Genomic DNA, 526,678 nt, shown 5'->3' with positions numbered 1-526,678 from the left:
TAAGGAGATATGAATGAATATGACGTAAACTTTGAATTTTTAAGATTTTTAAGATAAGATAAGGTTAAAGAGATTAAGGAAAATTAAATAACAGATTAAATTAAAAGAGGGAAAGGTTATGTTGAATTAATAAATAAGATAGATTGTGAAGATTAATTATTTAAATTAAAATTGAGAAACAGGGGAAGAATTTGCTGGAATAATGAATTAAACTAGAATACAAAAAGGGAGGTGTGAGGAAGTTCAAGAAATAAGCAAATGAAAGGTTGTAATCTGAGATCTGTATTTTTCTTTTTTCCTTTTTGGTTTTTCTTTTTGTTTTACTTTTTGCTGTATTTTTCTTTTTATTTCTTTTGTTTTTGTTTATGTATTGATGAAATTTTGAATAAATATCATTTAAAATAATAATAATAATAATAATAATAATAATAATAATAATAATAATAAAAATAAAAGGAATAACCGGCTCTTGGCAGCCATTGATGAGATCGCGCCTAAGCGCCCTCTGCGACCCTGTCGAAACCGGGCACCTTGGTTTACTGAGGAGCTCCGGAAAATGAAGCGGGATCTCAGACGGCTAGAGCGAGTATGGCAACGGACTCGTGACGGAGCCTCAAGAACATCTTATAGGACGCTTATGAAAGCCTATGAGATGGCTATGAAAGCTGCTAAGAAATCTTACTTTGCAGCTTCCATTGCATCCGCTAGCTCTCGCCCGGCACAACTTTTTAGAATAATTAGGTCAATAACGTCCTTAGGAGGACAACCAAATTTAAGCACAAATTCGACCCACAGCTGTGAGGCATTTGCGAGCTTTTTTGCGGAGAAAGTCCTGTTGCTCCGCCGTGACCTCCCTGCCAATTTAGATACAGTGACTGAACTGGAGGCCCCTCGACTGACTTCAGGTCCAGTGTTGGACCATTTCGATCGGATACTCCCTACTGATGTGGATAGATTCCTCCAAGTTGGTAGACCCACCACCTGCCTCCTTGATCCGTGCCCGTCTTGGCTGATTAGGGAGTGTCCAGATGTTGCGCGGACCGCCCTGGTTGAAATTATCAATTTGTCCCTTGACACGGGGACATTCCCAGGGGAACTGAAGGAAGCAGTGGTGTGTCCACTCTTAAAGAAAACTTCATTAGATCCCTTAGACCTATCCAATTACCGCCCAGTTTCAAATCTTCCATACCTGGGTAAGGTAATTGAGAGAGCGGTTGCTGAACAGCTTGGTAGGTTTCTGGAGGAAACATCGGCATTAGATCCATTTCAGTCCGGTTTCCGTCCTGGTTTTGGGACGGAGACGGCTCTGGTTGCCCTAACAGATGACCTCCGTAGACAACTGGATCGAGGCGGGTCAGGACTGCTGATCCTTTTTGATTTGTCAGCGGCCTTTGACATGGTCGATCATGATCTTCTGGACCACCGCCTCGCAGACGTGGGGATACAGGGCATAGCCCGTAACTGGCTGTGCTCTTTTATCTCTGGTCGGGGACAGAGGGTGGCACTAGGGAGGGAAATGTCGTCGCACCACTCCTTGGTGTGTGGAGTGCCGCAGGGCGCAATTCTCTCCCCGATGCTTTTTAACATCTTTATGCGCCCCCTTGCCCAGATTATCCGGAGCTTTGGGCTCGGCTGTCACCAATATGCTGATGACACTCAGCTCTATCTGTTGATGGATGGCCACACCGACTCGGCCCCAGACACACTGACCAGATGCTTGGAAGCTGTGGCTGGATGGTTTCGTGGGAGCCGATAGAAACTAAATCTTTCGAAGACAGAGGTCCTATGGCTGGGTCGGGATGACATGGGGATGAGGGACCAACTCCTTTCTCTTGCGGGGGCCCAATTAGTGCCATTGCCTTCCGTTAAGAGTTTGGGTGTAATCCTTGACGCCTCCCTTTCCATGGAGGCGCAAGTTACAGCAACAGCCAAGGCGACATTTTTCCACCTTCGCCGCATCAAGCAGTTGGTCCCTTACCTTTCCCGCCCCGACCTGGCGACAGTGATCCATGCAACGGTCATCTCCAGGCTTGACTACTGTAATTTGCTCTACGCGGGCCTGCCCTTGAAGCTGTCCCAGAAACTTCAGCGGGTGCAGAATGCTGCAGCGAGGCTCCTCACGGGGTCTCTGCCATGGGAGCATATTCACCCAGTGCTTTTCAAGCTGCACTGGCTCCCGGTGGAGTACAGGGTCAGATTTAAGGTGCTGCTTTTGACCTTTAAAGCCCTTCACGGCCTAGGACCCTCGTACCTACGGGACCGCCTCTCCTGGTATGCCCCACGGAGAGCCTCAAGGTCCATAAATAACAACACCCTAGTGGTCCCAGGCCCTAAGGAAGTTAGATTGGCCTCAACCAGAGCCAGGGCCTTCTCAACACTGGCTCCGGCCTGGTGGAACGCTCTGCCTCATGAGACCAGGGCCCTGCAGGATCTGATTTCTTTCCGCAGGGCCTGTAAGACAGAGTTGTTCCGCCTGGCCTTTGGCTTAGAGCCAATTTGATTCCCTCCCTCTCTTTCTTTTTTCTTTTCCTTCTCCTCCTGCGATGAGGCTACATTTTAATATTTTAATGTTCCATTATTTTAATGTTGTATTTTATTTTTGTTTTTAAGTTGTAATCATTCATCTTGTTTTTATTACTGCTTGTAAGCCGCTCTGAGCCCGGCCTTGGCTGGGGAGGGTGGGGTATAAATAAATTTATTATTATTATTATTATTATTATTATTATTATTATTATTATTATTATATTTTGGAACTGTACATCCAGTTTTTTCCCTTTAATTTTTTGGGGGGCACCCAAGAGAGTGGGGCCCTAAGCTATAGCTTGTTTAGCTTATACGCGCTGTGGGTTAAACCACAGAGCTTAGGACTTGCCGATCAGAAGGTCGGCGGTTCGAATCCCCGCGACGGGGTGAGCTCCCGTTGCTCGGTCCCTGCTCCTGCCAACCTAGCAGTTCGAAAGCACGTCAAAGTGCAAGTAGATAAATAGGTACCACTCCAGCGGGAAGGTAAACGGCGTTTCCGTGCGCTGCTCTGGTTCACCAGAAGCGGCTTAGTCATGCTGGCCACATGACCTGGAAGCTGTACACTGGCTCCCTCGGCCAATAAAGTGAGATGAGCGCTGCAACCTTAGAGTCAGTCATGACTGGACCTAATGGTCAGGCGTCCCTTTACCTTTATCTTTAAATCCGTCACTGCTCATCATAACATTTTTTACTGTTTCTCCATTGATAATGCAGACCAATAGTCTCAGTGACATACACCTGAATGAATGACAAAAGAATCACTTTGTTGTTATCTCTTGCTCCTCTACACCAGGACAGAAGGTGGATGCATATGATACACAGATTTTACACATTCAGTACACGTAGCTAAGATCAGACATCTCCCAGGTTCATGCTGTGAACCCGTTAAAAAATATATGCAGAAAAATACTGACAGCTATTGACTGCGACAGTGCCATGACTGGCTTGAATAACTGTGCTAAAGACATTACAACTCTGGCAAGATGTCAGCAAAATGACAGTGACAAGTGGCAGTCTGGGTTGACAACAAGTAAAGTGATGGAACTGAGGTGTGTGCAAGAGTTGAGGCAGGATTGCAAAAAGTCCCAGAGCTTTCTGATGCCAGCTTTGATAAGGGAACTGCTGCCTCTGTTATTTCAGGCCTTCCCAAGCTCACTCTCTGCAGTGGAGATGGGGGATCTGTGCTTGGGGCTGCCTCATCAAATTGTGTAAATTGGGGACCAGATATCCTTGGGATCCCACCAGCTTTAAGAAGTCATCAAAGTGGGGGGATACTTTCTTCAATGAAGATAGGAGCTGCACCTTCTTTGTCACCTATGCCTAGAAGTAAAGTGTGTGATGTTACCATTCATGCAACCTTTTCTTTTGTAAATTGCGAATAAACATTGAATAGTTCTCTGACACCCATGAGAAATTCTGGTTTAGGGCAGAATTCACCATCTTCCAATTAATCAGCTTTTCCCACAGCGATAAGCCACGTAGGAAAAGGAAAGTGTGTTGTGTATTCAGTGAAAAAGCAGTAATACTGTTTCTGCCTTTGATCCTAATTAAGAAGGAAATAACTTTTCAGGGAGTGGAAGCAAAAACAGTGAGAGTCGAGCATCAGGTTTCAAAACAGCAAAAGAACAGCTGTGAGTGGATAAGCAGAATTACCCAAATCAGCCCCAGCCTGGGGCTTGGAAGCTCTCAGTGCTTATATAGAAGGTTTGTTCCTCCTTTGTCAAAAGAAGAGGGAAATGGAAATTTCGGAACGCTGTGTAGACTTTATGTGGCTGGATCTACAGAGCTGCCTTGTCCAACAGATGAACGGTTAAAGAATATAGAACCAAAAATGATGAAGCAAATTATGCAAGAGACTGTGGACCGTGGGCCTTTGGTAAACTGAGGTGACATTTTTTGAGCTGAGTTTGCAAAAGCGACTATCAAGGAGATTGTAGTGTGGCCTGTGTTGATGGCCCAAGATTTTTTGCCACTGAGGCGAATCAGAAAATGACATTCCCCTGGAAATGCTTGGAAGCACCTAATTTTTTTTTTAAAAAAAGAAGAAGCACTGATAAAAAATGCAAGTGGGTTTTATGGAGCTGATGTGACTCAGCTTTGCTGAGAGGCATCTATAAGTTCCTTCCACAGCCTTGGGTCTGGTGACATTCTGACTATCACACCTGAGCAAGTCTATTGTTTTCCCCCATTCAGTTCTGACTTGTGATTTACTTTCATTTCTGAAATGTTTGTGGCGCCCTAATAAATGACACTTTTAATAGTTGGTTGCCTAAGCTTCTGAGCTTCTGAAGCTTCAGGCAGATTGCCTAAGGAAAGATCCTGGTCCAGTTCGCATGCCATGCTACTCAGTGGTATACTGTGTATGCATGGATCTCACCCACTTTGCTCCTCCACAAGTTCTAGTGCTATAAAGGAGGGAGGGAGGAAAACTTAGTTCTGAGTCCAGTTTCACCCACACTGTCACTGGCTTCGCATTGCATCAGAGCCCTGGAGTTTGTTTCACTCAAAACCCCCCACAGTATATACCTGATGTAATGCTTGGCTGGAGATTGTTGCTTGTTTTCCATGCATGTTAGTAGGAAGGAATTCAGTGGGTGAGATCAGTGCATTCATGGTAAATCATTATGGTTTTCTGCGACGTGTTAAAGGGCCAATTGTCGTCATGTAGAACAACAATCCTCAGCATACTTACAAGGAAACAAATCCCCTTGAACTCGTTGGAATTTACTAATAAGTAAACATGCGGGTGGCGCTGTGGGTTAAACCACAGAGTCTAGGACTTGCTGATCAGAAGGTCGGTGGTTCGAATCCCCACGACGGGGTGAGCTCCCGTTGCTCGGTCCCTGCTCCTGCCAACCTAGCAGTTCGAAAGCACACCAGTGCAAGTAGATAAATAGGTACCGCTCCAGCGGGAAGGTAAACAGTATTTCCGTGCGCTGCTCTGGTTCGCCAGAAGTGGCTTAGTCATGCTGGCCACATGACCCGGAAGCTGTATGCCGGCTCTCTCGGCCAGGAAAGCGAGATGAGTGCTGCAACCCCAGAGTCAGTCATAACTGGACGTAATGGTCAGGGTCCCTTTACCTTTACCTTTAAACATGCATGCAATCTGATACAGCATAAAAGTGTCATAGCTGCTCCCATCATAGCTAGTGTATAGAATCCATAAGGATTATCTGTAGCGTTCATGCCTTCTCTCACTCTCTGTTTCTGGCATTTTACCCCTCCTCTTTCACTTCTATGCTCGTTCTCACTCTGCTTGCTCTTCAGGTGCTCTGGTGCAAAACTGAGCCTTGAAAAACATAAGCTGAAAGAGGAGGTGGGAAAGAATGCCTCTCTTCCAAATTCTTTCTTCAGCTCTATGTTCTTTCTGGGTGGGTGGGAGGCCGAGCACCCTCACCATGGAATGACAAAGGGGTTATTTAGTGGGGAGGGAGTGCAGAGTCTTTGTGGGCACTAGAGGCGCCATATTAGTGACTTCAGCAGCAGGCCATTCCCATTCTGCAGCTGGGGTGAGTCTACCTTAGCTCTGTGTGCTGACCTGGATTAGGAAGGCTCTGCATTTTCCCTTCCCAATGTTTTTAAGTTTAAAGTTGTGATGCTGGCCCTTGGTGGATTTCACTGGTAGAGGTATTGATGGTTAAAAACTAAATATGTGGCGGAAATGACTGGCAGAATCCGAGACCAGGGAGAAGAGTTGGTGGAAGAAGATTGGAAGAAATTTAAAGACTATTTGCAGAAACATTGTAAAATTAATGAATGTTAAAATGATGTTGGATTGAAATCAAGCGGCCTTAGCAACAAGGTTAACAAGAATATGTAAAAATGGATTGATAACGGATGAAAATATAAAGTTATAATATGTTGAGATATAGAATTAAGATAAAAAGAAAGAGAGTAAGGATTTGCTGAATTAACCATGTGAACGGGAATACAAAAAAGGGAGGTGTGAGGAGGTCGGGGAAATAAGTAAACGAAATTTAAGATATGAAAAGATTGATTTGTTTTTAACTATTTTCTATCTATTTTTTCTGTATTTTGTATCTTTTTTTCTATGTATTTTTGTACTTTTTGTATTTTTCCTTTCTTTTTTTTCTTTTTTATTCTGTAACTTTCTCCTTTTTGTAAAACTTTAATAAAAATCTTTTTTTTTTAAAAAAAACAACTAAATATGGAAGGGAGGTGGGCCACCTACTGATGGAAACTGATACAGGTTTGAAACTGAAACCATATGACCAAACAGAAGAGAACTTTACAGGATGGTTGCAATATCATCAAGTGAATGATGTTTTTATAGGAGATAAGAAAATTGGTTTTGAGAATAAAAAATCTAGATTTCAAATCGAGCTGTTGGAAGGCAGATGTAAATTGTTATCAAAAATGTATAATTTGTTATTGGAATGGTATACAATGGATGAGCAGATGAAAGAAGTTATGATAAAATGGGCAATAGATTTTGGGTATAATATTGAATATGATGCGTGGTTAAAACTGTGGAATAAAAATTTAAAATTAACAGCTTGGGTGTATTAAAATAAAATGTAATGAAAATGATGTACAGATGGTATTTGACACCAGTAAAATTGGCTAAAATTGGCTTGGAACCAATTTGATTCCCTCCCCCTCTATCTTTTTTCTTTTTCCTTTCTCCTCCTGTGATGAGGCTGCATTTTAATATTTTATTGTTTCAATATTTTAATGTTGTATTTTAATCTTGTTTTTAAGTTGTATTCATTCAACTTGTTTTTATTCTTGCTTGTTAGCCGCCCTGAGCCTGACCTTGGCTGGGGAGGGCGGGGTATAAATAATAATAATAATAATAATAATAATAATAATAATAATTATTATTATTATTATTATTATTATTATGTATAGAATGACTAACAGAATGTGTTGGAAATGTAAAGAGAAGGATGGAGATTTTTACCATATGTGGTGGACATGTGACAAAATAAGATGTTTTTGGGATCTGATATAATGAACTTAAAAAGATGTTCAAATATACTTTCCCCAAGAAACCGGAAGCATTTCTACTCGGGTTGATGGGGGAAGAAACTGCGAAAGCAGATCAAAGACTATTTTTGTATGCCACAGTTGCGGCAAGAACTTTATTAGCCCCAAAGTGGAAATTACAGGATATACCAACGATTGCGGAGTGGCAGATGAAAATGATGGACTATGCAGAACTGGCAAAACTGACATGCAGAGTCAGGAACCAGGAGGACACAAAATTCCAGAGAGACTGGAGTAAATTTATTAACTACATTAATAATCATTGTAAAAGTTTGAAGACACTAGCAGGACTGAAATAATTCCTATGACGTGGACTTTATAGTTTAAGGTATAAATGTGATATATAGATTGGTAATAGAAAGCTTGTTGAAGGGGGGAGGGAAGTCTCAAGCTCGGCAGAGCGCGGAAAGATTGGATTGGTGATGTAAAGTGAAATTATTGTTTGATGAGAAAATGAATAAAAATTATATATATACATATATATATATATATATATATATATATATATATATATATATGTATGTATGTTGTGGTAAGCAAGAGAAGATTGGCTCTGAGCTAGTACACTCAGCCAGACACATAAAGTTCTGTTTACACACATAAGCATATGCCAATTCATGTAGCCTGTTCTGGCAGCCAGCCATTCTCCAAGATCTCAGGAAAGGGGGTTTTTCCTAGAACTTTTAGCTTGCAAATGGGACATTTTGCATGCAAAGTCTGTGGCACATGGGAAACTGCCTTATACCAGTCCAGACTATTATTCCATCAAGCACAGTATTTCTACTTTGGACGGGCAGTGGCTATCCAGGATGGTTCCATGCTGCTGGTGTATAGGATGGTTTGTGGATAAGATGCATTGTGGGTAGTTAAACTGTGGCAAGAGTGCTGCATGAGGTTGAGGCAACCAGTGCTTGTGATCCCCTTGGACAAGAGCAGGTAGGCCCATGAGCTTGAGAAGGGAATTGTCTGCCTTGCACCTCTGCCAACAATGTGTTGCTTTCTGTTCCTTCCTGGATTACTAGACCAGAAGGAAACATTCACACCATGGCTCCAGATTTGGGGGTGGAGGCTGCATGCATTTTGGAGCCGCAGACACTTTTACTCTGGGCTGGTGGCAATCTTGCCATGAAGCCTGGCTGCCTATGGGACAAATTATAAACAGAAAGTTAGGAGCACATCTATAACAGGAAATAATTCCACAAGATGTTGGGTCAAGAGCGTGCTAGGTAGTGGATCCTAGGCAGATGGATGCCAGCATCTAATTAAATAACAGTATCTTTCCTCCCCCTTTTAAGGCATGGTTGGGGTACCTACAGTTCTCCAGATGTTGTTGATTGAGGACTCTGACTTTCCTGACCATTAACTGTACTTGCTGGGCTTAGTGGCAATCTCTGAGCTGAATAAGCGTTTGGAGGGCCACAGTTTTCCTCCCATTAAGCCTAATGCATGAGATCAGGATAACATATGCATTTTATGCTTTCAGAAATGGGGATCAGTCATTGCTTCTTCATCCCAGAATTCTGCGTTTAACTTGACACGTTCATGCACTTCCTAGAGATTAATCTGGCCTCCATCTTCAGATAGTCTACATGCAGACCTCGGGGCTTCAACACCCAGCCTAATTTTTCTATTCTATTCCCCTTCTCTTACTTCTGCTTTGTGTAGCATCTAGTCCAGTGGTTCCCAATTTCTTTTGCGCCACTGCCCCCTTACTTCCATAAACTCATCCCCAGGGGCCCCTAGCGCACCTTATAGAAAAGCATTATTCAGAAGAGTAGTTTGCATGGCCCACGAAGGGAAATAATAACACAATAAAATTCATAACAGTAACAATTAACTGAACATTTATTCAAAATCCTATTAAAACTATTTAGTTTAATTATTTCAACAAAACTGAAGAACTTGATCCAGTGATACCAGCTTGTCAAAGTCTGATTGATAGTAATCTACACTTCCAGCACCCACATAAAACCCTATTGCCTCTTAGTGTCCCCTGGGTAATCTTCGTAGAATCAAAGAATCATAGAATCTTAGAGTTGGAAGTGACCCCACAGGTCATTTAGCCCAACCCCCTGCAATGCAGGAATCTCAGTTAAAGCATCCATGACAGATGGCCATCCAATCTCTGCTTAAAAATCTCCAAGGAAGGAGAGTCAACCATTTCTCGTGGGAGTCTGTTCCACGACTGAATAGCTTTTACTGTCAGAAAGTTTTTCTGAATGTTTAGTCGGGATCTCTTTTCTTGCAACTTGAAGCCATTGCCTTGAGTCCTACCCTCCAGAGCAGGAGAAAACAAGCATGTTCCCTCTTCCATGTGACAGCCCTTAAGATATTTGAAGATGGCTATCATATCTCCTCTCAGTTTCCTCTTTTCCAGGCTAAGCATACCATGCCCCTCGTAAGGCTTAGTTTCCAGACCCTTGATAATCTTCGTTGCCCTCCTCAGCACACGTTCCAGTTTGTCAACATCCTTCTTAAACTGTGGTGCTCAGAATTGGACACAATATTCCAGGTGTGGTCTGACCAAGGCAGAAAAGAGTGGTACTATTACTTTCCTTGATTCTCTTGATGCAAGCTAGAATAGTGTTGCTTTTTTTGCTGCTGCATCACACTGTTGACTCCTATTAAGCTTGTGGTCCACCAAGACCCCTAGATCCTTTCCACATGTACTGCTAGTAAGCCAGGTCCCCCATCCTATATTTGTGCATCTGGTTCTTCCTGCCTAAGTGCAGAACTTTACAGTTGTCCCTATAGAAATTCATTTTGTTAGCTTGCACCCAGTTCTCCAATCTGTTCAGGTCATTTTGAATTCTGATTCTGTCTTCTACGGCATTAGCTACCCCTCCTAGTTTGGTGTCACCTGCAAATTTGATGAGCATCTTGCCAGAGGACAGTACCACCCACTTTGGAAACCATGACTAGTCTGCTAATGAATTCTGGTTTTCTCCAATTGTGAATCTTGTGTTTTAAGAAAATATATCTATTTAATTTATTGAATGCATTTATACCCCACCTTTCTTCAAAAGAGCTCAAGGTCACATACATAGTTCATCCCCACCTCTTTTGTATCCTTGCAATAAGTGAGCTTCATGACCAAGTGGGACTAGAACCCTGGTGTCCCAGGTCTTAGTCTGATAATTTAACCACTACACCCCACTGGTTCTCAGACAAAATGTCTAGTGGCATGCCTGCATCAAGAGTTCTATTTTATTTATTTATTTTATCTATTAGACTTATATACTGCCCTTCATCAAAAGATCTCAGGGTGGTTCACAATATAATATCAAACAAGAACTGTAACTATATTCACTAATCAAATAAGTATATCATCTTTTATAGGCATATGTTTATAACCAAAACATGCTGCATATTGGACTAGGAAATGGACAGGGAATTTCTTTTTACTACATATTTCAAGCAATATATGTGAAGGAAATGAACAAATTTTTGCAAAATAAATGCTTAATTCGGTTAAAAGCACTGCTGTGCTATCTGTAAGATGAGAAATAAAGCTTACAAATCTGAAAGGAGAACATGGAGAGCAAAAATATGAAGCCAAAGTAACAGTGGCATTCTTCTTCCTTGGCCATTGGAGATTTCCATTGGTCTATGGAAACTGCTGCAGTGAGACTTCAACACCATCTCCTGTTGAATGGGTGTAATGATCCTTCCTTTTCCAGATAGGAGAGCCGTCAGGGACTTACGGTATCCTCTGTGGATTCAGACCAATTCAATTAAGTGCCCCATCTACAGTTTCATTAATTGCAGTATGTACCTGGAGCCTGTACTTGAATTCTTTTAAGAGAAGCTTTCTGGCTATTGTTACTTTTGGCAATGACAAGTTCTTACTTTGTTCAGTGAAGACAATGGTGAGGTAAGAGCAATTTAGAAGATGGAACAATTTCACATCATAAATGCAAATAGGGCACATTCCTTAACCTTCCTGCCACTCAAACTGCTTGCCAATTCCTTCCCAGAATTAGAAGAGGGGACAATTAGACACCTATTCATATGGTAATAGCCACCTCTTCATTGAAAGTGGGCTTTCTCCATTAAAGAAGAAAGAAGGCTTGAGCCTGAGAATTGATTAAAGTGGCAAATTGCATTTATAAACCACACACACAGTGCTACGATTCACACAAGCACAACTAAATGTGCAAGATTAAGAGCTATTGTTCCTTTCAAAATTTTTGGAAAAGCAGACGTTTCCCATCCAGTCTGTAAGAGGGAATTGCATTAGGGCTGTTGGCTCTTGTTTCATGAGAGAAAACAACGCACAAAGGCTAGAAATACTATATTTCTTGGCTACACAGTGAACCCAAAGCCTTCCCTTTTCTAGGAAAATTAAAAAAGCCAGATTGAAGGGCACTGCCAGGCCATCTCTATTTTCACATGGGATTCAGTAATGTGCTGGCTAATCCAGCTTGTGCAATTACAGTTGATTTGGAGGTCTTATGCAACAAACCCGCTTTGCCCCCCAAATCGGACTTTTGATGATAAGAAAAGTGAGGGGGAAATGTCCTGGAAATTTGGGACAAACACTTGCTTTGACACAATGTCATCTTCTGAAGACAGCCACTAAGCAGAGCAGCAGTATGTGTTGGCAAAACAATTCATAGCATTTGGGCCGAATGGAAAAGCTTAGCCTCCACTCCTCTTTTCCATGGCATGCTGGGAAATGCAACAAAAACTTGGAGGAAAACTTTGATCTGTAGGCAGTGACTATTCTCAGGATGTTAGAAGTGTCAAGCCACTGTGAGATCTGTTGGTGCACAAGTTCCTAACAAACTGAGATTATGAAATTATCCCATCCCAGAAACTCTGAGCAGCTTGAAAGTGGCAGCCAGGACATATTGTTATGAAGGCTGTGCACCACCCCCAATCTCTGCTGAACCTCTAAATGTCTACCCAGAAGTAAGCCCACTGTGTTCAATTAGGCTTTTTCCCAGGTTGGGTTTTCTTCAATCAGCCACATCAGTTGTGATGTTTGAGACTGCTTTATTTGGTCTCAGCAACAACGGCCGCTGGGGAACCCACAAAAGTGGGATTCACAGGCCTAAAAATAGCACAGATGTTCCCTCACCTTAGCTTTACACATGTGTAGAAAGTAACTCACATTCTCAGAGAAAAGCCAGCCTGCATTATCAGAGCTGAAGAATTGTCAGGCAGAAGTACAAGGCCATGTTTTCCCAGCACAAACGTCCTTGACATTTTCTCAATAATCTCTAGGTAAGCCGACTCTCCTAACAACATCCTGCCACATGCTTTTTAAAAACATCTCTTCACAAATAGGCTGTCTCATACCTTCCAAGTGCCCTAGAAAAAAGGGACATCCCATTTGTTTTCATATCTTGGGGACCATTTTGGTTGCCACAATTTTGCATGCTCTTGCCCCACAAAAAGCACTTTTTCGGGGTGAGAGCGAGGCACGGGTCATGTGACTATCCCAGAATACAGGTGTTCTGGATTTGCATTGGAAAAAAAGTTGGAAGCTGTGCATTTGCTCTTAGAGTCATTGTTGGCATCCTATCTTGAGAGGTAACCTTCCTGGGCAACAAACTTAGGCACTGAGTATGGAGGTCCAGGTTGGATGGCATTTTCTATGCCTCCTTACGGCAAGTCCTGCAGCCAAGCTGGTGCCAAACATTTTGCTCTCCTTTCCTTTGTGCCACATCAATGAGGCCGAGGGTGTGGGTCTTTTTGTCTGGGCAGCCCAGTAAGTGTGGGAAACCTCAGTCTCAGCAGCCGAATATGATTCAGTGAGGCCTGACCTGCAAAGCTTTCCTACATCCTAATTCTTTCAGGCCTCAAGTATAGCAGTTCAGAGGCGTAGGAGGGGGGTGGGGGGGCACCCCAGGTACCACCACGGGGGAGGGGGTGACAAATTATCAAGGAACAACTACTTCCCTACTAGGGTAGTTAGTAAAAAACTTTTTTCGAAAATGCTGCTCCAAAGTTCTTATCTTACTACACTAGGGATTATATAGCTGTATATGAAATTTCATGCATATCCATTAATATCTTGACCCTCCTCCAGTAAAATAGCTGTTTACTTGGCCGTTTTCCTATGTTGTGAAGGCTGAAATTTCAATTCAGTGGAGCAGGGTCAAGATATTAACTGATATGCATGAAATTTCATATATAGCTATATAATCCCTAGTTTAGTAAGATATGAGCTTTGGAGCAGGCATTTTTTAAAAAAAAGTTTTTAAATGAACCGCACTACTGCCCTACCCTTCACTGAGCTTCCCTCCCCCACCTCCAGTCTCCATTGTTGTGTCTTTATCCATTGTGTGTCCTGGCTGAGGGGGAAAACAGAAGACGGCTGGCCATCGGTCAGGGATGGTCTAGTTGAGATTCCTTCATTGCCCCAGGGGTTTGGCTAGATGACCCTCAGGGGTCCCTTCCAACTCTACAATTCTCTGGCGCAGGTTTGTGAAGATTTTTAGGTACAAGTTGGATGCAGGGGGTGCATAGGATTGTAGCCCATCTTATGTACCGTCGGCTCGGGAGTAAGTCCCACTGATCATGATGAGACTAGATTGCTGCTGTGCAGTCCTTTTTTAAAAAAATAAATGTTTTCCTTTTCAGATAATATAGAGCATAGTGAAATTACAATAAATAAAACCTCCCCTTCAGTAGTTTCAAGCACTACTACAGGTTCAACAGAATATCTGTACTGCATTGTTTACTGTGACAGCACCTGCACTTTGGAACTCCCCGCCTATTGCAACAAAGCATGTGCCTTTGCTAGACTCTTTTTGGGCACCTGATAAAAGCATTCTTCTATAGGCAAGCATACCTAGATCCTTAGGAAGCTGAAGTAATTTTAATTTTAATATTTTAGCTTTTCAATGTTTTAAGGTAGGATTGTTAATTTTTCTTGATTTTACTGATGTGGTGTATTTTTGTTTTTTGTTTTGGTAAACCACTTTGCAGGTTTTTTAAAAAAACAAATTTTATTAAATAAATAAACAATAAATATAAATAAAATAACACAAGCAAAAACACAATCCATCCTGTAGATTTAAGTATCTGTCCACGGTCGCCTACTTGTTATAAGAGGCCCAGAATCCACATTCCTTTGTAAGAAAATATGAAATAATGTAAAACCATTTTTGCAGGGGAAAAAAAAATCAATGGGGGGGGAGTGACAAGAAATTTTCTTCACCGGGTACCACCTGACCTTCCTACACCTCTGCAGCAGTTATTGGCTATTTGCTCTCTGAAACGTAAGAAACTGTGGCCCAGATAATAGGTCAACCCTTTGCTCAGAATGCTGAACACAGGGTTAGTTCCTCTAAACACTGGGGGCTCCTGTGAGAACAAATAAGATCTTTTCATTTATGGACAATGAGAAATCAGTCAGCAGCCATGACTGGGCTTGAATGAACCAGTCACTGAGCTTTTGGCTGCAGATCCTGGGTGACTACATAACACAGGCACTTGCCATGGGCAGGGTCTTGTGAAGTCTGAATTACTACTACGGTACATTTATGCAACTGCGATCTCACCCGTATTCTGATTCAGGTCACAAAACCATAAATGTGCTGACATTTTAATTCCCAGCCCCTTCTTTTTCGTGGAGGATCTTGTTTAAACTCTACGAGGTGCTGGGGTAGTGATGAAGTGCCCTATATGGAAAATGCTTGATTTTTATCCCCTTTAGAAATGCTGCCTTGCAAGGTGTGCTTAATGTTCTTCCTGGTCCATCTTTTTTGTGTGTGGAAGATGAGTGATGCTTTGGCAACAGCTGATCTACAAAATCCAGCAGGTGGCGCTGAAGCCTGCCTAATTCCTGCAGAACAACACACACCGTGTGGCAGCCTGGTGCAGAATTCAAATGGTTCTCAAAGCATGAAGCTGTTCCTCTCAGCAGCCTCACCTAGACAGGTGACTTCCAGATGTTTTGGACCGCAACTCCTAGCAGGGGCTGATGGGAGTTGTTGTCCAAAACATCTGGAAGTCACTGAGTTGCAGGAGGTCATTCTAGAAGTGAAAGCATTCCAGTGGTTTGAGATTGCAGTAAAAACTATAAATGTCTTTTGTAGCAGAAAATATCAAACACATTCAGATGGTCAAATTGGCAAACCCATGAAAGTGGCATCTCACATGCCTTGACACCCCTTGTTTCTCCTTGTATCTTGCCTGAGCGATGCTTCTTTGGACAGGGTTATGGGGAATGTGCAGCTTCTGCAAAACATCCAGTGCGCATGCCCAGGCCCCTTGAGCATCATAATGTGCTTTCAGTTTCTTGGCATCTGGTGTTGCCCGAGGGCCAACTCTGGTCCTGCTTTTCATGTCAAGCATATCTCTGGCTGTCGTCTTGAAACCTTTCTCAGGGGGATCTTGGTTTTATGCCAGAATATTTGCTGCTGCTGCTGTACTGCTGAAAGCTGTGTTTCTACAAGGGTCCCTGCTGGAAGGATTAATTTGGGGGATGGCTGCTGCTGGGTAGAGCACCTGTTTTGCATGCAGAAGACCTCAGATTCAACCCACAGCATCTCCAGGTAGAAACAGGACTACACATTATATCAAACCCTTTAATATTGCAAACTGCCCTGTGATCAGATGAAGGGCAGTATAGAAATAATAATAATAATAACAGCAGCAGCTACTAGATGGACTAAGGGTTTTCCTCGGTATCAGGCAGCTTCCTATGTTCCAAGGGGTTTCAGATATTTTTGCAGCTGGAGAGTTGCTTGCTGTGTTCATAATTTCCCAAAGAAGTCAGAAAAATTGATAGGATTACTATTCATTGTTTATGTAGCAACCTCAACATCTGTAGAATTTGGGGGGGGGCAGTGGAAAAGCTGTTGCCCTCCAGAAGCTTCTGAATTATTATTTGATTATAATTATTCACCATTATTTATTTGATTATTTTTTTTTGGGGGGGGGTAACACTAGAGCATTAGAGTTGATCAGCAGAACCTCTAATCTGGACCTTGTGTAGAAATTAATTCTCTCCACCAACAAGAATGAGTTTCACAGCTTTACTGCAGGACAGTCTTAAATACTAGTTACAATAAGGCAAACAAACAAAACAACAAGAAACACATTGCAGACAAGAAATGAGGTTTTTGTAGTTCAGTAAACGTTCCCTTCTCTGGTCTCAGAGATAGATCCTAAGCTTGTTCATCACTGCTGAGCTTCTCTGCAACAGCTGCTGCTGCTACTAGTCATCTCCAGTAAGCACAGACAGGTGCAAGTTTCAGCTTCCTGCTATGAGAGCTCTTCAGCATGTGTTTCCTGTGATGAGTCACTAGGTAGCTTATCTCTCGGAAATGGAAAAATACCTGCCTTCTTTGATGCTTTTGCCAGAGTGGAACCTCTTGCCTAAGGTAAGCTTCCCTTTACAACATGTCAAACACAATGCTTTCAAACACAACATTTTATGTACATTAAACTTACAACTTTAACACAGAGGACAACTAACAACATAAATGCACACAAAGCAACACAAATACAGTCATAAAACAGTATCTAAAGACAGCAACATTGCCATCCATTTTTCAAACATAGAACAGTCAGCGATAAGAGTCAGTGATATTACTTTCTATCTCCTGAAGGCCTCAGAAAATAAAACACCCCCAAGAGGAAATTCTATTAAGGGTGGGCCACCACCAAGACTCCTTTGTCTTGTGTCACCGCTGTCCACAACACACTCCATCTCTGACAGCTGGAGCTGATGGGAGTTGGAGTTCAACAACATCTAGGGGGCCACAGGTTGCCTGCCCCCTGTTTTAGAGAGCAACTAAAGGGCCAGGCTCTTGGTTGCTGTATCTTGATTGTGGGTCTCTCTTGCAAGGAGACTAGCCACCTGTATACCGACTTGAAAAACAAGGCACCACTGCCCTGTGACTCTCAGAGGTTGTGGCCCCAAGGGGAATGATGCGGCCCTTTGGACCCAAAGAGGTTTCCTCACCCCTCCCTAAGAGTAGTCCCAGTGCCACCACAAACCTATTCTGGTCAAATTCCACTTTTGACATGTTTTAACTATGAATAGATGCCTAAAGCTGCCTGGAAGCATCTATCAGAATCAGTCCAGGGAAAGCAGAACTGTGGGATTATCAATGTGTTAGTTGGCACAGTAAATCTTACTGGCTGAGCATTTTGCCTTCATATATTATACTCGGAGACTGAAATGGAGACCCTGTTCCCCTGTCAGTCTGCAGTTTATCCTTGTCTTCAGAAGGAAAACACACAAAGCAGGTATGTTGCTACTGGGTAGGGACTAAAGAACCTGCTAGTTTTGATGCTCTTACGATTCTCATTTTCAATTCAGTTCCCCAGATTTCTGCAGCAATTTGCTTTTGTTTCTTAAAAATCAATCTTGCAAAAATTCACCAGTATTTTAGTGCAATTTTCTCTTAATAAACACATTTTTGTATGTATTTTTGACTAATGCATGGTTGTTGTTTTTTGCAAGTTATTGCGTGGCAATTCCCGCCCCCTCCCACAGATGGAGTAAATAAAGACACCGGACACCAGAATTTAGGTTAATGGGCGAAAATGGCCACAACTTTATTGATTACAGGTAAGAGCGGTATTGGCCTTAGGCATTGGCCCTAACAGACTATCCGGTCTAACCGGGAAGGGTTAAGCACCAACAGGGGGAGCCCCCAAGATGCACATCCCTAGGCGCTCCCCAAGGGGTTACCGCTCGGGAGCGCACTTTAGGCCCTAGCCTCCGTAGGTTTCGGACGAGGCGACGCCCCCCGGAGTCCTTTAACGAACTACCCTTCAAGATTTGGGGGAGGTGATGGCGCTCCTCCCCCCGACTTCATTTGCATAACAATATCCCTGCCAATGCCTACCGCCAAAACCGAGGAGTTGTGACGTTTTGCTACGAGGTAGGCGAAAAAACCATTGAAATATTTCTGTTTATATGCACACTTTCCCACACTGTAAGCATTTTCTGTTAAATAACTACATCTCAGAATCCAGATAGGTGCAAATTTTGAAGGCTAGCCAGCCATGTTTTGTTTCATGCATTGGATTAAGTCAAAGATTTTCAACCCCTTTGACCAACTGCATTCTTTCTTTCAGGAGCCCAGTTCTGTCACCCCTTGCCTGAAGAGCTGGCAGCCTCTCACCCTTTATTGAACACCCTCCCTTGTGGAATGTTCCCTCAGCCTTGTCTCCTCTCCCCTCTCCTTAGGAGTCCTCCAGGCAGCCACTGCTGCCACCCCAGTCTCTGAGCTGCCCCCCTGCCCCAAAGAGAGGTGCCTCCTCACACTGCCCCACAGGGCCCTGAGACTTGTCTCTCCATTCTCATCAGCAAGGCCTGGTGGACTGGCTGTCTGGGCTCCCTTGCCCGCTTGCTTGCTTACTCTGAGGCCGCCTCAGCTCCTGGCAACCGGGCCCCCCTGCCAGCTCCAGAGGCACCATTGGCCTGCGGAGCTTATAGCCAGGGCTGCTGCAACAAACAGCTGGGCAAGCCTTTGGCAGGCTTGAGAGAGGGCATCAGAGGAGGGAGGGAACGAAAGAAAGAGGGACAGAGGCACACTGGTTGAAAACCACTGGATTAAGTAGTTCCTTTTCAAAATGCTACAAAATTTAATTTCTTCACTAGTGCCTCCTGTTCCAGGGTTCTGGCACCATATTCCCTCTGGCAAGGAAGGGATTCTGACAGGAGTTGATAACACTGACATCAAAGAGCAGGGACTGGATGAATCTCCATATTCAAACAGCATTGTTTGATTTGGCATGAAATTATTTCTATTGCTGTTGCATAGGACTAGGCCCCAGGGAGAATACAGACCTAGAGCATGGAGTTGGGGGAGAACAGTTGCGTCTTGCAAGGTGGACACTGTTACATTTAGCAAATGAAGGCTTTGTGGCCAGAGGCTTAATAAACGCCAACTGGCCTTCCTCCCAATGGGGCAGCATATGCACGGAGATGAAAGCTGTTACTGTAAGGTGATGATTTGATGGTGGTGCCTGACTCTCTTATTAAATTAAATTGAATTTATTAAGGAAACTTATAAGCTGTCCTTCAGAGGGAGCTCTCAGGGCAACAGACTTTTAAGAGGAGAAAAGAAAGGGAGGAAGAAAGATATAAAATAATAACAACAAATCATCAATGGTAAAGCAACATGAAACCCTGGAACAGCAGCAACCAACAAGTATTCAAAATGCTGAAATGTTTGGACAAACAGAAAGTCTTTGTTCAGCATTGTATTGGTTACTGCAGGCATTGGGAACCAATAGCCTTCCCGATGTAGTTTGACTCCAGTTCCCATCAGCCCCAGCTAGTATGGGCAAAGATCAAGCATGATAGGAACAGTAGTACAGCAAAATCTGGAGGGCATCATGTTTCCCTTCCCTTGGTTTGTATGCTCTGCTAGGACCTGGGAGACCAAGGTTCAGAAAGTCTCCAATCAGCCAAGCAAAGAGGATTTCAAGTTCGCTGTTGAGCATGAGCCTGCAGTGTGATATTGCAGCAAAAAAGGCTAATGTGTTTTTAAGCTGCATTAATATAATCAGTCATGGAAAGCAATTTGTTCCATTTTATTCTGTAGTAGTCAGGTCTTGTCTGGAGAAGTGTGTCTGTTTCCAGGTGCTGCACTTTTAAGAAGGATCTATGGTGGACAAATTGGAACAGGACCAGAGGAGAGACTGAACAAAATGGGTATGCTTAGGAGTGATGGCTGTGGTGTGGGGGTAATTCCAATATCAGAAGCCTATCTCATAGGGCAAAGATTTGTTCTTTGCTTCCTCAGGCGTCTGTGGTAAGAATAGTGGGCTTAAGGATGCAAACACACCTTGCATTCAAATCACACTACTTTCCCCTAAATAATCCTGGTAACTGTAGTTTGTGCTGGGAATAGTAGCTCTGTAAGGGGTGAATTGCAGTGCCCAGGATTCTTTGGGGAAGCCAGGAGTTCCATTCGTTTGACTATGCACTGCATGAAGAAGCTCTTTCTTTTACCTGCCCCAAATCTTCCAGCATTCAGCTTCAGTGGATGCCCATGTGTTCTAGTGTTATGCAAGAGGGAGAAAGAACCATTTTCTCTCCCTGATTTCTCCATGCCATTTCATTTTGCTTGACTCATCTGTTGGGCTACCTGTGATCCCTCATTTATTTGGGGATTGTAATTACCACCGCTTCTTCTCTGATAATGACAGGGATTAATTAACATTAGCACAAACATCCCTGGCAGTCTTGCAGAGTGTTGTCAAGGAAGAGTAGTTTTCCTGCTCAGAGCAGAGCTGGTGACGGCCAGCGAGAGCGTTTCTGAAATGCTTTAGGAGGGTGTTTTCCAGACAGAAACACTTTGCCAAATACACTTGTCAGCTGGGAAACCCATACACCCTTGCCGAAGAACTAGAGCATATTTCATAGAATTATGGAGGATGTTTTGGGGGTGCACTTAAAAAGCACAGGGGCCTTCAGCATGGCAAGCAGGTGCTCTGCTGCTCAGCTGTTGCCCTTCCCCAAAAGACTGGTGACCCCTGGGTTATACTGGCCACTTGGCATGGATGCTTTAGTTGCGATTCCTGCACTGCAGGGGTTTGGAGTGGATGACCCTTGGGAACCCTGGGGAACCCTTCCAACTCTACAATTCTATAACAGGCCACCGCTGTCCAGGATTTCAGGCAGGGTACATTACCAGCTGTACCTGGAAATGCCAGGGATTGAACTCAAGACCTTCTGCATATTATGATTCCAGATCCAACATTATCTGACCACTGGTACAAGAGCTGTTGCGTCAGCATTGGAATAATGGTTGCATAATATGAAATCCAGTGCAGCGCTTGCACTAATGGAGATTTGTGGTGCAACAGGTTGTGTAACTGTGTATCCAGGGCGACAGCAATCTGTTGTGCAACCAGCCATAAGTGATGGAGATGGACTGAGGATTAAATCTTTAAATTAAAATTTAAACCTCTTGTCCCATGTATGCAGGAGAAATATGAGAGTAATTCGGCTGTGAAGTCATTTTTTAGCAGAGTAAAAACACGTAGGTGCTTTTGCAGGTTCCTGGAAACTGGAAATTAGGCAACTGCACCTTTTAATCCATGTTTATTTGTTGTCTGCTGTTTGTCCCTGTTACTAAGAAAACCCCCCACATGTTTATAAAATAAAAAAGGTTTATAAAAATAAAGATTTATAAAAATAAAAAGGTTTGCTTACATTCAATGGCAGGAAGCCATTACTTCTAAATAAGAATGCTTCTTAGTTATGAAATACAAAATTAGTTTCCAAAATGGAGTCTAGACCAGAGCCCAGGCAGGTATGTCTGCTCACATTGTTGGGTTGAAAGAAAGAGAGAGAGAGCTTAGGCAAGAAGAAAATACATAAGATTATCTTCTTTGTTAGAAATTCCTGCCAAAGTATTGAGGAAGTGACCCCATATAGTCCCTTCTATATTGATTCCAGAACTCTGTGAGTGTCTGCCCCTCATGTGCCTGTCTGGCAATCATGCATTCGTGATTTTGACTGGAAATCCCACATTGAGAACCAAGCTGACATCCTTCCCCTTCTCTTGTGCAAGCCATTCCACTAGCATGAGAAATACACCATTAAGGGACCAAAACTTGGCACTGCATTGAGTTGCTCCTGCTCTTCTTCCTATTGTTGTTGTTCTATCCCACTTTCCCTCCAGGGAGCTCAAAGTGGTGTGTAATGCTCTTCCTTTCTCCCTTTCATCCTCACAGCAACCCTGTGAGGAAGGTTGGACTGAGAGACAGGGACGAGCCCAACGTCGCCCAATGAGCTTCATGACCATGTTGGGATTTGAACCCTAGCTTCCCAGGCCCTAGTCTGACACACTAACAACTGCGTCACACTGGTTAAGGTAACAGGCATTTGCCTGTCTTTAAGGAGCCACAAGACTTTTGTTTCTGAAGTGGGAGAAACTATCACTTCTGAATGATATACAGTCATACCTTCTGTTGCATTCGCTTCATGTTGCGTCTTTTTGGGTTATGAATGTGGCAAACCTGGAAGTGTTTACTTCCGAGTTCGCCACGTGCTCATGCGCAGAAGCGATCTGCACGCTTTGCGCATGTGCAGAAGCGCATTATCATGCCATGTGCGTGTGCAGAAGCGGCGTTCTAGCTGTGAACTTTTCGGGGTGTGAACGGCACCCCGGAACGGATTGAGTCCACAACTAGAGGTACCAGTGTGTGTGTGTGTGTGTGTGTGTATGTGCAAATGTATGGTCGCCCCAGGTGATTTTCAAGGGAAGTGTGGAAGTGTTTTAAGACTGCCAGATAAACAGCACCAGACAAGCTCATATAAACACAAGCAGGAAGGAGTAATGTTGCCCTTAATATAGAAAGAGAGTCAACAAAAAGAAGAAATATTCATTAAGCAGTAACAAGACTTTTGGGCAATTCCAAATCCCAAGTTAATCTATCATCTGCTCAAGAGGGAGGCAGAAGATCTCACAGCTTGATAGAAACCCCTGTCTGAGAGTGTTTAGCTTTTCAATTTATCATTAAACAACCATAATAATTCAAGGCCTTGTTCAGAAGGAGCGTGACTTATGCCTGCCCCATGGATAGAAGCCTGAGAACGAAGAAAGAGGAGAGACTACAGGGGGATGTAAATTGCTTTGTGATGTTGGCAGTCCCTTAAACTACAGAGATCAAAGGAAGGAAAGCCTACACAATCAGATGCACCCTCTCCTGACACTGCTGCCTGGCACCACCTGTTCTCTAATCATCCCCAAAGACAGAGAGGCTCTAAGATTACATCCGAAAGCTCCTTTAGTACGCTTGGGTGCAGCTCATTAGGCTCTGGAGATCTGAATTCATTTAACGTAGACAGGTGTTCCCTTACCACCTATTTTCCTATATCGGGTTGCAGATTCTTCCTTTCATTATTTAGTCTGTTATCAACAGGTTGGGCAATGCTTTTTTTTTGGGGTGAAGACAGAGGCAAAGTAGGCATTTAGCAGTTCCGCCTTCTCTCTGTCCCTCAGTAGCATTTCTTCATCTTCACCACGCAAGGGACCTACTACTTGCTTTGAACATAGCTGAAGAAACCCTCTCTATTATTTTCAATCTCTCTTGCAAGCCTGAGCTTATTCTGAGCTTTAGCCCACCTGAACTTATCCCTGCAACTGTTGGCTACTTGTGTATACTCTTCCTTTGTGATGTCTCCTTCCTTCCATTTCTTATACATTCCCTTCTTACATTTTAGCTCATTTGTAAGCTCCTTATGTATTCACACTTGTTTCTTTAGGTGCTTCTTGGAATTGTCCACCTTTCTGCCTTCAGTATACCACCATTAAGAAATTCCCATCCATCTTCTGCTCTTTGAGCATTTCTGACCATGGGATTTCACACAGTAGTTCCTGAAGTTTTTAAGAAATCATCCTTCTTAAAATCCAGAGTGCATGTCTGGCTACACTCAACTTCTCCTTGCCCATGTTTAATGATGCACTAGATGATAAGGTCACCTCCTACCAAGGTCCCCAGTTCTTCTACTTCATCAATCAGTTTCTTCCTGTTAGTGAGAACCAGGTTCAAGAGAGATGACCGCCTTGTTGCTTCTTCCACCTTCTGGGAAAAGAAATGGTCAGCGAGGCAATGAAGGAATAGTTCCCATTGTTGGAATGGGAAGCTAAAGATGAAGAAGTTGAATCAGTAATGATGTATTTTAATTGATTGCCTGATTTTATGTTAATGTGTTATACATTTGATGTTAGCCGCTCTGAGCCCAGCTTCAGCTGGGGAGGGCGGGATATAAATAAATTTTATTATTATTATTATTATTATTATTATTATTATTATTATTATTAAATGGGCACAGGATTTATGTCATAATATACAATTTGAGGAATGGATAAGGCTTTGGAAAGTGAATTTGAAATTTACAGATTGCATATTGTTGTAAGAGAATTACATGAAAATGATGTATAGGTGGTTTTACCCTCCAAATATCTATTAAATTCAATGTCTCTGTCATGTCGAAAAAGGTTTTCGGGAGCCTGCCTGCTTTAGTATCTTTTTCCCTAATTGTTCTATCCATCTCTAATGATAGTACTCTGTTTAAGTCTCCCATTAATATTACCTTCTTGTTGGCAAACTCCAAGAGATGTGTTTCCAATTTTTGAAAGAATTTTGATTTATTTTCATTTGGTGCATAAATACCTACTCTATCAACATTATTTTTTTCTCCCTGGACTTTAATTTGTACCATTAGAATTCTCCCTTTGTCATCTTTTTGGATTAGTTTGGGTTCAAGTGCAGATTTGATATAAAATACTACACCACATCTTTTAGCTTTGTCTGTTTTTTATTAATCAGAATTCTTTTGTGTTTCTTTGCTGCATGTGTTTCCTGAAGGCAAATTATGTCTAGGTTCTGTTTGAGAATTACATGTTCAATCCTATTTATTTTTACTTTGTTATTCAATTCATTTGTTATTCAATCCATTCAGCTTAATACTTTAAGGTTTGCCCTTGTCAGTTTTGTTTTAAAAACTCTGTTTCTCCACCTACTGCTCCCTCCAGTTGTTCCAGTGCCTCCCTTTGCTGTTTTAAGGGACTTTTCAACTCTTTTGCCCCTTCTCTAAACTCGAAGTCTCTGCCTTGTTTTTCCAGAAATTCATGGGCCTGACTTCCTGTTAGCAGTCTGTATCTCTTCTTTCTGTAAGTAAAGGAAACTCCTTCTGGAAATTCCCATTTGTATTTTATATCCACTTTTCTAAATCTTATACTTCTGTCTCCTAATTCTTAATTTAAAGGGGATTTCCCAGAATATATCCACCCTTTTACCCTCAACCTGCAGACCCTCTTCATAATTTTTTTGAAGGATTGCATCCTTCACTCTTTTTGTAACAAAAGTTACCAAGACGTCTGGAGGCTGTTTTCCTTCTCTGGACGCTCTTGTCCTGATTCTGTAAGAATTTTCAATTAATTCTTCCATCCCTGCTTGCCCTTCCCCCATCCAGTCTGCCAAAATTTTACTTAAATACGTGGCCAAGCCTTGCTCTTTTTCAGATTCTGGCAATCCCCTTATTTGAACCATATTAGCATTCTGTTTTAACTGAAGAAGAAGAATCTGTTCTTCCAGTTCATTCTGCCTGTTAGAGAGACCCCCTATAGCCCCCGCCACAGCACATTGTTCCTCCTTAAGATCTTCCACCTCCCCAGCAGACTTTTCCAGTTTCTCTGTTTTTGATTCTAAAGTATTCACTTTTTCATCTAATTTATCAAATTTCTGAGAAAGTACCTCAGTACTATTCTCAATATCCGCTCTTACTTCCCTAGTTAATCTTTCCATTGACTGGTTCATTCCCTTTTCGAATTCTGCAAAGTGTAATGCCATGAGTTCTGAAAAATCTGCTTTGGCCATTTTTTCAGTTTCTTCTTGAGCAGAAGCCCTTCTTTTCACTTCTGCTGCTTTCTGTCTTGTTGCAATTGATGGTTCCTGCTTACTCTTTTCAGCCATGGCTAATCTGAAAACAATTGCTGCAGTCAAGAATGGAGAATCTGACTAAACATCAGGAAGAACTGGAAGGTGGTGGATTCTCCTTTCTTGGAGGTTTTAAAGCAGAGGTTGGATGGCCACCTGTCACAAATACTTTAGTTGTGATTCCCGCATTGCAGGGGGTTGGACTAGATGGCCATTGGTATCCCTTCCAACTCTACAGTTCTGTGGTTCTATGATCTGAAGGAAGATTAATTTGACTCCCTCCTCCCCCTGCTTGAATGTGAGAAAACATTTTTGCTTAATGATGAACTGAGAATTTCTTAGACAAGATTTCAGTGCATTTAACAAGGCACTTTCCATTATCACTTGATTGCACTCTTCAAGAAATTAAAAATGCCAAACATCATTTTAGAGTTTTCTATGCTGATGACGAGACCTGCACAATTGATAATGAAGACAGTTATTTAATTGGGGGAGGGGGAAGGTTATGCTTTGAATCAACCTCAGAAGGGCTTCAAATGCAATTTTTTTGGAGGGTGGGGAGAAGTCTCCTAGGACCAACATAGAGAATATTTAATGATTTGTGCCTCTTGGAATTTGTATCAGAAAAATTACTCCAGGGGGATAAATTATATGATTGTAATGTTAATAATGTTTATGCGGTTTTGTTCTTGAATTGTTGATTTGATTGTAAACCACTTTGGGGCTTCCTTAGCAGGAAGAGATAGACAAATTTAATAAACCTAAAACTAAAGCAATAAGTATGCTGTTCTGTACATTATAACATGTCTAGGACTTCTGTTCCTTGAGGGGGAACTTTAAAGCTGCAGATTCTCTCAAGATGAAAATGCCATTGATAGGATTTGTTTGCTAAGCGTCGCTTCAGCTGCCCAGGCAGGCAGGCTGGGTGGCACAGCCCTACCTGGCTCAAGGGGCGGGGGGACTGACTCTGGAAGTGTTGGTGGCTTGCTCACCCTGGGCACCAGCAACCTTTGTTACACTGCTGCTGCAGTATACTTTCTGAGGTGAGGCGACCAGAACTCTATACAGTATTCCAAATGTGGTCACAGCATAGATATTCACTATTGGCAAATAGGTGAATTGTTCCAACCTTGCTGCAGCTAGTAGAAAATTTAGTGCACATTCCCCGTAATGTACGTGCCTTTGTAAGCAATTTCTGTTAACAGAATGCAATTTTGTATGTTATGTTCACTCACACATTTATTTTTTAATGTACGCTTTACCCTAATACATAGGGACGCGGATGGCGCTGTGAGTAAAACCTCAGCGCCTAGGACTTGCTGATCTCATGGTCGGCGGTTCGAATCCCCGCGGCAGGGTGAGCTCCCGTCGTTCGGTCCCAGCTCCTGCCCACCTAGCGGTTCGAAAGCACCCCTAAGTGCAAGTAGATAAATAGGTACCGCTTCATAGCGGGAAGGTAAACGGCGTTTCCGTGCACTGCGCTGGTGCTGGCTCGCCAGAGCAGCTTCGTCACGCTGGCCACGTGAGCCGGAAGTGTCTTTGGACAGTGCTGGCTCCCGGCTTCTTAAGCGAGATAAGCGCGCAACCCCAGAGTCGGTCACGACTGGCCCGTACGGGCAGGGGTACCTTTACCTTTACTTTTACCTTACCCTAATACATGCATTTCTGTCCATATGGAGAATTGCATCATAAAATTCAGAACTGCATATTTCAAAGGATGGCTGCCTTTTGGTTTGTGCATTGTTTTGGCAAGTGCAAATTAGGTAGTTTTGCATTAAAATGCAACCCAACGCAAAGCTCTCCCCCATCCCTACTTTTGTGTAGGGCTCTGTATGCTAAAGATGGGAGGGGAGACACCCACAAGAGGGCTGCACCCCATAATGAGCCCTGGAGCAAAATACGAACAAAAAAACCCATGCTTGATGAAGCAAAGTCTGTATTCAACCCAACACACACACATTCTGAGCTATGCTCTTCTACATGGAAACTTGAAAACTTGAAACAGGCATTTCAATCCAAACCTTCTGACTTTTCACTTTGCTGGTCGAACAGACACAACCTTGCCTCTCTGACCCATCCACACTAGGCATAGAGCTGGTGCGCTGGCCAAGCAGGTAAGCGCTGAGCATTCTGCAGTGATGCAGGGAGTCCAGTTAACCTATGAGCTGCTCCACTGAGTGAGGCCATCAAGCACCTGCTGCCTTTCTTGTAAACAGACCAGCAGGCTGCGGGAAATTATGTCCCACCTGCTAGCAGAGGGAGGCCATAACCTCTTTCCTGATTACCGTATTTATCCTGTGGCTGGAGATCAGCCAAGTGTTGGGCATCTGCGCAGCTCTGCCTCTCTGGAAAAGTCGCAGAGCTAGGCTTTCCCAAAGGCTTTTTGCGCTCTCCAGAACATAGGCTTTTCTGCAGGCTAACTTGCAGGAGGTTGGGGTGCAAGGAGCTGGTGATTGCAGGGGTGGGGGGAGGGCAGGCCTAGCAGCCCTGTGTTGGACTTTCTTCACCAACCGAGTTTGTGCAGTGACAGGGGCAATGGAATAAAAACTTGCCCACAATATCTTTGCTTATCTTTTATTTTAAGATAATAATCAAACAGCTGCAACTCACCACTCTAGACCTGCCAGTACCATACAAAGCATTTGGTCAACTTTAATACCGTTTTCAAAATAATCAATTACCCTATCACATCGCTGCATTTGGTGCATCAGGTAAACTCCCCCCTGCTAATTAGTTAAATTGTTAAGATACTACAGGCGTGTTGAATTGTCAAGAACTCACAGATGTGCTGCCATGCAGGTTATAATTACAAACACACACCTCTGAGTAGCACCATTGACCACATCAATAATAAGAAAACCCAACACCTTAATGGTGTAAGAGAGTGGAGGCTGGTTCCTTAGGATGAATGGGGCACTGCCCATTCTAATCTGCCTTCAATGTGTGATAACCCCTTAGCTGCCTTGCTGCTTGCAACCAGTCCAGATGGCACCTTGCTTCTCCTCAGTATCCGTGTTACCCCTGTACCGTAGAACTCTTCAGGGAGGAAGGAGGGGACAAAACAAGATTTAGCTGGCTCTTCCTGTCACTGGTTCTTGCTACACCTGTTGAAAGAATCTAAGATGATTCTGCTGTCTAGTCCAGCATCCAGTTCTAATGAGGCCAAGCAGATGCCTGTGGGGATCCTGCAAGCTGGACCTGAGCAGCCACCCCAAAGTGATGCAGGACTTCTCTTTCCTGCTCACAGTTGTCAGTCTTCTGTTGATGCCTTCAGCAAACATGGACGCCCTACTGCTCAACATTCCCACCTCCTTGGAACTTCTGTTGCTCAGGGACTCTGGGCCCAAGAGCATGACACTCCCCCCCCCCACTTCCTCTACCATTACTGACAGTGTGCCAGGCTGAAGGCACATTTTTGCCTTGACTCTGCTCTTGTCACAGCAGCCTTTCTATGTGATCAGAGCACCTCCCTAGGACTGTGGTGCCCAAACTTTTTTCAAAGAGGGCCAGATCTGATGAAGTGAAGGGTCATGACCAAAGGGCCAACCAAAATTGTTAACCTTTTTTTAGGAATGAAGGAATGAAGTTATGAAGTTGTGAAGTTGTTGAGCTTTTTTTAGGGCTGAAGTTGTTGAGGATTTTACCCCAGGTAAGCTGCCAGCCACAGGGCCCCCGGAACGGACTTTGGACATGCCTACCTGCCTGCCCTAAGTAGACAAGAGTGTGGCCAGATCAACTGAAATGAATCCAGAGCAGGCAACGCCCCTTCCAGGTGCGAAGATCATTAACTGGTTGACAATCCATCTCAATTATGTTCTCTCTGGTTCCATTAAAAATGTGTAGTGTTAAAAAAAATATTGTAAAAAAAAGGTAATTGCAAAGAATATATTTAATGTGCATGATTTCATAATATCATGTATTCTTATGCAAAAAGCCAATTACAGCTTCAGAAGTGTTGTATACACTTCTTAGGTGCCCTTAGTAACCATTATATTTTTAGCTGTGCGTCAGATTACAGGAGGGAAAATAATAATATATAAGCTTGGATATTGAACTGGGATTTTACATTCCAGTGATTAACAAAGAGATTCTGGTTTTCGATAATGTTTGCTTGGACACGTCTTTCAGGCTTGCTTTTACGAGTGTTGGCAGTGATGCCCATATCCCACCTGTTTTTAAATTGTCACGAAACACAGCTGGTTTTCTGATTTTTAAAACTTTTAAAATTTCATGCTATTTTTATCTTCTGTCCTAAGCTGCTTTCAGTGTGCGTTTATTAAAAGTATTTTAAATAACAGCGCTGCCTATTTACAATATTATGTTTTCTGATAACTGTGGGTCTGCTGCTTCCAAGACTCTTCCTGCTGCAATTAAGCTCCATTTCTCGGGCAATGGAAGCCTTTTCTCCTTCATGGTTCCGGGATTTAAAGCGAAATGAAGCTTGCCCTTGCAAGGGCCATTTTAATTTGTTTTACTTAGAACAGCTCCTTGACTAATGTGCCTCCATAATTGCAGTTCCACAAAGGTTGCCTCCTCTGCCTTTGGAAGCTCAGGCTCTGGGAGAAATGCCTTGCTTGGTCAAGCTTTGCCAACCCAATACTCTCCATACGTTTGGAATTATGATTCCCGTCAGCCCCAAGCAACATCAGGAGCCTGGTCCAGTTCCATAGCCTCCACGTGTCCCAATTTTGCAGGGACACTCATGGAACTACAAAAGCCACCCCGGTTTCTGATTTGATCCTGGAATGCCCCTGTTTCCCCCACCAGAGCTGCCCCCACTGAGCTCAGGGAGGAGGAGGAGCTGGTGCTTGTCCTGAGCAACGGCAGCAGCGCACGGGAGCATCCTTCCAGCTTCCTCCCCAGGGCAGCTCATAGTGGCTGCTGGAGAGCAGGTGAAGAAGAGGAGAGGCTGGAGGAAGCATTGTGCTGGATCTGAGGGGCAGGCAGAGGGCAGGGCCACCCTGGGCCAGAAGAAAGGGGGAGCGAAGTGGGACTCAAAGAGCCTTGATTTCCCCCCCCCCCCCGCTTTAAAAATGCTTTGTGTGTCCACATCTAATCTTGCCCATTTTGCAATGTATTTATTGGTGTGTGTTTTTCTTTTAGCAAATCTACCAAAGAATAAAACAAAACAAAACTGGGATTAAGGGCTTTTCTCAGGATGGCACATGTATGTCTGCTGTGTCCTGTTGGTGTCGTGATGGAAGCGCTCGCCCTTCTTCTGATAGGAAATGCTCTGTGGGGGGTGAGGTGGGAACACACAAAAAATGTGGGGGTCGAGGAGGGTCAGTTGGGGGTGAGTGAGAAAAGTTCCTATTTTCATCTGAGGAATGTTGGAGGCAGGACTTTTTTTCAGCTGGAATTTGTGGGAACCCAGTTCTGGCACCTCCCAGGTGGGCGTCTTTTTCATTCTAAGAGAACAAGGGAGGTGGTCATGGGGAGTTCCAGCACCTCTTTTTGTAGAAAAACAGCACTGGTTGGAGAGGATGCAATTCCCAAGCTGGTAGCAACAAGCCCAGGCTTGGTTCCTCCACCAGCTCTGAGTTCGAGGCTGGGACCATAGTGGAGGCAGATTAGAAATATGGGAGGCTGCCCTATATACTGAGTCAGATCCTTGGTCCATCCAGCTAAGGATTGTCTGCACTGATTGGCAGAGACTCTCCAGGGTTCCAGGCACGGGATTTCTCTCAACCCTTCCTGGAAATGCTGGGAATTGGACCCAGGAACTTCTGCAGGCAAAGCAGATGTTCAGCCACTGACCTGTTTCCCTTCCCTTAAAAATAAAGTAAGATTTCTAGTTTTCATGGCTCTGCATAAAGGGCCGATTTAAATAAGAAATTTCCTCAGACCCTTGGTCCGTGTTGCCACCTGAGGCAAACCATAAAATGGCACCACCAGCAGGGAAGAAGCAGGGAGTGAAGATCCACATTGGGAACAAAGCGGGTGGGGAATCAAATCTGCCTTACTCAATGGCTGAAGTTGGAATCAAAGTCCATTGTGGGGGGAAAGGTGTCTGCTCTGAATCACGCTGGGCAGATGCAGAGCTTGGGAACTGCAGGGCCATATCTGTCACCCTTGTGGATCCTGCTGCCTGAGGTGGCCACCTCACATTGCCTCATGGGTGGACCGGCCCTGACTGGCAGTGGCTCCCTGGTGTTTCATGCCTGGGGTGTCTCCCAGCCGTACCTGGAGATGCTGGGGATTGAACCCTGGGCCTTCTGCATGCAAGGCAGATGCTCTTCCACTGAGCTATGGCCACTGTGGGAAGCAGGCTGCTGGGCTAGAGGGACCTTCTGAGGTCTTCCCTAGCTCTTTCTTCTTGAGGTACCATTTTGTAGTTCTCCTCAGGTGCCAAAATGTCTTGGGCCAGCCCTGGCAATCTTGGAAGGGGAACTGAGGACAGCCAGTGTTGTGTGTGTGAAGGGTGTCTCTATGGTGGCAGGAGGACTCCACTTCTGGGGCACATGGCTTGGCTGTGCTTTCCCTTGACAAAAGATACGGGGGCACTCTGAGGTGAGAATCAATTATCTGCAGAGCGTTGGAGCAATTCCAGTTCCCTGGCAAATGTTTCAGGCAATTAGAACCTATTTTGGTTCCTAGAAAAGCAATTTCTTACATACCAGCCTGCTCTATTAGAAGCACTTCAGTGCTAATTGAAAATATCTTTTGTAATAAATACTCGTGGAAACTTGTATGTGCTGCAGCAGCGCAGGACATTTTCTGCAGCTTCCCACCCACCCTCCTTATCATCTTAGCATCTTCCGTTGAAAAATTGAAATGAAAATGTGAGCAGGATTCGAAATATGAGTAACAGCTTAGAAATATTAAGATGAATAAATATAGAGATTAAGATATGCAGCATTTAAGGGAAAACATAGGACATCATGGAACAGTTGATGGGAGGTCACAAGAGGAGTTCTGTAGAAAAAAAGGGTAAAATTTGAAAATTCAATAAATAAAAGTTGGAGGAGGTGGAGAACAGGTCCAGTACCCACTAAGGAAGAATGGCAGTGTAAAATGTTCGAATATGCTGATCTGGCTGGTCTGACGAACAGGATAAGAGACAACGAAGATGAAGAATGGACAAGGTTTATTGACTATTTCAAGAACCATATAGACAAATACATAGCTTAGCAGGTTTTGAGTAAAACCAGCAGAGTTGAAATAGATTTTTAATAGTATTCAATATTTGAAACAGTATTTAATAGATAACAAACTGGATGATTAAAAAGAAGTGGATTACGCAGAGTAGTGGAAAAGCAAAGAAACCAGGAAAAGGGTGAAAGGGAAGTCATATGGTATATGTATACATGCTGTATTTGGTACGAAGTTGTAAGTGGGGGAGGGGCAGGGGAGGGGGTTAAATATGCTCTATGTTCCTGTTTTTAAAAATGCATTTTTTAAAAAGAAAAATCAAAATGTGGTCATTTATCCATCTGGTTTGCTGGATGTGGGGCATGTTCAGAGAAATAATGAACTCTTCTCATTAGCTCCCAGCTCTTTTATTTAGAAAAAAATATAATCTTATTGTCCTGTTGAACACAAGGGGAGTAGAAGTGACATATACTCGGAGTCCTGCAGTGATATCATGCTCTTTATTGCAGCTTGTAAAACAGTGATTGAATTTCCCCCCAAACCTCAGAGGGTTGCATTCTACGATCCTACCAGCCTAATAGGCTGATTAGCTTTCTCCTGGGGTCTGATTGGGCTGCTGCTGCAAGCCAATCAGTTGTTGCATTCTAGGATCCTACTTGCCTATTGTTCTAGGATTCAAGCTTAGTACAAAACAAGAAGTGAGTCACATGTATGGAGCCTCCCTGTTCAAAGCCAATGGATCTCTGAATAACAGCTGCTAGGTTGCAACAGCTTCTTGCCTTGGCCATTGACTTCTTAGAGGCATCTGGTTGGCCACTGTAGAAAGCAGAAGGCTAAACCGCATGGGCATGTTGATTTGCCTGCGAGGAGCCATACATAACTCAAGTTAGAACATTCACGTTGTTTGCAAAAGCTCCCAGCTTTAATTCCCAGTATCTCCAACTAGGATGGGGAAAGGCTCTGGTTTGACAGTGAAACAGACTACCTTAGAAGGTGGTGGGACTCTCCTTCACTGGATGTATTTAAACAGAGGTTGGCTGGCCACCTGCCAGGGATTCTTTAGCAGCGATTCCTGCATTGCAGAGGGTTGGGCTGGATGACCCTTGGGGTCCCTTTCAACTTTACAACTGTGTGGTTCATTGCCTGGCATACCGTAACTGGCATATCGTAACTGGCCTCCTTTAGCCAAATCCTACTGAATTGTAGCTTTCCAGTTCATTGCTTTAGGAACATGGGAGCATCTAGCTCAGTATTGTTGACTCTGTCTGGCAGTAGCAGCTGCCTGGAAGTCTGTCTCAGTCCTACCTGGTGATGCCACTGGGGACTGAACCCAGGACAAAGCAGTTGCTTTGCCACTGAGCTGTGTCCCTTCGCATGGCATTTAGCCTCAAAGGTGAAGTCTGCCCAGACTGAGGGCAGAGCACCAAAATCAAAGCACCTTTTGCCTTCAAGGTCCTTGACAACACCTGGAAGCGTAACACTCCGGCATGGATACTTCTGTGGGTAGGATGACACTGCCCTTCACCCCCCCAGGACCATAGCTCAGTGATAGAGCAACTGCTTTGCATGCAGTTCAAGGTCCAATGTCAGTCCCTAGCATATCCAGTTATAGCAGGGAAGGTCTCCTCTTTCAGTGCATGGGCAGCTGCTGCCAGTCAGTGTAGACAATACTGAGCTAGATGCACCAATGACCCAGCTCTGTATAAGGCAGCTTCCTACATTCCAGAGTGATCCAAGCACTCACCCTGAAACTTGCTCTGATACTTGCGCTACAGAACACAAGGCCTCCTAGCAGACAGAACACCACAGACTCTGAAAAAGTTGGAATGTGACTGCCTGAAAGCCTTTCACAGAGGCCTTGGAGAAGCTTGCAAATGGTGGAAAGAAAGACAGATTTTTTTATTTTTATTTTGCACTGGGAGATTTGTCATCTATGTTATCTTGATAGAAACGAGGGTATGCATGAAGGCAATCAACTGTGAGATGCACAGACCGTTTCCATCCCTGACAGCCCTCTATTCATAACTGAAAATAGAAGGAAATAATTAGTAATCAGAGAGGGGAGCTTAATCTTTTAATTCTCCAGCTGTTGTGTTGATGGGCCCTGAGCTTGAATTGGAGGCGCAGATCCATCAATGCAAAGGAAATAAAAACAATGCAGCCTTGCACACAATGGGAGGGGGAAACGGATGTGCTCTCTGCTTCACTGCCATTTATCTAAATGCAACGCAGGCTCCCAAAACCTGTCAGAACGGTAGGGTTTATTGCAGGCATGGAGAGCTTGACACGAGAAGGCACAGACTCAGTAGTAATGGATGCTCAGAGGCTAGAGTGATGTCGCAAACGGGGAGGAACTGGCTCCATCTGCTTTCCTCAGTGCCTGATTTGATGGTCCCAGATGTGTTTGCAGATCAGAACATAAGTCCTGACTGGATGATGTACTTCTCTGCAATGCAGTTTCAGTGTGCAGAAGTACTGTAGTAATGTTGTGCTTAAAAGTGCATATTTTACGGGAAAGTGCATCAAAATATTCCCCCAGCTCTGTACAGGGTCTTGAGTGATCAAAGTACTCTATGGAAACAACACCAGCATTGACAAATGCAAAAGTGATGTCCAAGGTCCATCTGGGTCAATGCCGAGGTAATAAGGAAAGGGGTAAGGTCAAGGTCAGGAAACAGGGCACAGTTGAGAGATGAGGTTAACTCAGTGGAGTCAAAGGACATGTCCAGTAGGTGCAATTTAGTCAAGGTCCGAAGCCATAGACGGAGTTCTAGCAGCTCTTCTAGCCTAGCACTGGAGTTTTTTAGTTGGAGCTTCTAGAAACACACCATGACCCCTTGTCTGACTGGTATCAGCAGTCCCCCTCCAGAGGAGGATCTTACTCCTGAGGAGACCTTGACTCTTGAGGAGTCCTTGCCTGCCGGCCAGTTTTTTTTTTAACTGCTTAGAGATTGATGTTGAACTATGACTAAGTAAATGAAACGTATAATGTATCAGCCCCTGATGGGGCATTCTGTACTGGTTGGGACAGATAGGAGCTGTATTCCAAAACATCTCGAGGGCACAAAGTTGAGAAAGGCAGTTTTAAAACATATACACCATGGGTAGGCAAACAAAGGCCTGGGAGCCGGATCTGGCCCAATTGCCTTCTAAATCCGGCCTGTGGATGGTCCAGGAATCAGTGTGTTTTTACATGAGTAGAATATGTGTTTTTATTTAAAGTGCATCTCTGGGTAATTTTGGGGCCTGCCTGGTGTTTTTACATGAGTAGAATGTGTGTTTTTATTTAAAATGCATCTCTGGGTTATTTGTGGGGCATAGGAATTTATTCATCCCCCCAAAAAATATAGTCTGGCCCCCCACAAGGTCTGAGGGACAGTGGCCTCGCCACCTGCTGAAAAAGTTTACTGACCCCTGACATACACCTTCCTCGACTCGATTTCAAAGATTCTTGGGGTGGCTGACAATAGTACTAAAACCATCTGTACAAAAGGTTCTGTTTGCAGTTCAGCAAGCTCACCCCAGTAGCAGTCACCCAACTCCCACTAAAAGCTAAAGAATCATAAACAGAGAAGTACAAAGATTTATAGAGGATGAGACTATTAATGGCTGCTCACCATGATGGCTGCATTCTACCTCCATTGCAAGGCCAGCCTTTCTGTGAGGTGAGGTGAAGCAATTTGCCACGGGCAGCAGATCTGACCCAATCCTCTACCCACTCCACCACTGCTGTGCCCCTGCCTGTGGCCCCACTGCTGCTCCCACAACACCCTTGCTCTCACCACTAATATTGCACCCTCACTGCTGCATTGTGGTGGCAATGTAGTTGCAGCCGCAGGTGAGAGTGCAGGAAGCTGTGGGACTCAAAAAAATTGAAAATCTCTGGTTTAGGTATTTCTGAATGCCGATGGTTCTCTGTGTTCTAAGGTAGTTAAATAACAAACAAAACAAAACCCACTTATCCTGCTTGATTAAGTAAAGGCAGCTCTTTAAGGGATTGCAAGCTTTTTGATTCAAGTGCTGCAGAACACTTTCCAGGACTCCGTTGCCAGAGACGAAGCAACAGTAGCTTTGTGTGCACATCCCAATTCAAATGCCTGTTTAAAAAAACAAAGCGAAGCTACAGGATGCATGATTGTATTCCTTTCTAGTAATGCAGCGAGGGCAGCTCTCACTCATGTTTGCCACTAGAGGGCAGCAATCTGCTAATCTCGAAATAAAAAAGGTAAAGGACCCCTGGATAGTTAAATCTAGTCAAAGGCGACTATGGGGTTGCGGCGCATCTCGCTTTCAGGCCAAGGGAGCCGGTGTTTGTCCACAGACAGCTTTCCGGGTCATGTGGCCAGCAGGACTAAACTGCTTCTGGCGCAACAGAACACTGGAACACCATGACAGAAACCAGAGCGCACGGAAATGCCATTTACCTTCCCGCCAGAGCAGTACCTATTTATCTTACTTGCACTGGCGTGCTTTTGAACTGCTAGGTTGGCAGGAGCTGGGAGCGAGCAACAGGAGCTCACACTGTTGCGGGGATTCGAACCGCCGACCTTCTGATCGGCAAGCCCAAGAGGCTCAGTCCTTTAGACCACAGCGCCACCCACATCCCTAATCCGCATACCTTTACCTTTAATCTCTAAATATACCAGGTAGGAACCACCCGTGCTCTTTAGAACAGGGCAGAAATTTCTCAAAAGACAGTTCCCCTCCTGGGAAAAGTAACTGGATTCCACCTACCCCTACTTAAGATGCTTCCTAACAGTTGTTTTATCCTCATGCATGCATACTTTTTGCAGCATCCACATAACATCAAAATGCATGGCTACAAACTCCCCCTTCCCAGTTTAATCCAGATTTTCCCTTTCTGGGCAAAATCCATCAAACTGAAAAATAAATAAATGCTGCCATGTCTGGCTTGCTAAAGGAAAGTTCCCATATTTCTAGCAGTTAATGGATCAGGCCCTAACTCAGTGGGTAGAGTACTTGCTTTGGATGCAGAAGGTCCTGGGTTCAATTGCTTATCAGATTTAAATATTACCCTTCATCAAAAGATCTCAGGGCAGTTCACAAGATAAAAATGCAAAATAAAAACAAAAAGAAATAGTTTAAACAGAACAAAACAAAATTCCCACTCGCACAAACACATTTTAAAGTCTGTAGAATATTAATTGGCCAAAGGCCTGGTTGAAGAGGAACATTATCACCTGGTGCCTAAAAATATAGAAGAAATATGGGGAGAACATTCCACAAATGGGGAGCCACTGCAGAAAAGGTCCGCTCTTGCATTGTCACCTTCTGAACCTCTCGTGGAGGAAAAACATGAAGAAGGGCCTCAGATGACGGCTGCAAGGTCTGGGGAAGTTTATAAGGGGGAGGCTTTATAGGTCAAAGCCAGCAGTTTTATTTTTTTTAAAAATAATATTTATTAACAATTTAAAGAGTATAAAAGAAAGAAAAGTAATTCAACAAAACAATACAATACAATACAAAAACCAAAACACTACATAACACTGACACTAAAACAATAAATTAACAAAATACAACAAACACAATTTAAAACACATCCATAATTTCAATATCTTATCTTTCATTCACTTGTTTCCACGACCTCCTCACACCTCCCTTTTTGTATTCCACTTCAATTAACTGTTTCAGCAAATCCTTTCCATCTTCCTCAGTTTTCTGTCCTGTATTTTATCTTAACTTATTTTAACCTTATTTTTTTCCCTTTAATACATTAAAAATCTATTTATACTTAATTCCTTATAACCTTTCTGCTAAAGCCATATAACTTCATTCCAACATTTTTCTAGCATTCATTAATTTTACAGTATTTCTGTAAATAATCTTTGAATTTTTTCCAATCTTCTTCCACCGACTCTTCTCCCTGGTCTTGGATTCTGCCAGTCATTTCCGCCAGTTCCATGTAGTCCATCAACTTCATCTGCCATTCTTCCTGGGTGGGTAAATCTTGTGTCTTCCAATACTTCGCGATAAGTATTCTTGCTGCTGTTGTTGCACACATAAAAAAAGTTCTGTCCTTCTTTGGCACCAATTGGCCGACCATGCCCAGGAGAAAGGCCTCTGGTTTCTTCAGGAAGGTATATTTAAATACCTTTTTCATTTCATTATAAATCATCTCCCAGAATGTCTTAATCCTTGGGCATGTCCACCAAAGGTGAAAGAATGTACCTTCAGTCTCATTACATTTCCAACATTTATTGTCAGGTAAATTATAAATTTTTACAAGCTTGACTGGTGTCATGTACCACCTGTAAATCATTTTCATTAAATTCTCTCTTAAAGCATTACATGCCGTAAATTTCATACCTGTGGTCCATAACAGTTCCCAGTCAGCCATCATAATGTTATGTCCAAGATCTTGTGCCCATTTAATCATAGCAGATTTTACCATTTCATCCTGAGTGTTCCATTTCAACAGCAAGTTATACATTCTTGACGAATTCTTAATTTTAGGATCTAACAATTCTGTTTCCAATTTTGATTTTTCCACCTGGAAACCAACTTTTTTGTCCGAGTTATATGCCTCCATTATTTGGTAATAATGAAGCCAATCTCGCACTGCTTTTCAATTTCTCAAAGCTCTGTAGTTTTATTCTGTCTCCATCTTGTTCTAAAATTTCCCAATATTTCGGCCATTTGGCCTCCATATTGCGTTTTTTCTGAGCCTTCGCTTCCATTGGAGATAACCATCTTGGGGTTTTGTTTTCTAACAAATCCTTATATCTTATCCAAACATTAAACAGTGCTTTTCTAACAATATGGTTTTTAAACGCTTTATGTGCTTTTACCTTATCATACCACAAATATGCATGCCAACCAAATACATTGTTGAAACCTTCTAAATCCAACACATCAGTGTTTTCAAGAAGCAGCCATTCTCTCAGCCAGCAAAAAGCAGCTGATTCATAGTAAAGTTTAAGGTCTGGCAGGGCAAATCCACCTCTTTCTTTAGCATCAGTTAATATCTTAAATTTTATTCGAGGCTTCTTGCCCTGCCAGACAAATCTAGAAATATCTTTCTGCCACTTCTTGAAACAATCCATCTTGTCCAAAATTTGCAATGTTTGAAACAGAAACAACATCCTTGGGAGTACATTCATTTTTATCACAGCGATTCGGCCTAGCAATGATAACTTCAAATTTGACCAAATTTCTAAGTCCTTTTTCACTTCAATCCAACATTTTTCATAGTTATCCTTAAATAAGTTCACATTCTTAGCAGTCATGTTAACCCCTAAATATTTCAATTTCTTAACCAATGTTAATCCTGTCTCCTCCTGAAACTTTTCTCTCTCATTCGCAGTTAGATTTTTCTCTAAAACCTTAGTTTTCATCTTGTTCAACTTAAAACCTGCAACCTGTCCAAATTCTTGAATCAGTTCCAATACCCTTTTGGTACTAGATTCTGGCTCCTGTAAAGTCAATACTAAATCATCTGCAAATGCTTTCAGTTTATACTGTTTAGCTCCCACTTGTATGCCTTTTACCAATTGGTCCCTTCTAATCATGTTTAACAGAACCTCCAGGACCGAAATAAAAAGCAATGGAGAGATTGGGCAACCTTGTTGTGTTCCTTTCTCAACCCTAAACTCTTCTGTCCCTACATTGTTCACAATTAATTTTGCCTTTTGTTCTGAGTAAATTGCACCTATACCATTTTCAAAACCTTGGCCTACCCCCATCCCCTGTAAATTCTTCTTCATAAAATTCCAAGAGATATTATCGAAGGCTTTCTCCGCGTCCACAAAAATCAAAACTGCTTTAGTATTAATATTCACTTGTAATTTTTCTAGGATATTGATTATGTTCCTCGTATTGTCAGACAAATGTCTGCCCGGGAGAAAGCCCGCTTGATCTTTATGAATTTCTTCTACTAACACCTTTTTTAATCTTTTAGCCAAAATGTCTGCAAAAATTTTATAATCCACATTAAGCAACGATATGGGGCGGTAATTCTTAAGCTGTGTCTTTTCAGTCTCCGTTTTCGGTATAAGTGTAACATAAGCTTCCTTCCACGACTCTGGTGCCCTTTTCCCTTCCAATATTTCGTTACAGACTTCCTTCAATGGTTGTATTAAGCATTCTTTCAGAGTTCTGTAATATCTTGAGGTCAGGCCATCCGGTCCTGGAGATTTACCTAATTGCATGTTCTGAATGGCCCCTTCCACTTCCTGATCCGTTATTTTATAGTTCAACATTAACTTCTTCAAAGCCAGCAGTTTTAATTGGGCCCATAAGAAAATTGGCAGCCAGTGCAGTCAGAACAGGATCAGAGTAATATGGTCAAACTCTCTTGCCCGGGTGAGCAACCTGGCCATGTTATTCTGCACCAGCTGAATCCGAATCATCTTCAGAGGCAGACCTACGTATAATGTGCTGCAGTAATCCATTCTAGAGGTTACCAGAGCATAGGCAACAGAAATTAGGCTACCCCTCTCCAGATGGGGTGCAGCTGGGGCACCAGCCAAAGCTGATGGAAGGCACTCTGTGCCACCATGGTCACCTGAGCATGAAATGACAGCATTAATCACCTTCCTGGCCCAGCCAACTGTCCCCTCCCTACTAGTTCTTATCAGCCAAGAGGGGCAAGGGTCCAGAGCGGAAGTGGTTGCTCTGACTGATCCAAGCACCTTGCCTTCATCCTTGAGCCTTGTTAAGTGAAACTCATCCAACACAAAAGGACTAGACAGTGCTGTGGACACCACATGAGTTTCATCTACTGTAACAGCAGAGTCAAGATCCCAGTGGGGATCTTGCAAAATGCTTTGCAAATAAGTTACAGCAATCTGCCATCGGTTCTGCCCCAGCATCTCTGGCTGAGGCTGAGGAGAAACCTCTGTGTTCAAGGGTAGGCCACATGCTCTGCATTCAGAATGTTCCAGGTTCATTCGCTCGAGCGATGTCAGATAGAAGGGCTGAGAAGGACCTTGGGGAGAGCCCAGCTGGAGAAGACGGTACTGAGCTCATGCTCTGACTTGAGCACAGCAGTCTCATGTGTTCATTCATGGATAACAAGAGCAGGGAATGACTTCTGTCTTCCCTCATGCATTTCCTTCTTGTGCCTCCTTGCATGGATATCCTGCTCAATGAATAATTGCTGTTGTTTAAGTTAGGCACAAGTTAATAAATAACTACTTGTGGCAAACTGAGCTGCATATCCCAAGGACCCTAGGAATCTATGCAAAAGCTGTTGGTGTTGATTATTATTTCCATAATATAGCAGGCTATGGCTATGTTTGGGGCCACAGGAACCCAGTTCTTTTTCCCTTCCTAAGGCTGGGCTGGATGAATCCCAAGACGGAATTAAGATTGCCAGAAGAAATATCAACAACCTCAGATATGCAGATGACACAACCTTGATGGCAGAAAGTGAGGAGGAATTAAAGAACCTCTTAATGAGGGTGAAAGAGGAGAGCGCAAAATATGGTCTGAAGATCAACATCAAAAAAACGAAGATCATGGCCACTTGGCCCATCACCTCCTGGCAAATACAATAGAAGGGGAAGAAATGAAGGCAGTGAGAGATTTTACTTTCTTGGGCTCCATGATCACTGTAGATGGTGACAGCAGTCACGAAATTAAAAGACGCCTGCTTCTTGGGAGAAAAGCAATGACAAACCTAGGCAGCATCTTAAAAAGCAGAGACATCACCTTGCCAACAAAGGTCCATATAGTTCAAGCCATGGTTTTCCCAGTAGTGATGTATGGAAGTGAGAGCTGGACCATAAAGAAGGCTGATCGCCAAAGAATTGATGCTTTTGAATTATGGTGCTGGCGTAGACTCTTGAGAGTCCCATGGACTGCAAGAAGATCAAACCTCTCCATTCTGAAGGAAATCAGCCCTGAGTGCTCACTGGAAGGACAGATCCTGAAGCTGAGGCTCCAATACTTTGGCCACCTCATGAGAAGAGAAGACTCCCTGGAAAAGACCCTGATGTTGGGAAAGATGGAGGGCACAAGGAGAAGGGGACGACAGAGGACAATATGGTTGGATAGTGTTCTCGAAGCTACCAGCATGAGTTTGACCAAACTGTGGGAGGCAGTGGAAGACAGGAGTGCCTGGCGTGCTCTGGTCCAGGGGGTCACAAAGAGGCGGACACGACTAAACGACTAAACAACAACAACAATGACTGCACAAGGTTAAAGACATGCACCCACTGCCCTAACAGACAGAGTATGTAACGAAGCTGAAGTATGCATAACTGAGATAATTGCACTTTCCCCCCTCATCCTCCACCCCCTTCCTCTCTTGTTTCCCATCTGTAGAAGGGACCCCCCCGTCACTTTGTAAAGCACTACGACCAATGATGGATGGTGCCCACTGAAACTAACAGGGCAGGAGGCAAGGGAGGCCAACAGAAGGTGGCACCAGAGCCAGTGGTGACTGAGCCAGAGCCAACGATCCCGGCAGAGGTCCCCATATTTGATGCAAGTCTTAGGAATCCCCCACTGTTGGGTTAGTCCTTGAAGTAACTGGTTGCACAATGCCTATGCCAAACCTCTCGCATCTGTTGTCAATAAAGTTGTGGTCTGATTTGATCCCTTTGCAGCAGTGTTGTGTCCCTCTTTACTATCCAGTTGGAGAGCTGGGGGAGTGCAGAGCTTGGGCATGCAAGCTGAGTTTGCCTTCAGATTTACTATATGCTTACTACGGGTTGCCGCTTTGGATTATGCCTGCCTGTCCTCCTCCACATCCCACTTTCCCTTTTGCTTGCTAATTTTGAGGGTCTGAGCTTCCAAAAGCTTTCAATTAAAAACGGCTAAGCTAAAAAAATTTGAGGGTTTGTAGTAATTTGCGTGGCACAGAGGATCTTGATGTAAAAAATGTTTTTGCAGGAGATTATGTTGTCCCACACTTGTTGTTTCAGGATGTGTGGATGCTTACAGCAAAAAAGAAGGATATTCATGGGCTTCTGTGTTATTTTGGATTCCTGCACACAGAGTGAACTTCCTTTTGCAGTATAAAAAGCATTATTAAGGATAGCGGTTTGCATGACCCACTAAGAAAGTTAGTAATACAATAAAATTAAAAACAGTAAAAAATTAATAGCACATTTATTCAAAATCCAATTAAAAACTATTTAGTTTAATTAATTGAACCCAATCAATGAACTTTATCCAGGGATACCCGTTTTTCTAAGCCTCATAGTCATTTAAACCTCCAGCTCCCTCTGCTGCCTCTTTGCCTATTAGCAGCCCCCCTTTCATACCAACTGGTTCGTAAGAGTACTTTGACATGGAACCTGTGGGATGCACGCTGCCTTGTTGCACAGTGGGAGAGTGGGTAGGGGGAGAAGCAAGGCCAAACTCGATGCCTTCTAGGGGAGCACAGTGATATCCCTTTCCATATTTTAGCATTTGCAAATCTTGTCAGTGCTGGAGGAGGTGAAAATTGTTCCTGAGCCCAGATGCTTCTTGCTGCTTTAGATGTTAAAGTTTAATGGCACTAGGTAATCGCTGCAATGACTGGCAAAGCTTTGCTCTAAAGTTTAAATCACTGGAGCTCTTACTTAGTGTCATGATAATTACACCTCTTTATTGTTGACTTACAGCCGTTCTTCCTGCTGGAATACAAGAACTGGGCTTCTCCACTGCCAACACTCCTTTCTCCTGAGCAAGATCCATCTGACCCTTTTGGAGCATCTCTCACTGTGCAGGAAGTTGCAGACATTAGTTGCATGGTGCACACTTGCTTGCTGAAAAGAGGGAGGTGGGCAGCAGAGGGAAAAGGACAGTGCTATTTTTCTAGAAAAAGAGGTGCCGGAACTCACCATGAACACCTCTCTTGTTCTCTTATAATGGCAATGATGCCCACCTGAGAGGTGCCGGAATTGAGTTCCTGTGACTTCCCCCATGAAAAAAAAGCCCTGGGAAAGGGCATTCAAGGATCTCAAGCATCGTGGATGAGTGGTCCAGAGTCACGCTTATCCTGTGGCAGGGTGGGCTTTGTTTCTGTGCCACAAGACAAGCAATAAAGTAATCAGTTAAAATTCTCCCCAAATTGGACTCCTTCCTAACAGCTGTTCCATCAGGACCAGACCTGAAACAGCTGGCACCAGTCCCATCCACCCCATATTTTAAAGCACCATGATGCTACTTTAAACAGCCTTGGCTTCTCCAAAAGAATTCTGGGAGCTGTAGTTCATCAAGGGCACAGAGAGTTGTTAGGAGGCCCCTAACAACATCCCTGACCATCATTCCTGACCATTAGTCCAGATAGCTAAGGATGATGGGAGTTGTAGTCCAAAAACAGCTGGAGATCCATGTTTTAGAGAGACTGCTCTAAATCATATATTTTGTAATCTAGAAAGATATTTTGCCCAACTTATTTCGCTGCTATTTTCTGCCTGAGTCGAGTCTGCAACTTTATGTAAGCAAACAATATTTTTATACTCTTACACTGCAGACTTCTGTGTTCTTATTTTGTTTGGAGGGATAAATAAAGGGGAAGATCCTGTCTGCCAAAGGCATCTTGCATAATTATAGAAAGCTGCACAGCTTTGTCCCAAGTTTCCGTGTTAATGCTGCAGAGTATGGCATATTTTTAACTCTGCTAAATTAGACACTAATATTACTGAAGTGAGCAAGAGGAAGGATAATTAATAAATAATATATCCTTTCCTACCTTCCACATCCATCCCAACACATACAGTCAGTGCCGGACAAGGGGGAAACCACTTGGTTTCTAGGCATGGCACAAGTAGAAGTGCGGCCGAGCCCTCCGACATAGGCATAAAGAATTTGACAGAAACAGAAACCCAATTTTGAGTTCTTCTTCTGGCAGCGAGGAGGGCACACTGGTTCTGAGTCTTCCCTTCCCTACTCTCTGGTGTTGGATGCCCACTGGCAATATGCTGTGCCTAATTTCATTTTGCTTTCAACTTTACTCTGCCAACTGGCTGAAACTTTGTCCCGGGGCTGGCCTGGTCACAGAAGCAAATCTGGCAGCTGCTCAGGGTGTCAAAGTCCCAGGGGTGTCTGCCTTGCTCATCCAAATGCTTTGGAGAGGAAGGGAGAGGTGCTGTCTTCAGTTTTTTTTTGATAAAGTGCACAGAAACAGCTCCATGCAGCTTGCTGGCAGGATGATCTCATTCCTGTTCCAGGGAATCCTATCTTTCTGATTCTCCACCAGTTGCCCAAGCCACAAACACAGATGTAGAGAGGAGGGAATAATCAAGCAACAGACACTAAAAGGGAAAGAATGAAAAAAGAAAAGAAAAAAGCAAACAGTACCCCAGCCAACTCTGGCTAATTTGATGTGCTAATGCCATGCTGCTCAGCACACAAGAAGACTCAGTGGTGCATGGGGATGGGTGCTGAATTTTAATTTAACTTAAATCTTGGCTGGCCCTCCCAATGCGGGCTGAGTTCATGAGGCTAGGGCAGGAGGAAGACTAGCTAAGGGAGAACTTTGGGGCTGACCGAGTAAGGCTTTTGTGGACTGTTCAATGGACTTTTAATGCACAAGAGAGAGGAAAATTGGAAGCTGCTTCATAGAGTCAGCCCAGTGGCCGATTCAGTTCTGTATTGTCTGCACTGACTGGCAGCTGCTCTCCTGGGTTTTTAGGCTGGGGATACTCTCAGCTCTAATTTATTGCTGTGGATTGAGGCCTGGAGCCTTTTTCATGCAAAGCAGGTACTCTACAACTCCTGGGCTACCGCTCTCCCCACCTAATCTTTTTCTAATTTGGATTTTGCACCACCAGTGCTCTCTCTTTTTGCATGCTGAAGGTCTCTTTGAAAAACAGGCATTATAAGGTGGCCTACAGCTCCGATTCTCTGTGTGCTAAGCTGCAGGGGAAGTGTATTATTACAGATTGCAGCGCTACATAATGTGCGCAACTGTTTTAGATGAAAGGAGGGTTTGGGTTTTCTTTTTTTTTTTGGTTAAGAGCTTGCGCTGCCTAATTATGTTCCATCATAGCCTACACTGTGTCCATACATCTCTCTCTTATCCCAAACAGAAGCCGCTGCCAAGACAAATTAAAGCCTTCCAATTGAAGTAAACACACACACACGGCGTGGTCCATATGCTCTGAAATTAAGCCCAGCTTTGTATGTAACAATGCATGGCTTTCTCCACACTTAGAATGGGGGGCGGAGGATCAAAGCAGCTCATTTGCATTTTGGCAGGGTGGGTGGGGGGCAGCAGCGAATCTCTGGGGATAGGCGCATTGTGAAGACACCTTTTACCAGAATATATTCCCCCCCCCCTGGTCCCAGCCTTTGAAATCCAAAGGGCAGAGATGTTGTGTCACAAATCCCCGAATAAAAAGCAGAAAAGGAAGATTAAAGAGGCATTGCTACCTAGAGTCACAACAGTCACGCACGGTTATTACCCGTACTTCTAGTAATGATGGGTTATTCACTGATGGCATTGCAGGAAAAATGTAAGCATTTCATAGGCAGGGCTGGCCAGGACATTTTGTTTCCTGAGGAGAACCACAAAAGGTACATTCCTCTCCAGCAGGGAAGAAGGGGTGAGCGAAGATCTACACCAGGAACAAGGGGGTGGGGTAGGGGATGCAGATCTACAGGGGATGCAGAAGGCTCCTGCCCTGTGGATCCTGCTGCCTCAGCTTGCCTTGTGAATGGTCCAGCCCTGTTTGTAGGCAAGAGCAGCAAGGTCCCTGCCCCCAGTATCTTACAACCTGCATTGCAAATGAGAGTTCAATTCTGAATCTGTATTTGTTGGAACTCAGTCAGCAGTACATAAGTGAAGCTGTGCATGGCCTCCTCCTGCCCAGTCTAGCATTTTGAAATAGCCCCAGTTGGACCTGGAATGATCTGGGGCTGATCTAACCAGGCTCTGGATCCTGAACCACATTGGGGCCCTTGGGCAGTCTTATGTTTGGGTTTAAAAACCCAATTTAACATGCAGTTGTGTGGGGCGGGGGGGGGGGTGAAGGAGAAAGAAGGCTGCTTCCCACTCTCTTTGTCAGCTGAACCTCCCACTTTTGACAACTGCAGATCACTCTGAGTGGACCCAGTCTGATTCAGGGTGATCCGGATACACCTCAACCTGCTCTGGACAAATCCCCTTGGCCCGGTTTGGTTCAGGACCCAGGACTGGGCTGCAGCCCACAGTTCAAGTAAGTACATAAGAAAAGTGCTGCTGGGTCAGGCTGAAGTCCCATCTAGTCCACTATTCTGTTCTCACAGTGGCTAACTGGATGCTCCGGTGGGAATTCTGCAAGCTGGGCTGAGGTTCAACAGCCACTCTCCCCACCTGTGCTCCCCAAGAACTTGTCTTCAGAGGCACGTTGCCTCCAACAGTAAAAGTAGGTCACCTGGACATTAAGCATCCTTAAGCAACCACAATAGGCTTCCTTCCCTGCAAGAATTAGCAAAAGGCAGATAGGGAGTTGCTTTGTGAAGGCTGGGAGAAAGGTGCCAATTGCTTGTCTTGTGGTCCAGGTGCCCAGATGTGGAATTTGCTATAAATCTGCATCCTGCTAAGCCACAGGGCATCACCCTCTGAGCTATGAAGTTGATGTTCAGTGCCTTGGGGTCCCATAATTAGGGTGAGAATGGGTGTGCTGGCAATCATGCCAGAAGTCTAATGAATATAGCAATGCTTTTTTCATCTCTTAAGAGGGAGAGCAGCCAATTAGGGAACAATTATAACAATAAACAGACAAAACAAAACACCCCACAATGACCCAGCTCAAACCAGTGCTGGTTCCTTGGCAACAGTGGATTTGTTGAATTAACAAATAAACAATGCCACTTAGTTGTTGCTAGCTGAGTGGCACGTTGTCTGTCGGAGTCCGCTCTCCCTTCTGTTCCCTCATCAATCCACTTCCTTCCCTTCCTTCCCTGATCTTCTTCCTCAAGCCTCTTTTCAGTTTCCTCTCAACTTTGCTCCTTTCCCTTCCAGCATTCTTCTTCCAGCCCCACTCCAGCAGGCCTCTCTTTAACTGACACATGGCTCCCTCTTCCTGGTGAATCTAAACACAGGAAAGCCCCAGCTATAAATAAGTCAAAAATTAAATTGTTGTAAGAAAGCAAAACAAAAATGCTGTGGAAAATCATGTGGAATTTTTTTTTACTCTCCAGTGCTATCTGGTGTTGCTTGTTTATAACACATTCAAAACACAGGTTTTTTAAACTAATGTAGCTGAGTCCTTCATCTCCCCATTGCATGGCCTTTTGCACAGATTGCATTCAGAGGACTGCATTCCTCCCTGGACAACTTTTCAGAGTCCGCCTGCCAGATCATCATCATCACCATCATCGTCATCATCATAATCTATTATTTATACCCCGCCCATCTGGCTGAGTTTCCCCAGCCACTCTGGGCGGCTCCCAATCGAGTGTTAAAAGCAATATAGCATTAAATATTAAAAACTTCCCTAAACAGGGCTGCCTTCAGATGTCTTTTAAAGATAGGTTAGCTGCTTATTTCCTTCACATCTGAAGGGAGGGCGTTCCACAGGGCGGGCGCCACTACCAAGAAGGCCCTCTGCCTGGTTTCCTGTAACCTCACTTCTTGCAATGAGGGAACTGCCAGAAGGCCCTTGGAGCTGGACCTCAGTGTCCTGGCAGAACGATGGGGGTGGAGACGCTCCTTCAGATTTAGAGGACCGAGGCCGTTTAGGGCTTTAAAGGTCAGCACCAACACTTTGAGTTGTGCTCGGAAATGTACTGGGAGCCAATGCAGATCTCTCAGGACCAGTGTTATGTGGTCCTGGCGGCCACTCCCAGTCACCAGTCTAGCTGCCGCATTCTGGATTAATTGCAGTTTCAGAGTCACCTTCAAAGGTAGCCCCACATAGAGCGTGTTGCAGTAGTCCAAGCGGGAGATAACTAGAGCATGCACTACTCTGGCAAGACAGTCTGCAGGCAGGTAGGGTCTCAGCCTGCGTACCAGGTGGAGCTGGTAGACAACAGCCCTGGACACAGAATTAACCTGCGCCTCCATGGGCAGCTGTGAGTCCAAAATGACTCACAGGCTGCGTACCTGGTCCTTCAGGGGCACAGTTACCTCATTCAGGACCAGGGAATCCCCCACACCCACCCGCCCCCTGTCCCCCCAAAACAGTACTTCTGTCTTGTCAGGATTCAACCTCAATCTGTTAGCCACCATCCATCCTCCAACCGCCTCCAGGCACTCACATAGGACCTTCACCGCCTTCACTGCTTCTGATTTAAAAGAGAGGTAGAGCTGGGTGTCAACTGCATACTGATGAACACTCAGCCCAAACCCCCTGATGATCTCTCCCAGAGGCTGCATGCAGATGTTGAAATGCATGGGGGAGAGGACGGAACCCTGAGGCACCCCACAAGTGAGAGCCCAGGGGTCTGAACATTCATCCCCCAACACCACTTTCTGGACATGGCCCAGGAGAAAGGAGCGGAACCACCGTATAACAGTGCCCCCAGCTCCCAGCCCCCTAGATGGTCCAGAAGGATGTTATGGTCGATGGTGTCAAAGGCCGCTGAGAGATCCAGCAGAACTAGGAAACAGCTCTCACCTTTGTCCCTAGCTCGCCAGAGATCATTGACGAGTGAGACCAAGGCAGTTTCAGTCCCGTGGTGAGATCTGAATCCTGATTGGAAGGGATCCAAATGGTCCGCATCCTCCAGGCATGCTTGGAGTTGTTCAGCAACCACCCGCTCAATCACCTTGCCCAAGAATAGTAGATTTGAGATGGGGTGATAGTTGGCCATATTGGCCAGGTCTAAGATGATTTTTTAAGAAGCGGTTTAATGACCGCCTCTTTCAGTGGGTCTGGGAAGGCTCCCTCACAGAGGGAAGCATTCACCACCCCGCAGAGCCCATCGCCCAGCCCTTCCTGGCTCACTTTTATCAGCCAGGATGGGCAAGGATTAAGGAGACAGGTGGTCGGTTTCACTCGTCCAAGCAGCCTGTCCACATCCTCGGAGGTAACAGATTGGAATTGATCCCATGTAACAAGACTAGACAGGACTCTAGCACTCTCCTGCCTGGCCCTGCTCCCATGGTGGAGTCTACCTCCTTCTGAATCTGAGCGATTTTATCTGCAAAAAACTTTGCAAAAGCATTGCAGGAGATCTTGGGGTCCCTACCAGGCCCCGGTGACGAAGGTGGTTCTGATAGATTGCGAACCACCTGAAAGAGTCTCCTGCTGCTGTTTTCTGCAGATGCAATGGAGGCGGCGGAGAAGGCCCTCGTCGCCATTGCCACTGCCACTTGGTAGGCTTGACGTTGAGCTCTAGCCCATGTCCGGTCTGATTCAGAATGAGTTTTCCGCCACCGGCGCTCTAGCCATCTCAACAATTGTTTCATCGCCCTTAGCTCTGGGGAAAACCACAGGGCTGTCTGGGCTCCATGAAATCAGAGAGGGCGCTTCGGAGCCAGACAGTCAATAGCCCTGGTTAACTGCACATTCCAGCGGGCCACCAGGGAATCAGCTGAAAGGCCATCAACTTGGGATAAAACACCCCCTACCACTCTCTGGAACATCCCCTACCACTCTCTGGAAGCCAATTGGATCCATTAAGTGGTGGGGGCGGACCATCCAAATCGGTCCCACCGCCCTGCAGAGGGGAAGGGTCGCGGAGAAGTCCAGTTGCACCAGATGGGAAAAAACGGCTGGAATAAAGGGCAGGACTCTTCTCTTTGTATAGGAGATCACATTCCCAGCATGTGAATACCATGAGGTTTCTGCAAACAGACTTCTCAATCCTGACAAGGAAGCAGGACTGGCTTGGTGAGGCGGTTGCCTCAAGTGGCAGGCTGAGGATAGCTAGGAGGGGTGGCAGATCTGGGACCCCAGCGGTGCACCACTTGTTGCCTCCTATGCTTGTTGCCCAGACACTGTTCTTTTTCATTTTCCATTTATCTGCTGATGGGGATGGAAATGTCGTTTGCTCTCTCCTGAGAGCAAACACCATCTAAGGACTTTCTCCCCCCCCCCATTTTTTAAAATTAATTTTCACAAAAATTTAAACAAAGAAAAACAAACATCATAACCTTATTAAAAATTACTCTTATTAACATTGTTAAGTGACTTCCTCGCTTCCCCTTGGCTGAATTTCAATGCATATCCTTTTAATGGTTTTCCAAACCACAGTTCTTATAAAATTTAACTTGAACATTAACATCCTTAAATCTTTTCATTTTGGAATTAAACATATTAATTCATCACTTAACTTATATATAGTCCTTAGCCAATTAAGTATCTGCAAGCTGTTTCCCATTAATTTAACTTAACATATTTAACTAAATAATCATTAATTTTTTCCCATTCTTCCTGATACTCCTCCTCCTTCTGGTCGCGGACTCTTCCGGTTAGGTTGGCTAGCTCTGAAAAATCCATCATCTTCACCTGCCATTCTTCCACCATTGGTAATTCTTGCGTTTTCCACTTTTTAGCTAGTAAAATTCAAGCAGCAGTTGTGGCATACAAAAATAATTTAACATCTTTTGGGGGCAATTCCAAACCTGTTATTCCAAAAAGAAAGGCCTCTGGTTTCTTTATAAATGTATATTTCAACATTTTTTTCAATTCATTATAAATCTTTTCCCAGAAGTCTTTCACCTTGGGGCAGGTCCACCACATATGATAGAAGGTACCTTCTTTTTCTTTACATTTCCAACATAGATCATCACAGTTATGATATATCTTTGCTAATTTAGCAGGAGTCCAATAACATCTGTATATCATTTTCATTATATTTTCCTTTAATACAGTATGTGCAGTGAACTTTACCCCTTTCTTCCACAGTCTTTCCCAATCCTCAAACATTATATTATGTCCTACATCTCTTGCCCAATCTATCATCACAGATTTAACTTGTTCATCTTTTGTATGCCACTCCACCGATAACTCACACATTTCAGACAATTTTTTACCTTTAGTATCCAACAACTCCATCCAATACAGAATCTCCTTGTCAAGGTGCAAGGGACCCTAGATATGCCTCTGTGCCCCACTGCTTTCCCCCACCCCACTGCCTCATGCTCCTCTCCAGCCTCCGTTTTTCTCTACCTTCAATGTGCTGACGCTTCCCTGAGCCACCTCCGGCCACCACAGGTGGCAGCGATGAAGGAAGAGGTGCGGGTGGTGGAGAGCCCCCCACCAGTATTTTCTGTTTTGCCTCAAGTGGCAAAATATCCTGGCCTGTTCCTGCGAGAGGAGAGAGCTCTTGTGCTTGGGTCCTGCTTGAGTGTTTCCCATTAGGGCATCTGAGTGACCAATGTGAGTACAGCAGCCTGTTCTTATGTTTCTTCCCTTCAGCTATGGTGGCTAAAAGATACCCTCCTTCCCAACACCCTCCCTCCCTCCCTTCCTTCCTCAAGCCACCAGACCCTTCAGGTGCATCTGAAAGGATGCTATAAACTTTGCTGCTGTGTCTGTGGAGACAGCCAGGCAATTGGGAGAGTGCTGTGGCAGCATTTAACGTACATCTATTTATGTCACCGAGAGAAGCATAAAGAATAAATGAAGGGCCTGTTTGAAAGTTGAGGGGAATTAATGCTCAGGAAGCGATGCTGGGGAATTTTAAACAATCAGTGTTTCTGCTAAAAAAACCAGGGATCTAAATAAGGAACAGGAGAGTTTAAAGGGATGACTCACCTTTCATCTTCTGTAACAGGTGAGGTTTGTGGTTTTTTTCTCTTTTCCCTTTTGAAAAAAGCTTTTCGTTGGAAACAAAACAAAACAAGGTCACCCTTGGCCAGTATTCATGCCCTTTTCTGGTGCTTTTTCTTTAAAGCTTGAACATTTGGGAAACAATAGCTTCCGCCAGTGGCTTCCCAAGGAGCTCATTGAGGCCTGTTGATGTCCTTTACAGGCTGCTGTGGCTTAATTGTCTGGCATCAAGCTGCTTGTGGCACGGAGGGATGTGTATAAATTATGACAAGGGGGAACAACGTGGAGCTGCAGCAGCCAGAGAGGAAGCTGGCCAGTTGGCCGGCTGATCTGCCTGCAGTGCTTTGTTGACTGAATGTTTATGCCATCAGGGTGAAGTGTGGCTTGCTCATTTCCCTTTCCTTTCTTTCTCAATTGAGTCTAACTGGGAGCAGATGTGGCTGAGTTCCTTAAGGTTGTGGGCACTTTGGAACTGCCCATGCAGTTGTCATGGACCAGTTGGACACAGAAGACTGGTGGGAGGAACCAGTTGGGGAACCCCCAAGAGAACCAGGCTCAGAGCCTGGGGAGCGGTGGTGGGACAATGGTGAATGGTCAGAGAGAGAAGACTGGGAGGAAGTGGCAATGGAAGTTGAAGAGATAACAGTGTTTAGTGAGCAGGGAGAGTCTGTGGCAGACAGCAGGTTCAGAATCAGAGGCAGAAGCAGGAAAAGGAGAGTAGGGAGATCAAGAGGCAGAGATGAGTCTGGTTATTGAAGAGTCACAGGTGTCTCCTACTCCTGCTGTGATAAGTTCCCTTCCTCCAGTGACTCCCAGAACCAGGAGAGGCATGAAACTGGAGGAGCAAGGGCAGTCTACATACAGGTGCAGTTTCCAATTGCTTGCAAGAAACCCTAGAGAGAAGTAGACATAGATGGGTTGGGGGCAGTGTGGGGACTTTTAGTCATGGCAACTGATTTTATTAACAATGGGCATGACCTACAGGGCTGCTGTGGTCATTATGCCCGAAACTCTGCCAAGTCTGTGAAGATCATGCTTTGCTAATAAAGAGTGAACTCCAGCTTTGAGCTGTTCGATTTACTGACTGGCTTGCGAAACTTGTGGCATTTTGGCTGGTCCTGGTAAGTCGTGGGAAGCCTGAACATTTCATTGGTCAGATTCTGGGTGGTGATGGCTATGGTGGTCAGGGGCTGCATGCCAGCAATGGATTGCACCCAACTAGGTTTTACTCAAAGCATACCCACTGAAATTAATGGACCTAACTTAGTAATGGTCATTAGTTCCAATGGGTCTCCTTTGAGTAGGGCAAGCATTGCATACAAGCCCAGGTGCTGTGACCACTGGATTGTGACCAGACATTGGGCATAGGTGTCATGATCCTGGCATCTGGTTGGCTACTGAACTAGATGGTTCATTGGACTGATCCAGCAGGCTGTGCTGATATTCTTATAAGACCTGTGGGAATATTCTGGCAGGATTGGTTGGAAGAGGAGAAGCGGGATGAGATCACATAATCTGATGCCAAACATCCTGTTCTCACAGTAGCCAACCAGATGGAAACCCTAAATCATGATTTGAATGCAAGAGCACCTTGTCGTCCTGTGGTTCCCAGCAATTGGTATTCAGAAGCATTGCTGCCTCCAGCTAGGGAGGCAGAGCAAAGCCATCACAACTAGTAGTCATTGAGAGCCTTCTTCTTCTAGAATTTGTCTAATTCACTTTCAAAGCCATCCAGATTGGTGGCCATCACTGCCTCCTGTGGAAGAGGGTTCCATAGTTTAACTATCCACTGCATCAAGAAGTGCCTTCTTTTATCTTTCCTGAATTTTTCAGCATTCAGCTCCATCAAATTTCCATGAATTCTCATGTTATGGAGAGGGAGAAAAACCTTTCTCTATCCACTTTCTCCATGCCAGGCATGGTTTTATGAACTAGCACCGTTATACCTTTTACTTGCCTTTTCTCTAAACTAAAAACCCGCAAATGCTGCAGCCATTCCTCATAGAGTACTTGATTCATCCTCTTGGTCATTTGGGATGCCCTTTTCTATCCCTTTTCCAACTACACAATGTCCATACTTAGGTGAGGTGACCAAACCTGTACCCAGTATTCCAACCGCAGTTGAGACACCTTAGCTTGAATGGAGCCATGTATCTTAGAGCTCTGCTTTTGAATTTATGAATAGTGTAGCCTATGAGCTGATTTATGTTTATACCGTGCACTGACTTTTTGAATAAAGCCTCTGGGAAAAAGTATGGGATCTGTGGTCCTAAGCCACAGCCCTCCCCCTACAACTTGTGTAACTTGCTTTGCTAAAAGGATCAGTTTCTTTCAATGGCTCTCACCCTTGATTAATGGGTTGGTCACAGCACATGGGAAATCAGGGGAGTCAGCAGTGAGTGAAACTGGAGACATGTCTATTTTTTATTTATTTTTTACATCAATGCATAAGGAGATAAATGCATCTATTACATGTTTTAAAAACCTGAGTTATGTGGAAAATAAAAGATTAAGCCTCCATCAAATTGTTCAGGAAGAATCCTGTTTTAACTGCCACACAATATCTAAATCCAGACACCTAACTCAGAGTTATTATGATTACACATTGACAATAATAATGTGTAATGAGATACTTACAAACACATTACAGGTACAAAGGATAGCTGTATGTTTAATAAGTAGCTAAGCAGGCAGCATTAATGAGTAAAGAGAGCAGGGAGTTTCACTGATTAATGCACCTGCAGATGTGGTAGAGACTCTGCCCATCCAGGCCCTTCTAGGGGGTCAGAAATGGAGCAGGACAGCCCAAGATTTGCAGGATCCATAGGTTTTGTTGTTTTAGAGTTTGTTAAATTGATTTCATTATTTTTAGAGCTTGCGTTGCTGTGTTTTAGTCTGCCTGTACAATTTAACACCACTGTAATGGCTTTCTGTTGTGAAGCAGCCACTGAATCACAGAAGAGTCGGAAGGGACCCTGAGGGCCATCTAATCCAACCCCCTGACAATGCTGGAACCAGAGCTAAATAATCCCTGACAGATGGTCACCCAACCTGTTTAAAAGCCTCCAATGAAGGAGAGCCCACCACTTTTTGAGGTAGTCCCTTCCACTGTCAGACAGCTCTTACAATCAGAACATTCTTCCTAATGTTTAATCACAAATGCCTTTCTTGTAATTTGAAGCCATTGGTTCGGGTCCTAGCTTCCAGAGCAGTTACTTTTTTTGCTGCTGCATCACACTGTTGACTCATGTTAAGCTTGTGGTCTAGTAAGAACCTTAGATCCTTTTCACATGTGGGGCTGTCAAGCCAGGTGCCAGGTGCATCTTATTTGTGCGTCTGATTATTCCAGCCTAAATGTAGATCCTTACATTTGTCCCCATTGACATTCATTTTGTTGGTTTTGTCCCAGTTCTTCAATCTGTTAATGGTCATCTTGAATCCAGATTCTATCTTTTGAGGTATTAAGTACCCCTCCCAGTTTGCTGTCATCTGCAAATTTGATTAACAGCATCTCATTTCCTTAAACCAAGCCATTTATATCCATTCAAGTCAGTTATTAATTTGTTTAATGAACAAAAACTGTTTTTCACAGTTTTCCATCTTTACTCAAGCATTTGGTGGCTGAAGAATACTGTGCCTGGCAACCTTGAGATCGTTAGATGAAAGAATGTTTTTAACTGAAACAGCTTTTGTGTGTCTTTAATTATAATTGTTTTTGAATGTTTTCACTTTTTTTTTATTTGAAAATTTTGTATTTGTTTATCATCCTGAGTTCCTTGGGAAGGGAGGGTGGGATAGAAAGTCAATAAATGAAATAAAACAACATTAAATGCACATCCACCATTTTCTGCCAGCTTTGTGGGAAATGCAGGGAGCATCAGTAGCCTAAAAGAAACTCACATGTCTGGATTGTGAGGTTAGATAGTTCTGGAAGAGCACGTGTATTATATTCAGTTGGAATAATGCCCAAATGCCCTTAGTCACTGCCCTTTCAACAATGCAAAGGGGTGTAATGACCAAAGTAGCATCAAATATCGAAAGGCTAATGTCTTCAGAGAAGGAAGGCAATGGCTATATGTGGTGAATGAGAACTTTGCTCAGTCATTTTTAATGGAGACATGAATAATTAAGGCAGGTGCAGTCCCAGGGGCTCGCTAGTGTCAAAGCACATCTGTAATGGTCTAAAGTGCTTCTCTGTCAGTCCTCAAAGTTGTCCATGTCATCCCTAAGAACATAAGAAGAACCTGCTGCATCAGGCCAATGACTTATCCAATATAGCATCCTGCTCTCACAGTAGCCAACCAGATGCTTGTGGGAAACCAGGAAGCAGGATTTGAGTACAAAAGCAACAATCTCCCCTCCTGGGGTTTCCAGCAACTGGCATTCAGAAGCACTGTTGCCTCCAACAGTGGAGGCAGAGCACAACCAGTGCCTAACAGCCATTCATCTCCTTCATGAATTTGTCTAACCCACTTTTAAAGCCAGCTAGGTTGGTGGTCACCACTGCCTCCTGTGGCAGTGAGTTCCATAGCTGAACCAAGCTCTGCATGAAGAAATACCTTTATTTCATCTGTCTTGAAAGTTCCCACTTTCAGCTCTATTGGGTGTCTAGCGTTATGAGAGAGAGGAATTAAAAAGAAGAAGCTTTCTTTGTCCGTCCTCTCCATGCTATGAAGTCTGCAGGCTCTTTTAAGGCTGTTTGTTAAATACAGCCTGGGCATTTATGGGATTAAGCAGTAATCTAAAAGTAAATATCCGATAAGAAGTGAGCAAAGATACATTGTGTGGGTGTGCAAATGAGGACACAAGGCTTATTCTGGAGGTTGGAGGTGCTCATGTGGTGCATGGTGGCATCCAAACCATTATTTCTGTCCTTTTTTTGTAGGGGGACTCCTTGACCTCATGCTGCTCCCTTGCATGTTTATAGTGCTGACAGGGATAACTGTGCTGGAAGCTGAAACAGGTCTTATGAGATATGTCCTGCCTTTTCCCAGAGGCACAGCTTCATTTTTATGCGTGCATTATGATCTGGGTGTGTGAGAGGCCTTGCCCCTCCAGAAATTTTCAAGGAGGAGGCCTCAATGTGGACATGCAGTGCCCACATGATGTGTGATGTGCTCATGTGGGGTTGCCACCCGTCCCTTAAAAAATGGGATGGTCCTGTTTTGGGGGCACAGATTCCTCAGCCCCGTTTGGCCCCCAATTTGTCCCATTTTTGAAGTCTTAAAGAAAAGGCATTTGTGTGCTCCTCCTAACTTGCTTGTCTCACGCAACGAAACATGCTAGGTGCTTGGTGAGTTTAGCCTGCCCTCTCCTCCAAAGCTGGCTGATTCACACTCCAGGCTAGTCAAGTAGACCAGCAGCCATATATATATGAATATGATTTTCTTGGTTTACAAAAGTACATGCCTTGTCTCTTCAGGTTGTACAGTCTTTCTTACAAAGCCTTTTCAAAGGGGAGAGAAAGGTTGTGGTCGTCGGAGGCAGGGAGGCAGCATGCCGCTGAACTTGAGTAAGGAGTCTTTTTTGTTTTGTTTTGTTTTGTTTTGTTTTGTTTTGTTTTGTTTTGTTTTGTTTGCAAGATGGCCAGGTATTTGGGAGAGGGGGCCTTTCTTTCTTTTGATCCACTACCTTTTTATATTAGTGTTTTGTCAGCAGCACCAGATGACCCCGCTCAGCTAAATGCTAGAGTGGATTTTACCCCGTGCCTTGCTGGGCTGGCGCTGCCAATGGACCCTGCACCTCTCAGCAACATCTGAAATCCCTGATCCGCTAGCTGCTGGGGTGGATTGCACCATGCTGCACCTTGCAGAGTGAGACCCAGGCTGCCACTGGGCCCAGCACTGGCGGCAGCAACAAGCAGCTCCGGCTCACCGAGCCCTACCCATTGCTGCCTCACCACCGCACTTAACCTGACCTGGGGGTTCTGGATCGTGGGCTCTATTGGTGAAAACAGGAGCCTCAGCAATTGCCCTCTCCTGCTGGAAACAAACCAGGATTGCTTGAAGAAAACTCATGTGGCAAAAAGGAGTGTTAGGCCCTGGTGGACTGGCCCCTTATCCACTTATAATTGGCCAAGAGGATAGCCAGCCAATCAAGATTTTTAAAAAAGGATTTTTTAAAAATGCTTTCTTTCTCTTCACTTCTCACTTCCCTCTGTGGCCCCCTAGCCTCGTGCTGTAGCCCCCCATTCACGCAATTTTTACCTGTGGACCCCTTGGAATATCTTGTGGACCCCAGGGGGCCATATGGCCCCTGGTTGGGAAACACTGGTTTACATGATTTTGAGAGGGGATTCGAAGAATCCACCCAATGATGGGTGCTAACCATGGCAGCTAGATGGAACCTGAAAGTTCAGAGGCAGTCTGTCTCTGAATACCAGGTGCTGGGAGGCAGCAGCACAAGAAGGCTATTGTCTTTGTGTTCTGCTTGTGGACTTCCAGTAGTATCTTGGTTAGCCACTGTGAGAAAAAGGAGGCTGGACAAGATGGCTTTTGGGTCTGATGCAGCTGCAAGGCTCTTCCTGGAAACACAGGAAACAACCTTATACCGAATCAGACCAATGGCCCATCTAGCTTAGTATTGTTGACACTGACTGGCAGCAGCCCTCTGGAGTTTCAGACAAGACTCTTTCTTAGCCCAATTTGGAGTTGCCAGAGATTGAACCTGGGACCTTCTGCATGCAAAGCAGATGCTCTACCACTATGCCATGACCCACTCCTTTCATATACCTTTATGCTTTTATGCCTAGCCGTGAGGAAATGGATATTTTAAAGAGTGCTGCAGCTTCCCACTGTGATTTTTTAATTCTTCAAGGTCCTACAGGAGCCTAACTTGAAATATGTGTTTTGTGATAGTACAGATGGGGAGGTTTGCTCTGAACATCTGTTTTTCTTTCCTTACTCGTCTAATAAACAAAGAAGCTGTTTGAAGTAGCTTCACATGCCTTTGATAACCTAATCTTTTAAGGTTGGGGGTGGGTGGGACAGGAATGTTTTCTTATGCAAAGGAACCTCCAGTCTGCAGAACAAACAGGAACAACTATCTCCTCCCCTCACCACCAATCCCCCACTCCAGTTAGGTGGTCCTATGGTGTGAGGAAAATTTATGTACCAAGCAACAGGTCTGACTCATCTGGGAATCTTTGATGCTGTAGCTTATCTTGTTTGACTAAACACTTTTAAGCTTATGTTCCATGCTTGCGAAGCTTTCTAGCTGGAAATCTGAAAGCGAAGATTGCCTCCTTTATCTCAGCAGGGCCACCTCTGAAAGTAACTGTGTGCCAACATCCTCTACTTGAACTTAGCATCTTTTGAGCACACTTTTTACAGTTTTAAGAAGCTGCACATTCCAGCCCTGGATGTTTTTGCAGCTTGGTAACTATGAAATAGCTCATAAGGTGAAGCAGCCCCTTTATTTCACCCATCTGTGTGAACTTGGCAGTGGTTGGTCTGATGCTGAAGATGGTCCTTTCACAACTATGATAGCACCAGAAAGGAGCTGACCATGTTGTTGTTGTTGTTGAGTCGTTTAGTCGTGTCCGACTCTACGTGACCCCCTGGACCAGAGCACGCCAGGCACTCCTGTCTTCCACTGCCTCCCGCAGTTTGGTCAAACTCATGTTGGTAGCTTCAAGAACACTGTCCAACCATCTCGTCCTCTGTCGTCCCCTTCTCCTTGGGCCCTCCATCTTTCCCAACATCAGGGTCTTTTCCAGGGAGTCTTCTCTTCTCATGAGGTGGCCAAAGTATTGGAGCCTCAGCTTCACGATCTGTCCTTCCAGTGAGCACCCAGGGCTCATTTCCTTAAGAATGGATGCGTTTGATCTTCTTGCAGTCCATGGGACTCTCAAGAGTCTCCTCCAGCACCCTAATTCAAAAGCATCAATTCTTCAGCGATCAGCCTTCTTTATGGTCCAGCTCTCACTTCCATACATCACTACTGGAAAAACCATGGCTTTAAGTATACGGACCTTTGTTGGCAAGGTGATATCTCTGCTTTTTAAGATGCTGTCTAGGTTTGTCATTGCTTTTCTCCCAAGAAGCAGGTGTCTTTTAATTTTGTGACTGCTGTCACCATCTGCAGTGATCATGGAGCGCAAGAAAGTAAAATCTCTCACTGCCTTCATTTCTTCCCCTTCTATTTGCCAGGAGGTGATGGGCCCAGTGGCCATGATCTTTGTTTTTTTGATGTTGATCTTCAGACCATATTTTGCGCTCTCCTCTTTCACCCTCATTAAAAGGTTCTTTAATTTCTCCTCACTTTCTGCCATCAAGGTTGTGTCATATGCATATCTGAGGTTGTTGATATTTCTTCTGGCAATCTTAATTCACCTAGTCTTGGGATTCATCCAGTCCAGCCTTTTGCATGATGAATTCTGCATATAAGTTAAATAAGCAGGGAGACACTATACAGCCTTTTCGTACTCCTTTCCCAATTTTGAACCAATCAGTTGTTCCATATCCAGTTTTAACTGTAGCTTCTTGTCCCACATAGAGGTTTCTCAGGAGACAGATGAGGTGATCAGGCACTCCCATTTCTTTAAGAACTTGCCATAGTTTGCTGTGGTCAACACAGTCAAGGGCTTTTGCATAGTCAATGAAGCAGAAGTCTTTCTGGAACTCTCTAACTTTCTCCACAATCCAGCGCATGTTTGCAATTTGGTCTCTGGTTCCTCTGCCCCTTCGAAATCCAGCTTGCACTTCTGGGAGTTCTTGGTCCACATACTGCTTAAGCCTGCCTTGTAGAATTTTAAGCATAACCTTGCTAGCGTGTGAAATGAGTGCAATTGTGCGGTAGTTGGAGCATTCTTTGGCACTGCCTTTCTTTGGGATTGGGATGTAGACTGATCTTCTCCAATCCTCTGGCCACTGCTGAGTTTTCCAAATTTGCTGGCATATTGGGTGTAGCACCTTAGCAGCAGCATCTTTTAAAATTTTTAATAGTTCATCTGGAATATCATCACTTCCACTGGCCTTGTTATTAGCAGTGCTTTCTAAGGCCCATTTGACTTCACTCTCCAGGATGTCTGGCTCAAGGTCAGCAACCACACTACCTGGGGTGTACGAGCCATCCATATCTTTCTGGTATAATTCCTCTGTGTATTCTTGCCATATCTTCTTGATGTCTTCTGCTTCTGTTAGGTCCTTACTACTTTTGTCCTTTATTATGGTAATCTTTGTACGAAATGTTCCTTTCATATCTCCAATTTTCTTGAACAGATCTCTGGTTTTCCCCATTGTATTGTTTTCTTCTATTTCTTTGCATTGCTTGTTTAAGAAGGCCTTCTTGTCTCTCCTTGCTATTTTTTGGAAATCTGCATTCAGTTTCCTGTATCTTTCACGATCTCCCTCGCATTTTGCTTGCCTTCTCTCCCCTGCTATTTGTAAGGCCTCATGGGACAGCCACTTTGTTTTCTTGCATTTCCTTTTCATTGGGATGGTTTTTGTTGCTGCCTCCTGTATAATGTTACGAGCCTCCATCCATAGTTCTTCAGGCACTCTGTCCACCAAATCTAAATCCTTAAACTTGTTCCTCACTTCCACTGTGTATTCATAAGGGATTTGATTTAGATTGTATATTCCTGGCCCAGTGGTTTTTCCTACTTTCTTCAGTTTAAGCTTGAATTTTGCTATAAGAAGCTGATGATCTGAGCCACAGTCAGCTTCAGGTCTTGTTTTTGCTGACTGTATAGAGCTTCTCCATCTCTGGCTGCAGAGAATCAATCTGATTTCGATGCTGCCCATCTGGTGATGTCCATGTGTAGAGTCGTCTCTTGTGTTGTTGGAAAAGAGTGATTGTGATGACCAGCTTGTTCTCATGGCAGAACTCTATTAGCCTTTGCCCTGCTTCGTTTTGAACTCCAAGGCCAAACTTGCCAGTTGTTCCTTTTATCTCTTGACTCCCTGCTTTAGCATTCCAATCCCCTATAATGAGAAGAACATCCTTATTTGGTGTCATTTCTAGAAGGTGTTGTAAGTCTTCATAGAATTGGTCAATTTCAGTTTCTTCAGCACCAGTGGTTGGTGCATAAACTTGGATTACTGTGATGTTAAAAGGGCTGCCTTGAATTTGTATCAAGATCATTCTATCATTTTTGAGACTGCATCCCAGTACAGCTTTTGCCACTGTTTTGTGGACTATGAGGGCCACTCCATTTCTTTTACGGGATTCTTGCCCACAGTAGTAGATATGATTGTCATCCAAACTGAATCCGCCCATTCCCGCCCATTTTAGTTTACTGATACCCAGGATGTCAATATTTATTCTTGCCATCTCATTTTTGACCACATCCAACTTACCAAGGTTCATCGTTGTTACATTCCAGGTTCCTATGCAATACTTTTGGACTTTCCTTTCGCTACCAGGCATATCTGCAACTGAGCGACCTTTCGGCTTTGGCCCAGCCGCTTCATCAGCTCTGAATCTACTTGTATTTGTCCTCCACTCTTCCTCAGCAGCATGTTGGATGCCTTCCGACCTGAGGGGCTCATCTTCCAGCGTCATAATTTTTATATGCCTGTTGTCTTTGTCCATGGAGTTTTCTTGGGAGGGATACCGGAGTGGATTGCTGGTTCCTGCTCCAGGTGGATCACGTTTGGTCAAAACTCTCCACTATGACCTGTCCATCTTGGGTGGCCCTGCACGGCATAGCTCATAGCTTCTCTGAGTTATTCAAGCTCCTTCGCCCCAGCAAGGCAGTGATCCATGAAGGGGAGCTGACCATGGTCCAGATATAAAAAACTGTTGGTTTCAATAAATACATACCAATGCCAACAGAAAATGGCAGAGGCCAAGTGCAGGTTAAAAGCTAAAAGTGGTATTGCTATGTATCAGTCCCTCTGGTTTCATTCCAGTTTGGGGGGGCTATCAGTTTTCTTCCAGGTCCAATCCAAAGTGCTGATTCTAACATTTAAAGCTCTAACAGTTTGGAGCAGTGATATCTTAAGGCCTGACTGCTCAGTTCTGTGAGGGCTTGACATTCACAGGGGAAGTTCAGCAAGGCCGCAGGCTCACCAAGAGGCCAAGTCTATTGTCTGAGTCAACAGTCTTGAGTCAGGACCATGAGGAAGGAATATACACCACCCTTGGGACTTTGGCAAGCTCCCAGGGTCTAGCTGAGGCATCTATTTACAGTATTTCAGATTTATTTCATAAAAATTTATATACAGTGGTACCTTAGGTTACAGATGCTTCAGGTTACAGACGCTTCAGGTTACAGACTCCGCTAACCCAGAAATAGTTCTTCGGGTTAAGAACTTTGCTTCAGGATGAGAATGGAAATCGTGCTCCGGCAGCATGGCGGCAGCGGGAAGCCCCATTAGCTAAAGTGGTACCTCAGGTTAAGAACAGTCTCAGGTTAAGAACGGACCTCCGGAACAAATTAAGTTCTTAACCCAAGGTACCACCGTACTGCATGATTGCAGAAAACATCAAAGCAGTTTACCAAAAGAATAAAACAATAAGATTACTAGTAAAAACAACATTTTCAAACAAATTTAAACTAGTAATAAATGAAAAACACAACATTCTAAGTATCTGAGGAGGCTTCATCAAAGTAATGTTTTTACCAGTTACCAAAAAGAGTACAACCAATGTGCTGTCTGAAGTCAATACGCAGGGAGTTCCAAAGTGTAGATATTGCCACACTACAAGATTGATTCCTTAGAAATTTGGATCTATGCAAACTGCCAATTCCATAAGCAAGTAGATACAACTGAAACCTTATATATGTTGAATGGACTTTTAGTGCAGAAAGCCTTGAAACCCCAGAGGAGCTGCTTCTTGTGCAACCTTTGACTCCTGTGCAGCTTCTGAAACATTATTGAAGTCAGATCAACAATTCATGTTTTGCCAGATAGGCACATGAAGGGGTTGAGGTTCACAGAGCTTTCCTGTAAAATTTGCTAGAGAGGACTCTGTAAGTTCTTTGTCTGCCTTGACAGGAACCTGTAACACTACATACTTCCTTCCTGCCTCTCTCTGTGTGTTCATTATGCCTTCAAGTTGACCACATATGCATGCCTGAGCTCTGCAGCTTAGACACTTAGGTTTTGTACTTTTGTAGCTTAGATAGTAGTTATAAACCTGCCTTCATTTTGCCTTCATTTTGCTGCTGTAACTGCTGCTTCAAGACATAGATTATATAAGTAAATGCTACTTTTACTTCTTCACAAAACAATGTGTGTGATTGTTATTTTGAACAGGAGTCTTTTCCCAGTTCTACCTGGAAATTCTGGAGGATTCAACTTGGAGCCAACTGGGTGCAAAGCAGAGGCTGTAAACTGTGAGCTACAGCCCTTCTCAGATGGACAGTGCTATTTGAATGGTGATGCTAAAGAAGGCATGCCACTTTTGCTTTGGAGGGCACTTTCATTTAGAAGAACTGACACTGAATCTTGCACAGATGTCAAGAGGAGATTTTCCCAAGGCCAAGACTTGTTTGAGACCATAGACACCAATGCCTCCTTCTTGCCTCCTTTGACTCACAGAGGGACACCTCCCCACATACGCACACACACCAGGTCAGTGGTCAGGAAAGCAAACAGTTATACAAGGTATCTGAAGTATCTGAAGAAGTGTGCATGCAGACGAAAGCTCATACCAATAACTAACTTAGTTGGTCTCTAAGGTGCTGCTGGAAGGATTTTTTTATTTTGTTTCGACTACAGCAGACCAACATGGCTACCTACCTGTAACTAGAATTATACAAGGAGTGTATAATTCCTAGGGCACTGCAACCCTGCATGCTCCACTGCAGCTAATAGCAACATTTGAGTGTGTGTGTGTATGAGAGAGAGAGAGAGAGAGAGAGAGAGAGAGAGACATTGTACAGAAATGGGAATTGAAAAGTTGGGTAGAGTATGCCACTCCTGAACGAGGCTCAGTCACCTGCTTTGCTAATTCCCAGAGTGTGACACAAGCATACTCCTTGGCCATTTAATGTAGCTCATGTATATCTATTTTCCTCAGCGGCGTGTCAGAGGTCAAGAGACAAGGAGCACATGCCATTATGAAGCTCAGCTGGGATTTTTGCAGTGGAGAGAAAATGCAAAGGACTAGAGACTTGTCTGTGATTTCTATAGCAGCTTCCTTTCTCCTTTTGCTTGCTCTGAAAATGGGCAATCAAGAGCAAAAGTACACCTATTATTTCATATTATTTTTCAGTGGTTTGCAGCATCAGTGGGGGTAATTCATCTAACCTGACTTTTACGCACACCCAACAAATTTGGTGCAAAGCACATCCTGCAAACAGGGAAGCTTTGATGGTCTGCATGTCTCAGATCACTGCTGTGTGTTGTGGACTGTGGTGAGGCGTTGGCACTAGTGGTCCAGCAGAAATAAATCATAATTCCATTGCTCAAGACATTGAATTATCCCTCGTGTTGTGCACTCACCCAAAAGGAAAAAACACAAACCCATCTCATTTATTTCGAAACAGTACAGCTGTCGAAATTAGACAGCTACTTTTGGAAAGATAATGCATTTTCTTCTTTTGTGTGTCTGCATCAGCATCTTTTACTGATGTAAAAAAAAAAGTGTCCCTTTGTAATCATTTCAGGCTTTTAAAAAAAATTATTGTTAAGTAAGGATTTCTAAGACTCAATTTAGACTGGTCCATTGCCGCTTTCAGGGTGTCATCTGCAACACTACAGTGTTTTTTGTGGAATGTATTTCGATTTACAGCTGAGATCGGAATGAGATCCCTCTTTGACTGGCTAAATCTTCAACTGGGCTACTGAAACAGCTTAATGCTATAGCTGCCAGAGGTGGCAGCTGTGACAATACAATTCTGGCTCAGAGAAAATGAGTTTTTATTGTTTACCAATATTCTCTGGACTATCTTTGGAAAGGAAAGCAATCCAGTGATGTTACTCAGCGCCTCATACTTTACAAACAAAATCCTTACCAGGGCAAAGACAAGATTAATAAGAGTTTGAATTTGATATCCCGCCTTTCACTCCCCTTCAGGAGTCTCAAAGCGGCTAACAATCTCCTTTCCCTTCCTCCCCCACAACAAACACTCTGTGAGGTGAGTGGGGCTGAGAGACTTCAGAGAAGTGTGACTGGCCCAAGGTCACCCAGCAGCTGCAGGTGGAGGAGCGGAGATGCGAAGCCGGTTCCCCAGATTACGAGACTACCGCTCTTAACCACTACACCACACTGGCTCACTAATCTGCAGCTGCATTTGGTTGTGTCTGTAATCAAATCCCAGAATAATCTGTAGTACTCTTATGCATCTGGTTACTAAGAATTTAGCCTCTGGAATACTGTATTCGCAAGGATGGTTTGATCTGTAGTACATAACTGTTAGGTTATTCAAGTCTGGGAAACCTCTGGCCACAAATGCATTTGAGTTGTACCCAGCAACTTCACTGAACCCTGGAAAGAGGGAGAAATCTGTTGCCCAGTATGAGCACAATACGAATTATAGGTTCTTTAATAATAATAATAATAACAATAATAATAATTTTTATTTATACCCCGCCCTCCCCAGCCAAGGCCGGGCTCAGAGCAGCTTACAAGCAATAATAAAAACAAGTTGAATGAATACAACTTAAAAACAAAATTAAAATACAACATTAAAATATTGAAACATTAAAATATTAAAATGTAGCCTCATCGCAGGAGGAGAGGGAAAAGAAAAAAGAAAGAGAGGGAGGGAATCACATTGGCTCCAAGCCAAAGGCCAGGTGGAACAACTCTGTCTTACAGGCCCTGCGGAAAGAAATCAGATCCTGCAGGGCCCTGGTCTCATGAGGCAGAGCGTTCCACCAGGCCGGAGCCAGAGTTGAAAAGGCCCTGGCTCTGGTTGAAGCCAATCTAACTTCCTTAGGGCCCGGGACCACTAGGGTGTTGCTATTTATGGACCTTGAGGCTCTCCGTGGGGCATACCAGGAGAGGCAGTCCTGTAGGTACGAGGGTCCTAGGCTGTGAAGGGCTTTAAAGGTCAAAAGCAGCACCTTAAATCTGACCCTGTACTCCACCGGGAGCCAGTGCAGCTTGAAAAGCACTGGGTGAATATGCTCCCATGGCAGAGACCCCGTGAGGAGCCTTGCTGCTGCATTCTGCACCCGCTGGAGTTTCTGGGACAGCTTCAAGGGCAGCCCCGCGTAGAGCGAATTACAGTAGTCAAGCCTGGAGGTGACCGTTGCATGGATCACTGTCGGGGCGGGAAAGGTAAGGGACCAACTGCTTGATGTGGCGAAGGTGGAAAAATATCACCTTGGCTGTTGCTGTAACCTGCGCCTCCATGGAAAGGGAGGCGTCAAGGATTACACCCAAACTCTTAACGGAAGGCAATGGCACTAATTGGGCCCCTGCAAGAGAAGGGAGTTGGTCCCTTTGACAGGTTGCTCCAAGGATAACAGTCTATACTTACCCACTGCAGAGCATAAGAACATAAGGAGAATTCTATATTGCATTGAGATTATGGTGGGGCGGTGGGTCAAACATCTCCTAATCATTACAAAAAAGCAAATAAGAAGCCTGCTGGATCAATCCAAAGGTTTGTCTAAGGGTCAAATGTGGAGAATCTCAACCTGCTGGATCAAATGTGTCTTTGAACTCTGATAAGCCTCTTCCTTGCCTCAACTGAGGATAGGCAGATGTTTGTGAAAACCTGGCTACTGTACAAGGGTAAGATGTGATATTTCTTTTGCTTCTCCCATTTCTCCCTTTGTCCCTTCTCACCACTGGCACATGGTCCCAAAAGGCTGATTGGGACAGAATGCGGCCCTTCTAGCATCTTTCTTGCTAGTGTTAAGATTTCTTTGCATGAAAACAAAGCCTTCCCCTGCTGTTTGGCCTTAGAATAGGTAAAGTATGTCCTTAGGCACAGAGAAAGTGCACAGAGGAAAGTTTTTCTATCTCTCTTGTGCTCACCAGTTGCTCTTGTGCTCAGGTCCTGCTTGCCAACTACCCACAGGCATCTGGTTGGCCACTGTGAAAACAGGATGCTGGACTAGAGGGGCCACTGGCCGGTTCCAGTCTGTATAGTTAAAGCTATGGTTTTCCCAGTAGTGATATATGGAAGTGAGAGCTGGACCATAAAGAAGGCTGATCGCTGAAGAATTGATGCTTTTGAATTAGGGTGCTGGAGGAGACTCTTGAGAGTCCCATGGACTGCAAGAAGATCAAACGCATCCATTCTTAAGGAAATGAGCCCTGGGTGCTCACTGGAAGGACAGATCGTGAAGCTGAGGCTCCAATACTTTGGTCACCTCATGAGAAGAGAAGACTCCCTGGAAAAGACTCTGATGTTGGGAAAGATGGAGGGCACAAGGAGAAGGGGACGACAGAGGATGAGATGGTGGGACAGTGTTCTCGAAGCTACCAGCATGAGTTTGACCAAACTGCGGGAGGCAGTGGAAGACAGGAGTGCCTGGCGTGCTCTGGTCCAGGGGGTCACGAAGAGTCAGACACAACTAAACAACTAAACAACAACAACAATACTCAGAGATTTACTGCCTCTGACAGTGGAGGCTTTATTTAGCTAACAGCCACTGATAGAGAAATCTGATCCCCTTTTGAAGCTGGTGAGAACCACAGCCACCCCCAAACACTGGGCAACAAACTCCACAAGTTACTTTTGCATGGTGCGAAGGAGTACTTGCTTTCACCAGCCCATTTGGCTGGGGGACCGCTTACACATGCCATGGTGCAAGAAGAATGTCACACTGCATTAGAGCAAGACATGCATATGACCAGTTCATGCACATTAAACCGTCTTCACTGCAGCTGCCTCTTTGTGTTCTGCCACTTTGTTTTTTTGAGCTCCTAACACCCTTTGACTGGGGAAGAAAAATTGAGTTTGGCGTTCAGCATGAAATTAATGAATTGCCTTCTCTCCACCCCCGCTCCTTCCTTTGCATGTTCAACAGAGGGAGGATGTGGGTTCTCTTGCTTAATTCAGTCTGGAGTGGCACTGTTGTGGCAAGGACTGGTTCTTGGAGCTTGTAAATCAGAACAGAATTGATACCTTGAAGCGTGGAAGATACAGCAGGAGGACTTCGAAGCAAGAGACTCTGATTAGAAGTGTGGCAAGCAGTGTGTGTGAAAGAAGGTCCTCTGAGCTGGGCCTAGATGAAGGGGAAGGGATATAGCTCGGTGGTAGCACATCTGCTTTGAATGCAGAAAGTCTCAGGTTCACAGTATCAACTGTAGAGTTGGAAGGGACCCTGAGGATCATCTAGTCCAACCCCCTGCAATGCAGGAATGTGCTGCTGTACTGTATAGGGATCAAACCTGCAACCTTGACATTATCAGCACCACACTCTGACCCACTGAGCTATCCAGCATCTCCAGATAGGGCTGAGGGAGACTTTCTGAAACTCTCAAGCAGAAGAGGGGCACCTTAGACTTGGGACTGAATGCAGCCTCTCTATCTGGCCCTCAGACTTTCTGCCTAGCCACGCTCTCCCTAGCCACGCTCCATGCACCCCCTTCTCTAATGTTTTTGTCAGGCTGGGCTATGTCTTTGGAATATCAGAATGCCTCTTGCTTGTCTGGAGGGAGGGCAGAGAACGGTTTGTGAGTATGTGTGTGTAGAAAACAGCCACTCTGTACAAAGGTTAGATTTACATTCATTGCTCCACCTGCATTTGCATCTGGTCCTGCCCATCACGGGCATGTGGCCCTCAAAATGGAGTGTGGCCCTTGGACTGAAGGTGGTCCCTTAACTTTGCTCCAGAGAGATGCAGCTAGCCAGTGCAGATGCTATTGAGCTAGGCGGGCCAATGGTCTGGCTTGGTACAAGGCAGCTTCCTATACAGACTAAGCATTAGAACAGGCATTGGCAAACTCAGCCCTCCAGCTGTTTTGAGACTACAACTCCCATCATCCTTAGCTAACAGGACCAGTGGTCAGGGATGATGGTAATTGTAGTCCCAAAACATCTGGAGGGCCAAGTTTGGCTATGCCTGGTCTAGAGGTACAGAGCAGTATGGAAAGTTGCTTTGTAGGAGTCAAACCATTGGTCCAGCTAGCTCAATATTGTCTATGCTTCATAGAGGATAATGAACATATTTATTCATGTGGGTTGTATTTGCTTGTCATTGGTTGCTGTTTTTGGCTTGGAGCCTTCCTAAATTGCCACTTGAGTTCACTGGGAGGTTGTGTGTGTGTGTGTGTGTGTGTGAGAGAGAGAGAGAGAGAGAGAGAGAGAGACTGTAGCTCAATGGTTGAGCAATTGCTTTGCATGCATCTCCAGCCAGCCTAGGGCTGAGAAGTTCTTCTCTCTAGAACCTTGGAGAGCTGCAGCCAGTCAGCAGAGGTAGTACTGAGTTAGCTGCACCAATGGTGTACCTCAGTATATTTTCCTATATTGCTATGGGTCAGTTTTACCAGCACTTAGTTTGTAATCTGTTTACAGATGACCATAAGAATTATGTATGCTAATCCTTTTCATGTCTGCAGCTAGGAATCTTTTAATACACTATTGGAAAACAGCTACCAACTTTACTCCAGAGGTATGGTGGGATAAACTGAAACATGGCTCTTATTCAGAAACCAGTGAAGTGTCATAGAACACTAAGGAACATGAAGATCAAATATGATTTTGAAATACATGTTTATTGAATACACTGGAAAGGACAATGTCATCTCCTTACCACCAGCTACCCACGGATCACTCTGGGACTATCTGTTAAAACAGAGCATAGAAGGAACTTAGCTGCTGTAATCAACTCTAATATATTACACAAACCTGATTAATGTTTGATATATTATTCACAGTGGATATGCACAGATTTTTTTGGGTAGTGGTATATGAGGATTGTTCACTGCAAGTATTTTCAGAAACAAAAATAAATGGTGTTTTCTTGAAATATAAAAAAAGAAAAAAAGAGATCTAAATTAATTATTCAAGCAGTTAGCAAATCTCTCTCTCTCTCTCGCAATGGGGGTGCCAGTTGAGCAAGGTGGGCTGCGGTCAGCTGCTAATCAGACAGTGCTTCTGACATCACTGTGAGATGCATTTCAAATCTCCCCCTTGTCTACCCACATCAGTCATAATGCATGTTTATTATAGAAGCACAATGGCTTTCTCCATTAACACCCGTACAGGATCGCACCCTTTCTAGAGCTGGAACAATTAAGAAACAATGCATTTATCACTTTTAGTTTCCTTAATGCTGCTACCAGTGGGGGGAAACGTATCAGCTGCCTTGATTCAAATGGCCCCAGACAATCAAGACATGAAGTTAAGATAAGCCAGAATGCTCTTGCTGCCAGTTGTACTTAGCTTATCCTCCCATACAGAGAATGAGCTTGGCAAGCAGCCTTGGCATTGCTGTTGGGAACACTTGTTCCTTACCTGATCAAAAACGATCACTTTAAGCATGGATGTCTTCACTAATGGTGTGAGATCAAGAGATGCCTGCACCCTCGGGCCAACTGTTGACCTCTGGAGAAGATTTGATGGTTGAGGTTGTCAACATTGTAGTGTCCAAATGAATCATCCAGTGAGTATGTAGGGAAGGGTCATAACACAGTGATAAAGCATCTGCTTTGCAACCAGAAGGCCTCCGCTTCAATCTCCAATGGCGTCTCCAGGTATGATTGAGAATTTCCCATACCTTAAATCTTGGGGAGCCACTGGAGAATCAGTGTAGACAATGCTCAGCTAGTTGGACCAATCGTCTGACTCAGTCTAAGGCAGTTTCCAACTTTCCTACAGTTGCACTTACACATACCCTGTTTAAAAACAAGGTAACTGTTAGGTGGATTTATAGCTGGTTGACTTGGGTGCAACTGAACCCCACCTGAAAATAGTCTGGACCCCCTCCTCTGGATGCTTCCATTATTGGAGTGGAAGGGTGCTACCAGCAATGGAGGCTTTCCCATATGTGCTTTCCAGCTGCTCATACATCTCTTCTTTAGGTGTCAGGTCAAAATTGTTTTATTATTTGATGCCTCCCTTCAACTGACCTGTACTTTTACTATTTATTGCTATTTATATTTTTGTGTTTGCATTTCTAGTGTTAACTGCCTTGAACAACTAATTGGAAAGAGAGGATAAAAATGTATTAAATAAGTACTTTCTTTTTTTAAAAAAAACCCCCAACAAGGCTGGCTGAGATAGACCCCCCCCCCAGGCAGTCACTAGAAATTATAAATTAATATCCAGTTTTAAAACCAGCTGGGAAATGACAAACAAATACCCTGAAGTGTTCCTCCTAGGATATTAGTAATCAAAAATTAACCATGCTTGCTCTGCTCTTGCTAATGAAAAATTAGTTCTTGGTAATTAAACATTTCTGGCAGGATTCAATGCCCTTGGTACAATTTACAGGGTTTTATATCATAGGCCATGAAATAGACTAATATAAGGTTATCAGATTTTTTCAATGAATCCGGGGACACTTTTCAACTTCAATGGATTTTGTATGGGGACTGATTTGTAAGTCCAGGGACTGCCCTGGGAAACTGGGACGTCTGGTAACCTTAGTCTAATAGTTATTTTTTATATTATGTAAGCTACATGTTCATTTGTGGAGCATATTCTAGAATGTTCATAAACATTTCAACTGGTGATGAATCAATAACTTCTTCTCTGTCTAAAAGTGCTAACAGACCAACCAAGTGTATGGTGTACAAGTTAACAGTTGGGCTTTGAAGATGCCTGTATTTTGTACGTCTTGTTCCTTTCATTATTAGTGCAAATACACCCATCTGCTGGAACTCTTGGGAGGTGGTAAAATTGCATGTAAATTTATTTCTGCAGCTATCTGAATTATATTTTCCAAGGATAATTAAAGGATGGAAAGAATCCAGTGTAAGGGTTTTGGATCCATTTGTTCCTAAGAGATTGTGGGGATGGATTGTTCATACCTCCTTTGTGCTTGGCCTGTTTTGGTTGAATGCTCTCAGAAGTGGATTATCAGGACTCAACATTAAATGTTTCTGGCTTGTTGGAATCCTAACCTAGCCCCCAAAGCTTCTTAGATCCACCCCCCTTTCTCATCTGAGCAAAATGGAAAATTGCATTGTTTTTCCACCCTCCAGAAGTATATAGTTCAGGAACAAGCCACATCCCCTGAGGTTAACCCATAGGACAATGCTAACTCCCATGTTTCTCTGGCAGCACTCACAGCCATCTAGGCTTGTTCACCTGCTCACCTTCCAATATGATATTGCTACATGCCACCCCAATCCCTGCTGAGTGATAGCAAGAGTCTAATGGTTCCTGGCCCTCACCCAGGGTTGTGTTTCCTTTGGGAGTCCAGACATGGCAGAGGCTGTAGCATTTTAAGATACATGGTTTATTTTGAGCCTATATACATCTAGAGTCTTCCATTGAGAGAGAGAGTTCACAGCATTACTTCACAAGCTGGGATTGTTTCTCACAGCAGTGCAGCATTACAGCCCAAGGCATTCTGCATGGCATTCCTATGCCTCTCTCCTAGTCTCCTAAGATGGTTCTACCCTTCAGCTCCTCCCACATGGAGTTCTATCCATTTCCTTTCTTGAAATATACTTGGAGTTGCGTAGTGATTTCATGATCTTTATTGCAGCTCGTAAAACAATGAATGAGTTTTCCCCCAAACCTCAGGCTTTATATACATTATTTATACAATAGGTCCCGTCTGACTGGCTGATTCTGCTTCCCCCCTGGAGCCTGATTGGTCTTCTCCTGCAGGCCAATCAGTCATTGCATTCTAGGATCCTACCTGCCTTGTTCTAGGATTCAAGCTTGGTACATAACATTTCTTCTTCCCGGAAAACCCTTCACCAGAAACCCAAGCTTCCTTTCTATCACCTCACACTTCTCCTCATCAGCTTGGTAACCTCTGTTATGCACACACCTGGGAGATTCCTCTTGAGGTGATAGCAACTGTCTATTGTTTCATAACTTATATTAAACTAGTACCGTCAGGGTTGATTGCACAGGCTACATCCAGGAGAAATGCTGCAGATTGTATTTTCTCCTTCTGAACCCCAGATATTGGCCAAAGTCTGACAGTCTTTGATTTATTGGGTTTATGTGGTTTTCTCTCTCCCTTAAAACTTTTAACTATTTGCTAACAATTACCTTCTGCATGCATGTATGCAATATATTCTGGATCCAATCCCTGGCAATCTCAAGTTAAAAGCAGCTTTGGTTAACTAGGCTGGAGGAACACCCCCTCCCCCCTCTCCCCGCCACCTGAGACCCTAGAGAGATCCTGTCAGAGCACACAATCCCAACTGGATACATTAGATTCTACTTTTAATTGCCTTCAGTGCCCCCACCTTTGCTAACTCTCCCACTTTATATTATGGAATCTTTTAAAGACTTTCTTGCTGTAAGCCCCATTCAACCATAACAATGATCTCACCTTTGCAACCGAGGCTCACACCAGTTCTCTAGATCTGCCTTAATTGATAGCTGTGAACCCTTTTCCAGGCATATTTTTATCCATTGGCTCATTTGATGGGGAGTAAATTGCTTTGTTCTATGAACCCACTCAGGAAAGGTGGTATGTGTCTTGTACATCTGGGATCAACAACATGATAGCTGTGGGTTTAATGGGGCCCTGGAGCTATCTTGCTGCTGCCTACCAAGCCTACGAGTCCTGCTTCATTTATGGCACCTTACAGTCATGAGATGGTGAGAGTGGTTACCATTTTCTCCCTTGAAAAGTGTTCAAATCCTGGACTTCCGGGTCAGTGCTATCGGTGAATGACGGAGTTCCCCTGATCGGAGGAACTTGCTCCGCAAGAATCGGGTCTCCCGCCGCGGCGAAGGTGGGGACCCTCTAGAAATCCCCGGTGGAGAAAGCCTGGGAACGTGGGATTCGGCAGGGCACCAAGAGCGCCTCCCCTACTCGCGGGGAACCCCATCTGGGGGCTCCAGAACGAAGTGGGGTGAGTGGCGCGGTGCTGCGAACTGACTGCTACTTTCGCGGAGAGAAGCCGCACAGCCGTCGCCGGAGAGCGCTGACTTTTTCCTGTGGACAATTGGACTTAACAGTAATTACCCATGAGTAAAGTGAAGAATTGGAGTATTAAAAGCTGAATTTGACAACGAACGGGGGGAGGTGCAAAACAGGAAGTCCGCCTTCCTCTTTTTGTAAATAGTCGGAAGCAAATAGGCACAAGCTAAAGCCTGAAAGTCTGCTTTAAACATTTAAATTTCCAGTACAAAATAGCGAACCATCCCTGGAAGCAGGGGAAAAGGGGGGGGGGAGATTCTGGACTTCATTTGCCTGCAAAAAGAGAGGGAGAAATCAACTCTCCATCACTCGGAACCTGGGAACAGCAGCCATTAAAATCGCTGCATTTCGGAGCTCCGCTTTGACTGGGAACAGACTGTTTTTGACTGTCAGTGAATAGTGAAACTAAAGTGAAACTTTGTTTCAATTACTTTCTCCCGGTTTAAAAGATACAAATTACCTTCTTCTGACCTAAAGTCAATATTAGATACTAAATATATAGGTGCAACTGTAATTTAATTTTACTTTTAAAAAAAAGGATACTTTGGACTAACACAAGAGAAACAATAACTATTTCCCTCTAGAGGAGGACTTTGAAACTGCTTCAAGGAGTGGAATTTTCCAATTTTAAAGATAAGACTCTGGGACTGTGTTCGACCTTGAGGGTTTGTGTGTTATGGCAGATGGCAAAGAAAAAATAGACCCCTCAATACAAGAAAAAACAACAAGGTCTGGGAAGTCTTTTCGAAGAGCCTCTACATCTGGCCCTCCTGCCTCATCTGCAGCTGCATTGATGCATTCTAAACCAAAAGGAATGATTTCAGAAGAAGTTCTGGCACTTGCTCTGAGTAAAATTAATAATTCATTGGAACAAATGAATAAAAAAATGGATCAAAATACACAAAGCATAAATAGTTTGGGACAAAAAGTTAACTCTAACACAGAAGCAATTGAGAATTTGGTTAAGGAGTCCAATTCAACCCGGCAGATTGCAGAGGAGGTTAAGGAAAAGGTTGGTGCTGTGGAAGCGAAGGTTACTCAACTGGAAACAGAGGTTCCAGATCTGCAGAAGCAAGTGGAGGATCATAAGCTGACGCTGTTTATGACTGAGCTTAAGGAGAAACAGACAAATTTGAGGATTCGAGCAATACCTGTACTAGAGAAAGACTCTCTGGTAGACTATCTTACAGAGGAATTTGCAACCTACTGGGACCGGGACTTGGAAAAAGACGAGTTTAAAATCGTGAGAGCCTTCAGACTTGGAAGAGGAGGTAAGAAGGAGAAAAACAGAATAAGAGACTGTTTGATTACCCTCCGATCTAAAGAAGAGAGGGATAAAATTTTGAGTTGGCATTACGAGAAGACTCTGGTAATACACCAGTCAAGAGTGGAAATATTTAAAGATATCCCTAAATATCTTTTGGACCTGAGGTTTAATTTTGGAGATTTGGTCGCTTTGCTGAGAAGGAATGAAATCAACTTCAGGTGGGAATTCCCTCAAGGCTTGTCATTTAGTTTTAAAGGAAGGAAAATAAAAATAAGATCAGTAGAAGACAAAACAAAGTTCCTGTATAAATACGAAGAGGATTTACACAAGGGAATTGGAAAAGAGCCAACAACATTGAACAGAGGATCACCAGACAGAGGACCGGAGCAAAGAGGGGAGAGAATATCACCAAGCAAGGGAACTTTGGACATATCAACATTGTCTTTTGGATTGGACTCCCCAGTGAACGTACCAACACTACTACCGACAGAAGAGGAACAAGCTCTGGGGGCAGTTGGGGGGGTATCAAAGTAACCACAGGATGGTGCTGCAGGCCTTGAGCTGGAATGTGAATGGACTGAACAGCCCGGAAAAAAGGAGGAGAGTGTTTCATTTGTTGAAAAAAGAGCAATTGGACTTGATTTGTTTACAAGAAACACATGTGACAAGGTTACACTGGAAGCTACTGAGTAACAAAAAATTAGGCCAAGAATTTATTTCATCGGATAAAGTCAAAAAAAGAGGAGTGGTCCTCTATGCAAAGGAGAGTCTATTACCTAAATTTATATTTAAAGATGATCAAGGAAGATTTGTTGCAATTGAAATTCAAACACAAGGAGAAAAATTCTCGATAATAGGTATATATGCACCAAATGAAGGGAAATCGGACTTTTTAAAAAAGTTACATGAGACACTGATGGACTACTTGGATTATAATATGATTTTGATGGGAGATATGAATGGTGTAGCGTCTACAAATATGGATAAGGCACAAAGACAAATAGTTACTAAGGACGGAAGACTACCAAAAACTTTCTTTGATATGACGGAAAATATGGACTTAATTGATATCTGGAGAACGAAGAATCCTCTGGGAAGAGAGGGAACTTTCTTCTCTGAGGCTAAAATGACATGGACAAGAATTGACCTAATCTGGGTAACCAGAGGAATGGCTCCGAAGATAAGTAAAGTTGAAATTTGCCCTAAGACCAGCGCTGACCATAATGCTGTGAAGATGGAAATGAAATTGATGCCATCTGGTTCCTTTAGATGGAGGATGAATGACTCTTTGTTTAGGAATGAAGAATTTACTAAAAAGGCCCAAAAAACTTTGAGAGATTACTTTGAGATAAACATGAACACAACCGTGGAAAAAAGAGTAATTTGGGACGCAAGCAAAGCCGTCATGAGAGGATTCTTGATACAACAAAATGCAATTAGGAAGAGAATGCAAAATGAGAAAAAAGACAAAATTCTGGAAAGAATAAAGGAAGGAGAGAAGAAACTGAGGGCAAAACCAAAGTCTCAGGAGATTTTGAAAGAAATAAAGTTATATCAAGTACAATATATGAAAATGATGAATCAGGAAATAGAATGGAAGATTAAACAGATGAGACAAAAGACATTTGAATCGGCAAACAAGTGTGGGAAACTGTTGGCCTGGCAATTGAAAAAAAGACAAAAACTTAACACTATTACGAATCTGGAAGTGGAAGGAAAAAATATACAGAATCCAGTGGAAATTAGAAAGTGTTTCCAGAGGTACTTTAAACAATTATATACACAGGAGAAGCAGAAAGAAATGGACATTGATAAATTTTTGAAAATAAATGGACTACAAAAAATTTCCCAAGAAAACAGATTAATGTTGGATTATAAAATAACGGAACAGGAAGTAGAAGGGGCCATTCAGAATATGCAATTAGGTAAATCTCCAGGACCGAACGGACTGACTTCTAGATATTATAGATCATTGAAAGAATGGTTAATACAACCTTTAAAGGAAGTCTGTAATGAAATAATGGAAGGGAAAAGGGCGCCAGAGTCGTGGAAGGAAGCATACATTACACTTATACCGAAAACAGAGACTGAAAAGACGCAGCTTAAGAACTACCGCCCCATATCACTGCTCAATGTGGATAACAAAATTTTTGCAGACATTTTGGCCAAAAGATTTAAAAAGGTGCTAGCAGAAGAAATTCATAAAGATCAAGCGGGTTTTCTCCCGGGTAGACATTTGTCTGACAATACGAGGAATATAATCAATATTTTAGAAAAGCTACAAGTGAAGATTAATACTAAAGCAGTTTTGATTTTTGTGGACGCGGAGAAAGCCTTTGACAATATTTCCTGGAGTTTCATGAAGAAGAATCTATTGGGGATGGGGGTTGGTCAAGGTTTTGGAAATGGTATAGGTGCAATTTATTTAGAACAAAAGGCTAAGTTAATTGTAAACAATGTAGTGACGGAAGAATTTAAGATCGAGAAAGGAACACGACAAGGCTGCCCAATCTCTCCATTGCTTTTTATATCGGTCCTGGAAGTTTTGTTAAATATGATTAGAAGGGACCAAATGGTAAAAGGTATACAAGTAGGAGCCAAACAGTACAAATTGAAAGCATTTGCTGATGATTTGGTATTGACTTTACAGGAGCCAGAATCAAGTACTAAAAGAGTATTAGAACTGATTCAAGAATTCGGTCAGGTAGCAGGTTTTAAGTTGAATAAGATGAAAACAAAAGTTTTAGAGAAAAATCTAACTGAGATTGAGAGAGATAAGTTTCAGAAGGAGACAGGATTGACACTGGTTAAGAAAGTGAAATATGACTGCTAAGAATGTGAATTTATTTAAGGATAATTATGAAAAATGTTGGACTGAAGTGAAAAAGGATTTAGAAATATGGTCAAATTTGAAGCTATCACTTTTAGGCCGAATTGCTGTGATAAAAATGAATGTATTGCCAAGAATGCTGTTTCTGTTTCAAACATTGCAAATTGTGGATAAAATGGATTGAATGAATGAATTTATTAATACGGTCACAGACCAGCGTCAACACATACAATATCACAGATCATAAAAATATATATCAGAAATACAAAAGACAATATGAATATAACAAGGATTTAAATATAAAAATTAAAATTAATTATTAGCGTGCCCCCTGTAAATAACATTTAGGGGTTTAGTCACTATGGAATACCACTTGCTTCCTGCGATTGATTGCAGACGCACAGAATTTAGCTACATTTAATGTAGTCTTGGGATTCTTGTCCTCTAGCAGTAGTTTTAAACTATGGTGTTCCGATTCTTTCCTGGACTTTTGCAAAACAGGTGTAATAAAAGTCAAACGTATATCCTCATAGAAACGACAACGTAATAGTACATGTGAAGCAGTTTCAACTTCCAACGATCCACAAGGGCAGACCCGTGCTGTGTATGGTTTACCCTCAAATCTGCCCAATAAAATGGATTGTTTTAAGAAGCGGTAGAGAGATATCTCTAGATTTGTCTGGCAGGGCAAGAAGCCTCGTATAAAATTTAAGATATTATCAGATGCAAAAGAAAGAGGTGGATTTGCCCTGCCACACTTAAAACTTTATTATGAATCAGCCGCTTTTTGTTGACTGAAAGAATGGCTGCTTCTCGAAAACACTGATGTGTTGGATTTGGAAGGTTTCAATAATGTATTTGGTTGGCATGCATATTTGTGGTATGATAAGGTCAAAGCGCATAAAGCGTTCAAAAGCCATATTGTTAGAAAAGCACTGTTTAATGTTTGGATAAGATACAAGGATCTGCTTGAAAATAAAACCCCAAGGTGGCTGTCACCAATGGAAGCGAAGGCTCAGAAAAAACTCAATATGGAGGCTAAATGGCCGAAATATTGGGAAATTTTGGAACAGGAGGGAGACAGACTAAAATTGCAGAGCTTTGAAAAATTTAAAAATAAAGTGCGAGATTGGCTCCATTATTATCAAATAATGGAGGCGTATAATTTGGACAAAAAAATAGGCTTCCAAGTGGAAAAATCAAAATTGGAAACAGAACTGCTAGACTCTAAAGTTAAGAATCTGTCAAGAATGTATAACTTGCTGTTGAAATGGAATACTCAAGATGAAACGGTGAAATCTGCTATGATTAAATGGGCACAAGATGTTGGGCATAATATTATGATGGCTGACTGGGAACAGTTATGGACCACTGGTATGAAATTTACGGCATGTAATGCCTTAAAAGAGAATTTAATGAAAATGATCTATAGGTGGTACATAACACCAGTCAAGCTTGCAAAAATTTACCATTTGCCTGATAATAAATGCTGGAAATGTAAGGCGACAGAAGGTACTTTCTTTCACCTTTGGTGGACATGCCCCAAAATTAAGGCATTCTGGGAGATGATCTATAATGAAATGAAGAAGGTATTTAAATATACCTTCCTGAAGAAACCAGAGGCCTTTCTCCTGGGCATGGTTGGCCAATTGGTGTCAAAGAAAGACAGAACGTTTTTTATGTATGCCACAACAGCAGCAAGAATACTTATTGCAAAGTACTGGAAGACGCAAGATCTACCCACCAGGGAAGAATGGCAGATGAAACTGATGGAGTACATGGAAATGGCGGAAATGACTGGCAGAATCCGAGACCAGGGAGAAGAGTCGATGGAAGAAGATTGGAAAAAATTTAAAGTATATTTAAAAAAACACTGTAAAATTAATGAATGTTAGAAAGATGCTGGAATGGATTTACATGGTCTTAGCAGAAAGGCTACAAAGAATTAAGTAAAAATGGACTGTTAATGGGTTAAAGTGTAAAATTTAAGGTTAAATGGCGTTAAGATAAATTAAGGAACAAAATTTGAGAAAGAGGGAAAGGACTTGCTGGAACAATTATGAAATAGAATACAAAAAGGGAGGCATGAGGAAGTCAAGGAAATAAGTAAATGAAAGATAATGATATGAAAATACTGGATGTTAATGTTTTTTAAATGTTATTGTTTAGTTGTATTGTTTTTGGTTTTTTTCTTCTTCTCTTTTTCTTTTTTCGCCTTAGTGTTGTACTTTTCTTTATTTTTGAAGTATTGTAATCTTTTTTTGTTATTATTGCCTGTTTTTCCTTTTTCTGTAATTGTTAAACTCCAATAAATATCTTACAAAAAAAAAGAAAAGAAAAAAAAGAAAAGTGTTCAAATCCTGGAAGCCAAGACCCAAGTTTCAGGCAAGTTCTCCTGAACCCCAGCAGCAGATTTAAAATCACAAAATGTACAGCTAGGAAAAGTGTGGGGAAAGGCTCTAAAACTTTTTAAATGTGCCTTTTCAGTGAGTCCCCAAAACATCCCCTTTTAAAAGTTATTTCCAAACTATCACATTTCCCCAGAAGAGAGACACACTTAGTAAGTCATAAAATGGTTAACTTACAAAACCTTGCAAAGGTTTGATTCATGTGGTTTTCCATAAAGCAGCCAGAAAAGGTGCACAGGCAGTCAAAATGTTGCTTAGTTACAAAATGTAAAAGTTTCTAAACTATTAGTAGAGAAAAATGCTAGTTTCAGATTCCATTCTGGTCTGAAACAAAAGAGGCAAGTTAAAGCCATGAGGCTGGCTGGAGCAACCAGCTCAGACCTCCTCAAATGTTGAAGTCCACATGTAGAGAGAAAATAACAAAGACTTGGTTACCCATTTCCTTCCAAGGTGAGAGAAAGAGACATAAGATAAATATGGCAGGACAACACACTTTATGGTTTTAAAGCCTTCATGCACTGATTAGACTGAAGCATCTTCTTTGGCAATCACTCGTAGCGGAGTAAGATTGTCTTCCATAAACACAGTTTTAACAATGAGTCGGTAAGTGACCGTGGAGGCCAATTCTGGATCCACACATCCTTCTATAGTGGTGACATTGGTTTCCGGGCGGGAGTTGATCATGGTGTGGATTTGCCAAGCGTGTCTTCCTCTTAGCACATTTCTCCCTTGCGTCCTGAGTTTGAGCGTCTTCAAAGCCCATGACACCTTTGGTAAAGGCTGTTCTCCAATTGGAGTGCTCACAGGACAGTGTTTCCCAGTTGTTGGCGTTTATACTACACTTTTAAAGATTTGCCTTGAGACAGTCTTTAAACCTCTTTTGTTGACCACCAGCATTACGCTTTCCATTTTTAAGTTTGGAATAGAGTAGTTGCTTTGGAAGACAATAATCAGGCATCCGCACAACATGACCAGTCCAACGTAGTTGATGTTGAAGAATCATTGCTTCCACACTGGTGATCTTTGCTTCTTCCAGTACACTGATATTAGTTCGCCTGTCTTCCCAAGTGATGTGTAAAATTTTTCTGAGACACCGTTGATGGAATCTTTCAAGGAGTTGGAGATGGCGTTTATAAGTGGTCCATGTTTCACAAGCATATAGTAAGGTTGGTAGTACAATAGCTTTGTAAACAAGCATTTTGGTTTCCCTGCGAATGTCCCGGTCCTCAAACACCCTGCACTTAAATTGGGAGAAAGCCGCACTCACAGATGCTGGTGATGCTGGATTTCAACATCAGTGTTGGTCCTTGTGGAAAGATAACTGCCTAGGTAGGAGAAGTGATTGACATTTTCCAACGTTACACCATCGAGTTGGATTTGTGGTGCTGCAGAGGGGTTATTTTGTACATGTCGGTGCAGCACTTTGTTTTTTTGGATGTTGAGTGATAGGCCAAGCTTTTTGTAAGCTTCTGCAAAGATATTTTGGATGGTTTGGAGGCCATCCTCTGAGCGTGCGCACACTACGTTGTCATCGGCATACTGAAGCTCTATGACGGAAGTTACGGTAACCTTACTCTTTGCTTTCAGCCTGCTCAGACTGAAGAGCTTTCCATCTGTTCAATATATGATTTCTACTCTGGTGGGGAGTTTCCCTTTGACAAAGTGTGGGATCATGGCAATGAAAATAATGAATAGAGTTGGGGCAATAACACAACTCTGTTTAACACCTGATCCCACTGTGAATGGTTCACTTTGAGAGCCATTGTTTTCCGCCATGTTTACAAATTTATCTGTGCTATCTGGGCAGCCAACAAATAGCACATAATGGCTCTCTTCCTCACTTCCTCTTTCTTTCTTTTTTTAAAATAATTTTTATTAACCGGCCAATCACATCAAATTAAATCACATCACATAAATTCCGAATTACAAAGCCGAATTTTAAATTTTGTTGGGGGGACCCATATTTCAAGATCCGAAGGGGAATTCTGATCATCTTATTGCTGCTGCGTTAATGTCCAAATCAGTCCAAATCAGTCCAAACAGAGTTCATAATTCTATCCAATCTTATCTTGCTGTTTCCACATCACATCTTGTTCATATATTTTCTCTTTTTTCTTTATGATCTCTTCTGATAGTCTCCTTAAGCCGATAAACACCAATAATAATAATAATCCTGTGTGAATTTTCCGTTCTTCCAATCCTCAAATCGAGATGGTTTCCATATAACATCTCCTTCACAGATAACATCGCTCTTTCCATCATAATCTCGCAAAACTGTCGCTCTTAAGTCCCTCTGAGGAGTTTAACCCACAATATATAAACAGCTCTATTTCTCTCTTTCTCCTCCCAGACTCAAGACCTCCGACAGAACTTCCCAATATGGCGACGGCATTTTTAACTGCGTCATTCCAAAGCTCTTATACATTCCACGCTCTTCTTAAAACATGCTTTGGTTCGAAAGTTTATCTCCACACAGCCTTAAATCCACAGCTTAAGTCCTTAAAATGACATTTCTGACTCGTGAGGGGAGGGGATTCTTGTTTAATCACATAAGGAAAGAAAGGAAAGTTTTTCCCCTCCCCCATCAGTCATTTGCCATACCGTGTTTTGGCGTATCTTCTCATGTTTTATTCTTGTCTTGTTTTATCAGAGATCTCTTCTGTTAGCAGTCTTTACTCCCCCTTCTTCCTTGAAATATGTGCATTCGCTTCATCCAAATTGTTTATTTTGAAGTTCTTGCAGCTAGTGGCGCGAATCAGGGACGGCGTCCAGGAGTGCCGGAATCCCACAGGAGGGCTTTGTGCCTAGTGCCCCCATCCCCACAAATTCGGGGGTGGTATAGGGCACAGCAGGCAAGGGCAGTCCCCCCCATCCTGGGGGGGTTAGGGAGGCTAATTACTCCCATCATAGCCTCCAAATTACCTGGTGTGGGTCGGAGAGATGTTATTGTCAGCCATCTTCCAATGCGCCCCCTAGTGGCCCCTCCATCCTCATCCCCCTCACTTCCTCTTTCAGCTCTATGTGCTTTCCAAGGCTCACATTAATTCTACTGGCTCTGACTTTGTCAGAGACCAGGAGTCAGATTTTTCTTCATTGGGTGATGGAGACGGGGACTACACGCATCATGTGCATGTAGGTGCCCCCCCCCAGATGTTCTGTGTTGTCAGATAAAACCTCTGAGCCAGTGCTCCCCTCTCAACCTCAGGATGTGACTCAGAGGCCTCCACTGAAGAAGACCTAGATAAAACTGAGACTCTTGCTCTATCACAGTCAAATACTACTAGAGAAATCTGGGCCTTTCAAGTCAAGCAGCAGCTTACACACAGGTGGTGCCAACAAACAGGCTGCTACTACCATATAAAGCAGGTGTGGAGAACATTTGGCCTACCAGATGTTGTTGAACTAAAACTTCCATCATCCTTGACCATTGGCAATGCTTGCTGCGGCTGAGTTGTAATTCAGCAACATCTGGAAGGCCAGAGGCTCCCCACCTGTGATATAAGGTCTCAGTTTCAGCTTATTCCCTTCTGGAGCAATTCAAGAGGTCACACAGAATCACAGAATCCTAAAATTTTAGAGCTGGGACTCCGAGGGTTATCTAGTCCAACCACCTGCAATGCAGGAATCTCAGCTAGATCATACATGACAGATGGCTGGGCAATCTCTGCTTGAAAACCTCCAGTGAAGGAGAGTCCACAACCTCTTGAGGGAGACCATTCCACTGTTGAACAGCTCTTGCTGTCAGAAAGGTCTTCATGATGCTTAGTTGGAATCTCCTTTCTTGTAACTTGAAGCCATTGGTTCATATGCTCTGAAGCTTCAGAAAACAAGCTTGCTCCACCTTCCAATATCTGAAGATGGCTATCATATCTCCTCTCAGTCTACTCTTTTCCAGGCTAAGCATACCCAACTCCCTCATAAAGTTTGGTTTCCAGACCCTTGCTCATACTGGTTATTCTCTGTATACGTTCCAGCTTGACAACAGTCTTCTTAAATTGTGGTTCCCAGAACTGGACACAGGACTAGGTCAGACCACACAGGTGTGGTATGACCAAGACAGAATAGAGTAGGACTGTTACTTCCCTTGACCTGGACACTGTATTTTTGTTGATGCAGCCTAGAATAGCATTAGCTGTTTTTGCTGCTGCATCACACTGTTGAAATGTTAAATTTGTGGACTGCTAATACCCCCTAGATCCTTTTCATGTGCACTCATGACAATCCAAGTACTTCCCATTTTATATTTGTGCTGCTGGCACTTCCTTTGTTAGTGCAGAACCTTACATTTGTCCCTATTGAAATTAATTTTGCTAGTTTCAGTCTGGTTTCTCAGTGCCCTGTGTCCAGTCTGAACACTGTCCCAGTCTAACACCCCAGTCAGTCTTTTTCATGCTTCACTGCACTGTGGAACAGGACAGACTTTTATCCAGATCCCTTTTTAAAAAATTACATGTGTGCATGCACAGATCCAGGGGAGAGAAGTGAGCAGACTGGGTGGCTCTCACAGCACTTGCTCAGAAATTCCAAACTTGCCTAAGGACTAAAGCGGTGACCCTTGCTGTACACTCTCCTTTGTTTAAAATTGCAGTGGGTATAACAGCACAGAGAAGTTGGTTGTGTTTAGTGCAGTTCCTTTCTATAGCTTCAGGCTGGGATGACTTGCAATCGGTGTCCATGAGCTGCTGTGAAATATTTGGTTTCCTGAGCCAATTGAAAGTGTATTTTGCACAAAAGCAGGATCCATTTTAGTAAAGTTGCTGAGCCCGTCGTTCTTTCATGTATGAGCCATCAGGGTATTCAAGGGACATTTCCCAAGCTGACAATTACTGGCTGGCCCAGGTTAATGAGTTTGCTTCCAATGTCTCAATGACTAGGCTTATTGTGCATAATCCTGGTTGATTCTTAAAGCCATTCGGCAGCATATGTTCCATGCAACATAATATGAGAAAGAACACCAATGAGAAGGATGTCCAGGTGGGAAATGGACACCTGCCCACAGCAGGACTGTTGAAGCTGGAGGTGGGTTGAAGTCCAGGTAGGCAATGCTAGGGTAGATGGACTGATGGTCTGTCTTGGAAGAAGACAGCTTCCTGTGAAAATGCTTTTGAGTGGAACATCAGGAAGAATTTGATCACGTCTGAGTGAAGATTTTGTGTGGTTGTTGGAGGGGGCATACAAAATTGGGTTTTTGTGTCAATTTTGGCTCATGGGCCCCCAGGTGCTTTTCATTTGGCTTAACTGGGCTGCCATCATAGGACCACAGGAAGCTACCTTCCACCAAGTCATACCTTCACTACATCTATCTCAGGATTGTCTACACTGACTGGCAGCAACTCTCCTGGGTTTCAGACACAGCACATCAGAGTTGGGAACTGAACCTAGGACATTCTGCATGCAAAGCAGGTGTTCCACACTGACTGGCAGCAGCTCTCCAGGGCCTCAGATCAGTGGTCTCTCTCAGCCCTTTTGGGGATTGAACCTGGTTCTTTCTGCATGCAAATCAGGTGCTCTACCGCTGAGCTACATCCCTTGTCCTTTACTTTCAAGTGGTGAGATGTTGAGGTTTTTTAAATTTTTGCTTGCTTGCTTGCTTACTTACTGAACTTTCATGTATAAAAACCACAATGTGGAATTAAAACTAAAAACACAATATTATAGTAAATGCAACTGAAAATTTCAAACGCATCGGGAAAAGCTGCTTGGCAAAGAATCTCAAGATTATAACACCTGTCTGAATAAAACTGTTTTCAGAAGATATGTAAAAATGAGTACGGATGGCTCCTGCAAAACTTCCATTGGCAAAGAGTTCCACAGGGCAAGGCTTGCCTTGCTAAAGGTAAAACCCAGCCCAATGTCAGGGGCATGTTGGACCACCAAAAGTGCCCCATCCAAGGACCTCTGTGGTTTAGGTAGCACATAAAGGCAATATTTGAGGAATGTGTGTGTGTGTGTGTCCATGGGTTCATGCAGCCTTTGGAAAGAAGTCACCTTCATTTCAAAATTCCTGGAATCAGAATTCCTAACACGGGGTCCTTGGCCACCCCTCTGTAGCACATTTCAGTTCTGGCATCTAATCTGCAAAAGACACATTGCAAGGTGGCTGTGGCATTTCAACAGACTCTGCTTTTGTTTCTTTGACATGCCCATGAATTATGAAACAGCTTTGCTTGTTATTCCCTTGGAGAAAACAAAGCTGGCAGGAACTCCTTTCAAGCTGGGAATTAAATTGTAGGTTGCAAAAAGCCAAAAACACCAAAGCAAGTACTTTTGCTAAACCTAATAAAAGCAGGTGCTCAGTCTCACTCACTACTGGCTGGGGACATGGAATTAAATTGATTAAGGCACTTCCGCAACAAACCCTGAGTACTAAGGAAGTGTGATGGGGGATGCAGAACCTTGGGTCAAATGCAGCCTTCCTCGCCCTTTTAACTAGAATAGTTTGCCTGGATAGAGAAAAGTGCATGTAGAAACCTCTAACACTTGCAATGCTAAAATACATTCTGGGCCTCGCTGCTGGTTGAAGAATTCAAACTCAGGCTTCTGTTTCTGCCAGATTCTTTAATGCATAAATCTAAGTGATACATAGACAAAGGTTGAAGGTGCAGCAGGTGAATTTCATGGCTAAGCATGAGCTAAGGCCTTGACCCAACAAACTCCATGGCCCCTACCTCTTCCTGTTCAAGCATGGGGTAAGCACAAGTTTTAGTGTGGCAGATGAGGGGCATCTCCGGGCAAGCAAATGGGCTCTTCTATGAGTGGGCTGGGCCTGTGTGGTTTGTTCACACCAAAAATGGCACCTCCATGTCCTTTTTGATGGACATTCTGGCTCAGTATCTGACTCCTTACTTGCAGGAGGGACAGGAGGGACTGGAAGCAGTGACTCTTTAGGAGGTGCCTGACTACAGGCAACCAACATAGGGGTGGGATCCCTCTCTGACAATCTGCTTGAACTTTCCTCAGGTTCCAGCTCCTGACTCCCTTGGTCACTGGCCCTCTCCTTCCTCCAGATCAAACATTTCGTGAGGCCCCAGTTTCACCTCCTTCATCCTGCACATGCCACCCCCCTCCACTGGGGCATCTAGCTCCAATTCACTGGTCTCTTCTTCCCTCTCTTTGGGATTTCCTCATCCCGTCTGTGAGATCTACATGGGGCAGCCTACTGAAGAAAGGCAAGATTCACACTTGTTGTCCATGACCACCACTGGCATGAAGCCCCGGGAAATTTGCTCAGGAGTGACCCCAGGGCTAAGATAAGGTTCCCCGCTTCTTATGCGGGAGGCTGTGACAGTTTCAAGTCTCTCTTGATAATTTGTTGCTGTTGTTTCAAAAATGTTCCGCTTTTGAACTTCTAGCTGAATATTCTGTGGGCTATGTGACTTATTATGATTCCAGCCTGTCATTTTGTTTTAAAACCTAATTCCTAGTCCCTTCAGTTTGTGGTCATTTGTCACTTGAAAAATAGAACTGTTTGAGAGTGAGATTTCAAATAAGCTTCATGGGAAAAGTCAAAGCTGCAGCAAGCACCCCCAGAAATGTTATAGAGCATCCAGAATCCCAGACAGGAGTCATAATGTATCACTATTGATCCATGGCAGTGCTGAGCTTTGGAGTCTTTGTCATATTGGCTCTACCAGAAAAGTCATTCAGAAACCTTCCAAATAAATCTCTCCTGGAGATATATTTTTAAAAGGTAAAGAAAAAGCTATGATGAAATCTGGAGTGCCTTTCCTTCAGAGAAAATGTGTGGTGCACCATTGGTCTCTGCACTTCTCAACACAGCAGGTTGCTGGCTAAGTGAGGAGGGAGGGGTGAGACATGGAGAACCTGGCATGGCGCATGGTGGTGGAGTGAATCCAATGCTCATCTACCTCCATGGGCTGAAGTACATCAAGCTCCCCATGTGTCACCCTTCCTCTCTTCCTCTTAGTAAGTGACAGTGATCTACTGTGTTGAGAAGCCAGAAGAGCAACGGTACCCTTGCGCCACATGCACTGCCTGCTACTGAGCATTCCTCTAGTGCTTCTCAGTGAATGAACTGGGGTTTAAGTGCTCAGGTGGCCCTTAAGTATCCTGGACCTAGGTTATCAAGGGCTTTGCAAATCGACACAAGGACCTCATACCTAGCTCAGCAGAAGATGGGCAGTCAGTGCAGATGCTTTAATTATAGTGTTACATGTTGTTGGCTATCAGGCCTCTCTGGCATTTTGACTGCCACATGCTGCAGTGGCTGCAGCTTTTCAACCAGGCTCAAGGGCAGCCTCACACAGAGAGCATGACAGTGAGCTAAGAGATGAAGCACTGAAGACTGAGGGAAAGAAAATTTACAGAGGCAGCTTTTTCATGCAAGAGCGAAACCATCTCCTTCTTTTCCCAATGTTTGATCACCAGAGCTAGAGAAAGGGCACATGGCAGTTTCTGGCCTGAGATTACAGAGATATTGTCTCCATCAAGGGTACAAAAAAAGAGGCTTGAATACCCCTGGCTAGAAGACAGCTTTCCTATCCACCCAGCAGGAGGACAACATGTTCCAAGCTGGGTCATTTCCTGCTGCTACTCCTGCTGATTGGCTAGGCAGGGTCACAGGTACCCATAGAGGGCCGTTCCATAAATCAAGAGGGAATTGACAAGGACCCTTCTGCTGTTATGTGTTTGATTGGTGAAGTGGAAAAAAAATTCATTATCTTCTTCTCCCTTAAATGTATGGCATTCTGTTGTGCCAGCCCATTTGTCACATTGGAGCCTTATAATGAACAGGGAGGCAGAACAATCCAAAGGGCTGTCCATCCATCTTAGCCTTGCTCCCCTCCCCTTTCAAATTTAATAGACAATCACAGTTTCAGCAAGCACCTTTATAACTAGTAAAGCAATTCCTTCTCCTATTGTGAGAGGAAGTTGGGAGAGCAGGTTGCGGGGTGGGGTGGGGTGACTTTAGACACGTTGTTGTAGTTTAGATGTGTTCTCCTCTTCGTGACCCCCTGGACCAGAGAACGCCAGGCACACCTGTCTTCCACTGCCTCCTGCAGCTTGGTCAAACTCATGTTGGTAGCTTTGAGAACACTGTCTAATAATAATAATAATAATAATAATAATAATAATAATAATAATAAAAAATTTTATTTATATCCTGCCCTCCCCAGCCGAAGCCGGGCTCAGGGCAGCTAACAACAATAAAATAGTACAATATTCTAAAATCATTTCATTATAAAATTAATTCAACTCAAAATGATGGCAACCATTAGGCTAAAGTTCTGTGAAGATTGCTAAAGGAGGGAGTCAGGCTGTGCCCTGACCAAAGGCCTGGTGGAACAGCTCTGTCTTGCAGGCCCTGCGGAAAGATGGTTTAAGGCCACCATCAGACAACTCTTTCAAGCTGGAGCCCATGAGGATGTACTTAGCCAAGCACGGAATGAGTCCAGGCAAGGTTTTAGTAATCAGGACCATGGTTAGCTGTCAGGGAACTGCCATCGGAACTAGAGGAGGAGGCGAGGCTCCACAGCGATGCTGGAGAGGGGCCAAGCAGGGAGAGAGGCAGGTCTCCGGCTGGGGAAGAAAATCAGCGCAACACCAGGGATAGAGGGGGGCCGATGGGGGAAGCAGAGAGGAGGCTCCAGGACTCTTCACAGGAGACCAGCGAGGAGAGCACAGGTCCTCCGCTGTCCATACCCACCCTGCGCAGAAGACTTCCGCGCAGGGAAAGTAGGCGGCGACTTGGCGTCAAAGAACTTCTTTGCTGGAAGAGGTTCAAGAAACGCCCACTGACGGATTCTGCTAGCGACTGAACAGCCACGGAGTGGATGGCTGTCCAGACAGAAACGGTTTAACCAGGCAACCTAGCCCAGAGCGGCGGTAACTTACGCACAAGCAACCCCTAAAGCCATTACATTAGCTCATTGTTCCAGTCGGTTATAATATAAGGTCATGCAGAATGGAAGGCAAACTGACAAAGAAATGTGCTGAAACATTTCTCCAGAAATAGTCTGAACCCAGTTAGGAGTGTAGAAAGCAAAGTATGTATACCAAACTGCCACAGAGGAATTTTTTTATTAGGATAATAATTTAACCCAATTGGGTTAAAATTACTGCAGGACCATTTACATGATTTACAAAGAGGTAGATTCACACCGAAGTCTGTCTAGGACAGGGGTCAGCAACCTTTTTCAGCCGTGGGCCGGTCCACCATACCTCAGACCATGTGGTGGGCCAGACTATATTTTTTTTGGGGAAAGGAATGAATTCCTATGCCCCACAAATAACCCAGAGAACCATTTTAAATAAAAGCACACATTCTACTCATGTAAAAACACCAGGCAGGCCCCACAAATATTCTTCCCTGGTAGAGTTTGCTTTTTTGCCATTTTGAGGTTCACCTCAGGTGCCAAAATGTCTTGGGCTGGGGATAAGTCCTCTGAGTAGTGGGGTGGAGGGACATAAAGGGAAAAGCTGAAATGTCCATTCAGAATTTTGAGGAAGTCCCATGGGTGCCAGTCACAAAATGGCTGCTGTGGGGTGTGTGTGGCATAGCACAAAATGGCTGCCACAGCTAAAGGAATGGGAAAAGATGGAGGGATACAAAATGCTGTGAGCAGCCTCCCCCTCATCCTTTGGATTGTGGATATTGGATGGGATATTTACTGAGAATCTTCATGATTTCTATAGGAGATACTGGAAAGCTCCATGCTGGTTGCTGATCCCTCATTAAGAGCGTTCTGTTGTGAATACATGCTAAAAAGCATAGCCAGTGCTTTTCTTCCTTGAATAATTTTGGGGGGTGGATATGAAATGTTTTACAATTAGCTCTTTTCTTTCTCTGTGCATTGACAGGTATTGTTTGGTCACAGCAATTAATTCCTAATTGCTTTTATTCGCATGAACACTTGTTGAACATCATAGTGGTTCCTTTCTGTCTCAGTTGGTACCAGAGCTAATTCCCCCCTCCTTTTGGCTATTGTCTCTAGGAAAGACCATCAAGGAAAGGGAAGGGGGGGGGACAACAACTCAAAACCCTGAAATTGAGCATACAGACACCATTGTGTGTGAAAGTTTTCTTTTCCAGACTTCTGCATACCCATAGTCCCATTTCCTAGAGCATTGTTTCATAGGTCTTAGACGTGAGGTGCTTTCAGATAGGAATATATTTGCTTTAGGACTTTAATATCATCATCTGGCATGAGAGAACATCTCTCTGAGAGGCTATTGGGAAGGCAGGCAGTGGCTTTTTCAAGCCTTGGCAATGGCACCTGTCAGTCAGAGATGATGTGGCCACTGTGCTCCATGCTCTTGTAAGTTCCAGATTGGATCATTGCAATGTCCTCTAGGTGCGGCTGCCATTGAAGACAACTTAGAAATTTCAATTGCTCCACAACACAGCAGCCACAACTCACATGGCCCCCTTTTTAAAATAGCTGCACTGGTTGCCAGTTCATTTCTGAGCTCAAGGTGCTCATGTTAGTGTTTAAAGCCCTAGATGACTGAGGCCCCAAATACCTGGAAGACTGCCTCCATCCCTACAGACATTATTGAGTGCTAAGATCAGCAGAGGGGGCCTCTTGGTAGCTCCTCTATCCTCAGAGACTCAGGGCATGGTGGTCTGGGAGAGGGCATTCTCTATGGCAGCTCCTAAATTGTGGAACTCCTTCCCCGTAGTGGTACATCAGACACCTTCATTGTACAGGTTCAAGTGAATGCTGAAGCTGCACCTGTTTACTCTGGCTTTTGATACTTGAGGTGTATGTTTTTAGCACCCACCTTATTTCTGTGATTGTACGTTGTTTTAAATTGCTTTTATCATTGTAATAATAATTATTGCAATAATTTTATTATTTATACCCCACCCATCTGGCTGGGTTGCCCCAACCGCTCTGGGTGGCTTACAACTATATAAAACATAATAAAGCATCAAACATTAAAAACTTCCCAATACTGGGTTGCCTTCAGATGTCTTCTAAAAGTTTTATAGTTCTTTAGGGAAGTTTTTAATATTTGATGTCTTATCGTGCTTTTATATTCTGCTGGGAGCTGCCCAGAGATGGGTGGGGTAATAATAATAATAATAATATAATTATTAATAACATTGACACCTGAAGGGAGGGTGTTCCATAGATAGGGTGCCACTACCAAGAAGGCCCTCTGCCTGGTTGTGTTTTAATTTTGCTTTAATGTTGGAAGCCATCCTGGGATCTTGGAGTGAAGGGAAGGTTCATCATCATCATCATCATCTACTTTGAATGCAGAATGCCCCAGACTCCATCTCTGGCATCTCTATAGGGCTGGGAAATATCTTTGCCATGCCCTCCAGATGTTGTTGGGCTCCAACTCCCATCAGCCCCACCCAGCATGGTCAATGGTGAGGTCCAATACGGAGGAGAGCTCCACCTCAGCTACTCCTGGTGCAGAACATTCTGAGCTAGATGGCATAACAGCTTCCTGTGCTGAAGAAGGCAATGCCTAATCAGATTTCCAAGCCAAGAACAAACATTGTGGTGGCAGTGTGCTTAAGCCGAATACAGACCTGGATTCAAACCATGCTACAGCTGTGAATTCTGGGATCCTTCAAAGATTATGGGGTGACTGCACAGGATGTACAGCCTTAAGTCTGATGCAGCCAAACACCCCTTTCTCACTCCATGCTCATATGTTGTTTATGCCACAGTCAAACATACATACTCCCTGCTCTGAATCCACACTCAGATGAACAGATCCTTGTCATTCACAGTTTGGACATATCTTACAGTATTTACAGTGTTTAGAGTGTGTTAGGATCATCTGCCTTCTGTGTTGTTTCCCAGATGGTGATCTCAGTCACATATGCGTTTAGCCAAAGTGAGGGGAGATCTAGCAAGCCAACAAGGCAAATTTTCAGTCTACAGTAAGGCAAGGCAACCTACAAGTACCTTGGATAGCTCCAGGTTCTGCTGAGCTGGAGATAAACATAGAATCATAGAATTGTAAAACTGGAAGGGGCCCCAAGGATTATCTAGTTCAACTCACTGCAGTGCAGGAATATTTTGTCCAACATGGGTCTTGAACCCACAACCCTGAGATTAAGATTTGCATGGTCTATCAACCGTGCAATAGCAGCAGACAAGCCCAGACTGAGTGGCTAGCTCTGCCTCTTCTGGAAGCAGCATTTTCTAGTTAAAGAAGATCTGACTGCTTCAGTAGCAATTTCCTCCTTCAATATGGATGGGGCTGTGGCCTGACTGTGGCTTCCAGATAACAACCCTAGCATTTAAAGGACAGTAGCACAAGCTCCTCAGCCTCTAGAGGTGGTAGCAAGATGGCTATGGAACTTGCTTCCACCAGAGACAGTGATGGCCACCAACTTGCATAGCTTTAAAAGAGGATTGGACAGATTCATGGAGACAGCAGTCAATGGCTGCACGATGGTTTTGCTCTGCCTTCATGGTCAAAGGAAGCAATGCTTCTCAACAGCTGTTGCTGGGGACCACAAAAGGGGAGAATGCTCTTCTGCTTCGGTCCTGCATGTGGGCTTCCCTTGGGCCTGATACAGCAAGCTCCTCTTATATCCTTATGATGCAGAAGCGCTTCTGGGAAAACAAGATATATGCAATTATATGTCTCCAATTCATATAATATGCCATGGCAGAGTACAGCAGTATATACAACAACATGTAGAACACCATAAAAACAATGCAAAATGATTAAAAGACTTTGTTAAACAAACAAAATTTATATCCTGCTTGATTCTAGTAAAACTAAGACACCACGTTGGAGGGCACCTATGAAAAGGCTAAGTATCTCCCATGTGTTGCTGTTGCAGCTTATTGCCAAATGATGCCACATCCCTTTAAATATATTTGACTTTTATAGGGAGAATGTAGCAATGATCTGCAGTGTAAATCGATTCCTACTGAAGATGCTGGCAAGTTGGGTTGCTTGTCAATGAATTGATGGCCACTAATGCAATCAAATCCTTGATCTCAGCTGCTCATCCTTAATACAATCCACTTTTCCTACTGCTTTTTACAAATGCTGACCTTCTTGCTGGATTTAACACTTTTACAAAAAAGATGGAGAGGTATTGATTTTGGAAAGCTTGTTGATTAACAGCAAGGTTTGCCTCTCTTCTGAGGTATATAAACTTCTCCCTCTAGTGTTCTCATAAGATACCAGGGTGATGTACAACAGAAAAAAAAATACATCCGGCTGCTCAAATTTTTGTTTAAACTACTGCGTAAGTCTATCATCTCTCTCTCTCTCTTTCTCTCTCTCTCTCATATCTATTTCTATCTATATCTATCATCTATATCTATCTATCTATCTATCTATCTATCTATCTATCATCTATCATCTATCATCTATCATCTATCATCTATCATCTATCTATCTATCTATCATCTATCTATATCTATCTATCATCTATCTATCTATCTATCTATCTATCTATCTATCATCTATCATCTATCTATCATCTATCTATCATCTATCTATCTATCTATCTATCTATCTATCTATCTATCTATCTATATCTATCTATCTATCTATCATCTATCTATATCTATCTATCATCTATCTATCTATCTATCATCTATCTATCTATCTAATCTATCTATCTATCATCTAGCTATCAATCAATCATCTATCTATCTATCTATCTATCTATCATCTATCTATCATCTATCTATCATCTATCTCTATCTATCTTCTTCAAGAGAAGCTTCAGAGTCTGCTGCATCTCTGCTGGAAGTGTGTTCCACAACACCTAATTTCTGGTTGGGGTGAGTTGCAGCTGTGTAACATGGGGGACAATTGACAGCCCCTCCGTATAATTTCAGTTGTTGGGCTGTGCCATGAATCCTGTGGATATGTCCTGGAGGGGGTGGTCAGATCAGGATGATGGTTGGGAGGAGCTTGAAGAGCATCCCAGTGGATTGGGATGGGTCTCATCCAGTCCCTAGGAATGTCTAGTTGACTGAGGGGGAGGGCGGGCTTATGCACAGTTGGATGCTGGGGAAGGGGTCCATCCTTATGCTACCAGATGCCTCTAATCAGCCCTTTCCTGTGCCGGTACCACCTCTGGCACCCCTCTTCTGTCAGTGAGTTTGCACCCTCAAAGGAGGTGTTGAATAACAAGTCCAGCTCTGAATCGCAGGAGATGACAGTGCTTTTGTGCTCGGGTCCTGTTCTTGGGCTTCCCTTGGGGGCATCTGAACGGCTACTTTGAAAATAGTATGCTGGACCAGATGAGCCTTTGGCTCGTATAAGCAGGCTCTTATATTCGTATGATGCAGAAGCGCTTCTGGGAAAGCAGGGTTGGCTGGGGTTTACATATTTATAAAAGCAATTATATGCCTGCAATTCATGTAATATACCATGGCGGTGTGCAACAGTATCTACAACAACATGTAAAACACCGTAACAACAGGGCAAAATTATTTCTTAAAGTTTTTTAAAAAAAAAATACTGTTTGACTGTAGTAAAACTTCTAAGCAGTTACAAGCAACATTTAACTTACCAATAACAAGAGTTTTATGCTCTTTATACAGTAGACATGCAGCTGAATGATTATGTGTTTATTGACTGGATAACTGACTGGCATCAGCCGCAGCATGGAGGCTGTGAGCTGTTCATCTGGCCTTTCTCGACAGCTGCTGCAATTCCTCCTCCTCTTGAGGAAGCTAGCATTTTTCCACCTTTGGCAGGCAGAGGGAAGCCTTCCCCATCCCACCTAATGTCTAATGACTGGTTGAGAATCCACCTGGGCTCAATCTACTAAGGGAGTGAGGGATATAACAAGATCTGGGCTGACAGGTAGTACCCCTTTGGAGCAGTTTCAAGGGAAGGCAAGGGCAAGGGCCACCTCAATAACACCATCTCTGGGGATGACCTTCCCTAATTGTTTAAAAGGTTTTTAATTGTTTTAAGAGAGAGACATGTTGCCGCCAACCTTCTGGATGCTTATACTGAGTCAGACCATGGGTCCAACCAGCTGAGTATTGTCTATGCAACCTGGGACCTTCTGTTTGCAAAGCTGATGCTCTACCACTGAGTTATGGCCCATCCCATAACAATGTCCTTCAGGGTGCATTTATGGCAGAGTTATCTTCATGTATTCACTGGAGTTGTGGAACAGTGAAGACACTTGGCCAAGTGCTACCTGAACTGAATTTGACATAGTTAGTTTCTGCTGCGGCCACTGTTGTTCACAGCTTAGCTTAAAAACCCAGGGACTCTGGAAAAAGTCAATGCAAAAAGCTCTGCCACCTTTGTGTTTTCCTTTGTGTGGGTGGTGGCAGGGAGGCCCTAAAGGAAAATACAAAGCTGCTATAGATAGTGGAGGCAGAGCTCTGTGACAAACCTCCTGTCCCAGGGGAACAGCAAGTGAAGCAATGCTTTGAAGGCTGGCACTGTCGCATAAAAAGCTCTCCTGGGGGGTGCCTGGGAGCAGGACTCTCTCAAGAGGAGGACAAGAGCTCACAGCTTCCAAGGATGGCCTGGGGCTTTGCTTCAGCGTTGTTTGAAGTCAGTCAAGAGATGCATTCAGTGTTGTGGGTATTAGCTAGAGGGTACAACCTTTTGAGCAGATGCAGTGGGGCCAGGAGAGCAACTTACTCTTATCTTCTTATATTCTTTCCATCTTCTCTCTCCTCATCTTCCAAAAATTGAAAGCCTGACACACATCAAGCCACTTTGCTGCTGTGGATGAGTTATTGTGAGCTGAGGCCCCGCTCCCCGCTCCCCGCTTTGTGATGAAATAAGACACATGGACACAAGTATTTTAGGTTAATGGGCTAAAAAAGGCCACAACTTTATTGATTACAGAATGTGAGTGGTATTGGCTTAGGCATTGGATCCAAACAGACTATACTTGACTCCTGCCCGCTCTGCAGGGAGTCACACAAGGGTTAACAGCCTGTAGGGGGAGATTGTTGATGCAACTGGAAGCTTTCCTCTAGAGTCACCAGAGGGTTGTGCCATGGCCCTAGCCACCACCTGGGCATCAGACAGGAACCACAACTGCTGGATTCCTTTAAGGGAATACCCTTCAAGGGGAGGGGGAGGTGATGGCCACAACCTCCCCTCCAACACACAATGCATTTCCAGTGCCTAACCACCAAACCTTACAAGTTTTTTTTTAAAAGATATTTATTGAGATTTTCCATTTTATACAAATCAAAAAGAAAAAGAAAAAAAGAAAAAAGATTAAAAAGAAAAAATATTAAAAACACATAAATTTCATGTCATATTTTCCAATAACATATTTCCTTGACCTCCTCATACCTCCCCTTCTTGTATTCCAGTTCAAATTATTTATCCAGCAAATCCTTATCTCATAGCATTACAGCTATAAACCTTATTTTCAATCCATCTTCTCAAATTATTGTAACTTACACTTTTACTTATGTACAAAAAAGAACTATTTTTTCATAATCTTTTGTATCATTACAGCTAATAACCCCTTAATTTCAATCCAACATCACTCAGTGTTCCTTAATATTACAATATTTTTGCAAATAGTCTTTGAATTTCTTCCATTCTTCTTCTGCCGATTCTTCTCCCTGGTCACGGATTCTGCCAGTCAATTCTGCCAGTCCCATAAAGTCAATTAATTTCATCTGCCATTCTTCCAGAGTGGGTAGGTCTTGCGTCTTCCAATACTTTGCAATGAGTATTCTTGCTGCTGTTGTAGCATACATAAAGAAAGTTCTATCCTTTTTTAACACCAATTGGCCGACCATGCCCAGGAGAAAGGCCTCTGGTTTCTTCACAAAGGTATATTTAAATGCCTTTTTCAATTCATTATAAATCATTTCCCAAAAAGCCTTAATCCTAGGGCACGTCCACCAAAGGTGAAAAAAAGTACCTTCAGTTTCTTTACATTTCCAACATTTGTTATCGGGCAAATGGTAAATTTTTGCAAGCTTGACTGGGGTCATGTACCACCTATATATCATTTTCATAATATTTTCTCTTAAGGCATTACATGCCGTAAATTTCACACCTGTGGTCCACAACTGTTCCCAGTCAGCAAACATGATGTTATGTCCAACATCTTGTGCCCATTTAATCATAGCAGATTTAACCGTTTCATCCTGAGTATTCCATTTCAGCAGCAAGTTATACATTCTTGACAGTATCTTAGTTTTGGGTTCTAAAAGTTCTGTTTCCAGTTTAGATTTTCCCACCTGGAAGCCAATTTTCTTGTCCAAATTATAAGCCTCCATTATCTGAAAATAATGAAGCCAGTCTCGCACCTTATCTTTTAGTTTCTCAAAACTCTGCAATTTCAATTTGTCACCTTCTTGTTCCAAAATCTCCCAATATTTTGGCCACTTGGCCTCCATATTGAGCTTTTTCTGAGCCTTAGCTTCCATTGGTGATAGCCACCTTGGGGTTTTGTTTTCAAGTAAATCTTTATATCTTGTCCAAACATTAAACAATGCTCTTCTGACAATATGATTTTTAAATGCTTTATGAGCTTTAACCTTGTCATACCACAGATATGCATGCCACCCAAAAACATTGTTAAAACCTTCTAGATCCAAAATGTCTGTGTTCTCAAGAAGTAGCCAATCTTTCAACCAGCAGAACGCTGCTGATTCATAGTAAAGTTTAAAGTCTGGCAGGGCAAATCCACCCCTTTCTTTTGCATCGGTTAATATCTTAAATTTGATTCTTGGCTTCTTGCCCTGCCAGACAAATTTAGAAATATCTTTCTGCCACTTCTTGAAACAGTCCATCTTGTCCACAATTTGCAATGTTTGAAACAAAAACAACATTCTAGGCAGTACATTCATCTTTATAGCTGCAATTCGACCTATCAAGGAAAGCTTCAAATTTGTCCAAATTTCTAAATCTTTTTTCACTTCCGCCCAACATTTTTCATAATTATCTTTAAACAAGTTCCCATTTTTTGCTGTCATGTTAACCCCAAGGTATTTCACTTTCTTCACAATAGATAAACCTGTTTCATTCTGAAACTTCCCTCTTTCAATCGGTGTTAAGTTCCGGTCAGCGCCGACGGAATTAATGGCGGATTCCCTCCGAGCTCTGGAGAGAATCGGCTTGATGAAGAGAGGGTCTGACCGCTGCGGCGAAGCGGAGACCCGAAGAAATCACAGGCGGTGAAGCCTGTGAGCTTGGAGGCTCGGCGGGCTCCATTTGCGCCCCACCCCGCTGCGAAAGAGCCTTTTTAAAGGCTCCGGAGCGGAAAGGGGGTGTGTGGCGCGGAGCTGAGAGCCGTCTACCCTCTTCACGGAGTGAAGCCGCAAGCCATAGCCGGGGAGCGCTGATTCCTTTCTGGACAATTGGATACTAAAACAACTACCCGTAAGTAGGATCAAGTAAATATTTGAAGGAAATTTAAGAAAAATTTGGCCGAAACGGGAAAGGCACAAACAGGAAGTCTGCCTTTCCGTTCTTGTAAATAGATCAAAGCAAAGAGACTTTAAAGCTACAACTTGGGAAGAGGTTATCAAAGATTTAAAATCCAGCACCAAAAGGGTGATCCCCCCTCTGTTGGCAGGGACAGAGGGGTGAAACTGAGCAAGATTTATTCCTGCAAGGAGGAAAAAAAGGGTGAAAAGGTTTATCTGCTGCTTCTAAAACCTGGAAACGGACTGCCCACGACAGGGAAGCCGATGAACTGTCAACACTTTAAGGGTAATTTTTTTTTTTTTACTTAACTCTGAAAGAAAGATACAATTATTGTTGAAAGTAACTGTTTAAGGACAGTGAAAGAGTGACTTTTAAGAGATATTAGAGACTTATAAGGATTATTGTTTATAAAGTTACAAAGTGAAGTTACAAAGTGAAGTTGGAAGTGTGTCCCCCTAGAGGAGACTTTGTTGCAATAACAACTAAGCCAATAAGTAACCAAGCTGTGGAAAATTCCTTTTGAAAACAAATTTCCCCAGGCGTGGGATTGACCTTGGGCTGTGCATGAGAGTGTTATGGCGGATGGACAGGAAAAGACTACCAGGTCTGGGAGACAATACAAGACAGATATTCCACAACAGAGAAGGGCCTCAACATCCGGTGCAGCAGGCACAGCAGGTGCAGCTGCTTTACAAGTTAAGTCAAAAGTTATGACATCTGAAGACTTGTTGGCCCAGGCACTTGGCAAAATAAATGCATCTTTGGAGAATTTAGCTAAACAGGTGGCAGAGACTAATAAACAGGTTGCAGAGACAAATAAACAAGTAGCCGAGGCCTCAGCAAAAATAGACTTGAACACTACAAGTATTAATGAGCTGGGAAAGAAGGTGAATTCAAATACTCAGTCTATAGAAAAGTTATTGGAGGAGTCAGCCTTGACTAGGAAATTAGCGGAGGAGGCTAAGGAAATTGCAACTGTTGTTCAAGAAAAGATACCACCAGTATATAAGAAACTTGAGGAACATGATTTGACACTCTCTATGATTGAACTACAAGGAAAAGAGAGGAATTTGAGACTCAGAGCAATACCTGAAAGTGAGAAAGATAATTTGGCAGACTTCCTTACAAGGGAATTTACAGACTTTTGGTAACAGGACCTGGGGAAGGATGAATTTAAGATACTGAGTGCATTTAGGCTTGGTAGAAGACAAAGAAGGAATAAAGCAAGAGACTGTTTGATTATTTTAATAACAAAAGAGGAAAGAGATAGAATCTTGAATTTGCACTATCAAAAAACTCTGGAAATTGGAGATTCATCTGTGGAGATCTTTAAGGACATACCTAAATACATTCTGGACGTAAGGGCCTACTACAGAGATCTTGTTGTTTTACTGAGAAGGAACAAGATACTTTTCAGGTGGGAATTTCCCCAAGGTCTATCTTTTAAGTATAAAGGAAGAAAAATAAGAATAAGAACAGTAAATGATAAAGACAACTTTCTGAAAGACCACAAGGAGGACTTACAGAAGGAAGTGGATTCTGGAGAGGAGCCAACTGTACCAGGACTAGGAATTTCAGACATTGCAAATCTATCATATGGACTCTCTGGCCTAGGGAAAGACACACCACCGACAGAAGAACAACAACAACTCGGTGCAGTCGGAGGGAAAATCAAATAATTCATCATGGCTTTGCAACTTCTAAGTTGGAATTGTAATGGACTTAACTCCCCTCGAAAGAGAAAAGGTGTTTTTCATATATTAAGAAAAGAACAATTGGACTTGATTTGTCTTCAGGAAACACATGTAATGAGGCTACACAGGAAATTACTTATCAATAAGAGATTGGGACAAGAATTCATTTCGTCTGACAAGGTTAAAAAGAGAGGAGTGGTGATATATGTAAAAGAGAAATTTTCACCGAAATTAATTTTTAAAGATGAACAGGGAAGATATTTGGCTGTTGAAATTCAATTTCAAGGAGAGAAACTTTTGATTGTAGGGGTGTATGCACCAAATGAGGGGAAAGCTGAATTTTTTAAGAAGTTGCATGAGGTACTTTTGGACTATATGGACTATAATATAATTTTGATGGGGGACATGAATGGAGTTGTATCTACAAATATGGACAAGGCACAAAAACAGGTAGTCACTAAAGATGGTAGACTACCAAAAACTTTCTTTGAAATGACTGACAACATGGACTTGATTGACATTTGGAGAACTAAGAACCCTCTGGAGAGAGAGGGAACCTTCTTCTCTGAAGCTAAGATGACATGGACTAGAATTGACCAAATTTGGATTACTAGAGGAATGGCACCAAAGATAAAAAAGTGGAAATCTGCCCTAAAACTTGCTCTGACCATAATGCTGTAAAGATGGAGATGAAGCAAATAACAACCGGTACCTTTAGATGGAGGATGAATGACGCCCTATTTAGAGATGAAGAAGTACACAGGAAGGCCCAAAAAACTTTGAAAGACTATTTTGAGATAAATATGTCAACAAAGGTTGAAAAAAGAGTAATCTGGGACGCAAGTAAAGCCGTGATGAGAGGGTTTTTGATACAACAGAACGCAATAAAGAAGAGAAGTCGAAATGAGAAAAAAGATAAAATTTTGGAGAAAATAAAAGAAGGAGAGAAAAAATTGAGGGCAAAGCCAAAGTCGCAGGAGATTTTGAGAGAAATAAAATTCTATCAAGTACAATATATGGAACTGATGAACCAGGAAATAGAATGGAAAATTAAACAATTGAGACAGAAGACATTTGAATCAGCGAACAAATGTGGGAAATTACTGGCTTGGCAACTGAAAAAAAGACAAAAACTAAATACCATCACAAATTTGGAAGTAGAAGGAAAGGATATACATAACCCAAATGAGATTAGAAACTGCTTCCAGAGGTACTTTAAACAACTATATGCACAAGGGCCACAGAATGAAATGGACATCGACTGTTTTTTGAAAACAAATGGATTACAAAAAATCTCACAAGAAAGTAAAATAATGCTGAACTGTAAAATATCAGACCAGGAGATAGAAGGTGCCATTCAAAATATGCAATTAGGCAAGTCTCCAGGACCGGATGGGTTGACTTCCAGATACTATAGATCTCTGAAAGAGTGGCTATTACAACCTTTGAAGGAAGTCTGCAATGAGATCTTGGAAGGGAAAAGGGCACCAGAATCGTGGAAAGAGGCCTATATTACACTAATACCGAAAACGGAAACTGAAAAGACTCAACTTAAGAACTACCGCCCGATATCCTTACTAAATGTGGATTACAAAATTTTTGCTGACATCTTGGCTAAGAGACTGAAAAAAGTACTGATGGAAGAGATTCATAAGGACCAAGCGGGCTTTCTCCCGGGAAGACATTTGTCTGACAACTTGAGGAACGTAATTGATATTTTGGAAAAACTAGAAGTGAATATAAACACTAAAGCAGTTCTGATATTTGTGGACGCGGAGAAGGCCTTTGACAATATTTCTTGGAGTTTTATGAAAAAGAACCTACAGGGTATGGGGGTAGGCCAAGGTTTTGAGAATGGTATTGGTGCAATATATTCTGAACAAAAGGCTAAACTAATTGTAAATAATGTGGTTACAGAACAATTTAAGATAGAGAAAGGGACACGACAGGGATGCCCAATTTCCCCACTGCTTTTTATTTCGGTCCTGGAGGTCTTGCTAAATATGATTAGAAGGGACCGGTTGGTTAAAGGTATTCAGGTCGGAGCCAAACAGTATAAACTGAGAGCATTTGCAGATGATCTAGTTTTGACGTTACAGGAGCCAGAATCTAGTACCAAAAGAGTTTTAGAACTAATTCAAGAATTTGGTCAAGTGGCAGGATTTAAATTGAATAAGTCAAAAACTAAGGTTTTCAAGTTTTGATGATTTGCTATGAGGTAGGCAAAAAACCAAGTGGCTGGAGCCAATCTACCAAGTGGGGAAAAAATCCTGCCAGGCCCCTTGGGCAACCAAGGCGACCAACTGAGGTCCATAGCAAGGCCAGGTGCTGAGGCAAAGCCCAAAGGGAGGGTGGGAGGGTGATCTGAGGAAGCTGGGAACAAGAAGGAGGAGCTTGTAGGGCCCGCGGCTGTTTTAAACGGCTAAATCACACCCACCAAGCCCCCCCCTCCGGATTGGCTGGCTGGAGTGCGTGATGCAGGCCCAGGACTCCAGTGACGCAGTGGGGCTGGCCATGCCCCCCCCTGCGGACATGGGAAGCGATTCCTGCTCACAACACCTCACCTCCAGCAAGAGGAGAACCTTTAGTGAACAGGCCCCTTTGCTGCAAAGTCTCAGATGCCAATTCAAGATGATTTTATTCCAAGAGGCCTTTGCACCATGAATACTGCTTTGATGTTCTTCTTTTCTGGTGTTTTAAATTTTGTGTGTGGGCTATTTTATTTTTTCCTCTTTGTAAGCCGCTTTGAGGCATGTGCAGAAAGTGGTGCATACACCATTGAAATAGAGAAACAAACATGTGGGTGATGCTAAAAACTAGCAATCTGAAACAGAATGGAGAACACTATACACACTGTGAATCGATAAATGACATCAATCCAAGGGGGGCTTTAAGAAAAAGCCAGTGAGATTTGTGGCAGCAGTTACGGAAACTGAGGCAGGAACTGTAGGCTGTTGGCAGAGGCAGGCAGTGGGCAGCAGCTTGGAGAAAGGAAGAGGGCAGGAGCCCAGGGCCTGGGAAGGCTTGGCTCCATACAGAAGACTGCCCTTTAAGATCACTGCTCTCCAGGAAGGAGGCAGGGCAGAAGTGGTTCGCAAGGTGGGGTGGAGCCACTAGGCTAGCTTCCCAGCAGGTGGATCACTGCAGTACTGGGAAGAGAGGGGTGAAATGGTGAGGAAGTCAGCATGCTGCAAATACACTGGCAGCACTGCTGGGTTGATTTGGGGTTGTTAAAGCCATAGTAATAGATGGCACAAGTAACTCTGTTTAGGATTTGGAAAGAACCCTGTGCTCTTCAGAGTGATTTGCTCAAAGTTGGAAATACTGCTCTTTCTGAAGTTTGTGAGATGGAGGAAACAGCTGATCATGTAGTAAGGGATTATTTGAGATACAGAAGTAAAAGGGAACCTCCCTTTCACCAACATAATGACTTACGCATTATAAATTTGTATTTGGGGGTCTGACTTCTGGGACAAAAATCTTGGCAGGGAGGTGTCCAGTGCTGGTGACTTTATTGAAGTTCATGAGAAAAAAGCCTTCATGAAATATTATAATTAAGGAGTAGTAATGTTATAGCCAATGTGTGGCATTAATGGGGCCCCACCTATGACCTTCCAACATCATTAAAAGTGTAGAAGTAAAAACTCTGGAAAAGTGACTTGATATTTACAACATGTTATTCTTTGAAGGAAAACTACCTGAAAATGATTCACAGATGGTATTTAACCCCAAGTAGGCTTGCTAAGATGTATAAGACTGAATCACATAAGTGCGGGAGATGCAAAGAGGTGGAGGGAAAGTTCTTTCACATGTGGTAGACTTGTAAAAGGGTAAAAGAGTATTTATTGGCAAATGATCCATAATGAATTTTAAAAAATGTTTAAAACTACTCCCCCCCCAACCCCCAACCCCCCAGAGTCCTTTCTGTTGGGGATAATTCAGACTGAATTCCCAAGTGTAAAGAAAGGTTATTTATGTATGCTATTACTGCGGTCCATGTTTTGTTAGCCCCAAAATGTAAAATAAGTGAGGTCCCAACTAAAGAAGAATGGCAACTTAAGTTGACAGAATATGCACAACTTGCAGACTTAACATACAGAATAAGAGAACTGGAAGAACATACGTTTAAAGAAGATTGGAAAACATTTATTGAATATGTGGGAAATAATTGTGTACAGCTGAAAACTCTGGCAGCATTAAGATAAATTCAGCAGTGTAAACAAGTTTTGATGGATGCAATAATGGAATACTGAATGGTATAGTTTTTGTAAAATATGCAGGGATTTATGATATGTAAAATGAACCATGGAAAGAGAAGAAGGGAAGTCATTGATATCTTCAGGATGTAAAATGAGTATTTTAAGTTGTAAAACAGAAAACTTAATAAAAATTATATACATTTTTAAAAAGTGTAGGCACAGCCTTTAGATGACATCTGTGAAACCATCTTGCCAGTTCTTCTCTCTGAGGGTTCTGAGCTATCCTTCACTGGCTACAAAGTGCTCCTGAGTTCTGGGGAAGGAAGAATTTAGTATGACAGCTTTATATGGGTTCGATACTGCAAATGTCAAGGTCAAATTGTGGTGCCAGTCTTAACACTTGCTAGCTGGTCCATGAGCTTGCAACAGTAAACCTGCCTTGAGCTGGCTTTAAGGTATCTTATCAGCCTTTCGTATCCATTTCAAGCAGATGTAGATTTGATGTAGAGAATGTTCTGCTCTGAGTTTTAGTTCCAGCTGTGTCTGCACACAGAAATCCTGTAGGCATTTGCTGTATTCCCTCCCTCACTTCCTCATTTCTGTGGAGATATATATATATATATATATATATATATATATATATATATGATTTTGTCATTTACAAAAATACATGCATTGTCTCTTTTTTCAAGTTGTGTTTTCTACAGATCAGTTTCATTTGTTGTGAGGCATTAGTGTTGCATGCAGTATTAGGTTAGAAAGAAAAGAAGGTAGAAAGAGGGGGAGGGGGAACGGTGAGAGGGGTGGGGTCAGGTGGTAATGTGTGGGCTTTTGTGTCAGCATCACTTCTATGGGTTCTCTTACTATTCACTTGTTGTATTTCCTTGGTGGTGAGAGAGGTTGGGGGTAGCCTAGGGCTTGGTTGCTTGTCTGAGTCTGGTACTCCTGAGCAGACCTTGTTTCTTCTAACAGTTGACTTCACTTATTCCGTGTGATTTATTGCTGATCTGCTCCTGACACACAGCCATGTCAGGGATTAGACAAATGCACGGAGGACAAAGCTATCAGTGGCTACTAGCCCTGATGGCTCTGGTCCACAGTCAGAGACCATAATGCTTCTGCGTGCCAGTTGCTGGAAGAAGGGGGTCTTCTCTTGTGCTCGGGTCCTGCTTGTGGGCTTCCCAGAGCCATCTGTTTGGCCACTGTGGGAACAGTGGGCAGGATGGGCCACTGGCCTGATCCAGCAGGATCTTCTTACGTTCTTATGCAGTTTGTGCCAAGAAGAACCATGTACGATGCAAAGAAAGATTTCATGTGCGAGTTTGGCCCTCACTTGACTGATGCCAGCTGAGGGGCATGGAAGGTGTGTGTGTGTGTGTAGAATGAAACTGCCCACTAGGTGGTGAATGTTGCGGAATTTGAGCTGGCAGTTTTTTGAGCTGCCTTGTGGAAATTATTATTTTCAACACAGTGCCATCCCGTTTTAAGAAAGAGACTTGGCTTCTGATGCTGCCCTCCAATTAAAATAATTGCTTATGAAATCTGTAAGGTTTGGGAGAAACACTTTGTGCAGAGAAGAGAGCGAGCCTTAAGTTAGGCTATCTCATGGTGTAATCCTAACTTATAATTAGTGGGGGAAACAAGTTCGGGAGGAGGAGAGTGTGAGGGTGTATACAAAGACTGACAACAGAATGAAGCCACTGTGCTGTGCTGTCCTGGTGCCAGACAGCTTCTCTGATGGGAATCACGCCTTCAGACATCTGTCAGATTTGTGCCTGAGAAACTCAGATAGGCTTGCTTGGCCATCACAGAGTGAAATGCTGAGCCCATGGCAGCAACCAAATCTATGGAAAAGCACACACCTGTGCTCAGCAGACATTAAGTTTATGTTCGTTGGGATAAGGGTAGGTCAAAGACGCCCTTCATGTGCCCTCTAGGTGGAAAAAGCAGCTATTTCAAAACAGCTCATCTCTTGAATGAGAGAGAAGGTCAAGGTTGCTGGAAGTTGCATTTTTTATTTTATTTATTCCTGTAGTATTTATAGCCCAGCTTACTTGCATCAGAAACATCAAGGCAGCATACATGTCATTCCCAGGCAGTTACCCAGACCTATTTAGGTAGCTTTAGCAAGGTGGTGGTCTCATGTGCCTTCAGACCTTTAATGGTAAGGTCTGGTCCCAGGGCATCTTGCCATAAGAGCATCTTGCCACTGCATTAACGCCTACAGAGAGATTCTGCTCTGGATTCCATCTGTTCTGGTGCAGGTGTGGGGGGAACCTTTGGCCCTCCAATGTTGTTTAACTATAACTCCCATCATCCTGGGCCATAGGCCATGCTTGCTGTGGCTAATGGGAGTTGTAGTGCAGCAACATTTGGAGGGCCAAAGGTTTCCCCCACACCTGCTCTGGTGGGAGATGCCAGAAAAGCACATGCCCTGAATGCAGAACATCGTATGCCTTGGCCCCTGGGAGCTCTAGCTACCAAATGAGCCTTATCTGCCAGAGACCCTTAAGATGCCATGGCCAATCAGGGTGGACAATATTGGGCTGGCTGGTTAAATGGCCTGACCTGATACAAGGCAGTTTCTCATGTGACTATGTCCCACGTGGCAAGATCGTCAAAAGAAGCAGAGCAGGTACCTTGATTGGGTCCTCCAGCCGATGCCATTTCATGTTGTGTACCCTTTGGATTGCAAAAGGCTGCTGACACTTTTCAGTGCCTAATGGGAAAGGGCCTTGCAGGCTTGCAGCAGCGTTTCTGCCTAGATGGTGAATATAGCAGTTAACTTCAGCTGAAAGTGGGAGCAACATCTAGACCATTTAGCACAACAGCCTTTGTTTGCAGCACAACATATATTTTGTCTGCAGCAACAGAACAATGTGTATTTTTATTTACTAATTTTGAGGAGCCCTATAGCTGGTGCTAGGCTTGCTGATAAAAAAAAACCCACTTCCCTGAGCATCACTTCCAGATTTGCTCCAGGTTTTTGATGCAACACCAGAAGGACCTTGATCTTTGCCTGCTGCAACAGCTAGCCAATTAGCGTATAAATGCTGCCTCTTAATGTTTATAAATCTGTACTACCCGGAGCATGGAGGAAGAATCACAGTATTTAAAAAGCACTGCAGGAATATTATATAAAAGTGTGTGTGTGTGTGTGAGTGAGTGAGAGAGAGAGAGCAAAAGGCAATGAGCAGGAGGTGAATGAGAAGATTTGTCCATAGGCAGAAAGGTAGAAAAGGCAGCTTTCAAAAGGAGAAGCTGCTTGGGGCAACGTGAGGCTCTAACCTGGCCCAAAGAAACCCATAATTAGATCTTAGTAAAAAAATATATGAATGAATAAATAATTAAATAAATATTGGAATTAAATTCCTCTCCATGGGGCCTGAGTTCATGCATGGACTGCAACTGGCAGGGCTAAAATAAGCTCTCTCGATTATGAGCTACAATTGACTTAAAAAAAAAAAAAAGGCTGCATGGCTTCTCTGACAAGGTTTCCTGCTTCTTTTGTGTAATGGTTGAAATCATTATGATTCAGTTGCAGTGGTTTGATAATTACAGCCTCTTTGGAACGCAGTGGTTCAACCAATGAAGTGACTTGAGAGTTACTGTGATTGTGACTGTGGCTGATAATGAATTCTTCTGAAAACGTGCTTCTAGTGAAAACACCTGCTGTGGGGTTGTTTATCCTATTGTCTTCTAGGTATCACCCTTTTAGTCACATGCTTCTCTGTACAGATGGGCCACAACTCAATGCTTTCCATGCAGAAGGTCTCATGTTTAATAGGAACCCAGGAAGCTCATAGAATCATAAAATCATAGAACTGTAGAGTTGGAAGCGACCCTGAGGATCATCGAGTACAAGCCCCAGCAATGCAGGAATAGGCAACTGTCCCATAAAGGGATCGAACCTGTGACCTTGATGCTATCAACACCATGCTCTAACCAACTGAGCTTTCCACAAGTGCCTTATGTTCAATCAGGCCAATGTCCCACATGGCTCAGTATCATCTCCAGGATTTCAGGCAAGGGGTTTCCTCTCTGTCCAACCAGGAGATGAAGAGGACTGAATCTGGGGCCTTCTGCATGGAAAGCAGATGTTCCACCACTGAACTATGATCCTTCCTTGATGTCTGAAACCCTGGAGAGTTCAAGCCAGTCAGTGTAGCTGATTCTGAGCTAGAAGGTCTGACTCGGTAGAAGGCAGCTTCCTAAGTTCCTTTTTACAAGTTAGGTTTGGTACTCCCTGCTGCCAGGGGACCTAGCTGTTCTCCCTTTGGCTTTTATGTGACTAGTTCCACTTGTTTTACTGCTTTGAGTGGTCAAGCCAGAACTTTAGCAAACTCATCTTAAAGCACAGGAAGAGCCTGCTGGATCAGGCCAATGGCCCATCTAGTCAGGCCAGCCAGATGTCTGTGAGAAACCCACAAGCAGGATCTGAACACGAGGACACTCTCACCTCCTGCAATTCCCAGCAGCTGGCACTCAGAAGCATTACTGCCTTTGACTGTGGAGGCAGAGCAAAGCCATCGTGACTAGTGCCCATGGCTAATGTCATCCTCCATGAATTTGCCTGATTCTCTGAACTTAAACTCATCCAAGATTATGATGATGATGATGATGATGATGATGATAATAATAATAATAATAATAATAATAATAATAATAATAATAATAATTTATATTCCACACTCCCCAGCCGAAGCCGGGCTCAGAGCGGCTAACAACAGTAAAATAATACAGCATTCTAAAATCATTTCATTATAAGATCAGTTCAAATCAAATTCATGGCAACCATTGGGCTAGAGTTCTGTGAGGATTACCAAAGGATTACCAAAGGCTGTGCCCTGGTCAAAGGCCTGGTGGAACAGCTCTGTCTTGCAGGCCCTGCAGAAAGATGTCAAGTCCCGCAGGGCCCTAGTCTCTTGTGACAGAGCGTTCCTCCAGATCGGAGCCACAGCCGAAAAAGCCCTGGCTCTGGTTGAGGCCAGCCTAACCTCCCTGTGGCCTGGGACCTCCAAGATGTTTTTGTTTGAAGACCAAAAGGACGCAAGAATGCAAGAAGAGCCTTCTAGATCAGGCCAATGGCTCATCTAATTGAACACCTTGTGCTCAAGAGTTGGTGGCCATCACTGCCTCTTGTGGGAGGGAGTTCCATAGTTTAACTACGCACTGCATGAAGAAGTACTTTCATTTATCTGTCCTGAACCTTCCAACATTCAATCTCATTGGATGCCCATGAGTTCCAGTGTTACGAGGGAGGAAAACATTTCTCTTTCCACATTCTCCATGAAATGCATAATTTTACAAACTTCTGTCATACCATCTCTTGCTTGTCTTTTCTGCAAACTAAAAAGTCCCCAAGGGCAACCTTTTAGTTTAAGTGTGTTCTTTCCCCACTTATTAAGATCTGATAATTTATTCCTTGTTTCATCTACCAGAGACTTCTCTTTTTTTGCCCCAGCATCTTTCTTCAAAAAGAACTACCCCCCCCACAACAGACTCCAAATTATATAGACATCATAATTAATTGACTGCAAGGGTACAGCGTAATTGCATGGCTCCCCTTCTTCCTATGCAACAGCTGTTGTATGCTCCATGCTAAAAAAACCCGAGGACTTAATCACTGGTACATCAGAACTACTGCAACGGATGGAGAATTGCTTTCTGCAGGTTAATTAAATGTAATTGGAGCCAGTGGCGTAGCGTGGGGGGTGCAGGGGGGGCCGGGCGCACCGGGCGCAACATCTGGGGGTTAGGGGGCGCAAATCCATGGGTTAGGGGGCGCAAATTACTTGCCTTGCCCCGGGTGCTGACAACCCACGCTACGCCACTGATTGGAGCTGCTCCAAAATAGAGAGTAACTGACTCAACAGTGTGGGAAGGAAAGGCAGTTCTACTCTGTTTACTAGCCCAGCATATAAACTCACAAACTTTGCATAAGGAGAGCTCAATCAGATCAGATCAAAGGCCCATCTATTCCAGCATCTTCCTTACACCAGTGGTGAAATGTCTCCTAGAAGCTTAGAAGCTAAAAAGGAACACCGTGATGGACACCCAAGGTAGTCCACCATCTTCTTCTCACCAAGGCCAACCATAGTTTTAACTATGCACTGTGTGAAGATGTCCTTTTCAAAACCTGCCCTGAATCTTCAAGCATTTAGTTTCACTGGAAGACCACAAGTTGTAGTGTTATGAGAAAGGGAGATTTTTTATTTATTTCTCCACTCCCTCCACATGCCATGCATGATTTTAAACATTTTTTATCATGTCACCTCTTATTTGCCTTTTCTTTAAACTAAAATGTCCTAAACGCTGCAACCTTTCCTCATATGGGAAAGAGTCTCCCTCGTAGGTTAGAGTCTCTGCACCCACTTGGTCATTTTGCTTGTGCTTATCTGACCTTTTCCCACCTCTACAGTATCCTTTTTGAGATGAGGAGACCAGAACAGGACACCGTATTCCAAATGCAGCCACACCATAGGTTTATATAACAACACTAAGATATCAAAGGTATTCAAGGGTATACTGCCTTTGAACATGGAGGCTTAGTATAGCTATCACAGGGGTAGGGACAGGGGCTCCCATCAGGAGTATTTTGAGTCCTGAACCTTGGGCTGCTCCCCACATCTCCTGCCGCTTCCACTAAAAAAAAAACACATTTAAAAACTCTGCTCACAGGGTGGTTGAGCACGCTGCAAAGTGCAGCACCAGTGTAACCAACCATCTCAGTTTGTCTAGAGGCACCCTATATATTTGTGCAATTGTTTGCCTTTAACCTGTGTCCTGAAATCCTATTAGTACCTAGCAGTGCTCCTTATTAAACTCTAATAAAGCACCACCAATACTACTACTCTCCCCACCACCAAGTCATTTCCCATGATTTTGTTTTCATTTTTCCTTTTAAAAAATGGCTGTGTGCTCTTCATTTCCAGAGCTAGAGCATACATAACCTAGACACATATCCAAAACGCTGTGAAAATGCTTTTAAAAAAATGTTCTGAAAAATATATTGAATTTGCCATAAGCTCACCATCGCCATCTAGTGTCACATTTGTATAATGGATTTAAAACACACTTGAAACGTTATATTATAGCTGTATAGTTGAGTCCTTGGAGTCCAATGACATCTGGAGAGTCACAGACTATAGCTGCTGAACTACTCTTGGCTCAAATTCAGTAGCAGTTTTTGTTTACATGTCCACATCAATATGTGCATGCTCAAATACACAGTGTTCTTTTCTTCTCTCTTATTTTAGAAACCCTCCCTCCCCTCTAAAAGTTAGTTTTCCCAAGGAAGACTGGCTATTATGGACTATCAGGAAGAGTAGAAGGATCGTATGCAGCAGCATTCAAGCCTATTAATTAAGTCTGTCACAGGATGAGAACATAAAGCTGTCCCCAGGCCACCCTAGTAATTAGGAGATCTATCCCGTGTACCTCGCCTAAAACTGCTACAACACATCCATGCAATTATATTTAAGTATTGCAACTTTGGTGCTGCTAAACATAAAACCCAGTCTGGAGATCCCAGCAATATATTTAATCAGAGTGATAAGCTAGTGACAGGTTGTCAGCCACAGATATTAATTTACTTCCTCTTGTCAGTTTTTAAAAATGTAGCCCCTGGTTTTCTCTTGCTTTTGTTTTAAAGGGAAACTTCTCCTTCTGAGTGAATTACCTTTGAGGCTACGGCCTTCTGCAGTGAGAAAAGCTTGCACCAGCTTCCTAGTGTGTTCTGCACCAGTGTCAACCTTCTTATGCAAGCATAGGCAAACTCAGCCCTCCAGATGTTTTGGGACTACAATTCCCACCATCCCTGACCACTGGTCCTGTTAGCTAGGGATGATGGGAGTTGTAGTCTCAAAACATCTGGAGGGCCGAGTTTGCCTGTTCTAATGCTTAACGTAGTCTGTATCTTTCTAGGAACATTGAAAGCTGTCTTGTTCAGAGCCATGTCCTTGGTCAATCTAACTCAGTATTGTCCACACTGACTGGCAGTGGTTTCCCAGGGTTTCAGGGCAGGGGTCTTTCCCAGCCCTACCTGCAGATGCCCAGGATTGAACCTGGGACCTTTTGCATGCAAGGAGGATGCTCCACCATTGAGCAATGACCCTTTGCTTACATTCATTTCCATGGTCTTCACCCTGGTTCTTATTCCTACTGCTCTGCTCTACATCCATCAAGTTATCTCCTCTGCCTGAAGGAACAGCCTAATAACATAAGAAGGGCCCAACTGGATCATGGGAGAATAAGGCTGCCAGTGGCAACTAACCCTGATTGCTACTGCCTACCATAACTGTTGTAGGCAGTATGCTTTTGAATACCAGTTGCTGGAAACCACATGAGGGGAGAGTGCTCTTGCACTCAGGTCTTGTGTACAGGCAACACTGCTTTATGGAAGTGAGTCATGGGCAACTTACACCTGCCAGGAGTGGTGCCTCAATGCCTTCCATATGTGCTCCATATCCGCAGCCTTGTTGGACATCTTCAGGAAAAGAAAATGCTGAAGAGTAAAGCCTACACAAATCTGGAGTGGAGTCCCTAAGATGGTTGGATGCTGTCTTATTTTTTTATTTTTATTTTTACTTTATTTACAACATAGTCCACAACAACTCATACATACAATCAAACCCACAACCATTGACTAATTATCAAAATTAAACTCCTATCCCATTACACAAAAAAATCATAACATAAAAATAAAAGACTTCCTTTATCCTGTAAATGGCCTTCTTATTTACTTCTTGTATACTGTTTCTTTTATATGTGATTATTACAATTATGACTTAAAAAACCGCAAAGTCTCCTGTAGAAATTAATCAAAACAAGTCCAGGTGTATATTTTGGGGCACTGTTTGGGGCACTATTCTCTGCATTTTCCCCATTCCTTTTGAAATTCTTGTCTAGGTTGTCCCCTAATTGTCTCTGTTAATCTGGCTAATTCAGTATAATCTAATAATTTATTCTGCCATTCCATTTTTGTTGGCGCAAATTCTTTTTTCCAATTTCTGGCAATTAAGGTCCTCACCGCACCTGTGACATAAAGGAATATTTTCTGATCCTCTTTTGCTATACCTGTGTCTGTTATTCCTAATAGGAAAGCTTCTATATTTTTCACAAAGTTATATTTAAACATTTTTTAAAAAGTTTATCCTATATTATATTCCAGAAGCTTTTGATTTTTTCACAGGTCCACCAGATATCCCTTCTGCTTTACCGCACCTCCAACACAGGTTTGCTTTTGTTTTATACATTTTAGCTATTTTGGCAGGCGTTAAGTACCATCTATAAAACATCTTGATTAAATTTTCCCTTAGCGCTTTGCGGGCTGTAAATTTCCAATTCTTTTCCTATAATTATTCCCATGCTGATAAATTGATGGTTTTCCCTATATCTAAAGCCCACCCGGTCATTACCTCCTTGACCTGTTCATCTTTAACCTCCCACTCCAATAATGTATTGTACGTTTTAGATATTACTTTGATGTTATTCTGTAACAATGCTTTATCTAATAATGAAGGTTCTTTTTTAAAAAAACTTTTTTCTTATCTGCCCTGAACAGTTGGTGATACTGGATCCAGCCTGTTAGGTGTTGTTTGATTTCCTCGTAGTCTTTTAATATCAATTTGTTATCTTTTTCCTTTATCAAATCCTTATATGTGGCCCAACCTAATTCCATATTTTTCTTTTTTATTGTAATTGCTTCTAAGGGAGAAGCCCACCATGGTGTTTTCAGTTCCAGAAGATTCAAAAGCCTCAATTCTTCGGCGATCAGCCTTCTTTATGGTCCAGCTCTCACTTCCATACATCACCACTGGGAAAACCATGGCTTTAACTATACGGACCTTTGTTGGCAAGGTGATATCTTTGCTTTTTAAGATGCTGTCTAGGTTAGCCATTGCCTTTCTCCCAAGAAGCAGGCGTCTTTTAATTTCATGGCTACTGTCACCATCTGCAGTGATCATGGAGCCCAAGAAAGTAAAATCTCTCACTGCCTCCATTTCTTCCCCTTCTATTTGCCAAGAGGTGATGGGCCCAGTGGCCATAATCTTCGTTTTTTTGATGTTGAGCTTCAGACCATGTTTTGTGCTCTCCTCTTTCACCCTCATTAAAAGTTTCTTGAATTCCCCCTCACTTTCTGCCATCAAGGTTGTGTCATCTGCATATCTGAGGTTGTTGATATTTCTTCCGGCTATCTTAATTCCGGCTTGGGATTCATCCAGCCCTGCCTTTCACATGATGAATTCTGCATATAAGTTAAATAAGCAGGGAGACAACATACAGCCTTGTCGTACCCCTTTTCCAATTTTGAACCAATCAGTTGTTCCATATCCTGTTCTAACTGTAGCTTCTTGTCCCACATAGAGATTTCTCAGGAGACAGATGAGGTGATCAGGCACTCCCATTTCTTTAAGAACTTGCCATAGTTTGCTGTGGTCAACACAGTCAAAGGCTTTTGTATAGTCGATGAAGCAGAAGTAGATGTCTTTCTGGAACTCTCTAGCTTTCTCCATAATCCAGCGCATGTTTGCAATTTGGTCTCTGGTTCCTCTGCCCCTTCGAAATCCAGCTTGCACTTCTGGGAGTTCTTGGTCCACATACTGCTTAAGCCTGCCTTGTAGAATTTTAAGCATAACCTTGCTAGCGTGTGAAATGAGTGCAATTGTGCGGTAGTTGGAGCATTCTTTGGCACTGCTCTTCTTTTTTTGGATTGGGATGTAGACTGATCTTCTCTAATCCTCTGGCCACTGTTGAGTTTTCCAAACTTTGACTTTACCCCCAAAGGCACACTCTTCCATTGACAGATGGGTGCCAACTTCTTCCCCAACACTTGAGGGCTGGACCAGTCTTCAGTTACACTGTTCTTGTTCAAGTAGGAAGACTATGCTTCCAGGCAAATGCTCCTACAGAAGGGGCCAGCTGGGTCTTTTTGTGCCCACACAGATGGCAGCACACATGGTGACAGGAACCAAATCCAACCCTCAGACTCTCCCTCCACCTTCACCTTGGTCAGCTTTGTCAATTGGCCAGCTGCCTCTTTGGTTACCCTGGAAGCTCAGGAGGCAGAGTAGGAACTGCCCCTCCCTTACAGAAGCACCTGGCAACAGTGACATGGGACCTTCTTCTCCATCACTACCAGAATTCCCAGCCTCAGAGTCCTCCTCCTCCGCCTCTGACAGGTCATGCCATTCACACCCCATGGTGGGTGACAACTTAACAATCCTTTATTCCCAAGTCAGGATGGCAATTACAACAGAGTGTTCACGTTCAAATCATCTAATTAAGATGGCAAATGAGTAATTATGTTAATTTGTGCATGCAGATAATATCAACACTACCTCAGTCTTCTAAAACAAACTGGGCTCATAAGACATCATCTGAGCTCTCCCTTTTGCTGATAGCTCATGTGAAGAAGACAGTGATAAATGAATCAGGGGCATGGAGAGGAATGGGAGAGCTGAGATTTATATGGGAGAAGGCTTACAAGTATAAGGATGCCAGTAGGGTCTTTTTAATCGATTTCTTTCAAGATAGCCATGGGGTGTCCTTCATCAGTGCAGTTACACTTTTACAGTGCCCACCTCCCAATTCTGGCTATTTATGCTTTGTGTTTTTGTATTTGCTGCTGCAGCTTTGGTGTATGGGCTTGTGGCAGTTATCATCCTTCGGGGATGTCATCAAGGAGCCAGTGATCAGCTGAGACTGCTGTTTATGAGTGCTGAAGCGGAGCTTTGTATAAATGAGGTGCCATCATCACTACAAGGTAACACCATAAATAAGGATGTTAAGAACCTTGACATTTTTCAAAACAAACAGCTCACGAAATGAGCACTGTGCATCCAGGAATCCTCTTGTTGAAGGTGTAACGAAGGGGACTCCTCTAAGTCTTTCCTCCCTCCCTCTGAGGAGACAAGGCAGGTTGATTGCTGCTCCCTCCTCCAATCTATTTCTTTTCCTATATAAAAGAGAAAGTGGTGAACTTGTATGTCTAAAGCATCAACAACTACATGCTAAGCTATTTGAAATGAAATAAAAACATAGCAACCGATACAACATCAGAAAGCTGCTAACAGCCCCTTCACTGTGTGGTAATTTTGCTCTCTACAGCTGACAAATCTAAGCATGATTTCTGTGAGGCAGAAATAAAATCTGACACTTAAGGGTTGTTGGTTTTTTTTGCCATAGTTTCCACTGGAACAACTGCCATGTTGGGATGTGTATAAACCCCACTTCATATCAGCACACAGGACATTTAATGTTGAAGGATGAGTCTTCAGGCACACAGCAAACATATTTACTAAACAAAATGTAATCAAGCATTTCAGAAAACAAGATTAACGAGGTTAATAGCAGAAAAATGTTATAAAATACTAGCATTACAAACCTAAATTGTTGACTATTGATGCAGAGCTGAGGAACCCTAATTAAAACACAATTACCTGGATCAGAAAGGCTGAAACTGGGCAGCAAACAAAAGGTGATATAAAATGAGAGGGGTGTGAGATGCTTAAAGGAAGGAATATTTATACATTTATTTTTTTCATTTGAAGCATGTTATGTACTGAAGTTCTCACCCTGGGCCAGCAGGGGGAATACTGTAGATAGTTTTCACTCAGGTCCGCATATGCAAATAAGGAATTGGAAGTGACATTCCGTGATTGGATATGTACAGAAAGTTGTTACTGTTGTTTTGTAGTTGAGCTCTATATAAGCAGGTTGGCTGAACCCTTCAGCCCAGTTCTGTTCTGGCCTGTGAATAAACAAGAGCTGTTTGAAGAATCGCTGTGTCGTTTGATGTGTTCACCCACAACTTAACAAAGGATATTCTCCCCCTAACCTTTCTCCGTGATTGACAGTAGATGGCATTCCACAAAATACCCAACTTCATGATTTGATCATTCATATGCTAAAAGTACATACTGTACATTGTAACTTCTGCAATAATTTTGATTAAGCATACTTTACTATCATCAAAGCAAAATAAATTTATCAACAGCTTCAGATAGAAACAACTGCTATTTTTTTTAAAAATAGTGTATCTGGGTTGGTTAAAAGTAAAGGGACCCCTGACCATTAGGTCCAGTCGTGGCCGACTCTGGGGTTGCGGCGCTCATCTCGCTTTATTGGCCAAGGGAGCCGGCGTACAGCTTCTGGGTCATGTGGCCAGCATGACTAAGCCGCTTCTGGCGAACCAGAGCAGCGCACAGAAACGCCGTTTACCTTCCCGCCAGAGCGGTACCTATTTATCTACTTGCACTTGACGTGCTTTCAAGCTGCTAGGTTGGCAGGAGCAGGGACCGAGCAATGGGAGCTCACCCCGTTGTGGGGATTCGAACCGCTGACCTTCTGATCGGCAAGTCCTAGGCTCTGTGGTTTAACCCACAGCGCCACCTGCGTCCCTCATCTGGGTTGGTTACATAGACCTAAATTTGTTAGATAGACCTAAAGTATGCAAAAAGTGTATTTGGCTCACATTCAAGCATGCTAAGAGTATCAGTGTTAAAAACAGCATTCACTGGGAATGCAACCTGTTTATGTAATCCTAGAAGGCAAGTTGATTAAGTGAGGCCAGTTCAAGGCTTTTTTATTACACCACGAGACATAAGCATATTGTTACAAGATGAGAAAGAGCGATATACTAGTCAGGTATGCAGATCTGGCTCTTCTCCGAAGGATGGTACTAAAACAGAGAGATGCCTTTTGTTCACAACTTTAACAAGTTTAATTGTATTCCATTGTGGTAAGGAAGATCAGCTGTAGGCCCTGTTCTAATGTCTCTGGAACCATCCAAAGTGGATGCAGAAATGAGTGCAGAAGTGCACTCATTTGCCACAACTGCCCCTTAAATAGTCACTTCCATTTTACTTAAGTCATGAAACAGGGACTTCTTAACTGAAGGAGCAATTGTAGTCACATATGCTGCACTAAGCAGGAAGTAACATACAGTAAAGCATGAAAGGAGGAAGTTTCAAATAAAGGGCCCAAGAGCAGGGTTGCCATATTTCAAAAAGTAGTAACACCCTGAAAGTTATTGAGCTTTGAGAATGCAATGAACTGGCAAGGGCATGTTAACTATAATGATTTAATTTATTGAAATTGGGAATGCTTAAATGCGTTCCCCAGTAACTCTCGTGCGATTGGCTAACTCTGGTCACATGGGAGGTATCTTATTGTATTCTCCATTGCATTGTTTTGTGTGTGAGTGACTTGACTGTAATGGCTGCATGTCTGTGAACACTGAAGAAGAGACCGTGTTAGATAACTCTCTCTCTCTCTCTCTCTCTCTCTCTCTCTCTCTCTCTCTCTCTCTAAATGCAACAGAGGAGAGGAGTGCTAGTGTTTCTGTGTGAATGTATATGACAGAAAGAAGTGCAGAAGTTTATGTTCTCCCAAAGAAGCAGGAAGGAGAAATCTGCTGGAAGGAGAAAGTGGAAACCTCTCAAGAAGGATATGTGTGGCCTGGCTGGGTCACAGACAGAAGGTGGAGTTCAAGGACTGGAAAGAGAGACAGAGACATTTGTTTGAATGTTTAAGGAAGAAGCTGCAATCTTCCCCTAAGGAAAAACTAAGGCCATGCCTGAATTAACATGTGAATGTAAATACTTTGCATATATCCTGCTTTAGCTATATGTTCTGCATGTAAAAGGTTTTGAATATTTTAACATTTTAATTTCAAGAAAAGAGTCCGTATTGCACATGATTTGGCTTCCTAGCTGCAGTTTAGCTACTCTGCCAACTGGGCATTCTCAAGATACTCCAGCCAAAGTGAGTGAGCAAAGCCTAGCAGCTGCAGAACGAAGAGCCAATGTGGAAGCAGCTTGGGTTCCCCGACCCTAATTCCCCTCCATGTTTTCAGCTTACAGAACAGGCCTTTCCTTAGTGCAGAATTTGGCTTGTATTATGGCAGCTTTTAATGAAGAGCAGAAAGTGCCCCACATGTTTCTGCTCTCTTTAAATTTCACTTAAAGAGGGTGAGTTGGGAGGAAGTGAAGACAGTAGTGCAGCCCACTTTTCACCAGGAGGCAGTAAACATTGCCTGTGGGAACTATTTTTAAGATCTGTGTGGGTGAGCCGAGAGGCTGCGATGCAAAGATGGGCAACAGCAGAGAATTAAATTTGCTTTTGGTAAAAACCAGACTGCCGGAACAGATGCGAGGAGACAAACGATTCTGTCAGCATCTTGTTTTCTGGGGAGCACCTTGAGAGAGGGTTTCTTTTTTGTTTATGCTGTAGCAGTAAATATTGGCTTGTTGCACTTCCTTCCTGGCTGCTTTTTATGTTTATCTTTGGGATGTTTTTCTAAACTGTAATTCTTGGAATTAGAAGCAACTGTTCTCGAAATATGGAAGCACCTTAACAAAATGTGGTCTCCTCTCCAAGGCTGTGCAAGAACAAAAGAAGAGCCTAGTGGATCAGGCCCATTTGGTCCAGCATGCTGTTCTCACAGTGGCCAACTAGATGCCTCTGTGAAACACACAAGCAGGATAGCTCACCTCCTGAGGTTCCCAGCCACTGCTATTCATATTCTGCTTTTGACAGTGGAAGTAGAGCATAGCCATCATGGCTAGTAGCTGTTGGGAACCCTCTTCTCAATGAAATTGTCTATTCCTCTGTTAAAAGCCATTGGGGTTGGTGGCTGGCATTGACTCATGTGGGAGTGAGTTCCATAGTTCAACTTTGAGCAGTGTGAATAAATTATTTTTGCAAAAATCTGTCTTGAATCTTCCAACATTCGGCTTCACTGGATGGCCATGAGTTCTAGTGTTATGAGACAGGGAGAATGGTGCCTTCTTACATTTTTGCTTCCAGTGTCCCCTTGGGCCCAGTCAGGTGTAGGGCATCACTCAGCCAAAATAGCTGCATGGGTCAAATGGGCAGGCATGATGTGCTTAATTACACCCACTGGCTGGAGAGTCCCTGCTGGTGGGGGCCACTGGTGTGTATGGTATTTTGCTGGCCAGTATAAGCAGAAATGGCCAGTTTCTTCCCCATTGTGGTTGCCAAAATTAAAGTTCAACCTTGGTGGGAGACAATAACAAGAAACCAAGCCTTAAGTGTCATTGGTCCAGTTCTGGAGATTCAGATGGCGCCTTCTGTACCAATTTTCAAATGCCTGCTGAAAATTTTTTTATTCCACCAGGGCTGCCCATTTGACCCATGCAGCTGTTTGGGCTGCATTGGGATGCATATGCAGGCAGTTGAGAATCTATCTTCCGCGACTTCCGGTCAGCGCCAGCAACTGTAATGGCGGATTTCCTCCGATCTCCGGAGGAAATCTGCTTCGTGGAGCTAGGGTTCTACCGCTACGGCGAAGCGGGGACCCGAAAAAAATCACAGGCGGGGAAGCCTGTGAACTGAAGGCTCGGCGGGCTCCATTTGCGTCCCCCCCCCGCTGCAAAGGAGCCTTTTTAAAGGCTCCGGAACATACCGGGGGTGAGTGGCGCGGAGCTGAGAGCTGTCTACCCGTCTCCGCGAAGCGAAGCCGCATGCCATGGTTGGAGAGCGCTGACTTCTTCCTTTGAAATTTGGACTAAAAGTAACAACCCGTGAGTATTACGGAAATTGGACATTAAAAATCACCCTTTTTTGATTCGGCACGAGCGGGGAAGGCGTAAAGAGGAAGTCCGTCTCCCCCTTTTGTAAACATTTTAAAGCAAGGACTAGATAACTAAGGTTGAAAAGAACATTTTCTTCGTGGGAAGTCAAAAGTAACTAATTTCACGTTTTGGCAGTATAAGTGAATGTGCTGGAGGATAAGAATTAATTTTGAAAGTGGATTGATACCCCTCCCCCAGGACCTGGGAGCGATCCGCGAGGGAGCCTGTTGGAGAGATTTAAAAGACTTTGACAGCTGTCAAATTAGCTGTCAAAGCTGAGAGGGGAAAAAAAAAGAGAGAGAACTTTGTTTCTATTGCCTCGGCTGGTTATATTTGTTACATATAGGTAACAAATTGTCGAAAACCAAGGAAAATAAAGGACTTTTGGATTTACAACTGGAAGGAAAACTAAGTAACCAGCACTCCCCTAGAGGGGGCTCTGGGACATTACAGAATGGCTGTAAGTGGAAAAATACAGACGGCACTCGAGAAGATATTTCGAAGCCTGGGAAAACTTCATGAACAAAGCATTGTTTTGGCTAAAAATGTCATAATATTGAATGAAAAAGCAAACAAACCTGTGGAAATTGGAAGGGACTTGACTCAAGTCTCTGTACCAGAACAAAAAGACTGTGCCCTTGAACTAAAAACTCTTGCAGCTGAACAAGAAAAGGAACTTGAGAAATTTGAAGAAGCTACATATGACAACTTAGAGGGAAAGGAAGGAGGAGCTATAATGCAGCAGAGGATTAAAGAAAGAAGCAAAAAACAAGATTTGGATTACAATCATAAATATGGAGACCTGGCAGGCCAGAGGCCTGTAAAGATGAATTTAAAGGGAAAGATAAATTTGACCAAAGTGGAAGCAGGAGTTTTTGGGACATTTGGTCTTAAAAGAAGTAAAAAACAAGATTTGGATTACAATTTTAAATATGGTGGCCTGGCAGGAAGAAGTATGGACCTTATGGGGACAGAGCTTCTCCGAGATCTGGCGTTTAACATAAAGGACTATCAAAAAAACCGGCAGAGAGGAAAGGAGAGAGATTTAAGGGCCTCGAATGTGAGATCACCAGGCTGATACCAGATGGATTGATGGACATTGGTTGGGGATTGAAACCGGGAAAAGTGAGGAGTGGGGTTTTGGGTATCCAAAGGCGGTATAAATATATTCTTTTTTGTAAATAATCTGTTTTGATATTTTAGATTAAAATGGGGAAATCGTGAAATGGAATTGGGGTCGACTTTAGAAAAAGGTATTAAGAATAAGATTTGATGTATCAAGATTGAGATTTATGTCAAAATTAGTTAAACAAAAGGATTTAAATATAATAAGGTAAAATTTGGGGATAGGAACTTGTTGAACTAAAAATTGAATTGGAATACAAGAAGAGGAGATGTGGGGAAGTCAAGGAAAAATGTTAATGAAAGATATATGTTTGCTTTGGGGTTTTTTTTTTGTGTGTGTGTTTTGTTTTTTTTGTTTTTTTTAAAATTCTTTTGAAAACTTCAATAAATATTTTATGAAAAAAAAAAAAGAGAATCTATCTTCCGCAATGGTTTGTTGATGCATGTCTTTAACTTTTTTTGGCTTTTAACTAATTTTAATTTTTAATGCCTTTTGTCTTTTTATTGTTGCAAACCACTGTGATATGTTTTGTGATTTAGTGGTATATAAATACTTTTATAAACAAACCAACAAATAGAGAAGGGCTGGGAAGTAAACTGACCAGGTAAAAGGTAAAGGTAAAGAACCCCTGACACTTAAATCCAGTCGCGAACGACTCTGGGGTTGCGGTGCTCATCTCGTTTTACTGGCCGAGGGAGCCGACGTTTGTCTGCAGACAGTTTTTCTGGGTCAGGTGGCTAGCATGACTAAGCTGCTTCTGACAAACCAGAGCAGCGCACGGGAACACCGTTTACCTTCCCGCTGGAGCAGTACCTATTTATCTACTTGCACTTTGACGTGCTTTTGAACTGCTAGGTTGGCAGGAGCTGGGACCGAGCAACGGGAGCTCACCCCGTCATGGGGATTCGAACCGCTGACCTTCCGATTGGCAAGCCCTAGGCTCTGTGGTTTAGACCATAGCGCCACCCACGTCCCTATAACTGACCAGGTACATGTCTCCAACTCTCCATCCAGTCTTTTGCATGTTTACTCAGGAGTAAAAAAATACCTTCTTCAGAGAAACATACTTCTAAGTAAATGTGCACTGTGAGACTGCAGTTCCTTTTGAGTAGACAAAAGTAAATGTAAGACCAACTTGAGTTCAATAGGACTTACTTCTAGGTATGTGGATATAAAATTGTACTCTCAGTTTCTTCTCCTTCCCCCCTTTCTTAAACAAGCTGTGAGAGTAAATAAAACTTATTTTTGAATGTAAAAAACAACAACAACAACAAGTACTCTTAAATTTTCTTTGTGGCAGTGAAATCTGAGAACTCCCTCAGGCCGGGGCTATGTAGGCAGACATGGCACCCACTTAAAAATGCAAAGGGGCAAAATCCTGACCTGCCTTCAGTGACATCAGTGACGGCTTGTCATCCTCTTCAACTGGAACATTCCAAATTTACTCAAAGCATCTCCCATCTGCTCCTCTTTGGAGTCTTTCATTTTCTCTTGAACTCTTTGCTAACAGGTCATTGTTTCTTATGCATATTTTTAGCAAGAGCCATTTTCTACATCGTGTGTGTGTGAAATTACACAGAGAGAATGAATCTCAGTGTTTAAGGCACATGTCTGAGTGCTGTGAAATAAATAATTACTGAACAAGTACAGCTAAAATGCAGTCTACTGGGTGACAAAGATGCGCCTGGTACAGCTAGATAACAGGCAATGTGATATAAACGTGTCAGTTCAGGTTTTTCTCTGCTGAATCCCTGGAGTAATGACTCTCTGTGTGTCAGTGAGGGTGAGAGGCATCACATTCCTCATCCGGTACAAGAACAACCTAACAGGATCTGAGTCAACCAGGGACGGAAGAGGACCGGTGGCTGCTGGGCTCCCAACTCTCTCATCCCTGACTGTTGGCCTTGCTGGCTGTGGCTAATGGGAGATGGAGTCCAAGAATATCTGGAAGGCCATAGATGTTCCCTTTCACTGGACTAAACCAAGGACCAAAGTGCACATTTACATCCTGAGCAGCATATGTGTATATTTGAATGATGGTTGGTTTACCAGATGCTTTGCACTACAACGAGGACCTGCCTGACCGTGAGGTGGACTGAAGCAGCTGCCTCAGGCAGCAGAATCCTACAGGGTGGTACCCCATGGGAGTCCTTCCCACCCCTGGTGCTGCTGGAGGAGAAGCGGGATGGGTGGCTTTTGGCAAGATCTCATGAGATTTTGTGAAAAGATGCTGCTGCTGTGCAACTCCAGTAAGTGAGGCCGGGGGGGGGGCAGTTGGGCACGGGGTGGGGGACAGGAGGGATGGCACCTTCCTGTTTCACCTCAGGCAGCAAAACAAGACAGGGCTGCTCCATCTACAGTCCCCACTAGTGCCAGAGAGCATGACCATTTTGAACTGCTTTAGAGTTTCAGTCATCTGGAAAATGTGACCGAAGCAAGAATTGCCCACAAGATGGTATCAGACTGCAACATGTATCAGCCTCAACCATTGGTTTGAAGAACCAGGAGACTGTCACCCACTCCTTTATGAGAACCAGACCTTTCAGTAGCCCACATGTGTCCTTGTGGGCCTCGGAAGCAAAATGCCTGTTAGACTGTGAGGGAAAGCACATATCTATATCTAAATGACGAAGCACATATCTATATCTAAATGACTAGATGATTGTTGGGGTCCCTTCCAAGTCTACTGTTCTGTGGTCTCCTCCTCGCTTAGTTGCAAGCAGTGTCTTGATAGCATCTGGAGATAATAAAGATGCATTCTTGAAATAGAGCTTTATCACATGGTGATTAAAACCTTCCCATTTTGCTTGCAGAAGGAACAACTTGGATCATAAATCCCTTTTAATTGTCAAGAAATGTATAAAACCTAAGACGCTCCGTGCATTAACCCAGCCTTGCCCAACTTGCTGCCCTCCTGATGTTTTGGACTGCAAAACAAGAATCACAGACTTCTAGAGTTGGAAGGGACCCCGAGGGTCGTCTAGTCCAACCCTTCAATGCAGGAATCTCAGCTCAAGCATCCATGACAGATGGCCATCTAACCTCTGCTTTCAAAACCTCCAAGGAAGGAGAGTCCACAACCTCCCAAGGGAGACTGTTCCACTGTCTGGAGGACACAGAATTTGGAAATTCTACTTTAAGCCTATGAAAATGGCAATAAGGAGAAGGGCCACAACTTTGTGGTCCTTACATAATCAATCATAGTATATGTTATTGTAATTACTGTGTATTTCAATGCAATAATTTTGGATGTTTATATTTTAATATTGTGATGGAATTGCTTTAGTGTATATTTTAATTATGGATTTTTTATATTTTAATGCTCGTGTGATAGGTTTGTAATGCCTATTTTGGCATTATCTGGCATATAAATAAACAAATACAATAATAATGATACATAGCTGTATTTGCTCACAGCTTCATTTGCTCCTCTTGCCTCTTACCCCTTTAATAATATAAGAAGAGACTTCTGGATCAGGCCAATGGCCCATCTAGTCCACCATCCTCTTCTTACACTGACCAGCTGGATTCCCATGTGGGAAGCCCACAAGTAGTACTTGAGAGCAACAGCCCTCTCCTTTCCTGCAGGATGGCACTACTCTGGATACAACCATATGCACTTTGGACTTCAGGAAGTAATCAGTTTTAAAGCTATGGTTTTATTTAATGCTGATTTATTTCTTTTATTGCATTTCCAAAGGTCACACTAAGTTGAAATGAATGCAATTTAAACTCCAGATTGCTTTATGGTGTTTCCATAAATAGAAGCTCCAGACTTCATTGGGTTTCTATTGATCTCATCGTTCCCATGAAGAATGTAATAAGCATTTGCTTTTTTTTAAAAAAACCCTCCCCTCCCCTCAAAAATACAGTTCCTATTAAACTCCCCAACCCCCTAATTAGCAGTTTTTCTGGAGTGTGACCAGTGTGGTGTTGTTGTAAGGAGCGGTAGACTCGTAATCTGGTGAACTGGGTTCAATTCCCCTCTTCTCCACATGCAGCTGCTGGGTGACCTTGGGCTAGTCACACTTCTCTGAAGTCTCTCAGCCCCACTCACCTCACAGAGCGTTTGTTGTGGGGGAGGAAGGGAAAGGAGAATGTTAGCTGCTTTGAGACTCCTTAAGGGGAGTGAAAGGTGGGATATCGAGTCCAAACTCTCCCCCCCTCCTCTTGAAAGCAAACAGCTTATTTTTGACACTTTATGTAATTGCAGCTGTATTTTTCACCTAGAGGGTGACCTTTTCATGAAGACAATACTGGAAAAGAGAGAATGAGATTTAAAGGTATGTGACTTTTCATATAATAACACTTGAATAATGTTAACAATTTCTTTGTCTTATCCTCATACAGGATTCAGAATTGTGGCAGCAACAATTTGAGTTGTTTCTGAACCACCAGAACATCAGGTTTTTAATGAAACTGAAAAACGAGTACATTTGGAGTGCCTCATGCATCCCTCGTGCTCCATTAAACACCACATTCATGTCTTCCTCATTAGGTCACCTTTGTTAATGATCCATCCAAGAGAGACAGAACCCTACTTTGTAACCACAGCATCCAGAGAACTCTCTGTGCCCCTCAATTTCAAAATTTGCTGAACAGCTTTTTAAACTGTTGCGATGGCTTCTTCCCCCATCAAAATCCTGACAATTCTGTGAAGATGCTCAGAATTTGCTGCTTTGGAAGACACTTGAGTGCCACTTTGCCAGAAGAGATGGTTCTATTCTGGTGGAATAGCACTTAATGCTGGCATATCAGCAGGGCACCTGTGACCTGCTGTGACGACAGGACTGTTCTGCCTCAGATCTTGACCACTTATCCAAAGACCCACCACCAAATCATACAACAGCATGATAGATAAAATGGGATAGAACCTGAAATGTAACTAAAACTAATAGCACAATCCATTACCTTATCCAGCGTCTTTTAATAGTTACATGTCTCTCTGAGAACCTGCATGCTTGTGAACTGTGTACATGTCCCTTAAACATGCTTGTGAGAGGGCAAATCTTTTATGTGGGTCGGCTTTGCACCTTCCTGGGCATGTGTCTATGTGGAGTTAAGGATCCAGGAATTGACACCCATAACTAGCTGAATTGAATGCTGAAGCACCAGGTTTATTGAAGTGGGAAGGGGAAATCCAGTTACACACTGTACTACTATCTGGTACAATATTGGAAGACACATACCCACTTGTGTCTCTCAGTCAATACCCTACTGCACTTACTAGAGAAGAGAGAAAGGCTACATTCACACCATTCTTTTAAAGCAGCATGATGCGCCTCCGAACAGTCACAGCTTTCAGGGAGCTGTAGTTCATTAAGGAAGGTCAGAGTTGTTAGGAAATCCTCTATTCCCCTCACAGAGCTACACTTAAGTGTGTGTTGATGCTAGTAGCCCTAGGGACCTGGGCCAAGGATTCTTCATCTTCAAGGGCACCACTGGGGATCCGCCCAAGAACATAATATCTTGGCACAGAGATACCACTGGAATCCTAGTACTTCTGGAATATGAAGGATTTCGATGTTGCATTTGTGGGTCCAGGCGTTGTGCTCCCCAGTCCCCAACCTGCAGGCAACTAAAGGAGGGACCACAGAGACTGGTTTGGATTGAAACAGGCCACAACTTTATTGAATACAGATGAAAGAGGTTTGGCTCGGCCATGGGGCAAGCAAAAAACTTCCAGCCCACCCACCGGAAATGATGCGTAGGTCAAACTAAGCAGGGGGTTCCTAAGAATTGCATCAAATAGGGTGACTCCTGCAGGGACTGCCATCTGGGGGAGCACCCTGAGCCCTGGCCCTGCCTGGGCATGTGGATATGACCATTTCCCCCGCATCCCTTTAACGGGATACCCCAGCACTTGGAGGGGCAGGCGCAGACCACAACCTCCCCTTCATCCAAGACCCCAATGCCCAACCCAGTTATGACAATTGCTATGGGGCAGGCAAAATCACCGGGTCAGAGCCAATTGACCCAGTGGAAAAATTCCTACCTGGCCCCATAAAATGGCGACCACTGTAGCTACAGTGAAGTCCTTAACCATCAACTTGAACCAAGGGAGGATGGGTGGGGAACCCAACGAGGAAAAAAACAGGTAGGCTCCCTGTTGTGGGCTGTCTAAATGGCCAGGGAGCGGACCTGAGGGAAGCCTTCCTGCTCCATCGGGTCTCTCTCCCCCCCCCCCCGGCCCAGCCTGTGTCCTAGCCTGCATCCCCATTTGCCAATCCGAGATGCAGGCAAGGATCCGGCTTCTGATAGGTGGTGTGGGCTTATGCTCCCACCCCCTATCTGGAAGGGATGCTGATGCTGCGATTCCCTCGTCGGGGCCTTGGAGAAGCCTTTGCCGTCCTGCAACGCTGCTGCACTGAAAGGGTGAGAGGACTTCCTGCAACATGTGCCTTTTCATTATACATTTTTATCACAGCTCCACCCCTCCCCCTCCCCTAAATTCCAACATAACCAAGAGCCAAGGCTGTCTGAGTGGGGTGCAAATTATCCTCATACATGTGCAACGTCTTTATAATCCTCCCCCTGATTCAGGAGAACTGCTGGGATGCTAGCTGTTGCCTGCAGTCTGGTCTTGAAAGTACTGGTGATGCGGTGCTTTGAGAGCAGATACAGGCTTGTATGAGTTGAATGTGAGCATTTCTAAGAGCAGCTGAACTCCCAGTGTTTCTGTTATTGGGCACAAACTCGCGTGGCAATGTCCTGACCCCCCCCCCCCGAGGTTGAATAAAGACACTTGACAACAGTATTTTAGGTTAGGTATTTTAGGAAAAGGCCACGACTTTATTGGTTACAGATTGTGAACGGTATTGGCTTAGGCATTGGACCTGACTATATCTGACTTTGCATGGAGTCTGGGAAGGGCTAGCCACCAGTAGGGCCACCTGTGGCCTAGAAACAGGAATAACGTGGCATCCTTAACTTTGCATCAGCAGGACTCCCCCTGTGGGTTGAGGGTTGGTTGTGCGAGGACGCGGCGCAAACATGTGCAGGGACACAGAGAGGAATTGTTGCCTGACTGAGAATCGCTAAACAAGGAGGCAGAGGAGCACAGAAGCTCATCATTCCTAGATGCAGTATCTGGAATGCAATCAGGAATATCATCGGGGGGGGGGGGGATTTCAAAACAAATTTTTGAAAGCTGAGAAAAATGGAGACAAGGCGTTAGGGTTGCATGAAGCACCAGGCCTATTTGAACTGTCTCGAACCCGAGACCCGCTAGAACTAGGGCGTTTTGAGGGAGGGGCAGAGGATGGGCCCTGTTGTTTCCTCTTGAAAGCTATGTTAACTGTGCTCAACAATACCACTTGCACGCTAAACCTCCCTGACAACCACCCACCACCTGACCAGGCTAAGCTAGCCCTGTATTGTTAAAGCTGGCAGCAGTAAAATCTTAAGGCCTCAAGCATGCGCTAAGGATTTAGACAAAGAACTTGTATCAATAGTATTGGCTACTGGCTCATACTGTTCCTGCATCCCCATGGCCATCCTGGCAATCCACTCCAAAAGGTCATAAAAGCTGCTCCATCCTTGTGGTCCTTGAGGTTGAGAAATATCTGCACGAGGAACTATGTGCCTTAAGGATTTGGTGTGTATTATTTTCAGCCCTTTTGGAACTCACAAGCTTCATGTTGCAGTTGTTCTGAGTCAAGACCACAGCAAGGCAATAAAATTCTTTACCAGAGAGCTTCCAGGTCTGGTGTCCTTGTGAAGATGATGATGTATATGATGCATGTGCAAAGAATCCAGCAGAGAGAACATGTGTGGGTGAAGCTTGTTACTTTTCTAAGAGTAGAATCTTCCCTATAAGGGAAGGAATAAGGACAAGGCCTTCTCTGCATTAGGTTTGGTGGAGTTAGATTACTCTCTCTCTCTCTCTCTCTCTCTCTCTCTCTCTCTCTCTCTCTCTGTGTGTGTGTGTGTGTGAACACATGCTGATCCTTGGTTTCCCAGCATTGGGTGTGGGTTTTTTTTTTTGGGGGGGGGAGTTTGTCCAAGGGCTTAGTTGCATTATAGGTGGGTTTTGTGCTGCCTCCTGAGGGATAGACTGGATCTATGTTTTGAAAGGTCAGTCTTTTGTTAGCCAACTCTGTCAGTTTCTCTTGCATTGGAACACAAGTTGCCCAGCTTCAAACTCTAGTGGTAAGGATAAAATTCAAGGGAGGGTGATTTACAAGCTTGCCTCACCACTATGGCCAAGTTTCCAGTCTAATATCTTGAACCCAATATCTTGAAGCTAAAAGTGGTCTGAAAATAAAAGTAAAATGGTCATTAAACAATAATAATGTAATTGATATGTCACTTAATGTCAAAATAGGCATTCAAGTGGTTTACAAGTATAAGCACCAATCATTCAATCATTGAAATATAAGCTTCTAAAACACACAGTTTAAACACACTATTAAGCCATGCCACTAAAATATCAACATATAAACATCCATAATTAAAATATGCAATAAAACACTCCCATTAAATCCAAAATAGGAGACTGTGTGAGAGATTGAGGGAATGCCTTTGTAAACAGGTGGTCTTCAAAAGCCAATGGGATGCCAATGCAGATGGGGCCTTTCATATTCTAGCAGGGACTGCTTTCCATAGCACTGGTGAAAAATATTCAGCTTCAATGGCTGTTTTCTCTAAGTAATGGTTAACCAAAACAAAAGCAGGTGGAGATATTCCTTTGTGGCAGGATCAGAGCTGGGATCCGCACCTGGCATCAGTGGGGACCCTTAGCATGATTCAGTTCCCCCCGTTAACTGCTACCCTGTGCTGCTATCCCAAGGGGAAAAACTCTGTGAAAAAGGAGACTGAGGTATTTGGGAACAGAGGGTTCCTGGTAGACCTCTCATCTTTCTTAGAAGTAAGCACTGCCAGCATCTTTTACTCTAGGTGGAGAGCTAAACTTAGATTAGTTAAGCATGTTTGAGGGATTTTAATAGAATAGCTGATTGGAATAATTCTTCTGCAGCACTTTTGCTTTTAGTATCCCTTTTTGCCCCACATAAAGTAACTCTTTATTTTGTCTTAAGATAATCAAAGAACATCAATAAAACCAGTTATTCATGTAAATACTAATTAATACAAAGTTATTCTCAAAGTTCACTCATGGAACTAAAGACCACAGAGTAATATATTCTGACCAGTTAGTCAGTCTTCTATTCATTAACCTGCCCTTCATTGATTACCACAATCACACGTTCATTTAGAAGATTAACATACATCAATAATTCAAATGCAATCAAAATAAAACTTATTGGTACACTCATCAGACATTAATTCATAAAAATTCAATATACAGTGGTACCTCGGGTTACAGACGCTTCAGAAATCACGTGCCAGTGGTGTGGCGGCAGCAGGAAGCCCCGTTAGCTAACATGGTACCTCAGGTTAAGAACAGTTTCAGGTTAAGAACAGACCTCCGGAATGAGTTTAAGTTCTTAACCCGAGGTACCACTGTACATAGGGAAGAACTACATCCAATGCATTCAAAAGAAGTGGAATGAATTAATCCTTCAACAGAGCCAAGAAGACAAAGGGTCTTTCAAACTGATTAGTCATTTGAAGTGCTTCTTAGAGACTTCCTCAAGAAGAAAAAGAAGTCACATACATCAGGTCCTACACTTTACCTCTCAACCATCTATCACTTTCCAAGCAACTCGGTCATTGACCCCTTTTGAAAATATAATATACACTGCTGACCCATTGGGCAAATAGCATAATCTCTTTAACTTACAGTTCATTCTTGCAAACCTTTACAGTAGACACTGGTGGGAGGCAGATCTGAACAATACTATCAATGAAGCTTCCTGGAATAAAGTTTTGGGGAAGTTCCCTTTTGGATTCTCATCAGTTAGAGCCAGAGAGAATATGCCGAAAATACTTTATAGATGGTGTATGCACCCTGTGCTACTTAATAAAATGAATCATTAGAATTGTAGAATTGGAAGAGACCCAAGGGTCATCTAGTCCAACCCACTGCAGTGCAGGAATCTCAACTAAAGCATCCATGACAGATGGCCTTCCAACCTCTGCTTAAAAACCCCCCAATGAAGACTCTCTCAACAACTTACTGGAGAAACTGTAAAAATGCAGCTTCATTCTTCCATATATGGTGGACCTGCCCTAGGGTAGGTTTGTTTTGGGGGGGGATGTCTTTAGTGAAATAAGCACTATAACCAAACAACCAATGAATCTCAATCCCAAAATTGCTTTGCTGTCTATATTTGAGGGGGAAACTAAGGATTTATCCTTGAAAAAACTCATTCTACAATTAATAAGAGCTGCCCACTTTACTACTGCCAGGAAATGGAGAACTTTAAATGCAGACCTGCATGACATGTGGCTAAAACAAATGTGGGACGGCATGAATGGACAAATTGACTGGAAAACTAAGAGAATAAATAATAACTAAACAAAGAGACAATTTCCAGAAAGTATGGTTTGACTTTATTCCATATGCGTACACAAAGGAACATGGCTACTGGTTGCCAGCAACACAAGGCAGACTGTGAACCTTTGTTTAGCTCCTTTTTAAAAAGAGTGATCTCATAACTGTAATTTCTTAACATCTCATGTGTGCATCTGTTCTGTATAATATCTGTAAAAGACACATAAAGAATTTAAAATGCAGTTCATTAGAGTCCCCAGATCACTGAAAATGGGTTAGATACCTTATGCCTTTAAAGCTCTGATTGAAGTTTGCCGCGCCAGTCCGTACAGCAGAGATCAAATTATTTGTTAAAGGTGATTGCAAGAAGGACTCTTAAATAATAAGAAAATGAATGCAGGGAGACCAAGAGTGTTTTAGTCAATAGTTCAAGTTCAGTGATAATAATCAGTTAATAATTGAATTCAAAGGCTGACCTGGACCTTCCCAACCAACTTTAATCAAAGCCCTGTACCAGAGGCTGTGTTCATCTAATTGATTGCAATTGAGTTAACATTCTCAATTACACGGCTTGCTCTTCTGTCCTGCTCCAAGGACAGATACTAAAAGTGTCCTTAGTGGTTGTCCTTCACTGCTTTCCGGACCGCTCACCGTAGTCTTATAAGGAAAGAAGCAGAAGCTTCAGGGAAGGGAAAAAGCTCCATGGTAGAGCATCTGCCTTGCATACCGAAGGACTTAGGTTCAATGCCTGGTCTCTCAAGGTAGGGCTGGGAGCATTCCTTGTCTGAAACCTTGGAGAGGTTGCTGCTCCCAATCAGACTGAGCTGGATGTGCCAAAGCTCTGACTCAGTATAAGGGCTCATGCACACTTATCTTCTGCTCTGCACTTGATTTGCTCCAATTTAGTCATAAAGTGGGTTTTCATGGGGAAAGTGTCAAGTCTAAAAAAGAAAAAAGTGTTTGGACATGGCAATTTAAAGCTCTGACATGTGCCTAGAAATGCAGCACAAAAGGAAGCATGGATGAGCCCCAAGGCAGCTTCCTTTGTTGCTGAGCTTCTGAGTGGTATGTGTGGAAACTGGGTCCCATTTTCTTCTAAACCCTGAAGGGTTGGTTGGAATCCGTCCACTGAGATGGGATCTGCTCCAGTTGTCAAATGATGCACCATCCCTTGTGATGCCTCATGCTTTGGGCACTGACTATGACCTTGTAAGGGAGGAGTGGAAGGTTCATCCGTGGTGGTGTGACAGGAGAGGTGGTCTCCTCCCCTTCCAAGCCCTGAAAGACATTAATCCACAATTGTGTGGTTCAGTGAGATTGAACGGTAGGGAAGGATTTTGCTGCCAAACACCCTGCTCTTTTCCAAGCATTTCTGATCTTGATGCTGCTGGTTCCTGAATTCTAATCGTATCCTTTCGTTTGCTTACTAATATGTAAAACAAGCACGAGACTCCACAGCCTGTGGGCTCTCCAGCAAATCACAACTGATGGAGCGGCTTTTATTGCCTTGCAACAAATGAGGTGGATATTTTGAGACCTGATTTCCGTGCTGAAGACACAATAAAAAGCAATGATGCTCTGGAGCCCAACAGCTGGTTATGACTCCCTACAACCCCCCATTCATGATCTTCATACCATTGTTTTCCTCACAGCAAGGCAATAAAAGGTTTCTGATCAATCTACTTTATATGCTGAAGAGGAAATGTTTTACCAATCAGGCTGTTTTCAGACATAAGGGAAGCAATCTGTTCTATTTTAGAGTCTGGCAGTGCTTAATTCCTCCTGGCTTTGGCGGCTGGAATCCAGTGTTTTTTTCTGGAGAGGTAAATGAACACATGCCAATCTCAACAGAAGATCTCAAGGTGTTTGCTCTCTTTTTGATTTCCCCTGGCCAACCCACCTGCCAACTCTCTCTTAGGCCAATGCAGATTCCAGTTCTCTGAACAGACACCAAATCACACATTATATTATTTTGCTATCTAAAGTGTCTCCTCAGAGTTGCAGGAATCATATCTAGTGTGTGTTTAATGAGGTTGCTTTCAATTAATAGTGCAGGTGCAGTCCCCTCGTTAGCTTCCATTTACTACCAATTAAAAAGTTAATAGATCTAGTATTTCTTTTCAGCACTCCCAGTAAATGGGCAACTTGTTTCTATTTCAGTACGAAGCGTTAAATCCACCATGAATCCAGGCATGCATTTGGGTCTTGTTGCTATTTCGGCTTGTCATAGCCACCGTAAAATTCAGAACTAGTCCTGTGGGGCACAGCCTCTGGTCTCTTGCAGTAGAATACTGTTCAAGTGGGGTTAGTCTGCATGATGCCTCAATCCCTTCTAATTCCTGGGGTCCTGAATCCATCAAGCATTAAAATCTAATGGAGGATTTCATTGCTGACCTCTTCAGGCAAGGGTAAGATAAGGTGCCTTAAGTACATAGTGTAACAAAGGAGGTTGCTCTGTGCCAGAGGATAAATAGGGGTGGGCTCCCTTCTGCCCTGGCTGGAGCTATGTGTGAGAGATGGGTTAGAAGTAGGCAGAAGCCAGAGAGTATGAGCCATGTCTAATTTCTTCTTGATTCCAAGGCTGTTGCAATGGGAGAAACAAGATGTTCTGGGGCATTTTTGCTGTGAACCCCTACACTGTAGGCTCAAGTTGTATAGATGTGTAAATAAACCATATATCATAAAGACACCACAGTCTCTGCAGTCCCTCCTTCCAAGAAAACTGAACCCTGAGTAAGCACCTTGAACCCATGGAATCTTGCACTGCTGGGAAATTGGGATGTTTTTTATTTTTAATAATCTGTTGGATGTGTGGAGCCTGGAGGCAGTGGTGGGTGGGACTGAAACAAATGGTTGGCAGAGTTAAAGCCAAACGTGGACAGGGCCACCCTTCTCCCCTACTCTCTGCTTCTCTCTCTCTCTCCCCTTTCTCTCTCTGCCACCCCATTTCCTCCTGATTTCCCCTCCTTGCAACCCACATGAAGCTTACCTACCCCTGGTCTAGTCTATACACACAGGAAAATCAGGCAGTAGAAAGCAGAAGTGATAGAATGGACCACACCTGGATTTTTGAGTGAGTGTCATGGGCACCCCCACTCCCTCCCCCCTGACACCTGTCTCGGGGCTGTTCTGCCCACCCCCAATCCACCATGATGCCTCCCAGAGTCCCTCTTTAATTTGTGATGCTTTTCTTTAATATCTAGTTAGAGAATCCTACTCTAGTTTTTCCTTACCTGTGAATCCTGGAAGTTCCCAAAAAGCTTAGCACCAAGGCAGAGATGTGTGTAATCACAACGCAGCTAAGCTTGAAGTATTGAGCTAATTAAAGAGAAATGTTTCCCCCAAAAGGTGTTTTGATAAGAACAGCAGATTACTTAATCCTGTGAGCAGAAGTGTGAATAAATTGCTTGCTTTGCAGGAAGAGGGTTATTATTTTAAACGGCAGATAAATGTGAGCTATGCTATTATGACTCTGGATCATTTTCCCTCTTGGGTGGTCAAGCAGAGGGAAAATGAGAAAGAGCATGGTGGTTCTGTATCATGACTATGGATGATGGATGACATATGCCTATGGGATCACTTAAAGCTGTGGAACCCACAGTTTTACAAGGGTCCAGGCATTTCATTGGGTGTTGCAATACATGTGCCCTGAGACTCCTAGACTTTTGTCATATGGCTCTGTAGAAAGAGTTTCTTCAGAAGAGGACCATGAAGAATACTGCAAAGGAACAAGTGGCATTGGGGAGTGGGAGGGCAGGAGGAAGACAGTGAAGCCCAGCCTATTTTCCAGCATTGGTGACCCCCCTCCACTTCCTACAAAGGCCAAAACTCAGAGATGGAGGATGAACCATCTCAAGAGCCCCAGAGAGTGCCTGCTCACCAAGTTGCACCACAGTGCAGTGGCTAAATGCCGCTGTCCTCAGAAAGAAAGGACTGCTTACGAGGAGGGCTTCTCTCTTCATGAATAACCCAAAACCTTCAGTTGTGGGGCTCAGGAGGATCCTGGATGAAAGCCCTCGGTCTCAGCTGGAGAGCTGTTGGAGCCACTTGTGACCTGACCTATCCTCTATTGTGCTGCTCTGAACCCTGTATGTTGACCAACCCAGCATCTTTTTTCTATAGATCAAGGGTGGGGAACTTGTGATCCTCCAGATGTTGCTGAACTACAACTCCCATCAGACTTAGCAAACATGGCCAATTGCTAGGGATGATGGGAGTTGTAGTTCTGCAACAGTTGGAGGGCCAAAGGTTCCCTACCCTTGCGCTAGCCTCTGACCTTAGATTCTGGCCAGACTTTGCTCTTTGGATTTTCTTGCAAATAGAACATGGACCAGTGCCATTGGTTCTCCTGGAACCAGGACACCTGTTGACAACAAGGAGGTACATTCATTATAGTCTATGAGATTTCTGCTAAAAACTTTTCAGTGTCAGTAAGCCTCTCCAGATGCACATTTCAGTTACATTTGCTTTAAATGTTTCATCGATTTTATCTTTATTTTTAATGATGGTTCTATGTATGTCTGTTTTAAATTGGTTTGTCTATTTTAGTCATGTATTACATGTAATTGGACTTGTACCCTAATTAAATACTTTATATTTTTAGCAAGTGGCTTATAGGCTTATAAATTTCCTAAATAAATTATTTCCTTTGTCACAGTGCAGAAAGGACTCCCTTTTCTTCTGTGAGCAACTTCCCAAATCTACCACTGCTAGTGTCCATTTATACCAAGCTGCCTAACTTGCAAAACACTTCGCAATCTCTTTTTTCACTCAGCCAGTTCCAGATATGCCCACAACAGCAGAAGCCTAGGGAGGTGGCATTTGTCATGAAGCCACTTAAGTATCACACGAACAGTTCTCCAAACTTTTATTCTCCATGCAGGTAACGTACAAAAGTGCATATCAAAGAGTCAAACAGCAGGGCCTGGATTTCGTGTACACTGGAAGGCCAAACTAGCAAAATACTTATAGCATCAGGCAATCTGCCAACGCAGTCATGTGCTCATGTTTAACAAGGCCCAATAAACAACAGCTGCTTTGCTGAATAATCAATTCATAACAGCATTGTCCTCCTCTGACTCTGAGGACCCCAATCCAGAAGCCCCAATGGAAACCCACACACTCCCACTGCCATAGGCGGTGTTATGTATTCAGTGGTCTGAGTTTGCCTGAGCTTGAGTCTGGACCAAGGAATCTTATCCCCTGTGTTCTGATTTGATACATGATATCCAATCACAAAACATTTCAGGATTTGGGCTACTGCCATTGGCCCTTTGAGTTATGATTTGCGGCTTGGGAATTTAGATAGCCAATCACGTTGAGAGTGGGAGTGGCCCAGGCCTTCAGAAATGTATATAAGCAGTTGCTATGCCCCTGTTGTCCACCTGCACCTTAGATAGCATCTGTTGAAGCAAGTTTAGGCCCTGATTATCTGGAGATTTCTCTCACCAGAGGTGGTGTTATTTACCCAGATTGAGCTGCTCTGCAAGGGGAACTTTAAACAGTCATGGCTTCCTGAAAGAAGCCTGGGCATGTAGTCCGTTAAGTTGTTAGGAGGCCCCTTTTCTCCTCTCACAAAGCTACAATTTCCAGAGTGGTTAACAGTCACGAGAAACTCTGGGAATGTGTAGTGTGAATGTGGCCCATGTCTGCTCTCAACCTTTGTTGGGGAAAGTTGCTTGCCTGGAGCTGATGATGCAACTCCTTGCCATATTGCATTGGAGCCAATTCCTAGGGGCCCAGGTCCCTTCGGCCTCCCCAATGAGTTTGGTCCATGGTCAAAGGTGCAACGTGGAGGCAGTCCGTAGTAGCTGAAGCTGGGTGCAGGGCAGGGAGTCGGGTGAAGTCAGGAACAGGCTTGCAAGCAGGGAGCCAGGGCGGGTCAGGAGCTCAGACAGGAAAGCAGGACAGGGTTCAGGCAGGAACTGGCAACCAACAAAGTTGCTGCCACAACTTGGGACTGGGGCTGTTTGGTGTTTATCTGCCCTGAGGCATAGGGCGGCTCCGATTCTCTGGTGACTCACCTCTCCTGGCTTGAAGGCAAGCACTCCTCCTGTGGGAACTTAGTTCCCTCTGCCTCTCTGCCCTGAGCCTCTGCAGCTCAGGAGAGGCTGGAGGGTTACCGGACCCAGAGGCAACCTCAGCTTCCTCCGACGGGGCTGAGAGTGGAGCACCTGCAAGCAATGGGTCCTCCATCACCTCAGGAGCCAGAGCAGACTCAGCTGATGCCTGCACCTGAGGATCCAGCACGGGTGAGGACCCTTCAGGCTCATGCCCCAGCCCCGGCTCAGCTGGTTCTGGAGGTGGGGAATCCTGTGCAGGCTGGGATCCCTCAGGTTCAGCATCCGAGTCCGAATCCCAGGCCATCACGTATTAGTAGCGTGAGAGGGCAGTGGCATTGGCTAGATTTGAAAGGAGGGAGGGAGAAAGCAAAGGATATATACACAGGGAGAAGATGGCTGTCCCCTGGCCCTGGTATTAGCAGGCTGAAGAGGTAGTGACTGGATCAGGAATGGATGGAGGTGAAAACTCCCACTCTACCCCCACAACTCCTGATGTGGAAAAGTTGCTATTCTCATTGTGATAGGAAAACTGATCTTGGCTGAACCAGGAGAACTTAGTGCAGCGACGGGCACCTTCCTGAAATGCATCAGTGGCTAATTCTGAATTCAGTGTGGTGTAAGTGAATTTGGGGTGTTTGATGCTCACCATGCCTCATTTTGCACTTATCAACACTGAATTTGATCTGCCACTTCATTGCCCACTCATGCTGTGTAATGAGGTATTTCTGTAATGTCCCACAATCTGGCTTAGTTCTGAATACATGGAGGAACTGTGGAAAGCTTTCTAAAGTAAAACAGCCATGGCTCCTTTTATGCAGCTTCTGCTGTGACAATCACAGTGCCTAGAGACAGGCAGACAGGTCATGTATCTGCAGCAGTGACCAGAGGAGGACTGACTCCTCCATTGTCTCCCAAGACAGAAGGTTGTCAGCAATAAAGCTATGATGAACTTTTTCCAGCTTTTTTGCTGACAGGAAAGATGCTCCTTTTCTTCTAATAAGAGTTGCTGAAGTGGGTAGCAGAAATTGCAAATCCATAAACATGGAAAAATAAAAGCATCAAGGAGCTGGAACTAGGAACATAAGAAGAGCCATGCTGGATCAGACCAGTGGCCCATTTAGTCCAGCATCCTGTTGTCACAATGGTTGACCAGATGTCCTATTGGGAAGGTTGAAAGCAGCACCTGAACGCAACAGCATTCTCACCGCTTATCATTCCCAACAGCCACTGAGAGACTTGGCCTCCATGAATTTGTTTAATTCTCTTTGAAAGCCATCCAGGTTGGTGGCCATCTAGCAATAACGAATTCCATAGTTTAATTATGAACTGTATGAAGAAGGACTTTTTTACGTCTGTCCTTAAATCACCCAATGTTCATCTTCCGATACTTAGCTAGGGATGGATAGATCTGCCAATTTTGATTTCTCTCAATTTCTCATCCCCCCCCCAATCTTAATCTTACCTCTGGGTTTGCCACATTTCCACATTAGTTCACATATATTTTCTTTCTAAAAAGCAGGTCATTTAAAAAATGTGCCAGCATTTTATTTTTTTATTTAATTTGCTAGTTACCCTAATACTGACAGCAGCTAGACATCTTGCAACAAATTGAAAATGTACAAAATAAGTGCTTTTCTCCTAATGTTTGTATACAATTTTGCCCAGTCTACAAATTTTTGCAAACATTTCCCCCTAATTTAATGCATTTTTGCATGCTACTTTCATTTTCACGCACAATTTCTCCAGTCTTCAGCGCTTAGTTCTTGTATGGAGGGACATATCTGCCAATTATTTTTTTTTTGTCAGTTTCTAATGTTCCACTTGTCCACATTTCTGCAATCAGTTTGTGTGTTTTTCTTTCAAAAAGAAAAACTACACATAACATTAGAATGTAAGAGCCGCCTGCTGGATCATCTCAATGGGGGCCCATCTAGTCCAGCATCTCTTTCTCATAGTGGCCAAACAGATGATCCAAGCAGGACCTGAGCACAAGAGCCCTCTTCTCCCCTCCTGTAGCTACTGGCAACTGGGATTCAGAAGCATCACTGCCTCCAAGTGTAGAGGCAGAACATGACAAGTGGCCATCAATAGCGCTTTCTTCCATTCATCAGCATTTTAGTGTATGGCGCACCCTCTCTCTCTCTCTCTCTCTCTCTCTGTGTGTAAAACATTGGGTTGTATCCAGTGTTAGTCATACGCAGAGTAAACCCAATGAAACTGATGGATGTGGTTGACTTGGGTCCAATAAGTTCAGTGGGTTTATTCTGAACAGGACTTAGTTGTACAGAACCTAATCTAAGCAATTTTGGGTGACACACACTTTTTTTTAAAGCATTGTCTTCCAACACAATACATTTTTGTACATTATTTTCACCCATACATGAAAGTTTATGCACACTTATCCTAATATATGCATTTTGGGAAGAGGGCATTGGAAATTTATTTATTTATTTTATACAATTTATATACTGCTTGATTGTGAAACAAACAAACTCCACTTGGTTTGCAAAAAGAACAAAACAATGAAATAATCAGTAAAAACAACCACTTAAAAATAATTAAAATATTTTTGATAATGTAAATCAACACTAAGATAAAAACCTGATTAAAATAGTGGGCAGGATTGCCTAAACAAAAAGATTTTTAGCTGGTGCCTAAGAGAGTGCCTAAGAGAGTGCAGGCTTAAGCAGTATGTGGACCGTGAACTCCCAGAAGTGCAAGCTGGATTTAGAAGAGGCAGAGGAACCAGAGACCAAATTGCAAACATGCGCTGGATTATGGAGAAAACTAGAGAGTTCCAGAAAAACATCTACTTCTGCTTTATTGACTATGCAAAAGCCTTTGACTGTGTCAACCACGGCAAACTATGGCAAGTTCTTAAAGAAATGGGAGTGCCTGATTACCTCATCTGTCTCCTGAGAAATCTCTTTGTGGGACAAGAAGCTACAGTTAGAACAGGATATGGAACAACTGGTTGGTTCAAAATTGGGAAAGGAGTATGACAAGGCTGTATATTGTCTCCCTGCTTATTTAACATATGCAGAATTCATCAATCAAAAGGCTGGACTAGATGAATCCCAAACTGGAACTAAGATTGCCGGAAGAAATATCAACAACCTCAGATATGCAGATGACACAACCTTGATGGCAGAAAGTGAGGAGGAATTAAAGAACCTTTTATTGAGGGTGAAAGAGGAGAGCGCAAAATATGGTCTGAAGCTCAACATCAAAAAAACGAAGATCATGGCCACTGGTCCCATCACCTCCTGGCAAATAGAAGGGGAAGAAATGGAGGCAAGTGAGAGATTTTACTTTCTTGGGCTCCCTGATCACTGCAGATGGCGACAGCAGTCACGAAATTAAAAGACGCCTGCTTCTTGGGAGAAAGGCGATGGCAAACCTGGGCAGCATCTTAAAAAGCAGAGACACCACCTTGCCAACAAAGGTCCGTATAGTTAAAGCCATGGTTTCCCCAGTACTGTAGTGATGTATGGAAGTGAGAGCTGGACCATAAAGAAGGCTGATCGCCGAAGAATTAATGCTTTTGAATTCTGGTGCTGGAGGAGACTCTTGAGAGTCCCATGGACTGCAAGAAGATCAAACGCATCCATTCTTAAGGAAATGAGCCCTGGGTGCTCACTGGAAGGACAGATCCTGAAGCTGAGGCTCCAATACTTTGGCCACCTCATGAGAAGAGAAGACTTATGTCAGGAGTGCTCTGATGGTGTTTCCTGCTTGGCAGGGGGTTGGACTCGATGGCCCTTGTGGTCTCTTCCAACTCTATGATTCTATGACTCCCTGGAAAAGACCCTGATGTTGGGAAAGATGGAGGGCACAAGGAGAAGGGGACGACAGAAGACGAGATGGTGGGACAGTGTTCTCGAAGCTACAAACATGAGTTTGACCAAACTGCGGGAGGCATTGGAAGACAGGAGTGCCTGGCGTGCTCTGGTCCAGGGGGTCACGTAGAGTCGGACACGACTAAACGACTAAACAACAACAACAACAACAACAACAACAAGAGAGTGCAGTGAAGGTACCTGGCTGATGTCAATAGGCAGTTGTTGTTGTTGTTGTTGTTGTTGTTGCTGTTGTTGTTGTTGTTGCTATTGTTGTTGTTAATATTCCAAAGTTACAAACTGTGGGTGCTGCTGCACTAAGACTGATTCCTTACTAATGTGGAATGAATATTATGTGGTGCGTTTGGCAGTGCCAATTCTGTAGACTGAAGTGGTTGAGAGGGTATATATGTAGGTAGGTCAATCTTACAGGTAAACTGGTCCCAAATTGTTAATGGCTTAACATCTTGGACTTGGCCAAGGTAGCAAATTGGCACCAGGTGCAGGTCTCCAAGCACACATGTTATATGTAAATAGGGTCTCAGTCCTGTCAGCAATCATGCTGCAGAATTCTGCACTAATTGCAGCTTCCAGATCAAGCACAAGGGAAGCCCCACATAGAACACATTGCAGCAGTTCAGTATTGAAAAATTCCATTTGCAGAATCCAGAGAAGTGTGAATTTCAATGGGTAGTTGTGTTCCAGGTTGTATATTGTTGAAGAAGTGTGAATTAGACAGGAGTATGTTAAAATGCAAGCTGAACTTCTTCACCAATCCTTAGACTCAACATGATATCAGAGTGGCAGAAGGAGGAAATTATCTGGTTTAGGGCACTGGACAGTTTAATCCCCTGATAAATCTTGTGGAGTGGTTATCTCCAGGTTCTCTCTTCCTGTGGAAGAGGAAGAGGGGGAAATTGTAGCATCACTTATAACAGATGAGGTCAATCAGTTTCCTTTCTATTGCTTAGCAGTTCCACAGAAAAGGGGGTTAGCATAAGATGCATGGGGCTGTTTGGCCATCCTCAGCATGAGCTTCTGTGGCTTTGATATATTTCCCTTGTCTGTGGGACTTTTCTAGGAAGCATCTGCAACACTGCAACATCTGCAACAACAGAGAATCTCAGGGCATCTTAAAGATGAACAAATTCTGACTAACCATGAGGACGAACTTAATGGTGGTTAGAGCTGTTCAGCATATGAAGGGTGAGCCCTTTTTGGTAAAGCTGCAAGAAAAAAAATGTTAGCTTTGCACCTGAAAAATGAAAACAACACCATCACTCAAGAAAAAGGACAGACATTTGAGATTCCTAGAAGTAATTGATTTTCTTTTCTAATGAAAACAGTGCTTATTGCTGCTGTGAAACCTCTGAGTGAATAATTACAATATTGTTTGCAATGGATTGTTGTTGTTTTTAGCTGTGTTTCTTGTGTGGGTGAAAATTGCTGTGTTGGGGTCCCTTCCAGCCCTACAATTCCATGATGTGCGAATGAGACAGAACAGGTGGCAGTGGGACTGGGGAGATCCAGGTCCAAGCTGTATAAACTTTACTATAAACTAAACCAATTTATATTTTATAACCCAAGAAGGTAGTGTCCCATATGCCCAAATAGACCATGCTAGACTGCCTGGAATGTGTCTTGAACTCTGATCATACCTCTGGCTTTATTGGATGGTGACAGGGAGGTGTGTGTATGAGAGTGGAAACTACTCTATTGTACAAAGGTAAAATCTAAGTTCATAGCTCTATACACCATGACACTGCCCCACCCCCCAGACATTTGTCTGGAAGGGAATGAGTCCCTGGGATGAAAAAGCCCCCCCCCCTGTTTTACTGGCTCAATCGATGAACAGAGAAACTCTTCACCCACCTTCTCCAACCTGGTGCCCTGCTAATGTCATTGGACTACAACTCCCTCCATCCCTAATTACTGCTCTGACTGAGGCTGATGGAAGTTGCAGTCCAGCAACATCTAGGCTGTCCTGCAATATTGGGAGAAATGCTGGCGAATTTTCACACGGACTTTTAAAAGGGAGGGAGAGCACCATGATGTGGAAATGTGGAGAACTGAATCTAAGATTACAAAAATAAGAAACAGAGGAAAACTATCATTGACAGACTCACCCATTCCAACCAAGGGACAACCTTACATTTTCCAATGCTGGTTTAAGTGCCTGGTTCTCTGTGGCACATTGGGGTACATTCTGATGAATGACAAGGAGATACAGATCTGGGGTGATGTTTCTTATCAATGAATGGATTGTGGGAGCAGCAGCTTCCCTAAAAGAGAACACGCTATATGCCCATTTACTTCCAGCCGCAGGCTTTGGAGCTGGCATGTGGTGTTGACCTCATTGGGCAATGGGATCATAAAAGATAGGACATGATTGCATTCAGATGGTGTGCTAATTTTTTATTTTATTTTATTTTATTTTTTGCAGAAAATGTTTGTGACACAAACCACTGATGGCTAGTATGTACCAAAGCAGAGGAGGCTGGAAAATGCAATTGGCAAGAGCTGTGTGGAAGGCGCACTTATTATTCCCAGCACATCAGCCTCTGGAAGGCAGAGCTGGAGGAGCACTATGCTGGAATTGTCTCCCCTAGGACAGGTTCAATGGTATCCAGGAATCAGTCTCAGCCTGGACATGGGGTTGATTCAAGAAAGAGGGGGAAAGGGTTCGGGAAAGATTTGCAGAGAGCAGGAAGTGATGGCAGTTACGAGGCTACCAGCTGCTGCTGATAAAATGAATGACTAAATGTTTGGGGAGAGGCTGAAGCTCAGTAGATGATAACATGCTTTGCCAAAAAATTTAAGAAGAGCACTGCGGGAGTGATAGCAATGGATTGAGAATTAAATCTTTAAATCAAAATTAAAGCCTCCTGTCCCATGAGTGTGGGAGAAATATGAGAGTAAACAGATTGTGAAGTCCCTTTTAGCAGAGTAAAAACACTTATGCGCTTTTTCAGCTTCCTGGAAGGTAGGAAATTATTATTACTATTATTATTTTCAGTTTTATACATTTCAATAATTTTACAATCATTATAGCATTTCAAAACTCGACTTCCTTTCCCTTCTTTCTGCAGTTCCTTAAATTTATTTTAAATATTTTCTGGATATCCAAATTAACTTAATTTTCTTATTTATTCATTTACTACCTTGATTTCATATTTTTCCATATGTTTTGCCATTTCTGCATATTCCATAAGTTTTTGTATCCATTCTTCTTTTGCTGGGACTTCTTCTTCTTTCCATTTTTGGGCAAGTAACATTCTTGCTGCTGTAATCGCATACATGAATAAATTTCTATACAGTTTGGGTAGTTCTGTCCCTATAATTCTCCAAAGGAAGGCTTCTGGGTTTTTTTTTACAAATGTTATTTTAAACATATTTTCCAATTCACTATATATCATTTCCCAGTAAGCTTTAACCTTACAAGACCACCACATATGATAAAAAGAACCTTCTTTCTCTTTACATTTCCAACACTTATTTGAACTGGATTTATATTTTTTTGCCAAATTACTAGGTGTTAGGTACCATCGATATATCATTTTCATATAATTTTCTCTTAGACCATAACATGCTGTAAATTTTATATCTACATTCTAGTCATTCCCATGCTTCCATATCTATATTATGACCAATATCTATTGCCCAGTGTATCACTGAGGATTTTACTTGCTCATTTTTGTCTCCCATTCCAATAATATCTTATACATTTTAGACAGCACTTTTAAATTACATTCCAACAAATCTCTCTCCAGTTGTGATATCTGTTTCCCAAACCCTCATATCCTATCTTTCTTAAATACTTCGTTCAAATGATGATATTATATCTATGTTGTTAACTTTCCTGATAATTCCTTAAATTCTTTAAATTGATGCTCTCCTCTCTCTTGCTTTAATAAACTTCTATAAGTTGTCCACCCTTCTATCATATTCTTTTTCTTTACCACTATAGTCAACAGTGAAAAACCAAAGTGCTGATTTTGCCTCTAACAGATTTTGGTATTTATCCCATACTTTATACAAATTTTTCCTGATTATATAATTTGGGAATCCTTTATGTACTTTCATCTTTTCATAGCATAAATAAGCATGCCAACCAAAAATATTATCATGACCTTCTAAGTCTAGAATATGCGAATTCTCCAATCCTTTGTGTCAGGAATGTCATCCATTCCTTCAACCAACAAAGACAAGATGCTTCATAGTATAATCTCATATCTGGCAGAGAGAAACCTCCTCTCTCTTTTGCATCTATCAATATTTTATATTTCATTCTCAGTTTTTTCCCCTTGCCAAATATATTTAGAAATATCTTTTTGCCATGCGTTGAAGCAATCTGTTTTGCCAATCACCGGAATTGATAGAAACAAAAATTACATTCTAGGTAATACATTCATTTTTATAGTTGACACTCTGCCTAATAGTGAAAGATTCATTCTGTTCCAAATTTGCAAATTTCTTTTAATATGTTCCCAGGTTTTAAAATAATTATCTTTATACAGATTTATATTATTTGCTTTTACCCATACACCTCCATACACCTAAATACTTAACCTTCCTTTCAATCTTTATTCCGGACACATCTTGTAATTTTTTTTTTTACTCTCATCATTTATATTTTTAACTAAGAGTTTGATTTTATTTTTATTAATCTTAAGATCTGTTACCTCACTAAATTTTTTTTATCTCTTGTAATACTTTGAGGATTGACTCTATTAGTTCTTCTACAGATATCACTGTGTCGCCTGCAAATGTTTTTAAATTATATTGTCTCTGGAAACTAGGAATTAGGCAATTCGTCTTTTAATTCCTATTTATTTGTGGTTTGCTGACCTTTCCCATATCTGTCCATTGCTAAGAATAAACCACACATTTTAGTTTAGTTCTTGAACTCTCTGGTTGTGTCTTTGGTGACCTGTACCTGACCTGCACCATTGCAAGCCTTGAAGAAAGCTTTCTTTCCTACACATGCACACACACATGAGGCTCTGTCATTGTATTTGGCTTGGGAGCCAGGACACTCCTTGACTCTGCTAAACTGATAAAAGCAACTCTTCAGGGGTAGCCAACCTGATGTCCTCCAAATACTGCTGCACTTCAACGCCCATCATCCTTGATCATTGGCCGTGATAGCCAGGGGGCTGATGGGAGCTGGAATCTAACAACGTCTGGGAGGCAACAGGTTGGCTACCCCTACCTTGTGGGATTCAGGGCAGGGGGTGAAGATTCATAAAGAGATCAAAGCAGGCTTGTTCCCCTGAGAACCTTTGTCAGAACAGTGGAGTGGATGGTGCTAGTTTAGTGACATTCAGCAGCTTCTGCGAATACATACTGGTGCTACTGTTGGAGGGAACCAGGGAGTGAATGGCTGCAGCCACACACTCCTCTTTACATTTCTGGCTGGCCCAGTTTATAAGTTTGAAGTTATAATAATGGGCAGGATGGGTGGGGGCCCCCAGGAGACTCTCAAGGAAGTTGCAAGAGGCTCAGATGCTTTCAGAATGAAATGGGGCCATGTTTCATGGAAGAGCATAGCTGGGCTCTTAGGAAATTGTAAAGCTCTATTGGTCCACTTAAGGTTTCAGAAATAGGCTGTTTTAATTGCCCCTGACTTTATGAATCATTTTGTCTCAGCTGCAGATGTCTTTGCAGACCTAGAATAGCTTTGACAATCCAGAGTCACTTTGTGGCCTCTGAGTGTCTGTAGAAATGAACCTCCCCTTACCCAACAGCTCTCTGCAGCTCCCTGATTCATTATCAAGATTATAATACCTGTGCACTGATGAAAACATTGGCTTTTCCTTTCTTTTCCTTTGTTGCTCTTTCATTGGCAGAATCCCAGTGGCAGAGGTAAGCCTCATACAGCAGGGAAGTCAAACCATTGCAGTTTTTAAGATGATATTTATTTCTTGGAAAGTAGCCTAGATTTAGGTAATGGCTCCCTGATCGCAATTGCGGTGTGACATAAATTGGCTTCCTGATCGCCATATTTAATACCAGTGGATCACTGAATCATAGAATTGTAGAGTTGGAAGGGAAACCAAGGGCCATCTAGCCCAATCCCCTGCCTGCAACAGAGGAATCACAACTGAAGAATCCCTGACATCCGACCATCCAACCTCTCTTTAAAAACTGCCAGTGAAGTCAAGCCCAACATCTTCCTAGGCAGTCCATTCCACTGTCTAACAGCTCTTCCCCTCGTGAAAGTTCTTCCTAAAGTTTAGTTGTAATCTCCTTTCATGTGATTTGAATCCATTGGTTTTTGTCCTACCCTCTGGGGCAGCAGAAAACAAAATTGATCCATCTTCCATGTCACAGTTATTAAGATATTTGAAGATTTCTATTATATCACCTCTTAGCCTTCTCTTCTCCAGGCTAAACATACCCAGCTCCCTCAACCGTTTACCCAGGCATTTGCTATGTGAAGAATACTGTGTATGGGAACCTTGAGTACCTTGCAAGAAAATGTGTTATAAATTGTAATTGCTTTTAGAATGTTTCAAACAGTTTTAGAATGTTTTTGCTCTGTTTTTAGATTGTATATCTGTTTGCCACCTTGGGCTGTTCCTGGAAGGAAAGGCGGGATATAAATTTGATAAACAATTGATAATAATATTTATGTTTTGTATATGTGTTGGAAAAGGCAGCTATAATTATCAAGGAGTGGAGCTGCTCCCTTATGAAGAAAGGTTACAACATTATTATTTGTTATTATTTTTTACATTTGTTAGTCACTTTGTTGTTTTGTTTTTTTTAAAGGCTCAAAGAAACAAAAAACAGTCTGAAACACTGGGGGCTTTTTGGCTTAGGAAAAAAGGCCAGTAGACATGTCAAGTCAGTGGGGTGGCAAAGGAATCCTTTTGTCAGACCCAGACCCAGTGTAGCTGAGAGCTGAGGAGGACTTATGCACCTGGAGTTGGCCCCAAAAACTTTTCTAGGAGTTGGATGGTGTCACCTGACTTATCACTGCAGGTTTGCTTTCCAGGATTGGATACAGTCAGCTTATAGTGGATCAAAATGATTTGTGCTGGAGGGGAACCGCCCCCCCCAAGCAATCAGATCTCCTGAATCTTTAAAATGGCATCCGCTTCACAGCAAAGGCATTTTTCATGCCCGATAGAGCTGTTCTGCACTAGCAACATGGAACAATCCCATCCTCTCAGTGGCAGAGGAATAAGAGAGGTCTTTGAAATCCCCCACACTCCCGTAGTGGTTTGCCTAATATAACAGATGTAAAGCCTGCTTTTTGCATGGAGCATTGGGTTTTCAAATCCACTCAGTGGCGCAAGGCTTTCTCAAGCGAGGAACATGGGGGGGGGGCTGCCAAGATTGGAGCCCTCCCTCGTTACTTCCACAGCTGTGACAATCTAGGCTTAAGAAACTGCTTCTGGCTGTGAGGGCAGGAGGAAGCCAAGCAGCTCAGATCCTGCTTCCTTGCCTGAGCCACATTCTTTGTACAAGGTGGAACACCAGCAGGGTGCGGCTGAACGGGAAGCATGTGCTGTGGGGTGGGGTGGGGGGTGACATCGAGAGGCTGGGTGACTCATTGCCAAAGCTGCAGAGCCCTTGAATTGCAAAGACAAATAGGTTCCTGGAGAACTTTCAGATCGAAGAGTGCCCCAGCTGTCAATGTGGGCACCGACTGACGGCGAATTCCTGCTTTAATTAATAGAAGGGGGAAGCAGGCAGAGCTAACCCGCAATCCTCTCCTTCCTTTCCTTGCCATGCAGCATATTCAGAGGCTCCTCCATTCCCGAGGCTCAGAATTCACATGGATAATGCAAGATGTGTTTGGTGTGGCCAGGGATGGGGCATCTCAGCCCCCAGGGCCATATGTGGAGACCACGACTGCTCAGCCTGGCCCCCAGGTTCTTCCCAGACTACCAACTTCCTCGGCTGCATCCCTTTGGCTGAAAAAGTTCCACCACAATAAACTGGCCATCTGGTAGTTAATCCAGCCCAAGGTATGTCTTTAAGAAGTTGAAATTTTATACCACGGTTGAAAAAAGAGTAATCTGGGACGCAAGCAAAGCGGTCATGAGAGGGTTTCTGATTCAACAGAACGCAATAAAGAAGAGAACTCAAAATGAGAAAAAAGATAAAATCTTGGAAAAAATAAAAGAAGGAGAGAAGAAATTAAGAGCGAAACCAAAGTCGCAAGAGATTCTGAGAGAAATAAAGCTATATCAAGTACAATACATGAAAATGATAAATCAGGAAGTAGAATGGAAAATTAAGCAGATGAGACAAAAGATATTTGAATCGGCTAATAAATGCGGGAAACTGCTAGCCTGGCAGATGAAAAAAAGACAAAAATTAAACACCATCACAAATTTGGATGTGGAAGGAAAGAACATACAGAATCCATTGGAGATTAGAAAGTGCTTCCAGAGATATTTTAAACAACTATATACACAAGGGCCACAGAAAGAGACTGATTTAGACCAATTTTTTTAAAATAAATGTTTATTAAAATTTTCCATCTTAGTAAAAAAAGAAAAAAAAGAAAAAAAGAAAAAAATTAAAAAACACATAAAGTTTACAATCCGTATTTTCAATGACATATTTCCCTGACTTCCCCACACCTCCCCTTCTTATATTCCAATTCAAATTGTTAGTTCAACAAGTTCTTATCCCCAATTTTTAACCTTTTTATATTTAGTTCATTTTTTAAAAAAAACCAATTTTAACTTATAAACATCCATATTTATACATCAGTACTCATTCTTAAAACCTTTTTCTAAAGTCGACCCAAATTCCCTTCCACGAATTCCCCAATTTTCTTACTAATAACAAAACAAAATGAAAAAAAACACAAATTATAGTTATACACCCTTTGGATTCCCAAACCCCACCACCCCCTTTCCCGGTTTCGATCCCCAACAGATGTCCATCAGTCTTAATCTACTATCAGCCTGGAGACCTCACATCCGAGGCTCTTAATTCTCTCTCAATTCCTCTCTGCTGGTTTTTTTGATAGTCTTTAGTATTAAACACCAGATCTCGGAGAAGCTCTGTCCCCATAAAGTCCATGTTTCTTCCAGCCAGACCTCCATACTTAAAAGTGGAGCCCAAATCTTGTTTCTTACTCCTTTTAAGTCCAATTGTCCCGAAAGCTCCAACTTCCACCTTGATCAAATTTGTAATCCATAGGTCTTCAGATCTCCACATAAGGAGATATCTCCATTCTTCAATCTCCAATTCAAACCAGATTTTCATCATCCAGTACTTATTTTCCTTTGTAACCATCATGTCAGGCCTCTGGCTCGATTTCTTATTTTCCTTTGTAACCATCATGTCAGGCCTCTGGCTCGCCTTTGTCATCTGCAAAATTACAGCTCCTCCTTCCTTTTCTTCAGAAACAACATATGTCTCCTTCTCCACACTCACAAAACTCTCAAGTTTCTCTTTTTGTCCAGCTGCATGGGCTTCCTGAGTCAAATCCTTATCAAATTCAATGATATTATTTACTGTTAAGTTCAGAGTTGCAACATTTGTAGCCAAAACATCCATTTGGCCTTGTAACTTTCCCAAGAGAACAAAAGCTCTGTCCAGCCCAGCTTGAATTTTCCCTCCTCCAGCCATTCTTGTAATCCCTCTAGAGGGATTTTGGTAACTTAGTATTCTTTCCAGTTCAAATCCAAAAGTCAAGTTAGTTTGTATCAGTTCTTCCTTGTTTTCAACAAAATATAACCAAATTGCAACAAATATTTCCAGCAGAGACAGCAGAAACAAAGTTCTCTTTTTCCTTCTTGACAGCTAATTTTGACAGCTGTCAAACTCTTCTATATCTCCTCAACAGGCTCTCTCACAGATCACTCCCGGGTCCGGGGTGGCGGCACTTCAGCTCTCAAAATTAGCTCTTGTCCTCCGATAAGGTTATTTATGCTTATACTGCCAAATCGTGAAATTAATATATTTTACCCAATAAAGAAAAAGAAATTCTCTCGACCTTAGTTAACTAGTCCTTGCTTTAAATTATTTACAAGATGGGGAGGCGGACTTCCTGTTTGCACCTTCCCCGATCGTGCCAAATTCAACAAAAAAAAAAATTCATTTACAAGCCCAATTTCCGTACTACTCACGGGTTGTTACTTTTAGAGTCCAATTGTTCACAAGAAGAAGTCAGCGCTCTCTGACCATGGCACGCGGCTTCACTCCGCAGGAGGAGCAGTCGACTCTCAGCACTCTCAGCTCACCCCGTCCCCCGTTCCGAAGCCTTTAAAAAGGCTCCTTCGCAGGTCGGGGGGTGCAAATGGTGCCCGCCGAGTCACCAGGTTCACAGGCTTCAGCGCCTGTGATTTCTGAGGGTCCCCGCGTCGCCGCAGCGGCCAGACCCAGCTCCTGCGCAGCCGATTCCCTCCGGAGCTCGGAGGAAATCCGCCATTAGCCGATCGCGCTAACCCGGAAGTCTGATTTAGACCAATTTTTAAGAACAAATGGATTACAAAAAATCTCTCAAGAAAATAAGATAATGTTGAATCACAAAATTACGGAACAGGAGGTTGAAGGTGCCATTCAGAACATGCAGTTGGGTAAATCTCCAGGGCTGGATGGTCTAACCTCCAAATACTATAGATCTTTGAAAGACTGGTTAATTCAGCCATTAAAGGAGGTCTGTAATGAAATTTTGGAGGGGGAAAAGGCGCCAGAGTCGTGGAAGGAAGCTTACATTACACTTATACTGAAAACTGAGTCTGAAAAGACACAACTTAAGAACTACCGCCCCATATCCCTGCTTAATGTGGATTACAAAATTTTTGCTGATATCTTGGCTAATAGATTAAAAAAGGTATTAGTTGAAGAGATACATAAAGATCAAGCCGGCTTTCTCCCAGGTAGACATCTGTCTGACAATACGAGGAATATAATTAACATTTTGGAGAAGCTGCAAGTGAACATCAATACCAAAGCAGTTTTAATTTTTATAGATGCGGAAAAAGCTTTTGATAATATTTCTTGGAATTTTATGAAGAAAAATCTTCAGGGAATGGGGGTGGGCCAAGGGTTTGAAAATGGTATAAGTGCAATTTACTCAGAACAAAAGGCTAAGTTAATAGTTAATAATGTGATGACAGAGGAATTTAAGACAGAGAAAGGGACACGACAAGGCTGCCCAATTTCCCCATTGCTTTTTATTTCGGTTCTGGAGGTTTTGCTGAATATGATTAGAAGGGACCGTCTAATTAAAGGTATTCAGGTCAGAGCCAAACAATATAAATTGAAAGCTTTTGCAGATGACCTAGTTTTGACGTTACAGGAGCCAGAATCTAGTACGAAAAGAGTATTAGAATTGATTCAAGAATTTGGTCATGTGGCGGGATTTAAGTTGAACAAGTCAAAAACTAAAGTGCTTGAGAAAAATTTTACACCAATTGAGAAAGAGAGGTTTCAGAAGGAGACAGGTTTAACATTAGTTAAGAAAGTAAAATATTTGGGGGTTAATATGACTGCTAAGAATCTAAATTTATTTAAAGATAACTATGAGAAATGTTGGATAGAAGTGAAAAAAGATTTGGAAATATGGTCAAATTTGAAGCTTTCCCTGTTGGGTCGAATTGCAGCTATAAAGATGAATGTATTGCCAAAAATGTTATTTTTGTTTCAATCATTGCAAATTTTGGACAAGATGGACTGTTTCAAGAAGTGGCAGAGAGACATTTCCAGATTTGTCTGGCAGGGCAAGAAGCCTAGAATAAAATTTAAAAATATTAACTGATGCAAAGGAAAGAGGTGGATTTGCCCTGCCGGACCTTAAACTTTACTATGAATCAGCAGCATTCTGCTGGTTGAAAGACTGGCTGCTTCTTGAGAACACAGACATTTTGGACCTAGAAGGTTTTAACAACGTTTTTGGATGGCATGCATATTTGTGGTACGACAAGGTTAAAGCACATAAAGCATTTAAAAACCATATTGTCATGAAAGCATTGTTCAATGTCTGGATAAGATACAAAGATTTACTGGAAAATAAAACCCCAAGGTGGTTGTCACCAATGGAAGCGAAGGCTCAGAAAAAGCTCAATATGGAGGCCAAATGGCCGAAATATTGGGAAATATTGGAACAAGAAGGAGACAAATTGAAATTGCAGAGTTTTGAGAAATTAAAAGATAAAGTGCGAGACTGGCTTCATTATTATCAAATAAGAGAGGCCTATAATTTGGATAAAAAAATTGGCTTCCAGGTGGAAAAATCAAAATTGGAAACAGAACTGTTAGATCCCAAAACTAAGATACTTTCAAGAATGTATAACTTGCTGTTAAAATGGAATACGCAGGATGAAACGGTTAAATCTGCTATGATCAAATGGGCACAAGATATTGGTCACAACATTATGTTTGCTGACTGGGAACAGTTGTGGACCACCAGTATGAAATTTACGGCATGTAATGCCTTAAGAGAGAATATTATGAAAATGATATACAGGTGGTACATGACACCAGTCAAGCTTGCAAAAATCTATCATTTGCCCGATAATAAATGTTGGAAATGCAAAGAAAATGAAGGTACATTCTTTCACCTTTGGTGGACGTGCCCAAAGATTAAGGCTTTCTGGGAGATGATCTATAATGAAATGAAAAAGGTATTTAAATATACCTTCCTGAAGAAACCAGAGGCCTTTCTCCTGGGCATAGTCGGCCAATTGGTGCCAAAGAAGGATAGAACTTTTTTATGTATGCAACAACAGCAGCAAGAATACTTATTGCAAAGTATTGGAAGACACAAGAGTTACCCACCCTGGAAGAGTGGCAGATGAAGATGATGGATTATATGGAATTGGCGGAAATGACTGGCAGAATCCGAGACCTGGGAGAAGAGTTGGTGGAAGAAGACTGGAAGAAATTTAAAGACTATCTTCAGAAACACTGTAAAATTAATGAATGTTAAAATGATGTTGGATTGAAAATAAGTGGCATTAGCAACAAAGTTAATAAGAATATGCAAAAATGAATTGATAAATGGATGAAAATATAGAGTTATAATATGTTAAGATATAGAGTTAAGATAAACGAAAGAGGGTAAGGATTTGCTGATTTGATTATTTAAATGGGAATACAAAAAGGGGAGGTGTGAGGAGGTCAAGGAAACAAGCTAATGAGTTTAAAGTTACTAAAAACGGATTTGTTTTTAATTCTTTGTTATCTATTTGTTTTTTGTTTTTTGTATTTTTATTCTTCTTTTTTCTTTTTAATGTATTTTTCTATGTCTTCTTTTTTGTATCTTTTTCTTTCTATGTGACTTTTTTCTATTTTGTAAACTTATGTTTTTGTAAAATCTCAATAAATATCTTTTTTTAAAAAAGAAGAAGTTGAAAGCCTATTGCTGGATTGTTGCTGAGGGCTTTTTTTTTTTCTTAGTGAGCTGCCATGACTCGAGGCAGCAAAGCTTGTGCATACCAGTTTCTGGGAACCACAGGAGGAGAGAATTCTCTGGTGCTCAGGTCCAGCTTGCAGGCTTCCCATTAGTGCATCCATTTGGGAGAACAATATGCTGGATTAGATGGGCTACTGGCCTCATTTAGCTGCAGGGCTCTTCTGATGCTTCTGGCTGCCCTGAGTGGAGAACTGTGGGTCTGTGGCTTCTCCCTTGCTTCTTTTTTCCAGGCAGACCGTTTAAGCTCAAGGAGGCCTTGGACTAGGACCTTTGCACTCCCAGAATAGGTCCTTGGGACCAAAGAAAACATTACACACAAAAAATACCAGCAGTCAGGAATGTGGCCCTAGGAGGAGGTGCATTAACCTGCAAGTTTGCTTACCCTGTGAATTTTTAAAAAATAATTTAATTAGAGCAATTGTTTCCTACTCTTCAGACAAAGAGGCTCCCAAATTGGTTCACATACAGCTAGTTAAAACAAGACAGTCCCTCCTTACTGGCTTACAATCTAAAGAAAATGCAGCACACAAAGGAAAGGGGACAGGGAGGGAAGAGGACAAAAGTAAACTCATGTGCCAATTCTTAAATAGTAGTTCTTATAATGACCAGCTGGCATAGAAACAGTTCAGGGGTGGGAGGTGGCCTTTTGTCAAAAAAGGAATGAGCCCTGCTTCTCGTCCCAGGGGACAGTTGAAGGTGAGGAGATCCAACAGAGCAGGTCAGTCAGCAGAACTGAAAAAATGAACCTTTATTCACCTGAAATTTACAGAAGCAGCTAAGAGGGGCAGGTGGGGCTTGTCAGCCCAGGAAGGTAGATGGAAAATTAGAAGATGGAAAACTCATCTAGCCTATCTAGAAGAAGGAAAAAATAGAAATAAAACATTATTAGAACAAAAAAAATCCATGGTGGATTCCACCATTGGAAGCCTTTGCGGTGAAAAGGAAAAATATGGCGAGTGATTGGGCTACGTATAAAGATTTATTGATGGATTAACAAATTAAAACTTAAATCATTTGAAGAGTTAAGAGGAAAATTAACAGATTGGTTGCAGTATCATCAATTGCAGGATGTATTTAAGGAAGATAATAAGAAGAATGGTTTTGGCAATATTAAATCAAAATTAAGAGACAGAGTTGCTAGATAGTAAAAGGAATACATTGTCTAAAATGTATAAGCTATTATTAGAATGGCGTACAAAAGATGAAGAAGTAAAGACAAATGGGCTCAATATCTGGTCCACAATATTGATTTTAATATGTGGGGAAAAACTATGGACAAAACAATTAAATTTACTGCTTCTATGGCACTATGGCAGTGAGAGATTTCTTCTATGGCAGTGAGAGATTTTACTTTCTTGGGCTCCATGATCACTGCAGATGGTGACAGCAGCCACGAAAGTAAAAAACGCCTGCTTCTTGGGAGAAAAGCAATGACAAACCTAGACAGCATCTTAAAAAGTAGAGACATCACCTTGCCAACAAAGGTCCGTATAGTTAAAGCTATGGTTTTCCCAGTAGTGATGTATGGAAGTGAAAGCTGGACCATAAAGAAGGCTGATCGCTGAAGAATTGATGCTTTTGAATTCTGGTGCTGGAGGAGACTCTTGAGAGTCCCATGGACTGCAAGAAGATCAAACCTCTCCATTCTGAAGGAAATCAGCCCTGAGTGCTCACTGGAAGGACAGATCCTGAAGCTGAGGCTCCAATACTTTGGCCACCTCATGAGAAGAGAAGACTCCCTGGAAAAGACCCTGATGTTGGGAAAGATGGAGGGCACAAGGAGAAGGGGACGGCAGAGGACGAGATGGTTGGATAGTGTTCTTGAAGCTACAAACATGAGTTTGATCAAACTGCAGGAGGCAGTGGAAGACAGGAGTGCCTGGCATGCTCTGGTCCAGGGGGTCACGAAGAGTCGGACACGACTAAATAACAGCAACAGATGGGACTTAAGGAAAACCTAATGAAGATGATGTATAGGTGGTATTTGATGCCGACCAAACTTGTGAAAATGTATAGAACCCAAGATAAGATATATTGGAAATGTAAGTAAAAGGATGGGTATTTCTTTCATATGTGGTGGACTTGTACTAAGATTAAAGCTTTCTGGGACATGATATATAATGAATTGAAAAAGGTCTTTTAAAATGCTTTTATTAAAAAACCAGAGGCGTTTTTACTGGGTATAACAGGAGAAGAAATTCCTTTAAAAGACATAACGATATTTATGTATGCTATTATGGCTGCGAGGACACTATTAGCACAGAAATTAGCAGGAACTTCCAACTTTGGAAGAACGGCAGACTAAAATGATTGACTATGCAGAACTGGCAAAGCTGACAGGGAAGATTCGGAACCAGTGTGATGAGCTGCTTGAAAAGGACTGGAGTAAATTTATACAATATATGAAAGAATATCATAAACATTTGAAAATGTTTGCAGGTTTTACTTAAAATATTTTGTAATGTTGTTATGTGGAACTGGTTTACAAATATGGAAGTAAATTTCTTTAAGGATAAAAAGAAGGTAAATCGGGTGAGATAGGAATGCTAAGACGAAAGGGTATACTTATGAAAGCCAGGGAGTGACGGGGGGGGGGGTGGAGTTGAGGCTCAGAATGAGCAAAGATGTAAGCAATGTTATGATTTTGTTGGTATGTGACAAAGTATAAAAGTATAAAAAAATAAAAAACCTCTGATCCTATACCTCTACTGCCCTGTGGGGAAGCCTTTGGGGAGTAAACCCTGAGAAAAAGTTCATACCTGCTGCCTTTGGGGACATCTTTGGAAGAAGAAAAGGCTGAGGCACAAACTCTACACAGATTAGGAGTGGAATCCCTAAGGAAGCTGGGTGGTGTCTTGTATGCCTCCTTCCAGCAACTCCTGCAGCCAAACAGGTACCAAACATATTGCTCTGCTTTCCTTTGAATCACACCATTTTTAACTTACCAAAAGTGTGGTCTTTTTCTATACTAGGGGTAAACTTTGGCAGGAACTAACAGGGGCATACTTTAAAGGTCTGGCAGCCAATATTCCCACCCTTTCCTTTGCTGCATATTTTGTGATTTTGAATCTCCACTGGGATTCTCTCACCAAAGAGTACTTTCCCCAATCCTGGATTTTGGTATCCAGGATTTCTCCTTTCATATACCTATTTTTTCCTTGCATAGCACCCACATCATCTGCCCACGTAGTAAGCATCTTACAAATGTTTATGCCCCTACTTGGGCAAACTGCCTCTATACAGAAGTCTTCACAATGGAGGTTACGATGAAACCTGACCTTCCTTTTAATTTATTTATAACTGCACGAGACATGAGACATCTCAGGCATCCAGGGAATCTTGCTAATAAACCTTTAATTGTTGCTACAGTTAATTAATATTTTGGGGTGGGGGTGGTGTCTCTGGATTAATATTGGCATCTACCATGCCTTTCTGTTTGATGACAGCAGGGTCCCACCTGCTCAATTAAAGAGGGTCTATTTGTTTGAATATTTGTCCCATATGTTCCAAAGTAATTTTGTTCCAATTTTCAAGGATGGCAGGTGACACTTCACTGTAGTGAAGGTAGCACATATGCCGTACCTTATGGTCCCTTACCAGCACCCCCTCCTCATATTTCCTGGTGTAATTTCTTACCTGTACCCTTGCCTTTTACCTATATATGCACACACATATTTTTTCCCCTTCCCAGCCCCATTTTAATAAGCAAGTTGTGGCCAATGCTTCAACAACTAACATGAAAAGCCTCTTTGGAGACAAAAGAAGAGGCATGAGTTGGCGGCATGCAAACCTGACCTGTCTGGATGCCTTACATCAAAACAGATGGGCATCCCTCAATGTCCACTCATGGGATGTCCAGGGTAATGCAATCTGACAGTTTCTTGTAGCTCATCATCAAATGCATGAAGACAGAACAGAATATCCAGCTTCCAGCAGGAGAGGGAATATGTTCAGATCTGGGGGCACTGGGGTGGTGTGCATGTAAGAAAAGGACATGAGATGATGATGGTATTTGCAGGAGGATCATGAAGGGCTGATTCAAATAATAGTCCAATTCAAAGTAGATCCATTGAAAATCATGGACATGGCTTACTTAGGTCCATTAATTTTAGTTGGTCCACTCTGATAATAACTTAGCTAAAACATATTTTTTTTTGGAGTTACTTTGGACTGCAATGTTTGTTGAGTTATGGTGTTCTGACAAGCAAAATCAAAAGGAAGCAATTTAGTTTTTTAGAAGTAGTATTCATTTATAGATGGATGGATGGATGGATGGATGAATGAATAGATAGCAGAATTTAAATGCAACTGCTCTAAATGTAACTGAACTCAATGGGACTGATTCCTCAGTAGTTGTGCATGGGATGGCAGCTTTGGGTTGTTTCTGTACTGCTTAACATTTTTATCAAAATCTCTAAGTGGTTTACAAAATACTGACAGCTCTCAACTTGCGCTGGAGTTTCATTTTGGGGATAGCACCTAAGGACAAAATCATGTATTGTCAAAACATTGGTTTCTAAGGTGGGTGGTATTTGCAAGGGTTTTATCCCCTGGACACCCATCCTCTTTATGCACCCTTTAATTTTTCAATTCCCCCAAGCACATAAAGCTGAATGCACACGTTAAATGCACATAAGTTGCAAGTTATCTGTATCACAAAGCATTACAAATCAAAACTGAAATATATGACTGAAAATACTGCCTCCTACTTGCAAGTCTGAATTCTCCATTCTGCATCTCAGTTTTGCTTACTTTATCAAGGACAGTGTTAAATCTGAAAGGCTGTCTTTGGTTCGTTAAGGGTTCTGGGAACTGTAGCTCAGTGACAACTCCCAAGTTAATTAGGGGACAGCCATGTGCTTGAAATGTATGGCATATATGAAGCCTATGACTCGAGAGGCTGTCAGTTTAAAGAGGTCTCCTCTGAGTATAACTTAATAGCATAAGAATAGGCTGCTGGATCATGCCAATGGCCCATCTAGTCCACTGTTCTCACAGTGGCCACCCAGATCCTCTTCTCTGTGGTTTCTGACCATGGAGGCAGAACATAGCCATCATGGCTAGCAGCCACTGATAACCTTATCCTCTATGAATTTGTCTAATCTTCTGTTAAAGCTATCAAGGCTGGTTGCCATCACTGTCTCCAGTGGGAGGGAGTTCCATAGTTTATCTATGTACTGCGTGAAGAAGTACTTTCTTTTTTCCGTCCTGAATCTTCCAGCATTCAACTTCGTTCTAGTGTACACAAGTTCTAGTGTACAGAGAGAGAGAATTATTTTCCTCTATCCACTTTCTCCACACATGCATAATATTATTAACTGCGGTCATGTCATCTCTCAGCAGCCTTTTTCTACGATGAAACATTGTTTCAGTCCCTTGATCATTTGGTTGCCCTTTTCCCGAACTGTTTCCAACTCTACAATATCCTTTCTGAGGTAGGTGAGGTGACCAGAACTGTCGTTTCCCGCATACCTTGCATAATTTTATACAGTGGTACCTCAGTTTACAAACTCCTCAGCTTACAAACACTTTGGGTTACACCCTCTGCTAACCCAGAAGTAGTACTTCGGGTTAAGAACTTTGCCCCAGGGTGAGAACAGAAATTGCGCGCCGGCGGCACAGCAGCAGTGGGAGGCCCCATTAGCTAAGCCTTGCTCAGTGTGAGAAAAATGGCACCTTGTAATATTGTGACAGGGAGGTCAGGGAACAGGAGGAACTGGAGGCTGTGTGTGTTCAGGTGTGTGTAGGCACAAAATCACAGCCTAGGTAGTCACAATGTCTTGGACTCCCCCTCTTAAACTAAAATGAGGACCATGCATAGACCCAAACTTTGTACTTAATTTACTCTGGGGATATAATCTGACTTGAAAATGTTTGTCCTTTTCCACGTTACGTACATTGCCACCCACAATATCACAGGTCTGCAGAAGTCATTAAACAGAATGGCATTCTTAGGATCACTTTCAAAAGCTGTGCTCAGATTCATCCAGTCATTCGGGGTTGTTGTTTTTTAAGCTACAAGGCTGGCACATCAAGGCACCCTTAAGCTCCTTTTTCACATTTATAGCTTTTCTTTCCTCCTGTGAGCTCAAGGTGGCACACATGGCTTTCTTCCTCTCCGTTTTATCCTGACAACAACCCTGTGAGGTAGGTTAGGCTGAGAGGCAGGGAGTGGCTCAAAGTCACCCAGTGAGCTTTATGGCTGAGCAGGGATTTGAACCCAGGTCTCCCAGGTCAGAGCCCAACACTCTGATCACCACACCCCTTCTTCCCCTCACAGCTTCTTGCTCACACCAATCCTGTGTGTGTTCCTGATCCAAGATTTTATATTATTTATTTAAAATATTTTTGCCCTGTGTTTCAGCTGACAAAAAGGCTGCAGGAATGGCTTATGAACATCAGCCAAAAGACAGACCCTGTGCTCAGGCTCCAACCCAAAAGGAATCATAGAATCATAGAATTGTAGTGCTGGAAGGGACCCCAAGGGTCATCTAGTCCAACCCCCTGCAATGCAGGAATCTCAACTAAAGCATCCATGACAGATGGTCATCTGCTTTAAAACCTCCAAGGAAGGAGAGTTGGTAGGGGAGGGAGGTAACACTAGTTCTTTGGTTACACTAGTTCTTTAGTTACAGAGTTCTTGTACTGACCCTCTGGAATAGAAAGAGTGTAAGGAGAGGAGGAGCCAAGAACTGCTGGCCTATCTCAGCTGAGTTGATGGAAAGGCCCTACTATCTTGCCTCTCCCTGCTTTAGCTAGTGTATTAAATCATCAGCTTTAGCTACATTCAAGCTGACAGACACTCCTGCAGTCAGACCTATCCCCTCCATTCAAGCTCCAGGGCGCATCGATTAACTTGCACAGGTATCTCCTAGTCCTGTGGCTCAGCTGGAATCATGGAAATAGGAGAAGGGGATATAGCAGTGATGCATTACATATTCTGGTCATGGTATCTGAGGATTTATTTGGCTCCAAGTATATTTAAAGATCAGTAGAAAGCCTTGGGCGTTTGTCAGTCAAATGAACTTAGGAAATTGCCACTGCCTTCCTGCTCTTGTTTTCATGGAAAAGGCCAGGTAGGGGAGCTTTGCAGCTGACCCTCTAAAACAGCTGCATTGATTCATGAAATATGTGGAATGTAAGACAGAGCGGAGTAAGCTTAACATTTCACAGAGGTGCCCACCAAGGCACATCAGTTGTTTTACTTTCCAACATTACATTTGAATGTTGCTCTTCATTCCACCAAGTAGCTCTGGGAAGCATGCATATCTCCCTTACCTGTGGCTCAATGATAGAGCATCTGCTTTGCCTGACATCGCCAGGTTTGGCTGAGAAAGATCTTTCTCTGAAGCCCTGGAGAGTTGCTGCCAGTCAGTGTGGAGAACACTGAGCAAGATGGGCCAAAGCTCTGACTAGGAATAAGGCAGCCTGCTATGCTCCTAGGTTATGCTGAGAGTGTGGCGGTCCTTTTTTGTTGAGGCTTGGGGCCTGCACAGGGAGAGGGAGGCTGAACTGGGTTGATGCAAGCAGAAAGGCAGATCTAGGTAAATAGGTCAGATTACAACACAGCAGGTCCATCCAAGTAGAACAGGTCAAAGTCAGTCAGTCAGAGCTCGGTCCAGGTATAACAAGTCAAGTTAAATCAGTTTGCTGCTGACTTAGTCACAGCAGATCCCAGCAAGCAGCAATCAGGACCGTGGATAGCTCCAACTGTACTCTTGCTAACTGAGCAGTAGAACGCATAGTTCTGCACCAGATTGGGGGAAAGACTAACTGGGAAAGAAACTGGTCACCCTAACAGTCCAAGTCCACTGCATACACACTGTTCCTGGTGCAAAACTCAGAGGAGACTGATGAACCATGGGCAGAATAAATTTGCTCATTTACTTCAATGTCCCTCCCCCAAATTTCGGAGATCAGAGTGAATTTACTTATTTATTTATGGTCTACCTGGGTTCCACCATAACCAGCAACCTCTCCATCAATGCTGTGCTGGACAAGCATATTGTCAAGGCAGCTATGGCAATAACTCACCTCACCAAAAGGGTATGGGACAATGTGATGCTAATACCAAGATGAAGCTCTACCTGGCTTGTGTGTTGAACATGTTGCTTTATGGAAGTGAGTTGTGGACAACTTGCAACTGCCAGGAGCAATGCCTCAATGCCATCCACATGCATTGCATCAGGAAGATTTTGGGCATTGCATGGCAGGACAGAGTCTCAAACAATATGTGCCCTCCCAAGCCCACATTTGCAGCATGTTCTCATAATGCCACTTGCTTGCAGGCTGAAGGATGGAGAGATGTCTGCGTAGAAATCTAAGACTTTTGTGTGGCTGAAATGCTGCCTACTGTAAAAAGGTAAGAGTCGCATCTGCTGCTCCACCCACTTTTGCCTCTGGCCCTGCCCACTTCTGGCAAGTGCCCCCCAGAAAGCTTACCATGGGAAAATGTGGCCATGGGACTGGCAAATGTTCCCTACACCTGAGGTACAGAAGCGCAGTATCAGACAATCAGCTGATGACATAGTTACATGCTGTAGGGAGGTGGGTGTCATAAAATGCCAAATTATGCAATTAATACAGCTACAGAAGTTGAGTGTCTCTGCATTCCTGTGACACCAGGAGTGGTCAGTGATGAGATGTGCTGGAGGGTTTGAAGCTGAGACACAGACCTGCCATTCCAATGCATGTCTCTTTAAAACAACAGCCTCCCCAGCCTGTGACAAGGCTCTGCATTGGCATGTGTATGACTTTAATTTCATGGAGGCAGGGTTCGCAGTATGAGACTGTATGGTCTTGCCAATAGCTAGCTTGTGCAGAGAACTGAGCCCAAAAGTAATTACACCAGGCTGTGGGAAACAGGGGGAGGAGCAGGGTCTCTCCAGATGTATCTGCTTATATGGCTGTGAAGGGCAGATTCCATTTGAATTCTGGATTTTTGCAATGGCCTTTCCAGAAAAACAGTGCCCACCAGATGTTTTGCAACACAACCTCTCTTCTGCCCCAGATGGAGGGAGGCAGATTGAGAAAGGCTGTCATGGATCTTCAGTGACACTGGACTCCATGAGTCTTCTTTAGGGAATGGAGAGGGTGCTATGCTGCATCTACAGAGCAAAAAAATACTTTTTGGTACCAGCTAAAAACTTTTCTGTTTCCAGACATGTAAAGTTGGTTTGGTTTTTAATCTGTAGTTTTACCTTTGAATATATATTTTTAACTGTTGGTTTTATTCATTTTGCTTCCCTCCCCCCAACATTTGAAATGTATTTTTACATTTTTGTGAACTGCTTATAGGCTTTATTTACAGCTAAGTGTTATATAAATTTTGCTAAATGAAATAAATAAATGCTATGCACCAGACATGTAATGAATGTGAAGTGCTTGGAATACTCAACAGTATTATATACAAATGCAAATACTTCTAAATAGTATTTATAATCCCTCAGAGATGCTCAGCTGGCATAGCTGGGAAGCAATTCTCTTTTGCCTGAAACCCCAGAGTCAATGCCAATTAGACAATAATAGGCTAGTACAGAGGGGGCAGTCTCTGGCCTCCCATTGGCCATGGTGGCTGGGCTGATGGGGCTTGGAGTCCCTGGACACCATGGCTAATATAAGACCATTCATCCTAAGTTATGTTGGCGAAACTTTTTCCATTGCTTTATCTCCAAGCTGGAAAACATTTCACTTGTTACCACCATGCCTTTGAACAATCTATGGTGTGAGCAATGGAGTACTGTGTATACTTCTGGTTGCTGCATCTAAATAGAGCAAGATAAATGATCAAGGGAATGGAGCATCTCCCCTATGAGGAAAGGTTGCAGCAAGTAAAAACGTAGGCAAGAGATGACATGAGAGAAATTTGTAAAAATATGCATGGCACGGTGAAAGTGGATGGATAACTTTTCTCCCTCTGTCATAACACTGGAACTTGTGGATATCCAATAACACTGAATGTTGGAAGATTCAGGATATATGAAGGAAAGCTCTTCTTTACTCAGTGCAAAGTTATACTGTGGAACTTATTCCCACAAGAGACAGTGATGGTCACCAACTTGGATGGTTTTAAAAAAGGATTGGACAAATTCATGGTGGAGAAGGCTATCAGTGGCTGCTACCCACAATGGCTGTGCACTGCCTCAACATTCAAGGTGGTAGTGATTCTGAATACCATTTGCTGGAATACCAAGTGATGGGAGAGTGCACTTGTGTTTGAGTCCTACTTGTGGCTTTCCCACAGACATCTGGATGGCCACTATTTTGCAATGCTCCCACAGAGATGAACTGCACATTGGCACAGTCCCCCTTGGCTCTCTTCTCCTTGGCCAGCTTTCCTGCATTACTGCAGAGACATCTGGACCTCCTTGAGCTCTTTTCAGACATGATGTTTGGAAAGCATGACCCTGCAAATACCAGCCAGAGGAGAGGGGTTCTTGGTGCTAAACTTTGCATTGTTCCAGGAACCAACCACCCCAAACTTGGATCTTGGCACCCAGGGAATCCTCCTTTTAAAAAATCTATATTTCCTTGTGACCAAGTGGGAGGGCCTCTACAAAAGACTCTGCTTCACTTTCTTCCTGGCTTTTCAAATTGTCAATTAAAACAAAAGTGCAGCCCTGAGTTTACACATGACAAAACTGCAAAGCAGCCAATCAGTCACTTGGGCAGTTTGCACAAGCCATTTTGTTTCATTTCTTTTATTCATAAAATGTATAAACTACCGTTCAACCTGCACCAATACCAGGGTAGGTACAATACTCTTTTTTAATCCAGTAAGAGAAAACAAAAACACTCCAGTTCTTAAAACACCTGCAAATGGTTTTCACTCTTGGTGAGTTTCCAGGTCTCATTGGATCATTACTTGTGCCAGAGGCAGCTTGTGTGACATTTCCCCAAAAGCCTGCAGACTCTGAATGTATCTCAGATCAATTATGCCCATCAAAGCTAATGACAGGTCTTACCTCTAGGCACAAAAATGACCTGTTGCCTGATCCTATGCATGTTTGCTCAGATGTCAGACTCACTATGTATATGTGGACAAGTATATGCAAGGTTGAAATTTTGCTTGTTTATATTTGCAATGGCCCATATAGAGAACTGGATTTTGTCTTTGGGCCTAGTCAGTCTGTATGCAAATTAGAGACAGGAATGGGGTTTTTTTATGCTACAGCCATGCCTAGATTGTTTCAGGTCCCTAGCTCTAGCTAAACACATCTCCCTCCCCCCAGTATAATATGTTGGGAAAAGCTTTATTTATTTATGCCTGCAGGTCAGGCTTCTCTTAAGAAGCCCAGGAAAGCAATGAAAATGAGAGTCTTGCAACTCTTACTCCAGCATACGGAGTCAGCGATGGGTGAGTCTGCAAATTTATCATTTCCTCCCCTTAAGATTCCACATCAGTTTGTGATTTTTTTAAAACAAGTCCTTGTGAAAGTTCACTGACATTTTAAAGTGAAATTATGCAATTTTGCCTAAAATACACATTTTTACAAATAAAATTTCCCTTCTATAAGGGCAAATTATGCCACAGAATGCCAAGTTTTGCATGCCAAGAACTCTGATAAGACAATTGAAGTCCAAGATTTGTCACCAGTATTGTTCTCTCAATTTTCTGCTAATAAATATTATCAATTTCTTTTCCTTTAGATAAACACAACTCAAGTTCTCTCCAGGTCTGATAGTTTTCTACATGGTCAGTAATCCTCTCATATGAAGAGATAATTGCTCCAATGTTCTTCCAGTCTTTTGAATCTGTTTCTTGTAGAGTTGATGCACCATTTTCTTTTCCTGAACAACGTGTAGCAATAAAACAAAACGAAACAACCACACATATTTTGAGGCTGAATATATCGACACTTCTTCACCATTTGCTGATCTGCCTTTGTAGTGCAGGAGATGCCAAACAATGCAAAGTAGATTCCCATGGCAGAGACCCATTCACCGAGCTGGGAAAGGTCATTGGAACAAAAATGAAATGTCTTTAATTATGACCCTAGTGGCCCCTTCCAACTCTACAATTCTATGATTTCCAGAAAGTGCAGATAGTGGCACTTGTCACTTCTCAACATGAATGCTATTCCACAGAACAGGAGCAGCCACACTGAAAGCCCTGCTCTGAGTTACTGTGGATGGACCTTTTATAAGCAAAGCATATCCTCTGCCACTGAGCTACAGAAACATAAAGAGATCACCAAGGATAGCACACAATATCAATCTCACACCAGTTACATTGAAGCTCCACCACTGCCAGGAAGTATTAGCTTTTCACAAGAAAGATGGGGATGATTTATTAGACCATAAAGGCAGCAAACAAGCTCTTCTCAACTGTAAATTATTTACCAATAAAGATATTAAGTTATTACAGGCCCTTAAATAATTTAATCAAGTGTCAGTAAATAATTAAAAAAAAACTGAGAGTGGAGCAGAAATGGTTACTGAGGCTGCCACAAGGAAGGAGTAGTTTGAGAAACCGCAGAGACTGGGGCCCATTCCTAAGGACATAAGAAGAGCCTGGTTTCTGGGTCAGGCCAAGGCCCATCTAGTCCAGCATTCAGTTCTCACAATGGCCAGCCAGATGCCCTCTTGGGAAGCCGGCAAGCAGGAGCTGAGCACACCAGCAACTCTTCTCACTTGCAGCCCCCAACAACTTGGAATGGGGTACTGTTAAAAGAACAAGCAAGCAGAGGTGCCAACTTGGGCCCCAGGCTGTGGGTGCCCAATGGTGCATGTGACATGACATGGTGACATCACATTGGACATGACATGACATCACGTTGCGTGCACATGCTGCTTGATATCCACCCACCACCACTGCTTTCCAGTGCCACTGCAGCGACTGGGCTGGGGCCTCCACCTCTGCTGTGGGGCCTCTGTTGTAGGAGAGTTGGAGGTAAGGCAGTGGGTGGTAGCAGTGGAGGCCGGGCATCCACAGTGAAAAATTTGTGGATGTCAAAGCACCCAGGGCCCCCTAGAGTTGCTGCCTGTGTGGGTGGGGGACCCCTGGTTCCTCTGATCATGCACAGTTGTTTGTCTGTTGGCTGCAGCTCGGTGGTAGAGCATCTGTTTTGCACACAGAAGGCCCATGGTTCAACACCTCTCATTTCTGGGTAGGGGTTGGAGTGGGAAAATCCTTGCCTGAAAACTTGGGGAGCAGCTGCCAGTCAGTGTAAACAGTACAGAGCTAGATGATGGTGCAGTGGTCTGACTTGGTAGAAGTCAGCTGGGCTTGTACAGTGTGTGTGATTTTAACCAGTGCCTGACAGACAGAAGTGCCTAGAAATGCTGTGATGATGGGGAAGCTGCACATTGTGATATTGTGCCAGCCTTGAAAACTTACCAATGAAAAGCATAGCTAGAAAGGGAAGAGTAACCTTTTATCTTCTTGTCCACAGTGTTGGCAGATTTAAAAAGTGGGCCCTGCAGCTGTGCTTTTAATGGCCATGTGGCATACAGCTTCAGCTGCCGACCTCTATCCACCCAGCTGTTCTTAAAGGGAAAGGAACAGCGTGGGGTGTGACTTCTGGTCAGTTGGCAACCGCACCTACAGAGGGCAGGCGCGCCCCTAGGAGACGCTGTCCTCTGCACATCAACAGGTGGCCCCTTTCTCTCCTGTCACTTCACCTGTTGCACCTTTATGCGGTACAATAGCGGGACCACAACGGTACAATGACTGCCTTCCTTAAGGAGGGGGCTTCTCTGGGGCCCTGAAGGCCGCTTTCTCGCCCTGTCTTTGCAGAGAGGCGGCACCGTTCGCAGGCTTCTTGGGGCAGGCGCTTTGGTGGCCCAGGCTCCTTTAAGAGCAGCAGCAGCAGCAGCACTAAGACGTCGGGGTCTTTCGTTTTCCTCTCCCCTCCCTCCCCGTCACCCACAGAGGCGTGCAGCAGCAGCGGATCCGATTAGCGGGGAGGCCAGGCGGCGGCGGCGGGATGGCGGACGGTAGGCGGTGCTGGCGGCTGGCGGAGTTGCGGTGGCTGCTCCTGCTACGCCGGCTCCTTCTCTTGGGAAGCGGCGCTGGGGTGTAACAGTAGCCTTGACCAACAGCCTAGCCTTGCAGCGGCCGGCGGAGGCGCTGCTCCTGCCGCCGCGAAGCCGCACCGCGCCTCTGGAGATGCCCCTGCAGCGGAGGCGCCCTCGACGCCGCCAGGGTTGATTGAGCGAGCGAGCGCGCGCCGGGACCGGCGGCGGCGGCGGCGGCGGCCACTAACTGGAAGGAGGCTGGCAGCCTGAGCCCGGGCGTCGCCGCACAGCAATGGCATGCAGACCCGCGCGAAGGGGAGCGGGGATCCGGACGAGGAGGAATAGCAGCAGCAGCAGCTCCGGGCGGCGCTCGCTCGCGGCCGGACACCGCGCCTGCCAGGTAGGCTGCCCCTAGCGAAGCGCGCGCCTCTCACAGTCTGCGTCTCCGAAAGGCTTGCCCCTTGCTATCCCTGCTGCTTTTAGTCTGCCTCTCCGGACGCGGCGAAGGGGGAGCGAGAGGGCAAATTTCTCTCGGGACAGCTCAGCCAGGATGTGGCTTATGTTTTATATCTCGTGGGCCCTTTTCACCCCAGAGGCAGTTACGCTTTGGGGGAGGCAGGGACCCGCTGTGAAGAGATATATTTTTTTTGGCCACGATCCCGTGCACGCTTTTTACTTGGCGAGGAAGCGTGCGCGGGATTTGCGCGCTGGATGAAAGGCAGCGATTCCCCTCCCTTCCCGTGCTGGGGATGCGCTAGGATAGAGGAGCCGACGGGACATCAGACTAGAAAACCCTCGTAGGATAGCGCTGCGAACTAGGTTGGGTTTTCGGTGGTAATGTGCCTTTGTAACGCTCTCCTCGCCTTGTGAAGTTACGCTTCATTGCCTCCGGAGGGTATCGCTCAGAGGCTGTCGTCCTTCCTGCCCCCTTTACAAACGAGTCTGTAGCTCTGCACATTCTCCTGGGTAGCATTCTTCCCTCCGGGAAAATTGGACAAGGTCACGTCACCTGTGGGTGCTGGGGTGGGCCATGGGGTGCGCGGCGCGAGGGGCGGCCACAGGAGCTGTTCCTTGCAGCGCATCGCCTGCTGACCCTGTGGGGTACGATCTACCCGGAGAAGCCCACCTGCGCTAGACCCGTCGCAGTGAACGGGGGCTGATGCGCAAGAGTGCGGGGGCGTGCGGAGGAGAGCGCTGGGGCTTCCGCAGGAGGGTTAAGCGCCCACCGTCTCTGCAGACCTGTGGCTCTTCTCCTGTTGTTGACATCCAAAGGAATCCCACCGCCCAGACCTACTAAAGAGTTACCGCGTCAGCTGATTCCTCGGAAAGTAAATCCTTTCCTCTCCAAGAAGCCTTGCCTAGGTTTCCCAGGCACCCCATTAAAAGAGAGGGAGCAGGGAGAGCGCTTGACAACCTCCTGGTGCCGCACCGTGGGACTAATGTAACCTAACTCACAGGGTTGTTGCTGGGATTAAATGGGGAGCGATGAGAACAGCATATACAGGAGTGGGGCAGTAGACCCGGGAGTGGGCTGGATTGTCAATGAAATCTTGTGTCTTTGCCTCGGCCGCCTGGCGGAGCTAAGATCGCTTTGTGGTTTTGTGTATTTGCAACTTTTTAAACGCTTAAGGCCCTACCTTTCTCCAGCAAGCGTGTACCTGAGTGCTGCCTGTGTTCGTGTGTATGTGTTCAAGGCAAAAGCACTGCAGGCCAAAACTGCTATTTAATTAAAGGCTTTTTCTTTTAAACCCACTTTTCGACCTCCTCCCGGGACCTGCAAACGAGCCTTGAGCGCAACAACAGTAAAAACATCTTTGACGCCGAAGCAATAACATAGAAAAATTCATCCCAGCAGCCCTCAGCGAGCCTCTGACCCTTGGCCAGGCTCGAGGGGCGTTTTCACAGAGACGGATGGCCTTTCGCCGATGTTGGCGGTGCTGAGACAGAGTGCAATGTTCGGAATGGCTTCCGTGGGGCAGGTGCCTAGGTGCCCAGCAGCATGCACACAAAAGAAGCTGCTTTATGGAGTCAGGCTGATCGGTTTGTTAATCCAGGACAGGCAACAGCTCTGCAAGGTTTTAGGCAGAGTGGGGCGGGGTTTTTCCCCAGCTGCCCAATATCCTCCCCCGGGCAATGCTGCCCGCGAGTGGCAGGGAGAGAGTTGCACCGAGGACTTCATGCATCCACAGAAGTTGCTCTGCTACAGAGCAACAATCTGTTCCGACCCCTGTTCTCTTCCCTCCCCCACAAAACCTGCCTTTTCTCTTGGAAGCGCCTTCCTTGTGCTGTGAGCACCTAAGAACAACAGCCTGGGAATCAGCCAGGGCACATTCTGCCCTGCTGCCATGCACCTATGGAGCGCAGCAGCATTCCTGGTGCTTCCTCGGATGTGCCAACTGCGGAGCTTAACCCAGAGGGCCGTGCGTAGTTTGGCACCAGTGAAGAACACCAAGAGCGCCTAGAAGTAGATTAGGACTAGCTGTTCTCCCGGGGAGGTATGCTCGCAGGTATGGAGCAGCAGCAGCAGCAGCAGCAGCAGCAGCAGCAGCAGCAGCAGAGGACCACGGAACAGCAACATCTCTGATTTTCCAATAGAACGTTGACCCTGTGTTGATCTCGGTTACTAAGCGATGCAAGCGACTGATTTTCTTTAATTGGGTTGGGAGTTAGAAGTGGTGTCGGAATGTGCGAGCCTCTGCTGGCACGTTACTACTTAAATCGGTACTGGAACGGATTCAGTTTCTGTGTGGCTGGTGCTTTTTCCCTTCTCTCGGAGGGGAGCTGAACGTTTAGAATAGCTGAACGTTTAGAATCCAGTTTAGTTGTTGCTGAGTGACCACAGGCGTAGAATGATTTTTCTAACTGCCGGGAGGGTCGCCACAATGGAACTCTTCCTCCCAGGCAGAAATGGAGAGAGCTTTTTGTCATTTGCCACCCTTTATCTCTCTCTCTCTCTGTATGTGTATGTCTCTTCAAGGGATAAGTGCCAACTGCAGAATTGTTTTCAGTGAAGGGCATATGTTGAGGGGTGGAATAAGCATGTTTTCTCAAATTGTACTGAAACAGGGTGGGTGCTTCAGGCAGGCAGTGGCTGACACACTGGTGATGTGGAAGAAATAATTATAACAGGGATGTGTAAAGGGTGTGAGTATACATGTGCTTGGCTTCTGATGGCTGCACACACTCCATGCATTTAAAGCAACCCCCCCAATCCTGAGAATTGTAGTTTAGCTCTCACAGCGCTGCAACTCCCAGCACCTTTAACAAACTGCACTTCCCAGGATTCTTTGTAAGGTGGAGAAATGTGCTTTAAATGTTTGGTGTGTACACAGAACAAGGCACACAATTTCTCATCTTTCAGTGGCAAAGCTTACTATCTGGGAGAGAGCATAAGAATCTGCCTTAGCATGCAGCTCTCAGACAACCCATTTGTTGAACATTCATCCCAATACATTCGCGGGGAGATTAGAATATTTAATGAGCTTTCCTTCTGATTTGTTTGTGGGATACATCAGATGACATTGTGTCAAAGCAAATGTTAACCCACACTTTCTAGTGCAGTTCCCCATCACTTTCCTTACTGCAAAAAGTTGAGTCTTCTGGGGAAGCGGGTTTGCTGTGCAAGACCTTCTAAGCATTGCACAACATGAAACTTGCAGCATGTGATTGAATCCACCAGAAAATAGAGACAGTTTGCTTGTGCACTGAGTCAGACCACTTGCCCATCTTCAGGCACTCATGTGGGGGACCTTCCAAGCATCATAGTTCCTTACGATGAGCTTTGAATTCAAATTGCACTCTAGCCAAGAGCTCATTGGGTGCCCTTAAGCGCTTCTTCCAGCCTCAGTCTCCAGTATAGGGAAAATTATTCTGTTCTGTGTGACAGCAATGGAGGTTGGTCTATTAGGGCAAAGGGGGACTGCCCTCAGCCAGTCTCCACCTGCTCGCCTTCTTTCTTAGAACTAGTCCAGTGGGTGTCTCTGGCTGCCATTTGTTCTAGCGCCACCTACTGTTGGACTCCGTACCCTGCTGTCCTACCAGTGCAACTGATGCTTCTGTTTTATAAACTGGGTTGGAGGGATTATTCAGATAATGTTGACAAAGGGCTCTGAATGCTGGAGGAAGAGCACTGGGAATATCCCTTATATCAGGGATAGGAAACCTGTGGTCCTCTAGATGTTGGTCTCCAACCTGCCTTAGCCTTAGCTAGTGAAAGGGTGATGGGAGTTGTAGTGCAACAACTGGAGGACTGCGGGGTCCCCAAACCCTGCTATAATAATAATAATAATTTATGAGTTTCCCCAGCCACTCTGGGCGGCTATATATAATCATTGCCCATCAGGAACTTCATCAACAAGCAGAAAGGATCCACTGCTTTTGCAACCCCTCTCCTTTCTTCCAAGAAGAGTTTCTTCCAGCTCTCTTGTTTGGACACAGCTCTGGGACATGGTAAATGAAAGTATACCGTCTCTGAATGTGAAAGCTCTGTTTAGTTATCATGGCTAATTGATATGCCTATCTAAAGAAATCAGCCTAAGCTTCTACCCATCACTATACTTTGTTTCAGTGAGTTCCACAAGTTAAGGACATGCACTGAGAATGAGTGTTTCCACACTCACTGTTCTCAACCTACTGCCAATCAGCTTGATGTCCTGCTTTCCCCAATTGATGTGTCTCTATTAGGACTACGGAAGAAATCTGATTCAGCCTGCATTTGAAGCTGAATCTTACGAAATGATCACTTAACCAATACATAGCCATCCTTTGAAATCCACAGTTATCTAAATTCTGGAAACAGTTCTCTGTCTAAACGTTTACAAAAATGCATAGATTAGGGAAAGTGTGCATAAAATGCTGATATTGGTGAATTCATTATACTGGGGGAGATGGCTGGCAAAAATGTCTATATTAGTCAAACTGCATACAAAAATGGGTTTTATTAGGAGAAATTCACACTCCAATTCATTAGTTTTTTAAAATGCAGATTGCTGCAGAAATGTGTGGAACTGAATTTAAGATTGGAAAAATGAGAAACTGAGAGAACTAAAACCAACAGATTATTCTGTCCCGAGACAGAACTGTGAGAAGCTGTGTTGTGAGAAGCTGGAGCTGTAACATCCCTCTCTCACGTAACCCTGGGGCTGAAGGTGTGTGTTGTTGTCCAAAATGCCTGGAGGGCACCAGCTTAACGAAGCCTGGCTTGTTCTAAGACAAGGAAAAAGGAAAGGAAGAAAATGAGGATGGAGAGAGGGAGGGGCAAGGTCCCTTGCAAATGATGAGGCAAAGGGAATGTTGCTCTAATGAACCTCAACACCTGAATGTGTGTTTTCATGGCCCACACTATTCCTGTGAATGTACGTAATTAGTTGCAACAGTTTTTAATACTGAGTTTTAAATTGCTGCAGCCCACCTAGGGACCTGCTGGTGGAGGATGTTGGGTTACAGAAGGCTGACCTAGGCTTTGTATGCACTCCTGCAGCCACTGCATTCCCACCACTGGTTTGCACACACACCACTAGCCACAACCCATATTTATCCTGCAGCTTCTTGAGAAATACTGTGTTTTGATGTGGTTTCCTCCCAAACCATGTTCGATCTGAATTGAAAACATAAGCCATGTAGAATCATAAAGTTGGAAGGAAAAACAAGGGTCATCTAGTCCAAGCCCTGCAATGAAGGAATCTTTTGCCCAACCCATGACCCTGAGACTAAGCATCTCATGCTCTCTACAGACTAAGCTATTTCCAAAGGCATCTATGCCCCCTCTCAGCCTACAGAGGGTGACTTGGAAACACAGTGTGTGTGTTGGGTGGAGAGGGGGAGGGAGGGAGGAAGAGCAATGACCGCACTGCATTTTAAGATGGCAAGGTGTTCACAGCTTCAGTCCTTCATTCACATGGGGTTTCTCTAGCAATGGGAAAGTGAATGCAGGCAGCAATCAAAGTTTGGTATGTAGGAGAGGCAAGAGAGGTCCTGGGTTCTTGAAGCACGATCTGGGGAATAAAGAGCCCTGACTGCCTATCTGGCAGTGGTTACAACAGCAGATTGTAACCTCATATTCTCCTGTTGAATGCCTCACGGGTGATCTGCAGCCGGTAAGATGATACAGATATATCGTTTATGGGTATCTTTATATCTTCTTATACAAAAAGCCCATCCTTGTGAGCAATGGGAATCTGCTCACATTTGTCCCCCGGAGCTGGTGCACACAACATAGGAAATGAAATTGCTCACGAATTAACTTCCAGCAAAATTTTCCATGTGTGTCTGTCTTGGGGATGAGGCAAGTATCAGAGGAAGGCAGCTAAATGCTTTCTATGAATCCGGAGCCTGTAGCCATCTTTTGGGACGTGTGTCTGCGTTGGTGTTAAAAGGGGCAGCTGGAATAGGCTTAGCAGAGACTGTAAATAAACAAATAAACAAAACACATGTTCACAGCACAGGTGACAACAGCAAGCCCTTTTCTGGAGAAATACTTGACTTTGTTTACACTGGAGCAGGAGCCCTTTCCTTGTTTTGCTTACCAGTGGAAGGTAATTGAGGGAATGTTCTCTTGTTACTCACAAGAATGGAGGCTGACTTGAAAGGTGAATTTAAAGGACAGCACTGGTGAAACACATGTAGTTGCAAATGGGAAGAAAGTAGTCACTGAAATTGCTTTCCTACAGGGCCAGAGCCTGATAATGATTCATCATTAAGGCAATCGGAGTCAAAATGGAGTGGCCAAGATTTAATCAGCTGGAAAAAAAATAGAGAGAGAGAAAAGCCTATTCAGAGCAGATTGAGACTGTGCATGCGTGAGCTTGGACTGATGCAGTGAAGGGGCAAAATTGGCAGTGTAGGGTGTTCAGTTAACCTCCCTGATATAATGGCAGCTGCTACTGTCTGTTTTCCTAAGATGGCAAGTGGCTTATTTGGCTGTTAATGAAGGGCTCACAAATCCCTGCCCCAGCATTTTGGCCATTGGCATGCCTGGAAGGCTGTGGCTTATACACTGCAGAGTTTGGATGGCACATGCACACAAGTGCCCAGCAGTGCTTTTTGTGGTGGTGTCATTCTGATGGAATGAGCTGCACCACCACGGTTGCTTTGGCTCAATGTGGCATGGCTTGGAAAGGTGCATTCCATTTGGGAGCCTGTGCTATGACTCCTGTTTATGCAAGAATAGCTGAGGAATTCCTTTTGTTGCATGCCTGAGAGAAGAGCCGTAGCTTGACAGGCGTTGCCTTGCATGCAGAAGGTCCCTGTTTTGGCTCACAGCATTTCTAAGGATAACTGGGAGCAGGGCTTGGAACGACCCATGCATGACAGGACAGCTGACTTCCCCAAGGGTCTTCCTACTGGACTGAATTACCTGTTGGAGCTCTTTGGTATGCAGAGTAAGCAGTGTCTGGCTTGTGAATTTTGATTACATTAGAGAATAAACTTGTTGAAATCACAGAAAAACAGGTGCTTGTAGAGTAAGAAAATAATACAGGAGTTTATTGCAGAAAATATATCTTAGATATAAAAGGTTTTTGGTACTAAGCTAACTAACTAATCTAGAGAAGACATACACAGACATGCCTGCTTCTATGTTCTCAGAGGATAGATTTAAGATGATCTCTCATTTTGAAGCACAGGAGAGAAATGTGAGGAGGAGGAAGTTGTAGACAGGATGCAACCCAAGACATATCTGTCTAAACATCAAAGAGATAGGGAGGCAAGCTAAGGGGTCAAAGATACAGGGATAGTCTGGGAATCTGGAGGTTGCTTACTCTTTCCTGCATTAAACCCTCATCTGCAAGCTGAGTTGTACAAAAACTTCAAATACAATCTAGAAAAAGGGATAAAGAAGACAACAGAAGAAGGGAAAGAAATTGGAGCACCAGGGGCAAGAATTCAAGGTGGAATAATTTTTCCATTCAAGGAAATGCAAGAAATGTGGGCCCTGTCATTTCCACGACAGCCGAGAAATTGGAGACTGATTCTAAGCATGCTTACTTGGGAGTAAGTCCCAAGTGGGTGTGCAGAGGATTGCAGTTGGCACCGAGCAGGAGTCCAGCCTTAACACAAAAATCACACTCCTTTTCTTTGTGTGGGATATGTGAGCTGTTGACCAAATCAGTTACACTGAGTGCCTTTTCCATTGCCCCTTAACAGCCACTCAATCAGCTTCATCTGGGATCGATGACTGCCTAAGAAGCCTATAGAGTGTACCTCGGGTTAAGAACTTAATTTGTTCTGGAGGTCTGTTCTTAACCTGAAGCACCACTTTAGCTAATGGGGCCTCCTGCTGCTGCTGCCACGCCACTGCCACACGGAGTGTGGTGGAGTCTCCTTCTTTGGAGGTCTTTAAGCAGAGGCTTGACAACCATATGTCAGGAGTGCTCTGATGGTGTTTCCTGCTTGGCAGGGGGTTGGACTCGATGGCCCTTGTGGTCTCTTCCAACTCTATGATTCTATGATTCTATGATTTCTGTTCTCATCCTGAGGCAAAGTTCTTAACCCAAGGTACTATTTCTGGGTTAGCGGAGTCTGTAACCTGAAGCCTCTGTAACCTGAAGTGTCTGTAACCTGAAGCGTCTGTAACCTGAGGTACCACTGTAATTACATGGGTCTAACTGCTTTGGACTTTCTGAAATACTGGCAGTGAATGGGCTTCTTCTTCCCTGCCCTGCTTGCAAAGTCTAATTGGGGATTTGCATTGAGATTCTGGAGTTCGGGGGGGGGGCAATGCAGGGACCCCTTTGCTGAGATGCAGCAGGCAGGTGTTGTGTGTCACATGTTCCACACTGTTGCCAGCCTACCACTAGCTGAATGCACAATGCATCCTATGCCACCTATGAAATTGGTACCTTGGGTACCAAGTAGTACCTTGGGTTAACAACTTAATTTGTTCTGGCGGTCCATTCTTAACCTGAAACTGTTCTTAACCTGAAGCACCACTTTAGCTAATGGGGCCTCCCGCCGCTGCTGCACCGCTGCTGCACGATTTCTGTTCTTAACCTGAAGCACTATTTCTGGGTTAGCAGAGTCTGTAACCTGAAGCATCTGTAACCCGAGGTACCACTGTAAATGTTAACTATAATTGAAGCTGACATGCCTGGCAGCTGATCACTTACTTAAACCTTGGTTTAGCACAACATGGAATAGTTAAAGCACCAGCAGGAGCAGGTGAGCCTTGATTGTGGTTTCGATCTTTTGTTGCTCTTCACTTTGGGCTCTGTAGATTTTGGGTGGTGGGGGTACTTAGCCATAGTCAGGGAAGAGGTTTGTGTTTGCACTCATGGACAGGGTGGCCCTTCTGGGTTCCATCCAGTGGAGACTGTTAACTGGAGCCATACCCCTTGCTTCATGCTGCAGCACTAAGAATGGTTCCCTCTCTGGCTGTATCTTTCTTCGGCCTGACTTTGGAAGGAGGAAGGGCTGCCTTGCTTCGCTTTGCAGTGTCTTGGCAGGGTGCGCCTGCAATCTTTCTGTCATGCACTTTAGCTTCCTCCATCCCAAAGCAGGTGCAGGGCTAGCAAAGCACAGCCTGCCTGCAGGTAGAACATGGCTGAGTTGCAGCGGCCAAGGAGGCAGCATCACCCTGCAGTGCTCATGAAGGCAGGTTGTGCAACATTGGATGGCTTGGTATGGTTTTGCTTTTGCTTCTGGAGGGGATGTGGGGCCCAGATTCCACCCCCACCCCCCAGCTGTGTGTGTGTGGCAACTTTCCCAAGGGGCTGGATCAAGAGGGCTGTTTTCTTTTCTGTCTCCTCACCTGTTAAACAGTTCCTCCAGGAGAAATCTTCCCTCTGCCCTGGTCTCTCTCCCTTCTGCACCCTGACAGCAGTGGTGGAGCTCCATGCTACTGCACGGGGGGGGGGGTTAGAGAGCAGGCGGGGGCGGACTGGCGTGTGTCCCAGGGGGTGGCGCGCCGCCTGCAGGGGCGTGACATGCATTCTGGGGGCATGGCGCACTGCCTGTGGGGGTGTGGCACCCAGTGCGGGGGGGCAGCTGCGATGGCACCCCACCGGGATCGTGGTGCTGGGGACAGTGCGCTCCCCCCGCCCCCCTCTTCCTCTGCCAGTGCCTGACAGAGCACGCTGCAGAGAACACTGCCTTCAGGAAGAGCACCATTGCAGATCTGCTGGAAGAAGGAACATAGAAGCTGCCTCATTACTGAGTCAGACTCTCAGTCCATTAGTTCAGTATTGTCCACACTGACTGGCAGCTGCCTTCCAGGGTTTCAAACAGGGGTATTCCCTAGCCCTACCTGTGGGTGCCAGGATTGAACCTGGGGATCTCCTGCTTGCAAAGCTGGCGCTCTCCTACCGAGCTGTAGTCCATTTCCATTAAAGAAAGGAAAGCAGGATTCTAGTCCTCTTGATTTGAAAGAACAATTTGGTTTTAAATAGGAACATTGGAGGCTGCCTTATACTGAGACAGTAGCAATATTGCTATAGGACAGGCATATGCAAACTCGGCCCTCCGGCTGTTTTGGGACTACAACTCCCATGATCCCTAGCTAACAGGACCAGTGGTCAGGGATGATGGGAGTTGTAGTCCCAAAACATCCGGAGGGCTGAGTTTGCCTATGTCTGCTATAGGAGAAGAATCAGTTCAGTGGGTGGAGGATGAGACTGAGCTTTTATAAAGCTAAACGTGGAGTGGAGAGAGAGGTTTCCCTCCCTCTATAGCAATACTAAAACTCTGAGTTGCCCAATGGAATCAATCAGTAATAGATCAGGACAGACAAAAAGAAAGTAATTATACCTTGCATAGAGAATGCATCGGGGGAAGGGAGCAGAGCACATGCTTTGCATGCAAAAGAGTCAATCCCTGGCACCTGCAGGCAGGACTGAAAAAGACTCTGGTGTGGCACACCGGAGAGGTGAGGCTACAGTGTCAACAGATGGACCGATGCTTTAGTTTGTTCTGCAGTGCTTCCCCAATGTTACCACATATGGCTATCCTGCCAGCACTTTAGAGAGTCTGCTTGCATAGCAGATCCTCTTAATCCCCACTCACAGGCTCCTGCAACTTGAGTTGTCCCAATACATTTTCCTGTAGGAGGTCCCACCCTCCTTGGAGATACAGAGAACCGAACCTGGGTCCTTCTATATGCCACCGAGGTATCACCCTTCTCCAAGGTTTGGCCAAAAGACAAAGCCCCTAGTGTTGTTGCACCCTGATTTTCAGGGTAGCACATTTTGCCTCTGCAGCCTGCTGGTAGTCACAGGAACCCTGACAGCAGTGGCTGCCTGTGAGCTCTGCCTCATCCGTGTGCCCCTGGGCATGGAATGAGTAGGCATACAGCATCACACTATTTTTTGGATCCTAACCAGCATGTTCTGGGGTTTCGGAAATATACTTCTTGCTCTGATCACCTACCTAGCATGAGGCTGGCACTTGTGTGAAGGGCATTCTCTATACGCAGTGGATGAAACTGGCACTGCATGGTTGCTGGTGCATTTATGCATTCACAAGCACCAGCGAAAGACCTGGATATTTGTCAAGGCTTTGTGTAGATTTGAGTGAGAGTGTTCATGTTTACTTTAGCTGACTGGTTGCGATCATCTGCCTTCTGACTTGGACTCAGATGGTGCATCTGGATTTGCTTAAATTAACGAAGAGTGGGTAAGGAATGTTCTAAGCAAAATAAAAATAGAAATGTCACACACCCTACTCCAGGGGCAGAAGTTTGCTGGAGAGGCAGTTGAATGTCAGTGATAGGAATGCATTCTCCACTGACCATTCTATTAGAGGGAGGGAGGCTGGTCTGTGTGGTGTGCCTAATCCTCTGGTCCTTCTTTGCTCAGCACTTACACAATGCCTGGACAAATAAATAAATGCAAAATTCATTGTGTAAGCAGAGCAAAGCAATTGCATGCACATCAGTTCCTGCTGGAGTGCCCAGCCATGCCCTGGTTGCAGGGGATTTCCCCAAATGTGCTGTCTGTGATGGGGGGAGATGGCAACTAGGTGAGAGAGCCAGTCTAGGCCAGCAACATCCAAGAACATGGGGAAGGTCAGTAGCTCAGTGGTAGAGGATGTACTTTGCATGCAAAAGATCCCAGGGTTGATTCCCATCTCTAAGAACCACTGCCAGACAGTGTGAACAGTGCTAAGTTAGTATGGTTTGACTTGGAATAATAATAATAATAATAATAATAATAATAATAATAATTTATTTATTTATACCCCGCCCATCTGGCTGGGTTTCCCCAGCCACTCTGGGCGGCTTCCAACAGAATATTAAAATACAATAACTTATTAAACATTAAAAGCTTCCCTAAACAGGGCTGCCTTCAGATGTCTTCTAAAAGTCTGGTAGTTGTTTTTCTCTTTGACATCTGGTGGGAAGGCACTCCACAGGGCGGGTGCCACTACCAAGAAGGCCCTCTGTCTGGTTCCCTGTAACTTGGCTTCTTGCAGTGAGGGAACCGCCAGAAGGCCCTCGGTGCTGGACCTCAGTGTCTGGGCAGAACGATGGGGGTGGAGACGCTCCTTCATGTATACTGGACAGAGGCTGTTTAGGGCTTTAAAGGTCAGCACCAACACTTTGAATTGTGCTCGGAAATGTACTGGAAGCCAGTGTAGGTCTTTCAGGACTACTGTTATATGGTCTCGGCGGCTGCGCACAGTCACCAATCTAGCTGCTGCATTCTGGATTAGTTGTAGTTTCTGGGTCACTCTCAAAGGTAGCCCCACATAGAGCGCATTGCAGTTGTCCAAACGAGAGATAACTAGAGCATGCACCACTCTGGTGAGACAGTCTGTAGGCAGGTAGGGTCTCAGCCTGCGTACCAGGTGGAGCTGGTAGAAAGCTGCCCTGGACACAGAATTGACCTGCGCCTCCATGGACAGCTGTGAGTCCAGAATGACGCACAGGCTGCAACACCTGGTCCTTCAGGGACACCATTACCCCATTCCGGACCAGGGAGTCCTCCACACCCACCTGCTTCCTGTCCCCCCAAAACAGTACTTCTGTCTTGTCAGGATTCAACCTTAATCTGTTAGCTGCCGTCCATCCTCCAACCGCCTCCAGACACTCACACAGGACCTTCACCGTCTTCACTGGTTCTGATTTGAAAGAGAGGTAGAGCTGGGTATCATCTGCATACTGATGAACACTCAGCCCAAACCCCCTGATGATCTCCCAGGGGCTGCATGTAGATGTTGAAAAGCATGGGGGACAGAACCCTGAGGCACTCCACAGGTGAGAGCCCAGGGGTCTGAACATTCATCCCCTACCACCACTTTCTGAACACGGCCCAGGAGGAAGGAGTGGAACCACTGTATAACAGTGCCCCCAGCTCCCAGCCCCTCTAGAGGGTCCAGAAGGATGTTCTGGTTGATGGTGTCAAAAGCCGCTGAGAGATCCAGCAGAACTAGGAAACAGCTCTCACTTTTGTCCCTAGCCTGCTGGAGATCATCGACCACTGCGACCAAGGCAGTTTCAGTCCCATGATGAGGCCTGAATCCTGACTGGAAGGGATCCAAATAGTCTGCTTCTTCCAGGCGTGCCTGGAGTTGTTCAGCAACCACCCGCTCAGTCACCTTGCCCAAGAATGGAAGATTTGAGACTGGACAATAGTTGGCCGTATTGGCAGCATCTAAAGAGGTGATATGATAGCCAGCTCCAAATGCTTGAAGGGCTGTCCCATGGAAGTTGGAGCAAGCTTGTTTTCTGCTGCTCCAGAGGATGGGACCTGATTCTGACTAAACATCAGGAAGTACTTTTTGACAGTGGAACAGACTAACTCATAAGTTGGTGGACTTCATTGGAGGTTTTCAAACAGAGGTTGGATGGCCATCTATCAGGGAGCTCCCTTAGGGTCCCTTGTAACTCTGCAATTCCTTCATTCTATGCAGTTTTTAAGGATTGAATGAAGAAGACATCAGCCTAGATCCCTGCTTGATGCCCCAAATGAGTGGTACAGTTGTTTATTCATTTTATTTTTTTGCCATTGATAGCATCTCTGACAATAGCATCAGAATATATTTAGCTGTCCTTACAGTCCTGAAGTTCAGTGGACTTCTTTTACGCAAGTTAGCTTTGATCTTTGAGGCAGGGTTTTTTTTCTCTTATGAGTTTGTTGCATAAGGGCTCCTGGATCATTTTTTAAAATAGCTTAAGGATATTAGCATCCCATACACATCTCTGAAGGAGATGGGTATGACTCACAGTGCCATAAATTCTGTTGCGGTCGTCAGCACGCATCCTGAGGAAATTATACAAAATTACAGATTTATTTTCAGGATTCTATTATTTTCATGGACAGATTTCAAAGCCAGCTGATGCATTCTGGATGGCTAGATGGCTTCTTGTTGACCGGCTGGACAGCTTCAAATTAGGTCCCTCAAATCTGATTATAGCCCCCACATCACTGGAAATGCAGAGTTTGGTACTTGCTGTCTGTTGGTTTCTGTGGCTTTTATGAGCAATTCCAAAATAATTAGAGTTGATATGTAGACTCTGAAATTGTCGCATCCCAATCACTGCATCATTTCGAGCTGTAGGTTGCAGATCATATAATGATACCACAATTTCTCCACTTAAGCTCCTTAGTAACCCTTAAGACTCTAACGTCATGTTATGCGTACCCTGTTTGTCCTGCCAGGGAATTTCATGCGGTGCAGTACTTACCCAGGCTTGATTTTCTTTGGAAGGTCACTGGAGCCTTAAAAACATAAGGTCCTGCTGGATCAGGCCAATAGCTCCTATAGCTAAGCATCCTGTTCTCACAGTGACCAGCCAGATGCTGCAATGGGAACCCTGCAAACAGGACATGAGCACAACAGCTGTCTCCCCTGTTGTGGTTTCCATCAACTGGAATTCAGAAGCATTACTGCCTCTGCCTTTGGAGGCAGAGCATAGCCATCATGGCAAGCAGCCACTGATAGCCTTGTCCTTCATGAATATTACAAATGCTTTTTGTAATGTTTGAGTTTAGTAATTGGACTTTCTCCAGTAAGGAAAAAGGTGCAGAAACGCAGAGGAATGTGTGGGATTACTATTACTTGATGTGATGGTGTGTAAGCTTCCCCACAAACAAATCAGAATGCTCTACAAACAGTGGACAGTTTATAACCTCCCTGCAACCTTTTTGCAAACAAATCAGAATGAATGTTCAGTAAACAGGCCACTTGGGTGTGGTAATGTCTGAATGTAAGATTATGGGTGCACATAGTTTGTCTAAGGCACCTGCAGTCTACCATTTGTTTCTGTAGTTGTTCTGGTCACATTAATTCTCTCCTGTCAAACTCCCAAGCTTATAACAATAATCTTACAAGTGTGTGGGCAATGCTTAATGAATCATAGAAAGATAAGAGTTGGAAGAAAACTTGTCTAAACCAACCCCCTACTTGATGCAGGAAATCCAGACAGTAAGAGCATCCCCAGAACACTGCTGTCAAACATAGCCTCTGCTTGAAGACCAGGGAGAGTCCATCACTCCTCTGGGCTGTTGGTTCCATCAGTTTCAGTCTAATTCATTGGTTCTTTGGGGAATGGCTGCAGCTCAGTGGTAGAGCACCTGCTTTGCATGCAGAATGTTCCAGGTTTGATCCCCAGCATCTCCAGGTAGAGCTGGGAAAGAATCCCTGTCTAAAATCCAGGAGACCAACTGCTACTTTTTCCTCGTGTTCAGCTGAAGTATGCCCTTTATATTGTGAGTCTGCTTCACCTCACCCTGCCCTCTGAAGCAACGGAAAAGAAGTCTTTGCCAATTTGTATGCAGCAACCTTTCATGTACAGTGGTACCTCGGGTTACATACGCTTCAGGGTACAGACTCTGCTAACCCAGAAATAGTGCTTCAGGTTAAGAACTTTGCTTCAGCATGAGAACAGAAATCGTGCTCCGGCGGCAGCAGGAGGCCCCATTAGCTAAAGTGGTGCTTCAGGTTAAGAACAGTTTCAGGTTAAGTACGGACCTCCGGAATGAATTAAGTACATAACCCAAGGTACCACTGTATTTGAAGAAAAGTGTGTGTGTGTGTGTGTGTGTGTGTGTGTGTGTGTAAAGGGGGTGGAGACTGAGCAAGGCTTCCTGCGATTGACCTTTCAGTGACCTTAGGAAACAAGAAGTTGCCTCCCACTGAGTCAAGCCACTGGCTCATCTAACTCACTGTTGACTACATTGACTAGGAGCAGCTCACTAGGATTTCAGACTGGGGAACATTCCCAGCCCCAACTACTGGTAGCTCCCGTATGCAAAGCAAGCAACTGTATCCCATCTCCTGAGGACTACTAACATAGGCAGAATCAATTGGGCAATATAAGGAAGCATATGCAAATCTGCTTAATCATGCTGCATAATTTACAGGCTGCTTCCTGGGGAGCAGAATTTCAGTTGCCTGGGTGTGCATAGTTAAGTGCAGGATAGACACAATCCAATTTATTAACTTTTCCTTGTAATGAACGTAAGAAGAGTTCTGCTGATCAGGCTAAAGCAGATCCATCTAGATCAGAGATAAGGAGCTTGTGACTCTCTGATGGACTCAAATTCCCATCAGCCCCAGCCAGCATGGTCAGTTGTCGGGAATGATGGGAATTGTATTCCAGAAGTATCTGGAGGACTGCAGGTTCTCCACCCCAGATTTTGACCAACTTCCTGCTTTTCAACCAGATGCTTCCAGGAATGACAGACAAACTTCCTGTTTAGTGTGAATGCTGCCCATTTTCAAGATATTGCTGGAACAGGGTAGGGAATCTTTGGCCTTCCTGCTGTTGTTGGGCTGCAGTTCTCATTACATGCCCAGCTTTGGGGGCTTCCCTGAAGCATCTGGTTGGACACTGAAAACAGAATTCTGGACTAAAAGGGCCTTTGATAAGGCAGGGATCTTTTGATAGGAGCTGCAGTCCAGGAGCAGCTGGAGGGCTGAAGCCTCATCCCTGCTGGAAAGAGTCCACTCTTTAAGCCTGTGAATACGGTGAACCAGATGATGACCCCAATACTTAGTTGTTTTTGGAGGGAAATCTTTCTGCCTGTTTCTCTTCTTTTTATGCCAGGTGCCACAACATATTGCATACCCATTTTTCTACAGATGCTTTATGCCTGAAAGTCCATCAAACAACTCAGTTTTATTTTTTCTTGTTGCCATTGTTGAAAACACCCAGAGGTTCCACACACACCTCCTTCCTTCCTTCCTTCCTTCCTTCCTTCCTTCCTTCCTTCCTTCCTTCCTTCCTTCCTTCCTCTCTCCCTCTCTCTCATTTCACCACTGAATCAGAGCAAATGACATTTGGGGTTTCCATGGATTTATGCTTGCTCCAATTCAATGGTGAAATGTCGATTTTCCTGGGGAAAGTGCCTGGACAAAGCAAAAGCACTTGGGCAGAGAGCTTTAGCGCACAGACCTGTGCCTGTAAAGTGTGCTGCAAAGGAAATCTGGATGAGGCCCTACCCTCTATTTCACACACAGTGAGAGAGAGTGAGTGAGAGAAATAGAGAGAGAAACATCCATCAATTTCCTTTTAAAACACTTTTCTTTTCTCTGGTTCTTTTGCCTCAGTCTCTTTCACAAGTAGAAGCAAAATCTCTGCACATGCAACTGCATTTGCTCACATGCTACTTTCCTTCCCTCTCCCCTCCCTGCTTTTTAAATGTACACTGTATGTTCCTTAGGACATGTTCATTTGCTACATTTTAAAGCACTGGATTAATTGATTTATTCAATTTCCATCTCCTCTTTTTCTCCAAGTGACATGCATGCTTTTCTTCCTCTCCATTTTATCCTCACAACAACTCTGGGAGCTAATTTAGGCTGCGAAACTGTGACTGGCCTAGGGTCACCCAATGAGCTTCATGGCTGAGTGGGGATTTGAACTCTGGTCTCCTAGTTCCTAGTCCAGGACTCTAACCTCTGCACCACACTGGCTCTCTAGAACTGAATGAGGTTGAAAGCAGTTTGATTTAGGACCTCTTCTTCTAACACACCCTGCTGTGAAAAGTGCAGTCTTGTGGCGATGCCTTACTCAGCCTTACCTCAAAGCCCACTAAGGAAGGAGATACTCCCCTCAACACTTCTAGGGATCTTGTCCGTGGCTTACAAATCAAAACCAAATTCCTCACCCTTATTCCCCCTCCAGAGTTGTGCCTACCTGCACCCAGCTTTGATTTACAACACAATAAGCTTGATTTCCCTCTTGGCTGTTCAGCCAATGTCAGACATCCCCAGCTGGTCCATCACTCAGTTACAAAGATGCCACAGTCCCCGCTGAAGCAGCTTCTGACTTTGATTCAGAAAGGAGAAGCCAAATGCCTGTGTCACCCTTGATATCTTTGTCTGCAGATTAAGGACTTCTGCTACAGCATCCTGCAGTTTAATGAGATGCAAGGCAGAGCCAGGGATTGCGGTAAGGTGAGGACACAAACTTGCAAGAATGTTCCAGGTCAGCTTCCTCCAACCAGCTCTCCCCAGTAGCTGCTGGACTGCAGCTCTCATCATCCCTGACCAATGGCTTATGTGGTTGTGGTTGTTGGGAGCTGGAATGCAGCAGCACCTGAAATAGTCGTAGTAGTAGTAATAGTAATAGTAATAATAATAATATAATAATAATTTATACCCTGCCCATCTGGCTGGGTTTCCCAGCCACTCTGGGTGGCTCCTAACAGAATATTAAAAACACAATAAAACATCAAACGTTAAAAACTTCCCTGAAAGGCACAGAGTTCAATTGTCCTCTAACTGGTACACCATACCAGGTTGAGAAAGGCTGTTCTAGGTCTTAATCTCACTTAGTTGCATCAAGGTGGGAAATCTACCTCCCTTTCTTTTACCGCTTTCCTCTAGTGTAATGGCAGGGTCTCTTCATGCTAATCACAGCTCTGGAGCATAGAGAACAACTCCTCCTCAGTGTCTTCTGATGCACCTCCTCCAGAGTGACCCTGGGAGCCCGTTCTCAGGGACTGACTCACCTCCTTTCACTCTGACTGGCTCCAATCATCACTAAGGGCCAGAAGGCTTATTCTGGGTGGTTAAAAAGTTCCCCTTTTCATGCTGGGTGGTTCTAGGATGCTGGAGACGGGAACCCTGCTGGAGAAATTGTTATGGGTCTTTGACTCCCTGCCCCACGGCATCCCTGAACTACTACACTTGTGCTGTTCTCATCCATGAAGTTTTAAATGTTTTTAAAAAGAGATGACCCCAAATCCATTTTAGGCCTTGGATTTCCTAACAGTGGAGGCAGGCTTTAACTTGCTTTAATTAAAATGTTACTTTATTAAGACCGACAGTCTGCTGCATCTTGTATGTATTAACTCACATTATCCTAGGAATGGAGAAAAGCTCTCACTGGAGGAACAGTGGCTGCTGTATCTTTTGCCATGATCAAGGAAAAGAATATACAACCAGGTTTTTTATTTTTTAAAAAATGTGCAAAATTGACAAAGTTCTGAAAATGTCACCAGTGCACACCAATTACGGACACTGCCAACAACACTGCTCCCAACATGGAGGGCAGTGAACTTGAAACAATGTGGACACACACCTGGCATATCTCTCTGCATCCACACATAACACGAACCTATCTGCCCTATAAATTTAAAGCACTATCACGCCACATGGATTCCTGGGAGCTGTACAGTCATACCTCAGGTTGAAGTAGCTTCGGGTTGAGCGTTTTTGGATTGCGCTCCATGGCGACCTGGAAGTAACGGAATACGTTACTTCCGGGTTTTGCTGCTCGCGCATGTGCAGAAGTGGTGAATCGTGCCCTGCGCATGCGCAGATGTGGGTTGTGTTCTGTTCTGGATGTGAATGGGGCTCTGGAACAGATCCCGTTCACATCCAGAGGTACCACTATAGTTTGTTAAGGGTGCTGAGAGTTGTTAGGAAACCCCTATTCCCAAAACCTACAATTCCATCCTTCTTCAGGAACAGATATTGATTGCTAAACTACTCTGGGAATTGTAGCTCTTGGAAGGGAATAGGAACCTCTTGACAACTCCCAGCACCCATCTACAGTTCCCTAGACTCTTTGCTGAAGGGCATGACTAAAGTAGCATAATAATAATGCTTTGAAAGTATATTGCCGATTCCACAGTGCATACGTTCTATTAGTCCCAGTTGCATATAAGAACATAAGAAAAGTCTGGTTGCAGGGTCAGGCCAATAGGCATCAACTCAAGCATTCTGTTCTTGCAGTGGCCAACCAGGTGGGAAACCTGCAAGCAAAACCTGCACGCAAGGGCACTTTCCCCTCCTGTGGTTTCCAGCAACTGGTGTTGAGAAGCATTGCTGCCTCCATCCATGGATGCCTTAGCCATTGTATCCAGCAGCCATTGATAGCCTTCTCCTCCATGGATTTGTCTAATCCCCTTTGGAAGCTATCTAGGTTGGGGCCATCACTGCCTCCTGTGGGTGAGTGAGTTCCATAGCTTAACCATGCGCTACACGAAGAAGCCGTTTCTTTCATCTGTCCTGTATTGTCCAACATTCAGCTTCATCAGATGTCTACAGGTCCTAGTGTTATGAGAGAGGAAGAAAAACTTTTCTGTATCCACTTTCTCCATGCCAGGCATAATTTTGTAAACTTCTATCATGTCACCTGCATTTTCTCTAAACTAAAGGTCCCAAACTCTGTTACATTTCCTCACAGGGGAATCATTCCACCCCCTTGATAATTCTGGTTGCCCTTTTTCAAACCTTTTCAGCACAGCTGGTGATGACTCTGGCACAGCAAGTTCCCAGACTTCTCTGCAGACTTCTCGGGTTCAAGCCCCCTTATGTCCCTCACAACCATACACAAAGGGGAGGAAAGAGGGTTCCGCAAAGCACAGCAACACCTTGCTATATAAGCCCTGCAGAAAGCCCTGCAGAAAGCACCCTTCAATTAACCCAAGGGGGTGTCTCATCTTGGCTTTTTTTTGGGGGGGGGAAGAGGGGATTTTACAAGCCAGTGGGGCCCTTGCTGCTTTGCTCCTGCTCAGATAATGATAGCCAGCAAAGCAAAGCTGCTCTGCACTGGGTTTTATTTTAGAAAAGAGAGAGATGGAGATATGAAGGATTTATTATCCTATTGCATAGCTGTCTGGGATCATTAGCTTTTATCCCATCACATAAATAGGGATTGACATTGTCAGTGTGTCCTTTTCTTCCAGTTTGTAGATTTTTGGGGGGCGGGCAGGAGTGGGCTAAAAAGCTTAGTGCATAAATTAAAATGCTTCAGAATTGCCTCCCCGTGTCTCCTATTATTCCTCCCACCCACAAAAATAAATGTGGGAAGCCTAAGTAATTTTACAGGATTTGATAAAGGAGCTAGACAGATGGATATTTTATGTGACCCACTATCCTGTCTCTGAAAGCATTCATAGCCCTGTATGATCTCAGTTCTGGTGGCAGAGAGTTCCACAGAACAATTTTGCAGTCAAGAAGAAATGTCTCTTTTTCTATCGTAAGTGTGTGGTTTTCTGACTACTGTGAGTAGCCTTGCATTGTTTGGAAGGATATTGTAGTGCTGATTCCACTCCTAGCCACCCCACCAGTTCATTCAGTATTACTTTGTGGAACACGGTGGCTAGGGCTGTGAGGTGCATGATTCAAACCTCCTCTTAGATATGAACTCACTCAGGAAACATCCAGACTGTTGCTATTTTTGGGTGGGATTTAATCACATACTGGCAGATTCAAGTTGATTGGGGGTCTTGCACAATAACCCCACCTCCTCAATAGGTAAGACTTTTTGCAAGAAGGAAAGTGATGGGAAAATGCACTGGAGATTGTGGGATAACACTTGATGCAATGTCTTATAATGAAGGCAATTTTAAAAATGCAGTATACAACAATTAAAGACCAGCAACAAGGAGTAAATCATGACCAGTATCCGGTAAGGCCTAGGCTTCACCCACTGGTATATGGCATATATCCTTTGTATATGGCGGCCTTACTGACTGTCCAGTTACGTCCATGGGTGCAATAACACTGGGCCACATTGCAGAACTGAATAAATAAATGCCACCTGTCCCATTCTACATGCAGATACAAGTCAGTTGCAGAGTAAGGGTACTTCCAGACCAGGGGTGGGGGGTGGGGGGAGGATGCAAGCTGCTTGCTGGTAACTTTTTATTATTATTATTAAGAAAAGCTTATTGAATTTTCTCCAGAAAGGCAAATGCAGAAAAACAACAACCATGGGTTGGCTTTTGATTATGTGGATGCTGCAAAAAAACTTCCATGTATGAGCAGCAGTGACCGCACAATAAATTAAACACCTGCCTGGGAGCCACCTTAACTTTCTGTTTACACCTATGCACTTAAAACTGGTTGCTTGAGTTTACTTGGGTCTGAATGTTCTTCCTTCCAACAAGAATCAGGTTCTTAAAAAAAAATAACCAGCCTCTAAAATATGGAAATGAAATGAGTGAACGAGGCACAAATGTTCCTTTCTGACACTTCCTTGCTGTTCATTAGTTGCTCTTCTGTTGTGGGAACTCTTAGTAATGAGCATCGTATAACCTTGCTGGGGATGAATATTAACTGTTCTGCAAGCCTGTTTGTTGCTTATGAATCAGTCCCATCAGATGTTTGTACCATAAGTTTGGAATAATGTGCTTCACACTTAAATTTTGCTTCCTGGGTCTGCTGCCTAACTTCCTCTTTCAGGCATTGGGAAGGAGTTTGCCAGATGAAGTGAAGCCTTCTCAAATAGAGTAGGTTGGCAAAAGTTGCTGTTCTCTGTGTGAGTCCGGGAGGAGACAGGTGAGATGTATGAAGATGCTGGGGCTGATCTGGAATTCTCTCCTGGATTCAGTCCAATGAACACTTTAAATCATCATCATCCAAACATAAACAGGCAGCAGCAGCTGGTGCTATTGGGATGGACAGACTAGAAGGCATGGTGGTCACAGACAGGTACTGCCAGAGCCAATGGCAGAAAGACCCAACAAATTGCCATGGGTCCTGTCGTTCTAACCAGAACAAGCGTTGGTGGGGCAGTGTTCCATTCACCCAAATGGACCAGTCTCCAGTGTGGTGACTTGACTTACAGGTTCATCTCTCTCTCTGTGGGAAGTAAAGAGTGAGGTACTTGCACTAGATTTTTAAGCCCTTCAAAGTGCCACAACAGCTACCCTTCTGGAAATGGTTGTAAAAAGTGACAGCTTAAAAAGTCAAACTGGATGGACAAACATAGCCAGCCAGATTAGTTTTATTAATTTTTATTATTTATTAAATTTGTATACTGCCCATTAGCCGTAGATCTCAGGGCAGTTCACATCATAAATATACACGATAGAAACATAAAATACACAATAAAAACAAGAACAATCCACCCCCATCAAGATGCAGTATTCATATTTGTTGGGAGGATAGGCCTTTGCGTAACTAAAGAGATGGTCAAGTACGTGTGATTTGCTGCTCTAGGAGCTAATAGTCAAAGATGCTTCTAGGAGGGAGGGTATCTATCTTTCTCCCCTTTCCCTGGTGAGAGGTGATGTCATCAAAGGCTTTTTGTGTATGTGTGAGAATAACAGATGGTCAGTTCTGGGGCTAAAGGAGACACAGAAGCCTATGAGAATTCAATGCTGGTCTTGGGAATTCCTCTAGAAATGCAATAAATAGGTGGGTGATCCATTGGAACGCTAAGTCTGTAGAGCTTCCACTTACAGAAACATAGGAAGCTGCCTTGTACAGTGGTACCTCGGGTTACAGACGCTTCAGGTTACAGACTCTGCTAACCCAGAAATAGTGCTTCAGGTTAAGAACTTTGCTTCAGGATAAGAACAGAAATCGGGCTCCGGCGGCGCGGCAGCAACAGGAGGCCCCATTAGCTAAAGTGGTGCTTCAGGTTAAGAACAGTTTCAGGTTAAGAACGGACCTCCGGAATGAATTAAGTACTTAACCCGAGGTACCACTGTATTTGAATTAGACTCTTCATTCCTCTATCTTAGTACTTCCTATACTGACCGGCAGTGGCTCTTCAGGGGTTCAAGAAGGGGACACCCCCAGCCTTACCAGGGATTGAACCTGGGACCTTCTCCATGGAAAGCAGATGCCATTGAGCTGTGGCCCTTTTCCAATGCTCAGATTGTGTATATATGTCAAAAGAAACCATCTATCACAAAAATGCTGTGATCCTTTAGTGAGCTCTTTCCAAAGGAAATGAGCACCTGGACATGCACAGCATTCCTGGAATTCTCGGTGCTTGCAGTGAGCAAACAGTGTGCTCTTCTAGCAGGTTAGCACAAACAAGAGAGTCCAAACTTTTCATCACCAGCTTTCTTAAGAAATGTCTCTATTAAGCTCTGTTTCCAAGTGATGCCCACTGCAGTCTTGGATGGCTGCTACAGCAAGGTCCTGTACTTAGACAGGCTTTGTATTTGTGGTCAACCTCAGGTGGGAGACATCTGTAAGCCTGCGCATCGTATAGAGATCCAAGATATCGCTTTCTGAAATCTTTGTTCACATAAGCAAGCAGGTACACCCTGGTAAAAATAGTCTGGTTTCTTCTGAGTGTCAGTAATAGCTTTGTAATACAGAGTGGCACCCTGTGTACTGGCTGGAAAAAAAATCAGGAAAAAGAAGTTAGATAAAACCGCTATAAATTGTTGTGGTGATTTGGAGGTTTAATCTGAAATCAAGCTGGATTTGTGTTTGTTGGTGTCTCTGCTAAGCTCTTTTTTACATCATGGGTGGTGGCTAATATTATGGATGTATGATTTGCATTGCTTTATTGGTACTGTTGCTGTGGGTTTGTCATGGCCTTTGGCTGGAACAATAAACTTGCATTAAATTAAACTTTTCAGCACACAACTCTAGAGGAACAGGATCAAGCAAGGGACACATTGAGTAAGAATCAAACAGATGGTGTGTTTGAATGCAGCAAGCACTGTGGGAGAAAAATAACTTCCAAAGTTTATTGTCTAAATTGATTGAGAACAGCCAGGTGTTATCACACAGTGGATAAGCAATCGATGGCAGCCTGGAGGCAGAAGATACTCCATGCAGCAGCAACACGAACTGCAGGGGCTCCACTCGTTGTTGGGGGAAGGATGTTGAGTGGTGTGTGTATCACTGGACTTACTTGCTGGTTTTGTGATGGTGCTGCAGAAACTGTATAAAGTGTTTGTAGTAAAGGGATGCTGTGTAATTCTGTAGATGATGAGACTCCGGTATGTAGTGGCTCTGCTGTAGGCTGTGGAATTTTGGCCAGATTGTAAATGGGAAATTAAGATGGCTGAAGAGTATGCTGTGCTCCACCAACATCCTCCTACTGCCTATCCCCACGCCCATCAAAAGCTGTGGGTTTTAACTTTTAGCAGCCTACTTCTAATGCCTTTTATGCGTGCATGCCAATTGGGGTTGGACTTTGTCCTTGGAGCCATGGGTTCAAATCCCCCCATTTGTTGGCACTGATGCATTTTCTTTTCCCCTGGGTCATCTTACTGCTGCATCACAGCAAAATTTGGGTCTGAGTTCCCTTTCCACCTTCTTATGGCTATTAAAGCATCCTATCCCCAGGAGCTGAACATAGGGGTCCTTTTCTGGGGGTGGAGGTTAGTTATGCGGAGAGGGAAATCTATCCCTGAATCTCTGCCCCTGCAGATGGGCTCATACTGTTTGGTTTATAACTGCCTCTCCCCCTTCTAACTGTGTGTAATGTTTTGTAAACCTTTTTGATGGGGTTGTCTGGGAACCCAAAGGGAGAAATTGATAAATGAGGCTTGCAAGCCCAGTGTATTCACCAGTTTATCAGCAGGTTTATTTTCATGGCTTTCTGTATGTTTAGGCAAATGCACCCTTTTCTCCTGCCTTCTGGATATTTTTGATTACTGCATACACTTGGCACTCTGGAACAAACGCCAACCTTTTGCCCTGATGAATTGCCGTTCCTTACATTACTGGGCTGGAAAATGAAAACTGCTCACTTTGAAAGCCCAGGATCTTTTGTGAAGAATTGCACCAGCCCTGCAATTCAGATGAGGTTCCAGTTCTTTTCTGCAGAATGCTGTGTCCAGAGGTTGCTCTTTGGCAGCAAATATACTGATCAAATCAAGCACCTGCAAATTGCATCAGAAGTGCTTTGCTTGATCAGACCAAAAGGTCCATATTTTCAGCATTCTGTTACCTACAGTGGTTGGTCAGTTGCCTCTAAGAAACCCACAAGCAGGACATGAGGGCAGTTCCCCAGTCCCTGTGGCTTGTTCCCAGGTTCTGGTACCCAGATGCAGACTGCACTGAAACATGGAGGCTCTGCATACAGCCACTGTGACTAGTAATTACTGCTAGACTCTTCTATGAATTTGTCTAACCCCTCCTGTTTAAGTCAATTAAACTGGTAGTCAGCACTCTGTTCTGTGTCAACAAATTCCATTAATTTGGTGGCGGGGATGAGTTTGGGGCATTTCCAAAGGTCAACACAACACTGCTGCTGTGTCAGTACAAATTGGAGCATGGAGCTATCAATCACTTTATAGATGCTTCCATTGTGTGAGGGGGATGGTCACTTGAAAGGAGATGGATTTTAGGAAACCCTTCTTTCTTTCAGCCTGTGTTGGTTCATTCCTAATAGCTTCTGATGCAAGGACTACAGAGTGATGCAAAACCCCACACTGTTCCCGGTGGCATTGTGTGATGGCATTGAAAATATTCTGTGCCAACCATTTCTCCTGCCCCCCCCTTTAACCTTTCTCTATCAATTTGTGAGAACAGAAATGTCTTGGAAATGAGAGAAAATTTTGCCAAAATTCCCACAGATTGCAGGGGCAGGGTTTTTGTTGTGTGAAAGGGGGTCACTTTAAGAAGGCAACCTTGCAAGTGTAGATTGCTGTCACCTGTAACTAAAATCATATATATCTATATAACTTTACATTGTAACAGTTGTTGTTCACTGCAGAAACCACCATGTCATAAGTTCCATTATCTCGATATATTACATATGGTAATTGTACCATATGGTACAATTGTACCTATTGTACCTATTGTATATATTATTCTTATTTGTTAAAATATGTTGAATTATGATATTATATTCATTTATATTATTTAGAACATGTACAACTGTTGAAGCCCAGGAGGGGGAAACAAGGGATTATTCCAGAAATCCTTGTCAAGATTCTGTGGAACTGTAGTAGCTCCCATTTGGATTTTATGAACATAAAAAAACATACGTGGAACAGAAACTAGCAGATATTTGGACTCTATGAATGAACTGATCTATTGGGACTTCTGTTTACATTGTTGCACTTTATGTGTTGATTATGTGCAAGAGAAGTATTTGATACTGTGATAAAAATACAGAAGAGAATTGTTTATGTGAATGCACAGCTGGTTACGTTTTGTGTGTTTGTTGGCCAGGAAAGCTTGACAGATAATCAAAAGTTTGCATTTGCTAGTACCCCACTCTCTCTCTGTCACTGTGGCTCCAAAACAGAGGATGTCAAGGACACAGTCATGCTGAACTTCTGAATAGCTCCAAGCCCCTCTCCAAAGCACATTGCATAATGGGAATGATAAAGTCACCATATCCCCAGTTATGAGGCTGGAAGAGAGCCTGAAACTCATCATGTGTTTCAGGAGATCATGTGTTCATGTGTTGGCAGGAGATCATGCCATGGAAAGCACGATGAGTGGAACTGTGGATCCCTGAGAGAACATGCTTATTCTCTTCTTTGGGCAGGCATCTTGCAGTCACCCCAGGTGTACTTTAAAGTAGGGGGCCTCAAATTTACCTGCCCCAATGGACCACTTGAAAACTGCTGATAGCCTTGGTGGATGACTTGATGATTTTCCCTGCCTTTTGTAGCAACTGCAATGAGCTATGCTAGAGGCTGCAAGGTTGTTAATTGCATTGTTATGGCTCCTTTTATTTCTTATATTGTATTTTATTGTATTTTGGTTTGCATTCCATCAGATTCACTCTGCAATGTAATGGAATACAGTATAAAAGTTTAAAGAAGCAATAAAATTAAATTAAAAATCAATATGAATATTTAATGCAGGCCTACCATGGACAAAAGAACGTAAGATGTGCCTGCTGGATTAGACCAATGGCCCATATTCCACCATCCTGTGGTCACTATGAGACTACCCACAGGCTCTCATGGGAAACACTCAAGCTGGACCCAACGACAAGAGCACTCTCTGCTCCTTAGATTTCTTGTAACTTGCATTCAGAAGTGTCACTGCCTCTGCAGAGCATAGTGCTAGTGGCTAGTAGCCATTGATAGCATTCTCCTGCACAAATTTATCTAAACCCCTATTTAAACCATTCAGGTTGGTTTAAATGCATGCATGTGTGGCCACAGCTGCACTTTGTGGGGTCCTGGCCCCTTCATTTCAAATGTTGTGGAGCCAGGGCAGTCATGGCCCCAGGGAGTTGGCACATATGCTGGTGGTCATTACAGCCTTCCATGGGTTGGAGTTCTATAGTTTAACTATGCCCTGTCTGGAGAACTAGGGTTGCCATATTTAAAAAAGTAAAATTCCTGACACCCACAAAGTTGTTAAGCTTTTTTTTGGCGGGGGGAGGGAAACAAACCCCAAACAAACAGGACATGTCAGGAATTTTCCTGACGTATGGCAAGCCTATGAAGAACTCCTTTCTTTCATCTGTCCTGAATCTTCCAACATTCAGCTCCAACATATGTCCACCAGTGATAGGGTTACAAGAGGGAGAGGAAAACTTTTGAGGATGAAGATGAAGGACCACTGCTGGCCCACAGATCATAGTTTGCTCTAGAGCTAAACCAGCAGTACCTCCCAGCTAATTTTGTATGGGTGATGAGCTGCAGGGAAACTTTTCTCAATGAAAACCACCCCACTCCTACACACAACTTTTTCCGGAGCATAATATGACAGTCACTGATGGATCATGGTCTTGGATTTTGGGATAATGGTCTTGGATTTTGGGTGGAGACATGTGTGCTACAAAACTAACTCTTCCTCAGCTTCTCATACCTTACCCACTCCAGCCTACTGGCATCCATTCTCCCCAGAGAAGCTGCATCAACATCCTTTTCTGCTGACTCTGCAGTACCATGTCCTTGCAATCCAGTTTCCTCTCTCTGCCACCCTCACCCCCCACTCTGGTGCAGTTGCTCAGCTGTGCTTCCATCTGCTGGTTTTCTTCTCGGCCATCGCTGGGGAGGTGAGATGTGTTGTGAGTTGGCTTGGTTTTAGATTATTTCCAGTTGCTAGCAGTGTGGCCCTCAGAGAGAAATAAATCTCTTCTCCTCTGTTAAGCCCCATGTGGAAGCCAGTTTTTTTTTTTTTTTTTACAAAAAGTGGGTATTTTACAAAAAATAAAAATAAAATTCCCTGGCTTCCAGCGACTCATGAAGGCAGAGGTAATTGACACCTTCAGTATGCCCAGAGATTAGTCTGTTCTTCTGATGGTGTTCCATGAACAGGAAATAGGTGCAGAATGTCACCAATGAGCAGGTTGACATGTTTCGTCATAAACAGCATATAATTTGAAGAGAAAGGAACAGGGAGGTTTTGTCTTCCTTAGGTCAGGCCATGTACATAGCAGTGTGACAGTGAATAAAACACAGAGAAGAGAAACTCCCTCAGAACTACACAACAAATCAGGGCACCTCAGAAAACATCATGCCACTCTGCCTGGTTGCTAAGCAACACCTCCGCCCATCTCTTCTTGGCTAGTTGACTTTAATACGAACAGGATCAACCCTTAAATTGCAAACTGTATGATCCCTGCTATTGCACACCCAACACTTGATCCACCTTAGAAGTACCGGTACTTGGCTTCCTTCTCTGTGTTTAATGCAACAGTGTGCTCTTGTTACTGTTGCTATTGTGACTGCAATAAGTCACAAGGCAGTGTAATCCACTGGTTAGGTTCATGTACATTCAGGAACCTTAACGTGTGGCTCCACTACCCTGACCCACATTCTGCCAATCCCTTATTGTCATGCTAATATTATGCAGTTTAGGCATTCTGAAAAACCCAGGCCTATTTCCAATGATTGTTCCTGCATCACAGCCAGAACTAATTCCACCACTTCTCGGGGCACAATCAGGAGAACTAAGAACCTGCACAAATTAAATCTGAGAAGAAGCGATTTGGGGGCTGCTCCCAGTGTTTAGAAAACATTCCACTGACTTTTAGGAAAGCCACAGTTGCTTCTTACACCTGTTTGTGCAAAATTTAAATAACCCTGATGGCTTCAGGGGCTGCTTTTTTGGTTTTTTTTATTAAAGCAAGGCACTGCTCCAAATGAATTTTTATAGCCAAGTAAACAACTCCTTGAGGGGGAAAAAGATTTAGAAAATAAAATACCACTTAAATAAAATTGACAGTAAAATGAACAGTAGGAAATGAGAGCTGGCCAAAGGGATGTAGAGTGGGGTGGACATGCCTGAGAAGTTCAGAGAGAGACATGAAGTATAGGTGTGTTTAATGCTATTGCTAGAAGCCCCCAAAGCAAGACTGGGAAACTGGAGTTTCAAATATATAATTGACACAGTGGAAAGCTGGTGGAATGGAGAGAACCAGTTGGATATAAGAAGCATAGGAACCGAGGGGACTTTGGCCCCTCCAATAAAATATTGGAGAGGGCTCCCCCCCCCAACTTGATGGGCATTGCCATTCAAATGGTGGGTGGGTGTGGGTGGGTTGGTGGGTGGGTGTGGGTGGGTGGGTGGGTGTGCACTGCATCATGTGATCGATCATGCAGGGTGGGGCTTACCTGGCCCCTTCCCACAGTATTTTATCCAAGTTGGCACCCCTGAGGAGCTTCAGGACAGACAAAAGGAAGTACGTCTTCATGCATTTCATAGAACTCTGAACTTGCTCCCACATGAGGCAGGGATGGCCAACTCGTTGAATGGCTTTAAGAGAGGATTGGACAAATTAATGGAGGTTTAGGCTATTATTGGCTTTCTCTGCCTCCATAATTGGAGGCAGCAACACCCCCTGAATGTTGGAAACCACAGCAGGGGAGAGGGCTCTTGTGATCTGATCTTGGTTGTGGGTTTCCCAAAAGAGGCACCTGGTTGTCCACTGTGAGAACAGGATGCTGGACTAGATGGACCTTTCGCCTGATCCAGCAGGATCCTCTCATAATAAAGTGTGTATTTGTGTGTGTGTGTGTGTGTGTGTGTGTGTGTGTGTGTATTAAAGAGATTTCTCAGCACCCATAAAATCCATTTCGTTGACCTGCTATTAATCTTCATACTGCAGGGATATAATTTGAAAGTACACAAAGAGCCCAAATATCAAGGAGTTCATCAATAAAAGATTAGAACAGATAGCAACTTCAGACCATGAAGGAGATATTACTGAACGGGTCCACATCATGTACCTCAATGAGGCATTTCTAGAACCACATCTCCTGCAACATTTTTTTTAGTAGGGCGTCAATGTATTAGTTCCTCTAACACTATGCAACCTCTGCTTTCTTTAAATGAAAGCTTCTATGTGTATATAATTGTGGGGATACTCAATATTTAATTAAAGGGCTTTATTCCTGCAGGGGGGATCTGATTTTGGTGGGAGGTGGGTGGGTGGAGCAGGGACGGGGTGTGCCATGTTGAAACAAGCCTGAGACTGTTGCATGTTGAAGCAAGCACAACATTAAGTTGTCACCCAGGCAGCTAACCCTGAGGTATCATCCATTACAGAATGAAAATAAGAGTACAGTGTGAGGCGGATGCTCACTGGAATACAGAAAACATAACCGTCTTGGTGATCAATCAGGGCTGTCTGCTCTGGTGAAAGCTCTTTTATGAGCCCGGCAGAGCAACACAAAAGGAGCCTTTCAAAAGGGTCTCTCTTACAAGGTTTATTATTGACTGGCTGCCTCTTCCTTAAAGCCAGCTATCAATATCTGTGAGAATCAGCCATCGGCATTCATTGTTATGTACTTTAAAAAAACAATGATGGGCCACAACTGGTGGGAAGGAATTATGGAAGGATTGCAGCTGTTGAGAAATTCTGGTTTGGGTTTATTTTCCCAGTGACCATTTATCACCTCTTCATTTTCCCATAACCAATTGTTTGCTGCCTTTGCTTCCGTTATCTCTTCCCCCACTTCCTGAACCAACAGTTTCACAATAACTACGTTGGATAACAAAATTTAATCCCTGAAGAGATCAGTTTAATCTTTAAATCTGCTCTGCAGGGCAGTCCAGCGCAGACAAATTCATCCATGTTGCTAGGAGAATTTTGTTTCTGAAGTATCATAGCTGAATCTGATTCAAGTTTCTACATATCCTATTCTGGGAATCATAAGGCGTGACTACTTCATGCAGACACAACTCCAAATTTATGCCCCATCTGTATACACCATACATTTAAACCAGTATCATACCATTTGAAGCAGTCATGGCTTCCTCCAAGGAATGTTGGTAGCTCTGATTTGTTTAAGGTGCTGGGAAATGTTAGCAGACACCTATTTGCTTCATAAAGTGACAGTTCTCAGAGTTTGCTGGGAAGTCAGTCTCATTGTTCATCTGCTCTGGGAACTGTAGCTCTGGAAGGGGAGTAGGGGGTCTCCTAATAACTCTCAGCATCTTTAGCAGAGCACAGTCCCCAGAGTTCTTTGGGGGAAGGCACGGCTGTTTCAAGTGATATGATACTGCTTTAAATGTATAGTGCAGAAGGGCCCTTCAGTGCTACAGTGAGTGGATAATTGTAAGCTGCCAAAAACCAGACTACTTGTCCATCTACTCCAGTCTCGCCCAAACTAGTGCCCTCTAGATGTTTTAGAGACAACAACTCCCCATGGCCAATAGTCAAGGATGTTGGGAGGTGGAGTCCAACAACATTTAAAGAGCAGCAAATAGGAAAGCTGGCCTCCTCTTGGAGACAGCGACACTCCAATATTTCCTATCACCTGTTACTTGATTATTTTAAAAAAAACTGGTGATGATTGTGATCAGACCTGTCACTCAAAGCTTGCACTCCAGCATTGAGCAGTGGTCCTTCACTTAGCTCAGGTGTGGAAACTTTTGGCCCTCCAGAAGTTGCTGAGCTACAAATCCAATCATAGGAGGGATGGCCCAATGGCCAGGGATGGTGGGCGTTGTAGTTCATCAACATCTGGAGTGCTACAGGTTCCCCAGCCCTGTCTTGGAGAAAGGCTTTGTAAGCCTGGTTAGGGCAAGTGGAATAATCTCAGACGTCTACAGGCTAAATGCAGTTTCACTTCAGAAGTGCATGAAGTAGTTCAGAAGCTCTGAACAATCAAAAACAATCTTTTTTGCTAACTGGAATCATTTTCATTTATTGTTGTTGTTGTGGTGGTGGTTGTTATTATTTAATAAGACTCCAACCTACACTGCCTCTGATCCAAACCACCCTTTGATTTTGAACATTACTTTACATTAAACAATGACAGCTTTGTGATGTAACATGCAGTTACCAATCTCTCAATTTGTGCCTGAGCTGCATAATGGCACAGACAGAGGCAGTTAGGTTAGCATGGCATTGAGAAGATGGCCAACTGCTTCTTGGCAAGGCATAGACTACTTGAGACTACTATTGGGCAGTATACATATTTCATTCAGATACAGATGTTTTTGTTAGATCTCAGTCATTTTCAAAGCAAGTTTCTTGCTAATGTAATAACCCTGCAGGATCAGGTCAAAGGCCCATGTAGTCTGGAATCATGTTTTCATAGGGGCCAACTAGATACCTATGGGAAGCTCACAAGCAGGACTCAACTGCATCAGCACTCTCCCCACTTGTGATGTACTTGAAGAATGTGGGTGGGTCTGAAATTACTGATTGATATAATTTATCCCCCACTCCTTAACCCAGGGAAGAACCACTGGTCTGTGGTCTCATGTCCATGGTGCCTTATCATCCAGTCTCTAGCCTTGTAGATATTTCCTGGAAAACTGGAACACCAAAGAAGGGGGAAATATGAAAGGTATTTCCCTGGCACTGCAAATATATTGAAGTATGTGCCAAATGAGGAGGGCATTTCACCACTGAGGGCCAATAGCTTTAAAAGTTCTTTCCACCAGAACCATCCACCATACCTCATTAGGCAGGGACACATGGAAAAAAGGCCTCAGTATATGATTATTTATCCATTTATATACTGCTTGTATCCCAAAATGGCTTCTAAGCAGTTTATAGCTATGAAACAATCCATAAATTAAAATCCACAAGAGCAAGAACAAATCCACTGGGGAATTAAAACATTCTTAATTAAAATGCAGAATAAAGCAAACAATTAAAAAGCCTCACAATTAAAACAGCAGAACAATAAATCTGGAAGTTCAGTTTCGGGGAATGCTTACCTAAACAGTTGCATCTTCAAGAGCTGGCTGAAAGCCAATACTGATGGAGCATCTCATATTTCAGCCAGGAGGGCATTTCTGTCGGTTTGCAAGCCCCCGCCCCCCCCCAGAGGCTGGCCCCTCTCACAGTTCTCGGAGCTTGCTTACCTCCTCTGGCTGACTTCCCGGACAGACCAGGGAGCAGTGGCGTAGCGTGGGTTGTCAGCACCCGGGGCAAGGCAAGTAATTTGCGCCCCCTAAACCGTGGATTTGCGCCCCCTAACCCGTGGATTTGCGCCCCCTAACCCATGCATTTGCCCTAACCCCAGATGTTGCGCCCGGTGCGGCCGGCCCCCCCTGCACCCCCCACGCTACGCCACTGCCAGGGAGATATTGATAGGCGACATTTTCCCATGCGTGGGTAAAATGCACACCCCCTCCTCCTGCTTCCGCAGGGGAAAGAAAAGTAGTCAGAAATCTATTTACATTCTTTTATTTCTGACATTACAGCACTAAAGGAAAAACAGGTCCTTTTAGTTCAGTTCTTCCAGCACGTCTGACAAACTTCCCGAGCATGCGCAAACGGAAGGTTTCATTTTTTTAAAAAGATATTTATTGAAGTTTTACAAAAACATAAATTTAAAAGATCATATAAAAAGAAAGAAATACAATAAAAGAAACATAGAAAATTACATAAAATAAAAAAGAAGAATAAAAACAAATCCATTTTTGTAACCCTAACTCATTATCTTATTTCCTTGGCCTCCTCACACCTCCCCTTTTTGTATCCCCATTTAAATAATCAAATCAGCAAATCCTTACCCTCTTTCGTTTATCTTAACTCTATATCTTAACATATTATAACTCTATATTTTCATCCATTTTCAGTTCAATTTTGCATACTCTTGTTAACTTTGTTGCTAATGCCACTTATTTTCAATCGAACATCATTTTAACATTCGTTAATTTTACAGTGTTTCTGCAGATAGTCTTTAAATTTCTTCCAGTCTTCTTCCACCAACTCTTCTCCCAGGTCGCGGATTCTGCCAGTCATTTCCGCCAATTCCATATAGTCCATCACCTTCATCTGCCACTCTTCCAGGGTGGGTAGCTCTTGTGTCTTCCAGTACTTTGCAATAAGTATTCTTGCTGCTGTTGTTGCATACATAAAGAAAGTTCTGTCCTTCTTTGGCACCAATTGGCCGACTATGCCCAGGAGAAAGGCCTCTGGTTTCTTCAAGAAGGTATATTTAAATACCTTTTTTATTTCATTATAGATCATCTCCCAGAAAGCCTTAATCTTTGGGCACGTCCACCAAAGGTGAAAGAATGTACCTTCATTTTCTTTACATTTCCAACATTTGTTATCAGGCAAATGATATATTTTTGCAAGCTTGACTGGTGTCATGTACCACCTGTATATCATTTTCATAATATTCTCTCTTAAGGCATTACATGCTGTAAATTTCATACCGGTGGTCCACAACTGTTCCCAGTCAGCAAACATAATGTTATGACCAACATCTTGTGCCCATTTGATCATAGCAGATTTAACCGTTTCATCCTGCGTATTCCATTTTAACAGCAAGTTATACATTCTTGAAAGCATCTTAGTTTTGGGATCTAACAGTTCTGTTTCCAATTTTGATTTTTCCACCTGGAAGCCAATTTTTTTATCCAAATTGTAGGCCTCTCTTATTTGATAATAATGTAGCCAGTCTCGCACTTTATCTTTTAATTTCTCAAAACTCTGCAATTTCAATTTGTCTCCTTCTTGTTCCAATATTTCCCAATATTTCGGCCAATTGGCCTCCATATTGAGCTTTTTCTGAGCCTTTGCTTCCATTGGTGACAACCACCTTGGGGTTTTATTTTCCAGTAAATCTTTGTATCTTATCCAGACATTGAACAATGCTTTCCTGACAATATGGTTTTTAAATGCTTTATGTGCTTTAACCTTGTCGTACCACAAATATGCATGCCACCCAAAAACATTATTAAAACCTTCTAAGTCCAAAATGTCTGTGTTCTCAAGAAGCAGCCAATCTTTCAACCAGCAGAATGCTGCTGATTCATAGTAAAGTTTAAGGTCCGGCAGGGCAAATCCACCTCTTTCCTTTGCATCAGTTAGTATTTTAAATTTTATTCTGGGCTTCTTGCCCAGCCAGACAAATCTAGAAATATCTTTCTGCCACTTCTTGAAACAGTCCATCTTGTCCAAAATTTGCAATGACTGAAACAGAAATAACATTTTTGGCAATACATTCATCTTTATAGCTGCAATTCGACCCAACAAGGAAAGCCTCAAATTTGACCATATTTCTAAGTCTTTTTTCATTTCTGTCCAGCATTTCTCATAGTTATCTTTAAATAAGTTTAAGTTCTTAGCAGTCATATTAACCCCCAAGTATTTTACTTTCTTAGCTAATGTCAAACCAGTCTCCTTCTGAAACCTCTCTTTCTCAATCGGTGTTAAGTTTTTCTCAAGAACTTTAGTTTTTGACTTGTTCAGTTTAAATCCTGCCACATGACCAAATTCTTGAATCAGTTCTAATACTCTTTTCGTACTAGATTCTGGCTCCTGTAACGTCAAAACTAAGTCATCTGCAAAAGCCTTCAGTTTGTATTGTTTGGCTCCGACCTGAATACCTTTAATCAGACGGTCCCTTCTAATCATATTTAACAAAACCTCCAGGACCGAAATAAAAAGCAATGGGGAAATTGGGCAGCCTTGTCGTGTCCCTTTCTCTATCTTAAATTCCTCTGTCATCACATTATTGACTATTAGCTTAGCTTTTTGTTCTGAGTAAATTGCACTTATACCATTTTCAAACCCTTGGCCCACCCCCATTCCCTGAAGATTTTTCTTCATAAAATTCCAAGAAATATTATCAAAAGCTTTTTCCGCATCTATAAAAATTAAAACTGCTTTGGTGTTGATGTTCACTTGCAGCTTCTCCAAAATATTAATTATGTTCCTTGTATTGTCAGACAAATGTCTACCTGGGAGAAAGCCGGCTTGATCTTTATGTATCTCTTCAGCTAGTACCTTTTTTAATCTGTTAGCCAAAATATCAGCAAAAATTTTGTAATCCACATTAAGCAGGGATATGGGGCGGTAGTTCTTAAGTTGTGTCTTTTCAGACTCAGTTTTCGGTATGAGTGTAATGTAAGCTTCCTTCCACGACTCTGGCACCTTTTCCCCCTCCAGAATTTCATTACAAACCTCCTTTAGTGGCTGAATTAACCAGTCTTTCAGAGATCTATAGTATTTGGAGGTAAGACCATCCGGCCCTGGAGATTTGCCCAACTGCATGTTCTGAATGGCACCTTCAACCTCCTGTTCTGTAATTTTGTGATTCAACATTATCTTATTTTCTTGAGAGATTTTTTGTAATCCATTTGTTCTTAAAAATTGGTCTATATCAGTCTCTTTCTGTGGCCCTTGTGTATATAGTTGTTTAAAATATCTCTGGAAGCACTTTCTAATCTCCAATGGATTCTGTATGTTCTTTCCTTCCACATCCAGATTTGTAATGGTGTTTAGTTTTTGTCTTTTTTTCATCTGCCAGGCTAGCAGTTTCCCACATTTATTAGCTGATTCAAATGTCTTTTGTCTCATCTGCTTAATTTTCCATTCTACTTCCTGATTTATCATTTTCATGTATTGTACTTGATATAATTTTATTTCTCTCAGAATCTCTTGCGACTTTGGTTTCGCTCTTAATTTCTTCTCTCCTTCTTTTATTTTTTCCAAGATTTTATCTTTTTTCTCATTTTGTATTCTCTTCTTTAGTGCAGTCTGTTGAATCAGAAACCCTCTCATAACCGCCTTGCTTGCGTCCCAGATTACTCTTTTTTCAACAGTAGTATTCAAGTTTATCTCAAAATAGTCTCTCAGTATTTTTTGGGCCTTCTTAGTGACCTCTTGATCTCTAAATAAGGTGTCATTCATCCTCCATCTGAAGGAACCGATTGGTGTTAATTTCATCTCCATCTTCACCGCATTGTGGTCGGAGCAGGTTTTTGGGCAAATTTCCACTTTTCGAATCTTAGGTGCCAGTCCTCTAGTTATCCATATTTGGTCAATTCTTGTCCATGTCATGTTGGCTTCAGAGAAGAATGTTCCCTCTCTTCCAAGGGGGTTCTTGGATCTCCAAATGTCAATCAAGTCCATATTGTCAGTCAGTTCAAAAAAGGTTTTTGGTAGTCTGCCATCTTTAGTTACAACTTGTCTCTGCGACTTATCCATATTTGTAGATACCACTCCATTCATATCTCCCATCAGGATAATATTATAGTCCATGTAGTCAAGCAATGTCTCATGCAATTTCCTGAAAAATTCAGATTTCCCCTCATTTGGTGCATAAACTCCTACAATCAAAAATTTTTCTCCTTGTGATTGAATCTCAATTGCCACCCATCTTCCTTGTTCATCTTTAAAAACAAATTTCGGTGATAGGCTCTCTTTGGCATAAATAACAACTCCTCTCTTTTTAACCTTGTCCGATGAAATAAACTCTTGACCCAATCTTTTATTAATCAGTACTTTCCTGTGAAGAATTATCACATGAGTTTCCTGTAAACAAATTAAGTCCAATTGTTCCTTTTTCAGTAAATGAAAGATTTTCTTCCTCTTCTCTGGGGAGTTAAATCCATGAATATTCCAACTTAATAATTGCAGAGACATGATGTAGTTATTCTATTTTCCTCCAACTGCTCCCAAAAGTTCTTCTTGTTCTGACGGTGGTATCACTTTTTTTTGTTTGTCCAGTCCCAAAGGTGGTGGTGCTATGTCTAGTACTCCTGGTCTTAAAGCTCTTAACTCTTCTAGTACTTCTTTTTGCAGGTCTTCTTCGTGGTCTCTCAAAAAATTTTCCTTATCTTCCAACGATCTTATTTTGAACTTTTTCCCTTTAAAGGTAAAAGATAGTCCCTGGGGGAATTCCCACCTGAAAACAATTCTGTTTCTTCTCAGTAGGGTCACCAGATCTCCGTAATTAGATCTAAGATCCAATAGATGTTTCAGTATATCCTTAAAAATCTCCACTCTTGAGTCGTTTATCTCCAAAGTCTTCTGGAAGTGCGCACTCAGTATTTTATCTCTCTCTTCTTTCGTTCGAAGGGTAACCAAACAGTCTCTCACCCTGTTTTTCCTTCCTCCTCTTCCAAGTCTAAACGTGCTTACTATCTTAAAGTCTTTCTCCAACTCCAAATTCCAAAATTTTCCAAATTCCTATGTAAGATAGTCACTTAAATTATCCTTTTCAAGTTCTGGTACTGCCCTGATCCTCAGATTGGTCTGTTTCTCCCTCAGTTCAATCATAGACAGAAGTGACTGATGATCCCCAATCTGTTTACGCATAGGTTTTATTTCTTCCTCTACAGCCACTGCTTTTTCTCTTGCTTCCTCAGCTATTTTTCTATTAGACGCAGATTCTTCCAACAGTTTTTCAATAGATTCTGTATTGGAATTCACCTTCTGTCCCAAATTATCTATTTTAGTTGATTGTTCCGTAACTTGTTTGCTTAGGCCTTCCAATTTTTCAAAGATTTTATTTAACACAGAGGTAAAATCCCCTTCTGATGCCATTCCTTTTGACTCAACTTGTACAGAATCTTCCCCCTGTGTCACAGGAGGGCCAGGAACAGATGGTCTGCGTTGCTGGGAAACTGTACTGGGCTGCTGCACTCTGGCCTTTCCCGATCGTGTTGTCCTATCCGTCATCCCACCTCTGTCTATGAGTCAAGGTCGTTCCCACGGTCAGATCTTGCCATGGAAAATCCCCAAAGTCCAGAGTGGAAAAATCCCCCAGCTGGATGTACAACTTCAATGTTCCTCTAGGGGGATACTGTAGCAGTCATTCAATTTACAATAATAAAAAGTCTTTTCCAACTTTCTTAGACCCCCTCAAGAAAAAAAAGAAAAAGCAAGCAAGAGTTTCAAGTCCAGAGAAGACCTTCAACAAGTATCTCCTTTGCAGAGTTAACCATTAAAAAGTTACAATGTCAATAGAAAGTGCAACTCTCAATGCAACAGTTCTAATGCACCTGGCAGTCCGTCCCAGGAGTTAAGCAATTGTCTCTATTTTCCCCAGAAGAAACAAAGTCACTTTTCCCTCTCCCCCCCCTCTCCACTATCCTGGGGGGGGGGGAGTTCTTTCGCTTTAATGTCCAGATTTAGAAGTTTAAAAGCACCGCTCTCCAGGTCTTAGCTTAGAAGCGTCTTTGCTTTGATCTGTGTACAAAAACGGAAGGCAGACTTCCTGTTTACACCTTCCCGCTTCAGTGCCAAATTGATCCCTTTTTTCTTCCTTTAGTCCCAATTTCTTAAGCTTCACCTACTCACGGGTAGTTGTTTAGCAGCCGAATTGTCACAGGAAAAAGGTCAGCGCTCTCCGGCAACAGTTGTGCGGCTTCGCCCCACGGAAGGAGCAATTGACTCTCAGCACCGCGCCTCCCGTTACACTCCGGAGCCCCTTGCGGGGTTCCTTCGCCAATTCGGGGGGCGCTAAGGGTGCCCGCCGAGTCCCACACTCACAGGTTTCTCCTGCCTGTGATTTTTGAAAGGGTCTCCGCTTCGCCGTAGCAGACAGACCCACTTTCCGCAGAGCTTCTCCCTCCCGGTGAGAAGGAGACCACCATTGCCGTTGGCGCCGCCTCCGGAAGCCCAAACGGAAGGTTTCAAATTACACTCTTCACAGAGACTTTTCCAGCCTGTGAACCTCCTGGGAAATTCTTCTTTCCCACAGATAGGCGCATCATGTGATGTCAACAATCTGGCTGTCTGCAGCTGTGATGTTTCCATATACTGACAATTTCTAGGCTATAAGGTTAATCTTAGCTAGAAAACACAAGAAGAAACAATCATTCAGATGGCAAGGTCTCAAACAACTAGTGGATTTAAAAGTCAAAACCAGAACTTTGGATTGTGAAGACAAGTGAAAACAAAATCAAAATATTAGCTCTGGTTCTTTCTTTCTTAAAAAATAAATAAAAATGAAACCATATATCCCACTTGATACCAAAATATGCTTCTAAGCAGTTTACAAAGTATAAAAACCAGTTACACAAACATGGAAATATAAAATTCCACATCAAAAACATGCAATAAAACAATCTCATTGAACAACACAGTAATCTGAATGGGATACTCAGGCTGAGTGATCAAAGGAGCACCTGTGCAAACAGGGGCACCTTGGAAAGTCAATGCCATGCCAATATAGATGGGGCCTCTTGTATTTCAGCAGGAAGTGCATTTTATAACACTGGTGCTACCCATGAAAATGCCTGCATATGCATTACGAACTGAAGATCACCCGGCCATGGCTCCTTTGCACACATTATATCTGACAGCAAAGCAGGTTTACTACTAGTTGTAGCTGAGGAGACATCTCACAGGGGTCTAGGGTGCAACAAGCCCTCCTTACCTAGTCCAGGCACTGGCATTGTTTTAGTGGGATTTATACAAGCTTGTTATTGTGCATTTTGTGTGACACCCTCATTGGAAGAGTAATGCCAACAAAGGTTAATAGAATATCCTTTTAGAAGGAAGAAGCAAAACATTACCAAAGCAATTGAATTAGATCTGAAGGAGGTTGATGCATAAATTAAAAGCTCGGTTGTTAATGGCTGCCAGATGTCCCCGAGAACAGACAATTCTCATAATGACCTGGATTCTAATTTCAAATGAGTGGTGAGAAGGAAATCAAAATCTTGTGATTGCAAGAATTGTACCAGGCCACTGTTTTTCAATCTTACATATTGTTTTAGCCTGCAAGACAGGGTTTTTAGATTCCTCTTACCTTTAGAGAGGTAAAAAGGTTAACATTGATTAATACAGGTTTTTATGGTTGGACCCAGGTATTTGCATACGTATTTGTTTGGGTTACATTACTGGACTGGAAGGCCTCATTCAAGCCTTTTCTGGCTATTGATTTTAATACAGACAAGATGCTTCCATTTTGTGTTGCTCTTCCAAATTCTTGACAGCTAGGACTGCATCACTGATATGGGATGTCTCCTATAAAAACTGGACTGATGAAAATAAATGTCAGCGTGGTCGTTATGGGCAAGATTGGAGCAGCCTCCTATCTACAGCCACAGAGGATGAAGCATGTGTGTGTGAAGTTGTAATGAGACAGAAAGGAGAGATGAATGCAGTGCTTAATAGTAAGTCAGAGGTGTTGTCAAAAGCAAGTCTGTCAGTGAACTGCTTTGGTTGAGTTGCTCAGTCTTTTTAAAGGAGAGAATGGGTGCTAGCCTGATCTATGGGAATGACCACCACCATGGATTGGTGATGGATGAAAGAAGGGGGATGCCAGGAGCCTCGGGGCACAAAGAAAAGGCAGAGCGAGCATCTTAGAGAGGGACTAAGGCATGCATTTCAGGTTAGCGCTCCTGTAGCTGAGGCAGAACACACCAGTTGTTTAGATAGTGTCCTGGAGCAACATTTGAAGCCTGAGCTCGGCATTCATTCATTTAATGACTGAAGGTCACACCCCCTGAATGCTGCATCTGGCCAACTAAAGAGCTGGTGTTTTCCTCTGCAGTAACCGACTTATTCTAGGCCCTGGGGTTTCAAGCTGTGGAGATATCTCTCAGGGCTCTCCTGATCATAAGGAGTTCTGTGGGGCAATCATCAGTCTGGGGGCAGAGAGTTTAAGAGACGAGACTGATCTGCATGCTAGCTGCATTGGACAGCAAGAAGGGCACAAGGCTGAACGCCATCAGGTGAGAATGAATGGGGGAAAGGCAGGTGGGTGGCTTTGCTTCAGAGGAAGCATGCACAGAAGGGGGCTGCAATCCCTTTGCCCACACCTTGTAAGTAAGACCCACAATGAATGTAGTTGGGCTTACTTTGGAGTAATGTGTACAGGATTTGACCTGCCATCCTCTGCACAATTTCAAGCAGGAGTACTTGAACTCTGGGCTCCCCTGTTTCTGGGTAAAAATGGTGAAGGATCCAGCTGATTGAAAAGCAACACTAGGCTGCAACTCCTTAAGTATGCTTATCTGGAAATGAATCCCATGCAGAACCATTTCTTCTTGAGTAAAATAGGGTGAGGATTTCAGTGTTCAGTGCTGTACTCTTAAAGGGCATTAAGACCCAGTTGTCTTGCTGGCTTTAAGGCCAACCAGTACAACCTGAAAACTGACAACCTCTCATACTGTGGATAAAAACTCCCTCCCCCCCTTTTCTGGTGAACACAATTTCCCTCCAAAAGGCTCTGGCCATGGTGGCTGGTGCTCATAGGAGCGCTGGGGCAGAAGGCAAGGGAGGCCAACAGTAGGTGGATCCAGAGCCAATGACAGGTGGAGCCAATTTGCGTCAGCCTGCTCCATTCCTTAAGAACTGTGTGTGTGTTGTGTTAAAAGGCAAACCAGAAGATAACATCTTAGAAACATCAAGTACTTACAAGGTAAATACAGTTAAGTGAAATGCCCTTAAAAAGAAATTACATGGCTTGCTACAAATACGTCAGCAGAGAATCTGCGCGCACAGTATCTGGAATTTAGAGAACGTTCTGTCATTGCCATGCCAGGGTTTAACCACAACTTTCCTATCTTTTCAGTCAAGGGGGTGGAACCATTTTCCGGTTTGCCTCAGACAGTAAAAAGTCTTGGGCTGGCCCTGGCAAGGCCTCTGAAATCTCCTTGGATTCTAGAGTGCATTGTAAGGGACAAAGGGCAGAGAAGACGGATGCCATAGAGCAGGCATCCCCAAACTCGGCCCTCCAGATGTTTTTGGACTACAACTCCCATCATGCCTAGCTAACAGGACCAGTGGTCAGGGATGATGGGAAATGTAGTCCCAAAACAGCTGTAGTGCCAAGTTTGGGGATGCCTGCCAGAGAGGGTAAATGCAAAAACGTTCATAAATTTCATAAGGTTTGGGCAAATAGCTTTCATTTTACTAAGAATATTTAGCTTTGAACATGGTGGAGTGTTGTTTGACATATCTGCCTTGACTATATAGGCAGTACCACACCTTTTTATAATTGGGAGCTTTAGCTTGAAGCTCCCAGATAAATGTTTACAAGCTCCTGATTTTTTTAAAAAATAATTGTTGAAAGACCCAATGATGGAGTATTTTTGGGATAAGAGATTGATTGGGGCATAGTACAGTTTTCTTTGTGAAATGTGTGATTGGAATGTTTTGTTCTGAGTGGTTCTTTAATGTGTTGGAGCAAGCTCACAGAAGGCAGGAGTATCTGAGCTGCATTAGTTGTTGTTTTCAAAAAAAGAATCCCTAGCATCAGCTGTAGCTTTCTGCCAATTTAGTTCCACAGTGAAAATGGGGGACTGAGATAATTGGTCTGTGTTTTCAAAATGCACTATGAATGCCTCATTCATCTGTGGCAGTGTAGTGTGGCACTGGGTGGATTTGTAACCTGTGAGACACAGACAAGTGAGCGCAGCCAATGCAATCAGATTAAAGCTTTCTAGATATTACTTAAAATAGACCTGGCTGCTCTCAGCAGAGCTATGCAGGGAAGCACCCAGTGACATCTGGAGCTCAAATCAGTTCATTCCCATTCTGGTTGCAAATCAGTTTGGGATTTATTTTTGCTTTGTTTTGGTTGGAAGCAAGAAGAGCAGACCTGAGCCTCTAATCAGCAGCTGGGGTGCAACATTAGTGAGTTGAACAGCTACTTAGGCAGACCCAGCTTGATAACCTCTGTCCAATGTCCTTCCACACAAATGAAGAGTGTGGATGCAAAACTGTAGATGCTCTCAGGATGGGGTGGAGGAGATATTTGATAAAGGTATCATCTGAAGCTGAATCTATCCAGTGCAGAAACAAATTCAGAAATAATATGTGAATTCAAACACAGTTATCCTTCAGAATTTGCATTTATCCAAATTGTGCAATAATAATAATAATGTGGGATGTAAAACTGCAGTCAAGTACAACATTCCTACAGTGGACATGTTAGGAGATGTTTTGTACCACTCCTGTTTCCTCCTGAGCTGGGACAGACTTGAAGAGGGTGTGATATGTTGTACTAGCATGGAGTAGCGCACGGCCTCCATGTTAGGATCAGTGTGTGTTCTGCATTTTGTAAGTTGCTGTGTGTTTGGAGAAGTGACACTTGGGACTCACTTCTTTATGGAATAGTTCTAGTTGTTATGTAACCCAAGCCTGCCTTCAGGGATAGGTCTGTGAACCTGAATGAATCTTTGAGTAAACCACTTTTATATTATCGTGAATCAGATTCTCATGTATATTGTTTTTAAGAGGGATTAGAAAGGATTTTACCAGGAAGGAATCTTTAATTGTAAGACTCAGATGAGTCAGCAACAAGCTGATCACTGCGTAATTTAAAAAGGGGGATGTTTGTAACTCTGCTAGAATATGGAACTTGCTAGAGCAAGTTAAGAAGGATATCATTAAATAATATACCCTCTCCTGCCTCCATAATCATCCCCACAAATAATAATAATAATAATAATAATAATAATAATAATAATAATAATAATATACCACACCCATCTAGCTGCTCCCATTCTGGGCAGCTTACAGTACATATAAAACATATTAAAACATCAAACATTAAAAACCTCTCAATACAGGGCTGTCTTCAGATGTCTTCTAAAAGCCAGACAAAACAATGCTGACAAAAAATGCATATATTGTGGGAACATGTGCATAAAAAAGAAACCGTCCTGGGACCTCTGGGTATAAGGTGGTATATAAATTCAATAAATCATCATCATCATCATCTAGTCCAGCATCCTTTTCCCACAGTGGCCACCTAGATGCCGGTGGGAAACCCACAGATAAGACCAGGGCACAAGAGGCCTCTCTTCCCTCCTGTGGTTTCTATCAATTGTTATTCATAATCATTGCTGCCTGCACACAGCTTCCTCTTCCTCCTCCATGAATTTGCCTAATCCTCTTTTAAAGCCAACTCAGCTGGTGGCTATCATTGCCTCCTGTGGGAGAGATTGTCATTGTTTAACTACACAGTGTTTGAAGGAGTTCTTTTATCTGTCTGTAATCTTTCAACATTGAACTTCATTCATAGAAACATAGAATTGGAAGGGACCCTGGGGACCATCTAGTCCAACCCTCTGCAAGGCAGGGATATGCAGCTGTCCCATACAGGGATCAAACCTGCAACCTTGGTGCTATCAGCACCACGTTCTAACCAACTGAGCTATTCATGCTGACTCACCAAATGGCCATGGGTTCCAGTCTTATGAGAGAGAGAGAAAAAACATTTTTCTCTCTTCACTTTCGCCAGGTTGAGCTCAGAGCAAACCCTTGACTGAAATCCCTGCAAGTTAGTGTAGAGAATACTAGCTTGACCAAAGGTCTGATTCAGTATAAGGCAGCTTTCTGTGTAACTGAGACAGATTAACTGTGAACAGGTTGGTTCATAAAAGAAAGCCAAGTGGGTTTGGAATAAGTTTCAACTAGTCAGATGCCCTGTGAAGTGAGTCCTGCTTCTCTGACCATAGAAGGTGACGTTGCGTGGCAAGTCCCCCCCCCCATGTGAAATGAAGACACCGGACACAGAATTTTAGGTTAATGGGCATAAAAAGGCCACAACTTTATTGATTACAGAATTGGAAGGTATTGGCCTTAGGCATTGGCTCCTGTCGACTACCTGGCATGGGGACCGGGAAGGGTTGTCCACAAACCGTGGGAGTCCTGTTGAAGTACGCCAACTAGGATCCCACGGGTGTCACCGCTCTGGGGCGTGCCGGAGGCCCTTACCTCCCTAGGTTTCGGACAAGGCCACGCCCCTCGGAGTCCTCTACCGGACTACCCTTACTTTTGGGGAAGGTGATGGCGCTTCCTTCCCCCCTTCATTTGCATAACAATTGACCCCTGCCAATGCCTAACCGCCAATACCAAAATAAGTTGTGACGTTTGCTACGAGGTAGGCGAAAAAACCAAAAGGCTTGAAGTGCGCCAACTTGGAAAAATTCCTACCAGGCCCCTTGCGGCGACCAACCGAAGTCCATAGCAAGGTCAAGGCTAGCTAAACCTAAAGGGAGGGTGGGATGGGAAAACCGCTCAGCTGGAAAGGGGGCAAAGAGGGCGGTCCCCGGCCGTGCCTAGTCTTAAATAGGCTAGGCTACGCCTCCCCAGCCCGCTGATTGGCGGGCCGGGTCGCTGACACGCCCGGGGATTCCCTAACCACGCGGGGGCAAGGGCCAGCCCCCGCGTGTGAGATGTGGGAGGGATTTCTGCCCGCAACCCCCTCTCCTCCCAGGTCGGAAATGGCTTTGCGTGGCAAGTCCCCCCCCCCCCATGTGAAATGAAGACACCGGACACAGAATTTTAGGTTAATGGGCATAAAAAGGCCACAACTTTATTGATTACAGAATTGGAAGGTATTGGCCTTAGGCATTGGCTCCTGTCGACTACCTGGCATGGGGACCGGGAAGGGTTGTCCACAAACCGTGGGAGTCCTGTTGAAGTACGCCAACTAGGATCCCACGGGTGTCACCGCTCTGGGGCGTGCCGGAGGCCCTTACCTCCCTAGGTTTCGGACAAGGCCACGCCCCTCGGAGTCCTCTACCGGACTACCCTTACTTTTGGGGAAGGTGATGGCGCTTCCTTCCCCCCTTCATTTGCATAACAATTGACCCCTGCCAATGCCTAACCGCCACTCGAGCGAAGCTCGCCGCCAATACCTTCAAGCCTGTAACCAATTCCTAATCCCTGCTATGATGTCCCCCAACCAAATATCATTTCCATCGTCAGACAGATGCACGCCATCCCATCTGTAGAGGGCCTCGTTGCTGTACTGGATGCTCGGGTGGCGGATGACGCCCCCGCCCAGAGCTGCCACTCTACGCTCCACAGCCCGCTGCAAGACCCTTCTTGCTTTATTGATTCCAACCGGGCTCACGCAATCCCTCCATGTCCTCCTCTCAAGCAACGAGGACCACAGGATAGTAATGTTTGGGTAAACCGCCATCAGGCCATCAAAATCGTCAAAGATATTCCATCTCAAATCAATAGCTTTGCGGTACGCTAAGTCATTTTCCCCCAACTGGATGAGCAAGGCATCCGGGGGGCCCTCAGAGGCGGCTCTCGCCATCACGGTTGGCTTAAATTCACTCCAGCGCATCCCTCTTCGCGCTATCCACGTTAGCTCAACATTAGCAGGTAAGTTCAAGTTTTGCCCCAGCCCGGTACTAATGGCACGATTCCTGGCCCAGTGCACAATGCTGTGGCCCACCAACCAAATGCGCACCTTTCGGAATTCTGAAAAGCAAATAGACAAGGAAACCGAGGTCAGCGACGCGCCCAGTACACTGATCCTGCTAAACTAAACAGCAAAAAGGAATAAATGCCTTAGTAGTTAGCAAATTATTCCCAGATTAACTAAGTCACGAGAACTAAATGAAATTAATTCAGCGTCCGTCTAACCTCTGCCCGATACGATCTGAATGAAAATGCGAAGCTTGCGTTCTTAATGTATTCCTGCCAGTGAGAGCCTCACCCAAAATGGCCGCCCGGGCTACTACACGTGGACCCAACCAAGATGGCGACCGCTATGCCCTCAACCAAAATGGCCGCTCCCGCGACTCCCACGTGCGCCCACAAAGATGGCGCCGACAATTTACCTTTATTAATGCCCTTTAAAGAAATGGACGCTGCAGCTTCACCCACGCCTAGAGGAGGCGGGCAGCAGCTCTATCCCGGCAACCGGGCAAACTATACTGCAAGAAAAGCAAGCGAACCTGGAGAGCAGAAATGCGAGGACAGCAATGCAATTCAAGTCAAAGGCTAAGGTAAGAGAAGGCTAAGGAACGGGTGAAGGCAGCTCAAGGCTGGTGCTCTATGAGAGTCTAACTAAGGCTAGAGAGGGAAGAAAAGGGGGGGGAGCAGGGAGGACGGCAGAGAAGGACTGCCGGGAGTAGAATCCCACACACCGCGAGGGGAAGGGAGAGGGTGCGAGCTGAGGGCAGGGGCGCTCCCCTCGGTTACTTTACCCCTCTTGAGCCTTGAGTACACTCGCGATGCTCCTCGTGGTATGGTTATTCAGCTGCGACCGCAGAGACTCAGAAACAAGAAACAAGAACAAAACCGCTCAGCTGGAAAGGGGGCAAAGAGGGCGGTCCCCGGCCGTGCCTAGTCTTAAATAGGCTAGGCTACGCCTCCCCAGCCCGCTGATTGGCGGGCCGGGTCGCTGACACGCCCGGGGATTCCCTAACCACGCGGGGGCAAGGGCCAGCCCCCGCGTGTGAGATGTGGGAGGGATTTCTGCCCGCAACCCCCTCTCCTCCCAGGTCGGAAATGGCTTTTTAGATTGAGGTGGGTTATAAGGTGCCAGGTATTGAGAGAGTTCCTGTTGGCTGGCATTAAGGTGGCATATTAAGCCAGCTTTCAGTTCGAGCCAGGAGTTCAGAGCATAGCTGTCAACTTACAGATTTGAAAATAAGGGACCAGCAGCCTTGAAAATAAGGGACCAGCAGCCAAAATAAGGGACCTGCAGCCTCACCTGTTCCAGGCACTCCACTCTTCCTGTCCTCCTGCAGTCTGGTCAAACTCATGCTGGGTAGCTTCGAGAACACTGTCCAACCAACTTTGTAACCAGAGGTTCAACTGAATAGAATCTGAATCACATGCACCACAAGGCCTATGCAGCCTCAACTTAAGATGGCTCCCCGGCCTGGCTTTGCACTGCAAAGTTTGCAGCAGCACGTGCAACAAAATAGCGTCCAGCATTCAAAACCCCCCTCAGCTTGCATTAACTAGCCACACACAAGGCATGCAAGCTCCACCCCCCAGTCGTTCTTAGACTTCTTATTGGGTGAGCAACACAGCCAAGCAACACAGTTGGAGCCTCCCTCCTCCCTGGCCGGCAGGGAGAGGAGAGGAGCTGGAGCTGCTTCCTTTGAAATTTAAGGGACATTTAAGGGACATCCATCAATAAGGGAGAGCAGCGGGACATGGCGCTGGAATAAGGGACTGTCCCTTCAAATAAGGGACACTTGACAGCTATGGTTCAGAGTCTACACGTTGCCCTGGCTTTGAAAGCTGCCTCTGATGATGAGATGCTTGCTCCCCAACATGCATTTTTCTGCAGATCATTTGAATATGATGAATGTGACGAGAGGTAGCCAGTAATTCAGACAGCTTGCATGTTGGGGAGCAAGCATCTCATCATGAGAGGCTAAGCTGGTTGCTTCAGCTTAGCTGTATGGATCTCACCAGTCACTCTTGAGTTCCTATACCAAAAATTTAGGAACTTTCATTATTTTGTAACTAAGACTCTGCACAGGACCGAACCCTAGTGAGTTTCAGCTGTCCATCACATTCCCCATCTCAGTTTGCTTCCTGGTGTTAGGGGCCCCGGCGAAGAGATGTGGGTTCCCCGACCTCCATGATGACATAGACATTTTCCACTTCCTGTTCCAGTTGTCAGTGTTCCTACTAGCTTTGGGGTGAGGAAATATGCCATTTTCCAAGGAGCAATGCATTGTGTGCTGGGTGTCTGGAAGACACAGTGCCCATCAAAAGAAAAGCGATTCCTTTTAGGGAAACATCTGGGTCATGAGCAATGAATGTACATAAACTGGTAGAATTGATTTTTGTTAATGTATGTAAATTCCAGCTTGAAGCATAAAATGCTTTCAAGGCAGCTTAGAAAGAAATAAAGCTACACGATACTATGAATGATATAAAATGAACATGCAGCAGATAAATGTATAAAACCTAACTAAAACTGACATCAACTAGTCTGGCATCTGTTCTCACAATGGCCAGCCGGGTGCCCATGGTAAGCCTCCAAGCAGGGCCTAAACACGTGAGCCCTCTCCCATGCTGTGGTTTCCAGCAACTGCTTTCAGAAATATTACTGCCTCCAACTATGGAGGCAGGGCATGGTCATCATGGTTAGTAGCCACTGATAGCCTCATCTTTCATGAATTTGTCTAATCCTCTTTCAAAGCTATCCAAGTTGGTGGCCACCACTGCCTCCTGTGGGAATGAGTTCCATAGCTTAACTGAACAAAGCTAATGATGAGGAGCTCAAGACAATACTGGTTTTTGCCCTCCACCTGCTTCATCTTCTTCCTGCTGGGTTCTACCAAAACCAACCCTGAAACTAAAGAGGATGCTGACAGCCAATGCTACCCCCTGGACTGATTGTAAGTAAGGAGGTAGTCAGATGGGGGTTGGCTGAGGGCAGATGGAGCTTGGTGGGGAGAATGGCCCAGATGTCAATGTTTCCATCTCAACATTTATTTCACTTGTAAAGTTGTTATGCTGGACTGGAGGAAGGTTATTGTTGACACCTATCCACGCGGGTGGCGCTGTGGGTAAAACCTCAGCGCCTAGGACTTGCCGATCGCATGGTCAGCGGTTCGAATCCCCGCGGCGGGGTGAGCTCCCATCGTTTGGTCCCAGCTCCTGCCCACCTAGCAGTTCGAAAGCACCCTTAAGTGCAAGTAGATAAATAGGTACCACTTTATAGCAGGAAGGTAAACGGCGTTTCCGTGTGCTGCTCTGGTGCCAGTTCGCTAGAGCAGCTTCGTCACGCTGGCCACATGACCCGGAAGTGTCTGTGGACAGCGCTGGCTCCGGCCTCTAGAGTGAGATGAGCGCACAACCCTAGAGTCTGTCAATAATAACTGGAGAACCCCTTTTAGACTTTTTGTGTGAAAGGGAAAACTAACGAACTTGAGACGTTTGGGTCTGAAGATTGGGGAAATATTTCCTAGCAGAAGAAGGAACAGCTGGATGTCATCCTGGAGTGAATAATTTGAATATTTTGAATAATCTTTTTATATTTAACTGACAGAGAACCAGAAACCCTTTTTATTTATTTCTCTTTTCTCTTTCTTCCCTTTTCTCATTATTTTATTGTTTTATATTTCTTCTTCTCTTTCTTTCTTTTCCTTGCTTTGCTTTTGTTGGTTTGGTTTTTTTGGATATCCTCAATTCTGGATCATTGAGGGGATTGCAGGCATAAGAAGGTGATAGCTGGTTGGTGAAGGACCCTGTGTGGGAGGCAGAGAAGGAAAGATCTCCCAGGGTAGGAGGCTGGGAGAAGAAAAGAAAACTCACAATTGAGAAGAGGGTCCACCTTCTTATGTGTGAGACAAGGATTAAGGTGTACCTTTGAGAGAGGACTTTGTATTTTCTTTGTCCTTCCTTCCTTCCTTCCTTTTTCTTTTTCTTAAGATTAGTTTGTTTTTATTTCACTGTATGATGAAAAATGTTCACACAACACACACACACAAAAACCACACACGCACACCATTTATTTAACCTGTGTCTCTTGATGACTGCTGAAAACTCTTCCTGTTCTGTAATTCACTGCTGCATCTCCCTCTCCCTCTGTCCCCGTGGTCAACTGTACACTGATCCCTTAATAGCACTTCACTAGGCACACTTTGGTAAATACCCATTTAATTGTTTCTCAGGCATGTTCTGCTGATGGTACAGACTGCAACAACAACAAAAATCAATACAATTGTGACATCCAAGCAAGGGGTTCTGTGATCCGAAGCAACCTGGCAAATTGGTTTCTTTACAGAGAGTTAGTATATAGATTGCTCTGAACATTGTCTTGCAAAGCATTTCCCACAGAGTGTGATTTCATAACTTCAGACAACCTGCCGTGAGTTAGTCTGGGTGGAAGTAGCTTCCCATTTGCAGACTTTAATAAATGCTTAATTTCTGAGGCTAGTGGGGTGGGGTAAGAATCAAAGGATTTGGTTGATTGTAATTTAGCTTGTGGGAATGTGCCGAATGCATCCACCTCCATTTAATATAAATCTTGCATCACAACATTTGCTGCTTCTTAAAAGCAAAATATAACTAGGAATTGCTCATCCTTGTCCTTAAGTGAAAATAAGATCAACTGAAACTAAAGGTGATTGGAAAAAGTAATAGTGGGGAAAAGCCAGCTTAAGGACAAATAATGTTTTTTTATTTTAACAGGGTTTCTTTTTTCAAGAGGAGCACTGTGAAACTTACCAGGAAAGTGTAGAAGGTTTTAGACCCTTAAAATATGCCCTTGTGAGTTCCAAATTTTCCCTTTTCCCTTGGCATTACCACACATTTGGTAAATAAAAATGGTTTACTTACAAACTCTCCAAAGGCCACATTCATGTGAATGCATATAGGATTCAGAAAAGTTGCACAGGCAGTAAAACTTGTCTTAGTTACAAAATGATGAAAGTTCGCCAATGGAAGCTAAGGCAGTTAAAAAGTTAAATATGGAGTCCAAGTGGCCAAGATACTGGGAAATTTTGGAAAAGGAAGGGGACAAATTGAGATTGCAGAGTTTTGAGAAATTAAAAGGGAAGGTGAGAGATTGGTTCCACTACCATCAAATTAATGAAGCCTTTAAACTGGACAGTAAAATTGGCTTCCAGGTGGAAAAATCAAAATTGGAGACAGAACTGTTAGAACCCAGTACTAAGAATTTGTCCAAAATGTACAATTTGCTGCTGAAATGGAATACACAAGATGAAACGGTTAAATCGGTCATGATTAAATGGGCTCAGGACATTGGTCATAATATTTTGTTTGCTGATTGGGAAAAGTTGTGGACCACCGGGATAAAATTTACGGCATGTAATGCCTTAAGAGAAAACATTATGAAAATGATATATAGGTGGTACATAACCCCAGTCAAGCTTGCAAAGATTTACCATGTGCCTGACAACAAATGTTGGAAATGTAAAGAAACTGAAGGTACATTTTTTCATCTTTGGTGGACCTGCCCGAAGATTAAGGCATTCTGGGAAATGATCTATAATGAACTTAAAAAGGTATTTAAATATACTTTCCCCAAGAAACCAGAGGCCTTTCTCTTGGGTATTGTCGGCCAAGGGGTGTTAAAGACGGATATAACTTTCTTTATGTATGCTACAACAGCAGCTAGAATACTCATTGCGAAGTACTGGAAGACGCAAGAACTACCCACACTGGAAGAATGGCAGATGAAGGTGATAGACTATATGGGCTTGGCAGAAATGACGAGCAGAATCCGAAACCAGGGAAGAGAAGCAGCGCAAGAAGAATGGAAAAAATTCAAGGACTATTTAAAGAAATATCATAAAGTTAATGAAAGTTAGAATGATGTTGGACTGGAAAGTAAATGGTTACTATTAGCAATGGTTAAGACAAGGAAAATAAGGAAGAATAGTCTAAATTTAAATTAAAATAAGGGAAGATTTGCTGAACAATCGATAAGAATTCGGAATACAGAAAGGGGAAGCATGAGGAAGTCGGGGAAGATAGGACATGAAATTAGGATATGAAATGATACATGTTTTTTTTGTTTTGTTTTTGTTTTTGTATGTTTATGTTTGTTGTATTGTGTTTATATGGAAAAATAAAAATATTTAAAAAAAAAAAAACAAAATGATGAAAGTTCCTAAATTATTGGTATAGGAACTCAAGAGTGACTGGTGAGAGCCATACAGCTGGAACAACCAGAATGTGGAGCAACCAGCTTAGCCTCTTCACACACTGAGTTTCGCAGGTAGATTAAAGGGCGAACAAATGTTTGGATACACATTTCCTCCCAAGGTGGACTTAGCTAAGCCTGGCAGGACAGCTTATTCTATGGTATTAACTCCTTCATGTGTTAGACAGACTCATTCATGTTGGTTATATGAGGCTGGTTGTCCCACAACTTTTGCAAATGCTGCTGACATCAGTGGGGGTGCAAAAGTCAAATAAATTGGCTTTTTCCAATAATACACAAAAAAGTGTATATGGTTTGGGTTATCAAATGACCCATTTTAAAAAATCTGTTCTCCTTTGAAAAACATCCATGTGAACAACCATCACTGTATCTTGTGGCAAGGAATTCCACAGTTTAACTATGTTTTCAGTCCTTCCTTTTGTCTTTCTTGAATCTTACAAGAACATAAGAAGATCCCTACTGGATCAAACTAGTGGCCAATCTAGTCCAGATGCCACCACCTACCCTTCTCTGAGCTCCCCCCCCCCCCCCGCGGAAAGGGTGCCTCCCTTGCTGGCTGCAGAGGGTAGAGCTGAACTGCTTCTCTCTTGGAGGCAACACTACTGCCACCTGCCAGCTTTTCCCATTGACTTTGTGGGTGCCTGGCCCCCACAATTATATTATTGTGGGTTCCCAAGTACCCATGGCCCCCTGGAATTGGCTCCTATGGGCTCTAGCATGAGAAACTTCTTTCTGGCCACCTTCATTACAGCAAGCTTAGTTTTCTTCTGCTTCACACACCATTTTGTGTAAATGGAAAAGCCACGGACATGAAATTTTCCTCACAGAGGAGTTGCTCCAGCCCCTTGATGCATTTGGTTGTCTATTTCTCCACCTTTTCCAGCTCTAGAACGTCCCTTTCGAGGTGTGGTGACCAATTGAAGACCTGTCACCCAGTCATCTCTGGCAGACACTCATTGACTTAAGCAGTCATGATGGCTGTGAGAATGAAGTTCAACTGACAGAGTTAGTAGGAATAGTGGACTTGGGCCATATTAAAACCATACATTTAAACAACTATGATACTACTTTAAACAGTCAAACATTCCCCCCAAAGGATGCTGGGAGCTGTAGTTTGTTAAGGGTATAATAATAATAATAATAATAATAATAATAATAATATCATAGTGCTTTAAATAGTGTGGATGTGCTATTGGTTGCATTTAATCAGCCAATTTTAAAAACACACACAATGAAATAGCCATTTGATTTGCAATTGTGGTGTTTTGTTGCAACATATGCTCTGCATGTAAATTTCCAAAGCTTAATTTCCATCAGAAATGAGTAGAAAACTTGGTGCCAAATTTCAGGCATCTGTTTACAGAATCTGCTCAGTAGTTTTTGTTGCCATCAAAATAGTAAGAATGCTCTGTCTTCTGCCAGCTAGAGAGAATTCAGTAAAACCCAGGGGAAAGCTTTAAGGATAGGAATGTAGGAAGCTGCTGGTCTGTCTAGCTCAGCATTGTCTACTCTGGCTGGCAGCAGCCGCCAAGGATTTCAGTAAGCAGTCTCTCCCAGCCATACTTAGAGATTCAAGAAATTAAACCTGGGACTTTTTGCATGGAAAACTAGTGCTGTGCCACTGATCTACAGCTCTTCCTCAACCAATGACTGTCTATTGCCAGATACTAAGAAAATGCTGCAGTCTCCATTTCCAATTCAGTATCTCTTCTTATTGGTGCAAGATGATGCAATGCACTTTTCAGCCATCTCATAAACTATTCCTAAATCTGCAAGGCTTTTTTTTATCCCCACCAATTTTTGAATGCATCATTGAAATTTGACCCACACTTATGAGGAAATAACTGCGTTAGCATTGCTATACAATCCGTTCTGTATCCGATGAACAAGCTAACTGTCATTGTTATCTTGGCATCTGATACAGAAATTATTTAGATAGGCTGCGAACAGAATTTAATGATGCAAAAATCAAATCTGACTTAGGAAGTATGGGGGGGGGTGTGTGTAAGACTCTTGAGATGTTGAATTTTTCCAAGGAGCTCTGGAGGAGAGAGGTGCTCAAGATGGACTAGAATGAGAACCAACAGCTTTTGAACAAAAGTAACAAAAATAATTGACTTTTCTTTCATAGAATGGAAACATCTTAAACTAATGGTATTTCATAGGGAAGGGATGCCATGCAAATTCACCAGGAGGAAATTGTCAAAGACGAATTCCTCTTCCCCCATGGCCTGCTACTATTCTTTTTCAGGTTTCTTTTACCATCGTTACTGACCTTGCAATTGCCAAGGCCCTGAAAGTTTTCCTACATGAATACTTCACTCATGGTCGTACTGCATTATGGATTTTATAGTGTTTGCATGAACACTATACAAATACAAAGGACCACATATAACCCATGATGTAATGAAACTGTGTGAAATTTGCAAGTAAAGAAAAAGAACTGGGTTTTTAAGGAAATATAGGAATACGTGTTTGCCAAATGGGTTGACTGCAGAAAAGCAGATTCCCATACAGTTCTCAGACACACAACACTTACCTGCATAGAACATTAAATTTAATCTTGGTTTCTGGTTTAAGTAGAAATGTACTGCCAATCCAATTTATGCAGCTCACTCCTTGGGGGGGGTTCTCCTTCTAGTCCATCTTGAGGAACTTTTGGGTAATGCCCCATAAGTAATTATCTAACAGCTTGAATCAATCACCTGCCCAAACCCACAAAAAGAGCATTTTTTTTCATGTTTGTGGCAAGTAGTTCTTCAGACTCAATCACCACAAACATGGGCTGCATTTTGTTTTCTTTCCCCCATAAAATGTTTTTTGCATGGCGCACTAAATTGGTCCAAGCTCTTAGAAATTAAAAGATAAAGTGCAAGACTGGCTTCATTATTATCAAATAAGAGAGGCCTATAAATTGGCTTCCAGGTGGAAAAATCAAAATTGGAAACAGAACTTTTAGATTCCAAAACTAAGATACTTTCAAGAATGTATAACTTGCTGTTAAAATGGAATACGCAGGATGAAACGGTTAAATCTGCTATGATCAAATGGGCACAAGATATTGGTCACAACATTATGTTTGCTGACTGGGAACAGTTGTGGACCACCGGTATGAAATTTACGGCATGTAATGCCTTAAGAGAGAATATTATGAAAATGATTTACAGGTGGTACATGACACCAGTCAAGCTTGCAAAAATATATCATTTGCCCGATAATAAATGTTGGAAATGTAAAGAAAATGAAGGTACATTCTTTCACCTTTGGTGGACGTGCCCAAGGATTAAGGCTTTCTGGGAGATGAACTATAATGAAATGAAAAAGGTATTTAAATATACCTTCCTGAAGAAACCAGAGGCCTTTCTCCTGGGCATAGTCGGCCAATTGGTGCCAAAGAAGGATAGAACTTTTTTTATGTATGCAACAACAGCAGCAAGAATACTTATTGCAAAGTATTGGAAGACACAAGAGTTACCCACCCTGGAAGAGTGGCAGATGAAGGTGATGGATTATATGGAATTGGCGGAAATGACTGGCAGAATCCGAGACCTGGGAGAAGAGTTGGTGGAAGAAGACTGGAAGAAATTTAAAGACTATCTTCAGAAACACTGTAAAATTAATGAATGTTAAAATGATGTTGGACTGAAAATAAGTGGCATTAGCAACAAAGTTAATAAGAATATGCAAAAATGAATTGATAAATGGATGAAAATATAGAGTTATAATATGTTAAGATATAGAGTTAAGATAAACGAAAGAGGGTAAGGATTTGCTGATTTGATTATTTAAATGGGGATACAAAAAGGGGAGGTGTGAGGAGGCCAAGGAAACAAGCTAATGAGTTTAAAGTTACTAAAAACGGATTTGTTTTTTAATTCTTTTTTATCTATTTGTTTTTTGTATTTTGTATTTTTATTCCTCTTTTTTCTCTTTTATGTATTTTTCTATGTCTTCTTTTTTGTATCTTTTTCTTTCTATGTGACTTTTTTCTATTTTGTAAACTTATGTTTTTGTAAAATCTCAATAAATATCTTAAAAAAAATAAAAAAAATGGTCCAAGCTCTCAACAGATTCCACCACCTGCGAGATGCAGCACGCAGTGCCATCAGCACTGTTGGTTAACGGGTGCTTGACACTGGCAGATATGGCAATGTTAGCAAACTGCTCTGCTGGAAATCCTGGCTGTCAGAAATTGAAGTGGCAGGATTGCAATAAGGCTTCATCATGATCAGGCACCGTCTAACAGCCATCACATGGCTCACAGCTTGTAAATGTAAAGTGTAATCTTCTCCAACTGACTGCAGCAGACAGTGTTGGCTGGAAGTCAGTGGAGCAAACCATCCTTTTCAGTTGTATTTGGAAAAAGTGCGAAGCCATCTGGCCTTTTTCATCAGGTGGCTTTTGTGCTAGTCTAGGAAAACAAGGGAATGCGTACCAGCCTTGGCATCCACAAGATCCTCCTGCACCTCTTATTGTAGCAAAACAACAGTTGTGAGGATGAGAGCAGTCCACAGCAACACAGTGGCAATGGCTGTCTGGCTGCTGTCTACCTGCCTATCCACATGTCACGGCCTTTCAGGCAAGGAATGACCGCAGTGAGGAATCAACTCTTTGTTGTCAAAAGTACACTTGCAGCTTAGGGAAAGGCACGTCCATCAATCCCACATCTCTCAGCTACTTCTAGGTGAGCACCCAATGAAGCAGTTGCAGCAGAGGGGGCCCACCTGCCAACCTCAGTTTATGTATCTCCTCAACCTGAGCTGCACACAAGCAGGCAAAGGCTCTTGTCTGTCTGTCTGTCTGTCTGTCACCTGTTTCTGCTCCTCCTGCTTCAATTTTCTCTTGATCCTGGAAGACAGGGGAGCAGGAGAGGTGGAGCAGGTGTGGAAGCCCTTGACTCTACACCAGCCTGACCTCTGTCCCTCCTTCCTCCTGCACCTGTTCTTTTCTTTCCAATCCCACAGTTTGTCTTGCCTCTGACTTTCATCTCCTGGCTGTTTCAGTCTCCCCCAGATCACTTATTCCTTCTTCCAAGTTAGTCCACAACCCCACTTCTCCTGGTGTCCACTCATCAGTATCCAACTACCACTCCTCAGTGTCCAGCCAGTTGCTGACACCACAGCTCAGGGATAGAATAGGAAAGAAAACTGCCTCCTTTGCACTCTAGGGATAGGAGAATCTGCCATTTCTGGTTTCTCCCAGCTTCCCATTTTTCCAATCTTAACCTTGCCTCTCCACATTTCCACATCAGTTTGCAAATCTCCCCTTTTAAAATGTTCTCACCCACCCATATTTCTCCTAATATACACATTTCTGCAGAGCAATTTTCTCTGATATAATGCATTGTTTGTCCATTATTTTCACTAATGCATGTATTTTTAGACACACTTTACACACTTTGTTTTTGTATTACATGTCTTTAAAATATGTAATACATGGCGTTAAGGACTGCAAAGTTTGGAGAAATGAAAGGTTCAAAGGATGGCTATGTTTTGGTTCATGCACTGTTTCCAAACTTGCAAATTAGGGGCTTAACCACACTTAACTTTCCTCTGCTCTTTCCAGACATGATCTGTGCTTTAAAGCACTGTGTCCGAGCGCCCTTCTTTTTCTCCTGTGAAAACCTGCTCTTTAAAGCTCAATCACAGCAAATGCCAATCCACAGTAAACCCAAATTGACTTTTGCTCCAACTGAGTGTTAAGGAGCAGATTTTCACGGAGAAAGCTGCAGGCAAAGGGAAAAAATGCTCAGACACAGAGCTTTTAAGTGCACACCTGTGCCTGGAAAGGGGGGGGGGGGAAGGTAAGTATGGATAAGCCCTAGGTAGTTTTTGCCTTTAAATGTGAACTGAAACAAATTTCTCTCCCCAATCATCCATACTCCATTCATTGTCTAGGCAGGTTTTTGACATGCTTTGTGGAAGTGCTCTGCCAGCGTGTGGCTTTTAAGTGCAACATGTCACGATTGATGCAGTTGCTTCTGTTAAAATTGTCCACAGGTAGGAGTAGTTTGCTCTACAGTGAAAGTGCTGCAGTTGCTGGCAATGACAAGCCATTGTCATGACTCACTGCCTGCATCAAATTACTTCTGAGAAGACGAAAAACATTTTAGCAAGGAAGACAGAGGTCTTCCTGCCTTGAGAAACTTCTATTGGTCTGTCTTGCTGGCAAGCCAGGAGAGACCAACTCATGCCCACAGCCGTGGAGTCTGAGACAGAAGGAAGGAAGTATTAGTCTTCCATCTCTCCTTAGTCTTGGACATGTTCCTGGAGGTTTCCACCTGCCTAATTTCCCAAGAGGTTCAGGAGGGGAAAGGCGCATTGCTTTGCATGCAGAACGTCCCAGGTTCAGTTTGGAAAGTTTGCTGGGAAATGCATGTCTCTGCATGAGAGAGAACAGTACTAGACTATGTGGACACTTTTTCTGACCTGGTATAGTGTGCTTCTTATATTCCTGGAATTAGCAATTCAGCAGGAAGGTTCTGCTTTAGGATACCCCCTGGTAAAATATTAGACAAGGTAAGCTGATCTATTTTTGATGGGGTTGGTGATGCTGATTCTCATGTAATAGTGCAGACAGTTTTTTGCCTGGATGTTTTATTTTTGGGTGGGTGGGGAAGTGGGTGTTTAATCTTCCATGCTTTGATTCCCCCCCCCCCGCCGGATGTCCATGTTTTGGGGTGGAAATCAAGATGCAGAGCTCTCCAGGTTTGTAGCTGATGAATAATCTCTTTGATAAACCAAGAGAGGTGCTTGGCTATACTCCAACATTCTGCCAAGTCTATTTGGGGCCTGCTTTGTGATTCCAGAACTCCATTCACTTCATACAGGAGTTCTGAGCATTGTAGATGGGAGCTGATGCTACAAATTAGCATCATCAATAAGTGCAGAGGCAGGGCTGTGGGTGCAGCCCTTCAAGGCTCATTAATGTTGCACAACTCAAAGGAGAAGGAAGGAACTAAGATGAGGCTGCACAGCTGCCTCTGCCCTTTCCCGTGTCACTCTTAACCCAGGGTAATTTCACACCGGCTATGGTGACGAACATATGACCAAGCAATGACTCCATCACATTCTGAGTGATATTTGTTGGAGGAAATATTCCATTTTGTGGTTTGGGATTTATTTTTATTTTATTGCAGTACTCTGCTTGTTTCCATAATTGAACAATCACCTTAAATCATTTGTGGGGATTTTTTTATTATTATTTTTGGTCCCACATAGATACTCTGTGCTCTCAGGGTGGCACCCGGAGCAGTACAGAAGCAGGATTTTAAAAAATATTGCAATTCAGGGCAAGCAAATCTGTTAGTTTTGGTTTCTCTTTTTTCCAGTCAGGTCCATGATTTGGGCAAAGGGGGCTTTGTCCCACCAAGTTCAGTCTGCAGTCAGCCAGCATGCCCCCTCCCCTGCCTACTGCTTTGCAACAGGTCTAGGAGATGGTACTGGCTGTTGGCTTCCTTGTCCTCTTCAGTACAAAATTTCCTTTGTAAAACTCAGAGAGAAGGAGGATGCAAGAAAAAACTAGGGCCAGAGACACACAAAACATTTAAAGTGCCATGTTACCAATTTAAACAGTCCTGGCTTTCCCCCAAAAATTCTGGGATTGTAGTTTGTTAACAGTGCTGGTGGTTGTTAGGGGAGATATCTTCTTTCCCTCTCAGAAATACAATTCCCAGAGTTCCCTGAGAAGAGGGATTGGTTGTTAAGCTGCTCTGAAAATGGTAGCCTTGGGAGGGCTCCTCAATTAAAAGGATTGTAGGTGGATTATAGCAGGGGCATACTCTGCTACTATGGCGCTCTGAGCTTGACCAAAATTTCACACCTCACCCAGCCCTCATGTCATCCTGGGCTTTGGGAAGGCCAGGATCCTAGAGCCCTCCCACCTCCTTCCCATAGCTGGGCAAGCAATAACTAGACTTTGGGAAGGAGGATGGAGACTCTAGGACCCTGTCTAAGCCATTATGCCTCTTTCCCATAGCCAGGCAAGTGCTTATCAGGTTCCTTTTCTGCTCAGTGTCCAGTGCAGGGGAACTGGCCATGCTACGCTAAAACCGACTCTGATTGTAGAGTGACAGTAATTATTTCCATATTACCAAAAAATAGCAGGCTAAAATCTGAAAAGGCATGAAATGTTGGGGGGCGACAGGGGGAGAAGTTCATGGGGTGATGCAAATCTGTGCCCTCTTTTCGTCTTGGGGTGATGCAAAAATGGCCACACAAATGAGGGCCAGGCTGGCCTCCCCCTTGCTGATATGGTCTTCCTTGGGAAGTAGGGGTTGCAGCCTCCAGGGCCCCTGGTGGGTGGCAGAGTCTGTTGTGACCCCTTTCAGCTTCTGAACGAGTTTTCTCTGAAGCAAGTCCCATCAGTCTGGATGGAGGTTACTTAAGTAAGCATGATTAGAACTGCAACATTGGGTTACGTTTTCCAGTTTGTGGTTTAGCTTTTTTTCATACAACAAGTGTTTTTTCCTTCAAGCAACCACAGGGGTCCAAGTATGGGAAGGCAGAGGTGCATATATTACGTGCATTGTAGGCGTAGGGGGAATTGCCTCCTAGTGCCAGGAAAATTGGAAACCAGTCTTTCACACTTGTCAGTTTAACAGGTTGCCAGTGCTCTGAGTTTCCTCTCTTTTAGAAATCCGTTTTTCCCCTCCTCAAGTGAGGTCAGCAGGGAAGAGCTGCTGAGCCCAGAACAGAATTAGCACCTTGTTTTGCGTGCTGATCTTAACTGCTCTGCTTCTGTATCCATTGCCTTTCTTTCCTTCCAGGTAAGAATGGCGTCATTCCAATCCTCCATTTCCCAAGTGTTGTTTGCAAGGAAATATTAACAGGCTGGAGGTGTGAATTAAACCAAAACAGTGAGACATTACAAATCCCACACTTGTGGGATAGGTGCCCAACACCTGTCATTCTGTGTTTGTTTGAGGAAAGATTATTTTGCACTTGTCTGTTTTCACATCTGTTGTATACTTAAAAAGATCCACCTTCAGAGCTTATCCTCTCTCAGTGGTTCTGAATTGTAGACGTGGAGGTAAAGACCTCTTCCTGAAGGGAGCATTCCAGATGCGGCTTAACCGGTTGGTGTAGTGCCTTGGATCCCTGCTTGGGATGCATAGGCCAAATTGCTCTTTAATAGCCTTACCTACCCTGCAGAGTTGAAAGCAATTTCCCCCTAATATAATTCATTTCTGTACGTTATTTTCATGGATGCATGCACCTTAATGCACACTTTCCACCAATATTTGCATTTCTGTACACATTGGTTGGGGAGCTGCATTGCAAAATTCAGAGAAGTGCATATTTCAAAGAACAGCTGTGTTCCGGTTTGCATATTGGTTTGAGAAGTGGAAATTATGTAGTTTCAGATTAAACTCATAATTTGTATCTTACCCTTAACTGTAAGCCCCAATCCCCAACAAACAGGAAGCCAGTACCCCTCCTCACACCACTGTTGTCTGCTGCTGTTCCTCTGTAAATCAGTGTTCTTCAAAGTTGTTTGACCACAGCTCTGTTGGGAATGATGTGAGTTGCAGTTCAGGAGCAGCCCTATGGCAACTCTGCAGCTTTGGACTCCATTGCTCCTTGGACTTCTCAAGATCACAACACTGCAGGCCTTTTGAAAAGAGCTTATCTCTTTCTGCAGATAGATGAGTTTGTCAGTTTCTCTCAGTTTCTTGGTTCTCCTGATAAGTTCAGTTCCTCATATTTCTGCATCAGTTAGTTTGTTGTTGTTATTGTTATTTAAGTCCTCATGAAAATTTGTCTGCGTTTTAGTATGAATTCCTCCTGTCATACACATTTGGGTATGCTGTTTCTCCTAATGTACTCAGTTTTGCAAGCAACTCCCCCTAAAACAATGCAACTCTGTATATAATTTTAACTAATATATGTTTCTTTATGAACACTTTCCCTGAATATGAATATTTTTGTGCATGCTATGTGGTTGGAGAGCTGCACCACAAAATTCAAGGAAGTGCAAATTTTGAAGAATGGTTGTGTTTTGCATATTCACATATTCTTTTGGAATGTATGAATTGAAGAGGTTCCTACTAAAGTGCAACTGAAGCAACATTTCTCTGTCCACCCATCACTATGTCTTTCCACTGTCCTCCCCTTGGAATGGGCTTTATTGTTGGTCTCCAATCAGAGTTGGGTTTGGTCCTATTTTGGTGATGGGGGGGGGGAGTAGAGTGATGTTTTTGTTTACTGATGATCTTTAAATATTTTCACCATTAGTATTTTTGTTGTGTTTCTGTGTCTTCATTGTAAGACATAATGAAAGAGTTTGTTCTTAAGGGCACTGGTGGAACACTTTAATAAAAAAAATCAATAAATGCCTCAGACATGACTCTTTGCAAACCCAAGCTGAATTCCTAGCCAGGCATCTTGATTAAAATGGAAGTTAGCCTCTCCTGCATGCTCTTAGAAGAAGGGGGGAACCTGTTACACACCCTTCTCTCTTTTCTGTGGAAACGAAGTAGGCATGGAAAGGGATGTGAATTTAGCTTCGTGTCTCAGTCCCTAATCCGGCTTGGTTTGCAGCTGTAAAAACTGGAGAATTTCTGCAGCCTATGCTTTGCTTCCAGGGATGTCAAAACAAACGAACAAACGGAAAACAGGTTTGGATTACACAAAAAGGGGTAATACTGTTCCTTCCGGTGAGGGGCATAGCTCAGTAACAGAGCTTCTGCTTTGCATGCAGAAGGTCCTAGGCTCAATCCACAGTGGCATCTCCTGGTAAGGCTGGGAGAAATGCCCTGCCTGAAATCCTGGAGAGATGCTGCCAGTCAGTACAAACAATACTGAGCTAGATGGTCGGACTCTGCATAAGGAGTTTCCTATGTTCCTGTATTCAACCAAGTTGAATTCAGTTGATTCAGGGGTTGAATTTGGGACAATCTGCATGACAAACAGATGTTCTCAGCCCCTTAGATTATAGACTTAGAGCCATAGTTCAGTGATTAGAGCACCTGCTTTGCATGCAGAAGGTCTTGGATTCAATTTTCAGCATCTCCAGGTAGGCCTGGCAGTAGGCCTGCCAAAAACCCTGGAGAGCTGCCAGCCATCCTTGTAGAGACCATACTGAGACAGGTGGGCCAGTGGTGTGACTTTGTGTAAGTGGCTTCCTGCTTGGTTGTGTGATGTTTCATGTATGAGTGTCAACTGAATTTTTTTTAATGGTGGCAATATGTTTATGTTCAGGGAAAACTGTCAGCAAGGCTTTTTGCATCTTACTGCCACCCGAACTCTTCATGCTTTGTAATTATGCAAGTACCCCCCTTTGTTCTTTCTTCTCAATAAAGCACAATTAAACTTGGATATGAAGTGTTGAAGTCTTGGTTGTGGAGGTGAAGGATCTTGATTGGTAGCCAACTTTGGCCACCAATGCCCTGTGCCCTCACTTAGGACAACTGCCTGTGCTGATAAAATGTGATCTATGGGTGGCAGTCAGTGCTAGTCCTACTCAGAGTAGACCCACTGAAGCTAAGGGACATGGATAACTTAGTTTCATTACTTTCAGTGCTAGTTCTATTCTGAGTAGAGCTTAGCTGAATACAATACAGTTTTCCAGAGGGGGACTGACTTTGAGAATTTGCTTGGCTTGAAAATCAGCAGGGATAGCTCAGCTGGTAGAGCTTGAGCCCCACATTGCCCAAAGGATTCACACATTGCAGGAGATCATGAACACAGATGACCCTTGTGTTCTCTCCCAACTCTACAGTTCTGTGCTTCTATCGAGAGATGGTATACTGTGTCAAAGGCTTTAAAATGTTATTAGATAAATTCATGGTGGGACATTTATCAATGGCTATTGGCCACAAGATCTATGCAGAGTTAAGGACAGTTTTTTAAGGGTGCTGAGATTTGTTAAGAGACCCCTGTTTTCCTCCCAGAGCTGCAGTTCCCATATTTCCCTGTGAAAAGGGATTGATTGTTAAACTATTCTGGAAATGGCAGCTCTGAGAGGTGACTATGCAGGGTGTGGGGTGTGTTCCCTAGCAATCTCCCAGAAGTCTTTGGGGGAAGTCATGGCTATATAATGTGGTATCATAGTGGTTTAAATCTTTGGTGTGAATTTTGCCTTAGTCAGCCACCAGCTCCACTGTACCTGTTGAAGGGAATTATGGGACAATCTGCCTGGTGCTTTGCCACCACCGCAGGGAGTGGCAATAAAATAAATAAGATGAAAATATCTAAGTGAACAGGAAATGGAATAAAGAAAATGTGTGTGTCAAAATACATTTACCTTCAGGCAAATGACTGGTGAAACAAATGTGACTTTTACAAATCAAACATGAAATGAACGAGGTCTTTAACAATGAAAACGAGTTGCATAATAAAATGAAGACAATTTCCTTGCATCTCTCTAATTTACCATGAAGCAGGGGCTTCAACGAGCAAATACTGAGGTTGGGCCACCCTTTCTCTGCCTCTGGTCTCCACCTCTATTCCTAACCTCATCCTCTTATCCCAGTGGGCTTTAAGGAGTCACCCTAAAAAGTGGCCTTCTAAATCATTCTGACTTCTTTCTTCAGCCGGAAGATTTCTAGGGCTGAATCCGATGGTTCGTGGGAGGGCATTCCATGGGGTATTAGTTTCTTTGGGTCTGAGGGTGGAGAGGTTAAAATACAAAGTTTAAAATGGGAATAATTAAAATCTACATTAAATTGAGCATGTGGGTGGAACAATGAAGGTAAATTTCACCTTTGTTCATTAAGCTAGTTTTCTGCATGCATGCACGCACACGCACACAATTTGTATACCACTTGATTGTAAAACAAAACAAAAACAGAAAAAAACACTCAAAGTGGTTTACAGAAAGAACAAACCAATGAAGTGATCAGGAGAACATTTAAAAACAACTATTTTAAACATATTTTAAAAAATCAACAATAAACTAAGAATGAGGTTAAAACAGCTATCAGCTAACAGCTAACAGCTTCTTACATTTCTACATAGCAGGCATCAAAACGAGTACAGCAAACACGCCTGCCTAATCTCAATAGGCAGCGAGTGCCAACGTGTTACACAACTCGCATGCTGTACATGTGTACTTTATTGTTTATTTAAGGCATTTGTGTGCTGCTTCAACATTAGCATGTTTCTTAGGGACAATCACTTGAAAAAAACAGCTAACACAGATTTGAAACTGCCCAGCTTGACTGGCAGTGTACCACATTTGTAATCTCCTTAATTAATGTTATAGAACCAATATGTGTTTAGAAAGAGAGAAAACCTCCCATGGAAAGACAGAGCTTCACAATATTTTCTTAGCCCACAGCGCTGGTTTGTGCTCAGGATGCCAAAATGGATGAGGTTATCAAGCAGAGGAGTCCGAAAGAGCTGATGGGAGGGAGAGCAAGATGCCTTTTCAGGGGCTCTTACCAACAGGGTGAAAAGGGTGAGCAGCGTTTCCCCTTTTTCTTTTCCTGTGCCGTTTTCTTTTAAAGTTCCCCTCTCCTTTGACTTTGAAGGAAAGCAAGCTACATCAGCTCCAGGCTGGGCATAGACACACAGACACACAAATCTACATTATGCATTCTTCTGGTATTCTAAAATTAGTTTAACAGTTTTCAGTTCTTTCAATTTCCCCACTTAACATTTAAACAATGTAGCAAGATGTGTGCTGTCAAGTTGTCATGCTTTTAAATATTTACAAGTATTTCCATGCAAATAATTTTGAAGAAAAGCTTTTTTAAAAAACAACAACACACCCAGCATTTAAACCACATTTTTGTTTAGAATGTGGGTGAATGTGGGAAAGCAATCTAATATCCCAATCTAATATTTCACTTCAAATACTTGGGGCCAATGGAAGAAATATTTGAGACACAGCATGTAAAATTAATGTGCCATCATTTTTGTGTTTTTTAAAAATACAAAAACACAAACAACTTTGACTAAATGTAAGTCAAACATGCCAATTCATATTACAGTCTACTTGAGGCATTTCACATTTTTTCAGGGTGGGGGGAAACAGTGTGTGTGTGTGTGTGTGTGTGCGCGCGCATAATTTTCTGGGGGGAAACCCTTCTGACTTTGCTGGTGGGATCCAAACATGTCAGATACAACTAAGGTCCAGAAACAGTCAAGTAACTACTTCTCTTCACCCACCACTCAGTGTTCTTGTGTTGCTGTTTTTGAATTGTAGTGCTTGCAGCAACCATGTAGGTGAGCCATCAATTTCTTCTGTTTAGTCACAGCCACACACATTCTTGGCTTATACAATAATCTTATTATTATACAATAGAAATAATTAGGGATGCATTGCAACAATCAATGCAGATCTCCATATGTTGCCTTTTAGCTAGTTCTACTATTTTCTGCGCCTTTCTGTGCACAACAATGGGGAAATGATTTGGAGTGCACCAATATCTTCCTTCGGAGTGACTCAAGTTTAGTTTTCTGTGAAGTTCCATTGTACATAACAGAACTTGCACACCATTTTCTTGAAACAAAAGTGCCTTGTGTTTCCAGTGTTCCTAAATGCTTAGCTCTGGAGTTCCAAAATGTCCCCTTAAAAAGTTTCTTTCCAAAGATTCCCTCTTCCCCCAGCATAAGAAAATGACCACACATTTTGTGAGCTAAGAAAATGGTTTACTTACAACAAACTCTCCAAAGGTCAAATTTATGTGCTTCAGAAAAATTTTCACAGGCAGTGAAACTTAGTTACAAAGTGGTGAAAGTTCCTAAATTATTGGTATAGGAACTCAAAAGTGGTCTGTGAGAGCCGTGAAGTTGAACTGGAGCAACCAGCTCAAACCTCTTCACATGCTGAGCTTCACACGTAGATGGGGTGAAGGGGACAATAGGCCTGATAACCCATTTCCTCCCAAGGAAAAGGAAGTACATCGTTAATCCTGGCAGGACAGCTTACTCTATGGTATTAACTCTTCCATGCATTAATTAGACTTATGTGTGTTGCCTGTATGGGGCTGGTTATCCCACACAAGTAAGATAGCTAGATAATGTTGAAGGCCCACAAAAATTTGTTTTTACACAGAACAGACCCTGAAAACTGACTTGCCCCAAGTAACTTGCACTTTCAGGATGGCTGAGGAAAAGGGTGTATTGGAGCACAAGCAGAGTGCTAGCTCTTTGGCCATCCAGATATCCAGTGTCTGCCTCTATTCCTTTTGCAATGAGGGGTGTAGGCTGTTCCTGGAGAGGAAAGAGAGAGCGCCTTCCAGCTCCCCTTGAGCCTTGTCTCTTATGGGATTCCCAATCAAAAATCTGCCAACAGGAAAATCTCAAAAGGCTTTCTTTCCATCCAAATGTGAAGGTCATTTTAACAGTCACAAGAGTTGCATTTATTTATTTATTTATTTATGGCAGGTCATCTCCTTAGGCTGTGACTTTAGGAAAGGGCTACTTTATTAGAGTTAAAAAGAAGTAGAAGCATTTAACAAGGGTGATGTGTCTCTCTGAGTTTGGAACAGAGTAATTCCTTCCTTTGTGTTGGATGCTTGTAGCTCATTAAAATGGCAAGGAGGCGAACATGGGGTTAAGCAGCAAGTTCACTGTACTTATTCGACACTCTGCTGTCTTGAAATGATCAGTCACCCTCTGTTTCCTTGCAGACTGGAGACAGGAATGCTTTGCCAGCCTTTCAGTCTGTATCTGTGATGCCAATGCAGTGAAAACTGTACCTGTTCCCAGTGATTTTTTTCTAGAAAAAGAGGTGGCAGTATGCACTATGAAGTTGTTACCTTAAGTGTCACACTTTTTAACAACAACAAAAAGAGGTGCCGGTTCTCAGACCCTTGAGTACCCCTTGCCTGTCCCTATATGCTGGGACTGGAGGCAGGGCAGCATTATACGTTTTTAATTAAAAACAAAAACAAAAAAACAAAAAACCCACCCATCTATCCTTCCCTGTGCTTTATTTGCTGAATTTAGCACTTTGGACTATGCAGCCAAAATCTCACTTCCTTCCTACCTGGTACTTTTTGCACTCATGCTTATCATTAAATATTAGTAACCTCTTAAACACGAGTAGCACCCATGCTAACTGCTTTTGCCTGCATTCTGCCATTTAGAGTGGCTGCAAAAAAATCCAGGATAATCAGTCCATGAATCATAAATTCCTTCTTGGAATTAGGGATGGGGAAGCAATTTGATTCTGTTTACATTTAAATGCAAAGCTACCTTGTCCACACATTATGAAACAATATGCGAACTCCAGCATAGCTATACATCAAAGTTCACCGTTGTCCCAATTTTGTAATGCAGTTCCATGGTCTGTCAGCTCATACCTTGGGAAGATCTTCCTAACGTTTTATCTAAATCATTTTTTCCCTGTTATTTGAACCCACTGATTCAGCTTTTAACCACCACCAGCCCAAGAAAACTTGTTCCATATTCTACATATGACAGTTGTTCAAATATTGGAACATTGCCTCTTAACTAGCTCTTTTCCAGGATAAACATACTTAACTCATCTCACAAAAACAAGTATGTTGATGGATGGTTTGATCCTGTAAGTGAATTTCATATATTAAATGACAAGGCTAATATGTCAGCTGGGGATGGATTACTGTTGATTTTGAATTCTCTCAATTTATGATTTTTTGTGCCTTAAAGTCAGTTCTCATTTGCTCCAAGATTTTTCTTTTTTCTTTTTAAGTCCTCATGAAAATTCATCAGCAAATTTCTCCTAACATGCACATTTTGTTTGTGTGAAATCTTGGCTGGTATACACATTTTTTGCAAGCAATTTCCCCTAACACAATGCAATATGTGTCATCGTCACCAACATTTTTACACATTCAATTTTGTGCAAACTATTTGGCTGAAGAGCTGTCTCATAAAATTCAGAAAGGATTGAATTTTGAAGGATAGCTGTGTTTCAGTTCACCGATTGTTTTAGAAAGTGCTAAATATCTCCCCCATCCTTGATTGGCTTATATTTGCTAGATTGCTAATCTAGACTAACCCAGCTACCGTTATTGAATTTCATATCTCCCAGCGCTGTTATCATTCTTAATAATTTAGATTTATGGCCAATCATCTCCTGCTCTTCTGCAGAGGCAGATTTAGGGCAGTGTGACTGGATCTGCCACACAGGGTGCTGCGCCCAGGAGGCACCACAGGGCATCATAGCTATGATGCAGTGAACAGAGCAGAATGGAAGGTGGGGGCACCAAATTTTTGCCTTTCATGGGGTTCTGTTGAAATTTGAAGGACCAAGTCTGCCGCTGCTTTCTGGGTACTCTGATAGTCATATTTATTATAGCATAATACCTCTGGAGTGTTGCCTCCCCAGCAAGGGGCTCTTGGATGACTTTCTCTCTCCTGCCTTCATTTGCAACCTCAACAGATCAACTCCCAGGCAACTCACTGAGTGCATAAGCATTTCCAGCCCTGACACAATGCCTTTTCTGATAATGGGTCTTCTCCAAATTGCATTTAAAATAAGCTGTTTATATGCAAAACCTTGAAGACAGACCAGAAGGAGAAAACCTGCAGTAAGGAAGCTGATTTGGATGGGATTTCTGGCCTCTACAGCTCTGCTCAAGGCTAAATGCACTTGTAGGGAGAGAATTAGGACTGGCATTTTGCAGATTCTTCTCTGTAAATGATTATTATGGGTAGATTTTTGGATTGTTATAGAAATGTGAAATAATTGCTGTGTGCATGGATGCTGTAGGAAGTTGTGGCTTCGTATTTATTAAGCGTTATCCAAAGTGTTGATGCTGACCTTTAAAGGCCTAAACGGCCACAGTCCAGTATACCTGAAGGAGTGTCTCCACCCCCATTGTTCTGCCCAGACACTGAGATCCAGCACTGAGGGCCTTCTGGCGGTTCCCTCCCTGCGAGAAGCCAAGTTACAGGGAACCAGGCAAAGGGCCTTCTCAGTAGTGGCACCCTCCCTGTGGAACACCCTCCCTTCAGATACCAAGGAGATAAAGAACTATACAACTTTTAGCTCTAAGCTACCCAGAGTGACTGGGGAAACCCAGTCAGATGGGTGGGGTACATATAGAATTGTTGTTGTTATTGTTGTTGTTGTTGTTGTTGTTGTTGTTACACTGTGCTTCAGAACAGCTGGTTTGAATTGCAGATAGGAAGCTGCCTTATACCAAGGCAGGCCATTGGTCTAAGTCATAGGTCATACCCAGACCTAGCTGGAGATACCATTGGGAACTGAACCTGGGGCCTTCTGTATGCAAAAGAGATGCTCTACCGCTGAGCCACAGCCCTTTCCCATCATCTTGTCCCTCCTCACCTGGACTCTACCCCTCTAGAAATGTGGGTGGTTCAGTGGTAGAGCACTGGTGTTGCATGCAGAAGCTTCAATCCCCAGTTTGTCCAATTGAAACAGAGGTAGCCAATCCTGTGCATCCCAGAAGTTCCTGCACTATTACTCCCATCATCCCACACCACTGGCTGAACTGACTGGGGCTGATGGGAGTTGTGGTTCAGAGACCTCTGGAGGAAACCCTATTGGCTACCCTTAAGTTAGAGCATGGGTAGGCAAACTAAGACCGGGGGCCGGATCCGGCCCATAGATGGTCCAGGAATCAGCCTGTTTTGACATGAGTAGAATGTGTGCTTTTATTTAAAATTCATCACTGAGTTATTTGTGGGACCTAGGAATTTGTTCTCCCCCCCCAAAAAAATAGTCCGGCCCCCCACAAGGTCTGAGGAACAGTGGACCGGCCCCCTGCTGAAAAAGTTTGCTGACCCCTCTAGCAGTAGTAGCTGGGAAGGACCTTGGAGAGCTACTTGAAGTTAGGATCAGAATTGCTGAGCTGGGTAGACCAGTGCTCTGACTTGGGCCTTAGGGAACCCTTTGCATCTTTATTTTTTTATTCCCTCCCTCCCCAATATATTATTATTTCAATAGATGATCACAGCAGCGAGACTTTAATATGCACAAAGGTGGAAAGATTCATCATTCCCTACCATGGAAGAATGGCTGTTAAAATTATTGGACTTAGCTGAGATGGCAAAGTTGATGTGTTTAATAAGAGAAAAATCATGGTTGATATTTGCTAAAGATTGGAAACTCCTTATGGACTTTTTGCATCCTTTTGCTTTTTCATCCTTTTGCTTTGTGTTTTTATTCAGATTAGGTTTTTTTATCTTTGATAAAAAAATATTTGGTGTTTGATACTAACCTTTGTATTTTTCGTCACACCTTAATAAAATCTATTCAACAAACAAAAAACGGTACCTTTTCCATTGCTCCATCCTGAATACTCCTGTGGGTATTCTGGTGACATTTGCCTGGTAATGGGTAGAATAGATGGACCCATTTTGTACCATATATTAAGTCAATTATTTTATGTTGGGGGTGAAGAAACTTTTCAGTGTATTCTTTCTGCCTCCCACTTCTTAAAAAAAGAAAAGAAAAAAAGATTTGCAAGGTTATTTCTCACCCTCCTCATTCTTAGCTACATTTAAGATTTTGGACAGGGACGGGGAATCATAACCTGAGGTCCACATTCCTTTCTGGGCAACTTTTCAAGAGCCACATGCCAGTGGTGAGTGGGGCCAGAGGCAAGGAGTGGGCAGAGAAACAAATGTAAATGCTACCTTTGTGCAGTTGGCTAGTTGGCACACCCACAAACCTCACTTCTCTTTTCTATATCTAGACAAGCAAGTGGCATTATCAGAATCCAAGGACACATTCTACCCAGGCAGAAATACTTGGGGTGTAAAGCAGGAGGGATGGGGCCAGGTAGAGAGGCTGAGAGTGTCCCTACTCAGATCTTCTGTTTATGCACAGGAAGGTCTGCCTGTCCACCCAAACTTTAAGATTTGCAGGGTAAGCACTGCAAGGGCAAGCACTGGAGTGGTAGCACTCCAGATGTGGAATTTCCTTCCCCTGGAATCAGTTATCTTCACTGCAGACTTCATTTGCAGGGCAAGCACTGGAGTGGTAGCACTCCAGATGTGGAATTTCCTTCCCCTGGAATCAGTTATCTTCACTGCAGACTTCATTTGCAGGGCAAGCACTGGAGTGGTAGCACTCCAGATGTGGAATTTCCTTCCCCTGGAATCAGTTATCTTCACTGCAGACTTTTCATCATCAAATTAAGTTGCACTTATTCACTCAGCCTTTGTTTTGTTTTATCACACCCCCCCCAAATAGCTGAAGATTGTGTACACACTTCTCCATGTCTCCATTTTATCCTCACAACAACCCAGTGAGGTAGGTCAGGCTGAGAGATAGTGACTGGCACAAGGATATCCCGTGGGTTTATGGCTGAGTGTGGATTTGAACCCTGGTCTCCCAGGTCCTAGACCTGCAATCTAACCACTCCTTCATACTGTCTCACACACTCTTACACACTGGCCTTGGGTTCTGCTTGATGTAAGGCTGGAGTGGGATAGCCATTTTGGACTCATCTGCCATTGTTCTGTTGTGTTATTAGGAACTGACATCTTAAAATCTCAACTTGTTTTCATGTTTTAGTGATGGTATTGATATTAATCATATTTTCCTGTTTTCATAATGATATATGAACTGCCTAACTATCTTCACTGATGAAGGGTGGTTGATGAATTGAAGAAATAATGAAAGAAAACAGAAGTCATTCCAGGAGAAATTCTAGGTCAATTGTCACTTTTTTACTTCTTCTTTTTAAAGTCTGTGCCCCATAACTTGACTGGGGTCTCAAACTGACCCCCACATGAGGCTTTGTAATAGAGGACGTAATCCCTTCCCTTCCAACAAGATTCCTCCCATGTCACGTTGTGCTGGGTACTGAACCACCTCCTTCTGCTCTAGCAAAGCAGAACTGCATCACAATATCATTTTTCTTGCCTCCATTATATGCAAGAAAAAACATCCCTACGTACCCTCCCTCAAACCTTCCCATTGCAATCTGGAGTCTCTCTCTCCTGCCAACTAACCGGTGCGTACAGAACATATTGCAAGTCATTAGCGAACCATGAGCATGCCATGACCCTTGTTCTGTGATGCCAGCACCAAGATGTCACATTTTTCTTGAGGAATGATTCTGGATGCTTTCCCAGACACTACAGATGCTTCTTTTCTCTGCAGCTCCAATGGAGAAAAGGGAGAAAGAGAGACGGACAATGATGGAGCTTCTGCTCTCAGTTTCTATAGCTGGAAGAGGCTAGTTCTTTCCCTCCCAAGAATGGGGTTTCAGCCCCCGATGGGAGCTGCCTCACACTCTGAAACAAAGTTGCTTATGGCACGCGCCTTTAGGAGGGGGTCCAATCCCTGGAGCGCCCAGTTTTAAAAGGATCAATGGGAAAGACTTGAGACCTTGCAAGAACCACTGCTTCTTGAAAGTAGGGAATACTGGCTTAGGGAAACCCATATGGATACAGTAGAAGACAGTTTTGTGTGATAATGGTATAGTTTTTCTACAGAAGGCAGCAAAACAGTGCTTATCATTCCCAGGTAAAGGTGTTTAGCACCAGGGCAACAGAACCAAGCTGCATTTTATCCCTGGCATCGTGGTGGCACTAGGTTCTCTAAGAGAGTTTTAAATGTGAAACTGCACATTGAAGCGTGAAGTGAGAGGGTAAGGGCTTGGGGTGAGCTTTGAGACAAACGGTTTGGGCAAGCTGTGAGGGGATAACTGAGGGTATGGGGGACGTGGCATAAAAGGAGGGGATTTGGTCATGTAGGTGGGCTTGGCAAACTGAGAAAGCAGGAGTGGCAGCCCCTAGCACTTACTGTATTTTTCGCTCTATAAGACGCACCAGACCACAAGACGCACCACAAGACCTAGTTTTTGGAAGAGGAAAACAAGAAAAAAAAATATTCTGAATCCCAGAAGCCAGAATAGCAAGAGGGGTGATCCCGCTTGCTGTTCTGGTTTCTGGGATAGCTATGCAGCCTGCATTCGCTCCATAAGACGCACACACATTTCCCCTTACTTTTTAGGAGGGAAAAAGTGAGTCTTATAGAGCAAAAAATACGGTAAATGATTATTAAATGTGCTTTGCAGTAAAGTCCCTCCTGCAAATATTAAGCACAGGGGAAGGAGGAGGATGTTGATAACTGGGATTACTGTAGGAATGGAAAACTAATTGGGTGAGGGGGGGCACAGTGCAGGTTGCATGGCACACATGGTTCTGCACTCCCAACCACCTTGCTGCCACTCCCAGCATCTGCCACCTCACTCTGCCCGGTGGGAGGGCTGGCCCTGTTTCCTTCCAATGCAAGCATCTGTAGTGTCTGGGAGGGCTTCTGCTGCAGTCTTGATCATCATCATGCCTTCCAGCAACAGCTGCTGTTTGCATTGAAAAACAACAACTAGCATCTCTGCACTTTTTGTGTGCATTTAGTGTCTCATTTGGCCCTTGGTGTCCCTCCCCTGGTCTCCTAAATCTGTTGCTAGGTCCAGGGACTCCTCATTGCCCCCACAGTCCACAGTGCCTTTTTTAACAGAAGCATTTGGTTTGCTTGGTGATTTTCAACTAGCGGTGATGGGATGGGGTTTTTCAGTCTTTTTGCACACATTCTAGTTTTGGATTTTCTTTGCTTGGAGGTTCCGGGGGACAGCCTGGCTGAAGCAAACTGTCTGGATAACTGGCTTTGTAGCGTTCAGTCTCTGAATGAAAGGCTGGATTATCCAAAGCTTTTTATAGATCTCCATGGCTTCAGAATGCTGTATCCCATTTCACATGCTTCAGCAAGTGGAAGCAGGAAGCAACACGTGAAACTCAACTATTTGCTCTTTTTTTAAAATGGGGGGAGTGTGCATGTGATCTGCAGGACCATCTTCATTCTCATTGTAAGGACTGGATTGTTAATTGTGCCAAGTACAAGCTTCATATTTCTTGAAGTTATGATGGGGGTGTAGGATGTCCTGCACACAAAAGCACCCATCTTGCTGGATTTGGAAGGAGAAGATACGGAGCCCCACAGGTAGGCAAAGTGTTCTCTAGCTGCCACTGAACATCAACAACTGAAAAAAGGCAAGTGAGAGGCAATATAATAGTAGTTCATGCATTTATGCATGGAATGGAGATAGTGGACTGAGAAAAGTTTTTCTCCCTCTCTAACACGAAAGCTCATGGAGATCTAATGAGGTTACATTGTGGAAGATTCAGGGTGGGGGTGGGGGAGTACTTCTTCATGCAGCGCATAATTACACTGTGGAATTTGCTTCCCCAAGAGACAGTGATGGCCACCAACTTGGATGGCTTTGCTGGAAGCCACAGGAGCAGAGAGTACTGTTGTGCTCAGATCCTGCTTTTGGGCTTCCCATAATCTTCTGGGTGGCCACTGGACTGAATGGGCTACTAGCCTCATCCAGCAGGTTCTTGTTATATTCTTGCCTGGGAGATGGAGAGGAGAAGCACCCGGCCTCTGTACTGCTTCTCCATTCTGACCTCCTTCTTCCTGAAGCTGATTTTCTTTATTAGGGTAACTAATAAAGGATTGCACATCATGTCTCATTAACTTTTCCCTCCAACGCACCCAACTCCAGAATACTTCAGAAAAGATATTTTAATGAAATAGGTCTAATGTAGATTTCAGGACGATGTCATTCTCCATGTTTGATGGGGGGGGTTTCAAATGTTACAAATGAGGACTTCCTGAAATTCTTACTATCAGCAGCGCACTTGACAATTGCTGGAAGGTGGAAAGATTTGGGAGACTGACTTGCTATCTGAGTGGCACCAGCAAAACTGGACAGCTGCACTGATGGGAAAAGCGATGGAAAAGGTGAGAGACAAGAACCCCCTAAAAAGAAGAAAAAAAATAAGTGTTTCAAGTGGCACAGTATCTCTTTATCAAATATGTGCCATGAAATGAACATTTCTGGCAACCACTGGCCACACACAGCCGTCAGTAGATTAATTGTATAAGATGACACAGTGAACAATGAAAAAGGAAAATTCTGGTCGTAAGTAAAGAAGTGCAACAGAGATTCAAGCAATGTTCTTAGCTATATGCTACTTATATGTTTAGGATGCTATATTTTGTTTTTGATCACCAAAGCTAATATTTTTAAAAAATAAAAAATATGCCAACATGGGTTGAGTTTTATAAAACATCCAGCCAGAGCACCAGGTTGCAGAAGGGTGATTGACTGGAAACCTTCAAGTGCTTTTTCAGTGGATCACAATCTCCTTTCTGCTACTCATGGAGTAGACGGTGAAATATATTATGATAACCCTCTTTGTGTCTGTTCCACAATTTACAATATAATTGGAGAGACTTTGCAAAACTAAGCCTGCTCTTTTCTTTTTCCTCTACCGCTTTATGAATTTGACACATCTTCATCCCCCTTTGTAGTCATTCTGCCTCTCTCTGTCTGTGTGCATAAGAGAGAGAGAGAGAGAGAGAGAGAGAGAGAGAGAGAGAGAAGGAGGGAGGGAGGGAGAAATGAAAACCTTCCCATATTTTTAAAGTAACTGGGAACTCCAGAGTTCCAAGCACCAAAACAAAATATTAATTTAATAGCATGAAACTGTCAGGGGGGGGGGGGCTGTAGTGGAAAATATAATCTGCTTCAAAGAACCTGGCTTGACAGGGCGATGTTAAAGTGGTGCTCTGCACCTTGACGAGGGTGTTTCATCCAGCAGTACGGCAAAGCTCGCCAGCATGACAGAACTGCCAAAATACTCAAACAGGCCATTAATCCAGATGGCGCTGATATGAAGATGTGAGTTTGCAAACACATCTCTTGGAAAGCTCACATGCTCGTCTGCATCTCTGGGTGTTCTAATTGCAGAATCAATCCAGTCTGATGCTCCAGCATTTTTCTTTCTTTATTTAAAGCATTTTTTTTAAAAAAAAAATCCTACCCTACAGCTAAAAAAGAGAGGAAAAGGTTCATAGAATTGCTTGCAAATGTCAGTGATACGTTAGTCCCTGTCCTCGGGATTACACTCTTTAAGCAACCAACTTAAAAAGGCATGACACAAAAGGGGGGGGGAGCCATCTCAGAGACTTGCAATGGAATGGAAAGATTTCAAAGAGGAAGTGAGTCTTATAGAGCAAAAAATATGGTAGCTCTTTCAAGAGCTCTTGCAGGGAGTCTCTTTCACATTGATTAATCTGCCACCCCCACCCCCTGTGCTCTGAATCTCTGTGCACTGTAGAGGATTCTGGAACCTCTCAGCTCACAAAGGCACAAGCCTTGCCTCTTGAACCATGCAAGGCAATGATGTGACCAGGAGAGCCAGATATTTTGGCTGATTTGGTACCTCAGAATCTGCTGCGTCTTGCAGGGTGTTCTTGGGTGCCCTCTTATGGGGAAGTGAAAGCCAGAAGTGCTGTAGTGGTTGGTGTGTCAGACTAGGAATTGGGAGAGGCCAGGGTTGAAATCCTTGGGCCAGTCCCTGTTTCTCAACCCAACCTACCTTACAGGGTTCTTGAAGTGAAGGAAAAGCATGCGAACCAACTTGAACTCCTTGGAGAAAAGGGCAGAGTATAAATAAATAACAGTAATAATTCCCTGCCTGCCAGAACCGGTGGTGATGGACCAGGAATGAGACCTTGAAGTCATAGTAGACAGCTCCATGAAGATGCAGACCCAGTGTGTGGCAGCTATGAAAAAGGCAAATTCCATACTAGGAATCGTTAGGAGAGAAACTGGGGGGGACGGGGACTGCCAACATTATAATACCACTATACAAATATATGCTGTGAGCACATTTTGAATACTATGTACACCTCTGGTCACCTCACCAGAACTTGAAGCTGAACATTGAAAGATTTAGGTCAGATAAAAGAAGTTATTCTTCATGTGCAGTATAGTTAAGACATGGAACTTCTTCCCACAGGAGGCAGCAATGGCCACCAACTTGGATGACTTTTAAGAGGGTTAAGACAGATTCATGGAGGATAAGGCTATCAATTACTGCTGGATATAATGGCTAAGGCATCCATGGATGAAGGCAGCAATGCTTCTTAACACCACTTGCTGGAAATCACAGGGGGGGGGGGAAGTGCTCTTGCGAGCAGGTTTTGCTTGCAGGTTTCCCTCTGGCACCTGGTTGGCCACTGTGAGAATAGAATACTGGACTAGATGGTCCATTGCCATGATCTGGCAAGCTTTTCTTTTGTTCTTATGTAAATCCACAAGAACCTGCTGCTCTGTGCAGGCCTGCCCCATTTCTTGATTGTCCCTGGGCAGTGGCGTGTTCTTGGGGGTGCAAGTGTTCTATTCTGGTATCATCCAATGAAGTGGAATGTTGGAAAATTCAGGGAGGACAAACAGAGGGACTTTTTCATGTAGCACTCAGTTACACTATTTCCACCCACATTATACGGCAATGTCAACCAACTTGGGTGGCTTCATAAGAGAACTAGACATATTATTGGAGGAGAAGGAGGTCAATGGCTACTAGCCACAATGGAAATGCTTGACCTCATCTGTCAGAGGCAGTATTCCTCTGAGCAGCAGTTTCTGGGAATCACAGTTGGGTTCAGTGCTTCCCAATTAGTCACAGCAGAAATAGGATACTCAACTAGATGAGCTTTTGGTCTGATCCACCTTCAAGTATTTTCTTAGGTTTATCCACCTAAGTTCTCCCCTCCTTAACAAAGAAAGCTTATAAAGGCTCCTTGTTTGGGGGGACATTTCCCAGGTGCAAATTTAGTCTTTTATGAATTCTGAGTCCTGGTGTGACCCTTTTCTCTCTTAAACCTTGCCATGTTGGCCCCATCTTGCCAGCTGCTTGTGGTTCTGCCCCTGGAACCATGCTGCCCCACCAAGGATGGCAAGCAACATGGAGGAGGCTGCTGATGGAGACAGAGTTTTGGCATCCGGCTTTTGGCTTCCTTCCACTGCACTTCTGCCAGCCAACCTCTGTACACAGAAGCCACCTGCACCCCCATTAATTTGACTCTAGTGTTGTCCCTCTTGATTAGAAAGGTCAGGGAATTCTGATGGAAATGGGAGTAGAACTTCTTGGCATCTGCCTATTTGTCCCATGAACAAAATGTAATTCAGTCCAGTGAATATGACCTCTTTTCCTGCTGCTGCTGCTGCTGCTGCTGCTACTTCTGTTTTCACCCCATAAACAATATATAATTGATTACTTCCCCGCCCCATTTACATAGTGTTTCCTTTGCATTGAGATGAATGGCATGGAATAATGCAATGATAGCGTGATGTACATAATTGATTATGTATGTTATGTAACTTTGCCACAGCAGATAGAGAGAAGAGTAAATGAGATTTTGGTGGAAGCTGAACTGAAGAGAAATGGAAACAGTGCTGAATATGATGGGCACAGTTTGGAATGAAAAACACTGCCTTCTCAGATTTCCACTCCCAATGCTTTTTATAATAGCTGCATTGGGTTAGTTTCTGCAGCACAGGGAGCCCTGGTTCAGTTTGATTGAAAGCCCACACAACTAATAAGGACTAATGCCTTGGAATGGAGCTGATTTCTGCTGCCAATGCAGCAGCAGTGAGCTATAAATCACCTGGCTGGTGCTGCACCATTGTGGATTCACTTCAGCTTGGTATTCAAGCTGTGCTGCAAGATCAACAGAAAAATATATGCTTTGGTGCCACTAGCTGAGCCTCAGCAATGTACCTTACAGAGAAATATCTGTATTTTAGTGGCAACCCAGTATCTTCATCCGCATCAACAGCTTGGGTTCCCCTTGGCAATTTTCCCAACCGTAAATCAGAGACAATGCTCATTCTCTCCTCCTATTTTTATAGAGTGGAACAGATCAAACTTGCCCAAGCTGCGTTACACCCAGATGAATCTGTGAAGGGTTGGAGTTGCTTGTGAAGAGAGACTTTGAGAATCCAAGCAAATCTGAGATGCCTCCCTTCCACAAAACAAAAAATGGAACAGAAAACATTATTCAACTAGAATTTCGGTAAAAATGTGTTTAGTATGAGAAATAAGCACTGCAGTGCTGATGAACTTTTGCAGGCATTTTCTTTTTTCTTAAAAAGGAAGTGATACAGAAATGTGGAGAACCGAATTTTAGTATGAAGAATTAGAACTCGAGAGAAACTGAAACTGATAGATTTTCCCATCCCTAAGAGACAGTGGGTGCTCAGTCCTCAGGAATATGATCAAACAGAGATGTGGAATTTCAGACCCTTTGATTGGCAGGCAAGCAGTATAAATCTTGGGACTCTGTCAATCTACCCTTGCCTTGTCAACAGAAAGGGACTGCCTGTCTGCTGAAGCTTCCGTTCTTGTAATGCTCAACAGGACCCTAGGTCAGAAAGCCTCTACAGCTGGATGCAGCTGTCCAAGATCCTATTCCATTCCAAAGCCTGGCAATAGCAACTGGAGGGGGTTCTGATCTATGTGGGAGGTTCATAGCTAGAGTTCAGGTTCTGGCAAAGCAGAGTCAAGTGATGCAGATCAAAGCCCAGGTTCTTGACCATTGGACCCACCATTGCTCTCTTTCACTCAATCTGCCAGAGCCTGTCTTCGCATGCAGGGGAAGCAGTGGCGTAGCGTGGGGGGTGCAGGGGGGGCGGGCCGCACCGGGCGCAACATCTGGGGTTAGGGCAAATCCATGGGTTAGGGGGCGCAAATCCACGGGTTAGGGGGCGCAAATCCACGGGTTAGGGGGCACAAATTACTTGCCTTGCCCCGGGTGCTGACAACCCACGCTCCGTCACTGAGGGGAAGTACCTAAATCACTGAGGATTTGAGGCTTACCAGTTACAGCAAAAGTCTAGTTAAAGCAAAGTCTAGGTTCTGAAAAAGGCAAGCCAATAGCACCCTGGACAGCTCCATATGAAGTTCATGCTTGATTACTCCCAAGCTACGCACTTGCTCCTTCAGAGGGAATGTGACTCCATTTGGAAAAGGTAACTTGCCACCCATAACTTCTGTTCAATTTTGGCAGAACTGTGGCCACATTGATATGATGTGAATGGCAGTGATCCATACATTGCTGAATTGGCCATACAAGGATTTCTTTGTAAATGTAGCATTGTAAGATTTCCTGCCTGTCCACACCTAAACCTCAGTTGTCATTTCTTTAGGTATTAAAGTTGCCTGGAGATAAGTTAACTTTGCAATGAAGAAGGAGGGTGATGGCTCAGTGGAAGTGTACATTACCCCAGTGACTGACTGGCCCCTGAAGGAGGAAAGAGGCTGGACTTACAGACTTTTTAAGGCTCTTCTTACATTCCTATAGTCTAAGAGGTTTGGAAGGAGCCGTAGCTTAGTGTTAGTTGGAGCATCTTGCATGCCTTGCATGCAGAAAGTCCCTTCCTCAGTCCCCAGCATCTCCGGGTTGGGCTGGGAAAGACCCCTGTCTGGAACTCCAGAGAGCTGCTGCCAGTCAGTGCAGACAGTGCTGAGCTGGATGGACCAATGGTCTCACTCGGTATGAAGGCAGCATCTTATGTTCCAAATCTGGGTGTGAATGGGGAAGTGGTTCAGTGGTGGTGGTGATGATGATGATGATTTTATTATTTATACCCCACCCACTCTGGGTGGCTTACAACATGCCTGAAAACATAATAAAAATATCAAGCATTAAAAACTTCCTAATACATGGCTGCCTTCAGGTGTCTTCTGAAAGTTACGTAGTTCTTTATCTCCTTGACATCTGGTGGGAGGGTGTTCCACAGGGTGGGTGCCATTACCGAGAAGGCCTTCTGCCTGGTTCCCTGTAACTTCACTTCTTGCAGTGAGGGAACCAGCAGAAGACCCTCGGAGGATAACCTCAGGGTCCAGGCTAGGCAATGGGGGTGTAGACACTCCTGGAGATACCACTGCTTGCAAAGAAGTGGTAGAGCAACTGCTTTGCAAGCAGAAGTTCTCCAGGTTCAATCCCTGGCATCTGCAGGTAGGGCTGGGAGTCATTCCCTTCCTGAAACCCCAGAGAGCCACTTCCAGTCAGTGTTAACAGGGGTTAGCAAACTTTTTCAGCAGGGGACCGGTCCACTGTCCCTCAGACCTTGTGGGGGGCCAGACTATATTTTGGGGAAGAAATTAAGGAATTCCTATGCCCCACAAATAACCCAGAGATGCATTTTAAATAAAAGGACACATTCTACTACTACTACTACTACTACTACTACTACTACTACTACTAATTTTTTATTTATATCCCGCCCTCCCCAGCTGAAGCTGGGCTCAGGGTGGCTAACAACAATTAATTCAAATCAAATTAATGGCAACCATTGGGCTAGAATTCTGTGAAGATTGCCAAAGGAAGGAGTCAGGCTGTGCCCTGGCCAAAGTCCTGGTGGAACAGCTCTGTCTTGCAGGCCCTGCGGAAAGATGTCAAGTCCCGCAGGACCCTAGTCTCTTGTGACAGAGTGTTCCACCAGATCGGAGCCCCAGCTGAAAAAGCCCTAGCTCTGGTTGAGGCCAGCCTAACCTCTCTGTGGCCTGGGACCTCCAAGATGTTTTTGTTTGAAGACCGTAAGTTCCTCTGTGGGGCATACCAGGAGAGGCGGTCTTGTAGGTAAGAGGGTCCTAGGCCATATAGGGCTTTAAAGGTTAAAACCAGCACCTTAAACCTGATCCTGTACTCCACTGGGAACCAGTGCAGCTGGTATAGCACCGGTGAATGTGATCCTGTGGCGAGGACCCTGTAAGGAGTCTCGCTGTGGCATTCTGCACCCGATGGAATTTCTGGGTCAGTCTCAAGGGCAGCCCCACGTAGAGCGAGTTACAATAATTCAGTCTGGAGGTGACCGTCGCGTGGATCACAGTGGCTAGGTCGAGGTGAGAGAGGTAAGGAGCCAACTGCTTAGCTTGGCGGAGATGAAAAAATGCCGCCTTTGTTATAGCTGCAATCTGTGCCTCCATGGAAAGGGAGGTGTCAAAGATTATACCCAAACTCTTAACGGGCGGTGCTGGCACTAATTGCGCCCCCGCAAGAGATGGGGGTTGCTCCCCCAATCCCCTATCGTCCTGACCCAGCCACAGGACCTCTGTCTTCAAAGGATTTAACTTCAGCCGGCTCCCACGTAACCATCCAGCCACAGCTTCCAAACATCTGATCGGTGTGTCTGGGGCCGAGTCAGGATGGCCATCCATCAACAGATAGAGTTGGGTGTCATCGGCATACTGATGGCAACCCAGCCCAAAACTCCGGACAAGCTGGGCAAGGGGGCGCATAAAGATGTTAAAAAGCATCGGGGAGCGTATCGCACCCTGAGCTACTCCACACACCAAGGAGTGGCACGATGACAATTCCCCCCCAAGCGCCACCCTCTGTCCCCGACCAGAGAGAAACGAGCGCAGCCATTGAAGGACTGTGCCCTGGATCCCCACGTCGGCAAGGCGGTGGTCCAGGAGTTCGTGATCGACCATGTCAAAGGCTGCTGACAGGTCTAGAAGAATCAGCAGCCCCGACCCGCCTTGATCCAGCTGCCTGCGGGGATCATCTGTTAGGGCAACCAGAGCCGTCTCGGTCCCATGACCAGCACGGAAGCCAGACTGGAATGGATCCAAAGCCAATGTTTCATCCAGAAACCCACCAAGCTGTTCAGCAACTGCTCTCTCAATCACCTTACCCAGGAATGGAAGATTCGAAACCGGGCGGTAATTGGATAGATCTAAGGGATCTAATGATGTTTTCTTTAAGAGCGGGCGCACCACTGCCTCCTTCAGTTCCCCTGGGAATGTCCTGGTGCCAAGGGACAAATTGATGATATCACCCAGGGGGGCCCGCACCTCGTCTGGACACGCTCTAATCAGCCAAGACGGGCACGGGTCAAGAGGACAGGTGGTGGGCTTTCCAGCTCGGAGGAGTCTGTCCACATCGGCTGGGGATATCCGGTCAAAGTGGTCCAATACTGGACCCGAGGACAGTCGAGGGACCTCCAGTTCCGTTATTGTATCCAAATTGGCAGGGAGGTCATGACGGAGCAACAGGACCTTCTCCGCAAAAAAGCTCGCAAATGCCTCACAGCTGTGGGTCAAATTGTTATTTAAATTTGGCTGTCCCTCCAGGGACATTAAAGACCTAATTACACTAAATAATTGTGCAGGGCGAGAGCTAGCGCATGTAAAAACAAGCTGATTCCTGGACCATCTGTGGGCTGGATTTAGAAGGCAATTGGGCCAGATCCGGCCCCTGGGCCTTAGTTTGCCTACCCATGGTCCAGACAGTACTGAGCTACATGGACCAATAGTCTGACTGCGTATAAGGCAGATTCCTATGTTCCTATGTTACTACCAGTCAGTGTAGACTGACAACACTGAGGTAGTCAGATCAATGGTCAATGCCTGTGTTCCCTGAATGCACCTTCTTTGAAGAGAGGGGATCTAGAGAGAAAGCTCGCATCTGCCCATGGTGCCAGGGTAAAGTTTCTCATGTATGGTGTGTAATCTGTTGGCCTCAGACACAGTGACATTCCAAACACACCCATGAGAGGATCTTGCCTTCTGTTTGCAAAAGAATGTGAAGCATCAGCCATCAAAAGTTATTCCCAATCTCATGTGTAAATACAGACTTTTTGCATACCCATGAGAGCCCATGTAGATACGATGATGGGGTTCATTTCAATTATGGTGGACATGATGCCACAGCTGCATTAAAATGTAATTTTGCCGTGGGCAAATACCATCCAAATGATGCATAATAGGCACTAGCTGAGATGAAGCACATGGGGAAGCTTTTGAACCGACAATTTTTCAATTTTTCTTGGGATCAGTACCTGGCACAGAAGGCCATCCCCTGAGTGAGCGGAAGGAACTGAGGACCTTTGGGGATGAAAAGCTGGCTCATAGCAGCTTCCAAGTTTACGTGCCTTCTACCTTTCCCTTGGAAGTTTTGATTTCCATTTCTGCCTTGTGCCTCCCTAGATCTCAGTCTGGGGAGTGACCTGTTTGAAAACCATCAGAAGTGTTAAAAGTACAAAAAGGAGGGAAGGTGTGAATTAAAATGACTTTTACGACAGTTTGTGACTTTTGGTGGTGGCCACCAGCTTGGTTGGCTTGAAAAGAGGAATTGACAAATGCATGGTGAGAGGGTTGGCTCTCCTGGCCCTGGCTGCCAGATGAAGAACTGCCAGAAGAAGATTCTGTTTCCGCCAGAATCCTGGCAAGGCAAGGATTAAAGCTGTTGTGGGTGAATTGCATGGCTAAGCATGAGCTCAGATGTTGATCCAACAAGCTCCAAGCCTCCTGCCTCTCCCTTTTGAAGAGCGGGGTGGGCAAACAACATGCAAATAGGAACTTCTATGAGTGTTTGTGTTGGTCCTGGCTTCTCCAGGTCCTTAATTGCAGAGATGCCAGTTCAATATCCAACTTAACTTCCCATGAGGAGACTCATGATTGGCAGGAGTGACAAGAGGAGTCCAGAAGTAGCAGGTCTCTAGGATGTACTTGACTGGAAGTGTTTGACAACCAGCTTCCCCAGGATCCACCTCCTGGTCCTCTTGATCACTGCCCCCTCCTCATGCTCAGGCATTTATTGAGGCCTTGATTTTGCTTGAGCCCTCCCCTGGAGCATCTAGCTCCTTGATCTCTTCCCCCACCTCTTCAGGATCTGCCCCCCCATGTCATCTCTATGGGGCTCATGACAGTGAGTAGCCAGGATAGCTTTGTTCTACCTCCATTGCCTCTGAATACCAGTTGCTGTGAATTGCGAGCAGGGAGAGTGTTGTCGCACCCAGACTCCTGCCGGGCACCTGATCACCTACTGTGAGAACAGGATGCTGGACTAGATGGGCCATTCGCCGGATCCGTCTGGCTCTTTTTATGTTCTGTGTTACACAACAGATAAAACATGTATGTCTTTCAAAATAAAATTCTCTTTTCTTATTTCTTTATGCTGCCACTGCCTCCTTATTTTTATTCAGCGCTCCCCAGTTGCACCCGGAGCTACTACTGCCCTCCCCTGGATTGTTCTAGCAGCCCCCAGGGGGCAGTGCAACCCACTTTGGCAAACACTGGAGGGAAATTAGCAAATACGGAGGAACTGCACAGCTTGTAGCCATGAAGCCACACACATAGGTTGCCACACCTCTTTCCTTATCCTGACTCTCATTAGCATTCCAAGCCTTTGCTCTCAAATGGCATCATTTGCTTTTGCTAAGATGTACTTGGTGTGTAGCCATCTGTTTAATAGCCGAAATAGTTTGGGTTCAAAAGGGACGTTTTGATAGATAGGAAGAGCCCCTCAGCAAATGATTCCAGAGAGTGGCTGTAAATTATTAATTTGCACTCCCTCCTTCATCAACCTGCCTCGTGTTCATCTGTCACTCTTGGCCCTGTTGCTGCGGCTGTCAAGATTTCATTTAACTACTGCGTTCTGGTGATTAATTGCTGAAATATTCAAAGTTATTTTGTGAATCATTCAGAAGGCTTTTATTATTTTATTACTTATTATTTTTGCTTTCAAAGGTCTCTTCAAGCATGGCAGTGGTCAGCAAGGTGTTGCAGGCAGGGTGGTGAGTGTAGCTGCTGATAGCGCAGGAATCTCCCTGCCCTGCTGGCACTGCAGCAACAACCTGCTGCCGCTGCTGCCACACCTGCACTGCGCTGATCTCCCTGCACCTGGCCCCTCCCCTTCTTGGGCCAGCCCAAGACATTTTGCCACCCGAGGCAAATAATAATAGTAATAATGCCCCCATTGTAGTTCCTTAAGGGTGCTTCAATGATGCAGCAGGGGCAGCAGCAGGCAGGCCCCATCCTGGCTCTGGGTGGGGATGATGTTGGCTGAGGGCAGCAGGAGGGGCAGCCGCTGGGTCCCAAAAACCCTGATGCTGCTGCCACCTCCTCTGACATTACCCTAAGGTGGCCTCCATGGAGAAGCCATGGCCTGAGGCAACTGGAAGTGGCTTGGGGAACTGCTGGCCCAGGAGCCCTCCTCAGGCAGGCAGTGGCAAGATCAGTGCAGTTCTGCATCTGCGGCCAAAGGAAGAGCAGCAAAAGTATGCAAGGACACGCCTCTCTTTCATTTCCAGATCTGCTGCCCCACCCAGGTCTCCACATCCCGTTGCTTGAGGCAACTGCCTCAGTAAGGCTAATGGGTGGGCTGGCCCTCCCACTTGCTGCAGCTCAAGAATACCCTTTGTGAGATGTGAAGGTGACTGTTTTTGTTATTTATTTATTTATTTATTTATTTATTTATTTATTTACCCCGCCCTCCCCAGCCAAGACCAGGCTCAGGGCGATTAACATCAAGTATAAAAACAACTGATTAAAATACAACTTAAAAACAGGATTAAAATACAACTTAAAATGCAGCCTCATTTCAGTGGAAGCCCAGATCAAAAAGTTTTGGGGGGAGAAAACGTCAAATCTTCACCAAGGCCAACTATCCAGACTAGTCCTACATGGGCCAGAAAAAAGCCAGGGAAGTCCCAAATAGGTGTTCCATCACAGAAGGAAAAGGAAAGAGGGGGAGTGGATCAGGCTGATTCCAAGCCAAAGGCCAGGCGGAACAACTCTGTCTTACAGGCCCTGCGGAAAGAAATCAGATCCTGCAGGGCCCTGGTCTCATGAGGCAGAGCGTTCCACCAGGCTGGAGCCAGTGTTGAAAAGGCCCTGGCTCTGGTTGAGGCTAATCTAACTTCCTTAGGTCCCGGGACCTCTAGAGTATTGCTATTTATGGACCTTGAGGCTCTCCGCGGGGCATACCGGGAGAGGCAGTTCCCTAGGTACGAGGGTCCTAGGCCTATGCCAGCTGGCCATAGATTCAGGACAGACAAATGAAATAATTTTGTTACTTGGTGCATATTTGCTCTGCGGAATTTTCACTTCTCTGACTAAACATCAGGAAGAATTTTCTGACAGTAAGAGCTGTTTGACAGTGGAATGTTCTCCCTCTGGAGGCTGTGGCCTCTCCTTCCTTGGAGATTTTAAAGTAGAGGTTGGATGGCCTTCTGTCATGGATGCTTGAGCTCAGGTTCCTGCATTGCAGGGGGTTGGACTGGATGAGCCTTGGGGGTCCCTTCCCAAGTCTACAATTCTATTATTCTATGTGTCAATCAGGCAACCAGCTGCCTTGGATGGCTTTAAAACAGGACTGGATGTGTTGGTGGAGAGATTGCACTGGTAATGAAGACACTCTGATCCAGAAACAATGCTCTGAGATTTTCAAAACTTTGCTGCAGTGTCATGAAAGGATTTGCAGAATTGGCTTATTTGAATTTCTAGTTGTGGCTTGCATAGGTCAATGGATTGGTCAGCCACATTGAATATGTGTGTTAATTGCAAAATCTAATTGAAGTTGCTGTTTTGAGGTGTGTATAGGGGTGTGTGTGTGTGTGTGTGTGTGTCTGTGTGTGTCTGTGTATTGGCCATGTCAAGCCTGAAATCCCAACAGGTTGGGAAAGGTTGTTCACTTAAATTTGCATTTTCATATAAAGCTGCCTAATCTGCAGTTTCCAAAATTATACACAAACTAAAGCACAGCTGCCCTTTGAAATTCACAGTTCTATGAATTTTGCAGTCCAAGTGCCTGCAAGTGACATTAAAGTATCTGAAAACATATGTCATAGGGGAAAGTATTCATAACGGTGCACAGGTTAGTGAAAATAACATTTGCAATATACAAAAGGAAATTGCTTTGCAAAAAAATAATGTATTTGGAGAAAGTCACAAACTGATATGGAACTGTGGAGAACTGAATTTCAGACTGGAAAAATGAGAAACTGAGAGAAACAGAGACTGATGGATTTGGCCATCCTTATGGATGCTGATGTATGTAATGTAACATAATGTAATGTAACATAACATATGGATGCTAATGTATGTTTAAATGTTTGGCTTGCAGTGCTTGTGAATTTATAGGAATTAAAAGAAATAATACATTAGCGTGTTTCCTGTTGTATATAATTTTAAATGCCCCCTGATAAAGAGAGAATGAGTGAAGAAAACTAACAATTTGTCAAGTAGTAATTTACCTTGAGGAGTGTATAGGCACTTATTTTGCATTATCCTGGAGAGAAGAAGGGATAAATTCATTGGCATTAGATGAAGTAATGGCCACTGACTGTTTCTTTTCTTTCTTTTTTATAGAAGTTTGTTAGATTTTTCATATAATTCAGTATCTCCCCTCCCTCCTCTTAGTCTTCCCCATGCTGTCGATCCCTTAATCCTTTTTGCAGTAATATTTTAACTTCTTTTGTTCAGCCATTTGTCCATACATCTAGTTCTTGAGTGTGTGCCGAGAAAGTTTTGAAACATTATGCTAGTTTTGGGTGGAAGAAAGCTGATCTGGAAAAGTTGCTCTGCCACACTGTGTCTCCCACATTCTTAAGAATTTCCTTTTACATGTGTGTCAAAGTGATTTCAAAACAAAAAAACAAAATAAAACAAAAAATTGCAACAAATAGTTTTATAACAGTACAAAAATATACCAGAGATAGGATTAAAAACAATATAAAATGAGCACCTTTCTCATGGCTTTGGAGTTTATGCAGCGAGGAGCTCTAAGAAGTTCTAATTCTCTTGGAAGTTTGTTTCATAATGCAGTTTACCAAAGAGGATTTTCTTGTGAGCCAGAAGTCCACTGTCAGAAGCAGTATGTTTCTGAATAGCAGTTGCCACAGGAGGGGCAAGTGCTGTTGCTTGTGGGCTTCCCATTAGGTCATATGGCTGGTCACTGTGAGAAGAGGATGCTGGATTAGATGGGTCACTGGCCTGATCCACCAGCCAGGCTCCCACAAAGTTCTTAAATGTAAAAAGTCCTCATCCAATCTGGTGTGACTAAGGATTTCCAGTGCTACAATATTAGTTGTGTATCTTCCGGGTAGAACTATCTTTTCTGCCCTTCTGATAACCTCTGTTTGGCAGGTACACAAACAATTATTGCATTGCCATTGCCCATCTCCAGAACGCGTTCATTCTACTTTGCATTCCCTTCCAGAAGGGTTTTAAGAACAGATATGTCAAGCCACCTGTGGCCTTTCTACCTCTGGAGGTTGCCTGTGGGCAAAATGCCCTGATGTTTAAAGTGTGTGGGTGTTCAACAGGCTCAGTGTGTTTTTATGTACACTCAGTGTATGTACACTTTGATCAGTTTCCTCTTGGTTAGTAGTTGTGTGGACTCATGAAATGTATGAAATGTGTGGAGTATTGTGCAGAAGTTAGATCAGTTAGTGGCTTCGTTTTGTTGTGAGGTTGGTTACAGTTCCTGAACTTTCATATTGTTCTACTTAATTGGCACTAATTAGTAGCTGTTAGCATCCACAGCGCTCACGGCTGCAGAATTCTGTTTCTTAATTTGGTGCTGATTAGACACCATCAGCATCTGACAATATTGATCCTACCCTTCATGCAGATTAATACGGATCTCAGACTCCTTGGCTTAAAAAAAGGGGTGGGGAGTGACTTTCCACATTTTCTGATATTGTGGGTTAAAACACCTGATGCCATGTGGACATTTCTATTCAAAATTTAACCTGAGGCTCACCAAAAATCATCCAGCCCAAGTGTTGCAGTCTGGAGATGCCTTGCAAGGCAGTGATGGGGCGTCTTGGTAGTGGCACCCCATTTTTAGAATTCCCTTGTTAGTGAAAACTGCCTGCCCTTCACACTAGCTGCACTCAGCTAGAAACTGAGACTTTATTTTGTCGATTTTCTCAAGCTTTTGGAATGTATTGAGCATTATCACTGACTTTGCAGATTATCTGAGTTCAAATTGTGGGTGCCATTAAAAAAAAAACATTGCTTTACTGTTGTGTTTATGTTCTTTTATGTTAAATGTCAGGTGCTCCTTTGAGAGAAAGAGTGGGATATAAAGCTGATGAAATAAATAAAATAAAACCATTAACATGAATTGGTGGACTGTTTCTATACAAAGAAGCTGCAATCTTATACACACTTACCTGGGAACTGGGATGGGTGAATCTGTCAATTTTGCTTTCTCTTGTTTTCTCCTTTTTCCAAACTTATGTTCAGTTATCCATAATTTTCACACCAGTATGCAATAATAATAATTCATGAAAATTCACCAGCATTGTAGTGGAGATTTCTCCTAGTATAGGCAAAATTGTATACTAATGTAGGCATTATGGAAAAACAAGTGTTCCCCAATATAGTGCACTTTATGTTATTTTCATGAATATATGCTTACGCACATGTTGCCTTAGTATATGCATTTTTGTACGCCTTCCTTGACTGGGGAACTACACCATAAAGTTCAGTGAAGTATAATTTTTGAAGGATGGCTGTGTTTCAGTTCTCACCTTGTTTCGGAAAGTGTGGATTACACACACACACACACACACACTCAATTCAGTGTTGCAAAAACTGGAAGCAGCTTAAATTTGTGAAATGTTTTGAGGGAGTTATAAATATTCTCAATACGCTTTCTGGCATTTTAGTGCTGACATTCTTAATCGCCGGTTGTTCATTCAAGTGTACCAGTAGATACTGAATGGGGCTTATTATCATATTAATGTAGAATCTGTTTGTGGGTAATTAATGTATTTCCTTCAGGGATAGGTATGTTTTCCAGCTCCAAAGGTTAGGAGAAATCTGCATTCCTATGGAAGAGTCATTTTAAGGGCTGAAATGATGTGGATATTTTTGTTTTGCTTTGTTTGCTTGTTGTTGCTTTTGGGCAGTGGGGAAATTTGGACTGCATTTATCTAGCTGCTTTGCTCCCAGGAAAGCAGGAATGGGTGAGTATAAGGTAGATTTGAACTAAAACTAAAAATGGGAGCAGAAATTGCCAATGTTAGTTTATTCAACCCCTTGTCCAGAACAGACTTCAACCCAGCAAATGCAATTGGCATTTTCTCTTGTTGCTTTCAGCTGGCTAATGATATGTGATGGATTTTTCATTACATTACCTTTGCATTGAAATGATTGGGGTACAATATAATCAATGCAGTTTGCACAATTTGTAACATAACTAGCATAATTTTACCACAGAGGACAGTGAGATGAATAACGTAGTTTTTTGGTAGAAGGCAAACAGCAGCAGAATGGAGACAGTGCATGCAACATATAGTAGAGGTGGGCAGGAGTGGATTTTTGTGTGGTAGGCAATGTGGGTTTAGTTCTGGTAAAAGGTAAAGGTAAAGGGACCCCTGACCATTTGGTCCAGTCGTGCTTGACTCTGGGGTTGCGGCGCTCATCTCGCTTTCTTGGCCGAGGGAGCCAGCGTACAGCTTCTGGGTCATGTGGCCAGCATGACAAAGCCGCTTCTGGCGAACCAGAGCAGCGCATGGAAACACCGTTTACCTTCCTGCCAGAGCTACTTGCACTTTGACGTGCTTTTCTGTATTTTTTGTGGGTGCAATGCAAAAAGGGGGGGGACAAGAAGGGAGCTACCCTTAAACTGTTTTACTGTACGTTGAGCAGTCTTTATTTTTGTTTCAACTTTACATAAGAAAAATCCACACCACCCAACTTGCTGCTAGTGGTATTGGTTTATAATTGTTTATCATTTTCTCATTTATTGATATAATTACTATCATTACATGTCTTGAATCTTCTCCCCTTGCCCAAATTAGCTAGAAGATCATAAACAAAGGCATTGAGATGAGATCCGCAAGCTCCTTTAGTACCCTTGGTTGCAGCTCGCCAGGCCCTGGAGATTTGAATTCATGTAAAGTAGCTAGGTGTTCCCTTGCTACCTCTTTTCCTATCTTGGACTGCTGCCCCCTCCTTACATCATTTATTCTGTTATCAGGCAGGGCATTTCTTTCCTTCTGGATGAAGACAGAGGCAAAGTAGGTGTCAAGTAGTTCCGCCTTTTCGCTGTCACTCAATAGTCAGTCAGTCAAGTTTATTGCTTATAGCCAAAGGCTGCTGCAATGTATACAATGTCATTCAATAAAATATATACTAGTTTGATACAAAAACTTAAAACATTTACATTGTCAAAACATGACGTAATCTGCGCAAAGCTATATAAACTCCTTAATATACAAACTGAAACATTAGACAATAAAATTTATAAGCTAAAATCACTGCGGGGCCACCAATATATTAAAAGTAATATTAAATAATACAATAGACAATTGTGTACAAAGTTTAGTGAGAAATATACAGCTTGGTGTAGATGGGGTCAAATAAATTCATCTCCTTTACAGTTGATAGCTATCTCGGCTATATAGTGGTACCTTGGGTTAAGTACTTATTTCGTTCCAGAGGTCCATACTTAACCTGAAACTGTTCTTAACCTGAAGCACCACTTTAGCTAATGGGGCCTCCTGCTGCCGCCGCACTGCCGGAGCACTATTTCTGTTCTTATCCTGAAGCAAGGTCTTAACCTGAAGCACTATTTCTAGGTTAGCGGAGTGTGTAACCTGAAGCGTATTTAACCTGAAGCGTATGTAACCCGAGGCACCACTGTATAATTTTTTCTAAGTTTCCTGGTGGCAGTTGCAAAAAGTGCTACACGCCAGGTCACATACTTATCTATGTCTGCGAGGAGATAAAGAATCATGTCAGAGGCGTTCTGGCCAGGGGACCTTGTCATTGTAGGTGTCAAAAACCGTTCTCTTGCTTCATTATAGTATATGTGCTGCCGAAGCGAGCACCTCTTGCTTCATTATATACGGGGCAGCGTAAGATATAAAGCATAAAGTCCTCTATATATAATGCATAAAGTTACTCTAATTCAGTAAGATATAATGCATAAAGTCCTCTAATTCAAAGTCCTGTAATCCCCTGATACAAACACGTTCATTTACTGGTATGCCTCTATGTCTCCCATCTCTATAAGCAGAGTTTATTGTATTTAATCTTAATTCTGCAAAAGCTTTCCGGAGTTGTACAAAAGTCAATTCAAAATGTATGTTCATGGGCCTCTATAAGTTTTAATGGGGCGCATGTGGATAGGTACATGGAGTTTAAGTCGTTTTTAGTAGTCACTGCCCTTATGGTCTGTTTAAAAATATTTTTCTGAGAATGTAGGGAAAGTTCTTTGAGCTCGGTCACTGAGAGGTCATATTTGCCCATCAGCTGGGCAGGATGATGTACCCAGTTTTTAAAGGGTAATCCATTCGAGAGCTCAATCAGGCATTTTTTTGGTAGCCTAGTGTTGTCCATCTGTTGAACTCTGAACCAGTAGCAGAGGATTCTTTTATCTGTTTGGTTCTCTATGCTCAACATGCGAGTTTCCAACCTGACCATGGCGGATTGCGCATCTTTGGGTAGGCCTAAAAGGGCTCTTAAAAAATAATTCTGTGGAGGTTCCAGACCAGAAACCTTTGAGGGGTACCCCAGACCTCTGCGCCATATAAAATCTGGGCAATTGATTTTGCTTTATAAACAGATAGAGCTGGGATAACCAGATTTCCACCTTTACAAGCGGCAAATTTCAGAATAGCTTCTGCTGATTTGAAGGCTTGCAATTTAATGTTAGATAGCTGTATATTCCAAGAGGCCATTTCTGAGTAGACCAGTCCCAAATATTTAAACGTATTTACTTGGTTTATGATGTGTTCACCAGGTGCCAAACATGCTTTTTAGGGCGCTTCCCAAATACAAAGAGGTGTGTCTTGTCATAGTTTATAGATAAAGCATTACCCGTGCAATATGAACCTAATTTCACAAGCAGCCGTCTCAGGCCCCTCGGGGTTCTAGATACAAGTACTAGGTTATCTGCATACATTAAGACTGAAAGTTTTTGGTCAAGAATTGTAACAGGGGCAAACTGTAAGCCATCCAGTTCTTTAACTATGTCATTAATATAAAAGTTAAGCAGAAAGGGCACCAAAATGCATCCTTGTTTAACTCTGGTAATAGTCTTTATTCTAGTAGTGAGATAGCCAGGTCCACTTTTACTTGTATCGATGTATCAGTATATAATGTTTTGATGAGAAATAATAAGCGACAATCTATATTTGTCTTTTCCAATTTCTGCCACAATGCATGTCTAGGGACTGTATCGAAAGCTGACTTTAGATCGATAAAAGCTTCAAATTATTTGCTTCAAATTATGTATGTATTTACATAGCAGAAAGTTCAACACAAAGCACTGGTCCAATGTGGATCTCCCTCTTTGGAAACCTGCCTGGACTTCAGATATCACCTAATTTGTATCTGCCCATTCTTCCAGTCTCCCAAGAAGGAGCCTGGCATATAGTTTAGAAGCTACATCTAACAAACTAATGGGTCTATAATTGGCAGGGTTTTTCTTATCACCCTTTTTATATATTGGGGCAATTATACTCAGCTTCCACCCTTCCGGTATGCAGCCTGAGCTGTTTATGTATCTAAGATGGGTGACCAGAAATCTGGTCTTATCTTATAAATCTCCATTGGGATCCTATCTTCTTCTGGAGCTTTATTGGCTAGTTGGCTTACAATTAGCCTCTTAATCTGATTGGGTGTGACGTCTGGCCATTCTGGCAGTTCTAATAACTGAGTATAGTAAACTTGTGAGGGCCATATATTCCTGTAAAATATGTCACCGAATCCTTCCCTTGAACAGATGCTTCTAACGAGTAGCCCAGCCCATTTGTACCTTGGGAAACCAGATGCCAAAATTTCTGTGAGTCTTTTTGAAGTGCTGCATCTCCCAGTGCTTTCCACTGTTGCTCATAATATACGGTATTTGTTTCTTACTTTTAAGAAATAGTTTATAATTGTATCGTAATTGAGCTACCTCAGCTTGCAGAGCAAGATTGTGCTTATCATGTTTTAACTTTGATTTTCTAAGTTCCCTAGATAGACGTTTTTTTACTATTCTGACATTCCTTATCGAACCATGTCTGTCTTTTGAACTTTTTATTTTTGATCACACTGGTTGTGGTCATCAGTGGGCGCATTCGGTTAATTATATTCTCACAGAGTCCGATTACATTTCCTGTTTCTAACAACATTTCCCCCTTTAATAAAGCCAACTCATGAGAATCCAGGATCTGGATCATTTTTTTCTGGATCTGTGCATTCCATTTTAACCGTCTATCTCCAAGTATCAGATATTCCGTTTCATCCAATATTTTAGGGAAAGCGGGAGAAACAAATGGTGCAAGAGATAACTCAAGTGGAAAGTGGTCACTTTCAGCTCTGGGGATTATCCTAAGGGTGTCTCGATTAACTGGCACATTATTAGATGTTAGGATATAATCCATGGTGCTAGTAAATCCACTGAGGGAAATAAAAGTAAAATACCCCTCCTGACCCCCTTGTCTGTGCCCATTACATAACAAAAGATTGTGCTTAATTATAAGTTCACAGAGGTATTTCCCAGCGCGGTTAGAGGTGCTGTCCATTGCTGCCCTCTGGCAGATTTCGGGTTCGTCCTCCAAGTTTAGTCCAGATAATATTATATTTTGTGGGGAGACAAGGCCAATCTGGGCATTGAAGTCGTCCCCCAAGACAAACCAAGGGTTGGGCGACAAAGAGTCTATACTTTCGAGTAGTTGGTCAAGTCTTTCCCAATATGAACTCAGTTCCCCACAGGACTTTACTGGGGGAATATACACACAAATACATTAAGTATTTCTCAGAAGACTATCGGAGAGGGACAGTGCTAAAAAATTAGGGGTGGTCAGCGAGGGGCACAGTTGAATTGTTACATTAAGAGATGTTGACACCAGCACTGCCAGCCCCCCGCTAGGCCTTCCGTGCTTTGCAGTTTTAAGTGCTGGTTGGGTGTAACTTGTAAAACCCTGTAATTCAACCGTTGTACCTTCTTTTGCCCAGGTTTCTTGCAGGAAAATGATATCATGTGTTTGTAAATAGGAACAGAAATTGCTGTCTTGAATCTTGTTCAGCCACCCTGTTACATTTCATGATAGAAGTTTGATTGTTTTCTAGTGATTTCCTCTTAGTAAATTGCTGGTCATTGTGCTTTTAGAGTTTGCCAATTTTTAAGGCAACGGTATCATTTATACTAGTAGTGTGATCCAGATGTTCAATAATTTCAGTCATTGGGCATGAAGTGTTCACTGGACCTTTACTTTGCAAATCACAGTGGTACCTCAGGTTACATACGCTTCAGGTTACATACGCTTCAGGTTACAGACTCCGCTAACCCAGAAATAGTGCTTCAGTTTAAAAACTTTGCTTCAGGATAAAAACAGAAATTGGGCTCTGGCGGCGCAGCGGCAGCAGGAGGCCCCATTAGCTAAAGTGGTGCTTCAGGTTAAGAACAGTTTCAGGTTAAGAACAGACCTCTTGAACGAATGGTAAGTACTTAACCCGAGGTACCACTGTACTCACCAGCGGAGATTCCTTAAGTGTAGTTCCTAACTCATCCTCATCTAAATCTCTCATCTTTGTCCAGAATTCTGGTGGTTCCGTAGATATCAAGGAGTTATGGACACTGGGTCTGTTGTCAGTCTCTACCTCCGATTCTTTGTTCTCTTTCAATGTCTGGCTCATAAGGTCAAGCCTCTTGATAACTGTTTGTTGCTTTTCCTGAGAGAGGTTCCTAAAGGAGTTGAGGAAATCATCTTCCAAGGGATAATACTGATGTTGAGCATGATTCTGTGGATTCAACTCGGGCATGTCTGTTTCTTCCCGGCTTATCAAGTTTGTTTGCGATGTCATTACTGCCATTGGAGATCCAGGCTTTGGTTTTGTGGGTTGCTCTGTAGCCCTAGTCCTCATCTTGCATAAGGGCATGACAATAGAATTGTGAAATACCCGGGTTGGAAAAACTCCTCTGCTTGACAATCTGGGTTTCAACTTGTGGATCAGTAAAGGCAGTCTGGTAGAGGAAAAAGTTAACATGATTTTTTGGAATTGGTTTGTGGTATTCAGGGATTCAGTCCCAACTAGATTGATCTCTGTAAGTCCAATTCCAAGTAAGTCTGATAGATGTCGTTTGGCACGCTGGGCGCCTTTCCAGTTAGGAGTTTGAGCTGAACTTCCACAGATTGTCATGCAGATCTTTTTTGGTTGAAAGATTAGATGAGAAGAGTTGATTTTAAGTACCTCTACACATTCTGTGTTGAGCTTAGGGGTCTACTCTTGTTGATGCCATTTCGCTTTGGTGGTCTATTGGTACCTGCTTATTATTAACAGATAATCTATGGACTTCTTTGGATAATTGAGTTATTTGGGAGGCAATACCTCGAATTTGCTGGAAGATGTGTTCAACCGTTTTTGCAATTAAAGTTAATTGGGTGCTCTCCCTACTTGTTATTTCTTCCTCTATTTGAAGCTGAGAGTCAGCTTGCCCCATTGCTGAATCTAGTTCTGCACTCCCACTCCAAGTATTCTCCTCACATTCACAATCAACTTCAAGAGGGGAAAACTGGCTTTTTGTTGAAACCGTAAAAACAGATTTGTTAAAGAAGTCCTCCATTTTCAATTGAGAGCTGGTGAAAGGACTTCCTTCTCATATCCCTGTAGTGTTTACAAGCAGGCATAATAATGCGGTGATAAGTAAACAATGAGAGGATTCCTTAGCAGGAAAGGAAAGGGAAAAAGTGTGCAGTTTATTCTGCTGAAGAGCTTCTCTGTGTAATGACTGCCAGGAAGTCAAAAAACAAGGGGAGCTGGCAATTAACAGCTAGCAGCTAACGGCCTGCCCAGGATGTTTTTCGCAGTGCTTGCCCAGAGTGTTTCGTATAACATAGATAAGAAAGTGCTGGTAAGTTCTCAGTGAATTTATAAGTTTAAAAGTGGAGAAAGGAAAATCACTTTCCTGAGCAGCAATTAAAGTCAATTAGAGTCCTCCGGAGCTCCGGAGCCTGTTTTCTGAACCGACGCATCTTTCCAGAAGTCCAATGAATAGCATATCTCCATTTTCTCCATGCAGAGGTGTTTTGCAGCTTGCTTGTTCTCCCTCTTGCCTTAAAGATAGCTGAAGAAATCTTTTGTATTATTTTTAACCTTCTTGCAAAGCAGCTTTTGATTATTATTTTTAAAGTGTTGATTAAATGATAAGAAATCAAATTTGTATTGACCATGCATCTCTGCTTAAAATGGCCACTTGCAGATTCTCTCCTGGATTTCTGGAATATTGAATTGAGCATGGTTTGCTATGTCGCTGTCTGTTTTTATGTTTTACATCAGCCTTTGACAACCTGTTGCTCTCCAGATGTTTCCGGACTACAACACTCATCAGACCCAGGGCTGCTGAGAGATGTATTCCAAAAGATCTTGAGTGCAACTGGTTTGTGAAAATGACTTTACAAAAAAAGAAAAAGAAAAAGCTGAATTTGTGCATCTGCAACACAGTGTTCTGTAATCTTTGTTTTCAGTTGCAAATGACAGAAGAAGCCCTTCGTGGCAGGTCCATCAACAGTCTGCATGGCTTCATCCTGCCCTCATTGTACATGCTGTGTGTATTTGTTTTGTGTACACAGCGCATGCAATGTGGACAGGATGGAGGTCACGATCCACCGAGACAAGATGTGGGAGTCAGGAATGGCTTGGAGGGGAACCACTATGTTGCTCCCTTGTTTAAAACTAAGCAGGTCTTGCTTGGGCCATTGTGGCATGGCTCCCACCTTTGCATCTATCCAAGGAAGAGGGCATAAGAAGAATAGTAAATAAAAGAGAATGGCTCCCTTGGAATATGTGGACCCTGTGATCAACATTCTTAAAAACCATTTCCTTTCCTTTGAATCAGCCAGACTGATTGCATATGTGTGAAGTGGGTGGAACAGGGGGAAGGGATGTATTTCCTGTGCTCTTTTTCAGATCAAAATTGCCCCCAGGTCCCCTTCACCTAGGCAGAGTTTCCCAAACTTGGGTCTGTAACTGTTTTTGGACTACAATTCCCATAATCCTTGACCACTGGTCCTAGTAGCTAGGGATGATGGGAATTAAAAACAGCTGGAGACCCAAGGTTGGGAAACCTGGTTGCTGCTTTTAGGCAAAGAAAATCATCTCAAGAGTTCCATTCACTTTCTTCCACATCTAGCCAGTCCTTCCTTAAGCTATGCAATGACAGGGATGGTTTTAAGCGGGTCTCAGAATGTGACTTGGTTCTGATGGGTAGTTTTGAGAGGTGGGTTCTGATTGGTGTTCTATGGAAAGAGCTTTGCTGCTTTCACTTTTCTGGTGTCACTACAGATGGTGCAACCGAAAAGCTACAAGCTCTGCAACTGAGGGGCACATTTTATTTTGCTCTCTGCTGCCTATTTGTAAGATGTTGGGTCTCTGCATGTTAATGTTGGGGAGATAAGTGACGAATAAGATGACACAACTCAGTAGCCCAAGGCAGACGTTCTTGGCTCACATGAACTGTGAGAGGAGAGGGGGGCACTTTTACCAGTCAGCTGATTCTGCCCATCCCCACTCACATATTATTTGTTGGGATGGGGAGGTCTGAAGTTGGGATGGACAAATCTGTTAACTTTGGCTTCTCTCAGTTTCTAATTTTTCCAAGTTCAGTTGTCCACATTTCCAAATCAACTTGCATTTGAAAGAAAAAGGAATACAGAGCCTGATGAAAATTCATCAGCACTTCACTGTGAATTTCCCCTGATATATGAAAGTTTGAACTCAGCTTTGTCTATATACACATTTTTACAAAGCAATTTCCTGCAACTGAATGAACATAACTTGAACTGGAGAACTACACTGAAAAATGCAGGGGAGCATGAATTCTGAAGAATAGCTGTGTTTCAGTTCCTGCAGTGCTTTGGAAAGTGCAAAATAGGCAGGTTCACTTTTAAATGGGAGCTGAATCTAATTACCCCCTCCCATGAAGATTGTTTGACATGTGGCAGTGCAGGAAACCTAGATTAGAGATGTTGGAGAATTCCAGTGGAAAGAGGAGTAGAAACTTCCAATGCTCGGTGGTTCGTCTCATGCCTGGAACAGAAATCATTCCAACAAATCAGTATCCTCAACCACATTTGTGCTGCATTTTCTTTCTACTGAAATGTACAGGGTGTAATAATCTGATGACAGTGCGTTCTGCATAACTAATTATGTACTTCATGTAATTTTGCCGCAGTGTCTGCTGGACACTGAGGGGAAGGTGAACTGTAACGGAGTGGAAACAGATCTGCGTGCAATGAAGGCAGGACAGAATATGAAACAATAATTTCTTACATCTCTAACCTAGATACACAGGGCAGAGGCTCCCTGCTTCTTCCCTTCTCCATAACATGTGGATTGCGGTGAGCCTGGGACAGCAGTGTTAGAAATGAGCTGGAGGATGCAGACCCCAAAAACTGGATCAGATGTACAGTACAGCATGCTCTGTATCTTTCAACTTATAGCCCCCTTTATAGGTAAGAAGGGAGCCCTGGTGCTTTCCCCATTGAGTGCCAAAAGACAGTCCACGCAGGAACACTGAAAGATTTGCCTCCATGTGGACAATTTTCCTCCTCTCTGAGTCTTTTAATGCCAAAACGGTATGCTGAGCTGAATCCTCCTGCAGGGACGATTGATTTTTCTCCCCCCCCCATTCCCCCCCCCCCCGCTTTCTGTTCAGAATAGAGTGTGATTCTCTAATGGGCTACAAGGTGTTGGATTCAATAACATGATGAGGAATGGATATTAGAAAGAGAGAAAAAGATGAGCCTTGTTTCTCTTTAGTTGCTGGAACTAGGTCCCACTTGCACTGAAATTTGCCCCAAGGATGTTGCATTTCATGGCAATTTCACTGACCTGTTACAGCTTCCCCCCACCCCAATCTTCTAAAAGGCATTGAAGTTCTTCATGCCTGGTAACTGCAGGTGCACTGAAATGAGCAGTGAATTGTTTGCTCCCCACTGTGCAGGCAGAGCCTGGAAAGTACAGTGGGGGGTGGGGCGGGGCAGAATTGACTGCAGAAAGAAACTCCTGCTGTTTCAATGGGTAGGTTCAAATACATTCATAGATGCCAGGAATTAGTTCTCTGGCTGAGTGCCATGTTAATGGAGCCCCTTTACCGGAAACAGTGCTGGGGACGGAAAAAATAAATAAATAATCTGGTTTTCTTAAAGAATGGTTTTTCTCCTCTTGATGCGGGAGAAATCCCCCCACATGTTAATGGAAATGTGCCGAATCCACTCTTTGAAATGATATGTAAATTGAAACATGGCTATCCTCTGGAATTCTGACATCTTTGAATCTTGCAGTGCAGCTTCACAACAACAACAAGAAGAAGTACCAGATAGATAGAGATCGATATTAGAGAAAATTGCAGGCAAAATAATGTGTGTGTTTATATATTTTGTTTCAACCATTTATATACTGCTTCATCATTTCCATAATCGTTACGTTAGAAGAAACGAACAAGCACTTAGCAAGATACAAAGCATTTGGCGGTGGCAGGGGGAGGCCAATTCATTTACAAAACATATACATATACAAATAGGATACAATAAGCAGCAAGAGAGTGTTGTTGCATAAACTTCAGCCATGTCCCCATTTACCAGGCACAGTCCTTCTTATTTTCTAGAGATGATTTGGTCACGGACTTGAGAAATGAGCATGACTGCGAGGATTCACATCCCATTCAAGGCGTTGACCTCTCCCAAATAATAATGGGAACGGTAGCTTTTTATTGTTATTGTTGTTATTGGTTTCTATTGATTTATTGGTTTGTTTGTTGCTTGTATAGGATATTCTGTTTTTTAATGCTTGATGTTTTGTTGTGTTTTATGTATGTTGTAAGCTGCCCAGAGTGACTGAGGAAACCCAGCCTGATGGGCGGGATATAAATCATTTAGCTTGTTAAGGGTGCTGGGAATTGTGGCTCCCTGAAAGGCAAACTGCAGTTCCCAGGATTCTTTGAGGATTTGGGGAAGCCATGTATTGTAAATGTGATTTAAATGTATTTGTGTGTGTGTACACAGCCTCCGTCTCTTAGCTGCTGGTCTACAGCAGTTCTGCAAAGCAGCCTCATTCTCATATCTGTGAACCAAACAATAGCTTAGCAAAACCAGGTGAATACGCAGGTTCATGGGCAGTTGCTCACAGCCACTTTGACTTCACTCCAGTGCCCAATTGAGCTACATCAAGACTTGGCTTAGTGTGCCATCCAATTCATTACTCACAGTTAAGCTCTCTCCTCATCGACCACAAACTGTAGCCAGAACAAACCTTACAGTAAGTTTGGCCTGCCTTATCATGCAAACAAGCCCAGCAATGTTTTTGCTTCTCTGCTGAACCTGCAAACATTGTGTGGTTTGCACATAGTCACCTGTAGCTAACCAATGAGCTGAAAGGTATGCTCAGGGTGCCAGCCAGATTGGGCACCTAGGTAACAATCCTCCAATGTGGAGTGCTGTTTTGGAGGGGTGGGTGGCCGATCCCCATTCTGTGCTGATTGTTCTGATGCAAATGGGGGGGGGGGAATGCTGTTCCTGCTTCTCTAGAACATGCTATCAGAAGCTTTTCCATTCCAGGGCTCGATCTGAAGACAGAAGTGATTGTGGAATATCCCCCATCCTCCAGCTGAATAATTCTCCTGCTCAAATGATAGCACAGCTTCTCAGGATTTGAACCAATATGTCAGGGGATTGAAAGCTTTATCCAAAGGCATGGGGAAATGGGATTCATTTCTGAGGTACTGCTCTATTCAGAAACATTTTCCTTCCAACGATTTTGGTGGAGTTCAAGAGCGGAGTGCAGGTCTCCTCTTTCAGTAGGTTAAAACAGTGCTACTAACCCCCTAATTTGATGGACAGGGTAGCTAGGCAGAGGCCTTTCCTCAATTCATAATGAAAAACAAACAAGATGACTGAAAATCTTGGAGCAAGCCCGAGGCACCAAATTATTTTTCTCTTGGATTTACAGAGAGGAAGAAGGGAGGCGGGACACTGCCTTGTAAAATAAAATCCTTGAATGACTGAACGGATGAAATTCCCAGCCGGTCTGGTTTTAATTTGAACGATGTTCTGTTGCCTGATTTGGGAGGAATATCAATTAGAGCTGTGTGCAGGTGGGGATCCCAGAACATGAATTAAAATCAAGAGCTTTCATGCGAACCATTGTAGCAAGCTCATTGTGACATCGTAGTGCAGCTCTAGACAGCTGCTAGGAGGGAGCAGCCCTGTCAGCTGCCCTTGCAGCTCCTGATTCAGGCTGTGCACTTTGCCAACACCTGTTTTCTTTGGGAAAATGGCAATTAAATTGTAATAATAATAAGCAGCAATCAGTATTAAAACATGCCCAATATCGGGGTCACCAACACAGTGCCTGCGAGCACCAGTATCTCAGCTGGTGCCTGTGAAAAGTTTCAGTAAATATACACAATGCATGAGGGACAGCTTGCTGTCTGCACTGCTGTAGCCTCTCCTGCATGGCCCCACGACAGCCATTTTGTGACTGGTGCCCACAGCACTTGATCAAAATTCCAGAAACGCCCATTGGCTGAAAAATGCTGATGACACCCACCGTAAAGAAATCTGCTTTAGAGTATTGTAGTGTGTAGAATGATTTGAGAAAAATGGATGAATCTCTGTTCTAAATAAATCCTTAGAAAATCTGCAACTTTCCCTGTGCAGGTGAAAAGTATGGACAGCAGTGTTAATGGAAAAGCTCACTAAGCCTATGAAATGGCAGGGCAAATGGCAGGGCAAAAAACCAAGTGTAAAGTACAAACTTCTAATGGAAATAAAGGACAGAGGAGGGTTTGCACTACCAGACCTCAAATTATATTACGAGGCAGCATGCCTAGTATGGATTAAGGAGTGGGTGATTTTAAAAAATGCAAATATATTAGACATCGAAGGCTGGGACAACAGTTTTGGCTGGCGCAGTTATCTGAGATATAATAAAGTTAAAGTCCATAGAGGATTCCTCAATCACATAATTAGGAAATCTTTATTCACAGTACAGTCATACCTCGTGTTGCGTTAGGTTCATGTTGCGTCTTTTCAGCTTGCGAACACGGCAAACCTGGAAGTGTATACGTCCAGGTTTTGCCACGTGCGCAGAAGCATTCTGCACGCTTTGTGCATGCACAGAAGTGTTCTTCGCACATCGCACATGCGCAGAAATATCGCTCTAGTTGTAGACTTTTCGGGGTGCAATCGGCACCCTGGAACAGATCGTGTCCACAACTAGATGTACCACTGTATGGGAAAGAAATAAAAAATTACTGGAACCCAAAACCCCTTGGTGGTTGTCACTGGTAGAAGCAATAGCAGTGAAAAAGAAAAACATGGGCATTAATTGGCCAACTTATAAGGAAATATTAGAAGAAGAAAATAATCAATTGAAAATTAAAAAATATGAGGAACTCAAGCAGGTAGGTGTGAACTGGCTACAACATCACCAGTTAAATGAAATTTTCAAGTCAGACAAAAAAATAAATGGATTTGACATAAAGATATCAGATTTAGAAAAAGAACTTTTATTAACTAATAAAAAGATATTATCAGAAACATATAGATTACTATTGGTTTGGAATCTTAATGACGAGGAGGTGAAGGAAGTGGTGGTGAAATGGGCACACGATTTTGGTTATCCAATTCAGATGGAAAAATGGGGGGAAACTATGGAAAACAGATTTAAAATACCCTGCGTGCTATCTGATAAAGAAAACTTTATAAAAATGACCTACAGATGGTACCTGACCTCAAGCAAATTAGCCAAAATAAATAAAAATAACAGTAATAAGTGCTGGAGATGTAAACAAAATGAAGGAACCTTATTTCACACATGGTGGTCATGTCCCCCAATCAAAAAAAATTGGGACATGATTTATGAAGAACTAAAGAAAATGCTAAAACATACATTTTTAAAGAAACCTGAAGCTTTCCTATTAGGCATTTTAATGATAAGCATCCCAAATGAATATAAAAGTGTTTCTTTACGCGACAACGGCTAGAATATTAATAGCAAAATACTGGAAATGTGAGCTAATACCAACAAAAGATGAGTTGCAATTGAAGTTGTGTGAGTATCTCGAAGTAGCCAAAATGGCAGAACTAATAAGAAACCACTCAGACAAGGTAAAAAAGGAATGGGTTTGCTTCAAAAACTATATGACTAAATATGGTTCCAAAAATAATACTTGGTTGTGCTTAGATTAATTTCACAGATATAATGGAAAAAATTGATTTAAATAAATGAATACAGATTATTGGTAACTAATGAGAAGTGTTGAAGCTACAAAGAGATAGAGGGAAGTCAATTAACATTATCAAGGATTCAAACAAGTTTAGTGGAACAGAAAGAAAGTGATTGTAAGGAAAGAAAGAAAAGAAGAAATATTAATGTAATTTCTTTCTGGGAGCCTTTTGTATAGAATATTCAAATTATGGTTTGTATCCTTTGAACAATTGTATCTTTTTTAAAAAAATCTTTTTTGTATTTTATTTTTCTCTTTTATTCTTTTCTTTTTGTGTATTTGGGTATAATTTTTAATTTGTTTTTTTTCTCTCTTTAATTTTCAAAACTGCAATAAAAAAAAGAAAGCTGTGAATGGCACTCAGGACTAGGATGACATTATAGAAATATAACTTTTATAACTTTTTCAGTCAATAATTCTGAAACTTGGAAACCCACATGAACAATTGTGGTGTAGTCTATTTCATCAACAAGGGTGTTTAATCCCACTTGGGTAGGGGGCTTATTGCTGCTGTTTTCTTTTACAGACAAGTACATCTGCTCATATCACTGGCTTGAAAGAAAAAGAGAGACTAAGGCAAGGAGGAAGGAAAATAGATTAAGAGCCTTTGTCCTGTTTCCTGCCACAGAAAGTAGGGGATATGACATCACACAGACCTGTCTTCTCTAGGAATACAAGAACTCTGTGAGCCTTAACCCCTTCATATGCTTTTTTTAAAGCAAAGATAATTGTCATTTTTGACTGCATGTTTTCCCACATTTGGGACCACTTGAGGATTGTTGAGCAGCCCGTTTAGTTTGGCTGCTGTTGTAGAGTGAGTATTGAATGCAATTTAATCATAGCTGTTTTTGTGTTTCTTCTTCTTCTTCTTCACTTAATGCCATAATAGGCTTTTACATGGTTTACAAAATATAAAAACCAGTTACCCAGAAATTAAAATGTAAATATTCGTAGTTAAAATGCACAATAAAGCACTCCCATTAAAACACCAAACATTCATAATTAAAATGCACGATAAAGCAATACAGCAATTAAAACAGGAGGTTCACATTACATTGATTTTGTGTTTTGATGTATCTGTTTACATGGTTTTGGAATTGTTGCATTTAATGGTTTGCATAGTATGAATTGTTCTGCAATTTTTTCTGATGGAAGACCAATATATAAATGAAATATACACTCATGAAACTCTACCATGTCACTGTGTGGTGGCAAATATTACAATATATACCTACCTCACAGGATTGTCGTGAGGGATAAATAAGATAGATAGATAGATAGATAGATAGATAGATTCTTTATTGTCATTACACACGTGCAACATTGCACAAGTGCAACGAAATTGGATGCCATCCCTTAAAAACAACAAAAGCAAAACAACAACAACAACCCACAAACCACATTCCAGCCACACCCACACCCCCACCCATCAATCTCCCATAAGGTAAGGAGAAAAGCCAGGTATACCACATTTTAATCCCTTGGAGGAAAGGCAGGATAGGAATGTCATCAATCAACAACTGGCTTTCTTTAGAGCCTTTCAGAGACCCATCTGTTCAGACCAGGACTTGAGGAGGAAATGCAAACTCATTTACCCGCCAGCTGTCTTTGGTAGTAGCTCTGCTGACCTGACATCCTTTTGCATAGCCTTGCCTGTGTGGCACTGTGGAGGGGGCAAACGCATCACAAAAAGGAGGAGGCAGACTCTTGCTTATCTGTGACAACCAGTGAGGCTTCATGGCTATGCTGAGCCTGGTGAGACTTTGGGCTTAATGGGAGGGTGCTCAGCTAACCCAAGTTTGCTGTTTATGGATTTTATTCTGCAACAGATTGGGTTCCCAGCAATGATCTTCCCAGTTCGATGAAGGTGGTATCATGCACTTCTTTTAAAAAATGGTGATCTGTCATTTCTCTTCAGATCTGGAGGTAGGAGAAAGTCCAATTTGGAGTCGTCTTTTTTTGCATCCAGAAGTTAATCTTTGCTAGTTTATGTAAGAGAGTTAAAACTGAATACAGGCACACTCTCTACCATGGGAGACAGTAACGGGCACCAACTCTGATGTCTTTGAAAGGGGATCAGACAAATTCATGGAGGAGAGAGCTATTGAAGGCTATGCTCTGCGCCCACATGTAGAGGCAAGTAATGCTTCTGAATGCCAGTTGTTGGAAGCAACTGGAGGGGAAGGCATCTGCAAGAACAGGATGCTTGGTTAGATGGGCCATTGGTCGAATCCAGCAGGCTCTTCTTATGTCCTGAAAGAATGCAAAGTGCACATTTCCCAGTGCAAAGTGACTATTAGATGGGGCTGATGAGAGTTGTAGCCCAAAACATCTGGAGGACATCATGTTGGGTAAGGCTGGCATAAGCCTTATACAGTGGGAAATACTTAAATGCAGTTGGGTGGAGTTTTGCGTTTCAATTGGGAAAATGTTCAGTTTTGGATTCCTGCTTTCTACAGCACCCATTAAGCAACAGGGGGCACAGGACAAACCTCTTGCTTTAGCTAGGTCACAAAGTTTCTTTACAATTAAAAGGTGCTCTGGGAATGATAGCAACAATGGAAAGTTAACAAATACTGGGCTATATACAAATTGCTCACTTACCAAACTGAATATGTTAGTCACTCAATGTGTTAATTGGAAGGTATTTATCACCCTCTTTTTTGGTTATCACAGCTTCCCTTCCTCCATCTGCCTCATCTGCATTATTTATGATATTGGCTTTATACCACTTTAAACAGCCATGGCTTCCCTCATAGATACCTGGGAAATGTAGTCTGTTATGAAGTGGTTAAAAAGGTAAAGGGACCCCCGACCATTTGGTCCAGTCATGACCGACTGGTTGCGGCGCTCATCTCGCTTTATTGGCCGAGGGAGCCGGAGTACAACTTCCGGGTCATGTGGCCAGCATGACTAAGGCGCTTCTGGCGAACCAGAGCAGCGCACGGAAACACGGTTTACCTTCCCGCTGGAGCGGTACCTCTTTATCTACTTGCACTTTGACGTGCTTTCGAACTGCTAGGTTGGCAGGAGCTGGGACTGAGCAATGGGAGCTCACCCTGTCGTGGGGATTCGAAACGCCGACCTTCTAATCGGCAAGCCCAAGAGGCTCAGTGGTTTAAGTGGTTAGGAGGCCCCTATTCCCTACCAAAGCTACAGTTCCCAGAGCTCCTTGGGAAGAGGGATTGGCTTTTATACCATCTGTAAATTGTAGATCTTTGAAAGCGGTAGGCATCTCCTAACCATTCTCAGCACCCTTAACAAACTATAGTTCCCAGAATTCTTTTCAGGGAAGCCATGACTGTTTAAAGTGTTTTTTATACTGTTTTAAATGTGTAGTGCAGATGGGGACTTAGCCAAAGGGTTTCAGTTTCTGGTGTTCAGTCTGGCTTGTTATACAGTGCTTATGTTGACATGCCTTGATAAGGGTTAGGGTAAATGAATGCCGGAGCTGTGTTGGGGTCTCAGATGAGCAACTGTTAAGCTGAGGCTTACATCCCTGCAAGAAATTCTGTTGCAATGCGTTGCTTGACAAGGGGTGGTTGATGGCTGCAATGATCCAAGAATTTAGTCTCAAGCAGAGAGCGAGAGCGAGAGAGAGAGAGCGCTTTGTGCAAGGAATGCAATAAGAACAGGCTGACCTGGCAACATTCTCCATATCTGATGCATCAATTCCCTCTCCATAGTTTGCATGGAAATTCAATTCTTCTTCTTCTTCTTCTTCTTCTTCTTCTTCTTCTTCTTCTTCTTCTTCTTCTTCTTCTTCTTCTTCTTCTTCTTCCTTTCCCTGATTTTTCCTGTGAAGGCTTGCTCTAGAAAGAGTTTGCAGTGCTGCCTCAGCTCAGTGGTACAGCTTGGTGTGTGAATGCAAAAGACCCCATGTTCAGTTTCTCACCTTTCTAGATAGAACAACACGATAGCCTCTTATTTGACCCTGGCATCTTTTTGGTGCTAGTGGCACCTTTGCTGATCTGTGGTATACACACCCTTGAGCTTCTGTGCTCTGCACAGCTGGAGGCTGCATGCTTCTGAATACCCTTTGCTAGATGCTACAGGAAGGGAGAGTGCTCCTGTGCTTGGATCCTGATTATGAGGTTTCCACCAGCATCTGGTTGGTCTCTATAAGAACAGGATAATAATAATAAATAAATAATAAACCTTTATTGTCACTACACCACCTGTGTGCAGTGAAATTAAACGAGCCCCACAATACACTCAGTCTTGTTCACACTCTGTGTGCTTGTCAGAAGTCAATTGCACCACTATTTTTTTTTCCATTCAGCAGTCCAACAGCCCACGGATAAAAACTGTTCTTTAACCTATCGATGTGACTGACTATACTTCTGTATCTCCTGCCTGAAGGTAGGAGATTTAAGAGGTGCCGGCCAGGGTGTGAGTCATCCCTATGAATTTTCCTCGCTCTCCTGAGGCAGTGGTCTCCTGTGATGTCATCTAGCGAACTCAGGAGACAGCCCATGATGTCATGTGCTGTATTCGCCACCCTCTGTAGGAACTTCCTGTCCGTGGCTGTCAAACCAGCGTGCCACATTGTAATACGGTATGAAAGGACACTTTCTATTGTGGACTGGTAGAAGGAGATCATCAATTTTCGTTTGACATTGTTCTTTCGCAAGACCCTGAGGAAATGGAGTCTCGGTTGGGCCTTCCTAACCATCTGGGTTGTATTGACTTTCCAAGTGAGGTCTTCACTAAGGTAAACTCACAGGAATTTAAACTCACAGGAATTTTTCAGGGGAGTTTTAAATGTGTGATGTTGTAATTTTGCTTTTTTTGTTGTTGGGAGCTGCCCAGAGTGGCTGGTGCAACCCACTCAGATGAGTGGCATATAAATTACTATTTTGTTATTATTACAGATGGGCCACTGGCCTGATCCAGCTGCAGGGCCCTTCTGATGTTCTTATGATCTTGTGGATATGGGACTCCAATTTGAGAGTGGTGGAGAACACCAGTTTGGCCCAAGTCTTACAGTTCTCATTAGTCTTTAACCTCGCCCCCAAGTTGCTGAGGAAGGGGTGGGATAAAAATGTAGCAGTGGTAATAGTAATATCCATTCACCCAGGGTAGGTCTTCTGTTCTTTTAACAGCTGCCCAGCAGGGAAATGTTTACCAAGTGCTTATTTTCATCCTTGTGGAGATGCGTCAATGAGTAAAGCTCTTCTTACATATCTGCCTGCCTGAAAGGCAGAGGGGTTTTACAAGTGGAAGGCTAATGGTGTGAATATTGGAGAGCAGGAAACCACTGGGCTTCCTGTGCAGCTGCCTGGCTTGGATCCAGAGTTGTGTGTGTGTGTGTGTGTGTGTGTGTGTGTGTGTGTCATTGTTGGAAGGCCTATGAACCTTATCAGTCCTCCTCAGTGGCCACTTGCCATCTCCCTGTCAGCTAGCCAGGAGGTGACTCTCGGGAAATGCTTTCAACATTTGAGCCAGGAATTGAAAGTTGGGTGTGCCTTCCATGTAATTGCTAGGGTAGCTTCAAATTCAAATTCTGTGCCAGGAAACTTCCAATGTGGTTTCTGAGGCAGGTCTAGAGAAGCCTGATGGGCTGGTGGAAGCTGTGGTCCAAAACATCTGCAGGGCACTGGTTGCAAAAAGGCTGCAATAGGCAATACAGTGGTACCTCGGTTTAAGAACAGCCCTGACACACAAAGTAGTGTCCCGGTTTGTGAACTTTACCTCAGTCTAAGAACGGAAGCCGAATGGTGGAAGGGCACTGGCAGCAGGAGGCCTCATTAGGGAAAGTGTGCCTCGGTTTAAGAACAGTTTCAGTTTAAGAACAGACTTCCGGAATGGATTAAGTTCATAAACCAAGGTACCACTGTACTCAATTCAAGAGGTGTAGGAAAGCCTTGAGGGGAAGATACAATTGCCCCACACTCCCTAGTCTCTTGGAACAAGAGCAGCTGTACTGGGGAAGAAGGGTGCCAAATACTTGTGGGTTCTCCCCAATTGCTGTGCTCCCTTCCCTTTGATACACCAATTTTTTATTTTTTATTATTTTTTTGCACAAGTCTTCTTTTGAAGATAAAGAACCATATGAGCAGGGAGAGCAGGAAGAGCCTTATAGCTGCCTATCGAAACTTAGCACCTGGGTAAGAAACAGAGCAGGTGCATAGGCAGCTTGGTCACATACACACACACACCCCCCCCCGCTGCCCCCGCTGTGATGAGATGGATGGGATTTCTAGTTAAATTAGAGAAATTCACATCTGGAAGGCTCAGATTAATTTATGCATTTAATTTTAAGATTTGTGTGCTGATGTTCACTGAAGCCACAATTTGAACTGCCGAAGAAGCTCCTTATCCTGCTCTTTGACACCTGGGATGTCTGTTTCTAGAGCCCATCCTATTCCTGTGGCTTCCTGTAATCTGTTTTAGCTTTATTTGATTCTGAATTGTAAAGCATTGTAATTTGCCCTGAGACCCTCCTAGTGAAGGGTAGGTAATCTTCCTCACCATGTGTCTTCTGCTAGTATTATTTGAACACTATTATTCTCCCACCCATCCCATACTTTCCCTCTTCTTTAATTTAATTTTCTCTCTCTTTTCCTTTCCTGCAAATATATAGATACAGATGTATATATAGAAATATCGATTTAAATAGAGTATTTTCTCTCTTTATAAAAATGCATCTATCCATATAAATAATAATGATAATGATAATAATAATAATTTATTTATATCCCGCCCTCCCCAGCCGAAGCCAGGCTCAGAGCAGCTAACAACAATAAAAGTAACACAGCATTCTAAAATCAATTCATTCTAAAATCAATTCAGAATCAAATTAATGGCAACCACACAGGTGCATGTGATGAAAACTGTGCAAACTTTTTTGGGGGGAAGTGTTTCCTATTTCTGGCCAATGGAGAAGCAGCCAAGCTAAGTTCTTGGTTATTTGTTTCTAAGAAAGTTATTGCTAGGGAAGAAGCTGCTTTGTGGAGGGATGTGTGTGTGTGTGTGTGTGTGTGAGAGAGAGAGAGAGAGAGAGAGAGAGAGAGAGACTTCTCTGACACACAGCAGGTTGTTCTGCTTTCATTGTGTACCTAGAGGGAGAAAACCACCCTCTTTATTTCTTTATCTACTTTATATTTATTAAACATATGTGCAAGAGAGTTGGGGAGGAACATGAGTGAAAGGATGCCCCCCCTTCCCTGTGCTTAGGGGAACTTCACTGTATGCACAAATTGTTCCTGACAGCGGGAGCCTGTACTCAAAAGTGCTGGAACGCAAACAACTTAAATATTCCTCCCCTGGCTGAATGTCTTTGCCGCATTTCCCCAAGCAGGTTGGAAAAATGTGAACAGATGGTGCAGATTGGGTTGTGGTGCACAGGGGTTGCCTTGTACCAAGCCTGGGATGTTGCTGTGCCAATTCTCTACCCCTCACCACACCCTGCAACATCCTCTGCCACTCCAAACTGCCTCCCATGCTGAGGTGAAGCTGGGTGGGTTACGGCCAGGGATGGAAGGTGCTGTCAATTTTGGTTCTCTCTGCTTCACATATTTCCAATCTTAAATTCAAGTTTCTTCAGCAACTTGTGCTTTCTTTCTTTCTGATTTAATTCTCAATTCTTCATCCTTTTCCGTGAGAATTTTTGCCTGCTGTTTCATATAAGATACATACATTTTCCAAGCAATTTATTCCTAATACAATGCATTTTTGTATGTTTTCACCAATGCATTCATTTTTATGAATATTCCACCCCATGCCCCATGAAAGCGTGCTTTGGTTGGAAAATTGCATCACAAAATTCACTCTTTTTATTATTTATACTTTTCAAGTTTATTGTTGTTGTTGTTGTTTAATCGTTTAGTCGTGTCCGACTCTTCGTGACCCCATGGACCAGAGCACGCCAGGCACTTCTGTCTTCCACTGCCTCCCGCAGTTTAGTCAGACTCATGTTTGTAGCTTCGAAGACACTATCCAACCATCTCATCCTCTGTCGTCCCCTTCTCCTTGTGCCCTCCATCTTTCCCAACATCAGGGTCTTTTCAAGTTTATACATCTCACTAATTTTACAATCATTTTGACATTCCATAGCTTGACTTCCTTCCCCCTCTTTCTGTGGTTCCTTAAATTTATCTTTAATATCTTCTTCATATCCAAATTATCTTAATTTACTCATTTATTCATCTTCTTTAAATACATACCCTTATGAAGAAGCAGCAGCAACAGTCTACAGTACAAATTTCACTCTTGTGCTTGGGCCCTGCTTGTGGGTTTCCATGGACATCTGGCTGGCCAGTGTGAGAAACAAGGCACTGGCCTAAATGAGCAAGGCTCTTCTCAGGTTCTTATGGGACAAAACCAGAATGAGTGTGTATCATTGGCTATGCCTCTCATTGGCTGCAATTCCATCTGCTGTTGGTCACCCTGTCTTCAGCTTTACCAGTCCCAATGGGCACCAGGTATCATGACCTTCATGTTCCTAGGAGTGGTGGAGTTGAATGCCCAGAACAAACCTTGGGATATGTCTTTCACCCTGTGGGGCCACACAGGAGCCACACAGTACCAGAGAGACCATGCAGGGATCTTTCCCGTCTCAAGAAGGCAAAAGATTCTCTGTTGATGTGGCCTCCTTTCTTGTGATTGGCAGCTGCGAGTGGCATATGGTTGGCCATAATTGATATGGGCATTTCTGGCATGTACTTCTGAACTTCTTGCTGCCTTCACCTTTGGTCTATGGGCATGGCTTGTTGACTTTGTGAAGAAGTTGAGTGTGTGGGGGGGTTGGGGGGGAGCTCGGAGTACTGTAAATCTCCTACATAGTGTGGGCTGCAGGAGCAGCTTCTGAGCAGATGGCACGTCAATATAGCACACAAGGGCATATCCTTTGAATCTGTAAGAAATGCAAGGCAAGCTGAAATCTTCTTGGCAGAAGAGCAAATTTGGAGGGGTTTGATGGAAGAGCTATTTCTGGAGGAGTTTGCTCAGAAGGAAGGGCTTAGGAAAACAACCCCCCCCCCCAACTATTGGATCAGATCAAGGATCATGCTTGCTAGCACTGAAACGTAAGACGATCCTGCTGGATCAGGCCAATGGCCCATCTAGTTCAGCATCCTGTTTTCACAGCGGCCAACCATGTGTTTCTGGGAAACCCACAAGCAGGATCCAAGCCCAAGAGCACTCTCTCCTTCTATCGTCTCCAGCAATTGGCATTCCGAAGTATTACTGCCAGCTTGTCATTGTGCTTCTGAAGAGGCATCATTGGAAAGCCCATAAGTAGAGCGATGAAAGCAACAACACCTTCCCCACTGCTAGTTCCGATCACCTGATCTTCAGACGCAAACTGAATGAGGCTTAATTTAATTTTTTGTGACTAATAGCTGCTCACATCTCTCCTCCTCCTCCAAGGCTGAAGTTCTACCCTTCTTTTTAAAAAAAGTTTTTGTTAAAGTTTTTGTGTGTGTTATAAAACAAACAAATAAACTGGGGAAAGTACATTTATATAGCATCTCCATTTTTTATTCGTAGAGTCTTTTTCACAGTTCATATACATTCTGTATGAGACACTATCATGCTAGACATCATGCAGTTGGGGGGGAAACAGGGAGGGAGAAAGATAGAGCCACCTGAGTTCATGGCCAGCACCTTGTCCTATGGCGGTGAGTTCCACAGTTTTAACCATGCATTTTGTGAAGAAGTCTTTTCTTCTGACAGTCTTGAATCTTCTTCCAATTGATTTCTGTTGCAGAAAGGATACCCCATACTCTCCAACATTTCTCCGGTGAAAATAGGGCTATCCTATTCAATAACAACAACAACAACAACAACAACAACAACAACAACAACAACAACAAATATTTTATTATTTACACCCTTCCAACTCTACAGTTCTATGATTATATGATCTAGAGATCTGCCTGTAGACTGCTTTACTTCCCCTGGTGGTGTCAGACAGTTCCAGTATAGACCACCCCTACTGTCCCCATAATTCCAATGGGCAGAGTTCTGGGCTCTGCTTGTTGAAAGGAAGTTTCTCAGTTTGTTTTGACTTCCATGGCAGAGAGGATGTTTCTAGAACTTGGATGGCAAGAGGCAAAAGTTGTTGAGAACAAGGTAACCAGCACCTCTCTTTAGGGCATCAGTTTTCCACTAAAAAAACCCCCACAAAGCTTTGGGTGATGGGTTGGCACCGTGAAGCAGTTTGCTTGGGAGCAGAATTGATGCCAGATTGGCAAAGATCCTTCCTGTCTCTCTGTCTGTTCCCCCTCCTGTTCTGAGTGCTGAATCACAGACACCCTGCCTACACAGGGGAGGTCTTGTCTCACTGCATCATGTCCCACTTGGAGAGTGATATCTGTTCTTGTCCCTGGAAGCAACTGCTCTTGGTAGCTCTGTGAAGATTTCCTTTGCTGGATTATGAGATGATATTTATAAAGGAGCGTTTTGAATCTTTCATGCATCCTGAGTCAAGCTGGATGGGGGGGCAGCCGGGGGTGGTGGTGCAAAGCCTTGGCTGGGGAGATAAAACTGCTTCCATTGACGAGTGCTGAAATGAAAGGGATTGACAGGAGCCAATACTGTGTGTGTGATTCACTCTAGTTTGCTGGAATTTTGCACCAAGTCTTCACAGGTAACTTGCAACTTGCATGGGGGTTACATTCTGAGGATTGCATGTAAAGCCAAAGTCAACCTGGAGAACAACCCTGGAACTACCCTGCTGAAACTATCCATACCTTTCTGAAGCCTGTAGTTGCCATGCCAAGCAGGTCTTGCCCCCACCCCCTTTGCAAGGCAGAGACCTTTAAAGAGGTTTGTAAGGACCTTTCAATGGAGTTTTGGGACAAGAGCTTCACAAAGTCTTTGTCACAAGAGCTTCCCAAAGTCTTTTAAGCAGGTCTGAGAACTTAAAAGCTCTTTCCATGCCAGGAAAATAATGCACAAAAGAGTTTTTAAACTCTCTGCCTTCCATGCAATTAGTCTGTGTGATTTCAGCTGGCTGGTTGCCAAGTGCGTAAAGCTGAAATCACGCGAGTTGAATGCATGTCATTTGAGAATTATTTGTATTTTTCATCAGATAAAGTGCCACCACTCTGTGCCTCAGAACTAGACATGCTGTTTTGGCACGTCTTCAGATTTCTCTCTGTTGGCTCTGGGTCTCAGGGGTCAAATGACATGTAACACCTGTCATGTTTCAAACAAGCCAGCTGAACCCGACTGCTTTCATTGGAGAGAAAGCAGCCATGGACACACCCACTGACCTGGAATGTCGACTGGGGTCCTTTGTGGGTTTTCTGCTAAAGATTGCCCTCTCCCCCCACCATCCTACTTAGCTGCTATTTGGTCCTAAGGATGGTGTTTGCCATAAGCAGTCCTTGGGGCGCTGGAGTTCAAAAACCACTGGATTAATTCTGAGTCCTAATCTAGATTGGAGCTGGAGTTCTCAAGTGTTACACACACAGCACCTAGTTAAACTATAGAATTCACTCTCATGAGAAGCCGTGGTGGACACCAACTTGCATGGCTTTAAAAGAATATTAAACAAATTGATGGAGGAAAAGGCTATAAATAGCTACCAGTCATGAGAACTGCGAGAACAGGATGGTGGTCTAAATGGGCCACTGGCCTGGTCCAGCAGGCTCTTCTGATGTACTTCTGATGCACTGGCTTTGGAATACAATGGCAGTAAGAGAAGGGATGCAGTGCAGCTTTGTTCTTCTTCCACTGTTGGGGGCTGTGTGCCTCTGAAAACCAGTAGCTGTGAATTGCAAGCTGGCAGAATTACTGTTGCGCTCAGGTCCTGCTTGTAGGTTTCCCACAGGCATCTGATTGGCCACTGTGAGAACAGGATGTTGGGCTGCCTGACCCACCAGGGATTGTCTTATGGGCTGCTATACCCCAATGCAGAAGGCTGGTTTAAGACATAGGGAACAACATTAACCTGAGTCAGACCATCCGTTCATCCAGTTAAGGATTGCCTCTGAATACCAGGTGCTGAGAGTTACAGGTGGGGAGAGCGCTGGTCCTGCTTTTGGGCTTCCCAGAAGAGACATCTGGTTGGGCACTGTGAGGACAGGATGCTGGGCTAGACAGGGCTTTGGCTTGATCCAACAGGATCCTATAATGTTCTTAAGTGCTATGCATTTCGTCTGGATTCAACACGGCAGACGTGAAGGCAGAGTCATTCCTTGAACCAGAGCCAAGCCTTAGTGCTGAGCCTGGCCTGGTAAATTTGTTTAGTGGAGAAAGTGGAGCTCGCCAGTACAGTGGGACTCCTTCCCATCCACATCCTGCTTCCAGGGCTGGGTCGCTTCCACCATGTGGAGAGAATCTGGCTCAGTCGGTGATATGCTGAGTATAATTAAAGAGGCCCACTGCTTGGAGCAGAAGCAACTTGGAAGCATTAACGCAAGAAATGCTGTTCATTATCAGAAAGTCTGCTTAAGTGTTTGTCATTAATTGCCTGGTCTGTTGCCACCTTCTGACTAGCACAAGCTCATGTCCTGATGCCGCCATTGCCTGCAGGTGAAGTCAGCCCATGTGTGTTTTGGTTTCGCTCCAAGGCCGTTAACGCAACTATCTGCATGAGGCAAATTGGATAAAACTGGTTGCTGTCCTTGCTGGAACCGGAAAAATGCAGAAAGGGTGGCTTCAATGAAGGGGCTGTGAGCTTACAAAGTCTTTATAGAGGGGAGAGCTGTAACTCAATGGACATTCTGCTGGCCATGCTCTCCTCACAAAAGATCACTGGTAGAGCACCTGCCTTGCAAGCCAAGAGTCTCAGGTTCAGTCTCTGGAATCTCCAGGCAGAGTTTGAAAAGAGCCACTTCAAGTCAGTGTAGATGGTCCAGTGGTTGAACTCAGTATAATGCAGCTTCCTGTGTCTCTTCCTAAGGCAAACTATTTTTTGTTTGTTTGTAAGCAGTGGGCTGGTGTCTAGTGTTAACAGTGATGTATTGGAGCCAGAGCAGTATAGTGGTTTCAGTATGGGACTAAGGCCAGGGGAGATCTGGGTTCAAATGCCTACTTGACCATGAAGTTCACTGGATGACCTTAGGCCGGTCATATCTCTCAGACTAACCTACCTCGCAGGATTGATGTGAGGATAAAATGGAGAGGGTGGGGGAAATTATGAACAGTATGCTGCCTTCAGCTCCTTGGGCAAAAGGCAGGATAAAAATATATAAAGATATTTGAGCTCCTTGGGGGGGGGAGGTGGAATATAAATGTAAATACTGTAATATTTATTATCATCCTCATTATTATCAATAACAATAAAAAATATTTCAATGGGTGTTAGTCATGATGGCAGTATTTTGGGGGTGGGAAACCTGTAGCCATCCAGACTAGAGATGGGGGGAAAGTCTGATTGTGTTCCCCATTTAATGGGGACCTCACCTACTAAATTGCCCTTTCCAAAACAGTTTGTGAATTCTTTTTTGAAAATGTTCATTCTTCACAACACATATTTGCAACCCATTTTTCACAAAATAATGCACATCTGCATGTTATTTTCACTAATATATGCATCTTTATGCACACTTTACCTAGCATGAAATATTTTTCCCCCTGCCCATTGCTTGGCTGGAGAACCACACTGCAAAATTCAGAGAAGTTTGACTTTAGAAGGCTGACCAAGTTTTGGTTTGCATATTGCTTCAGAGTTTTGACAATTTGCCTCCAAATGTGAACATCAGCAGATTTTTCTCCTATGCCTAACTATGACTTTTGCCATCATGGCCAGCCTACTCATGAGGCAAGGAGAGGAGACCGCCTCAGGTAGCAGGATACACAGGGGCAGCAGATCTGGCTTCCAAGGAAGGCAGTTTGGCGAATAGAAGGTGTTGTGGATCTTTTCCCACCCTTCTTCCTGATGTAGATCTTCATCCACCCCTTCTTGCTTGGTTGGGGAGGGCACCCTCTGTGGTTCGCCCAATGTTTTGGCCAGCGCTGTTTTTCTAGAAACCCCCTCCTTCTCAGCATCAGAGTTGGATTATGCAAAATGACCAAATGTGTGCAAATTAGCTTGATGTTCTAAATGTATTCAAGTTGCAGATTCCAGCATTTCTTGTTGGAGAATGTGAGTAACCCCAGCATGGAAGTTTTTTGTTTTTTTTAAAGACCAGAGTCTGCATCACAGGCAGCTTGCCCATCTATAAATTGAGCAAGGGAACTAAATCTTTAATTCTCCCAGCCTCCTAGTGTCTTCAAAACACTCATCTTTGCAGGAGCAACTTAGATTCAGTCTTGCTAACATCCAAATCTCTCCATCCTTATTTTTGTGCTGAGGTAACCAAGGAGACGAAGCACTCCGATTATTTTATAGTAAGCAATAAAAAGAGCTTTTAATTGTTTCTCACACTTTTAAGAGTTCCCAAGCCTGCATTTGGTGAAATAGTGTATTAGTCTCTCTCTCTCCTTGTAGGTTTAGAGGAGGGTAAAATATGAATTGCTCATGAAAAGATTCTCTTTGTTTCGAAGGCAGCTGTCACCTTGAAGGTTTTTAAGATTGTCTCTGTTAACTGACATGTGTAGAACAGAAGTTTTGAAAGTTACCAGTTCGGGTTCCCCAGACATGAGAGGAGTTCCACAATTTGCTCTCATGTGTGCGTGTTCCCAGTTGCGTCAGTGTGTGATACACACAGTTGAATCCCCACAACACCATGTCCGTTGTGAAGCAGGAGAAGTGTGTGACCCTAAGGACAAACAAATCTGTCAATTTCAACTTCCCATGGCTTTTTTTAAAAAAATTATTTAATCATTTTTTCAATACAAACAACAACCACAAAAGACACATACAACAAAAACCATAATAACAATAATAACACAATTTGACAATTCAGATTTGAATACACTGATATACCTATGACTACACCTTTTTTCACAATATTTTCCCACCTCTCTCTCCTCCCCCTACTTCCCACAACTATCCGCCTAATTGCTGAAATATTCGTTCCAAATTTCTTTGTACAGTGGTACCTCGGGTTAAGAACTTAATTCTGAAGGTCCGTTCTTAATCTGAAACTGTTCTTAACCTGAAGCACCACTTTAGCTAATGGGGCCTCCCGCTGCCACTGCTGCGCAATTTCTGTTCTCATCCTGAAGCAAAGTTCTTAACCCGAGGTACTGTTTCTGGGTTAGCGGAGTCTGTAACCTGAAGCGTCTGTAACCCAAGGTACCACTGTATTTATCCATTCTTATTTTGCATCAACACGCAATTCGTTTGTATGTAGCTAATCTGTCCATATTATTAATCCATGTGATCAGTGGAATCTTTTTGCGGCTCTTCCAATTCATCAAAACAAGTTTTTGTTGTTTTTTTGCTTCTAGTACAGCATGGTACATCCATTTTTTTTGACCCCTTGAAATCTCCCACATTTCTGGAATATAATTTAGACTTAAATTCAATTCCCCTAAATAACAATTTCTTTTTATTACTCTTGCTATAAATATCCTCACCTCGCACCAAAACAATCTTATCATCGGGCAGTTAATCAACATATGTACTAAGTTCTCATTTTTACTCCCACATCTCCAGCCGTTGTCTGCACTTGTTATTTTCAGCTCTATCTGCTGATGGATGGCCACACCGACTTGGCCCCAGACACACTGACCAGATGCTTGGAAGCTGTGGCTGGATGGTTTCATGGGAGCCGATTGAAACTAAATCCTTCGGAGACAGAGGTCCTATGGCTAGGTCGGGATGGCATGGGGATGACGGACCAACTCCCTTCTCTTGCGGGGGCCCAATTGGTGCTATTGCCTTCCGTTAAGAGTTTGGGTGTAATCCTTGACACCTCCCTTTCCATGGAGGTGCAGGTTACAGCAACAGCCAAGGTGACATTTTTCCACCTTCACCGCATCAAGCAGTTGGTCCCTTACCTTTCCCGCCCCGACCTGGCCACAGTGATCCATGCGACGGTCATCTCCAGGCTTGACTACTGTAATTCGCTCTACGCGGGGCTGCCCTTGAAGCTGTCCCAGAAACTCCAGCGGGTACAGAATGCTGCAGCGAGGCTCCTCACGGGGTCTCTGCCATGGGATCATATTCACCCAGTGCTTTACCAGTTGCACTGGCTCCCGGTGGAGTACAGGGTCAGATTTAAGGTGCTGCTTTTGACCTTTAAAGCCCTTCACGGCCTAGGACCCTCGTACCTACGGGACTGCCTCTCCTGGTATGCCCCACAGAGAGCCTCAAGGTCCATAAATAACAACACCCTAGTGGTCCCAGGCCCTAAGGAAGTTAGATTGGCTTCAACCAGAGCCAGGGCCTTTTTAACACTGGCTCCGGCATGGTGGAATGCTCTGCCTCATGAGACCAGGGCCCTGCAGGATCTGATTTCTTTCCGCAGGGCCTGTAAGACAGAGTTGTTCCGCCTGGCCTTTGGCTTGGAGCCAATTTGATTCTCTCCCTCTCTTTCTTTTTTCTTTTCCTTCTCCTCCTGCGATGAGGCTACATTTTAATATTTTAATGTTTCAATATTTTAATGTTGTATTTTAATTTTGTTTTTAAGTTGTAATCATTCAACTTTTTTTTTTATTATTGCTTGTAAGCCACTCTGAGCCCGGCCTTGGCTGGGGAAGGCGGAGTATAAATAATAATAATAATAATAATAATAATAATAATAATAATCTTCTGGTACGGTTTTGCTGGAGTCAAGTGGACTCTGAATATTATTTTCTGTTGAATAAGTCTTAGTCTTAGATCCATAGAGGCTATTTCTGCTGATTTTATACTTGACTCCCATATATCATTGGTTATCTGTACCCCTAACTCTTCACTCCATTTTTGCCTATCATATTCTAAATCATATTTCGTCCTGTTGAGTAGGGTTTTATATAGTGCATGTGTAGAGGTTTTTGTTGCAGAGATTAAATCTTGTAGCAGCATGGGTGTTTCTGATGCTGCTATAGCGTTTGGGCCAAACTGCCTTTCCAACCTATGTTTCAATTGGATGTATTGTCATTGTGTTTCACTGGTTAATCCATACTTTACATGCAAAGTCTTATATTCCACAAATTTGTAATTTTCATCAATTAATTGATTCAGTGTCAAAATACCTTTTTTATCCAATTTTGCCAAATTATTACTTGATTTCCAATTTTTAATTTTGGGTTGGCCCATATTGTTAATTTCTCATGCTGATAAGGGTCATCCTTATTATTTTTTTTTTTTTTTTTTTATAATATATTTATTAAAGTTTTCAAATAAAGCATATATCAGATAAGCACTTATCATTGTCCATTTGACATCTCTCAATTGTTACATGGGACTCCCCCACACCTCCCGCATACACTTACATCATTATTAAATTAGTTTCAAACAAATTATCATTTAATTCATCTTAATTAATAATCTTAATTTGGTTTAACATATTATTCAACCTTAAATCTAATTTAATGGTAGACAATTGTCTGCACTGGCATCCAATTCAGCACTCAGCCAAATTACAATATTTTTGTAAATAAATCTTAAATTTCCTCCAGTCTTCTTCCATCCTTTCTTCTCCCTGGTCTCGAATTCTGCCGGTCATCTCGGCTAATTGCATATAGTCCATCAGTTGCATCTGCCATTCTTCCACAGTGGGTAGCTCCTGAGTTTTCCAATTCTTGGCAATTAATATTCTTGCTGCTGTTGTTGCGTACAAAAAGAATGTTCTGTCCTCTTTTAACACACTCTGGCCGACAATACCCAGGAGAAAGGCCTCTGATTTCTTAGTGAAGGTGTATTTAAACACCTTTTTTAATTCATTATATATCTTCTCCCAAAAGGCCTTCACTCTAGGGCAGGTCCACCAGAGGTGAAAAAATGTTCCTTCATTTTCCTTACATTTCCAACATTTGCTATCAGACGAATGGTATATTTTAGCCAGTTTAACAGGGGTCATGTACCATCTATACATCATTTTCATCACATTTTCCTTCAACGCATTACATGCAGTGAAGTTCAGCCCAGAGGTCCACAACCTTTCCCAATCTTCAAACATAATATTATACCCAATATCCTGCGCCCATTTTATCATTGTTGATTTTACCATTTCGTCATGTGTGTTCCATTTCAGCAGCAAGTTATACATTCTTGAAAGTACCTTAGTCTTAGGTTCTAACAGTTCAGTTTCTAACTTTGACTTTTCCACTTGGAATCCTAGCTTTTTGTCATTTTTAAACACTTCTTTAATCTGAGCATAGTGTAACCAGTCTCGCACTTTGTCTCTCATCTTTTCTAAACTCTGCAATTTCCAGTTGTCACCATCCTTTTCTATTATCTCCCAATATTTTGGCCAGTTGGCCTCCATATTGGCTCTTTTCCGAGCCTTAGCCTCCAGGGGTGACAGCCACCTCGGAGTTTTATTCTCCAGTAAGTCTTTATATTTTGTCCAGACATTAAAGACTGATTTTCTGACAATATGGTTCTTAAAGGCCTTATTTATCTTAGCTTTATCATACCATAAATATGCATGCCATCCAAACGCATTATTAAAACCTTCCAAATCCAAGACATCCGTATCTTCAAGAAGTAACCAATCTTTTAACCAGCAGAAAGCTGCAGCTTCATAATACAACTTTAAATCTGGCAGGGCAAAGCCCCCTCTTTCTTTCGCATCTGTTAATATTTTAAATTTGATTCTGGGCTTTTTGCCCTGCCAGACAAATTTAGAAATATCTTTCTGCCACTTCCGGAAGCACTCTGTCTTGTCTACAATCTGCAGTGTCTGAAACAAAAATAACATTTTTGGCAATACATTCATCTTGATGGCAGCTATTCGGCCTAACAAAGAAAGTTTTAGTCTTGACCAACTATCCAAGTCTCTCTTAATCTCTGACCAACATTTTTCATAATTATCTTTAAATAAACTCAGATTTTTTGCTGTTATGTTTACCCCTAGGTATTTAACTTTTTTAACCACATTTAGTTCTGTCTCTTTCTGAAGCTGTTCCAACTCAATATCTGTCACGTTTTTCCCCAAAACTTTAGTTTTTTGCTTATTTAACTTAAATCCTGCCACTCGACCAAAGTTTTGAATCAGTTGTAGTACTCTTTTCAAACTAGACTCCGGCTCCTGTAATGTCAGAACTAGGTCATCTGCAAAAGCTTTAAGTTTATATTGTTTCGCTCCGACCTGAATCCCTTCCACCAACCGGTCCCCCCTAATCATATTCAGGAGCACTTCCAGAACCGAAATAAACAGTAATGGGGAAATCGGGCAGCCTTGTCGTGTACCTTTTTCAATTTTAAACTCTTCTGTAACCACATTGTTAACTATCAGTTTAGCCTTTTGTTCTGAATATATTGCCTCAATCCCGTTCTCAAACCCCCGTCCCACTCCCATTTCTTTTAAATTCCCCTTCATAAATTTCCAAGAAATGTTGTCAAAGGCTTTCTCCGCGTCTATAAAAATTAAAACTGCTTTAGTGTTTATGTTTGTTTGTAAAAGTTCCAATATGTCTATAATGTTCCTTGTGTTAGTAAACATATGTCTGCCCGGGAGAAAGCCTGCCTGATCTTTATGGATTATCTCACTTAAAACTTTCTTAAATCTTCGTGCCAAGACATCTGCAAATATTTTGTAATCCACATTTAAAAGGGAGATGGGACGGTAATTCTTGAGTTGTGTCTTTTCAGTTTCTGACTTTGGAATCAATGTGATAAATGCTTCTTTCCACGATTCAGGCGCCTTCTTCCCCTCCATTATTTCATTACTGACCTCCAACAAAGGTTGTATCAAATAATCCTTCAATGTCTTGTAGTAGTTAGAGGTCAGTCCATCTGGCCCTGGTGATTTGCCCTGTTTCAGACTCAGGATGGCCTGTTCAATCTCTTGTCGTGTTATTTTGCCATTTAAAATTGTTCTATTTTCTTCTGACAGCTTTGCTAATCCATTTCTCTCCAAAAATTGTGTAATCTCTATTTCATCTTGTGGCCCTTGAGTATATAGCTTTTTAAAATACCTCTGGAAGCACTTTCTAATCTCTCCCGGGTTCTGAATGTTCCTTCCTTCAACCTCTAAGTTTGTTACTGTATTTAATCTTTGTCTCCTTTTCAACTGCCAAGCTAGCAGTTTCCCACATTTATTTGCCGATTCAAAAGTTTTTTGTTTCATTGTTTTAATCTTCCATTCTATTTCCTGATTTATCAGCTTGGAATATTGCGCCTGATAAAGTTTAATTTCTCTCAGAATCGGTTGGGACTTCGGGTTAGATCTTAACTTCTTCTCCAACTCTTTGATACTTTCCAGAATTTTATCTTTCTTTTCATTTTGCAGTCTTTTCTTTAAAGAATTCTGTTGAATCAAGAACCCTCTCATCACAGCTTTACTTGCATCCCAGATAGTTCTTTTTTCCACCGTAGTGTTCAAATTAATCTCAAAATAGTCCTTTAAGGTTTTTTGGGCCTTCTTTACAATTCTTTGATCTCTAAACAGGCCATCATTCATCTTCCATCTAAAGGAGCCGATTGGGATCAATGTCATATCCATTCTCAAGGCGTTATGGTCGGAGCATGTTTTGGGGCAGATTTCCACCTTCCTCACCTTAGGTGCCAGACTTCTAGTTATCCATATTTGGTCGATTCGTGTCCAAGTCAGTTGAGCTTCAGAAAAGAATGTTCCTTCTCTTCCCAGGGGGTTTCTAACTCTCCAGATGTCAACCCAGTCCATATTGTCAGTCATTTCAAAAAAGGTCTTAGGTAGTCTTCCCTCTTTAGTAATGTTCTGGTTCTGTGACTTATCCATATTTGTTGATACGACCCCGTTCATGTCCCCCATCATGATGACGTTGTTGTAATCCAGATAATCCAGCATGATCTCGTGCAACTTCTTATAAAAATCCGATTTTCCCTCATTTGGAGCATAAATTCCTAATATCAAAATTTTTTCTCCTTGATACTGTACTTCTATTGCGAGGATTCTTCCACTTTCATCTTTAAAGAGAAATTTTGGTGAAAGGCTCTCTTTTGCATAGATCACTACACCTCTCTTTTTAACTGTATCCGATGATATAAATTCTTGACCAAGCCTTTTATTTATTAACACCTTTCTATGAAGCCTAATCACATGTGTTTCTTGTAAGCATATAATGTCCAATTGTTCCTTTTTTAGAATATGAAAAATTTTAGACCTTTTTTCGGGACTGTTACAGCCATTTATGTTCCAACTCAAAAGCTGCAGAGACATCCTGGATAAATCTGGTTATTCTTTCTGGGGTGGTACCTTGTTCTCCGGTCCTTGAGGATCCGAGGGGGCGGGCTCCCCTGGAAGTTCTGGCGCTGGCAATCCAAGTCCTTTGTGGAGGTCTTCTCCGTGTGCTCCCAAAAACTTGTCTCTATCTTCCACTGTTTTGATTTTGATCTTTCTCCCTCTGTAGGTAAAGGATAATCCTTGTGGAAACTCCCACCTGAAGATAATTGCGTTGCTTCTCAACAGTCTTGCCAATTCCGTGTAGTTAGATCTAAGGTCCAGCAACTGCTTAGGAATGTCCTTGTAGATTTCAATTCTCTTGCCCAAAATGTCTAGTGACTTTTCGTAGTGCAGGCCCAAAATCTTGTCCCTTTCCTCCTTTGATCTCAGTGTTATCAAACAATCTCTGGGCTTCTCTGTCCTTCTGACTCTGCCAAGCCTGAAAGCAGATACAATTTTAAAGTCTTTTTCCTCTAACTTCCAAAACTTGGCAAATTCCTTAGTTAGAAATTCAATAAAATTATCTTCTTCCACCTCTGGTATTGACCGTATCCTCAAGTTGGTCTCCCTGTTTCGCAGTTCTGTCATCAAAAAGTAAATCTGATGTTCTCCAACTTGTTTGCTGAGTGGTCTTACTTCTTTCTCAAGTTCTTCCAATCTTTGACTAGTATCTTCAGCCAGTTTACGATTTTCACCTACAGCCTCCTTTAATTCTCCAATAGACTGGGCATTCTGTGCAACTTGTCCAGTCAGCTTATTCAAGCTTTCTGTGTTCTGTTCAATTTTAGCTGTATGCAAATCAGCCTTCTTGTCCAGAGCCTCCAGTTTCTCCAAAATTTTCTCCAAGACAGAGCTACTTGTCCCTGAAGCCATATCTCCCAGGTGCAGCTCCTCTGTCTCACCCTCCCCTGCCTGTATTAGGGAGGCCGCCTCTATGTCTGGAGGCAAAGTGGAAGGCAAGGCCGGCACAGAAGATCTACGCTGTGAGGCTGCAGATAAAGTTAGAGTTGTTTGTTTAGTCCTTCCTCTTCTCCTTGCGCCACTCATTCCAAAGTTATCTGTAATCCAAGGTCAATCCAAGTTGTTCCCATGAGAAAGCAGAGTCCCAGATGCAATAGTCAAACAGAGGCCGGGAAAGGGAAAGTAAAACAAAGTCACTGCTATAAGTCCAAAATCCTCTAGAGGAAGCTTAATACGTCTTCAGGGAAAAGATCAAATCCAAGTTGGACTTATAAATTTAAATCCATGTCTATCGCCTCCACAATGTATTATTTTTAGCAGAGTAAAACTTAAAGCAAAACAGTGTTTCTTACAGTGCCTTGACTGCAACAGTTTCAAAGTATCCAGTTCCAACTCAGAATGTTTCAAAATCTGAATTCAATCCTTATTATTTTTTTTTATATTCATCCAAATTTTTATAGGTGCTTTAATAGTCTCCAGGATAATAGGATATTTCATAAAATTGGAGCCGAGTGTAGTACATTCCTACAAGAGGTTCAAAGAAACTATGTTCAAGAGTAGCCCTTCTTGCTCTCCTGCTTGCTCTCCAACAATTAGTCTTACTCAGCAGGTAAGCCTGGTGATACAGTTCCAGATTTGGGAGCCCAAAGCCACCTTCCTTAGTTTGAAGTTGCATTTTATGTAGTGATATTTTTGGTGGCTTTATACCCCACAGGCACTATCTAAATAGTTGATTTATATTTTGGAAGTATAATTTGGGGATATGTATTGGTAATCCTCTAAGACTGTATAAAAGCTTTGGAACAACATTCATTTTGAGGACATTAACCTTTCCCCAAAGGGAGAGGTTTGGAGGTCCCCACCTTTCAATATCAAAAGAAATCTCAGACACCCATGGATGGCTTTTCATTTTTCCACTTTCCTGTTTTCCACATTTCCACATCAGTTTCCTTTTTTTAAAAAAAAGAAGCTTCCCCATGACTATTCTTCAGCATCTCAGTGTGAATTTCTCCCAATTTAACATGTTTGTATACAAAAAGCCCGTCTAGTCCAGCATCTTGCTGACCCAGGTTAACCCCTTCTAGCCTGGCCAGGCATCTCCTGTAGTCGACATACAGGATAATACTAAGCAAGGCAGCGTGTTGGGAAGCTGACTGACTGCAAAACTGAGCAAAGCTAGGATGAATAGTTGCATCTGTGACTCTAGGGTTCAATCCTCTACTTCACCCTGGACTCATTAGTCTCCGTCCTCTTTGCCTATATGTAAAATGAGGACAATAGCACTGGGTTGCTGTTTGCAGAGGTGAACATAATCACTGAAAGGCACTTCACAATTTTTAAAGAAACCAAAACATTTCCTTAATTGGCTTTTATAAGTAATGCTGTTTTTACCAAACTTAGAAATTATGCAAATCCCCAAATATTCCAAATCTACATGGGATTTTTAAAGAACCTTCTGACAATCATATTTGTCTGGAGCTTTTCTATCTGAGGCTGAAATTCAGCAGGGAGTGAGAGACAGCTTTATTGGCTCCAGTCAAAAGATACCACGCTGGTAGTTTCATTTCACAGTTGAATTTCTTTAATTATCTTCAAAGGTAGATTTTTCTTTGGCTGTTCAGTTTTGGCCATCAAGCGGCCAAAATCTGCCATGCAGCAAGTGAAAAGAAACTTGAAATTGGCATGCGTTTGAAATTCTTCTTTTTTAAAAAGGTTCCTCTTTTTTTCCTGTGAGAAGCCTGTAACTATGAAAAAGGCAAAGGTAACAGAAGACCATAAATTCATGGAGAACTCCTGGCATATTTTATCACTGCTTAAAAGGGCAGCTAGACTTACATCAGCAAATGTGTTATTATGAACCCCAGCTCTGGAATGTGAAGAGACAATAATAGAATGTAGTTCCCTTTTTATCTCCCCCCTCCCCCAACATATTCACATGCTCCCTAACCCTGCACAACACAGGTGAGGCATCTGTTGGCCTCCCAACGTTGATGGACTACAGCTCCCTTCACCTCTGATTAGGGATGTATGAAGTCAGCAATTTCCATTCCAACATGTATTGCTCACAATCAATGCTGTTTCTGTTCCTCTGCAGTTCAGCTTCCACCAAATGCTACAATAGTTACCCAACTGTCTTCTACTTAATGTAAGTTATGTAAGCTATGCAACTATTTATGGGACCTAACATTCATTTCAGAGAAAAGAAAAGTAATTACTGTAGCTATGTAATGTTTGCAAACTTAAAAAAACAACAACACCACAGTGATGTGAAAGAATACATCACTTGACTGATTTCCATTCCTGATCACAGACAAAAACAACTTTCTGCTTCTTTTCTATTTTTCACAGAATTCTCTGGCATCCCTAATCCTGACCTTTGGCCTGGCTGGGATTGAGCAATGTCTGGAGGGCCTGAGGTTCTCCATCCCTACTATACAAACTTACCTGGGAGTAAGTCTAATTTAGCTCAGTAGTGCTTACTTCTGTGTAGGCATTTTTTTAAAATGAATTGCTTCCCAAGGCAACATGTCAAAGTGATTAATGATCTTTTAAAAAATCAGCTATAATAATCCAGTTCCAAATTCAGTGTAGATACCAACTAGGATAAAAAACAAAATCTCTCCTTTAAAGGGTTTTTGAAAAAAGGTCTTTAATAGACAATAGAGATGGCACTTGTCTGATATGTATGGGTGTATATACAGGGTTTCACTGTTAGTATTACAGGTTTGTTTTTTAAGAGTTTTCATGAGAACAATTTTCTAGCATGTTCCAGTTTAACATTTTGCCTCTCAATTGCAAATCAAAGAGACAGAAATGATTGAAAAACACACACCCTGAAAGGGTTAAAAAAACTTCAAAACTTAATTTAAATTAATGGCTTTTCTGGGTTGTTCCCAGTTATTGATGGGTCAGGAATGAGACAGTGAGTGTTGAGAGGCTGACTTTGAATTGAGGAGGTGGTTGGCACGTGCTCAGTTTTCAAAGCTGGAACATACTTAATAGTTGTGCCAGCTGGAGAGTCCCTGGTAAGTAGTGTAGTTATCTTCAAATAACAGCCTGCAGACTTGGGAGCCTGGGTTGGAAGGGAAGCAGAGAGTTAAGAACAAGTAGCAGGCTTTCCCATCAGGCATCTCCTGCCTTATTCCTATTTTAGCTTCTTCTCTCTGCGATGTCTATCTTGCATTGTTTTTGTGATGATCAGTTTTCCCAGCAACAGTTGTTCAAAAGTGATTTTTTGTGAGGAGAACATGGCCAGCAGAATGTCCTGGAAAATGTGTGGGATGTTATCTGTGCTGGTGTATGCAAGGCTTAGGCCAAGGGTTCCTCTAGTACAGCATGCTGTTCTCACCATGGTCAACAGGAGCCTCCAGTGGGAAGCGCAGAAGCAGGGCAACAGCAAAACAGCTTTCTCCTTGTAATTTCCAGGGACTGTTATTCAGAAGCATGGTGCCTCCAACAGTGTAGGCAGAAAAAGTCAGCATGGCTAGTTGTGTTTATGTAGCTGTAGCTGCACTCAACAGGGCCTTTGTTATACAGTGGTTTGCAGGGGTTGGGGCTGGACGTTGGAGAATTCTCATTCAGATCTCCAGCTGGCTATGAATGCTCAATGACTGGCCATGGACAGAGTTGCTAATGTACCTGTGTTGTAGCCCTGTTCTGCCTGCCACAGCAAAGCTTAGTGGAGGGAGAAGCCAGCCAACCAGCCGAGTCTTAGGGGGTACTTGCCTGGAGGCAGAGTCCATTTACAAGGCTCAGTCCAGTCCTAAGGCCAGGAGAATCTCAGTAAACATAGTCAGATGATCTGGGGGTCAAGAAAGGCAAGGGTCCAAGGTCACAAGAAGCAAGAAGTAGCAGGTCCGGCCAGGAACAACTAATGTTGTTTCCAGCAACTGACTGAGGCTGAAAACCGTCCTTAAGAATGCTGGAGCCAGCTGGTTCTCATCAGCAGCAAGAAGGCTGATCAGCAGCAGGTGGTCACTTCACCTTCTGCTCCTTCAGGCTGCTGCTCAGCAAGTGAAGCCGACTCCTGGCCCATGGCAACCTGGGAGGTTTGCAGTGGGATGATAAAATGTCACTCTGGGCTGCTTGAAGGAAAGCTGGGGTACACCTATGAGTCTTGAATATCTCTTGAAGGTCTGGTAGGAATCCCAGAATAACCTTTAGATGAGGTTCTAATTATAGACGATTATTGAGTGCTGCAATTTACCTGGTACATGTCGGTTTTAGAGACTTCTTAATGTGGTGTTGGTTTAACGGCTGATGTTTTTATAGAGTTCTAGTCGATGTACTTTCCTTTTCATTGGTGTTGGCTGCTTGTAGCGGTAGAACTGCCAAACAGGACATAAATAGCCAACTAAATACTTTTAAAATAGCTTTATAGTAAGAATGCACAGGGAAGGTTGGAAACCAGGTCCCCTTCTCATTGTACAAATGGGGCAAATGGAGTGCTGTCACTCCTAGCTGGCAGAAGGATCCACTGTTTTATAAAATGCGGGCCTGTTGATTAGATAGAAGAGTAGCCAGATATTTTCACCTTTGAGTCCCACCATCCCTAACCATTGGCTATGCTGGTTGGGGATGATGGGAGTTGTAGCTTGCAACATTTGGAAGGTGCGTTTAGACCGGGGGAGGCTCTGCTTCTGATGCATAGTGCTCACCACTTTCTCCTGATCCCAGTTTTGTAACAATTAACATTACACTTACTATTAAAAAAAGGTATCAATGAATAGAATGTACATGTCAATAGTGATGCTGATCATTAAAAAGGCAAGAACCGAAGAGTGGTTCTGAGGTAAAATGGAACAGTAACCTGTTATCGATCATGCTAGTATTTACATCTGTTGTGGATATTGCACAGGAGGAGTCAGGTTGAGGATGCTAAACCCAGTGTGGTTTCCCTTTAAATGCCATGTTGGTAGTTCCATGGACCTTATCTGTGGCAACCCCTAAGCTGTAGATTTCCTGTGGATTTTCTCCCCCACAGAGGTACATCTGGCACACATCAAACAATCATGGCTTCCCCCAAATAATTCTGGAAGCAAGTAGTTCGTTAAAGTTCCTGAAAGTTGTTTGGAAACCCCTAGTCCCATCTCAGAGCCATGATACCCAGAGTTCCCTGTGAAGAGGGGTTGGTTGCTAAATGATACTGGGAATCGTGGTCCTGGTTGTGGACTTCCCATAAGCATCTGGTTGGCCACTGTGAGAGAAGGATGATAGACTAGATGGGCCACTGGCATGATCAACCAGGGCTCTTACGTCCTTACTGTACTGTGTGTCTCCTCATCAGCCATTGGTGTGAGGCAGGGTGACTGACAGCCATGGTGACCACTTCATATAATGCCCTGGTTAGAGAATATTCTGTTCTCACAGTGGCCAACCAGATGTTCCAATAGGAAGCCCACAAGCCATTCTGCTCCCAGGTATAGGAAGAAGATAGAGGAACAAGAAATACCCTTGTACAGACTCAAGGGACAACCAGTCTTTGGCAAAGGTCAGGTTTCAGGGTGTTAGGCTCCATGACCCAGAGAAGCTAGCTGTTGACCAAGCAGAGTACAGGAAGAAGTATGGTCCAGGCATTTCAGGCAACAAATGTGGATCAAGGGGCCAAAGGCAGGTGCACAGTCAATACCACGCAGAGGTCAAGATTCCTCATATCAAAAATAAGTTGGAGGAGCAAGCTCAGAGCCTGGGAGAAAGGGATTGGCCCTGAGTGTGCATGTCAGCTGATGGAATGTTCTGACAGACAGGTACTTCAGCCTAGGTGGTGCCCTGGAGGTACAGAACATTGGTGGCTCAGGAGATAAGGCATCTAGAGTTTGATCCCTGGAGCCTGGTTTAAGACCCAACCCATTTTAGAACTATTACTCATGCCCCTGATACTGCATTCTTATATGCATTTTTTTCATCACCCAATTTGAATCCACATTTCACCTCCCTTAGCTACATTTTGCACTCTCCCATTTTGTAGAGCAAGTTGCCTTGGCAGCCTTCTCCTTCCTTTGCTTTTTCATCTATATTTTATTTGTGGCATATGAATGCCAGAACTTCTTCAAATTCTGCTGAATAGAAATGTTCTACCGCCACCCCTCACTTTTTATTCAGAACTTTCAGAAGTTCATAGGTGATTTGCAAGTACAGTGGTACCTTGGGTTAAGTACTTAATTTGTTCCGGAGTTCCATTCTTAACCTGAAACCGTTCTTAACCTGAAGCACCACTTTAGCTAATGGGGCCTCCTGCTGCCGCTGCGCCGCCAGAGCACGATTTCTGTTCTCATCCTGAAGCAAAGTTCTTAACCTGAAGCACTGTTTCTAGGTTAGCGGAGTGTGTAACCTGAAGCATATGTAACCTGAAGCGTATGTAACCCGAGGTACCACTGTATGCAAAATCTTGCTTATCCTAGTGCATTGTGCATGATTTCCAGTATGACAAGTTCCATCCAGCTCATTTGTCAACTTTAAGGAGTTCCATTTTGAAGAAGCTCTGGGCTTTGGAAGTGATATTGGAGCTGGGGAGAAATTTCCACTGGCATATATTAAAAATGTATTTCTGCTCAAGATAGTTTTGCAACTTTTTTTGCTCTGCTTATAATATTACAATAGCCTTCAGGTGGGCTGCTGGAGGCCTAGCTGTCTTGACTCAAGACAAAGCAATATAAATAAACTCACTGCCTAATGCTTTCATTTCACACTTCCCAGGCACTGGGAAAGCTAAATCCACTGTGGCATGATGAGTTAAGACGAGGCACCAGAGCCATTAGGCTTTCTTTCTGCAATAATCTGCTTAACACGAAGAAGCAAAGACTCTCTCAGAATGGCAAGCAGTGAATGGTGTTATCAAGCTCTCCCCACCTCCTCTCCTGCTTCCGCATGCTCCTCTGGTCTTCAACGGATCTCGTAATGGTTGAAATCCATCAAACTGGAGCAAAGGAATTAGTCTTGTTAGAAAGGCAATTCACAAAATGATTGCATTCGATTGGTTGCTGCTGTGGAACTCCCCCCCCCCCCAATCTTTCAGCTATCCCACTAAGTAATTCAATGCAGCACAGCTCCAGGGTTATTTATTTATTTTCAAAATGTATATCCAACTTCTCTATCTGGAATAGATTTCCCTCAAGATTAAAACATACAGACAATTCCTTGCTATGTAAAGCATAAACTAAAGGAGCCTAAAGTCTCAATGATAGCAAGAACGTAATGCACTTTAAGAATTTTGCTGTTTCAATTTCAAAGATCTGAGCAGGCAGGATTGCTACAGTTCTCTTTAAAGCTAGTTGCTGTCTGTATGATCACTCAGAGGTCAAAAAGGGCTTTCGTGTGTTCTTTTACTGTAGTTTTGTTGTTATTGCTTTGTTTTGTTTAAGAAAATTCAAGGGCTTAAAAGAATACATATCATCTTATGAGACAGTTTCCTGCTTAATCTTTAAAGACTCTTCACTGAGCATCTTCCCAGAGGGGACCAATCAATTGCTTTAGTGAGCAGGTGGCAAACTATCTGAATGGATGCTAGTTCTTACTTTGGATTTTAGCAGCAGAGGTTTTGTATTTCATATTCGCATTTAGTCTTGTCAGTTAACCTTAACAAACACCCTGGTATGTGGGATATTAAAGGTTGTATACAGTGTAGACCTGTTGAAATTAATGGGTCTAAGTTATTCTTGCCCATTAATTTCATCATCTAACTTTAGATCCCACCCCCACCCCTTGCAAGTAGGAATTAGGCAGCCTGTGATGACTTGGGATAGCTGACCTAGCTTTGATGTGCTGAGGTGGCTGCTTTGGTGGGGAAAGGGCAGCTACTAATTCAGTTATTGGTTCCTGGTGCAGATTGGCTTGTGAATGACGCTCAAAATATATGTTTCCTCACAGTCTGCTGCTGCGGCCGTGTAATGACTTCATACCTCATGGGACCTGTAAGCCAACACATAGGATGCTGTTAATGCAAAACCATGGTGAGGCCAGTTTTGGAGTCCTTTTTGTGTACTTCTGATTGGTTGTTCTTAAAAAGGGTGGATTTTTAAAAGAATAATAATAGCAGATTAATGCAGAAAGGCTTTTGAGTAAACACATGTGAAACTGACACGCAGTGGAAACGGACCACTTGGACTCTTCCTATATTGCAGGCTCTGGAGCTAAGGAATGGGGAAAACTATTGCCTTCACATCTTTCAAACATAAGAAGAGCCTCCATTGGTCCATCTAGCCCAGAATCCTGTTCTCCTAGTGGCTGCTCAGATTCCTCAGTGGAAAGCCTGAAAGCAGGACCTGAGCACAAGAGCACTTCTCTCCTGCGGTTTCCAGCAAATGGTATTCAGAAGCCTTTCTGCCTCTGACCATGGAGACATAGCCATCGTGGCTAGTCTTGCTTGTGGGAACAGTGGATACTAGCATTAGATGGACCTCTGTTCTGGGCCACCATGACTGTTATGATGCTCATTTACTATTTAGGGCTGTCACTCTTGCCTTAATTCATTTGCAGGTGTTCTTGGCCTCATCATGCAACTTTTCAAGAAGACATGGCAAGAATTTGGTACCGAAACAAAACAGAAAAACAGAAACTAGAAAAACTGCAAAGCAATTGCAGTGGAACACACACCAGAAACAGCAGAATGAACACAGCAGCACCAGAGGAAAACAGCCTACTGGTATAATTATATCTGGGTGGAGTTTCATTCCCACGTGGGAATGCCTCTGGTGGGCAGGCCCAGAAGCCGGGTTCTGGTTGCCAAATAGAAAGGACTAGAGGGTCACATTTGGCACCCAGGCCTGAGGTTCTCCCACTGCTGGTATAAAAGAAAGCTCAGAAGAGAGAGAAAACTGACCATGACCCATTAAAATACAGGCCATGTTGCTAATGTGGTCCTGAAAATGTCAAGGCTCATCTGCAGATTGCCTTGATTCTCCTGTCATGGGGAGTTACAACATCAGCATCTTGCATGTAGCATCTTGCATGAAGAAGATCTATGTAGCAAGCTTCTTTTAAGTGCTGCTTTCAGGGCAGGCAAACCATCACAATGCAAGCAGGGCAGACAAGGAACACTTTCTGTTTGGCAAGGTATAAAAGGTTGTGTGGAGCACCAACCACTTTGAACTAGCAAACGGATTTCCAATCTCTCTGGGACAGACTTTTTAGCACACTGGCATTCCGAACTCCCTCTCATTACAATAGTTAGAGAAAGTCTTGAGCCAGTTCTTGCTTTCCCTGTTTGTGGCTGTGACTGGACACTGTGAACCCATAGCCTTCAAGGGGCAACCCAGAAGCCAAAGGACAGGCTAAAAAACCATCCTGGAAGGGGCATGACTTCAAACATCTTCTGCCATTCAGTTGAATTGGATGAAGGCCCCTGCATCCTCCAGGTTCTAAGAACATGTTAAGAGCCTGGCTGCTGGATCAGGCCAAAGGCACATATAACCCAGCACTCTGTTTGCAGTTTCCAAACAAATGCCCTAGTGCTCCCTGCGTGTGATCCCTAGGAACTGGTAATCACAGGCATGCTATCTTTGACGGTTGAGGTAGAACATTCTTGCAGGCCTGGCTTCAAGAGCTTGGGTTTCAGTCCTAGGATAGCAACAGACAACTTTTTTTCACCTGGCGTCAGATTATTTGCATGTGACTACTTGCCATTGTTATACGCCTTCCCCTGAGCTTCAGTGCCTGAAAGTGCCTGCTACTTTGTTGGGTTGGTTGGATTATGCCACTTGAGGAAGAGTCATGACTCAGTGGCAGACCATCTTCTTTGCACGCAGAACATCTCCAGCACCTGCAGGTAGGGCTGAATTCTGGAGAGCCACTGACAGTCAAATTAGTTAATACTGACACCAGCCTATAATTTTGAACCCTTCCACTGGTGTTATCCTCTTGGAATCAATGAACTTACTGGGAGAGATGAACGCAGTTAGGGCTTTTGATGTGTTATCACCTGAGGAAGACATTCAAAACAGGACCTTATCTGGAAGCCTGCCTATTGTCAGCTGCTTCTAGTATCCTTCAATACAATAAAAACCATTTTTATGCTTTATGGTTCTTTGTAAGCCTTGCTGAAATGTACACTTTGCGATTGTAATGATATTTTGTCTGCTTTATTGTAAGCGTCTTCTCATTATCTGACTTTGCGTAACATAGCTTCCTATGTTTTTATAGAGCTTAGGTCCTGCTTGTGAGCTTCCCACCTGGTTGGCCATTATACTTAGTGCTTAGCCTGATGTTTTCATGAACCACCTCTTCAGGCACTAATAAGTGTTTACTTTCCAAGGTCTAAGGCTGGAACTTTAAGTTATGGAACTTGTGGTACTCCAGATGTTGTTGGACTCCAACTCCCATCAATCCTAGCCATTGCAGACAGTGGCCAGGGAAATTGGGAATTTTAGTCCAGCAACAACTGGAGAACAAATGGTTAGCCAGTCCTGTCTCTGATAAAGAATGATCTTTCCACCAGCCCTAGATGAAAGGGACAGAAGATTAGCACAGCTGCATGCAAAACATCTGCTCTGCCACTGAGCTCTGGGTCCTTCTTGGATATTTATGTGTAGCATAAGCTGCCTTCCAGTGAGTTGCACCCTTGCTCCATCTTCCTCAACATTCTGGCTGCCAGCAACTCTTCATGGTCTCAGGCCAAGCTTTTTCCTAGCCTTGTAATTAGAGGTTCTTTAAGGGGACGTTCTGAGAATATAGGAAGCAGGCTTACACTCAATCAGAACATTGGTCCATATTCATTTACACTGACTGTCGTTGGCTCTCCAAGTTTTCACTCAGGGGTCTCTCCCAGGCTGACCTGGAGATGGTGGGGAATGAATCTGCATGCAAGGCAGGTACTCTGCCACTGAGCTACAGCCCTCTTCCTTGAATCAGATGTGCTTTGCCCTTGGGACACATGACTAGGGCTACTTTTAGGGGTGTGGAAAATTGGCTGTGGGCACATAGGTGAAAGCAGAGATACGTTCAGTGTCTTTGAGAATCCCAGAAAGTGTCCATTGGTGATGGAGTTGTAAGGAGTGAGGCTGGCCAATCCAGCTTGGTTTTCCTGAAGTCCAATTTCCATGGTTACCATACCCTGGGATTCCACCACGCAGCTGAGCAAATGGCAGCTACTGACAGGTATTAGTAAGGGAATGGAAGATGACTTGACATAGCCATAGTTACCTGAAAGCTAAGTGTGTGTGTGTGTATGCGTGTGTGTGTGACTAGAATTTCCTCTTTGTAAAAACAGCTCAGAACATTTTTGATGCGATTACGGGAATTTGTTATCAGTATGTCAACCTTGGAAGATTTAGAGGGTCTGTTACTAAGCCAGACACAGTAAGTGCCTGTGAATCTGTGAAGAGTGAAGCTGAGAATCTCGCTTGCCAAACACCTGGGGGCTGAAATCTGCTCAGCTTTTGTGGGGGCCTCCCTGCCAGCCTCCAAGACTGAGAGAACCCATTATGTAAACCTTGTTATCATCTCTCTGGTTAATTAATAGACGCTCGGTGCCAAATCCCAGCTGAATGCCGAAGATTTCAGTACTTTACTGAGAGTATTTGATCTGATAGGAAGCGCTGTGTCTATAGGAAATGGAAATATACCGTCCATTCTCTTTTTATCATTTTAAATTTATACAGTGAATTGGTAGCAATGAATGCCTTTACAGTACTGTATTTAAAAAAAAAATATTAAAAGGCTGTTTTGGAAGGGTAAGATAAACTCTTTGCTCCTGGTGGGCACAGAGGCAATTGCTAAACACCCACTAACAGGCGTCATTAATTACTTCACAGATGTCTTGGAATGGTTCTTTATGCTTCCATGATCTCACTCTGGTCGTCTCTTGGGAGCACCTTTTAAAATGTATTGTGGTGATTGTTCCTTGCTGCCGCTCCGCCCCACAACTTCCCTGAAATGCCTTTTAAACTGGAGAAACCAGGGGTTGAACTCCAGGTTCTCCTACATGCCAAACAGGCACTGTTCCTGAGCTATACTTCTTCCTCAAATGCAAGAATATACCTTATGTGAAATCACACCATATCAGTCATATCAAGACAGGTTGGAGCTGCTCTCCAAGGTCCTGAACACAGAGGCAGAGGTAGAATGTCCTCTTCCAGACCTGATGCCTAAGATCTGCTCCCCATCCCTGGAGATGCCATGGATTGGAACATGTATCTTTCTGCACATGAAGCATGTGCTCTATCTTTTTGTGGTCAGCAAAGTGTAACACAACAGTGGGGGGGACTTTTTCTGCTTGGCAGTGGTGCTTGGGGCCAGAAGGAAAAGTGGGTGGAACAACTAATGCAGTTTTAATCATTGTGCCATAGGCTAGTTTCCACACACACACCCACACCACTTTATCCCATCCTGAGACGAGGCATTATCAGAATTAAGGACAAATTCCAACCAAGACTTTGGTGTGAAGCAGCACCCGTGAGGGGTGTGGCCTGGTGAGCATTCTGAGGGCTAGACAGAGAGACCTGGAGGGCCACAGTTGACCCCTGGGCTTGAGGTTTTGCAGCCCCTGTGTAATATGTGCTACATGCCCAGACATCAATGGGCCTTTCAGTCATAAATAAGGGCTGGAGAATTCATTTAACAAAACCTTTGAGGATTCAAAGTTGCAGCCTGATGACATGTTGGGGACTGAGGATTTTGCCACAACAGGAGAAATTCAGCATTTGCTGATTGTTAAATTGTGCCACGGTCAGGTCAAACTATCCATCCCTAATTTGGCGCACCCATGTTTACAGTTCATTAGGTGTCACTAAAATACTTTGAGTCTGATTACCTTGCATGTCAAGGTTGTTGTTTATGCTTTCCTCAGAGCTCTGGCTTCTCCAGAGCAGGAAACCAGAAAGAGTGAAAATAGGTGTAATAATTCAACATTATTCCTCTCACTCCTGTGAATTCCATTAGCCATCTCTGTACTTACTGCCCCAGTTTATCACCTTGACTGCATTCATAATTTTAATAGTACACCCTGTGATTTTCTTTAGTATTCTTTTTGAAATCCGTAATTCTCTAGAGATGCCTTAAGAGATCCTATCCGTTTTATGGTTCTGACAGCTATCCTTGTTCTTAGGAAAATATTGCCATGTTCACTGCAGGCTTTTGGCACCTTTGGGCAATTTTGTGTGCTTTCTGTTTTGCTAGGAGTACCCTTTCAACAAAATTACTGTCAGGTGACCATGTTTTCTCCACAATATTTCCACACACACCCAACACAGCTTCCTTTCCCCCACTCATGAACAACAAGTTAACATAGTCCTAGATGACTCAGGGACTCCACTCTGGATTTGTATAGGGCTGCTCCTCGGCCTCTTCTTTGGACAAGGAGCTAAAACTGCAGCAGGACCTCAGAGGAAGCTGACAACCACAACCTTGCAATTGTCAGGATGTCTGCTGCCTGTGGGGTACGCGACTGTCATGCAGAGGTCCCCCTCTTGTCCTAGTAGTTGCTGGATGCGCATTCCAGAGGCAGAATTTGATGCTAAGGACAGAGGGCAGGATTGTTCATATCCGTTCATCTCCCAGAATCGATTCATGAGCACAAACAGTTATTATTTATTATGAAATCCAAACGAGTCTAATCTGCTGATTTGTGGTTCTTTGGGCAATAGATAAAAATTTAGCCAAGGATGCCCCACAGCTTCAGAGTATTGTTAAATGTCCCTCAGCTATCAGAAATGTCTTGGGCCGACACTAAAGATCTAGAATTTATTGTTTTGCTTGGCAAGCAAGGACCAATTCTCACTTTACATTATGTACTCTGATTTGCTGTGAACAAATGCATAGGAGGCTCTCCTTAAGAACAAAACCCATTGTTCGAGGAAATATGTACATTAATAAATCCAAATAAATCCATACAATCCTTTCCATGGTTGTCAAAATATAATAATAGGCTAAATAACTGTCAGCTTGTTGCACTTTTATAGTCTCCCACAATTTGCTATCAAGGCCTGTTTTAAAATTGAGCTAAGGCTAAAGTTCTTTCAGAACTTTTCCATTCCCAAATGTTGGTGGCTTTCTCTCTCCATGTGCAAAATTTCTCAAACAATCCCAAGGAACCATATTTTTCACTGTTCATTGCCTTGGCAGTCATTGGTGACCCTTTAGTGCAATTTCCCTACACCCCAGTAGGATCTTCCTGGAGTAAGAATCATGCCCTTTCTTCTTCTGGCTAGGAATACCCCCTCAGTTGCAGGCTTAATTGCTTTATATAAATATGGATGCTATTGAACTCAGTAACCATCCTCTTCACTTTCCCCAAAAGGGTACATGAAGAAGGGCCTCAGGTGATGAATGTTGGGTCTGAGTAGATGTGTGTAGGGAGCACAAGGTATTGAGGCATAAGGCATCAACTGAGCTCCATCAAATCTAACAAGCTCCACCAGATGTGCAGGTTAAACATCTCCATTTTTGCTCAGCTAAAATCCAGGCTCCTAGCACTCGACACAACTGGAATAATAATAATAATAATAATAATAATAATAATAATAATAATAGCAGCCTGTCCATCTGACTGGGTTGCCCCAGCCATTCTAGGTGGCTTCCAGCATAATATAAAGACACACCAAACATTAAAAACTTCCCGATACAGGGCTGCTTTCAGATGTCTTCAGAAAGTCATATGGTTGTTATCTCCTTGACAACTGATGGGAGGTCATTCCACAGGGTGGGCGCCACTACTGCGAAGGCCCTCTGGTTGGTTCCCTATAACTTCACAATGGGGAACTGCCAGAAGGCCCTCAGAGCTGGACCTCAGTGTCCGGGCTGAACAATGAAAATGGATATGCTCCTTCAGGGTCAAGGCCGTTTAGGGCTTTAAAGGTCAGCAGTAACTATGCTCTTCCTAGTTTGTGAAGTGAGAGTGGAAGACTAACTTTATTTAAAGGCTGACATTTGTGTGAACTGAGGCTGGCTTAAGTAGGACTTTTTGGCTGATTGACAACCATCCTCCAGTCTCATTGGCATTTCCTTCATCCATGCTGTCAGTTCTTTCCCACCACCACCACCCATATCCCTCTGCCTTGTCAGTTACGTTTTCCCTGTCTCTAATACATCTGGCATATTTTCTATTCTTTCTTTGCCTGTGGCTGGCTGTCCGTGGCTTGCATTTTGATTACTGCCAAATATAACGCCTGCGAGGTGCAAATCCTTCTCTCGAAAAATGGGCTTGGTGTGAAGGGCAGGTGGCTGTGCATAATGTTCTTGATGTTTTAAATAAAAAACAAGAAACTGTAGGCTTGTACACCAACCCTAAGTATACAAATTATTTGACTCCTTTGGTGGGAGGAAGCAGGCTACCCACCACTTTTGCAGTTGCAAAGTCTGGCATGGACTGCAGTATCTTAAGATTTCTCCCATCCTCTTTTGCTGCTCTCTCTTGAAATGTGCTGCAGTCTGCTGTGAGATGAACGTATCTGGGGTGGAAGCGGGGAGAAGGCTAAATTAGCATCATCCCTATTGCACCTTTCTCCATTGCAAACGGCCTCTGCTGAGGCAGTTAACCCCACTCCCTGCTGAAGTTGTGTTTATTTCCAGTTTTTGAGTCTGGTTGAGGTGGGGCAACATGATTAAAATTGTCTGGTATATGTGTTTGGAGGAGTCTGTAGTGGAGAACTAATGGGTTGGAGGGAGATATGGGCACAGGATAGATTTGATTCAGGTTGCATTTACCTAATTCACACATCCCAAAACAAGATGTGAACTGAAGTGCTTCTGAATTTTGCAATGCAGCCCTCCAGCCTAGTGAAGTCTGTGGAAATATATATATTAAGGGAAAGTGTCCATATAAAATGCAGAACTGTACAATATACAGTAAAGGGAAATGGTTTCACAAAAGTGTGTTTATGGGGCCAAATTTGCACTAGACTGAAATTTGCCCACCCCTAGTGGGAGAGGGGTTAAGCAATTCCATCCTGCTGTGTCTTTCTTGCAACAATCCTTCTGCCCTGGCTGGGCAAATAAGGCTTTTTGTGAGAGGGAAACATGTTTTCCCACTCGCCCACCATCAACATTACTGCTGTCTGCACTGCACTACATTCACAGCCTGATCAGTAACTGGGACTGCTTCTTCCTTGGAAGTGATTCTGGAGCAATGCTAAGATAATGCTACAGATTGAATTCATATTTGGTCATGAAAACCAGTTCAGAGTGACAGCAACTTATCTCTCCTCACTCTGAATGGGTGAATGCTTTTATACACTCCCCAAAAATTAATTCCAGCTGTTTAAAGTCTTGGGGTTGGGGGATTCCTCCCTTTCAGATCAACCCCAATGCTACTGACAATATTTGAAGTTTATAGCTTTGTTTTGTTGGCACTGTGCTCTGAAAGATGCTAGCAGGCAACATGGACCTAAATCATAGGCTCTTGGATAGAAAGAAAAGCTACAATCAAATATACCCTCTTAACTACAGAGCATGTCTGTTTTGCTTAGCAGGGCTACTTTGGAGTCAAAGGACTGTGTTCATATTAGAAGAAAGAATGAAATATTACTCAGTTTTAGGTATTAAAATATTCTGCTAAATCAGCTAGAGGACCTGATAAACCTATCTGTTACTCTTTCCATGTAAAAGCTCTCCTGATGTAATATTTTTCCCATCCATCATGGGAGTTCATCTGTATTCATCTAAAAGTTGACTTATTCTCTTGTAAACACATTGCATTTTCCTACATATTGTGCCACCCATCATCCCTTTGCTTTGTCCTGATTTTTTTTAGGGGGGAGGAGAAACATAAAATGATGGGCTTTGCTTTTAGAGAGAGGCTTCAGAATACAGTAGGTTGAATCCAGACTAAATCAGCCAAACTGTGTCTCCATCAAAGAGAGTTAAGTCATGATGATGACCAACTTGTCTAATTGATTTCAATGGCATCTGAGTTCAACTGATATAATCTGGATTAAATCCATTGTGATTAGTTTTCTTCAATTTTGTATTGCCCTGACCTGAATATTAGCACTCTTTGTGGAGCTATTCATTTGGTTACCCCAGGCGTAGATGTTGTATTTAAAGATTTGTGTGCCTCCCCAGCCTTCCTGCAAAATACCTCAGGGTGGTAGTTGTGGAATGTAGAGCTTTCTCACCATGATAACTTTGTGTGGTAGGTTTGGCTATGGGAAAGTGACTTTCAACTCCAAGCACCATTTCTGAGACCAGCAAGGGTTTTGAAACAAAAGGAAATTGGTGTGATATAGGGATGGGAGGGACTCTGAACCCTAATCAGCTCTGGTGATCAAAGATACTATAGCAGACTATAATGTGGGATGTTGCTCACTGTCTCTCTTCATATCATTGTTATAGGTTTGAGGGTCAGTGTGGATGATATCTGTGGGTTCCTTCCAGGCTTGTGATCCTGTATCTAATAAATCCAGTAGAAGAGGCTGCTGAACCAGCCTTGGCTATCCAGTTAAATGCTACTATTTACATGGCCAAAGAAGTTGCCATAGAGACAAACGGGCATGGCCTTTTTCCACCTCACTTGGCTGGATGCCACATCATCCTAGGATAGAAAGCAATAGGTCAAGGGAATTTTTTGTGTGAGCATGAGGTTTTGGCTTGTGTTGGAAGCTGAATGCAGAGGCGTGTCTTGCTTTGTGCTGGACCCAAAGCTGAGCTTGGAACTTCTTTGGAAATCTACTAGGGAGGCAAGATTTGTTGGGGTGTTAATGCTGTGAGCCCTTCCATCTTATGCTCAAATAAAACCATATATTCTAAAGGCACCACAGTCTCCATTTGCCTTCAGTTCAAGGAAACCAATTCCTGAGTAAAGTGTAGGCACCCCTGAAGCCTCTCGCTGCTCAGTGATTGGGGCATGCACAACATTACTTACTGGGGACCAAGCAGGTAGAGATGAATTATTGGATGGGTGGAGAACTCCATTTGCAATAGTTTCTACTGTGGAGACCAAAGACCTGTGACAATGTCCTCCTATATGCCAGATTGGGAATCCTTCCCACTCTTCTCAAGTTCTGTATTCCCTTTGGGGGAAAGTGGTCAGGAGCAGCATACCCCAAGGTGTGTGAGGTTGCTCACCCACCCACCATCTTCACAATTTTTTTGTAACTTGATTTGAGGGTTCCCCCCCCCCCTGCAATCAGAGAGACAGAGAGAGAGAGAGAGAGAGAGAGAGAGAGAGAGAGAGCTCCCTATTCTGTGCTGCTCAAATGATTCCTGATCTGCTGGTGGAGGGGGAGAAGATCACCCAGGGGAATGTTATAATATCATAATGCTGTTATACAAGTCTGTGGTGTGACAGCACTTGAAAGTACTGTGTACAGCTCTAGTCACCTCAGTGCAAAAAAAGGATATTGTACAGCTTCAAAGCTCCCCTCAGAGGAAAGGTTATAAGATTTGGGGCTTTTTTTCGTTTAGAGAAAAGACAAGTAAGAGGGGAAATGATAGAGGTGTAAACAAAAATTAGGCACTGTGTGGAGAAAGTGGATAGAGAAAAGTTTTCCTCCCTCCCTCATAGCACTAGAACCTGGGGCCATCCAGTGAAGCAGGAGGTGAGAAGATTCAGGAGGACAGAGAAAAGAAAGTACTTCTTTGCATATCACATGTGGAACTCGCTCCCACAACAGGGAATGGGGGTTGCCGGCTTGGGTGGTTTTAAAAGACAAGTTCCTGGAGGATAAGGTTATTCCTGACTGCGTTGTGCCTTCTGAATGCCAGCTGCTGGGGATCACAAGTGGGGAGAAGGCTCTTGTGCTTAGGTACTGCTTGCAGGGTTCCCATAGGCATCTTGTTGGCCCTGGATTTGATGGTCCTTTGGCTGGCTCCTGCAGGACTAAGATTGCCCTCCCTCTCATCTTCCCCTCCCCATTTCAGCTGAACAGGAATCACCTGAGCAGCAGCAGCAGCAAAGAGGGCAGCTGCTGCTTTAGAGGGGCCAGGGGCATCTGGGTGGCCCTTGAGGGTCAGCTGATGGGATAGCCTAGGTGTTTCCCTCTAAACACTGAGCTCTGTCTGCTAGATTTTTGGGGAAAACTGAGGGAAAGGTATTGAAACATGGCTGCTGTGCCAAGAGCTTGGGTCAAGACGCCTACACTGCCACTCTGTAGGTGACGTTCGGAATCCAAGTTAAAAATATGTCTGGGGCCGATTCTATGTCACGCTGCAAATCATAGAACCATAGAATTGTAGAGTTGGGAGGGGTCACAAGGGTCGTCCAATCCACCCCCTTTCTGGTCATGAAATACATTCTCTTTGCTATTCTGTCCTAGCTGGCTGATGGTGCTCATCTTAAATGCCTAGTACAGTGGTACCTCAGGTTACAGACGCTTCAGGTTACAGACCCAGAAATAGTGCTTCAGGTTAAGAACTTTGCTTCAGGATGAGAACAGAAATCGTGCTCCGATGGCGCAGCGGCAGCAGGAGGCCCCATTAGCTAAAGTGGTGCTTCAGGTTAAGAACAGTTTCAGGTTAAGTACGGACCTCCAGAACAAATTAAGTACTTAACCCGAGGTACCACTGTAGTATGGCTTCTTGAAATACCAGCCTTATTATGACTTGTCTAGAAAATGGATGGGGGGTGCATGGTTGGAGTAAAGCAACCATCCAGGCCATCACTGATTTTTTCTTTTTAAAAAATGCATATGTAAGGTGCTTCCAAGCCCAGAGGTATCAATACCCCATGAAACGGCTCTGCTTCCCGTGAAAGTGCCCACAAAGGAGTTATCATTCAGTGGGCTCATTTCCAAGATGATGCTTATAAAGACAGAGAGAGAGAAGTTTTATGCAAATTCTCTTCTGTATACTTTCTCCCACAATATTGCTCCCACTCTTATAATTGCCTCTTCTTAAATATCTCTGCCAGCTTTTCTCGTTAATTAATTAAACCTTTGCTTTTACCAGTTCAGAGAGTCACTCCCTTGCAAGCAAATATCAATCTGTACCCTCGGGTGAAGGGCGAAGGCTCTCCTTCTTTATGTTTCTGTCTTCCTGAACATAAAAAAAAAAACGCACATGAATGCTATCAAGTTGAAAGAGCAAGCACAGATGAAATGTGTGGCATGGAAAGGGCACAGTCCTTTCCCAGTTTCTGCTTCTGTGGGTTTTAAAGGAGCATGCAGAATTTTACACATCTGTGGCTATTTTGTAAATTGGGTGCAAAAAAAGGGAGGGTTCACCTTCAGGTGTGGGACATTGGTGTACTGGCAAATTCAGAAGTGCAGGATCTCTTCATGATACTCAACCCACTCCCCCTCACAGCCATGTCCCTGTCACGAACTAGTTGGATGCAGAAGAATGGTAGGAAGAACCATTTGGGGAACCCTCAAGGGGAGAAGGCTTAGAGCCTGGGGAGTGGTAGCTGCACAATGCTGAGTGGTCAGAGGGAGATGAGAGGGAAGACTGGGAAGAGGGGGTGGCAGAAGCTGAAGTGGTAACAGGGCTTAGAGAACTGGGAGAGCCTGCGCCAGAGAGAAGTCCAGAATCAGAGGCAGAAGCTGAAGCAGAAGAGTGGGAGGCCAAGAGTCAGAGATGAGTCTGGCTGGTGGTCACAAGTGTCTCCCCCTCCTGCTGTGATGAGCTCCCCTGCCCCCTTGTCTTCCAGAACCAGAAGAGGCATGAAAAGGGCAGAAGAGAGGTTAGTTGCTTGCAGGTGAAGTCTCCAGTTGCTTGAGGAAAGCTGTGGTAAGGAGGCAGGGACTTTCGGTGTTGGCAACTGATTTACATGGAGGAAGACCACTGGGAATGAGCTGCTCTGCTCATTAGGCCTGACACTTAACCAAGACTGTGGAGTTCATGTTTTTTGCTAGTAAAGAATTAACTCCATCTTTGACCTGTGTGATTATTGGCAGGCATGCTCCTGTGACAATCCCCTTCTAAGATATACAACCGTCTAAGATTATGCAGTATAACAACAACAACAACAACAACAACAACAACAACAACAACAGATGCATTGCAATGATCAGTGCAGATCTCCATGTGTTGCCTTTCAGCTAGATCTATTTTCTGTGCATGTACATGGGAAAATGATTTTGAGTGCTCTAATATCTTCTTTCAGAGTGGTAAGCCAAGTTGTGTTTTCCTTGAAGCTCCTTTGTACATAACATAACTTGCACACCATTCTCTTGAAACTGAAAGAACCTTAAGTTTTCAGTGTACCTAAATGCTCAGCTTTGGAGCACAGAGAACAACTCCTCAGTGGTCTTTCTGTGCACCTTCTCCAGAGTGACCCTGGAAGCCCACCCTTAGTGACTGACTCACCTTCTTCCACCTTGATTGGCTCCCATCAGCATACAGGGTGAGAAGACCTCTTCTCAGTGGCTGAAAAAGCTCCTTTTTCATGCTGATTGAGTGGTTCTAGGACACTGGAGAGAGCGCACATCCTGGCAGGCCTCATCCCTGGCTCCCTGTCCTTCCCTCCCTGCCAGCTGCTGATGGTCTCTGGGCCCTGGAGCAGGTGGCACAGCATGGCCCTGCTTGGCTTCAGTGGGGCGGGGGGCGCTTCAGCAGCAGCACTGGCAACCCACTCTACACTGGTGTGTGTGTGTGTGTGTGTGTGTGTGTGTGTGTGTAGACACAGCTCATGCTCTTGTCTCGACAGCCCCCTCCCTTGTGTGGTTACAGTATGTGGTATCAGAAATCCTGAAGAGGCTCTTATAATTATGTTATCTGAACACACAGGATCTCCCAGCTCCGGCGGCTGCATCCAGCATGGGGGCATGCTGGAAGAGCCTTACCATGTAAGATTCCAGGCACAAGTTAAAGGTTTTCTTTGCAAACAAGTGTTCCACATCTTCCTTTCTTTCTGGAATGCGTACTTTAAACTCAGTATTTACACATTCGCCTTTGGGTGGGTAGATCTTTGTGCTGTAGCATTCTGTCATGTTAATTCATACATTGTTAATGAGGTTGGATGATTTATTCATACTTTATTTTCTTATTAGACACCACCTTGAACAAACTATTGGAAAAGGCAGCCTTAAAAGTACCTTCCTAAAATCAGTAAAATGTGCAAACTGGTCCCTTAAGGCGGCATGATGACATCCAGATTAAAGAGTACAATGAACGGGCAGGCTCAAAGGCCAGAATATTTGTTTTAGAAAATAATTGATTATTAGTGTTATTACTTGGGGTTTAAGAAGTGTTAGGGGAAGTGTAGTTCCTCTGGTGGAGGACACGTGGTGCTCCTTCTGGGGTGGTTTGCCCACTTTTGGTCCCCAGCCTCCACTCAGCTCTCACCTGGGACTCCTAGAAGCTGTCAGCATGTGACAGTGGTCACACCCTTAGAATGGCTTCCACCGGTCAGCTAAACCAGGTGAGGGGAGCAAGTGGGTCTCAACCCATGGACTTCCCCTGCATGCAAAGACAGGCTCTGACAGATTGAGCTCTCAAGACTAATAGTGGGTTCTGCAGTTTCTGCATGTGCTGCAGAGGGAAGTGCCCCTCTCCCTTTGTGCACAACACCATCTTTGAAAAGTGAGCATTTCATTTACCTGGCTTGGTTAAGAAGCAAAATAGATAAGTGGTGACTGCAACTGGCGATGGGGCGAAGTCTTTATTTTGTGGGTTTCATGTGGCTTTTTTGCCAGCTAATGGGGAGAGAATTTATGGTGGTTCTGAAATGTGTGGGGCATGCATGAGAATCCAGTCAAAAAATGAACAGGGGGCAGCATGGAGGGCAAATCTCTCCCTTTCTTTCCCCAAACTTTGTGCCCTACAAAGAGTTTTCTGAACTTACTGAGAGGTCTTCCTCTTTCCTTCCTGCAGGTGGAACTTTCATCTCATCCTGGAGCCAGATGCTAGTGCCTAGCTTTGCCTTTTTGGCAGGCACCTCTGCATTCAACAGACTGGGGTGTGAGTGACCTTTGTGGGACCTAGATCAAGGCAAGGTAAGCCTCAAGCCCAGATGTTTGAAGCAGGCCCAACTGGGATTTAGGTGAGCCAAGGGTCTTGGCATGCTTACCAGGGTGAAAGCCATGGGACTGCATACTACTTTAAGTAGGACATCCAGATTTACAGGAGCCATATTGGCTTCTGATTAGCTCCTGGGATGTCTTGTTTGGCTTGCATGAGAGCATGGACTCCAAAGATGCCCATTTTAGGGGATCATGCTCTCGCATGAGTCACTTGGCTCCCATGAGAGCATGGCCCCTAAAGATACATATGGGGGGGCTATGCTCTTCTTGCATGAGTCCCGTGACTCATGCAGGACCGTGGCCCCAGAAGACACACGCCCTGATTTCACTTGGTGGCGTGTTAGAGGGTATGGGAGTGGGTGTCTCTTCCACCCAATAGCCCTCCTAGATCCTTCTGTTTGGAAATCCTTCCAAGACCAACTCTAAGGGCCAGATATTTCCTCTCCTTCACATCCTTCCTCAAATCCCACATCCTTCCATGGATTTTAGCTTCATCCCTTAGTTGAGCCCTCGCCAACCAGGTGCCTTCTGGGGGTTTGGACTACAGCTCCCTTCTGCCATAGCCAGCACTGAGATCCTGTGTGATGCGGTGGTTATAGTGTTGAACTAGGACCTGGGAAACCAGGGTTCAAATCCCCACTTAGCCACAAAGCTCACTGTCTTCAGCCCAGCCTGCCTTGCAGGGCTGTAGGGCAAATAAAACGGGGAGGGGGGAGTACCACGTACACCATCTTGAGCTCCTTGGAGGAAAAGTGGGATAGAAATGGACAAATAAAAAAGTATACAATGTCTAGAAGGCACCAGGCTGGCGAAGACTCCCTTAGTCCTAATCTACAACTGGAATAGAAAAATGATTTGTGTTCTTTTAAATACATGAAACTGCATCGACTTTCATTAATTCATCTCTTCTTACCCTTGGTTCTCCCTTCTCTCCCTTTTTGATTGTAGATGCACACAAACATGTTCTAAATTTAGGTTGTACATTCATCGGGGCAGCAACCTGCTTCTTTCTTATGCTACTCTGTGACACAAATACCAATATATATGATAATCATAGAAATAATAACATCAGAAGGCCTTTTTTTCCTACGTAGCTTTTCCTTCTACTAGGCTTGCCTCTCTGCACTCGGCTGGCTTCTATTGTGGCTGGATGTTCTGCCGCAGAGAATCAAAGGTATTTGCAAAAGACTGTAAAATAGTTTCTGTGTCGCCAAACTGTCAGGGGCTGTTATTGTATTAAGAGCAGCCTTCCCCAACCTGGTGCTCACCAGGTGCTTTGGACTGCAGTTCCCACCAGCTCTAGTCAGCACAACCGCTAGTGAGGGTGGTGGAAGCTGTAATCCAAAAACTGTTTATTTATTATAACTTATTGCATTTATATTGCACCTTTCCCACAAGGAGCTCAAGGTCGCATGAAACGTCTTCTTGTCTACATTTTATCCCCAAGGTCACCCAGTGAGCTTTGTGGGCTGAGTGAGGACTTGGAACCCGGGTCTTCTAGGTTCTGGTCCAGCACTCTAATGATGACACCACACTTGCAGGCTCCAGGTTGGTGAAGGCTGGAGTAGCCCATCTTGGCAAGATGGACCCAGTAGCCTGACTCCGTTGAAGGCAGCTTTGTATGAGCTGAGCTCACATTTTCCTAATATTAACAGTGGAGGTTTGGAGGGGTTGCTTGTGCTAAAGTAGGCATGTTTCATCAAGTGAGGCAGTGATCTGGCAGAGTTGCCTGTTGACAGTCTTAAAACTTTGTCATAAAGGCGCCACTCAACCTCTCTGGCACCTTTGATCTTCAGCTCCACATGATCCTTCCAGAACGGCCGCTCTTCGCAGCTTTATTGCAATGGAGACTTCAGCAAATGAGGCTGTGCCTATTCACGTTTCTTCTTCCGAAGTCAAATGAGAGTCATGTTCGAGTGATTTTCTTAAACTATACTAAAATGCAAATTCTGGGCACTAAGGGGCAAAGGAGGGAATGCCGCAAAGGGCAGTCAACTTAGTTATCATCTGCAAGCCATACTTAACATTTCCAATAAATGACCCGGCTGCAGAAATGAAAAATTGTTGGTTTTTTTCTGACATTTTTCTTATGTTGCTTACATTTTAACTTCGCAGAGTCTCCTTATTTGCACAGCCCAGCTTTGGAATTTGTTAATGGGATTGCTTTATTCATGCCTCTGCGGCTGCTTTTAATTAAACGGGGGGGGGGGGGGTTGCATGGGAGTGCTCTCTGCAATGCACTCATGGTGAATATGATCCACAGGACTGGAGTTCTGATAGAACTGGTTGTTCTGTATGGAAGGAACTAAGGGAATCATGTGACTCAACTCCTATTGGGCTGAATCACTGGGGAAGGAAATGGGTTTGCTTGTCTGTGGGCTTAGCCCCATGTAGCGCTTTCCAGGCAAAGGTCTGCTAGCTTTAAAGTTCTGTGCCAGAGGGCTCTTTTTTTTCTTTTTCTTTTTGCAAACCAAGAGCTTTCCCTGCAAAAACCTGGTCTTTAAAGCTAAAGTTCAACCAATTGCACAGATTTTCCATGGATTGCTGTTTGCTCCAATTTAGCAGTAAAGAGTGAGTTTTCATGGAGGAAGCCCTGGAGCAAAAAAGGGATGCTTCGAAGTGAAGCTTTAAAGCGCAGAACATGCCTAGAAAATGTAGACAAAAGATAAGTGTGGATAAGCCCTGAATGCTCCTCCATGTAAAATGCTCCCTGTATATAGAAAACATGGCATGTTAAGAAGAAGGATTCTAGGTTGGTGGTCGTGCTGATGTATTACTTTATTGTGAGCAGCAGGGTGGTCCAACATGTGGCTCAAGGGTCACCTTTTTTTGGCAGCCCTCAGCAGCAATGCATGATAGGTAAAAGCCAGCTGCAGCTCCCATCTGCTGTCTCTTCTTCCCTTGCTAAAGAGAAGACACACTTTCCTAGCGGCTGCCGGCGCCCAGGCAGGGAAAGGAGAAAGAGGCGTCACCTGCACATGTCTTATGGCGACTGCCACCTTTAGCTCTGATGTGTCCCTCTGCTGACTGCTGGGAGGAGTTGCTGGCGAGGTCAGACTCATGCCTCATGCAGCATGGTGACCAAGGAGCGTGGCAGTGGCCTTGAGGGAATGCGGTTGCTGCTGCTGCTGCTGCTGCTGCCCACACATAAAAAGAAGCCAGCCACTGAGGAGACCAAAGTCGAGCAGGTGGCAGATAACGGGATGGGGTGAGCGAGGAGGAAATGCAGGGTGCCACTGGGGGAGACCTGGAAGGGCAGAGTGACTTTATGGGGGGAGGATTGCCTGTGGTAAATAGAGTCCCCTCGCGGAATTTGAGGGAGGGTTAAACAGGGCTGTCCCTTTTTGAGGTGGGCTAGGGGGGTTTCCTGTGATGCCAGAATTATTAGGATCTTCCTGACATTTTCTTGAAGGCGGTTGGCTGAGGAGAATCCCCTTTACAGTTGAACTCAAAGGGTATGTGTGTGTTTGGAAGTCAGGTGGGGTGGGAGACTCTTAGCTGAAGTGGTGACAGTGCTTAAGACCTGAGCTTGTTTTGTGTATTTACTCAGAAGCAAGCCCCAGAGACTTAAATGAGGTTCCTGCTTAAGTAGGGGTGCAAATGTTGTGCTGTGCTATGTATCCTGCCCCCTCCTCATTCCACTTATAAATATATGGCTCTCTCTTGTTCTGAGTTCCTTCCTAGCTTCATACACTGCTAATGGTTTTGCTCCTATATTGTTGACTGGTGTTGGAGCCCTGGCCCCTCTTCGCCCACAAATCTTGGGCAATCTTGGAATTAATTATTGAGAGGATATGTCTCAATTTGTTCTGCATTAATGTTGTGTTGGTAATGGAGTCAGGGCTGCAGTCAGAACAGATACCGTACTCAGCACATGGAATTGATGAACTGAGACTTGCTCCAAGTCCTGAACACACCATCTGGAATTCCAATCTGATGTTACAATTTGTAGTTCTGACCCCAGATTCAACACTGGGAAAGAACAAGGGGAGGAAGGAAGGAAGGGTGAGTTGCCTTTTCTACTTCTGTAGGATTTAATATTAATTTAATATATTAGTAGTGTATATTAAATAATATTAACTATCTTGATTTATGATATGGAAACTTAATTCAGTGTTCAGCCCACTTGGTCTGAGAGGTTGGACCACCCTGGTGTGCAGGGAGGTTATATGTGTGTGCATGTATTTATAGATGTATGTACTAGGGACTAACAACTCTGCCTAACTGCCCTTCCCTCACACCCAAGCAGAATCCTCTCTCTACAGCTCACACTTATTTGCTTACTCTAAGCTGGATGGGGAGAACCTGGCTTGACAGCAATACATGTGAAAAGGATCTAGGGTTCTTAGTAGACCGCAAAATTAACATGAGGTAACAATGTGATGCAGCAGCAAACACCGCCCCACCCCCTCCCCACTGTTATTCTGCCTGCATCCACAGAAGTATAGTGTCCTGGCCAAGGGAAGTAACAGTACTGCTTTATTCTGCCTTGGCCAGATCACACCTGGAGTCTTGTGTCCAGTTCTGGGCATATTTTAAGGAGGATGCTGACAAGCTGGAGTGTGTGCAAAAGATGATCCGGGAACCAAGCCTTATGAAGAACGGTTGCAGGAGTTGGGTATGTTTAGCCTAGAAAAAAGGAGACAGAGAGGAGATACGATAGCCATCTCCAAATAACTGAAGGATTGTCACATAGAAGATGGAGAAGCTTGTTTGCTGCTGCTGTGGAGGGTAGGACTTGAACCAATGGCTTCAAGTTACAAGAAAGGAGATTCTGACCAAACATCAGGAAGAACTTTCTGGCAGTAAGAGCTGTTCAACAGTGGAGCAGTCCACTATGGGAGATTGTGGACTCACCTTCATTGGAGGTTTGTAAGCAGAGGTTGGATGGCCATTTGTCATGGGGATCCCTTCCAACTCTACAATTTCATGATTCTATTGTCATGAGGGTTTTTTTTGGGGGGGCAGAGTTGAGACCCTTCAAAACTCTGGACCCAGCAAGTGATAAGGGCAACTTCTTAGCCACATGTTCATACAGAGTTTACAGGGGGACTGCTGTCTCCTTATCTGAGATCCAACAGTTGCTAGCTTCTCTGGACATTAGCAAGCTAACCAAAAGGGCCAGCAGGAGTATTTCTACCTCACCTACTGCCAAGCCAAATCAAAGAGGACAGGAGCTTGCAGCTGTCCCATGGGAAGGGGGCTTGAGCCTGTCCAGTGGGGTATCACAGCAGGGAACAAGCTGAAGTTGAGACCAGCTTCAGCAGCAGCTGCAACCTAATTGCTAAGCCCACCCATGCTTGCAAGACTGCTCTGCTTAAAGGAGCTCAGCCTTCTCCAGTAATCTCATACTGAGATGGAGAAGGGAGGCACTAGGTCTTCTGTAGTGCAGACCTTTGTATTAGAGGATGGCAGTCCAATATACTTGGGCCAGAAGGAGTGCACACTGGCCTCTCAGGTTCATCTGAGAGTGCTTCTGGGGCCGACCTTGCATGCTCTTCCCTTTCTAAGGAGTCTTCACTCTACTCCAGGGTCATGACAGATTGAGTAAACAAACTCTTTCCATTAGTCTTGCCATGGTAGAGGCTGAGCTCCCCCTTTGAATGCTGTGACATCCTTCTCCACCAAGAAGGCTAAAGAGAGAGAGTGCACCTTGGTGACTGTTCTTTTCCAGAAGCTTGTGCTGCAGTCAGTCCTCCTGGTGTGGGAGGCTGCTTGATTTGAGCACAGAAGGCAAAAAAAACAGTAAAAATAGGCTTTGCCATCAACGCAAGAATGATCTACCGGTCCCAGAGCATGCCATATGCACCAAAGCGGGCACCCACTTGTTGCCAACCTCCTCTCTCCACCCCCTTAATTCCTAAGAACTTACATTGAGCCAAGGCGGTGGGGGGGGGGGGAGGACATTCCCAGAAAAAAGAGGAGCGGGGTTTTTGTTTCTGCCTCTCGTCATCCCTCTCAGTGCTCTAGCCTTTTGCAGGTCTGCAACTTTTTTGGTTCTGCACAGAGGTTTAATGGGAAAGTTGAAAAGCCTCAGCCATGTATAGCTGATGGTCCTTTTGTCAGCAAGCCTCAGCGACTCGGGGAATATTTCTCATGCCTGAAGTGGGTATTAAACAGGCAAATGGAGTGGAAGGAGCAAGTGGAATGGCAAACCATGATCAATTAGTGCTGAAAACAAGTCGGTTGATTCATTGGTTGCCCATCAAGCTGTAACTGCAGAAACCAAAGGAACCGGTGATATGTGAAAGAAGCAAAAAAAAAAAAAAAAAAAGACTGCAATATTGATGCAACTTGGCATCAAAGTAATATGCTTATTTGGAGAGCCGAGAAAAATTAATTTTCCAAGCCTACCTGTTTGTCAGCTCCACCCATTATTTGCTGCTGCTGCTGCATCATCAGATAACTTGACTTTTGCAGTGCAGGATGAATACAATTTCATTAGAAGGATATCAGAGAAATGTGCATGTTTTTAGCCATATGCACCATTTTTCGTAGGGAAATGAGATAGCTGCCCAGAGGAGATCCCTGTCTATGTGGTCGATTAAAGAAAATAAATCTTGGCTCACAAAGATTACCACCCCCAACTGCAGCCCTGCAGAGCAACCGTTCCAGGCCTCCCCTGCAAAATCCTTGCCTTAAACTCCATGGATGTGTTTCTATTTAGAATGTCCATAAGCATGTCACTGTCTCTCAGACTCAGCTTGCAATATGTAAAATGGGAATAGTGCTCTCCAGGGTTGCCCAAGGGTCTAACCCAAGTACTGCACTAAAACTGGGGCTTAAAGGGGCTTAATCATCAGGTTGCTTAGGCATCCACTGGGAGAACAGGCAAAGGGGGAAGTTGCCCCCTCCATCTGGATGAACCATAATTCCTAGATTCCCAGCTTTCATTTGTTGTAAGAGGAACTATGCCCCTGAACCCCAGTTGTTGGGAATGGCAAGTGGGGAGAGTGCTGTTGCACTCAGGTCCTGCTTGTTGTGGGCTGCCCACTTTCAGAATGGGATGCTGGACTAGATGGGCCTTTGGCCTCATCCAGCTGCAGGGCTCTTCTTGCACTGTCATGCTTATGGGCTTCCAGAGAGTCATCTATCTGTTCTGTGTTTGGAACAGAATGCTCTTGTCCTTGGTCTCATCCAGCAAGGATATTCTTATTTCCTTCCATCGGATGAAGGAGAGGTATAGCCCATGAAAGTTTGTGCCCTAATAAATTCTGTTCAATCTGTAAGTGCCACAAGATGATTTTTGGTTTTTATTTTCTTCTGTCACTCATGTGACACTTGTTTGGGCAGTCCAGAAATTGCTCCCACAGGAGGCAGTGGTGGCCACTAGCCTAGATGGCTTTGAAAAAAATATTTGACCAACTCATGAAGGAGAGGGCTATCAGTGGCTACCAGCCACAATCGTTTTGCTCTACTTCCACGCTCGGAGGCAGTAATGCTTCTGAATACAGTTGCTAGAAACCGCAGGAAGGGAGAGGGCTCCCAGGGGAGCATCTGGTTGGCCATTGTGAGAACAGGATGCTAGACTAGATGGGTCACTGGCCTGGTTCCAGCAGCCTCTTCTAATGTTATTGTGTTAGCTGTTCCCTGAGCAGCAAGCATTGCTAACCAAGTTCCATTATATTTTTAACCGTTGAGTCAACAGACCAAGACAGCCTCAGCTCGATTCTGTCCCCTTGGTGGGATTCCTGCACAGCAGTTCTGATACCAGGAGTCTCTTTTTCCTTCACTGTGTTCTGGCATCATGGGTGGAGCATTCGTATGCAGCCTCTGCCTTCTAGCAAACTGTCATCTCTGGCTTGTTTGTCAACCTCATGACAGCGCTGACGCATCCCATAGCCATCTGGGTATTGACATTGCTTTGCATTCTCCCACTTCGTCCCTCTTTTTCTGTTGAGAGAGTGAGAGAGAAAGCACATGCACGATAGGGAAAGAAGTTTCTGCGTCCTGTTGTAGAAATGGCAGAAGATACCATGATGCCGTTGATGACTAACAGGCAAGAAATTCATCTACTGTACCAGCTTTGTGGCACATGGTCTGCCCCACCAGCTTGTCTCTTTGATCTGAATAATTCATTGTGGTTTTCACCTGTGCTGGAGTCTGGAGGGGGATGAGAACCCATGCAGCAGGAAGTGAAGGAAGGTTGGCCCAGTCTGCTTCTATACCCACTTCACATCCCCAACCAAGCGGACATGTATGTTGCCCTTTGGCTGGCCCTTGTCCTGTCTTTATTTATTTCATTTGTTACATTTCTATCCTATCTTTCCTCCATGAAACTCAAAAGTGGCATGAATGCTCCTCCTGCTCCTGCATTTCATCTTAACAACAATTCTGTGAAGTAGGTAAGGTTGAAAGAGACACCCATAAGAGCCCTGATAGATCAGGCCCATAGACATCTAGTCCAGCATCTTGTAACGGCAGTTGCTACCCAGACACCTCTGGGACGCCAGCAATCAGAATCCGAACTCAAAAACTCTCCTGTCCTGTGGTTTCCTGCAGCTGGTATTCAGAAGCATTGCTGCTTCTGACTATGGAGGCAAGGCCACTGTGAATTTGTTCAGTCCTCTATTAAAGCCGTCCAAGTTCTCTAGTTTAACTTAATGGCTGGAATTTGCACCCTGTTCTGGGGGGGGACTGGATCAAACTTGGGCTGGATCCTTATCTCCCTTGTGGTCCCTTCCAACTATGATTCTATTATTCCCCGTTGAGACAGGTATGACAGGTGGGCCCACCTGTCAATCACGCAGCAACTCCCTGGTGTCAGGTGACTGCTTTTGCATAGCGCTGTGCACAGAAGCTCTAGCAATCAGCTGGTCATCAGGCATTCTTCAGCATTCTGTGCACAGCACTAGGCAAGCCCGATGACCAGGACCTGCACTACACCCACTACACCACCCTGCCTCTTTCCAGTTGAATTGGCAACCTCCAGTTTATGTTTCCTCCCCTTTTTGCTTAAGATGTGTGTGTAACACATGTGGTCAACTTGACAGATTTTGTTCCATCCTGAGTGTTCCTGCTAAGGTCTGTCTCATGCAAGAGTTAGCATTATCTGCTGGGTATATTTAAAATGCCCCTCCACACTCCTGGAGGCTAGATCAAAGTCCGCAGTACACTACAACTGCAAGTGAAAACTTGACACTTTTCTACCCAGAGTTGTTGACACATTCAAGACGAAGATATTGATCCGGAGAATATTTTGCTTCTTGCTTTCAGATGTCTGTTCTCTAATTTGCAGCAGCCAAACAGATAAAAAGCAAATGGAGCAGGACCCTCAGCTTCCACTGCCCTCAAAATGCTTGCATACAAGCCTGCCTGTGTCTTGCACACAGCTTTTTAGTGACCAAGCTATGTAGAGAGCAGCCTGTGGACATCTAGACCACTCTTTCTGCCACTTGCATAGCTATCAACTTTTCCCTTTTCTTGCAAGGAGTCCTATTCGGAATAAGGGAATTTCCCTTAAAAAAAGGGAAACATTGACAGCTATGCTCTTGGGACCTGTGTAGACTGATGTGCAGCGTAAATTAATAATGCAGAGTTTTTAAGTGAAAGAATAAGAGCTTTACTGAGTTAAAATAAACTTCTTCATAAACAACATGGTTCCAAACAGTTTGACTGAGATTCCATACTGACTCTGTTCACAGCTGAGGCAGACTGACTCTGACTGAAAACTTACAGAGAACACAGAGAGAAACTGGTTGCTAAGTCACATGCCAGAGTGACTCCACAGTTAGCAGTCAGGCCTGAAAAACTTTAGTAGCCCCAAATGATTGTGCAGTCCCAGCACCTCCCAGCCGGCTTTGTCTTTGCTGTGTCTTTGTCACATAACATACACCACACCCCTCCTCCCCTCCTCCAGTGATATTGAACTCTGATAATGCCTTTTCCTGAAACCACCGACTTTTGCCACACCAACCAGGTATGTGGCCTAGGTTTCCTTTTGTTGTGTTTTTGTATATTCTGTAGGAAGCCGCCCGGAGTGGCTGGGGCAACCCAGTCAGATGGGTGGGGTACAAAAAACAAATTATTCTTATTAAAAGATATGGGCCTCAGACTGAAAAAGCACACCCCACCCCTTTAAAGAGATATTGTGGCAGCTTAAAAGGATATCTATCATCTATCTATCACAATTTATAGATATATAAAAAAACAATTTTTATTAAGAGTTTTCAACATGAAATACAATAAAAGCCAAACCAATCTAAAGAAAATAAATAGGGAAGAAGAAGAAGAAGAAGAAGAAGAAGAAGAAGAAGAAGAAGAAGAAGAAGAAGAAGAAGAAGAAGATAAGCATCAGATCCTCTGTTGTAATTATATCTTAAGCCTTATTTCACACGCAGGAGAGTGAACTGTCCCAGGGGCTTCTCACCTGGGAACTTCGCCCTCTTCCCCCCAGCCTCCCACCCTGGCAGATCCTCTCTCCCCTGCCCCTCATCCTCTGTCCATCACCTTCCTGTGTGTATCTTCAGTAATCCAAGATAGGGAACTTCAAAAGGCAAAGCATAAATATGGATAGAATTAAAAGAAAGAAAACAAGAATTACAGATCACAGGAAAGCAAAATAAGAAGAGAAATAAAAGAAAAAGACAGTCTTAATAGAAATGGTTATATCAAGTGGTGTATTGCTTCCAATGAAGAACATTTAGTTTGAAATGTTACATCTTACGATGCACAAAGTTACAATCATCATGTAAGGAATTGTGATGCTCTCTGCATCCCCCACCTGCTCTTCACTGAAGGAACAGCCATAGGAAAGTGATCTTATAGGAGCATAGGGACATATGAAGCCGCCTTAGGCTGGGCCAGGCCTTGGGTCCATCTCACTTAATACTGTACACTGATCGAGTGGCAGTGGCCCTCTAGGGTTTCTGGCAGGAGTCCCTCACAGCCCCATCTGGAAATGCAGTCGGGGATCGAAGCTGGGACCTTCTGCGTGCAATGCAGGTGTTCTACCACTGAGCTACAGCCCCTTGCATGTGCACCAGACTCTAAGGGTGCCACACTATGGAACATCTTATCATGTCAGCTCTCAATATCAGGCTTTCCTCCTCAGTCTCCACGGAGATTCTTTTTCTGGGCCTAGTAGAGCTGCCAATTTCATTTCGGTTGCTTAGAATTGTAGAGTTGGAAGGGGCCTCAAGGAATGTCTGCTGCAACCCCCTGCAATGCGGGAATCACAGCTAAATCACAGCTTCCAGGGTAGCTGAGCTATGTGTGGACCCCAGAGAGTTCTGCTAGATTTTCCAGCTGGACGTTGCTCAGTCTGCTACTTTACTTCTGAGTCCAGTTGAATGTGGCTCAAATGTCTTATTGACTCCTTGGAACTGGAAAGGGAAGCACAACTTTCCATGTTAGGTTTTGGGGAATAGCCTTTGAAGGCCAAGTGGAATCATGACCCTCTGACCACTGAAGCTATTTTCAAGGTCATTGTCCAGGTACTCAGGGATCAAGAGAGCAGCTTCCACTCAGTGTCAACCAGGGATTGGGAACCTCGGGCCTGCAGAACAGACATAGCCCTCCAGATCTCTCTCTCTGACCCTCAAAACTCTCCCCAGGCTGCAGCTGTCACTGATCCTGCTTCACACAGACCAGGATGTGTCACTGAACTCTGATAGTGCCCTTTGCTTGTCCAGACGGAGGAGAGAGGTGTGCAGGTATAGAAACTACTCTGCTGTAGAAAGATATATTTCATGTTATTCGCTTCTCCCATTTTTCTTCCTCTGGGCCCTCTGTGGTTGCCCAAGGTTGCCCAGAATGGGATGTGGCCCCCAAACTGGAAAAGGGTCCCCTATCTTTGGTATGAGCCACACTGGTAGATGGGTCACTGGCAGCCTCCTGTGTATGCATTGAGTGCTCAGCCCCAGGGGCACCTTGACATGGTTTGCTGAATTCTTTCAAACACTTTTATCAACAGAGCTAACAGGTAGTTCACACACCTTGCACCAAGGTGTTCCTCTTGATTTCACTTCGCAGTCGAGTGGCAGCCTCGTGGAAGTGCTCCAGGCTGGGAAGTGGGAGAGCCATCTGGAGCTGTGGGGTAAGCTAGGAATGCTTTGAGCACACACTTTGCATACAGGATGCCGTGGGGCCAGTTCCTAGCAGGTTCTCCAGCAGCAGAGCTGAGTAGGAGGTGCTGCTTTAGACGATGAAGTAGCCAGTGCCTTCTAAGGTAGGCTATGCTGGGTTCAATGTGTGCTGAAGACACACCTGTTTACCTTGGCCTTTGATATCGGAGGTGTATGTTTTCAGGACCTGCCCTCTTCTTGTGACTGCAATTTGTTTTAAACTACTTTTAACATTTTGAAAGCCAGGTGCCTCTGGGAAGCACACAAGCAAGCTGAGAGAACAACAGACCTTTCCCGAGCAGTATTCAAAGGCATTCTGCCCCCAGCATAATGGCTAGTAGCCATGTCAGCCTTAGCTCAGTTGGTTACAGTGTGGTGCCGATACCGCCAAGCTTGCTGGTTCAATCCCCACATGGGACAGCTGCATATTCCTGCATTGCAAGGAGGTTCGACTAGATCAGAGCTTTCCAAACAGGATGTTGCAACATGTTAGTGTGTAGGTGTGTCATGCAAACATTCCCCATGCTCCTCTCGGGGCTGGAAAGGGGTTAGTTTAACCTCTGTTTTGCTGGTAAAATTAATTACTGTGTCACCAAAGGATGCATGTCTAAAAAGGGTGTCATCAACTTGAAAAGTTTGGAAAGCTCTGGACTAGATGATCCTCAGGGTCCCTTCCAGCTCTACAATTCTATGATTCTATACAGGAGTCTGGCTTTATAGAAAGCAGCTTCATGTGCTGAGTCAGCATGATTTCCCCCCTCCTCCACCTCAACCTGCTTATTCCTTCATGATTCCAGTACTTGAGGATCTTTTTAATTCATGATTAATGATTAGAAGCAGAAGATGTCTGGTCCCCTCCCCCACAAATCCCCCCTCCCTTTCTACACCCACATAGAAACACACTTGAGACCAGAGAAGTTAATTTTTAGCAGCAGGATGCCATCGTGGTTGCAATTTATTAAGAAAGTGAGCAGACGGAGAAAGCCAGGCCGGCAGACTCACTGAAGGGAGCCATAAATTCTTCAGAGGCTGGGTTTGCAAATTCAGGGAATGTAAGAAGTGCCTGCTGGATCAGGGCAATGGTCCATCTAGTTCAGCATCCTGTTTCAGCTGTGGTCAGCCAGATGCCCCAATGGGAAGCCTGCAAGCAGGACCAAAGCACAGGAGCACTCCCCCCCCTGTGGTTTCCAGCAACTCATGTAGTTTTAGATACTGCTATCATGTCACCCCTTACTGACCTGTTATCTAAACTAAAGCGCCCCACATGTTGCAACCTTTCCTCTTAGGGGAGCCGCTTCATCTCCTTGGTAATTTCGGTTGCCCTTTTCTCAACGTTTTCCAACTTACAAGATCGTATGAAGAGGGGAAGGCATAGGACATCCTCTGGGGAAGCAGAGCTACTCTTTTTCCTTTCCCCCCTATTATAAGGAATAGAGGTACCAGCCTAAAATTCTGACCATTGTAGAGAGACAGAGAGAATGGAATACTTAGAAGTATATTGTTCTCCATCCAGCCTTCAGATTTGTTTCTAAGGTTGCTTCCAGTGACCTGCACATCAACTGTTCATTCTGATTTGTTTACACAAAGTATGTGGGGAGGTTAGACAAGGTCAGCTATTTATTCTGATTTGTTTGTGGGGAGCTGAGATGATGTTGCATCAAGCTATTGCAATCCCATATTTCCCAGTACATATTTCTGTCACTTTCTTGTCGCTTTTGCTGATGGTGGGGGGAAGTGGGTAGAGATGGATGAATATATCAATTTCAGATTCTCATGTTTTCCATTCTTACATTCGGTTCTCACCATTTCCATATCAGTTCTTTCTTTAAGTCCCCGTGAAAATTCATCAGGATCTTAGTGCAAAATTCTCCTAATAGACACATTTTGATATGCAATTTTCCCTGATGCCTTTTTTGGTGTTATTTTCACTAACAGATGCATTTTTACAGACCCTTCACCTTGATATATACATTTCTATATGTATTGCAGAATATATGTGTTTTGCATATGCATTCTTGATACACACATTACTTGGCTGCAGAATGGCAGTGTAAAATTTGGGATGCATGAATTTCTAAGGATGGTTGTGTTTTGCTTCAAGTAATGTTTTAGGAAGTGCAGATTAGGTAGATTCGTCTTAAAATTCAACCTGAACTGAATTTCCCCCACGTCTCAAGCTCAGACCCTCCAGGTGTCCCTATTTTCCAGGGACAGTCCTGGATTTACAGAAGCTGTCCTAGTTTCTTATTTGATCCCAGAATGTTCCACTTTTCCTTAGGGCATCTCTATTTTCATCAGAGAAATGTAGGAGAGCATGGCTCAGTTATGTGACCCCCCCCCCCCCCGAGCCAGGGAGATAAGTGACTATACAACCCTTAGAAGACATCTGAAGGCAGCCCTGTATAGGAAAGTATTGTTACATTGTTAATGTTAAATGTGTGTTGGAAGGCACCCAAAGACAGGGTATGAATATTATTATTATTATTATTATTATTATTATTATTATTATTATTATTATTGAATGGGACATCCCTGTTTTCAGTAGAGAAATGTTGGAGGGTATGCTAGCTGAGGGATCACATTGGACCACTTGCACAGGAGAATCTGGTGACAAAAACCAACACTGGTGAAGGCCTGTTTCAAAGAACAATCAGCAAAGGCTGATTGTGACCATGTGATATTGGAGGCAAAGAGATTTCTGGCTTGGGGAAGGAGGGGGGTGAGGGAGTTCTGCTGCACGTATATATTTAGTAACAGTTGTTAAATTTTTCTGCTTGTGATTCACTTTCACACTGCAAAGGTTGACTGAGTTATTCTAGTGCCGTTTCCAAAATTAAATGAGGTGGGCTTGATTCAAACTGAGCAGGAGAGATCTGCCAAAGGACCAGTTTATTTGAGGAAGTTGCAATAAATTTCTAGGCGGCAGATCGAGTCCCTTCTAATAGCTAGAAGCCTTCTAGTAGCCAATATTGCCAGGGTTGGTGGTGTTAAACTTTCAGCCCAGCCTTTCTCTCTCTCCCCCCCCCCCAAGACCACACCCTTATCTGTGTCATCCTTGAGTGCTTTGTTACTAGGATGTACTGTGTCCTTGAACTGTATGCCTCAGTGAAGTCTGTCTGGAGGATGTGGCTGCAGAAAATTCTCTTGTTTATGTGGCTGGAATGTAACCTCCTGTAAGGAGGGACAAGTCACATGTGCTGCCCCGCCCACTTTCCCCTCTGGCTCCACCCACTATTAACACCTGCCATTCCCCCCATGGGGGAATGTGGCCCTAAAGAATTAAAAATCCCCCCACCTCTGTGTTATAATAACCATTTGGGAGTTTACATACCCTCCATCATTTCTCTATTGAAAATAGGGGTGTCCTATTCAGTAATCATAATCATAATAATATTTATCTGACAGGGTTGACCCAGCTACTCTGGCCAGCTTCCAACATATATCAAAACATAACAAAACATTAAACATTAGAAAACTTCCCTATGCAGGGCTACCTTCAGGTGTCTTATAAAGGTTGTAAAGCTTATCTCCTTGGCTCGGGGGGTCAGATAACTCCATACCCTCCAACATTTCTTCAGAGAAAATAGGGATGTCCTAAGGAAAAGCAGGACATTAAGGGATCAAATCAGAAGGTCGGACGGCTTCTATAAATCTGGGAATGTCCCTGAAAAATAGGAACATTTGGAGGGTCTGAGTTTACTCTTTGGGCATGGAGGAGCATGTACACTTATAGAGCATTCCTGCTTTGTGCCGGCAGAGTAGGAACTAACACTAGTTTGCTACCTGAGACCTGGGGCACTTAGGAAGCAGGGAGTTTGTGACATTGGTCCCTGTGATAGCAGGGCAAAATGAAGTTTCTGAAACTACGCCTGGCATAAATATTGACCAAGCAGGAACTCCTAAGCTCTAGGGTCTATGAGAGCACACGAAGCGGCTTCATCCTGAGGCAGATCTAGCTCTACACTAGTCTACAATGACTGGTAGTGGCTCTCAGGGATTTCAGATGGCAGCATCTCCCAACTTTACCTAGAGATGCCAGGGATTGAATTTGGGGCTCTGGGCAGATAAAACCGATATCATAAGCACTGAGCTTACTTATCTTCCATAAGTCCATACTTATCTTCCAGCAGCTCACCTTGGAACAGATAGCATTGGACTGGAAAACTCCCATTCCTGGTTAGGATTTAAGAAAAGTGCTCCAGGAGCCCCTTGACTCTGTGCATGACTGCTAGAGGGCTACAGTTTGGAGCATCTCCCTAGGACACAGGTCATCCACATGGCATGCATGTACCCAGAAAGGCCTTCCCTTGTGCCCACAGGCTGTTCCCCGCCACCTCCAACCCTTGTCCTCCTGAAATTAGACTTGAACAAAGAGCCAGTGCAGTTACTGTGTGTTGCTGGTTTTCCTGAGGGTGGAAAGAGGCCTTTATTGTGCCATTTTCTTTCCCTGCCCCCCCGCAGAGCCCTTTACAAATCCTCACCCTGTCTGCACAGTGCAGGCCATGTGGAGAAGGCGAGAGCTTTGTGGAGCACAGCAGCACTACTTCCAGGAAAGGGCTTGATGGAGGTAGAAACTGTTTCTCATGCCTTGTTATGCTGTCGTTTCTACGGGGATATACACTCGGCATTTATCATCCTTCTATACAAAAATCTCCAAATGGGTCCAAACGTCAATGTCTTACGTCCCTGGTAGAGGACAAGGATCCAGAGGTCACGCTCAGGGTGGCCAAATTCTGTGCAACTGCCATAAAATTTAGGGAACAAGCTGTGCTACCATAATGACTAAGGTCTTAAATGACAATTTTAGGTTATATTTTAGTGATGAAGATTTAACATATATTTTTAACTGCTGCTAGATCTGTATTAGGTAGCAGGTGGCGCTGTGGGTTAAACCACTGAGCCTCGGGCTTGCCGATCGGAAGGTCGGCAGTTCGAATCCCCACAATGGGGTGAGCTCCCGTTGCTCGGTCCCTGCTCCTGCCAACCTAGCAGTTCGAAAGCGCATCAAAGTACAAGTAGATAAATAGGTACTGCTCCGGCGGGAAGGTAAACAGCGTTTCCGTGCGCTGCTCTGGTTCACCAGAAGTGGCTTAGTCATACTGGCTCCCTCAGCCAGTAAAGCGAGATGAGCACCACAACCCCAGAGTCGTCCGCAACTGGACCTAATGGTCAGGGATCCCTTTACCTTTACTTTTTATATCTGTATTGTCCCTGTTATACCCAATTGCAAATTCAAATGTATCCCTATCGTGTTTTATGATATTGTATGTGAGCTGGAACTAGTCTGTGACTGAAATTAATAAATTCATTCATTCACTTCCAGGAACAACTGATTTCAAAGTAATTGCCAAACGTCCTTTTGTGTGCAAATTATTTGCTTGAGATGCCAGTCCAATGCAAAATAACCATCCCTGGCCCCAAACACTACCCTTCCCTTATCTTAATCACCTTTTGAAGGAATAAACTCTGGAAGTCTAGACTCTAATCTTGGGAGGAAACACAGCTGGAGAATCTTTTTAGCCTGGCTTCAGAGGAATAATGACTCAAAATGTTAGCTTGCAGTGAGGGAAACAAAATTAGCATGGTATCTTGGTTCTGCTGCCCCAAACTGGCTGGACCTCCTTTGACTATGGCAGCCCAAAACAGGCTGCTGCAAAGGGGCAAGATGGCACCCCTCCCCCCCCACATTTCACATACAGAAGGCAGCTGGCCAGGCAGCTGGATCTTGCTCCAGCACTGGTGTCAGGACCACCCCCTCCACCCTCCTAGGGCTGCACTGCACAGACAGCTCTGTCCTCCCAACACATTCTTGCTGCATCTGCCACCTGAGGCAGCTACCTCACTCTGCCTAATGGGAGGGCTGGCCCTGCCTTTGAGAAAAGAAGGCTCCTTTCTCAGGCAAACGCCTGCACATCATAGTAGGAATAGAGATGTGAAGAAAGTGTCCTCCAGCTTAACTACTCTTTAGAATTAGCTCAGCAGGTCACCACCTGTGTACACAAGCCAGAAAGGCAGAGGGGTATTATTTCTTTGAGTGGTTGGATAGATTTGATGATTACCTAGCTCTGTGTTTCATCTGTAACAGGAAGAAAAATACTGGTACCTAAGTGCTTTTATACGACGGTGAATCTTTAGACTGCAAACCCCAATAGTGTCTCCAGGTGTTCCACAAGCCTGTGGGTCTGCAAAGGGTGAAGTTGGGGCCTGTGGCCCTCCATGTGTGATTGGAGTCAACTCCAATGAGTCCCAGCCAGCGTGGGCAATGGTCAGTTGTAGTCCAGCTGCATGCTGAGAATTTTAGTACAGCAGCATGATGGAAGTTGTAGTCCAGGAGCACGTGGGGAGGGGCATAGGCTCCCCAGTCCCAGTCCAGTACAAGGATTGGAAGACTTCTGCTGAGAGAGGTTTGGGGCAGCCACTTTGCCCAGAGATTTACTCTGCACAAAAGAAAATTTCCTGCTTTGGAGGCTGCCAGGAGCTGTATTTTTGTCATTTCCCCAAGCAGTGAAAAAATTCTCAAGAGCAGTACTATCCAGGTCTGGCTTTCTTTAGCCAAATAGAGTTGCTTTCCCCCCATCAGATTGGGTGTGCTTACAAATAATGAGTAGAGCACAGGGAGGGAATTTGTAGGCACTCCTGCAATTCATCAACTCCATTACCCCTCATCGGACACGCAGAGAAAGGCACTCAACTCCAAATGTACTATAATCCCCTCTACCCCACTCAAGGAAACCGCCTTCCCTTGTGCCTTACCTATATGGTTATTAGGCCACAGTGGCTGTGTTTTTCTTGTGCTGTTGAAGACAGCACACCTCTAAGTATCAGTTGCTGGGGATCACATATGAAGACAGGATTGTTGCACTCCTGCTTGTGGGCTTCCCATAATGGGCATCCGGTTGGTCCCCGTGAGATCAGGATGCTGAACTCCATTGGTCTGATCCAGCAAAGCTTTTCTTGTGTTCTTAAATATTAGGACTCTGCCAAGGGTCCGAGGAGCGCTCAGGAGACAGGAGGTTAAGGCTATGGAGGATACTAGCCATGATGACTACATTCTACCTCTGTCATTGATGCCAGTATGCTCTCTGAATACCAGCTACTGGGAATCACAAATGGGGGTTGCTGCTGCCACTGTTGTCCTCAGGCCCTGATTGTGAGGTTCCCGTAGTGGGCATCTGGTGGCTGCTGTGATAGCAGGATGCTGGACTAGGTTGGCCACTGCCTGATCCACTTGTAAGACTCTTGTGCTGTTGAGTTTCTACCTTGCTCAGTGCTTCTGCCCCAGGCCAAACCCTGTCTCCCAATATCTGCATTTAAATACACATTTTCATATGATGATTTTAAAAAAAAAAAGTGGAAACACCAGACTAATGCAGAATCAGGACAGAATGGGTTTATAGGCTGTGAAAAAGTGCAGAGGATCAGAAACAGATTGACTTGCTCATCCCTACAGCTATCCACGTCCCTGGTGTCGTTTAAGACTTAAGTACCTGGTTTTTCAAATAATGATGCATCAAGAAGTATCTTTTTCTCTCTCACAAAGGCATGCCATGGTGGGATTAGCAATTAAAGCAATCCTCTCCCCCCCCCAAAAAAAACCCTGACTTTGCAGCGAGGACGTAGAACAATGAGGCAAGGCAGCACCAGTCAGACAGCAGTGAATTTCACAAGACGGAACTCAAATGAGACCTTTGTGAATTAAGGAGATCAAGCTTTACATTTTCCAGCAACCATTGCATTTCCCCAAGGGGGTTCAGACCTCGCTGCCTTGGGAGAATTAGCATGCAGACCACAACCCTGAGTGCGCATGGCAGGGGACATAAATGGAGATTAATTATCAAAAGGGAGGGTTGCAAAAGCAATATTGCACTGAAAACTTGAGGGAGTGTTATATACTGTGCAGAGAGCCTATATTGGCAATTCTTTAAGAGCTGTCACAGGGAAGTGTGTGTGATCAATCAGGCTGCCGTCCTGGAGATAAATTGTAGAAATACATTGGGAATTCTATGCAAGCCCCATTTGAAATGAGCGAATGAACTCTGCACAGTGATGATTCTGAGTGGGTTGAACTCCTCCTTCCCTCCACTTCAGTTACTTCCAGAATGTTCCTTGCAGTGTACTAAACTCCTTTGCCACCGTGCAGCTCCTGCTGCTTGCCATTAGCGCATGCTTAGCTTTCCACTTTGAGTTAATTTGGAGGTTACAAATATTACTAGGCAAATGCACCATTCTTGCAATGTGAATTAACTGTGGAAGCTTCCAGACTGTAGGTAATTTTGGGTGGGATTCAAACTCAGATTATGAAATTAAAGATGATCTGCCGTTCTTGCTCAGCAAACCAGTCCCCCATTTTCAGGATGGGGATAAGATGGAGATAGTGGTCAGGTTTCTGCCACACTCTTTGAGGATTCATGAATGTTACATAACATGATTTTAATTGCTGGATGCAGATTTTGCTCAGTGATTTTATTGTACTGAACCTTCCTGGAATCCTGTCTAAATTCCAATAGGTTTGAGAAAATGAGAAAAACAAGCCCCTCCCCACCATACTCTAAAAAAGATTGGACTTCTTGCAATGAGGATAGTGATGGGGGAACGCTCTGGGCTTAATGCTTGAGGCAATATCCTATAGCCTGATTCTAACATATTAGGATGAATTTTCAATAAATAGCTGAAATTGACCAGCCTCCGTGCCAATTGTACACAAACAAATTAGGATGAATGCTCAGCATAGGAACATAGAGTGCTGCCTTATACTGAGTAAGAACTTTGGTATATCTAACTCAATATTGCCTGCACCATGAGTCGGCAAACTAAGGCCCGGGGGCCAGATCTGGCCCAATAGCCTTCTAAATCCGGCCCGTGGATGGTCCAGGAATTGGCATGGATCTGATCATTCGGGTTGCACCAGTGCGCAATTCTTTCACTCTCCCTCACACAGCGGCGTCTCCCCCTCCCTCCTCCTGACTTCCCCCCACCCTGCCTAGAGCCGAGAGGAAGGGGGCTGGCTTTGTTTGGTGCCAGCAAATACAGTATGTGCAGTGTGCATAGGAATTCATTCCTTTTTCTTTTCTACAGGTGTTATAATAAATATATGGCAGCTGGGGGCAGATCCTGCTTCTTCAATACTCCACATGGACACATGCTAAAATGCGTGAAGGCGGATTCTGATAAACAGAGCTTACCTTCCATGAGCAGAGCTTTCAAGCCCCTAGAAAGGAAGCAAAGCAAGGTTTTCATAGGGCCTTCAAGGTGTTCCTCTATATAAAGCCCTTAACAGCTTGGGACCAGTTTACCTGCCCGCTTGACTGCTTGGGTCTGTGGAACGGGCACTTGTTCTGCACTTGTGAGAAAATGCTATTTTAGTGTGGCAGCTCCTAGACGTTGTAACTCCCTGGAATCAGGCAGGTGTTTTGCTGTGTTCTTTTGGCACCAGCTTAAAACACTTTTGTTTAGGCAAGCCTGTCCAGACATGTAGAATCATAGTATCATAGAATAAAAGAAACATAAGAGTTGGAAGGGATCCCTAAGGGTCATCTAGTCCAATATCCCTGCAATGCAGTTTCCTTAAAATCTACAGGATTTGGGGGTAGATATCTTCAGGGGTTATTTTGCATTATTATTATTATTATTATTATTATTATTATTATTATTATTTCTCCCAATGGCAATCAACAGAAAAATAACTGTCCTTTTATTTAGAAGAGAGAGTGTTCATCCAAATATACCTTCCCAATTCTAAATTGCATGTGCTTATACAAGTGGCATCCATGCTGTGTATTTGTTTATTTTAGCTGAGTTTAAACTTCCAAGTAAACCCTCTTAAATGTTATTTAAATGGGGAGGGTGGATTGTTTTCCTCTCTGAGATGTTGAAGGGATTATTATTACTATTATTGTTTTATTCCTACCCCCGCATTTCTATCTTAAAACAATGGAGCGGGTTATAGCAAATGGGAGACAATCAAACAGCATACAGATCTGAGACAATACCAAAAAAACCACAAAAAACCACCACACAACCCAGTACTAAAGAGCCCTGGGAGAATTGGTAATGCAGCACATTGTTCTTTTAAAAGTAATTTTTGTGTTGCTATGTTCAGGCTACTCATCACGCCAACAGATGCTGGGCATTTCTCCAACATGATGCAGCACTACAGATATGGCACCCAACAATGTCCAAATCAATTAATAGATGGTTTAAGTTAAAGGCATAAGTGCTGACATGATAAATCAGCTTGGATTCAGGACTGACCTGTGGGAAATGAGAGATGTTAACAACCCTGGGGGTTAAAACAACCATCACCTTCTGCCTTAGTAATCACCATCACCTTATTTTGTTTGACTTAGAAGCATTTCTAAACTACTTCCGGTAATATTTTTAAATCTCTAGGCGTTGTACACTATCTGCAATATGAAAACAACATCCATTAAAAATACAGTCTGAAATAAACAAAACTGTATGAAAGCATCTAAAAAGAATTTAAGCAGATTCTGAAGATTCAACACATAAAACAGGGCACAATCCTAAGGGTCAGGGAGAGCGGGCAAAGCGATACGTCATTGCAAGACAGTGGAAGTAACTGATGGTGTCTGCTTTGACTCTGGCAAAAGGAAGGGCATTCCTTGAAACAGGGATGACAGCAGAAAAATATTCATTTTGAGGTCACTGCCCTATGTTATACAGTGGTACCTCGGGTTACATACGGTTCAGGTTACATACGGTTCAGGTTACAGACTCCGCTAACTCAGAAATATTACCTTGGGTTAAGAACTTTGCTTCAGGATGAGAACAGAAATCAGCAGAAGACCCTCGGAGGAGGAGCTCAGTGTCCAGGCTGAGAGATGGGGGCGCACCCTCTCCCAGCCAATGCAACAGAATATTCTCAGGGCAATTTCAGGAGCGAATGTCATGAGCAAGCTCCCTGGCCTGGCCTTCCTCATTTCTGCCTTCTTTTGGGGCACACAGGTCCTTCTAAAGTACCCGCACCCCCGGAACATGGCCGAGGAGCTGCCCCAACATTTACCTCAGGCAATAAAAGGTTCCTCCAGAAACTGGTGGAATTTGCTCTCTGGCCTGGGTTCCTTCATATAGCCGAGTGGGTGCCTGAGTCTGCCAGCTTTTATTTACACTTCTATGAATTTTGCCATGCCAAAATCTCCAGCCAAGTAACATACACCAAAATTGCACATACTAAGAAGATAAAATGTGCATACTAATGCATATATTAGTGAATATATCACACACACAATGAATTGTGTTAGGGGATATATAAATGTTAGGAACAATGTGCTTTGCAAAAAAAAAAGACATGTAAAATTAGGAGAAAATCGCATTTAAATGCTGATGAATTTTCACAAGGATTTTTTTTTATATGTAAACTGATGTGGAAACTGATAAAGCTTCCTGCTTGGCTGGATTAAGGATAGAGAGGGGTGTCTGGGTGTACGTAGAAACATGTGTGCAGAAAAGTTAAATCATTCGTTGCTCTGCCCACTGATCTTCTGTCTGTGGTTGGCAGCTCCAGGCAGGATGTCCCAAAGTAAATTCAGCCCATAGACTGAAGAAAGGGCTCCCTGCTCCTGCGTGAGGGGTGCTCCTATTGGAAGACAAGAGGCCAGTTATTGGAAGACAAGAGGCCAGTACTCCCTTAGAACAGGTGACAGCCCTCCCACTGAGGCGGGAAAATTCCCATCTCTTGTGGGAAAATTCATACAAAAGGGCTTCCCTGGTTGAAGATGGGGAGAGTGTCACTCCTTTTCAATGCTTTGCTGTGTGCAGGTTGGGAAGGGTTTGTTTCGGTCTGTATACCCCCTGAGGTCAGTGCTGTTTGTGTGTGCATATTTCAGCAAGCATTTTCCCACTGCTGAACATCTGAGTTATTCTGAGCCAAACTAATGCCATCTTTGAGCCCACTGGAGGCTTGATTCTCTCTCTCTCTCTCTCTCTCTCTCTCTCTCTCTCTCTCTATCACACACACACACACACACACACCCTCTACAGCAGGAACATTTCTCAGCTCAGCTTTGATCTGTGCAAAGAATCCAGCAGGCAAAGAATGGGGAGCTATTGTGGGACATCACAGTTTGTCATGTTAGGAGGCAAATTTTGACTTTCCAGGAATAATTCTCAATTCAGAGGGGGAGAGAGAGAGCACAGAGGGCTGGGGACATTATGAAAACAAGAAATATGCCTAGAAGTTGGTGTGCGTGTATGTGTGCTTTTCAGTTTCCACATTATAAACATTAACTAATTGACAGCATTGAGGAAAGGCTCTGCATCAAACTTGACGGTAGTTCCCTACTTCTAACTGTTCAGTTCCTTAGCGTTTGACAATTGCACATTGTCATTTTCCCTGTGATAGGGGTGAAAAGGGGGGCATTTCTAGGGACTTAAAAGACCTGGAACAGAAGCTTGTCATAGCACATATTTGCAGAATGGTTGCATATGCTAACTTTCAGTGCAGATGCACATTTTGGCCAACTTTCAAAGTGGGAGGGAAGACTTGGGTCCTAGGTATTTGGCACAAATGTGCATAATATTTGCAGATACATACTAATTTATATGTAAACATGGAAATTTAGGCCACATTTCTAAGGGAAATAAAAATAAACCAGTTCTCTCTTTTGGGTCTTACTCTGAGCTATGGAGTACCATTACAATTTGGGAAAGGGCCAGAGCACAGTAAATGGACTGGCCTCTCTACAAATCAAGATGTTTGGGTGTGTGGCTGGGCAATAATGGCTCTGGACTCCCCTGCCTCCTCTGCATCAACTATCTTACTGTGATGCTGTCTGTGTAGGGCTCTCTATAAAATTGGTCTGGAAACGTCTGTTGATACAAAACTGAGCCACCAATATACCTGTGGGGGGCAAGGCAGCTTGATCCCATTAGACCAAATTGTTTTGTTATTTAATTGTTAGGTGCCTTTCTATGGAAACCTCCATGGAAAATTATATATATGTGTGTGTGTGTGTGTGTGTGTGTGCGTGTGTGCGCGTGCGTGTGCAATATCAGTTTGAGATTAACTCACTTGGGCTGGCATATGCGGGGGACTTAAAAGAGTGATCCTATAAGCAGTAAAGTTTCTCAGAAGATTTTTGCACCCCTCCCACCATCCCATGTAGATTTCTCGTTTTGTTTATAATGAGATGGAGATCCGCACGGTCAGCTGGGACTTCTGGCTGGGCCTGTTCCTTTAGAATGAATGGGAGTCAGTATAATAATAATGCTGTTATACAGCTTTCATTCACCTTGGTGGGACTTGCACAGGCTCTCTAGGCTGGTAGGACTAACTCCTGAGAAGACGCTGATACAACCCTGCTACATACAGTGGTACCTCGGGTTACATACGTTTCAGGTTACATACGTTTCAGGTTACAGACTCCGCTAACCCAGAAATATTACCTCGGGTTAAGAACTTTGCTTCAGGATGAGAACAGAAATCGTGCTCTGGTGGTGCGGTGGCAGCAGGAGGCCTCATTAGCTAAAGTGGTGCTTCAGGTTAAGAACAGTTTCAGGTTAAGAACGGACCTCCAGAACGAATTAAGTACTTAACCCGAGGTACCGCTGTATTTCCCCTTGTGGAGGTTTGGGAAATGATAGAGGTATAGAAGACCATACAAACTTTGAAGCAAGTGGGTCATGATATGTTTTTCTCCCTCTCTCACAATACAAGAACCCAAAGAGGGTCATCCAATGGAGCAGAACACTGGAAGATTCAGAACAGAAAAGGAAGAAAGAACTTATTCACATAGTACGTAGTTAAACTCTGGGATTCACTTCTGCAGGATGAGGTGATGGCCACCAACACAGATGGTTTCTAAAAAGGATATGATGAATTCATGGAAGAGAGGGCTATCAGTGGCTACTGGTAATGGGGTCCATGCTGTTCCTCTATGGTTGTGTTGCTCTGAATACCAGTTGTTGGGAATCTCAAATGGGGAGAATGATGTTGCCCTCAGGTCCTGCTTGCAAGCTTCCTATTGGGGCACCTGGTTGGCCACTGTGAAAACAGGATGCTGGGCTGGGTGGGTCATTGGTCTGATCCATCCAGGCTCTGTGTGGTGGCTGTTCCTAATGATACCCTTCAGTGCCCTTCTGGCCCCACTCGTGTCTAACCCCACGTTTCACAAACCCATGCCTTGTATCATGTTTGGGCATTGCAGAGTTAAAGCAACAGAATCCTTCATTAATCTTCCCTCTCGTTAGAGTGAGAAGTGGATGGCAGTGCTAAAAATTACTGGGGGTGATGTGGACCAGAATGCTAATTAGAGCAAAGTGAGTGTCAGAGGGAGATGCCTCCCCCGAGGTGCAGGGACTGCTTTTCAACTGCCCTGTTTGCTCTGCAGAGGAAAGGTCTAAGCGTCCCAGAAGGCAGAAGGGAGGAAGCAGAGCACTGATTTGGGAAGGCAAGTAACAACTTCAGGGTCAGCTGGGAAGGCTGGGCTATGTGGGAGAAAACACACAAAATTAGCTCCCACTCAGGAAGTGTTGCTTTAGACAGAATATGAATATCAAGCTTAGCATAGAAATATGTTATATTGTTGCATGCACCCCACTCTCTGAGCAGTGAGAGGCTCCAGGCATGTCTGCACTTATCCAAGGTTCATTTTCCTTGGAATGAAGTTCAGAGGAGACTGTGGTGTCTTTTGGATACATGCTTTTATTTACACCTATATACAAACTGAGCATAGAATGGAAGGGACACACAGCATTAAGACTCCAGCAGATCTTGCCTCCCCATTAGGTTTCTAGGGGGTCCCCAAGTTCACAGCCTTGGGTCCAGCACAGAGCAAGACATGCCTCTGTGTCTCTAGCTTCTAGCATCAGCCAAAAACTCATACAGCAATAGAAATTCTCTTGGCTTACTGTTTTTCCTCCTAGGATGAGGTGGCATCCAGCCAGGTGAGGTGGGAAAAAGCCCACCCATTTGTCTCTATAGCAAGAGGGCAACCTCTTTAGACATGTAAATGGCAAAACTGGGGAGCTAAGACCATTACCTTAACAAAGGAACTGTTTTGACAAATTCACCATATTTCCACTTGTAACCTTACATACACAGGATAAGAGGTTTGGAAGGGACGCATGCGTATCATAAAGACTGAACACACCCCTCCTCCAGACCCCCCCCCAAAAACCCCAATTACAATATTGTAATAGATCTGTAGTACTTGCTAAGGTTTGGTAAATATTAAAGGTAAAGGTAAAGGGACCCCTGACCATTAGGTCCAGTCATGGCCGACTCTGGGGTTGCGGCGCTCATCTCGCTTTATTGGCCAAGGGAGCCGGCGTACAGCGTCCGGGTCATGTGGCCAGCATGACAAAGCCACTTCTGGCGAACCAGAGCAGTGCACCGAAACGCCATTTACCTTCCCGCCAGAGCGGTACCTATTTATCTACTTGCACTTTGACGTGCTTTTGAACTGCTAGGTTGGCAGGAGCAGGGACCGAGCAACGGGAGCTCACCCCGTCGCGGGGATTCAAACCTCTGACCTTCTGATCAGCAAGTCCTAGGCTCTGTGGTTTAACCCACAGCGCCACCCGCGTCCCTCTTGGTAAATATTAGGATTTAATTAAAACAGGTATGTTACAACTAGGAAATGGCCAATCCCAATGTGTATTAGAGATATGGTGCACTCACTGGTCAGCCTCTGCAATTAACACATGCAAAATTAGTTAAGTAGGCACAACACCACAAGGGACGCAGGTGGCGCTGTGGTCTAAACCATTGAGCCTCTTGGGCTTGCCAATCAGAAGGTCGGCAGTTTGAATCCCCGCGATGGGGTGAGCTCCCATTGCTCTGTCCCAGCTTCTGCCGACTTAGCAGTTTGAAAGCATACCAGTGCAAGTAGATAAAAAGGTGGGAAGGTGTGGCAGGAAGTAAACAGCATTTCCATGCACTCTGGTTTCCGTCACAGTCCGTTGCACCAGAAGCAGTTTAGTCATGCTGGCCACATGACCTGGAAAGCTGTCTGTGGACAAACACCAGCTCCCTCTGCCTGAAACAGGAGATGAGTGCCGCAACCCCATAGTCACCTTTGAACTTAACCACCCGGGGTCCTTTACCTTTACCTTTTTACCTAGTAGGTACACTTCCTGGGTTATGGACTGAACATTGTAATCCTAGCCAGGTCAGCATGGGGTCAAGCTTTAATGAAGTCAAGCAGGCTTCCTTGTGAGGTGTGCAACTGGGAGGGATAGACCATTTGAAGCTCAAAGCAGCTAAATGGATAAGTGTTAATAGGTGTGGAAAGCTAATCCCCTTTTGAGGTAAAGAGCCATTTAGCACGTCAAAGGAGGGACCTTCCCCTTGAGACCAGAACTTGGGTTGGAGGAGAAGCTATGGAGTTAGGGGTGGAGGGATGCAATCAGGGAGGCCGGGAGAAGGACAACTAGACATGTATGTATACCAGCAAGAAGGATATTGGTGATGCTGCAATAAAATAAACTGGTGCATTCTGGGGTGCTGCTGATGAGCCCCTCCATAAGTGTACAATAAAGCATATCTCACTAGCCTCCACTGTGTTTTGATTTTTCCCAGTGGAAGCATATGCCTGAGTGAGCGCCTGGAAACCCTGGAATTTTGCTACCTCTCGTTAGAGGTTGGGGGTGGTGCACAACCTCTGTAACAATATTCTACTGTTTTAGTTTTGCTCCATGAAACAGAAAGTCTGGGGACTGGTGCCACCAAATTAGAGATGGGGGGGTGTTAATTGCATTTTAATGAGGATCTACCTCATTCTCACTCCTTGAACCAAAGAGTGAATTCCTTCAGAATTCACACTTCTCACTCTTCCAGCATGACAGTGGAAATTGCTAAGAAAACTGACTGGTACAAAAATATCTGGAATATAGTCTCTAAGGGACAGGAAGATCTTGTTAATTTCTATTTAGTATGGTGAGATTTTATTTCATACAGCTTAGTGCCCGATTTTCTGGAATTTCTCCCCATGGAGAAATGTGGTTATTATGACTTCAGACTGGGTATTATTACCGTATATGTTTAGATTTTGTATGCCCTGCCTTTAGTTTGATATATTATTGAAATTTTGTTATTGTTTACTTTTGTTTGTGGTTCCACAATTATTTGAAAACTAATTTAAAAAGTAAAAACAAGCAAGCAAACAAACAAACAAATCTTGTGATGCAGTCCTGCAACCAAATTGGGGTGGAGAGAGTGTACAAGAATGCATATATTAGAGGGAAGTGTACGTAAAAAATGCATGCATTGCTGAAAACAACCTGCAAGGATGCATTGGATTGAAGCTTGCACCTGGCAATGCACGTGATGCCATGCGAGAAAACAGGGTTTTGATGTCATACAAAATCTATCCTTTCCAATGAAAGGCATAGGGGCATGGGAACAATGATCAGGGAGGTGATGGGGGAAAGACCCTTCTCTGCCTGAGATTCTGGGCAGCTGCTGCCAATCAGAATGGACAGTACTGAGCTATAGAAACCATGATATGAGACAACTTCCTCTCTTCTGCCTGGTAGCCAGAGGAAGATGGTATAGAGTTCAGTATTACCAGCTCAGTATTACCTACATGGATGGCAACAGCTCTCTGGGGTGTCTCCCAGATTAACCTAGCACTCCTTGGGATTGAACCTGGGACTTCTCAAATGCAAAGCCAGTTTTCTGCCTGGAATAATAGCACCCTGCGAGATCTTCTTTGAGCAGATTAGAGTAGCACCCCCCTTCATTTCCTGGGACCAATGTAGCAAGTGATGCCTTTTTAATTCATGTGGAACAAGATGTGATTATTTGCAGCACTGCTTTATTTCCAGGGCCATCACTGAACCATTTCTCCCCTAGTTTAGCCTTTTTGTGAGATCTTTATCTATTCTATATTATCCTTCCTAATATACAGCCATTAATAACATTAGCCTATTAAGCCTTGCATCAAAGAGCTGCAATCTGCCCTAACAGAAGTTGCACTAATTAAGGCATGTATATTGTTCCAGTTCCCTCTCTTGGGCTAGAGGGTATCCAATTTGTCATTATCTAATGTTTTCCTGCTTGCAGCACCGTTAAACTTAAATCTATTCCATAGAATCTCTTTCATGGTGATTTTAGGGGGCAAAATCTGTAGTGCAATCTCCCCCCCCCCACCCCGGTGTCTTCCAGATGATTCAAACTACAACACCCAGCAGCCCCAGTCAGCATAGCCTTTGACTGATGGGAATTCTAGTCCAAAATATTTGGAGGCACCAGGTTGGGAAAATCTGCTGGAGTGTTTCCAAAAGAGGCATAAAATGCGGACTCTGTGTTTGTGTCTCCATAACATACCTGGCCTGAAGTCAATCAGTGAGCTTCAGGACTGAGTAAAATTTGAACTGAGGTCTCCCCACACCACATCAGACACTCCAGCATCTATACCTCACTAGCTGACCACCAGTGGGTATGCAGTGGTTTGGTTCCCACCCACAGGTTCTCTCCCCCTTCCCCCCAAAAAACAGTGTCTGGCACTTTTTGCAAATCTCTCAAGCAAATGGCAAATTCAATAATGCAAGATTTTTTGGGAGTGGGGTTGGGTGGGAATCTAAACAAAATGGGTAAGAGGTTGCAACAGTAAACCTTTGAAGAAGGGGTGGATGTATGTATTTTACCAAGCTCAAGTTCATTTCCTGATATTTCCACATCAGCTTGCAAATTCTTTTTTAAAGTCCTCAGTTGAAATTCTTCAGCATTATGGTGCAATTTCCTCCCAATACGCACATGACTGTATGCTCTTTAGCCTAATATACACATCTTTGCAAGCAATTTCCCCTTATATAATGCATATTTGTATGTTATTGTCACTAATATATGCATTGTTACGTAGATGTTACCTACCCGGCATGGGAATTTTTGTACACATTACTTGGCTGGATATCTGCATTGCAGAATTTTGAAGGATGGCTGAGTTTTGGTTTATGTATTGTTTCCAAAAGTGACGAAGAAGTAGAGTCACCTGTAAATATGAACTGAATTGGATTTCTTTCCCAGTGCCAAAGCCCAACCCAAGTTTTCTGTTTTCACAGCTCTTTCTTCACCCACCAAACTCTACATCTTGATTATATATCTATGCATGAAAGTTCTCTTGAGACTCAAAGATCAAACAGAAGGCTTAACTCTGCCCAAGACAGTAGATTAAAATCCTTATTGCAATCAATGGCTCCTCATCTTAGACACTGCAGCATTACCCTTGATATCAAGTGTACTTGGAACGTCCACACATTTTTTCTTTTAGAATGTCATCTTAATTCTTAATTATGATCACAGCACAGATGCAGCTTATATTTAATTTAAATATTTATGGTGTTTGCTTAAGCTTTTCAAAAATGGATTAGTTTGAGGAGGCCAATATTGCCAGCCTTATCGCTTTTCCTGTTGAGTGCAATTAAAAGACCAATCAGGAATTAGCGTGAGAGTTACGCCCCTGGAGGAAGAAAGCTTTGGGTTGTGTGCAGTGTTGGCAACTCTAGGTGGATGGGATTTGTCTCCCTGCAGGGGAAGGGATGATCTGTTCCATGATCAAGCCCTTATACATCTGTCAAGCACCCCAAGCACACAAGCGCTCTCCCCTCCCTGTGGTTTCCAGCAACTGGTATTCAGAAGTGTTACTGCCTCCACTTCTTAAAGCCATCATAGCTAGTAGTCATTAATAGATGACTTTTCTGTGAATCTGTCAAGTCCCCTTTCAAAGCCATCCAAGCTGGTGGCCATCACTGTCCCCTGTGGGAGCAAAGTTTTACTATGTGCTGCATGAAGAAGTGCTTAATTTTGTCTGTCCTGAATCTTCCAACACTCAGCTTCATTGGATGGGAAACCTTTCTTGAACTCCATTGCCCTTGACCACTGGTCTTGCTAGCTGGGGCTGACAGGACTTAGGAGATGGGGGACACCAGATTTTCCATTCCAAGCTTAAGTAAGCTGTATCTCAAGTTCCCTCCCTACTAATCTTCAATATGTAAATAACAATACTGGCCTATTTTACAGGGTAGTTGCTAAGGATTACTGGGATAATGTATATGAAATGCATCACAATCATCATCACCCAACCTCTTGATTTGTGTTCTAGTTCCTAAACTGTTACTAGAGTCATGCAAGATCAATCTGTCAATTCGTTCATGCACCATCTTTCCACAATAACATTGTGCTTGAGGTAGTTTGTTGTTGTTGTTTAGTCGTTCAGTTGTGTCCAACTCTTTGTGACCCCCTGCACGCCAGGCACTCCTGTCTTCCACTGCCTCCCGCAGTTTGGTCAAACTCATGCTGGTAGCTTCAAGAACACTGTCCAACCATCTTGTCCTCTGTCGTCCCCTTCTCTTTGTGCCCTCCATCTTTCCCAACATCAGGGTCTTTTCCAGGGAGTCTTCTCTTCTCATGAGGTGGCCAAAGTATTGGAGCCTCAGCTTCAGGATCTGTCCTTCCAGTGAGCACTCAGGGCTGATTTCCTTAAGAATGGATAGGTTTGATCCTCTTGCAGTCCATAGGACTCTCAAGAGTCTCCTCCAGCACCCTAATTCAAAAGCATCAATTCTTCAGCGATCAGCCTTCTTTATGGTCCAGCTCTCACTTCCATACATCACTACTGGGAAAACCATGGCTTTAACTATACGGACCTTTGTTGGCAAGGTGATATCTCTGCTTTTTAAGATGCTGTCTAGGTTTGTCATTGCTTTTCTCCCAAGAAGCAGGTGTCTTTTAATTTTGTGACTGCTGTCATCATCTGCAATGATCATGGAGCCCAAGAAAGTAAAATCTCTCACTGCCTCCATTTCTTCCCCTTTTATTTGCCAGGAGGTGATGGGCCCAGTGGCCATGAGGTAGTTGCTCGAGGTAGTTTACTGCAGGCTAAACAGTAGCAACTATCAGGCAGCCACCTATAATGGATACAGCGCTTGTGTTTCAAACCAATTCAGCAATCTTTTATTTCATAACTACTGTTCAATACAATAATTATTCATTCAACAAACACATTTCAACAAAAGCTAAATCAGCTACAACAGAGTGATACATAAAACCAGACTAACAGCACCCCATAATATAATTCAGTTCAATAACTATTCAGAACCAATAAATAACCAAACATAGATATCTCCGTAGGAGAATTGTAATATGCAAGGCAGGTGCATGGAAGAGTTTCTTGCAACTGGACTTCCAAGAAGCATTGCAAGCCTGCCGGGATCATGACTTGTGGGTCTTTAGTTCCTAGTGAAAAAAGGTGTAACCTGGTAGTCAAAGCTCCCCAAGCAGCTGTGCTTTATCATTGGTGCTTGGGCATGAGGTCCATTGCTTACAGTATGTCACCAAACAGAATCACTCACACCTCAGGGGAAGGTGTCATTAGGATTAGGAGAGTTTGCAGAAGCAGAAAAATATTTGGGGAAAATCTCTATTGAAGGGGAAATTTCCAAAAGCAGACCAGTGTGGACCAGGCATGCTTAGTGGCCACAGAATGCTAATTGCCCATTTGGAGGGGGGGGGGGAGAAATATGGAACCAGGTGGGAGAGGGATGCAATAGAGTAGTCTGGATGAGGGGATTGAACTGGAGCATTCCAGTTTTAGGAAATGCAGTTTACCAGAACCCTTGTGTGCTCAGTAGGGATGTCAATTGCCCTGGTATCTCCGTGTCCCAGGGGTCATTACACTTGCAGCAGTGGTGATCAGGCTCAAGACAGCACTCCAAGTCCAAGAGGTCCTGGGGGTCTGAAGTTCCCATTGCACCTACCCCCCCCCACTTGAGTACTCAGGTGTTCAAGAAAACTGCATTTCTCAGGGCTCAGTGCTGACATCTGCATATGCAGAAGCTCAGCTAACTCCCTGATCCAGATAACACTGGGGGAATGGTGTTGAATTCAAGCACCATGAAGTGGAGAAATTCATAATCTGAACCAGATAAATATGCACTTTCTCCTACAACAAAAATGGATCTACTTACTGCAGTGAGCCTCTCTTGGCCTGTGTTAGGAAGGATGAGTCCTCCACATTTTCCCGTATCTTTTTCAGCCAATTTCCTCAAATAGGATTTCTGCTAAGTAGCGTTTGCTGCAATCTTAACCCAATTAAATACTTCGTTGGCCTTTATTGCTTTTGACTCCTTGCAACTTTTAATTAACCTCCTTGTCTTTCCTGACTCTAATGATTTATAGCTGGCTTCTGTCCCTGTGGATTTTTGGTATTATTGTTATTAGCATCGCCATTCCTCTGCAAAAAATACATAGTCTTCTCTTGTGGGCTTTCTGCTTCACAATGCTTGTTTGGAGATAATAATAAAAAAGGTCAAAAGTGAATGTAATTGTGATGGCCTGGGATTCGGACTCAGAGGCTGAACCTGAGGAATCCCAGCCTGCACAGGAGTCCCCACCTCCAGAACCAGCTGAGCCGGGGCTGGGGCCTGAGCCAGTCAGCCCCAGTCCCAGTTTGTGGGAGCAACGTTGTTGGTAGCCTGTTCCTGCCTGCACCCTGTCCTGCTCTTCTGCCAGAGTTCCTGACCTCACCTGACTCCCTGCCTTGGCCCCCCTACAGCTTTGACGGACAGCCTCCATACCACACCCTTGACCTCGGACTGGACTCGGACCTCGCCTCTCGGTTAGCCCCTGGGACCAGCACAGTAATATTTTGCAAAGTTGCAGTCAAATGAGACAGGTACACACACACACACACACACACAAAGTTGTGCAGTCAGAGAAATGGGCATCTTGGGAGCAAAGATGGAAAGCTTACTGAAATCTAATTTTATGGTGCATTTTCTTCAAATTTAATTTCAGTTTATTTGGGGAGGAGGTGAATGCCTAGAAATGAGATTTGGGTGAAAGCCACCTTGGCGCTAGTTCCACTGGCATGTTTATCAGAAGGTATCCACTGCAAGACTTGTTTACATTCAGTGTGTGGCTCATGCAAAATTTCTGCTCTCTACAACCCAGCTCTATGGGTTGCTTGGATTGCTCACATCCTTTTTCAATGCTGAGCTGTGGCTTTCACAACTGTGTTGCAGGAACGACTTGGATTCCTCAGTAACCAAAATAAAGGATGAAGAGAAGCCACAGCAAGCCTGGGGTCAGATGCTGCTCCCTCCCCTCCCCTCCACCAGCATGCCTATAAGGAAGAGATCAGAAGCTTCTTCCATTGTAGATTAACCATGGTTTAGTGTGCCATCCAACCCCTAAACTGTGGCTGATTTCAACTATGGTTTGTGAAAACAGGCCATGTTTTCTGTGTGCCTTCAGCTGCTATCTGTCAGGGACTGGGCAGAGGAGGAATGGTGGAGACCGCCTCCCCAGCCTGACCCTTCCAGAGAAGAAGACGACAGTTCAGAATTACAACGGGGGTTTGAGGGAGATTACAGCTCAGAGGAAGATGAGGGGAGAAGTTGGGAAATAATGGGAGAGGAGAAGGAGGCAGAACAGGAGCAGCTGGCTGACACATTATCACTAGAAAGCATCCCAGGCCCACCATCTCCCAGAACCCGGTGAGCCTTAAAAGTAGGAAAGCAAAGAGCTTGAAGACAGTTGGCCCTAAGTGACAGCCGTAGAAAGGGTGGTGCTACTGACGAATGAGGAAGTGGGAGAGAAGAGAGGTGGAGATTTACTCAGGACAAGGCCATTATTCCAAGAGGCTGCATTCCCAAGCCCCTCTCTGTAAATATTGAATAAAAAGCAGTTGGTAAGGACTTTTCCTTGTCATATCCGTTCCTGGCAACCTGCTGTGGGGGTTGGTTCCTCTGCCACCTAACACTATCTGAATGTCGGTCCACATTAAAGGTTGAAGTTTGAAGTTAATCATAGTTAAGACTTGTCCATCTGGTTCAGATTTGGATGTCACAACAAACTGTGGTTAATTTAAAAAGGTTGGAGCTCCCAAACTCCTCCTCATGGCTATTCCAGAAGAGGATAGGAGGAATGGATGTAAGTCCAAGGTTTGCTGTTGCCCATCTGTGCACTACATGTAAACACAGACACATATCCACTAGAGCCTTCACCAACCTGATGTTTTGAAGAACAACTGCCATCAGCCCCAGCCAGCATGGCAGTGCTGACGGGAGTTGTAGCAGTTGCAGCCATTGTGATGGGGCTGAGCCACCCTCCTGTCACCAGTGTCACAGTAGCTCACATGGATGGGGCAGGCCAGTGGCAGGGTTGAAACTGAGCAGTTGCACTAACAAGAGCACTGGGTTGGCTCTGCTGGTGTGTTCATGCAGGGAATATATATGTTTTGGAAGTCAACATTTCCAAAAGAATTAGACCTGTGATGAGACCTCAAGGATATAGTAAACAATATGATATCTCCTATACTATAAAAACATTGTATATTTAGGTCACATCCACAACATACATTTAAGGCACTCTCCTACCACTTTATAAGCCTTGGTTTATAAGCCAATGCATCCTGGGAGTTGTAGTTTGCTAAAGCTGCTGACCCCACAGGACTACTTTTCCCAGCATTCTCAACAAACTGCAGTTCCCAGGATTCCCTTTGACTGTTAAAGGGGTATAAGAGTGCTTTAAATATATGGTGTGTATGTGACCTTAGTTCAATTTGTTTTCCTTAGCCAGATGTTGGAGTGAGGAGCAGTACTACTGTCCACTACAGAAAGCTGAAGTGCATTGAACCATGGAAGCGTTAGCCAATGGGGTGCTCTCATTATGTTGTTTGACTATATCCCTGGGCAGCATAGTTAATGGTCAGGGATGATGGGGATTGATTTCCAGCTCCACTTGCAGGGCATCACAGTGAGTTACCCCCAAACTATGCATTTATTGTTCCCTCTATTTTATGTCATCCAGACCAACTGTATTTCTTCTCAGATTTGTCTGTCATCTGGCTATAACCATGGCCTCCTGGGTGCACATGGGCCTCTATATATTAGAGGCTGCCCTGCCAGCATTTTGTCAAATAATTCTGCCTCCAAGTCCATCCACAGCAACTGGTTCAGCAGAGCTTAAATCTCCATTCTGCTTATCTCTGCTTTTCCAGGAATCATTTTTTTAGATGTATTGAGGGATTTTGAGCCAGCTCAAATGACAAGTGCTTTATTCACCACCTGATCTTCTCTGCAAAGCGTCACTTTCTCAAGCCAGCTCAGCCAAAGCCCTGTAGAATCACAGAATCATTGAACTGTAGAGTTGGAAGGGACCCAAAGGACCATCTAGTCCAACCTGCTGCTGCAATGCAGGAATCACAGCTATTGGGTGCAGGAGTTGGTTTTTTAGCCAAGATGCTGGCCCACTTCCTTACCTGTGGGTATAGATAAAGCTGTTGTGGCAATTCAGCTTCTGGTCTCTGGCAAAGAGGGGTGACATGTTGTGTTAGACTTGGACATTTGCAGGAACAACTGAGGCATGCAAGAGAGCAATTCTAATGATGTTAAGAATGTCATGCCATTGTCGAGGGAGTTTGGCCGGAACAATTCCATGTGGCCTGCTTTGCAGTCCTCCGTTTGAAGGTGGGCAGCTCATGACTGCTTTGAAGATAAATGGACCTTGTAAGGATATTGTAGAGTTGGAAAAGGTTCAGAAAAGGGCAAGCAAAATGATCAAGAGGATGAAGAGACTTCCCTATGAAGAAAGGTTGCAGTGTTTGGGACTTTTTAGTTTAGAGAGAATGCCAGTAAGAGGTGACCTGACGGAAGTTTAGAGAAAGATGCATGGCAGAGAGAAAGTAGATAGATATAAAGGTTTTTCGCCCTCTCTCATTGCTCTAGAACTCATGGCTAGCCAATGAAGCTGAATGCTGCAGGAATCAGAAGTATAAATGAAGTATTTCTCCATGAAATGGATAGTCAAGCTACGGGTCTCACTTCCACAAGGAGGCCATGATGGCCACCAACATAGATGGCTTTCAAAGAGCGTTAGATTCATGGAGGAGAAGAGGGCTATCGATAGCTATGCTCTGCCTCCATGGGAGGCACTAAATGCTTTTGAGTAACAGTTCCTGGAAACCACAAGGAGGGAGAAGGCTTTTGTGCTTGGGTTCTGCTTGTGGGTTTCACATAGGAATCATAGAGTTGGAAGGGACCCAAGGGTCATCTAGTCCAGCCCCCTGCAATGCAGTAATCTCAGCTAAAGCAACCATGACAGATAGCCACCCAGCCTCTCTTTATAAACCTCCAAGGAAGGAGAGTCCATCACCTCTTGAGAGAATGTGTTCCACTGCCAAACAACTCTTGCTGTCAGAAGGTTTTTCCAAATGTTTAGTCGGAATCTCCTTTCTTGTACCTTGAAGCCATGGGTTCGAGTCCTACCCTCCAGAGCAGGAGAAAACAAGTTTGCTCCCACTTCCGTGTGACAGCCCTTGAGATATTTGAAGATGGACATAATATCTCCTCTCAGTCTCCTCTCTTTCAGGCTAAACATACCCAGCTCCTCCAACCGGCTTAGTTTCCAGACCCCTGATCATCTTGGTTGCCCTCCTCTGCACACATTCCAGTTTGTCATCATCCTTCTTAAATTGTGGCACCCAGAATTGGACACAGTATTCAAGGTGTGGCCTGACCAAGACAAAATAGAGTGGTACTATTATTTCCCTTGATCCAGACACTAGATTTCTATTGATGCAGCCTAGAATAACATTGGCCTTTTTTGCAGCTGCATCACACTGTTGACTCATGTTAAGCATGTGATCTACTGAGACCCCTAGAGGTTGTAAGTAAAAAGGCAGGCAGGTGGGGGCTGGCTGAGACTGCCCCAGTCACCCTAATAGACCAGCCACAAATTCCACCCTGACTGGTAGCTACTCTCTAGAGCTCCTGGCAGGAAATGGCCCTTTCCAGTACCTGTCACCTAGAAATTTAACTGGAGGTTTTTATTTATTTACTTATTTCATTTCTAACCCACTTTCCTCCAGAGAGCTTAAAGTGGCCCCCCCTCCCCAATTTTATTCTCACCACAGACCTGTGAGGTGACTTAGGCTAAGAGGCTCTGCAACTGGCCCAACATCACCCAGTGAGCTTCATGGCTGAGAGGAGGATTTGAACCCTGGTCTCCCAGATCTGAAAACAACACTCTAACCTCTACACCACACTTGGCTCATTCTGGAGAGGGGCCCAGGATCGAACCTGTGACTTCGAAGCAGATGGCCCCTTTCCTTCCCATATGGCCTGAAATGATGGGTGGATGTCATAAACCCATTTGGAGAGAAACCTTTTTGTCCCCTGCGCCTATTTCAAGCTGTTCGATTCATCTTGGAGAACCTAATGGGGTAAGAGAGTAGGCAGGGATTTTATGACAGAGCGTTGAACTCCAGCCATCCCATGGTGCCATTATGCTTGTTTAAATCTCATTGATTTCAGTGGCGCTTAAGCGTGCATAGCTGTGCATTGGATCACCGCCAGCCCCTCTGCTTTTCTCTGAGGCAGCATATATTATCTCCAAGATTGGCTTATCTTGCCAATTTCGAACCAGCATCTGCGTTGTTGGTCATCTGCAAAAAATATTAAATGGCACAAATGTGCCACCATCGTCATGAGGAGGTTCGAGTGTTTGGATTTAATTTCCCCTGTCAGGGTGCCCCCCTCCCCAATCATACAATCTGCTATTTTTTAAAATAATAATAATAATAATAATAATGACACTTTTTTTAAATTAAAAGGGTTACATCTACATAAATGCATTTTCCTGCCAGCTTGTGTTTCCCTTGCTAATAATATGTCATTTCTTGAGCATATTAGAATTTCGGGGAATTAGTCACCGACTTAACTTGCCTAATGATTTAATGAAGAGGGGGATTTGTTTTTGTAATTGGGCATATTGTTCTAAACAAACCTGATTTGCTTGTTTCCATCAGTGGTTGGTCGGTGTGGTGGTTGTGGTGGGGAAAGTGAGGGGGAGGCAGAATGAGTCCCGTTGAACAGATTCCTGCTTGCTGAATAGAGAGAGGAGGAGCAGAATGAGGCTGATCCCGGGGATCAGACTTGCTGCAGGGCAACTGTTTGGAGTGGCAAATGAGAGCTAATTCAGAGGGCAGGCAGGATGCAATAATGGAAGAAATAGGTGCTCAGGGTGCCCTGCTTACGGGCGGAGGGGAATGAGCCGCACCAGGACAAGCTACAAAAGGGCCTGTGCAACAGGCAGCACATCGGTTTGAACACAGCCCACTGACTCCGGTGGCTGCCACCTATCTCTAACACAAACATAGATGTAGAACATGAGAGGGAAGTTTAACAGAAGAGCCAGCCTACTCAGTAACCTCACTGAGGCAGTTCCCTCCAACAACAGGCTGCAGACAGCTGAAAGGGACAGCAAGTCAGGATGGAGAGGAGCATCCTCATGCACTCCCTTCGACTGTGGATGGAGTGCCATGAGGACCTTGCCACTGCCAACCCGTCACCTCGAGCTGCAGCTTCTCCCCAGACACCACCATGGGGCAATGGCAGAGGAAGAGGAGGTGGGAGCAGGAGTGGGGTGCATGGGCCTGCCACCCTCAAGCCATGCCAGTTCCCAGCCTTGTCCCCACCGAGAGCTGCAAGCTGCCACTAATGCTGCTCCTGCCACCACTGACTGAAGCACCCTTAACCAACTATGATTCCGAGGGGGAGCAGCACCGTTTTCTTATTTGCCTCAGGTAGGCAAAATGTCTTGAGCCAGCCCTGGTTCACATCATTATCCACCAGACATTGTCCCCCATCATATTTCTGCAGCAATGGATTTTCTTACTTGGAAGGCCAACACTGTCCACCTGTTTTGTGCTGAAATTTCTTAGCTGTGCTGCCTATTCCATTCTCAAGGTCATCTTGAAGAAGGTCAGGCCATGAAAAGGGCAGATATTTATACTGAGCATTTCCTAAGCAACTGTGTAGTGCCATACCTGTCCTATTTGCTTCTGCTGAAACATTCAAAACTTGTAAGTTTCAGTGGCACTACAATGAGACATAATGGGTCTATTCAGAATGTACCCAGTCATTCCAAGCTTGGAAATGATTTTTCAGAAGCATCCCATACATTCTAAACAAGGGAGAGACAATAGGTGCATGGGACAGATTTTTAATAAAATTAAACCAAGTGGCCAGCTTTCAGACTGGCACACTGAACAATGTGGCAGCTGCAAAAAGACGTGGTTGACCTTCGCAGAATTGCATAGCAAATCCATGAAACAAGCATGGCCATGGATTCAGGTGCCCTCAAAATTGCCTCCAAGCTATTGCACCCAAAGCACCAGGATTGGATTCAGCCCATTTTAATACTGAGGTGCTCAGTTGTTCATTGTCACTCTGTGGCAAGAGTAGGGTACCTTATATCCAGAGGTTGGATACACACACACACACACACACACACACACACACACACACACCATCCTCTCTGTTTGGCCCTTGAGATGCTGTCTAGGCAACACCCTTCACTGGCTTTGCATCAAATCCTGCTGGAGTAATTTTGCCTTGCTGGAATGTGACCTCAAACTCCGATAATGCCTCTAGCTTCCCTGGGTGGAGGATGGAGAGGGGTGGGGGAATTGTGTATAGAAAATAGCCTACTGTACAAAGGAACATTTTTACATTCATCGCTCTACCCACTTTAGCCTCTGGCACTACCCACCACTGGCATGTGGTCCTCAGAAGGTTGCTAGAAGGGAATGAGGTCATCAGGCTAAGAAAGGTTCCCCACTCCTTGTTACCCACCACAAAACATCAGCCATATTAGGCCCCTGCCTTTCATCTGAAAGGATGTTCATTATTTCTGGACTTGATTAAGAAATCAAGATGTTAGGCTGTGAGTCAGTGATTTAATTGTTGTTCTTGTTGTTGTTTTGGACCTTCTCTATGACTAGTAGGATTGATTGATTCTGCTTGTTCTCCTTGGTTGAGTACATGAATGGAACCAGATCATGATAGTCATGTCCAGGGGCAGTAACACCTATAGCCCTCTGGGTGTTGTTGGACTCCAATTCCCATCATCCTCAGCCAGCATGGCCAGTGGTCAGAGTTACTGGAAACTGTAGTCTTACAATATCTGGGAGGGTTTCCCACCCCTTCTCTAACTAATGGATAGAGTGAGCTGAGAGCAAGCATAGAGTGAGCTAAGAACAGGTTGTAGAAGTTAATTAGATAGGGTTTGTTTCTGGGGCAAGTTGATGAGTGAGTGATGCTTAATTTGTTACAGCCTATTTAGATGGTCTGTGGCATATCTGTGAAGAACAGCAGAAGCATCAGCTGTGAATGGTGGGTGCAGCAGCTGCTCTATTATTTTTAGAACCTGGTGGTCCAACCAGAAGGTGAGCAGGATGGACCAGAAGTGATGGGCAGGGAGAGGAGGCACCTGAAAGGAGTGGAGAGAGTTAGCAGCAAAGTTAGTGGTAAGCTAGAATTAAGGTTTTATCTTGATTCATTAAAAAACCTTACAGCATCTAGCACAGTGCATCATGATGACTAGAACAGACAAGGAAAAAGCATTAAGTCGTCCTCCAAAATCCCCAGCAATTTTCAAGTGGTTCACAAGGGTGGGGGCAGGGGAGATTTTGAACCACTGCCTTGTTTGATATGGTTGTGCATGTTTCACCCCTTGGCCTCATGTGCAGCAGGGAGGGTGGAAGGTCATGCAAACAGACTCTCCAGTTATGCTTCCCGCCCTCCACACTCTATGTGGATCCAACCAGTGACTTTAGCAACATCCCAAACACGACTGAAGGTATCAAAAAGGTTTTGTTGGAAGGAAGTTCATTGCATCTGGGAGCGTTTCTGGCACACATTGGGAGTCCTTGTTGGATTATCGTTAAAACCTTCATCAAAACTTGTATGGCTTCAAAGTCAGTCACACAAGGGGGTCTCCTTGAAGATCAGCCATCCTGACACTTTTTTATTTTCCCTAATCTAGCAAGGACATCTCCTGAAACATGCCAAGATGCCAGCTGTGAACCTTCAAATGAGTTTTAGCTTGTCAGTGAGAAGCCCTTCTTATGGGCTGATCTGATGCCAGAACCGCTGAGATCCCAGGGACTTTGCAGTGTGTGTGGAATGAAGTGAAGGAGATGATTTGGTGTCTGGCTTCTGCTGCAGCCTCTCAGGAGCAAATCTTTGGTAGGAGGAGAGGTGTGGACATGTGGAAAGGAGAGTGATGTGGTCATGTTTCCTGTGGTGATAGAAAGTCAAGGAACAAAGTCAGGAGTTCCAGCTCACCGAATGGGCCCACAAAACTTATTTCTGGCCTGCCTCTCAGTGACAATGCCCTTGACAGTGGCCCCCGCCTCCCTTCCCGCAGGAGGGACAGGATTGCTGGCCTGGGAATGGGAGGGCAGGAGAGGCAGCTGGCCCCATCTGCACATGACCAAAAAGAAGAAATGCATCACCACCCCACCCGCCAAAAGTCTGCAGATTTACATAAAATTTCAATATGCAGATTTATAGGAACATAGAATGCTGCCTTGTACCAACTCACTCCATTGGTTCATCTTGTTTGTTTGTTTGTTTAACAAAATGTATACACCACATGATTGTAGAAAATCCTCCAAGCAGTTTGCAGGAAATATTAAAATTATCAGTTTTTAAAACTGTTCAAAACATTTTTTAAAAATTTAAATTGCCAGTAAAAAGAGATTAAAATGTTTATTTATTTTTATCGATTTATTAAAATTGCCAGCAACTTATGTCAACAGGCAGGGAGTTCCAAAGTGTGGGTGCTGCCACACTGAAAACAATTTCTTTCAAGTGCTAATCGTGGCATTTATAACAGCATCATTTCCACAGTTCAAAATGGTTGAGTGGACACACGAGGGGGGGGGTGCCTCTTTCACAAGTACGTAATGTCCTAAGCTATCCCATCCAGCTTAGCTTTGTCTACACTGAAAGGCAGCAGGGAGCTGAAGACTTGGAAACAGGGGACAATTCCCAGCCCTTCCTGGAGATGCTGGGCATTGAACCTGGGACCTTCTGCATGCAAAGCAGGTGCTCCACTGCTGAACTGCAGCTCTTGTGTGTCTGCAGGCAAATTTAGAAATGATTACTGCAATTGAGATGGAAATGCAATATATTTATCCATAATGGGGAAGGCAGTCGGCACTCAGCTTTGTGGCACCTTCCTTGGGGGTCTTTAATCTTTAAAATGGGCTTGGACTGAACAGCCCCACAGGTGGAGGGTGCCTGGGAACCGCAGCAAAGCATCTCCATCTTGGGGGGGCAGGTCATAATTAAACGTGAACAATAACTATGTTCGTTTAGCTGCACCATCCCCCAGAGGAATGCCAATCACATATGTAATGAAAGGCACAGGATTGAGAAGATGTCATTCACATCTGCTGAAGACAGAGAACTATGCAAGAATTGCTGTGCAGAGAATTCAGCAAACACAAATGATTGTGACAAGCTGATCTGATGGGCGTTTTAGAAGTTTCAGCAATAGGTTTGTTACTCACTGGGGGTAAAAAACCTCCCAACAACTGTTGACTATCAGAATACTTTTCCTCCCCATTGCCAGAAGGATGAATCTATTCAGCTGGTTCAGCAACTCAGTGTAGCCCCATCCTCATTGGCATTTCACTACCCTGCAAAATGAAGGACTTCCCATCTAATTTATTACAACAGGTCTCGTACCAAAGGTGGACATGAAGTCTCAGAAACCAAAAAAGCAGTTTAGAAAGATTCAGTCCGCCATCTTGGTTCGACATGAAAACCTATTCCTTGAGCTCAGGAACCATCATGAACAGTTTAGTTAGGATATCTTAAGAGGTCTTCAAACAGACAGTTTCCCAAAGTACATAGTAATAATAATAATAATAATAATAATAATAATAATAATAATAATAATAATAATTTATTACTTATACCCTACCCATCTGGCCAAGCCTCCCCAACCACTCTGGGTGGTTAGTATATTGTTAAGTTATTTCCCCCACACACACCTTTTGAATCCAAACCCTCCCAAGGCACCTCATAAAAGAAAAAAATTAGGTTAAGACATGAATATAAATTTAGCTTAAGGCAGGTTTTTGTTTATTGAGCATTCATCCTGATACGCTTGCAAGGAGTTGGCATAGATGTTAGATTGTGTCCTGTCTTTATTGGGCCTTCATTCTTGTTTATTTTCAGAGTGTTTACACATGCATCTTCCCATTAATCATCTATTCATTTCACACTTTTAAATGGATTTTCCTGTCAATAGCTGAACTGCAAAAAGCCTGTTTCCTTTTTTAAAGTGGATTTGAGGCAATAGAGCATTTTAATTTATTTTAATTGCACAAATCTAAATGCCTATTGTATTCGCTTGAATCCCTCCCACAAAATTCTGAAGGTTCCTTTAATAAATATCAGAATAAATCTATAAAATTTCAGTCGGCATTTTATGAAGAGAATTTGTCAATTTTATTTTATTTTATTGCTGCATTTTGACCTTTAAACTTGCTGTTGATTTCCATTTTTATTTACTACAGCTTTGTTCAGTTAAGATTTGTTTTGTTGCTATTTCTCGGCTGTTTTTTGTATTGTGGACTGCGCTTAGTTTTTTGATAAAGATACATTTTTTAAAAAAAAAGTAAGTAAATTTAATTATCATTGAAGTATAGAATTGGAAGAGATGTGGAGGCCATGTAGTCTAACCCCCTGCAGTGCAGGAATTGCAGCTAAAGACTGCTGGATAGGACCTGGGAGGGTGTATGGGGTATTAGAGGATGGGTTGTACCTCTGGTGTGGGGCACATGGTGCTCCTTCTGGGGTGATTTGTCCACCTTTGGTCCTCACCCTGTGCTCAGCTCTCACCTTGAGGCATTTCTGCAACAACCTGGGGCTCCTAGAAGGTGTCAGCAGGCGACTGCAGCCACACCCCAGGAAACAGCTTTGACTGGCTGGCTAAACCAGGTGAGGGAAGCCAATGGGTCTCAAACCCTTGTTGAGTTAAGGACTTCCCCAGCATGCAGTGACAGGCTCCAGCAGATGGAGTGGATGAGACCAATAGTGGGTCCAACGGTTAAGAAGGCGGTTTCTGCACATGCTGGAGAGGGAAGTGAGGGGCAGGTGGGGCTCGTCCACCTGGGAAGGGAGCCCATCTAGGAGAAGGCAAACTCTGATCCTAAACCTCTGTTGCCTTGCGAGATATATTCAGGAGAAGAAAAGGCCATAGAGCAAATCCTACACAAATCCCTGAAATGGTTGGATGGTGACTTGTACACATCCTTCCAACAACCTCTGCAGCCAAGCTGCTCTGCTTTACTTTGGACCTCATCAGCAAGCCTGAGAGGGAGGGGATCTTGTTGTCTGGGCAGACCAGGACCTTCATGCACACTGCCCAGGCACAGAGGTTTGACTTCATACTCCATTGTTTCTCGGGACAGACAGATGTCAACAACAAAGGGCCTTGGGAGACCTGGGTTCAAAACCAAACTTCACTCAGCCATGAAGCTCACTATATGTCAGTGGGAAAATTGCTATGGTTTTACTTTGGTGAATGATGTATGTGGCCTGCAGTTCTCTGTCCACTTGCAGAAGAGTAAGCTGCATTGAGCTTCCCCTAAAATGGACAGGGGGGAAAGCCACAGAGTGGTTGACTAATTATTGCAACAAGATTAAATCAAAAGGGAGGATCGGGACCTGGGCACTACCCATGTGGCCTCCTACGCATCACACCAAATCTAGGTTCCACCAGACTCCACTTATATATAGGGATACTTTGATTGAAGCGTGGTGTAGTTAGAGTGCTGAACTGGGAGAGACCAGATTCAAATCCCCACTTGGCCAGAAAGCTCGCAGGGTGACCTTGGGCCAGTCACCAACTCTCAGCCTAACTGACCCCGCAAGGTTGCTGTGGGGATAAAACCTTGTGCACTGTGTTTAGTTCTTTGGAGGAAAGATGGGTTATAAATAAATAAAAGGACTTTTGAAACAAAGGAACCTGGCTCCAAGATAATTTGCTTTGAGAGAAAATTTGATTCCTATGTATTTTTCATCCCAGACTTTACAGTAGGAGGAACAGTAGCTGCTGTAGCCTTTGCCAACCTTGTGCCCTCCACATCCTTTCAATGACAACTCCCATCAGCCTCAGCAGAGATGGAATTAATGGGGGTTGTAGTCTGAAACATCTGGAGGGCATCAGGTTGGCAAAGGGTTTGGCAGTTAGCACAGTTGGCTAGAGCGTGGTGCTGATGATGCCAAGGTCGTGAGTTCGATCCTCTAGGATTTGAGGATGCTTAAGAAATGAAGAGTTGGCACTTTGGTTTCTGGCCTCCCTCCTCGTTACATTATGATGGCAGTAATAAAGGTTTTCTTAATTCCTGGATGACTCTAACAAAATGTGGACAATCCAGGTATGCAGAATTAGCACCCTGCATGGCTTCAACAACATTGTCAGGTCAAAGTGGATACATTTACTGTAAATATGTTTTAAGCAGTAGCATATACAGGGAGGCCGTGAGGCAACAAATGGCTTTGGCGAGTGATTAAAACTGTTGGAGTGAAGCGAGGTTCAAGGGTTTCATACCCCAAAGTCTCTGGGTATTTGCATAGGCCTCCATTTGGATTCTATAAAGGCATATTTGCATGAATTGCTTTGGGGGAGGTGGGTCCTGTACTGCCAATTTAGCACACCTAATTTGCTTACCAGCCGATTACATTATACAGCATCATCCTGAGAGCTTGGAGAATTACTACCATTCAGAGGACAAGGCTGTCAATAACTACTAGCCCAAATGGCTGTGTGTTGTTGTTGCTGCTGCTGCTGCTGCTGCTGCTGCTTGCCTGCCCTGACGTCCCAGGGCAAGTCACAACAACTTAAAATACCACATTTAAAACTTGATGAATATTGTATAGTGAAAGTGCCAAGCACACCTCTCTAGGGGAGGATCTCCACAATTCTGGAGGCAGCAGAACTATCAATAGAACTACCATTGTCTGATCTTCACATCCAAGGAGGTCTTTAGGGAAGGAGGTGGTCTTTGGGGCCAAAGCCATGTAAGGCTTTAAGCACAAATGTGAGCATCTTCAGTTGGGCCTTGGCTAACAATGCAGCTGTTTTAAAATGGAGAACTAAGCGCAAGCCAGACCAGTAACCAGGCTGCTGCATTTGGAACCTGTTGAAGTTAATGTTGGATTCAGGAGGTCAGTTGCTGGGAATCACAGGTGGAGAGAGTGCTGTTGCATTCAGATCCTGCTGGGGGGGGGCTTCCTATGATGGGCATCTGGCTGGCCACAGAGAGAAAAGGATGCTGGACTAGTTAGGCTATGGGCAAAGGTGTATCTTGCCTCAGTTGTTGAAGGCAGTGTGCACTCTCTTTGCTGGGAATTTCAAGTGGGGAGAGCTGTTGTTGCACTCAGGTCCTGCATTCAGGCTTCCCGTAATGAGCATCTGGTTGGCCCCTGAGAGAACACCTAATCCAGCATCCTGTTCTCTCAGGGGTCACCCAGATGCCTATTAAGGGAAGCCCGAATGCAGGATCCAGGCGCAACAACCGCTTTCCTCACTTGCAGTTCCTAGCAACCAGCATTCAGAGAGCACACTGCCTTTAACAATGGAGGCAATTTACAGCTATTGTGACTAGCATAGGAGCCAATTCCTAGGGGTCAAGAGGTCTTTGATATAAAATATTTGATGTGGGCACCACCCTAGACTTGATGGGCATTGCCATTCAAATGGCGTCCGTGCACCACATCATGCAATCGATTATGCAGGGCAGGGCTTACTTGGAAATCCCCCCCCCCAATATTTTATTCAAGATTTATTCAATATTTTATTCAAGATGGCACCCATGGTGACTAGTATCCATTCATAGCCCTGTTCTGTCTCCAGAGCACTGATCAGACCTTCAACAGAGTGCTAATGTTGCACAAAAAGAGCCTTGCTAGATCAGGCCCACTTTAGGGTTGCCATATTTCAAATTCCTGGCACCTGCAAAGTTGTTGCACTTTTTTTTTAGGAAGACCCCAAAATTGTTGAGTTTTTTTGGGGAAAGCCTCCCCCCAAAATAGTGAGGAGCTTTTAAGCTTCTGGAGCTGTTTCCACTGCTTTTTCCATCACATAGAATCATAGAGTTGGAAGAGACCACAAGGGCCATTGAGTCCAACCCCCTGCCAAGCAGGAAACACCATCAGAGCACTCCTGACATATGGTTGTCAAGCCTCTGCTTAAAGACCTCCAAAGAAGGAGACTCCACCACACTCCTTGGCAGCAAATTCCACTGTCGAACAGCTCTTACTGTCAGGAAGTTCTTCCTAATGTTTAGGTGGAATCTTCTTTCTTGTAGTTTGGATCCATTGCTCCGTGTCCGCTTCTCTGGAGCAGCAGAAAACAACCTTTCTCCCTCCTCTATGTGACATCCTTTTATATATTTGAACATGGCTATCATATCACCCCTTAACCTCCTCTTCTCCAGGCTAAACATGCCCAGCTCCCTTAGCCGTTCCTCATAAGGCATCGTTTCCAGGCCTTTGACCATTTTGGTTGCCCTCCTCTGGACACGTTCCAGTTTGTCAGTGTCCTTCTTGAACTGTGGTGCCCAGAACTGGACACAGTACTCCAGGTGAGGTCTGACCAGAGCAGAATACAGTGGCACTATTACTTCCCTTGATCTAGATGCTATACTCCTATTGATGCAGCCCAGAATTGCATTGGCTTTTTTAGCTGCCCCGTCACACTGTTGACTCATGTCAAGTTTGTGGTCAACCAAGACTCCTAGATCCTTTTCACATGTACTGCTCTCAAGCCAGGTGTCACCCATCTTGTATTTGTGCCTCTCATTTTTTTTGCCCAAGTGCAATACTTTACATTTCTCCCTGTTAAAATTCATCTTGTTTGTTTTGGCCCAGTTCTCTAATCTGTCAAGGGCGTTTTGAAGTGTGATCCTGTCCTCTGGGGTGTTAGCCACCCCTCCCAGTTTGGTGTCATCTGCAAATTTGATCAGGATGCTCTTGAGTCCATCATCCAAGTCGTTGATAAAGATGTTGAATAAGACCGGGCCCAAGACAGAACCCTGTGGCACCCCACTAGTCACTCTTCTCCAGGATGAAGAGGAACCATTGATGAGCACCCTTTGGGTTCGGTCAGTCAGCCAGTTACAAATCCACTGAGTGGTAACATAGTCAAGACCGTATTTTACCAGCTTCTTTACAAGAATATCATGGGGCACCTTGTCAAATGCCTTGCTGAAATCAAGGTAGGCTACATCCATTGCGTTCCCTTCATCTACCAGGGTTGTAATTCTGTCAAAAAACGAGATCAGGTTAGTCTGATATGACTTATTTTTCAGAAATCCATGCTGTCTATTGGTGATCACAGCATTCCTTTCTAGGTGCTCACAGGCTGTTTGCTTAATGATCTGCTCCAGAATCTTCCCTGGTATTGATGTCAGACTGACTGGGCGGTAATTATTTGGGTCCTCTCTTTTCCCCTTTCTGAAAATAGGGACAACATTTGCCCTCCTCCAGTCTGCCGGGACTTCGCCTGTTCTCCAGGAATTCTCAAAGATGACTGCCAGTGGTTCTGAGATCACATCTGCCAGTTCTTTTAATACTCTTGGATGCAGTTCATCTGGCCCTGGAGACTTGAATACATCTAGACTAGCCAAGTATTCTTGTACTATCTCCTTAGTTATTCTGGGCTGTGTTTCCTCTGCTGAATCATTTGCTCCAAATTCTTCAGGTCGGGCATTGTTTTCTTTATCGGAGAAGACTGAGGCAAAGAAGGCATTGAGGAGTTCAGCCCCTTCTGTGTCCCCTGTTTGCATTTCACCATCTTCTCCTCTGAGTGACCCCACTGTTTCTTTGTTCTTCCTTTTGCTACGAACATACCCATAAAAGCCTTTTTTGTTGCTTTTAACCTCTCTAGCAAGCCTGAGTTCATTCTGTGCTTTAGCTTTTCTGACTTTGTGTCTACACGTGCTGGCTATTTGTTTGAATTCCTCTTTGATGGTTTTCCCCCCTTTTCCATTTTTTGTACACATCCTTTTTTAATCTTAACTCAGTTAAAAGTTCTTTAGATAGCCACCCTGGCTTCTTTAGGCACCTTCCATGTTTCCGTCTCATTGGTATTGCCTGAAGTTGTGCTTTTACTATCTCCCTCTTAACAAACTCCCAGCCATCATGAACTCCCAGCCATCATGAACTTAACAAACTCCCAGCCATCATGAATATCACGTTGCCATACATCTGGGTTTTCCCTGACATTTTGCTGATTCAGCCAAATTCCCCCCTACATCATTTTTACACCTGAAGACCAGGACATGTCAGGAATTTTACTGACGTATGGCAAGCCTACCCATAGCCTGTCTAGTCCAGGAGCCCCTTTGGCCTGATCTGCTTGCATGGCTCTTCTTGCATTCTTAGGACTTCTGCACTTCTGGCAGCTATCTAGGATGGGCTATGGATTGGACAAAGGGAGGCCCACAGCCTGCCCCCAGGGTCCTTCCACAGAGCAGCAGGTAAAAAGGTTTTTCTGTACAAGAGCCCTGAGAGAAATATGAATTTTATCAGGCTGTCATTCCTCTGGAGAGGCCATGTGGGAGGAGGGGCATTGTTCAAGCACAGAATGCATGGGGGGGGAGCACCCCTATGGAGCCTGCAACTTCATTGAGGATTCACAAAGCATCGCAAGCTGGCTCAGGTTTTCTGATCGCAGCTGTTTCTTCTCCCCATCGTTAGCTTCATTGCTGGGGACTGGATAAAGGGCTGTACTTTTGGCATTAAGGAGAGGCGTTTGGGGGGGAATCACTGTGATTTCATCGGCAGCGCCCTGTTGAGACAAAGCCTGCTGGAACCACGGGGGGGGGGGGGAGAGAATGAAATAAAATAAACCTCCCGCTCCTGAGTCATTGTTAACTTGGAGGGCTGATTCATCCCGTAACTGGGACAACCACCTCTTCTGCTGGGGAAAATAGAAAAGAAGAGAAAAAGAGATGACGTGTGGCAGCCAGTAGTCTCATGCTGAGCACCCACAGCTCCCATTGATGGCACGGAAGGAGAGACAAGCAGTCTCCAAATCTAGGAGGCATCCAACACTTTCTCAAACACTTTCACCTGACAGGAGCTTCATTGCGAAGCGGGCTTAATTTGGTGGGAGAAGAGGGCGCGTTGGTGTCAGGCCGGGGATACTGGTGTTCTGGCAGAAATGAAATCAGGAGCAGAATTCACTGATTTACACTTGCTGTTCTTCTTTTCATTATAAAAGCAACTACACCTTTGTATATGTGTTTCCTTTGGACAGTGACTAAGGTCACATCCACTCTGTGCATTTAAACCAATGTAATACCACTTCAAAAAGCTGTGGCTCCCCCCAAAATAATTAAGGAGCTGTCATTTGCTTAGAGTTGTTAGGTGGCTATTCTCCCTTGTCCCCTTCCCGAGATACATTCCCACAGTGCTCTGGGGAAAGGGATTGATTGTTAAACTTATCTGGAAACTGTAGCTCTGGGAGGGTAATACCACACCCTTAGCAAACTACAGCTCCCAGAATTCTTTGGCTGTTTAAAGTGGTATCATAGTGCTTCAAAGTAACGGTATGAAGCTGCCTTTGGAGTAGGACAGTGTCTTATCTTCTAGCAAAGCCTGTTTATTTATTTATTTATTTCAGTGACATAGCAGAAGTTCCTGGTGGAAGGGACAAACAACTGGGTTGCAACCAGGCTCTGTACTTAGGAACCAGCCTGGCAAATGAGTCCTTGGTGGACGGGGTGGTTAGGTGTCTGATGCAGCAACTGGGAATTCTCCTTTGCTGAGATCAGGAAAGCAAGGGTAGCTTGCAAACAAGTTGTGCTGAAAGAGCCTTGGAGCATTCCCTAAATGGCAATGTCTTCCAAAGCAGCTTAGAATTTCAGGTAAAATAAGGGAGATGCAAATCTCCAAAGGTAATTATTTTTAATTTCAGCTGATTAACTGCACTCCAAAGAGCTGGCAAGAGCCAAAGCACAGACCAGCCTAGGGAAAAGCTTAAAAAGACCTAGCCATTCTGCAGATAAATGCCTCATTTCTTTGCCCTGCCAAAAGCAAAATAATAATAAAATACATTTTTCTATCTTATTTTGATGCACAGTTCAATTTATGAACATAGCTTGTAAGAGAAAGGAGCAAAATCTGGAGCTAAGACATTTTCTAACTTCAGTGCACCCCTGCACGGATTCTGGTAATTTTTCAGAGGGTTACTGCGAGTGGTTCAGCTTTGCTTATAAACTTTCAGTGTTCTTTCCAATGTTAGTCCTGCTCAGAAGAGACCTACTATAGTTAACATAGGTGGCTAACTTGGGTTCATTCATTCCAACAGGTCTACTTCAAGTAGCACTAGCATTGCATACCATAGTGTACTTACACCCAGAAGATGTATTCTAAGGGGTGTATGTGCCCTCAACATTTCTCCCTTTGGCCCTGGGAACTGTCTCAAGGCCATGCCCCTCCCTGCCCCCATTTGTTTTTGGTTTTTTTTTCATGGCTGGAATGTACCCTTGAACACTGATCATTTCTCTTGTTTGCCTGTATATAAGAATAGAGAAGGGCATGTGAGTGTGTGTATAAAGCAGCCCAGTACATAATTGTAAAAATTACACACATTGCTGTGCCCATGTCTGCCTATGGCTATGCCCACCACTGTCATGGGACTCTCAGAATGTTGCCTATAAGGGAATGTTGCCCTTGGGCAGAGTAGGGTAAATAGTATTGTTGCATGCCACACCAATCTCCAGGTGTTCTGGGTGCTTACACAGGTTTGTGTTTCCTTCGTGAATGAGGCTCAGCAGAGACTGTAGTGCCTTTAGGATATATTGCTTATATAAAAAGGTAAAGGGACCCCTGACCATTAGATCCAGTCGTGTCCGACTCTGGGGTTGCGGCGCTCATCTCGCTTTATTGGCCGAGGGAGCCAGCATACAGCTTCCGGGTCATGTGGCCAGCATGACTAAGCCGTTTCTGGCACATCAGAACAGCTTGGCAGGAGCAGGGACTGAACAACGGGAGCTCACCCCGTCACGGGGATTCAAACCGCCGACCTTCTGATTGGCAAGTCCTAGGCTCTGTGGTTTAACCCACAGCGTCACCCACGTCCCAATTGCTTATATACCCCTATATATAATCTGAGTTTATGGTGGATAACAGCCCAGAAGGTCTTGCTTTTCCCATAGGCACAAGCAGGAATCAAGCATGGCTCTCCCTCTCTGGCTTCTGCCTGCTTTTAACTTCCTGCTCTCTCACACACTCAGCTCTGGCTATTGTCTTTCTCACTGCCATCCAGGTGAGGGGAGGGAGCCCGCCCGCCCACACCCAAGTGTCTTCTGGCACAGAGCAGCTTCCTTTGTCAGACTAATGACCATGCTTAAGTGGTAACAATGGCCGTTGTCTGACTAATTCAACAAATGAATCCTCAGTTAGATTTTTAACCTTTGCTGGATTCAGGAACACAGGAATTACAAGGGACTCAGGCATCATGCAAACTAACCTTCCAAACTCACAGCAATATTCTAACTGGGGACTGACTTCCTGTTATGCAGGTTGTGGGTGCAGCAAGAGGAGGAGGAAGCAAGCTAGCACCGCCAGGCAACTGAACATACCATACCATGCAGCATAGGAATCTCTTTATAGCCACCTACATCAGGTGTTTATGGGCCCTGGAACTGCGCAGTAGAAGGAGGAGGCCAGTGCTCTGGATGTGGGCTTTCTGGGTGTGTCTGGTTGTCCCACTACAGAAAACAGGACACTGAGATAATGGGACCCTTGATGGGATCTAGAAGAGCTCTTTTCATGACAGGAAGCAAGAGCAGGTGAGATAGACCTGAGAGCAGCATGTTCAGATGTCTTTAGACAAGATGGAAACTCCTTTGGAAATATCTTTGTGCCTTTCAAACATCTTCCAAGAAGCACCCCTGGGGAATCAGGCTCTTAGGCTAGCATTGTTTTTTAAACTTTTTTTTTTTTAGATTTTTGAGTATTGTACAGTGGGAAAACTTCACAGGAAGATCAGAGAATTATGGCACAAAAATGGTAGTTAAGAGGGGAATTCTTTTGCTGCAATTCTACACGCATGTACAAAATCCTTTCATGTAGGACAGTTTCTGGACTTCTTGCTTAACAGAAGAAGCTGGCATTGTCTTGATAAGCTTATGGACTTCACAATCTCAATTTTATTTCTACCACACCATTGAGCATACTAGGCCTTTCACTCATTAGGCTAACTCTTCCCCATTCCTGTCTCTGCCTGGGATATGTGGGGTGTGTGTGCGTGTGTGTGTGTGTGTGTTTCATTATTGAGTCATACATGGGATGCATCTCTGGCTTCTGCTGAAATATTTTCCCCTCTCCTGCTGCAGAAATAATTCTCATTTGCTTCACAAACAATAACCCCACACTCTGTTTCTTCACCATCAAAATGACAATGCACTGTCTACTAACTTTCGTTTTTTAAAAAAACAACAATATTTTTATTGATTTTCCATTTTTAACAATTTTATAACATCATAACACTTTTTATAAAATCTTTTGCTCTGCCGAGCTTTCAACTCCACCCATCTTCTGGTTTTCTTATAACACATTATTATCTCCACACATTTATAACATCTCAGTTCTATATATATCTTAACTTATTAACCAACCTTAATCACAAATAGAATCTTTCTTCTTTTAAACGCTATGGCTTTTATCTCAGTCCTGCTAGTGTCTCTATATGTGTACAATTCCTGCTGGTACAATGATTCTCAATGTATTGTATAAATTTACTCCACTGTCTCTGGAACGCTTGGTCGCTCTGGTTTTGAATTTTCCTGGTCAGCTTTGCCAGTTCCGCATAGTCCATCATCATCATCTGCCATTCTTCAACTGTTGGTAACTCCTGCTGTTTTCATTTTTGGCCTGTTAAGGTTCTAGCTGCCGTTGTGGCATATATAAACAGTTTTTGATCTACTTTTGATATTTCCACTCCTATCATTCCTAGCAAGAACGCTTCTGTTTTTTTTGGGAAGGTGTACCTAAACATTTTTTTTAATTCATTGTAAATACTTTCCCAAAATACTTTAACTTTATCACAGGTCCACCACATATGATAAAAATCTCCTTCTTTAACATTACATTTCCAACAATTCTTATTTCTCATTTTTGCTAATTTAGTTGGTGTCAAGTACCATCTATACATCATTTTAATTATATTTTCTTTCAATGCCATGCATGCGCTGAATTTCATTCCGACATTCCATAATTTTGACCAGTTTTCAAATGGAATATTGTGCCCAATATCTTTTGCCTATTTTATCATTACTTCCTTAATCTCTTCCTCTTTTGTATACCATTCCAAAAGTAAATCATACATTTTCGATAATATTTTTGTTTTACCTTCCAACAGATCAATTTTTAGCTTCAATCTAAAGTCTCAGAGCCATTCTTACTTTTATCTTTTTTAAATATATCATTTATTTGATGATATTGCAACCAACCTGTTAACTTATCACTCGTTTCATCATATGGCTTCATTTTTAACTCATTATCCATTTCTGTTAGCAACTCCCCATATGTAGGCCAATTACCTTTTATGTTTAATCTTTTAACTGATATTGCTTCTACTGGTGATATCCAACATGGTGTTTTTCGCTCTAATAGATCTTTGTATCTTGTCCATACCTCATAAAGTGGTTTTCTTATAGCGTAGTTCAAAAAACCTCTATGAACTTTAACTTTGTCATACTGTAGATATGCATGCCACCCAAATCTGTTGCCACAACCTTCTAAATCCAATACATCTGTATTTTCTAATTTCATCCAATCCCTTAGCCAGGTCAGGCAGGACACTTCATAGTATATCTTTAAGTCTGGCAATAAGAATCCACCCCTTTCTTTTTTATCCTGTCTGCTAACTTTCAGCTGTCCACATTACCACCACCTCCCTGACAAAATGTGAGTCACTTTAGGCAAAAAAAGTGGTAGGGGGGAAAATGCCTAGTGGACCGGCATGCTCAGCTTGGGCAGTCTAGAAACCTCATTGCTTGTTTTATTTTTTTCTGCCATTCTGGTTCATGGAGTGTCACTTTGGTGCCTGTTGACCTGCCGTGTCTTTGTGTCTTGTTGCAGTCAGTGTGATCAACGCCCTCAGAACAATTGCCTTGCCATGTAACAATGGGGTGACAAAACAGCCCATTCCTGCTGCTTGCAGGAGCTCCTCTCATTTCCTAAATAGTTTATCACCTTTGCCTTTTGTGGATAAGTGTCCCCCCACCACACACACAAACCCCAAACTAAAGATTCTCAAACTGCCCATATGGGAACATAGGTGCCAACTCCTAGTAGCTGTGGTCACTCTGCCCCCCCGTACAATATTTGAGAGGCCAGGGACCCCAAAGTGAATAGGCATTGCCATTCAAATGGGATGTGTAGACCACACCATGTGATTGATTAGCAGGGCTTACCTGCCCCCCCATATTTTATTCAAGTTGGCACCCCTGTATGGGAGTGTTTGGGCTGTTTATTCAAAATAGTCCTTCGGGATTCAGTTTTCTTCCAAAGCAAGGCAGCCTGTAGGGGCTCGAGTGCTTGATTTGATTTGGGAGGAGGTCTGAGGGTGGCAAGTTTAGTAGACTGGTATTTGCTGCAATCCTGAGACATATGGGGAATTTTTGACCAGGGATCCCAACCAGCACATCCCGCAGTGGACCATATTGCAGGGTTCCTATAAGCACTCTCTCTCTCTCTCTCTCTCTCTCTCTCTCTCAGCATAGCCTGCCAGCTTGCAACTATAACAGTGAACTGCAGGGGTGGTTGCATACCATATCGGTCTAACATTCAACACAGGGACTTTCTGCCAGTATGGATTCCATAATCTTGTACTTAGAGGTATACTCTGACTGAACATGGAGGGTCCTTTTAGCTATCATGGCATAGTGGAGGAGTTTGTGTGGGTGGAATGAAAGAAAGGTATTATGGGCGTGGCATGGCGGGTACGAGGGAGGGACTTGTAGACCCCCACTTTCTCAGGGCACAGGAGAGCTGACTTATCCCACTGGTGCATCTGCCTCAGTATTGGCAACATTTAAATCGCTCCTCACTAGCCAAATCCAGCACTTGGGCCTCATCCACACTTCTGCTTGTACCATGTTTTCTAGGCATGAGTCCACTGTTTACCTCGGAATCACAACAAACATCAACTGAGTTTACTGTGGACTGACATTTGTTCTGATTCAATTGTAAAAAGTGGGATTTCCTGGAAAAAGGGGGGGGGGGTCAAATGAAAAGCCCATTGGACCTCTTCATAGAAAGTATAGAACTAGTGGAACAAAACAGGGACCAAACAGTTACAAGCAAAAGCCTGGCGCTCCACTGACCTGCCTGCAGCCTGGCTGCACTTTTAAATGTTCAAAAATCAAGAATACTTAAATAAGGTTTTGCAAAGAAGGGAAGACCCAAGTTAGAGCAGCAACTCCCATCTCTGATGCTATCTGTTGTGATTCACTCTCAGCCGCAACCTCAGGTAACACCTACACACCAGGGATACATTACAACATTTTGTTGCAGGGGCCCTGCTTGCTCTGAACTAATTGCCAGAGTTCTGCCACATATTAAACCCAAAATGAATTGAAAAGTCATTAGGCTGGATATTAGTGAAAGGAAGGGGAGGCTTACGGTCCAGGGAGGATGAAACAGAAGCTAAGAATTCACAGCTAGCAGAGGCAATGTATGCATAATTCATGCTTTTATTACAAGAGACGTTAATATTTGTTCCTTTAATTTACTGAGTTCAGCCTGTTCTACTGAGTTAAGTACAGGGCATTGTACTGAAGGTCAGGTGAGATGCTGGCATTTGATACCCTGGCATTAAAACTTCTCTTCCACTATTGTACCGAGGGTGGTTTTTTTGGAGCATATTGACCTGTGAGAAGTACCAGTTAAAGTCTGGGAAGTTAGCTTCCCCATGGCCACACCCTGATATCTGTCTCTTGCAATGACAAAGGGGGCTTCAAGGCTGACATGACAGCAAAGATTGAAAGTCCTGAGTTTAGGGAGTGGGTTGGGAAGTCTGATCCAGGCAGTGCTCAGCCTATCTTCCTATATGCATAAAAAGGTGTCATCATGCTCTGCAGTTTGTGTGGGCCCAATAGACAGCCATGCCAACTGTAGCATGAGCAATAGCCAAATGGCCCAAGCAAATTGTTTAATGAAGGGAAGGGGAAGCGCTGTGAAGCACCTTCCCCTTTCCATTAAGCACACCTGCAGCGAAGTTTAATGCAAGGGGCAGGCCCTTCCCACAGCTGTTTAGCAAACTGCTCTTAGAAGTGCTTCACCCTCTTTCAAAATGGGGTGGTTGGGGTGATAGACAAGGGGGTTGAGGAAGGAGGGGAGGGGTTTTGCGAGACAGGTAAGTGAGTGAGTGACTGGGTGCAATGGACTGGTTGGATGCAGAGGAATTGTGGGAGGCACCAGTTGAGAAACCCCCAAGGGAAGAAGGTTCAGAACCCCCAAGGGATTTGTAGTGGGGTGTTGGTAAGTGGTCAACAGGAGAAGAGGGAGAAGACTGGGAGGAGGAGGTATTAGAAGCCAAAGAGGTAACAGGGTTTGGTGAGCAGGGAGAGTCTGTGGCAGAGTGAAGTCCAGAATCAGAGGCAGAAGCTGAAGCAGGAGAGCAGGAGGTCCAAAGGCAGGGATGAGTCAGGCTGGTACAGAGTTATGGGTATCTCCCCCTCCTGCTGCAAAAAGATCCCCTCCCCACTTGTCTCCCAAAACCAGAAGAGGCATGAAAAGGGTGGAGGAGAGGTTGGCGGCATGCAGGCTTGATCTCTGATTGCTTGAAAAAGGCCCTGGAGAGGAGAGGACTTAGACAGCTGTGAGATGGAAGGGACCTTTAGCAACTGCTTCATGGGGACAAGACCTCTTGGTGATGATTGCTGTGCTCATTAGACGCAACCCTCCTATGTTGATTGTGGTTTTGCTAATAAAGAGTTAACTCCAACTTACAAGGTGTGATTTACTGCTGGCTTCCTCTTGTGAGTGGGTGGGGAGTGAGAGATAAAGGGAGGGTGTTTGGTTAGGTGTGGGAGAAGGGCAAAGGGATAAACATGATTGATGAGCAGAGCAAGCAGGGGTGGTGGCCCCTAGTACAAAAAATATTGTTATGAGTTGTGAGTTGCAAGCAGAGTTGCATTTGGGATAGCAGTTGTGGGATAATGTGAGCTAGAGAAAATAGTTGCTGTCTGTAAAACACAGCAAGCTGAAGGGAGGCCGAGCCATGGCTAGTGTGTTTTTGCATACATTGGCTGCTGTGTTTATGTGAGAAGCAAGACCCTCTTGGGGTGTGAATGTTGTGAACTCCGCCATCATAGGCTCTGGTTGTTTATACATGTATCGGTAAATCATATATAAAAAAGACACAATCTCTGCTGTGCCTCATTTCCAAAGGAAACATGAACCCCTTATAGGTGCATGGACCCTTGGAATCTCACACCACTCAGAGATTGGTGTGGCAGATAGCAATGTACAATTTTGTTCAGTGTGGTGTAGTGGTGAGTGTCCAACTAGGACCTGGGAAACCAGGGTTTGAATCCCCACACAGTCATGAAGCTCACTAGGTGACCTCTCTGCCTAACCTACCTCACAGGGTTGTTGTGGGGATTAAATGAGAAGCGGGAGAACCACATGCACTACCTTGAGCTCCTTGGAGGGAAAAAATGCTGGGATATAAACACAATGAATGAATAAATAATAAATAATATACCACAAGGTAAAGAATTGCTGTTCAGAAAGATGAATTTCATAAGGTTCGAATGCAGATTGTGCACTATGCATGAGAACTTAGTCGACACGTGCGGAATATATGCATTTTCTATATTTCTTAAAATGCACTCTTTGTGAATTTTCTTAGTGCAGAATAGGTGATGGGAAGTGCTTTGTTGTTGTTTTTACAAAGAAAAAAACCCCTCAGCAATCACCACCTTGAGTCTTAATTCTCGTTCCATCTTTCACATGGACTGCAAGCAATACAGAAGGCGACAGGCACAAACTGTGTGGGAGATCACGAACATTCAGCATCCTGGTACCTGGTATGTGAAGAGAGCGAGCTGTCACCCACATAAAATGCTCTGAAAGCTATTTAGCGTGCTGGATTTTGAACAGGGGAAACACTGCTGTGTGGGTTTCTCTCCCCCCCCCCTCCCGTTAATGGGAAATGTTTCCATTCCTGTTTTGTCTTCAAAAAGCTCTTTCATTTATCTGCTCCCCCTCCCGTCTTTTTACTCTCTTTCTCCAGTAAACGTGGCTGTTTCACTTTCACAGCCCTCACAAGAATATATCTGGCAGGTCTGAACAGCAGCTCTGTAATTGAGCCTTAATAAACCCTCATCAATGTATTTCAGTTCCCTTGGAGTTTTTACTACTTCAATAGATCCCCTTCTGCTCTGACGGCATTGTCCTGCAACTTTCAGCTGGAGCTAATAATGACTTCTCTACCTGGCTTCCTCCTTCTTAGTAAGTGTCTGGCTGTGCCAGGTTTGGGAAGAATTATTATTCTTTCCTTCCACTGCATACCTGGAAATAGGGGGGTGGGGTTAATTGTTTATAGTTGCTGCTCAGAGGCTGCTATTGATTAGGGCTCTGGCTTTCTGCAGCCAGGCCACCCCTCTGGCTGTAATTATGTGTTTGCTTCTGACTGCGGACAAGTGAAACGACATAGAGAGGGTGATGGATTGGGAGAGAACTGAATGAGCATCTTTTGTGTAGCATTGTGGGCTACCTGGGCCAGTTACACATACACAGGTTGCAGCAAGTGCTTTGAAAGCAACTTCCTTGCCCATCTCTGGAAGGGCTGAGCTCTTTTTTAAACACAGCACTACAGCTGAACTCTTCCTTTTGAACACAGCAATGGCCAAAAGCAGGATGAATTAAACCATGGCTAAAATTGTGTCACCTGTGTCTGCAACTAAAGTCTCTCTGGCCACAATGTCCACAGCTGAAGGCAGTAATGCTTCTGAATACCAGTTGCTGGAAACCACAGGAAAGGAGAATGCTCTAGTGCTCTGGTCCTGTCTGGGGCCTTTCCTGAGGCATCTGGTTGGCCACTCTGAAAACATGCTGCTGGGCTAGATGAGCCATATGACAGAAGGAGATCCCCCCCATACCCTCTTTCACCATACCATGTATAATTTATATAGCATATAATCCAATCATGTGTCCCTCTGACCCATCTTTAGAGGGGGGAAACCTTTTAGTTTAGGGGGGTAATGGTTGTTGTGTCTTTTAAGGAAATAACATGCAATACACCCAAAGTCTAGTTTTTCTTTCTTTTCTTGGTTTGCTTATTTTGCATGACTTCCAACACAGCTCTCTCAAATTAGACTTACAGTTGAAGTATATTAGCCAAAATTCAGTCCCCAGGACAGCATGTGTCTGGACCCCTTGCTTTTATTTATAGTTCTGCTTCATGCCAAGATGTGTTTAATGGCCCTGAACAGTTCCATTTAGGGCAGTGGCCTATTTTTGGCCTTCCTTTTCAAAATTGGCTTGGGAGATCTGCCTGCCATAGGTAGAATTCCAGAGGGGTGGCAGGCATGTTCAGTCTGCTGCTGTAGAAACAGCAGAAGGTCTTGGAAGACCAGTGGGTTCATTTTGGTGGAAGGTTTCCTGGGCCAGATAGAGGTCTTGACATGAGTAAAACCAGAGAGGTCCTCTTCAAATCACGCATGGCTCCTCGGCTAACCTGCAGAAGTTGTGTGCTGAACATAGCTCCTCAGCCAAGGATGGAGACCCATCAGAAGCATGATAGACCTTTTGATCACTGCCTTCCTAGGACTGCAAAAAGGAGGAGGTGGGATCGTTGAGTATCAGCTGGGAGATGTGGCTTGCGGGCTGCATCCGGCTTGGTAGGATGGAATGCTCATGTGTGATCCAGCCCTGGCTCTGCTCTGATTGCTGCAAAAATGAGGGTGCCTCTGTCTTTCCTTTGCAGAATGCTGACCTTGAGTATGAGTTGGATGTTCTTTCAAAGATCCCGTTGCCTCTTGCCCATTGGTCCTCTCAAGCCACGGAGTCCTGCCTTCACGGTATCCCGGAAGAACTCCGCTGTGGCTTCTACAAGCTTTCATCCACTATGGAAGGCCAAGTACCTTGGAGGCCCTGGTGCCATGAGATCCAGTTATTGTCTTGGACCTTATTTCCAATGAAAAAGGGATTAACACTGAGGGGCTCTTAAGGAGAGGGGGCAATTACTGGCATGAATGATGAGTGCCACTAATGGGGCTGGGGTTCTTGTTGGCCTTACAACAGTGTCAGTCTCACTAGACTTTAGCCCACACAGTGGCCTGATGTCCGGGCCACTGAGCCACAATTTGACTCTGAATCAGACTTCACCAACGTCCGATCCTCTGAATGTCTCTGAGGGGGCAGCAGCCCCTCGGAAGTCCATCGGGGACAAGAACTGGCCTGCCCTCCTCATCCTGATCATTATCCTACTGACTATTGGAGGGAACATTCTGGTCATCATGGCAGTCTCCTTGGAGAAGAAGCTCCAAAATGCCACCAACTACTTCCTGATGTCCTTGGCAGTGGCAGACATGTTGGTGGGCATCCTTGTCATGCCAGTTTCCCTCATCACCATTCTTTACGGTAAGTCACTGCCTTTGTTCAAGTTGAAGCCAGATGGAGTGGGAGGACATAGCCCTTAACTGGACAGCAGGTGGGTTTTTGTTTTTATTTTTTTTATAAATATTTATTGAGATTTTACAAAAAACAAAAGTTTACAGAATAAAAAGAGAACATATAGAAAGAAAGAGATAAGAAAAACATACAAAAATACATAAAAAATAAAAATAAAATAAAAACAAAAATACAAAATGCAAAAAGCAAATAGGTAAGAAAAAAATAAAAACAAATCCATTTTTTTTGTATCTTTAAACTCGTTAGCTTGTTTCCTTGACCTCCTCACACCTCCCCTTTTTGTATTCCCATTTACATAATCAAATCAGCAAATCCTTACCCTCTTTCATTTATCTTAACTCTATATCTTAACATATTATAACTCTATATTTTCATCCGTTATCAATCCATTTTTGCATATTCTTCTTAACTTTGTTGCTAGTACCCCCTATTCAATAGGAGGTAGCAGGTGGGTTTTTAAAGCCTTTTCTGACTCCTCTGATTTCTGCAGGTAAAGACCTGCTCTGTGCAGGCAGCGATGGTTATTCCTCCTTCACAGAAGCCCTGACAAAGTTCTTAACTGAAGCACATTGAGCCTAATAAATTAGAGCAGGAGTAGCCAATTTGGGTGTGTGAGGTGTTAGGGGAGGGGTGGTGCCTTTGGTGGGGGACACATTGTGCTCCTTCTGGGCTAGTTTGTCCACCTTTTGTCCCACCCTGCTCTCACCTGGGGCTCCCAGAAGCTATGAGCATGTGACAGCAGCTACACCCCAGGAAGGACTTTGACTGCTGGCTAAACCAGTTGAGGGGAGCCAATGGGTCTCAAACCCTCTGTGAGTTAAGGAATTCCCTTGCATGCCAAGACAGGCTCTGGAAGATTGAGTGGATGAGACCACTAATGGGTCCAACAATCAAGAAAGCGGTTTCTGCATGTGCTGTAGAGGGAAGTGAGGGGCAGATGGGGCTCATCAACCTCATCTAGGAGAAGGAGAACTCTCATCCTAAATTTCCACTGGCTTGTGGGATATCTTCAGGAGAAGAAAGGGCTCAGGAGTAAACCCTACACAAATCCAGAGTTTGGATGGTTGGATGGCACCTTGTACACCTCCTTCTGGGAACTCCTGCAGCCAAGCTGGTGCCAAATGTATTGCTCTGCTTTTCTTTGGACCACCTCAGTGAAAGCGAGAGAGGGGTCTTGTCGTCTGGGCAGCCCAGGATCTTCACACATACTGTCCAGGCTTGCACCCTGGTGAGGTCACTTTGGTGCTGCTGACACAATAGTTTGACTTCACCCCTGGAGGTGCACTCCATTGTTTCTTGAGACAAATGGATGCTAACAAGCCAATGTGGTTCCCTTAAAGTGATGTTGGAGTACATCCTTGACCATTGTCCTTCTTGCTGGGGATAATGGGAGTTGCAGTACAGCAGCATCTCAAGGGCCAAGGGGGAGTCACTCCTTCATTTCTTCTCTAGGTGGGCTGCAGGAGGTGTTAATTACATGCGACGCTGGGCTGCAGGTAAAAGTTGCTCCTCAGTGTGGAAGCTCCCTGTAGCTAGGAAGCCAGCCCATCAAAGAGAAAGCCTTTAACTAGTTATTTTACTTGCAAGGAAAGGTAGTTTGGGCTGGTTTTGTTAACCTAGGTGACATTCCTGAATGTGATCACTGCTGGATCAGGCCAATGCCCCATCTAGTCCAGCATCCTTTTCTCACAGTGGCCAACCAGAAGCCCATGAGCATGACTTGAGTGCAACAGCACTCTCCCCTCTTGTGATTCCAAGTATAATGCCTCTGGCAGCGGGGTAAAACGGTCATCAGGGCTAGAGTCTGAAGTGCACTCTGCCACCCCAGGACTTTCCTCTGCATGTGTCAACTCAGCTCACACCTCTTGGGTAGCATCCTGGCCCAATACCTCTGAGGCTGACTGCAAGTGAAGCCAGAGCAAAATGACAGGCAAGAGCCACCCACTGACCAGCTGTAAGTAAGGAGGCAGGTGGGGCAGGCTAAGATGGGTGGGGCAGTACCCCCTTTGCCTTAAAGGAGCAACCTCCAATAGGAGGGCTTTAACATCTTGCTATGAACCAAATGGAAAGTGCACAAGGAAGCAGGGTGGGGAGGAGAGTGGTTTGAATGTCCCTAGAGACACAGAATGTCTTGAGAGGTGGAATATATATATATATATATATATATATATATATATATATATATATATATAATTTAACTGAGTTATGCCAGGATTTGTGGGTAGGGGGAGTATTTCTGCTATAAATCACACTTTGCTTTCTTTAGCATTTCTGCTGATTGGTGCTGCCCTCTAGCATTCCTCAGAATTACAGCAGACTGTTGATGTCACTGCTATGGTCTTAGAATCCTGGAAGGTGTGCTGTCCCTCAGGGGGGCAGGCAATAGCTTCCTGGCAGAATACACTGCTTTATGTGTGTCTGGTCCCTGATTCAATTCCCACCCAGCACTCCCAGCATAAAGGCTCTTCAACAGCAGAACCATAGAAAGTTCCCCACCTTTTCTGGGCACAGCTCTACAGGTTCTCAAGTAGAGTGGACATTACTGGAGGAGATGGGCCAAGGGTTTGGTTAAATATAAGGAAGCTTTGTATCTGTGTGCTGATGCCTTCGGGTAGTTCAGTTGGCCCTGGTCACAGGGTTGGCATTAAGATAGGCATGGAAATACAACAGGAAATGGAATGTGAATATACAGAACTGGACATGAACTAAAGGATATATAATAAGAAAATAATTATGGAATATTATCCCAGTATGTGATCACAGTGGAGAGATTTTAAAATGGACATGGAGGGAAGAATTTACTATCATTCAGTGTGGAGTTACAGTGGTGGGAATTAATGGAGGTAAAGTTAATATTAAAGGGAAAATATGGTTGACATTTACCAATAATAACAACAATTTGGGAACCTGTCTTGGACTTTTAATGGGAAAAAGAAATGAATGATTCTAAAACACCTTGACTTAAAAGAAATATTGCTTAATAGAAAGTGGAGAAGATGGGTGTTAGCATGGACTGAATGTCTTACATAATCCTTTTTTGTTTAATATAACTAGCAAATGGAAAATTGGAAGGACTTTTTGGTAGCTTTCTCTAATGTTTCTTTTGTCTTTTTATTTTCTTTCTTTCTCTTCTCTTCTCTTCTCTTCTCTTCTCTTCTTTTATTGTCCCTTTCATTCTTTTTTGTTTGTTTGTTTTCTTTCTCTGAAGTCCATGCCTGTGGGCTTTATTAAGGTCCAGAGTATATATTCATGGGGATGGTAAAAGGTTGATGAAGGACCCTGGGTAAGAGATATGGAAATGTCGGTCTCCAAGTGAGAGCTGGGAGGAGTTACTATCTTCTGTAGGTGGGGAGGGCTAAGAATTACTTTTAAGAGAGGACTCTGTATCCTACTTGCATTTTTTGTAGCAGCTATTTTATTGTATTATGAAGACTTCAATAAAAAAACCTCATCATTCACAAAGGATGATGAGGGTTCTATTCAAGATAGGCATCCCTGAGCACTTGCCAAAGCCCACAGTGTCGTCCAAGGAGACCACCATCAACCCCCCCCAAGCCTCCTTGCTGTGCCATCAGTGCCTGTTCACGTGCCCTCTCCTAAGCAAGCAAGCAGGAACATGGGTGAGGAGAGAGCAGCAGCCTTCACTTATTTTGCACTCTCCTTCTGCCCAATTCTGCAGATTCATCTCAGGAAACAGGTCATGGGGTGCCAGCAGGGAGGAGATGGGCTCACTGAGGAGGGCCTCCTACTGAGGGCATTGTGTTTAGGAGCTCTCTACAACCTAGGGTCAAGTGGGTGCTAGAGGTTCCTAGGGAAGGCAGGCAATATTGAGTCAGAGAGAGCATGCAACTTGGACAGCTCCCAGAGAAAGTGCCCAGGACCTTGGACAGCTCCAAGGAGCCCTGCTCAGGCTATTGTAGCCAACCAAAGCCTTGGGTAGGCTGGATGGAAGAGTTGGCTGGCCCTGGCCTTGATTCATTGCTTTTGCCTTCTTTACTAAGAATGACACATCTTCTGAGCCAGAGCATGGTGGTAGGGCTGTGTTCTCCAGGGTTTGAGTACAATTATGGTGGTCATCTCTCTGAGGAAATAGCTGAACCTCATCTGAATCTCCCTGCTGTGCAGTGCAAAGTTCCTGGACCATGGGTCACAACACCAGCACAGTCCAGTTAATGAGCCTGTTCTGCTCTGGCCATGAACTCTTGCACTCCAGGACTCATCGTGAAATTCTTTCCCTCCTTAGCTAACCTCATTTGGCAGGGTGCCACATGGAGCGGTCTCACTCTGATCTGCACACTGCCAAGCTCTTGGTGGAATGCAGCCTCCCAACCCCTTTTGGCCAGCATCCAAAGCACCACACAAACTTGGTTCCCACTCACCCTGCAGAACACTGAGCATGCATTTCTATAAGCACTACATCCCACCCCACACACCCACCAATGCACCCTGGTGCTGTGCTTTGAAATTTGGGGAGGTGGTGACGTTTAAAAAGTCAGCTTTTGACATGGTCTGGACATTTACTGTTCCAATGAAATAAGTCCTCCACCCCCACCCCAAAAACCCCAGGCTACCGCTTTGCAAGGGGTGGGAGATGTACTTGCCTACTGTGGCTCTTAGGATCCCAGCAGCTGCTGGAACAACCCACGCTTCTCCCTAGGGAGAGCACAGCAGGCTTAAGGAGCCTGGATACTGCTTTATGATCCCTATTGTTCCCAAGAATGCCACCCCAAGAAGGAAGACCAACGCTCCTGCCCACATGAGGACTATAAAACCCACAGCTCCAAAGCATGAATCACATACAGAAAATTACACAGATGTGCCCCCCCAATCTTTATCCAGGGCAAAACTATAAAGGTAAAGGTAAAGGTACCCCTGCCCGTATGGGCCAGTCGTGTCCGACTCTAGGGTTGTGTGCCCATCTCACTTAAGAGGCCGGGGGCCAGCGCTGTCCAGAGACACTTCCGGGTCACGTGGCCAGCATGACGAAGCTGCTCTGGTGAACCAGCACCAGCACAGCACACGGAAACGCCGTTTACCTTCCTGCTATAAAGCGGTACCTATTTATCTACTTCCACTTAGGGGTGCTTTCGAACTGCTAGGTGGGCAGGAGCTAGGACCAAATGACGGGAGCTTACCCCGCCGCAGGGATTCGAACCGCCGACCATGTGATCAGCAAGTCCTAGGCACTGAGGTTTTACCCACAGCGCCACCCGCGTCCCGAGGCAAAACTATAATTCACCCTTAAAAGAAAAAACAACTTTTGGAACCTTTGGAGTGTTCTGCAGGCATAGGTGTTATATGCAATGGAAGAATATGGGCCTGTGCCATTGCTGGTGCTGCTCACAAACCCAACTGCTGTTCCCTCAATATTAACTTTCCCCTTGCTGCCCCATGCATCTACTAAGCTCACTTTCCTCATTCCCAGTGCCATTTCCTCATTCAAATACAGAATTGTGACATGGCACCATAGATTCTCCAAGGAGGGAGGGGTCTCATTGGAGGTCACAGGCTTTGTCTTAGGTGCAGGGGTGGGGCGCCTCCACCATGCAGGCTTAACAGGCCTCCTCCTTTGGCCCGCAAGGCCATTTGCCTAAGACTGTACTCACCTGCCCTCCACCTGACATCATATGTCACACAGCTAATCCCTGCAGAAAGCAGGGCTGAAATTTTCATCCGTCAGCTGTTGTGTGGAGAGTTCAGTCCTGCTTTCAGTGCAAGCCCCCTCCTAATCATATGCTTAGTGGCTATCTGGACATCCACTGCAGCAAGGGAAAACACTTTGCACATGCTCAAGAGTGTCACTTTCATTTTGCATGTTCAAAATGAGACAGGCTATTGTTTATTTATTTCATAAAATTTATATACCACTTATTAAAAAAACCAACAACCTCAAAATGCTTTACAAAAACAACAAAAATCATTAGTAAAAGCAATTAAAATGTTCAGTAAATTAAAACTAGGAATAAACTAAAGACACATTAGTATTCTAGATATCTATGTAGGCTCGTCTAAACAAAAATGTGCCAAAAAGAGTACAGTGAAGGTTTCTTCCTGATGTTAATAGACAGGGAGTTCCAAAGTGTAGGTACTGTCACACTAAGAGATCAATTTCTTACAGATGTGAAATGGATATTATATGACACCTGCAGTGGTGCCAATTCCACTAAGTGAAGCAGCCAATTGGGCACATGTAGGGATAAGGAGATCTCGTAGGTGAACTGGTCCCAAGTTGTTAACGGCTGCATATGCTAATAGAAGCATCTGGAATGGGGCCCAGTAGCAAAGCAGCAACCAGTGCAGATATCTGAGCACAGGTATTAACAGGGCCTTCCTCCTGTCAGTTATCGTGCTGCAGCTTTCTGCACTAACTGCAACTATGAGGGAAGCCCCACATAGAGGGTACTGCAGTAATCCAGTCTTAAAGGAACCAGCACAGGAACTATGGTGGATAAACTTTCCCAGTCCAGTATGGTGGCCTGGGACAAACCCATTAGAAGTGGAGACCTGTAAAACAACAGCAGCAGTAATAAATCCTAAGCAAGCCCTTTGATACCTGTAAATCAGTCTCTCTCTGAACCAAAATGCATTTGGTCCAACATCTGCTCTAAAGGAAATTGCCACCCGACCTCCCACTTTGAATAACAGCCTCTTAATTCCGACGGAAGCATTAAGAGGCCCCTTAATGCCCATTGTGCCTTGAAGTATTCATGCACCTGGGCTTGTGTGGCTGGCTGCTGGCGCGTCTCCGTTTGTGTGGAAGAATGAACATTGGAAATTGCGTCTCTGAGTTGCTTCTCTAGCTAAAAGGGTCTCAAGTCACAGGTGATTAAAAAGGCTTTCTCTGCTTTGAAGCCCTGGAGAACGATTATGAACCTGGATAAATACTGGGGTGCAAAAGACTCGTGAGTGTGGCTCTTTCAAGTCTCTCTATCTGGCCCCTAGATCTCTCTGCAGGCTGCATACACTCTGTCCAGCCTTGCACCTTCCTTGAGTGGTTTTGCCTGACTGGGATGTGTCTTTGATCATGCCTCTTGCTCCCCTGGGCAGAGGATAGAAAGATGTCTGTGCAGAAGCTATTGTAGAAGTGTAAAATTTGCATTCATTCATCCAGCCACTTTGGCCTCTGGCCCTGCTCACCACTGGCCTGCAGCATCTGATGGTTGCTGAGAAGGGAACATGGCCATCAGGCTGAAAAAGTTTCCCCAGGTTCCAGAGACTGAACTTGGGACCTTCTGCATGCACAATGGATGCTCTGCCACAGAGCTTTAGCAGTCAGGGTGAACCCTTGTCCAACAGTTGCACATTACAAGGATTTTGGCCCCTGAAACTTTTCCTGGGAAGCAGCTTGTCTTTCAGAGCTGAATCTCACCTTTCAAAAACTGCTTTTCATTTTATCAAATGCCCCCTGCACACATATTTTCTTCACCGTTTCCCCACATGTCCTCCTCACCACCACCACCCCCGCCTCTGGCACTTTTCTCTCTCTATCAAATCAGTATATAAAAACCAGTAGACATCATTTCACATAGAAACCCCTCACACCCTGTGAGCAGGCTTTTGAAGGTGAAGGCCATGGTATTTCTGTTGGGAACAGCTGGAGGAAATGTTCAGAGCTGAAACAAAATGAAAGACTCCTGCTGGAATCTTTGGGTCATGCTGCTAGGCTTTGAAACAGGAGGGTGCTGAAAGGAATGGGGTGGGGATTGCAGTGGCCTCATTTCTCCAAACTTCTCCAAACTGCCCCCTTCTCCTCCTCCTCCTCCTCCTCCTCCAGCACAAGCCCTCAAGCACCAATGCTGAGCTGATGAAGGAGAATGACCATAGCATTTCAGCTCTCTGACATTTTAAATGCTGCCATGTTGTGTATGGGGTGTTAGGAGAGGGGTAGTTCCTTTGGTGGGGGACACATCATGCTCCTTCTGGGGGAGTTTGTCACCTTTGGTGTCCCCCCCCAGCTCTCAGCTGGGGCTCCCAGAAGGTGTCAGCATGAGACAGCAGCCACACCCTGGAAAATGGCTTTTAGTGACTGGGTAAACCAGGTATGGGGAGCTGATGGGTCTGAGACCCTGGTGAGCTAGGAACTTCCCCTGCATGCAAGACAGGCTCCAGCAGATTGAGTGAATGATACCTATAGTGGGCCCAGTAGTCAAGAAAGCAGTTTCTGCATGTGCTGTAGAGGGAAGTGAGGGGCAGATGGGGCTCGTCCACCTGGGAAGAAGGAAAACTCTGGTCCTAAACCTCCACTGCCTTGTGGCATATCTTTGGGAGAAGAAAAGGCTAAGAGACTCCAGCCTGAAACCCTGGGGCCCACTACCAGTCCGTGTAGATGACACTGTGCTAGAGCCTGGATGAATTGACAGCTGTGTATGCACCATTCACAGTTGCCCATGACCCTGAACCTCTGAAGTTAGAATCCAGAAGAGGCATCCTGCTGAACCAGTCAAACCAGTTCCTTTGGTCTTAGCCGCTCAGCTAAGTACCCACCATCAGCATCTTAAAGATGTTGTTTTTCTGCCATAGGGTCAAATGAGTGGGCCTTTTCACACCTCACCTGGCTGGATGCCACATTGTCTTAAGATGGAGAGCCATAGGCCAAAGGGGTCAGGGTACATGTAGGTTTTGGCTATTGGAATCTGGATACATAGAGGCTTGTCATTCTCTGTGCTGGACCCAAAAAGCTATGACCTGGGGATATCCCTGGGAACCTAATGAGGGAGACAAGATCTGTTCTATGTCAGTTCTATGAGACACTCCATCCTAAGCTTAGCTTGTAGATAGGTATAAATAAAATAATATGCCCTAAAGACACCACAGTCTCCATTAATCTTCATTCCTGGGAAATCATCAAATCCTTGGTAAGAGGTGTGTGTGTGTGTGTGTGTGTGTGTGTGTGTGTGTGTGTGTGTGTCCCTCTCAAAGTGCCTTCTATACAATATCTAAGTGCAAATAAATCTGCAAAACTCACATCAAATAAAAGTAAACAAATTACAAAATCATCATACTGCACCCAAAAAAATGTAAAGCCAAATAACTGGCTGGAATAATAAAAGAGTAAATTGAACCAGCAAAGATCGTTCAGTAAAACTACCTAAGATTTGAAAAACATTACGGGCAGTTAAAACCTTATAGGACTGCAGCATCTTTTACAAGAAAGCCATCTGAAAGAGAATAGGAAAAAGAATATTAAAAACAGCCTCTTCCTTTCAACTCTATGTGCTAGCTTTTGTTAAGATTAAATTCTTCCAGTGTCTGTCAGGGTCCAAGCCAGCCTCCAGCTTGGTATCCTTCAGATGTTTCTGGTCCTCTGCCCCACATCATCCCTGGCCATTTCCTGTGCTGGCTGGGGCCAAATGGGACTTGTAGCCAGGAACCTCTGGAGGGCAGCATGTTGAGGAAGACTCACTGACCCCAACTGGCAGTGACTCTCCAGAGTTCCAGAGCCATGTCTTTTCCAGCTATATCTGGGGAAACCAGGGATTGAGCATGGAACCTTCTGCATGCAAAGCAGGTGCTCTACCACTAGGGAATGAGGGAAAAGTTCAGTTCAATTCACATTTAAAGACTAACTTTGAAAATTTGCATTTTCCAAATGCAAAGCAAAACACAACTATCCTTTGAAAGCCAAACTTCTCTGAATTTTGCCTCCAGTTTGTCTCCAGTCAAACAATGTGTACAAAAATGCATATACAAGAACAAAGTGGGCATATAAATGCAAGTGTTAGTAAAAATAGCATGCAAGGATGCATTATAACTAGGGGAAATTGCTTTGGAAAAATGTGTTTACAGTGGTACCTCGGGTTAAGAACTTAATACGTTCTGGAGGTCTGTTCTTAACCTGAAACTGTTCTTAACCTGAGGTACCACTTTAGCTAATGGGGCCTGCCGTGCCACTGCTGCGTGATTTCCGTTCTCATCCTGAAGCAAAGTTCTTAACGTGAGGTACTATTTCAGGGTTAACGGAGTCTGTAACCTGAAGCGTCTATAACCTGAGGTACCACTGTATTAGGCGGATTGCATATAAAAATGTGTATGACAGAAATTTGCCCCTAAATGCTAATGGGTATTCATGATGAGTTAAAAACAAAAAAATGCAATCTGATGCAGAAATATGGAGAAGAAAAGTTGGAAAAAACAGAAAGTAACAGAAACTTATGTATTCACCCATCCCTAGCTACCACTGTCCCTTCACTTTGACAGCCCCAATCATCAGCTAACCTGGGTAGGAATTATGGAAGTTGGGGTCCAACAACAACAACAATGTCTTGGGACCTAAGCTTGAAGAACATTAACTATGCTCAGTATGCTTAGTGATCAATCACACAAGCAACAGCTAGCGCTGACTATATGAAAGTGATGTGTCTCCTAGGATAGCTGTGAATGGCTTGAGATCCTAATTACAAAAGTGGTGCACTGATTGCTGGACTTTGGAGAGAAGTCCAGGATCCCTTGGGCTAGGGAGGTCTCAGGTGACCAACTAGAGAGCAGCTGATGATGTGGCAGTGGCAAACTAGCCAGCCTTAGCACCAGAGCTGGCCTGGGCATGGCAATGCTCACTTGGACTAGCTCTGGTTGGCACAACATCCTCCCTCCCTTCCTTTAAAAAAGATTGTAGCCAGAGGCTGGGTACATACATGGTTGCAGATGCTGGTTTCGTTATTCTTACTTTAATAACTTATTAGCCTTTTCTACAATGGGATTGAGCTTATTCCCCAATAAATGTGCTTATCATCTGAAGCAAACCTGGTTTTCTTCCTTTAGTCATGATGGTGCTATGATTTGTATGAGATTAAAATGCAAAAGTGCACATACCTTTCTTTTAAAAAACAAAAATCTGGATTGGCAAGCTGTTTTTCTTTTCTTTTTTCTTGATCCTTTTGCTGTGACGTACCTGGAATGTAGAAGTAGGGACAGGCTGGATGAAAGGAGAGATATGCCAATTGTGTGCTTCAGAAATGAAGTAATGCATATTCCACACCCTCTGTAGGGCCATTAAAGTCCAGGGTCTAAAATTACTTTGCTACAAAACTATTAATAAGCAAGAATGCTTAAGAGAGAGAGAGAGAGAGAGAGAGAGATAGTTTCCCCCCTCCCTGACCTAAAAGCGTGCATCTCTGAACATATTCCTTTATGCAAGGGGGTGGGGGGCTTGCTTCCCCACTTGAAAACCATTATCCTGGAGAACGTATTTTGCTCCTAGTGATGCTCCACTTTGCACAAGGAAGTCTAGTTCTCTTCTGTTGAGTCTAATGAAGTCAATTAAGCATTTTTCGCATCAAGCATTTGCTCGGACACCCTGTTCTTCTCAAAAGCATCTCCCTCCCCTTTTCTAATATGTTAACATAAATTGTGTCAGTCAGTGCCACGAGCCCATTACATCAGCAGCCCAAGTCAATTAAGTCACTGCCCTCCGCAACGTTTATCAGTTAACCTTCTCGTCTTCTTCTTCTTTTTTCCTTCTTTTTTTTTTTTTAGTAATGTCTTGCACTAATGGACAACTTGCATTTGACATCCTTTAATGTTTTCTGTAGCACGCAATTCCTGAAGGACTAATTAAATAAGTATGTTAATTAATAGATGGTGAGGTACAGAGAGCAGCAGATAAAAGCTAACTGTTGGCTTACATGGTTGGAGTCACGTTTGACAATTGTATTAGGAATTGAACCATTGGCAAGAACTGAACAGGGAATCTCTTGAGCGGGTTGTGGATTCAGCACTCTTGTTAGGAAGGGGCATCCTTGCCAAAGTCAGCCTTTCACCATTTTCACATGTTACAGAGGGCAAACCCAGGTTGCCAACCATCAGTCAATCCTCATTCCCCTGAGGAGCATTCAAGTGTTTGGCATATTCAGCTGCTACAATTTTAAGCAGCTTAAGGTGGGCAGTGATAAATATTAGGTGCAAAGAGGCACTTAAGCAGGAGTGAGAAGACCTGTGTTTTCCACACAGATCTTCTTGGACTCCAACTCCCAACAGCCCCACCCAGCATGGCCAGTAGTCAGGGGTATGGGATTTGCATGCTGGTAGGTGGTTCCCCATTTTCAACACATGGGGAATGTGCAGACATCCAGGTTTGTTTGTTTTTTATTTGACAGAAGTGGGTGCAGCCAAGTGGGTTTTACAGCTCTGCTTCAACCTTGATTCACTTCTTGGTGTGTCATGTATTTCCTACCTGGAATGGAATAGTCTTCGTCTTCAATTCCACCAATATCCACACAGAGCTGTGTCCAGAGTTAGTTGTACAGTTAGGCAGAGTGGGCTGATTGGTAAGGAAGGGAGCACAGATGGATTCATCCCCTTCCCACCATTCCTCCTGAGACTTTTGGTTGTTCCCCTCTGTTGGAGGACAGAGCTCTGTGTCCTGTACCCTCCAAGCAAGCCTTCCATGACCAGTGTCAAATTACAATTCAGCTGCCAGTTCAGTTGGTTTCAGTAAACTGAATGGGGAAACACCCATCAGTTGCCTTAGGCAGCAAAAATTTTTTTATTCATTACTCGTTTATTGCATTTCTATCTCACCTTTTTCTCAAAGGAGCTCAAGGTGCGCACATGGTTCTCCTCTTCTTCAATTAATCCCTACAACAGCCCTGTGAGGTAGGTTAGGCTGAGGGCAGTGATTGGCCCAGGGTCACCCAGTGAGCTTCATGGCCGAGTGGGGATTTGAACCCTAGTCTCCCAGTCCTTAGTTTGACACTCTAACCACTACACCACACCGGCTCTCTATGAAATTTCCCAGGTTTGGCTGCATCCAGTAATTTGAGGAATGAGGAACACCTGTGTCCGCCCCTGATTTTGTTGGACTGCAACTCCCATCAGCTCTAGCCAAGATGGCCTACCGTTAGGGATGATGAGAATTGTAGTCCTACACCATATCATGCCTCTTTGGGTGCTGCTTTTGCTTAATTGGGGGGGGGGGAGTTAAAAGGGGGATTGTTTTGCCTTAAATTGATTTTTTTAAGGGGGGAAATGCAACTATATTAACTGTCCCTTAAGGACGAGTTTTATGATATTACAACGCAGTATAAACGTGTTAATAATGTTTACCCTCAGGCCTCTTGAAATTGAAATCAATGACTCAGTGAGTGTCAAACACAACTGAGTTAAAGCTTGGTGTGTGTGTGAGAGAGAGAGAGAGAGAGAGAGAGAGAGAGCAAATAAATCAAGAGGGAAAACAGTCTGGTTCACAAAGTACACTGAGCCACGGCTTATTAATCTGTGATTTGTTTGATCATCCAAACCTTCCGCAGCTGCTTAACTGTGGCTTATTTAGTGCCAACAAACCACAATGTGAAGCCTAGCTTGTTCATGGCTTACAAACCTTGGGTGGCTTTAACTATGGGGTGGTATTACTTGTGAGCACAGTGCCCTTCCTTAGCCATTAGGCCACCCCAGTGGCTGACAAAGATGCAAAGGCACAAGGCAAGAGCATCTGGAAAACAAAGCAAACTTTGCAGAAATGGTGGGGGTTGGGACAACTCATGGTTTGCTAAACAAACTATAGACTGAACAAACCATGGCTTACTATTCAGTGACCTGAAGTCAAACATCAGTGTGGTACAATTGGCCATGTATTTATAACCCAGCCTTCCCCAGCCTTATACCCACCAGATGCTTTAGACACCAGCAATCATCATTCCTTACCCTTGGTCATGCTGGCTGGATGTGAAGCAGAGGCTTGACAACCATATGTCAGGAGTGCTCTGATGGTGTTTCCTGCTTGGCAGGGGGTTGGACTCGATGGCCCTTGTGGTCTCTTCCAACTCTATGATTCTATGATTCTATGATTCTATGATTCTATGAAGCACTGGCTGGTAGGAAAGCAAGTGCTTTATCTTAGAGCATCCTTTTCCAAACTGGGGGACTCTGAACTAACATCATCCCTACTAAAACTGGCTTGGGCTGACAGGAGTAAGAGTCCAACAAACATCTAGAGGTCAGCAGGCTGCTGTCACAGGAGTGTGCTAATCAGTAATCACACAGTTCAAAGTTGGAGTTAACTAATTATTAGCAAAACATGATCTCCACAGACTTGGTTGAGTAGCAGGCCCAATGAACAGAACAGCTCATCCCCAGTAGCCTTACTCCTTGAAAATCAGTTGCTGAGACTGAAAGTCCCCACCTCCTCACAGCCATCTAAGTCCGCTCCTTTCCAGGGCTTTTCCCAAGCAATCGGAGACAGTGGCTGTGTGCAGCCAACCTCTCCTCTGCCCTTTTCATGCCTTTTCTGGTTCTGGGAAACCAGGGGGGAGGGGAGCTTGTTGCAGCAGGAGGGTGAGGCACCATTGTCTCTTCACCAGCCTGACTCATCTCTGCCTCTCAACCTTCCTCCTACCCTACTTCAGCTTCTTCCTCTGCCACAGACTCTCCCAGCTTACTAAACCCTGTTGCCTCTTCAGCTTTCAACACCTCCTCCTCCCAGGCTTCTCACTGTTGTCCCACCACCACTCCCCAGGTTCTGAGCCTTTCTTCCCTTGGTGGTTCCCCAACTGGTGCCTCCCACCATTTCTCTGGGCCAACCAGTCCACAACATCTGCTTTGGTTAATAAAAAGGAAAGCACACCCTCTGGTGGCCTGGGGTGATTTGAGGTGTGGTCATTACAGCAGAAAGACTCAAAGATGGGTCTCATAAGCACAGAGGAACTCGCCTCATACTACCTCAGACCATTGGCCCATCTGGCTCAGTACTGCCTAGCAGTGTTTCTCAAACTTGGGTCTCCAGTTGTTGTTGGACTACAACTCCCATTATCCATAGCTAGTGGGACAAGTGGTCATGGGTGATGGGGACAACAGCTGGGGGCCCAAGTTTGAGAAACAATACGCAGTGGCTCTCCAGAGTTTCAGGCAGGCAGTATTTCCCGGTCCAACCTGGGGATGCCATCAAGGATTAAATCTGGGACTTTCCACATGCAAAGTAGATGTTCTACCACGGAACACCTCCCCTAAGCAGTGGTTTCTGATTTTGCTTCAGGGGCAAGGTATGGTAGCTCTTCAGAGTGTCTGGCAGGTGACACTCCCATCGTTACCTGGAGATGCCAGGGATCAAACCTGGGATCTTCTGCATGCAAAGCAGATGCTCTACCACTGAGCTACTGCCTCTACCCAGAGGACCTAGAAGTGTTGGTGAAGAGCTATGGTCCATTTTCACACTTACTTGCCATTTGCCTGTGTTTGCCCCTGTTGCACTTCATCTCCATCAAGGCACTTCCAACCCCTCATTTTCTCTTCAGTGACAGATGCAAGGCTTCAAAGCTCCAGATTTCCACTTCCAAGTGTTTTGCCGACAATCGGCATGACACACAGCTTGTGTTTTTTCCTTGTTGCTTGCTTTTTGTGGCTTCCTCAGCTGTGATACCCATTTGCCTCTTTGGATTTTGACTTTCCAATAGGCACCGTAGTTCATGCTTTCTGCTGGATTTATTGCAGCCAAGGAAGGAGTGAGGGGCATGAGTGAAATGCAGCTATGATTTGTAGCAGTTGGGTTTTAAAATACTGGAAAGCAAAATAGCGTGTTAATTTGAGTATGCCTAACTCATGTTTCCCCAAAGTATGAAACACAGCTGTCCTTCGAAACTTGCACCTCTCAAAATTTTGCTATGCAGTTCTCTAGCCAAAAAAATAAAGTGTACAGAAATGCATATATTGGGATTATTCTGCATTAAAAATGCATATATTGCTGAAAATAATGTACAAAAGTATTTTGTATCAGTAAAACATCTTGCAAAAATGTTCATACAGTGCTACCTCAATTTTTGAGCATCTCAGAAGCCAAACATTTTGGTTTTTAAACACCAAAAACCTGGAAGTAAATGCTTCCGTTTTTGAACACACCTCGGAAGTTGAATGGCTTCCACTGCATCTCTGCCCCCATTTTCTCCATTGACTTTACTGACCACCCTTTGCTCCTTGGTTGTCGAACGTTTTGGAAGTTGAATGGTCTTCTAGAATGGATTACGTTTGACAACTGAGGTACCACTGTATCAGGCAAAATTGCATGTGCAAACTGTACCTGTCAGGAGTAATGCATCCTAAAAGGCTGCTGATTTTTGTGAGGCGTTTTTCTAACAGCAACAACTAAATATCACAACTGATGCAGAAATTTTATGGCCACATGACCCTGATTTCGTCTGATCTCAGAAACTAAGCAGGGTGAGGCCTGAAGGGTACTTGGTTGGGAGGCCGCTTGGGACTACAGGTTCAGTGGTACCTCGGTTTTCAAATGTAATCTGTTCCGGAAGACCATTTGAGTTCAAAAGCCAAAACCTCAATAGCCGACAGCTAGCATTCAGGATCTTGCACTCAGCGGAAGCCGCGTGGCATGTTCGACTTCCAAAAAGTGTTAGAAAACAAGCATTTATATCTGGGTTTATGGCTTTCAAAAACCAAAACGTTTGACTTCCGAGATGTTCAAAAACCGAGGTACCACTGTAAAGTCTCCAACTGCCCCCAAAATGCTGGGACCGTCATGAAAACCCTTAAGCCACCAAGGTATCTTATTTTGTCACACAGAGTCCCAACTTCCCATCTTTGTTGAGGTACGTTAACTGGAAATGGCTTCATATTAGGGGAAGCGTGAGTTGGTGACTGAGGCGGCCTTCTCCTCCTCCTCCTCTTCCTTGTCCTCCTCCTCCTCCTCTGTCACCGCTCTTGGGAGTTGGAGAAGGAGGGGTGGGGAAAGAGGAAACAGTCTTGCACCAGGTCCTCCTAGGGAGGGAGCCAGGCAGGCTGTCCAGCTGGTAGTGGAGCAGCAGCAGGGAAAGGAAGAAGAAGGGAGAGCAAGGCAACAGGGATGCCCATGCCTCCATCCCTGCCATGGGAGGCTGTGGCTCTCCAGCCTGGCAGGCCCCCAGCCACTCACCCAGCTGGCCATGCTGAATAAAAATGAGAAGGAGAAAGTGAGCCAGGTCAGGCCTGAAGAGAAGGCAGCAGCTGGAGGAGACCCTAGGAAGGAGCGGGCTCTTGGGGGGGGGATGTGCAATGGAGATGGGTGTTGCTGGTGGGGTACAGGCAAGCCTGTGGGGGGCTGGAGTTTGAGGGGTGGGGGCAAGGATGTTGTGGTGGTTGAGGGTGGGTTCTGGAATTAGCTGGGCTCTGGTTGTTTGCAAAATGAAAAACTTTAATAAAAATATTAACATGCCAAAAAAAAAATGCCTCTCCCCCCCCCAGCAGTGATAGTGATGTGGAATAGAATGTCCCTGTTTTCAACAGAGGAATTTCGGAGGGTATGGTACAGGGTAATGTAGGCTTTAGAAGACAATGTGGTGTGTATTGGCTTGAGTGTTGGGCTAAGTTCTGGGAACCAGGGTTCAAATCCACACTCAGCCATGAAACTTGCTTAGGTGATCTTGGGCCATTCACTGCCTCTCAGTCTAACCTTCCTCACAGGGTTGTTGTGACCAGAAAATGGAGAGGAAGAGGAACTATGGAAGCCAATTTGAGCTCCATAGAAGGAAAAAGGAGGGAATGAATGAATGAATGAAATGTTCAGAGCTGAGCTTAAGAATGAGAAAGAAGAAGAAAAGCTGAAACTGACAAATCTGCTCCATCCCTAATGCCCAGGCAGGCTGCCAACTGCTGACCCTGGCTGATAGATCACAACTCTGCCATGTCTGTCTGATGAGTGGATTCCTCCTTCTGAGCAAGGGAGCTGCTCTTCTGCCCATCAGCCTCCCCGTGGAGCCACTTGCTTCTTAAGCACAATCACACTCTTGTGGTTTTGGCTTGAAAAGCAAGTTCTGTTTGGATTTGGGTTTTTAAACAGCAGCATTGCTCATGTTCTGAATAACACAAAATGAAAATAATTATCTCCAAAGTATTTAGTCAGTATGTTAAAAAGAATGAATTGTGTGTGTTGTGTTAACTGCCATATGTTTGTCAAAATGCTAATTAAAATGTGTGTGCTTCCTGGGCTATTTTTACTCCTGCATCCCAACCTTGCTCGGCAATCTGCCATAATGAGGGACTAATAGGCAGTTGAAAATTTCAAGCTCCTGTTTTTGAACAGAGCTTTAAAAAATATTTCATTTATTAATTGCATTTCTATCCCCTGCCCCTCCTCCCCAAGGAGCCCAGGGTAGCAAGCAAACACACAATTTAAGAACAAAAAGAAAACAAATTAATTCTAAAACAAATTAAAGCATTCTAAAAACAATCAGAATTAAAATGTCTAAAAGCAGTTTCCATTTAAAATATTCTAAAAGCTATATTTAAAATATTCTAAAAGCTTGCATCCAATGACCTCAAGATTTCCAGGAGCAGTGTCCTTCATCCACCAAATGCCTGATTATACAGGAATGTTTTCAAATTCCTCCTGAAAGTTACTAATGGCAGGGATCTTACTCGGGAGGGCATTCCACAATGGGGGAGCCACCACTGAAAAGGGCCTGCCATGTGTCAGCGCCGGTCAGGCAGCCCTGGTGGCAGCAGCAGCAAGGCCTCATTTGGTGATTATAGGGGCAAAAATAGTTGATACTGGAGAAGACCCTATGAGTGGGAGTGATGACTAGGCAAAGGATTCCCTCCCCCCCCCCCCCGACACACATATTTGATATCTGCATCCTTCCACAAAGGGGGCCTTCACCCTGTGCTGGCCTCCCCAAACAATACATCAAACTCAGAGCAACTGGGATCAGATAGGCTTAGGCCTTCCAGCCCACATGCTCACTTTCACGTGGAGCTGCCCTTGGCTTCAGTTACAACACAGGCAGAATGCTTCACTACAATGACACACTTTCCTGCACCTAGAAAATTAGCACATGAGGGATTGATGCGGAATCATGATCTCATAGTGTTGGAGAGGACCTCCAAGGTCGTTTAGGGTTGTTGCTCTCCCAAATCTGGAAAGTTGCTGCCAATCAGTGTATACAGTGCTGAGTAAAATAGACCAGTGGTCTGACTTGATATAAAGCAGCATATTCCTATGAGAAGGTGAGGGTGATATTTATTTTTTTCCCTTTATTTTTTATCTTGCCCCTTCTCCATGGGGCTCTGGGTGTCATATTTCGCTCTCATCCACCCACCCATTATATCTTCATAGCAACTCTGTGAGGTGGGTCAGGCCGACCAAGGGATGGTTGGTCTAAATTAACCCAGTGAGCTTTAAGGGTAAGCAGGGATTTGTTTGCACACAGGATATTGTAGAGCTTGCAAAGTGTCCTGAAAACCCTCTTAGGAGGAAAGGTTAAATTATTTGGGGCTCTGTGATTTAGTGGGGGGGTGAAGGTGAGGGTGAGGGAGAAGTCACTAAGAGGGTACCTGTAGAAGTGTACAAGATTATCCATGTTGTCAAAAAAGGTGAATATGGAGTTTTTCTCCCTGTCACATAACCTTGGAACCTGAGCTGGAAGCTGACCATTAGAAGATCCAGGGCAGGTAAAAGAAAGTACATATTTAGGAAGCACAGAGTTAAACTATGGAATTTGCTACCACAAAATGGCCACCAATTTGCACAGCTTTTAAAAGGGAACTAGACAAATTGCATTTTATTTGTTTATTCATAAGAATATTTGTATACCACTATACCACTTAAAATTATTAAAGCAGTTTACAGCAATTATAAAAGCATAAAGAGCATAAAAGCATGCAGTAAAAGCTTTAAAAGTTCAAAACAAAAAACTCATAATTTCCTGCATAGGCCTGGTGGAATAGAACAGTTTTCAGCAGGCATTTAAATGTTGGGACAAAAGGATAAATTCATGCAGGACAAGGCTATCAGTGATGGCTAGTTGTGGTGGCTTATTACCTCCGATATCAGAGACTTGAAGCTTTTCTGACCACAAAGATATCTCACTGGCAGGGAAAATGTGACCAGCTAATTCCTTTGCCAGTTGTGAGTTTGTTAAAGTCTCAGGAGCCCAGGCACAAACCAAAGATGGCAACTCTTTTTGTGGAACTTCAAAAGACACTTAAAACTTTTATTTCCTCATTGCATTTTCATTTCCCTTCAAAGGGATGTTTGGGCCACGGAGTTCATGCCAGAGTAGAACACACCCTCCTCTACCCATCTGATTATCCTCACAAAAGCCCTGTGTGGTTGGTCAGGCTGAGAGATAATGGCTGAGCGGATGCTGCCTACGAGCTTCATGGTTGAGTGGGGATTTGAACCCAATTTCCCTTGATTTCAGCCCCACACTCTTAACTGCTATGCTGTGCTGGCCACACTTGTCTTTGTTCACATCCTCTGTCTCTGCCTGGCAAACAGATCTTGAAAACTCATGTGCCACTCACAGCCGCTGAGATTGATTCAACCAACAACCTCCTCCTTGCTTCTGCTCTCTGCCTTGCCAAGGCAGAAGGAAAAGTGCCAGCTGTCAAAATAGGAAGACAAGGCCTCCCAACGAGCTATTTGTAATGCCTTTTTAAGGTTGCAAAGAAAGCCGACATCAATCGCAAATAAGATCACTGCTAGCTGCGTGGTTTGCAGCAATGCAGTATTTTCTTTTATGAAAAGAAAAACAGGTGGCCACATGACCCGGAAAGCTGTCCATGGACAAATGCTGGCTCCCCCGGCCTGAAAAGTGAGATGAGTGCCACAACCCCATAGTCGCCTTTGACTGAACTTAACCATTCAGGGGTCCTTTACCTTTTTTTCTTTTTTCTTTTACACTTCCAGTATATAACTTGTGATCAGCTTAAGTGCAAGATCACCTTTGGCCCGATATGCCCCCGTGACCATTTTGTTCTGCAGAACTGGTTCCATTGTAGGTGCTGCACGATACCCATTCAGCGCTTGTAAGCAATCAGTCTTGTAGTGTGGCAGCACCTGCGCTTTGGAACTCCCTGCCTAGTGACATCAGGCAGGTGACTTAACTGTACTCTTTCTGGTGCCTACTAGAAAAAATTTTGTTTCAGTAAGCCTACCCAAATATGCAGAATGTTGTGTTTGTTTGTTTGCTTTTTAAAAAACCAATTTGAGTTTATCACTGACTTTTATTTTTCTCAAACATTTTAAATAGTTGTTTTTAACAGCTTACAGCTTTTATTGATAATTTTATTGTTTTATTCATTTTACAAACCACTTGGAAAGTTTTTTGTAAAACCAACAACAATGGCAATCAAGCAGGATATAAATTCTATGAAATAAATGAATAAAACCTCTCCACAGTTAGCAAGCATTGGGATAGCAATGCGCACAGCTCATTTCAATGGAGCAGTAGAAGCTGGCTCATTTGGATGAATGGGGCAGTACCTCACCAACCTCAGCCTGCTGTCAGTCAGCCCCCACCTGTCTGCTTTCTCACCTGCATCCAGCCTAAAGGAGGGCACTGCCTGTCAGCAGCATCCTCCTTGGTCTCAGTGTTGCCTCATGTGGTATTCAGCAGGGAGGAGAGAGGAGGCAAAGCTAGACTCAGCTGGTTCTGCCTGTCATTGGCTCTAGTGCTGCCAGGTGCTGGGCTCCATGCTTACCAACCACAGTGCTGGATCATGCCCCTGATAATCTGAATCAGGCTGCCTTGCAAAAGAGCTTGCTGATAAGATCTTGCCACTTCCAAAGATGTCTGTTTAAAACCCTTGTTTTAATTGATTCATTAATTGATAACAAAACCCTTTTTGGAAATAACACCCCTCTCTTAAAATACCACTTTGCTTTTTAATAAGAAGTGACTCTTGTCCAAGGAGGCAGTAGCAGTGTTTCCAATTTAGCTACAGTCAGGGAGCTGAAATAGGAGTTCAAAGGAATTTCCCCACGATAAGAGAAATGTAGTTGGTAATGACCTTCCTCAGTAATTAAATGCCAGGGTGACATAACGGAAGTGGTGTCCGCTGTCCTGTTTCTTGGGATGAAGAACACTGATGAGGTGGGTCAGGGGGGTCCTGTTAGCCAGAGTGATGGAGAAATTTGTGTCTGTCTTCAGTGTGGTGCAGGGAGCAGAGTGTTGGGGTGGAGAAGACAATTTTAAAACATTGTTCAGCCACAACAAGGACTAAGTGATTGTGAGCTACATCACGCCTGGGGGGAAATGTGGTCCTCCAGTCCTTGGTATCTGGCCAGGACCCCTCTCCCCAGTCATACTTCTCACTGTCTCTGCTTTCCACCCCAGTTGCATTTGCCTGACAGCAATCTGTCCTTGAACTCTGATCATGCTTTCCTAGTGACCTCAGTGGTGCAGAGTGCCTTCCATCAGCTTTGGATAGACCTGTGTCTCTATCTGGACAGGGACAGCCTAACTACTATTGTCTATGCTCTGGTAACCTCTAGGTTAGATTCCTGCAACACATTATATATTGGGCTGCCTCTGAAGATGGTTCAGAAACTTCAGCTAGTGCAGAATTTGGCAGCCAGATTGCTGTCTTCTGTCTGCTGCCAGAGGCCCATGGAGGTGGTAGGTGAGGTTCAGCATAGAGATTATTGTTAATAGCAGGCATGAAGGAGGCAGGTAGGATTTTCAGAACCTGGGAGAGCTCCAAGAGAGCTGACGCATTGCTCCAGCAAGAGTTAGAATGTAGACCTAATGTGCTTAAAGTAGGCCAATAACTACTCAAATTCTACCTCTCCTTATCTAAGCTGGAAACATCTTGGAGGCAAAGCTGTGTGGCTTGAAGTCTTAAGCTTCAACGCCTCTGAGCAACTTGCCATCTCTGCCTGACTCATCTTAGTGGTCCTGTTGCATGCAGAAATTCAAATGAGGGGTGAAGATCATTTCCTTGAGCTGTCAGAGAGAGGAGCCATGGTTCATTTTGAACAGGACATGGCTTGCTCTCTTCGGAGCGTGACTCTCTGCTGCTGTCAGGGGACCCATCAGTCCATCTCCCTGACCTTTTTCTAAAGGCAGCCTGTTGGCTTTTTAACCCCAGCAGGCAAGTGAAATGCCATTAACTTTACAAAGGCAGAAAATTAATCCATCATCTGTAAGAGCCTCTGAAGGGTTCAGTGGAGGGCACTTTGAATGTCGGAAAGCTTGGAGGAAACTTGCTGTGCCAGTCTTCAGCAGGGGAAGGGCTTAAGGAGATACTTAATTTTCTATTGACTTAAACATTTTCATTGCTTGGGTGCTTTGACTGATGATTTTGAGCTGCCAGCAGTCAATGATTATGTCTCTTTTGTCTTTGCCCTTGTTCAGGTGGGCATCCATAGCTCAGGGAATTAACATTGTGAAAGGGGCTTGAGTACAGTGGCTCTTGAAAGGTGGCTGATAATTCTGTATATGGCTGCTGGATTGGGTCAAAGACCCATCTAACCCAACATCCTGTTCTCACAGCTACCAACCAAATGCTTATTATAATAATTCTGCAAGGGGAACGACATCCCGTCATTTCACCACTCGTGGTCCTTTATAGCTTTCTCCTGGCGAATAGAGACTGTGTGTGCATGTGTGTGCATGTGTGGAAGATCCATGTCATAAATCCCTAGTTCAGCACTCACCTCTAGCCATCGGCCGAAGCTTTCCTTTGGCTGATGAATTCTCAGCCTTGCCCACATGATACCTTCTTATGAGCCAAGTAAACAGGTTGAGGTTACTGGGGCTGCATTTTGAATCTTATCAAGAAAACTAGTTCCATTAAGATATACAAATAGGGAAAGCTCCCATTTAAGATATGCCAACAATGAAGCAGGTTGTAAGCTGTGGAAATAAAATAGATACATTTGCTGTTATTATTATATTTTAAATTAATTCAGTGGGGGCAGGAGTGGAGACCTCTTAATTAAAAGTGGGAACTGTTGTGTGGAACCCAGCTGATGAAGCTCCCACGTCCCCAGATCATTTGACAATTTTTAGTGTCCTTCTTGCGCCTTAGGAAAAGGGGTTTGGGGCTCAGTTTTTGTTTGGTTGTTTGTTTGTTTGTTCCATCTTTTCTGTTCCTTTCCAGTTTTCCTTACGCTATTTCTCCATTCTGCCCCCTTTGTCTCAACATCTCTAAATCAGGCTATGCGGCTTCACGTGGCCTCAGTAAATGAACTCGGCAGCGTTTGAGATCTTGAAGAATCCTTTAAAGAAATAGGCAACATAGCTTTGAGGGGAAAACTGTGGGATGTTTACAATGTGCCTCTTTTTTTGCAGCATCCACATCATCACATCAGTGGCATCAAAATGGCAGTCTGTAGTCCCCACCCATTTAATCCAATTTATTTATTTAAAATATAGCATTATTTCTCAAAAACAAAACCCAAAGAGGTTTACAACAACCATACGACTTGAAATATTATTTTTTATTATTTAAATATTATTATTTTTTTAAAAAAACAATGTAAAAATAAATAAAAATAAGTGACCACCCACTAACTGGCTACCCAGTTGGATCGGGTAAAATAAGAACGTTGTTGTTGTTGTTGTTCTCCCTATATTCGCTGGGGAAATGTTGGGGGGCGTGCGCGCTCAGAATGTCCAAGAGGTTTTCCACTTGCCCTGTGCATTCTAGAATTGGGTCTGAGCAATTTTCCCTTTGCCCTGTCGCTTTTCCTCAGAAAACCTGCTTTTTAGTGATAAATCGGAACAAATGGGAATCTGCTGAAAACTCAGCTGCTGTTTGCTCTGATTCAGTGCTAAACCATGAGTTTTCCCTGGGTGGAAGCGGTGAAGCAAACAGAAGTGTAGGTAAGCCCTAAGTGCCAAGGTTTTTAAAAGTTATTTTTTCTGGTCTGGAGTTTAAGTCAACCATGTGAGCCCCCACCTGGAGTCTGAAGCTGTCCAAACAGACAGGTTTACCACCTCTGTTGGAACAAGGTCAAGAGACATTTCTTGAAAGCATATTAGAGTGCTTGCCACCCGGAGCACATGAAAGCTAAAGAGGAGCCGTGTTTTCAGAGACCTAAATAATGCCTGGAGAGCAACAGTCAGCGATGCCCTTGACTCTTCCTCCTGCACCCACCAGGAAGGATTTGCTTGTTTTCAAAAATCACCAGTGACAAAGTTGCCTGATTAGACTAATTGTCCCATCTCTCTCGGCTCAGGGAAAGGAAGGTGGCATGATGAGGGCCATTAGCAATGCACCTCATCAAGATGGGGTAATTTTGCGAGTCACTTGTCTGGGAATGGAGCAGAGACGAGAGAGCATCGCTTCTCCTTCTGTTGCCATATGCTGCTTTTCAGTGTGAGAAAGTCTTCACTTCTGATGTGGGGGTGGGTGGGCAGGGGATATACGAGTAATGAAGTGCAAGAAAAGTTTAAACTCCATGTAATTGCTCACTGTTTCTGTAAAATCTGTGGCTGCTGAAGTGTGTGTGTGTGTGTGTGTGTGTGTGTGTGTGTGTGTGTGGATAGGGGAAGCAGATGAAGGGAAATGGAATTAGTATGAAAAATGCTTCCATCACATCACTATGGTCTGTGCATTCTGATGTGAATGGGCCACAAGTTCCATTTGCAGCCCCTAAACTCCTAAGAGAAATGGCCACTCTAAGGAAATTGTAAGGGAATTTGGCAAACAGGGTCACGGTTGCCAGTTTGCTCAATGAAACAGAGGGTGTGTGGAGTCTTGCATGCCCTGATCTGTAGGTCACAAGTCACAGATAGGGAGCCAGCGTTGTGGACTCCATCCAGGTCACCAAGACCAATGGTCTAATATTATCAAAACAGCAGCATCCGGAGGGCTGCAGGCTCCCCATCCCTAATCTAAACAGTCATTGCCACAATAATAGGCTCTTGAACAGCCACAAACGAAAGGACCTCACCTTGACAACAGGCAGCCCACATCATCAGCAGAGCACATAATCTGTATGTGGGAAAGCCTTGGGTTCAATCCCCAGCAGCCCTAAATTAGATCTTGTTCTTAGTTGATTAGCATCATCATCATCATCATATAAAAATAAAAAACCTAAGTGGGAGGTAGGGATGTCAAAGAATTCTGACAGAAACAAAAGCAGAAGATGTGGGTGTTCGCTTATTTTTCCCAAGTCTGGAATGGAAATCAATTTAGGGAATGCAATCAGTGTTCACTGTTTTTGTTGCTTTTGGTTTGCAAATGATACCTTATTATTTATATCATGGCCCCACCCCACCTCACCCTGCCATCACATTTGCACTGTGTTTCCTTTGCATTGAAATGAGCTGGGTGGAAGGAGATGACAATGTAATTGATTATGTCAATAGTGTAAGTTAAGTAATTTTGCTGCAATGGGCAAATGAGATAAATGACATAGTAGCATTTGGGGGTGGGAAGTTCAAACAAGCAGAAGAGTTGCAAAAGACCCACCCCACCCCTCTCTGCCTGAAACCCTGGAAAGCCAGTGCAAGTCAGAATATTGCAAGCTTCCCCAACCTGGTGCCCTCTAGATATTTTGGAGTTCCATTCCCATCCATCCCAGATAGCACAGCCAAGATCATATAGCCATGCTGGGTGGGGTTGATGGGAACTGGAGGACCCAGGTTGGGGAAGCTGGAACAGATAGTTCAATTCCCTCCCAGCATTTTCATCTGCCCATGTAAAAAGTAGTAACCACTTCTTGCCTCCCAATCAGGGCCACGACAGTGGGGAGCCCTTCCCATGCCCGTCTCTTAGCCATTCTGGTTGTGAGCCCAGCAGGGCAATTTAAGGGTGCAAAGGGGGGAACTGGTCACCATGAGACAAATAATCTTATGCACCCTAAGAACCACCCTCAGACAAGTATGCAAGTAAAACTTCATCTCATGATGTACTAGGGTCGTCCCGGATTATTTTTTTTAGCTGAATGAATACAAATTATCTGGGAAGCAAAACAGCTGCATAACATTCTGGAAAGAAATGTAATGTTTGCTTGTGCCTCATTCAGAAGGTCATCACCTCTCAAATGGCGGATTAAGTCACAGGTTGAATTGAGCTCACTTTCATTAAGCTGCACTTGTCTTATTTATTTAAAGGTGGCTCTGAGGATGACTTGTTTCTCATCTTGGATGAGTGCCTGGCCTTCCTTAAAACTAATTAGCAACCTCTCTCTGCTTATCTAAAAGGGAGAGACTCCATGATTTGCACAGCCCCTGGTAGCTGGCCTGATTTTCCTTGGGGAAAGGGTCATAGCACAGTGGGGGGGGTGCTGTGCAAATAGAAGCCTCCAGGTTCAGTCCCTGGCATCTCTAGACAGAGCTGGAACAGAGTCCTGCCTGAAGCCCCGCAGAGCCCACTACCAGTCAGGGTGGACATAGGGCTGGGCAATATCTGGTTTTAAACATTGTGATGCATCACCAGCTAAACATTGTGATATGCCAATATATCACAATGTCTGAAATAAGGATTGAGCTGTGAGGAGGCAATGGCTGGCTTCACGGTTTTTCACACACACACGCGCACACAAAGAATGATTCATGATATATTGCCAGGTCAAAAATTATGAAACCAATATCACAGTATGGACTTCAAACTAGATTTGGACAATATATTGATATATCACCCAGCCCTGGTGGACAGTATTGAGCTAGATTGACCAATGGTCTTACTCAGGTTAAGGCAGTTTCCTGTACTCCCATTTGAGTAGAAGGTCATAGCTCAGTCTTAGAGCAAGGGCTTTGCCTGCTCCAGGACCAAAAAAATGATCCAAACACGTTCAATAACGAGGTGCAGCAGCATGGCCTGACCTGTCCCCTTGGAAAGGCAGGCAGTAGGAAGGGCAGCCAGCATATTCAATATTTAAGACACTCCTCTGCGGCTGGGCATCTAGGAGTGTTCATAGCATAGTTGCATGCATGATTACATGGAAGTGGATCTCAGTGGGTTCTGTGCTGGCTGATCCTTGGGAACCACGTTTGGGTGCCACCAGGCTATATTCCTTGCCCACCTAGACCAGACTAGGTCTCTGTGTGGCTGTCCAGGGTCTCAGGTCCCTCCCCTTCCCTGCTACCTGATACTTTAAAATTGTTCTAGCTGGGAATTGAACCAGGGACTTACTGCATGCAGAGCCTGTGCTCTCCTGCTCAGCCATGGGGCTCCCCCATTGCAGCTTTGATTTCTTTATTTCCTTTCTCTTGGCACTTCAGCAGATGTCTCATAGCACCCGGTTTGGGAACTACAAACCTAGGGGCTCCCTAGGGGTGAGTGAATCCACCAGTTTAAGTTTCTCCCAGTTTCCCATTTTATTCCAATCTTAATTTTTCACAATAATTTGTGGTTTCTTTTTAAAATCCCTGTGAAAATTCACCAGCAATTTTAGAGCAAATTTCTCTTCATATACGCATTTTGTATGCAATTTTGACTAACGTGCCATTTTTATTTTGCAAAGCCCTCTCCCCGATTTCTGCTTGCTGATGTATTCTTACACACATTTTAATATCCATAGTTTGGCTAGAGAGCTGCAGCACCAAAATGCAGAGAAGTGTGAATTTCAGATAATTGTGTTTTCATTCCCGTATTGGTTCAAGAAATGTGAATTAGGCCATTTTTCATCCGGATGCAAAGGGATGAATTTCGCCTGCAGTTCTCATGTGCCACCTAGTGTAATTCTGAGCCTCAACTAGGTTGTTAAGTACTAGTGTGAAACCCTCCCCCAACTAATTTGTCTTCTCTCCCCTTGCTTCTCTTCCTCTCTCTCTTCCTCTCTCTCTTTCTGTGTTTCAGATTATGCTTGGCCCTTACCTAAACAATTGTGTCCAATCTGGATTTCCTTAGATGTCCTCTTTTCTACTGCCTCTATCATGCACCTCTGCGCCATCTCTCTTGACCGCTATGTTGCGATCCGTAACCCCATCGAGCACAGCCGGTTTAATTCTCGCACCAAGGCAATAATGAAAATTGCTGCTGTTTGGACCATCTCTATAGGTAAGTCGCCCTCCCTTGTTGCCAGCTATAACCTTGTAAATACTGGCGTGGTTTTCTTTTTCCTCTATTTCCTCTATTTACTTTGAAAAAACTTCCATAAATTTCAGTTAATATGGGTTGCAATGACTGATGATAATGGACTGTTGCTGCGAACAATAAAGCTTTCTTTTTAATTGGCTGGCAGAGTTTATTAAGCATTATACTTCACCTTCCAATATCAATTATGATACCCATATGGGCAAGCCAATCAATATCTGAAGCTGTCCAAAACCCAGCCTATTGGACAATGGTTGTGTGAACAGCATAGATACATCTGCAGGAAAGAGTTGTTGGGCATGTGCAGGTGTGTAATCCTCTGCACAAACACTTAAACGTGTTAGCTTTAAGATGCCAGCAACCCCTCTGGGTTTTATTTCTAAGTGATCAGTTCCCCTGAAGCCTGAAGTAGTGCCATCCACTGAACCTCCTCAGCATTTTGCCAACTGAAATGTTGCTTGTCCTTCATGCCTTTCACATCCTGCATCTCCCACCAAACAACAGTACACTTTGTAAGTGAGAGAGTAGCATGGAAAGCGGTAGATGTTGAGAAGGTCTTGGCCCACTTGGTGGGTGGGTTCCTAGGGATGTTAAGAAAGCAGAAATATCCATTCCAACCTGCATTCATCACCACCAGTGCTGCTTCCATTCCACTGCACTTTGGTTCCCACCAAGTACTCAGTTGTTCACCCTGCAGCCCACTATTTAATGCAAGTGATGTGAGTTACTTAACTTGCATAACTTTATGAAGCTTACATTCAATGTAAAGGAAATGACAAAACAATGTGGCGGTGACACATTAAGTTTGCATACTTAAAAACAATGTGAACAAATAGTGATCATATTCACTTGACTGGTTTTCCATTGCTTACCAAAGACAAACACATGAATGGCAGCAATTTTTGCTTCCTTTCCTGTTTTTGGTGGAATTCTCTGACATCCCTAGCTCTGACCCAAGTCAGGTTTCTAGGATGGGCCCAGGACATTTTACTAGCTGAAACAGAGCAGCAAATGGTGTGCCCCCCACCCATGTTAGTCCTACTCAGTGTAGAACCACTGGAACCAAAGGACATGACAAACTCAGTAAATTCAATTAGTCTACTTTGAGTAGAACTGACATTGGGTAGAACCCAAGACTGGTAAGTGATTTTGTCACCTGAGATGCAGGGGTATCTGACATTTGTAGAACATTAGGCATGAGTTGTTTCCTAGAAAGTCACACTATCCAACTTCTGCAGATCAAAAACTGGGGTGTTCTTCTTCCTGGATGTGCTCCCTGGTGAGTCACGTGGTCTATGCTGTGCTCTCCCCCCCCCCCCAATGTTTTTTTTAGGGCAAAATCTTAGTATGTGCCATACCAGCCTTGCTCTTTAAAAGCCAGGGAAGTGTCACTGATGTTTTAGTCAGTGTAGATGTAACACAGATATCCAAAGGTTAGCCCTGCCAAGTTAGCATCCTTCTCCACCCCCACCCACAATTTGATGCCATATACTCTGCTCACAAAGGAGCCAGGAATTAAGCCAGATGATGCAATAGCTTCAGCCACTGCTTAATGCAATCTTGGGTTGTGGGAAAGCTTTTCAGGGGAGGGTTGCCTGGAGCAAGTTTTTGAAGGTTGTGGACAAGATATGTGATCCTTTCCTCTGTTTCTTTTGTAGCTGATTAAAATAACAATTTAAGTTGGTGGGTATGGAATGTTTTGGGTGGGCAGTCAGTTCAAGATGGCTGGCCATCCTCTCCCTGTACTTGTGGAGCCATCTGGTGGGCATGTGGGCTAACCTTGTTTCTCCCAAAGCTCTGTCTATTTAGCCAGTGCTTGCACGAATGTGTATAAATAAGGGAAATGACATAGAAACATTAGTATATTGGGAGAAATGTCCACTAAAATGCTGGCAACTTTTAAAATGCAAACTGATGTTTAATATCCGCTAGGAATGAAAGAAACTGATGCAGGGAGAGTTGCTCATCCCTATTGTTAAATGAAATTATCATTATCCATTCTAAGCATATAAGTGGGGTTATAAAATGGGTTATAAATCTAAACTGAAATAACGTATTTTGCTGCTCCTGCTGTTGTTTTTGGCCTTCCCTTTCCGAATGGATCTCTTCAGGGATCTCGCTGCCCATTCCAGTCATCGGCCTGCAAGACGATTCCCGGGTGTTTGTGAATGGAAGCTGCGTCCTCAATGATGAGAACTTTGTCCTCATTGGTTCCTTTGTTGCGTTCTTCATCCCGCTCATCATCATGGTGTTTGCCTACTGCCTGACCATCCAAGTGCTGCAGAAACAAGCATCTGTGTTCCTGTACGGGGAGGCGCCCAAGCAGAGGAGGAGCAGCATGAGCTGTCTGAAGAAGGAGAACAACACGGAGAACCTCTCCATGCTCCAGAACCATGAGGCCGCATCCCACTTGAACTCTCCTGTCAACAAGGAAGGGGTGTTGTTCCGGAAAGGCACCATGCAGTCCATCAACAATGAGCGGAGGGCATCCAAGGTCCTGGGGATTGTCTTCTTTCTGTTCCTCATCATGTGGTGCCCCTTTTTCATCACCAACATCATGTCTGTCCTCTGCAAGGAAGCCTGTGATGAGGCTCTGCTGGGGGAGCTCCTGGACGTCTTCGTTTGGGTGGGCTACATCTGCTCTGGGGTCAACCCCCTGGTATACACACTCTTCAACAAAATCTACCGCAGGGCTTTCTCTAACTACATCCGCTGCCGTTACAACAATGGCAAAAAGTCAGCGCAGCGGCACAACCAGTGTCCAAATGTCTCGACAACAGCTTTATACGGGAAAGACCTCAATTTGAACAGTTACCGCAATGGGAATGAACTCAACAGCATGGAGATGGACGAGACGGAGGATGCTTTGGAAATGCATGTAGGAACCTCAGAGCTCTCGATAAACAACTGCAGTGGCAAGAAAACGAGTAGTGTGTAAGACTGTTCAAGGACACACCTACGCTCCGGATTTCGTTGTGGCTCAGCTACAGACAATGTATGTGTTAATCAAAGAATGATGTAAATAATGCATTCTGAACAAAGCAGTCTCTCCTTTTTTTAAATTTGAACTTTCACATTTGTAACTCATTGCTTTCCATCATTCCTAAAACAGAATCTGTACTTACTGTTGAAAGCAGAGGAGGCAGAGCCTCTATAGGAACAGTGGGTACCAGACCCAAAGTGGCATTTGTTATTTTGCTTCTGAAATGTTGATTTTTCTCCCCTTGCTGCATGAACAAAAGTGCTGACTATTAATCTCAGGTGGTATTTTTTTGAGTCCTCAATGGTCCATTATGAGTAGTCACAAATCAAATAAAGGGATATGGGCTTGGATAGTTCAACGTTTCTTGTGCTAGCATTGATAGCAAACCCTCGATAAATGCATGTTGTGCTTGGTTGTGGTGGATGAGTTGATGAAAATGACTACCTGGATGAATGACAGCTGTGGGAAAAGATTAATCCCAGGCTAAGGGATCATTAGAAAAGGGATCAAAACAAACCTGTCAATACCACCATGCCTTTAAAGAAATCATGTTTCCACGTCTTCCTTTTATTTTTTAAAGGTTCTTTGTAAAACTGGAAATGGTGCAGAAAAAAGTAACCATAGGGATCAAAGGCCTGGGACAACTCCCCTGTGAATAAAAGCTACATTATATTTGCAACTTTTTAATTTGAAAAAGAAGTTGAATAAAGGTGGCATGTTAGTGGTGTATATGATATTGCATGGTGTTGAGAAAGTGGACAAAGGGTTTCCCCCACATCCCCCCTCTCAAAATACTAGAATACTAGAACCTAATGGGGCCATGCACTTGAAGATTCAGGAGAGATAAAAAGGAGAATTGTACCACGCGGTGCACAGTCAGAATATGGGATTTGTTTCCATAAAGTGTGACAATGGCCACCAATTTAGATTGGATTAGACACATTCTGCAACGGCTACTTGTTAGGGTGGCTGGATTTTATCTCCAGGATCAGAGATATCAGGCTTCTGAATCCCACTTCCTTAGGAACCACAGTATAAGAGGGCTTGTCTCTTCCTTGTGGGCTTCCCATAGACATCTGGTAAGCCATCGTGGGCAACTGGATGTTGGACTAGGAAGCAGGGCTCTTCCTATGTTCCTTTGTTATGAGGAGCAGAATAAAATGCTCTAACCGGGCAAGATTTCTAAAAGCCTGCCAGTGAGAACCTATCAACAGGGCTGGATGTTTGTGTTGCAATTTTGGTGCATGACATTTCCTAAAGAAATGTGCCTCCTCTTAAGTAGGAAGGGAAGTGACCAAAGTGCTCCCTCCAAAGTGCTATTTTGTTTGAACATTCTCTCTAGCCCTTTCCCAACATCCTAGAAGGCAATGCTTTTAAAAGTCTCATCAGGTGTGAGGAATGGGAAGGAGAGAGAATGCACAATTAGCTTGCTCTTCCTGTTCCCCATTGTTCTCCAAAATAGATCTTGCACCAGGAAGCAAAGATTCAGGCTGGCACCATACCTGGGATGGTGGACTTTCAGGTTGACTGTAATTCATGCATCCCCCAGAAATGTGGTGGAACAGAGAGTGAGACAGACAAGATGGCAGAGAGTGAGAGAACTACATAGTCCTGCAAACTTCACTCACTTTGGTCCATGGCTCTGCCTAGTTGACTTTCTATAACCCAGCAGCCCTTCATAGGAAAAGGTTCTCCATTTCTACCTTACGCCTTGTCCATAGGGAGATGCACAAAATCAAATATGGAGAAAAGTGTTAAAAAGGAAACTTGAGTTGCTGGAATGGAAGCCATTGTACTTTCACCCAACCGGTGAACTATAGTCTGCCTATGGAGTGCAAATGGAAAAAGGAATTCCCACCCCTAGGTGCCTTCTGTAACAAATCTGGTGCAGGAAGGAAACTGTATCCTCACCCTCTGTGACCTTCAAGAGAACCAGACCCGAGGATTGTTCCTTGTTGTCAGTCCAATGAAATTTTGGGATTCCATTGAAACTTTTGCTGATGACTCGCACCAATGGCTTGGTGCTCCTCTGTACATTAATTTTTTTCCATGTAGCTAACTTGCTTAGAATCATTTCTCCCAAAGTACTGTAGGTAACCTCACCCTCTGGAGATTGCTGATGAAAGTTACTGCTTTGAATGAGTTTCCCCAACCAATTTTCTTGGGCTAGGCAGGGTTTGCAGGAACATGGAGTTCAGGTCTCTTGAAAAGATGTAGTTAGTTGATCAAAACATTATGGTGCTTGAAGCAATCCCCCATTTTGCCCCAGTGTACTAGGAGAAACTACCTAAAGGAAAGAAGTTGCATGTAAATGGACTGCTGTGTATAACAGACAAGGTAATATCATTCAGCAAAGCACCACAACTTATTACTCAAAGGAGACAAAGGGATATTTTTCTTTTATTCACAAAAAGCTTTTACCAGCACAAGTACAACAGAATGGCAGCTTCTTATTGTATTGGAGTGGCGTAGATTCTGAGTGTGCACATTAAAAACACATAACTTGGTAGGAGGGCAAATTTAAGTATCTAAACAACCTCCAGATTTTTTAAAAATAGCTAGTTGCTAAATGTCATGTGCCCGCAAAGGCTTGTAGGTATGTTGATGATTTAGGGTCAGTGCGAGATTCTGAGAAGTTCAGTCTTCTGTGCCTTGGTATCTGGTGCTGTTTCTCAATGAGCAACAACCAAATAAACAGCGCAAAACATCTCTATAGAAACATGTTTCTTTGTATAATATAGATCAGGTGTAGGGAACTTCTGTGGCACACCAGATGTTGCTGGAGCACTCCTAGGAATGTAAGAAGACATCATTATCTATTAATTATCATTATCCATTCCGTCCTGTATTCATCACATGAAGTTTGTCTTCCACTGAAAACTCCATTATTTGTCTCACACTGTCTGCTATGGCAATTTATGTAGTTGTCATTACATTATGTATTACATTGGGAGGCTTTAAAAGAGGATTAGAGAAATCCGTGTTACAGCTATGCACTACCTCCACAGTCACAGAAAGTAATGCTTACAAGTACTGGGTTGGCTGGAAGCCACAGAAGGGGAGAGTGCTGTTGTGCTCATGTTGTGCACCCTGGTTTCCCACAGGCATCTGGTGGGCCACCTTGAGAGCAGGTTACTAGGCTTGACGGGCCATTGACCTGATACTGCAGGCTGTTCATATTCCACCCCATCAATTTCAGTACGAAGGAGGTGCATTGCAAATGAAGAGGAGTCACATAATCAATTACATATTGCTTGAGGCTGTTGAATGCAGCAGCCACAGCAAATAGTGATCACATACGCTGGGTTGATTTCTGTTCTGGACATGGGGCAAAGAAAGCAATTTCCCCTCCCATTTCTGTTTTTGTTGGAATTCTCCGATATTCCTAAGTACAACTCCAATCAACCCCAGAAAGCATGGCCAATGGCCATGGACGATGGGAGTTTTAGTTCAGCACCATCAGAAGGGCTGGATATAGAAGATTCACAAAATTACTGTATTTTTCCATGTATAAGGCTAGGTTTTTTTCCTTTTAAAAAATGTCAAAAATTTGGGGGCATCTAATACATGCATAGTAAAATACACAATTTTTTCTTAAATCAGAGTCCCCCAAAATTGGGGGCATCTTATAGACGGAAAAATACAGTAATCATTCCTTGGCACAAAATTTAGATTACCTTGATGGCAGTCTTTAGTTGATTGCTTTATTTCTACTTAGCCTCTCTCATGTAGATAATGACATTTCAGTCTAGTTCTTAGGACCTGGTTGAAGCCCAATTTTTTTATATAAACTGAGGATTCCTTGATGGGTAGATTTATCTAATAATCTATACGCTCATCATATACAATGACAGTAACAACAACAACAGCAGTTATTGGTATTAACTGCCAATGCAGTTCTGTCTAAAGCACCACGTTCATTGCTAAGTGTCTGCCACCTTCTTTCAAGCTCTTCGGACTCCTCCTTGCATCTTTCTAGCAGAAGTTACCAAAGAGGCAGCATTGCTTCCTCTTGGCTGTGTTAAGAAGATTATCATTCCAGCATCACTGAAGGCAAGGTTTTTGCAGGTGAGTAGTCCTCAGTGAGGGATGCGGGTGGCACTGTGGGTTAAACCACAGAGCCTAGGACTTGCTGATCAGAAGGTTGGCAGTTCGAATCCCCACGACGGGGTGAGCTCCTGTTGCTCAGTCCCTGCTCCTGCCAACCTAGCAGTTCGAAAGCACGTCAAAGTGCAAGTAGATAAATAGGTGTGTGAAGGTAGACGGCGTTTCCATGCACTGCTATGGTTCGCCAGAAGCGGCTTGGTCATGCTGGCCACATGACCCGGAAGCTGTACGCTGTCTCCCTCGGCCAGTAAAGTGAGATGAGCGCCGCAACCCCAGAGTCGGCCACAACTGGACCTAACGGTCAGGGGTCCCTTTACCCCTTTAGTCCTCAGTGAACACTACAGAGAACACTAGAGAAAGCAGTACAGTCATAGGCTGCATGTGATTTTTGGTTAAAGACCAAACTTCAGTGCCACCTGTTGACTACATCTTCCATGATCCCAATTTGGACATCTTTGGATACTAGAGATCACAGGGTCAATCCCAAATGGCTTCTCTGGGGAGGACTGAAATCCTGGGTAGCTGCTGTCAGCAAGTGTGGACAGCATTGAGCTAGATGGACCAAGCATCTGACTTAGCATAAGGTGGTTTCCTGTGCTGCTCTGTAGCTAGACCAAAGATTGCCAACAGCAGCAAACACCACAAGTTGCTCTGCCCCTTTCCCCCTGTTTTTGGTAATAGATGGTAATGAACAAAGCACTTGTCAATTGCTGGTATCTTGTTATTATTTGGAAGCTGGCTCGTTTTTCTAGTATTAATTTGTGGTGTTGCAGACGTTAATCTAGGAAAAACTGCCTGTCTCATTTTGGAAGCTATATCTAGGAAAATAGTTGGTTCTTAATTTGCTTGAGGGTGTGGGGAGGTTAGTAATACTTGGTTCCAGTACTCTGGGAAGTTATATGGTTTTGTTAATGTGTCAAATGGTTTGGTCAGAATAGGAACCTACCAATGAACATTACATTCAAACACTGCAGAGAGGAGGTCAATTTCCCAGAGGTCTTGCCTTTTTACAGTCACCTTTATATCAATCTCCTATTCAGTTACAGACTCCTTAAAAGGGAACTTATAAGAACATAACGATGCACCTGCTGAATCAGGCCAGTACAATCTGTGTTGCGGTTCTTTAAGGTGCCAATTTAAGCTTGCATAGCAATCACTCTTCTGTATTTTACTGAAACCTGAGTTTTGGGGATGGCTGCAGAAGTAAAGTAACAGGCAAATATTATTATTATTATTATTATTATTATTATTATTATTATTATTATTATTATATACCGCCCTATACCCAGATGTCTCAGGCCAGTTTACAGAATAATATCTACTCTCTATCCACTTTCCCAGCACTCTTATCTTGTTCCCACTCATGTAAGCATCTTTATTCTAAACTATTATAACTAGTGACAAAGGGAATCTGTGATATAGACACAGGTCTCTCAACAGGCTACCCAATGAAGTGAATTTCCCAGGATGGGTTTGATCACAAAGCAATGCTATAGAGGGGTATATTAAGCCCTTCCCAAGGATCACACAATAATTAGGCAGACATCTAATTTAAAATGCAAACATTCAATATGCATTTATGAAGTTGTACCCTGCCTCTTTGGCACTCTGAAAATATATTTATTTTCTCTGAAGGAATCAAATCATCAGGACCTCTTACCCAGTTAGAATCTGTTCATGTTTCCTTTTTCTGCAATATGTAGTACTGATAGAACCATAGCTGTCAACTTACAGATTTGAAAATAAGGGACCAGCAGCCTTGAAAATAAGGGACCAGCAGCCAAAGTAAGGGATTTTAGTCTACCAGCTGAAATACGAAGTTAAAAGGGACCAGATAATTTTGGAGAGCAGCGCTGGTTTTTAGCCCTTCGTTTCCAGAGGTTGCTGCTCAAGACACCAGCCGATGAAACACTGCAATTAAATAACTACAAGCAGCAACCACTTTTCGCGCAAAACGAAGTCCAAGCTACGAAGATGCTGCTGCAGTTCTGTATCTTTTCTCTCGTGCTCCATCTGCAGTTCTCAATTCCATCAGGTGGGGCGGGGGGAAAGTAAACCCGCAGATCAGACCATCTATACTAGTCTACCACTACTAATCTACGGGAAAAGCACTTGCAGTCCTTCCCTTGTACCCTTGGAACACCTGCCCACACCTCCGCCTCCTCCTCTTCCTCCTCTCTCCGAACTGCTTTCTCTATGGTTGCCCTCGCTCTCCTCTCAAGGCTCCTCAGCAATTCATAGGCCATGCCAGGCTGCCCATCTCATCCGGGTCCTTCGGCGTCACAGCTGCAGTACGGCCTAGTGCGAGCGGGAGCAGCGGTGATGGGCAGAGGGGAGGACCCAGGCAGAGACGCTCAGTTCCGCGGCCGTGAGGAGGATGGCGGTGGAAGGGCCGGAGGCTCCTGCCAGTCCTGGTGGAGAGGTGCTCCCAAGGGCCAAGCCTGGTGAGAGGAGGCCGGAGGGGGGCGGGCCGGGCAGCCAGTCAACACAGTTGGAGCCTCCCTCCTCCCTGGCTGGCAGGGAGGGAGGGAGAGGAGCTGCTTCCTTTGAAACCCGGGAAATTTAAGGGACATCCATCAATAAGGGACAGCAGCGGGACACGGCGCTGGGATAAGGGACTGTCCCTCCAAATAAGGGATGCTTGACAGCTATGGATAGAACAGGTGCCTCAAGATGTCTCTTGGATGTTTCGTCTTTACAAAATATGCAAATAGCACTTGTCAGAGGCAGCAGTTAGATTTTGATCAGAAGACTGCAGAAGACTCTGACATGTGCCAGAGGATGTTGCTTCTGGGAAATGAATTACTGGAATTTTTGCAATATTGATCCTGCCCACTTTCACCTTACTCTGGCAAACTGCTATGAGGTTGGTAGACTGTCAGAGTGAGGATCCTTCTGCTTTATTTTTTGTAGGAGAGAACACAATTTGAATTTCTCAAAAAGCGTTTCTCCAAATATTCTCCATGCTGAAGTCTGGAGCATGGTAGGAGTGCTGCCACTCAAATCCCCTCGGCCTTTGTGTGATGAGTTTTCTTGTCGGTTATTTTCCATCTCCCCTTGCTTCTCTTCCTTCCCTCTCTACACCATGTCTCCTTGTCTGCCTGAACCTCCTACACCACACAGCCTCTTAAGTTCAGTCATATTTACCATCCCCTTGCTTAATACTAGTTGTAGGTATTCCACTGTCAGTTTCACCCTCAGCATGTAGAATGTTTATGAACATTCCATCACATTGCAGCATCACAGAGAAGAGCTGGAGGGGACAGGGCTCTTCCCATCTCAAAAATTACTCCAGGCTAATTTTCGTATAGACCAGCTTTCCCCAGTGTGAGGTCCTCCTATCAGCATGGTGGTTCTGACCAGGGTTGATGAAAGTTGGACTCCAAAACACTGGGAGAACAGCATTTGGGGAGGCTGCTATAGGAATTCGCCTGTCCTTATCTCTTGTTTTCACCCCGCCATCCCCAAATCTCTCAAGAATTAACTCTTAATGGTCCTTATTGCCACATCCTCCTTCCCAGGACAGTCCAAAAAATGCAGTTGAGCAAAAGTGCAGACTAACCAATTCACTAGGATAGACTGACAATCATAGAATAGCTGTGTATTGAATAAGTTCAGCTTAAAATAAATAAATGTGTCTCTATTAAAAAAAATATTCAGTTAGCAGAAATGCAACCTTTAGCTATTAAAGGCTAAAGAAAGACCAAAAATCTTGCAAAGACACATGAAGCAGAAACCCCAACAAAGAAAAGGATATACAAATCTAACCTCTGCTTGATTCTTCTCCTCATTCTCCAACCTCCCATATGCTAATCTGTCACAAGCAATGATGAGACCTGAAAGTCTCATTCTCACCTCATTCCTTTGCAAGGTGGGCTCGTCTGTTACCCTGGTGCCCCAGTGGATGTTGCTATCACATTCTGGAAAGAGTCCCAGAGCTGTGCTCCCCTATATTTCCCCCCTTTCTTAAATCAAAGCCATGCATTAGCCAGGTGGAGAAGTCAGGGAAGAAATAGGACAGTTAACTGCTAAGGGGCTGCTTAGGTTCAATTTTTAAAAAGAACTGAAAGCGGCCCTATTTTTTCAGCACTCTCAAGGGAACCGATCTAACTAATTGGGGGTGGAGGCTGTGGTTTTCCTGATAGCATTGGACTCCAATTTCCATCAGAACCTGTGAGCATCGCTAATCATCAGGGGTTATGGGAGTAGTACTCTAATAAGATCTGAATGGCCACAGGTTCCCCACCCTTGCAGAAAGTGTTGCTCATGTGTGAAGGCACATGCTGTGTTGTTGCAAAGAGACTGCACATTCTACCTTCTCCTCGGAAGGACAGATCTAGGTTGGGTTCACTGTGGCACAGATGTAGAACAGGACTCTTTTCTGTTCAGCTGAAAAGGGGCTTCCCTGATTAGCTTTCTTGCAGAAATGTTTTTGGCACTGCCCCCGTGTTAACATGCTATCTTGCTCATTGCACAGATTATTTGAACAACAATTTCAGTGTCAAGTCTCAAGTAACTGCTGCTCCTGATAGCAGGAGCATTGGAGGTGAGAAAATGAATATTGATCTTGGCACAAAGCTCGCAGAGGCTGCAGCTCTGCAAAGCTGTGCTGTGCAATGTCTCTTGGAGAGGACCTGTGTCATGAGGTGCATGTTCAGAGAACTCTTTCAGGGCTCGCACCAATGCTTAAGTCCATGCCTGTGCATGCACATCTGTGCGCACACCTGCCTATCTGAGCAGCACAACCCTGAGTTCCTCTTAAAACCACTTGGATCTGAAACACACCCATGTACAAATGTTGCTCTCCTGCTGGTTCTCTGACATGATCTACAATGACAAGACTCTTCAGCTGCATGTGCAAAGTGTGTGGAACCTTTCGCAGCCTGAGAGTCTTGTTCCCTTTCCAGGAACCATATGCCAGTGGTGAGCAGGACCAGAGGCAAAAGTGGGTGGAGCAAGAAATGTAAATCTTACCTTTGTACAGGAGGTTAGTGGTGCATGGGGTGCTAGGAGAAGGGTGGTACCTCTGGTGGGGGACTCATGGTGCTCTTTCTGGGGTAGTTCATCCCTGCACTCAGCTCTCACCTGGGGCTCCTAGAAGCTGTCAGCATGTCACAGTGGTCACAATCCTGGGAAACGGCTTGGATTGGCCAACTAGACAAGGTGAGGGCAGCCAATGCTTCTCAAAGCCCCAGCCCAGAACGTGGAGGCCATGTTTTCAAGGTTTGTGGTCATAACTTCGAGCTGCTCTCATGGAAACTGACCTGACCGCTAGAGCAACAGAGCATCCCTGACTCACAGCCACACCGATGAGCAGCAGAACCGATGCTCTTCCTGTTGCAACCCCCTCCACGCCACAGCTCAGAATGCTCAGCCACTGATGAACTCGGTGAAACAGCACAAGGATAAAAGCGTGGCTGTTTTTAGCTCTTCCCTTTCTCCTCCAACAAAAGAAGAGGCCAAAGACCTTTATGGAAGCCAGCTGGGATTTCCCCTCTATGGATACGCAGCTTTGTACCATTAAACATTAAACACTGGAAAGAACCTTTCAGTACTCTTGAAAGCTGAACCACTCCTTGCTGTGCTGAAGCCTGTCCCACCAGACTATTCCAAAATGTTGTCACTAATGGAAAAAGCAACTGGGGTTGGGATGCAAGCCCCTTAGAAAAAGTAGGGGGGGGGGCAAATGGAATCACTTGTTCCTTTCCCCCAAAGCTAGAAGAATTGGATTGGACTTTTTTTTGGGGGGGGATAAGTTGCTCTATCTTGAACTATTTGTCCCATCAAGCACAAGATTCTCCATGTCCAGCCTTTCAGAATTTGGTGCCCTCCAGTTCCCATTAGCCTCAGCCATATCACCAAGGGTCAGGGAAGATGGGAGTTTCAGTCCAGAAATATCTGCAGGGCATTTCATTAGCTGCCCCAGTCTAGATTCTTCTGCCTTTTAAAACAGGAGGTACCAAAAGAACCATTTTTTAAAAAATGGCAGGTGTCTGATCAAGGCAGAATAGAATGGTAATATAACTTCTCTTGAGTTGGACAGTATAGTTCTGTTGATGCAGCCGAGAATCGCATTACCTTTTTTTGCTGCTGCATCACACTGTTGACTCATGTTAAGCTTGTGGTCTACTAAGACCTTCAGACCCTTTTATCATATACTTCTGTCAAGCCAGGTGTCCCCCACGCTCTATTTGTGTATCTGTCTGGTTTTTCCTTACATTTGTTCCTATTGAAATTCATTTTGTTATTTTTGGCACAGTTCTCCAGTCTATTAAGATCATCTGGAACCCTGATTCAATCTTCTGATGTTTTAGTTACTCCTCCCAATTTGGTGTCATCTGTAAATAGAGTATCCCCTCTATTCCTTCATCCAAATCATTTATAAAGATGTTGGGGGGGAAACGCCAGGCCCAGGACAGACCCCATGGCATCCACATCACATTTTTCCAGCTACAAATCCACCTAACAGTAACATTGTCCAGCCTCAACGTTACCAGATTCTCCACAAGAATGTCATGGAGAACTTTGCTGAAAGCCTTGCTGAAACCAAGATATGCGACATCTGCAGCATTCCTCTGATCCACCAAGTTCTGCCAAAAGAAGAAAGCTTAGTTTTGCATGACGTGTTTTTAAGAAACCCATGCTGTTTAATTATCCATTCTAGGACCTTTCAAGCTGTGTTCTCTTGGTCCTGATTGTGGAGATCACACAATATTAATTGCACAGAAATACACACACACACACACAGAGAGAGAGAGAGAGAGAGAGAGAGAGAGAGACAGACAGACAGACAGACAGACAGACAGACAGACAGACAGACGGTGTTGTTTTCAGTGAACTGGGAGCATTTCCCAGTACCAGGAAAAATATGTAAGATGGCCACACCTCACTCTTCTCTTTATTGCAGGGAAACAGCAGCTCTTAGAACACCAGGGATTCTTATTGTTTGGTATTCAAACAGCTCACTTACCAATCCTAGCTCGGACTTTGGCTAAAAACATTAATAGGGGAGGGGGAGCAGCAAGACTAGCTCTTTTCATAGAACTAGCATAGGATACCTGCACATTTTGCTTCATAACTTTCTTTCTAGAAAGGCTAGAAACTTTCTTTTTAAAAATGTAAGTTCAGAGTCTGGGGCCCTGCCTGGAGTTGTCGATGAAGGCTTTCACAAGCATGGGCACCATGTTTGCAAGCCCTGTTCCAGGAAACCGTATGTGACATTTAAAATGTGTCTCGTGGAAGATTTCTCATGAAGGAATATGATCTTTGGGCTGAGAAAGGTCCCCCACCCTTGATATGGCCACAAATCAGTAACAATGCACCAGCAATGCATTGTGGAGGTCCTAGATTTAATCCCCAGCATTTCCAGTCAGAAGAGTAAGATAGCAGGTATTAGAAAAGCCCATTCTTTTCTGCCAATGTGGTCAGCATAGACCACAATGGTCTGATCTGGCATCTATGCCAACATCCATCTATGCTCTGTGTACCTCCCCATTACTCTTGGAACTACACTGCCCCTTTCCCAAATTCCCAAGATGCAAAGGAATTGAGGCGGCAGCATGCTGCAGTGGCTGCAGCCCTGGCAAGAGAGAGATCCACGATTGTTAGTTCCTTGCTCAAGCCATGAAGTTCCTCTTGGCTGGGTAGTGGTTCTCTCTCAAAGGGTGAGCCACCATCTCAGCTGCTCACTGCCTACCAAGTTGTGGACTACCACCATCACCTGACTCCTGAACATGAGGCAGGACACAGGAAGGTTTCAGCAGGGACAGTGTAGAAGAGACATTTACTGCCCTAATCTATAAGCCAAGGGTTCACAAACTGTGGTTTGTGGGCCGCCAGTCCATGCGTTTCATTCAAGGTAGTCTACGGAGTGGCTTGGACTGTGTGGTTGAAGATGAGATGACGCATCCATCACATTAAATATCCATATTGATTTTAACTGAATTTTATTTGTATTTCTTCTGTTGTGTTTTATCATACAGCAGTACCTCGGGATGCGAACGGGATCCATTCCGGAGCCCCATTCGCATCCTGAACAGAACGTAAGAAGCGACAGCGCGTCTACGGGTGCGCGGGTTGCATTTCGCCGCTTTCGCGCATGCACGTGACTTCATTTTGACTGTCTGCGCATGCGCGAGCGGTGAAACCCGTTACTTCTGGGTCGCCGCAGAGCACAACCCGAAAGCGCTCCACCTGAAGCTTATTTATCCCGAGGTATGACTGTATTGCAATTTAAATTCTATGGGGATACAATAAACTACCATCTAAAAGAAATAAAAGAAAGAAGAAAAATAACAGTCGAAAACAATACCACATCATACACAACACAATGCAGATGCTGCAACAGGAATCAGGTATTTAGTGTCATGGCGCATAGCCTTTGGAATTCCTTCCTGTTAAATATTGAGTGCAGACCATCTCTGTTGTGTTCTTGCTTTTAAGCAGAGATCTTTCCCAAGCTGCATCTGTCCTGGATGCTTTTAAAATATGCCTTTATTGTTTTCTCACTTGCTTGCTACCCTGGGTTTTACTTCCTTCCTGCTGCTGCTGCTGCTTCAGTTAGTGTTAGTGTTGGACCTTCCTTTTGTTGAACTCAGAAGTCCATGATGGCTGCACGCGAGGTTGTACTCAGAATGGCTTTGTTTGCTGGGAGTAATAAACCTTAAGGTTTGTTATTACTTCAAGCAGAAGTCATAGTGGACTATTGATTTGTGCATTCTGCTGCAATATATGTACAAAACTAAAACAACAACCAGCAGCATCAATGCCTCAGAAAAAAGTGCTTCTGTTTAGCTGTTTTTACTATTATCCACTGAAAGATCTCCCTGCCTCTGTGTCTGGTTTAATCATGCATCTAAGCCAGTGCACACCACCATTTAAGCAGAGCAGCATTTGCCATTTTATACCAGGATGAAGAACTTTTGACATGGGGCCAAATGCAGGACTCCAGACCTGTCTAACCCTCAGAAATCTCCCCAGGCTACACCTCTCACTGGCCCTGCTTCACATGTGCTCAAGTGTTGCTATGGATCATTTGGACACAGAGGAATGGTGGGAGGCACCAGTTGGGGAGCCCCCAAGGGAAGGCTCAGAGCCTGGGGAGTGGTGGTGGGACGAGGATGAGGGGTCAGAGGGAGAAGACTGGGAGGTTGTGTTCGATGCTGAAGGAGTAACAGGGCTTAGTGAGCAGAACATCTGTGGCAGAGAGCAGTCCAGAAGCAGAAAAGTGGGAGGTCAAGAGGCAGAAATGAGTCAGGCTGGTGCAGTCATGTGTGTCTCCCCTTCCTGATGCAACAAGCTCCTCTCCCTGCTGGTCTCCCAGGACAAGGAGAGGCATGAAGTGGGAGGAGCAAAAGCAGGCATGCTAGTGTAGTCTCGGATTGCTTGGGGAAACCTAGGAGAGGGGACATAGGCAGTTGTGGGAAGGTGGGAACCTTTAGTCTCTGCAACTGCCTCATAGGGGCAAGACTTACCAAAGAGTTGCTGTAGTCATTAAGCCTGGCACTCCCGAGCAGATTGTTTCTTCTAATAAAGCGTTAACTTCATGTACTCTGGGTGATTTATTGTGGGTTTGCTCCTGTCAAGTATTTTTGGAATGTCTCTTTGGCCTCTGATAATGCTTGCCCAGATGGATGGATGTCAATGTATCCAGCACATTGTACTAAGTTAAGACTTACCATAGCTGCTCCACTCACTTTTGCCTCTGGCATGGTGTCATCAAGAGGTTGCCCAGAAGGGAATGCAGCCCTCAGCCTGCTGCCTAATTTCATGTAGGGATTGGGGGTGGGGGGGGGAATGGGCAGCAGGAACAGGGAGAGGAAATGTGTCAACTCCAGTTCTGCTCATTGCTGGTATATACCCCTCCACAGACTACACCCATGGGAATGTAAGCCCTCAATTGGAAAAATATTGCTAACACTCATTCTAATGCCTTTTCCCTGACAGCCTGGATGTCATCTAGAGGGCCATCACTTACATTTCATGCATAACTCTAGGAGGAGGAGCTGGTCCTTATGGCCTGAAAATCCTGAAAATCCACTCCTCACAGTGTGGCAGCACCCACACTTTGGAACTGTCTGCACAATTTTTAGTGACATTTTTGTCCAGATAAGTAGAATGTTGACACGTATTTCAGTCCTGCCTGCTGGCTTTGCCCAGTATCAGTAGCCTTCCCATCATCCTCAGGTCACTTGGTTGGGACATAGAGCAGGGCCTTCTCTACTGTGGCACTAAGTTGCAGAACTTTCTCCTAGAACAGCCTTCACCAACTTGGTGTCCTCCAGATGTTTTGCATTGTAGCAACTGATTGGCCTGTTGGAAGATGTAATCCAAAGTATCTAGGGGGCCTCAGGATGGCGAGCTTCACCTTTTCAGTTTGGCTTGGCATTTTATTTTTATTTATTTCATAAAATTTATGTAGCACTTGATTGCAAACACACAGACAAAACTCCCTCCAAGCTATTTACAAATTTCACTCACATTTAAGCTGTGGCCATTTTTTCCTGCATTACTGAATTTCTACAGGCTTGACTACAATGTTTGGGGAGGGGGGAATTTTAGGCCAAAAGGCAGCATACAACTAAATATTTTTTAAAAGGAAAAAAAAATCCATCATTGTTGTGGTTGCACAACACATGTACCAAGACATTTTTGTGCCTGAGGCAATAAATAGAGAGAGATGGGGAACCTTTGGTCCTCATGTTGTTGGACTCCAGCACAGCTCCAGCACAGTCAATGGTCAGGGATGAGGGAAGCTGGAATTCAGCAACAGCTGAGCAGCAACAAGCCATTCCCTCGCCCTTCAGCCAATACTTCCAATCCCTCTTCAACACCCACCTTTGCCACCAAGTTTTTGGGCACATGCTCCTGATCAATCTACCATACTGTCACCCAGCATCAGTAAGTGTAATTGCATTTTTATCCTGAATAACATTTCAGCAGAATGGTGAAATACATGAGTAAATTATTTGGGCAGGAGCGAGTTTAACTGCCTGGCGGTCATCTTCCCAACTGTCCTGCTTGTGAGCGAAGATACTTTGTGCTATTTGGGAAAAGATGTCTCTGCTCATCCACCCTCATGCACAGAGACTGAACACTGCAAGGTTCAACATCTGCTCGCAAGTTCTTCTTCTTCTGGTCTCAGGGGCTTGAAGGCAAGAGCTGCTTAAATGAAACAGTGGAAAAATTCAGTGCAGCTCATACTGGGATGTAGCTATGACTGCCTCCCTGCCCCTTCCAGCAAATGAAAAGGCTTTCCAATGTGAAAGTCTCTCCTGAAAATGAGTCACTTAAGGATTCTCTTTTGATGCCCCCCATTCCTTTAGCCTTGCCAACTGACAAAGGATTGGGGCGGGGGGGAGTGATGCCAGTATGGGTTCAATGACAGATGGGACTGCCTGTCCTTTTCCCCAGATGCCTGCCCCCTTTCCATCCTCATTTATTTGTTTGTTTGCCAAGTGTGTGAAGTTGAATGTGCACAAGTTACATGTGTGTAAGCTATGGGCTTACTGTACTCCTTTTGCAGACTTAGGTAATGCCCAAAGTGGTGAAACTTCTCCTTTATTTAGGGAGTTTTACTTCCAAACTGATAAGTACTCAAGCCCCCCAAACACGTACCTTATCCACTTTTTTTTTATAGAAAAAACAATCGCACAAGAGCACACAGCCATAATGAAAATGCAACCAGTCAAAAGTCAGGCTCCTTACTAGGCAGCTGCTGACCATTAATGATAGAAGAACAAAACACACATTTGACTACACAAGGATTATGAAAGAGTTTGCATTTTATACATAGATTATGTACATCAGTTTTGGACACGTGGGTCTTTTTCATGCTGATTCCAATAGAAAACTATTTACAGAAGAAAACTAAAACAGGACTATTTTCAATGAACATACACTTGTTGGAAGCTCTAGCAATAAAGTAGTCCTGGAAAAAAAGCAAGTGTTGGAAGAGTCATGTACAAGAAGATGAATGGGGCGGTGAAGCATCTTACAGAACATGAACACAAAGTAAATTAAAATGCAACACCAAATGGATATCGAAATATATAGATACACACACAGAGGAAAAAAGTATAGTCCCTGACTGCTTCTCACTACTTTGCTGAAGTTGTACTCAGTTTTGCACTCATTTACACTTAAGCAGCTATGTTGATTTGGCTAAAGTTGAAGGGAAGATACAAAATAAATGAATACTGACCAAGTAGTAGATTCAATATTTAAAAATAAGCAACCCCGCCCCCCAACCACCTCGTCCCATTATTTTGTCTTAGTTCTACAGAGTATGCAAGAGTTTGCACTTCTTCCCATTAATCCCATCACAGCCCAACACCCCAGTCTCTTTTGCAGAATGTGTAACACTCACATCTCACACCGTGGTAGCAGCACAGTGCTGTAAGTCTGCCATTCTTCCTACAACATTGCATGGGTTTCAGTAACACAAATGAACTCAGTGGTTTGTAGGTTAAAAGTGCCACCACACTGAGAATTTGGTTTGAACAGGAACACATTCATATGGAGAATGTCGTGTATGAAATGGATCTCGGCAAATCCAGTTGCTGCTTCACCTTGCCAATTTTTGTAGGTTTGTGACAGTTCATTTTTTACACCCACCCACGCCAAGAAATTAGCAGAGCCTGAATCCCTGGAGATCGCAGGACATTACAAAGTAAGTATTCTATGCACACATGAGTTATTGGGAAGCATCAAATGGAGACTAATTTGTCTGCAAAAGGCAGCCCCAGGAGAATGATTAAACCTGTGTTCCATGAACAGAAAAAACAGGTTCGTGTAAGAATTGCTGTGCTTGGTGAATTATAAAGTAGTACAAGAAAATAATGTACAACCTCTCTCCTAAATTAAAACACTACAATTTTGGCAGCCCGGGGGGGGGGGTGTGCTTTACATATATATAGATTTTGCACATATTTTAAGTCCTTGTTGGAAGACAGAACATCTTTATGTTAGAGTGAAATTTCATCATTTAAAAATTAATAAAAGATCTCAACACCTACAAAAAGAACTTTCCAAATGAAGGAACAATAAATAGGTATAGGCATACCAAATATTTATTTTAATATACTTCAATAAAACCTGTTGATTGCATTTTAATGCAAAACAAATGGGATGGGGAACTTACAGAGCGTGTAATGCTCCTACCCCCATGTACAATACCAAGTATATTTTACAGGTTTTTCTGTATACCTGTGTTAAATACTGGCGGGTGCATCAGAAAACAGACATTGATAAATAATTTATTGTTCACCAATTAGGAGTGGCTTCACAGATACTCTGAATCTAGTTTAATGGCATAATCTAATTATGTCAGCCAGGCCCAAGATTGACAAGTGGGGAGGGAGTGATATTTTAGCAATTCCTAGTGTCCTCCCAGAGACATCACCTTGCCAACAAAGGTCCGTATAGTAAAAGCCATGGTTTTCCCAGTAGTGATGTATGGAAGTGAGAGCTGGACCATCAAGAAGGCTGATCGCCGAAGAATTGATGCTTTTGAATTATGGTGCTGGAGGAGACTCTTGAGAGTCCCATGGACTGCAAGAAGATCAAACGTATCCATTCTGAAGGAAATCAGCCCTGAGTGCTCACTGGAAGGACAGATCCTGAAGCTGAGGCTCCAATACTTTGGCCACCTCATGAGAAGAGAAGACTCCCTGGAAAAGACCCTGATGTTGGGAAAGATGGAGGGCACAAGGAGAAGGGGACGACAGAGGACGAGATGGTTGGACACTGTTCTTGAAGCTACAAACATGCGTCTGACCAAACTGCAGGAGGCAGTGGAAGACAGGAGTGCCTGGCGTGCTCTGGTCTAGGGGGTCACGAAGAGTCGGACACGACTAAACGACTAAACAACAAGAAGTGTCCTCCCAATACTAACATTCTTACTTTGAGGAAAGATCAAACTACTTTGACACTGGTTTAAGTATGCAGTAGAACAGTTTCTCAACCCCCAGGTGTTGTTGGACTACAACTCCCATCATCCCTAAACACTGGTCCTGCAAGCCAGGGATGATGGGAATTGTAGTCCAACAACTGGGGACCCAAGTTTGAGAAACACTGTAGTAGAAAATGCTCTACCTGTCTCTTAACACTGTTTTTGTATATTCCAATGGCTTACTCTGTAGACCAGGTATGAGAAAACTTTGGGCCTCTTGATAGTGCTGGACAGAGATGATGGGAGTTGTTGTTCAGCAGCATCCAAAGGACCAAAGGTTCCCAACCTGCAACACCTTTTTCAAGGCAGGATACTAATACTATTATGGAGGTGATTTAACTGTGAGAAACAGCATTCAAGTTTTATTCAGTCACGTGAAAGATGAATTCAAGACTGTGCTTGTTCAAAGATTCTGTCAGTGGAAGTTTTTTGTGTTCAGAAGTGCACAATTGTGCATGTTGGAAGCAAGGAGGTTTGCTCTTATTGGGGAAATGGTAAAAATGTCCTTCTTAAAAATAAAAAATGGCCACACCTACCATTATCTTATTATCTAGACCACAGTGCACTCTGAACCTTTAACGTGCAGAATTTTGCAGCATGCCAATTTTTGGCAAATGAGCAAAATGAGAATCCTGGAGAAGTTACGAGCTCCACAAAAGCAATGGGCTTAGATGTATTGCTTGGTTTGCTTATGAAAAGGGGGTTAATATTCTAGGCTAGGACCCAAAACTCCACATTAATACAGTGGCTGAGACTCTCGTCCCCCACTTCAAACCAAACCATTTTCAAAACCAAGAGGAATGTCACTAGTTGTTTGACTTACAGCCTGGGTATACAAATCACCATCTGAAGGACAAAGGCCTGGATTTTATTTATTTGTAATGAAGAACAAAAGAGAATAAACACTTTCAAGAACAAGAGAACGGATAGGAGTGAGAGGAGGAGGAGGAGGAGGAGGAGGAGGAGGAGGAGGAGGAGTGAGCTGTGACATCTCAAAACAGAATCCACTTTTGTACATTGTGGTGTTTGAGTGCTGCATGGTGGAATGCCTAAAAATCTTGAGGTCTGGGCTCATTCTGCATCCAACTGCACCCAACATCACACCAGCTTTTTCTATTAAACTGTGCTAAGGTGATTTTATATTTCACAAAATCTACAAAAATGATATTTATCTTTTCTTTCTTGTAACAGACTGAAATTAAACCTTAAAAGGTTTTCAAAGCTAACATTAACTAAAAATACAATTATGGGGGAAACTGTGAAAGGAAAGGTCTAATCTACAACAAATCATGCTCTATTTAAAAGCTTCATGAAACAGTTTAGTGTGCTTTTTATTTGGCTCAAGGATGCCATCTACAAGGCCTGCCTTAGGCTCACAACACACGCTTGAAGGGAGGAAGAAAAAGCAGCTAGTCACAAAGTTCACTTTGCACATATGTTGTGAAAGCATTCAAGACCCCCTGTACCCCTTTTGCCCCACACTACAAATTTAACCCAGTAACTATTATGTGGTACTGCAGCCAACAGCAATTCAACAGGGAGTTCCTTAGGTAGTGGAGAGTTAAGAACAAAGAAGTATGTTTTATCATTTGGACAAGGAAGAAGAATTTAGTTTGAAAATTGCAGACACACAGCTCAAAAATGAGAAAAGAGTCTGGCTTTTTCCATTTAATTAAATAAATGTATACAGTCATACCTCATGTTGCATCTGCTTCAGGTTACGTCTTTTCAAGTTGCGTCCTGTGGCAACCCGGAAGTACCAGAACAGTTACTTCTGGGTTTTGCCGCTTGAGCATGTGCAGAAGTGCTAAATTGCACTGTGCATGTGTGCAAACGCTGCGCTTCTGGATGTGAACGCTTTGAGTTGTGGACGTGCCTCCAGGACGGATTATGTCCGCAACTCGACGCAAAAATCCATACATAACAAAGAATCAGCAATGGGTTGGGACTCTTCCACTGTACAGTGAAGTAATTAAATGAAAGGTTAATTTCAAAGACATGGTAATTTATCTCATTTCTACCATTCTCATCACACTGTAGAGCAAAAGGGGGAAAGTTACGGGAACACCCATTGTGGCACCGATGGATTTGTCTCCAAGGCCTGTAAATAGGGCACAGAATAGCTTCTAAAACGATGGGGAGTGGAGATACAGATGGACTGATTATAAGAGGTGCAATCTCTTACTAGCCAGGGTGCGTGGTGTCATAATGGACCTGCTGCATGAACTGTGGCTCTAGTACAAAGGGGTAGTGGGGGGGTGTACAGGAAAAGAGGAGCTACCATCTTGCCTTATGATGCATGACCATGCATTGCTGCTGCCAGGATGTAGCAATCCCCTTCCTCCTTTTCACCCTGTGCCCAGCAGCTGTTCTTTCCCCCAACTCAACACTTTTGTTACAACAGAAATAGAGGGAAAGGGAGAACAAGAAATAACATGGGGGAACAGGAATCTCTCCTTGCCCCTCACAAGCAAACAAACAAACAAACAAACAAACAAACAAACAAACAAACAAACCTGATTTGCAGCTTTAGGATTACTGACCACACAGTGCAGAGGGAACAGCTCAATGCCCTGAACCAGCCAGCTGCCCAACGCTTTTGTAAATATTGCAAAATAGAGCTTCTTTAGGGCTCAGTTTCACTACTCCGTAGTAACAGAAGTCAGGAGCAAGATGTAAAGTCCTGACAAGTCACAATATAAACCTGAGATTTATTTATTTGGCAGTTTTACCTCAACATCCTTAACTCATAAGCTTCTGTACGACTCCCATTTAAATCACGCCATATGTCACTGTTAAGTGTCAGACAATGAAAATAATTTAAAGAAAGTGGCATCCATTGTCCAACAATACATTGAAAAAATGATTAAGTATCAAATTAAATAGGATAAATAAAAGCATATTTACATTTTTTTTCTTTAGAAAACCAAACCTAATAAATTCAAACTGTGCAAACTGAAGAACATCCAACACTCAGATGTTAGTCCTTTAAACTTTACGTTACCAATCTTACAAAAACCTAATATTCAAAAATACACATTGCATCTATTGAGACACAAAGAAATTGCAAAGAAGTTTAAGACTAGTAAAAGAGTTATCACAGGCACTTCACATGTAAACAATCTACAGTACAACTGAAAAAAAATATTTTGGCACCAACCTAGAATACTGAAAAACCCACATAAAACTTGTCCTTTATACTGTATCTTATTCTGCTATCATCATCATCAATATCATCAATATCAACATCATCATCATCATCCGCCCAACTAAAATACGGGAGATGGTAAAACAGCAAGAAGTGCAAGAAATTAGGGACACAATCTTCTGGAAACTGGAAAAAAATGCATCACATGATTTATCATCCAGATTTCTCACACCATGCTGCAGTGATTCTTTTGTTGTTGTTGTTGAAAAAAATGTACATAAAATAATTTTAGACTTCTTTTAATGGAAATGTGATTAAGAGCTGCTATGCATATTATATTTTTAGCGTGGCCCCATAATGCACACACTAAAACCATAATATATGCAAGACAGCATTGCACATTTTTCAAAATGCATCCATGACAAAGAACCAGCAACGGGTTGGGACTCTTTGCCATATAAAAATCTCCAAAGCTCTATGTTTCTTGTTCATTATAAAACGTGTGCAGCAAACCTAGGAGACAGCCTAACACAGTGTAGCATAAAATAGGAAAAAGAAATAATGAAATATTAATAAGAGAACTCAGAATGTGTACTACCTTGAAAAAGAGATTTTGATAATCTCAAAATCCCTTATAGCTCTGGATTAAGCAAGCAAGCAGTACAATTCTTTACCATACTGGAAAACTGTCAGTTTAACATAAACGTATGTTTAAAGTAAGGCGCGGTCTACACGTGAAACTCAAAAAATTAGAATATCTTGGAAAAGTTCATTTATTTCAGTAATTCAACTTAAAAGGTGAAACTAATATATGAGATAGACTCATGACATGCAAAGCGAGATAATGTCAAGCCTTTATTTGTTATAATTGTGATAATTATGGCATACAGCTGATGAAAACCCCAAATTAACAATCTCAGAAAATTAGAATATTAAATGAAATCAGCAAAACAAGGATTGCAAATAGAGCAATACTGGACCTCTGAGAAGTAGAAGCATGCATATGTACTCAGTACTTGGTTTGGGCCCCTTTCACATCAATTACTGCCTCAATGTGGCGTGGCATGGATGCTATCAGCCTGTGGCACTGCTGAGGTGTTATGGAAGACCAGGAAGCTTCAATAGCAGCCTTCAGCTCTTCTGCATTGCTCAGCCTCATGTCTCTCATCTTTCTCTATGGGGTTCAGGTCAGGTGAGTTTGCTGGCCAATCAAGCACAGTAATCCCATGGGCACTGAACCAGGTTTTGGTACTTTTGGCAGTGTGGGCAGGTGCCAAGACCTGCTGGAAAATGAAGTCAGTATCCCCATAAAGCTCGTCTGCGGAAGGAAGCATGAAGTGCTCCAAAATCTCCTGGTCGGTGGCTGCATTGACCCTGGACTTAATGAAGCACAGCGGACCAACACCAGCTGATGACAGGGCTCCCCAAATCAACACAGACTGTGGAAACTTCACAATGGACTTCAAGCATCTGGCATTGTGTGCCTCCCCATTCCTCCAGACTCTGGGTCCTTGGTTTACAAATGAGATGCAAAAGTTGTTCTCATCAGAAAAGAGGGCTTGGGACCACTGAGCAACAGATCAGTTCTTTTTTTCTTTAGCCCAGGTAAGACGCTTCTGGTGTTGTTTCTTGTTCAGGAGCGGCTTGACAAGAGGAATACGACATTTGAAGCCCATCACCAGGATCCGTCTGTGTGTGGTGGCTCTTGATGCACTAACTCCAGCCTCAGTCCACTCCTTGTGAAAGTCCCCAACACATTTGAATGGTCTTTTCCTGACAATCCTCTCCAGGCTGCGGCACCTTTTCTTCCACACTTTTCCCTTCCACATAACTTTCCATTAATGTGCTTCAATACATCACTTTGGGAACATCCAATTTCTTCTGCAATTACCTTTTGAGGCTTTCCCTCCTTATGGAGAGTCTCAATGATGGCTTTCTGCACAAGTGTCAGGTCAGCAGCCTTCGCCATGATTGTGCTTCCTACTGAACCAGACTGAGAGACCATTTAAAGGCTCAGGAACCCATTGCAGGTGCTATGGATTGAATAGCTACTGCACCTTTACACAATATTCTAATTTTCTGAGATTGTTAATTTGGGGTTTTCATCAGCTGTACACCATAATCATCACAATTATAACAAATAAAGGCTTGACATATCTCGCTTTGCATGTCATGAGTCTATCTCATATATTAGTTTCACCTTTTAAGTTGAATTACTGAAACAAATGAACTTTTCCACGATATTCTAATTTTTCGAGTTTCACCTGTACAATATCTGGCCTGCAATCACTTCTGATGGCTTAGGGTGTTCCTTTGAAGGAAGCTGAACTGGAATCAATCCACATCAACACACATCATGGCAACAAGTTGGTTCTCTGAGTGTCCTGTTACAGGCAGGAAAGCTGTGATGCTTTAGATGAAGGTATTTCAAGAAGAGCTTGAACAGTAACTCCAACTTTCACAAGGCCCCTTTCTTCCAAAATGTGATGGGGCAGGCAAAGTCTTTCCTAGGAAAGAAAATGACTTTTCAGTATGGTTTGTTGCTGTTAATGCCCACACAGACATCCTAACTTTCCAGAATAGCAATTTACTCAAATGTCCTACTTCCTCAGGGATTGGGAACCTCTGGTCCACACCCAGACACAGCCCATGGAGGCTTCCCTTCCAGCCCTTCCTCCTACTGGAACAAGTTAAAGACATTCCTCCTCTCCCTCCCACAATTGTTCATACTTTGAAGAAAGGCCTGCCCCCAGCAGTTGTTGAACTACAACTCCCATCATCCCTAGCTTGCAGGACCAGTGGTCAGGGATGATGGGAGTTGTAGTCCAACAACAGCTGAGACCCACGTTTGAGGAACATTGCACTAATGTATCTTGCATGAGTCTGTTTTATTAATAAGTTTTCCCAGCTTATACTAATCAACAGCAAATTCTTCATCATTTGAGCAGGTCGTCACCCCCAAACCTATAAAGCCACACTATTGCTGAGGTTTGCTCAAGTGAGATGGGGAAACCAGTGGCCCTCCAAATGATATTGGACTCCCAATTCCTATCAGTCTCAGGCAAAATGACCAGTGGCCCAGGTTCACCCCCTGGCATTTCCAGGTAGGGTTGGAAGACTTCAGTGTGAAATCCTGGAGAGCCATTGCCACTCAGTAAAGTAAGTACTGAGCTATATGGACCACTGGTCAGAGTCCTGGGAAGGCAGATTTTGGAAAAGGGATGACAACATCCCTTTCCCAAAAGATCTAGCAAAAGTTAAGCTGATCTGGTTGGTCAATCAGAAAATCATTTCAGCATTTTTACCTGTGGGACACCTAGTTTTTTGCAAGCATCAAGGAAGTTTTCAACATTTCTTCGGCACTTTGCCATACTGAGTTTAGGCTGTTAAGAGGGAGATACAGCTGTCATTATTAATATTTTTGCAAAGAACTTGAAGCTTTACATTACAAATATACAATAGCAGAAGCTCTGATCACTTAAAACAGTGGTCTTCAACCAGTGTGCAGCAGCACCCTGGAGTACCTTGAATGATGGTCAGGGGTGCTGTGGGCAACACTGGTCTCTGTCCCTCTTTCCTTCCCTCCCTTTTCTGATGCCCTCTCGCGTCTCTGCCTACCAAAGGCTTGCACAGCTTTTTACTGCAGCAGCCCTGGCTATAAGCTCTGCAGGCAAACTCTGGGACGCACCTCTCTTTGGGGTGGGGGGGGGGCACCAACTCAGAGACCAGGGACGGCAGCAGTGGCTGCTCGGAGGGCTGCCAGCTCTGCAGGCAAGGAGTGGTGTAACTGGGCTCCTGAGCCCGACAGGGGAGCCACAGAAAGAATGTAGTTGGTCAAGGGAGCCATGGACTCAAAAAGGTTGAAAACATCTGTCTTAAATTATCACTTAAAGCAACTGATCTTAACGCACAAGGTTATAAGGAGGCTTACATAAATGCATTGTGAAGGGATGTAAAAAAAGGGAATGGCCATGTCTGTTTTGAGAATAGATGGCTTACTCACCACAGCTGGTGATGGGACATGAATACTGGCAACAGATCGAGGTCTTATATGATTGGCTAAATGGCACAGAACCACCCCATCCATTAATGCTGCTCCAATGTCATCTGGCAAACTGACCTTCAATCGGGACTCTAGATTCTAGGAAAATAAGAGAGTACAATAAGGATAATGCTCATTTCAAGGCCACTTTAAAAGAAGCCAGGTTTCATATTTTCTGTGTGTATTATTTAACTAAACACATTCAAATGACATGAACGTTAACTCTGCAAACCAAGGAATTCATTTCAGACAGAATAAAATTACATTGCGCAGCTGCTTTATTTGTTCTCTCTCTTCCCTTAAGTGCTCCATTTTCCTCCTCATTGTGAATCCGGGGTCTGCGGCACTGTAGTCCTGGCGAGAGCGGCCAAAAGCTGCAAGTGGAACGAGGAAAATCTGAGGAGGTTTTGTTTCCTTAATTGCACTGTTCACAAGAGTCACTACCAGCAAGACAAAAAGCCACTGATATTAAAACTAATCTCAGTAAAATGTTCCTGTACCACTTGATGACTTGAATCAGAAAATAGCTTTCTGTTGGATACCTGGATGAAGAACACTCTGGATTTATGCAAATCAACAGAAATCAAGCATATTGCTGACAGTGTGGTGAAGCATATACAATTCCAGTTGTGTAAATGGATTCTGACTTGGGCTCAAACAAGCATATAAACTACTTTGTCCCAAGAGAGATCATTACTCCATCTGGCCCAGGACTAGCTACTTCAAAAATAGCTCTCCAAGATCTCACAGTGGGGCTTGGAAATATGTCTGCCTGGGAGCCATTTTACTAGTGAAGGAGGAGATTGCAAAGCAAGGGCTCTGCAACACCAAGGCTCAACTCACATCTAGCCCCCCCCATCCACTCACCCAGAGGTCCCAGTCTATAATTTTTTTGGGGGGGGCTGCTTTGGTTCAGGATGGTGCCCAACTAAGTCAGGCTTAAAAGCAGACTCAGGGACATCAAGCCACAGCAACTAATTTTAATGGGTCAACTGAGCTACATACAACCAAATAACCTTTGCTAGTTTTGTTCAATCTGCATATTCACATCCTCCCTAACCACCTCTGTATGATTCTCTGCTGAAAAATCACCTTCTAATGTGACTATTTGATTCTCCTACAGCAGTTTGTGAAGGACTTCTCATGCAATTTCAGCATATGTGAAAATATATGAATTATATATCCCAGCTTCTAAGAAACCCACAGCAAGACTGATAAGAGCAATTCTATCCTTTTGCCACCTCCAAAATAACCTATTTTCCATGCATCCCTTAGATGTTCAGTATGTGTGGAATGGTGCCTACCTGATCTGGGCTTCAGTCCAAAAGGACCATGAGAATTGCCATCGGCCCTTTCATAATCCTAGGGGTGGGGGGAGAAGGATGTCAGAAGGCCCCAAAACATAAAGTCACACAGAAGATTGTTTTCATGTGGCAAGTACATAGTCTTCCTTGACAGAAAGGGGGAAATGTTTTAATTTTTTTTTTTTAAATTTAGCTCAATTATAATATTGTATTTGGGGAGATGCTACACCAAGATTGCTCACTCCTTTCTCTCTTCTCTGCATGCGTAACAAACATTGGCTGTCGCCAGGGGAAGCCCCAAGGAAATGAACTGGGCTTATACAGGAGAATCTTTTCTTTGGAACACAAGCAACACTTAAAACATGAATTCATCAATAATTCATTCAATAATTATTATTTTTTGGTCATGAAAATGGGATATACCTTAAGCAGTTAGAAGCTTACTTTTCTGTCATACATTATAGCTACTGTATAATATACTCCAGATAATTCTTCAAAAGAACTGTCTTTGAACAGTATTCTCTAATTTAGAAAAGAACGGCATATTTCATGTGAGTTCCATGCAGCGGTGTTAACAGGTAGTGAAAAACACACTGACACAAACAGACTTGTACCTCAGATGACACAGGAGACTGTGGGGACACATTAGTATTATCACTGTCTTGCTAAAAAGAAACCAAAAAGATGGAATTATAAAATGAAAGATATGTTTTTAAATAAAAAATTGCATGATTATGAACATGTATGATATACAAGTATTCTTACACATAGATGTATGATTGAACATGTGTATGCACACCAAAATAACAGCAACAACTAAGACATTGCTGCTCAGCAGTTTCACAATGAAGGATTTGGGAAGTTTCTGAACCTTGGTCCTTCTGCAAGCGGAACAGTGTGCCATTTTTAATACTGCATTTAGGGCGCTGAACTCAGGAAACTGTCTGCTGGAGAGTTCAAACTGGATGCCATGGCCAGCTGGAGAAAGCAAAGAACTAAGCACAAAGCTAACAATGGGAAGCCCTAGTATTCACTGGGGAGTGTGGTCAACATCTACATTAAAGCTATTAACTGTCATTAAACGGTCAGATATAGAAGTCTGTATGAGCTTTTTTTGTATGAGCTTTTTTAAAAAATGATATCTGGTTTCTTAATCTTTCTAAATTCCCACTGGAGTTTGCCCCTGAGGCATCCACCAACCCCCTTAAGTTGAAGAACACAGCATATCTGGTGAAAAAACTTCTTAAGTGATTAAAAACTAGGTGTTATTTGGGAAGCTTCAACAGTATAAAGACAGAGGGGAGTGGGGAGTTGGGACACACACACACACACGATTCAGCTGCACTAGGAATTCTGCCAGTGAACTTCTAAGTAGAAACTATGACCTGGACACTTCTGCATTCAGGCAATGACTGGGTTCATCACATTTTCCCATTTCATCACGTTTTGCCCAATTTGAGTTAACATTTCAGTCAAAGACCCGAAGCAAAACAATTCCTGCAGCGCATGTGTTTGGTTGCCTTGCTTTCCTCTCCTTTTTACCCCCTTTTAAAACCACTCTGTCACAGAATTTATTTTTTTAAAATCAAGGTTTTGAGAAAACCAAAGATCCCACTGGTCCCTGCATTCCAGAATACCCCCTCTTTCAAAACAACAAAGCTGATTCAAATAAAAACTGCTAGAAATGAAAAGTGTGCACCTTACCCCATTTGCCGCCTAATACAGAGCAGCACCTAAAAAAATTAACATTACCAGCATGCACTGCCACTGTTAATCACTTAGTGGAGATGGCAGTGACAATGAGAGAAGCAATAAGGGAAAAAAGTGGGGGAGACCCTAAACTCCATGCGAAGTTCAAGGAACTGAGCCTCAACACTTTAGAAGCTCATGTTGACAGACACCATGGAAACAAAGCATCAAGGTACCCTACACTGGACAGGATGAATTCCATCTTTACAAGCAGCATCGGCTTCCCAGAGGTTTAGAAGTTTTGTACATGAGTCTAAAGTAACGTTACAGCCAACTGGATCAGCACAAGTTCCAATTCCTTATGCAGTTGGCTTCTTATCACAGTGCTAACTCACCTCATCATTTTCATTGCCACTTGAACTCTTCCGGGAAGACTTGTACTGAAAGGCAAACAGTTTGTTTTAAACAGCTATTTATACCATATCATTTATGTTATGTTGCCAGAATCCACTCCTTAGCTGTGCTGCTGCCTTCTGGACCTGTGGCCACAGTTCATGCCTTTTCATGCTGTCCACAATGTCAAAAGTCTCATGGGCATTTTAGGGTGGCAACTGACAATTCTTGTGTTTGAGTGGGCTGAATCCTGCCCACGGGTTAATGATCCCCAGCTTAAATCTTCAAGTACAACAAAACATATTACATGTTCTAAGCAAAAAGAAACTGAAGGACATATATTTGACTTCCTTCCATATTGCAAATGTCTTTTACAAAGCCACAGCATGGTATGTGTTTCTTCTCCACGATGTACTCAAAACTGGATTTTGAGGAAGCTAGTTTAGCAACTGCCTTTCTGTAAAATTACTATTTCCGGAACAAAACTGTTTAAGGGTTTGGTGGGGAACTTGTGGTCTTCCAGGTGTTGCTGGACTACAACTCCCATTATCCCTAATATTTTCAATATTGTGATATATCAACATCATGATATATAAATGGAAACTGCTACTACTTAAAGGTCTTAAACTGATAACTGATGATATTATCAATCACCTCATGGTGACTTTCAACAGCAGGAAAGCCAAAATGCATCCCAACAGGACTTTTGGTTTTGGGCTTGGTTACCAAATGGTGGTATTCAGGACAATCCAAAGTATGGCAATGAGTCATGGTGCATACAAATAATCTGAGACTGTCAAACTGCCAGCAGGCCTGCTAAGAGACACAAGCGGCAGCAGCCTGAGGATGGCAGAATCAACAATGTGGGGGGGGGGGCAGAAGCAGTGGCAGCCTGCAAGGCCTTGTGGTTGTGATAGCAGTAGTGGTGGCAGCCTGCAAGGCCTTGCAGCAGTGGCAAAAGCGGTGGTGGCCTGTAAGGCCTTGTCATGGTGGTCACACACCCCTTTTTAGAACCTAACTTCGAAGCCGCATGGATTGGGGAGGGGGAGAATTCTGAAGCAGCTATGTGACCATTTTAACCGCAAATATCAATCAAATACCGATTTAAAATATAGTTTGCTTTGAAGTGTGACACTGTATTGCGCTTGTCTTACTGTACATCCCGGAATTTTTAAGCGTCATGAGTGAAACATCTGACAAAGTCAGCTTCATAATGGAAGACATTCTATATTTCAATCCAACTTGAAGCTTCGCACAGAAACCTCAGTTATGCCCACTGGGTTCCAAGGGAAAGACTTCTATCCTCAGAAAGCAGGCAGTGCCCTCTGGTGGTGAACTCTTACTTTCAAATTTAAGCTGTGTTTCTGGTTCTAGAGTTCAGCACAAAGTCAAAGGGAAATGCCAGCAAGTTGAAAGATTTGGGAAATCTTAACAGCAGAAGTAATTTTCCCCATCTTGCCATCAGTATAAATTTTATTTATTTTAGATAGCATGGAAGAAAGACAGGTGCTTGGAGTCTCATACCAATATGGGAATACAGCTGAAGAGTATGGTTAAGCAGACATTCTAAAATACCTAGTCCAGTATAAAAGGCAAGGCATTGCTCCAACAGCTAATGTCATTGCTATGCCTCATTTTGTAATGGAAGTAATTAAAGACACAGACATGGATGTGGTTGCAGGTTAGTACAAACAGCAAATACTGGATACTTCCTGAAAAGGACTAGGCACATTTATAGAGAAGATTTGCTGATAATTATAACATCCTTGCGAATATGCACAGAGAAGTTACTAGATTGCTGGAAGAGGAAGGATGTGAGGAGGCAGGCAAAGCTATAGCCTTTCCGATGTAGCAAGAGCATTTTCTTGCAGTGCAATACTGAAATCACTAGACCCTAGTGCATAATCCTGCTCAAACTCTTTTTGCACGCTTTCAGCCTCTTCTCTTCTTCTCTTCCATAATTTGCATCAACTTTTAAAAAAGAGAGTTTGATATCAACCACTGTCTGAGGTTCAAATAAGTCAAATTAGGCTTTTGTTATATGCTTTGAATGGACTAAGATGGAAGTTGACACTGAAGTAACACTGAACTTCAGCTGTTTTTAAAAGGAGTAGTTTTTGTATTTAGATTGTGTGCATGTGAGAAATTGGCTATTTAGGAACACTTTGTGTGAAGAGTTGCAATCTCTTTAAATTATACCAAATTTCAAGTGAGAAGATGGAGTCTAAGGGAAGAATTTTTGTTCACTGAATGGATTTTCTTCCAGCATACTCAATTTGTACAAAGTAATGTCAATCACACAGCACTTAGCTACATAAAGTGCTTTTCAGCACTTCCTGTAACAACCATGCAAAATTGCTCTTTATTTTCATTTTATTCAGTAAGGAAATCAAGGGTCTCAGTGGATCTAGGCTTCTGACCTCAGTCTGCAAGTACAGCTAGACACAACAGATATTTTCCTTGTATATCCTCCAAATGCTTACTGACTTAAAACAGAAAAGCTAGGAAAACACAAATTCACGGTAAAGCAACCCTCACAGGCTAAACATGCAACATGAAATAATGCACAAAACCAACTAGTATTTGACACCTTGAGCTGTCATTCAACAACAACATGCTGTTGAGGGGGGAAATTCTATTTCAGTTGTCCCTTGCCAAAAGGTATGGCCAGGGTGATACCTTAACCTAGGCTTTCCTTTTTTTATATAATAAATCTTAATTTTTGTAGAGATACTCAGGCCGCTAATCAGATTAAGCATCAAATTTGCCACCATAAAGGAACAACATACCTTGAAATATTCTTTTCTGATTTGCTTGCTCCGCCTTCTCTCCTCATTTTGCCAGATAACTGGCTGCATGTCCGGCCAGTGTTGCTCATCTGGGTGGTCCTTCCGATCCTCCAGTGACTGATGGGAGAAATAAGTAGCTTCATAAGACAAGAAATTCCACTATGACCTTCCAGCAAGCAGTTCAGATTAAATTATGTACCGTATTTTTCGCTCGATAGCACGCACCTGACCATAACACGCACATAGTTTTTAGAGGAGGAAAACAAGAAAAAAAAAATTCTGAATGAAACAGTGGATGTATCATTTTTGTGCTTCATGCTGTGGCCACAGACATGTGATTTGACGGTGAGTTTGGGGTAGCCCAATGCAAAAATCCTGAGAATCCATGTGGATCTGTGCTTTGTAACCACGTTTTTGCACCACTGTGGCCCCAGGCAACAGTGGGTGCATGATTTATTTGGTGCAGGCTGTAGCCATGGACATGCTATGTGATCTGATGGTGAATTTGGGGTGACCCAATGCAAAGATCCCGAGGATCCATGTGGATCCATGCTTTGTAACCACGTTTTTGCACCACTGCAGCCCCAGGCAACAGTGGGTGCGTGATTTTTTTGGTGCAAGCTGTAGCCATGGACATGCTATGTGATCTGATGGTGAATTTGGGGTGACCCAATGCAAAAATCCCGAGGATCCATGTGGATCCATGCTTTGTAACCACATTTTTGCACCACTGCAGCCCCAGGCAACAGTGGGTGCGTGATTTTTTTGGTGCAGGCTGTAGCCATGGACATGCTATGTGATCTGATGGTGAATTTGGGGTGACCCAATGCAAAGATCCCGAGGATCCATGTGGATCCATGCTTTGTAACCACGTTTTTGCACCACTGCAGCCCCAGGCAACAGTGGGTGCGTGATTTTTTTGGTGCAAGCTGTAGCCATGGACATGCTATGTGATCTGATGGTGAATTTGGGGTGACCCAATGCAAAAATCCCGAGGATCCATGTGGATCCATGCTTTGTAACCACATTTTTGCACCACTGCAGCCCCAGGCAACAGTGGGTGCGTGATTTTTTTGGTGCAGGCTGTAGCCATGGACATGCTATGTGATCTGATGGTGAATTTGGGGTGACCCAATGCAAAGATCCTGAGGATCCATGTGGATCCGTGCTTTGTAACCACGTTTTAAGTGGGGAGGGAAGGAAAAACACAGAAGGGGCAAGGAGCACGAGAGGGGTGTGCAGAGAAGCAGCTGGCTAACAATGCAGGAGAGGGGTTTAACAGGAGGGAGGAAAGGAAGGCAAAAGTTTCCCCCCACCCACCCAAGCCAACCCTCTTTCTCTCTCTCTCCCACCTGCATGTTTTCCGGCTGCCTGTGAGTCCCTAGAATGCTGGACGCAGCAGCAGCAGCACCAGAGCACGGAGAGGAGGAGGTGGTGGCTGTCGGCTGCGCTCCTAGCCGACGGAACCTGAGCCGGGTGGGCTGGAGCCTGCGCGCAGTGTGACTAAGAAGGAATTAGAAGGAAGGACGTGATCCATTCCTTTCCCCTCTGCTTGCCAGGAGGGAAGGGATTTCCCTGCTCTTTGTTGCGTTTGAGCAAACACAGCAACCGAAAACAGAAGAGGGTGGGCAGTAAGACCCTGAGGCAGAATGCAGGAAAGCAGCAACCTCCTCTCTTTAGCCTTCCCTCCTCCGCGCGATCTGATTTTTGCCCCTGTACTCGGGCCAGTCGGCTCTAGGGACCACACATTCGCTCAATAACACGCACAGACATTTCCCCTTACTTTTTAGGAGAAAAAATGTGAGTGTTATAGAGAGAAAAATATGGTATATCCTGGTCCTCAGAGTAGTCTGCTGGAACCACGCTGAATGAAAAAATAAGTAGGGGCTCCCCAAACCAGGGATGTGGAACCTTTTTTACAAAGGTCACATTTTTTCATGGGCCACCTTCAAGTGGCTAAGTGCCAGTAGGGTTTGGGGCAACAGATGCATAATAGGCTACAGGTCAGTCATGCAAAAGTCAGAGGTTCCTACACAGGCTTGGAGGGTCACATATGGTCCCTGATCTCGAGGATCCCCACTCCTAAACAAAGAGCTCTGAAAATCAGAGAAGAGTTTACTGGCTGCACAGCTAGATTCACCCCTCATTACTTCTTACTTAGGGCATTGTAAACTTGCTGATCAGAGCAATGAAGATGTTCCTACTTCCAGTCAAGAAACTGAATTACATTTGGTACCAACTTTTTTGTTTAAGATAACAGTACCGTGTGTAAAAAGTTACTGAGAGGAAAGTAGAAGGGTAGAGTAAGAAAATGACTATTAAAATATTACAGTGGCCACTAATTTTCCCATTTAGTCTAAATTATTGTCATTATGTTTCCATTTAAGTAGCCTTGCAGTTGGGTACAGGACATACAAGAGAATGTAGTGAAAAATACCCGAAGACTGATGCACACAACTACCTCATTCAGGCACAGCACTAAACTATGCTTTATACTAAAATTTTGTATTACATGAATGAACCTGAGTGACCCTGAGGTTAACATATTCCATTACCTATCAACTCTTTTGATGTGGCCATTCTGCTTCCATTTTTAATTAACCAGAGTTTAGCATTATATCTGAATATGGACAAACTGTGATTAAACTGTGGGATACTCAAACAAGCCAGTTTCAAATTCTGGTTCATGAAGCTGGCTTGTTTCAATAAACCGCTACACTTGATCTTAGCCAGAAGGCTGAGAAGTGATAAATGGTCATAAGATTAACCACATTATGCTATGGGGATTATGCTGAATTGTGTTTAGCTGAACACATGTGTGAAAGCTTTCTATCTCCTCATGGCTAAATAATGCCAACCAGGTTGCTGCATGTAGTTATGAACTTCCATGTTTCTGGAATAAGCAAGCCATTCATGTGTATGACTCATGCCTCAAGTCTCTGAAAGACTGCTTCCTTCCCCACACTCTCCTGGGTGCCAAGATCAGCAAAAGGGGCCCTCTTGATAGTTCCTATGCCCTCAGAGGCTTGGGTAGGCCCAGGAAAGGGCATTATCTGTGATGTCCCCTAAACTGCAGAGCTCCTTCCCAGCAGAGGTGTGTCTGACACATTCATTATACAGTTTCCGAGGAATACTGAAGTCACACTTCTTTACCCTGTATTCTATTAAAATTTATAGCCAAATAACCAGAAAAAGGAGTGTTTAGAGTCCCAATCAGGTGTCATCTTGTTTTGACACAATTTTGGCTACTAATGTATATGCTGGAAGACACCCGGAGTGGCTGGGGCAACCCAGTCACATGGACAGGGTACAAATAAATTATTATTATTATTATTATTATTATTATTATTATTATTATTATTACCTCTGGGACCTTAAGGTAAAGTGTGGGTTGATAATGGTTGGTGATGGTAATAATAATAATAGCAGCAATTCCTCATGCGTCTGTTTCACTACACCATGGAAGAGAAAGTTCTTCATTAATGGGGGGAAATGGCCTGATACATTTGTCAAGGCAGTTTATCAAAAGGTTTGCACCTGGAGAAAGCGGGTTAAAAGTGCAATACAAAAAGTGCAAAACAATCTTTTTGTATTCTATTTTTGTTACATTTGTGCCAATGGCTAGAACTGTCAACTACCCTCCAGAGTCTGTATAGTACATTTGGCTAGTTTACCACCATACATGACCATGGCCATGAAATCAAGCCAGTCAAGAAAGTAGGAGCAAAACTATCACAGCTGTGCAGACAGTATTTTGGATGCTTATGTATCTCTGCATTACCTGCCAACTGTATGGGGATGATGGAGAATTTGCTTCATCTGCTGAAAGACTAGATGAAAACACACACATAGTTTGTTAGAATGGATTTTTTCATCTTTTACACTGAGCCAAGTCAAGCAACTTACAATTATATACATATCAGCAAAAAAAGAGTCTTGTATCAAAATGACCTAGACATATATTTTTAAAAAGGGAGGGAGGGAAATCATTCTTATGGGCTATGTAGATGTGGGTAATCACACTCAGAAAGCTTGTTTACTAAGGAATAAACCAATCTAGAAAATCACCATGTTCTTACTGTTCACAGCTGAGAAATCTTATAATAACTATACTCAATGAGAGTCTCCATTAAGGAATTCAGGTAACATACTCTGGAAGAAAGAATTTAAAGAGGATTGTTTCATATCATGACTTGTCTTTTGGACGTCTATCTTGTGGAAGTGTATTCTTGTCACAATACTGAAGTGTTAATTTTAATGATTAATCAGCTCTGCTACATATCTTTGAAAACTTAACACCAGAACAAATTGTTTTCTCAAGTACTCAGAAGTTTAAAAAAAGGCTTTCTGGACAGTTGTTTAAATACATTAAGAGATCAGGAATTTACAACTGTTAACGCTGACTACAGCAAACAGTGCTGTGCAATAAATCAACATGGTATCTAGGGAAAGCTGTCTGCGTGCATTTCAAAGATCCATTTTTTAAAGCACACTTGTGCCTTTATCTCTGCCCTTAAAACACTCTTGAAATCTATGTAAAGCTTTGTAGGCTGTTTAATTCTGAAACACCTCGAAACCAACAGTTATGAAGAGCACCCTTGCACAGTGATATATTCTAGAATCAATTTCTGCTATCTGAAGGTAATGTGGAACTTTTGAGAAAGAATTAGGCACTTCTCAAGCAGCCTTTATTCAACCATCCCCACCACCACCACCACAGGGTTCACCCAAAGTATTTTACTACTAAGAAAAGCACAATTGATACCTTTTTTCTGATTCCATGGTCTGTTTTGGTCTGTTTCTTGTACTTGCTGACGTGGAGTGATTCAGAAGTCTAAAATCAAACACACAAATGTGCACTTGAAACCACAAAAATTTCATGCTGAAATTGTGTAGTTTAAAATGCATTTGAATATTTACTGTCCAGCTCTGAGAATTTGAGCAAAAGTTTAGAGTCCAGATATCTCTACATGCTAATAGTCAGAGGGAAAATATGTTACTTTAACAGCATTTTTATTGTTCTTAACTAATTTGAAGCCTGTTGTTTTTGGGTTACATGATCAAAGAAGGTGACTATGAGAATCACTGAGAAACATTCAGTCTGACTGGTGACTTAGTGAGGAAGATAGTACAGAATAGACAATATTTGACTAGATGCAACACTGACAATGGGGAAGAAAGATTCAGAAAAGGAAACGTGATAGAAAAAAGCTGAGAAAAGATATGTAGTATTTCATCACAGAGAAGTTATTTGAAGATAGGTACAATAGCCATGCTCTTGATCTAGTGAGACCCAGAGCACCCCCATCTATTTCTGAGTCAGATGTACAGAGCATGCCTGAATATTGGACACAGGCAGAAGCATTTCCACAGTCAGACTTCTAACCATTGTGAAGACTTGCAGGCACACTACCCATAACAAAAAATGTAAGTTGCCCCATGAAGAAAAGAACAACACCTTTAAAAATCGCTCCCCTGTGTAAAGTTTCATCACTTTCATCCTCAAAAAGTATTTGTATTATTAAAATTCCAATATGTTTTGAATTTTGTTTTTATGTGAGTCATAATGGAATACAATTCTTGCCTCTATTTTTAAACTGTTGCATACGAACTGCTCTGAAACTGATTCTGATAAAGGGCAGCACAATTATTTTTTTAAAAAAAACACAAGCAAATAACGATAATCAAGCAATTCTATTGATGGAGCTGGTACTTTTAGAGCCCACTCCAGCTCTGATCTGTATCCTGCCCTATGCTATAGCTCCCCAGTTTGGGGTAAGGATTCTTACTACTTTAAGCCTTCGCATCTTTAGCAGCACACCAAAAAATGTTTTCATAGAATCATAGAATTGGAAGGGACCCAAGGGGTCATCTAGTCCAAGTCCCTGCAATGCAGGAATTGTCTGTTTGTCCCTTGTGTTGTCAGCTGAAATTCATGTGCCATAAAAACAAAATACCTTGATGCGCGTCCTGCGACCCTTGTCCTCTGGAAGAGCTTTTCACTGAATGAAGTTCTATAGCTTAATGGTCTCCGTCTGAATTCGTATTTCATGTACATCAAAACCCAAAGATGGAAGAAGGAAGGAGTAAAGGTTGACAGGAGAGGACAGGGACGTCATTAGTATAGTGAGCAGAAAGTAGTAAGGAGGTAGAGCTTTAACAGGGTTTAAAAGACAAAATGCTTAATGGTTGAGCTTTGTGTTACTCTTTTTTCCTCCTTTTTTCTTTTTGACAAGGTAAGAATCAGAGAATTTTGAGTAATCTTAGTTTACGCTCAGTCAGATTGCTAAACTCAGTTCATTTCAATCATTCGCAGTTTTGCACTTACCAGTTTTAAAGTGGACAAATTGCACTCAAATGTTAGCTGCAGAGAAGCAATAAAGTTTGTTCATGTTTATCAACACTAAATCTCAAATATCTGAATATTAGAAGAGTCTGGTTGCTGGATTAGGCCAAATGCCTTTTGAGTCCACCCTGTTCTCAGTGGGCAACCAGATGTGTCTAGGAAGCAGGACCAGAGTTTGATTGATTTCTTGGTTAAGCTTCTGTGTCATTTGCCAAATTTTAAAACTCCACAAGCCTTTAACACAAAATGCAGCCAGGGGACTTGCATATAGAGTTCACCTACTGTTGTGATCCAAAGACTAAATACCTGTTCTTCTGCTCTTGTTGCAGCAGCTGGGCAGCTATTTTCCTTAGGTCAGTCACTTCCTTCAGTTCATCATCTTCCTCTGCCAATACCTGATCCTTCTGAACCCTAAAAAACACCACAAACATTTCTGTTTTAAATCAGAATGCCAGAGAAGCAACAGAAAAAAACTAAGATTCCCTCCTCCAACAGCTATTCATATTTCCCATTCTAGATATTTTTTAGTACCCACCTGATTTGTATAATTTTAAGTTGTTTTAATCTGGTTTTAATATTGTGCGGTATTGTGTTTTAATACTGAAGTTGAGTTTTTATTGTTGTCTGCTCTGGGACCTTAAGATGAAGGGCAGGCAATAAATCATCATAATCATCAATACTAGTTAGAATGCCCAGTTAGTACTGCTAGGGAAAATACCTCTTCTCATCTCCCCAGTTTTCATTTTCTTCTGTTTTCTGAGACTTTTCAGTCTGCTTTGCTCGTTCCTAACATGCACACAGGGGTGGGAGGGAAAGGAGAGAAAGGAAAGTGTGCAGGGGTCACATTACTGAACTTCACAATATGTAAAGCGGGTTGCTAATATCCAAGTTATTCTTTAAGATGCTACCTTAATATACGAGATCGGTGGCCCAGTTTGCACATCTCCTTGATCACAGGAAGCCACATCCTCTGAGCTGGGGTCAAGGTAATCACACACTTCTGGGTCTGGTCATCAGGAATGATGACAAAGCAAGGGGGGGGAAAGGGAGATTTATTTTATACAGATAGATGTATAGCTCAAATAACAAAACAGAACTCCCTGAGACAAACATATAAAAACTAAACCAAACCAAACCAAGGCTGGCATGGCATATTACATTCACAGGAAAATATGATAAAGGTGGTTATCTATATATTTATTATAAAACAGAGACAAGTAAGTGGAAAGTACCATTATAAGGAAGAGAGGAAGTGTAGTGCAGATGACTTACAAAATACAGAAACATAAATCTGTAACTGAAACCATCAGAGGCACAAGGAATACAAAAAATAAAAGGCCCTATATTCCATGAAGGAAATTTGTCAACCAATTAGATGTTACTTATCCCAGATTTCTTGAGGGACTTGTGGAAAAGAGAGATGTAAATTTTCTTTTTTTATATATTCAATAAAATCACACCAAACTAAGACAAAAGTGGTTATCTTTTCTTTTTTAAAAAAAAGAGTATACCGGTTTTCATGTAATGCAATTTTCCATATATTAATTCACCATAATAATTTCAGACAATGTTTTCCCTCTCCGGGCGACTGGTAGATGTGCAGCAATAAGAAGGCAATTTAACAAAGGTTTTGATTTTCTATTTTTATTCTCTCCTTAAAAAAAAGACAATACCAACATAGGTGAGAATTATTTCTCTTTTTTGTGGGAGTGGGGTGATCTTATTTATTTCATCAAAAATGCATAAGGCTTCAGGAAGGACACATTCCATTCTTTCACGTGTCCTCCTATGGCTGCCAAACTTGTGGTTCTCATAACAAAGGACTAATCCTCAAGGCCAAACCCTTGCAAGGTCAAAGAGAGCCACTGCAAGGAGATTGAAAGCACTTGCTTATTTTTAAACAGTTTCCCAAGGGAAACTGTTAGTGTAAAACACTGTTGGGGAACTTCAGGCCAGAGGGTGGTCAAATGTGGCCCTCCCAGGGCTTTTTATCTGGCCTTCAACACTGCTCTACAACATCCTCAAATGCTTTCTTTCTGGCTTCAATGGGTCCTTGAACTATGAGAATGCCCCTTGCTTGCCTGGATGGAAGATGGAGGCATGCAGAAACCTCTAGCTTTTAAATGTGGCTAGAAAGTACCCTACAGTGCATATCTATTGCTTGACCCATTTTGCCTCTGGCCATTCCCAGCACTGGCAAGTGCCACCGCTGCCACCTGAAGATTACTCATAAGGAAAAGTGGCTATCAGATGGAGGATAAGTTCCCCACCCTCAGCTTAAACAACAATTTATTGAAACAAGCCAGGGTTAAACCATAGCTGATTATCCAGGCTTCTTTCAAACCACCATAATTTAAACTGACAAGGCTTTCCAGTTAGTGTAAATCGGTATGCTATCAATTGTCTCCTCACGGCTGAGGTAGAGGAAGAGAAGGGGAAGTACATGTGCCCAGTGTTCTTTGAGGCCTGTAATCAGTAATGCAGTGTTACGACCAAAGCAGAAGAACTGTGAGTACAAAGAAGACATTCCTGAGAACCAGAAATTGGAACTCACCTTTATGCAGTTCAGGTTTATTTCCTAGTAACTGATTGTCGTTTCTGAGTGTCTGCTCCCTTGTCGATTCCGATACCTGAGAGTGAAGGCTGATTGTGTCATCATCGGATGGCTGAAAAGAGCAGTTAAGAGCATAACCTGCATATTCCACTTGTTGTTCTGATAAACTTTGCATCAGAAAATCAGCTTCCCACCACCACCAGCAGAGGCCACTGTGGCACACTGCTGGAGGGCAGGCCTGTATGTAGAGCATTTCCTACTCACTGAGACAGGAGAAGACATATTTTCCATTTAATGAGGTATCCAACAGATGTCAAGTTTTAAACGAGCTACTTAAAATGACCTAGAATCATAAAATTGTAGAATTGGAAAGGACCATGAGGGTCATGTAGTCCAAACCCCTGCAAAGCATCTTTTGACCATGACCCTGAGATTAAGAATCTCATGCTCTACCAACAGAGCTATCCCAGCTCAATGAATGTCAAAAGTACACAAGTTCAAGTTCTGTTTGCTCAAGACAAAAAAAAAATAGGGGAATCCTTCAGGGTTATTTCATTTTACCACCATGAAGCTGGTAAGATACGGATTTAATGTTGAGGGATTGTTTACTGGATGGTAAGATAAACGTCGCCTGGACGGTTAAGTCCAGTCAAAGGTGACTATGGGGTGCAGTGCTGGCATGGGTAATGCTTCAAAACACTGCTGTTAAGGATAAAGTATATAACAAAGCAGGCAAGCTATCTTATTGTACTTTACAGTCATTTTTAAACTGGAGTTTATTGAAATCAAATGGATGGAGATTTAGCCAAACTAAGAATTCTGAGACAATGGAAAGCAGTCAGAAGAGATGTTAGAGAAACCCACTGCCCCTGCTACCTCTTTCCTTTGAGTAGTTTAGAAAGGACAGGCTTACTTCTGTTGTGGATAACCTTTTATCCCCATTATCGCTGCCAATGCCAGAGTCTGGGCCGTGGTTTTTATTTGGATAAAAATCTTCCATACTGTAATAAAAGAACAAGTACCTTAATTGTGACAAATACTAAGACGCAGGTTCTGGTTCTCTGAGTGATGAACAGCCACTTCTTGTAGAGCAAGATGCTCTTTTGAAGGTGGATTATTTACAGAGCTTCTTGGTATTAAAAAGGTGTGTCCCACTGAGATGCAATTGGACAATCACAGATCATAAAAAGTCAAAAGGGACTGACTATATTGTCTGATAATCCTGCAAAATGTCAACACTAGAGCTGTGTCAGGCAGGGTGGGTGGCCACTTCTCCCTGTTATTTGTGGTTACAAGTCCTGTGCTTTTATCCCAGAGTTTTCCATACCAAATCACAACACTGACCCCAGAAAATACTCATTGCCCCACCTACTCCTTATTTTACTGTAACCAAAACATGCATCACTTATTCCCTACATTCCCACCCCTTTCTCTGCTGTTTCCTTGTGTTTATTTCATATTGGAATCCCTTTGGAAGAAGAATCTTCTATATCTCTTCTTCATAAACCTCCATATACATAGACGGTACTATATAAATAGTTCATGTTAGGAAGAGAGGTTAGTAAACATGTGCAGAAGTCATCTTCCTAGGATTATTGAAAATTTTATTTATTATAGAAAGATGGACAAGGGATTGAGCTTAGCAGGAAAAGGTACCCTAATGTGTTTCTGCAATCACATAAAGGTTATTTTTTGTACTGCGATCTGAACTAGTACACATATGCACAGTTAGGGAAAAACCTGGGGCAAACGGCTCCTGTAACAATTCCAAGCTTAATTTTACAAAGTCAACATACACAAACAAAAGAAAAAGAAACCAGAATATATGTTGAATGGAATGCAACACAACAGAGGAAAACTGCTCATCCTTTAACAGCTCATCCTGTCTATGGAGAATGGTTATGTATACATTTGTTAGTTATTGAATATTTTCAGAACATTCACAACTGGTAAGAAAGGATCAGGTCTCTGCTCGTGAGGTGTGAACTGCCTCTGAAAGACAGGCCTACAGGCTTTTTCCCTGCTGGCAAGAACAGCTTCTACCAACTCAGTGTGCCCCCGATGTTTTGATACTCCCATGCTGACTCGGACTGATGGGAGTTGTCGTCCAAAATATCTGGAGGGCAGCAGGTTAGGAAAGGCTGGGCTAACACATGCAATGCTCACTAGGACCTCTATTTAATAATGCTAATGCTGCCCCAATAAACCAGATGCAAGTCTGGAGAAAGTTCTAGTTGTCTAGAGGCAATTTTAGGTGCCAATGGTAATTATGCAAATATGCTTATTACCATAGATTCCGGCGTACAAGACAACTTTTTAACCTCTAAAAAGTCAGGGGTCATCTTATACGCGGGGTATGGGTTCACTGGGCAGCAGCAGTGGGCTCCGCGCTGGGAGGAAGCTGCACGGCAAAGCTGCCCAGTGATGCTAAGCCAGCTTTGCTGGGCGGCTTCTCCCAGCATGGAGCCCACCACCTACTGGTGCGGTGGCGGCAGCTGCGGCAGCTTAGCTGGGCAGTAGCAGTGGGAGGCGGGCTCCGCTCTGCACTGGGAGGAAGCCGCCCAGCGAAGCCAGCTTAGCTTCGCTAGGCAGCTTCACCAGGAAGCTTCCTCCTGGCGCGGAGCCCGCCGACCACTGCCGCTGCCCAGTGAAGCTGCCGTGTATAAGACTGGGCGTATAAGTCAACCGGCGTATTAGGCGACTGGGCATATAAGACGACCCCCCCAAATTGGCAGCTACCAATTTGGGGGGTCGTCTTATATGTCCAGTCGCCTAATACGCCGGAATCTACGATAGTTTGCAGGAGAAATGTTTCACATTTGTGCCAATATTTAATCAATGCACTGACTCACTGGTAGGAAAAAAAGGACACTGAACACAAGCAGTGTTCTTAATAAAGTTCATAAAATAACAAAAAGAAAAATATCCTGTAATGTGTCGGTAGTGCTCCGGAAACAAGACCGGATCATTCGGAACCCGCAAATACAGGAGAAAAAAATGAACAGAAGCAAAATAATAAACATTATTAATTTATAGCCAACGATAAGTGAACTTATGGAAATATGTTCTGAAAGTTATGTGAGTTTAGACTTGAAAAACTATGTTGTACTTCTGACATTAACTGAGAAGGATTTTCCATTCCAGGAAAATAATGTAATTGTTTGACAGTAGGTGGCAGACTTCCCTTTCAGTAAAACTGATCAATTTCTAGTACAAGTAGAAGAAAGCAACTTTCACATTACATATAGACCTGTGTAGCCACAGGAAATGCAACACTTTTCATGAGTAATTCCTTGCTCCCTGCCCCTCCTTTGGTACAGCTTTGAGGAGAATATTGGAACTTTTGTTTTTAATCATGAGGGATGAGCTGAAAATACCTTTAAATATATGGCATTCTTTATGGAAGATTCTGCACAAGTGGAAACAATTTAATTCAACAGTTAATTGCTATAATGCTTAGATTATTCAGAGAACAAACTCACTGTGAGAACACACCCTACTGAGATGGGAAAGAATCTGCACAAAAATAGTAATGGGAAAGATAGCATCCTAAAGGCTACAACAACTTTTACTTCAGAAGTACTGAAATTATTGCAATAAAGCAAACTCAGAGCATTTCTCCTTCAAGTTTGATAAATGCTCATTTTAACACATTCTGAAAAGGGGAATGCAAGTTTACCTGTCCGTGAGCGGCTGGGAAGGTATTCTTTTACCCAAGGATGGAAGATCCAAGGAATCCGGCTTTTTATCAATTCTGAGGCATGCCTGAATGCTGAGGAATTTAAATATGTGTACTTTGCCCTTTAAACATATCTGTTAAGAAGCAGATGGGGAAAGCATTCATTTAGTCAGATGGGAGGATTTACAGAAACCTTAGCACCGTTTTTATTGATTACCTCCAATCCTCCCCCCATACAGTATGCATAACACAGCACAGCACATTCCCATCTGTACCCTTGTAGTACAGATAACTGGGAAGATTAAACAGGACTAAACACATCCATCAAGTTCAGCAGCAGGTATTGCTGCTCACCTTTCCCCAACAGTGGACTGGTTTTTAATATTATTTTCCCTACATCTTATTTGAGAAGAGTGAAACTCATCTCAGAATATGACCAGTTGATTATTACAACGGCATGCCCCACTTCTGGCCACTTTCCCCCAGGCATATTAAAACCAACATTGAAAAGTGATCAAGAAGAAAAAGTGCTTCCACAAATGGATTTTGGTCAAGAAGCACCTTACTCCATGGGCAGCTAGATGAATAAGTATCTCACATAAAGAATTGTTTCTACTTTAAAAATGAGAAAAGAATGTTTTAATTGAACCTGTGCTGGTGGTATCTGCATTGGATTATTGTCCAAAATTATGACTTGCAAGCGATGTAGCTTCCTGAAACACACAGGTATTTCTGTGATTTTATTACATGAGAAGTCCAGCTTGACCAAGGGAAGGTCTCCTAATTCTATTGGTGGGAAAGGGAAAAAAATCAGAAGCTCATACATCAAAAATATTGATATTGTTTAAATGAATTAACAAAGAGGCTGGAAGGAAATACAAGCTTACCAGCAGGTAGTATATGAATATTATTTCTTCTTAAATTTAATTCTCGTAATGACTGCAGCTTTCCAATTTGCTGGGGAAGGACTTGGATCTCATTACAGCTAATATCCTACATTAAGAAACAATGAGTCAGAATGTCAAATAGTGACTGAAATTTCAAAAGCATACATTGAAGAAGGTGGCTAAAGCAAATGAGTATGTTTTAAGGAATGTATGTGCTTGGAATTTGGTTACAGCATTCTTGAATTTTGCAATAGAAATGAAAAAAGGAGATATCCTAAGAACAGAGGAATTTTGCTTTTATGCAAGGCGTATTTTTTAATCTTAAATACTCAAATAGATTTTTTTAAATTTAAATTTTTAGCCACCCTTCAGCATAAAGTACCAGGGTAGGTTTAAAAAAAAAGGTAAAGCACCCCTGACAATTAAGTCCAGTCACTCTGGGGTTGCAGTGCTCAGCTCGCTTTACTGGCCGAGGGAGCCGACGTTTGTCCCTGACTAACTGCAGCTACAAAAATCTGAAAGAAACTCTTGCAGATGTGGCGCTGTCTGTGCTGGACCATTGTCTTGCCTTGGTAATGGACTGGATGAGAGTCAACACACTCAAGCTCAATCTTATAAGACTGAGGCACTGTTAGCAGGTGTTTTGCTAGATTGGGAGGTTGCCTGCTCTGGATGGGGTCGATTGGGGGTACTTCTGGATCCTTTGCTGTCTCTTGGGGTTCTGATGCCCTTGGTGGCATGGATTCCCTTCATCAGCTTTGGCTGGTGGCCCAGCTGTGCCCCTATATGTACAGGGATAGCCCAACTTCTGTTGTCTATGCTTTGGTAACCTCTAGGTTATATTACTGCAAATAATGTAGGGCTGCCCCTAAAGACAGTTTGGAAACTTCAGCTGGCACAGAATTTGGCAGCCAGGTTGCCCGCTGGGGCAAGATGATTAGAGCCTAATGCACCAATCCTGGCTTGACTGCACTGGTTGCTAATTATGTTCTGGGCCCAGTTCAAAGTGCTGATTTTTACCTAAAACCCTTAAGCAACTCAGGACCGCAATACCTCAAGGGCTAAAGGTAAAGGGACCCCTGACAGTTACGTCCAGTCGCGAACTACTCTGGGGTTGCGGCACTCATCCCGCTTTACAGGCCGAGGGAGCCGGCGTTTGTCCACTCCACAGACAGTTTTTCTGGGTCATGTGGCCAGCATGACTAAGCCGCTTCTGGCACAACAGAACACTGGCACCAGAGCAACGCACGGAAACACCGTTTACCTTCCCGCCGGAGCGGTACCTATTAATCTTACTTGCACTTTTGGGCATGCTTTCGAACTGCTAGGTTGGCAGGAGCTGGGACCTCAACGGGAGCAACAGGAGCTCAACCCATCGTGGGGATTTGAACCACCAACCTTCCAATCCGCAAGCCCTAGGCTCAGTGGTTTAAACCACAGTGCCACACGTGTCCCCTACCAGGGTAGGTTAGAGTAATATAATTTGCAATTATAAACACAGATAAATTGCTAAAATTATAAAAACTGGTAGAACTATACCATGTAATTCTGCTTACATGGCATTACACTAGTAATGTGGGAAAAAGTGAAGATAAGATGACTAGGAACAGTCATATATATGGGGCTGGGGGAAAATCTTTATTTACAATATTCCTTTTGCATCTTGATGACAAGGAGATTGTAGATTATTGACAAGTAGCAAGAGCTTCAGAGTTCAGATGATTTCCATCTTTTGAGAAATATCAAATGAGTGGGATATCAAATGAAAAAGTTCTATTCCTTAAATAAGGTAAGTCTTTTTATGGAATGAAATCTACTAATGCATCTTTAAAATGAGGACTTAAGCAGATGCATAAAAATTAATCCGTTAGATTTTCACTATTTATTCCATCCTAGAAGTACCATATTGGCCTGAATATAAGCCTCACTTTTTTTTCCAAATTCTGACCATGAAAAGTTAAACTGCAGCTTAAATTTGTGACCTTACAAAAATTGGCTTTTACGATATCGCTGCTGAAACAGACATGCAGTAAAACGGAACAGGTGTGAGTGCCTGTGAAATTTTAAGGGAGTGGCTTATATTTCCCGCCCCGACCTGGCCACAGTGATCCATGCGATGGTCATCTCCAGGCTTGACTACTGTAATTCGCTCTACACGGGGCTGCCCTTGAAGCTGTCCAAGAAACTCCAGTTTCCGGGGTGCAGAATGCTGCAGCGAGGCTCCTCATGGGGTCTCTGCCATGGGAGCATATTCACCCAGTGCTTTTCAAGCTGCACTGGCTCCCGGTGGAGTACAGGGTCAGATTTAAGGTGCTGCTTTTGACCTTTAAAGCCCTTATGCTGCCTAGGACCCTCGTACCTACAGGACCGCCTCTCCCGGTATGCCCCACGGAGAGCCTCAAGGTCCATAAATAGCAACACCCTAGTGGTCCCGGGCCCTAAGGAAGTTAGATTGGCTTCAACCAGAGCCAGGGCCTTTTCAACTCTGGCTCCAGCCTGGTGGAATGCTCTGCCTCATGAGACCAGGGCCTTGCAGGATCTGATTTCTTTCCGCAGGGCCTGTAAGACAGAGTTGTTCCGCCTAGCCTTTGGCTTGGAGCCAATGTGATTCCCTCCCTCTCTTTCTTTTTTCTTTCCTTCTCCTCCTGCGTTGAGGCTACATTTTATTTTAATGTTGTAATATTTTAATGTTGTGTTTTAATTTTGTTTTTAAGTTGTAATCATTCAACTTGTTTTTATTATTGCTTCTAAGCCGCTCTGAGCCCGGCCTTGGCTGGGGAGGGCGGGGTATAAATAAAAAATTATTATTATTATTATTATTATTATTATTATTATTATTATTATTATATTCAGGTATTGTCTTTTTTTTCCCCTTGAATTTTAAAGGTGCAGTTTATATTCGGGTGTGGCTTATATTCGGGCCAATATAGTAAATTGCAGGATCCAGATAGCATTTCAGTCACAAAAGATATAATTCATATTTTTGTTTCAAGCTACATATAGCACCATTTGTTTAAAATAAAGTTGAAGGAAAACTCATTGCACTTCTATTCAAACAAAAGGATTGCTCTGGGATATTTAAGTATGAATGGATTAATTTAAATTTGCCACTCACTGTGGTAGGGCTTACTACTAATTGAGAATTGGCCCAAACAAAGAATTAATTATAAAGATTCAACAAAGAGAGAAACTATACCATGACACTCACCAATTCCATTATATCTCTCAATTTTCCAATTTCTTCGGGAATGGACACAAGTTTATTATTGCTGACAACCAAAACTTTAAGCGGCAGATCAAACAAGTATTTTGGCAATGTTGATAAAAGATTTCGACTAAAGAGATTAGAGAAAATATATGGTTATGTCTGGCAGCTATCACCATTCAGATACAGAGATCTACAAGCCACTTAAAACCAGCATGAATATTTGCTCAAAATTGTTACTTTAGTGAGAATCTCATTGATAGTAAAGTGGTGTGGTTTTTTTTAATTCTCTTTTTCCAATCAGTACAAACACAAAACTAAAAAGACACATACAACAAAAACAATTAATAACAATAATAACACAAATTGACAACACAAATTTAGATACAGCAATATCCCTATGCCTACTCCTTTTTTATCACCACTCTCTCCCCCCTCTATTTCCCACCGTTATCAGCCTTGTCACTTAGATATTTGTTCCAAATTTCTTCATTTTTATCCATTCTTATTTTGCGTCGACAAGCAATTCTTTTGTATGTAGCTAATCTGTCCATATTATCAATCCGTATGCTCAGTGGAATCTTTTTGCGACTCTTCCAATTCATCAAAACAAGATTTTTTACTTCTAATTTAATGCAATACAATCTTCCAAGTTTCCGGAATATAATTTAGAATTAAATTTGGTTCTCCTAAATAACAATTTCTTTTTATTACTTTTGCTATAAATATCCTCACCTCACTCCAGAATGGTCTGATCATCGGGCAGTTAATCAACATATGTATTAAGTTCACATTTTTACTCCCCCATCTCCAGCAATTATCTGCACTTGTTATTTTCTTCTGATTTAATCTTGCTGGAGTCCAGTGTACTCTAAATACTATTTTCTGTTGAATAAGTCTAAGTCTTAAATCCATAGAGGCTTTCTCTACTGATTTTATACTTGTCTCCCACATATCATTTGTTATCTGTACTCCTAGCTCTTTACACCAGTTTTGTCTTCCATATTCTAAATCGTATTTCTTCCTGTTAAGTAAAGTTTTATATAGTGCAAGTGTAGGATTTTTTTGTTTTCGTTGCAGAGATTAAATCCTGTAACAGCAAGCGTGTTTCCAATGCAGCTATAGCATCAGGGCCAAACTGCTTTTCCAACATATGTTTCAATTGGATATATTGCCAATGTGTTTCACTGGTTAGTCCATACTTTACTTGCAAAGTCTTATATTCCACAAATTTGTAGTTCTCATCAATTAATTGATTCAGTGTCAAAATACCTTTTATCATCCAGTTTTGCCAAATTATTACTTGATTTGCAATTTTTAATTTTGGGTTGGCCCATATTGTTAATTTCTCATGCTGATAAGGGTTATCATTATTTTTATTTATGTTTATCCCCAAAAAAAATTTATATCTGTTGATGAGGTCGCTGCAATGTTGTTTTCCTTTCTTATTAAAGGTATTATTTGGTTCATTTTCTTCTGTTTTAGACAGACAGCTAGAATTTTTGTCTGTCTTCCTCCCTGTTCCCAATATGTTTGTCTTAGACATAATAAGCTGAACTCAATTTTTTGAGCTAGTACAGTGGTACCTCGGGTTACATACGCTTCAGGTTACATACGCTTCAGGTTACAGACTCCGCTAACCCAGAAATATTACCTCGGGTTAAGAACTTTGCTTCAGGATGAGAACAGAAATCGTGCTCCAGTGGCGCGGCAGCAGCAGGAGGCCCCATTAGCTAAAGTGGTGCTTCAGGTTAAGAACAGTTTCAGGTTAAGTACGGACCTCTGGGACGAATTAAGTACTTAACCTGAGGTACCACTGTATACTATTCAGTTCTAGTGTTTGTTGTTGTATTCTTTCATATTTAACCCTAGATGGGTTATTTGCCCTATCACCCCATAATGTTTTAAAATAATTTTTAGGTTATTTTCTTTTAATCTTTGCATCTTGACCATGTTGGCAGAGAAAGATATTATCTTCCCTCAGATATAAGCTTTGTAGCCTTCCCATTCCATCAGTCTTGACGTTAATGATTTGGAGTTATTTTTAAAATATATTTGCGTTTCTGGCGTTATATATTGAATGAAGTTTTTATCATTTAGTAATGATATATTAAGATACCATCTCCTCATACCTTCCTGGGTATTGAATAGATTATATTCCAATATTACTGCTGAGTGATCAGCTATAATGGGAATATCAATGTCACATCGGCTAGTAAAGGCATGCAGTGGTGCTGATGTTTTAAAAAAAATATCAAATCAATTATGTGCTGGGTATTGTGAATTCCTGCAAAATATGTATAGGATTTTTCCCTAGGATGGTGCAGTCTCCATGAATCCACTAAATTCCAATATATCATTTAATTATTAATTGTCTCTCTAACCTTTTTCATTCTTCTTATTTATGGTGTGAGCTGCTGTTTCCATCACACATATATATTAATGGAGGAAAAAACCCTTTGCAAAATCAAGTTGCAGTTGGTAGTTGCATTTCCCACATCTATCCTCATTTGGGGGTGGGGGAGAAAAAGGGAGATCCCTCTCATGTGATGACTTCAAACACCTAAGCTAGCAACTTCATTTGGAACAGAACTTGCTACTTTCCTACTTTCTTTTCAGTTCATTACATGATATTAAAATTCACTTTCTATAAAGCCAGAGGGGACCCACTGAGTTGGTCAAAATATTGAAAGCTCAACAGTAAGGCAGAATGCTTCAGTCATTTGCTTAATTTCCTTAAAGGGAACTGGGGTTTGGGATTTTGAAAGGGAGGAATACAGAGTGATATGAATAATTGTAACAGGCTTTGTTAAGGAAGTTCCTCCAACTCTAGAATATATATTTTAAAATAAGAATACAGTCAAACCTTGGCTGTTGAATGTAATCTGTTCTGGAAGCCCGTTCGGCTTCTGAAATGTTTGACAACTGAGGCACGGCTTAGTTGCAAGAGCTTCCTGCACTCAAGCAGAAGCTGCTTCAGACTTTTGGCTTCCGAAAAACATTTGAAAACTGGAGCATTTACTTCTGGGTTTTTGGCATTCCAAAACAGAGGCGTTCAGGAGCCAAGGCTTGACCTTGGTAAGTATAGCTATAAAGGGCCATTTAAGAGCCCCACTGCATCCAAGACCAGATCACAGGTACATGAGAAAGGAAATCTTAGTTGCCACTTTTAACAATACTGTAAATCAGGCATGTCCAAAGCTCAACAACTTCAATCCTAGAAAAAGGTTAACAACTTTGGTCGGCCCTCACGGCCCTCCACTTCATCAAATCTGGCCCTCTTTGAAAAAAGTTTGGACACCACCGCTGTAAACTATATCTGAAATGTCAGAATTAAAAGGACAATATCCACTGCAAATTGACAGGTTCTTTTCTGCCTTGTCAAATGCATTCAAAACCGGAGATTACATATGCTGCCTAAGTAATATGGTCCATTTCTGGCCTGATCTGAGCAGTTAGAAAGCCATTCCTATTAGCAATCTCAAAATATAAAGCTTTTTGTCATTTAGGTCCCTTTAACGTTTTGCTCTCTCCTCCACAATCTATTTTTTATGAATCTGAGGTCTGTTGTGGCTTCCTATAATCTCCTTTCATGCCCAGGGGCCTCTTAGCTTTTCCTCTTCTTATGCCAATTAAGCATTTTTGTAGGTCTTCTCTGCAGCCACTTCTACAGTGGTACCTCTGGATACGAATGGGATCCATTCCGGAGCCCGATTTGCATCCAGAAGTGAACGCAACCCGCGCCTGTGTGCGCACGGGTCGCGATTCGCCACTTCAGTGCATGCGCGTGACATCATTTTGACCGTCTGCGCATGCAGCGAAACCTGGAAATAACGTGTTCCGTTACTTCCAAGTCGTGCAACCCGAAAGTGCTCAACCTTGAAGCAATTTCAACCCAAGGTATGACTGTATTTTTAAAGCTAGGACCTAACTGTTGTAGAACAAGGTACCAGGTAACAAGAGGACAGTTCTCCTACTACAACATCTGAGCTCTCTAAATCTGACTAATTCAAATAAGTCACAAAGCTAACATGCAGAATTAGCAGGAAAGCCTCTGTCTCTCAAAGTTGAAAACTAAAAGCACAACTGAAAAGCTAACTACAGATAACAGTCAGTTTTATTAAAGAGTTTACAAAAGCAAGTTATGACAATATGTTATTTTTTAAAAGCTGGAGTAGCTGTCAGACTCACAATGCCAAAAGGCTACTTCAAATACATTTTTCTTACAGGGCTAGTCTTTGCAATGGGGGGGGGGGAATTACCCACCATGTATGTATCTATTTTGCCATGTATATGGACATGCATGCAGCAAGAAAGAAAGTTGTACATTCTTCACGCTACACTTGTGTCTAACACTCAATACTCCAACTCAAAAATAATCAAACACAACACACACAAAGAGAACACTAATGTTATTTCAGAAAACATTGTCCTGTATCCAACTAAGCTTTACTCAGAGTAGACCTGCTGAAATTAATAGACCTAAGTGAGGCATGTGGCTACTCCAAGTATGACTAACATTGGATACAACCCATCATCAATCTCTCCTGTGTTGTAGTTGGTCCAGCAAATTTTTCACAGGCATGCAGAATGAGCAAACCTCTTTTAGCATTCCTAGAAGCTCAAACTGAAATTTAAAACTTTTACCTTTGCCTCTCAAACATCACAATCTGAAAAAAGGAATACCAGGAACAAAGTTAGACTTCCTTATGCTCTACCTTTTGACTTATTGACTGGAAAGTGGTTCTTCAGTCAACTGTCACCCACAGGAGGACGCTGATACAGTCATGAGCTAAACAGGCTACCTTGGATGACAAGCAATTACATTTAGGAAGTAGGAAAATATTACCTACCTGATATTGAGATATGTTAACATTTGCAGATTTTTAATTGCTTCAGGGATTGATTTGATGCAGTTGTGATAGAGGTTCAATGTCTCAAGTGGTGAAAACTGCAACACATCAGGAGGAATTTCAGTAAATCTGTTCTTGGAGAGATCTAAAAAAAAGAGAGGAGGAGAAAAGACATTTCCACAGCTCAGTCTTCTAGTTTACATTTGAGATATGTGCAAGAAATGTGCTGTTCTTAAACGATGGCAATTTTATTTTGGAAATTAAAGCACAGATAGATGAAAAATCAAGCATCCACAGTCTATATAGATTGGAATCATCTTCTGCTCATTTCAAATTCTGGGGATAGAAGGGAACTCCCTTCCACCAGTATTTAGATAAATTAAGTAGGTAAGATAGGCTTTTGTGAAATGTAATATGGCACACTTCTCCTTAATTCTAAAAATATTCTCCCGCCAAGTCACTATTTTGCACTTTCAGTGCTCTAGTAAAGAACAAAGGAAATCCCGCAAGCCTGAAGTTTGCCTGTCCAATGCTCTTGGAGAGGAAAGAAAGGAGCCACTGTTCCCTCTCAGTAACCCATCAAGCAAAATAACTCCAGCAAACTCTTGTTCCATCAGCAATTGATTTGTCCTAAGAAAAGGCATCCACCTCTGAAAAACTAATTTCTTCCATGAAGCATTTGGATTTGGATTTGGATTAGCCACTTAATCTTTCTCCCAAACTTAAGAGCAGCCTAAGAACACACAATGGAACTCACTCCTGCAGGAGGCAGTGACAGCCATCAACTTGGATAGTGAAGCCCACAACTTTAATTGTGCATATTAATTGTGCATATTCAGCTTTAAACACTTGGCAAAATAATAAAAAATAATAAATAAAATAATAAATTAATAAATAAATAAAAGTGAGCATAAAGGTGGGCATGGGGGGGAGAGACCTTATTCATCCGAAGATCTCAGGGCAGTTCACAGCAAATAAAATAAAATACAAAATAAAAACACAAAATGCATAGTAAAAGCAAAGCAAACCAATAACCCCCCTCCCTTATTTAAAAGGGTGTACCAAAGGCCTGGTAGAAAAGGAATATTTTGTCTGGCACCTAAAGATGCATAATAAAGCCGACAGACGAGCCTTCTTGAAGAGAGCATTCCAATGGGAAGCCATTGCAGAAAACACCCGTTCTCAAGTTGCCACACTCTGGAACACTTGTGGAGGAGACACGTGAAGAAGGGTATCAGATGATGATTGCAGGGCTTTGGTCAGTTCATTTGGGGAAAGACAGTCCTTGAGGTAGAGACGCGAGTGGCGCTGTGGTCTAAACCACTGAGCCTTGGGTTTGCCAATCAAAAGGTTGTGAGCTACCGTTGAGGTTCCAGCTCCTGCCAACCTAGCAGTTCGAAAGCATGCCCAAAAGTGCAAGTAGATTAATAGGTACCACTCCAGGGGGAAGGTAAACGGCGTTTCCGTGCGTTGCTCTGGTGCCAGTGTTCCGTTGCGCCAGAAGCGGCTTAGTCATGCTGGCCACATGACCCAGAAAAACTGTCTGTGGAGTGGACAAACGCCAGCTCCCTCGGCCTGTAAAGCGGGATGAGTGCCGTAACCCCAGAGTAGTTCGCGACTGGACGTAACTGTCAGGGGTCCCTTTACCTTTAGCCCTTGAGGTATTGCGGTCCTGAGTTGCTTAAGGGTTTTAGGTAAAAATCAGCACTTTGAACTGGGCCCAGAACATAATTACCGTATTTTTGCTCTATAAGACTCACTTTTTCCCTCCTAAAAAGTAAGGGGAAATGTGTGTGCGTCTTATGCAGCAAATGCAGGCTGCGCAGCTATCCCAGAAGCCAGAACAGCAAGAGGGATCGCTGCGCAGTGAAAGCAGCAATCCCTCTTGCTGTTCTGGCTTCTGAGATTCAGATTTTTTTTTTCTTGTTTTCCTCCTCCAAAAACTAGGTGCGTCTTGTGGTCTGGTGCGTCTTATAGAGCGAAAAATACAGTAGCAACCAGTGCAGTCAAGCCAGGATTGGTGCATTAGGCTCTAATCATCTTGCCCCAGCGGGCAACCTGGCTGCCAAATTCTGTGCCAGCTGAAGTTTCCAAACTGTCTTTAGGGGCAGCCCTACATTATTTGCAGTAATATAACCTAGAGGTTACCAAAGCATAGACAACAGAAGTTGGGCTATCCCTGTACATATAGGGGCACAGCTGGGCCACCAGCCAAAGCTGATGAAGGGAATCCATGCCACCAAGGGCATCAGAACCCCAAGAGACAGCAAAGGATCCAGAAGTACCCCCAATCGACCCCATCCAGAGCAGGCAACCTCCCAATCTAGCAAAACACCTGCTAACAGTGCCTCAGTCTTATAAGATTGAGCTTGAGTGTGTTGACTCTCATCCAGTCCATTACCAAGGCAAGACAATGGTCCAGCACAGACAGCGCCACATCTGCAAGAGTTTCTTTCAGATTTTTGTAGCTGCAGTTAGTCAGGGACCTGCCCTACCAGGCCAAGTGGAAAAGGCCTTTCAAGCAGGGAACAGGTCCTCCACTTGCCATTGAACCCAATGTGTTTTGACTACATGCAATTTTGAGTTTCGGTGCAATCCCAGGAACATAACTCCCATCTATGTTGCAGGCTTACAGTACTCTGTTTCTATGGTCAGAAGCAGTTATGCTTCTGAATACCAGCTGCTGGAAACCACAGGAGGGGGAGTGCTTTTATACTCGAGTCCTGCTTGTGGGTTTCATACAAGCATCTGGATGGCCACTGTGAGAATAGGATGCTGAACTAGTTGACCTGATCCACTAAGTACAATTTTTGTTCTTGTATTTATAATCACATTAGGGAAAGGGACATAGCTCAGTGGTAGAGCATCTGTTTTGCATACAGAAGGTCTGAGGTTCAATCCCTGACATCTCCGGGTAGGTGGAAAGATGCTGCCAGTCAATGTAGACAGCACTAAACCAGTGTTCAAAATTCGCCAGGTGCCAGATACATTTTGCACATGGCTATCAGCCAGTTGTGACCAAGTGAAGATGCCTAGGCACCAGGATGGAGCCTGAAGTCTCCACCATCTGGAAGTGCATGCCTGGAGATCCTTGGATCTTGACTGCTTTCACACACTAGCAACACATCCTGTAATTCCATCCATTATATTTTATCTGCACAATCAGAACAAATGTGAGGAACCCAAAGGTCATAGAACTTCCTGACAGTAAGAGCTGTTCGACAGTGGAATTTGCTGCCAAGGAGTGTGGTGGAGTCTCCTTCTTTGGAGGTCTTTAAGCAGAGGCTTGACAACCATATGTCAGGAGTGCTCTGATGGTGTTTCCTGCTTGGCAGGGGGTTGGACTCGATGGCCCTTGTGGTCTCTTCCAACTCTATGATTCTATGATATTGAAAAATACAACTATTGAGCCATCTGGTCCAAAAATGAGAACTAGACATTCTGTTTTGGCAAATGTGACCCTGGTTTAAGGAACCATTTGGGGTCTGGCTTATATATCGGAGTTTCAAACAGTGAACTAAACTAGATGGACCATTTGTCTTGTTCAGTATAAGGCAACTTGTTGTGTTCATATTTGTTACAAGTGCTGCTCTACCACCATCATGACCAATTCTCCTTATCCTCCCTCCTCCACAACTGTTGCTTGAGGCTAAGGCAAGCACCTAAATCTTATTTGAACATGGTATTCTGTAAAGAACGGTGTACACTGATGTATACAGATACATAATACTCAGCATGAAGAAGATATTCTGCAAAAACTGTTGGAATAAAATGTATGAGAGATGCACGTGAGAACAAAACTAGGCTATGAAATGCCCACATTATCTATGGAAAACTCAGCTGTGCATATCTTTAAAATGATTCTTTGTAGATAGTTCCTCTGTGTCTCTTCTGGTTTAATAGTTCTTTTCAAAGGGTGGGAGAAAACATCAGCAAGAACTATGGGATCAAGTATTGCTGCATACTAACTTTTACATGTGAAATAAATAAGAAATACTTCTTTGACTTCATCCCTTTGTGTTCTCCAATGTCACATAACCTCAAAAGCTTGATTAATAATTATTAAAGCCACAGTGTTTCCTTCCTTGTCTGTAGACTACAGACATCATTCTATTCTGCCAGAAACACGGAAGTGAGAACAGATAAGTACTCTCCTGTTTCACACAGAAAAATCACAGCTTTGTACAGAATCAGAAAAGTCATTTGCCTGAGGCTATATAGGAAGACACCTTGGAGTGTAAATTCAAAGAAAAATATTTTTGCAATAAGTCTAGTATTTTACCATCAAATATGATAAACCTTTTCACTAACAATCTCAAAGATTTTTAGGGTAACTTTCTCCAGGATAGCTAGGTATGGTGTTGTTGTTTTTAACAACACTGTATTTTAAATAGTCATAACTAGCCGTGCAAATAAGCCCAACTAGCTTTCAAGAATGTCACATTGCCTGCAGGAGGGTGGCTGGGGAGGGATGGAAAATCCTGTTCCACCTGCCTATTTCGTTTTTATTCTATCAGCCCACTTGGCCTCCATGCTGGGTGGGAAGAGGATTGACGGAGCATTCTACCTTCCACCACCCCCCAGCGCCCTCTAGCGTGCACACAATTATTTTATGTCAGCCCACTCAGTTACCTGCATGCAATTATTTATTTTATTTGCATATTTATAAACTGCTTCATATCAATTACCAAGTGCTGTACAATAAAATAAAATATACAAAATTTCTAGTGTGTACTAAGTACACCTCTGAGGCAAGCAGTACCCTGGCATTGCGTCATCTGAGCTCAGTTGCCATGCATGGACAGATGGCACAAGGTGGTGTCTTTGATCCCTTGTCACTAATGGCTGCCAGGCCAGTGCTTAAATATAAAGCTAGTCATAGTCAAGAAAACAAATCAGCTGCAGTGCAAAGTATAAAATCATAGCAGCAGGATAGGGAGGTTAAAACTTCCCAGAGAATAGCTGATGCCAAAAAGACCTTCTCTAGAAAGGGAGCCATAACCAGAAAGGCCCTTTTCTTTTATTTGCCACTTTAGCAGGTTCATGTGGCAGACACTCCTCCATGTACTACGGATGGAAATGCTTTTATAATGCTAGAGGTCACAGGATTGGGTAGCCACATTCAATTATTTTCTTCTATCCTCCCTGTTCTTCCCCAACCTTTATTCGTACCATGTGTATTTGAAACCATGTGTATCGTAAACCATGATGATAAAATTGTCAACTACCTGCAAGACAAAAATTACTAAATGCATTGTGTGTGTGTTTCCTACCATTCACACATTAGCAACAGCAACGTATGTAAAAACACTTCACAATGTATCGTTAAGAACTTTAGTCTAAAAATTCTATATACCGTATTTTTCGCTCTATAAGACACACTTTTTCCCTCCTAAAAAGTAAGGGGAAATGTGTGTGCGTCTTATGGAGCGAGTGCAGGCTGAGCGGCTATCCCAGAAGCCAGAGCAGCGAGAGGGATCGCTGCGCAGTGCTCCCTCTTGCTGTTCTAGCTTCTGGCTTAGCCCCTCAGTCCCTTCCCCCACCTCCCAGAAAAGCCCCCAAGAGCCGTGCTCCGTTTAAAGAGCACGCGGAGTGTGTATGCAGCTCTTGGGGGCTTTTCCCCAAGGAGGGAGAAGGGACTGACGGGTTGCCCTTCTCCCTTCTCGGGGAAAATCCTGCAAGTGCCGCACACATGCTCCACACGGCTCTGCTGAGCAGAGCCTGGGATGCATACAGGCTCTGTTCAGCGCTCCCTTTAAAGAAATTTTTTTTCTTGCATCCCCCCTCTAAAAACTGGGTGCGTCTTATGGTCAGGTGCGCCTTATGGAGTGAAAAATGCGGTGCGCTGACAGCTAAAGCCACTCCACTGGCGGATCAACTTGGGGCCTGGTCAGCACATTTCTTTAAATATCTGTCAGAAATATCTGTCAGACCACAAGACATGTGTGTGTATGTGTGTTCCTAAAGTGGAATAGGGAAACTGCAAAACTGCAGTTTTGTGTGTTTACGCATGTGTGCACCCACCCCTGTTCGCTGTGGAAGGTGATAACCAGATACCCATGAATTCAGGTTTTCTTCCAAAGTGGGCATCTAAACAACTACGTCAAATATAGCTAACAGAAATTCTCAGGCACCTGTAATTTAATTTGTCAATACAGTCATACTTCAGGTTAAATATGCTTCTGGTTGAGCGCTTTCAGGGTTGTGCTCTGTGGTGACCCATAAGTAACAGAATGCATTACTTCTGGGCTTCGCCGCTCGCGCATGCGCAGACGGTCAAAATGACGGCATACATGGAAGAGGCAAATCACAACCTGCGCACACGCGGGTTACGTTCGCTTCAGGGTGTGAACGGGGATTCGGAACGGATCCTGTTCGTATCCAGAGGTACCACTGTATTAGCTGAATGGGCAACAAAACTGCAAATGGGTGTGAAATAACTGGATAGGTGCGGAGGGAAATGGTCCAAACTTCATATATGGAAGCTGATGGGACCTGAACAGGCAAGTGACTTACAGCGGTACCTCTGGTTACGAACTTAATTCGTTCTGGAGGTCCGTTCTTAACCTGAGGTACCACTTTAGCTAATGGAGCCTCTTCCACTGCAGCTGCGCCGCCGCCGTCCGATTTCTGTTCTCATCCTGAAGCAAAGTTCTTAACCCGAGGTACTATTTATGGGTTAGCAGAGTCTGTAACCTGAGGTACCACTGTATTAGGCAAGATCTTGTGGGTGTAGTGGATCAAAATAATAAATTCCATATGAGAGGATTGTGCAAAGGCAAATTCCTTACTAGGGATTATTACAAAGTTGCAATCAGAACTGCCCACATCTGTACGCCTTTGTATCAGTCTATTGGTCATTTTGGAGTACTGTGTACCACTTTGGTCAGTGCATTTCTAAAGAAAAGAGAAACCAAAATTATCAAAGGGTTAGGAGCAATTGGGGTCTTTACTAAGGTGGCTGGGGAAACATACCATAATTGGGAGACTTATAAAAGTATGCATGAATGAAATAAATACCCGCCCCTACATCTCTTATAACCCTACGTTCCTGGTTACTCAATAAAATTGGATAGGGAGTATTTTCAGACAATACAACAGATGCAGAACAGACAAAAGAGAGTACTTCAGAGGGCAGAATTTATGGAGTTTTCACTGTCACACACATTGTGGAGATCACCACCGGCTCAGATCACTTTAAAGAGGGGTTAGACAAATGAATTGGTCTTATAATGAGCCACAATGGCAAAATGCATCTTGGATGTCCAGGCACAGCATGACACCAAATTCCAGCTGCTGCATAAAAGCCAATGGAGGAGGTCTGGTCTCTTTCACCCCTTGTTTGGAAGCTCCAAAAAGCATCTGTGAAGTCTGTTGGGGACAGAATGCTGAGCTAAATCAGCCTATGGTCTAATCCAGCAGGTCTCTTCTTATGCTCTCACAGTTACAAATCCCATGTTTGTAATAAAAACACTGCACGTGACGGGGTAGGGGTGGGGTCTGCAACACAGAATCAGCTAACCCATACTGTGCCAGACACGGGATTATAACTAAGATGGTGTAAAGGTCATTTAGACACAATGAAAGGCCTAAAAGATGAGATCATAGTAATCAATCTGCATTGCAGGAAGCCACACACTAATTACTTTCTGCCCTGAATGTTAAACCTCTTAATAAAATGGTAGAGTTAGCGCACTGACACCATACAAATTTGGCATAAATTATCCCAAACATTTCCAAATACCTGCTACTGTAATGAGGCACACTGGCTATTATTAACCTATCTACAAATATGCATGTCTTTGTTCTTCAGGTGAACTATGCAACTACCTCCAGCATACAAATAATGATAATTTGCTTACAGCATGTGCATGTTGCAAAGAAGGTCAGAAGAGCAACTGGGTAGTAGGGGTGTGGAACTCTACAAAGTAGTTATCCAGTTAATCTAGCACTCTTCAGGAGTTCCTCAGGAATGCAGGCGTCTATTCTCATGCTACACAGCCCATGTGTGTCATGAAAGCATTACATGTGTGTAAGTAGGTAACTGTTTTGTTTAATGAGACAGATACAGCTGGCTTAGGAAAACACCAACCCAAATGCTATCGTCTATTTACTTGTTCCAAACCCCTCGATGGTGCTTCTTAATCTGATCTTCCCCCTTAAATCCAGACTCAGCAAAAGTCTCTTCAAAGCCACAATCCTTTTCACTCTCAGGCATCCCCAGTAACAATAATCAAGTTACTTCAAAGCAGCATGGATTTGATTTAAATCAAATCAATTTAAATCATGATTTAAATCTCTAGTCAGTAAGACTTGATTTAAATCCCTAGTCAGTAAGACTTGATTTAAATCTTTCTTTTTTTACATTCTTGCTGGTATAATCTTAATATTTACAACCAGAGGAAGGTTTCATTTTTGGAATAATAAATTTTCAGAGTAGCTTTTACAGTTATATCAAAAATTACTGATTTGGTCATACTATTAGAAATACCGTACATAGACAGATAATTATGAAATGATTGTGAAGTTTAATAAGTTAACTCTTTATATTTGGACAACTTTTCTGCTGTACTTTATTGGAAGGGAAAAAGTAATAATTTCCTTAATAACAATTTAAACAATTTATTTAACTAAAGCAATAACATTATAGCATACGTATCCATGTTCATTAACTGATGTGGTTAAACGTGTGTTTTTTTTTAGTTTTAGTACACATGAAAAACTTAAAACAAATCCTTATTTCCTGATGAATAGCCTTTGGACTATGATGTAGCTTAAATAAAAAACTATCTTTAGAAAGATTTTTCCTCCAAAAGCATTTTATTTTAAATATCTGATTTAAATCAAAAAAATCTGATTTATATATAAAAAAATCCGATTTTTAAAAAATTATTTTAAAAAATCATTGATTTTTATCTACCCTACTTCAAAGCCTTGGAGGTCCACCATCTCAGTGCTGTCTGAAGGCCAGTGCTCAAGCATATAAATTTTGCATCCCTCATTACAGGGGCAACCTCCCAACTGTATGCTTGAACAACCCTCAAAGTCACCTCATGTGCACAGGAACTCTAGCACCAATTTAGGACTGCATTCATTAATACAACCACGAAGCAGTACTTCCAAATGTGTGCTTGTCTTCCCGTTTCCTCAATAAAACATATCCATGATGATAGATTGGGCAAGAGATGTATGACATAACATAAAGTTTGAGGATTGGGAAAGATTGTGGAAGAAAGGGGTCAAGTTCACTGCATGTACAATGTTAAAGGAAAACATAATGAAAATGATGTATAGATGGTATCTGACCCCTGTTAAATTAGCAAAGATTTATCATAACTGTGATAATCTATGTTGGAAATGTAAAGAAAAAGAAGGTACCTTCTACCATATGTGGTGGACCTGCCCCAAGGTGAAAGACTTCTGGTAAAAGATTTATAATGAATTGAAAAAAAAGTTGAAATATACATTTATAAAGAAAGCAGAGGCCTTTCTCCTTGGAATAACAGGTTTGGAATTGCCCAAGAGAGATGTTAAATTATTTTTGTATGCCACAACTGCTGCTCGAATCTTATTAGCTAAGAAGTGGAAAACGCAAGAAGTACCAACAGTGGAAGAATGGCAGATGAAGATGATGGATCTTTCAGAGCTAGCCGACATGACTGGAAGAGTCCATGACCAGAAGGAGGAGGAGTACCAGGAAAAATGTACAAAATTTAATGATTATTTAGTTAAATATGTTAAGTTAAACTAATTGGAAAAAGCTTGCAATTACCAGATAGACTTAGGATTTAAATATGTAATATGATGAATTAATATGTTTAATCCTGAAATGGAAAGAAAGAAAGATGTTAAGTGATTAAGTTAATTTTATAAGAATACTGATTTGGAAAACCGTTAAAATGATATGCACTGAAATTTAACCAGGGGGATACGAGGAAGTCACTTAACAATGTTAATAAGATTAGTTTTAATAAAGTTATGATTTATGTTTGTTTGTTTGTTTATAATTTTGTGAAAATCAATAAAAATTTTGGAAAAAAAAAAATAAAACACATCCATGGAACACAAAAAATGGCAAGGGTTCATGTTCCACACAACACAATCTCTGGATTTACAGTTAAAAAGCCTATCACTCAAATGGCAGCAAAAGTGTTGCACATTAGTAAGGTTAACTTTCTGGCTGCTAAGGGGTTTGGAGTTTCAGAGCATGAACACACACACACGAATTATGTCAAAATATGCCGCTTGCTTATCACTCAAACTGAAAAGTTCCACTGTATATCTTTCCAAGTTGTCGAAGCCACAGATCAGGATTGGGCCGCTAAAGAAATCCATTCAAACTGAAGGAAGAAAAGACATTGCTGCATTTAAGGTGGTCATTATAGATGTGCACTAAGGAGTATCCTGCTTTGCATATTGACCTACAGACCATATTCTTTTCGATACTAATCCTATCTTTCAGTTATTAAAAAACTTGCAATATACTGAACATAGTGTAAATTCCAAGGAAGTCATCAAAGAGGGGTTTCTGTTCTTAAGCAGGTAGTTATGCCCTGCTGAATTCCATTTCTTGTAAAGCTTGGCTATTTGTCAAATGATGATTAGCTTAGCCTAGAAATATGATCTGGCAATCTTTATCAGAGTTTATATACTGCTCTAGCAAAGACTTGCTATGATGTAAAGCAAGTTTGCTATTCAGTTGCAGGGGAAAGGCAGAGGGGTGAGTTGAGGTGAAGTTTTACCCTTCCGGAAGAATCAATATGGTACTTTTTTATTCTTTTTAGATAAAGTCTTTTGAGGCTGCTACAGAAAAACAGTGCCACACACAGTTTGCTTACCTTGAGTCCATTTCTTTGCTCTTTAATGAGGGTTAAAAAGAACGCGCAAGAAAGAATCTTAAGTCACTAGTGGGTCTGGCAACACATAAACCCTATTGAAGACTGTGCAGAAGATTGGTTATCCACAATAAGGGATGAGAGGCATGTACCTATCATTCCCCGAATCTGATATTTTAATGGTAAACAAATATAACTTGGTTCCAAACGAAGGGTAACAAGTCCTATTGAAAAGCTTCTATAGTATGAAGGGGTTGAAGTTTTTTCTGTTGTGAACCATCCCGGGATCATCAGATGAAGGATGTTATGTTATACTATTATTAATAATAATAATAATAATAATAATAATAATAATAATAATAAAGTAGCTATACATTATAGTATGCCTGGCATTCATGGCTTCCTCATACTGATGGAAGAAAGAGGAAGTTTTGGGCACAATTGTATAGTCTTTAGGAGAGCATCCTAGCAGTGTTCGAAATTCCTCAAGCGCCAGGTGTGTTTTGCAACTGGTGCAAGTCCAATTGTGACATGGAGATCTCTGTGTGCCAGGTTGGCAACTGACATCCCATCTGGCAGCCCCCCCCAGCTTTCTTAAGCAGGTAAGCAGAAGGGCTTATTTATAGCATTTATATCCCACCTATTCATCCAAGAAGTACAAGTTCACCCCGCTCCTTGGTTAAACCCTACAATGACCCTGTGAGGTTAAGATGCTGTGACTGGCCTAAGGTCAGCCAGTGAGCTTTATGACTGCATGGGGATTTGAACCCTAATCTCCCAGGTCTAAATCCAACACTCTAACAACTGCCCCACACTGGGTACCTAGAGTACTTCTGCTATGGGGCAGCCATATAAATTTAGTCGGTAAATAAATAAATACGGAGAAAGCAAAATGTCACTTAGAGAAGGATCTGAAATATTCTCCTTGAAGCCTGAATTTGTTTTATTCTGGATTTTTTAATTTGATGTTTTTATGTGTTGTAAACTGCCTTGAGATTTTTTTCTCTTTAAAATATAAAGCAGTATAGGAATGAAATTAATTATAGTAAGAAATTTCACTGGCGACCATAACCCAGGTTTAAGGTGCTGTTTGGCAATAGATATATGAATGATTTTCTAACACTCCACCATAGGAGCCATGGGATACTACAGATCTCACCCTCTTCAGGTAGAGAAGGGGATGCCCTTGGAAACTCATTTCCTGTCAACATGGAATGAACCATTGCTGTTGCTTCCCGGCATTTAGAGCTCCGATGGTGGAAAGGGCAAAAATGGGCCGTTTAGGATTGGGGTTCCAAATCCCTCTCATTCTCTCAAAATAGTCCTAGAATGTTGGGGAAGTATGCTGGCCCTGAGATCAACATACAGATTTTCCTCCTCATTAGCCCCAACAGGAATAAAATCTATTTAAAACAAAGAAAGGAACAGGGGAAGAATAAAAATTCCCTCCCCACAACTTCCACCTTGGTGGCAAGAGCCCGACAAGGTTTTGGATTTGGTGGTTCATCCACCTCCCACCCTCATCCCTGCTCTGGCTGGCTGGTTGTTTTTTCCTGCCTGTGCTGCAGTAGATTTTCATGGCATTTGGTGAAAACTATGTTTGGGTCAAGAGGGCACTTTCAAACACAGACATTCTTGTAGCGGGAAGTACACAACTAAATCTGAGGCTTCTTGTCATCCAGCACTGTTCATTCCTAAAGAATTGGAAGAACTCACATTTGAAAAATCTGTCTATTTCTTTGCTGGCTTATCTACCATGGACCAGAACAGAAGGACCTTGAATAATGATCTATTCTATGTGCTTATGCTCAGACTGAAGCCGTAATAGTTCATTTGTTGACATCTGTCATTTTCACAATACTCAGTTGCAATGTCAGAGAAAGATATTAATTCATTTTCAAAGAAGGGAAATTATATTTTCTTGTTGCTAAGGGATAGGGCTTATGTTTCTATGTAAGGGGGGTGGGGTGGGGAGATACTAGTATGTAAGCACCATGTCAGTGATAATGCCAGGTTCTATTGTTGCTGTTACTGAAGGCATTTCCCTTGCACCAGTGCCAAAACCAGCATAAATTATATTTTATTGACAAATTTTATTGACATATTTACAAATTTGTCCAAACATAAATAATAAAACATGACTTAACTGACAAAAAGTGAATTATAGGGGGGACTTAAATACAAAATATATCATTTAAAAATACATAATAATGAAGTGACTACAGTAAACCAGTTCTATGGATTCTTCAGTCAATCAACTTGGAAAACACAAATAATAGAAGTGAACTAAAGGATATTGCAATATACCACATTGCAATATATGTTGCGGGTATTTCTCTTTCATTTGTTCTTTCATTTGTATATTTAATAAAACTGTACCATACAGTATAAAGATTATACTGGTTTTCTTTCTCCCCTCTCTGAAAAAAACAATACTTAAGGGAATCTTACATACTTTTGGTTTGCTAGGCTATACTCAAAATATGTCAAGAACCTTTGTAGTAAAATGCTGGCTATCACAATAACATATTTGGCTTTTCCAAGTCCATGGTGTTGCTATGCCTAAAAAGAACATTACCACACCCAACATTTTTATAGAAAGGCAACATGCCTCAGAAAGACCTTAGCAAAACTTCTTAGTGCTTCTAATAGGCACAATTCTGGCAAAAGTCTGTCTGGACATTATACCTAATGAGGGCCATTATATCTAAGGAGGCTGATAATGGAACAGTTTATTTGCCAGTAGTTTGCCACAGAATACGAGTTAGAGAAACCAACTAAAAGACCCAGCAGAACATAATTAATGTGAACATGATCCCCAAGAAGGCTCCTTAACAGAAAAAGGTACTAGAAAATGAAATGCTATTCAACGGCCACCAGCGGTCCGAATTCCATTAATATTTCAAATAAGGAGAAAGAATCTAAACAGAAAAGTATGCTTTGGGCCAGACGTGAGGATCCAGCCTTCTGGGGCACTAATTGTACTACTTCTCAGCAGATGAAAGTAAATCATGACTAAAGCATTTGCCTTAATTGTTCACAAAGAGGAAGGAGGGTTTAAGGTCCACTGAACAAAGACATAAATGGATATTGTTATTATTTTATTAATGCAGGGAGAAACATGTTATATAACCTCAAAGTGTTCCTTTGAAAGATGGCACAAAACAACAACAGGATGGCAGGACAGCAACTAAAGAGTACTTGCACAAAGCCCTGAAGGATGACTAATGTCATGAGAAAGGAAAGGGGAGTTGTTAATTCACCTGGGCTTCTTGGTAGCTTTTGATACGATTATCTGAGGTGGACTGGAAGTACTGCGTGGTGTTGGTGGAAAACTGTATACAGTGGTACCTCGGGTGGTACCTCGGGTTAAGAACTTAATTCGTTCTAGAGGTCTGTTCTTAACCTGAAACTGTTCTTAACCTGAAGCACCACTTTAGCTAATGGGACCTCCCACTGCCACCATGCCACTGCCGCGCGATTTCTGTTCTCATCCTGAAGCAAAGTTCTTAACCCGAGGTACTATTTCTGGGTTAGCGGAGTCTGTAACCTGAAGCGTCTGTAACCCGAGGTACCACTTTATGTGTGTGTGTCCTCTACTCTGGGTCACTGAAGGGACTGTATACATGTGAAGGTAATAGATGGCTAATAAAAGACCCTGTGTGAGAGTCAGGAATTCTTTTTATTTCTGTTTTCGTTTCTATCTAGATTTGTTTCTTGTATCTTATTGTACTATGAAAAAGCTTTAATAGAATTTTATGGGGAAAGAGAAAAAGAAAGGGGGGGAGCAGTATAGATTAGTGGCCTTTAACTGTTGGGTTGGGACCACGACTGCAGGGTTAGGCAACCTAAGGCCCATGGGCTGGAAGCGGCCCATGGAGGCTGTTTAACCAGCCCAAGAGCCACCCCGAACCGAGCCGCCTGCTCAGCAAGTCCCCGCACGCGGCGCTAAACTGGCACAGTGTGGCACAGGGACTCTCTTCTGCGGCTCCAGAAATCGCTTCTGCGCATGCCCAGACACTGGAAATTGAATCTGTGCATGTCCACGGCACTGGAAATCACTTCTGCACATGCCCAGATAACGAAAATAGCTTCTGCGCAGGTGCAATTTTTGGCATCTGGGCATGCATAGAAGCAATTTCTGGCGCCGCAGCCATGAGCAGATGCGATTTCCGGCGTCAAGCTGCACCGGTCCGGCCCATGGAAGATCTCCGCGGGAATGATCCGGCCCATGCCCGGTAAGCCTTGCCGACCCCTGCACTACTGCATCACGGCCTGATTTAAAGAGAGTCACAACAGCACTACCATCATGCAAATAAATGGCAGAGGGTCTCCAAATACATGTTTGGTTTGAAGAAGATTCCTAAGTTTGAAAAAGTTAAAGACTACAGATCTAGTTTATCTCTGAAGCTGCTGCTGAATACAGTGTAAGCATGGAATTTAGTCTGTTTTTTGTGTGATTTTCGTAATGGCAGGAGTCCAGATTTTTCTTCTCATATGGTTGCGGCTTACCCCCATTCTTTTGCATGTTCCAGAGTGAAAAGAAAATACTTAAGATTATTTATTTAACAATTATATAGTTTGCTATTGATAGCTGACAAGACTGAGGGTAACTAGTCAAGTGTCTGCAGCACTGAAGAGGATTCCAAGCCTCAAAATCCCATGACTGCCATACAAGGCTCTGAAGAGGTTTATTTGAACTTATTTCTCCTGGCACATCACACAAGCAGGGCAATCCTCCAAACAAAAAGCAAATGAAATAACTTTCAAGTTTTGGCATCCAAAACATGCAAGATGCATCATTAAATTATATTTCACCACTTCATTTCAAGAGCCCTCTAACCATGGGCAGCCCAAGCTACATTTTGCTCCTTGCGCCCTAAGCCAACATCGCCCACGCATCACATTTTTTCTCTTTGCAATTATGAATGTTATAAGCCTAGTTTTAAAAAGCAGTACTCAGGAAGCCACATTCTATTCCTGTTAAACAAGAAACAGGGAGAACATGAACTCAGTGTATCTGCCTGTATAATAAGCTGAGGCTTTCACATTCTGCTGGACTTTAGCTTAAGGATTTATGCCCTATTTTAATAAAAATGTATTCATGAAATATGGAATATCCTGGAAAAATTCAGGCGAAAGATGCACACCCTTCTCACAACAGAACACAGTGTCATTTGTTCTCCACAACTTCTCCCGCTTAAGAGAGCAGTCCTGGGTTACGGCAGAACCAGAGAGCGACCCCGTTATGAAATACATATAGTGACCTAATATGAGCCTTGTGTCCACATATTCTGTTCTTTTGCCACCTCAACCCTCCTCAGCATACTGTGATTAATCCAGGAAGTCTTTAATCAAAAATCAGCATCCCGTTAAGTCCAAGTCAGGAAACTATGCTTGCCAAGATAGAACAAGCCAAGATCTTTAACCAGCTTCAATACTGACACTTCTGCCTTTTAAAAGATTATAAAACCTTATTTGTTGCTGTTACTTTGCTGAGCCTGATGTGTCAGGATAAAAGTGAAAGATAATAATATTCTGCAATTATTTCATACTTTAAAAAGTATTTGGGATGTACTATTGGTCCAGAAACAAAACCAACCATGTTACTGACATGCACCAATGGGAGCATGTTATACCTATGTTGCAACACCTGCACTGGTTGCCCATTTTCTTCTGGGCACCCTTAAAAGTGGTTGTGACTACTTTAGAAACCCTATATGGCCTGGGTACAGGAAAATTGATAATATACCTATTCCCTTATCATTCTACGCTCTTCCTAAGATCAGAAACAGATGCCCTTCTCCTACTTGGCCTTGTGAAACAAGGCCAACCCTTTCCTAGGCTGTCTTTTGCCAAGTTTTTGCAAGCTAAGTATCTGCTAATTTATTTAATAGCAGTTTCATATATGCTCTCAACCCTTTCTATATTTTTAGTGTATCTTACAGTTAACTTATGTAAAACAAAATTTGTAATTATCTAATGTGATTATTAAAGTACATTTTCTACTACTGCAATAAAGTTTCTGAGGTTGTTGTTTTTTTAAAAAATTATCAATTTGACCAATCAATCAAATCTTTTTGGTCAAGAAAATGCCCAACCCTGCCACTCCACAACAAAGTTGAACTAGTACAAATCAAAGGGTGTGATCCTAACCTAGGTTGCTGAGGGTGGAGGGAGGCTTAAATGAACATCGGAACCACAGCTATACCTACAGCCGTGTCACACACACACGGGGGTTGCAAATTGCTGGGCTAGCTTGGAGCTGGCGCAGCAATGGTCCCTGAATCAGCCCAATGTGACAACAGCAGGACCAGCTCAGGATCCAGCAGAGAACCTGCCAATGGCACTTCTGCTTATGCAGCACAAGAATGCGTTCCATGCTGGCTGAGTTACACTGGCAACAACCTGCAGGCAGAGGCTAGAAGAGAAGGGCAGGATCATTCTGCCCAATCCGAAGTACAAATGCCACCCCCACCCTCAAAGAGGGTTTGGACTGCTGTACCCTACATTATAAAATGGTAGGTGAAACACTTAAAACTTTCGTAACTCAAGAGTATTGAAGCTTGAAAGGTAAACCAGCAGCTCCTTTAAGGTAAAGCAGCCTACACAAAATACAACCAAGAAACCAGGGTGGACATTTTATTGCTGCTTTCAAATTTGCTCCCCGCCCCTGCACTTGTTTTCTCTGACAAAGAGCTTTAAACAAAATTTTGTGAGATTTTGACTGAGAGGGCCTCATTAATATAAATTTCATTACGTTTTCTTACTTTAACACTGCTAAAGCCAGGTAAAATCAATCAATCGTTTTATTTGTAAGCCGTCTTTCCAAATTTTAGACTATACTCAATATATTCAAAATAACGTAACTACCAACAAACAAAAGTAGTCATAAACATATACTGTAATCAAAAAGTACACAACCAAACTGGACCAATTCCACATAAACCATAAGATCCAAAATAAAGATCCAAAAAAATTAACAGCAACAACAGCAATAGCTCCCTCCCAACAAAATCCTAAACAATTCTCTAGCCCGTGGGTAGGCAAACTAAGGTCCGAGGGCCGGATCCGGCCCAATCGCCTTCTAAATCTGGCCCGCGGACAGTCCAAGAATCAGGGTGTTTTTGCAGAGCTATGAGAAATTGAAGTCTAAAGTAAGAGACTGGCTTCATTATTACCAGATAAATGAAGTTTTCAAACAGGACAGGAAAATTGGCTTTCAGGTGGAGAGATCAAAATTAGAAACAGAATTGTTGGAACCCAATACTAAGAATTTGTCAAGAATGTATAACTTGCTGTTGAAATGGAATACACAGGATGAGATGGTTAAATCAGCTATGATTAAATGGGCATAAGACATTGGTCATGACATTATGTTTGCTGACTGGGAACAGTTATGGACTACCGGTATAAAGTTTACGGCATGTAATGCCTTAAGAGAGAACATTATGAAAATGATTTATAGGTGGTACATGACCCCAGTCAAGCTTGCAAAAATCTATCATACGCCCAATAATAAATGCTGGAAATGTAATGAAACTGAAGGTACTTTCTACCACCTTTGGTGGACGTGCCCAAGGATCAAGGCCTTCTGGGAAATGATCTATAATGAAATTAAGAAGGTCCTTAAGTGTACCTTTCATAAGAAACCAGAGGCCTTTCTCCTGGGCATGGTAGGCCAATTGGTGTCAAGGAAAGATAGGACGTTCTTTATGTATGCTACAACAGCAGCAAGAGTTCTTTTAGCAAAGTATTGGAAGACACAAGAACTACCCACGCTGGAAGAGTGGCAGACGAAGGTGATAGACTATATGGGACTGGCCGAGATGACTGGCCGAATCCGCGACCAAGGAAAAGAGACGGTGGAAGAAGATTGGAAGAAATTTAAAGTTTATCTTAAGAACTGTTGTAAAATTAATGAGTGCTAAAATGTCATGGGTAATGTAAAACAGAATTGCAGCGACAAATGATTGGGTAAGAGAAAAAGGATCAAAGAAATTGAATCATAAGCAATTGAAATTAGGGGTTGCTGAAAAAGTTTAAAATAGGGATGCAGGAAAGGGAGGTATGGGGAAGTCGTTGAAATAAGGTTTAAGAAAAAAAGGTTATGAAATTATACGTGTTTATATGTTTGTTTGTCTATGTATTGTTAGTTGTGAAGTGTCTCAATTCATGTTGGAAAATCAATAAAAATTTATTTAAAAAAAAAAGAATCAGGGTGTTTTTACATAAGTAGAATGTGTCCTTTTATTTAAAATGCATTTCTGGATTATTTGTGGGGCATAGGAATTTTTTCTTTTTCCCCCTTCAAACTATAGTCCGCCCCCAAGGCTTGAGGGACAGTGGACTGGCCCCCTGCTTAAAAAGTTTGCTGACCCCTGCTCTAGCCCAAGATTCTGTTCAGCAGTCTCAGCTTTCATAGCTGGAGTCATTCAGGGCCCCACCCTCCCAGGCCAGGAAAGGCTTGCAAGACAGGGAGCAAGCCTTCAAGGACTCACTGTCAAGATGGTCTTTGATTTTAAAAAAGCAGATTATCACTTCCTGATATGTTAACTGTACATGATTAAGATGTCATTGTCTACATGCATTGTTGTATAAAGAAAAATTAGTAATGAGGCACCTTAAAACCTAACAAATTTATTGAGGAATAATAGCTTTCATGGACCACGGCAGGAGTAGGGATCTTTCCGCAGAGACCATTTTGACAGGTAGGTGACCCCAGCCACCTGTCAATTCCCTGAATGTCACTATTATGTCAGATGAAGTTTTTCTTTGATGGTAGGGCAAAGACACAAAGCTTTGTAAGTGCCATGAACCAGCTGATCAGCAGTGCCTGCCAACTTCGCTTTAAGTAGGGAGCAGGGTCCTTACCTGCCCCACACCTGGCCTCATATATGACATCAGGTGCAGGGTAGGAGAGCATGAATTGCAGGGGGGGTCTTGCAGATCAAATAACGACCCTGACTATATCTAATTAGGCCCACAGGCCAGAGATTCCCTATGCCTGGCCTAGAGTCCACACAAAGCTGGGAGGATTGAAAATAGCAAGGAAATGAAATGCAGAAAGTACTAACAGTGATAATGTTATTAACAGCAGTTATTCACAAACCACCTATTATTAATACTAAACCTCTTGGCATATTAACTATGTATGTGCCAAGTTAATGAACTTCTTTAGGGGACCTAAGCTTTGCTACATGACAGACATTTTATACAGAAGGTCTTTATATTGAAGAATACTGATAGCACTATATATAGTAATGATCTTAGTGTGTTCAATATACTTAAGTAGAATCTGTTTATAGGCAGGAGACATTCATTAATTTTATCTCTTGCTTTAATTGTACTGTTTCTAAGGCAACTAAAATTTATATGCAATGGGTAAACAAACTCAACAGTTATTATTCCAAAATACTGTCCAATTTCACATCTGCCCTTCCAGATTTTCTCCTTCCAATAAATAGAGAACTTAACAGAGATCCAAAATGCAGCCCTCAACAGAGATTAATGGAGAATGAGGACTCAACAGTGACCATGGGATCACAGAATAGTCACAGGTGCTGTAGTCTTGCATCCAGAATGATAAATCAATTATCTAACTCTGCACTCTAAGCCACCATCTCAATCTCCAAGCTATCATTAATGTTCAGTTTTGAGAAATGGAAGAATACCAAGCAAGATTTCATAAATGTTTACAGCTCTGATGGGTAGTCCTACAAGACTACTCCTGAAGCTTATGAATCCCATTAAATTTACATTGGTCCCAAGAGTGCCTCAAATAAGAACTCTGCATTATAATTTAATAAGTATCTATATATAGCCAATATGCTGCTTTGCTTGTATTTATAAACAAAACCACAGCATGTGCATTTCTTAATGTTCTAGAAGCATTGTGGCATTGTACCTCTCTGGATTAGCATATTTAAACATCAAGCCAGTGCCCCAGTCAAACAAATCATTTATAAAAGAAGCAACCCATTAAAAGCAGTCACTTGTATCTGACATTCCACACTCAAGACACTAATCTGTCATGATTCTCCTACAATCACACCTATCGTCCAGCTTCTTTTTTCTCTTGCAAGTCTAACCAACCTAATCCCTATTATGCTAATTCCCCAACCCTTCTCTCAACCTATCCTTGTGCCTCAAAGCTTCACCTTGCAACTGCAGTGCACCCAGTTCCTATCCCATTTACACACACGTGAGCGTGTGTGCTCACACACACACACACACACACACACACACACAATCTCTCTCTGGCAAAGTCTGACTTGCAATCTATCTCACTGTAGCATCCCTGTAGCAACTCTGTAGCATTTTGGAAAAACCAGGGTTTTTTCTCCCATGAAAACCCATCCCCCACCCACTCCCACACACCTTGTGCATCCACTACAAAAGAATTATCAACCCACCCCACAGCCTCTCCATCTTGTGCTGCTACAATGAACTTCTCAAATGTTCTGCGACATTTCAGGCCAGCCCTCCTTCTGGCAGCAAGCTGCGCTCCTCTTTTTTCCTCTCTACCCCCAAATCCATTATCACATTCCCCACACATACTTCTCAATGCAGCCCCATCCCCCTGCCCTGTGCTTCAAAAGTGCAGCTCTAATCCCAACAACATACCACAAGCTGTACAATATCTTGCTCCACTCTCAATCCAACCTTGTCCTCACATCCCCACAATGTCACCCCGCCACACACACCCTGTCTCCCTGCAACAATGCCAGCACCGCAGGTATGCTCCTGCCTCCCACTGCAGCTCTATCAGCAGGGCAGGCCTAACCTAACAGCCCAACATCCCATGCATCCTACATGGTACCTTTGTGATAGATTTTAAATTGCTCCAAACCATCTCCTGAAAAGTAAACAAATAAACCTCTCCTGAAAAGTAAACAAATAAACTAGGCCCCTATCCCTGTAATCCAGCCACATGCTAATCCTGTCACCCTTGCCTCATACTCAGTCACAGAAAGGCAGCTTTGACCTTGCTCCCCAAAACACCACTTTTCTCAAGTCAGCATCCATTACTCAACCCCCTCTCTCTTTAACTTCTTCTCCTTAAGAGAAAAATGGATTCCCCTTTACAAGCTTCTTCCCCACTCTTGGCAGCACAGCCCTCTGCCACCCTAGTTTCTTCTCCTGCAGAAGCAAACAATAAAGCCAATTCAGCCCCCCTCCCCTTTATACGCTGCTCCTTCCCCAAGCATCCCCATCCTTGCACATAGCACCCTCCTCCTCATGGGGCCTGGATCTTCCCCAGCCCCCCTACTTGCAACTACTCCCCCCTTGTCACCTTCACCTTCCTCAGCAGCGGCCGCCTCTCCCTTAATGTACACAAGCCTCCTCCCACTTCCCCTTTTCCACCTCCAGCAACATTTTCTGCAACCAGCTCTAGCTGCCCCCATAGCAAACCCCTAAATCACAAATACCATTTCTGAAGCCTGTACCCTTTTATACAAACCCTGCTTCCATCTTCACTCATTCACACACAAACACACACCATTTCCATTCCTTTCCATCCTTCCTTTTTTGCGATCCCCTCTCCTTGCATGCAGGCACCTCTCCAACCGCAAGCCCCCAACTCTTCTCCCTTCAACTCTTCTTTTTTATCTTTCCCTCATGTCTGATGCATCCTCTTCATTGACTGATTGCATTTACAGTGGTACCTCAGGTTATGTACTTAATTCGTTCTGGAGGTCTGTTCTTAACCTGAAACTGTTCTTAACCTGAAGCACCACTTTAGCTAATGGGGCCTCCCGCTGCCGCTGCGCTGCGGCGTCGCAATTTCTGTTCTCATCCTGAAGCAAAGTTCTTAACCTGAGGTACTATTTCTGGGTTAGCGGAGTCTGTAACCTGAAGTGTCTGTAATCTGAAGCGTCTGTAACGCGAGGTACCACTGTAAAGCCCACCTTTCCCCCAGCAAGCTCAAAGTGGCACACATTCATCCATTCATTCATTATTTGGAGCACTTGCACCCCCAATTCGTCTGCCAAAAAAGGCTACCAGAGCAGCTTACATACATGAAGTCAAAACAAGACGCTCTCTACCTGCAGGCTTACATTCTAACAAACAAACGAACAAAAATACAGCATACAAGGGGGGGGGGGAGGAGGGAAGAGGGAAATGAAACACAAGAAAACTCCAATGTGGCACTGAGGAAGCCTGGTGGAATGACTGCCCTCAGATGACAGCTGAGTGCAGTGCTCTCCTCCTCCCCATTTTACAACCTCGCAACCCTGCGAGGCAGGTGAGGCTGACTGACTGGCCCAAAATAAGCCCACCCCACGGCGACCCCCACTCCATGCAACGACCGACACCCCCCCACTCCCACATCCGTCACCTTCTTCTACCCCCCCTTCCTCCCCGCTGGCTCCTCTTCTTCTTGTTCCCCCTCCATTCCACCCATTCATTCATCCTTAAACTCCCCCTCCCCTCGCACCCCTCACTCCGCCGCCCACCCTTCCCGCGCCCTTCTCCTGCGCGCCCCTTCTGCCAAGGGACACCCGCTGCCCAAGAGAGAGCCCTGATCCCCTCTCTCTCACGCACAGACCTCGCCCCCACCCCGCCCCACCTGTCTTTCCTCACCGGCCTGGGTGGTGTCGCTGAGGTCGTAGGCGGCGGCCCCGGGCGCTGCTCCGGAGGCTTGCGGGAACTCCCGGAGCTTCCTGCCGCTGAGGCAGAGGATGCCGGAGCTGCCGGCTTCCTCCAGGGCCTTTTCCAGGCTGCGGCCCGAGGGAGGCGCCGGGGAGGACGACGACGAAGACGACGCGGACGACGAGGCGCCGCCGCCCGAAGCGCCTCCGCCGCCCGCCGCCCAGGCCGGCCCCGTGCCCGGGTACGAGAGCGTGAGGTGCGCCGGCAGCCCGAAGAACCCCGAGCCCGGCAGGCCCAACTCCGAGCAGGGCGGCGGCGGCGGCGGAGGGAGAGGCAGCGGCGGGGGCGGCGGGGGAAGGGGCGGCAGGGACAGCGGGGACGAGGGCGGAGGGCCGGAGGGGCCCGAGCTGGGCCCGGAGCCCCCTGCTCCGCCGCCTCCGCCCGTGGTGCCTCCGCCTTGCCCGGCCGCCATCGATGCCGCTGAGGAGAACCGACGCCGCGCGACCCACAATAATAACAAACGGCGGCAGGAGGGAGCAGCGTCGGCGCGGGTACTGCGCAGGCGCCGGGGAGGGGCCGGGCCGCGCGAGAGAGAGCAGGCGGGGGGGGGGAAGGGGGCGGGAGCGTCTCCGCCTGTCTGAGGCGGGAACGGGCGGGCGCGAGGCGAGGCCGTTTTCTCCTCAGGAGGCGCCTCAGGGATTCAGGGGCGGCCTCCCGATTCTGCTGTCAGAACATCTGAGGAGCCGGGCCGAGGGGTCTTAGGGGGGCCCCGTTAAAATATATGGGGGGGGCGCAAGTTGACGGGCATTGCCATTCAGAGGGTGGGTGTACACGCCACCTCATGTCATCAGGGAGGGGCTCACCTGACCCGCCCCCACTCCCCCGTAGCTGCTGGGGTCCTCTCACAAATTCCCCCAAAACAAGTTAGAGATGAGCTTGGGGTATTTCCAAATCTGGGAGAGCTGTGTACAGCTATTAACCAAATGAAGAACAACAAAGACAGCAGACCTGATGGGATACCTGCCAAAGTCTTCAAAGTGGGCGGAATTGAATTTACACAACTTCACAAGCTCATCGAAATAATCTAGGAAAGAGAGGAAATCCCAGCAGACTTTAGAGATGCCACAATTACCAATCTCTTTTTTAAAAAGGTGACAGAACTGATTGTGGAAGCTGTCGAGGCATCTCTCTATTAGCTGCAGCTGGCAAAATTCTTGCAAGGATCTTAGCAAACCTTCTCGTAACAATATCCAAGGTGACCTTTCCTGAATCCCAAAATGGTTTTCGGCCTTCTAGGGGGACAGCGGACATGATTTTCACCGCTCGACAGCTTCAAGAAAAATGCAGACAGCAAAACCAACCGCTGTATATGGCGTTTATTGACCTGACTAAGGCTTTCGACACTGTAAATTGTAATGCCCTGTGGACTGTCCTTCTGAAAATTGGCTGCCCAGATAAATTTGTAAACATCATTCAGCTCCTCCATGATAATATGACAGCAACAATTGCAGATAACAATGGCTCTCAAAGTGAACCATTCACAGTGGAATCAGGTGTTAAAACAGGGTTGTGTTATTGCCCCAACTCTATTCATTATTTTCATTGCCATGATCCTACACTTTGTCGAAGGGAAATTCCCCACCGAAGTAGAAATCATATATTGAACAGATGGAAAGCTCTTCAGTCTGAGCAGGCTGAAAGCAAAGAATAAGATTACCATAACTTCTGTCATAGAACTTCAGTATGCTGATGACAACGTAGTGTGCGCACGCTCAGAGGATGGCCTCCAAACCATCCAAAATATCTTTGCAGAAGCTTACAAAAAGCTTGGCCTATCACTCAACATCCAGAGTGATGCACCAACAAGTGCAAAATAACCCCTCTGCAGCGCTACAAATCCAACTCAATGGTAACGTTGGAAAATGTGGATCACTTCTCCTACCTAGGTAGTTATATTTCCACAAGGGCCAACATTGATGCTGAAATCCAGCGTCACCTGAGCTCTGTGAGTGTGGCTTTCTCCCAACTGAAGTGCAGAGTGTTTGAGGACCGGGACATTTGCAGGGAAACCAAAATGCTTGTTTACATAGTTATTGTACTACCAACCTTACTATATGCTTGTGAAACATGGAGCACTTATAAACGCCATCTCTAACCCCTTGAAAGATTCATCAACGGTGTCTCCGAAAAATTTTACACATCACTTGGGAAGACAGGCGAACTAATGTCAGTGTACTGGAAGAAGCAAAGATCACAGTGTGGAAGCAATGACTCTTCAACATCAACTTTGTTGGAGTGGTCATGTGCAGATGCCTTGTGATCGCCTTCCAAAGCAACTACTTTATTCCAAACTTAAAAAATGGAAAGCGTAATGCTGGTGGTCAACAAAAGAGGTTTAAAGACTGCCTCAAGGCAAATCTAAAAAAATGTAGTATAAACACTGACAACTGGGTGACAAACATTGGCCTGCAAGCACTCCAGTTGGAGAACAGCCTTTACCAAAAGTGTCATGGGCTTTGAAGACACTCAAACTCAGGACGCAAGGACGTGTTAGGAGGAAGGCATGCTTGGCAAATCCACACCGTGATCAACTCCCACCCAGAAACCAATGTCTCCACTGTGGAAGGACGTGTGGATCCAGAATTGGCCTCCACAGTCACTTACGGACTCATTGTTAAAACCGTGTTTATGGAAGACAATCTTACTCCACTACAAGTGATCACCAAAGAAGAAGAAGAAGAAAAAAGAAAATTTCATTCAAGTTTGCAAACCGACCAACCAAATCCCGCCCCCCTGCAATGTGGGTTTTTGAAGAGAAAACGCATACCTCCCCCCCAAAAAAATATTTCCCATTCACACACACTTTTTATTTCATTTTATTTTTAGACATGGGTTTTGTAGCGTTTCCATATCCAGCCACTAGCCATAGCAATTAAAAACAACTACTTCTGAACATAAAGGTAAAAACTTAACTATACAAAATACATTCTGGTGGTTTGTAATCAAATGATAGAACTTATTCTGATTGCCCCTACTAAAAAATGTTTTGCAATTTTTGCTGTCACCTGATTGAAACCGCTTCAGTGTTTTCTTATAAATGGAAAGTGCTGCATTCCTTTTTTTTTCATATTAATTTTTTATATAACAAAGCAAAAACAAAAAGTCATATGGCATTACTTTTTTTATAACAAAGCAAAGAAAATGTTATTAGTCTTTTTTTCCTTGCTGGCTTATGTGAAAAATCATCACCATCCATCTCTGCTGGTAGTCAGCGCTTGGGGATTTAAGGAGAACTGTCATCTTCATCACCATCATCTTTACCTCCTGCATAGATGGAGAAATACAAGACTTATTGTCCTTTCTGCTCAGACAGAGCTTGTGGATTTATGTAGAAATATAGAAAAGGCTGTGCTAATCCAGAAGAAGAAGAAGAAGAAGAAACAACCCTCCAAAAAACCTAGCTGGAAACCAGACATAATGGTGGAATCTACACACATATAATAAAAACCATTCCAAAAATATTTTTTTAAGTGTTTTTTAAAAATACATTGAATTTTCTGTAAGGCTCGCCATCTAGTGTCACATTGTATATTGCACTTAAAACACAAAATGTTTTATTTGCAGCTGTATAGCTGAAATGTCATAAAAATAGCAAGAATCCAAGTCCAGGGCTCTCCATCAAGCAAAGCAAGGGGGGCCATCTCCTAGAGACTGAGCCCTTTTGGGTCACCCCAATATATATTTTTGGGGGGGTTGCCCCCATGTTCAAAAGTGGAGGAAGAGACCAAGCACTGCGCCGCTTCAGTGGCCAGCTCCTTCGGTGGTGGCAGGAGAAGGAGCCATGGACATTGAAGCTGCACTGCCACTGCTTTTAGCTCCACACCCAGCTTCTCTGACATCCTGACATCACACACACGATATTGGGACGCCATGTGCACAGTGTCATGTGCCACGCAACATCGGCTCCCCCATTCTCCTCTGGAAGCTGGCGTCTCTGGTTGGAATCATGAAGTGGGGTGGTGGCAGTCCAGAAATTAGGCTAAATGTTGTAAGCAGCAGCCATGAGGTCAGGCTGCATGTTAAGTTTCATGATGCCTGCAACTTTTATAGAATCATAGAACTGTAGAGCTGGAAGGGATATTGAGGGTGATCTAGCCCAAAACACCCTGCAATGCAGGAATCTAAGTGGCTACCCAACTTCTGCTTAAAAACATCCAATGAAGGCGAGTCCACAACCTCCCGAGGGAGACTGTTCCACTGTCAAACAGGTCTTACTGTCAGAAAGATTTTCTGTATGTTTAGTAGGAATCTCCTTTCTTGTAACTTGAAGCCATTGGTTTGGGTCCTACCCTCTAGAGCCGGAGAAAACAAGCTTGCTCCCTCTTCCATGTGACAGCCCTTATGGTATTTGAAGATGGCTATCATATCTCCTCTCAGTCTCCTCTTTTCCAGGCTAAACATACTCAACTCCTTCAACTGCTCCTTATTAGGCTTGGTTTCCAGACCCTTGATCATCTTAGTCATGCTCCTCTCTTATTTTATACACCATCAAAAAGTAATCTCAGGATCTGCCGATATGACAAGTGCCTGTTTCTACTAGTGTGTTCTGTGCATATGATGAATATGGGTGACAGCTGGGCTTTCATTTCAAGCAATGGGCAGGGACCTTCACTTCTTTATTCCAGCATCCCGGTGTGTAACCTGGTGGGCTGGATGGGGGCAAACAAACTGACTTGGAAAGGCAGGTGGGTAGTTCTTGAGTCTGGTGGGCATGGTTTGGGGAAAATGGCTGCATAGGACAACTGGGACACTCTGGCCAATCAAGACTAGGCAATTTGCTGGAGGCTCCCCACAACTGTGCAAAGGTAGAAGAGCTTCTGGAAGAGTTGTGCAGAGGCCAGCAAATGAACTATGGGTGGAGGGGGTGCCATATTTGCCATCCTTGGTACCTCTGAGAAAACTCACCACACCCAACCTGCTGTAGCCTGAAATTGTGTGTGTGTGGTGCAGCAGAAGAGGACACTGTTGTAAGCTGCCTGCCTGAAAAAGTTTTATCAGTCCTGGGCGCCTACCCATCATCCCTAGAGCGAGAGACTAGGGAGATGCCAGCAGATTGCAAGAACCCTCTTCTTTGTGAGATTTTATTTTTTATTTTTTTATTTTGAGGGTGGTGATCTGTGAGTTTGCTCGTGTGAGAGCCAGGATGGATGAGTGAAGACTGGGAGAGAGTCAGGAGACTGAGAGGTGGTTTGTGGGAATGGGTTTCGAAATTTATTGCTGTATTGATTAGTAATTCACATGAATGGTTCTATGGGTTCTTTTTGAAACTTATGTCATTGCTGTTATTTTACAAACTGCTTAGAGATATCTTTTCATATAGTAGGTTGTATAGTAATTGCCTTAATAATAATCATTATAAAAGTCAATATTATCTCACTAAATTTTGAGAGTTCTTCGGGGTATTGACAGGCATGTGGGTAACGTGTGGGACAGTATTCATTCATTCATTCAACTTTTAAAACCACCCTTCATCCAAAGTAGATCCCCAAGTGGTCTGTTTTATTTATTTTTATTTATCTATACTGCCCTTCATCCAAGGATCAGAGGGTGGTTTACAATATAAAAACACAAAAATACACAACATAGTAACAAACACAACAATACCTACACCCCAGTTTAAAAGGCCATAGATTGTTTAATTAGGCAAAGGCCTGGGAGAAAAGGAATGTTTTCATCTGGAGCCTAAAGGTATGTAATGATGAAACGAACAAGGCTGGCTCGCTAGTGGGAGCATCCCACAAACAGGGTCTGGGTTGGTTTATATGGGGAAAAGTGGTTTTGCATTCCTGAGCCACTTAAGGCTTTATTGGTCAAAATCAGCACTTTGAATTGAGCCCAGAAACTATTTGCAGGATTGGTGCTATATGCTGAAACGTCATCCTCCAGTGTGGAACCTGGCTACTGAATTCTGCACCAGCTGAAGATTCTGAACCATCTTCAGAGTCAGCCCCACATATCACGGTAATCTAGCCTAGAAGTTACTAGAGCATTGAAGACAGACATTAGGCTATCCCTGTCATGATAGGGGCCCATGTCTAGGCCACCAACCAAAGTTGATGGTGCATTTGCAGCAGCACAACTGACTCCTTCACCTGTCCAGCTGCAGCAAAATATGTTTCTCCCTCATCGGTCAATGCTGTAACCTTCCAAGTTTGACTTCACCCCCAAAGGTGCACTTCTACATTGATTCCCGAAACAGACGGATGCCAGCAATAATCAGATGAATAGTGCTTTGGTTGGCTTTCTCTGCTTTAGTTTGGTTTGTGATGTTTTCCCCAGATTAGCTACTACATTATTGCTATCTGGAAAAGAAATAGCACAACAAATGCAAGATAAAAATAAACCAGAACACTTGTAGTACAAAACGCTTGTTGTATAAAACGTTACAGGAGTTCATTTAGGAAGTTACAGGATATACACATAGGAAATGAAGCACAGTTTCACCCCTTATTTTTCATTTATTTATTGCATCCCACCTTCTTCTTCAAGGAGCTTAAGGTTCGCCCCCTCCTCAAGGTTGTGTTCATGGTAATCTCCACTACTACCCTGTGAGGTAGGTCAGGCTGAGAGGCAGTGACTGGATCATCCAGTGAGCTTCATGGATGCATGGGGATTTGAACCCTGGTCTTCCAGGTCCTATTCTGACACTGTAACCACTAGCCCCCCCCCAAAACCTTTGCAGGCACAAAAAGCAGAATTGTGGGTGACTGCCCCCATAGCATCAAGATCATGTTTAATCATGAGCAAGCAGTTAAAAAACATATTCATTGGAGTTCATAACATCTGGAAACTGCTGCACTGGCTACACCAGATCTTCACTGACTTGCAGGGGCCTGAGTTAGAAGCCTTTCTAACCCCTACCTTGAGATGGCAGAGACTCAAACCTATCGCAGTTTAAGAACAGTCAAGTTTAAGAACAATTTGGTTTACAAACTCCGCAAAACCAGAAATAGTGTCTTGGTTTGAGAACTTTACCCCTGTCTAAGAACGGAATCCGAACGGTGGAAGGGCACCGGTGGTGGGAAAGCGCACTTCAGTTTAAGTATGGTTTCGGTTTAAGAATGGACTTCAGAATGGATTAAGTTCAAAACCCAAGGTACCACTGTATATATGGCAGAACATGAGCTCTGCTGCTTAGCTATAACCATTCACAAACATCAGCTGTTCCCTTCCCTGTTGGGACGTAATTCCTCTTTTGAAATATTCTGAAAACACAGTACTGTCCAAAACACAGAATCATGGGATTGTAGCATTGGAAGGGGTCATCTGGTCCAGCCCTGGCAATACAGGGAGCTCAGCTAAAGCATCCATGACAGATGGCCATCCAACCTCTGCTGAAAAACCTCTTAGGAAGCAGAGTTCACAACCTACTAAGGGAGTGGTGATTACTTCTTTGCCCAATATAGGGCTACTTAATATGTTTAAAACAACATTTTCTCCAACTGTTGAGTTCATGGACCCTTTGACGAGCTTATAAAGTTGTCAATGACCCCCCCCAACCCAAATTCTTAGGAATGCAAATGAAATGAAATTGGGGGGGGGGGAAATATGGTCAACATTAATCATCAATCATCGTAAAATGTGAAAAATCAGGAAAACTGTGGTATGTTGAAATGCAATCAATAAAGATTAATATGGCATTAATGTGAATACAACATACAACTCTCCTAATCCCAACCATTGATCATGCTAGCTTGGCCTGATGGAAGCTGAAATTCAAGCAGCCATTTTAAGTTATCATTTATTTATTTATTTTATTTTATTTATTAAATTTGTATACCACCCTTCACCTGAAAATCTCAGGGAAGTTCACAGCTTGCTGTTATGAGGACTTTTTAATTGCTTTGTACTCTGTATGGTTATAATAATAACAATAATTTATTATTTATACCCCGCCGATTTGGCTTGGTTTCACCAGCTACTCTGGGCAGCTTCCAACAAAATATTAAAATACGGTGGTCTGTTAAACCTTAAAATATTCCCTAAACAGGGTTGCCTTCAGATGTCTTCTAAAAGTCTGGTATTTGTTTATTTCCTTGACATCTGGTGGGAGGCCGTTCCACAGGGCAGGTGCCACTACCGAGAAGGCCCTCTGTCTGGTTCCCTGTAACCTCACATCTCGCAGTGAGGGAACCGCCAGAAGGCCCTCGGCGCGGGACCTCAGTGTCCGGGCAGAATGATGCGGGTGGAGATGCTTCTTCAGGTATTCTGGTCAGAGGCTGTTTAGGGCTTTAAAGGTCAACACCAACACTTTGAATTGTGCCCAGAAACGTACTGGGAGCCAATGTAGGTCTTTCAAGACCGGTGTTATATGGTCTCGGCGGCCATTCCCAGTCGCCAGTCTAGCTGCCACATTCTAGATTAGTTGTAGTTACTGGGCCACCTTCAAAAGTAGCACCACATAGAGCGCATTGCAGTAGTCCAAGCAAGAGATAACTAGAGCATGCACCACTCTGGCGAGACAGTCCGCAGGCAGGTAGGGTCTCAGCCTGCATACCAGATGAAGCTGATAAACAGCTGCCCTGGACACAGAATTGACCTGCGCCTCCATGGACAGCTGTGAGTCCAAAATGACTCCCAGGCTATGCACCTGGTACTTCAGGGGCACAGTTACCCCATTCAGAACCAGGGAGTGCTCCACACCTGCCCACCCCCTGTCCCCCCCAAAACAGTACTTCTGTCCTGTCAGGATTTAACCTCAATCTGTTAGTCCCCATCCATCCTCCAACTGCCTCCAGACACTCACACAGGGCCTTCACCGCCTTCACTGGTTCTGATTTGAAAGAGAGGTAGAGCTGGGTATCATCCGAATATTGATGAACACCCAACTGAACCCCCTGATGATCTCTCCCAAAGGGTGCATGTAGATGTTGAAAAGCGTGGGGGACAGGTGAGAGCCCAGGGGTCTGAACACTCATCCCCCAACACCACTTTCTCGGCACGGCCCAGGAGAAAGGAGTGCAACCATTGTATAACAGTGCCCCCAGCTCACAGCCCCTCTAGACGGTCCAGAGGGATGTTATGGTTGATGGTATCAAAAGCCACTGAGAGATCCAACAGAACTAGGAAACAGCTCTCACCTTTGTCCCTAGCCTGCCGGAGATCATCGCCCAGTGCGACCAAGGCAGTTTCAGTCCCATGATGAGGCCTGAATCCCGACTGGAAGGGATCCAAATGGTCCACTTCTTCCAGGCATGTCTGGAGTTGTTCAGCAACCACTTGCTCTATCACCTTGCCCAAGAATGGAAGATTTGAGACCGTGTGATAGTTGGCCATATTGGCCAGGTCTAGAGATGTTTTTTTTAAGAAGCGTTTTAATGACCACCTCTTTCAGCAGGTCGGGGAAGGCTCCCTCACAGAAAGAAGCATTCACCACCCTGTGAAGCGCATCACCCAGCCCTTCCCGGCTAGCTTTTCAAGGAGACAAGTGGTTGGTTTCACTCATCCAAGAAGCCTGTCCACATCCTCGGAGGTAACAGATTGGAACTGATCCCACGCAACTTGACTAGACAGGACTCTAGCACTCTCCCACCCTGGCCCTGCTTCCACGGTGGAGTATACCTCTTCCCGAATCTGAGCAACTTTATCTGCAATAAACTTTGCAAAATCATTGCAGGAGATCATGTGGCCTGTACTGGGTCCAGATGGAGCAGTTGGTTCTGCTAAATTGTGAAGCACCTGAAAGAGTCTCCTGCTGCTGTTTTCTGCAGATGCAATAGAGGCGGTGAAGAAAATCTTCTTTGCCGTCACCATCGCCACTTGGTAGGCTCGACATTGAGCTCTAACCCGTGTCCAGTCAGATTCAGAATGAGCACCAGGTCTAAGGCATGTCCGCAACTATGCATTGGGCCAGACTCATTCAGGGACAGCCCCATGGAGGCCATGCTTTCCATGAAGTCTCGAGCGACCCCTTGTAAGGTCGTGTCAGTGTGGATGTTAAAATCTCCTAGGACAACCAAGCTAGGTGTCTCCAGGAGAACATCCACCATGACTTGAAGCAGCTTGGGCAGGGAATCCTTGGTGCAGCGGGGAGGTCAGTGCACCAAAAGGAATCCTGTACTGCCTCTATTGCCCAACTTCCAGAACATGCACTCAGAGAACTGGGTCTTCCCAATAGGATGCCTGGTGCAAACTAATGATTTCCTAAAAATCACTGCAAACCCCCCCCCCCCCAAGGCCTGGGTTGCTGTGCGTAACAGAAACCTGGTGGACAAACAGCGACAATGACAGGCTGATCTGCTTCATCCAACCAAGTCTCTGTTACACATGCCAGGTCAAGTCCTCCATCCATGATCAAGTCATGGATGGCAGTGGTCTTATGAATCATTGACCTGGCATTGCACAGCAGCACCTTTAAGTCATGTGGGTATCCCTTGCTGATTCCACTATCTGTCTGGACAAGACCAGACCCAGAGGCAGGGTTAGTCCTCAAATAACGACTAAACCTGCCTCCTCGGTAATGACATGGTCTGGTCTTAGCATAACTCCTTCTTCTACCCATGGTTTATTTTTTATGTATACCACGTACAAACACTAATGATTAAGTGACATATAAATGCTTTAGCTAAACGAACAATATCTGGAGGAGACCTTGTAAACTTCTCCCAATCACTAGTATCCAAACCAGCATAGAGAGTGACACATACCCAACTTGTATTCCTGGGCAGCAGCATCAATAGAAATGTCAAGGTGTGTGCTGCAAACGATGGGTGTGTCACACCTGGAGCCGGGGGTGGGGGTGGAATGTAATCTTCCTTGCAGTAAAACAGTACTGGATCCTAGTGGAACTTACACATTCCAGCTTGTCAATATCCTTCTTAGATTATGGCACTCAGAACTGGACACAGTATTCCAGGTGTGGTCTGACCAAGGCAGATTAAAGCAGCATTATGTCTTCCCTTGACCTGGATACTGTATTTCTGTTGATGCAGCCTAGAATAGTATCAGCTTTTTTGCTGCTGCATCACACTGTTGACTCATGTCAAGTTTGTGGTCAACCAAGACTCCAAGATCCTTATCACCTGTACTACTGAAAAGCCAGGTCTTCCCCATATTATATTTGTGCTGAGTAGCTTTGCAGAATGCCATGTTCTCCAGCAGTGGAAGCGCTGGTGCAGGGAGAGCAAGTGGTGGCAATTCCAATTTTGCCTCAGGTGGCAAAATGGGAAGAGCTGCCTCTGGTTACTATCCACTGGTCAGAAGCAGTAATGTTTGTGAATACTAGTTGAGCCTGCTTGAAAGTTTCCTGCAGGCAGGGGTGCCAACTTGAATAAAATATTGGGGGGGGGCAGATAAGCCGTGTCCTGAATCATCGATAACGTGATGCGGTGTACACACACCATTTGAATAGCAATGCCCACCAAATATTTTATGAGGGTGGGGATGGCGAAGGGTCCCGGACTCTTGGAATTGACTCTTATGCCTACAGGCATCTGGTACAGGATGCGAGACTAGATGGGTCACTGGCCTGCCTGTTCCAGCAAACTCTTCCTATCCTCTTGAAACACTCGCTTTGGGGTGCAGAAAGATAAGGGTTGCTGTGCTCTACCTCCACTGTCTGAGACAGTAACCTTCCTGAATGCGAGTTGCTGGAACCCTCAGGCGAAGAGAGCGCTGCTCCCGGGCTCGGGTCCTCCCCATCAGAGCACTTGCTCGGCCACTATGAGAACAACATGCCGGACTACACACGGTGCTGCCTTCGGCATGATCCAGGCTGTTTTGGGATTTGAGAGCGGTGCAGAGGCCATGGAGAGGAACGGGTCTGCAGGTGGACCCCGCCCGCCTCCCAAGCCGCGCCACAGGCCGGGGCCGGCCTCCGCAGCGGACGGGCGGGGGCGACTCTGGTGGCGGCGCCGGGGAATGGGAATGGGACAGCTGGCCAGGGGGCGGGAGCTCGGAGGGCTCTCCTCCGGCCGGCCGCCGCCACCCCTCTCTTTCCTCAGAGGCCATGGCAGCGCCGGGGGCCGGGCAGATGCTCGAAGCCGCCGGTGCTGGGGCAGGATCGGAGCCGGCGGTGGCTGCTGAGGAGATAGATCTGTCTCTGGGTAGGTGCTGCTCTCTACACTCGTCGGGTGTTGGTTGGGTGAGTCCTAGCGTCTCGGGGACCCACCCCACCCTATGGACTTGCTCCGGAGCCGCATAGGCTTTATCCTCGCGAAACCAGATCCACTCTGGGTGCCCTTCTCAAAGTTGGGGTGGAGGGGGCTGGTTCCAGGTGAGAACCGCCCCTCCTCCCAAAAAATATGCACTATATACCTTCCGTATATGGGGCGGGGGAGGCTGCCTATGAACCTCTCTGAGGCGCAGAAAATGTCCAGCCAGGGAAGGTTTGGCAAAGTTTGCAAATTCCTTGCAGCCTTCTTAGGTGCCCAAAGTTGGGTCCCCACGGGGTCTATACCTATGCCATTCCTGATTCCACAGGCCAATTGGCTTAGTTGAACCCAAGAGGGGTCTTCTCCCCCATCTTCTGCTTGACACCCCCCCCACCTGCAACTTCCTCTCCTTTTCCCGTTTCTCAGTAAATCCCTCTCCTTTCACCATGGACAGCCTATTTTCAACCCAAACACTTCTCCCTCCTCCATCCAGAGAGAAGGGAACCATCAGGGAAAAGCAGATGGCTCAGTGTGGACTGGTTGTCTGTAGCTAAGTCTTACTCAGAGTAGACCAATTGAAATTAATGGCCCTTACTTAGCCATTCTAATTAATTTCAGTGTGTTTACTCTGGGTATATCTAGATGCAGCCTGTTAGGTTCAAATCACAGCTACATTTTGGCTCACCTCACCATACCCCACAGCAGTTTTTCCAAGCTCAAAACCCCACAGTCCAGCACGGACATGATAAACTGGCCCTCTCCAAAAATAGAAGCTTGATGTGATGCCTGGTCTATTTATGGCATTGACGGGCAATGCAAATCATCATTTCCTTGGCACAAGATCTGTTTGTGCACACAAACATCACACTCATTTATTCAGTCAGTGATCTGGAAATATGCCCCTGCCCCGTCCAACGGAATTACAATGACAGAAAGAGGAAAATCTCTCCACTCTCTATTGGCTTGCCTGGCTAATTTGCCTCCCTAAAGCCCCCTCTGAAAATAGGAATGCTGGAAATGTGCTCTCTGTTATCCAGGGTTGGCATTTGGGCATCCACTGTTATTTGATCAGACTTAACTTAATAACCAGCACCCAGTATTTAATGATTCCCTCTCTGACGTTGAGTATTGGGAGTTTATGTTTGATACTATTACTGAAAACCAATTCCTGGCTTCCTCTCATCCCCACACCCCAAGCTGAAGGATATACAGCTTCCTTCATTTTTTCCCCTTGAAGGATTTGCTTTTGGGGGGGGGGTCTCTTCTGAATACTTTCAAACTTTCTTGAATGGTGGTAATTATTCACTTCAAGGATCATGCTTGGCTCAATGGCAGAGTAGCTGCTTTGCATGCAGAAGATCCCAGGTATCAATCTCTGATGGCATCTCCAGGTAGGGCTAGGAAATTCTGCCTTTACCCTGGAGTGAGACTTCCTGTCAGTGTTGACAATACTAAGCTAGTGGTCTGGCTCAGTACAAGGCAGCTTCTTCCTATGCTTCTATGATTACGCAAATCAACTCAGTTCTCCAGGTAAGGAGCCCTTGCGTTCAGAGTAAAGCCATACTGATCGCTTCTATATTGGTTAGACGATGCTATTAATACAGCTCAGAAATTGCCACGCCTGTTCAGTTTGTTGCTCACTCTGCTATCCTTGCCTCATTTAATGCAATACATTTTCCCTAGTTGAATTAAAAGAAAATCAACCCTAAGATAAATCCAGATTAAAACACATGCCAACACTTTACATATTTGGATTAGGTTGTCTAAACAAAAATATTTTTAGCAGGTGCTGAAGAGTATCGTGAAGACGCCTGCTTGATATGAGCAGGCAGGGAGTTCCAAACTGTAGAGGCTGCGACACAAAAATATGCATTTCTTACAAATGCAGAAATGGTATTATGTGGCACCTGTAATGGTGCCAGTTCTGCAGGTCAAAGGGGTCAACTGGGCACATATTGCAGATAAACTGGTCCCAAGTTATTAAGGGCAACTGGAAACTACCCTCTGTTTTGGAATTCTGTTTTTGAATACTGGGATTCCTTAGAGCAGTATTCTATGCCACACTCTCCTTGCCCCACATACTGAGGGCTAGCTTTCCATCCTCTTGTGTTAAAATGCTGGGAGGCCAACATGAAACAAAAGAGAAGATTTCCTTGACGTATTCTGTGTGTGTTGGTTTCCCTAATTTAGATGACATCATAAAGCGCAACAAGAAAGGGCAGACAAATGCAAAGGAAAACAGATGGAAGCAGCCGCTCAAGAACTGGAATCCAGCCTATAGCAACAGAAGACGTCGATTCTGGGGCTGGGTACCAAGGAACCTGCAAGGTATGTGTGAGAAGCAATAGCAGGAAGAGAAGGTTTGGGAGTTGGCAAAATTCAGGAAATAAGTTAGTAGGGCTTTTTGTAACGGTTGGCATCCTGAGATATCAACCCCTCCTTCAGCTTCATGCAAGTACCTTTAGCTAGAGGTGACCAGAGGAGGGTACATAAATTGAACATTAAAATGAATATTAAATAATGAATGAATGAATATTAAAATGAAAATAATGAACATAAAAAGAGACAAAACGTTTAAGTGATTTATAGCATGAACTGGCTCCCAGTATGACTTGAGCACAGCTCTTTCAAACTGGAGCACAGAACTAGGAATACAGCACAACAAAGAATCTCCTCCTTTCATGGTTAATGGGCCTTTGATGAAGTGGGAAAATATTCTATCAAGGTAGGGATCAGTAGTGTTGTGGGAGAACAAGGATCTGCAGAGGAGGGATGCTCCTGAATTGAGATAGGCTTTTCATGTTGGAGATAGACAGATGGGGCTTGTCAACCTGGGACAAGCCATCTAGGAAAAGGAAAACTTTGATCCTAAACATCATCATCATCATTATTAAAGTTTGTATACCGCCCTGTACCCGCAGATCTCGGGGAGGTTCACAAAAACAAAGACAACCCAATAACCCCCCTCCCTTCCATAACATATTTTAAAAGGGCATCAGATGTCAATCAGCCAAAGGCCTGTTTGAAGAGGAACATTTTTGTCTGGTACCTAAAGGTGCATAATAAAGGTGCCAGGTTGACCTCCCTGGGGAGAGCATTCCACAAGTGGGGATCCACTGCAGAAAAAGCTCATTCTCAAGTTGCCACCCTCCGGACCTCTCATGGAGGAGGCACACAAAGAAGGGTCTCAGATGATGATTGCAAGGTCTGGATAGGTTCATATGGAGAGAGGCGGTCCTTGAGGTATTGCAGTGCTGAGCTATTTAAGGCTTTATAGATTAAAAACCAGCATTTGAATTGGGATTAGAAACTAGGTGGTAGCCAGTGCAGTTGGACCACGATCCAACTTCAGCCAGGCCTCTGGCTGATTAATATTCTACAGCCTTTTAAATGTGTTTGTGGGGGGAGGTGCTATTGTTTTGTTGTTTTTATTTTAACTATTTGTTTGTGCTTTTACCTTGTGAACAGCCCTGAGATCTTTTGATGAAGGGTGATATATTATTATTAATAATACAATAGCAAAAGTGCAGGTAATCTCACATACTCATCCCCCTTTGGAGGAAGGGGCAGGGGAGAGTCAGATGTGGCAAATAGCAGAGAAACATTGTTTTTAATGATAAATTGTCGACACCTGAGGATTGACGAGGAATCACATACTGCATGGTGTGTCTCTTTAGGACCCAGCAGGTTCAGAGGAGAGTTTCAAAAGCAGCAGAATTACAGGAAGCCTTTCTGGAATGGGGTGACCAGTCCCAGGAGGAGAGCAGCCTTTGGGCCAAAAGGCATGAGCCCCCTAAATCGGCCCAGCTCAGCTCAACAGGTAGGACTATGGCAATCTTTGCCAACTGATACCCTCCAGGAGTTTTGGACGGCAGCTCCTATAAACCCAGACAGCTCAGGATGGATGGGAGTTGTAGTCGACAACATTTGGCAGACTCCAGGATAAGGAAGGCTGGGCTTCGACAGCTGTTCCCCTGCCCATGATGCTTTGTGTTCAAGAAGCCAATCCTGAGGCAAACTGTGCTATTTGTAGGTGCAGCAGGAAGATGCTACCTTGGTTGGGAGCAGGGATGGCACAACACCCGGTAACCAGCAGAGGGATCCTACAAGGGTCAATCGCTTTCGAAGGGCAGGAGCTGCTCCACCAACCGCCCAAAGGTAAGGAAGCTTGGTTTCGGGAGGAGTAGACTTCTGTGCAGGGGGGCAAACCTGAATAAAATATTGGAGTGGGGAGGTAAGCCCTACTCTGCCCCATTGATCACAAAACGCAGCACATGCACACCAGTTGAATGGCAATGCCCATCAACTTTTGGGGGGAGGGGGCGATCCCCTCAAATATTTTATTGGAGGAGCCAAAGGGACCTCAACCCCTAGGAGCTGGCTCCTATGCTTCCCTGTTCCCACAAAAGTGTGTGTGTGACTGCAAGCCACTTTACAGGACACGGTGTCAGTTTTCGCCTCCCAATCCTGGGGAATCTGAGCATTTGCAAAATCAAGTAGCAAATGGCTGGACAATTTTTCAACTGAGATTCCAAATTCAGCAAATATATTTTTATATGTTTGGGGAGGGGGTCAGGATCCAGATCACCCTGCCACCTACTTGGACACGACGTCATCGCCTTGTAACGTAGAAGAACAGGAGCCAGAGTTTTGTGTGGGAAATTTGGCTGATGCTGGAAGCTGAACTGTAAGGCTGTGATTTGCCTGGAACCCCAGTGTGGAAGAAAGACCTGCTGGGGTGTGAGTGCTCTGAGCCCCTCTGTCCTATGCTTTGTAAAGGTAGCCATACTTACTAAAGACACCACAGCCTACTCTGACCTTCATTCCCTACAAACGGAGCCCTGCGTAAGCACAGTCACTCCCAGAGTCTCGCCACTTGGAGACTGGCGTATCTACCACAGTATCTATGGCTTGAGTGTGCACAGAAATTTGTGTTAATATAGGGTCCTTTTATTTCCCCCCAGTAACCAGCCTTTCCGGCTAAACCGAAGACCAGCTTTCTTCCAGAGGCAATCCAGATTCAACTTCAACCGAAGGGTGAGTTCTTCATTGTCTTTTATATCATGCTTTTGAATTCTGGTGCTGGGGGAGACTCTTGAGAAGATCAAACCTATCCATTCTTAAGGAAATCAGCCTTGAGTGCTCACTGGAAGATCGTGAAGCTGAGGCTCCAATACTTTGGGGACCTCATGAGAAGAGAAGACTCCCTGGAAAAGACCCTGATGTTGGGAAAGATGGAGGGCACAAGGAGAAGGGGACGACAGGGGACAAGATGGTTGGACAGTGTTCTCGAAGCTACCAGCAGGAGTTTGACCAAACTGCGGGAGGCAGTGGAAGACAGGAGTGCCTGGTGTGCTCTGGTCCATGGGGTCACGAAGAGTCGGAAATAATAATAATAATAATAATAATAATAATAATAATAATAATAATAATAAATAATAATTTTTATTTATACCCCGCCCTCCCCAGCCAAGGCCGGGCTCAGAGCGGCTTACAAGTAATAATAAAAACAAGATGAATGATTACAACTTAAAAACAAAAATAAAATACAACATTAAAATAATGGAACATTAAAATATTAAAATGTAGCCTTATAGCAGGAGGAGAAGGAAAAGAAAAAAGAAAGAGAGGGAGAGAATCAAATTGGCTCCAAGCCAAAGGCCAGGCGGAACAACTCTGTCTTACAGGCCCTGCGGAAAGAAATCAGATCCTGCAGGGCCCTGGTCTCATGAGGCAGAGCGTTCCACCAGGCCAGAGCCAGAGTTGAAAAGGCCCTGGCTCTGGTTGAAGCCAATCTAACTTCCTTAGGGCCCGGGACCTCTAGGGTGTTGCTATATGTGGACCTTGAGGCTCTCCGTGGGGCATACTGGGAGAGGCGGTCCCGTAGGTACGAGGGTCCTAGGCCGTGAAGGGCTTTAAAGGTCAAAAGCAGCACCTTAAATCTGACCCTGTACTCCACCGGGAGCCAGTGCAGCTTGAAAAGCACTGGGTGAATATGCTCCCATGGCAGAGACCCCGTGAGGAGCCTCGCTGCAGCATTCTGTACCCGCTGGAGTTTCTGGGACAGCTTCAAGGGCAGCCCCACGTAGAGCAAATTACAGTAGTCAAGCCTGGAGATGACCGTCGCATGGATCACTGCGGCCAGGTTGGGGCAGGAAAGGTAAGTGACCAACTGCTTGATGCGGCAAAGGTGGAAAAATGTCGCCTTGGCTGTTGCTGTAACTTGCACCTCCATGGAAAGGGAGGCATCAAGGATTACACCCAAACTCTTAACGGAAGGCAATGGCACTAATTGGGCCCCCGCAAGAGAAGGGAGTTGGTCCCTCATCCCCATGCCATCCTGACCTAGCCATAGGACCTCTGTCTTCGAAGGATTTAATCGGCTCCCACGAAACCATCCAGCCACAGCTTCCAAGCATCTGGTCAGTGTGTCCGGGGCCGAGTCGGTGTGGCCATCCATCAGCAGATAGAGCTGAGTGTCATCAGCATATTGGTGACAGCCGAGCCCAAAGCTCCGGATAATCTGGGCAAGGGGGCGCATAAAGATGTTAAAAAGCATCGGGGAGAGAATTGCGCCCTTCGGCACTCCACACACCAAGGAGTGGCGCGACGACATTTCCCTCCCTAGTGCCACCCTCTGTCCCCGACCAGAGATAAAAGAGCACGACCAGTTACGGGCTATGCCCTGTATTCCCACGTCTGCGAGGCGGTGGTCCAGAAGATCATGATCGACCATGTCAAAGGCTGCTGACAAATCTAAAAGGATCAGCAGTCCTGACCTGCCTCGATCCAGTTGTCTACGGAGATCATCTGTTAGGGTGACCAGAGCCGTCTCCGTCCCAAAACCAGGACAGAAACCGGACTGAAATGGATCTAATGCCAATGTTTCCTCCAGAAACCTACCAAGCTGTTCAGCAACCGCTCTCTCAATTACCTTACCCAGGTATGGAAAATTTGAAACTGGGCGGTAATTGGATAGGTCTAAGGGATCTAATGAAGTTTTCTTTAAGAGTGGACACACCACTGCTTCCTTCAGTTCCCCTGGGAATGTCCCCGTGTCAAGGGACATGACTAAACAACTAAACAACAACAACTATTTATTTTTTCCATCTGTACCCCAACCATTTCTCCAAGGAGCTTAAAGTGGTTTACATCATCCCTATTGGGAAGACCTCTCTGAGTGCGTGGTCTGGAAGTTGGGCAATAGGGGCAGTACAGGATTCCTTTTGGTGTACCAACCTCCCCACTGTGCCAAGGATTCCCTGCCCGAGCTGCCTCAGGTCATACCAGATGTTCTCCTGGAGACACCTAGTTTGGTTGTCTTAGGGGATTTTAACATCCATGCCAACACAACCTTGCAAGGGGCCACTCAGGATTTTGTGGAAAGCATGGCCTCCATTGGGGCTGTCCCTGAATAAGTTTGGCCCAACTCATAGTCACGGACATGCCTTAGACCTGGTTTCACCTCTAGTGACGTGGGTGATCTGACAGTAAGTAAAAGTGAAACAAAAGAAGTGCCATGGTCAGATCACTTCCTAGTGCAACTGGACTTCTCTGCGACCCTTCCCCTCTGCAGGGAGGTGGGACTGATTTGGATGGTCCGCCCCTGCCACTTAATGAATCCAATTGGCTTCCAGAGAGTGGTAGGGGATGTTCTAGAGAGTGGTAGGGGATGTTTTATCCCATGTTGATGGCCTTTCAGCTGATTCCCTGGTGGATTCCCTGGTGGAATGCGGAGTTAACCAGGGCTATCGACTCTCTGGCTCTGAGTGCCCTCTCCAATTGCATGGAACCCGGACAGTCCTGTGGTTATCTCCAGAGCTGAGGGCGAGGAAACAATCACTGAGACGACTAGAGTGCCAGTGTCAGAAAACTCATTCTTAATTGGACCGGACATGGGTCAGAGCTCAACGTCAAGTCTACCAAGTGGCAACGGTGACGGTAAAGAGGACCTTCTTCACCGCCTCTATTGCATCTGCAGAAAACAGCAGCAGGAGACTCTTTCAGGTGGTTCGCAATCTATCAGAACCACCTTCGTCACCGGGGCCTGGTAGGGAACCCAAGATCTCCTGCAATGCTTTTGCATAGCTCAGATTTGGGAAGAGGTAGATTCCACCATGGGAGCAGGGCTGGGGCAGGAGAGTGCTAGAGTCCTGTCTAGCAAGTTGCATGGGATCAATTCCAATCTGTTACCTCCGGGGATGTGGACAGGCTGCTTGGATGAGTGAAACCAACCACCTGTCTCTTTGATCCTTGCCCATCCTGGCTTATAAAAGCTAGCCGGAAGGGCTGGGCGATGGGCTTCGCAGGGTGGTGAATGCTTCTTTCTGTGAGGGAGCCTTCCCAGACCTGCTGAAAGAGGTGGTCATTAAACCGCTTCTTAAAAAAACATCTCTAGACCTGGCCAATATGGCCAACTATCACCCAGTCTCAAATCTTCCATTCTTGGGCAAGGTGATAGAGCGAGTGGTTGCTGAACAACTCCAGGCAAGCCTGGAAGAAGCGGACCATTTGGATCCCTTCCAGTCGGGATTCAGGCCTCACCATGGGACTGAAACTGCCTTGGGCGATGATCTCCGGCGGGCTAGGGACAAAGGTGAGAGCTGTTTCCTAGTTCTGTTGGATCTCTCAGCGGCTTTTGATACCATCAACCATAACATCCTTCTGGACTGTCTAGAGGGGCTGTGAGCTGGGGGCACTGTTATACGGTGGTTCCGCTCCTTTCTCCTGGGCCGTGTTGAGAAAGTGGTGTTGGGGGATGAGTGTTCAGACCCCTGGGCTCTCACTTGTTGGGTGCCTCAGGGTTCTGTCCTCTCCCTCATGCTTTTCAACATCTACATGCACCCTTTGGGAGAGATCATCAGGGGGTTTGGGTTGGGTGTTCATCAATATTCGGATGATACCCAGCTCTACCTCTCTTTCAAATCAGAACCAGTGAAGGCGGTGAACTGTGTGAGTGTCTGGAGGCAGTTGGAGGATGGATGGGGGCTGAGGTTAAATCCTGACAGGACAGAAGTACTGTTTTGGGGGGACAGGGGGTGGGCAGGTGTGGAGGACTCCCTGGTTCTGAATGGGGTAACTGTGCCCCTGAAATACCAGGTGCATAGCCTGGGAGTCAGTGGCGTAGCGTGGGGGGTGCAGGGGGGCCGGCTGCACTGGGTGCAACATCTGGGGGGGGCGCACTCGCACTCGCAGCTCTCTGCCCAGAGTTAATCCACGGGATAGGGGGCGCAAATTACTTGCCTTGCCCCGGGTGCTGACAACCCACGCTATGCCACTGCTGGGAGTCATTTTGGACTCACAGTTGTCCATAGAAGCGCAGGTCAATTCTGTGTCCAGGGCAGCTGTTTATCAGCTCCATCTGGTATGCAGGCTGAGACCCTACCTGCCTGCAGACTGTCTCGCCAGAGTGGTGCATGCTCTAGTTATCTCTTGCTTGGACTACTGCAATGCGCTCTATGTGGTGCTACTTTTGAAGGTGGCCCAGTAACTACAATTAATCCAGAATGTGGCAGCTAGACTGGCGACTGGGAGTGGCCGCCAAGACCACATAACACCGATCTTGAAAGACCTACATTGGCTCCCCGTATATTTCCGAACACAATTCAAAGTGTTGGTGCTGACCTTTAAAGCCCTAAACAGCCTCGGCCCAGTATACCTGAAGGAGCGTCTCCACCCCCATTGTTCTGTCCAGACACTGAGATCCAGTGCCGAGGGCCTTCTGGCGGTTCCCTCACTGCGAGATGTGAGGTTACAGGGAACCAGGCAGAGGGCCTTCTCAGTAGTGGCACCTGCCCTGTGGAACGGCCTCCCACCAGATGTCAAGGAAATAAACAAATACCAGACTTTTAGAAGACATCTGAAGGCAGCCCTGTTTAGGGAAGTTTTTAATGTGTGACATTTTAATGTATTTTTAATATTTGTTGGAAGCCGCCCAGAGTGGCTGGGGAAACCCAGCCAGATGGGTGTGGTATTATCATTATCATTATCATTATCATCATCATCATCATCATCATCATCATCATCATCATCATCATCCCTTCCCCTCCTCATTCAATCTCAACAACAACCCTGGCCACCCACTCAGCTTCATGGCTGATGGGGATTCGAATGCTGGTCTCCTGGGTCCCAACCCGACACTCTCACCTCTACACCACATTGGCTCTCAGTGATCCAGTGAGGGATGTGTTGCCATTGCCTTCTGGCTTCAGTTGGCCCTGCAACCCATTCTTAAAGGGGCAACTGTAAGACTGACCAGATTTAAAACTGCATTGTGTTTTCCCTAAGTAGTCACAGTATTCTACAAACATTTTCTCTGTAATCCTTACAACAATCATGTAAGACAGAGGAGAGGATCTTAAATAGTTTTTAACAAATGTGGTTTCTTACTGATAATTTTATTACTTTATTCTTTTTGTAATCTGTTTAGAGGTTCTAAGATTTTGCAAAATAAACAAGGAATCCACTTTAAGCTACAGTCTGTGGAGAGCTTTGATCCATAGTGTGGAACAAAGTCTCCTTGCTTTGGGAGTTTTGGTTTCTGTCATGCTTGTTGTTCTCTTCCTTCTTACAGCAAACAAAGTCCAATGTGGAGGGGAAGCCTTTAAAGAGGAGGAGGTAAGTTGTGGAAAGAGTCCCCCTTTTCTGAAGGAAGAAAAAGCAGTGGTGGAGGAGAGAAAGTAAGGATTGGCAATATGCCTTCCTGGCATAACCAGAGCACCTGCTCTGTTTTTCCCCAGGTGGGAGGTTCTAGGGTTGCACTGACCTTACTTTGTAGGAGAATTGTAGAGGGCGCCTCAGTTGGATCTTGATGAGTGTCTGACCTTTGGAGCCTTCTCAACCTCCTCCAACGCTGGCATGTCTTCATCAGTCTGTGCTCCATTCACTCCAGTCCTGCTGCTGCTGCTGCTAGGAGTCTGGTTCTTTGCTTCCTCTCCCTGTCTCTCTTTCTCTAGGTGGCAGCCAGAACCCAATCCTGGAGGTGTGCTGACCGTTTCTGTGTCTAACCCCCAAGCAAGTCAAGCAAGCATGTACGTTATGTTGCCTTGAGTGAAAACAATGCCCATTCTCTATTGTGCATCTCACCTTCCTGCTCTATCACCCTTCCTTCCTTCCTTCCTTCCTTCCTTCCTTCCTTCCTTCCTTCCTTCCTTCCTTCCTTCTTTCCTTCTTTCTTTCACACATTTATCTCCCTCCTTTTCCCCAAGCTGCTCAAGCAGGTATGCAGAGTCCACACCCCCCCCACATTTTATGGTCACACAACAACCCTGTGAGGTTGGTTGGGCTGAGAGTGAGCCCAGCAAGCTCCCTGGCTGAGTGGGGGCTTGTACCCTGGTCTCCCAGTTCCTAGCGCAGTACTCCAACAACTGTGCCACACTGGCCCTCACTTTGGATGACTGGCCCACCAGGCCTGTGACACTTGCAGCCAGCTCCCCTTTCAGAGCCAGGGGCATAGGCGAGGGGGGGCACAAAATTAGCTAGAAATATGTCCATAAATATGTCTATAAATAAATAAAAATATTGATTATTGCCTCATAAGGAAAGGTTTTTAATAGAGGGTGAATTGAATGGGGGGGGGTGTTGGAGGAGAGAAGGAAAGAAGAGCTAACTTGTCCGTAGGTAGAGGGCGCAATCTGGATGGTTCTGCCAGGAGTGCAAGATCACCTAGCTACGCCTCTGCGCCTCTGGACCAATGCAGGGGTGGATGGTGCTCATTGGGACTGGTAGGGTGGAAGGCAAAGAGGCCAACAGTAGGTGGCGCCAGAGCCAAGCAGTGGCAGAGCCAATGAGTTCTGTGCCTGAGATGGAGTGGGAAGGGGCTGGCAGCCCTCATGGACTGGCCAGAATCCCCTGGGCAAATGCTCATCTTCCAGAGTGTGGGTCTTCTGCCCTCAAAGTACAGAACTTCTGCTGTTGCTCTCTCAGAAACCGTGCCCAGGTGGGATGTTTCGTTTTTCTTAGCTGCTTGATCCCTGAGGAAGTTGTAGGTGACGCAACTCCGGCATCTCTTACTTGGGAAGGTTTGGGAGATTAACAAATTCCATCCTTCTTCCTTGGCTCCATGGAAAGAAGGCATCTTTATATTCTGCGTGCATTTCACAGGCCAGGAGCCAAGCACCCCTTCCCGAGGGGGAGAAGAGGCCCAGAAAAGATGAGCCGTTCCCAGCCCAAAGGTGTTCCCCTGAGATTCAACTTCCGGGCTATGGCTAACCAGGTTAGGAGCAGGAATATTGGGAGGCTTTTGGAGCAGGAATATTGGAAGCGGGAAGGAACTGATGTCATCTGCCAGAGCAGCTGGCTAATTGAAGGGAATGAGGTGATAACAAGGCTTTCACATCTTAACTCTTGTTTGTAACCAGGATAGAGGGAGGGACATGGGTGGCGCTGTGGGTTAAACCACTGAGCCTAGGACTTGCCGATCAGAAGGTTGGCGGTTCAAATCCCCGCGACGGGGTGAGCTCCCGTTGCTCGGTCCCTGCTCCTGCCAACCTAGCAGTTTGAAAGCATGTCAAAGTGCAAGTAGATAAATAGGTACCGCTCCGGCGGGAAGGTAAACGGCGTTTCCGTGCGCTGCTCTGGTTCTCCAGAAGCGGCTTAGTCATGTTGGCCACATGACCCGGAAGCTGTACGCCGGCTCCCTCGGCCAATAAAGCGAGATGAGCGCCGCAACCCCAGAGTCGGTCACGACTGAACCTAATAGTCAGGGGTCCCTTTACCCTTTACCTTAGGATAGAGGGAGGTGGAGAACGAGGGCAATATGAAGCAGACTCTGGGTACTTGGTTCCTTTTCTTTTTTTGGGTTCCTACGTCAAACCAGCAGTTTAAATGGCAACACTCCTTTGCAAGATTGTCCGCCTTTTTAATTGTTTGTCCGCCTTTTTAATTGTTTGTAATCAAGAAAATGATCAAGAAAATGATAAGTTGATCAAGAAAATGATCAAGAAAATGATAAGTTGCCGCTGCCAAAGCATTGTATGCCATCTGGCTGAAGACTTTTTGTTAAAGTTCAATTGTGCTAAAAGTTGAACCTATGCTGGGGGTGCGGTAGGGGGTGTTCATGTGGCCACCTCTAGCCAGCTGCTGAACTTAGGAGTGGGGAGGAAAGCCCTGTTCTTACCTTCTGAGCTTTCTCATGCTTCAGAGGACCCACATAATGGTGCCCTGGGGGGCGGTACTAAAGAGTTCAGTTTAACCTGGAAATTAGCCAAGCTTCCCCCCAATTCTGGGGACATTAGCTTCTCTCCCTTGCAGTCCAACCCCCAGCTTGAACTTGGGTGGACTCCTCATCTCTTAACTCCTGGGCTTCAAAATATAGAAGGTGGGTTTTGTACCCTATTACACATGCCCTCAAGGAAACCATTCCTGCACATCATAATCTCTAGGTTTTGTGTTATAACCTTGCCATGGGCAGCTTCATGCAGGAATGTTTGAGTGTGATAGATTTTTCTCACTTCAGAGCAGGGTGTGTTTAAGCTAAAGGTCGCCAGGAACTCACATGAAGATTGTGGTCATACATGTGTTGTCTCCAAAGCTAAATCTATCTGTGTTCAGCAGAGCTGTGTATTCACCATTCCACCCCCTCCAAAGAATAACAAGAACCTTAGTTTTCCTTTCACAGTGCTACAGTTCCCAGCACCCTTAACAAATCATTGTTCTCAGGACTTTTTGGGTATGTGTGGGTGGGAGGAGATGTGCTTTAAATGTGCTGTGTGCTGACATCTCCAAGCACATGTCTGTGGGGATTCAAGACTAACTCTTATGTTTTTCTTCCTTAGACGAGCTTGACATTGAACGAAAGGTTCTCTGGGTTGAGGAACACACGCCATTTCACAGCGAAGCAGAACACAGGCCGAATGGTCACTCTGCCATTGCATTTGGTGAAGTCAGACTGGCTTTGCAAAGGAGCTTGCCCCTAAACCCAGTTGGTTGGTTGCCTGCCTCTGTCTGGGTGGCAGCTTGGCATCACAAAACACAAAGAGACAGCCCCATGCAACCTCACACCCAAAGATTTCTGCCCATGCTTCAGACATGCAGCCCTAAGAGCAGCTCTGACTCCCACTCTAGGCCCCTCTGCCCCAGACTTCCTCCTGATGTAGCCTACTGTCTGATCCAGCTTTGAGGTGTGATTCCGTATGGCTGCTAGTACAGTTGTGTTTTTGCCGGAGAGCCATGTGGTAAGGAAGATCTCCAAGCAAGCTTCATAGGGGGTCCTCTTTAATCCTCAGATGTGCCCACAAAGGCATGATCAAGCACCCTTATGCCACAGCTGCCTCTGGAGTGACCCTCCCTCCAGTAAGAGGCATGCCTCACAGCTGGTTGTTTGTGTAGGGCGAAGGCTGGGAATCTTGTGGGCTCCCAGATATTGCCAGATCCAATGGCCTTCTGCCTCAGCCAGCATGACCGACGGTCAGGGGTGATAGAATCCAACAACATCTAGAGGGTCACAGAATTCCCCATCCCTGGTCTAGTGAATTTGAGGTTCTTGGTTTCTCTCCCTCTGCCCCCTTTTGCCTGGAAAAGCACTTTGGCAGATTCCTTTGGAGGATTTGGGTGTGACAAGCTGTAACTGCGCGCTGAATAAAACAACTTTTAGAAGCTGAAACACTGGGCTGTTTTCTTTTCTAATGAAAAAATATTCACTATGGAGTTCACAGGCACAAAACACAATGTTGATATTATCCAGGAAATGGGTTTCACTTGGAGTGCATGGGTTGCATGAGAGCATGTTGTGTGGGATAACCAGTCTCGTATATCCAACATCTCATATAACAACATGCTTCAGTCTAATTAATGCTAGAAGGGGTTAACATCATAGAGTAAGCTGTCCTGCCATCTTAGCCATGTCACTTCCCCTTACCTTGGGAGGAAATAGGTAATCAAGGCTATTGTCCCCCCCCCCCACCCCTGGTCTACCTGAAAAACTCAGTGTGTGGAGAGAGTTGAGCTAGTTGCTCCAGCTCAACCACATGGCTCTCACCAGACACTCTGGCGCTCCTATACCAATAATCTTTTGGAGGGATTTAGATAAGTAGGAGAAGATACTTTATTTAGCTATTATCCTTCCTCTTTCTCATTTGTGTGAGAATGCAAATGATCTGTTTCAACATAGTTAAATATCACCATGCAGTTTACCTCTGGAAGCTGTGAGGACAAGCCTGCACAATCTTCTAGAACAAGGCGGCCCAACTCTTCATACCAAGTGGGTCTCAAGAGTACTTCAACATAGAACCAGTGGGCTTCTGGGAATTGGACTCCAGACTGGGGGGGAGGTCTGGCTGTGTGGTGTAGTGGGTAGAGTGTTGGGCTGGGACCTAGAAGGCCAGAGTTCAAATCCCCACACAACCATGAAGCTGTCTGGGTGAGCTTGGGCCAGTTCCTGCCTCTCAGCCTAACCTACCTCACAGGGTTGTGGTGAGCATAAAATGAGGAGGGGGAAGATCCTTGAGCTGCATGGAGGAACGGTGGGAGAATAATGCTTGGCCTCCACAAGGGTTGCTAACATGAATAAAAATTGGGGGGGGGGGTAAGCCCCTCCCTGCATAATCAATCACACACACCAATTGAAGGGCAATGCCCATCCACTTTGGGCTGGGAGCTGCCTTTGGAGTGAAGTCTAGCCAGTGGAGATAATGCAATAAACACATCAATATCCTGTTCCACACACTGGCTGACTAGATGCCTCTGGGAGGCCCACAAGCCAGGCAGGAAAGCAACCTCCCCACATGCTGCTTCTCCCCAATTTTACAAGGGTAAAATACAAAGGTACCCAAGCCGCCTTTAATTTGCCCCCCTTTGAAGCTTGGTGATCCAGGGAGGCAAAACGAGAAGCCGTTAACATCTATTTCACTTACGCTCCAAGTCTCCTGTAGAAATACAATGTCATACCCTTGGGTGAATTGGACAAAAGACACGTCAGATGCCTTTTTAGACCATCCTGCTGTATTCCACGTTGTAAAGCTAAGGTTGGGTTTGGCTTTGCTAAAATTTAGTCTTTGTCAATTATCTTCTGAAAAGTTTTTGGAATTTGCCTATTTATGTGGCAGCTGGATGTTATTTATTTTA

General features: G+C 43.8%; 3 protein-coding genes and 1 long non-coding RNA gene across 21 annotated transcripts; 2 read left to right on the top strand and 2 right to left on the bottom strand.

Annotated features, from left to right (window-relative positions):
* The first annotated feature begins 173,105 nt into the window (after nt 1–173,105).
* Nucleotides 173,106–422,443, top strand: LOC310754025 (5-hydroxytryptamine receptor 2A-like). 14 transcript variants are annotated; one of them, XM_083595451.1, is made up of 8 exons: nt 173,106–174,025; nt 326,714–326,835; nt 327,957–328,036; nt 387,741–387,805; nt 388,118–388,229; nt 389,707–390,362; nt 418,866–419,066; nt 421,214–422,443. In XM_083595451.1, the coding sequence occupies exons 6-8, from the start codon at nt 389,975–389,977 to the stop codon at nt 422,038–422,040; spliced, it is 1,416 nt and encodes a 471-aa protein (XP_083451577.1). In that variant the 5' UTR covers nt 173,106–174,025; nt 326,714–326,835; nt 327,957–328,036; nt 387,741–387,805; nt 388,118–388,229; nt 389,707–389,974; the 3' UTR covers nt 422,041–422,443. The 14 variants fall into 14 exon arrangements, with proteins under 14 accessions (XP_083451577.1, XP_083451574.1, XP_083451573.1 ...); XM_083595448.1 differs by having other exon boundaries at nt 387,628–387,805; XM_083595447.1 differs by having other exon boundaries at nt 387,628–387,805; nt 388,012–388,229.
* An 18,552-nt stretch (nt 422,444–440,995) lies between these two features.
* Nucleotides 440,996–498,962, bottom strand: LRCH2 (leucine rich repeats and calponin homology domain containing 2). Of its 5 annotated transcripts, none has more exons than XR_014543542.1 (22): nt 498,456–498,954; nt 475,033–475,177; nt 470,183–470,309; nt 466,975–467,080; nt 466,737–466,873; nt 466,088–466,221; nt 463,322–463,409; nt 462,409–462,520; nt 460,763–460,860; nt 460,573–460,640; nt 460,161–460,265; nt 458,274–458,342; nt 457,290–457,338; nt 453,509–453,625; nt 450,722–450,766; nt 449,252–449,302; nt 448,638–448,695; nt 447,598–447,707; nt 447,295–447,432; nt 446,597–446,674; nt 445,344–445,798; nt 440,996–445,091 (listed from the first exon to the last, which is right to left on the bottom strand). XR_014543542.1 is itself a non-coding variant. In XM_083595391.1 (22 exons), exons 1-22 carry the CDS (start codon nt 498,934–498,936, stop codon nt 445,679–445,681), a joined length of 2,514 nt encoding a protein of 837 aa, XP_083451517.1. In that variant the 5' UTR covers nt 498,937–498,960; the 3' UTR covers nt 445,094–445,678. The 5 variants fall into 5 exon arrangements, 3 of the variants coding, with proteins under 3 accessions (XP_083451517.1, XP_083451518.1, XP_083451519.1); XM_083595391.1 differs by lacking the exon at nt 440,996–445,091 and adding an exon at nt 459,466–459,543 and having other exon boundaries at nt 445,094–445,798; nt 498,456–498,960; XR_014543541.1 differs by lacking the exon at nt 449,252–449,302 and having other exon boundaries at nt 498,456–498,955.
* An 11,216-nt stretch (nt 498,963–510,178) lies between these two features.
* LOC310754040 (UAP56-interacting factor-like) lies at nt 510,179–525,218 on the top strand. Its single transcript, XM_083595478.1, has 9 exons — nt 510,179–510,568; nt 512,807–512,944; nt 514,294–514,436; nt 514,650–514,774; nt 515,581–515,653; nt 521,190–521,233; nt 521,572–521,646; nt 522,719–522,830; nt 524,392–525,218. Exons 1-9 carry the CDS (start codon nt 510,472–510,474, stop codon nt 524,530–524,532), a joined length of 948 nt encoding a protein of 315 aa, XP_083451604.1. The 5' UTR covers nt 510,179–510,471; the 3' UTR covers nt 524,533–525,218.
* LOC310754070 lies at nt 521,719–522,711 on the bottom strand. The gene is made up of 2 exons (XR_014543591.1): nt 522,307–522,711; nt 521,719–522,220 (listed from the first exon to the last, which is right to left on the bottom strand). It is a non-coding gene; the product is annotated as an uncharacterized lncRNA (long non-coding RNA).
* Nucleotides 525,219–526,678: the final 1,460 nt, after the last annotated feature.

This window comes from Podarcis filfolensis (assembly GCF_964270895.1).
Source record: "Podarcis filfolensis genome assembly, chromosome: Z".
Taxonomy (NCBI): domain Eukaryota; kingdom Metazoa; phylum Chordata; class Lepidosauria; order Squamata; family Lacertidae; genus Podarcis; species Podarcis filfolensis.
The sequence above is the reverse complement of the archived record's forward strand: the minus strand, read 5'-3'. Positions and strand labels throughout refer to the sequence as shown.

Excerpts from the sequence above, each read along its gene's own strand:
- LOC310754040 (XM_083595478.1), top strand. The coding sequence starts at position 510,472 with ATGGCAGCGCCGGGGGCCGGGCAGATGCTCGAAGCCGCCGGTGCTGGG. Across the intron at positions 514,437-514,649 it reads GGCCCAGCTCAGCTCAACAG|GTGCAGCAGGAAGATGCTAC; the intron begins GTAGGACTATGG and ends TGCTATTTGTAG. Across the intron at positions 522,831-524,391 it reads TCCGGGCTATGGCTAACCAG|ACGAGCTTGACATTGAACGA; the intron begins GTTAGGAGCAGG and ends TTTCTTCCTTAG.
- LOC310754025 (XM_083595443.1), top strand. The coding sequence starts at position 389,975 with ATGATGAGTGCCACTAATGGGGCTGGGGTTCTTGTTGGCCTTACAACA. Across the intron at positions 390,363-418,865 it reads CCTCATCACCATTCTTTACG|ATTATGCTTGGCCCTTACCT; the intron begins GTAAGTCACTGC and ends TCTGTGTTTCAG. Across the intron at positions 419,067-421,213 it reads TGTTTGGACCATCTCTATAG|GGATCTCGCTGCCCATTCCA; the intron begins GTAAGTCGCCCT and ends GGATCTCTTCAG.
- LRCH2 (XM_083595391.1), bottom strand. The coding sequence starts at position 498,936 with ATGGCGGCCGGGCAAGGCGGAGGCACCACGGGCGGAGGCGGCGGAGCA. Across the intron at positions 463,410-466,087 it reads TCCCAGCCGCTCACGGACAG|TATGGAAGATTTTTATCCAA; the intron begins GTAAACTTGCAT and ends CTTTTATTACAG. Across the intron at positions 459,544-460,160 it reads CAACAAGAGCAGAAGAACAG|ACGGAGACCATTAAGCTATA; the intron begins GTATTTAGTCTT and ends ATACGAATTCAG.